Source organism: Bubalus kerabau, chromosome 22 (assembly GCF_029407905.1).
Source record: "Bubalus kerabau isolate K-KA32 ecotype Philippines breed swamp buffalo chromosome 22, PCC_UOA_SB_1v2, whole genome shotgun sequence".
NCBI lineage: Eukaryota > Metazoa > Chordata > Mammalia > Artiodactyla > Bovidae > Bubalus > Bubalus kerabau.
In genome coordinates, this window is record NC_073645.1 from 11,253,388 (window position 1) to 11,830,103 (window position 576,716).

General features: G+C 41.3%; 4 protein-coding genes, 1 long non-coding RNA gene, 1 other non-coding gene and 1 pseudogene across 36 annotated transcripts in view; 2 read left to right on the top strand and 5 right to left on the bottom strand.

Annotated features, from left to right (window-relative positions):
* The window catches only part of PRKG1 (protein kinase cGMP-dependent 1), a 1,681,227-nt gene extending 1,662,931 nt beyond the window's left edge, over positions 1–18,296 (bottom strand). For 10 of the 18 annotated variants that reach the window (XM_055561125.1, XM_055561105.1, XM_055561116.1 and 7 more), the window contains exon 1: positions 18,039–18,296. The gene's annotated coding sequence lies outside the window, so the exon portion shown is untranslated. Of the gene's footprint in view, positions 1–16,283; positions 16,304–18,038 lie in introns of those variants that run through there. The other 8 variants (XM_055561124.1, XM_055561106.1, XM_055561119.1 and 5 more) reach the window with 2 other exon arrangements.
* A 22,506-nt stretch (positions 18,297–40,802) lies between these two features.
* ASAH2 (N-acylsphingosine amidohydrolase 2) lies at positions 40,803–130,956 on the bottom strand. 2 transcript variants are annotated; one of them, XM_055560269.1, is made up of 22 exons: positions 130,766–130,956; positions 105,081–105,189; positions 101,916–102,072; positions 97,976–98,175; positions 96,149–96,298; positions 90,678–90,854; positions 90,283–90,410; positions 89,086–89,163; positions 78,001–78,121; positions 76,115–76,240; positions 74,256–74,342; positions 71,648–71,752; positions 71,451–71,532; positions 68,713–68,828; positions 67,615–67,709; positions 64,640–64,679; positions 63,746–63,841; positions 59,092–59,187; positions 56,548–56,694; positions 49,979–50,038; positions 46,513–46,601; positions 40,803–44,285 (listed from the first exon to the last, which is right to left on the bottom strand). In XM_055560269.1, exons 3-22 carry the CDS (start codon positions 102,040–102,042, stop codon positions 44,093–44,095), a joined length of 2,313 nt encoding a protein of 770 aa, XP_055416244.1. In that variant the 5' UTR covers positions 102,043–102,072; positions 105,081–105,189; positions 130,766–130,956; the 3' UTR covers positions 40,803–44,092. The 2 variants fall into 2 exon arrangements, with proteins under 2 accessions (XP_055416244.1, XP_055416245.1); XM_055560270.1 differs by lacking the exon at positions 105,081–105,189.
* Positions 128,040–128,143, bottom strand: LOC129637149 (U6 spliceosomal RNA). Its single transcript, XR_008707359.1, has one exon. It is a non-coding gene; the product is annotated as a U6 spliceosomal RNA (small nuclear RNA).
* Positions 130,957–150,002: 19,046 nt separating the features above from the next.
* On the bottom strand, positions 150,003–477,601 carry SGMS1 (sphingomyelin synthase 1). 13 transcript variants are annotated; one of them, XM_055559867.1, is made up of 12 exons: positions 477,383–477,519; positions 447,726–448,003; positions 442,398–442,489; positions 378,286–378,374; positions 318,907–318,942; positions 312,767–312,910; positions 274,618–274,698; positions 190,771–191,621; positions 174,327–174,444; positions 156,236–156,389; positions 152,302–152,468; positions 150,003–151,628 (listed from the first exon to the last, which is right to left on the bottom strand). In XM_055559867.1, exons 8-12 carry the CDS (start codon positions 191,391–191,393, stop codon positions 151,449–151,451), a joined length of 1,242 nt encoding a protein of 413 aa, XP_055415842.1. In that variant the 5' UTR covers positions 191,394–191,621; positions 274,618–274,698; positions 312,767–312,910; positions 318,907–318,942; positions 378,286–378,374; positions 442,398–442,489; positions 447,726–448,003; positions 477,383–477,519; the 3' UTR covers positions 150,003–151,448. The 13 variants fall into 13 exon arrangements, with proteins under 13 accessions (XP_055415842.1, XP_055415844.1, XP_055415841.1 ...); XM_055559869.1 differs by lacking the exon at positions 318,907–318,942 and having other exon boundaries at positions 477,466–477,599; XM_055559866.1 differs by lacking the exon at positions 318,907–318,942.
* On the top strand, positions 259,225–268,109 carry LOC129636468 (uncharacterized). Its single transcript, XR_008706942.1, has 4 exons — positions 259,225–259,304; positions 260,918–261,066; positions 266,356–266,449; positions 267,822–268,109. It is a non-coding gene; the product is annotated as an uncharacterized LOC129636468 (long non-coding RNA).
* Positions 477,602–549,616: 72,015 nt separating the features above from the next.
* Positions 549,617–550,576, bottom strand: LOC129636568 (intraflagellar transport-associated protein-like). Its single transcript, XM_055560045.1, has one exon. The coding sequence runs from the start codon at positions 550,448–550,450 to the stop codon at positions 549,722–549,724; it is 729 nt and encodes a 242-aa protein (XP_055416020.1). The 5' UTR covers positions 550,451–550,576; the 3' UTR covers positions 549,617–549,721.
* Positions 550,577–573,027: 22,451 nt separating this feature from the next.
* Positions 573,028–573,799, top strand: LOC129636872 (rab GTPase-activating protein 1-like; annotated as a pseudogene).
* The last annotated feature ends 2,917 nt before the right edge of the window (positions 573,800–576,716 follow it).

The window sequence follows — 576,716 nt, forward strand, 5'->3', positions numbered from 1 at the left end:
TGGTTATTCATCAACTATTCTTCACCCCTAATCCTCATATAATCCCATATAAAGATTTTATTATTTGTAATGGAAAATAATATTAATAGATAGAAATTCCTGTTAAAAAGGAAAGTCTTTCACTCTTCCTTTATTCTCTTTACTAATATTGAGTGTTATTAGTCTCTATTGCTATTAGCCCATAAAAATATTTATAGAATGTATGATGAGTCTGTTTTTACTATGCACTTACTCTTATGCCAGAAACTGTGAATACAAATTTTTTAAAAAGTTTTTTCCCTCAGTGGGGTACACAGCCTAATGATCCATTATGCAGTTTTAAAAAATGAATATAATTGCACATATTTAAGTGCATCAGCTGGTAGGTTTTGTCATTTAGTCGGAATCCCCAAAATAAATCAACTCTGCTCTAAACTTTGTTTCCGGCCAAACACTAGGTTGGTACAGTAGGCCTTTTTAAAGACAAATTTAACTCAATCTGTTGTTATTTCTACTTAAGTAAAAATGAGTTTTCAAATATTTTCCCCAGGAGAAACATAATAGACTATCCAAAAATTTTCAAAGAAGAAAAAAATATAGTTAGAGTTCCAGAGGAGCTTTAAAACATAGAGTTGACAAATTCACATATTGACTTATGATCTTAATGAGCAGGGATCCATGCTTTTTATTTACTTGAGAACATTTTGGTTATTAACTATTTCTATTTTCTAAATATACCTGTGTTTATAAAATTTAACAATGTTTAACAAGCCTTGTCTATACCTTTATTTCTTTCCAGTAGATGATTTACAATGAAGTATACATACTTTTTCCAAATGTAAATTTTGAAACTTTGCATTTTCTGTAATAATTCATAAGCGATATTTGAGCTCCTAGGCTGAAGATCAGTCTGTTTAAATCAATTTGTTATTATCAGTGGTTTAAATATGTGATGTAATTATTGGCATTTTATCCCTATTTCTTCATGAGTTCTTTTTTTTTTCTACTTTTCTGACTACAATATAGCCAGATATTATCTCTTCTCTTGATAAAAAGCATGCTGTCTGCAAAATGCATCTCTAGTTTCTAGATGTTAAGCAATTTCTTGCTTCTTTTCCTTCTTGTTATTATTGACATTATTTATGTGAAGTTAGTTAGCTGAGGTACCAAAGAAACGAAAACAGTATTAAAGAGTGTGCATAAGGCACTTATTTTTGTACTTTGTGTACAATATTTTATAAAACTCTGTGATCTATCTAAACATACTGAGTAAAATTACAACATTCATTCATTGGGAAAGTAATCATTGGTTTGGAAGATATAATGTGCACTATAGAAGCATGAATCTCATAAGATAATCAATAATGTGATATTGTAATGATTATGTAATTCCAGGATGGTAAAATGATTTTAATTAAATTTTCAAGTACCATTATAAAGTTTTTAAAAGTATCAACATGTGTTGCTGATTCATTTTCCTTTCCTGAAAATTAAAAATTTCCCCCTTTGAGTAAATACCTAAATATTAATGATCCATAGCTGCACTGTCTCTTTGGTGACTTCTTTGCATTCACATCTTTTATAAAAGTTTCTTCTGGTGCAACTTCCGAGAGTAAATGTAACTTTAATGATTGAATGCATTATTTCCCAATCAATAAAGAAAACAAGAATACTCAGAAACAAAAAATAATGAGAAAACATGGCTCCAGGAAGGTAAGTGGACCCTAAAGTCAACATTTACCCTGGGGTTCCTACTGTTCCCTTAAAAGACAAGAGCAGAGAGGTCAGCACACCATCCCTGATGACCAAATCCATCTGCCTGTGTTTTGTTGGACCTTGAGCTATGGATGGTTGCTGTTGTTTAAAGGACTGAACTATTTTTACATTTTAAAAAGTTGTTTTGAAAAAAGAAAGGAAGAATTTGTGACAAGGACCATAGATGGGCCACACAGACTAAAGACTTTACTATCTGGCCCTTTACAAAAAATTTGCCAACCCTGCGCTAAACCAAAACCAGATATTTTGACAGTACCCAAAATAGCAGTTTAAATAAGATAGCAATTTAGTGTCCCTCCCCTAAAGTCCCAAAAGGCAATACAATGCTGATATTGTGTTTCCCAATGTCATAAACCAGAGAAGGCAGTGGCACCCCACTCCAGTACTCTTGCCTGGAAAATCCCATGGATGGAGGAGCCTTGTTGGCTGCAGTCCATGGGGTCGCAAAGAGTCGGACACGACTGAGCAACTTCACTTTCACTTTTCACTTTCGTGCATTGGAGAAGGAAATGGCAACCCACTCCAGTGTTCTTGCCTGGAGAATCCCAGGGACGGGGCAGCCTGGTGGGCTGCTGTCTATGAGGTCGCACAGAGTCAGACACGACTGAAGTGACTTAGCAGCAGCAATGTCATAAACAGAAGGTCTCTCTTCTAGTTGTTTTACTTGCATGGTGTCAATCTCATGACCTAAAATTATGGCATTTGCTGCTGCTAAGTCGCTTCAGTCGTGTCCAACTCTGTGCGACCCCATGGACAGCAGCCCACCAGGCTCCCCCGTCCCTGGGATTCTCCAGGCAAGAACACTGGAGTGGGTTGCCATTTCCTTCTCCAATGCACGAAAGTGAAAAGTGAAAGTGAAGTCGCTCAGTCGTGTCTGACTCTTAGCGACCCCATGGACTGCAGCCCACCAGGCTCCTCCGTCCATGGGATTTTCTAGGCAAGAGTACTTTATGCATTCCAAATAGGAGGGTAGAGGAAGGACAAAGAAGAGGAAAGGATACCTACTAGCTGTCCCAAAAGGGGGTTTATTGGAAGCTGCCACACAACACTACAGCTTCCAACCCATCAACTGGAACTTAGGCCCATGGCCATCCCTAGCTGCAGAAAATGAGTGGAAAATGTAGTCTTCACCTGGGCAACCATCAGAAATTTTGCAGTCCATGGGGTTGCAAAGAGTTGGACATGATTTAGCGAGGGAACAACAACAGGAAAGAATGGAAGAATGAATATTGAGGGAAAGCCTCAATACATCTGCCACAAATATATCACAGGAAAGATGTGGGAGTGAAATAAGTAAGGCACATAAGATCATTCAACACTGGGCTTGACACAAGGTAGATGCATATAAATCTTGGCTCCTTCCCCTTCACCAAACAAAAAAGAACTGCCAATTGACCTCAATTTCTTGAGATACTGGCACCCATTCAAAGTATAGTTATGGTAGGGATGGTTCCACTGGTCTCACCTCCTGGTATTTACAACCATTAAATAATCTCTTCTCCTTGAGTGCAAGGTGGACCAAGTGGCTCACTTCTAATGAAGAGAATATAGAGTATCACTTTTGAGACAAGGTTATAAAAGATTACAATTTCCATTCACTGGCATCTTGCTAGTTCATCTCGTTTGCTCATTCTGGTGAAGCCAAGTGCCATGTTGTGAGCTGTGCTATGGAAAGGGCCATATGGCAAGGAACAGCCTGTGAGGAACTGAATCAGGCAAAGAACCCATGAATGGACTCAGAAGCAGATTCTTCCCCAGCAGAGCCTTGACAGAACCGTAGCCCAGGCTAACAAGGTTAATGGCAGATCATGAGAGATTCTGAAGCAGAGGACCCAGCTAAACTGCAACTGGATCCCTGGATCCTTATAGGAGATAATAAGTCTTTTCTGAGTTGCTAAGCTCCAGGATAATTCATTGGGAAGAAATAGATAATAATAAAACAGTGAAAAGTTATCAAGTTAGAATGAATGTAAATTGTGCTTATTATCTGAGAGTCACTGAAGCTGTTAGAAAAATCAGAGAACCCAACTCCGTTTTTGGATTTGTGAATCACTCTGCTGTTGTCCATATGCAGGAGCACTTGCCCACTACTGCAGAGGATTAAAGCTAAGGAGGTTGGCTGTACCTGACAGGAGGTGCTCAGAATTGCTGGTTGAATAGAAAGAAGAAAGGAAGGGAGGGATGGAGGGAGGGAGAGCGTGAAAGATGGAGGAAAGCAGAAAGGGAGAAAGGGAAAGAGAAAAAAAAAGGGAAAGAAGGGATGGCATTAACTCACTTCTGCTCTCACTGTATTGTCCGCCTTTCTCAGCAGGTCCATTTGTCTACATTGCTTCAGTAAAGGTATCTGGCCACACATTGGAGATTCCATGCAAGGATATTTGACTGTGTTTTTCCAAAAGCTTTATCAATTCAAAGAATTTACAGAAGTGAAAGAGTAGGAGACAGTGATTCATAGTATAGACAGACTATCATAGAGAAGAGAGAGGATGGGGATGGGGAGAGAGAGAACAGTGAGATCTGAAAAGCCAAGAATATAGGGAATTTGGCTTCTGCATCCAAGCAGCACCCACCAGATGGTAATAAGATCATAGAGAAGAATGGCTGCAGAGCAAGGTCAGGCAGGCTTGAATAGACACCCATGCCCCCAACCTCAGCAGGGACTTCTCAAAGGAAAAAGGCTGTAACAGCAGAAACATTGATGGCCAATTCTACCACTTGTCTTCAGCAGTGTGGTGGAGGTTCTTGCCAGTGCAATAAGAAAAGGAAATTTTAAAAATCTAGATCGAAAAGGAAGAAGTAACACTGTCTTTATTCAGAGACAACATGATAGTCTATACCAAAAACCTGAAGGACTCTGAAAAAAACTACTAGAACTAATAATTTAGTTGGCAAGGTTGCAGGATATAAGATCAATACAAAAATCAATTATATTTCTATGTACTAGCAACAAAGAATCCAAAGTTGAAATTTAAAAAGAAATACAATTTGCAACATCATCAAAAAATGTGAAATACAAAGACTTAAATTTGACAAAAGATGTGAGGCCTATACAGTGAAACCTACAGAACACTTCCGAGATTAAACAAAGTAAAAAAAGTTAAAGAAAGTCTAAATGAGTAGATAGATACACCATGTTCATGAGTCAGAAGACTCAATGTTGCTAAAAATGTCAGTTCTCCCCAAACTGATCTATAGTTTCAATACAATCCCAATCAAAATCTCAATCCCAGAAGATATTTTAGATATTGACAAGATGATTCCAAAGAATATGCTAGCACATCTTTGAAAACAATGAAGCTTGAGGTCTTACACTACCTGACTTCTAGACTTATTATAAAGTTAAAGTAACCCAGATCTTGTGGTACTGGCATCAGAATAGTGAAATAGATCAATGGAGTGAAACAGTTTAAATATATACACACGCACAACTGATTTTTGACAGAAATTCAAAGTCAAGTCAGTGAAAAAAGTCTACCCTTTTCAACAACCTGTGATGGAACAATTGGATGTTTATATGTAAAACAGCAAATTTTGATCCCTACCTCACACTGTACATAACTACTAACTCAAATTGAATGATAGAATAAAATTTAAAACCTAAAATAAAACTTATAGAATAAAAAAACAAAAGAAAAATTTGTGACCCTTAGACAAAGATTATTTAGATATATCAAAAGCATTGTCCATACAAAGACAAACTGATAAATCGAGCTTCATCAAAATTTAGAACTTCTGGCATTCAATAGAGACTGAAATAAGACACAGATAATGAGAAAATCTTTGCAAAGCATGTATCTTCTAAAGGACATGTATCCAGGCTGTAAGTTCAGTTGCTCAGTCGTGTCTGACTCTTTGTGAACCCATGGACTGCAGCACACCTGGCCTCCCTGTCCACCACCAACTCCTGGAATTTACTCAAACTCATGTCCATTGAATCAGTGATGCCATCCAACCATCTCATCCTCTGTCATCCCCTTCTCCTCCTGCCTTCAGTCTTTCCCAGCATCAGGGACTTTTCAAATGAGTTAGTTCTTCGCATCAGGTGGCCAAAGTATTAGCGTTTCAGCTTCAGCATCAGTCCTTCCAATGAATATTCAGGACTGATTTCCTTTAGGATGGACTGGTTGGATCTTCTTGCAGTCCAAGGACTCTCAAGAGTCTTCTTCAACACCACAGTCTATGTAAAGAACTCTCAAAACTTAACACTAAGAAAACAAACAGCCTAATAAAAAAATGGGCAAAGGATGTGGCTGGACACTTTAGTGAAGTGGCAAATAAATACATAAAAAGATGTTCAACATTATTAGTCCTAAGGGAAATGCAAATTAACACCATAGGAAATGTCCCTATACATTTATTAGAGTAACCAAAACTTAAAGAGATAGACCTACCAAACATTGGCAAGAATGTTGAAGAACCAGAATTCTTACACACTACATTTGGAAGGTAAAATGATTCAATCAGTCTGGAAAACTCCACCTTAGAAAGTTAAATGTACATGCACTATATGATCCAGCCCAAGAAAAATCTAAGAATTTTGTTGTTCAGTCACTAAGTCATGTCTGACTCTTTGTGACCCCATGGACTGCAGTACACCAGGCTCCTCTGTCTTCCACAGTCTGTCAAGAGGTTGCTCAAATTCATGTCAAATGAGTCAGTGATGCTCTGTAATTATCTCATCCTCTGTGGCCCCCTTCTCCCTTTGATTTCAATCTTTCCCAGCATCAGGGTCTTTTCCAATGAGTTGTGGCCAAAGTATTAGCTTATACATGACTGTTCCTACCAGCTTTATCTGTAATAAACAAAAATACATCCATATAATATAATACTACTCTTTAAGAAAAGGAAATGAAGTATTGATATTCTGCAGCATGGATGACTTCTAAAATAACTATGCTGGGTGAAAGAAAATAAACATCATATAACTCATACTGTATGCCTACATTTTCTAAAATTCTAGAAAACACAAGCTAATCTATACTGAGAAAAAACAGTGGTTGCCTGAGCTTGAGGCTGAGAAGGGCAGAGTGACAGTTAAGGATCCTGAGGAAACATTTCTGATGAATATGTTTACTAGTATGAATATGGTAATGTTTTCACAGGTGTATAAATGTGTCAAAACATCAAATTGTGTAATTTAAATATGTACTGTGTGTTATAGATCAAATGTAACTCAGTTAAGCTTCATCTAAAAAAGTTAAATACGTACCTATTCTATTATCTAGCCATTCTTTTACTGAGTCTTGATCCAATCAAAAGTATCAGTTCAGTTCAGTCACTCAGTCAAAAGTATAGATGCATGCAAAGACCAGGGCTTCCCAGGTGGGGCTAGTGGCAAAGAACCTGCCTGCCAATGCAGGAGACTTAAGAGATGTGGGTTCAATCCCTGGATCGGGAAGATTCCCTGGAGTAGGGCCTGGTAACCCATTCCAGTATTCTTGCCTGGACAGAGGATCCTGGCAGGCTACAGTCAATAGAGTTTCACAGAGTGGGACATGACTGAAGCAACTGAGCACACACGCAGGCGTGCACATACAAAGACCTGAACGTGAACATTCATAGAAGCTTTATTTGCAACAACAATTGGAAAAAGTCTAGAGGTCCATCAACAGATGAATGTTCAGTTCAGTCGCTCAGTCATGTCCAACTCTTTGCGACTCCATGAACCACAGCACTCCAGGCCTCCCTGTCCATCACCAACTCCCGGAGTCTATCCAAACCCATGTCCATCGAGTCAGTGATGCCATCCAACCATCTCATCCTCTGTCATCCCCTTCTCCTCCTGCCTTCAATCTTTCCCAGCATCAGGGTCTTTTCAAATGAGTCAGCTCTTCACATTAGGTGGCCAAAATGTTGGAGTTTCAGCTTCAAAATCAGTCCTTCCAATGAACACCCAGGACTGATCTCCTTTAGGATGGACTGGTTGGATCTCCTTACAGCCCAAGGGACTCTTATGATCCAGCAATCCCACTGCTGGGCATACACACTGAGGAAACCAGAAGGGAAAGAGACACATGTACCCCAATGTTCATCGCAGCACTGTTTATAATAGCCAGAACATGGAAGCAACCTAGATGTCCATCAACAGATGAATGGATAAGAAAGCTGTGGTACATACACACAATGGAGTACTACTCAGCCATTAAAAAGAACACATTTGAATCAGTTCTAATGAGGTGGATGAAACTGGAGCCTATTATACAGAGTGAAGTAAGCCAGAAAGAAAAACACCAATACAGTATACTAATGTATATATATGGAATTTAGAAAGATGGTAACAATAACCCTGTGTACGAGACAGCAAAAGAGACACTGATGTATAGAACAGTCTTATGGACTCTGTTGGAGAGGGAGAGGGTGGGAAGATTTGGGAGAATGGCATTGAAACGTGTAATATCATGTATGAAAAAAAAATAAATAAAATTATTGAAGAAAAAAAAAAAAGAGTCTTCTCCAACACCACAGTTCAAAAGCATCAGTTCTTTAGTGCTCAGCTTTCTTTATAGTCCAACTCTCACATCCATACATGACCACAGGAAAAACCATAGCCTTGACTAGACGAACCTTTGTTGACAAAGTAATGTCTGTTGCTCAGCAATAAACAGAATGAACAACTGATACACCCTACAACATGACTGAAGCTCAAAGTAAGTATGCTAAGTGAAAGAACTCAGACAAAAGAAATTCATTTATATAAAATTCTAGAATATGCACACTCTTCTATAGTGAGAGAAAACATGTCAGGGTTTGCCTGGGGTCGGGGCTAGGGAGAGAAGGAAGGATGGATTACCAGGCAGCAGTCAGAAACTTTTGGAGTGTGATGAATATGTTCATCATCCAGACAGCAAGGACAACTTAGTGAGTATATATATGTCATGCATGCATGCTCAGTCAGTCATGCCTGACTCTGTGATCCTATGAACTGTAGCCCACCACTCTTCTCTGTCCATGGGATTCTCCAGGCAAGAAGACTGGAGTAAGTTGCCAAATTGTATAGTTTTATTTTGTATAGTTTATTATGTATATTTGTATAGGTCTATGTCAATAAGACCTCAATATTTAAAAATGAGTATGGAATAGTAAAAGCATCAGGGTAATTCAAGAAATCAAGAGATGAGATTCTGATGATATGGGTACAAGAAAGTATTGACAAAAAGAAAAAGAAAGGAAAAAAGTATTGGCTCGGCTAAATCGCTGTGGAACCCAGGGCCTCTGTCTCCTCTGGACCTGTTTTTGGTTGTACAATGTGAAAATGGTTAGACTTCATGCTCTTTAACATTTGTTCCCCTTTTAACAGACTGCGCTACAATTTCTGATCACTGACATGAGTTCTTCAAATTAGACTTTAAAGAGACTGCCAGCAAGCTCCCTTTTAGAACCTTCAAAATCCTTATCAACTAAAGAGACAGGTTTGCGTCACCCTCCACACTCCTGGCTGCCAGGGAAGGGATCACAGCCTTCCCAAATTGTGCAGAATATCCCAACAAGTGTTCTAAGCCAGTGGTTCTCAACCTTTTTGGCACTGGGGACTGGTTTCATGGAAGACCATTTTTCCATGGGCCAGGGGATGGCAGGAGGATGGTGTCAGGATGATTCAAGTACATCACACTTGTTGTGCACTTTATTTCTGTTATTATTACATCAGTTCCACCTCAGACCGTCAGGCACTAGATCCCAGAGGCTGGGGACCCCTGACCTAGGCAGTAAAATGTTCTCAATGGAAGCCTGATTTACTCTTGTTAATTCCTATAGGCCTACGATTCGGCTGACCCTGTCCCAGAAAGAACCTTCTTCTATTCTAAAGAGAACACAACCAGGGAAATCTAAATTTGCAAGATAATTACTCTCTCTGATCTGGTTTTTCCAAACGTGGTGGGTAGAGCGTGAGCAATGTTAGTGTTTATCCTCTGTCTGGTAGTTATGAAAATTTAAACTCCTGTGTAGTTGTGTACGGTTACATTATAACTTATTAATCCTCAGAGTGAGCTCTGTTGGCATGTTTTTTCTGATAAGAGTCAGTATAAATCATGACCCTTGGCTTGTCTTACTGATTTCCTGTTAGAGGTTGTGGACTTTATTGTTAGCCTAATGTCTCTCTGCTAAGTGCTTTGGGAAACATGTTCGAATGTCCAACCACCATCCCAACCCCCCAGCCAAGTTCATGAGATAAAACATTCATGAGATAAAACTGCCCATCTAGTGCTGTGGTGAAAGTCAAAATATTCTGAGGCTTGTGGATGAACAGAGCTTAGGAGGGAGCGTCAGATAATGAGCCCTCTCAGCTGCTTTTGTGCAGTAGAAAGTTTCTAAAGGTGCATAATCTTGATGGAATCAAGGATACCTGGCTAAACATCAGGGACCAATCAGGAAGGCAAGTGGCCTGATTTACCACCAATTCAACCCATGTCCTCGGTCAAACCATGTAAAGTGTCTGGGTGGTCAGTCTCCTCCTCTGTAAAATGAGATCAGGCGCTCTACACCCCATTGCCTTGAGGAACCAGGTGGGTAACCCAGATGAATCAAAGGCCCAAATAGGGCTCTACAGATTAGAATAGGGTACCCTCTGCCTGAGTGCATTTATGTTCTATTAAAACTTCACAAAATGAAACACATGCAAAACAAATTTCAGTTTTCAAACTCTGATTCTAAGATCACTAAGGTCCACTTTTTCCTGGCTGTCAGACAAACTCCACTTGAGCTTTAAAAGCCCAAGACTGTCCAGAGCCAGAGTGCACTGGACAAGGTAGGTACAGTAGCTTAGATCAAGTGTGACATCCAGTGGCCTATTTGGCTAATGACACTTAGAGACTTTCAATAGCTTGGGGAATTCTGATCTTTCAGGCACTCAATTTTGCTGAAAAGATTCCAGTGGAAGAAGGGGAACTGGAACTAACAAGTATTCTCCCCTGGGTTGTAGGCACTGTGAGAACTTTCCCCATTTAGCCTACCCACACTTCACAGTGAAAACAGTGTTATCATCCACCAAAATGGAAAAGGGAACAGAAGGAAGCATAGAGATGAGCTAACTTATCCAAGTAACTTGTCAAGCTTGCATGGAAGAAATTGTAAATACAGGGCTGGGATGTGGTGGGGGCTGGGAGGGAAGCTCAAGAGGGAGGAGACACGTGTATACTTATGGCTGATTCACATTGTTGATGGCAGAAACCAACATGACATTGTAAGCAATTACCCACCAATTTAAAAAAAAAAATGCAGGGGGAAAAAGGAAAAAAGAAATTGCAAATACTGTCTGACTCCTGAATCCATGCTGCATCCATCATTATGGGACTATAGAGTACATGTCTTCAAATTTCTATTTTTAATGTAGAAATTAGTCTGAGGAAGGTTAAGTGATGCCAAACAGTTAATAGCAACTAGGGAAAAGGCTGAGGCTAAAACTCAAGTCTTACAGAAGACCCACCAATTAATATTTCCATTATAAACTGCACTAAACAGAACATCTTTTATCTCCACCAGGGCCCCTGAAATACAAAGACCCTTTGCTTTATATCAGAGAAAAGCTCCCACTCTGACCACTGGAAGGTTAGAAATGAACTTCTGCTTCATACCAAGCATTGGCAGCAGAAAGGAGAGAAAGGAACGAGCAATAATTTTAAAAAAAAAACAACTTTAATGTGATGGTAATATCATGAATACAGAGGCAAGAAGTCTGACACACTCTAAGTTCCAAAGGTCTCACTCTGTACAACCTGGCATAATAATTAATGTCCATAATGATGACCCCTGAGTCATTAAAGCAATTAAATTATTCTTAGAGTTCTATGTTTAATCAAGTAAGGAAATATGTAATCTAATTGAGAAAGATTTAACAGCCAAAGTAATGAGTGAACATTTTCTCTGCAGTTAAATAGCTTATCTCAAAGACTGGCTTTAGTTTGCCACATTCTAAACCCTTGAGAGCAGTCTGCAGGCATAGTCAGATGACATCCATCGTCTGGCCAGAAATTCTTCTGCCATTAGTCTTTGGTTTAGGCTACAAATATGGGGGCACCATTCCCATTTAAGGAACTATTTTTTAATACCCTTTGCCTATTTTTCCCAGATAAAATCTAGTCTCTTTCAATTCAGTCTCAGACTCACATTCAAGAAACAATTTATAAGGAATTTTACTCTTTATATTTCCCAAGTGACTCTGAAGGGCATTCAAGTACAAAATCTGCAGTGAACTTGGTAAAACTTATCACCTGTCCTCTCTACTTTTCTAACATATTGTGTCTTCTCTGGGACCTATCCATTCAAAATCCCCTGGACAAGCTTTCTCTGCTTTTTTACCGGCCATGTCTTGTCTTATGCCTAGAATTTCTCCCCTCATAACCATCCCCCTTCTAGTCTTCTCTATCAGTTTAGTCATTCCCACTTGTAATGAGTTAACTCCCACTTTAGGGTTTGACTCAAATACAGTAAAATTTCCCCTTCACAGAACTCCCTGTGCCTCTCCCTAAGAGGGAATTCCTTATTCTACTGTATCACAGCTTCAATTTTAGTTCATGCTTGTTCATTCTTTCAATGAGGCCTGATGTTCTCTATCTTCCTGTTAGAATCTGAGTTCCTTGAGAAAAGTGACTCTATATCTTGCTGTTTTGCATATAGTAACCAAAAAATAAATACTAATGAATTTTTGAATACTTATAAGTTGCTGATTAAACAGAACATTTCAGAGAAACTCAGAGAAATCTCCAGTTAAGTATTTTACTTGCAACATCTTTCACTGAAAACCTTGGTAAAATAAGTTTGTCTCCTTTTCTGACGTACAGCATCACTGAACTCCTAATAAAGAATGGTCTTTCTTAGGAAACAAACTTATGATTGCTGGGGGGAAGGGATAGTTAGGGAGTTTGGGATGGTCATGCACATACTGATGTATTTAAAATGGATAACCAACAAGGACCTATTGTATAACATATGGAACTCTGCTCAACTTGATATGGCAGCCTGGATTGGAGAGGGGTTTGGGGAGATTGGATACATATATATGTATGGCTGAGTCTCTTCACATTCACCCAAAACTATCACAACATTATTAATCAGCCATACAACAATACAAAGTAGAAAGTTCAAAAAAGAAAGAAGCTCCTTAAGGATTTCTGGGTCCTTATTCATTCAACTGGAGAAGGCAATGGCACCCCACTCCAGCACTCTTGCCTGGAAAATCCCATGGATGGAGGAGCCTGGTGGGCTGCAGTCCATGGGGTCGCTAAGAGTCGGACACAACTGAGCGACTTCACTTTCACTTTTTCACTTTCATGCACTGGAGAAGGAAATGCCTGGAGAATCCCAGGGGCAGGAGAGCCTGGTGGGCTGACGTCTATGGGGTCACACAGAGTCGGACACGACTGAAGTGACTTAGAAGCAGCAGCATTCATTCAACAGATATTTACTGAGTGCCTACAATGTGCCAAGTAATTCTAAGTGCTAAAGATTCCATGGTAAACAAAAATTCTCTTTCTTTTACTCTCTCCCTTTCTTTCTCTTTCTCCCTCTCTCCCTTTCTCTTTCTCTTGGTAATTATACAAGTTTAGAATGTATGAAGTTGGGTTTGAAGTTTATAAACTTAATATTTATACCATATACCAGCTTTTCTTCTGTGAGATGCAGATGAAAGGATGTGTTTAATGGCGTTTTCTGGAAAGCTAGTTCCCAGTTGGCTAAGCTTTTGCCATGTGTGTTATCAAACAGAACAGAGCTAGCACTTCTGGAGCATCTTTTTACTTGGATTATTTACTAAATGAGTTTACTTAAACTATTTCATTTACACATTACAATGCTCTGTGCTGTTGAGTAGCTAAATCATGTCCTACTCTCTATGACCCCATGGACTGCAGCACACCAGGCTTCCCTGTCCTTCACCATGCTCCAGAGTTTGCACAAACTCACACCCATTGAGTTGGGGAGGTAATCCAACCATCTCATCCTCTGTTGTCCCCTTCTCCTCCTGCCTTCAATTTTTCCCAGCATCAGGGTCTTTTCCAGTGGGTTGGTTCTTCAGGTTCCACAGGCAATCCAGACCATAATCAGTATAAAACTGTTTCTTTCCTGAAAACTGCTGCCTCTCAAATTCAAAATCTCCAATAGAAAAATCTTTGGAAGTAAAATTTATTTCTGTTAAACAAGGAGGCCATTGGACTGAGGTGTCTCTAATGCTATGAGGGCCTATATAAGGAAACCTAACTCTAACCCTGTAAATGTCTAGATATGAAATAGAAATCTATAGATAACTGATCATAGCCAAGTGGTAGTTGATCAAATAATTTGCTTTGGCACTTTCTATATATGTCTTTCTCTTGGTTCCTGTGGACCCAGAGTGCACTTCCAATCTGGTGCTGCCCAATTCCAATTGATTTTTGCTCAAAAAAAATCTGAAAAGTTTTAATATGCTTCAATCTATCTTTTAACACCTCTAATTTAAGTCAAGAAAAATCTGGGCATCTAGGAGAATGAAAATAATCCCACATGAATTCAGTAATTTTGCTCAGAGTCCTGTCCTCACGTGTTCCTTTCTCCAAAGAAATGTATATCTAGGGACTCCCTAGTGGACCAGTGGTTAGGACTTGGTGTTACCACTGCCAAGGATGTGGATTCAACCCCTGGTTTCCTGCAAGCCCTACTGTGTGGCCAAAAAGGAAAAAATTATGTCCACCTAAAATTTCCTCTGATGGGAAGAAATGCCCCACCCAGGCCACTTTATAGTTTAATTGAAGGATTGCACTGTGTTGGGCCAGTTGTGAAAAGAGTATTTCTAGCACAAAACTCAGTTCTTTCCAGGGATTTTATTATTCATCTATTGGAGTAACAATATCAAACATGCTGCTCCATGTCGGCTTTGGATGTAAGACTGCTCTTATTCATTTCCTGTTAACTTTAACTAGGGATTCTTGCTCCACCTCTGCAAAAGTGATAGCAGGTTGCTATTGTAGTTAGTCACTAAGTCGTATCTGACTCTTTTGCAATCCCATGGACTATAGCCCTCCAAGCTCCTCTGCCCATGGGAGTTCCCAGCAAGAATACTGGAATGGGTTGCCATTTCCTTCTCCAGGGGATCTTCCTGACCCAGGGATTGGAACCCAAGTCTCCTGCATTAGCAGGCACATTCTTTACTGCTGAGCCACCTAGGAAGCCCAATAGCAGGTTGACTAGCTAATGCTTTAGAGCTAAAATGGTGCTCAAGGAACCACTGTAGGTTATCACCAACATGGAAAGCATGTATTACTTGTATTGCTAAATCACATTACATACATATATACACAGGGCCCTAAACTCTTATCAGAGTCACTTTGCATACTCATAAGCCACAGTATCCCCAGCACTATTCCTAAGATACTATCTGCTAAAGGGCTTTGGAAGAAATATATGAAGAAGAATGTGATATTGCTATAAAGTCTTCTGAGATGCTTGAACTGCAGTCAGGCAAAATCTCCTGACATTCTTTACATATGATTCTGGATTTGTCCCTGCTGCCGTGTTTTCCTTGAAGTCTCCTGGGAATCATTTCACTATATCTTTTTGTCTTTTTCATGGCTTTTCTTCTAATTGGGCTTTTCACATTAAATTCAGAGTAGTGTCCTTATCTATCTTTGCCTGGAGACTAGAGTTTCTGAGTATTTCAATCCTCTTACTAATATTTCATCTTCATGCCTGACCACTGACTATACTCAATAAACATTTGAGGAATGGGATTTCCCTGATGGCCCACTGGCTAAGACTCTGAACTTCCAATGCATGGGGCCTGGGTTCAATCCCTGGTCATGGAAATAGATCTTGCATGCTGCAACGAAGAGGTCACACGCTGCAACTAAAGACTGAAGACCTGGCACAGCCAAAGAAAGAAAGAATGAAATAAAATATATGTGAACTAATTTGGTGTTGCACAGTATGAGGAGATAGGAACAGCTTTAAACCTCAAATTCCTAGGTAAAACTACCTGAGATACTGATGTGCACAAATGAGATTTTTCTCTACCATATAAACACCACAGGAGGAAAGAATCTAGGTAAGAACGAGAAAGGGACCCTGTGTGGTAGCCCCACAGTTCAAGTTTATGAGGATTTCCAAGAATTCACTCCTGAGCCTCAAAAATCCTAAAATAGTACTGCAAGAGTCAGCAACATTCTATACTGTGCCTAGGATACTTCTAGTATTTGTAAAATAACTAAAGAAGAATAGAGTGGACACCCTACAATATTCACAAGAGCAATAAGTAGACTCAAAGAAGAGAATAGGTTCCAGAGTCACCAATTCTATTTTGTCTACTATCATTGATTATTCTGTGTGAAAATCTGTCTTCTATGCATTTCATATGCATTTCATATGTGAGGTTTACTATAAACCTCACAACTTTAGATGTGATAACTAGGGCTTAGAGAAATGAATAACCAAACAGCAAATAAGTGGCACAAATTTCAAACCCTGAGCACTGTCATGGCCATGGAAGGCCACCACTCAGACCTTCTTTAAGAGAACAGGAAGCATGGTTGGATCTACCATGTCATTCATGACAAGGCTACACTTACCCCAGGATGCTCCCAGACAATGAGCACAGCAGAGATATTAGAACTGGGCCATCATTGCCCAGCACAGGATTCCTCTATCAATCAGACTTTGCTCAGAGATTCCCTATCAGCCTAACCAAGCCTTTCCCAGGACGGCATCGTGGTCTGGGGAGTTTCCTATGCAATCATTCCTTCCCTTCTTCTCTCCTTTTACAAATGCCAGGTCTGCACCATAGCCTATAGGTTTTCTAACCTGCTTCTGGTCCCTTCCCTAAATGCGCATTTTCCCCAATAAATCTCTTGGATGTTTCATTTCATCTTGGTATCTGCTTCCTGGATGACACGGGCGATACCAGAAATGGTCCAAGAAAACAGGCAGTATTACAAAGTGTCGGGACTGGCTCACTCACTAACTGAATGTCAGGGATGACTCCATTCTGAAGAGACTGCAGGGCACAGATAGTCCCTGGCACAGAGGCCAGTCCAGCTGCTGAAGATTTCACCGGTGCTGATCTGGAAAATGCTCTGTGGGAAGGAAATGCTCTTGGCCACACAATGACTCAGGTATTTGAAAGATATTGGGGAACAATTCCTACAAAGACAAGAGAATTAGTCTCTTGAGTTAGTTACCAAGTTGTTTTAGTGCTCCACAGAGGGGTAATGTGAAACAGGTGTGGTGGTTGCTAGCTGGCTGAGAGCAGCAGAGGGCCTCTTTGGTAGCTTATTTCTTGCAGGGGAAAAGCAGACACAGCTGAAGAGCATGTTTAGAAGTCAACAGTGTTGCAAAACTCCAAAGATATTCCAGTAAGAAACATCATTGGTGGCTCTGGCACCTGTTCTCATCTTTTTCTCGAGTCCACATATTCCTCTCGGAAGTATCGGAGGGTGTCCACTCTATTCCTCTTTATTTCATTAATACTGATTGTCTACTGTGCACAGTATATAACTTGCCTGACTCTTGCAGTGCCGCCCTTGGATTTATACAGTTACTCACATTTCACGACTCAGCCAAAATATGTCAGTTAAGCTAAAGCCAGGGCTCTGGTTGGGAAAACACGGGACTCTAGAAATGTGGGATGGAGACATCTGAGTGGATTCCCTCAAGGATTTCACTCCATAGACCTTCCCCCAAAAGTTTCCAGAGGTCCCATCCACAGTAAGAACTACTACTTCTCCTGTGTGAGAAGATACTACCAAAGCTTCTCCTTCCTACTCCAACAGGTAACTCCCAAAGTGATGCTCCCACCTCCTCTCCTAACTGCCAGGATGACAGATAGGGTTAAATCCAGCATAATTCAGCTTGGACCATGCTGGGCTCAATAAGAGAGAAAAGAAATTATATCCCCAGAAGGGATAGCAAGAATCACCTTGTAGGTATGAGCAGGTCCTTCAGAGACCCTGGGGTTAGATTGTGAGTGTGCTTGACCCAGGGGCAAAAGTGTGAGGCTGGATAAGAAAGAATTAACTGAGGACTCCCTGATGGTCCAATGGCTAACACTCCATGTCCCCAAGGCAGGGGCCCCAGGTTTCATCCCTGGTCAGGGAACTAGATCCTACATGCTACAACCAAGCATTTGCAAGCCACAACTAAGACCCAGCACAGCCAAATACATATTTTTTAAAAAAGAAAGAGCTGATTCAAAAGCATTTTTGAAACATAAAATGTAACATTTTGGGAAAAATCCCTAGAGAAGGGCCAAACTCAGGATATCAGTTTGGTTTCCTAGTGCTTCTATAATTTAATAGCTTAAAACAAACTCAAATTTAGTATTTTACCAGTATAATCAGATGTTCAAGATGGATCTCACCAGCTAAAATCAAGGTGTTGGCAAGACTGTATTTCTTCCGGAAACCAAAGGGAAATGTGTTTGCTTATCTTCTCCAGCTTCTAGAAGCTGCCAGCATTCTTTGGCTCAAGGCCTTTCCTCCATCTTAAAAATCAGTGGTAAAGCATCTTCAAATCTCTCTGACCATCCTGCCTCCATCTTTCACTAATAAGAACTAATAAGAATCAGCTCTGGGCTTATTACTGGGCTCTTGTAAAGGCGAAATACCCAGCAGCTGCTGCTCATCTACTCCAAACTACCACAAACACTCTGTTAGATTAAATCTTTTGTTACAGCTCCCCTCCTCCAAGGACAAAGAGCTGTTCTGCAGGAAGCTAGGCCAGAAGCCAAGCTGAGGACCCCCACACCCTGAGACATTCCTTAACCCCTCCCTTGCAGCTGGTCTCATCTCTCCAGGAAGAAGATGCACAGCATCCCCCTAACAGACTGAACTCCTTGCCCATCAAGTGCAGGCTGTGATGTTTAAATGATTTCCCCAGAACCAAGAGTAGTTTTGCAGATGAGCTGAGCCGCAAGGGTCAATTTTCTCTCACCACAGGCACCTGGATTTCTTAGGCAACTAGACCTGTGTCAGGTTTGACCTTGAATCTCTGGAGTTTTAAACACATTGCCATTTTGTTGCTTGTTTTCTGGTTGTTTTTATAGTTCTTGGTTGTTCTTCTTCTCTTACTCCTTTCCCTTAGGATTTGATGACTATCTTTAGTGTTGTGTTTGGATTCCTTTCTCTGTTTCATTTGTGCATCTATTATGGGTTTTTGGTTTGTGGTTACCATGAGGTCCATATGTAACAACCTACATATAACTATTTTAAACTGGTCTAATTCATATGCACTCTAGCTACCCTGCATTTTAACTCCTCCCTCCACCACATTTTCGATTACATATTTTGCATACTTTTGTTTTGTATATCCATTAACTACTTATTATAGAGACAGATGATTTTGCTACTTGTGTCTTTTTAACCCCCTCCTATCTTCATAAGTGGTTGATACACTATCTTCAATGTATGTTTGCTTTACCAGTGAGATTTTTCCTTTCATAATTTTCATATTTCTAGCTGTGGCCTTTTCTTTTCCACTTAGAGAAGTCATGTTAGCATTTCTTGTAAAGCTTGTTTAGTGGTTCTGAACTCTTTTAGCTTTTGCTTGTCTGCACTCTTGTCTCTGAATGATAGTCTTGCTAAATATTCTTGATTATAGGTTTTTCTCATTTCATCACTTTGAATATAGCATGCCACTCCCTTTGGCCTGCAGTGTTTCTGCTGAAAAGTCAGCAAGAGTCTGGCAGGCTTAAAGTCACACATGACTTATGGGACTTCCCTTGTGTGTAACTAGTTGCTTTCCTTTTTCTGCTTTTAAGATTCTCTGTTTATCTCTAACTTTGCCGTTTTATACAGAGTGAAGTAAGTCAGAAAGAGAAAGACAAATACTGTATATTATTGCATATATATGGAATTTTAATAGACGAACCAGAGGGATGGTATGGGGAGGGAGGAGGGAGGAGGGTTCAGGATAGGGAACACATGTATACCTGTGGTGGATTCATTTTGATATTTGGCAAAACTAATACAATTATGTAAAATTTAAAAATAAAATAAAATTTAAAAAAATAAAATAAAAAAATAAAAGCAAAAAAATAAAAACAAAACAGAAATCAGCAATTAGAACCTTGTTTCCACAAGAAAAACCTTCGAGGGCCAGAGGGAAAGGGGCTGGGCTTGAGGTCTGCTCTGGGTGGGGAGGGTGACAAAAAAAAAAAAAGACGATACTGACAATTTTACATGTAAGGCAGCAAAGGAGACACAGATGTAAAGAACAGACTTTTGGACTCAGTGGGAGAAGCTGAGGGTGGGATGATTTGAGAGAATAACATTGAAATATGTACATTACCATATATAAAATAGATGACCAGTGCAAATTCAATGCATGAAGCAGGGCACCCAAAGCTGGTGCTCTGGGACAACCTAGAGAGATAGGGCGGGGAGGGAGGTTGGAGGTTTCAGGATTGGGGGACACATGTATACCATGGCCGATTTATGTTGATGTATGGACTGCAAAGAGATCCAACCAGTCCATCCTAAGGGAGATCAGTCCTGGGTGTTCATTTGTAGGACTGATGTTGAAGCTGAAACTCCAATACTTTGGCCACCTGATGCAAAGAGCTGACTCATTTGAAAAGACCCTGATGCTGGGAAAGATTGAGGGCAGGAGGAGAAGGGGACAACAGAGGATGAGATGGTTGGATGGCATCACTGACTCAATGGACATGGGTTTGGGTGGACTCCGGGAGTTAGTGATGGACAGGGAGGCCTGGTGTGCTGCAGTTCATGGGGTCACAAAGAGTCGGACACGACTGAGAGACTGAACTGAACTGAACTGATGGCAAAAACCATCACAATATTATAAAGTAATTATACTCCAATTAAAATAAATTACTTAATTTTTAAAATTATAATGTGTCTTGATGTGGACTTCTTTGGCTTCATCTTGTTTGGGACTGTCTGTATTTCCTGGACCTGGATGTCTATTTCTTTTCCCAGATTAGGGAAATTTTCTGCTATTATTTCTTCAAATAAGAAGAAATACCACTTACTCTCTTCTCTTTCTGGGATTTCTAAAATGCCAATGTTAGTACACTTGATGTTGTCCAAGAGGTCACAGACTATACTAATTTTTTAAAATTCTTTTTTTCTTTTCAGCTTGGATGATTTCCCCAACTCTGTCTTCCAGTTCACCGATTCATACCTCTTTATCATCTAATCTATTGTTGATTCCTTATACTGTAATTTTTATTTCAGTCATTATATTCTTCTGCTCTGTTGAGTGTTAGTCACTCAGTCATGTGTGACTCTTTGCGACTCCATGGACTTAAGCCCGCCAGACTCTTCTGTGCTTGGAATTCTCCAGGCAAAAATACTGGAGTGGGTACCCATTCCCTTCTCCACGGGATCTTCCCAACTCAGAGACTGAACCTGGGTCTCCCACATTGCAGGTAGATTCTTTACCATCTGAGGCACCAGGGAACCCCCTACTTGGTTTGGTTCTTTATAACATCTCCTTGTTGACATTTTCAATGTTCATCCATTTTTCTGCTACATCAGTTAGCATCTTTATGATCATAACCTTTAATCTTTATTGGATGGAATACCTCTACTTTTTAGTTCTTTGTCTGAGATTAAGTCTTATTCCTTTATCAGGAATATATTTCTCTGTGTCCTCATTTTGCCCAATTCTGTGTCTCTGTGTTAGGTAGTTGCTGCTGCTGCTAAGTCACTTCAGTCGTGTCCGACTCTGCGCGACCCCATAGACGGCAGCCCACCAGGCTCCCTCGTCCCTGGGAGTCTCCAGGCAAGAACACTGGAGTGGGTTGCCATTTCCTTCTCCAATGCATGAAAGTGAAAAGTGAAAGTGAAGTCACTCAGTCATGTCTGACTCTTAGCGACCCCATGGACTGCAGCCTACCAGGCTCCTCTGTCCATGGGATTTTCCAGGCACGAGTACTGGAGTGGGCTGCCATTGCTAGTAGGTTGGTTATATTTCCCAATTTTGGACAAGTGGCCTCATATAGATGTCCTCTGTGGCTCAACAGCTTTGTCCGCTATGGTCACCAGAGCTGCGTGCTCTAGGTGTGCCCTCTATGTGGGCTGCACGTGCCTTTCTGTTGTAGTGGGCTGACTCCTCTGGGTGGCTAGGCAAGGATGGCCTCCAGTCTGGCTGGTTGTAAGGCTGAGCCTTGAGCAGTGGCTGCAGGACTGCTGGAGATAAAGGTAGGTTTCCTGCATGGTTGGCTGTATGACCCTGGCATGGGGGGACATGGAGCTGACGTCAGTCTTCTGGAAGGTGGGACTGGACTTCTAAGGTTAATAGTCTAAAGAGAGAATTCTAAAATACTGCTTGCCAGAATCAATGTTATTATGGTAGAATGAGCTCTCAAATAGGCCTGCCACTAGCATCTCCATCCCCAGAGGCAGTCCCTGTTGCCTCCTGGATCAGCAAGTGGGTCTGACCCAGGTTTCTTTCAATCTACTACCTCTCTACCTGGACTTCAAGAGTGTGAGATTTTGCTTGTACCCTCTAAGAGCAGAGTCTATTTCCTATAACTCTCTGGCTCTCCCAAACATAAGCCCTGATGTTTGTTTCAAATCTAGACATTCTGGGAACTTGTCTTCCCAGTGCAGGACTCCCAGGGTGCGGAGTCTGATGGGGGACTTGGACCCCTCATTCCTTGAGCAGGAGGACTTCTACAATGGTCATACTCCTCCTGTTTGTGGGGCAGCAACCCCAGGGAGGGTGTCCTGACTATACCGTGTCTCCATCCCTCCTACCTGTCTCATTGTGATTCCATTCTGTGTGTCTAGTTATGGAAAAATCTTTTCTGCTAGTCTTCAGGTCATTCTCATAGATGGTTGCTCGGTGAGTAGTTGTAATTTTGGTGTACCCATGGGAGGAGACGAGTTCAGGGTCTCCCTATTTCACCATCTTAGCTGCCTCTCTCCAAATCAAACTGTTAAAATTCACTTTCCTTTTAATCTACCATTTGAAGAGGTGAGGGAATCCAAAATAGTTTCTACATCATGGGTCAGACATGCAAGTTTCCTTCGCCATATTAATCAGTTCAGTTCAGTCACTCAGTCATATCCAACTCTTTTCGATGCCATGAATCGCAGCACGCCAGGCCTCCCTGTCCATCACCAACTCCCGGAGTTCACTCAGACTCACGTCCATCAAGTCGGTGATGCCATCCAGCCATCTCATCCTCTGTTGTCCCCTTCTCCTCCTGCCCCCAATCCCTCCCAGCATCAGAGTCTTCTCCAATGAGTCAACTCTTCGCATGAGGTGGCCAAAGTACTGGAGTTTCAGCTTTAGCATCATTCCTTCCAAAGAAATCCCAGGGCTGATCTCCTTCAGAATGGACTGGTTGGATCTCCTCAACCCTGTCAATTGTTTGTCCACATTGTCTTTGCTGGATTTTATAGACTTATAGCAACTTGGAGTGGGAGAATGTAGATCTTCAGGATCTCATTTGGTACTGAATTCAGCCTCAAGTACTAGGTACATTCACTTCCTTTCAATACCTGAGGAAACCGAGACTCTGAGAATTACACAGAAAGCAAGAGTTTCAGCAGGGTTTTAAAGAGCCCATCTTTTCCTGTCCTCTGTCCCAAAGGCCCTCTCTCATCCAACTTTCCTACAGAAAGTACCCAAAATAGTATCCCTAAAAATAGCTTCTTGAAAAGTGACCTTCTGAAGTTATCTGTTCTTTAATAGCTGTTCTTCACTAGTAAGGTACAAAAGCTATGATCTCTTCAGGGAAGTGACTTTGAAAACTGAATCTCAGAGAATTAGACTATAAACTCTGCTTTCATGGCTAACAAAACCAATGCCTAGTTCAGACCTGGAAAGAGACTGGAGGCAAAACATCTCATGCAAATTAAGAGTGCCCTAGGGACACTGTTTCTCGCCAGGTATTCTCCAAAACAAGGGCCGCTGTGGAAGTAGGTAGTCAAGGTTCTGAGGAGTAACACACAAAGACCAGCTGGCTCAGCAGGCCAGGATTTCTTACCTCCTGGGGAAGAGAATCAGCTGCTTCTACAATAGCAGGCTTTGCAAGTGTCTCTACCCCAGGGAAAAGCCAACTAAAAGCAGGGCTCTTGTGACTCGCACCCCCTTGTCAAGCAGAAGATTCTGTCCTCAGCTATTTGGTACCTGAAAGGCCTTGTTGAGAGATCCTGTGATACAGTTAGAAACAGCAGCTTCTGAGGAAGCAGGCAGGCCTGGGTTTTAGGTCTAACACTGCCACATTCTAATCATACGCTCCACAAATGTTTCAACCATTTCAACAATTTAGAATCAAATGGCTGTAAGGAAGCATAAATCAGTTAACATATGTGAAGCACCCAACACCGTGTCTGGCATACGAAAGACCAATATTTGAAATCGTTGCCATCTAGTTACTAAGTCATGTCCGACTCTTGTGACCCCGTGGACTGTAGCCTCCCAAGCTCCTCTGTCGATGAGATTTCCCAGGCAAGAATACTGGAGTGGGTTGCCGTTTTCCTTCTCCAGGGGATCTTCCCAACCTGGGATTGAACCCAAGTCTCCTGCATTGGCAGGAGGATTCTTTACCACTGAGCCCCTAGTGAAGCCTAATATTTGAAATGCTTCAACTAATTTTAGGAAGCACTGAATTAGACAGGTTAAATAAATTTTTGGCCTTCAGAGTGTCTGAAAGCCTCTGTGATTATAATGTACATTGTGAATCTGTGAGATTGGGGTTGAGCATACAGTAGTTCCCAAATTTACTGGATCGTGAAACAGTTTTCATGACACTGGTATAAACAGTTCTGCCAATACTAATTTGGAGCAAAACCTAATAGACTCAAACCTTACTGTGGCTACAAGGACATTAGAAATATACTTTGGGGTTTTGAGTTTTTAATCTTCGACTCTATGATTTTAAAAACTAATTTAAAAAAAGGAAACAGGTGATTCAACATGTATCGACAACATACTAATGATTGTTTACATGGATTTAAAAATGCTGTGAGTTTTTCAAAAGTGTTCTCATATCAAAATATGATAATGAAATTGCAGCTAAATTATGAGATTAAAATATATGGTCTTAAATGAAAAGCAGATTTCCTTTCATTGTCATCTGCAATGCTTTTTTGTTGCTCAGTTGCCCAGGCATGTCTGACTCTTTGCAGCCCCATGGACTGCAGCACGCCAGGTCTCCCTGTCCCTCACCATCTCCCTAAGTTTGCCCAATTTCACGTCAATTGCATCGGTGATGCCATCCAGCCATCCTATCCTTTGACTCTAAAATGCTTTTACAGTCTTTGTATTATTTCCTACCTGATTCAGTAGATGGCACTGTAGATTTAACACAGAAAAAAATCCCACAGAGTAAATATAGATTCACCCTTCCTCTCTCTAGGAGAAGCTATTATCTATCAGTGGTGTATTTTGCTGGAGGGGAAGAAGGTTGAAGTTGGATAAGAAACGTTTTTGTTCCCCTTCTGGAAAGTATATATATGTATATGTATATATGTATACATACATATACACACACACACATATATATATACACACACACACATATGTTCTCCCTGAAAAGGTTCATTTATAGAATTCTGTAGATCAGGAAGGGCAAAGACCATTATTTGATCACTAATCTAGACCCCGGGGCTTCCTAGGTGCCACTAGAAGTACTCTTGCCTGGAGAATCCTAAGGACAGAGGAGCCTGGCAGGCGACAGTCCAAGGTGTCGCAGAGGGTCAAACATGACTGAACACAAGCACACACAATCTAGTCCCCACACGTTAGACAGTGCAAATCAATGAGATCACAATTTCCCACTGGACCCAGACACCACCTCTCAGTTCTCTTCTGTACAGGTCTCCAAGTAGCTACTATCAGTCTACAAGAGCACTAAAGATGAAATCTACTTATAATACCAGCCACAGAGTTCAGACACTTCGCCAAATGCTTGGTGAGACACAAACTTATCCGAAACTTACCAGCTGGTTTATCACAGGACCAGGACAGGAATCCAGGCCTTTTGACTCTCACTGAAGAGTTTTCATTCCACCCAGTCTTCATCTCCTCCTGCTAAGAGCCAGGCTATTTAAGTATAAGTCCTAAGAACCAAGTCCAGATAATTTAAGTACTAGGGGTCTTTCTGTTTTCACACAAGCCAATTACCCACTTGGAGAGAATGAGGTAGGCAAAAATAGGGAGAAGTTAAACCCAAAAGCTGCCTGTGGGGCCTAGTATTATTTGTTCAACCAGCCTGGCAGGCCAATTTTATCTTGACCCAACAAAATCCTGTTCTGTTTCCCTCTAGTCACTCCATCCCCAGAGTTCACCACCTCCACATGCCAAGGCTTTTAATCTCTTGGCGCTTAAGGTGATCAGGTATTAATTTTGAGCCAAATGGCAGGTCCCTTGATCAATACTGCTTTTCAGGAACTTTCCACAGTTTTAAACTTCTAATTGTGTTGCTCTGAAAGTACATCAGGAAAAGCTGAGTGTGAAGCCCTTAAATGACATCCTGATACTTTTCTTCTCAAAACTGCTGGTATCAGAATGAACCATTTCCAGGAGGTCTGGGGGCATTTCTAGATGAAATGCAGCCTGAATGTTAAGCATTATACATCCCAAAGTGCTGCCGTCATCCTGTTTCCTTCCTGATTTCCATTTAGCGATGGCAACTTAGTCGTGTCCGACTGTGTGCAACCCCATAGACGGCAGCCCACCAGGCTCCCCCATCCCTGGGATTCTCCAGGCAAGAACACTGGAGTGGGCTGCCATTTCCTTCTCCAGTGCATGAAAGTGAAAAGTGAAAGTGAAGCCGCTGAGTCGTATCCAACTCTTAGCGACTCCATGGACTTCAGCCTACCAGGCTCCTCCATTCATGGGATTTTCCAGGCAAGAGTACTGGAGTAGGGTGGCAACTTAGAGGCATTGCTATTCTTCAGTTCCCCAGATTTGAAATCTCAATCATTTTCAACTCCCACTTTTTTTCACCCCATTCTTTTTTTTTTTTTTTTTTTTAGATTTATCTATTTATTTATGTTTGGCTGTGCTGGCTTTTGGTTGCTGCCACACGAGCTTTCTCTAGTTACAGAGAGCAGGGGCTATTCTCTAGTTGCGGTGCGCAGGCTTCTCGTTGCGGCGGCTTCTCTTGTTCCTGAGCACAGACAGGCTCCAGGCATGCGCACTTCAGTAGTTGAGGCTTGAGGGCTCTAGAGCGCTGGCTCAGGTGCCGTGGCACATGAGCTTAGTTCATCCGTGGCATGTGGTATCTTCCTGGAGCAGGGACTGAACCTGTGTCCTCTGTCTAGGCAGGCGAATTTTTAGCCACTGGACCACCAGGGAAGCCCCCTCACCCCATTCTCATCAATTATATTCATTCCTGTCTGTCCTGCATCTGTGGTGTTTCCAAAATTATCAATGCAGTATTTTAAGCGTATAGAAAAAATAAAAAGAATAACATAATGGACACCCATGTATCCACCTTAAGCTCTATCAAATATTTGTGTTTTGCTATTATTCCTTAATTTTTTTTAAGAAACAAAAGTACCATTTATAGTTGAAGACCTTGTAAATTCATTCCTGACTTCATTTCCCTCCCCTTTACCCACTGCTCTAGTCAACAAAAATTTTTCAAGCACTACTAAATGCCAGGCACTGGTCTAGGAATGAAAGTACATCAGTAAATGAAACAAAACCCTCTGCTTCCATGGAGCTTACACACAGAAGTACCATTCCAATTTTTTTCTCATATCTTTTCTCATTTATCACATTGTATATATTCAAAATAGTATACACTGTTCTTTTGCACATTTTAGAACTATTTAAATGGTATTCTACTAACATGTACTACATATGATCTGCAACTTACCATATTTTTCCTCATATTTTGATAAATTATCTTGAGACAGGCCACCCTAGTTCACATACGTTAACTTTTTTATAGCATCTCCTTGTATGGAATACCATAGTTTAGTAATCCATTTATTCTGTTGAAAGACTGGTTACTTTGCAATTTTCCAAAATTACAAACTATACTGTAATCAATAGCCTTTCTCCCCAGTATCATATTCACGTGGCTTTTTTCCTAATGTCCACACTTCGTACAATGCCTTGTTCCTAGGAGCTCAGCCAATATGTGCTCTCTTGAATTCTCCAGAGTTTTCTAAGTTCTACCAGAAATTCATTAGTGGACTCCTCTAGCTTCTAGGGGGAGTTCCAGATCCCCTAGATAGCTTCAGAAAAGAACTGACACACTCCAAGGATAAAATTAAAATTGTGCCCCATTACTAAAAGATGGGGTTGTATTGGAAGAAGTGTAAATAAGGTGAATTGCAAGATATCACTTGTTACTGTTGACACAAACTCCCTTGAGTCCATCACGCCTTTATTCTTCTTACAATGTAGTAATAATATCTTTAACAGTGCATCTCAATTCTGGCTACCCATTCAAAGTACCTGGGAGATTTTACGATTTATTTAATTTATTTGGTGGCACTGGGTCTTCATACAGGATCTTTAGCTGTGGCATGTCGGATCTAGTTTCCTGACCAGAGATGAAACCCAGGCCCCCTCCATTGGGAGCACAGAGTCTTAGCCAATAGACCACCAGGAAAGTCCCCTATTTGGGATATTTAAAAGCCCACTGACTCTGGGACTCTTATCCCAGCAATAAAAGGAAAATGTCAACAGTAGGTTCAAGGCATCAGTATATTTTGAAAGTATTCCTTGGGTATTTCTGATGTACGGAAAAGGTTGAGAACCTCAAAGCAATGGTGAGAACCACAGGACTAAGAACCACTGAGGGCAGCGGTGAGCCTCGGTGTGGGCCGTGGTGCACTGCTGAACTCTGCCAATGTGCTCAATGTGCACAGTGGTTTGGGCTCCAGCTAAAGATACATATTGTTTTTATACTCTAACTGATCACCCTGAGCAGTCTGTTGTTATCTGTGTAGAAACATTTACTGCCCTGATTGTGTGCTTCAGTTCAGTTCAGTTTAGTCCCTCAGTCGTGTCTGACTCTACAATACCATGGACTGCAGCACACCAGGCTTCCCTGTCCGTCACCAACTCCCAGAGCTTGCTCAAACTCATGTCCATCGACTCAGTGATGCCATCCAACCATCTCATCCTCTGTAGTCCCCTTCTCCTCCTGCCTTCAATCTTTCCCAGCATCAGGGTCTTTTCCAAGAACTCAGTTCTTTGCATCACGTGGCCAAAGTATTGAAGCTTCAGCATCAGTCCTTCCAATGAATATTCAGGACTGATTTGCTTTAGGATTGACTGGTTTGATCTCCTTGCAGTCCAAGGGACTCTCAAGAGTCTTTTCCAACACCACAGTTCAAAAACATCAATTCTTTGGCGCTCAGCTTTCTTTATGATCCAACTCTCACATCCATACATGACTACTGGAAAAACCATAGCTTTGACTAGACGGACCCTTGTCGGCAAAGTAATATTTCTGCTTTTTAATATGCTGTCTAGGTTGGTCATACCTTTTCTTCCAAGGAGCAAGCGTCTTTTAATTTCATGGCTGCAGTCACCATCTGCAGTGATTTTGGAGCCCGAGAAAATGACTGTGTGCTTATACAACCCCAAAGCTAAGTCCTTCCAGATTCTACTGATGATGTATTTCTTTCACATTAGCTGAGTGTTTTGAATACCTCTTACCTGCAGAAAGTTAAATGCCCTTTACTGCTCTACAACGTGTCACACAAATCCTCACTCAACTCAGTGTTCTACCTAACAAGTGTTATTATTATGGCTTATATTCTCGTCAGTAGTAAAAAATAAATTGCACCCATTTATCAAAGTATGAAGTATTGTCTAATCTCAGGTTCTGGAATAAATACAAGAACCTGTATTTTTTTTTCACCCTGAAATTTGCTCTTTATCTATACCAGTGATTACTTTTTAATCACTTCAAATGTATCACTTTTAGTACTCTAAAAATACTGTGAACCTTGAAAGATTACAAGCCGCAATCCAAAAAGCTCATATTAGGCTGTGGGAAGAAAAATGAGTCAAATGGCTATTTTGTCTGCTTTTACTATAGGTCAGTATTTTTCAAACTGAGGTCTTTCCAGGAGTTCAATAATTACCTTTAAGAATTCTATATTTTACATTTTGATGCCAAGCAAAGTCTTACAAAATTTACACAAGCCTCAAAGGACTATATTGAGTGCTTGCTATATGGGAGGCACTCTGGTAAGTGTTTAACATACATACCTCATTCATCCTTACAACAGCCATGGGATAGAGTATTCAATCTTATTAGAGATGAAGAAAAAGCATAAAACACTTACTAACTTGCTCCCAAATGCACAGCTGATACCTAATGACACTGAGATTAAAACCCAAACCACGTAGCTCCCAGGTTCACCTTATAATCAATAGTTTATGCTACTCCTTGGAATGTTACTACAATGGCATTACTTTGTCACCAAATAACATCATGAAGTCACTCAGTCGTGTCCAACTCTTTGTGACCCCATGGACTGTAGCCCACCAGGCTCCTCCATCCATGGAATTTTCTAGGCAAGAGTACTGGAGTGGGTTGCCATTTCCTTCTCCAACTAAGAGAAGATGATGAGCTTAAATGTGATCGGTGCTTTGTGCCACGTGAAGACCAACCAATGCCATAGCATTTACTCAGATACGAACTCTGCAACAGAACAAACAGAGAAGAGTGATGATTAGAAGCGAGGCATCATTGTTCAGGAGACGGCGATGGCGCCCCACTCCAGTACTCTTGCTTGGAAAATCCCATGGACGGAGGAGCCTGGTGGGCTGCAGTCCACGGGGTCGCTGAGAGTCGGATACGACTGAAGTGACTTAGCAGCAGCAGAAGCACCATTGTTCACTATAGTAGAGACAGAAAGGCTCAAAAGAGTCCATACAAACCAGCCAGAACCATAATCACATTACAAGTGGCATTCAATTTCAGCAAAACAGTATAGGCAATAACATTTAATAGCTGTTGTTATTTGATTTTTACTAGTTTGTGGTTTTTCAGTACATTTAAAATTTTTTGATGTATTTAGCTTTTAGATTGGTGAATAAAACGAGAGAGAAAATAGAGGGAAACTCAGTCACTCAGTCATGTCTGACTCTTCATGACCCCATGAAATGTAACCCAAAAGGCTCCCCTGTCCATGGAATTTTCCAGGCAAGAACACTGGAGTGAGTTGCCATTTCCTACTCCAGGTGATCTTCCAGACCCAGGGATTGAACTCATGTCTCTGGCATCACCTGCATTGGTTGGTGGGTTCTTTATCACTAAGGCCTCCTCGGAAGTCCCATAAATAAAACAAATGTATGCCTAATTTTGTTTCAGCATATTTAAACAATATTTTATTAACAGGTTTTAAGTAAAATTATAGTATCCATAATAAATTTGTTTTTCCTTTTAACTGCAGTTAATTTATGACTCAAGTTTGATAAACACTGATGTAGACTTATCAGGAAATATGTATTAGAGTTCCTACACTTCACATCTGGTCCTGTCTTAGTCTCTAGGGTTTAGGACCCAAAGCCCCAATGTTACCTTGACCAACCTTGTTCTCTCTGCCTAGATGAACATAAACAAATTATCTGGGGCAGCTAAGTGAGCATCCAGGTTTGCCAGGATCTTGACTGCTTTCTTCCATTTTCTCTCCTACCTAGCTTGTCCACAGAGTTATCCACAGTCCCAGGTGACTACACTTTGAAATGAATACCCTTGTATTTGGAAAGAACTTTAATTTCAAAGATACACCAGTTCAGTTCAGTCGCTCAGTCGTGTCTGACTCTTTGTGACCTCCTGGACTGCAGCACACCAGGTCTCCGTGTCCATCACCAACTCCCGGAGTTTATTTAAACTCATGTCCATTGAGTCGGTGATGCCATCCAACCATCTCATCCTCTGTCATCCCCTTCTCCTCCTGACTTCAATCTTTCCCAGCATCAGGGTCTTTTCAAATGAGTCAGCTCTTCACATCAAGTGGCCAAAGTTTTGGAGTTTCAGCTTCAACATCAGTCCCTCCAATGAACATTCAGGACTGATTTCCTTTAGGATGAACTGGTTGGATCTCCTTGCAGTCCAAGGGACTCTCAAGAGTCTTTTCCAACACCACAGTTCAAAAGCATCAATTCTTCGGTGCTCAGCTTTCTTTATAGTCCAACTCTCACATCCATATATGACTACTGGAGAAACCAGAGCCTTGACTAGATGGACCTTTTTTGGCAAAGTAATGTCTCTGCTTTTTAATATGCTGTCTAGATTGGTCATAAGTTTTCTTCCAAGGAGTAAGAGTCTTTTTATTTCATGGCTGTAGTCACCATCTGCAGTGAGTACCCTTGTATTTGGAAAGAACTTTAATTTCAAAGATACATCAAGCCCTAATCAAAAGACTGACCTTCCCCTTCTAGAGCAGATTAAGGAGCTATATAATTTCTTCCTGGGGAGAAAGGCACCAAAAATAGGACAGAAATTGTAGTATTCTTCTCTTCTAAAACTTGTGTCTATCTCTGGGCACATAAAAGATGCGTTCACTCTTTCATTTACTCATTCATTTCAGAAAAGTTATTAACCAGGCCATCTTCTAGGTACTGAGACCACAACAGTAAACAAGACAAACAGTTCCATATGTCAATTTCATAAGGTGACAATTGCTGGGAAGGAAATAATACAGACAAGAGAAAAAGGGGGAGGGAGCTATGTTAGATAGGGTGATCAAGGAGGGTGCCTCTGATAAGGGGAAATTCAATTACATGATAAGAGTGGAAGAAAGTGAAAGTCACTCAGTTGTGTCCAACTCTTTGTGACCCCATGCACTATACAGTCCCTGGAATTCTCTAGGCCAGAATACTGGAGTGGGTAACTGTTCCCTTCTCCAGGGGATCTCCCCAACCCAAGGAATGGACCCAGGTCTCCCGCATTGCAGGTGGATTCTTTACCAGCTGAGCTACCAGGGAAGCCAAGATAAGAGAGAAGTACAAATATGAGAAAGAGCACGTGCAAAACACATTGGAAAACCAAAGGGAAATTTTGAAATATCATGAGAGACTGTTTTGTACTATGCTATCAAATAAATATAACAGAAAAAATTGATAACTCCCTAGGAAATTAGTTGAAAGTTTAAATAGACCTATCTCCACAGAAGTAATAATGTCAAAGAGCTTCCCATAAATTTTAAAAAATAAAATAAAAATAAAGCCATCAGGCCTAGATGTTTCCACAAAAGCATTATATAAAACATTAAATAATTATGTAATCCTTGAAACATTTTAAATGGTCTAAAGTACAAAATGGGAAAAATAGCTTCAAATTTTCAAAATCTTTATATAAATTCAGTATAACATTGTTACTAAAAACCAGGAAAATACTGAAAACATACACACAAAACAAATCAATTTCATTTATCAATATTGTTGCAGAAATCTTAAATATTTTGAGGACATAATGCTACAATGTATTAAAAAGTACATCATTACAAAATTATTTTTATTTCAAGAATTTTTATTAGAAGCTGTATGAATATGGAATATCGTATTAATAGAGTTAAACAGAAAAATCGTACAATCACTCCATAGATGTCAGAAAGATACTTGACCAAAAAAATTAAAAAAGAATGCCAAGGCTAAGGCCAGATTGGTTAATTAAAACCCAAAAAGACCAGGGTTTCAGTGAGCTCTACAAGGTCTTATCTAAGGGGCACAAATTGTGAGTGCCCTGGAAGATGAGGGGCATTGTTCTATCGTAAGGACTACTGAGAAGGTCATATCTGGAATTTACATCTACTTATGACTCTGTGGGTAATTATCTAGAGCAGGTGCAGCATGGGCCAGTGTCAGCTGATGGCCCCTGCAAGACACGTGACCACACAGGATGGATGCCAAGGAAGCAATATACTGGAATTTAAACTCTTGACAAATATCTAGAAGTCCAAGTCTTTATATCCAAGTGCATTAAAGACTTAGTAGTTAATAAAAACAGAATCTCAAATCAGTGAAGAAAAGACAGACTTGAGTTAGTATTAGGACAGTGGACAGTCATTTGAAAAGACAGAATGGTGTATGATCCATGTGCCAAGGTAAATTCAAATGGATTACACTTCTAAATGTAAATAATGAAGCCAGGTAAGCACGAGAAGATCATATGGGTAAATTCCTTTAAGGCTTAGAAGCAGAGAAAATTTTCTTTACTCAAAATCCAGGTACCAAAAAATAATAAGTAATATACAGCTAATAAAACTTTAAGTTAATGTGGAAAACAACTACTATAAGCAAAGTCAAAAGACAAGGAACAAACTGGGAAAAAATTAACTAATTAAATTGCTGAATAAGGACCAATATACCAAATATGTAAAGAGTGTCTAAAACTTGAGAAAAATATTCCTGATTGCAAACTATACAAAGTTACAGTAATCAAACAGTATAGTATTGGCATAAAAACAGACGCACAGATCAATGGAATAGAGCACAGAGCCTAAAAATAAACCAGTGCATACATTTACAACAAAGGAGCCAAAAATATATAAGTAGGAAAGGACAGTCTCTTCAATAAATGGCATTGGGAAGACAGGACATGCAAAAGAGTGAAACTGGCCCACTATGGAACAAAACTAGATTTAAAATGGATTAAATACGTGAACACAAGACCTGAAACTTTAAAAGCCTAGAAGAAAACATATGCAGTAAAGTCCACAAGTGTGGTAAGGATGTAAAGGGAGCCCATGTGTACTATTGGTGGGAATGTTAACAGATGGGGCCACTATGGAAAACAGTACAGAGTATATTTGAAAATTAAAAATAAAACTACCCTACGATCCAGCAAAATCCACTTCTGTGTATTTATCCAAAGAAAATGAAAACTTTAACTTGGAAATACATCTGTACCCCCATGTTTATTGCAGCATTATTTACAACAGCCAAGATATAGAAGCAACCTAAGTGTCCATCAGTGGATAAATAAAATGTGATATACATATACATGGGAATTCCCAGATGGCTGAGCAGTAAAGAATCCACTTGCCAATGCAGGAGATGTGGGTTCGTTCCCTGGTTCAAGCAGATTCCCTAGAGGAGGAAATGGCAACCCACTCTAGTATTCTTGCCTGGACAATTCATGGAGGAGCCCTGCAGACTCCATGGGGTCACAAATAGCTAGAATTGACTGAGCATGCATGCACGCATGCAAACATATGTATATACATGTGCTAATACATTTTATTAATAATATTGTATTGGATATTCAAGACTTGCTAGGAGAACAGGTCTTAAAAGTTTTAATTATAAGAAAAAAGTTGTATAACTATGTATGATAACAGATGTTAACTAGACTTACTGTGGTGATCATTTTATAATATTTCATAATACGTACAAGTATCAAATCAACACATTGCACACCTGAAATTAATACAACATATATATAATATTTATGTCAATAAAATAATTTAAATTTTAATTAATAAAACAAAACCTAAGAAAAATTGACATACAACTAACTAAAATGGAAAAAATATATGAATAATAAATGGGAAAATGTAAAGAAATCTCAGTCTTAATAAGAGAAATCCAAAATAATAACATTGAAATACCACCATTTACAATTGGTTAGCAAGAATTAGAAAACATGACAGTATATACCATTAGCATGGCTCTAGGAAGACAGACATTCTCACTCAAATTGAAGAAAATATCATGTGGTACATATACACAATGGAGTATTACTCAGCCATTAACAAGAATACATTTGAATCAGTTCTAATGAGGTGGATGAAACTGGAGCCTATTATACAGAGTAAAGTAAGCCAGAAAGAAAAACACCAATGCAGTATACTAACGCATATATATGGAATTTAGAAAGATGGTAATGATAACCCTGTATGCAAGACAGCAAAAGAGACACAGATGTATAGAACAGTCTTTTGGACTCAGTGGGAGAGGGAGAGGGTGGGATGATTTGGGAGAATGGCATTGAAACATGTATAATATCATATAAGAAACGAATCTCCAGTCCAGGTTTGATGCAGGATACAGGCTGCTTGGGGCTGGTGCACTGGGACCACCCAGAGGGATGGGATGGGGAAGGAGGTGGGAGGGGGGGTTCAGGATTGGGAACATGTGTACACCCGTGGTGGATTCATGTTGATGTATGGCACAACCAATACAATATTGTAAAGTAATTAGCCTCCAATTAAAATAAATAAATTTAAAATTAAAAAAATATATATCAAATGATACAAACCCTGTGAAGAAAAGTTTAGCAACTAATAATTGCATATACATTCACCTTTTATCTAGCAATCTCATATCAAGGAATCTATCTCAAAGATATACTGGCAAAAATGTACTTGATTTGTAATAACATAAGACTGGAAACAATCCAAATGTTTAAAACAGAGGACTGATTAATACATCACAACATATGCACAAACTATGGTATCAGAAAGCTATAAAAATAATAATATTGATATAGTGAAGTGGAATGATCTCTTGGTATATTTTAAGTGAAATAAGGAAGATGCAAAGGAGAATGTATAACATGCTGCCTTACGAATAGGAAAGGAACACTCTCAAACTCATATTATAAGGCCAGTGTTACTTTGATCCCAAAGCAAAAAGGATACTACAAGAAAATTATAGGCCAATAACTCTGAAGAATATAGATGCAAATATTCTCAATAAAATATTAGCAAACTGAGTTCAAAAGCACATTAAAAGGATCATACCACATGATCAATTGGGATTAACCCCAGGGGTACAAATATGCTTTGCTGCTGCTGCTAAGTTGCTTCAGTCGTGTCCGACTCTGTGCGACCCCATAGACAGCAGCCTACCAGGCTCCCCCGTCCCTGGGATTCTCCAGGCAAGAACACTGGAGTGGGTTGCCATGTCCTTCTCCAGTGCATGAAAGTGAAAAGAGAAAGGGAAGTCGCTCAGTCGTGTCCCACTCTTCATGAGCCCATGGACTATAGCCTACCAGGCTCCTCCATCCATGGGATTTGCCAGGCAAGAGTACTGGAGTGGGGTGCCATTGCCTTCTCCATAAATATGCTTTAACGTCTGCAAATAACGGGATAAACTTGGGGGTGATGCATTTTTCTAAGTGAAATAAGCCAGACTGAGAAAAAATACTGAACAGTCTCACTTATATCCCCTTCCTGGGTATTGTCATGTATGGATGTGAGAGTTAGACCATAGAGAAGGATGAGGGCCAAAGAATTGATGATTTTGAACTGTGGTGCTGGAGAAGATTCTTGAGAGTCCCTCGGACTGCAAGGAGATCAAACCAGTCAATCCTAAAGGAAATCAACCCTGAATATTCAGTGGAAAGACTGATGCTGAAGCTCAAATACTCTGGCTACCTGATGCAAAGAGTTGACTCACTGGAAAAGACCCTGATGCTGGTAAAGATTGAGGACAGGAGAAGTGAGTGACAGAGGATGAGATGGCTGGATGCCATCACTGACTCAATGGACATGAGTTTGGGCAAACTCTGGGAGACAGTGAAGGACAGAGAAGCCTGACATGCTTTAGTCCATAGGGTTGCAAAGAGTTAGATACGACTTAGCAACTGAACGACAACAAATCACTTATATGTGGAATCTGAAAAAAAAAAATTTGAACACATAGAGAGAGTAGAATGGTGAATTCTGGTAAGATGAATAAAGTCTGAGGATCTAATATTTAACATGGTAACTGTCAATAGCATTGTATTGCATAGGTGAAATTTGCTAAGAGCATGGAGGGCTTCCCAGGTGCCACAGTGGTAAAGAATCTGCCTGCCAATGCAGGACATGCAAGTTCGATCCCTAGCTTGGGAAGATCCCCTGGAGAAGGAAATGGCAACCCACTCCAGGATTCTTGCCTGGTAAATCCCGTGAATGGAGGAGCCTAGTGGGCTACAGTCCATGGGGTCTCCAAGAGTCAGACACGACTTAGCAACTAAACAACAACAAAGAGAGCAAAAGTTACGTGTTCTCAGCAAAAAAGAAAAAGACAAATAAAAGGTAAGTATTTGAGGTGATGGGTGTGTTAATTAACTCAGTGGTGAGAATTCTTTCACAATACATGCATACATAAAAGTACCTTATACACTTTTAATACATTAAATTTTGTTGGTTATACCTCAGTAAAGGTTAAAAAAAATACTACTTTGTAATTCCTAAAGAAATAATGGATCTAATTAACACATCTATGACTGTGAAAATCAAAGACCAAAGGTTGACAGGGACCTTTATGATGGATGGATCAGGCTGACAACTGAATGTCAAGTCAATCCTAAGATGAGTGGGACAACAAGATATTATGTGTATCCTATTTTATGAAATAAAAAATAACCAGTCCTAACAACAAAGCATTCTTGCCCAAAGAAAACAAAAATATTAACTTAAATCTAACCAACATTTTAGATTTATTTATAAGAAACAGCAAGGATAGATAAAATTTTTAAAAAGTTAAAACACACCATGAGAAAGCAAAAGGTCAGAATATGGGAAAATATATTAGATACACTCTGTGGTTTCTTTATTAAGCAAATAGCATGCAGAGGGGGTACCATGAGGAGAAATATTACAAATTAAGAGCAACGTAAGAGATAAGTAAACCAAATGCTATATACTGAACTTATTTGGACCTTTTAATAAAGAAACTTCTGTAAAAGGGCATTTTTTTTTTTAACAATTAGGGAAATTTGACCATGGACTAAATAGTTCGTGAAATTAAGGGATTATTTTGTTAGATATAAGAGTGACCTTACAGTTAAAAAAACTTTTATCTGTTAAAAATATATATAATAAAGTATTTAAAAGGGAAACACTGCAGCTTCCCCCCATTCCCACCTCACAAAATATGAAGGGAGAGATGAAATGAGATAGGCCAAATGTTTATAATTTCTGAAGCTGGATGATGGAACGTAGGAGGTCTTATTATACTATTCTCTCTACATGTTTACATGTTTCAAATTTTCCATAAGAAATTTTTTTTAAGATCAAGAAGTTCAATGACCATCCAACCTTGGAATCATGGTGGAGGCATAGGAAAGATGATCTCTCTGGAAAGAGATTTTTGGACTTCCCTGTGTGGCTTCATGCCCCAACCAGAAGCAAACATTACATTTCTCACAGGACCCCAATAAATTTATTCTAAAAACGGGCACTGAGATGCTATTTGGTTAACCCAGAGAAAATAAAAGGCCCTCCAAAAATAGAAAGATTTCTCTTCAATAGTCTTGAAAGCATTCTTATTCATAAAAACATTTCTTGAAATAGAAACTATTAATTTATTTAAACATGCAATGAATCACCCATTGAGAGGGAAAAAAAAACTCACTACTTTTTGCAATCACTTTATACAACATGAATACAAACATATTCTGCCTTAATTTAAAATTGGCACAAATTCTTGAGGTATATCATGACTCTTAGCTTTGCCTCCATGTAAACACAAGTATGGACCCCACAGCGACCTGTCTCCTATTTGCTATATAATAAATTGGGGAGGAAAAACCCCAACTCAGTTCAATAAGTACCGAGAATAAACATGCATTATTGTGTGTGTCCTCATTCTGTCATCTCTTAAATAAATATAGTAGATATTCATAGTCTTATTCACAACCCATAAAAGATCGATTTCCAAATTACAGAATGTTTATTCTTCATAAAATTTTAGTTAGAGCTGCATCATAGCTGACTCACTTGGCTTTTTATTATATGTAAATTAGTTTCAGAAAACTAATAGTCTGTGGTAGTGATGGATAATGCTCACTGGCAGTCAGCGATATAACAGATGAGACCTGTTGCCAAAAAGTGACCATATTATCCGGGAGAGTAAACGACACATTTCCTAGGTCCTCCAAACTGGGAGCCTCACAAAAGTTTCTTTTGGCACAGTGCCTTAGTGGGGGGAATGAATCCACTGGCCAGTGAATTTGTTTCCTAGACTTGCTGTAACTAAATGCCACACACTGGTAGGTTTGAACAACAGATATTTCTTGCCTCGTGGTTCTGGGGGCTGCAAGCCACCAGGGTTGGTTTGTTCCAAGACTGTGAGAGAAGATGTGTTCTGTGCTTATTTCCTTGATTCTGATGGTTTACTGACAATCTTTGTTGGCATTCCTTGGCTTGCAGACCCAGCACTGTGGTCTCCACCTTCTGGTTCACACGGTAGTCTCCTGTGTACACCTCTTTACATGGCATTCTTTGTGTAAAGGTACCAGTCATTTTGGATTAGGGACCTACTCTACTCCAGTATCGGAGAAGGCAATGGCACCCCACTCCAGTACTCTTGCCTGGAGAATCCCATGGATGGAGGAACCTGGTGGGCTGCAGTCCATGGGGTCGCAAAGAGTCGGACACGACTGAGCAGCTTCACTTTCACTTTTCACTTTCATGCATTGGAGAAGGAAATGGCAACCCACTCCAGTGTTCTTGCCTGGAGAATCCCAGGGACGGGGGAGCCTGGTGGGCTGCCATCTATGGGGTCGCACAGAGTCGGACACGACTGAAGCGACTTAGCAGCAGCTACTCCAGTATGACCTTGCTTTAACTAATTACCATCTGCAATGATCCTTTTTCCAAATTCTGAGGTACTGGGGTTGAGGACTCAGCATACCTTTTCGGGGAACACAATTCAATCCATAACAGGCAGAGAGTCAAAAAATAAAAGAGGTCACCATACTGTTTTCTTTAGGTCAGCTAGTAAAGATCTGCTTTCTGATTTTATACAAATATATTGATATTTGTTCTAGCTACAGCAGAAGAAAGGGTCAAAATTACAGTCCTCATGGGGGTTATAATCAGTATAGCAGTTAGAATACTGCTTTCAACTGTTCTAACAACAAAATGTAACAGTGGAAAATGAGGGGGAAATTTATTTTCTCTTCACTTAACCATCTGAGAATAAGCAGTCAAGGAATGATTTGATTATCAGGTACTATCATGGACTCAGGCAAATAGTGGGGTGGTAGGTTGCCTGTTCTTCTCTGACTAGTGTTAAGCCAATACCCCAAGCTTCTAGTTTGCTTATTATCTTAAAATACAGCCAGAAATTTAAAAAAAGAAAAACAGAGACTGGGAATTATGCATGCCAATGTACTGTGAAATTCATGTGGGTGGATCAGTTTTTTCAGTGCTTATAAGTACTTATAAGATACAGGATACGGCTCTGGAACTCCATCCAAAGAGAGAGAGTGGTCTTTATTGGCTACACTTGACAACTCAGCAGGTATGAAAAAGCAAAAGGAACTCAAGATTTGAAAACATGAGATGTACAGAAGCAAAGGAGTCTCTTAAATTCAATTCCAGGAACAATCCATGAAGACAGATGGGTGGTATCCAGTATCACTGCAGACTGAGAACCAAAATCAGTTTCCTTGGGTATAAAATATGTCTTTTACCAGCACAGCAAAGGGGAAATACATTCCGGCATCTTAATGTTATAAGTGACAAGTCTTAAGGAGAAAAAATGCTAATACAAATCTAAAACCAAATTGCTTTTATGAAGGCAAAGTTCAATGCTGCATTTCTGACCACTCCTCCCTTGGAATCTAATTACAGCCTTGAGAAACTACTTGGTATTCCCTCTACCTGGAATAGTTACTTCTCTTGCACACGTGCAAGTACGCACATCACACATGCACACACCCCGTTACCTTCCTCCTAGCTAATACTCTTTAGGTCTTAGCTTAGATGTCACTTCTTCCACAAAACCTACTGCAATATCACCTTCCAACCTGATTTATATATAATCTACCACCATTTGTTCCATCTCTTAAAATGAAAAAATGGCTCAAGTGTCTACACCTCTCATTAGAAAATAACGTCCCAGGTGCAATTATTAATTTATTAAACATTCTATTGAATACTGACAATTTACATAATACTGATTGAAAATATAGATGGATCATTCAGTACTTTTAAAGAAGTCATAGCATCCTTAACACCAGAGTAGACAGAGCACAACAAATGGAAAACAGACACTTTGACATGAGAAACAAAATCTTCAAAAGAATTCTCCCACACACGCAATCGTCCTTTATACATTCTCCACCAATTTTCATTTTCTCCATGTGCTTTGGCTCCAATGAGCCACTCCCAGCAACACCCCCAGACACTGACTGGATCTGTTTTTATGTGGACAGATCAGATCAGCATCTATGTGTTGTTTTTCACGTTCAAATGAATAACTATAATATCTATGATGTAGGGATCTGGCTCTGTTTTTACTTACAAACTGCAGAAATGGAACTTTAGTTGGAAGAGATGGCAGTTAGTGAGAAAACAGGTGTCTGGGGTTACATGTGGCCAAGAGCACTGGTGGCAGAGGGTGGGGTGTAGAAGGATCAGTGGGCAATAGAACGGCTGCTTTGGCACAGCTTCAAGTAAACAGCAGGGAACCACAGGCCGGCTGAGAAAAGTTTCAATGGGAGGCACGGAGGTGGTGGAAAATAATTCAAAAGCTCTTCTGAGTCATAAGAAATACTTTTAAAAACATTATCGTCAGCTGTAAGATAATTTGTCTTTCTGAGATCAACTACTTTCAGAAGCATCTACTCTTTCAGGTCTCTGAATTTTTATCCTAAATAGTGTGATGTCATTAGGAGAAAATGACCACTACCCATTGAAACCATAACTAGTTAATCCTCCACAATTAACTTGCACAGAAACGGCCTCTAGAACAGCAGTCCCCAACCTTTTTGGAGCCAGGGACTGGTTTTGTGGAAGATAATTTTTCCATTGATTAGGAAGAGGGGATGCTTTCAGGATGACTCCAGTGCACTGCATCTCTTGTGCTCTTTATTTCTATTATTATATCAGCTCTACCTCAGATCATCAGGCATTAGATTCTGGAGGTTGCGGACCCCTGCTCTAGAGCACTGATTCATCAAAAAATGTTCCAGGTACAATACAGCATGTTAAGTCTTATGTAAATAGATGTAAATATTATTGTTGATATCATTATTATTTTCAAGCTTGAAAGCTATTTTTTAAAGAAAAGTTGATTTTTCAAAAAAATGCTAAAGCATTTATACCCATGCAAAAGCATGACTCAGCTTTGAGAAATTTATTTTGCAACCTGGGAGCTCCTAGCTAACTTGGATAATTTTAAATGCAATCACTACTTTCAGGCAATCAACGTCAGATCATCATAGCTTATTCTCTGGGACATTAGACTGGATATTTCACAATACCCAAAAATAGCTTTCAAAACAGGTTTTTCCAAATTGCCTGGAGCCTCAATTTACCCCCTAAATAGAATACTCAGCAAAGGTGATATACAAGATGTGACTTGAAGATTATTGATTTTTCAATGCCTCCCCAGAATTTACGCATTGAATTGAATATTTTCTCCTTTGAAATAGTGACCTTTTGACACATACATTCATCCTAAATATGATCTAACTGCCAGAGCCACACTAGTACAGTGCTGGGAATGAGAATATGCCTTCTTAAATATTCTATGATTGAACAGGTCCATGAGTGAGTGAGTGAGCGAATAAGTAATGACAGATAAATGAATTCAGAGCCTCTTCTTTGAGGACTCCTTTTCAAGTCCATATGACTTTCATTTTAGTATCTACACTAATAACAAAACTTTGTGGGTTTTCAGTGAATTTGATTAGGGAAAACAATCCAAAATCACTGAGAACAAGTCATGGGAATATGAGACTCAATTCAGTGGGATAAGGGCACTTAGAGAAACATAGGCAAGATCAAAATATTACAAGTCTGACTTTCCCACATTTGGGCTCTAAAGGCAATTCCAGAAATGATTTGAACATCCAAAACAACTCTGGATCAGCCATCTCAATGCCAGGGTGACTGTTTGGAAAGGCTACTCCTCAATATAGGAAAAACTGGCATGCTAACTTTCTCTAACTGGGCTTATACATTTATGGTCAATGTTTATATAAATACTTTTTAAATGTGACTGAAGGGAAAGGCCCTAGCCTTATGCTCATCTTAAATCCATAAAACTTCATTTTCCCATCTATAAAATGAAGGATCCAAGTAGATAACCTCTTTCAGCTTTTTAAGTGCTAGCATTCCATAATTTCTAAAAATAAATAGTTTAAATATTGTTCACACATCTTCAACCACTCTCACTAACATCTCAGAGGTTCCATATTGAGGGGAACTATCTCTTAAAATAGCCACAGGGCCCCAAGGGAAATTATGCTGTAGGCAGTAACCATAAGGTAAAAGTAAGCTACAATAGCAAGGTAAACGGGATACACCTCTCTTTCTCTCTCTCACTCTCTCTCTCTCTCTCTCTCACACACACACACACACCGCACCACACCACACCACACACACACACACACACACACACCTGTCCCATTAGCTGTAAACTATCTGTCCCCAAAGGACAATTATTGAAGTCATCGTAATAGATTACATTCACATGAAATCAGTCATATAAATCATACAGAGTACAGCTGCTCTTTAAATGTTTTATCAACGTTTCACCAAGTAGTTGTGACTTCAAAAGCAGCGGGAGTGCTTTCAAATGAAAGTAGAACAGCGGGCTTGAGTAAGTCCTGCTTCCGACTGTGTCCAAAGTATTTTATTCTGTAGGTTCCAGGCTGGGCAGTATCTGGAATGTGCCACTGTATCGTCGCATTGCTAAGACCCAGTGAGCCTTTGTGCCAATAGAAACTGTTGGTAGGAAACAAACAAACCCAATTTTACTCTTAAAAATGTGTGATTAAAAAGTGTTCGAGTAGTCAATAAATGAATATTAAAAGAGTACTGACAATAAGCAAGGCACTCTACTAGATATTGAGAATATAGCAATGAACAAAACAGAGATAAATACTTCCTAGAAGCAGATCTTCAAGAAACAGTCATTTGTAGAAATATCTTGATTTGTTCTACCTAACCTCCTAAATTCTATCCATCCTAGGATAGCCTTACCCGATATTCAGAACAAAGGATGTCCCCTGCTTTAGAACTGCTATAGCATCCCTTCAGCCCTTGCCATCCTCTACTTCAACTTGACACTTTTTGCATCTAGATTCATTTGTTCAAAATACGCATTTCATGAGCTCATGTGCCAGACTCTATGCTAGAGGTACTGAGAATACCGTAGTGAACGAGACAGACATGGTCCAAAGTTTCACAGAGCTTATGGTCAAACCAGGACGAGCATAGTAAAAAAGCAATAAAAAAGCAAACCAACAAGTAATTTTAAAAGGGAAATGTGAGGGGCTTCCCTCATGGTCAAGTGGTTAAGAATCCGCCTGCCAAGGCAAGAGATATAATTTCCATCCCTGGTCTGGGAAGATCCCACATGCAGCAGAGCAACGAAGCCCGAGCACCACAACTTCCGAGCCCATGTGCCCTAGAGCCTGTGCTGTCCACAACAAGAGGGCCCACTGCAAGGAGAGGCCCGTGCACCGCAATGAAGTGCAGTTCTCGCTTGCTGCAACTGGAGAAAGCCTGAGCGCGGCAATTGAAGACCCAACGTAGCCAAAAAGAATAAATAATTTAAAAGTAAAGCTAAAAAGATAAGTGAAATGAAGAAAGTAAGAGAGGTATCACTAAGGAGATGTCCTTTATACTGAACGCACACCTGTCTAGTGGAAGAACATTCTAGAAAGAAGGAACAGAGAATGCAAAGTGTCTGAAGCAGAAGCAAACTTGGTGCAGCCAAGAGACAGAATGCATGTGAGCAGGGCAGAATGGTTAAGATGACAAAATCAGATGGAATCAGATCACGTTGCTCCTTGTAGATCATGGCAGGGAGGTCAGCTACTAAATACAGAGAGGCACAATGGGCAGGCTGACGATGCCCTTGGTTATGTAGAGGATAAACCCCCTGGGCAGAAAGGATGTGCTCAGCATCCTCTGTTTCCTCAGTGACAGGTCCAGAGTTCCCTAAAAGAGCTGGTAACACTGCTGCTTGCGAACAAGGCTGAATACTACATTTCCTTGGTGTTAACTACCATTCTGACTTCAGGCTTTTGAAACTAAATTATCCTTTTTTGTTACCTGTATAACCATATTTTAACAATAAATATACATGTATTACTTGTTGAAATATTACATAGAGTCTTAAAGATCAGAGTAAACATTATGCCCATAATTTTGGGAGGCTATCAAATAGGCCACAATAAGATCAAATCTCTATTTTCCATTAACCATGGAAACCAAACTAACATACAAATAATCACTTAGTTTGAGGTCATGTGAATTAGACCAAATGACCAAAAATTTTGCTCATGTCCATACTACTGTTCCGTGGTGTAAAATTTATATACATAAGAATGGAAACATTTCCAAATATATTTTCAAATCTTCATATTATCTATTCAGCTCAGGTATTAGAAAACAAAAAGTACATAGAAAAGTTTCTCTGAAGAAACTCTATAAGCATATTCCTTTCCTACTTGGTCAGCAAGAATTAAACACTCAAGCTTATTGTATTTTAGTAATTCAAATGAAGAACCATTGACCACATACAAGCATGCGACACATGGTAAGTATAGACTCATTATTATCTCAGGAGAAATATCAAGCTCCACAGAACTATCTCATACACCTTCACCCAGCAGGCCTTGCAACCACTTTGCAGGAAGACTAATTAGTTTTTAGGGGTTGTGTCTGTGACCATGGGAAAAAACAAAACTAACAGATATTTGTAAGCATGGAGGTCATAACCTCATTAGCACCTAATCTTACAGACACACACAGCACATTGTTTTGTAGAAAAATAGGATCAAGATGAAATCTAATAAATCAACTAAATAAAGCCAGAAGGCTTTTTGGGAATTTGATATCATTAATATCATGCAGTGAGCCAGTCTTCCCATTTGTCTTCTCTGCATTACTAACCAACTCTTTTCAGGGCTTGAAAGACAAAATATTCAACAGACATGCTCACCGAGTCTCCCAGGAGGCATCATTATGCACTATCTGCCATGTTGCTGATGTGGCCTCATATTTCTCCACAGTGAGGAAGGTCTGATGGGTCTGAAATGCAATTAATATAACTGATCAGACACTGCAGAGTCACAGAAGAAATCTAAGTGTAGAAACCCCATAATCCCCTGTTGACCATTGCTAACCTCCCAAGACCTGATGAGTATACGTATTAGAATTTCATACAAATCCTCAAGTGTTCCTCTTAACAATCTATGCAATGTCTTCAGAATGTTAACTCATCCAGTCTATTAAAAACCATGACTTCTCTTTAGAAAATTGAATTAAGAACAATTTTAGAGCTGACAGCAAATTTTGGAAATTAGAGCAAAGAAGAGAGTAAATAAAACAAGATTTAGAAAAGGCAGCCAACCATTTCTGACACGTTCATTGATCTGTATTCCAAGACTTTCTCTAAGTCACCTCCAGATTTAGAGGGGGGGAAATGGGAAAATTTCCTCACTTTTACATCTCCAGGTAAATGAGTTATTAGTATATACTGTCTGAGTAAAAGAACTGAAAAGCATATGTAAATCTTCTTACTCCTGGGGAGCTAAAAGCAATCCTTATATTTTGTCATAATGGATGCCTAGAAACCACATCATAAGCAGATTTGATTTTCCCAGTGGAAAATAAAATTTTCCACATTGGTCATAGTAATTTGTTTTAGACCAAGAATTCAGCTTCAAATAAACCACATATTTAAATAATATAATAATAAAACATACAAAGGCCATGAATCTCCAATTTTCCTTAAAAATCTTTACATTGTGGCCCTTAAGGTCAGGTTGTAGTTGTTGTTTAGTTGATAAGTCATAGCCGACTCTTTGGTGACCCCATGTAGCCCGTCAGGCTCCTCTGTCCATGGGATTTCCCAGGCAAGACCCCTGGAGTGAGTTGCCATTTCCTTCTCCAGGGGATCTTCCCAATCCAGGGATCAAAGTTGTATCTCCTGCTTGACAGATGGATTGTTTACCACTGAGCCACCTGGGAAGCCAGGACTTGTGTCTGATTCACCTTTATCCATTACAAGCTTGTCATTTACAGGTGTTCAAATAAACCTTTGCTGAATGAATCACTTATTTATAGCTGGACCATAGGGTTCTTTAAAATTCTTCTTTAATTACTCAACTTTAATTACTCACTCAGTCATGTCTAACTCTTTGTGACCCCAATGACTGACCCCTGCCAGGTTCTTCTATCTATGGGATTCTCTAGGCAAGAACTCTGGAATGGGTTGCTGTTTTATTCTCCAGGAATTCAACCTGGGTTTTTGTATTGAAGGCAGATTCTTTACATCTGAGCTACCAGGGAAGCCCCAATTACTCATCTAATGGATAATATTCAACAACAAAAAAAAGTTTCCGTAACCACAGTGACTTGAAAAGAGAATTGTTCATGGCCATTTAGGGCAGAGTGACACTGGGAAGGCCTTCAATGGAAAAGGAAACAGAAGGGCCCCAGTGTATAGGTCTAGAGTGCAGATCAGAGAACAAGGCTAGGATGCCAAATGTGCAAACTCTGTGACCATCCTCTCCTCGCCTCCCAGACTTAAGCTCTTCTAGATACACAATTGCAATGGCACCCTACTCCAGTCTCTTGCCTGGAAAATCGCATGGACGGAGGAGCCTGGTGGGCTGCAGTCCATGGGGCCGCTAAGAGTTGGACACAACTGAGCAACTTCACTTTCACTTTTCACTTTTATGCACTGGAGAAGGAAATGGCAACCCACTCCAGTGTTCTTGCCTGGGGAATCCCAGGGATGGGGCAGCCTGGTGGGCTGCCGTCTATGGGGTCACACAGAGTCGGACACAACTGAGGTGACTTAGCAGCAGCAGCAGATACACAATTAGTTCATGCAAGTTACTTAATTTCTCTCAGTCTCACTTTATTCATCTGTAAAACAAAGATAATAAAATGTATCTCGCTGAGTAGTAGGGAGGATTAAATAGATTCACGTGATGATGTATGTAAATAAAGCCTTTAGCCTAGTACCTGCACATGGTAAGCATTCAGCCCAGTGGTAAGGATGTGATGATCACTAACAGTAAAGGGTACCAGAAATAGTTTTATGCCAAGTCCCAAAACAGCCTCAGGAATTAATTCTGTTCTCATAGTTCTTTAAGTAATTTGATCTCCTGCTTCTCCAGGCAATAATGATGATAGTCTTTCTGCACCCTAAGGATGGCAGGTGACAGCTAATCCTGCATTCTTGCTACAACACTTTAACATCTTTAGAAAATAATGCTGTAAACATGTAAATATTCTGGCATGACTGGACTGCCTAGAGAAATTATTTCAAACAGGTGCATGTTGACTCTCCATGCAGTAGAAAAATCTTTCCCAATATAATATCTGACAATGTCACATTGTCACAACTTTTATCAAAGGAATCCTATTTTAATAAACAGAATTGGGAAGGCTCACTTGAAAGAAAGGCATTTTGGATTATAGGCAACAATGGGCTCTGGGAGGAAATTCCATAGAGTTAATGCATTCTCTGCCACAGAAAAAAATCTCACCTTGAAATCACTTTCATGGACCCATTTTCTTTTTCCTCTATATATTTCTTTATTGTTTGAAATCTTACAGATAGAACATATCTAATTATTGCTTGTATAGTTATAAGAACATTCCAAGGGAGTTCCAGAGGAATAAAACTACTTCATTTTATTCATAGATATTATATACTTTATCATATACATAAATACAGATATATGACAAAAAAGTATGAAATGATATGTAAGAAATTGGTAACAGCATTGCCTCTAAAAATGTTCATGAAAAGAGAGGTGTTTCCACAGTCTATTTTAAGAACTTCTGTACTGTCTGTTTTTACATGGAATCTGTATTTCTTGTGTCATTTTTCAAGATTAATAAATAAACACTCTATTAGTGCCTGTAGCAAAGAGTAGGGAAAAGGCCGGTGCAAGAAAAAGGAAAGCATGTGGGCCAGGGCTCCAGTCATTACAGTGTCCACTCAGGGATCCATGGTCATCCCACAACAATGGAAGCAGGACCAGAGTCAGGAGTGCAGAAGAGGAGAGGAGCCAAAGAGGGGTGAAAAGGAACCAAAGATACACTTCACACTGGCCCTTGGATTATTTAACCAAATTCAGTAGAGTTTTAAAATTGGGATTCATAAATGGGAATTGTATTCAAATCTACATCATCTCAAGAGACCACGCAGTTTTCTATGCATTGTGCTCTATGTGGTCCTAAGTAGAGTCAATTAAATATTTCCTGGCGTCTATCTTTTTAGACCCAACTCTACATTAACTGTTCCCCCTGAAAATTTTCACACCTATAAAATACAATGAAAAGCAAGTTGAAACATTTTATCTTTATTTTTTAATCTTCAGAGGGATCTGCAAGTGAAAGGCTAAAGAAGTGGACTTAAATTCGTAAAAAGAATCATTAATGCTTACCCGGTTTTCTGCTGAATTCTTTGGGTTAGCACCTACAAAGGTAACTTCAACAACTTCTCCCTGAAAATAAAAACTGATTTCATGAGTTCTAATAATAGTACTTTTCCATGCTCATATTTGGGCCATTATTTATGAAACATTCCTAGGAGTCTGGGTACCTGTAGAGATTATATTGTATTTAATTGAATCTTCTGAGAATATGAGAGAACATACCCTTGTAACAATGGGAACAGGAATTTGGACCCAGTAAATTACTTCAGAATTTTGGACCAATAATTTGCTTTTCGTAGATTCAGATATAGATGAAGATATAGAGCTATATATCTACAAATTCAAATAACTTAGATGAAATGAAATGGAAAAATTCCTCAAGATATAGAAATTAGTAAAGATTACTCAAGAAGTAGATGCCCTTAATAGTAAAAACTTACCAAACTGTACTCTTTAAAGATGTATTACTGTATGTCATTTATACATCAAAAAATATTTTTAAATAACAAACTACCAAGTCTTCACATGACTTACCATGGTATACAAGACCTTTTACAGGTAAGTTCCCACCTGCTGCTCCACCTTAAGCCCTCTATAGTCCATATACCTACAGGTGGTATGTCTTGGGGCTTCCCTGGTGGCTCAGCCAATAAAGAACCTGTCTGCAATGCAGGAGACCCAGGTCTCTTGATGGGCACTATAAACTCCTACCTATTCTCCAAGACCTAGCCCATATTAAAAACATTTTTTAATAAAAATATTCCATGGGTTCATAATCAATGATGACCATCTAAATAGAGATGTGCAGCTCAATTATTTACTGTTAACTCCCCTGAATAACTACCATCAATTTATTTTTTCTAATTTTCTTCATTTTCACCAGTGAGATTATCAAATTAGCCAGCCTCACCAATGGCTAGAAAAATGTTTCAACAGCAGTTAGAATTTTCTGCAAAAATCACTCTATTCTTTATATAGAGCAATCATCCCTGCAAACCATACCACGGTTCACTTAAAAAATAAAATTTTCATGATTAGCCAAATTTTCCTAATCCTTACATGTTCTTGTCCTTGATTTTTTTCCTACCATCACAATTCCTGTTCACTCACACTCATCTTAACAACAAGAGACAACCCCACTACAGATATAATGTGCCAATTCAAATGGTGAGAAATGTCCATTCAGCATGACAGCATGAGGTCAGTATGTCCTTTCCCTGAAAAGCAACTATGAATATTGACAAAACTATCAAAAATAACCACTTTTAAATTTTATTTTTTAAAATATAGTCAGTTTACAATTTTATATTCATTTCTGGTGTACAGTGATCAATTATATATTTTTTCATATTCACTTTCATTTTAGGTTATTATAGGTTATTAAAGGAGAAGGCAATGGCCCCCCACTCCAGTACTCTTGCCTGGAAAATCCCATGGACGGAGGAGCCTGGTGGGCTGCTGTCTATGGGGTCGCACAGAGTTGGACACGACTGAGTGACTTCACTTTCACTTTTCACTTTCATGCATTGGAGAAGGAAACGGCAACCTACTCCAGTGTTCTTGCCTGGAGAATCCCAGGGACGGGGGAGCCTGGTGGGCTGCTGTCCATGGGGTCGCACAGAGTCGGACACGACTGAAGCGACTTAGCAGCAGCAGGTTATTAAAAGATATTGAATATAGTTCCCTGTGCTATACAGTGGAACTTTGTTGTTTATTTTCTACATAGTAGTTTGTATCTGCTAATCACAAATTCCTAATTTATTCCCCCCATCCCTTTTCCCTAATGCTCAAAATTCTCCAAGCCAGGCTTCAGCAATATGTGAACCGTGAACTTCCAGATGTTCAAGCTGGTTTTAGAAAAAGCAGTGGAACCAGAGACCAAATTGCCAACATCAGCTGGATCGTGGAAAAAGCAAGAGAGCTCCAGAAAAACATTTATTTCTGCTTTATTGACTATGCCAAAGCCTTGGACTGTGTGGATCACAATAAACTGTGGAAAACCCTCAAAGAGATGGGAATACCAGAGCACCTGACCTGCCTCTTGAGAAATTTGTTTGCAGGTCAGGAAGCAACAGTTAGAACTGGACATGGTACAACAGACTGGTCCAAATAGGAAAAGGAGTATGTCAAGGCTGTATATTGTCACCCTGTTTATTTAAATTATATGCAGAGTACATCATGACAAACGCTGGGCTGGAAGAAGCACAAGCTGGAATCAAGATTGCTGGGAGAAATATCAATAACCTCAGATATGCAGATGACACCACCCTTATGGCAGAAAGTGAGAAGGAACTCAAAAGCCTCTTGATGAAAGTGAAAGTGGAGAGTGAAAAAGTTGGCTTATAACTCAACATTCAGAAAACGAAGATCATGGCATCTGGTCCCATCACTCATGGGAAATAGATGGGGAAACAGTGGAAACAGTGGCTGACTTGATTTTTTTGGGCTCCAAGATCACTGCAGATGGTGATTACAGCCATGAAATTAAAAGAGGCTTATTCCTTGGAAGGAAAGTTATGACCAACCTAGATAGCATATTCAAAAGCAGAGACATTACTTTGCCAACAAAGGTCCGTCTAGTCAAGGCTATGGTTTTTCCAGTGGTCATGTATGGATGTGAGAGTTGGACTGTGAAGAAGGCTGAGCGCCGAAGAATTGATGCTTTTGAACTGTGGTGTTGGAGAAGACTCTTGAGAGTCCCTTGGACTGCAAGGAGATCCAACTGGTCCATTCTGAAGGAGATCAGCCCTGGGATTTCTTTGGAAGAAAAGCTGAAACTCCAGTACTTTGGCCACCTCATGCGAAGAGTTGACTCATTGGAAAAGACTCTGATGCTGGGAGGGATTGGGGGCAGGAGGAGAAGGGGACGACAGAGGATGAGATGGCTGGATGGCATCACTGACTCAATGGACTTGAGTCTGAGTGAACTCCGGGAGTTGGTGATGGACAGGGAGGCCTGGCGTGCTGCGATTCATGGGGTCGCAGACTGAACGACTGAGCTGAACTGAAATTTAGGGTAAGCACAGTACAAGTTTTTGGTTTTCTTACCAGGGTTGTGCTCACCCTCTGTGTTACTACAGTTCAACCAGGGTGGGGAAGGCTATCAAATCTGTACTAAAGTGTCTTTCTGGATGAAAATAAGATGGCTAGTGGCTGGGGGCTTCTGCATAACCTCAGAATGGGAGCTAGTTGTCAGGGGAACAAACCAGGTGATTAGAGAGTTGGAACTTTCAACTCGAACTCCCTGATCTCCAGGGAGGGGAAAGAGCTAGAGAGTGAGTTAACCACCCATGGCCAGTGATTTAATCAATCATGGCCAGGTAAGGGAGCCTCCACAGAAGTCCCTGAAGCATGGGATTCAGAGAGCTTCCAGGCTGGTGAACGTGCAGAGATTCTGGAAAGTGGAATGACTGGAGAAGCTCTGCATTCCTTCCCCTATATCTTGCTCTACGCATCTCTTCCATGGGTTGTTCCTGAGTTGTATCCTTTTATAATCAGCTGGTGATCTAGTCAGTAGACTATTTTCCAAAGTTCTGTGAGCTGTTCTAGCAAGTTATTAAACCTGAGGAGGAGAATCTCCAATTTATAGTCAGAGCATCTTCAATTTATAACCAGGCTGGTAGATGCACAGGTGACAACTTGGATTTACCACTGGCGTCTGAAATACGTGTGTATGGGGAGAAGGAGGTGGGAAGAGAGGGTGTTGTCTTGTGGAGCTGAGCCTTTGTGAAAAAAAAAAACAAACAAACAAACAGTGGAAGTGTTAGTAGCTCAGACGGGTCCAACTCTTTGCAACCCCATGGACTGTAGCTCCTCTGTCCATGGGATTCTCCAGGCAAGAATACTGGAGTGGGGTAGCCATTCCCTTCTCCAGGGGCTCTTCCCAACCCAGGGATCCAACCTGGGTCTCCTGCAGTGCAGGCAGATTCTTTACTATCTGAGCCACCAGGGAAGCCCACTGAGCCCTTAACTCCAAGTAAATAACATCAGAATTGAATTGTAGGACATCAAATTGGTGTCCATAGGGAATATGAGAATCTCCACACAATTACTGTGGGGGGAACCTCCACACAATTGCTGTCAAAAGTATGGAGAGTGGAAGGTTAAGAGCAGAAAGAGAGTTCTTTTCCAGGTCCCTAATATCAGGAAAATAGCTAAAAATATACATAGTAAAAAGCCAACAGAGGAATTTATAAAAGGACACTACACATAAAAATAACCTAAGCATCCACCTTAAGAGATGAGAAGAAGTGCAAAATAAAATCAAAGCAGGCAGAAGGAAGGAAATTAAACACTAGAGCAAAAATCAATGAAATAGAAAAACAACAGATAAAATCAATGAAGCTAAAAGATGGCTCTTTGAAGACACTGATGTATAGAACAGTCTTATGAACTCTGTGAGAGAGGGAGAGGATGGGAAGATTTGGGAGACTGGCATTGAAACTTGTAAAATATCATGTATGAAACGAGTTGCCAGTTCAGGTTCGATGCACGATACTGGATGCTTGGGGCTGGTGCACTGGGACGACCCAGAGGGATGGAATGGGGAGGGAGGAGGGAGGAGGGTTCAGGATGGGGAACACATGTATACCTGTGGCGGATTCATTTTGATATTTGGCAAAACTAATACAATTATGTAAAGTTTAAAAAAAAAAAAAAAGATGGCTCTTTGAAAACACAAGTCAGCAAAACCAGGAAGAAAGAGGGGACATCATTATTGACCTTACAGGAATTAAACGAATTATAAGGGAATGCTATGAACAAGTTTATCCCAACACATTAGACAATTAAATGAAATGGGAAAATTCCTAAAGACAAATTAAACTGCTAGAAAGACATACAACTGACACAAGAAAAAATAGAACATCTAAATATGCCTAAATCGAGTAAAGAAATTGAATTAGTGATTTAAAATTTTGCCATAAAGAGAAACCCAAATTTAAATGACTTTGCTGGTAAATCTGATCCAATATTTAAAGAAGAAATAATATTAATCTTTTGCATACATTTTCAAAATATGAGAGGAAACACTTCCTACTCCTTCTCTGATACCAGTATTACCCTGATAGCAAGAGCAAAGACAACACATGAAAAGACTAGAAATGCCCCTCATAGACATGAGTACAAAACTGTTTAGAAAGATATTAGCAAACCAAATTTGTGAAGTGAAGTGTTAGTCGTGAAGCGTTAGTTGCTCAGTTGTGCCCAACTCTTTGTGACCCCGTGGATCGCAGCCCACCAAGCCCCTCTGTCCATGGGATTTTCCATGCAAAGATAACTGGAGTGGGTTGCCATTTCCTTCTCCAGGGGATCTTCCCCACCCAGGGATGGAACCCGGGTCTCCTGCATTACAGGCAGATTCTTTACCGACTGAGCTACAAGGGAAGCCCACATGTTGTTAAACCAAATTTAACAACATGTAAAAAGTATTGTATACCATTACTGCTGCTGCTGCTGCTGCTAAGTTGCTTCAGTCGTGTCCGACTCTGTGCGGCCCCATAGATGGCAGCCCACCAGGCTCTCTCATCCCTCGGATTCTCCAGGCAAGAACATTGGAGTGGGTTGCCATTTCCTTCTCCAATGCATGAAAGTGAAAAGTGAAAGTGAAGTCGCTCAGTCGTGTCTGATTCTTTGCGACCCCATGGACTGCAGCCCACCAGGCTCCTCCGTTCATGGGATTTTCCAGGCAAGAGTACTGGAGTGGGGTGCCATTGCCTTCTCTGGTATACCATGACTAAAGGGTATTTATTTAATATGTGAAAATCAACTAATAAAATACACCCTATTAATAGATAAAAAACAAAAGCCACATGATCATCTCAGTAGACACAGAAAAGCGTTTGGAAAAAAGTCAACACCATTTCCTCATAAGAACTCTCAACAAACTAGACATAGAAGGGAATTTTTTAACCTAATAAAGGGCATCTACAGAAATTCTGATGAAAACATTATACTTAATAACTGAATACTTTTCCTCCTAAGATTAGAAACAAGATAAGGATGTTCATTCTTACAACTTCTTTTCAACATTGCATTGGAGACTCTAGCCAATGCAATAAGGAAAGAAAGAAAAGGTATCCAGAAAAGAAACTCAAAAAGAAGTAAACCTGCTTTTATTCACAGATGACATACTATACATAGACATTTCTAAGGAATTCACACCAAAGAAAATCGATTGAAACTAATAAATGATTTAGCAAAGTTACAAGAAACAAGATCTATATAAAGCACTAGGGGTAGAAAACCTGCTTCATTTCTGTGTTTTCCCACCCTTGATTTAAGAAACCACTTTTCTATGCTGCAATGAATGGTTCCATGTCTATCTCTTAAAAAAAAAAAAGGAATAATTTGAATTTTAGAAATTCAATTTTTCCAAAATTGCCATCTGAAAAAAAAAAAATACTCCCCCATTCTCATGTTTGCAGAGCCTCTGCAGAGATAAGGACAATTTTCAAAATCATTGCTAACAACTGGTCCGTGGCATGATTCAAGGCAGGTGGTGACTTTTAAACAACATCTTTCCCCCATCTTCAAGTATAGGCTTCATAAGGATCCCAACATCCCTTTCCAAGTCTTACCACTCTGTATGTAGGGTTCGCTGGCAGCAGGATATCCCCAAAAGTTGTGCCTTCAGGTGCTCTATCCACAATATTTGGAATTAATGGAGACATCAGTTCTTCAAAAAATGGAGGCTCTGGACCACTGCTCAGATTGGCTATAGTATCCTAGAACAGAGAGCATTTGCTTAAGAGGCATACAATATAGAATGGAGACCTTTTCCCCTGACCACACCCACCCCAAAATGTTTTCATTGGAACACACACACACACACACATTCACTTTCACTTTTTCTCTCTTTTCCAAAGAGCTAACAAATGTAACAAAATATGAGGGGAACTTTGCTGAAATTGGAGCCTAGATGTCCATAATTTTAACTTTTGTGACAGAAGAACATTTTGGTCACAGGAAACACTTTCACTCCCCTCGTCAGTATAATCTGAGTGTAAGCTAGGAATCATGCTACGTGAGTTTAGATTCTGGGACAACCATTCTCTTTGTGTATGACTCTCAATAGAAACACATGGTCAGCCTCTGTAACATGACATTGTAATTATTCTTTTAAATCTTTAAAAAGTGTTAAGGCTCTCTTATCCAAAGTCACTACCAAGTATTTTCCTAAATCCTTCTCTGTGCTAATTAATGAATATAATAAATATAGTTTTAATTTAAAAGTTAAGATCAGCCTATAACATGCCCAGTTTAATCTACGTTTTCCATAAAATGTGTCATCTTTAATAGTGCCATCAAAATTCTAATCTCTAATCTTAAATAGCCCTTCATATGTATTTAATATACTTTAATCCTTGCTCTATATACTTAATCTTTACACCAGCCATATAATCTACTCATTATCATTCCCATTTTGCAAATGGGAAAATAGGTTTGCAGACACTCAGTGGTATTTTTGCCCAAGATCACATAGATATTCTTAGACACATAACCATAAAATTCTGAAACAAATTTCTGCAAAGTGAATCACACTTCCTAAATATCACTATAAAATTTGATGCCTCTATTTCTATGGGAAAAGCTATAAACCTGTAATTGCATGAAAGTTAAACAGTGGTTATCTCTGCTGCTGCTGCTGCTAAGTCGCTTCAGTCGTGTCCGACTCTGTGCGACCCCATAGACGTCTGGCAGCCCACCAGGCTCCTCTGTCCCTGGGATTCTCCAGGCAAGAACACTGGATTGGGTTGCCATTTCCTTCTCCAGTGCATGAAAGTGAAAAGTGAAAGTGAAGTTGCTCAGTCGTGTCCGACTCTCAGCGACCCCGTGGACTGCAGCCTACCAGGCTCCTCCATCCATAGGATTTTCCAGGCAAGAGTACTGAAGTGGGGTGCCATTGCCTTCTCTGGTGGTTATCTCTAGATATAGCTTATAGGTTTATACATATCTTTATAATCTGAATATTCTACAAATAGGTACAGGTTTTATGATAAAAACTAAAAATAATTGAAAAGAAAGTATCAGATCTAAAATTGAAAGGCATATTATGATAAAACAATAATCAGGTAATTAAGATACTGGGTTGGCTAATAAGTTTATTCAGGTTTTTCCATAAGATGTTACAAAAAACCTGAATAAACTTTTTGGCCAGCCCCATATACCTTAAAGTAGATTCCTTCTATTGAGATTTCAAATACACAGTCAATAGCTAATTAGGTGGAGGCATATGAAATTTCCAAGATTTCACTGTTTTGACCTACAGAAATAGCGGTTTTGTTTCAGTTTGATATATCCAAGCTTTTTCTTTGAAAGGGCTTTATTGTCTTGGCTATGCCATCCCTGCCTCACAGCCTTTTGGTGCTTATGTGGTACTATAAAAGGATCATTTATTATCTTAAAGTCGTTATCCTGCATATTGACTAATCTTCTGCCACCAGAATGCACCTTTGTATATAAACTATATACCAGAGGTAAGATTTACATGAGTGTTGTTTCTTTAAATAAACTCATTTAGGTGTACATATTTTAGGTAGATACAATGTATATGTACATTTGAAGACAACTCTTATACTTTATCAAATCTAAGGCTCTATTGATTATAATAACTATTATTATTTTTGAACCACCACAAAGTAAAAACATGCTAATATATAATTGTAAGATTCCTTTGACTGGAAGATACATCCCAATTTCAGAGATATTCTAATAAAGAAAATGGACATGTCAGAATTGATAAACCACTCAATTCATGAAGCAAATGGAGAGAAACTGACCAGGACTAGGAAGCACTGGTTCAACCCTCAGTTATAGTAAGCTTGATCACTTCTCATCTCTGAACCTATTTGCTCATGTGAAAAATGGGGAAAAATGATAACTCTATACTTCACACGATGATTGCGAGACTAATATGAGATAATATATACGAAAAAAGTGGTCACCACCAAAAGATGATTAACTGACTCTGAATTCATTTTATCAGTTTCAATTTTTAGAGATACCTCACAGCTATAATATTTTTAAATATAAAGGAACCAAACACTCAAAGCGAAGGTCTTTTTGACTTCCCTCTTCATCTCCCCACTCCTGAGACATACAAACATACAATGTTTGATTACCGTAGCAATGGCCTTGGCAAGGACTCTGAAAAGCTGGATGTAGGCAGACAGAGTATGCGGTCCATAAATTGTGGATGCGGCCTCGTACCGCTGCGCCTGCAGGAGGGGCAGAGAAGAGTTGGACACCATCCTGCATAGTTCGATCCGTCCATTTGCAGGTGTTGATTTTAGTGACAGGTGATGACTGTACATCTTGCATATCCAAACTGACGTCATTCAAAGCTAATTATGACAAAGGAGGGTGAGCATTTCCATTTACCAGCTGAAGTGAATGGTTCCCACCAACTATTTGTTAAAGGCAATGAATTCTCTTGGTGCGTGCCATTTGGAGAGTCAATCCATTTTATTTGAAAGAGGGGTTTATTTGAAAGAAACCATTCTGAATAAATTGGATGGTTATAGAACCATCTGGAAAAGGACATTTAACCCATCCGCTTCTTGTTGTTTAGTTGCTAAGTCATGTCTGACTCTTTTGCGACCCCATGGATTGTAGCCTGCCAGGCTCCTCTGTCCCTGGGATTTTCCAGGCAAGAATACAGGAGTAGGTTTCCATTTTCTTCTCCAGGGGATCTTCCTGACCCAGGGATTGAACCCACATCTCCTGCATTAGCAGAAAGATTGTTTACCACTGAGCCACCTGGGGAGCCCATTTAACCATCACAGAACTATAAAATAAAACCAAATACATCTCCTTTCACCTGCGGTCCAAAGATTTGGTTATTCACAGAAACCTTCAATTCATCAAATCTAACATGGAACTTATCCCTCCAAATATATCCGCTTTCCCTGTAACATTCTTCATCTCAGTGAAGCCTATGCCAGGATCATCTGGCAGTCATCCTGTAAGTCTCCAAGTCATCATTCCTTAAAAACCTCTTGAATTCTTTCATTTTCCTCTTTCTTTACTGCTTTAACCTTGGTCAAACCCTTACCTCTCACCCAGATCATAACTACAGCTTCTTCACCAGTTAGTTCTCTGCCTCCACACTTGCCCTTCCAATTCATTTTCTACACTGCCATCCTAGTGAGCTTTCTTTTTTTTTTTATTTTATTTTATTTTTAAACTTTACATAATTGTATTAGTTTTGCCAAATATCAAAATGAATCCGCCACAGGTATACATGTGTTCCCCATCCTGAACCCTCCTCCCTCCTCGCTCCCCATACCATCCCTCTGGGTCATCCCAGTGCACCAGCCCCAAGCATCCAGTATCGTGCATCGAACCTGGACTGCACGTGTACCTCTAGTGAGCTTTCTAAATCACAGCATTCCTTCCTTTGAATTGGACTACAGTGCCCTAAAATCCTCCTTATTGAGTCAGAGCTCTGTGGCATAGCACAGAAGATTCTCCATTGACTAACCCCTGCCTCCCGCTTTAGCCCATCTCACTACCCTCCTCATGTTTATCCCAGGGTATTCAGCTAAGTACAGCCCCTTAAATATACTAAGCCTGCCCCTCTGGACCTTTGCATATGTAACTCCCTCAATATGGAACACCTTCCATTAACTTTCATTATATTTGCTTAATCAGTCCTTACTTATTCTCAAGAACTTGGACAAACACTGTATCTTCATGAAAATTTGCCAATTCCCAGTGTCAAACACCCAGTCTAAACCGATGCTCTTTCTCTTTGCTTTCATAACACCTTGTGCATCTCTTTCACAGAAATGGAATCATCTGCTTTCTTCTATGTCTTTTATGTCTTCTACTGACCCATAAATTCTAGTGGGCTTGAGGGCAGCAGCAGATTCATAACCATTGTCATGCCCAGATCGTGGCTAATACAATATCTGTCACAAAACACATCTGTTGAATGAATGAGTTAATAAATCAATTAATTAATACTAATTTTTGCATGTCCCTAATCAGGAGACAAGCTAGTAGGAGTTTCTAACTATTTGTACCATGGTCTCCTTTGGCAGACTGTTGAGGCGATGGACCCTGCTAATAGTAATGTTTCTAAACACATAAAATAAAATAAAATACATGGGTAGACAAAGGAAACCCATTAAATGTAATCGAATAATAAACTAGCTTTGTGACAGAGCAATGTTTGCGTTTCTGTGTGATGCCCTTGAATAACAAGATCTTGTAGGAGATCTAATAACTACTGTGATTTTAAAATAGCAACAAGAATAAAAGACTTCCCTGGTGGCTCAGCTGGTAATGAATCTACCTGCAATGTGGGAGACTAGGTTTGATCCCTGGGTTGGGAAGATCCCCTGGAGAAGGGAACGGCTACCCACTCCAGTATTCTGGCCAGGAGAATTCCATGGACTGTATAGTCCATGGTGTTGCAAAAGTCAGACACAACTGAGTGACTTTCACTTTCAATGAGAATAAAAGATATTTCCATATATGCAGTAACTAGGTGGGATATAAAAATATTCATGGTTCCTATTGATGACAAAAGTCATAGTTCTGATCATGTTACTGTCATTTGTTGGCTACATTCATAGTTGAAAGAAGTGCTAAATAACATGCGAGCCTGCTCAGTCACGTCTCACTCTTTGCAACACCATGGACTATAGCCCATCAGGCTCCTCAGTCCATGGAATTTTCCAGGCAAGAATACTGCAGCGTGTTGCCATTTCCTCAGTTCAGTTCAGTCGCTCAGTCATATCTGACTCTTTGCAACCCGCCAGGCTTCCCTATCCATCACCAACTGCCAGAGTCTACCCAAATCCATGTCCACTGAATTGGTGATGACATCCAACCATCTTATCCTCTATTGTCCCCTGCTCCTCCTGCCCTCAATCTTTCCCAGCATCAGGGTCTTTTCATATGAGTTAGCTCTTTGCATCAGGTGGCCAAAGTACTGGAGTTTCAGCTTCAACATCAGTCCTTCCAATGAACACCCAGGACTGATCTCCTTTAGGATGGGCTGGTTGGATAGCTTTGCAGTCCAAGGGACTCTCAAGAGTCTTCTCCAATACCACAGTTCAAAAGCGTCAATTCTTCAGTGCTCAGCTTTCTTTATAGTCCAACTCTCACATCCATACATGACCACAGGAAAAACCATAGCCTTGACTAGACGGACCTTTGTTGGCAAAGTAATGTCTCTGCTTTTGAATATGCTATCTAGGTTGGTCATAACTTTCCTTCCAAGGAATAAGCCTCTTTTAATTTCATGGCTGCAATCACCATCTGCAGTGATCTTGGAGCCCAAAAAAATCAAGTCAGCCACTGTTTCCACTGTTTCTCCATCTATTTCCCATGGAGTGATGGGACTGGATGCCATGATCTTTGTTTTCTGAATGTTGAGCTTTAAGCCAACTTTTTCACTCTCTTCTTTCACTTTCATCAAGAGGCTCTTTAGTTCTTCACTTTCTGCCATATGTCATGTGCATATCTGAGGTTATTGATATTTCTCCCGGCAATCTTGTTTCCAGCTTGTGCTTCTTCCAGCCCAGCGTTTGTCATGATGTACTCTGCATATAAGTTAAATAAGCAGGGTGACAATATACAACCTTGATACACTCCTTTTCCTATTTGGAACCAGTCTGTTGTTCCATGTCTACTTCTAACTATTGCTTCCTGGCCTATCTATAGGTTTCTCAAGAGGCAGGTCTGGTATTCCCATCTCCTTCAGAATTTTCCACAGTTTATTGTGATCCACACAGTCAAAGGCTTTGGCATAGTCAATAAAGCAGAAATAGATGTTTTTCTGAAACTCTCTTGCTTTTTTGATGATCAGCAGATGTTGGCAATTTGATCTCTGGTTCCTATGCCTTTTCTAAAACCAGCCTGAACATCTGGAAGTTCACGGTTCACATATTGCTGAAGCCTGGCTTGGAGAATTTTGAGCATTACTTTACTATAATGCTATACTGAGTTATTCTCATCAAACTTATTATTCTCATCTAAGTTTATTCCAGTTAAGAATCTTTATTCAACAGGAATTACTCAAAGGCAGGGACCTTCAGCAAAGTCAACAGAGGGCAACAGGGCAGACTCCACTGCTGGAATTACTGAGCATTTGTCAAGAGGCAGCCTGTGTGCCACACTATGAATTGCCAAGTCACACTTCAGATGTATCAGAAACTAGTAAGTATGGACTTCTACCCTGTTTTCATATTTTTAGCTACTGGTGTTTAAAAGTACTTAGGGTACTTTTTGTACTATTTGTAACAAACAAAATAAAAACATCACCAGTCAGCAGCCTCCCTAATTTTTTGAGGCTCTGTTTCTTAACCTGTATCATGCTATAGTAATACCCTACTTCAGTCAGGGCTAATTGAGAGGATTATATAAAATCACATTTGCAAAGTGCCTAGCCAGTGCTTTCTCTAGATAGTAGCTGCCAATGGCCATTTTCTCAGGTTCTACAGAAGCTTAAGGCACCAAAAGCAGTATGGATCGAGTTAGAAATGTTGTATGCCATATCCCAAGCTTATTACCAGTGCCCTTGACCAAGTAATTTATTTCGGGGAAAGTGGAAGTTAATGAGACTAGAATTCTCTACTGAACTTGGAAATGGTCAACCTAGAACTCCCAAATATGACCTCTGGCTTATCCTTTTCTTACCTGCTCTAAAACAAAACCATATCTCAAAAAACATGATTAAGGAAGTCCAGAAAGAAAATCTGCATTTGCTACAATAGTCTTGACCAGGATATAATTCATTTAAATGATGAGAACTTTCTACTTTACCTGGTATTCTTCATATGTGGTAATGTAGTGTGTATATACATTACATAGACCTGAAATAACAACAGTCATATTCAGCATCCCATAAGCTTCAAATTCCTAGGGCAAAGGGGAGAGTGTACTAAAATTACTCTTCATCTTAAAGTGTATTATCATTTTTGTTATATTTAACATACAATTATCAATATGAATTTTTATTGTAATATATCTATCTTAATATTTTTCCAATGATCAAAATTGCCCAGGAATACAGGAGTATCAGAGAGCCCTTGGTGAAAAGTTAAAAGCCTTAACTCTGCACTCCAGTTGGGCAAGTCAATGGATCTATGAACACCCTAATGACTCTATTTGCTGATGCAGAAATTTATCACTAAAAATATAGATGTTTTATCAATTTCCTAAAAAGTCTAAAGGGAGCATTATTAGCTAACCACAGTAGCTATTTCCAGCTCCAAATAATAAGACTTTTGCTGGTTATGTCATTTTAGAAACATTGACAATACTGAAATACTGACAATACTGAAATAAAGAAAATCACAAATATAGATAAAATACATAATTTTCAACGTCTTGGATTTTTTTTATATAGGACTTTAAGATATTAATGTACTTGGGGTCATTTACTACTGAATCCATAAAACTCATAAATTTTAAATTATTAGTACATAAATACAAATAAAATATTTTAATCCTACTATATTTCCTTTATATTTTTAAATTTTATTCTTATGCCATCAATATTTCATATTCACCTCCAGGTTTTACTTTCAAGAAGTGTAAAACTCTTATCATCTTAGCAAAGATTAATTTAAAAGGTATCAGATCATAAGGACAGGGAATTCTTCTCCTCTTTTCCAAATAAAAATGCATAGGTATATTATTTCATTTGTAACTTACTTCTCGAACTGCCTGCCGAAGTCTTCGTCCAGACATGGTCCTGAGTCAAGAAAACAGAATTATCTAAGTGGTTTCCTATTCAGAATGTATGCAAGGTACACAGAAAGGTACACAAAAGGTGTGAGGTACACAAAAACTTGTAAGGAAAGCCAAAAAGTTAGCCTGGCTACACAACAGTAAAGTGTATAGAAACAACGCAAGTTCTAGTTGAGCTTTTTTCCACACTGCCCTATCTTCAAAATAAATCCTAAACCAAAACCAGATAAGCTGAGGGAGGAAAACAGAATCAGTGAATATCACTGGCAGAAGATCACAACTGTCTTTCATTCACTGAGTCAACAACTGGTTACATTCTACATTAATAAGAGCTGAGGCAAGTAGAGTGTACACTATTCCTGCCTACAGAGAACTTATGCTTCATTCATTTATTTAGCTCAGATGGTAAAGAAACCACTTGCAATGCAGGAGACCTGGGTTCGATCCCTGTATCAGGAAAATCCCCTGGAGATGGGAATGGATATCCACTCCATTATTCTGACCTAGATAATTCCATGGACAGAGGAGCCTGGGGGATTACATGGGGACACAACTGAGCTACTAACTTTATACCAGACCCACTTGAAAAGGCTGAGGACTCAACAGTATGGAGCTTACATTCTTGGAAGAGAAGATGGTCAATAGAAAATAAAACAGTGAGATGACAATAAGTGCAATGCAGAATATGAGGCAGGATAAGGATGAAAGAGGGTGGTGGTGGCCACTGTGGTGATGCTCGTAGCCATGCAATGGTGCCGGTAGCAGTGCTGGGTGAAAACAGCGTCATGTGCTGTAAGCAGGGCCGGCGTCTCTGTCAGAGTTTTCAGCAGAGAAATGAAGGAATGAAAGAGTTGGCCATGGAGATATATGGAGGGTAAGTGTTGCAGGTAGAAGGAGCTGTTTAAGTTCAAAAGCCCTAAAACAGGAGCATGCTTGGTAGTCTGAGAATTACAGTGGAGCCAAGGCCTCTGCCGCAGGTGTGATGAGTGGTACAAAATCAGATGAGACAGTTTGCTGAAGAGAGGATCGCAGAGGGCCTTGCCGGATATTATAAGGGTGTGAGGGTTTCTCTGGAGAGTTGGGAAGCTATTGAGAGGTTATGATAAGTGACATGATTTCACTTATGCTTTATAGGGATATCTCTGGCTATAATGTTGAGAAAAGACTATAGAGGAGTCAGGGAAAGGCAAGAAAGTGAGATGGTTATTGCAGTAATCCAGGGAGAGGCAATGGTGACTTAGACCCAAGTAGGGAGGAGGTGGGTGGGGGCAGAATGATGGAAAGTGTTGAATAGAACATGCAGAATTTGCTGAGGGATTTAAAGCAGGGAAAATTGAAAAAGAACTCAAGGATGACTGAGATTTAGGCCCTGAACAACGGAAAGATACAAAATTGCTACTTATTAAGACAGGAAATATGGCATAAAGAGCAAATTTAAAACATGTTTCCATGCTTCTAATACCTAAACTGATTGTTTCATGTTCCTGTATTTTAATATTATTTAAAGTCTTTCTGCTGACATGTCACTGCATAATTTTAATCTAGAATGATAACTTCTCAAATTTTTACATTTACTTCAAGATACCCAGTTAGTTCAGTTCAGTTCAGTCGCTCAGTCGTGTCCAATTCTTTGAGACCCCATGAATCGCAGCACGCCAGGCCTCCCTGTCCATCACCAACTCCCGGAGTTCACTCAGACTCACATTCATTGAGTCAGTGATGCCATCCAGCCATCTCATCCTCTGTCGTCCCCTTCTCCTCCTGCCCCCAATCCCTCCCAGCATCAGAGTCTTTTCCAATGAGTCAACTCTTCACATGAGGTGGCCAAAGTACTGGAGTTTCAGCCTCAGCATCATTCCTTCCAAAGAAATCCCAGGGCTGATCTCCTTCAGAATGCACTGGTTGGATCTCCTTGCAGTCCAAGGGACTCTCAAGAGTCTTCTCCAACACCACAGTTCAAAAGCATCAATTCTTCGGCACTCAGCCTTCTTCACAGTCCAACTCTCACATCCATACATGACCACTGGAAAAACCATAGCCTTGACTAGACGGACCTTTGTTGGCAAAGTAATGTCTCTGCTTTTGAATATGCTATCTAGGTTGGTCATAACTTTTCTTCCAAGGAGTAGGTGTTTTTTAATTTCATGGCTGCAGTCACCATCTGCAATGATTTTGGAGCCCCCCCAGAAAATAAAGTCTGACACTGTTTCCACTGTTTCCCCATCAATTTCCCATGAAGTGATAAGACCAGATGCCATGATCTTCGTTTTCTGAATGTGGAGCTTTAACATTCTAATATTTCTGCTTTATTGACTATGTCAAAGCCTTTGACTGTGTGGATCACAATAAACTGTGGGAAAAAAACCCTCAAAGAGATGGGAATACCAGAGCACCTGACCTGCCTCTTGAGAAACTTGTATGCAGGTCAGGAAGCAACAGTTAGAATTGGACATGGAACAACAGACTGGTTCCAAATAGGAAAAGGAGTATGTCAAGGCTGTATATTGTCACCCTGCTTATTTAACTTATATGCAGAGTACATCATGAGAAACGCTGGGCTGGAAGAAGCACAAGCTGGAATCAAGATTGCTGGGAGAAATACCAATAACCTCAGATATGCAGATGACACCACCCTTATGGCAGAGAGTGAAGAGGAACTGAAAAGCCTCTTGATGAAAGTGAAAGTAGAGAGTGAAAAAGTTGACTTGAAGCTCAACATTCAGAAAAAAAGATACACACTAGTGAGAGGCATAAAGAGGTTTATTCTTCAGAGGGTGCACGAAAAGAGGGTTGAAAATATTTGTCACTATTGCCATACATAGCACAGTAGGATACAGAAGAGTCAGTACAGGGTCATCTGCCCATGATAAGAAGTGATTTCAACAGAAACACATCTACAACTATCACAAAATCTCACAAAATCAAAAAGAGGAACTTACGTGAACTCCCCAGGGATGGCAGTGATAGCCAAGAACCCGAGAGTAACAATCTGAACATCAACAACATCTGGGTGCCAGGGATGAGGTTTTAACAGCTAAGAACCAAAAGCATGAAAACTGTGTTAAGAATATTACTCTCTTTGCTCAAGAGACCAATGCTGCTCACAGAATTTCCTTGTTAATGGATATTAAATGTTTCCAGTTGTTTGAGTGTCTTATCCTACAGTCACAGGTGTTTTTCTAAGTCATGTAGTATTAAATATTCTATCCAGAATTAATATGTGAATTTCAAATACCAGTGTCCCATTAACCTGGAATTATTTTCTCATCAATGAATTTTTTGATGGCTTTATCTTTCTGGAATCACAGTGTGTAACAGATAACCAAGGTTCTCCTATATTACCATGGTGACTCTCCTTATACAAGACAAAGAAGGAATTACCATCCTTTGAAATAACTTAATTATTTCTCTTTTTACTCTAAATAACACTTTAAATCTTCAGTTACTAAGTCTTGCCTTATTTTTCTTCTCCAAGAGAGTATATCCTTTACCATGTTCAGATTAGCACAGAATCTTTCCCTCTATTCCTTCTATTCCTTCATTGCCTCTCCTTCTTGAAGAACTTCTAAGTAAATGTTAGGGAAAAAACTATATTTAAAAATTGTTTCTACATCAAAAATTCATGGTATTATGAACACTGGCATGAATATGAAAATCCATGTTCCAAAGGGTATTTAAAAAATATTGCTTTAGTTAATAATGTTGCCTGAGGTGTGGAAAATAACCTGAGATGTCTTTCTCTGTGAGGAATTCTGTGCTCATAAATTTTAATCTTATTCTTCCTTTTCTTCTGTTCTAATTGTTTCAGTTATTTATTATGGATGTAAAAGTCTAAGTCAGTATATTTAGTAATCATATCCCTTATTTCCTTAGAGTTAAACTTATGGCATCCATATTTTTAATATTAAAAATTTAATTTGGGAACATTTGTATAATACACAGATCTACTATTCAACACAGACCTATTCATATCTGATAATTCATAGATTTAAAAATAACAATATACTAATTTCACCATGATAATCCAAATACATTACCTCTCCAGTCTGAAGAAGGACTGGCTTTGGTTTATGGCATTCTTTGATTTCTTCAGATGGCTTGCCCAGAACCTGATCCCGAAGAGTTTCCCAAAATGCATCCCCTTCTGTCATCCCTATTAGGAATGTTACAATTAATATGATTGCAACCCTCTGAAAAATACCATCATTTTGACAAATGTTGTACAACAATGCTTTCAGAACTTTGAGAGATTTTATTAAGTTTGCTGTTCAATGATTTCAAACAGTTTGCAAAATAGAAGAGGTAAAATTTCCTGTTCATATTAAAGTAGGAGCCATTATTTAATTAGATCCTCAATGTGGTTGATAGAGTAAAAGAGTATATATGTTCTACATCTTTCAGGTTTTGTTTTTATTGCTCTTCCTCAACCATGTTGCCAATGTTTAAAATATGATATAATTAAATGCAGGTCAATGAGCTGAATTATCCTTTTCCTATTTTGAAAGCTATAAAAGATATCTCCAGTTTGAAGTACCAGTTGTTTAACTTGTGGTCTCTAAAGACCCTCTCTTGATCTCCACTTAATTATGTGTATACACACATATGAGCAATTAAAAACCACCAAGCCTAACACCCATAATCTAGAAAAAAGCTATGTTAACTACAAAACCTAAGAACATAGAATACATAATCAGAAAAATATAATTACTATGAACTTATTTGGACCTACTTATAGAGCACACATGGGACTTTCAAAGAACTCTTCCAGCTCAATAATAAAAAGACAAATAGACCAATTTAAAAATAAGAAAAATATATGAACAGATATTTCTCCAAGTAAGACACAATAATGGCCAACAAACATAAGAAAAGATGCTCAATATCCCAGGAAAATGCCAGTCAAAACCATAATGAGATACTACTCCACACCCCAGGGGTAGCTACAATCAAAAAAAAGGAAGATAAAAACAAGTATTGGTGCGGATGTGAAAAAATTAGAATCTTCAGAGAGAAACTGATAAGAAGATAAAATTGTGCAATGATTTGAAAATACTCTGGTAGTTCCTCAAATAATTAAACATAGAATTTTACCATAGTGATCCAGAAATTCCACTTCCAGGCATGTACCAAAGAAATGAACTCATATGCTCACACAAAAGCCTGGACATGAATATTTATAACAGCATTATTCCTAACAGCCCAAAACAGAACAACCCAAATGTCCATCAGCTGAGGAATGCATAAATAAAATCCGACAAAACCATACAGTGAAATATTATTCAGCCACAATATGACATAAATGAACTTATCTACAAAATAGACTCACAGACATAGAGAACAGACATGAATGCCAAGGGGGAGGGCTGGATTGGGAGCTTGGGATTAGCAGATGCAACTATTATATAGAGAATGGATAAAAAAACAAGATTCTACTGTATAACATAGGAAACTATATTGAATATCCTGTGATAAATCACAAGGGAAAAGAAAATGAAAAAGAATGTGTGTGTATATATATATATATATACATTATATATATACACATTTGTGTATAACTGAGTCACTTTGCTGTATAGCAGAAATTAACACTACACTGAAATCAACTCTACCTCAATAAAACAATTTTTAAAAAGAAAAAAGGCAATGAAATTATTTTAGAATCCATGGTACAACATGGATGAACCTTGAAAACATGATGCTAAGTGAAAGAAGCCAACACAAAAAGCCACATATTTTTATGATTTCATTTATATGAAATGTCCAGAAGAGGTAAATATAGAGATAGAGATTCGTGGCTTCCTAGGCCTGGAAGAGATGGGGACTGGGCTGTGATGGCTAACATGTGCAGGGTTTCTCTTTGAGGTGATGCCAATGATCTACAATTGATGGCGGTGACGGCTGCATGTATCTGTGAACACATTAAAAACCACGGAATTTTATGTTTTGTGAATTACATCTCAATCAAGCTATCAAAAATTATTTATTTTAGAACACTAGACCAAGCTAGATGAAATATTCCCAGGCAAGATGATGCCAACTGTATCATGTTACAACTGTATTTATTTTTCAACTAATGGTTCCAAAATATACATGTATATAGAAGACCAGAATGAAATAAGCCAAAATATTGCCCGATGGTGCTACTGTTCAATTTTTTGAACTTTGTGTACTTTCCAATGCATGTTATCACAGTGATAATCAGGATAAAGTATAATCAGTTATAATCAGGATAACCTATAATAATCAGTTATAAATTCATGGAAATAAACACAGGAAGAAGACCCAGGATCACATGCTTTATGCTCCTCAAGTCTTCTGTTCTGAGGAATTTGGGCTCCAATAAAGAATTCCAGGAAAGAGACACTAATAACCAGATGGAAGGGCCAATTCATATTGTGGGTGTTAAAATGATACTCCTACTCTACACCATTCCAGCTCCATTCCTGCCCAATTTAAAACTATTCCTCCACAGGTTGAAATGCAGAGAAAATCTCTGATTCTTATCTGAATCAGTGGAAAGCTAAATTATGAAAGATACTGACCCTTGAGAAATCATGTACAAACCTGGAAAGCCTACCTACCCTTCAATTTTAAAAATTAAAACAGTAAATGTATTGGCTACGTGAAACCCTGTTAAGAAACAGAATCCTCTAATACAGTTATGTAAAGTTTAAAAATAAAATAAAATTAAAAAAAAAAAAAAAAAAAAAAAAAAAGAAACAGAATCCTGAAGTTCAGAGTCCAGAACCATAAACCTGATCAGACTGCACCTCACCCTGAGTAAAACTGAGGGTTCCAAATCCATCGATTGTGCCAGCTGCAAAACTGTAGCCCAAGGCTGGTTTACACGTTTTTACCTAAAGGAAAAAAAATTAAAACAAACAAAAGAAACAGAAGTTGAACTTCAACCATAAGATCAGCCCAGAGCTTTTCCCTTGTGGCACATAATCAGCATGACTCACTGACACTTACTGTGTGTGTTGAATTGAGCCACACGGTGACATCCGTCATATTCACCCACTGATGAGCTGAAGCCACTGGCCCAGTTACCTCCCGGGAGGCGGACTCATACAGTTCCTAGAAAACCCACACAGCCTTACCATGAAAAGCAAACCAGCTAAAATGAATACTATACACTTTTACCCAACAAGTGCCAATTTGGAAAAGCATCCTTCAGTCAAGTAGTGTGGTGCTGGCTGATTAGCCAGAGCATTTTCAACTCTCCACCAAACCCACAGTGACTTCCCAGAAACCTGAAGGCCCTGAGACTGTTGACCTGGGTTTATTGCCCACAAATACGAAATTGCAGCAATGCAGGCTATGGCACAAGATGCTCCAACCTCACTGGAAAGACAGTCAAGAAATTTGAAGGTTAGGAGTGAAAGCCTTAGTTGCTCAGTCATGTCCAACTCTGCAACCCCATGGACTGTAATTTAGCCTGCCAGGCTCCTCTGTCCGTGGGATTCTCCAGGCAAGAATACTGGAGTGGGTAGCCATTCCCTTCTCTAGGTGATCTTCCCCATCCAGGGATCAAATCCCAGTCACCTGCATCACAGGCAGATTCTTTACCATCTGAGCCACCAAGGCAGGTTAGGAGTAGATGGACCAAATTATCTTCTTTGCAGAGAACAAGAGTTTTTCCTCAGGGACTCCCATGGAGTTTTCCCTCTCATAGTCCTTGAGTTCTCTGGCAGGGCTAATACCAAAGAGGGACTTGAGAGAACTCAGGAGCCAGTTCATCTGCATCAGTTCTCCCACCCACTGTTCATCTTTTGATGGTCTTTTTTCCCAATAGGATCAATTGATGCTTTTTTAATCTTATGAGAAATATATGAATTCCTTTTTTAATCTTATGGGAAATGTGAATAAAAATATATTTAGACATGCTTGTGTTCTTTCAAGTCTTTATTGTATCTGTTACAATATTGCTTCTGTTCTGTGTTTTGGTTTTTTGGCCTGAGGCATGTGGGATCTTAGCTCATCTACCAGGGATCAATCGGCTCTAGAAAGTGAAGTCTTAAGCATTGAAACACCAAGGAGGCCCCTGGCAATGTTTGTTTGTATTCATCTCTATCCTACAGTAGCGGAGGCAAACCCTGCTTCAGCACCAGCGCCCATGCCTGACATCTAACTCGTTTTCATTCTATTGCCATCCCAGTTTCCGCTGCCGTGTGGGAACTCGAGAGATAAGTCAGAAACACCAGCTGCAGCCCACCTCCCCTGATTTTGTTGTTGTTGCTGTTGTTGAGTCTCTTACGTCCTGTAGGACGGCCTCCCTCATGAAGAGGAAAGTTGCGCCTTGCTGAGAATGTGGGACCCATCTCTATGTCTCCAGGCTGAGAATGGTGTTAAAACTTCTGATGCCAAATTGTGTCACAGGTGTACACCCTAAATAGAATCTGTTAATTTAGAACAATCCGCTGATGAGACCACAGTAATTAAAAAGAAACTGCAGCAATTAGGCTGGCTGGTGTCTTCTGTTTTTAAAGGTGCTTTTGTTCTTCCTTAATTGCTCCTGAAACAGTTTAGAACCCTCGAGACACAATATTTACATAAACACACACACACACACACACACACACACACACACACACACACACACACACACACACACACACACACACTAATGGGCATGCTCATTAAAGCCAGAGGTTAAAGTGTCTGCCTGCAGTGCGGGAGACCTGGGTTCGATCCCTGGGTTGGAAAGATTCCCCTGGAAAAGGAAATGGCAACCCACTCCAGTATTCTTGCCTGGAGAAACCCATGGATGGAGGAGCCTGGAGGGCTACAGTCCATGGGGTCGCAAAGAGTCGGACACGACTGAACAACTGAACTGAACTGAACTGAAGCTATAAAAAAGCAGAGATTTAACTATCTCTATTAGTGATGGTTGAGCTCAAAGCTATCCTTTGTCTTTTCCACTGAAAACATCTTCATCAGAGCTGATACAAAATATGTGAGCATACTAGAAGGTAAAATTTAGGAGAGGAAGGAGGGTAGAGTAACTGGTAGTAAGCTCTCTGGAAACCAGATTCTTCATCAAAAGATCTTTTAAAAAAGAAAATAAAACATAAGATGGATGATCTTTGCCATATCAAAAAAGACCAGGGACTAATTTTAATGCAAACTGCAAGAACTGGGAATTGTGCTACTCAGCTTTACCTTGTCCCCAAAGAAAAAATAGGAAATGGTCAGGGGACTTGGCAGGCAAAGGCCCCAGAGACTTCTGAGAATTTGGGTCAGTCTGGTCATATTTGATACTGCATTAATTGAAAACTACAATCTATCATCTAACTGCCTGAAGCAAGCACTCGGGCTGAAAGAATGTTTTCCTGATTACTCGCTTTTAAATGTACTTCCTGTAGGAAGTCAGTCACAAGCAGTCAGAGAGAGCTTCCTATGCAGTATGTGAAACAACCTTCCTGATTGACAATAAACAGCATTCATACCTTCAGACTCCTTGGTGCAGCTTGAGCTCTTGCTGTCTTCCTTACAAAGACCAACTTCCCAATGAAAAATGTCAGTGGATTTTAAAGTATAGTTTTGAATGAAGATAAAAGCAGCAGGGCCCACAGCTTACCTTTGCTTTGTCATATATTATCCGTCCTATGATTTGTGTACTTTCAAACATATCCTGCCCAGGTCCCATAGCAACACACATGCTAGGCTGGAACAAAATGACACGAGATACGTTCTTAGTGAAATAAGTGATTCTTTCAAGGGATGGAAAATGAAAAGCAAATCTGTGCAAACAGACTTTCTTTTTGGCTGTGTGGCCTGTCAGACATTTGTTCCCCAACCAGCCAGGGACTGAATCCAAGTTCCCGGCACAGGAAGCAGAGTCTTAACCACTGGACCACTAGGGAAGTCCCAGCAAAGAGATTTTTTTTAAAGCCACATTCCAGCATCTCTTTCCAGATGTTCTCCCAATTTACAGATTATGAAAAACAAAATTATTCTGGAATTAGAGCAATGAACATTGCTAGAATTCATCTATTTCAACATAAGACATAAAATTGATGCATAATATTCTATTGCAAATAAGTATCATAATTTATTTAACCATTTCATGTATGAATTTTGGAATTTAACAAATAATCATCCACTCTAATGTGAATTAATAATGTGTAAAAATTTTGCAAATGAAGGGTAACAAAGACTTTTTTTTCATTGAATTATAATTGATTAAAAATGTACTCATTTCTGGTGTAGGAAGACTTTTTTCTTACTTTTTTAAAAATTGGGGTATCATTGCTTTACAATAGGAAGACTTTCTATATAAAAATAGTAAAGTATAAGAGAAAAGTATAATTGTTAAAAATATATTTCTCATTGGGTGGATGAACTTGACTGGGATAAAATAAATAACCCAAACATAGTGTTTGATAAAAGAAATATCACAGGTGAAATATTCTGTAAACACAAAGAATAAGAACCAGAAACTAGCACCTGCTTCTCATGTCAAAGGTGGAAAATCTAAATGCAGATGAGGGGAAGCAGTTAAATAAACAGTGGTACAGCCTCACTTGTTGAGTGTAAAGCTTACTACATAGAACTATCTCGAGTGATAAAGAGACTTTTTAAAGGCAAATTAGGTAGAAAACCCAAATTCTGGATAAAAACAAAAAAAATCTCAATAAATAAGTTATAAAATGTTGTTCATGGATGAACGCATGTAGGAAGAGGTGTGATAGTGGTAATTTTGGGGAAAAGGAGCAGGTGGAGGGGAGGAAGGTAAGCAGGGACTTTCACTTTTTACTGCTCTTTAAGATTTCTATGTGGTTTGAGTTTTTGTGGTGGTGGTGGTGTAGTTGCTAAGTCATGTCCGACTCTTGCAACCTCGTGGACTATAGCCTGCCAGGCTCCTCTGTTCATGGGATTCTCTAGGCAAGAATACTGGAGTGGGTTGCCATTTCCTTCTCCAGGAGATGTTCCTGATCCAGGAATTGAAATCCAGTCTCCTGTATTGCAGGCAGATTCTTTACCAACTGAGCTACAAGTGAAGCCTCAAGTTTTCACAGCAACACTTTTTTTTTGTTTTGTAATTTATAAGAAAAAGAATTTTGATGTTACATTTTTAGAAAAACCCTAAAGATGTGATAAGTGGAGAGAAATGTCTCAGGCAGGCAGTTTTCGTACTAAATTGTGACTTCAGAAATGCCAAGGCAAAATGTATCAAGCTGTCCAAGTTTAGGAAAGGATATTTAATCTGTGACATTTACTAAATTGTCTTACCATTCAAAAAAATATAAGCATCAAATGGAAAACTATAATTTTATCCAATCAAAATTTAGTGGGTGCTTTTGAGAAGAGCAAATGCTAGCAGTAAGTAGGCCAGAGTATACTTGAGGAGAACATAATTGTAAATAAACAGTGATTAGTTAAACATAAAATGTCTGTGAGATGCAAAAACAAAGATTTAATGTCATTATTACCTACCCCACCAATGGGACAAGAGCTATTGGCGTTATCACAAGACTCTCCCGTGTTGGTGCATTGCGGGCCAAGAACATTGGGGGAAACATCTCCCAGATTTGATGAAGCAAAAGCTGCTACATACGGTCCCTGCCAAAAGAAACATCCAATTGCCTTGTATACTTTCTTATTTACTGCAATGAGTTCCATTAAAAAGGCAGACATTCAACCCACTCTGGTGAACTATTCAAAATCATTTGCACAGGATAAAAGGAGGATATTTCTCAGGTACAATATTCTGAGAAAGATTTTTGTTTCTGTCAAGACTCACATTGCAGTCAACATATATATTATTACTCATAATATTCCAATTATCAGTGAAACTATTTTAAGAGAGTTTCAAATTTGTGTCTCAAACAGCAACATTTTGACAAGAAATACAATGTGCAACAAGTTATAAAATGCCGACCCATAATCTCATGTTTGCTGTTGTACCTGGAACTCAGAGACCCATTTTTCCTTTAAAAGTAAATAGCCTATTGGCTTAAAAAGTAGAGTCAATCTGGATATTTCTGCTGTACAACTGAACCTAAATATTAGCATCCACCATCCAGACTTGCCCTCCACATATCTTTTCTCTATCTCTTCAACCAGAAAAAACTACATATCTTTTTTCAGTAGGGCAAGACCTTAATCTCAACCTAACTGGTCTACCATTTCACCTTAAGTGTCTTAAATTTACTTAAGGAAAGAGATAATCAAGCATAGGAGACTATGTGTCATTTCTTATACTAAAAAAAAATGGGAAATTACTTCCTTTTTCCTAAAAAACAGGCTAAAATGAAAAAACAAATAGAAGATTGTCAATAAAGGAGCTAAAAAGTCAAGCCAAACATTCACGGGGCTAATATTGTTATAACAGAACACTTAGTCTAGTCTAGGGCCTGGGGTTCTCATCTCGTCATATATCCTCCTGCATTTTGGGTTTGGATGCTGTGGTCAAGCAGAGCAGGGTCCTTCCTCACCACTTACCTATCAGCAGTCCACAATCTACACAGAGCCGACAAGCTTCCTGAAGTACACAGACTAGATTCTGGGACCCCCCAGCTCTGATCCCATCACTCACTGCATTTCATATACCAGTCTAATGGATTAGGATTGTCTCTGACTTAGGCCATATTGCAGGAAAGTACGGAGAAGGCAATGGCAACCCACTCCAGTACTGTTGACCGGAAAATCCCATGGATGGAGGAGCCTGGTAGGCTGCAGTCCATGGGGTCGCTAAGAGTCACACAGGACTGAGCGACTTCACTTTCACTTTCATGCATTGGAGAAGGAAATGGCAACCCACTCCAGTGTTCTTGCCTGGAGAATCCCAGGGACGGAGAAGCCTGGTGGGCTGCCATCTAGGGGTCGCACAGAGTCAGACACGACTGAAGCGACTTAGCAGCAGCAGCAGCAGGAAAGTAGAACAAAGTCTTTCAAAGGAAATTAAGAGCGAAGGCTGGACCAGAGAAGAGAACTCATTCCCTACCCTCATTTGGATTCCTACAACATTAAGAAGGTGCTTAATAATTTTATATTTTTGAAAACAAAAGTAAACATCAACAGTTTCTCATATCTCATATCCAAGTTGATCAAAAACTATTATATGTTGCAAAAATCTTTAATTTGTTCTTCGTAATCCAACTAACTGAAACTTTATGAAGTCATCAATATAAGTAGTATTTGACGCAAAGTCAACAATCATTTAAATTTTTTCTTTCCTGATAAGAGAGGATGGAGAATTCTCAGTATGTGATATCCATGATGACACTTTCCTCTGAAGATCTGAATCAGCTATTCTGAACACTGCATGAGTGATGATACTCAGTGATTGAGATGAAGCTTTCAGGGACATAAATTCTCACCTCTCCAGGTAGATAACCTTTGTTCTTCTCTTGTTCAAAAAGGTAAGATGCATAGCCTACGTTGTCACTATTTACAAGATGATTGGTGTTTTTCATGCTGACTGGGTGGATGGCAAACCAGCTGTAAAAGAACAAGAAGACCCAAGTTAATGGTGAGAACCAAATAAATGGAGTCACAAATGATATCTGGGAGCTTAAGTTTCCACCAGCAGGGGAAAAAAAAGTGCTTTTGACAATAGGTATTCTTTCATTGTTAACGAACTTAAATTGTAAATAATATACTCAAGAAGTCTGATCACTTAAATTAATAATACAAAATTATTATTACAAATATTCCATTATTGTCATCTTCATAGTAAGCTTTTAACAAGAGCCAATACTGGTTAGTTACCAGACAATATACCTACAGAATTGTATCAACATAGACTTTGTCCTTCAAGAAGGAACATACATAATAATTACTTGAATCAATCCTATCCAATTCAATAGACAGTCACCAAGAGTCTGCAGTGTACCAAGCACTGAATCAATCAGTTTACTCCAGAATCTTGCAGAGGACAAAGATGTAAACAAATGGCCTTGATACAGTGTGACAAATGCTATAAATAAGGAGTCATCAAGTGTTTGGGGACCACAGATGACTAGCAATTAATTCTTAAAGGCATTCCAGGGAGCAAGAACAGCAGAATAAATGCACAGGGGTATGAAAGAGGATGCTATGCCTAATTCAATATACCCTTATGCATGGCAATACCTTGTTTAATTGTAAAGCTATGGAGTTTACAAGTTAATTTCACATCTGTTACCTAATTTTAACTTCACAGTAACCCTGAGAGGTAAGCTCTTATTACCTGCACGGTACAAGTTTATCTCAAAGAAGCAATATGGTGGCCCACTTGTCATAGAGGACCAAGGCTAAAGTTTGGGCCTTGTGACACCTTGTCCAGTGGCTTTCATAGGATCAAACCTCCACCCAGGTGAAAAAGGTGTTTACAGGATAGAAGGCTGTAAAGCACACTATCAGGAATACTCAAGAAAAGAGAGATTCCAATTCATAACTTTTCAAGCTAATTTAGGATTTTTAAAAAATCTTTTGATTTTTCTTCACAAAAAGCTTTTAAAATATTTTTACCCAAGTCATATGGTGCACAAAACTGAACATCCAATAGCTCGTTCAATATACATGTAGTTAACTCTGGCTCTGTGCCAGACACCAGGGACATAGAGATGAATGAAGCGTCACCTCACCCTTGAAAAATGCTTCACCCTTGAAAAATGTGACATCTGAGCTGGCACTTAAAAGATGAGCAGGAACTAGGCAGGGGAATGACTAGAGAAAAGTCATCTGCAGCAAAGGTATGGAGATAGGAAGGAAAGGGTGCAGTGTGTTCAGAGACTGGATGATCAGGGGGACCAGGGTAGAAAGGATGAGGGGAAGGAGAGAGGGCAGTTGCTTTTTTCATTCAATCAAAAGGAATGCATAATGTGGTTGGCATTATGGTAAACCTCAACACTAGAGTCAGGTATGTTCTCTGCCATCAAGGAACCATAATATAATATCTGCCACCAAAGAACCATAATATCTGGGGAGAAAGCAAAAGCAAAAAATTTTGCTCTACTAATTAGACTATAAACTTGAATTATTAATTTTCATTTACTTTAGGCCTTAGAAAATTGAACTTTTCTCTACCAAACTGAAAAAAATAGTAATCAGAAAAGTTATTTGCATTTCAGAATAGGAAGATGCTGTATCTTTCCTCCTCTGCCCTTTAAAATATATGCTATAAAAATATCAGGCTTGTTAAAGCAAACAAAGTACTTTGGTAAGAGATGAATATTTATAAAGATATGCAGAAAACTGGTCATTTTAATTTTAAAAACACTTACCATTTATTTTATCTGGTCAAAAAATATTCATCTAAGTAAAGTTCAAGAGAGAGGAAGAAACGTTTAGGTAGTTTCAGAAAAAGTGAGAATACAGCCATAAAAGATGTCGATGTCCCTGATAATAAGCATTTCGAAACAATGACTTTAAAATACTGTCACAGCTAGAGCGAGACTCGACTTGATTCACCGTGATGCAATCCCAGTACTGAGAAAAGTCAAGAGATTTGAGACCTAATCATCGTAAGTGGCAAAGTTAGTTCAAATTTCTAAAAAACTTCTGAAAAATCAATTTCAATCATGCTCAATGGTAAAGAATCTGCCTGCCATTGCAGGAGACTCAGGAGACAGGGGTTTGATCCTTGTGTTAGGAAGATACCCTGGAGAAGGAACTGGCAACCCCCTCCAGTATTCTTGCCTGGAAAATCCCATGAACTGAAAAGCCTGGCAGGCTACAGTCCATAGTGTCCCAAAGAATCAGACACAACTGAACACACACACATATACACAGTGAATCGATAAACTGCAGATTAATACAGAATAATTATTCTCTCCTCCTGTGTAACTGAGGTATTTCTAGTGTCTCTTTCAATTCAGACATTGCGTATTTCCTGTTGTGAAAAGCCAAATGCAGAAATGAGCTATTTAAACATTCTGAAACAGTAATAACCCATCACAGGTTCTGTTCTCTCAGATCTGAGCTGCCCTCTTCACATGGAAGCCAAGGTCTGAACAAAGGTGACTGGCAAAGGGGTAAGTGAAGGCTGAAATCTGGCTCCCACTCAGCTCCCCCACTGAAGCACACCTCCATCAGCCCAGAGAAGGAGCATCTTTATTGCTACGCAGCAAGTCCTACGTGCCAGGTATGGCCATCTCCAACCTAAGTGTCCACCAAAGGGGAGAACAAGAATATTGTACCTCCATTCAAAGGCAGTGGTCATGAAAATGTGTAACAACATGGGAGATCTTTGGACAAATACAATATAGTACACTGTTAAGTTCAGTCACTCAGTCATGTCCGGCTCTTTGAGAACCCATGAACCACAGCATGCCAGGCCTCCCTGTCCATCACCAACTCCCGGAGTCCACCCAAACCCATGTCCATTGAGTCGGTGATGCCATCCAACCATCTCATCCTCTGTCATCCCCTTCACCTCCTGCCCTCAATCTTTCCCAGCATCAGGGTCTTTTCAAATGAGTCAGCTCTTCGCATCAGGTGGCCAAAGTATTGGAGTTTCAGCTTTAGCATCATTCCTTCCAAAGAAATCCCAGGGCTGATCTCCTTCAGAATGCACTGGTTGGATCTCCTTGCAGTCCAAGGGACTCTCAAGAGTTTTCTCCAACACCACAGTTCAAAAGTGTCAATTCTTCGGTGCTCAGCTTTCTTTATAGTCCAACTCTCACATCCATACATGACTACTGGAAAAACCATAGCCTTGACTAGATGGACCTTTGTTGACAAAGTAATATCTCTGCTTTTTAATATGCTGTCTAGGTTGGTCATAATTTTCCTTCCAAGGAGAAAGCGTCTTTTAATTTCATGGCTGCAGTCACCATCTGCAGTGATCTCGGAGCCCAAAAAAATAGTCAGCCACTGTTGCCACTGTTTTCCCATCTATTTGCCATGAAGTGATGGGACCAGATGCCATGATCTTCGTTTTCTGAATGTTGAGCTTTAAGCCAAGTTTTTCACTCTCCTCTTTCATCAAGAGGCTCTTTAGTTCTTCACTTTCTGCCATAAGGGTGGTGTCATCTGGACTCAAAAGTGTCACCCCAAAATTCATGCCTAGCAGAACCTCAGAATGGGATCTTATTTGGAAACAGAAATTTTACAGATGTAAACAAGGTAAAATCGTACTATCTTTGGTTGGGTCTTAAGTCCAGTGACTGGCGCCCTCATAACAAGAGGAAAGTGACAGAGGGACACCCACATATGAGGATGTGGGAAATGTGAAGATGGAGGCACAAACTGGAGTGATGTATCTATAAACCAAGGATGGGATTGCTGGCAGTCACCAGAAACTAAGAGGAAGGCATGGAAGTGATTCTCCCTCAGAGCCTCCAGAAATAACCAACCTTACCATTAGGTAGGAAGTTAGGCATGAGTAGCCAGGAGTGTCCTAGACAAAAAGGATGCAGGTTGATCTCTAAACCCCATCCCAGACACATCCAGAAGGGCTCACAGATATACTACAAAAATAACCACAGAGACTTTTCCAACTCCTGCGCAGGTGCTCTCTGCACACAGTGGATACAAACTAACCTTGGGGGCTTCCTCAAGTAACCTTAGACATCTAGGAGCCCATTAAGGATTCATAAAAATTCTACATATGTATATGTCTGATTATAACAGACTGAATTATGGGAAGACATGTGCAACAAAGCCTGGTGTTATATAAGTTGCAACTGTCAGTCAGCCTTGAGTATATGTCCATTTGCATTTCCTTTCCTTATTGGTGGTGGATACAAGCCCTATTTTGCACAGTTCAGTTCAGTTCAGTTCAGTCGCTCAGTCATGTCCGACTCTTTGCGACCCCACCCCATGAATTGCAGCACGCCAGGCCTCCCTGTCCATCACCAACTCCCGGAGTTCACTCAGACTCACATCCATCGAGTTGGTGATGTCATCCAGCCATCTCATCCTCTTTCGTCCCCTTCTCCTCCTAGTCCCAATCCCTCCCAAAATCAGAGTCTTTTCCAATGAGTCAACTCTTCGCATGAGGTGGCCAAAGTACTGGAGTTTCAGCCTCAGCATCATTCCTTCCAAAGAAATCCCAGGGCTGATCTCCTTCAGAATGGACTGGTTGGATCTCCTTGCAGTCCAACGGACTCTCAAGAGTCTTCTCCAACACCACAGTTCAAAAGCATCAATTCTTTGGCACTCAGCCTTCTTCACAGTCCAACTCTCACATCCATACATGACCACTGGAAAAACCATAGCCTTGACTAGACGGACCTTTGTTGGCCAAGTAATGTCTCTGCTTTTGAATATGTTATCTAGGTTGGTCATAACTTTCCTGCCAAGGAGTAAGCATCTTTTAATTTCATGGCTGCAGTCCACAGGGCACCACCAAAAGGAGGAAGAGATGGGAAGTATAAAAAGGGGAAGTCAAGAGGGATTGTTACAATTCCTATGTCTGTTTAATAAAAGATCTGTCTGCCTGCGCTGTAATTCGTCTGTTGTTTTAAACTCTTTAGTCCATCGTTCCAAATCTTTGTAGGAATGAGACAAGAACTGAGGGAGAGAAATAAACTAACCTGACACTTCCAAGACCCTGACTTCAGACTTCTGGCACTTCTTGATCTGCGACAGAAAAAATTTCTGCTGTTTTAAACCAGCAGGTCTCTAGTGATTTGTTATGGAAACCCTAAGAAACTAATACAGAGACCATACATTTTAGTGGCTTAGAGCTCTGGCATTGGACATAAGTTATTATACCTAACCTATTTGAAACTCAATGTTCACATCTGTAACATGATAGGTAGTATTCACCTCATGGCATTTGACAATTAAGAGAACAAATATATCTGAAGTGTTTAGCACACAGACTGGTCTATGCTAAGAATGGAATAAATCTTCACTGTGATGATGCTGTGTTGATTTTGACACTGCTGCTGCTACAGTAATGATGATGATTGAAAGGAAAAAAACGATACAAAGCTATGTGTACATATATGTATAGTTAATAAGATAAATACAATATTAAAATATATGATGCACGTGCCTGTGTGTATTCAACACATGTATATCACCCCATATAATATAAGCTTTAAATAATTAAATGAAGAAACCCTTTCCTCTTATGCCAGGGACTTGAGAGCTTACAAAATACCAGTGTGCCCTCTAGTTCCCAACTCCACTGGTAGGGTGGAGCATGTGAATCTGGCTAGTAACTAGCCAGAAGGTAACTAGCAACTAGTAACTAGCAGAAGGACCACCCAAATTTTATGACATTTTGCATGAATGGCAAATGTGTACATTAAAATCTGTCATGTGTTAAGCCACTGTAATTTCAAGGTCTATGGCATCACCTGGCATTAGTTAATTCGTCTCTTAACACACACCTAATCAACACATCTCTTTTTCACCTGTCTTATGTTCCTCCTTGCCCCACCCCATTACAGATAGTTGGGAAAAGGAAAGCAAAGAATGTTTCATTGTGCTATATTGGAAGGGCTATTAGGCCCAGAATTTTATGCAAAAAACAGCTTGAATCTGAAACAAGCAGATGCCATGACTACAGACCAGATTGCTCAAATTAAAGAAGGACAATGAGCCATAGCCAGAGAACAGCTTCTGAAGTCATAGGTAAACTCGGTGGCCAGTATCCCGGAGAACTGACCATCTCTACTCCAAAGAAGAGATGTCCATTCTCACCTACTCATTTTGTTTTCTTTAAAAGTCCTGGATGAAAAAAAAAAAAAAAAAAAAAAACTCCCAATAACATTAATGGAGAGATATTTGGTTTGGGTGGATTTCATTAAGTTCATTAAGTTACTGCAATCAAAATTCTTGCAACCTAAATAGTATGATTAAACAAGCAACAGTAGTAAAGCAAGAAGTGGCCAATAAGAGTATTTATTTTAATTCAGCCTAACCACCCATGGGCAGAGGAGCCTGGTAGGCTGCAGTCCATGGGGTCGCGAAGAGTCGGACAGGACTGAGCGACTTCCCTTTCACTTTTCACTTTCATGCATTGGAGAAGGAAATGGCAACCCACTCCAGTGTTCTTGCCTGAATCCCAGGGACGGCGGAGCCTGGTGGGCTGCTGTCCATGGGGTCCGCGCAGAGTCGGACACAACTGAAGCGACTTAGCAGCAGCAGCAACTTCTACCTCTAACTTTTATTTTTATTTTTTTTTTTTTTTTTAATTTTTAATTTTATTTTATTTTTAAACTTTACATAACTGTATTAGATTTGCCAAATATCAAAATGAATCCGCCACAGGTATACATGTGTTCCCCATCCTGAACCCTCCTCCCTCCTCCCTCCCCATTCCATCCCTCTGGGTCGTCCCAGTGCACCAGCCCCACTTTTAATTCGCAACACACTACCTCACTGTCCTCTGTACTTCAGCCACACAGACCTTCTATCAACTCCTCGAACAGGCTACATGACTTTTGCACATATTTTTCTGTGTTAAATGCTCTTTTCCACCCCCACATTTTGCCGGTTAATTCTCAACCTGCCTTGGTTTTCAGTTCCACTGTCTTATCCTTGGGGACAACTGACATCTGCGTGTGTACTCAGTCATGTCTGACTCTTTGCAACCCTTTGGACTATAACCTGCCAGGCTCCTCTGTCCATTGGGATTTTTCAGGTAAGAACACTGGAGTGGGTTGCCATTTCCTCTTCCAGGGGGTCTCCTGATCCAGGGATAGAACCCGTGTCTCCTGTATCTCCTGCATTGCAGCTGGATTCTTCACCCACTGAGCCATCAGGGATGCCTTTCCCAACTTCCCTGATCAAGTCAAGTCCCTTTACAGCTCTGCATACCTTCCTTTTTTAGCACTTAATGCAGTTATAATTATACATCGGTTTGTATGACTATTTGATCACCTTTGTCTCCACCAATAGACTATAAGTTCTATAAGGAGCAATACTTAGGACATCGATTTTTTTCTCATTAGTGTATTCTATAGTATTAGTTCAGTTCATAACACATGTATTCTACAATATTTAATAAATAAATGAATGCATAACAATCTGTATGTGGAGGGATGTTATCATATTTTACATATACATTTGAGAAATGTACAAGTGGAGTCTCAGATTTTAAAGAATTTGCTCAAGAAGCGCAGACAAATGTATTTGACTTCTGACTTTAGGACCTTTTACTAGAAATGAATCATTTCAAGGACTGGAAAGCACTGCCTGGCATATAGTAGGTGACTGGTGCAGACTTTTAAGTGAAGAAGTGAAAATAAAAATGAAAGTAGCAAAGAATAAATGATGAACTTCAACATGGTTTTCATAGTGAATAGTCTTGGCCATGACACTGGGCAGGTTGCATCACTTCTGTAGGCCTCAGCTGAAAGTTAAACTTGGTGACTTTATACTCTGTAAATCTGAGATGCTGTGCTTCCAAACTCCTCATACCTTGGGATTCTATCTCACAGCAGGTACCTACATATGGTGGCTGAGTTACTTAGCAGCCCAGATTTGACTTTATGTTTTGGATCATTTTTAATGTATTCAGAGAGCAATTATCCCTATGCAACAAGAGGCAATTGCCAGGGCAATTACATCAAAGATAACATATGGGAGCTATAGAAACAATAGAAAGTTATTGCAGGCTGTTAAGCACAGCAGATGGAGAAGCATCATTATAACCTTGACAGTTGACCCTGGGACTTCCAGATATATTATATAGTTACATGCAAGGAAGCAAAGAACACCTGGCCCCCAAAATATCACTGAGTGTTCTCTTGGCATTGTTCAATGACTTAGAAACTAATAAAAGGGAATCGTGAATGGTCTCAGTGATTCAGCCAAGAATTAGGTAGAAACTATAAGGGAAAAGACATCTTTTTCTAACAAATTTGGGGATTTTCCATCTAACTAGTCATACATACCGGAGAAGGTGATGACACCCCACTCCAGTACTCTTGCCTGGCAAATCCCATGGATGGAGGAGCCTGGTAGGCTGCACAGTCCATGGGGTCGCTAGAGTCAGACACGACTGAGCGACTTCACTTTCACTTTTCACTTTTATGCACTGGAGAAGGAAATGGCAACCCACTCCAGTGTTCTTGCCTGGAGAATCCCAGGGACGGCAGAGCCTGGTGGGCTGCCATCTATGGGGTCACACAGAGTCGGACACGACTGAAGTGACTTAGCAGCACCAGTCATACATACATGTTCTTATCCTGACTGTCTCCTAACCAAATTCCCCACGAAGGTGCTCAAAAATCAAGAGGTAGCTTACCTTTCCAGACTCATCTCTCACCTACTCCCTACCCTAAGCCCATACTCTGGCCTCATAATGTAGTTTTCTCATGGCCCCCTGAGAAATCCCATGGCTCCTTCAAGTCCAGTTCAAATGTCATTTCCTCTTTGAAGCCTTCCACTATGCTCCCAGGCAGAGCCTAGTGCCTCTAAATTCCCAGGTAATAGCATTGACAACCATCTGATTCACATTATGAATTCTTGTGTGTCTGTCTCTGTCTCTTTCTCCAGCCCTAACCATCCCACTAGCCTGTAAGACTCTTGAAGATAGGGTCTATGTTTGATTCATAACAATATATCTCAAGAACATAATTGCATGTCTGATATTTACAAAGACTACTGCGTTAAAAGCTAGGTGGCAACTAATCAATAGATGAATTAACTGTACTCAAAGAATGAATTGTATTACATCAACCCACATAATAATGTTTATTTTATCAGGGAATTTTTAATGACCTCACTTTAACCCCAAAGAACTAACTCCAATGCTAAGAAGTTCAAGCACACCAATATGTCAATAATGGAATTTTCAGAAGAGGTACTGTGTTATTTACTTCTTACCTTTCAGTTAAAATTATTAAATTCTTTCTATGTCAGGCACAGAACTAGAGTTTTACATGCATTATCTCATTTAATCTTCAAATTATCCTAAGAGGTATTATTACTAGTCTCATTTTCATACAGGATAGTTTGATGTATAAGTAGATAAATTACTTTCCTCAAGACACAGGGTTAGTAAGTGACAGGGCTGGGGCCTGAATTCAAATCTGAAAACCTGTACCTAAGACGGAAACATGAACTCCTTGCCACTGTGTGTTCTCCATGCAGTTAGGGCCACCCCTAGTATCTGAACTCATTAATCATCATCTTTAATGTTTCTCTTCACCTCTTATTTCTTTCAAGTTACTTAATTTTACTCAAATACCAACTTTCACCTAGATATTTTATAATCCTCCCTGATAAATCCCTAGTTCCTTTACAAAGTTATTATCAGTATTTAAGGACTCATTTTATCCCTCGATTTTAGAGTAAGTAAACAGACACAGAGAAGTTAAGAAACTTGACCAAAGTCACACAGCTACTAGGAATAAGAATCCAGAGTGAACCCAAGCCATTTGACTCTGGCACCCATGTGCTATCATCCACCTCCTTAGGGCATTCGTGCATCAGTCTGGAAGTCCACTGGACAAAGTGTCTGGGACTGTTACCTACCGAGGCAATTCCTTAGCCAGTTCAATCACAGCAACCAAAATCACATAGGAATACAAATGACTTATTGTCAAAGAAAACAAAATCCATGTGTTTTCTTACATATAAAATGGAGCCTAAAATCTCTGCCAAGCTGTAATTTTACCTCATCTGCTTCCATCAGGTGGTCTCGGTTCTGCTTTCATCACTAATTGGCATTGTACCGCATTAGATGGAGAAGGAAATGGCAACCCACCACAGTACTCTTGCCTGAAAAATTCCATGGATGGAGGAGCCTGGTGGGCTGCAGTCCATGGGGTCGCAAAGAGTCAGACACAACTGAGCGACTTCACTTTCTTTCTTTCTATAGTTCCTTTTGGAGAAGGAAATGTGAACCCTCTCCAGTGTTCTTGCCTGGAGAATCCCATGGACAGAGAGGCCTGGTGGGCTGCCATCTATGGGGTTGCAAAGAGTCGGACACGACTAAGCAACACACACACACACACACATTCCTTTTAGAAAAACAAAGGTCAATAACCTCAAACTCATAGTCACTTGCCTGGCTGGTCAGATTGTTTTCTCATTTCCAAGAGGTCACTGTCCTCTATGATTATCTTGATAAAGCAATAATAACCTCCACATGAGATCTGGATACAGTAATAACCCCTAGCATTTAGATTTATGAGTTTACCATATGTCAGACACTGTGCTTAACTCCTTCACTCAGATCCTTCATTCATATAATCCTTTTATTAGACTTAGGATGCTGAGAATTGGAGAAGGAAATGGCAACCCACTCCAGTGTTCCTGCCTGGAGAATCCCAGGGACGGGGGAGCCTGGTGGGCTGCCGTCTATGGGGTCACACAGAGTCGGACACAACTGAAGCGACTTAGCAGCAGGATGCTGAGAACCATACCTGAGGGCCCATGGCTGGATCCCAGCTCCAACTCAACCACTCAGCCTATTCTTAGCCTCTGCTGCCAATATTCTGGTCTCCTTTTTCCCTCTCTGTAATACAAAGAAATTTATCCAAACAGAATTTTTTTTAAAAAGTAAACAGTACCTGATAAGACCCAGCTCTTCTCCATTCAGATCTACCATTTTCAGGAGCACCATTTCCTTGTCTGTATTTGAAGAATACCTAGTCAGCAAAATAAACAAACTTAGTGAGTTCTAGGCTAGAGCCTGGCCCTTGTGTATGACAAAGCAGAAGCTGACACAAAAAACAAAATGACTCTCAGTAAGCAAGGTTCCCTGACACCTGTAATCCTATGAACTGTATCCAGGGTCTTATTTCTTAGCTAAAGAAATGTTTGCAAATGTGACCAAAGTTAGGGGCATAGGTCAGGTAACTGGAGATGAAATATACATTTTTGAAATATTATAGGACATATATTATTTCTCATGGAAAAGATTAGTTTTTGAAATTTCCATTCATGTAAAAGTTTAGTGAAATCTCTTAAAAATAGCAGGGAATGTGCAAAATCAAAAGCATGCCTGACCTACAACTTAGAGTGTTCTTTTATGTCTTTTGAAGGGAAATCAGAGTATATTTTCTAAAAATCAACTTTTAAATCTATCAAAAAATATGTAGACAAATGTAAAATATCAGGTTGGACTGAGATATTATTTTATTCTGCCATAGTAACCACGTACTTCTCTTCTGTCAAAAACCCAGTTTATCACATTAAAAAATTTTTAAATAATGGCCTTTCTTAAGTTGTCCCATTCAATTATGCCAGTTTTATGGCTTGCTCTTCATGCCAACTTCTTTATTCTTTTACCTTATCTATCTTGCTACATTCCCCTGGACTAAAATGATTTCTTGTGAATAATGTAATAAAAAGAGCTATTCATTAATTGAATAAATATGTTATGCATATTATTATATTTTACAGATGAGAAGCTGAGAGCCAATAAATTAAGGTTTAAGTAAATCAATAAAGGTCACACAACTACAAAGTGATAAGGTTACGACAAGACCACAGGTGCACCTGATTTGAAAGCCTAGAGTCCTTCAAACATTCACATCCAATTCCCACAGCCAGCAAAGTGGGAAGATGAGTACACAGGTTTTTCTGTACTTGTACAGTCTCGCTTCTGGTTGTCTTAGATTATAGACATGCTTTTAAATTATTTCAGCTTTAATAATCTTTCAGGCTCTCACCATATCCATCAACTAACAACCCTGTTCTTAGATTTTGTTGATAGTTCCTAAAGGAAAGCATATGCATTTCATTCCGATAAGTGGACCGCTCACCTTGCTCTCTCTGACTGTGGATTCCAAAGGTAAGAAGTAGGACTTCGGTTGATCTGTGCACCATCCACAGTCCCTTTATTGATAAAGATTTTGCCTGGTTTCATATTTTTGTGTGCTATCTCAATACTCTATGGGTTAAAAAAGAAAAAAGTTATAAAGTTAGAAATCCTAGTGGGCATAAGAACTTAGTTGATATAAATAGAAGAGCCCTGTGAACAATTTCTTTCATCTCCAACTTATCCCTGCTATGGGATGAAAGCTGGAGAGCCACAGGACTGGTGTCATTCTGGGCTGGTATCCAAGAGCCTATAGGAACTCTCTGTATCATAAGAGACCTCTCCTAAGGTGCTGTAAGCAATGCTAAACAACAGTTGCCTCTAAGTCCCCTTGCCTACCTCCACAATGCCAGTGACCATGTACTCAAAAGTTCGATTGCTAAATCCTTCACTGGCAATTACATATGTTGTGTACTGGAAATATCCTGCTGGACCCGAGTGTGTATGAGTGCCACTCAGAATAACGTTGTCTCTTCTGTACAGGGAGCCGTATTTATTCTTCAGCCTGCTCAGGACCTTGAAGAAAAAAAAAGAACAATCAGAACTAAGAAGAGGAATAACGCAGGTGCTTAGCCTGAGAAAAAGCTCTGACGAGGCTAATCACTGCGCTGGACATCCCCGTCAAGTGACCTTTCACTCTGTACTTGAGTTCATCTCAGTAACAATGACATCAACAACAATTGCAATTGCTAACATTTTATAGATTCTTGCCGTGTGCAAGCACAATGCTAGGTATTACATCATGCCATTTAAAAATCTTTATAACACCACCAAAAGGTAGGTGTTTTTAATCTTATCTTTTAGCTAAGAACATTGATGTGTCCAGAAGTAAAATAAGTTGCCCAGTGATATAATAAACAGCAGAGTCAGAGTCTAGATCCAAGTCTCCCTATTGACTTAGGACTCTCACCAGTTCATTGTCCAGACACTGTTTTAAGTACTAGGGACCTATGAGGTCCCTACCCTGAAAAAGTTTTTATTCTAGTGAGGGAAAGATAAATATGTAATATTATATTACAGAGTGATAAATGATAAGAAAAAATATCGCTAGGTAAGGAAAAAGAACGTGATAGGCATTAATGAGGAAAGATCTTTCCAGAGATGTTATCATTCATCAGAGGCTTAACCAAAGAGAGCAAGATGGTCATGCAATACCGGAGTTGGGTGGGGCAAGCACCCTGGGAGCAGTGAACAAACAGGGAAAAAGCCCCTTTACTGTCTCATTTCCCAAAATGAAGAACTCGGTATTCCCAGGCACAAACACTTACACTTTGGTCTAGGGAAGACCACCTGCTATGACCTGAGAACACCCCAGCAGCCCTGAGGGTAGGTCCACGGGGAAAGGAATCACCATGCCATCATTAACTTGCTGGCCACTCGGTGAGCAACCATAGAAGGTGATCCTGCAGCTCAGTCAAGCTTCAAACACCTGCAGTCGCAGCCAATATCTCGAGTCAAACCTCATGATAACAAAAGTAACGATATGTGAATGTGGCTCTAACACAAGTCAGACTCACCCCACACAGCCACTCACCAAAATCCTGAGCAGTAACACATAATTATTGGCACTTTAAGCCACTGAGTTTTCTGATGACTTGCTGCACAGCAGTAGATGCCTAATTCAAAGAGTCAGTAAGTGTTTGTTGAATTAGTCAATGAACATCCAAAGAAACAATAAATAATTAATGTCTTTGGAGGATATACACACATCAAGAAAACAACAGAAAATTAGTGATGTCGCCGAGTACCTATTTCTCTCTCTCTCTCTCTCTCTTTTTTTTTTTTTTTTTTTGGCTAAAATGTCTCTTTTTATTGAAATATAATTGACTTCAAAATACTGCATTAGTGCTGAATACCTATTTCTAATTTTGCTTTAATCATCTGAAATATAAAGCTTGGTATCAATGTGGTTTGTGAAAGATGTTTTGACTTTTTTGGGTCAAAAATTATTAAAATGTTCCAGCAAAAGTGTCAATCCCAAAGCAACCTTCCTCGATGTAAGATACTATAACCTAATAACAGGGACAAAAGTGAAAATTCATTTATTTCAGAGCTGGCAAATACTGCTTATCTCATGCGTTTAGTCCTGTTTGTGGGTGGCTACTATCAGAAGTAGTATGCTGAGAAGGATTCTGAATCCAAATCTGGGCTTAGCAAAAAACAGTACTTTTGGGGGGTGGGGGTGGCATGTCATGGGGCATGTAACAGGATTTTTAGAATTAAGTACATTAAGTACATTCTATGCAAGAATCAAGCTCTTAAAAACATAGAAATTATGAATCTTGAATTGTAAAATGAAAAGACTACAGCTCACAGAAATCTTATCCTAAACTATAGTCTCTGAGATGAAGTCAGACATGTGAGACTTCTGGAAAAAAGAAAAAAATTAAAGACTCCATCATCTAATAACAATGCCTGCCAATAACCATTATAAGTAGCATGTTTCCTACTTCATGAAAGGAGGGGTTTTTTATCATAGACCTATAAAGTTATATTAATGTCTATAGCTCAATTGACTTCAGTTTCCATTCCATTTCCTATTCCTGACACTCTTGGAAACGTGACATAGAAAGAGCTAGAAAAGCCATTCTGTTTTCCTGTCCAGCATCACTGCTTGGAGATCTTTTCTTCAATCTTTTCTCCATGCTGAAAATGTTATCACTCTTAAAGGTGAGACTGAGAACCTGACTAAAACCGGGTGTTATAATAAACTTAATGGCACTAGTCTAGTTAGATTTATTTTTCACACTTTCCCCTTGGATTAACTTGGGATAAGTAAGTGGGTTCCTTTCAAAGTCTTTCCTCTGGGTCTCAGATTGCACGGGGAAGTAAACATTGGAAGAAATGGTTAAAAGCTGCCAACTATTGACTGGATGGTGGTCTCTAACCCAACACATTAAATCCCCATCCCCTCCATACTCTACCCCAAAGGTAGAGTGTGGAGAGGACAGAAGTTTGAAGTCTTATTTCTACTTAATGACCCCACCATTTCCCAATCAGAACCATTTTTGATTCCTCAGAAAAAACAGTATAGTGCAGTGGTAATGATCATACTCTCGAGCAGGAAGACGTCAATGTTTGAATCCCGGTTCTGATGGTTCCTAGCTGTGTAGCCTTGGACAAGTTACTTGGTCCCCTGACACTCAGTTTCCCAATCTGTCAAATGACATAATAATAGTATGTCCCTCATACAGTCTTTTTGAGGATTAAATGAATTAATATATATGGTGCACTTAGAACAATACCCGATTTATCACAGAAACTATGTTAAGTGTTAGTTCTTATGCCAACTCATCCCCAAATCACATTAACATTTGACTTTCTAGCACCATATAGTCTCACTGCTGTCCCACTGGCTTAAGACTTTTCTGCCAGCGTTACACAATACAGGCGGGAATTGCCAGGAAAAGTGGGAATCCTTCCTGCAGTGCTCGTTTCCCTTTCCAGTCCTTTTAGCCTTCTAACCCCTTGTGAAATCTCCCCATTCCTCATCCCCTGTATGAAATGCCTGGTGTGATTACTGTTTTCCCAACTGAACTCTCATCAGTAGAGCCTTGATGTTAATTTAAGGACTCTCCCGATGCGTGTCTTCACTTCTAGCTCGGGTCTATTTCAACCCACCTCAAACATCACTGTCTGATTAATCATCTTAAAGCAGAATTGTGTTTGCATCACTTCCTTGCAAAAGTTTCCTAAGAATCTCCATCACCTAGAATCATTAACAACCAAGCATTCCAGAGACCTACAAATTATGACCAACATATCTTCCAGGCATATCTCCATTTGCATTTCTCCCTGTGTTTCTGTGTATATGATTTGTATATGTACAAATCAAGCTGTTCCCTTGAGTTGATAGCTCTCTCCCCCAAATCAACCAATTCTACTCTTTCAGGGGCTTCCCAGGTGGTCCAGGGCCTAAGACTCCATGCTCCCAATGCAGGGGGCCGGGGTTCAATTCCTGATCAGGAAACTAGGTCTCACATGCTGCAAGTAAGACCCGGTGCAGCCAAATAAATAAATAACAACAAATATTAAATAAATAAAACTCTACCCATTCAAGTGTCATTTCCACTGCTCTTTTGAGTTACTCACTATAAGGGAGGCCAGTTGCTCTGTTATGAGGATATGGACAATGAGGAAACAGTCAGTAGCCACAAGAGTGGATCATCCTGAAAGTGGACCTTTTAGACTGCTTGAACCTTCAGATGACTGCAGCCTTTGCCAACACCCTGACTGCCAACTACTCTAATTCAGAACCACCTAGCTAGGCCAGCTCTGAATTCCTCATCAACAGAATGATGAGATAAAACAACAGATGTTCATTAAGTCCCTATTTGGGAGGAGCTATTTATTATTCATGAATAGATAACTATAATATACCATTGTCCTTTATTTCAATAAATTAAGTTATTTGTGTATTTCTGGTACAGTCCTTCCTCTAATCCCCCCGACTAGGTAGTGAGTCCATCAACATGGCTTATGATTCATTTAGCTGTGTGCCCCCTGAAGTGACCAACAAAGTGCCTTGCAAAAAGTCAATGCTCTCCAAGATAGTAGAATGACCTCCTTTTAAGAATGTAGGCTCTGGTACCAGGCATATATATGTGTTCAGAATTCAGCTCTACCACTTGCTAACTGCATGAACTTTGGAAAGTTATTCAACCTTCTCTAAGACTTAGTCTCTTTATCTATAAATTGGGGATAACAACAGATCCACCTCATAGTTGTGGTAAGTGCAGGGCTTGGAAAATGACTGCATTCTCTGCTCAGCATGTTTCCACAGATGTGAGAGGCTCCCATCCTCCTCCCCATAAGCGGGTGACAATGGAGACAGGTTTTTAAGCTCTCTCGTCATCCCTCTTCCTGGCTCCTTCACACAGCCCTTTCACACAAGAGGAGCAAGTGTTTATTTGGTGAGCTTGATAGAACATGACACTGAATAGTGGATATTTGATGGCCATCATTCTGGATGTTCTAGACTCTCCTCTTTCTCACATTTGTGAGTATGTGAGAAGACACTGAGAGTATACTTTCTTTCTGTGTCCTGATCCGTGGAGAAAATACAGTTGGATCAGGGTCTAGAAATTGGCTGAGAGACAGACTTGGAAGTCCATCTGTCTATCACCATTTCTCTCTCCCTCCTTTGCTCCTTGCATCTTACGAGCTGCCTGCCCAGGAATCCCAGGTACCTTGCTGCTGAGCTCATCTTTCCCACAGTGGGGTAACATGATCTAAATTGGGGGAAAATCACAGGCCCTGCAATATTCTACAATACAGTTTAGAGATTAAGAGAGCTAATGTTGTATTCTTCTAAATTTTATTATGGACATTTTCAAACATGGACACATCAGAATAGTACAATGTGCCTTTCACCCAGCTTCAGCAATTTATGGCCAATTTCATCTCAGAGTTGCATTTGAATTCTCTTTCATTCCTTGCAACTATTTTCAATTGTCTAAAACCTTGAGGGAAGGGTTAATAATTAATTGGCACTCTCAGACTTCCAACAAGGAAGAATAAATGACAGTGTGCAGGAAAGTAACCTGGGACATAATAAGCTTGTGAAATATATTGGCATTAATGATGATGACAAGCCATCAGCAGTATGGAAAGCAAGTTCTGACCAAGCTGACTTACAATGGAATTATGAGGCTCATCCTCCTCACTTGATTATCAGCTGGATTGTCAAGTGCTTATAACCCTGAGGGTAGTGGAAAGTCACTGGGTGAGAAACCCAGGAGAGCTTAGTTACTTAGTTAAACTCACCTGCAGGCTTTACCTTTAAACCACGGCAACTCTTTCTCACTCACCTCCAGCCTGAGTCGCTGGGATACCATGCCTATGTCGATGCTGACAAACACTATGCGATTGGACCCATCCGGCTCCGCCATGATGAACGCACGACTGTACAACCTCGTAAGGATGCCCCGTGCATACTGGCCAGTCTTGGCGTAGCCCATCTAAAGAGGAAGAGAGCATCAGACCACCCCTCACTTCTTCTCATTCCCCTGCTACCAGAAGCCAGGCACAAACACACAAGAGACTATGTAGGCAACGAAAAGCAATCCACGTGACACTGTGGCTCTGAGTGAGACAGGATATGTGTTTTCAAGAGTAAAGCCAACATCACACTCACAAAAAAAGTCTTTACTGTTCTGTGTAGATAGAGGCAAAGTAATGGCCGGGTTGGAAGAAATTATTCGCTGGCCTGTGGGCAAGGCAGGAGCTGGTGTGACTTGGGAATTGTGTTATAATGCTGGAGACCTTTCAGGGTTTTTCTGTTCTCTGAAACAGGATCTTTTCTCCAGCCTACGTAAGGACTACAGAAGGAAATACTTCCTCAACTATCGTCCTACATTTCCAGGAATACCCTGAAAACCGAAGGCCTCTTCACTTTGGTTGTCTGGTGTGTGGCTTTTTTTTTTTTTTCCCTAAAGAAAATGGTTTCTTTAGGACACAGTTATCTTTACTGAGGTTGCCTCACCCTGGCTTTTACAATGTTGTCCCTCCCAATGTTGTAGCCCACCAAATACATCAATCTTAAACCCTTCTCTCACCATGTCACAAAGCGTACCCATAAAAGCTGCACCCAGGTCTTCAGCATGGTCACTCTACTGCTTGCCTTATCCCTCATGCAAGTGCTCATTTAAAGTTTACATTCCAGTCACTTTTCAGAACAGACAACAAGGAATTCTTTCTAGAATCTAAAGATTATTTGGTTGGAGGGGGGGAAAAACCCTATCAGGAAATCTCATGCTCTGATTCCCTAGGAAAGGGTAGCTAGAAGTGTGTGTCTAACGTCACCACCAGGAAGTTGCATGCCAGCAGCCCACAGGCCACCCCTGGCCCCGAAAAGGGTTTTACTTGCCTAACACAGTGTTGGCCCACACCAGATTTCCGGTTTTAACTAGAGTTGCTTACATTCTCCAACAGAGAGATTTAAAACCTCAGATTTTCAATCCAGAAACGTTTTCACTCTCTCTCTCTCTCTGTGTCTCTCAGTCATGTCTGACTCTTTGTGACCTCATGGACTGTAGCCTGCCAGGCTCCTCTGTCCATGGAATTCTCTTGGCAAGAATACTAGAGTGGGTAGCCATTTCCTTCTCCAGGGTTTCTTCCGAATCCAGGGATCGAACCCCAGTCTCCCACATTGCAGGCAGATTCTTAATCTGTCTGAGCCTCTAGGGAAGCCCTGGCTTCTCTTTAAAAAACTGTAAGGTGAGGCAGCCCTAGTTTCGCACTCTTACATGGCAATGATCGCTAAAACCACTCAAACTTTCTAGTTGTACCACAGTCCCCACCACTTTCTGTTGCCCCCCACACTTAGGATTTACTAGACATTTATCTTATATTGGCCTGCTTCAGTCATTTAGGGTACCTGCCCATCCCCTGTAGTATCAGAGTTTGCCCACTCTGCCACTTTCATTCATTAAAAAAGGGCCAGTTGAATTTACAAGGGAGTTGTGGTTAAGTAAAAGGTCCCTCTTCCTTATAGTACAATATTCAAAATGTTAGATAGCAGTGAAGGCAATACAAATGGAGAAGATTAAGACATAACAACTAGGAATAAACACAGAGTATTAAATAATAAAATCATTTGTTTCACAGTCTCTTCAAGGATCCCATGATTTACCTACCAAATTAATATCTGATACTTGTCCTGTGCAGTCAGCTCGCCCAACACCAATATGGTAGCCACTGAAGTTCTGAAACAGGGTAGGCTCTGGGGTGCTGGGTGTTGGAGATGCCTGGGTAGTTGTGGGGCCCCGAGGGGGTGTTGAGTTTTGAGGGGCTGCAGAGCCCTGGGTAGCTGGAGGGCCCTGGGTGGATGGAAAACCTGAATCAAAAACCAAAATAAGATATTTAAGAAACAACATTTTAACCCACACACTTGGCCTCAGTTAGGACACACAGATTCAGCTTCCTAAGGAAGAATCTCTGTATATTCTCTTACATTCAAGATACACGGTGAGAAACATCTCAGGAACGTGGTTTATATCATAATCCCAAGGAGGATCTTTTTCATGGCTCAGAAATGTTTCAGCCTAACAATAAAGGTCCCTGACAAATGTCCTTCAACTTCTCCCTCAGGCTGTTCCTGTTAAACCTGTAGCCCTTCATTCACCCACCTGGCACTTCTACTCCAGCCAAACAAATCAGGCACCAGGCTCCTGGCACACAGTCTGCTAAACCCGGCCTCTGGGTTCTAATGTTCTCTCCATCCAGAGACCTTACTCCTCTCCTTTTTACCAGTCAATCTCCACTACATTTTACAGGGGTTCATTTCCACCCTACCCAAATCCAGCTCAACTCCTTACCTCTAGAATGTAACCCCAACTGTCTCTACCCTGCTCTAGATGTTTATTCTTAATGCAACCTAGATCTTTTATTCTTAATGCAACTTAGATTATTGTATACTTGCTAACACAGTCCCACCTTATGTCAACTGTTCTCATATCACCACATAGGTATGCACATTAATATATATACCCTATATTAACATCACACACACCCCCCAATATAAGGGAGGCAAAATGGGATAGAGACTAAAACGGCAGATGTCAGAAACAACTGGGGTTTGAAAATTAACTACCTTTACAAGCTGAATAAATGACTTAATCTATTTTACCCCAACTTTTTTCAATCTATGAAGAAAAGTAACATAACTTTCTCATAACATGAATCATCTCCTACTTACTAGGGTTTATTGACAATTAATATCTTAATACATAGTTAAAATTTAGAACAATGGCTGACATATAGCCTCAATTTTATTTACACATTTAGACATCTTATATATTTCATTTTGTCTGTTTCTACTCCAGACAACAGCCAGGGTTGGCCAAAGCAACACATGTCAGTGTTACGTGCATCAGTGGTCAGAAAGTACTTAGGCAAGAGATTAACAGCAGACTTCTTCTGGGTTCCAGAATTCTGGAACTCAAGAAAGTTTAGAGATCACATCATCCAATCACCTGCATTTTACTTATAAATAAACTGAAACCTGGAAAAATGATTTAACCAAGTTTTCATAGAAAGCACATGATGAATCAGGTGCCCAATCACACCCTCCAACTCAGAATCAGCTGCTCTTTCATCCACATTTTAAGCGCAGTTAGAATCCATGCCTTCCCACCCCTAAGCCCAAGTATTCTACAAAACATCAAGTATTGCAAGGAAGGAAATAGACACCTTGGCTACTGCCTCACTGATACCAACATAGAAATGTGGTGCAGGCCAGCGCCAAATCTAGCCACATAGCCAAGCGGATTATTTTCCATCTCGGAGTTTCAGATGTCTAAAATGGCACTAAGGCTAGTACCTACCTTTATGGGAGTTTTGTAGAAATGAAATGAGAAATTTACATAGAATGCTTACTATTTTCATCGTAGAAGTTATTGTTTTTTGAAGGATTGCTTCGCATCAACCACTATGGTAAGCATTCTATGTAAATTTCTCATTTTATCTGCCTGCGGTGCAGGAGATTTGGGTTTGATCCCTGGATTGGGAGATCCCTTGGAGAAGGAAATGACAACTCACTCCAGTGTTCTTGCTTAGAGAATCCCATGGACACGGGAGCCTGGCAGGCTAAAGTCCACGGGGTCGCGAAGAGTCGGACACGACTGAGCAACTAAACACACCTGTGCACTAAATGAAAACAGTGGCTAGTATTTTCACTATTACCTCTCTGAGCCTCAGACTCTAGATTCTCCAATTTAAAACAGAAAACTAGGTTAAGTCCCATGGATTCTTTCATTTCTAGCAATAAAACTCATTCTGTCCACTGCCAGAAAAGAGGATCTCTGTTTCTCTGAGTTTTCAGGGAATCTGAAATATGAAGACAGGTAGAGAACACACTGGGAAAGAGAAGAGGCCGCAGAGGAGAAAACTGAGCTGAACAACACTGCCTCTTTCTCCAGTAGGCCTGAGGACAGCCCTCTCTCGCCCTCCCCGCCTTTTGTTGGAACGCATTTGCTTCATAACGTAGTGTTAGTTCCTACTATACAGCAAAGTGAATCAGCTGTATGTATACATATATCCCCTCTTTTTTGGATTTCCTGCCTATTTAGGTCACCACAGAGCACTGAGTAGCGTTTCCTGTGCTATACAGTAGGTTCTCATTAGTTTTCTATTTTATACACAGCAGTGTTTATATGTCAATTCCAATCTCTGGAATCTAGCAAAATGATAGAGGCAAACCTGTTTGTAAAGCCCACCCTTTACGTTGGTCAAAGCATTCAATCCCCACCTGTCTTTTGTATTGTTTATTAGTTGTTGTTGTTGTTCAGCCACCAAGTCATGTCTGACTCTTTGCAAGCCCATGGACTGCAGCATACGAGGCCTCCCTGTCCCTCACCATCTCCCAAAGTTTGCCCAAGTTCATGTCCATTGCATCAGTGATGCCATCCAGCCATCTCATCCTATGATGCCCTCTTCTCCTCTGCCCTCAATCTTTCCCAGCATCAGGAACTTTTCCAACAAGTTGTCTGTGCGCATCAAATGATCAAAATACTGGCACTTCAGCATCAGTTCTTCCAATGAGTATTTAGGGTTGATTTCCCTTAAGACTGACTGGTTTGATCTCCTTGTTGCCCAAGGAACCCTCAGGAGTCTTCTCCAGCACCACCATTCAAAGTCATCAGTTTTTTGGTGCTCTGCCTTCTTTACAGTCCAGCTTTCACAACCACATGTGACCATTGGTAAGACCAGAGCCTTGACTACACGGACCTTTGTTGGCAAAGCAATGTCTCTGGTTTTCAACACACTGTCTGTCTGTCATAGCTTTCCTGCTGAGAAGCAATTGTCTCAGCAGGAAAATCTCGGCAGGTTTATTAGGTATATAACCTATCAAAGAAGAGGCACCATCAAAGGCCTACAGACCTGATTGCCTGTAAATGTAACCTAGATAGTTTCTAAAATCTAAATTAGTTTCCAAGGTTAAAAAAAATTGGAAGGTATCTGAACTGCCTCCCCCAATTTCTAGCTTTCATTGAAAACTCAGTAGAGTTGAGTCCATGTGACACCATGACAACAAACAGCTGGCACTCAGGAGGGCCTGTGGACCCTCTTCACCAGAAATACACCTGCCCCCACCGTGGGCCACCTCCCCTCCTTTATGGAACTTGAATGACCTTCACAACATTTGAGTTCAAGATCCCTTCTCTAAAGTTTCACAGACTAATTGACGTTCAGCAGGTCTTTCCTTCTCCTTTTGCCCCCCAGGAGAAGATGATGCCAGAAAGAAGGCAAAGAGAAAAAGAAGAGGCTCAGGAGTCACTGGGCCTTGAAGACTCCTAAGCTGTACTTAGATCAATGGAAAAGCGAAACAAATAAGTGCATGTCAGAACACCACACTGGCTATTTGGGAGCAAAGGTAAACATGATAAAAATTGCTATCATTGCATAAACAGCAACTAATGGAAAGGTTGGATGACCATCCCTTGGTGCTTAAGTACACCGTGAACTGCCCTATTATCAGCAGCATCAGCAGACACTGTTTCTTGCCTTGGTGTTCCCCTCAATGAAGACATTTCCCACCGGCTAGGAATAGCATCTAAGAGTACTCACGATACTTGCCTGTGTGATTTTCAATGGTCCCACTGGTGATAAACAACAGGCTGAGAAGAGCCACCGTGATCCCTGTTGTCATCACAAGGAGGAAAATCAGGAATATTTCGAAGCTGGAAAAGGTGCGTTTGGCCATTTTTTCCGAGGAAAAGTGTCAGAAGGAGAACTGTGAAGGAGACAGGTAAAAGAAAAACAAAATACACAGGTTTCAAGCTGCAAAGGCAAAGATATCTTAGCTCTTTCATAGAACAGATTGTACCAGGAATGCCGCTAGGTCCACGTCCCATATCTTCCATGTCTTCGTGGAAGACATGACCAATCAATTACAGCACTGCATGATGAATTCACACGGGGTTTCCAAATGCTTTTCAGCACAGTGCTCATCTTGGAAGCCACCACCCATCATCTGGTATTGACACCAAAGCTAAAACCTATTTGTACTCCTAGAATACATCATACTGCTTTCATTCACGGCAGTGGTGCTCTCTGTATATTGGTCTAGGCTGAAGCATTTCTGCCAACAAGGAAAACTGATGTACTCACATGGCTTGTACTCGTGAGAAAGCTGGCTGAGGTTAGGGCCGTGCTTTGTGGCCATGGTTAAATAACTTGTCAACAAGGAGGGGAAACACATAACTCTGGCCTTTAAACCTCCTGTCTTAACTTTTGATTTCTACCCGAATAGAAAACAACATGGAAAAGGAGATTGGCATCTCTGATCTAAAGCCAGGCATTTATAAAATTTCTCTCTCCAGTGATTGGAAGGATCCCACACATTTTGCAAACCCCAAGTCAAAGGATGAGGATAAAGAGAATGCTATTGTGTGCTACAAAAGCAGAAAATGTCCTTACTGATTCATGAAGACATTTTAGGCCTGGAATTCATCACAACTCAGAGGGACTAGAGAAGCTTCATAAATATGTGAATTATGTAGATTCACATAATGCAGCAGGAGAAAGTATAATATGGTTACAAATTGGGTTGTGAGATCTGGTGTCAGAGTTCAAATCTCACATCTGCCACTTACTAGATGACCCTGGGAAATTATGCCTGACCCTGAGCCTCAGTTTCCCCATCTGGAAATAGGGATGTGATGATACTTTTGGTACCTATTGTATAGTTTTTATAAAAATGAGATGACACAGTAATACTTTGTTACAAGGAATGTAGTAAATGTTCAGAGTGTTAGCATTTATCAATTAGGTTCTAAAATAGCAAAGGGTCTGTGCTCCTCACTGGCCTAAGAGAGTTTGTATGAGACTAGTATTCAAGAATCACAAAACCAAGGTGGGAACTTCAGAATCTATTTTCTTAACCTTAAGGAAGCTTGCGTAGTAAGGTGGGACTGGAGTCCCAAGCCTTGGGTAAGATGGTGCTACCCCCAAGAGCTGTAAATTGGCAACAATCAGCTGTGTTTATTATGGCCCAATTTTTCATTTCAATTTGACTTAGTCAACAAGAGGAAAGATAGAGGTGACAATTTATTCTGTAAAAATAGAATCTATATTTACAAATATGAAATTTCAGGCTTCATTTCAAAATATTCCATAATGTATGGTGACACTGAGCCAGCATTCCTGTGTGCCAAGAGTTTTGTAAAGCTTTTTAGCTGCTGTTCCCTTTCAATAGGGCAGCCCTTCTGCAACCTGCCACTGTCTGTACCAGTGAGCCTTATCTATATGGCCTTTGTCATCATTTTATTTGGCAACCCTTGGACTAAAGGTTAATAATCAGTGCAACCCTTGGACTAAAGGTTAATAATCAGTCTGACAGCAAACACTTCAGAGTAGTGCTGAACTGGGAGTGGACGAAGAGCTTGAAACATCTTCTTGGACTTCCTGGTTGTTAGTAGGCCTTCCTCAACCATGTATCACCACGGCAATCAGTCTCACCACCACCGGTAGGGACATCTTCAAATTCAGGGCAAAACAACTTTCACTCTCAGCCCTAGGTCAGAAGGTACATCTAAGATGAGCACCTAAAATTCTGATAACTCAAAGAAGTTTGCTAGTCCATTGCTGTTGTTTTCAGTAGCAGACTTCAGACCTTGTAAACCTAGTTCTTGCTTAGAGCTTTGGTTCCTATGAGCCTTCCTGCTAGCTGAGATAGGACAAAGAAGGCCATTAAAAATGGTCCAGACAGGCAGCTAGACCCCTCAACCCTAAAGCATGTATATGCAGATCACATGTGGAAATGTGGCTACATGGTAAGAGCCTATGTAATAGACATGATATGAAATATGTACATGCCTGTGTGTATACAGATTTTTTTCTACTTTTGCTCTGCTGAACTAATTGTCACCACTGACCTTTTACACAAGTCAACAATGGCACTTGATTTAACATTACAGTTTACTTCTTACGTGGATTACAGTGATATATCTTGTGTATTTCACCACTCTATTTAGTTGACAAAATTACCACCAACATATTGGGTTGGCCAAAAAGTTCATATAGAAAAACCTGAATGAACTTTTTGGCCAACCCAATATTACCATTTTTTTTTTTTTTCAATGCACTATCCTTCAAAAATGATTAAAATCTGAATTTAAATATGAAAGCAAGTGCCTATATCTCTCTTTAAAAGGTAAATGTGCCTTGGAGAGTTGAACCAGTGATTATATTTTAAAGGACTGTTATACTTCCATGGTGGTCTTGTGGTAAAAAATCTGCCTGCCAATGCCAGGGGACATGAGTTTGATCCCTGGTCCAGGAAGATCATACATACTGTGGAGCAATTAAGAGCATGCGTCACACGCGCTCTAGAGTCCATGAGCCGCCAACTGCTGAGCCCAAATGCCGCTAGAGCCCATGCTCTGCAAGGAGAAGCCGCGCACTGCAACTAGAGAGTATCCCCCGCTCACTGCAACTTGAGAAAGCCCACTCGCCACAAAAAGTAAAAAAATAAGTAAATTTTTAAAAATAAAGAACTGTACATTTTCAAATACTTCCCACTTACTCTAGCATAATCCTGCAAGGTCAATGGTAAGGCACTAATGATACACTAGCATGTCACTTGCCATATCACCCTGAGGTCCCCTACTTTCCAGGACTGCAATGGTAAAAAGTAGTGTTTTGGCAAAAAGGGTTTCCAAAGCTAAGAAAACCGGTGTAATTAAGATCCCTGAGACAAAATGATTCAAAATCCCTCCCTCCAAAAAAATGCATTCTTACCGACTCAACCACTCAGGTGAACTTGTGTGTCCTGGTAAAGCAAATGGTGGCCCAGAATCTTGTCCCCCGTCCCCTGGAACGCTGCTCAGTTGAGACTGCTCAGCACTTTCTGAAACGTACCGAGGAAAGATCTTCACAGTCACGTCCAAGCAAGTTAAGAGTTCTCATTAGCACAGTTTTGTGGGTTTGGTATTTGGAAGAGATTAGTGTATTGATAACAAATGGCTTATTAGCCAATTCTCCCCTGGCACAGCCTGATACTGAGGAACTGAGCTGCAGAAGGCCTGCCAGGCTGAAGGTCATTTCAGATTTCAACACAACTCTTCCAGCCCATCAAGGTCTGTGCAATAGCTCTAACCTGGATCACACACACACACACACACACACACACACACACACACAGTACCCACTTTATTTATTTACCCCTGGTCACTCAACCAGTTTATCAAGAGGGAATGAAAATGTATGCCGGACCTTAGTGTGGGCTATGGGCTCCACTAGGCAACATTTACAACAATTTCAAGACATTTAATTTTTTTCACATCATTAAATTTTCAAAACATTACTTTGCCAACAAAGGTTCGTCTAGTCAAGGCTATGGTTTTTCCAGTGGTCATGTATGGATGTGAGAGTTGGACTGTGAAGAAGGCTGAGCACCGAAGAATTGATGCTTTTGAACTGTGGTGTTGGAGAAGACTCTTGAGAGTCCCTTGGACTGCAAGGAGATCCAACCAGTCCATTCTGAAGGAGATCAGCCCTGGGATTTCTTTGGAAGGAATGATGCTAAAGCTGAAACTCCAGTACTTTGGCCACCTCATGCAAAGAGTTGACTCATTGGAAAAGACTCTGCTGCTGGGAGGGATTGGGGGCAAGAGGAGAAGGGGACGACAGAGGATGAGATGGCTGGATGGCATCACTGACTCGATGGACGTGAGTCTGAGTGAACTCCAAGAGTTGGTGATGGACAGGGAGGCCTGGCATGCTGCAATTCATGGGGTCGCAAAGAGTCGGACACGACTGAGTGACTGATCTGATCTGATCTGATGACCTCATTTTTGTAAAATATACAATATTTTGCAAAATATACAATATATATAAAATGTATAATACTCATGTGTGATCATAAAGACTATAAAAAAGTATAGCAAAAAAATATCTGGTGAGAAGATCATGGGTGAGTTTTGTTTTCAACTTTTTGGTTCTTGGCATTTTCTGTAATAAGCCATGTAGCTTTTTTTGTAAATATCTATCTTACCTCATCTCAGAGAATGTATCCTATATAACAGCATGAAGTTAATCAATGGCCCACAAAAGACAGAGACAAGAAATAGACCAAAGTTCTCCTTCTTTCCTGGTAAATCCATGTTGTTCAGGAAGCAATTTGAAGACCACATAGGCTGCTAAGTTTTACATAGAGTTTTAAGAGAGACCAACTCCAAAGTTCTATGGAAACATTCGATTTAAGTGCTCTCAGATGGGGCATTTAGTAATGTGTATTAGCTACCTCTTTGGTACAACAGAGGGGAAAAGGCTAAACTATAGTATTAGATAAGATTTTGTTTCACCCTTTCATGCTTATTTTGTTTGTTGCTTGACACCAAGAATTCTGAGACCAAATCTAGCTAACTTAAAGATAGCTGGGGAAAGAGAAAGAAAAAAATTTACCAGAAAGCATCAAAAGAAGTTCAAAATGAAGGCTCAGGAAGGCCAGAGGGAAGCTCGAAGGATCTATGTGGCAGGAGCTATTGAATTATCTCTTCAGGGCATCACCATCAAGATGGATCCATGCCCGTTATGTTAGGTCTTTCGATTGCTCCACTCTGGATTCAGTACCTAAGAGACAGCATCTGCCTGACTTAGCTCAGATCATATACCTGTCCATATACATACCTCCCCATCCCCATATTCCATTGGGGGGATATTTAACAAGACCACACCCGAAGAGGGAAGGTTAATTCTCCAAAATACAATCAAGATACAACAGAAACAACATATCCACTAGTGACTTGGCATTAGACTTCCTTCCCCCATCCTTCTCTCTTATGGGGGAGGCCCTGTACACTGGCCCTTTGATCTAAAATGTGGTCTCTTCGGGACCTCTCCAACCATCTTTCTCTCTATAATGTGGAGCCATGCCATGATCGTTCCCACTGAGTCTAGCAAGATGATCCACCATGGAGTCAGATAAGATCACTTTAACCAGGGTGTTAGAAGACAATCATGGCATAATATATCATTTCTCCCTTGCAACAGTTGAACGCCCATACCAGAACACTAAGGACGTGAGAATCAAGGAGATTCCAAGCACTGTGACACAGTCAGTGAAGGAAAAATGTTGGGCCAAGGGGATTTGTGGTTCCAGCAAGACACTGGGCTCCAGTAGTCAGCAATAAGACTATCTCCGGGTGAGGGGAAAATGTAATCATTGTGAATATTTTGTACATGTATTTTATTTCTGTCTGAATGGCCACACAGCCATGACCATATAGTAGTTAGTACTCTGCCTTGTGAATGGCCAGACAAATCCTGTTTGGATAAGGATGGCTATCCTTTTCAATTTATCACCCCAAGACACTCACTTATGTTCTACTCATTTTACAGATGAGGAAACACACAAAGTTTAAAGGGCTTCCAGAACAAGAAAGGATGGTTAAAAGTGAGCATAATTAAATAATAATTATTCTAGGATGTGAATCCAGGTCTCCAGATTCTCAGACAAGACCTCTTGCCTTTCATCAAGTGTCTACTGCACTCCCACCCTGGTCCTGGCATTGCAGCCTCTGGGGATAGATAAAGTCATGTGTTCACTCTGCATCAGCAGATGACAAAGCTGACCATGCCCTCTGTCTCTTAACATCCTGACACTGAGGGAGACTTTCCCAAGTACCCAACTCCTAAACCATTAACCAATAGTTATTAACACTATGAATTCTCTTAATATTCTACTTAAGCCTGAGGGGTAGGGGCCTTGAAAGGTTTCATGCTAATTTCATATGCTCCATGCTAATGGTCACATCCTTTTTCATTCTTTAATTCTTGGAATACTTGAAGAATAACTTACTTTTAAAAAGGAAAGTTATGACCAACCTAGACAGCATATTAAAAAGTAGAGACATTACTTTGCCAACAAAGGTCCGTCTAGTCAAGGCTATGGTTTTTCCAGTGTTCATGTATGGATGTGACAGTTGGACTGTGAAGAAGGCTGAGTGCCGAAGAATTGATGCTTTTGAACTGTGGTGTTGGAGAAGACTCTTGAGAGTCCCTTGGACTGCAAGGAGATCCAACCAGTCCATCCTAAAGGAGGTTAGTCCTGGGTGTTCCTTGGAAGGACTGATGTTGAAGCTGAAACTCCAATACTTTGGCCACCTGATGTGAAGAGCTGACTCATTTGAAAAGACCCTGATGCTGGGAAAGATTGAGGGCAGAAGGAGAAGGGGATGACAGAAGATGAGATGGTTGGATGGCATCACCGACTCAATAGACATGGGTTTGGGTGGACTCCAGGAGTTGGTGATGGACAGGGAGGCCTGGTGTGCTGCGGTTCATGGGGTTGCAAAGAGTTGGACATGACTGAGCGACTGAACTGAACTGAAGTATTTCATATAACACCCAGATTGTGGTCTCCATGGAACCTGATTCAAACTGTTTTTCAAAATTATGAGACTATTGGGAAAATGTGAACCCTAACTAGCTATTTGGTGATATTAAGGGATTATTATTTAGAATGTTAGTGAGATAATGCTGCTGTGATTATATATTCTTTGAAATCTTTATCTTTCAAATACATTTAGTATCAGGTTTTGTTTTTGTTTTTTTGCAAAAGGAAACAATACCAAAAGTGCAAAACTCAGATCAATGGATGGGTGATAGACAGAGAGGACAGATGGGAAGACCAGTGGAAGGGAAGTCAGCTGTGCTCTTTAATATGCCGGTGGACAGCAGAGAGGCAGTTAAAAGCCCTGCAGCAGATACTGTGGCAAACTTCACTCCACACCCTTTCTAGGCCCACCTGTGTGCAGAGGCTGGATCCTCATTTGCCTTGAATGCCAGATGTAGTTTAGGTTTTGCCTTTCAGAGGCACTCGTGTGAGACCTTGATTCAGAACTGAGCTACTTGGGGAGAGAGGGCATGGGACATCCATCTTACTAGTTTATGGCATGGCAGCATGACTCTGAGCTGCTTCCTTATTCCATGACTATGACCAAGACAGCCCATCCCTAACCAGATCAGTTCTGCAGTTTAAGTTGTTGGTGGCGGGGGCGGGGAGATGTTCCTAGAAGCTCAGTCTCAATTCTCTGTCTTCAACCTTCACAAAGATTCTGCAAGTGACCCCTCTCCCTTCATAAAGTCCTTTCTTCTTTAGCTAATAGGAGGGGACTGTTATTGCCAGTAAAGAACTCATCCAAGCTAAATCTCACAAGAATGAGTATTGGACCTCTTTGGAGAATATGTGCACTGGACACTGTGTACGCCAAACCACCTCTGGGAACACTTTTAAAGTCAAAATTGATGAGCAGTTTGGCACAATGAACTTTTCATTATGCTAGCAAAGAAATTAATTTTAAGTACACAGGGCTGACATAGTGATACCTTACCACCTTATGGGTTTTACAAAGGGCTGAAAAATCCCTTTGAACCCAAAAGCAGTCCCATCATCAGCTGACTGATGTTTTCACTTGTTGCAGCTGAATCTCGACCTCAAACCACAAGGAATAGAAGAGAGAAGAGAGTTGTTTCTGTTCCAAACCGGAGAGAATGTTTATTGATTTCCTTATGTACCTGTCATATGTTAAACCTGAAAATACAACTAAGGAATGTTATTCCCTTCATTTGGGAGCCCAAGTTCTATAAAGGAGGTCCCAGCTCTGACCATAGTGGAACGAAGACTGCGTGTGATAGAGGAGCTCACCATGGCTCTCCTTCCCCTAGGAATTTCCAAACCCATATTCCCAGGCACATTCCCTGACTTCTCAGGTGGCACCAGTGGTAAAGAGCCTGGCTGCCAGTGCAGGAGACATAAGAGATGTGGGTTCGATCCCTGGGTTGGGAAGATTCCCTAGAGGAGGAAATGGCAACCCACTTATGTATTCTTGCCTGGAAAACCCCATGCACAGAGGAGCCTGGCAGGCTACAGTCCATGGGGTCATAAAAGAGTCAGACATGACTTAGCTTAGTCAGAAGCAACTTAACATTCACACACATTCCCAGCAATACTGACAGTCCTGCTTTTCTCAGACAGAAGGGTAGACACACTATTCCCAGTCTACAGAGCTCCTCTTCACAAATTCACCCCAATCCTACTTTCAACACCAAGGGCAAAAGGTAAACAGAAACACTGGGGGTATGGAAAAGATTGTGATTCGGAATCTGAAGATTGAGGTTTTTTTCTCAGTGATATTTATCCCTCTAAGTTTCATTTTCCTTGTGTGAAAAATAAAGACTAACACAAAAATCACCTGATTAATATAGGTGTTTTCTTTTAAGTTCTTTGCTAACTCTACAGCATGATGCAAATGAGTTATTAAATTGAATGTGGATGCCTAAGTGTGGCAGGTTCCGTACTTAATAGAAAATGAAGCAGCTGACAAACAACTAATCTCAAAAATATACAAGCAACTCCTACAGCTCAACTCCAGAAAAATAAATGACCCAATCAAAAAATGGGCCAAAGAACTAAATAGACATTGCTCCAAAGAAGAGATACAGATGGCTAACAAACACATGAAAAGATGCTCAACATCACTCATTATCAGAGAAATGCAAATCAAAACCACTATGAGGTACCATTTCACACCAGTCAGAATGGCTGCGATCCAAAAGTCTACAAGTAATAAATGCTGGAGAGGGTGTGGGGAAAAGGGAACCCTCTTACACTGTTGGTGGGAATGCAAACTAGTACAGCCACTATGGAGAACAGTGTGGAGATTCCTTAAAAAACTGGAAATAGAACTGCCTTATGATCCAGCAATCCCACTGCTGGGCATACACTCTGAGGAAACCAGAAGGGAAAGAGACATGTGTACCCCAATGTTCATCGCAGCACTGTTTATAATAGCCAGGACATGGAAGCAACCTAGATGTCCATCAGCAGATGAATGGATAAGAAAGCAGTGGTACATATACACAATGGAGTATTACTCAGCCATTAAAAAGAATACATTTGAATCAGTTCTAATGAGGTGGATGAAACTGGAGCCTATTATACAGAGTGAAGTAAGCCAGAAAGAAAAACACCAATACAGTATACTAACGCATATATATGGAATTTAGAAAGATGGTAACAATAACCCTGTGTACGAGACAGCAAAAGAGACACTGATGTATAGAACAGTCTTATGGACTCTGTGGGAGAGGGAGAGGGTGGGAAGATTTGGGAGAATGGCATTGAAACATGTAAAATATCATGTATGAAATGAGTTGCCAGTCCAGGTTCGATGCATGATACTGGATGCTTGGGGCTAGTGCACTGGGACGACCCAGAGGGATGGTATGGGGAGGGAGGAGGGAGGAGGGTTCAGGATGGGGAACACATGTATACCTGTGGCGGATTCATTTCGATATTTGGCAAAACTAATACAATTATGTAAAGTTTAAAAATAAAATAAAATTAAAAAAACAAAACAAAACACCTTATAGCACAGTCATTTTCTTGGTGTATTCCTCAAGCTTGGTTCTATAGATCTCCCTATTAGAGTCTGACATACTCAACCTTGGGGAGAAGGAGGTTTTTGCTATTTTCAAAACTTCCAGAGGATTTTAAAATTTAGATAAAATTGGAATTGCCATATTTCCCTATTTCTCTACCATTAGATAAACACTGTGGAGCTATATACCTTGGCAGAGCATTTGGAAATTTTTCTGATGATTTGTCTCTTTCCAAAACCACACATAAGAATCTACTGCCTTTGGCAGTGACACATTTGACCTGTTTGCCATCCAAGATTATGAAGGCCGATTGGAGGAAAGCGGGCTACCGCTGCATTTATCATGATGATTTCAGGATCAAAGGACAATATCTTTGATGTAATTTTTCCTTTCACATAAATCTCAGATGCATAGCATCTCCCACCTGTACTGTGTGTGCACTTGTGGGGAAAAGTACCTCACTGTCCTTTTCGTTGCTGTTGAGCTTTTGGCTGCACCTCACCACATCTGGGATCTTAGTTCCCCAATTAGGGATCAAACTTGTGCCCCCTGCATTGGGATTGCAGAGTCTTAATCACTGGACCACCAGAAAAATCCCAACACAATCCTTTGATAGAACTTGGAAAAAAAAAAAAGGACCAAGAGAAACAGAAAGCAACTTGCTTATCAAAACCCAATGAGACTCAACGTTCTCTAGGGCCAATGGAAGCTTGATGCTAAAGCACATTGTCAGAACCTCCCTGGTGTCCCAGTGGCTAAGAATCCCCTGCCAGTGCAGAGAACATAGGTTCGAACCCTGGTTGAACTAAAAGTGCCACAAATACTGAGCCTGTGCACTCTAGAGCCCGTGCTCTACAACTAGAGAGCAGCCCTCCACTGCTTTAGAGAAAACCTGCCACCTGAGAAAACCTAAAGAGCAACAAAGAGCCCATGAGCCAAAATGAAGACCCAGCATAACTAAAACTAAAAAGTAAAATTTTTAAAAAAGAGAGATAGTAAAAAAAAAAAATTTTTTTTTTTTTTTTTAATTACACTGTCTTTCTTGTATTGAGCAGAACCAGCCTGAGGAGGAAGCTTGCCTGGTGAGAACTACTGTCTCCCCTGCCTGGAGCAAACGTACTCGAACCATTCACAGAGGATTCTATCCTCCCTCTCACCCACCACCCACCCCCACCTTGGATCAGCCAAAATGCAAAAGAGAAGGAAAGCAAGCCATCCCCATGCTATGGAGCAAATGCATACCAATCTCATGCTCTTTCTTGTTGCAATTTGTCTGACTTTTTCCCAAGGATAACCCACTTAAGATCTAGGGGAAAGAAGAAAAAGTTCTTACTCATGTGTTCTACCTGGAGTGATAAAATGTCTGCAGGAGAACTTAACATTGTGGGTTTGTCATTGATTTGGGATGGTTATCACTACAGATGGTGACTGCAGCCATGAAATTAAAAGACACTTACTCCTTGTAAGGATGCTTGGGGCTGGTGCACTGGGACGACCCAGAGGGATGGAATGGGGAGGGAGGAGGGAGGAGGGTTCAGGATGGGGAACACATGTATACCTGTGGCGGATTCATTTTTTGATATTTGGCAAAACTAATACAGTTATGTAAAGTTTAAAAATAAAATAAAATTTAAAAAAAATAAAAAAAAAATAAAAGACACTTACTCCTTGGAAGGAAAGTTATGACCAGCCTAGACAGCATATTCAAAAGCAGAGACATTACTTTGCCAACAAAGGTCCGTCTAGTCAAGGCTATGGTTTTTCCAGTGGTCATGTATGGATGTGAGAGTTGGACTGTGAAGAAGGCTGAGCGCCGAAGAATTGATGCTTTTGAACTGTGGTGTTGGAGAAGACTCTTGAGAGTCCCTTGGACTGCAAGGAGATCCAACTGGTCCATTCTGAAGGAGATCAGCCCTGGGATTTCTTTGGAAGGAATGATGCTCAAGCTGAAACTCCAGTACTTTGGCCACCTCATGTGAAGAGTTGACTCATTGGAAAAGACTCTGATGCTGGGAGGGATTGGGGGCAGGAGGAGAAGGGGACGACAGAGGATGAGATGGCTGGATGGCATCACTGACTCGATGGACTTGAGTCTGAGTGAACTCCGGGAGTTGGTGATGGACAGGGAGGCCTGGCATGCTGCGATTCATGGAGTCGCAAAGAGTCGGACATGACTGAGCGACTGATCTGATCTGATAAGCTTACGTGGCCTCTGAGACAGCCAGACTCAAATGGTATGGCCAATGAATTGAGAGGGGTACCTGTCTGATACTCCCTCCATTGTGTGAGGCCAGAACCAAGCCTCACTGTGAACCAGAAGCTGAGGAAGGGTTTTGATCCTGAGAGGCTGAGATTAGGGTAGGGAGGTCCCATGGAGGTAAGTGGATTCCCCAAGAATCAAGGAGGTCGGCCTGTGAAGTCAGAACCACGCAGGAATCTCAAGCTTGCAGGAGTCAAAGGCAGGATCCATCAGATATGGAGTCAAGACAGGGCCAGGCAGGGATGAAGTCTAAGCTAAAGCAGATGAGACACAAATCCCAAAGGGTTAGCAGTCTTGTGTAAAGACCCAGATCACCTATAGGTAGTGTTGGTGACTCCATTTTGCACATCAGTAGATTAAGGAGATTTGCATGGGTTGGGCTGGCTAATCACACCAAGACAAAGGGTGACAACTTACTGAGCTGCTGCCACGTAGAAATTTGTTAAAACAGGACAAGGAGGACTTTTTATCTTTTTAAAATAATAATAAAAAATAAAATGAAACTAAATTATGGAACTCTTTGTATGTTCCTGACCTCTTCTAAAAACATGGCACAACCTGCCTCATTTAATACTCATACTTTGAGGATGGTATTATTCCTATCCCTAGTTTCCATTTGGGTGAAAAGAAAAACAATCATAGAGAAGTTAAATAGCCAAGACTCCTACTGCCAGTAGGAGATGAAGCTGGATTCAAAACCAGATCATCCGTCTTCAGAGCCTTCCAGCTTGACCATCAGCTACACCATGCAATGAAAGTCTTTTACGATTAATAGTATTAACATACCCGACCTCCTTAGTGAAAGTAAAAGTGTTAGCCACTCAGTCGTGCCTGACTCTTTGCAACCCCATGGACTGCAGCCCACCAGGCTCCTCTGTCCATGGGATTTTCTAGGCAAGGATACTGGCATAGTTTGCCATTTCCTTCTCCAGAGGATCTTCCCAACCCAGGGATCAAACTGAGTTCTCCTGCACTGCAGGAAGATTCTTTACCGATTGAATGAACAGGGAAGACTGACCTCCTTAGGGTAACGATCAAATAATTCCTACAAAGTAGCCAAAAGCACAGATCCAGGTCTTCCCTGGTGGTCCAGTGGTTGAGAATCTGCTTTGCAATTCAGGGGACATGGGTTTGATCCCTGGTTGGGGAGCTAAGATCCCACATGCCACAGAGCAACTAAGCCCATGCACCACAGCTAGAGAGTCCATGGGCCAAACAAAAGGTCCCAAGTGCCACAAGTAACACCTGACACAGTCAAATAAACATATAAATAAATATTTTTTTATAAAACCAAGGCTAATAGGAGGTCAAATATTTAGACTCAGGAATTGTGAGAAGAGGTAAGGATTCTAAAATCACCTAGTCCAACCCCCATGTCATATAGATAAGTTACTTGCCCAAAGTCACTGTCATTGAGACTTTATACTCATCCATATCTGATTCTCCATTCCTCTGCAGACACACAGGAAGTTCACACTTTCCAGCCCTCTCCCAGTCATTTCATTGGTCAATGGACTGGAGATGACATTGACGGGTGTCATCTCTGGATTGAAGTATTAATGTGGAGGCATTTGAGACCAAGTGTGAGTTCTCCATGATCTCTCTGCTGTGGTGACCCTGGTAACTGCATATCCTCCAGATTACAAGATCTCCGAGGCACCATTTGGAAGAAATCTACCTCAGAGTCCTCAGACAGGAGTGTGCTTTGCATAAAGAAGTAAATGCCTATGTGTTAAGCAAATAAAGATTTTACCACGGCAAAGACCCCCATCCATCTTGATTAACACAGCCACCTGATTAAATCAGCTAATGACACTGACTCCTTATCCAAATTATAAATCTTTTAGAATTTCCTTCAGTCCAATAAATGCCATGAATCAAATGGTTTTACATCCACATATAGAAAATTGAAATCAAAATCCTATCTCACAATACTCACACAAATTTACTCAAAATAGATGAAAGGTTTACACATAACACCTGAATCTATAAAACTCCTCGAAGAAATATAGGGAAGATCATTGATCTTGGCAATAATTTTTTTGAATATGCCCCCCCCCAAAAAAGCACAAGCAACAAAAACAAAAATCAATACTACAGCAAATGGAAAGCTTCCAAGCAGCAGATGAGACAATCAACAAAATGAGAAGACAGCCTACAGGAGAAAATATTTGCAAACCATATGTTAGATAAGAAGTTAATATCCAATATATAAAGAACTCATACAACTCAACAACCGAAAAACAAACAATTCCATTGAAAAATAAGCAGAGGAAATACATAGATTTTTTTTTTCCCAAAGACATCCAAATGATGAAAGGGTATATCAAAGGATGCTCCACATTACATTTTGAAATATATTAAAATTTCTCTAATTTAGAGATCACATTTCATGTACTCTCAACTCTAAGACATGGCTAAAATGGGGAGGAAATATAAAAGGCTCCCAGGTCATAAAAACTTATGAAAGGAAATCCATGCATTTTATACCATAGGAGAGTCTCTTCGGCTCATGCAGGGCTTGGTGATTTTTAATTTACATAAAGTTCTAACCAACCATTCTTTGTTTTCCAATCACAGATTGTTTCTAGAAGCAGGCACACAGGTAGCAAAAGTGATAGCTAAAAGAGGGCTCAAATGAAAAATGACTCCATCTATGACAATAGTCAGTGATCAGAGAAACAGCTTGAGTCATTTTTGTTTGATAGTCTGTAAATCAGCAGAAGAATGTGTACCATATTTGAAAACATTTTCCTCCAAGATTTTTTTTTTTAAGTTTGGGGTTTAAAAGAAAGAACTTCATGTTTTAAAGCTATTTAGAAAGTAAAAATGAAGATGGAGACAAAAACAAACAAATCTGTCTCCAAATGCTACAAGGTTTTATTAAGTTGGGATTTGGAGAATTTTTATTTTCTGCATTTTACTTAAACATTTAATTTTTGTGCTATGATCATGTATTATTTTTGTGATACAAAGATAATTTTTTTAAAGGATGAATGCAGGATATGAAAAAGTCACACTGAGTAACTAATTCAACTAGGTTAAAAAAATGGTGTCAACCCTGCTAATCTACTCTTGGACAAGGACATGCTTGCATGCTCAGTTGTGTCCAACTCTTTGCAGCCCCATGGACTGTAGCCTGTCAGCCTTCTCTGTCCATAGGATTCTCCAGGCAAGAATACTGGTGTAGGTTGCATTTCTTCCTCCAAGGGATCTTCCTGAGCCAGGGATCAAACCAGCATCTCCTGTGTCTCCTGTATTGCAGGCGGATTCATTATCCACTGAGCCAATCTTCAGTTCAGTCACTCAGTCGTGTCCAACTCTTTGCGACCCCATGAATCAAAGCATGCCAGGCTTCCCTGTCCATCACCAACTCCCGGAGTTTACCCAAACTCGTGTCCATCGAGTTGGTGATGTCATCCAGCTATCTCATCTTCTGTTGTCCCCTTCTCCTCCTGCCCCCAATCCCTCCCAGCATCAGGGTCTTTTCAAACGAGTCAACTCTTCACATCAGGTGGCCAAAGTATTGGAGTTTCAGCTTCAAAATCAGTCCTTCCAATGAAAACCCAGGACTGATCTCCTTTAGGATGGACTGGTTGGATTGTCTTGCAGTCCAAGGGACTCTCAAGAGTCTTCTCCAACACCACAATTCAAAAGCATCAATTCTTTGGTGCTCAACTTTCTTCACAGTCCAACTCTCACCTCCATACATGACCACTGGAAAAAGCATAGCCTTGACTAGACGGACCTTTGTTGGCAAAATAATGTCTCTGCTTTTTAATATGCTATCTAGGTTGGTCATAACTTTCCTTCCAAGGAGTAAGTGTCTTTTAATTTCATGGCTGCAATCAGCCAATCTTAGGTATCATCAAATGAAAAACACCACTGAAAATAGTTTTTTGGTTTTTTTTTTCTTGGAAACGAGGCAGACAGTGCTCACCTGACTCCATCTTGGTTGAGCTCCTAACCAACCAATCCATCAATGATCAGATCATGTGGTACTTTTAGAAAAACTAAGGCATCAACTAGTGTAGTCAGGTCTAATGGAACAGAGCAGGTTCTACCTGCTTATTAATTTCTCTAATCAGTAAACAGGCTGAGCTGCCTCTTCATGCCCAGGTGAGCTAAACCTTGGATGCATCATAAGAGAGCAAGGTTATCCTGAATTTGATAAGGATATTGGTGTTTTTCCTAAAAGAACAGGTACCACAATGTGACATAGGGCTGTGATCACTGCATAACAAATGAGTCCACAGATAAAGACAGGATGGAAGATTCATATTGTTTCCATTCCAGTGTGTCAATTCCCACGTGGGTATACTCAGAAGATTTAATTACTGAGGTTCAGCCTGATCACTGACAAATTTAAAGAGATGCCAGGGTAAACAACTGGTCTGTTTATATCAATGCATTCTTGCTGAACATCAATCAGCCTTCGTGAGTTTCTTTTTAAAAGCTGGAATTGTGAATTGGCTGAGGAACTATTTCTTTCAAAAACCAAACCATTGAGCTATAAGCCTTTTAAATAGAATGAGCAGTCAACCAAAAAAAAAAGAAAAAGGGCTTCCAATCTCACCTCACACTGCTGAAAAACTACCTCAAAATATCTTGAAAGAGACAGGCCACCAATAGCAGGTTTTATGTAGGCCCTTAACAGCACCATTAAAGGGAGAAAAAACCATGAGAAAATTGGCATGATGTCCCTCACAGGCCTGCCAGCACTGCTGGGAGAGGGCATCTCTAGCCAAACCACAATTCTTGCCATAATCAAACTGAATTATGAAACAAAAGAAAACATCTTGCTCTAGTTTAAGTAGGTCATAAGCCAAATTACCCTTGAAAAGTCTTTGCAGGGAGAAAAAACAAACCCCATTTGTAGAGGAGAAAATGAGATGCTAAGCAATGCTTAAAATCTTGCCCGGGAAGGAGGCTGCCTACATCATACACACATTGAAGGTGGAAGTAAATGAGTGGACATGTGTATCAGCAACGCTCCCAGGGACTGAGGTGTGCTTTAGCTGACTGAAACTCAAAGACATCTGCAAGATAGGTGTATCATAGCAACACTGGGTGCTGAGGAGAACATGGGGTCAGTGAGGACTGCCACAGTCAGAACGTGCGTGCCCATCTGAAGGGGACGAAAGCGCGGTGTTGACGGATTTTCTCAGTTTGTAATGAAAAGTCAGTAGGTAAAGTATAACTGATCTATAACGTGGTGTTACTTTCAGATGTACAGCAAAGTGATTCCATTATACATATACACATGCAAATGCATACATATACATATTTCTCAGATTCTTTTAAATCATAGCTTATTACAAGATATTGTATATGGCACCCTGTGCTCCAACAGGTCCTTCTTGTTTATCTATCTTATATGTAGTAGTGAATTTGCTAATCCCAAACTCCTAATTTCTCTCTCCCCTCCCTTCCCCTTAGGTAATCATAAATTTGTCTTCTATGTCTGTGAGTTTGTTTCTGTTTTGTTAATATGTTCATTTGTATCATTTTTTTTAGATTCCACATATGAGGTATCATGGGATATTTGTCTTTCTCTGACTTCACTTAGTATGATAACCGTTATGTCCAAAAAGCCAGTGATATCAGTGTTTATCTTAATTTCTTGATTTCACATGCAGGCAAACAATTCTGATTAAATATTTTATCATTATTTAGGTCAACGGTATGTGTGACAAACTTATCACATGTCAACCACAAGTTGCAACTGCCAATTTAATCCATTGCTTCCTTTATTCAAAATTATTTTCTGAAATAAACTCACAGACATAGAAAACAATAAAAATTAAAATGAAAAAACTGGTGAAAAATAAAAAAAAATAATGAAAAATTAAAAAAAAACTAGTCAGATAAGGAAGGGATGTAGAGAGAGGTTGGGGTTACGAGATGTAAGCTTTTATGTATAGAATGGATGAACAACATCCTACTATATAGCACAGAGAACTATATTCAATATTCTATGATAAACTATAATGGAAAAAATATTTTAAAAAAGAATGTATATATATCTAAATCACTTTGCTGTATAGTAGAAATTAATACAAAATTGTAAATGAATTATACTTCAATTTTTAAAAATTGATAATAAGAAAAAAAAAAGGATGCTGAAAAATATTTTGGAAGCTAAAAAAACATTTTGGAACCTGGGGTTAGAGATGGACAACCGTTTATAAAGAAAGGTGGAATCCCATTTGGGAGGGAAGCAGAACCAAGGCGGTGCATGGAGGTGGCAGTGGGAATGGGAAGAGGGCATACATTTGAGAAGTACTGGTGAAGCTTGTCACCAGGATTTGACAACTGCTCAATGTGGGAGGTGAAGGACAGGGGGAAACCAGACGTCACTTTAATTTTTTTAAGATTGAGAGAATTGGATGCCACTAACCAAAGGAGATGTGGGAAAACAAATTGTCAAAACAGATTCAATTTGAGTACCGGCTATTCAGGCAGGTCTAAAGCATTAGAGTGAAACCTGAGGCTAATGTTTGTGAGTACAACACAGAACACAAATCTCATGAATATGGCAGTTCTTCCAAGATTCTAGCAAATTGGAATTAAGAAAATGCATATGGGAGAGAAATAGACTTAATTTCCCCTAAAAGTATTACAACCTTGTTCAAGATTTCTGGCAGAATCCAGAAAAGGGAAAAAGGTGAAAAAACATGGTTGCCCAAGAGTGTTGTTTTACTTTTGCATAAGAAACACTGGGAGGAATGACTCCTGTTTTGCCTAATGGACCACAGTTGAGCAAGCTGAAACCTGATGTTTCACGTTCCATCTTCCAACCTCTGCTCTGTGTCTGAAGTTTGCACTTAATGAGATACATGAGAGACTCCAGTAAATTATGAAATCTGCTACTGGCTGAGATAGGTTTTCACACTACAAAAGTGGGGTCTCATGTTCAGAGGAAAGTGGCTGGAGTTTTAGCCCTTTCCTTGGGGTCACAAAGAGTTGGACATGACTGAACATGCACGCACATCAAATTTGCATGGAGAGAATAAATAACTGTGGTTTAGAATACAGGTTTGGTAAGTTCAAATCCCACTACTGCCCTAATGAGAGGAAGTCACTTAACTTCTCTATGCTTCTAGTCTCTCATCTGTAAAATGATGAGAGACCAGACAACAACAACCTTTAAAGGTTGTTGTGAGGATTAATTGAGAAACAAATGGTAAGTGTACTTAAAAGTTATTAAATAGGATTGCTTCACAATTACTCTTTTTGGTATAGATACTTTTACCAAGCATTAATGAATAATTCCTCTCATACTTTAGTCTAACCCATGAGATCTCCTATTTTCTACAACAAAAATTTCCCTTGACTTGGCATGAGTAGAGGAGGATCTTTAAGACCTGTGAATGAATTAATGCCTTCTGTAAAGGGAATTCTCAGAGGCCTCCCCACTCTGAGAAGACATAAGGAAATACTAGTCAGAGAGTTAACCTCCTGTGAGGTGTCTTTCCTGTATAGGAAGTTAGGCAGACAATTACTCATCCATAAAACAGAATGAAATAATGCCATTTGTAGCAACATGGATGGACCTAAATATTATTATGCTAAGTGAAGTAAGCCAAACAAGAGAAAGATAAATATCACATGATGTTGCTTATATGTGAAATCTAAAAAACAAATAAACTTATTTTTAAAACAGACAGAGACTCAGACAAAGAAAACAAATTTATGGTTACCAAAGCAGAAAGGGCAGGGGATAAATTAGGAGTTTGGGATTAACATACACACTCTACTATGGTTTTTCCAGTGGTCATGTATGGATGTGAGAGTTGGACTGTGAAGAAGGCTGAGCACCGAAGAATTGATGCTTTTGAACTGTGGTGTTGGAGAAGACTCTTGAGAGTCCCTTGGACTGCAAGGAGATCCAACCAGTCCATTCTGAAGGAGATCAGCCCTGGGATTTCTTTGGAAGGAATGATGCTAAAGCTGAAACTCCAGTACTTTGGCCACTTCATGAGAAGAGTTGACTCATTGGAAAAGACTCTGATGCTGGGAGGGATTGGGGGCAGGAGGAGAAGGGGACGACAGAGGATGAGATGGCTGGATGGCATCACTGACTCGATGGACGTGAGTCTGAGTAAACTCCGGGAGTTGGTGATGCACAGGAAGGCCTGGCGTGCTGCGATTCATGGGGTCACAAAGAGTCAGACATGACTGAGTGACTGAACTGAACTGAACTGATATAATATATGTAACCAATAAGGACTTACTGCATAAAACACAGGATACCAATAACCTATGAGGAAAAAGAGTCTGAAGAATATGTGTGTGTGTGTAACTGAATCACTGTGCTGTATACCCAAAACTAACACATTGTAAATCAACTATACTTCAATTTTTTTAAAAAGCACACAACACAAAAACTACTCCTACCATGGCTGATTTCAAGCAACCAAAGGAATGTTAAGTTGGAAGATCTATGCACAATTTGCTCCAGTGAGCCAAAAAAAACCTTTTTCCTCAATAAATCATTGTCACTACCCAAACCACCTCTTAAGCCACCAAGGATGCATTTCTCATGTATAGTCTCAGATGACACTGCTGTCCTGGGGGACACCTTTTGGAAAAGTTTGGGGAAAATTTCCTCATCTGAAGGGGAAATTAGCTGAGAGGCACAGCCAGAAGAATCCTGCACAACAGGAAGCCTGGGTGTCACAGATCCATCTCTTTAGGGTGACCTCACACATTCATGTCCAGTGACATGGGGTAGTTGTCCTCCTGATTTGGAGTTTTGATCTTGGGAATGGAAAACTGACCATATCAAAATTCCTATTACAATTTTTTCAGGGACACCCATTCTGCCCTGATGCCTGCCCTGAGAGATGGTCCATGTAAGCTTAGTTCCACCCATTCCTCTCAATAAGGTATTTGCACTCGATATTTGACATGTTCTCCATTTTTCTCACCCAGTGTTGACTTGTCCTTGGCTCTTAGCAGAGAACCAGGCACCTCCTTCTCTGATGGGGAAATGGTGAGACTAGCAAACAACTCACTGCAGAAGGGCTTTGTAGTGGTGCCTATTTGGAAGGAGCGGCGGCTGCCACAGTGCAGGAGTGGCAGAAAGGAGCTACCCCACAGCCAAGGTCAGGGGCGGCGGCCGAGAGGAGCTACCCCACAGCCAAGGTCAGGGGCGGCGGCCGAGAGGAGCTACCCCACAGCCAAGGTCAGGGGCGGCGGCCGAGAGGAGCTACCCCACAGCCAAGGTCAGGGGCGGCGGCCGAGAGGAGCTACCCCACAGCCAAGGTCAGGGGTGGCGGCCGAGAGGAGCTACCCCACAGCCAAGGTCAGGGGTGGCGGCCGAGAGGAGCTACCCCACAGCCAAGGTCAGGGGCGGCGGCTGAGAGGAGCTACCCCACATCCAAGGTAAGGAGCAGCGACTGTGCTTTGCTGGAGCAGCTGTGAAGAGATACCCCACATCCAAAGTAAGAAACCCAAGTAAGATGGTAGGCACTGAGAGACGGCATCAGAGGGCAGACAGACTGAAACCACAATCACAGACAACTAGCCAATCTGATCACATGGACCACAGCCTTGTCTAACTCAGTGAAACAAAGCCATGCCATGTGGGGCCACCCAAGATGGACGGATCATGGTGGAGAGGTCTGACAGAATGTGGTCCACTGGAGAAGGGAATGGCAAACCACTTCAGCATTCTTGCCTTGAGAACCCCATGAACAGTATGAAAAGGCAAAATGATAGGATACTGAAAGAGGAACTCCCCAGGTCAGGACATGCCCAATATGTTACTAGAGATCAGTGGAGAAATAACTCCAGAAAGAATGAAGGGATGGAGCCAAAGCAAAAACAATACCCAGTTGTGGATGGGACTGGTGATAGAAGCAAGGTTCAATGCTATAAAAAGCAATATTGCATAGGAACCTGGAATGTTGTTAGGTTCATGAATCAAGGCAAATTGGAAGTGGTCAAACAGAAGATGGCAAGAGTGAACATCAACATTCTAGGAATCAGCAAACTAAGATGGACTGGAATGGGTGAATTTAACTCAGATGACCATTATATCTACTACTGTGGGCAGGAATCCCTTAGAAGAAATGGAGTAGTCATCATAGTCAACAATAGAGTCCAAAATGCAGTACTTTGATGCAATCTCAAAAACGACAGAATGATCTCTGTTAGTTTCTAAGGCAAACCATTCAATATCACAGTAAACCAAGTCTATGCCCCAACCATTAATGCTGAAGAAGCTGAAGTTGAAGGGTTCTATGAAGACCTACAAGACTTTCTGGAACTAACACCCAAAAAAGATGTCCTTTTAATTATAGGGGACTGGAATGCAAAATTGAAAGTCAAAAAACACCTGGGGTAACAGGCAAATTTGGCCTTGGAATATGGAATGAAGCAGGGCAAAGGCGAATAGAGTTCTGTCAAGAGAACGCACTGCTCATAGCAAACATCCTCTTCCAACAACACAAGAGAAGACTCTATACCTGGACATCACCAGATGGTCAACACCGAAATCAGACTGATTATATTGTTTGCAGCCAAATATGGAGAAGCTCTACACAGTCAGCAAAAACAAGACCAGGAGCTGACTGTGGCTCAGATCAAAACTCCTTATTGCCAAATTCAGACTTAAATTGAAGAAAGTGGGGGAAACCACTAGACCATTCAGGTATGACCTAAATCAAATACCTTATGACTATACAGTGGAAGTGAGAAGTAGATTTAAGGGACTAGATCTGATAGACAGAATGCCTGATGAACTATGGGTGGAGGTTCATGACATTGTACAGGAGACAGGGATCAAGACCATCCCCATGGAAAAGAAATGCAAAAAAGCAAAATGGCTGTCTGAGGAGCCCTTACAAATAGCTGTGAAAAGAAGAGAAGCAAAAAGCAAAGGAGAAAAGGAAAGATAGACCCATTTGAATGCAGAGTTCCAAAGAATAGCAAGGAGAGATAACAAAGCCTTTCTCAATGATCAATGCAAAGAAATAGGGGAAAACAACAGAATGGGGAAGACTAGAGATCTCTTCAAGAAAATTAGAGATACCAAGGGACATTTATGCAAAGATGGGCTCAATATAGGACAGAAATGGTTTGGATCTAACAGAAGCAGAAGATATTAAGAAGAGGTGGCAAGAATACACAGAACTGTACAAAAAGATCTTAATGACCCAGATAATCATGATGGTGTGATCACTCACACTCACCTAGAGCCAGACATCCTGGAATGTGAAGTCAGGTGGGCCTTAGGTAGCGTCACTGAGAACAAAGCTAGTGGAGGTGATGGAATTCCAGTGGAGCTATTTCAAATCCTGAAAGATGATGCTGTGAAAGTGCTGCACTCAATATGTCAGCAAATTTGGAAAACTCAGCAGTGCCCACAGGACTGGAAAAGGTGTTTTCATTCCAATCCCAAAGAAAGGTAATGCCAAAGAATGCTCAAACTACTGCACAACTGCACTCATCTCACATACTAGTAAAGTAATGCTCAATATTCTCCAAGCCAGGCTTCAGCAATATGTGAACCATGAACTTCCACATGTTCAAAGTGGTTCTAGAAAAGGCAGAGGAACCAGAGACCAAATTGCCAACATCAGCTGGATCATAGAAAAAGCAAGAGAGTTCCAGGAAAACATCTTTATTGACTATGCCAAAGCCTTTGACTGTGTGAATCACAATAAACTGTGGAAAATTCTTAAAGAGATGGGAATACCAGACCACCTGACCTGCCTCTTGAGAAACCTGTATGCAGGTCAGGAAGCAACAGTTAGAACTAGACATGGAACAACAGACTGGTTCCAAATAGGAAAAGGAGTATGTCAAGGCTGTATATTGTCACCCTGCTTATTTAACTTATACACAGAGTACACCATGAGAAACACTGGGCTGGGTGAAGCACAATCTGGAATCAAGATTGCCAGGAGAAATATCAATAAAGTCAGATATGCAGATGACACCACCCTTATGGCAGAAAGTGAAGAAGAACTAAAGAGCCTCTTGATGAAAGTGAAAGAGGAGAGTGGAAAAGTTGGCTTAAAGCTCAACATTCAGAAAACTAAGATCATGGCATCCAGTCCCATCACTTCATGGCAAATATATGTAAAAACAGTGGCTGACTTTATTTTTCTGGGCTCCAAAATCACTGCAGATGGTGATTGCAACCATGAAATTAAAAGACGCTTACTCCTTAGAAGGGAAGCTATGACCAATCTAGACAGCATATTAAAAGCAGAGCCATTACTTTGCCAACAAAGGTCCATCTAGTCAAGGCTATGGTTTTTCCAGTGGTCATGTATGGAGGTGAGAGTTGGACTGTGAAGAAAGTTGAGCACCAAAGAATTGATGCTTTTGAATTGTGGTGTTGGAGAAGACTCTTGAGAGTCCCTTGGACTACAAGGCGATCCAACCAGTCCATCCTAAAGGAGATCGGTCTGGGTGTTCATTGGAAGGACTGATGTTGAAGCTGAAACTCCAATACTTTGGCAACCTGATGTGAAGACCTGACTCATTTGAAAAGACCCTGATGATGGGAAAGAATGACGGCAGGAGAAGAAGGGGACAACGGAGGATGAGATGGTTGGATGGCATCACCGACTCAATGGACATGGGTTTGGGTAGATTCTGGCAGTTGGTGATGGACAGGGAGGCCTGGTGTGCTGCAATTCATGGGGTCACAAAGAGTTGGACACGACTGAGTGACTGAACTGAACTTGGAGCTGGCTCTTGACATCTCTGCTTTAACCAATGGGGCTCAGTCTCCTGGTATGCCTTCACAGCACAACTGTTTCCTTTTGGCAAAGATGACTGGGTGGGGGGCATGCCTTTCCTTATCTTCCTGCCGAGAACCTACTTCACAGCATGTGGGAGCTGTACACGGAGGAAATGTTGATATTACTGTGAAAGCCGCAGAGTGCTGAAAAGGCATTAATTATCCTAACAGTGATCCCCCAGATGGAGTCAAGGGCTTATTTCTTCCTCCTAAACTTTATACACTCTTCTATTCTGGAACTTACTATTTAATGAGCATATGTCAATTTGGTGTTCGAGTCCCATTCTGTTCCTTCCTCTATCACTTGTACCATCCTAGAGTTTCACACACAGAACTCTAAGTTTACCAATGATGCAACTGAGGCTCAAGGAAGTTCAAAGAGCTAGTAAGTTGCAGATACAGGATGTGAATTCACGTCTCTGGATTCCAGTTGCAGCCATCACATCACCCTGACACAGGGGAAAGGGAAAGGGAAGTTGCTCAGTCGTGTCTGACTCTTCACGACCCCGTGGGCTGCAGCCCACCAGGCTCCTCCGTCCATGGGATTTTCCAGGCAAGAGTGCTGGAGTGGGGTGCCATTGCCTTCTCCGAGAGGTGACCAGTAACATGCCCAATAAACCCTCCTCTTCTTCAGCCTTTGCCTGATGAAAATTTTGCTCTACCACTCACACTCTATTTTCAAATACCAGGGAACTACTAAATATAGAAATCAATCAATCAGCTGGTTCATAGAGGAAGTGATATGGGGACTGAGTGATGGAAATGGCAGGATCCTGAAGCTGGGGTCGGGGGTGGAAGTAAAGATGCAGGAGGCACAAAACAAGGAGACTCTGGGGCTCTCTGAGGGCAGAGGCACTTGCTGTCAGACAGGCATATCACACCTCAAGGATAATACAGACAAGTGGTCTTCAAAAGCTTTGGCTCCTGAAACCCCTAAAAGAAATTTCTACTTCCTTGTGTATTTTTTTTATTAATTTATATTTTAATTGAAGGATAATTGCTTTACAGAATTTTGTTGTTTTCTGTCAAACCTCAACATGAATCAGCTATAGGTATACACCTGTCCCCACCCTCTTTCACCTCCCTCCCCATCCCACCCCTCTAGGTTGATACAGAGTCCCTGCTGAGTTCCCTGAAACATACAGCAATTCCCATTGGCTATCTATTTTACATATGGCAATGTAAGCGTCCATGTTACTCTCTCCATACATCTCACCCTCTCCTCCCCTCTCCCCATGACCATAAGTCTGTTCTTTATGTCTGTTTCTCCATTGCTTCCCTGAAAATAAATAAAAATATGGAATGCTTCACAAATTTGAGTATCATCCTTGTGTAGGGGCCATGTTAATCTCTGTATTATTCCAATTTTAGTATATGTGCTGCCAAAGCGAGCACTCTCATGTGTTTCAAAAGAGGACATCTAAAGCTCTTACATGCTGAAATACTTAGAAAAATTGTATTTTCTAAATTTCTGTATACCGTACACATATTTCAAATTTATTTTGGCCAAACTTAAGCAGAAGAATCTGTATGTTAGATTTACAAAAAAATATCAACAGACCTTAGTCAAACCCATTTTTATCAAATTGGGCTGCCAAATAGTAACCAGAATTACTATTAGAAACTATCAGACTTCAGTTTCAATTTCAATAGACATATTCATATATACACTTCAACTATGTGATAACCTTCTCACTCCTTCACTGAAACTCTGAGACAAGACACAGTACTTGGCACGAGTTTGAAACCTAGAGAAACAAGATGCGGTCTGTTTCTGCTTGCTTTGGGTTTACCAGTCTCCCTCTCTGGAACAATCTGCTCTGAAATCATCTCTGGGGTGATGCCCAGGAGATTTCTCTATGTCTTGAAACCAGAGTGAGACTATATGCCCAGAGTGAGGCTCCAGATGAGTAGAAGTTTGCCTTTACTTTCTGAAGCAGAACTCATATGGCTCCTCCAGCAAAAAAAAGTTCTTGGAAAACAGTTCAAATGCAAGTTGAGAATCTGGAAGTTGATGCCCTTCAATGCTAACTATGCCCAGCAGCCCCTGAAATCTTTAGGAACCTTCAGCTGCACCGCTGCCAGTGATGCCTTCTCGAGTCTGCTCTCACATCCCAAATTTCCCTCTCATGACTCAGGATTCTCAAACAGGCCCCCTGGCCACTACTGCTGTGCCCATCTAGATTTCTCTCTCTAACCCTCTGCCTTCAGAACCTAGGCTTCAAATTCCTGATTCTCACCACCTTTCCTTCATTCTGGAAAAACGCCTTTACTTCAGGAAGAGCGATTTTAAGAGGCATTAAACTGATTTGTATGAAGGTATTAAGGACTGAGACACCTTACCTAAATCTTAAAGTATTGTTTGCATTTTTCAAAGAAAAACTTGTTTACCAGAAGGAGTCTCCCATGGGCTGGAAATTCAGGTGAATATATAAGAAGCTGTGGGCACTGGGGGCTTCCCTCATAGCTCAGTTGGTAAAAAATCCACCTGCAATGCAGGAGGCCTGGGATTGATCCCTGGGTTGGGAAGATCCCCTGGAGAAGGGAAAGGCTACCCACTCCAGTGGGCACTGGGGAGGAAATATTCTAGGTTAATTCCAGGATGATTAACGACGAGTTTTGATCACTGTGCTGAGAAGCAGTAACTTGTTAAGTAGGGTCTGAGCCTGACAAGGGCTTCCCTGGTGGCTCAGTGGTAAAGAATCCTCCTGACAGTGCAGGAGACACAGGTTCAATCTCTGGGTCGGAACGATCCCCTGGAGAAGGAAATAGCAACCCACTCCAGTATTCTTGCCTGGGAAATCCCATGGACAGAGGAGCCTGGTGGGATACAGTCCATGGCTTTCAAAAGAGTCAGGTATGACTTAGTGACTAAACAATAAACTCGACAAGTAGCAACCCCCCTGGAGAAGGCAATGGCACCCCACTCCAGTACTCTTGCCTGGAAAATCCCATGGACGAAGGAGCCTGGTGGGCTGCAGTCCATGGGGTCGCGAAGAGTCGGACACAACTGAGCGACTTCACTTTCATGCATTGGAGAAGGAAATGGCAACCCACTCCAGTGTTCTTGCCTGGAGAATCCCAGGGACGGCAGAGCCTGGTGGGCTGCCGTCTATGGGGTCGCACAGAGTCGGACACGACTGAAGCGACTTAGCAGCAGCAACCCCTCCCCCCAGCCCTGCCACCATTTCAAGTCTTGCAGGTGCTAACTGCTGAAAAGGTCCTCAGTGTCAGCTGATCGATGCTGCAGAGTCAGAATGGAGATGCAATGAGATGCAGACAAACTTAAGTCCCTGTATCCTTGGAAATTCCATCCAATCCAAGTTTTTGGAGTAGTTCTAGTCCACTCTAAATCTGAGTTGTTCTAAAATCAACAGAATAGAGAAAGTCACTAAAAGTGTTGGGAAAGCCCAGGAGATTCAGATGAGGGGATTCATTTAAAAAAAGAACTGAGATTCTAAAGGTTATTTCAGGTCATGCTGCACACACCTGAGATGAAAGTCAAGCTGTAAGAAAGATAAATACCACATTCAAATGCCGCTGCTCTCACTCAGGCATTTGGTAAATTTGGAGAAGTTTGTTCTTTAAGCTTAAGAATATGAACCTCGCTTTCCAAAATGAGGTAGGAAAGTGGATTTCTGCCACTTGGCTTCATCCATTCAGCAAATAATTCTGCAAACTCGATCCATATCTCCGAATGTAGATATGATCATTCACAGAAAGAACTGCCAAAATGATACCTTTTGAATCCTACTATAACCATGACATTCAAATGACCTGACCACACAGCACCAGAATTCATATAAAAATTAAAGAAACTCGGCCACTGCAATCAGAAACATGAGTATTAAGAGTCTATTTCCCTGCCCCTCTATTACTTCATTATAAATAGCAGCTAATAAACAGCTGTTCCTTTTCAGTGTGCAAGGGCTCTTGTTTGCAAACATGAACAACCACTGCTTTGTTCTCACGGGAGAAAACAAAACACTATCAATCAAAGCAAAGCTACGTACGTACCTAGACCCACTGCGGCAGCTGCTTGTTCAGAACCGCATGTCACTGCTCCCTCATGCCCGAGTGCCAGGACGCTTCTGAATCCTCGGCCCCTGCTCTTCTGAGTCAGGCTGCAGGCTAATGCTCGGAGGCTGAATGCTCTACCCCAGCAAGCCAAGGCTCGCCAACCAACTTAACTACTTACGTGCTGACTCACGCACGGGGCAGGGAGCACCCCAGCGGAGCCTGCTTACGGACTGAAGTCTTGCACCATCCTTGAAAGGTCACACCTGGGGCTCATCTCATCTTTTTGCATCCTGCATAGTTGGGGAAGGATCATTCATTGTCTCACACTGAACTGCTCCTTCCATTTGATTTGGAAAATACTAAATTTTCCCCCCACCACACCCACCACACAACACTAAGAGAAGACTTTGCAGGACAAATCAGCACAGAGATGTAAGTTAAGACCTTGTTAGATGAATGATTTCAGCTTGGCTTCCCTGGTGGCTCAGATGGTAAAGCATCCACCTGCAATGCTGGAGACCTAGGGTTTGATCCCTGGGTCGGGAAGATCCCCTGGAGAAGGGAATGGCAACCCACTCCACTATTCTTGCCTGGAAAATCCTATGAACAGAAAAGCCTGGTGGGCTAGAGTCCATGCGGTTGCAAAGAGTTGGACATGACTGGGCAACCAACACTTTGGGCAAGGAGATGCCCCCTCTTTTCTAGAAAGCTTGTGACCAGAGAAACTTGATTATACATAGTCACCTTGGTAATTTGGAGAAGCATCTACTGGGACAGTGTTTACATTTTCCCTGATGTCTTTCCCAGGCTAAACCAAACATCAGTTTCCCACAAGTGTCTTTGTTTTCATCACATGGTTACTAGGATCCCTAGTGAAAATGTTGTTCATTCTTCTAACCCCTTGGGGCCCAGATCAGCAGGTATCGAAGGCAGGGAAAAGAGAGCAAAGCAAAGATTTCTAAGGCTTGATTGTCTTTGAAGTCCATTTCATTCCACCCAGGTCACACACAGAAGGCACAGAAGGTTAGAATTCCTAAAGAAAACCTGTACTGCTTTTCCAGTTATTGGTGGGCCCCTTGAATTAGCAGCTTCTGGGGCAAAAACTTGCTCCCAACCTAGGTCAAGTCCTTGTTTTTCTTCAGGCTCTAGCTGAGTCTAGCCTAGGATTCACATGGAGAGGAAGTTGAGGAGAGAGGAGTGTACAGGAATGGGCATTTGTTTGGAAATGATTATTGCAGGCAGGCAGGAAATAGACATCCAATTGTGTGGGGACTTAGTGCAAGAGTTCCCTCTTCTTCCCCCTTTGACTGTAGCTGCAGAGTTGCCAGCTCAGGTTTATCAGCTACTAATTGGGCTCCAAAGCTCTAGGGCCTCCTTTGCATAAAGTTGCATCTACCTGGGGGCCTGTAAGCTCCAGCAAAGGTAGTACAAATCCATCTGTGCACAGAACACAGCCTGTAAACTGAATGTGTAATAATGGTGATATTGTAGCAATAGGAACAGCTACTATGTTAAATGCTTACTGTCTGCCAGCCAATGAACTAAATGCTTCACCTATGTTCTGTAGCAAGAACTCAGTAGTTCTTGTTACAGAGTCTGTGTTCCTCTCTTCTTCGCCTCCCCTGCCATCAGGAATAACCATGCAATTCAAAGTCTGACCAATGGAAAGGGAGCAGAAGTGGTATGTACCAATTTCATTTTTAACCTATAAAATCTTCCTGTGTGTGACCTTCTGGGCTCCAGGCAAAGATTTGGAGGGAGATACTGCTAGTGACTTGGAGGTTATGGAAAGAAGAAAGTAAAAGCCTCCATCAGCCTGAATGACCACATAGAGTTGCTAAGCTTCGTAATGACAGGCATACTTCATTTTATTGCTTCACTATACTGTGCTCTGCAGCTGTTGCAGTTTCCGTAAATGGAAGATTTGTGACGGCCGTGAAAGGAGCCAGTCATAAGGAGCCATTTTTTCCAACAGCATTTGCTCACTTACCGTCTCAGTGCCACACTCTGGTCATTCTCACGATATTTCAAACTTTTTCGTTATGATCAGTTGTCATGGTGATTTGTGATCAGGGAGTTATCTTTGAAGTTACTATTACGAAAAAAACCACAACTTTCTATAGGTTCAGATGATGGTTAGCAATTTTTAGCAATCAATTAATTTTAATCAAGGTATATATATTGTTATTTTAGACATGTTGCACAGTTAATAGACTACAGTATTATATAAACATAAATTTTATGTGCACTAGGAAACCAAAGATTTCATGTGGCTCTGCATGTTATTGTAGTATTTGCTTTGTTGAAGAGGTCTAAAACTGAACCCACAATGTCTCTGAGGTATGCCTCTGTTTTTAAGTATGAGGGAAAAAATTGGATGCCAACCTAAAAATGCATGTTTCTGAATTCTTTTAGAGATATGTAAGCAAAACACTTTAAAGACCACTTGTCTATAGAACAAAGACTAGACCCATGAACCAGGTATTCAAACTCACCCAGTCCAAGCCCTTTCCTTTATTTTTGATATTTCTCCTGGTCAGTCTCCCACTCTGGGCCCATGGATTCTCTTTACGGTTCCTAAATGCATCTGTCGTATCCTACCCCTGCTCAAGTTCTTGTTACAGAATCTGTGTTCCTCTCTTCTTCGCCTCCCCTGCCATCAGGAATAACCATGCAATTCAAAGTCTGACCAATGGAAAGTGAGCAGAAGTGGTATGTACCAATTTCATTTTTAACCTATAAAATCTTCCTGTGTGTGACCTTCTGGGCTTTCACCCTCACCCAGAACACTTTCCCAACTACTCCCCACTTAACTGAATCATACCTTGCTGAAGCAGTTTGAAAACGTGGTTGCAAAAAAAAAAAAGAAAACGTGGTTGCAAATCCTCTGACATGCCATCCATAGAAAAGTGGGGATCTATGTCATTTTCCCTTGAGTCTGGAGGGCCAGTGACTGCTTATGTCTGACAATAGAGACTGCAGAAGTGAAGCCCCGTGACTTCTGAGGCCAGGTTGTAAAAAGGCGTGCAGCATCCACGTTTCCTAGAACACTAGCTCTTGGAAATATTAACAAAATTCAACTGCGTACAGTGTAAAGATCTTACTGGGTTTCATTCAGTCATTCATGAATCAGGGAGCATGGAGATTTTGCTCCAGATCAGAAAGTCATCACCGACTTTGGAGCAGTGTAGTTGCATGATCTGGCTTTTAGAAAGCTTACTCTAGTATCCATCACCTGGATTCTATGTGAAACCACACACAACACACAGGTTTTAATGTGGAGCCTTTTGCAATACCCAAGCAAGAGCCTTAGACTAGAATGCTAGAAGAGGAGATAATGTTAAGTGGTTATCACATGGATGTGTTTTGAAGGCAGTCAGCAGGGTCTCCTGTTGGGATTCATAAACGAGAGAGAAAATAAGAGTCAAGAATGATTCCAAAGATTTCTAGAACTGGTAGAATGGAGTTGACCTCTGCTGAGATGGGGAAGAATATGAGAGAAATAGGTTTGGTTGAACAGAATCAAGCACTGGGTATCTGTAAAAATAATTCTAGAGGGATTCTTTAGCTCAAGACCTTATGAAAATGACCAGCAGAAGTTGGTAAGAAGTGATCTAATATCTGCAAAGATAATGAGGGCAAAACTCTGTCCCAGAAGGTAATAGGATTCTATGTGGTACAAGGTGGACATTTTTGATAGCTATGAATTGGTTTTGATGTGAATTAGAAATATGAATTAGAGAGTCAGGCTAAAGCAATTTTTAAAGGAATTTATTGCAAGAAAGGTATTAATTAATAGTACAAGTGATAAACAGTTATGAGGAAAAATCATATCAACTATTCACTAATGGATGAGCTTTGAGACAAACTGGTATATAATTTAATATCCAATTAATTTAAGTATCTTTAAAGGTCAGTCTCTGAGAAGCCTTGACCATTGAATCTGTTCTGTTCCATCCAAATTCTTACTCATTTACTGTTGACTTATTGTCTTCAGTAAATTCCCCCAAACATAATTTTTTTTCACATGAGATTAGTGCTGGAGGGGTGTGTTCTATATCGAAGGCCAAATATAGCATTTGTAGGTAATTCTCATTCAGAAGTGAAGTGAAGTCGCTCAGTCGTGTCCAGCTCTTTGCGACCCCATAGACTGTAGCCTACCAGGCTCCTCCGTCCATGGGATTTTCCAGGCAAGAATACTGGAGTGGGTTGCGATTTCCTTCTCCATCTCATTCAGAGATTATATGTAATTATTCAAAGTACACTGTAATTGCTGTTCTTGTAGTTCATTTCTGGAAAAGAAAATGCTTTGCTTCATAAGTCCTGCCTTAACCCCCATCCCCAAATCCCAGCAAATGTCCTCACCTGAGTCCGTAGGCAGCTCCTGTGACACCATGATCTTCAGTGCTTTCAGTTCAGTTCAGTTGCTCAGTTGTGTCTGACTCTTTGCAACCCCATAGACTGCAGCACGCAAGGCCTCCCTGTCCATCACCAACTCCCAGAGTTTACCCAAACTCATGTCCATCAAGTCAGTGATGCCATCCAACCATCTCATCCTCTGTCGTCCCCTTCTCCTCCCACCTTCAATCTTCCCCAGCATCAGGGTCTTTTCAAATGAGTCAGCTCTTCACATCAAGTGGCCAAAGTATTGGAGTTTCAGCTTCAACATCAGTCCTGCCAATGAACACTCAGGACTGATCTCCTTTAGGATGGACTGGTTGGATCTCCCTGCAGTCCAAGGGACTTTCAAAAGTGCTTTAGCCAACAGCATTTCCTGGGAAGAATCCCTTCGTGCTTAGGGTAGGAACTGGAAAGAAGTTATCCCACGAATCCCAGAATATGACCCTACTACTGCACCCCCTGAATACATGTAAGTTCTTCACCCTCAATCCTCAAAGCAGCCCCTGTGAAGTAGCTACTATTAATCTACCCAACTCACAACTAACACCCAAGGCTCAAGTCCTGGCACAACCAAAGTCACATGGCTGGTGAGTGACACAACTCGTTTTCTGCCCCCTACGTTTTCGCTGTTCAGTGGAGACAGCAAGCACTTTGCTGGGTCCCTTTCTCATAGTTTTGCCTCCTCCCCAACTCCCCTCACCCAGCACCCAGGACATCTTGGGGAATATTTTCAGGGATTACTATTTTAGCTAACGATAAGGCTTTTGCCTTGCTGAATGAAGCATACAAACGGAGAGGAATATGGAGAAAGAATACAGAAGAGAAACCTGTGCCAGTAGGGGGGCTGCAAGAGGAGGTTTGGGGGAGACAGAAGCCGGGAGAGAGCTGGAGGAGGAGTGAGGGGTTTCTAATGCGACTGTCAGTTTCATCTTTGTGGAGCACTGGTATAATTTCTTCTTCCTGAAATGTTTGGTAGAATTCACCAGCAAACTCCATGGGGCTTCCAATTTAAATTTTTCAGATCTAATTCTGATGGTGTGCGATACAGCCCCATTTCCTCAAGGCCCGTGATACGGGTAATGCTGCTGTTCCATCTGGTGACCAGCTACGTAGGTATGCTCAGTTTGTCAAAATTAATCTGTGTATACTTTTCTGTGTGTCTGGAATACTTTGGTAGATTTTCTAAAAATAGTTGCACTCTGTTCAATTTTTTTAAGTATCTCTGGTTCAAACTGACTTAATAAGGAACATTGTTAACCCACATAACAAGTCCAAGGAATGCAGCCCCAGAGTTGATTACCTCAGCATCTAATAAAATCATTAAGGACCCAGTTCCTCAATGATACTAAGTCATTATGCCCTCTGAACTTCTAGGCATTATATCTCGACTCAACCTTGCCAACGTGAAGGGAGTATTTTCAATGTTGGGTCCCTTTTTAAGAGCAAGAAAAATTTCCTGAAAGTATAATAGGTCTGGTAATTTTTTACAGAATCAAACACACCCTGAGCCAACAATCCCAAATCTGGCTATTTACCTATGAGAAAAGAAAACATATATACACATGGGCATACCTCAGAGATCTTCCAGTTTAATTCCAAACCACTGCAATAACGCAAGTCACATGAATTTCCCAATGCTTATAAAAGTGATGCTCACACTATCCTATATTAAGGGTACAATAATAGTATTATGTCTAAAAAATGCATATGCCATGATTTAAAAATACTTTCTTCATAAAAAATACCAATCGTCATCTGAGCCTTTCTGGTGGAGGGTTTGAAATATTGCAAAAATTACCAAAATGTGAGACAAATGCATGAAGTAAGCAAAAGCTGTTGGAAAAATGGTGCTAATACTTGATCAATGCAGGGTTGCCACAAACCTTCAATTTGTAAAAATGAACTATCTCTGAAGCACAATAAAGCAAAGTGCAACAAAATGAGGTATGTCTATATGTACAGGCACATATGTACAGACATGCACACACAGAAAACGTATACAAGACTGTTCTGACCTGCCTGATTTATAACATCCAAAATTTGCAAACAGTCTAGATATCAATCTATAGAAGAGTGGATAAACCAACTGTGCTATATTTATTCAATGAAATACTAATAAAAAATAAATTATCAGTACACATGACATGAATAAATCTAAAAATAGTATGCAGAGTGAAATAAGCGAGACACAGAGCACTTACACAGTACATGGTAAGGGAAAAAAAATCAATGGCGGAAAAAAAGGATACATGCCTCTGGAGTGAGAGGGAGAAAGACTGGCCAGGGTTGACTGGGAAGGCAAAGAGCTCTCCGGGGAGATAGTAATGTTCAAGGTCGCGACAGGTGTTTGAGTTGCATTTGTCAACTTGGTAAACATGCACTTAAGATTGTGTATTTCTTCAGTTGTAAATTTTACCTTGAAAAAAACTGAACAAATTTTGAATTTTGATTAATGAATGCCAAAGTATTTAGGCAGCCGTAAACTGACGTCGGCAACTGACTTTGAAATGAATTTGTAAAGATAAGAGTAACTGACAGATAAAAAGATAGACAAATGGATCGGTATGTGTTACAGCAAGTTAAAAAAAATTAAGGTAGAACCAGGGTGGTGCCTCCAGGGGTTCTCAAGGTGAAATTCTTCTCAATTTAGTGCACACTTACATTTTCTCATAATAAAACATTGGCAAGGAATGAGTTTATAACAAAAAGGATTTCAACGCCAGATAAATTTGGAAAATATTAGTTAATCAAATTTAAGTAGATTTCTTTAAAGGGAAGATTTATTAGTCTTAAATACACTGATATGAATGCTGAATTTATATACATGTGTGTGTGTGCCCGTGTGTATTTTCTAACTTAGATTTTCTCCAACATTGAAACCAAACTGCAAGGGAAGGGAGAACTGGGAAGAAGAGAATGCTGTGATCTCTGGTCCCCAATGGCCCCTTGCCCTCCAGGGACCACCATCCAATGCCTCTCGTCCCCAAGGCCTCAGCCCCAATTCCACCAGCTCATTTGCCTTCAGTCCTGGGCATATGATACAAGCTGCTTTAAATCAGAACAGAAACCAGCAGGTCTCTCTAGTGAGCTTGGCTGCCTTTCCTGCTCTGACCTCCTTTCAGCAATAGGAAGACTGCCATCCATTCCTCATCATTTTTGTCAAATGAAAAAGACCTGGATTCAGACTCCTTTTATTCTCAAGAAGGAAATGGATTTCCTAGGGTCCAATCAAATTCATTGTCATTACTGATTTTAATTGGTGCTTAAGCTCTGAACATCTTGAGAAATTAAGCCAGTTTTGATAGCCCAGATCTACGGGAAGCCAAATTGTCACAGTTCTCCATACTCGCCATGTGTTAAAGTGACATTTCTGCTACCTTCCCATCTAATTTTGGTGACTTTGTTTGAATTCAGACTTGTATGAATGTTAATAGCATGTGGAGGTTATATGTGCTGAATGCACTGACATTTTCTCTCCCGAAGAACCATATCACCACCCCACACCCCCAACAACAACTTCTGCTGTGTGTTGGGTGCAACTGGTGCAGAGAATTGTACACGAACAAGACCTTCTGGCCCTATTCCTGGCTTCAGTTCCTCTGCCTCCTGCAGCGGCTTCCCTCAGGGCTCAGGAAACAGGAGCCCCAGGGGAAATCTCATTAGGCAGCCCCTTGGCCCCAAGGCTCTGAGTGTCCACTGCAAGCTGAGTGAACAGGAACATGAGCTCTGTGGAATCATCCAGTGTCAGCTCACGTCCTCAGGAATGCGCTCAAGAATCCAGGACCAGCAATGCTTCCAAAGCACACATGTACCGGGGCACTACCTGGACACAATTCCTTTCAAGCCATTTGCTTTTACATGTTTATCCCTGCAGCCCGTGGAGAAACAGAGCTAGCAACTGCCTGCAGATTCATCTGCCCGCCTCTGGTAGGGAGCCTGCAAGGGCCATTGAAACAGTTTGTAATGTTGCCTGCTGTAAAAAGGAAGTTTATGCTGCAAACACTCTTGTCTTCTCACTTCTTACCCCTGTCAGGGGCCTCAGTTGCAGCCAAACACCAGCCAGAGGTCAAAAGTCTCTCGGCCAATAAGGTGTATAATGAATACATTATCAAGTGTGGCAGGGATTTGACTGTGGCCTCTTAAAGCTATGGACTCTGTGAGGGAGAGGGTGGGAAGATTTGGGAGAATGGCATTGAAACATGTAAAATATCGTGTATGAAACAAGTTGCCAGTCCAGGTTCAATGCACGATACTGGATGCTTGGGGCTGGTGCACTGGGATGACCCAGAGGGATGGAATGAGGAGGGAGGAGGGTTCAGGATGGGGAACACATGTATACCTGTGGCGGATTCATTTTGATATTTGGCAAAACTAATACAGTTATGTAAAGTTTAAAAATAAAATAAAATTAAAAAAAAAAAAAAAAGCTAAAAAGGAAAAAAAAAAAAAAGAAAAGAAACAGACAAAACCCCTAAAGGCCAATGATTTCAGAGACAACTTCAAAACAAACATTTTAAGTCAGATCATGCATTTTCCAAAATGACTTTTTCCCTACTTGAACCACCATCCTAAAGTATCAGGAAGTTTTTGCTACATATCCCAGTGGGAAACCCAATACTTGCCTTTCCACGGTCACAGGCTCTTCATTACATAACAGAGAATGTATAAAAGACAGACTGCTTTGGCTGAAACCATCTTTTCCTCTCCTCTCTCAGGCTGATAAATAGTATTAGCAGAAAACAATTCAGACAAATACCAGTTCTTCCATGTGACAGCACAGAGCTGACCTAGTGAGCAGACTCTTAAGTGCCAACAAATCCAGGTAGCCATCCATGTTTTTCTTCATTGCTGCCCTGGCTCATCCCCAAAGTGTTGTTGCCACGTGTTCCCGGAAATAAACTCACTCAGAAGGACAATGCAGATAGTGGAGGGCAGTTTATTACACCGGCGGGCCCAAGGCAGAGTCTTCTCTTAGCCAAGGACCCCAACCAGTTTTTGTGAAAACATTATATAACCTAAGTGTGCACAACCCCACCTCCCCAAATTTCCTGACAATCAATGTTAACCCGTGATTCATATGTTTTAAGCCTAGGTAGTTCAGTTCAGTTCAGTTCAGTCTCTCAGTCGTGTCCAACTCTGCAACCCCATGAATCGCAGCACGCCAGGCCTCCCTGTCCATCACCAACTCCCGGAGTTCACTCAAACTTACATCCACTGAGTCGGTGATGCCATCCAGCCATCTCATCCTCTGTCGTCCCCTTCTCCTCCTGCCCCCAATCCCTCCCAGCAGCAGAGTCTTTTCCAATGAGTCAACTCTTCGCATGAGGTGGCCAAAGTACTGGAGTTTCCGCTTTACCATCATTCCTTCCAAAGAACATCCAGGGCTGATCTCCTTCAGAATGGACTGGTTGGATCTCCTTGCAGTCCAAGGGACTGGCAAGAGTCTTCGCCAACACCACAGTTCAAAAGCATCAATTCTTCAGCGTTCAGCTTTCTTCACAGTCCAACTCTCATATCCATATATGACCACTGGAAAAACCACAGCCTTGACTAGATGGACCTTTGTTGGCAAAGTAATCTCTGTTTTTGAATATGCTATCTAGGTTGGTCATAACTTTCCTTCCAAGGAGTAAGCGTCTTTTAATTTCATGGTTGCAATCACCATCTGCAGTGATTTTGGAGCCCAAAAAAATAAAGTCTGACACTGTTTCCACTGTTTCCCCATCTATTTCCCATGAAGTGATGGGACCAGATGCCATGATCTTCGTTTTCTGAATGTTGAGCTTTAAGCCAACTTTTTCACTCTCCTCTTTCACTTTCATCAAGTGAGTTTTCAGTTTCTCTTCACTTTCTGCCATAAGGGTGGTGTCAACTGCATATCTGAGGTTATTGATATTTCTCCAGGCAATCTTGATTCCAGCTTGTGCTTCTTCCAGCCCAGCGTTTCTCATGATGTACCCTGCACAGAAGTTAAATAAACAGGGTGAGAGTATACAGCCTTGACGTACTCCTTTTCCTATTTGGAACCAGTCTGTTGTTCCACGTCCAGTTCTAACTGTTGCTTCCTGACCTGCATATAGGTTTCTCAAGAGGCAGGTCAGGTGGTCTGGTATTCCCATCTCTTTCATAATTTTCCACAGTTTATTGTGATCCACACAGTCAAAGGCTTTGGCATAGTCAATAAAGCAGAAACAGATGTTTTTCTGGAACTCTCTTGATTTTCCCATGATCCAGCGGATGTTGGCAATTTGATCTGTGGTTCCTCTGCCTTTTCTAAAACCAGCTTGAACATCTGGAAGTTCACGGTTCATGTATTGCTGAAGCCTGGCTTGGAGAATTTTGAGCATTACTTTACAGCGTGTGAGATGAGTGCAATTGTGCGGTAGTTTGAGCATTCTTTGGCATTGCCTTTCTTTGGGATTGGAGTGAAAACTGACCTTTTCCAGTCCTGTGGCCACTGCTGAGTTTTCCAAATTTGCTGGCATGTTGAGTGTAGCACTTTCACAGCATTATCTTCCAGGATCTGGAATAGCTCAACTGGAATTCCATCACCTCCACTAGCTTTGTTCGTAGTGATGCTTTCTAAGGTCCACTTGACTTCACATTCCAGGATGTCTGGCTCTAGGTGAGTGATCATACCATCATGATTATCTGGGTCATGAAGATCTTTTTTGTACAGTTCTTCTGTGTTCTTGCCACCTCTTCTTAATATCTTCTGCTTTCTCCCATCAATTCCATTTCTGTCCTTTATCATAATGTCCATACCATTTCTGTCCTTTATCGAGCCCATCTTTGCACGAAACGTTCCCTTGGTATCTCTAATTTTCTTGAAGAGATTTCTGGTCTTTCCCATTCTGTTGTTTTCCTTATTTCTTTGCATTGATCGCTGAGGAAGGCTTTTTTATCTCTCCTTGCTATTCTTTGGAACTCTGCATTCAGATGCTTGTATCTTTCCTTTTCTCCTTTGCTTTTCGCTTCTCTTCTTTTCACAGCTATTTGTAAGGCCTCCTCAGACAGCCATTTTGCTTTTTTGCAATTCTTTTCCATGGGGATGGTCTTGATCCCTGTCTCCTGTACAACGTCACAAACCTCAGTCCAAAGCCTAGGTAGTTAACAGTGGACAATTATCAATAGGCCTGTGGTCATACCGCAATAAGCATAACAGCATGTATGATTCTATTCGGTTACACAGATAATTAGGGTATTCTTTTAGCAAAGGAAGAGCCCTGGGGCTCTTCCTTCTGGGGGTCTGGTTTTCCAGTTGGTATGTCGTTTCCATAGATACTGGGCATATAGCTCAAAGTCCACAGTCCAGCTCAAGATGGAGTCCTGCTTTCAAGATAGAGCCTGTTCTGTTTCCTCCTTCAAAAGAAGACTAGGTCACACTGTTTCAGAGTCAACCAATTCTTCTAACAACAATTGTGCATGCACATCAGACATTCAAAATTCTGGGGCAAGTATTTTACCAGAAACACTAAGATATATGAGCTTCTTTGGTGGCTCAGCAGTAAAGAATCTGACTGCCAGTACAGGAGATCCAGGTTTGATCCCTGGGTTGGGAAGATTCCCTAGAGAAGAGAATGGCAACCCACTCTAGTATTCTTGCCTGGAGAGTCCCCATGGACAGAAGAGCCTGGCAGGCTACAGTCCATGGGGGTCTCAGAGTCAGACACGACTGAGTGGCTAAGCAGGTAGGTTCAGATTGCTGATAACGTATACTCACTCGGAAGTTCAAATAAAGGCTGAGTGTGGACTTGGTTTTTCTCGGTGTTTCAATCTCTCTCTGGCTGGAGCCGGTCTTTTCCTTGACTGGGACTTCTTTCTTGGCTCCACACGGCCTTCACTCTCTCATTTTCCTCTCTAGAATGACAGTGGTTATCAATGAGCACTTAACTTGAATGCATGCCGCATCACTGCCCCACATTATACCACAACATAAGTAAAATCATCTCTATTTTATAAGGGAGGAAACAGGCTCAGAAAAAATTGGACAAGGCATACAGTGCCTATAAGCTTTCAGAGATGGGATTTGAACACATCTGAGTCCTCAGTTCATGCCCCTAAGGATACACTCTATTTTCTCTGAGTTTTTCTCCTGCCCTAGAAAATTACTCCCATTCTTCATAAAACAATGGAGCCATTCATTTATTGACCCTTTCAACTACCATGTCTTTATCAAGTACCTAATACAAATTTAAACAGAAAGAAGTGCCTAGTTTACTTCCCAAAGAGAAGGCATTTCCTTTGAACCTGTTATTTTCCTCTACTTCTGCCGCACAGGGTTTTTTCAGTTTCCACAAACAAGCAGGTACCTCACAATCCACGATGGTCTTCAGAGTCCATGGTTGCATGGTTTTGATTCCAGAATGCCACAAAAGTAGATGGTCACACTTAAGGGTTTCTAGAGAAAGTGCGACTACGGCAGACTGTTAACATCAGGATGTCTCTAGATTAGATTACTCTAACAATGACCTAAATGATTTGTGTCCTTTTAGGAAGCACCTTGGGTTTATATCTGAATGTGCCTTCCTGCGTCTAAGAACCAACGCATCTAAAATTCAAGAGAGAGGAATTGGACACAGCTCTAGTTGGGAAATAAAGGCACGTGTGATATCATGGTTGAAGTTTTTGCTGGAAATAATATGGATTGGGATATCTAAAGAGATAAAAAAAACAACCACCCTTGCTATTTCCTACTCACAAAAGAAAAATGTGTTGGGTTACCAGATTAAAAATATTTAGAACTTGTATTCAGATCAGATCAGATCAGTCGCTCAGTCGTGTCCGACTCTTTGCGACCCCATGAATCGCAGCACGCCAGGCCTCCCTGTCTATCACCAACTCCTGGAGTTCACTGAGACTCACATCCATCGAGTCAGTGATGTCATCCAGCCATCTCATCCTCTGTCGTCCCCTTCTCCTCCTGCCCCCAATCCCTCCCAGCATCAGAGTCTTTTCCAATGAGTCAACTCTTTGCATGAGGTGGCCAAAGTACTGGAGTTTCAGCTTTAGCATCATTCCTTCCAAAGAAATCCCAGGGCTGATCTCCTTCAGAATGGACTGGTTGGATCTCCTTGCAGTCCAAGGGACTCTCAACAGTCTTCTCCAACATCACAGTTCAAAACCATCAATTCTTCGGCACTCAGCCTTCTTCACAGTCCAACTCTCACATTCATACATGACCACAGGAAAAACCATAGCCTTGACTAGATGAACCTTTGTTGGCAAAGTAATGTCTCTGCTTTTGAATATGCTATCTAGGTTGGTCATAACTTTTCTTCCAAGGAGTAAGCGTCTTTTAATTTCATGGCTGCAGTCACCATCTGTAGTGATTTTGGAGCCCAGGAAAATAAAGTCTGACACTGTTTCCACTGTTTCCCCATCTATTTCCCATGAAGTGGTGGGACCGGATGCCATGATCTTTGTTTTCTGAATGTTGAGCTTTAAGCCAACTTTTCACTCTCCACTTTCACTTTCATCAAGAGGCTTGAACTTGTATTAGTTCAAACTAAAAAAGGGTACTCATCAAAAGAAATGAGAAGCTACTGACTAAACAAATAGAAGATACTGTACAAATGTAAAAAGTAGAACTTGGTAGATATCAATTCAAATATATATATATATATATATATATATATATATAATAGCTTAAATGTGAAAGATCTAAATACACTAATTAAAAAGCAGAGATTCAAAATACATTTAAAACAATCATATTTAAAACAACAATTTAAAACAATCATTACAACTAAAACAACAATTTAAAAAAACAATTTAAAACAATCATTACTATCTATAAGAAATCCACTTTAAATATAGACTCAAAGAGTCTAAAGATAAAGGGATAGAGAAAGATCTACCATGCAAACACTAGTCAAAAGAAAGCTCAGTTATCTTAAATTATCTTAATTTCAGACAAAACAGACTTCACAACAACAAAAATGATCAGGAATAAAGAGAGAGACAGCTTGTGGATGGCATCACCGATGCAATGGACAAGAATTGGGCAAACTCCGGGATATGGTGAGGCATGAGGAGGCCTGGTGTGCTGCAGTCCATGGGGTGACAAAGACTCGGACACGACTGGGTGACTGAACAAATAAACAGAGATGACAGATGATATAATAAAGGGGTCACCAATATTCATTGCAGCACTGTTTACAAAAGCCAAGACATGGAAGCAACCTTAATGTCCATTGATAGAGGAATGGATAAAGATGTGGTACATACATACAATGGAATATTACTCAGCCATTAAAAAGAATGAAATAATGCCATTTGCAGCAACATGGATGAACCAAGTGTCATACTGAGTCAGAGAAAGAGAAATACTGTATGACATCCCTTATAAGTGGAATCTAAAAAAGAAATGACACAAATGAATTTACAAAACAGAAAGAGACTCACAGACTTAGAAAACAAACTTACAGTTGCGAGGGGGAAGGGATAGTTAGGCAGTTTGGGATGGACATGTACGCACTGCTATATTTACAATGGATAACCAACAAGGACCTACTTTACAGAATATGGAACTCTGCTCAATGTTATGTGGCAGCCTGGATGGGAAGGGACTTTGGGGGAGAATGGATACATGTATATGTATGGCTGAGTCCCTTTGCTGTTCACCTGAAATTAAAACAACATTGTCCATCAGCCGCATCCCAATACAAAATAAAAAGCTCAAAAAAAAATAATAAGGGGTAAGTTCTCTAAGAAAATGAGAACAGCCCTAGTATGTGCACACCTAAGAACAAAACATCAAAATACGTGTGGTTCTGGGCCACCATGGGGTTACGAGGGGACTCTGGGTTGGCTCCTCTGGGGTGCTGGAACCTTTCCTTACCCTCACCTGAAATGCCATTCCTGCTCCCTGTGGCCACACACCTTTGACACAGAAACCATGACACTGGAGGTTACACAGGCCTCTGGATCTGCACTTTTTTTTGGTTGTTGTTAAACTTAAGGGGAAAAAAAAAAAGGGACCCTGCCTATTTCACGGAACTCTGCCTTATAATCTCCGGTAAGCTTTCCCCAAGAAGTCTCAAGAGATCCTCAAATCTTTACACACAAAAACCTTGATGTGTTAATGGAATAATGGCTCTTATAAATAAGTACTGTTCCCAGTGACCAAACAGTCCATATATGCTATTGTGATTAATAAACCACAAATTCTCTTGAGGACGTTTCTAATTCATAAGCGTGAATTTTCTCAATCATTTGATGCTAAACCATACCACTGTGCCACATCAGGGCTCAAGAATTAACAGGATTTCTGAAACACATGATAAGTAGGAACTCTTACAATAAATCCGCACTACATTCTTCTCACCAAGAGCAAACCAGAGCCATTTGCAACGTCCTTCTGTGCCTTCCTGGAACGCTGCTGCCTCAGCCACTCTCTGAACCCTCTACGTTCTCTGGGGCCCAACTCCAGCCTTCTTCTTGTCACTTCCCCTCACTCTTAGTCCACCTCTCACTCTTTACAGCCATCTCTGCCCTCCTGTGGGAGCTGGAGTCTGGGCCCTGTGAAGGCAGGCATTGTTTAAGTTTCTGCTTATTTGTTCTCGCAGACAGACAAGAATGTTAAGGGGCTGATAAACAGAATTTCAGCTTTGATTTGTTCAAAACGAGTTTCCCCACCAAAAAGAGAAAAAGTGTGTCAATGTGAAGGGCTCCAAGGAGCATATCCCATTTCCCAGTTAATTGAAAACCTGACTTTTTGTATAGTGGTGGTCAAATTAGTGTTAGCAGGCTGACAAAGGAGGCAAGAATATACAATGGAGAGAAGACAGTCTTTTCAGTAAGTGGTCCTGGGAAAACTGGACAGTTACATGTAAAAGGATGAAATTAAAATATTCTCTAACACCATGCATAAAAACCACCTCAAAATGGATTAAAGACCTAAATGTAAGGCCAGACACTATAAAACTCTTAGAGGGAAATAAAAGCAGAAGATTCTTTGACATAAATCACAGCACATCTTTTTGGATTCACATCCTAATATAATAAAAATAAAAGCAAACAAATGAGACCTAATTCAACTTAAAAGCTTTTGCACAGCAAAGGAAACCATAAACAAAATGAAAAGACAACTCACAGAATGGGAGAAAATATTTACAAACAAAGCAACCAACAAGAGATTAATCTCAAAGAGCTCATGCAGCTCAAAAAAAAAAAAAAAAAAGAAAAAGAAAAGAAACTTCATTCAAAAAATGGGCAGAAGATCTAAATAGACATTTCTCCAAAGAAGACATATGGATGGCCAAAAAGCACATGAAAAGTGCTCAACATCATTAATTATTCAGTTCAGTCGCTCAGTCGTGTCTGACTCTTTGCGACCCCATGAATCACAGCACGCCAGGCCTCCCTGTCCACCAACTCCCGGAGTTCACTCAGACTCATGTCCATTGAGTCGGTGATGCCATCCAGCCATCTCATCCTCTGTTGTCCCCTTCTCCTCCTGCCCCCAATCCCTCCCAGCATCAGGGTCTTTTCCAGTGAGTCAACTCTTCGCATTAATTATTAGAGAAATGCAAATCAAAACTACAATGAGGTATCACTTCAAGTAGGTCAGAAAGGCTATCATCAAAAAAATCTACAAACAATAAAAGAGAGGGTGTGAAGAAAAGGGAACCCTCCTACACAGTTGGTGGGATGTAAACTGGTACAACCACTAAGCAGAACAGTATGGGGGTTCCTTAAAAACCTAAATACAGAACTACCGTATGACCCAACAATCCCAGTCCTGGGCATATATCTAGAGAAAACCATAATTCAAAAAGATACACACACCCCAACATTCACAGTAGCACTGTTTACAATGCCAAGACACAGAAGCAACCTAAATTATCATCAATAGAGGAATGGATAAAGAATATGGTACATATATACAATGGAATATTACTCACCCATAAAAAAGAATGAAGTAATGCCATTTGTAGCAACATGGATGGGCCTAGAGATTGTCATATGGAGTGCAGGAAGTCAGAGGAAGACAGATAGATGATACTGCTTATACATGGAATCTAAACAAATGGTACAAATGAACTTACAAAACAAGAAACAGTCACAGATGTCGAAAACAAACTCATGGTTACTAGAGGAGAGATAAGAGAGATAAACTGGGAGCCTGGGATTGACATATACAGATATAAAATAGGTAACTAATAAGGACTTACTGTATTCCACAGGGAACTCTACTCCATATGCTCTATATAATGATCTATATGGGAAAAGAATGTAAAAAAGAGTGGATACATATATAACTGATTCACTTTATGGTACAGCTGAAACAACATTGTAAATCAACTTAAAAAAAAGCAGGCATTCTTGTTTTACGTAATATTTATAATTTTGAGATACTTTATCAATTTTGGTTTTTGCTTGGGATACAAATAAAACAAATACAATGATCAGAAACTGGCAAAATGAGTCTCTCTACCTCATGGTGTGAATTTCCTGCTACTTGGTTCACAGTAAGTCACTCTACTTAGCTTGACTACCACAGTCAGATTTCTCTCACTGTGGACTCTTTTTTTTTTTTTTTTAATTTTATTTTTAAACTTTACAATATTGTATTGGTTTTGCCAAATATCGAAATGAATCCGCCACAGGTATACATGTGGACTCTTGCTGAAGAATTCATGAAAGCTCACAGTAAGCGGGTGGAGACGGTGTCGAGGAGGGGGTGAAAACTTGAACTTCAATCACATTTTTATCAGCTGCACGCCCTTGGGAACATTATTAAACATACTTAAATCAACCTCCATAAAATGGGTTAATAAGGAACCTTGTGGTGATGTAAGGGTTAACAAGATAATGCTTGAGAATTGCCTAACTCTGAAAGAGGGTTAGATAAAGAAGCTATGGTCTAGGGCTCTGGCTTACTAAACTGAAGCACAGAAAAGCACGTGTCCTCATTCAGTCAGTCATGATCAAGTTACTGCAATTCTCCAGAACGTAAGATTTCTCTTTTCCTACCTGGAAGCTGCGGACTTGAGAGCCACAAGATATGTCAATTCTTCTTGGTACAAATGTAGTAGGTGAACTTAAAATAATGATCTTTTAAATATAACTTTTGATTTAGGGGAAAAAAATGTTGTTTTTAGCATATGTCAAGAATTCATTTCCATTATTCAAGTTACTTACCTTTTTAATATACAGCACCTGGTCCCATGCAGGAACTCTTTCTAGTTTTACAGCTGTAGCCGCCCAGGTTAAGACAACAGCTTCCCTTCATAAGAACAGGTTTCCACTGTTAACATCATCATTTTTTCCCCACATCAAGAATAACATATTTTTTTCCTTTTTAAAAAGTTTTTCTTACCATTGATTCTCAAAGTACTATGACCATATTCTCATTTCGGAATTTACTTTCCCTTTCCATCTAAACTGAAAAACTTATATTACTTTCAGTTATAGGGGGAAAAGTAAGTGACTTGATTGAGAATTGGAGAATTGAAAATTATTGGTAAACAGTGGTCTGCAGCTTGAACTTACCTGTGAGTCTTTTCTTATGTTTTTTAAAATAGATGCTATCTGTAGAGGTTATACTGAAGTTCAGAGTACATTTCAAGGAATCTCAAGGGAAAAGAAAGATGATTATAAAGGCCCTCTCTCAAACAAACTCAGCAAGGAAATGCCAAAACTTGTTTTTACATTTTGCTTCAAGGACTTTGTTTATGACTCTTGTGAAGAATGTGAACAACATTAGAAAGAATAGACATTTTTTAAAGTATCAGTTTTTATTAAAAAGTGCATCTTGATTAATTTATGATCTAGGTAAGCTGTTAAGATAATCAGTATACTCTCTGGAATAATAACTTTACAAAGATTTAAAACAAACAAAATTTTAAAAGCCTTTTTATTTCCTTCACCATTATTGTTTTACAATACAAATATCACCTTGTGAATACACAAAAAACCCTACGGAAGATAATTCTGCTGCACGTAAAATACAGAATGGATATATATACTTCTTCATCCTTAAAAAACTATTTTGTTCTCCACATTGGCAAGTATAGAATAGAATACTTCCCCAAACATACTTTTGTTAGGAGTAAAACTTAGAACTACATGCAGTTCCTGCACAAATATATTTTAAAGAAATATATCTCTTTTTTGTTGTTCACCAACAAAATTGTCATGAGAGTATGGATAACTAATTTATAGCTTTCAAGTTTTAGTTAAGTGATCATTTTCAAAACTCTCTTTTTAAAAACAAAGTATTCATGGCTGTTTTCATTGTATAGTTAAAATCAAACTACCAAATAGATGGTAAAATAATTGAAGTGGTACATGTCATCGCCGCCTGCTCACAATATGGGAACAGGCTCTGACTTTCCAATTAATTCCCCCATTCTTTAATTCATAGCAGTTTGAGAACCATAAACAGTCTTCTGATTGAATTTAGCTATAAATGCAAAATTTAGTAGTGTATACATACATTTATATTTTCATGGAATATTTATTTTAAATAAAAACATTGAAGATTGCCTACTGACCATACAATCAAGACAAGAAAGGCACTAGAAACATAGACAAATTTCTCTCCCAAGAAGCATTTTTAAATTTTAACTCTCTGTTCTCTGACATGTAAAAATCTTTAAATTTGGTTTTCATAACATCATTTTGAAAAATAAAGTTAGGAAATACTTAGAAAATCACTTTATAACAGAATCTTTTTTTTTTTTTTTTTTTTTGCACTTTTTGACACTGTCTCTGCTGATTTTTACAAAACCCGAAGTTACCAAACCTTCCTGTGTCTGTCATTTTTTTTGAATATCGGTGCAACAGGTAGAAAGATTTCAGAATCGAACCCCATTCAGGTACTTAAGAAACCTTCATAGAGACATTTGCTAGAAAATGGCTTACAGCCCAATCTTTGGGGCAAGAGATATGAAAAGTATGTTTTCCCAAGAAAATAATACGCTTTATTTCCAGATGTAACTGGAAAGACCAGAACTGATGATATAAAAGCTTACATTTATGCTGTTGCATCATATACAAAGGAACATGGTGGTCGCAGATTATGTAAATCCCAAACTTATGGACAGGAAATGTGTACAGTGTATGATAGGTTGAGTTTTCTTTATTGTTGTCCAACGCAGGTCCTTTGGAGAGAAAAAAAGATCACAGTGCTGACCAGGTAACTCAATAGGTTAAGTCAAGGTAATTGTTGAAAGATAATAGGATTAGGGAGTTGTTTATTTTATGGCATCTTCTCTCATGGAGTTCTTAGCACTTCGGACAGTTCCTCTTTCTCCACCATGTAGAACTGTTATGTGTCATTCACCAGTCGGCTGTATTTAACTTGCCTACTGAGGTGGATTACCGGCCAGGGGAAGGGCCAATGGTAAGATCGAGGTACAATTCCTTGGACATTCTTTTCAAAGTACTGAAATGGCCTGTACCACCACACTCTGGCCAGGAGGTTCATCTGGGAAGCTTCTTTTAGCACCTAAGAGAACACAGAAAGAGAAAACCGAGTCAGGAAGAACAACTGATTGTTTCAGCCCCGATAGGAACATACACATGACTCTCATGATTTTTCACTTTAGGTTCAAATATTTTCCATATGACAATTCACAAAGGCCCCCAGATCCAGCCCCTGATCACCTTTATGTCCCCAGGTTCACACTCACACCACCATTCTACACTCTGTACCCAACTGCAAACCAGACCACACCTGTTTCTCTAGCAGAGAAACAAGTAACTCCAATGCCAGGAGTACATGGAGAACGTGTGGCTTACTTAAGTCTCTTGTCTATAAATAAATACTTCAATTAGTGCTTTAGTTACTCTCTTATGATGAAAATGGAGAGACTTAATTAAATGTTAAGTATTAAGCTGGTGAGGGGCCCAAGATGGAAAAGAAGGTAGGAATGCAAGATCAAGCAAGAGGTGGGCACAGCTTTAAAAAGTATTTTCCAGGGACGATGAGAATGTGATACTTGTTCTAGAAGGATGCCATCTCCTATGTCATTATAGAAACACTTCTGGTTCAGCTTTGATTCGGAAGTGGATCAGCACCACAGGAGACAATCTAGTCTCAGGTGACTCCCCCTGTTGCCACACCAGCAACAGCTAGTCAAGAGCATCAGGAGCTAACACCACAGGAGGAGACAACTCACTTGCTGATTGGCCATAGTGTGGTACCACCAGAAGAGTCTTGTGGTGATGTAGTACGCCACCACCACGTCCACAGTGTAGTGGTCATGCGCTAAGAGAATACAGAAGATTCCCACCACGCTGAGAAGCCAGCAGACCCAGTGGTACCACCACAGTCGTCGAGGGGAATCTGAAAAGGAGAAATTTGCAAGAAGAGTCCTATTATTCAAGTATGACGAAGGGCACCCAACCACGCCTCAACTGAAAAAAGATCGCTTAGGGTGGCAAATCCAAGGGCTTTGGCTTCTATGTAACCAAGGTTAGAAGGGAAGCAGCTTATTTCATCAAATGATTTTATTAGCCACAGTAATTTATATGTGGTTATTACTTGACCCATATAATCACAAATACAGTTTCAAAGGACAAACAAGGACAGGTTAATGCATCGCACTCCATTAAAACCAAAACTGTCTATTGATAATTAAATTTACCTGGAAATAATATGGGGTTAATGCTCTGTACAAAAATCAATGGCTTTTGGTCTATGGATCCTTATACACAGACTAGGCAATTATAATGGATACAACCACCCTATTTGCTTTCCAAGCTCTGCAACCATATTCTACTTTTTAAGTCTTTGAGGTGTCCATTTGTCAAATACAAATAAGAGAATCCAAGGGACCAGGAATTCTAGCCCATGTCCACTCCCAAGGGCAGGACAGTGTCTGGGAAGTCATTTGATGGGAGATTCAAAACCTCTACTGATTGTAAGCCCTCCTACCTTGTATTCTCCATGAATGGGCTTCAGAGGATCTGATACATTAGACAAAAATGTTGTCTGAATGTGATTTACCCTCCTCACCCTGGGGAAGATAGTTGAGCCTTTTATAGGATTCTCAGGGGGTCCAAGTATCAGTCATTCATTTACCCACTATTTATTAAGCATCTACAATGTAGCCAGGACAAGATCTAGTCACTAGACCTTGGTATCAACTAACGTCACAGGCAAACAGTCTGCCTTTGCGGGGAGATCCCTTCCCAGTTAATGAAAAGAGACAATTAATAATAATTATCATCAAGTAACTTATACTCTATGTTAGAAGGTGTTAAACGCTCTGGATTTAAGATAAGTGGGATTATCAGCAGAGAGGGTGAAGGGAAGGAGGTTTGCAGTTTTAAATGGCATGGTCAGGGGTTGGGGCAGAAGTCTGAGTATAAGTACAGGGCTCCATGTTCCCTTTCCAGGAAGAGTTGTATTTGATAACATAACAATACAGCAACAAACAGCAGCTACTGTTCATTCTCCCAGCTCCTCTATTAGTGTCCCCATATGACATCTGTTTTTATTTTCACAACCTCTCCCTCATTGATGAAGTTGTGTGAGTATACTTGGCTGCTCAGTTGTGTCTGACTCTTTGCAACCCCATGGATGTAGCCCGCCAGGCTCCTCTGTCCATGGGATTTCTCAGGCAAGAATACTGGAGTGGGTTGCCATTTCCTCCTCCAAGGGATCTTCTGGACCCAGGGACTGAACCTGTGTCTCCTGAACTGGCAGATGGATTTTTTTATCTGCTGAGCCAGTGGGAAATCCATGAAGGAGCTATCAGTATCTGATTCTAAGGATGAGGAAACTAAGAGATCAGAGGTTTTTCCCAAGGTCAGAGGTTTTATCTGCTGAGCCACTGGCAAAGCCATGAAGGAGCTATCAACATCTGATTTTAAGGATAAGGAAACTAAGAGATCAGAGGTTTTTCCCAAGGTCACAGAGTGAATGATACCACCAGGATTCAGAATCAGTTTGTGGCCCACGTCATCCAACTTGGTTTCCAGTCTCATCTTCAAGAATAAAGCTTAACCCCATTAAAGTATTTCAGGGACCAACCAGCAGCAGGTAGGAATCTGGCTCCAGGGCTGCTGACATTAGGCCTGTTCTGTGCCCATTTTTCCATGCCCAGTTATACTCCAGTGCCAGGGCCAGATCATGCCCTGACAGTTCTGAACAGACACTGCTCGAATGCACTCTATCTGGTCACTTACTAAGAACAAGCAGAGCACCCACTGTCTCTCCTCTCACTTAGTGCCCCAAAGTATGTCTTCTCTTCTCTTCCTGTGTTCCCCATCTCAGTTTTTAAGACCAAAATTGGGCTTTCACCCTTCAGTCCATCACCTGTCCCCTGTACCCCCATAATCAATCCTGTTACCTGTAGACGCCTTTTTGTGGATTTCTCCCAGTTTTCCCCACTTCTCTACACACCAATGTCATCCTGATAGTTTGGGCCACTCCCCTCTCTTTCCTGGACTATAGCGGCAGCCAGTCTTCGAACTCTACTCCTGCTCTGCCCTCTCCAATCCATCCTGTGAGTCATTACAGGAGTGGTTTCTCCCTCTCTAAAGGGTAAGTCAGAGGACACTGCCCCAGTGGTTACAGCCTCTCAATGGGCACCTCGTGTCTGTCAGAATGCAAATTCTTCTTGTGACCCCTTCTTGTGACTCAAGGCATGTTCCACAGTCTGGTTCCTACTCACCAGTTCACTTTTCAATTCTCACTATTACCACTGCTCTGAATTCCAACCACACTGACGTTCCAACAGGTGCCACAGGCTCTCAAATACCTCCAGAATGCATGTGTGCCCCTCCTCTGTGACACCCACAGCCTGGCTTCTCTTGTTGCTCTTCATGGGAACTGCCTAGATAAAGCTCTCTGAGACTGTTTCCAACAGTAGAATACTAAGGACAATGGAATTTTCTACAAGTAGAGAAAGGACTAAAACATACTTGAGAAATAACAGAGGAAAATGGGAGGGGAAAGGAATGAAAACTTTAGATATATATTAATATTTTATTATTATTATATTAATGCTGTTGCTAAGTCGCTTCAGTCGTGTCCGACCCTGTGCGACCCCATAGACGGCAGCCCACCAGGCTCCCCCGTCCCTGGGATTCTCCAGGCAAGAACACTGGAGTGGGTTGCCATTTCCTTCTCCAATGCGTGAAAGTGAAAAGTGAAAGTGAAGTCGCTAGTCGTGTCCAACCATCAGCGACCCCATGGACTTCAGCCTTCCAGGCTCCTCCATCCATGGGATTTTCCAGGCAAGAGTACTGGAGTGGGGTGCCATTGTCTTCTCCATTATATTAATAATACATATTATAATTATTGCATTAATATATATTGATAATAAGGAAATATATATATATAATTTATATATATAATTTATTTATATATTATAAATATATTAAAATATAAGTATATTTATAAAATATAAATATATTTTAAAATATAAATATATTATATATTTATATTATAAATATATATTATATAAATATATATAATATAATTATATATATTTATAAAATATAAATACATTTATAAAATATAAATATATTAAATATATAATTTATATATAATAAATGTGGACCGTTGCTTTGACAAGGGTCATCTGAAACAGATCTGACAAATACTTATATCTGAGCAGCATACAGGGATACCTGTAATATTATTTTTTTATGTTTCATAATAAAATATTTTAAGTACATTTTTCTATAGTAATTTCCCATTTAATGTCTGCATCATTTAGTTTCCCTGAGACCACAGCTTGTCTGAGGGAAGAGACACCACCAGCCCCCATGCACTTCTTTGGAGCAGATGGTACAGTGCCCATGCCTGAAAAACGGCTGCCAAGTGAACACAACATCCACCATCATCCAGCCAGGCCTGGAATTTTGTCTCCTCCCTTCTGGCTCCTTCCAGCAGTCATAAAACACCCTGATACCACAGCTGACAGCTAAGGAAACGAGACTTCCCCCAAGAAGTGCAGGCACTTGTGACATATACTTCCCTGGGTGCCTGCTGGGTGTGAGCACGCTAGCGAGATGAGGGGCTGCCTCCCCAGATCCCATCTTGCTCCCGTGGGGAACGGCAGGTGAGGAAATTCTCACGCAAGGCCGCTCTAGACTTACACTCTTTTATAAATAGGTAGGTGAGTGTGAGCATGACCGTGTGGCCGCTGTACAGGTAGTCCCCACACATGTTGTGGGAGCCTGTGATGGACAGGCCGCCGCCAGCGATGAGTTTCATTATCCTCCGCAGTTGGGCTTCCCAGTCTCCAAAAAGCTGGGGGGAGAAGAGGAAATCAGACTCATTACTAACCCACATACAAGTATGCCATGATTACAATTTGTGTTCAGAATTAAGTTTTATCATATTGTGATTTATAGTAAGAAATATATATTTGGTCTTCATTCCTGTTCCTGGCATAGAGCTCCTACAACCATTGCAGCTTCCTAAGAAGGACAAGATAAAGGTGTCTGCATGTGTGCTCAGTCATCTTAGTCATGTCCAACTCTTTGTAACCCTGTGAACTATGGCTCGCCAGGCTTCTCTGTCCATGGAACTCTCCAGGCAAGAATACTGGAGCAGATTGCCACGCCCTTCTCCATAGGCTCTTCCTGACCCAGGGATCAAACCTGTACCTCTTATGTCTCCTGCACTGGCAGGTGGGTTCTTTACCACTAGAGCCACCTGGGAAGCCAAAGGAGTCTTCTGTTCTTCATAAAAGCCCCTTTCAACCACACCTGAGTGCTTCTGAGTTTAAAGTGACTTTTGGAAAGTCCCGAAAGATAGGGGGTGATTGCCAGGAGAACCAACCAGGTGCCTAGAGGGTTAGAGTCTCATTCCCACTTCCTCCCATCTCCAAAGAGGGGAAAGATGCTGGGGGCTGAGTGAATCACCAATGGCCTATGATTTAATCAACCATGGCTATATAATGAAGCCTCCACAGACATCTAAAAGGATGGGGGTTTGGAGAGTTTCTAGGCTGGTGCACATGTGAAGATGTGGGGAGTGCAGTAGACACTCCTCCCCAGATACCTTACCCTACATGTCTCTTCCATGTGACTGGTCCTAAGTTATACTCTTTTATAACAAAACTGCTCAACTAATAAATAAAATGTTTTCCTGAGTTCTGTGAGCAGCCCTAGCAAATTAACTGACTCCAAGGAGGGGGGCATAGGAACCTCCAATTTACAACTAGCTGATAAGCAGTACAGGCAACAATCTGAACCAGCAATTAGCATTCTGAAGTGGGGTGGGGAGGCATTTGGTGTGAGACTGAGCCTTTAACCTGTGGGATCTATTTCCAGGTAGAGAGTGCCAAAATGGACTTACATAGAGACACTTGCTTGTTAGGAGGTAAAAACCCATACATCTAGTTACAGAAGTGTTCAGCAGGGGATTTGAGACTACAGGAGACACACTGGAGTGTTTTTCCTTTATAAATTTACATTAGGACGAGTAAAATCCACCCACCCCCACCCCCCAATGAAGTGTGCCTGCTCAACAGTCACTGCTGTTCTGATGGCCCCCAGAAGAGTGTGGTCCTAGAGATGAAGCATGCAGCTTCAGAGCTTTCCTTAGATGTCAGCTCTTTTTACAGCAAGTGTTAGCAGATGGTTCAGTTCAGTTGTTTAGTCATGTCCAACTTCGTGACCGCATGGACTGTAGCACGGCAGGCTTCCCTGTCCATCACCAACTCCTGAAGCCTGCTCAAACTCATGTACATCGAGTTGGTGATGCCATCGAACCATGTCATGGTTAGTTACTAAATATTTTTCTTTATACTGTAAACATTGACTAACTTACTACCTTAACTGACATTTGGGGGGAAAACTCTGAGAAAAATTTAAAGATCTATTTCACACACTTGGCCTAGGGCAGAAGTCCCCAACCTTTTTGGCACCAGGGACCAATTTCATGGAAGACAGTTTTTCCTTGGACTGGGGATGGGGGACGGTACCAGGATAATTCACACACATTACATTTATTGTGCATTTTATTTCTATTATATTACATCAGCTCCACCTAAGACCATCAGGCACTAGATCGCGGAGGCTGGGGACCCTTGGCCTAGAGGACAAATGTTCTGCTGACTTTATAGCTAAAGAGGTGGAGACTGGAAAATCAAATAAATGAATTTTTGGGGGTATGTGATTTTAGGGGACTAAACTAAAGCTAGGGACTGAGTAGAATATACTTTCAACCTTCTGAAATTATGTGGGTAGTGCAGTTCAGTCGCTCAGACGTGTCTGACTCTTTGCAACCCCATGAACCGTAGCACGCCAGGCCTCCCTGTCCATCACCAACTCCTGGAGTTCACTCAGACTCACATCCATCGAGTCAGTGATGCCATCCAGCCATCTCATCCTCTGCCGTCCCCTTCTCCTCCTGCCCCCAATCCCTCCCAGCATCAGAGTCTTTTCCAATGAGTCAACTCTTTTCACAAGGTGGGCAAAGTACTGAAGCTTCATGACTACTGGAAAAACCATAGCCTTGACTAGACGGACCTTTGTTGGCAATGTAATGTCTCAGTTTTTGAATATGCTATCTAGGTTGGTCATAACTTTCCTTCCAAGGAGTAAGCGTCTTTTAATTTCATGGCTGCGGTCACCACCTGCAGTGATTTTGGAGCACAGAAAAATAGAAGTGCATGTTTTTCCTTTTAATAAAAGTTTATAAATAAATCTATCTTTCTCTGAAAGACTGGATACTAGAGCAATCAATGGCAAGAACAACTTATTCACTGAAGCTTTTATTTGCTCTGGCAAATGAAATGCGTGACTATCTGTATTCTATGTTTGTCAGCACTCTCTTAAATTCTGGTTAGCCAATTTAATGACCATAATCCCCTTCTGACATTTAAATGATAATATTTCAGGCTCTGGGAAGCATGTTTTATTATAATTTCCCTTCTAAAAACAGATCAAGATTTCTAGTTAAGGATGTCATATTGAACATATCACACAGAGGAAATGGATTTCTAAACTGCAAGGGATCAGTGAAAGCCCAGCTCAATAGAAGCAAACAGATTACACAGCTAAACTCAGCTGTGTTAGGAACTTCAGAAACTTGGGGTTAACAAGAGACCATAAAGCAGCCAGAGATAAAAAAACAAGCTTCACATGAAAGATCAAGAATCAGGCTTTTTCAAAAGCAGTAAAGGGAAAGAAAAGGCTTCAGAAAAATGCCTCCAAATTCTGAGGGAAAATGATTTTCAACTTAGAATTCTATACCCAGCCATATTATTAACTGGGGTGATGGTGATGCAGTTGCTAAGTCACGTCCGACTCTTTTGCCACCCCATATACTGTAGCCTGCAGCCTGCCAGCCTGCCAGGAATCCATTGGCTTCCCCAGGCAAGAATACTGGAGTGGGTTGCCATTTCCTTTCTCCTTGGGGTCTTTCTGACCCAGGGATCAAATCTCATCTCCTGCACTGTAGGCTGATTCTTTAGCGACTGAGTCACCAGGGAAGCCCCATTATTAACTGAGCATAAACTTAAAGAACAGATCAAGGATAGATAAACTAAAGCCATTTCACATATATAAGATTTCAAAACATTTACCACCTATGACTCTTCTTGCAGGAAATTACAGAATATACATTCTACAAAGCAAAGGAGTAAACAGAAAAAAAGAAGAAATGGGATTTGCTAGGATGCTAAGAAAGGGAGGACTGAGAGCTCTGGCCTAGAGAGGGAGCCCTCCCTAACAGGACACCCAATCCTGTGGCTGGACTGAGTCATAACGTGGGTTGGGGGTGGGAGGAATAAGTACACAGAAAACTAACGGAACAAAAAGCAAGGCAATTACCTACTCTGTAGGAAACAAAATATTGTGATGAAAAGGAAAAGTAATTATAGGAAAGTATATGACTAGGCTATGAATAGCATTTAGAAAACTATAATAATGTAAGTACTGAATATTCAGTTAAATCAAAGACAGAAAACTACACTGGGGAGATAAGGTAAGAAGCATTAACTATGGTAGTGGGCTGGTTGGGGAGGGAAAGAAGGCAAGGAAAAGGCACTAAATGCATGCAAGCTGGTGGATGTGAGGGTGTAGAGTGACAGGGCTCTAAATCCTGACCTTCACCAGTAGGAAGTGGGTAACTGCTTGTATTAGAAATGATACAGAAACAGCATTGCCATGTCACTTAGACACCTGAGGATAAGCACATACACAAAAAATCCTGTAAAAAGGGAAATGAAGGTAAATATTAATACCATGAGATTCAGTTAAAAAGAGTTGCAAGAAAGTAGGAAAGTGGGTTGGAATAGAGGAATAGGGTGAGGGTAAGGGCTGGGGACTACTGTTTTCCATAATAAGTAGTGTAACACAATTTTGTTTCTTAGATTACGTGCATGTATAAACATGATAAAAACTTTCTGAAAGTTTTATGTTGAAAGCTTAACATAAAGCTTATGATTCCTATGATAAAGCTTATCACAGGAATGGATAATATACAGTAGAAAATTATGGTAAAAAATGCTTAGGCAATTCTTCATTTTACATTATTTCAAATTGTCCTTCCCAAACTCCCTCTGTGTTCTGAAAACTATAAATCACATCCTTGAGCACCATCCCTCCCAAAATCTGCCCTCTCATTTTCGCAGGAAAATGTCTGTGGGAAACTGTATGAGAAGGAAACGAGGGAGAGATTATGAGGTAAACAAGGCCTTGAGGAAAAACAGCCCGAAACTGCTGCATTTCTTACAAGTACCCTTAATACCTCTATGTATGCTTTCTTTTGAAAAAATATCTATCTGTGATTGTCAAGCCTCTGCAAGGGGGAAATCTCTTAAGCTCAGAGGGCAACAGGAAAAGAAAATGGATAGTTATAGCTACATTAAAATGTTTAATTATGCTTTAGAAAAGCAAATAAACTGTAAGACAAATTACAAAACAACTGGAACAGAAACAAGTTAACATCTTTATCATGTACACAGCACATATCAATCAAGTAAATAAGACCATCTAGGAACCAACATTTATCAAAGGACAGAGGATGTGACCAGCTGAAGGCCCAGGCTCTGTCAAACAAATAGAAATAAAAATTAACATTAAGAGGAGCTTATTCTTTTCTATATCGAATTAGGAAGGCTAAGGAAAGAGCCAATGGTGCGGCACAGGCGATGTCACTGATCTTCTCAAAAAGCCTCCTTTAAGAGGAGGGAACGAATGTGGAAGCTGCAGCAGCCAGCCAGCCAGTATGCAGAGACGAACAGGCAGGGTGGCTTCTGAAGCAGACAGGTTGGGCTAAAATCATGGCTCTTCTACCCATCAGGTGTTTGATCCTGGGCAGCCGAACCATTCTCAGCCTCAATTTGCTCATCATCAACCTGGGGAGTAATATATTTATTACAACTGGCAAAAATCCTCTGCAAAAATAATCATCAATGTTGACCAGCAATCCAAACAGCCAAGACTTGTGTGTGAGTCAGTGCTTAACTGCTTCTAGGAATCTACCTCCAAGAAATGATCCGGAATAGGAAGAAAACCTTTATGAAAAACAGCATTTATAAAAGCAACAAACTGGAAACAACCTAAATGGGAATTATTAAATAAGTGTTCCCTTGCTATTCAGAATCTGGGCCAAGGGAGTACTGGCAACTCCAGGAGTTGGCTGTGATTACAGACAGACCTTGGGGATATTTCGGCTTCAGACCCCGCAATAAAGTGAATATTCCAGTTCAGTCAATTTCACTAATTTTTATGTTTTCAGTGCATAAAAAGTTACACTACACTATATTGTAGTCTATTAAGTGTGCAATAGCATTATATCTAAAAAACAGGCCTTAATTATAAAATACTTTATTGCTAAAAATGCCAACTATCATCTGAGCCTTCAGCAAGTGGTAACATCAAAGATCACTGGCCACAAAGCACGTAACAAACACAGGAAGTTTAAAAAATCGTGCGAGCTACCAAAACATGACAGACATGAAGTGAGCAGGTGATGTTGGAAAATGACGCTGACAGACTTCTTCAACCCAGAATCGCCACAAACTTTCAGCTTCTAAGGGCTGCAGCATCTGTAAAGTCTAGTAAAGCGAAGTTCAACAAAATGAGGTGTGTCTGTACCCGCTCAGGACCTAATGCACCAGAAGCTGAAGTACTTCAGAAGTATACTATAGCAATTCAAACGCATTGAACTAGGCCATAATTATAACTTAAATAAATTATTCAAAAGTAAGTATACAGTGACTATGTAGTAAGTAAAATATCATAAATACTTTCTTCTGCCAAGAGGAAAAAAACAAACCAAAATGTTTGGTATAAGTATCACTGTTCAAAAACAACATGCACAGAAAAAGTCTAGGATGTACACACTCCATGTTAGCCTGGTTTGCATGGGAATTGGTAGAAATTCTCCTAGTCTCTGCCCCAAGGTTAACTTCCATTCAATTCCCCTGGAGTTGTGCAGTTCTGAGATGTAGGCTGCTTCTGAGTATAGGCAGGAGATATGGGATGAAAACAGAAGAGGAGGAGGAGGGGAGGAGGATGACAGAAGAGGAGGGGGAAAGGGAAGGCGGAAGAGAGAGGAGGGGGAAAGAGAAGGGGGAAGAGAAAGGAGGGAAAAGGAGGAAGAGGTAGGAGGGGAGAAAGGGGAAGGGGAAGAGGAAGAAGCAGAGCAACAAAAACAGGAGACTCCCAGCTGGATTCTCCTTACTTCTCACTTCTCATTTCAGTTCCCTTCTCCCCTCTGCCCCTACCATTTTCCAGAGTCATCAAAGAGCTGCTCCAGACATCACGGCCTGTGTTGGGTTGTGTTCAGTGGGAAAGAGGGTGGAGTGTCCCTGGAGCTGTAACCTCCCCACCAGGAGGCTTTCAAGTGTTCATTTCTGAAAGCACAGATATTTGGGGGACGTTCACACAAGCACTTTCTCAGTGGGCACTTCAAAGCTGTGACAAGGTCTTGTATCTACATGGTTATGTCTCCCGGGGTCAGAGGAAAAGCACTTTTCAGTAAAAACAAAGCAGTTTTCTTTGACTTCTAATAAATGGTCAATAAATTAAGTAAACTGGCCAAATCACTTAAGCAATACAGGACACGGAAACTGAGAGCAGAAGGCAGAGGGAGAGGCCTCTGAATGAGAAAGACCACTCCAGAGGGGTTCAAACCAGGGAGCCTTTGGTTACTAAACACAGGTCTCCCCCAAGTATGTTTTCAATGCTGAGTACACAGCTCTCTAGTAATGGGCTGTTAACACCATTCATTGTGCGGATGGCCTTGTGGACTTGCCTATCTCTTACCCACATCTGAAAAGCCAGGACTTACACTTATGCTTCAGCCCCTCCTGGCAGGAGAGGGAGAACCTGGAACCCAAACTCATCAAACAACAATGCACGATTCCAGGGCTTTGGTGTAACTTGAAGGGCTGAAAGTGAGTGCTCGAGAGGGGAAATGCTTTTTAATATAATCGTTGCCTCTTACCAATGCCTCATCTTACAGCAGCCCTGAAAAATCAGCTAGGCAGGCTTTATTTTACACATGCCATTAAACATAGCTGAATAGTTTAAAAACTTTGTTCCTTATTCACTAAAGATTTCTCATTGCTTTTCCACTTAAATCAGACTTCTCATTTCTAAAAGTTATTTTCATAGGAATCTTTCACAAACAAATTGCATATCTTCTGCCTTCTTAAACAAGGTGTTTTCAGTTTGATTTTAACTTTCCTAGCTTTATATTGTGCTGTACTGGAGGAAGGCTCCAAAGATCTTGAAGTTTACTTTCCTATTTGCGTGTGATGCAGGGAGCTCAGCCCGGTGCTCTGTGACAACCTATAGGGGTGGGATCGGGGTTGGGGGGCATGGGAGGGAGGCTGAGGACAGAGGGGACACGTGGCTGTTGATGCACGGCAGAAACCTGCACAATACTGTAAAGCAAGAATCCTCCAATTAAAACAAAACAAACCAAAGAATGACAAGGAGCATAGTCCAGTTTGGGGCTAGCTATCCAGGTGGCTCTGGACAAACCATTTTATCCACTCTAGCTCCAGCTCTCTCATCTGTTAAATGGTGCCAACACTGCCTCCTCACCCTCAACCCTCACCATCAAACGGAGATAACGCTTGTAAAAGTGATGCCAACATTATAAAGAGCTATACAGATATCAGACAGCATTACAATGACCGTGTTAGGTCCATCTTTTGGGCGAGGGGTTCCTTAAGTGAGAACTCAATGCCTAGAAGCCAAGAAGTGAAATTTGGATTGTTCTCTTTTTAAATACAGAGCCCTCATGCATGTTCATCTGTGATCACTTTTATGAATTCTTCTTCAGATGGTAATCTGAAAGATTTAGTTTCACCCCTGGAAAGTTTTAGTTTCATCTGCAAATATTATATCACCTCAAATGATCTGAAGTAGGGAGAGTCCCCTATGCCTGTCCTCTTAGAACCCAGACATATAACTCTGAAAAAACACTTTCCCTCCACTAAGTTCTGAGGGGTTTGTTTCTGCTCCATTATCCAATGTAACCATCAGTTCCTATGCCGGCTAGGCCAGGTGGGGAGGGGGTCTTTAAATAATTTATGTGTTGTTTAGTCACTAAGTTGTGACTGATTCTTTAGTGACCCCCATGGACTGTAGCCTGCCAGGCTCCTCTGTCGATGGGATCCTCCAGGAAAGAATACTGGAATGGTTTGCCATGCCCCTCTCCAGGGGATCTTCCTGATCCAGGGATCAAGCCTGTGTCTCCTGCACTGCAGGCAGATTCTTTACCACTGAGCCGCCAGGGAAGCCCATTTGAAATAATTGCAAGCAGTGAAACACTAATCCTCAATCAGCCTCCTTTTTTCCCCAGGAAAAAAACGTAAAGAATTTTGTCATGGCCGTCAGTAATGAGACTTATCAAAAGCTTCAAAAATCTTAAATAAACGTCAGCTATGGACTTGCATTTATCCAGATACTTATTTGCCACATTAAATAAATTCCATTATGTCAGTCAGGTAATATTTCCCTTCAACAAAAATTATCACTTAGGTCCTTTAGCCTACTTGGTCATGAAGTGAAAAAATATTCCCTCAGATGTTTGCTTTGAAAATGTGTAAATGTAAAGAACAGAACGAACATCCTTAGACTCTTCACTCAGACTCATCAATTATTAGTGGTTTGCCACGTTTGCTTCTCCTCTTTCTCCTAGTTTTTTCCCCTGGGCCACATGAGAATTAAGTTGAATAAGTATGACACTTCACCTTTAAAGGTGCCAACAAGGACATTTTCTTCTATAATCACACTCATGAAACTTAACAATGATACAATACCACTGGGGTTCACACACATCCTTATTCAGACTCCCCCACAGTTTCAACAGTGTCCTGTATAGCTTCCCCCCAAATCTAGGATCCAATCAGAGGAGATGAATAGAGGGTACCTGTCGCCCTCTTGAATTTTCTTGTTCTACTACAGTTTCTAAGTCACTTTTTAATGACAATTTTTAAAGAGTACAGTCTAGTTTTGTCGTTTTTCTTTTTTAATAGAATGCCCTTCCACTTAGTTTTATCGGATTGTTTCTTTATGTTTTAATTCAGGTTAAATGCTATTGGCAGGAATACACAGAATGATGTGCCCTACCCAATGTGTCAAATCAGAGAACGTCTGGTATCGTTTGTCCTGCAGCTGGTTTATCAGGTGGCTGCCTGAATGTCTGACCGACTTCTCAACCAAATACACACCTTTGCCCCTTTACTATTAACAAGCTGTATGTGACTTTTTGAAATGATCTAAATATTGTGGTGCCCCATCTTTCACCCAATGGTTTTAGCATCTATAGATGATTTTTGTTTAAAATATTACTACAGCGCTTGAAAAATGGAGACTTTCTATTTCCAGTATTTCTTTAATATCTAGTAGTTAATTTCTTCTTCCTTATCACTAATTTTTTAAATGTTCCTTATTAATGTATAATTACTGTCATGATTTCATTGTGATGCTCAAACTGTCTCACACGTGGCCTGTGGGAGTCTCTCGAGCAGGACAGTATGGCTTCTGAGTCGAATCCACTGGCCTGCAGTATCTGGAAAGATCTGGAAACTTCCTTGGGATGAAACCCCTGCCATCCATCCACCTGTACTGTGGATCGTGCTTCATGCAGTCATACAGCGTCACCTCTGCAGCTCGTTTGGATGTCCTTGGTGAAAGCTCTCTCTCTCCACACCAGATGGCCGCTGCCATGCAGGAAACCTCTGTCACCTCCCCCATGTCTGCCCGGGTCTAGATCTTCCTCTTCTCTAAATTCAGAAAACAACTGCACAAAAGCAGCCTCGTCTGTCTCCCTCACGTCAAGTGCCAGGAACAGAGACAAGGCCGAACTTCTTGCCTCGGCCACTTAGTACCTGCAGAACAACAGGCAAGTCCAGCATCTCTGGACCAACTGCAACTTCCTCTCATTCACGACTGTGAGAATGCAATGAAGAAACATCTAGAATCATACCTGGCATGAAAACAGGTACACATAAACTGGCACTACTCGAAGTCTACCTCCTTCCCCACCTCCCAAATAGCTTACTTTCCATATTACAGGAGAGATGGCTTTCTAAGAGACAGATGTCAGCACATCAGATTCCCTGCTTCAACCTTTCTTGGCTTCCTGTGGCCAGACTCCTTGGAAGAAGTGACCAGACCTCTGAAAATCTGCCCACAACTTTCCTCTCTGGCTTAATCTCTGGCCACGCAGCCCACAGGATCACATGCCAGGTGTGTCTAACTTTACTGCGTTCTTGGACTCCCTTTCACACCCTCTGTTTTCTCCACCTAGCAATCAACTCCACTTGGCCAACTGCCTCTCATCCGTTTCAGACTTGGCTTGGACAGCACCCCCTCAGTGCAGCCAACACTCCCAAGAGAGTTTGCCACCTTCTTCCCTGTTTCCATGGCAACTGAGCTCCAAACGTCTGTTAGAGTGAGGACTGTAGTCAGTAATCTTACATGTTACATGTCTTTCACGGTTTCTAGATGCCCATTTGTCTGATACATTTGTTATTGTTCACTCACTCAGTTCTGTCCAACTCTTTGTGACCCCATGGACTGCAGCACACCAGGCTTTCCTGTCCTTCACTATCTCCCAGAGTTTGCTCCAATTCATGTCCATTAAGTCAGTGATGTCATCCAACCATCTCATGCTCTGTCGCCCCCTTCTCCTCTTGTCCCCAATCATTCCCAGCATCAGGGTCATTTCCAATGAGTCAGCTCTTCACATCAGGTGGCCAAAGTATTGGAGCTTCAGCTTTAGCATCAGTCCTTCCAATGAATATTCAGGGTTGATTTCCTTTAGGATGGACTGGTTTGATATGGGCTTCCATGGTAGCTCAGCTGGTAAAGAATCTGCCTGCAGTTCAGGAGACCCTGGTTCGATTCCTGTGTTGGGAAGATCCACTGGAGAAGGGATAGGCTACCCATTCCAGTATTCTTGGGCTTTCCTGGTGGCTCAGCTGGCGAAGAATCTACCCACAATGCGGGAGACCTGGGTTCAATCCCTGGGTTGGGAAGATCCCTTGCAGAAGGGAATGGCTACCCACTCCAGTATTCTGGCCTGGAGAATTCCATGGACTGCATAGTCCATGGGGTTGCAAAGAGTCAGACATAACTGAGCAACTTTCACTTCATATTTTGTGACTGACTGATACATCTGTGTACCCTCAAAATTTACCCCACACAGGACAAGTCTTCTAGAAATCTTTTTTTCAGAAATAAGCAATCTGGGCTTCGCTGGTGGTTCAATGCTTAAGAATCTGCCTTGCAATGCAAGGGACATCGGTTCCATCCTTGGTCCAGGAAGATCCCACATGCCACGGAGCAACTAAGCCCGTGTGCCACAACTACGGAGCCCATGTTCTAGAGCCCTGGAGCTGCAACTACTGACCCACATGCCTCGAGCCTGCGCTTCAGAAGAGAGGCCACTGCAATGAGAAGCCTGTGCACCACAACTAGAGAGCTGCCCACCTGCTCGCAGCAACTAGAGAAAGCCTGCATGCAGCCATGAAGACCCAGCACAGCCAAAAAAACAGATAAATAAATGAATGAATCTTAAAAAAAATGGAAGTCAGCAATCTGCTTGTTTATGAAAAGAAGTCACCTATACTCTCCCTGCCTCACAATCCCTAGTGACTTCTCATAAACTAAAACCATTTAGAAGGTTTATAAGATCATGTAAAAATGCATATAACAAACGTTAAATATAATGACACAGGAATAACTGCAAAGAAAGCATGATTAGAACTATGCAAGAAAAATATGCATAAAGAACTAAGAAATATATTGAAACATAAGGCGGAAAGTGTATAATTTTTTTTTTTTTTTTTACAATGTCTCTGCAACAGCTGAAGAGTTTCTTTAAAATGGAGGAAAAAACATCTTTTTTTTTTTTTAAAGAAAAAATATGTGACTTAGTACATTTCTTTATTTTTTGTTTCATTCCTGAAAAAGGAACAGAACAGTGGAGAGAGAAAAAGGAAAGTGAAGAGGAGACTTGGAATGGGGAAGGATATTGGAAATCATAAGCAAGAATTTTTTTTAAAAAAATGAGAATGAACAAAATGAAAACTACACTGACGAAAAGAAATTGGGAGGCAAGCAGAACATCAGGTAAAATCAAGCAGTGACCATTCCAATTCCACACAATTCAATGGGATGACATAAAGTTATTTTGGTAACAGAACAGCAGCCATATTCTCAAATGCAGATAAGGTTAGCAGAAGCTAATCAGAAATATCAAAATTTGTCAGCTAGGAGGGCAGCCTTCAAACATTTAAGCTGTTACCTAAGAAAGCAGGAAAGAACTTAAAAAGATATAAAATCCTGAAAAGCAATGAATCCTGTGTCTTATAAGACTGAACACATGCCAGTAAAGAGACCCGGGAGGGGGAGAATTACTACACCGTGGCTTAGCAGCAAACTGAAGGAGTGCTTTGATCGTTCTAATTTGTGCAACACACACATCCAAAAAAAGCTGACAGTGGCAGTAAAGAATACGAAGAGCTCTCTGTTATTACATGTGTATTTTATTGTTCCGCTGAGCAATTAATCTCAGATGACACCCAAACATAACCCTTGTCCAACAGTGGGCTATGTTCAAGTATGTTGAAAGGAAAAATAAAAAGACATATCTTTGAAGTTCAAGAGAATTATTTCACTGAAAACACCATGTCAGATTAAGGCATTAGCCAGCTAAGTACCCAGGCGGGAACATAACTCTCTCATTTTGAAGGTTTTCAAATCTAAGGTCACCGTGGAGACCAAATAACAGAACCAACGTGAATCTCACTTTAAAGCGCAGCCACTCGATTAACACACGTGATTAACAGCATAAGTTATACCCTCTCTTTCAATAACATCAGTGTATCTGTATATCCGGGGCCTGGGGTAGATTTGGATTTTTTTTTCCTTTTCTTGTAGAGTCTGCTAAAACAGCAACATTTTTTCTTACAGAAGTCTTAGGACACAGAAGAATGCTTCTGCTTTTTTGTTTGTTTGTTTTTAAAGATGGAATCCTAGAAACTTGGAAAAGAGGACAAGAGGGTGTTTTCTGGTTTGGATACATGCTCCTTGGAGAAAAGCTGTGTTGAGATAATTAACAAGGGGTAATCAAGGGGTCACAAACTTGGCCACCTCCTAAGCCCAGCACGCCACGTACTGGGACACTAGTCGAATGCCTCCCAGAAGCTCCTGACCCAGGAAGGGACTGCCTCCTTCCCTCCCAGGTCCCAGCGGCTCATCTCTGCTACCCAGGAAGGGACTGCCTCCTTCCCTCCCAGGCCCCAGCGGCTCATCTCTGCTACAGGAGTGTTTGATGACACGCCTCCTTCTCTTCCTCACCTCATCATTTCACACGACAATTAACTTCCCTGAGCTGTAACATTTTATGAAGTAGAGAGAACACTGCCATCACATGAATGAGCACCAGGGATGATATTCATAATTAATACTGTATACCTGTTGGAACATTTTTCTTAGAAGCCATGGGTTTTGAGAATGGGCGTTAAGAGAAGAATTATACTAATTTTGAAGCTTTGTATGATGCCAGAATCAAGTTTAAGTTCACATGCTTATGTTAAATGAAATCATATTCTAAAGATCAACTCTCTACCCTTGGAATTTAATGATAATTGATAATCATTAAGAGTATCCACCAACCAACAGGCCTTGGATGGTGTCTCAAGTCTGGGGATACCCAGTTCTGGAAGCCTCGTACTTTTATGTCCTGTCTCTGGCCTTTTCATCCATATCCATCCCATCCAGGATACGATGAATCACAAATATTTAATTTCTAGCACTGAGTCCCCTCTCAACTTCAGACGCACACTATTCATTGGTCTGGATACCGCCAGGGAGATGTCTCACAAGTACCTCAATCTCTATTTGTTTAATCTAAAGGCACCTTTGAAATCCTTCCTTTCTCTCCTCATTCCCTGTATCAAATGTATTGCTAAGCTGCACTGATTCAGCTGCTTAGATTGGTCTCCTCCTCTCTATCCCTAGTGCCAGTGGCTGTTATATGAGGGTCTTTCCCACATTATATAAGATGCAAGTTTGGCTGAGGTGGTCTTCAGGCATTTTCCGCAAAGGCAGGGACTTCCGTCGACTTTGCTCGCCCTTGCTCTCCAGCACCTCAGTCACAGCAGGTGCTCAGTGCATGTTAAGTACGTTTTCTGGGGATGAACCACACTCTGGGGGCGAAAGCATGGCAGTGACACCAAAAGCTTGCTTCCTTCCGTACAGCGTTTTACAGCGGCAGACCCCGCGTATTCACTTCCTTCTTTCACTCTCACAATTCCTTATGACAATACAAAAAGCGTCATAAGCCCTGTCTTGCCAACAAAGGGACCGAAGCTCTGAGATGTCAGACGCAACCGCCACACAACTAGCATGCGCCGGCTGACATCACCCTCGCTCTGACCCCAGCACTCTTTCTACTGCTGGGCAGGTTTGCATTGTTACAGGTAATAACTCCCTCTCTGTGCAAAGGTTCAGAGAGAATTTGATTAAGATGGTGGTGGTGAGGATATCAAGACACTGGATTGGATGACCTTCAGTAAGCTTCATTTCTGTTCTAACCCAGCCCCAGCTATGGCTCCAAGGCAGGCAAAGCTGGTCTCTGGGATCTGTCTAGCAACCCCCTCTGCTCCCTTTGGACACTGTTCCCCACTGCGATATTCTGGCCCTTGTCTGACCTCCAATTTCTTAGGCTTGACCTGACTCCAAGAGGTACCACCAAGCCTTCAAGACCTTTTCCAATTCTTCCGTCTAGCTTCAGAAATCACTCTCGTTTACCCATGAAGTGTTCTTGCCAAAAAATTAAAATGACTGAATCAAGTCTCCACAACTTTCTGTTTAGAGGAAATATGGAAGAGAGAGGAAGAAGTTTATTAAACTACAAAGAAACAAACAGACAAATCCAGAATGTGGTGTCTTCTACAGGACAACTGCTAGATCTCTACCAGTTACTGATGGATTTAAAAAAGGGTAGGGTGGGGAAGCGGAGAAGGCAATGGCACCCAACTCCAGTACTCTTGCCTGGAAAATCCCATGGATGGAGGAGCCTGGTAGGCTGCAGTCCATGGGGTCACGAAGAGTCAGACACGACTGAGCGACTTCACTTTCACGTTTCACTTTCATGCACTGGAGAAGGAAATGGCAACCCACTCCAGTGTTCTTGCCTGGAGAATCCCAGAGACAGAGGAGCCTGGTAGGAGGCCATCTATGGGGTCGCACAGAGTCGGACACAACTGAAGCGACTTAGCAGCAGGGTGGGGAAGAAAGAACTGCTCTAGAATGTAAAGACTTAACAGAACAACTAAATGTTATATATACAGTCTTTGGATCCTAATTTACACTAATTTACACAAACTGTTTTTTAAAAAGGGCATTTTTAAAGACAATCAAGATATTCCATGAACTAGTAATTGCCAGTACCAAAAAATTATGGTTAATTGTGCTGAAGGTATCAACAGAATTAAAATGTCCAAAAATTTAGATGCATAATAAATATGAATGAAGCAATGAAGTAACACTGTCTGGGATTTGTTTTAAAATACTTCAAAAGAAAAAAAGAAAGTAAGATGAACCAAATGTAAGCAAATCTTGATAAGAACTGAATCTGGGTGTTAGTATATGAAGGTTCCTTATACTGGTTTCTCTTCCTTGGGACACAGTTGGAAAATTTCAGAATAAAAAACTGTCATTTGAACCCATTCTTCCATGAGCTCTGTTCTACACAAGAATTAGATTTAATGAGTTTTTACTCATAATTGTTGCTAACATTTCACTCCCGCCTGTATACTTCATTTTAAAGACTCCAATTTCCAGAAGACTGTCACAGAAAGATGGCCCTAGTTGGGGTCTCTGGCAGCATGATAAACAAGGACATGTTTGGGTTTGGTTGGGCACACAGTTCCTGTTAGCCTCTATCTTTACCAAGAAAACCCACAAGCTATTTTTAACTGCAGGATCTTGGTTTAGACTTGCTGATGACTCAAGATGTAAGTGCCAGTGCTAACCAACAGTGGGTTTGCTGGTGACTAGCGGAGCCGCAGGGGTCCTAAGAAGAAATAGGCTGCAACCAGATCTGGGAGAAAGGCTACACAGCACGACTCCTTGCTGCTGGGTCTATCTTCAACATGGGCTTGACCAGACTCCACTTCTACCTAAACTGGTATGACATGCTCCTTGGTGGAAAAACTTCCCATGCACAGATATATATATATATATATATATATATATATATATATTTTTTTTTTTTTTTTTTTTTTTAAAGGATTGAACTAAACCATCAATCAGCTGACTACTGAAAACACACTGCTTATCAAGCCAGCCTCACAGCGGGAGTCTACTTCACTGGATCCTCAGTGACAACAAGAAACTTCCTATGAGTCAGGAGCTTCGGGCAAGTGCCGAAGAGTTTTCACTGAGGATAAAGAAGATATGAGCCTGGCTTTCTCTAGAAGGGCTGAAGAGCGAGAAGGAGGTGCAGGGAGGCAGTACTGCTGAGGGAGACAATGGACCCTTGGGACCATTCCTTCTCTAGGGTGGCTTCTCTAGTTACAGACACAGATTGCAGCAAGAATGCAAGAGTGGAGTAAGAAACAAGATACCTCTGAGCACATGTGTTAAGTCTAGGAAGGAAGGGGACCCACAATAAGCAAGCGACCTGAACAAATCCAAAATTTCAAATGATAAAGTTACCACTTTAAAAATCCTTCTTTCAAGGGACTGATTTTTTCCAGCCCTCTTCCAAGATTCTATCAAAAAGAATGTCTCTTATGGAAGGAACACAAGGGCAAATGAATGAAACTGAAAGGGTGTTTCACTAGCACAAGTGTGATACAAAGAAATGCTTCCAAACATTTCAAACATACAATCACAGCATTCCACACTTTCTCCCACCCAGATTGAGGAAATGAGCTGCTTCTACTTCTTTTTGCATTGAAGAGCTTTCATGAAGTTAAACATTTTAAAAACTAAATCTCCTGCTAATTCTTTCATAAAGTTAGGATGATCTTCCCAGTTGAAATTATGCCAAGGCAGAGGCTGGGGTAAGGAGTGTTAGGTGAATCTGATGGGAAGGTAGAGACAGTGAGAGAGGAATAGTTTATTTTAAAGAAAAGCTTATTTGCTACTAGAGAAGATCAGGACAGTGAAGTGCCCCCCACCAGGGAGGAGAGATCTTATTTGGTGGGTGGAGGACATGAGTTTGAGCAAACTTTGGGACATGGTGAAGGACAAGGAAGCCTGGCGTGCTGCAGTCCATGGAGTCGCAAAGAGCAACAACAAAAGGTGCAAGGAAACAAGAATGGTGTCTCTAGTTCCGCTCTTCTGGATTCCCACCATAGGGCTTAATAGAAAGAAGGAAAAAATATTATTTGAAATTGAACTTTCTATCTAAGGGGAAAAGCATATAAAAGCTTGTGGAGCTGTTAACAAGGGAGCGAATGATATTTTAAAAGTTTGGCAGGAAACCAAAGAGCTACACCCACACACAAAGCTGAACTGCTTCCATCAAACTAAGTAGACCACATATTCCCCCAGCTGGGAAGTGCTGGCAGGGTCTGGGAATTTTGAGAAGGAGTGAGGTCACCGAACTATATTGCTCAGTAATGTTCCCAGACGAAGGCGAGGGGGGTTGTGTCTAAAGAAATTTTCACCTCTGGCCTAAATCAAAGGACCCCCTGAAAAGGATGAGAAAAAACAAAAAGGGAAATTACAGTGAGGAAAGCTTTACCTTCGGAGAGCAGTTGAAATGCATACCGGGCACTGGGAGTGTGGTTACATACATTGTAATACACCGATACAGGTACAGCGTGCCAACTATGCAGAAAAATCTTCTGCTAATAATAGACCTAGAAAAAGGGAAAAACAGGGCAGACACTCAGTCATGAAATTCTGCAGGTTCATTGAAGTTTTCAGTGCTCCAACAATACAACACACCCCCAAACAACCTGAGAGATTGCTATCAGAACGCTGAAACTATAGCTAAGAGCAGATTAAGGTGAAGCTTTTGAGAATGATACTGTGTTTTTTTGTTTGTTTGTTTTACATTAACTTTAAGGTCAAGGGAGTTTAAAACACTCCCCACTGCTATTAATGGGGCTTCCTGAGGCCTGAAACACCAGTTGACATTCAACTGATGGACAAGGAGGGTTTAAACTGATGGGCCAGAGCTGAGTCAGGGTCTGTGGTTAAACATTTAGGGAGTGTCTTTTCTGTCATAAAAAAGAAGATGTTCAGAAAATTACAATGATATTAGATTGTAATGAATTTATGCCAAGAGAATTTAAAACTTTTCTGACATTTAGTAAGTCAAAGGCATTAAACCATTGGACTTGTATATCCCAGAAACTGTTTATCTTAGCTGATCTCCAAAGAAGCATGATGCCAAGAAAAGAGCCTGTCTGAATGACAGCATCCAACCCACACCTCTCTCTCCTAACAGTGTGGCCTTGGGATAGGCTATTGACACTCTCTATCAGTTTCCTAGTCTGTAAACCAGGGATAAGAACATGAGAAATAAGGAATGGACAATCTTTGCCATTTATGCACAATGGTAGTCAACAAGTGTATGAATTATGTGGGTGAATAACCAAATAAGCAAGAATTAGGCATCTTTTCCATTTCAAATTTATTGGTGGTTCTGGTGAAATTATTTCATATGTACACATGAGCATGTATATTGAGTCTGATAGCTTCTCCTAACAGTAAGTCTCACGTAGGTTTGGCTTTAACTAGATTAAGTTGTACAAACTTCAGTGTCTCCTTGGACAAGAATGTTCCTTCCCTCTCTACTTCAACCTGTTCTAGCCTGTTCTGTTGCTGCTGCTGCAGAGTCGCTTCAGTCATGTCCGACTCCGTGCGAGGCTCCCCCGTCCCTGGGATTCTCCAGGCAAGTACACTGGAGTGGGTTGCCATTTCCTTCTCCAATGCATGAAAGTGAAAAGTGAAAGTGAAGTCACTGAGTCGTGTCCGACCCTCAGCGACCCCATGGACTGCAACCCACCGGGCTCCTCCGTCCATGGGATTTGCCACAGGCCAAAATCTCAGTCCTGTGGGTCTCCTCCTCCTCAACTTTGAGAAGTTCAAGTTTTTCCTCGGCCCAGGGCATTCTGACTTAAACACAAATATTTCTAGAAACAATGAACAGGCTTTCCTCTGAGGATACTGAACACTTAATCGCTCCATAATTGTACAATGTAGCTCTATTTTTACACAGGATGGACATTCCTACTGGAGTCTGGTTGTTGGAGGAGTATCTGTGTTATCTGTACTTTTTAACAAGAGGGATGAAGTGGTATGTCACTTGGTTGACTGAAAATTAATTTAAAAATAATCCATGTGACCGTACAAGTGTTCCATTCATAACTACACAGTCCATGTAAGGTCCTCAGGTTGTGAAGGTAGGGTTCGGGTCTTGTGACTCTTAACTCCAATTTTAGACACCAGGTCAAAACACTGCTTACCACAGAGAAATGTCTTATTTTCTCTTATTAAAGGTGTGCTTGTCACCCCCAAGGACAAGAATTTATTCAGTACAAAGCTGTCTTTTATAAAGGTATGTGCCTCTAAGTCCAGGAATTATGAAAAGCATGGTATAATTCAGCCATATACAGAGGGACAATACTAGATCACATTACTAGATTACAAATGTCTGATCAAAATACCTGAAATAACCAACTGAATTTAACACTGTAAGATACAATGATCATTTTTCTCAAAAAGAAAATGCCCTCTCATGCCATCCTGTTCAAAGAAACAGAAATTACTTTCAATTTTACGTGAATGATACAAGAAACATCTACAACTGAAAACTGTTCAGTCTATTTAGATATGCCAGTCTCTCTCTTCAGAGGAAGAGAAACAAGATGACGGCTATCGCTCCATTTTGATGAATATTACTGCCTTAAAATCACTTTGCCTGATGGTTTCACGGTGCACACGAGACATATACATGCACAAACAACCTATTTCCATAGCTCAAACCTGAGTCACATCTGAACAGCAGTGTAAAGACTCAGGATTACCTGAGAATGAGGGATACAAAAAAAGGGTACAGGATGAGAAAAGGTTTTGTTCACAAAAAACAAAACAAAACATTTTAAAGGTAACAAACATTAAAGGTTCAGTCACATTTACTCTTTGAAGTGAAAAAATCAAATGACTTACACCCATGTGACATCATCAACATTAACACGGTGACGAGATGGAAGTGGCTGTTACTAAGAATCTTCTCATCTTTGGCATTTACTTATCTTTTTTGAAATTATGCTTAGAGTATCTTCAGTGCATAATTTTAAACAAGAATTTCCTACTGTACACTTTAGAAAGCAGGATATATATATATAAAAAAGCGTTTCAAAATCTTGTATCCTGTTAAGGTATTATTTACTTAATCAAAGAATTTCACACAGTAGAATTCTTTCTTAAGTTTAAAAGTTCAAGATGTGTTTGTTTTTTTAAAAGAGATCTAAAATAGTTAAAAATGTAACTAAGGCAACAAAAAAGCCACAGAAGAAACATTAATGAGGTATTTCTAGAGATTAAGCAAATGCCAAGGACAAGATGCACATTACAATTCTCAAAACCACAGTTATGTTCTTCTCACATGGGAAATGTCTCTTTCGTGTTGGAAAGAAGTCTATTTCCTATCTGCTCACACTCTGCAATGACTGTCACATCATAGACACTTGTGTATGATCGTGGTTATCTATTCTTCTCCCAAGTAGTTGAGTAATAGGGTCATTACTACTTTCTCCAACATAAAGAAAAACATACGTGTTAAATCGGATATATATATATAAAGAAATATGAATAAAAGTTAATATTTTTTAAGATCTGCAAGAAGAGTATGCTATGTTCAGAATAACTTTATTAGACTTTTTATTCTCCCAACTCAAAAGAGAAAAGAGTATTCAGAACCTGATCACTTACTACACCAAATATAGGCTTAAAAGAGCAGTACTACATTGTTTTCGGCATTTGAAATGATAGTCTAAAGTTCTAAAGGAAAAACGAAGAAAGAAATGAATACACTGGAGAGTAAAGAAAAATACTGGAAAGTTCCATTGTTTCCCACAAGTTTTCTCAACTAAGCCACAACCAGAATACACAGTTCTTTCAGCACTCAGACCTGCTCTGCCAGCTCTTGAGAGAAGTTACTGACTTTTAGAAACAAACAGGTCCTGAGACATGGCAGTGGATCCAAGTGACAATTCCAAAGCAGGCGGCGATCAACAAGGGGCAGGGCACACGAATCTGTGGGCAAGGATCAGGGAGCCCCGCACCTCCGGAGAAACCATGGAAGCCAGTGCACACGGTTCAGATCCTCCCAGTACTGCCGAGGGGAAAGGCAGGTCTTCAGCTCAGCTACACACAGATGCTGGCTCTGCCTTTAACAAAGGCCGGCTTGATGAACTGAATCATCTCAATTAACCTCCTCGGAAACTGGCTTCCTAACCAGCGAAAGGATATTTTCCTTATGATTCAGAGAAATGCTCCTGAAGAATTTCCCCAGACTGTTATTAACAGTAACTAGGGTTTTGCCAAATTTCTCCTCTATGCCAAACTCTGAGCCATTTAGTTCTTAGAACAACCTGCATTGCGATGCTATGACCCTTATTTTACAGATGGGAAAATTGCAGTTCAGATTTTAAGCTGAAATATAAATATATTACCCAAGACAATAAGGTTCAGGAAATGGCTCCAAATTGTGTAAGAAATCCCAATTTTATTTTGAGACTACACTGCTGTGAACCAATAGATGAGCCAACATTCGATCTCATTTAAGTTACAAAATCTACTTAACTCACATTTTTCACTTAGGGTTTTAAGTCATATTTCATATTGACCCAGACCTCTGCCAAGTAAGCATTTTTGACAGTTATTTTAATGATAAGTGTGTTAGTTATTAAAGTACTAAGAAAGATTCTTCTGGGTATCAAACAGGACACTGTTCATTTTCCATTGTTGTTCACACAGTCTGTGCCCAGTAAGGTTTGCTTACATCCCTCCAATGACTGATCAGTCTGGTCGCTCAGACATCAAGACTCTGCCTGAAATGTGACAGCCGGGGTTCAATCCCTAGGTCGGGAAGATCCCCTGGAGGAGGGAATGGCTCCCCACGCCAGGATTCTTGCCTGGAGAATTCCACAGACAGAGGAGCCTGAAGGGCCGTAGTCTATACGATCACAAAGAGTCAGACACAACTGAGCAACTAACACACTTTGCTGAGATGTTATCTACTTCTCAACATTCTATCTCACCTGAACTGCTACTATGACCTTTGACCTACTGTCCCTAATTCCATTTGTACCTCCATAAAAGCCTTTCTACACAGAGAAGCCAGAAGCATCTTTTTATAAAGTTAAATACAGCATATCCTTTAAAACCCCCGAATAGTTGCCAAATATATTTTGAATAAAATCCAAATCCTTTACCAAGCCCACGAGGCCCCAGATGATCTGGGCCAAGCTCCCCTCCCTCTGCTCTCCCCATCATTCCTAAACTTCAGTCTGATGCCCTTGGTGCGACTGAACACATCGCACCAAGTCCCTCCACCTTAGGCAGACCTCTGTGCCAGCCATCCCCTCTGCCGGACCCTGGAAACACTGCCTGTCGTCATGTCTCTGACAGACCTACTCTAAAAAAGGCACCTGGGGCCACCTTCACCTATTTCCCTTTCTTCATAGCCTCCCACTCCCATGCCCACACTCTGCTGAAGCTAACGCCAATGAGTTTCTTAAATCTGTTTTCCTCCCTTTAACTCCTTGCTACTAGCCCTGGGATTCCCTGGATTATGATAACCACTTGTCATCATCTGATGATCCAATTCCCGTCACGGGCTCTTCTCAACATGAGCCCAAGCTACTTCCCATTTTATCTTGCAGATATGAATTCTACCACCCTGGGCCAAAGGGGCTCCACTCACCAAATGTCTTGTTTTTGCCAGCAAATCTCTTTGCCTGGCCTTTCCTGTTACCCAAACCACCTAGCTCATATACCAGCTCTGCATGCAGCTTCCCACCAGTTCCCAACTGGAGAGAGCCACTTCATTCTCCACATCACTTCATAACTTGGTTTCTAGTTTATGGTATTTTTTAATAGTGAGATTGGGATTACCATTATCAACAGAGGCCCTCATTCCTTCTATCAGAGAAAGCTCTTAAAGAAAGCTCCTCCTTACTTATGTTTTAGTACTAGTGAGACTTCCCACGGTGCCTGTAACACGGGCAATATCCTGCAGTTCTGTGCTTTAGAGCTTCACTTCTTACTACTTCTGATAGTGCTTTCCTGCTTCTTTCCACAAATGTTTGTCCTTTAAACTCCTTCATCTGCTGGAAATAACCTCTGCTGATGCTCACCAGTCTTCACTCTGCATCGTTCCTACACTTTAACTGACAGCAGTTGTCGAGATGGCTGCATTCATCCAAGCAGGGCTGTGGGTCCTGCCATCTTTCTCCCTGGCCTCCCTTGTCTCCTCACTGCCCCTTCTGGCCTTTCTACCCATCACAGGAGTCACAACTCTCCAGACGATGGATCACAAAAACCCAGGGCTTCATTTCATACTTTAAGAAGGAAAGTCCCAAGGAAGGGGTTAAAACAAAAAGGAAAGAATAAATGCCATAGAATGAAAGCAGAATAAATAGAAAAGTAAAAATAGATGCTTTCCGGGGAAATACAGAACTCATTTACTATTTCCTAGTGTGCACACAGGAGGATGGCAGTTTACGAATCAGGAGAATGAGATGGAACCATGCACCTGGCCCAGAAATGAGTCTGTACAACACAGTCCTTCTCCGCCTTACAGAAGTTCAACTCAAAGAGACCTTTGCATTTTTGATTAATTATTTTAACCACATTACTGTTCAGCATATACTATCATCCCATTTTACAGAAGGAAGAATCAAGATGTAAAGACTCTCTAGCCTGGGGCCAGAGAGTCAGTCAAGAAAGAACCACAACAAAAACCAAGTCTTTATCCTTTCAATTGGGCTTCCTTATTGACTCCTGGCAAAGACTCTGCCTACCAATGCAGGAGATGTGGGTTAGATCCCTGGGTCAGGAAGATCCCCTGGAGATGGAAATGGCAGCCTACTCCAGCATTCTTGCCTGGAAAAACCCAAGAACAGAGGAGCCGGTGGAGGGGGGGGTGGGATGGGGGAGAGGGGGTGAGGTGACAGTCTGTGGGGCCCCGAAGAGTCAGGCACGACTAAACAACAATAATAATACTTTTGATTAGCTGCTGTTTTCACTAACAAAGCTGTCAAGTTAAAAAAAAAAAAAAAAGGTACCAACTTATATTTTTTTCTAAGCCTCATGTAAAAGATCTGCAAAATAATGCAACAGTTGATTAAATTTAGAAAATGATCTGTACTGGTTTAGGGAATCTGTAAAGAACAGATCAGATGATAAAACTGTCTGAACTAAAGCCACCTTAAAAAATTTATTTCCTGAGTTAAATATAGATTGTAACATGAGATAAAGAAAAAAATATTACCCTCTAAGATTATATGGTCTATGTGAGAGAGTTAAAAAGAATCACAATCAAGCATCCTCCAGAAACCGCAGCACAGTATCAAACAGAAGAAGTTACCTTTCTTGTTAGTATTTTAGGCTATTAGCAAAAATAGTATGTGTGCATACATACATACCTGTGTATAATACAAATATATGTGTTTGTGTGTGCGTGCGTGCTCAGTTGTGTTCGACTCTCTGTGACCCCATGGACTGAAGCCCACCAGGCTCCTCTGTCCATGGGATTTCCCAGGCAAGATACTGGAGTGGGTTGCCGTTTCCTCCTCCAGGGGATCTTCCTGACCCAGGGATTGAACCCAAGTCTCTTGCATCTCCTGCACTGGCAGGTGAATTCTTTACCACCGTACCACCTAGGAGGCCCATGAGTGTGTACACATAATGCAAATATATATATCTTTCCTCATTCCCTTCCTTCATGAAAACTTACCCACCCTGAATCACATTCTTAATGTCTGTTCAGTTACAGCTGGCTGAACTCAACAATTCATGTTTGCCCTTAAGCTCATGGATCACCCTTAAAAGTAACACTTTTGCTTTAACGGGGTTGGTTTCTAGAAACATCATAAGCACATACATCACCACCAATAGCTAACATTTATTAAATTCTAGGCACAGTACTCCTGCCTGGAAAATCCCATGGATGGAGGAGCCTGGTAGGCTGCAGTCCATGGGGTCGCGAAGAGTCAGACACGACTGCGTGACTTCACTTTCACTTTTCACTTTCATGCATTGGAGAAGGAAATGGCAACCCACTCCAGTGTTCTTGCCTGGAGAATCACAGGGACGGGTGGGCTGCCGTCTCTGGGGTCGCACAGAGTCGGACACGACTGAAGCGACTTAGCAGCAGCAGCAGCAGGCATAGTAATCAGCACAGTGCAATCCTCAATAAATGTTAGCTGCTGTTATTATTTATTTACTCTCCTAATGAACATGTGTATGTGCCAGGCCTTATTCTGGGAACACAGCAGTGAACCGAATGGACAAAAAGCTGGCCTTGCGGCACCTATATTCTAGGAAAGGAAGCAGACAATAAACATATAAGTAAAATATAGAGCATGCTGGGAAAATTCTAAAGGGTAAAATTAAGCGAGAGTGTCACTGGGGGATAGGACGTTACAGATTGGGGGTAAGGTGATCAGAGAATGTCCCTACATGTGAGGAGGGTTAACCATGAGGATATCTGTGGGAGAAGCTTCTCTTTTTCTTTTTTTAAAAATTAACTGATTCATTTTCACTGGAGGATAGTTGCTTTACAATGTGGTATTGGTTTCTGCCACACATCAACATGAATCGGCCACAGGTATACATTTGTCCAGCCCCCCATCCGGAGGCCCCACCCCCGCAGCGCCTTCTGCGGAAGGAGATTCTAAACAGAGGTCAGTACGTGAGGGCACTGGAGACTGGCAGGAGGGTCAGGGGGAAGGAGGACATGACGACCTACAGTCTGGGAGGACCTCCTTGGTCACCATAAGCACCTCCAACCTAAACGCTGTAATGAGGTGAGGAAGGGTGACACACACCCACTCACTCGTGAAGTTACACGTTCTGTCTGCGGAGCTGACACGTGACGTAAGGGGAGCAAGAATGGAAGCAGACTGGGAGGAAGCTCCTGTAACCACCCAGGCAAGAGACGGCACCGGTGACACGCAGGGCAGAGGCTGGGTGAGAAGTGGTGGGACGAAGACCACACGTGGTGACCGAGACATCTGGCCTGAGAGTCGGGGGGGAAGAGACACACTGTTCCCAAGTGGTGCTAGGGGTGAAGAAGAAGCCTGCAGATACAGGAGATGCGAGAGATGTGGGTTCAGTCCCTGAGTCGGGAAGATTCCCTGGGGGAGGAAATGGTTATCCACTCCAGTATTCTTGCCAGGAAATCCAGTGAACAGAGGAGGCCGGTGGGCTACAGTCCGTGGGGCTGCAGAGTCGGACAGCACTGACCCACTGAGCCTAAGATGGGAACGGGGGCGGGGCAGGCACAGGAACCAGGAGGGCACCAAGGACTCGGTTGAGTGCTCCATACATACATCTCACTCCATCGGCACAACAACGCTGAGACAGACACTATTTTTATTGTTCCCATTCTGTAGATGAGGAAACAATGCTACTACAAGTAGTGAAGTAACCTGACCAAACTCACCTCAAGTCAATAGGTCCCTGTAGATGATCTTAAACTAAGATTTGCAGTATAACTGATGCTTAACTGCCATTGCCCTGAAACAAACAGGCTGGGAGGGACAGATGCAATGACTTCTAAATAAGATCATGAATACTTAGACAGACATCCATGATGATTTTTTAAGAGAAAGGGACAGAGATGATCCTGAGGCACACTGTAAAATACAAGGCAAATATGGTACTAAAAATACACACATATACAGATTACACCTATATGAGCATACAGGAAAATACTAAGCCAAATATGAAACCAGATATTAGCATTATTTATCTTAAGCGCCATCAGTAAATTTTTCCTTTTTATTTTTACCTTCTAATCTGCCTATAAGCAAGGTACATTAGTTTCTTTAGTGTCATAAATAAAATCTAACTTATGAAAACTGTAATTTATTGCACCTCTGTATTTTTTTTTTCTTTCTCTCCCTTTTATCCTCTCAGTTTAAAAAGCCACTTAGAATATTTATGCTCACTTAAAACCTAAATTGCTGGGATTACTGCATTTATTTTCCTGACAATTCCTAGAGTTCAGGCTAATATTTAGGTCTTGAGACTGAAACTGATAAAGAAAAGGTGAAAGCAGGTAAGACCATCTGTTCACTAATGTGAGGATGAGAAGTGAGACAGAGCTTGGCAGCGAATCCATCACTGAGGGCTTCGAGTGGCTGTTCTTCCCCATCCCCAGGGAGGTGGAGCAGAAGTGGGCAAACACCTAGGAGGTCCAGATTACACGGGAAGGTAACGGGACAGGAAAGGTCCCCAGAATGAAAGCAGGATCTCAGCCCAGGCTCTGCAGCCCAGATGGACAATGGGGTCAGACTCAAGGGGAGAAAACAAGCTAGAAACAGCAAGGAGAAGAAGAACCTATTTGCAAGGCAGCAACGGCGATGCAGACAGACAGGACAGACTTATGGACGCAGCAGGGGAAGCAGAGGGTGGGACAAACTGAGAGAGCAGCAGGGAAACATACACATTACCAAGGGTAAAACAGACAGCCAGTGGGAATTTGCTGTGTGATGCAGGGAGCTCAACTTGGGGCTCTGTGACAACCTAGAGGGCTCGTGTGGGGTGGGAGGTGGCAGGGAGCTTCAAGGGGGACGGGACATATGTATACCTACGGCTGATTCGCGTTGATGTATGGGAGAAACCAACACAATATTGTAAAGCAAATTATCCTCCAATTAAAACTGAATAAAATAAAAGAACAAGGTTTGGCACTCCTGACTGGTGGTCTGCAGTGGAAAAGCGTTACTGCACTTGGTGGCACCGGGGGTTTCCGAGACCCGTGGTGAACAGGGACCACACCATACCTGGCAGGTCAGAGGACAGCAGTCAGCTGGGACAGAGCTCAGTACACTTCCAAGAATGACGGTGGAACAGCAAGACAGGCTGGCCTGCAGGTTTGGCAGATCCAATCCTGGGGCAAGTAGGAATGTCTCCTGGTTTGTATGCATTGTATAAACCTTATTATTCAACGCAGGACTTACCTGTTTTCATTCTTCTATTGGTCCTCTACTTGTCTAATCAATGGTACTATATCTGCTAAGAAAATACACTTCCCCAGGACATTTCCATGGACTTACACTGAAAAACTTTCAATTTTCTAAATAGTCAGTGTGGGATTTTGGGGAAGTCAACATATTTTCTGTGTCTCAGTTATCTTCACAGAGACAAGAGTATAGTACTGCTCATCTTAAGAGCTGACTGGATCAAATAACTCAACGCATGTAAGAAAAAAAAAAAAATTCCTGTTACTCAAATGTCTGGAATGTGCTACGTGAACAGGGTGATAATGATTTTCGACAACATGGATGAAACGGAACAGAAGAATATAGACTCCGAGTTAAGTATATAATAGATACAGGTACATGTATAGAGAGAGAAGCAAGGGAGGGAAATGATGACTTCTGAGTTCTTATCTTGCTTTATGGCTGGAGAGGAATATGATGGTTTATCAGTTGATTAAATAAGGCACTAGGTGACCCTAGAGCTGCAACAGCAGAAGGGAATTTTTGTCCTCATGGCTTTTGTACTTTAGGATAGTCTGGGACAACCCACACTTCAAAAACCTGAGATGTTACCGTGAGAACACACAGAAACTCCCAGAAGATAACTAGGTAGCTTTGTTTCTATGAGGCTTTGTTTTGCTCAGTGCTACATCTCTAGCACTAGTCTTCAATAATTCTTGGTAAACTACTAAATGTAAAGATGCCCTGAAGTTCCATTTAGAGACCAGCCTAGTGGCCCACAGGGCACCCTTGATTTCTAATAAAGTGAAATGGCCTTTTTTTTAAAAAAGGCCCTTCTGGAACTTGAAAAATAAACATTATTGGAGGGAACTCCTTCACATTAAATGCTCTACATCAACAGCTTTTAAGGACTTTACTTAATCACAATCATCAAAGACTTGAAAACAAAATTTTAAAAATGTTGACAATAACTGTGGTCATAAACTACTTTGAGGATTAGAAGATGAAAGAGATAAGTACTTTAAACCAATCAACAGTGTGAAAAGAGACACTGATGGAATTAAACGGGTGAAATGAAAGATACATGCTGATGGAGGATCTTCTCTACTGAATAAAACACAAAACAAACAAAAACATTAAATTAGCATCTGAGAGCAGCAGCTGCCAATCAGCACAAGGATTATGTCCTTGGAAATTAGATTCCATCCACAGGAGAGAGGCAAACGCTGCAGACACCCTCCTAACAAATAAGGCCTCCAAACCCAGGGCATGTTATCAAAGGATAAAATACAAAGTCTTTTCCAAAGTGGTCTCTGAACATAAAAAACACACTGCTGCCAAACACCTAAAAACTCTCAGAATGTAATCCTGGGAAGCCACGCTGGAAACCTGTACTTGCTCCTTCCTGCGGGATCAATGAAGCCCCGAGAAACAGTTCTGAATAGAGACATCACGTCTTAATGCAGGATCGGCCAACACCATTCTCTTCTCCAGTTCCTTCCCTTCTGGCCTGAGATCAATTTTCAAAGAACCTACGTGGTGACCACTCTCTCCACAGTGTTACACAACGGTTTATGCCAGATTATTCTACCCCATGCCCCAAATGCTCAACCACAAAGTTCTCCCAACTCCACCTCATGTCCCAAGTATCCTGTGGCTTCTTTTCTTTTTTCTTTCTTCAAATCTTTTCACCACCAGTGGACCAATACATCCTGTAATATTTAATTCATCTTTATACTATCCACTCTCACCCCCCAAATGACTACTATTCATTGTAGGCAAATGTGTGTGCTCAGTTGCTCAGTCATGTCTGACCGACCCTTTGACAGCCCGTGGACTGTAGCCCACCAGGCTCCTCTGTCCATGGGATTCTCCAGGCAAGAATACTGGAGTGGGTTGCCATTTCCTCCTCCAGGGGATCGTCCCGACCCAGGATTGAACCGCCGTCTTTGTCTCTTTGTCTCCTGTGTTAGCAGGTGGATTCTTTACAGCTGCACAACCTGGGAAGCCCTGCAGGCAAATATCTGATCCAAAAGCAGTTGTGACAGAAAACAAATATCAGAATATACACATAACCCGACTTTGCTCTGAAATAAAATATATTTCAGCAAAGCTGTGAGAGCTCCCAAATAAGTGAATTCAATCTCAATCTTTGATTCATTCCTCATTAAATTTCATATAAAATTCAGAGATTCAGAGACAGACCCAAAAACCTTATGTGAGTCTCTGTAATGCAAGCCAGTCCTGTGGCTATAAATGATAAGGCGCTCTAAATGTAACAGAAGCCATGGCTTCTAGAAAGAGTTCGTCCCTTCCCACCATCCCAGCACCAAATGTATTCATTGGCGCAACATGAGTCTATCTCATGGTCATCTCCCAAATGGACCATTTGTAATAGCATCCTAACCCATCCCCTGCTTCCAGTCTCGTTGACCTGTTCTCTTCACTACAGCCAGAGTGCTCCTTTTAAAATACACATCTGTCCACATCATTCTTCCCTAATGACTTATCACCACACCTGGAACAAAAATCCTGCCTCTTTTTTCCATGACCCATATGCCGTCCACACCTCCCTGACTCTGTATGGCCATTTTCTCCCAGTTTGCTTGGCCTGTGGCTTTTCCCCAGGTAAACCTCAGAGACTCTGCCCTTGCTGTGTCTCCTACTGGGACTGCTCCTGCCCCAAACACCAACTGGTATCCCCCTCATTGATTCAGGTGTCTATTCAATGGTCACCTCGTTAGAAGCCTTTTCTAAACACTTGATCTAAAATACCACCCCCTCCCTACTGTCTCCAAAACTCTCTAACATTTTAGACTCCTTTATTTTTCTCCACTTCTCTTACCCACCTGGTAGTATATATTCATTTGTTCACAAACTGTTTCACCCTGGTGAGAATACAAGCTCCGTGTGAGCATCAAGGGGCCTCTGAGCACTGCAGCAGCCCCGCATACAGGAGGGTCTCAGTGAATGAACTTTAAACAAGCACTGTGTGCCAGACTCTATATGAGGCAGTGGGATACCAAGATGAGTGACAAATAGGATCTGGTCTTTTCCCTTGGGGAACTTAAAGTCTAGCAGTAAAGGAGACACACACACACACACACACACACACAAAGAACAGAACGGAATGTGACATGAGCTTGGAGGGTTCAAGGAAAACCACTGAGCAGAGCAGCTACAGATGAGGTCGAACAGCCTGGGGCCAGATATGAGGACCCTGAGCTTCAGGCTAGGGAACTGGGCCTCTGTCTGAGTACTCACTATGCATCACCAGGTAGGAATGAAAAGAGGTAATGAATCTGCGATTAGAATCGACAGAACTTAGTGACTATTTATACGAAAGGAACTGAGAAGTTCTAGGTTTCTAGGAAATGCCACTGCCTACAAAGAAGGAAGAACTTGAAAGAAAAAGATGATAAATCTGGTTTTAGAAAAGCTGAGTTTGAGTGGAGGCTAGGGAGAGGGGTCAAGTGTCAGAAGAGTTGAGCACAGAAAAAATGAGAGGGTTACTGCTTTTAAACAGAATATTCCATAACCAGAAGGATCCATTTCCCCAACATGCTGAGTAAGACTGCTGCACTGTCAGAGCCAAATAACTGGAATAAGGGTGTCTCTCTGCACCAGGAAACAGTTCAACCCTCATGAGGGCCAGGGAAAGGGGGCTCATTAACAGCCACTGCTTGGTGTGTCCACCTCCATCCTTCTTCCTGCCCTTCCCAGGTCTGGTGTGCCACACACACTCCAGAGAGGTCTCAAGGAGGCAGATGGGAAGCTAGGGATGTGCCCCAGTAGTAGGACAGGGGTGGGGATGCTGAAGACTCTCATGAAAATGACTGGGTTATCCTGCCAACGCGGAAACGAGAGAGAGGACTTTAAAGAATCTTTAAAGTTGGACATGTTCTGAACTACAAATGCTCTGCAGCTAATAACACTCAAATGTAACTGGCTCATTCAGTGATTTTGTAATCAAATAAAACACAGTGGTATAGAGCAATAGAAATCATCTAGACTGAGAGGTCTTTATTGAATCTGTGAGAAAAACAAGGCTCCTGAGATTTGGAGATTCATCCACTCTATCAGCATGCCAGCACACAGCTGGGGCTGGGGCCAGGGCTGCCTGTGTCCCAGCCTTGGGTTAATTTTGCCCCAGGCATGAATTAAGTGATTTATGGCTGTAGAACAATTTAAATGTGCAAATGACTACAGTATTAGCAACAAATACCAGTAAAAGACAAAATTAGAAAGCCTCAAGAGAAACAGATTAGAGGAAAAGTCCCTGCTGAGAGAAATACCAATAGTAATATACTTTAAAGAAATTATCCCTGTGGTTGGGACATTTCTTAGAACAAGAATAAAATTATTCAAAACTCACACTTCTATGAAAGGTTTTGATGTGTACATACTAGTACATAAATGTTCTTTTCTGGGCAGTAAATTATTAGCTGGCATGTAAGAATTTTGATAAAAATCAGAAAACAAACTCATATAAACAGAACAACAAAAATCAGGAAAACCCCAGGAAGCCTAATTTAGAGTTGACCTTGCCTTTGTTAAGAGAAAATATACAGACATTATTTTTTTTTCCTCTAATGAGCTTCTAGGGAAAAAATTTTGAAAGTCAAAAGCAGAACTGAAGTCTGACAGTCAGAAGAACATAATTAGTAAATTTTTAGCATCTCATACTTCTATGGCCTATTCTTATCTATTCAGCCTCTTAAAACTAAAGCGAACAAGAAACAGTCTTTCTTCCACAAACTCAAATGCATCCCATACTGTTGCTCCTGTAACAAATTTGCCTTAAACTCTTGTTTTTCAGTCGTTCCGTCATGTCCAACTCTGTGTGACCCCATGGACTGTGGCACACCAGGCTTCCCTGCTTCAACTCTGGGATAGCCAAACCAGCCCCCAAATAAAAACTGGCTACTTATATAGCTTCCTATATACAACATAAAGATAGTCCTTTACTGGCAAAGACTCGGGAGTTGCTTTTATTTCCACTTGTAGATATCTAATGTATAAGGGAAGAAAACACAGACTTTATAAAACATACAAGAAAAAACTCATCATTTCCATTAAAGTTCAACATAAATTCTCAGTCTGCATTTTGTTTTCTTTACTTAAGATGATTTCCTTAATATTCAACCACACTGTGGGTCATGCAACAGAGTCTACCAGAGAGAAACTCATTCCTTAGCAAACCAATTTCCAACTTCCATGTGTGGAAGCCATAAAGATGTTCTGCTAATGGAAAAATCAGACACCCGGTGATGAGGGCAAAGCATGTGTTCAGTTTGCTATACGCAACTCAGGCAAATAACTTTGCTGCATTGAGTTTAGAGCCTGGGACATGAAAACCACTTTGGATTTACCTGAAACTAAAAGGAGATGCCTACTGAAAATCCTGAGAAACTTGAATGAAATACTGCTCTAAATGCCACACGTTCTAAAGAAAGGTGGAAGCCATGCAGGTTCCTTCACATCCCACCTAAACTGGGTATCACTCTCCACTAGCTCAAGTCACTCTGGACCAGCTGTTCTGAATTCTATGCGTGAAGCATCTTCAGATACATATCACAATGGTTCAGATATCTGATTCTGTGTGGAAAAAGCTATAGCGTCATTCATAGCCCACAGGCCAACTGTCAACCGCTGATTTGACGGGTTAAACACACCAAGACTGGATAGTTTTCTGTGGTTTAATAGCCTGTACTCTCTGAAAATGTCTGAGGGTTTTCCCTCCTGTGATGTGAAAACAGAAAAAACCTCATCTCTAACAATCCTGTTCATCACTCTGTATCAATCTGGTACAAAACACAGCACTTCCTTAAAGCTGCCAGAGCTTTGGTTGGTTCAACAGACTACGTGGTTAAAAAACAAAAAAGAAAGACTGTGCTTTGATTCCTACTGCTTGATCAATTTCATTTCCCAATAATGAATATTAAACATCGGTCGTGCCACCTCCCAATCCCTGAAACTGCAGACTTGTGCTTTACTTACTTGTACTTTAAGAGCAGCCACTGAATTAACCAGAGTCCCACAAGGATCATGCCGTTAATTTCACAAATAGAAAAGGCCCACTGCACCCGGTTAAAATGGTCAAAAAACGTGTCCGGTAGTGGAGGCTGCACCTCCTTGGGAGGTACTCGTTCATGGACGACCGAGATCATCACTGTGGTGAGAACAAAGCAGGAAAGTGCATAAAGAAAGGCCAGAAAAGTCTTGCCCCACTCCATGGGGTACTGGGAGCGCTCCGGTTCTGGCATGGGGATCTTGATCATTTCCTTCCTATACCCATTGGGCATCCCGTTGGGTTTGACCTTGATGCTGAAGCTGCCGTTAGGGGAGGGGCTGCCGGTGCCAATGCTGAGGTGCCCGTTGGCATGGCCGTTCTTGTGTGCTTCCAAGTGGTGCTCCATCTTCAGGGTCTCTATCATGTGCAAGAGCCGCTGCCCATTGTCAGAGGTGACCAGGCACAGCGGGGGTTTTGTGAAATCCTCCTGGGTGAGGTTGATCAAGTCCCGGCCTGTGAAATGTTCCAGAGGCTCACAGTATTCTGGCATAGCATTCTCCTGCAGCCAGTCTGCCACCTTCTCGGGTGACCAGTAGACCACTTCCTTCATTGTGCTGGCAGACAATGTGAGGCCCCCTGCTTGCTCCTGGCAGGTCAGCAGTCACCGTTCCAACAGGGCAGGACACTGTCCCTCCTCGCTGCATTCATCCTGTCAGGCCTCATAACAGAGCTGTGTGGTGAGATGGTCAAGGCAGGTTTTAAACACCTCATGTAGCTGTCCAGGGTTATTGAGTGCCCGAGCATTAATTCACCTCATTTCTGAAGAACATTCTTCCTTCTGTGGAGGCAAGAGAAACAAGTCAAGCTACTGGGACTTTCAAATTAATCCCTCAAGATTCATAACCTTCACATGAATAAGGAAAATGGAAAACCAGTTATTGGTGGAGTCCATAGTTTTCAAACATATATTAGTTTTAAGGAACCAATGACTCCCTGGTTAGTATTCCCCAAAAGAGGCATTAAATTGGACCTGAGATGGATCAAGTCCAAGACAGTGGTAAATTTGCTGAGAAACAATTCAACAGTGCTTTGAACATTGCTCAGCACTGATCAGGGATTATTTTTGTGCTTATTACGTGGTTCCTGAGATCAGCTGAAAGACTGCAGCAAATCTGCTTATTCTATCTACCACTTAATCTACCACTCTAGATTAGTGTAGATTGGTGAAGAAATGTTCTATATGCACAGAGCACACAGAACTTAACAGACATCATAAAAGAGAATCATAGAAGTGGCGAGTTTCAGGATCATCAGGTCCAACGATTTTATACTCTTCCACAAAAAATCAGTGAGTTCCTCTTTGCAAATGTGCTTGGACCCCAAATCTATAAAAGAGTTATAAGAGTGGAAGCTTGAGTGAAAACAGATGGGAGTAAAGGGCCAGGGTTCCTCTCTGCTCTGATGACATCTCTACCCCTAGCCCACAGGAGATTGTGTAGAAAACCATAGCTTCCAAACCAGTGATCTGATCCTCACTTATCCACAAGGAAACTGAGTTCCAGGAAGGTCAATGAACCTGCCTATAGTCAAGCAGCAGCTTGTATAAAAGAGCTACAAGTTTCCAAGTCCTGGTTCAGTGCGTTTATTAAAATACTTCATCAGTGATGTGGCAATAACCAAGAAGAGAGAAGTAGAAAATGCCCCCCCAAGCTCATCATCAAGTAGAACTTCAGGCAGTATGTGATTTCTTTCCCATTGTTTTATGCAATGTTATGTTCATTAACCATACTTGTGGCTAAATATATGTATGTACAACATATATACATTTTTATACTCTATATATATAATTTTTAATCTCCCTACAGACGTGCATTTGTAGGGAGATTAAAAATTATATATATAGAGTATAAAAATGTATATATGTTGTACATACATATATTTAGCCACAAGTATGGTTAATGAACATAACATTGCATAAAACAATGGGAAAGAAATCACATACTGCCTGAAGTTCTACTTGATGATGAGCTTGGGGGGGCATTTTCTACTTCTCTCTCACCTACTTCTCTTTAGTAAATATATATTAATTTTGTAATAATCATTTAAAATTTTAAAAAAACTAGAGAAGTTAAAAATAAAAGACTGAGCTCTATAACAAAGCATTGCAGTTAATGAAATGTGGCCTTTGGCGAAAAGCAGACCATAGTTTGACTTTCGGCATCTCCATGCATAAATTTGAAATTCAGCTTACTAATCTGCAAAATGGCCATGATCAAATGTCTCCTTTCACAGGGCTGTTATCAGTACTTTAAAATCCGTATGAGAAAGCTGAGGATATACAATCCAGCACTGTTTCTGTTTTCTACAACTGAGTAGTACTCCACTGTGTGTGTACACACGCACACACATCTTCTTTATCCATGGATCCATGGACAGACGCTTAGATTATTTCCATATCTTGGGTATTATACATAATGCAGCAATGAACAAAAGGAATACAAATATGTTTTTGTGAATTAGTGTTTTTGTTTTCTCCAGATAAATATCAGAATGAAACAGCTGGATCACATGGTCGTTCTCTTTTCAATTTTTTTGGGGCCCTCCATACTGTTTTCCACAGTGACTGTGCCGATTTACATTCCCACCAACAGCGTACACTGCCATCTGTGACAAGTCTGCCACAATATGTATGAACCCAGAGGTTGTTATGTTAAGTGAAGTGAGTCAGGCAGAGAAAGACAAATACTGTATGATGTAACTTATCTGTGAAATCTAAAAAACAAATTAATAAACACAACAAATCTTACAGAGAAGAGACTGGTGGCTAGCAGAGGGGAGAGGGTTGGAGGTAAGTGAAATAGACGAAGGAGAAGTCGATTATGCAGTGACAGATGATAACCAGACTTACTGTGGGGATCAATTTGTAGTATATACAAGTAGCAAATTATGCTGCAAATATAGAACTAAAATGTTATATGCCAATATGCCTAAAAATAAAATGGTATTTTCTTACTTTCTCAAATGTTCTATCATAACCAATAGCCACTGCTTAGTACAGCTCATGATGAAACGCACTGCCCAGTTGTGGACTAACTTCTTTTCTCAAAAGAACGTTGTGTTAACTGAAAACAACTTGCACAGATTTGTAGGTTTAAGAGCTAGAAATTAGGAATGACAGTGTTCCCTAAGTATGCTTTGTGGAATAATAATCTGAGAAAATGCTCCATGTTTTAAAAATCCAAATGAGACTAGGAACTGCAGAGTAATCCTTCCAAGGGTTAGCAGTACACATTAGTATGTCAGAAGCGCTTGGAAATCGTCCAGTAAAGAAACTCTACCGGGATTTCTTAAACTGACCTCATCCGGGCTGTCCTGCTCTAAATCCTGTTTCCTCCCTAGTAACTGTGAGCTCCCAATGGACCCACTGGGAGGTCCAGGCACAAAGACCTGAACTCAGGCCTTCCGATTTCAAAGACCAAACTGTCTCTACCGAAGCCCTCAAACCCAGCTTTGGTATGAAAATGAACAGTATGTCTAACTCCCAACTTTCCAGACTAAATAACAACCAACCAAATGGTGGTAGAGCTTGACAGCTAGTCCAGGCTTTGCGAAAGAGTTCTCTTCTGAGAGCCCATAGAGCTTTGCACCTTCCTGACATATCACCTCATGCTTAAGGGTCTGTCTAGACTGCCCCAGGGGACTCTGAGGGACCATGCAAGGGCTACAACCTTAAGCATCCACGTCTCAACTTTAAAGGGGCCAAAAGGTGCTCAGTCAATACTGTCTCAGTATCCAAGGAAATGTCCCTTACAACTAGCAACATGTAGATGGTTTAATGGAAAGTAAACCTACTGAAAATGCCACTGATACTCAAAACTACTTCCAAAAAATTTGAATGGTCAAGGAGAATAAGATGGGTATCCTCCAGAGAGAAATGAAAGTGAAATGAAACCAAAGTGAATCTCTGGCCACTTAAAAACCACTACAGAGGGGCTTCAATCACCACTAACCTACCTAGGGTGACAAGAAGACATCTGCCAAACGGGAGTCCTAGCAGAAGGTCCTGTAGGAAAGGAAATCTCTTGGCATCAGACCCCGGGCCTCTCCCCAGATATCCCTCAGCAATCAGGATAGAGCCAAGGGAATGCTCAACACCTCGAAGTGGCTATGAGAACTCTAAAGAAAAATTATTGATTGAATGTTCAGGCTCAAATAAATGAACATGGGTTTTTCATATATACAAGGTCTTCATTTCTCCCCTTGCCCAGTACAGGAAGTCTACCAGGAGGGGAAAACCCCTCAGAACCACAAAGACCAGACCAAGGACAAGGTATTATTTCACTTCTCTTTGATGGGGAAACACAGTCAGATAATATCCTCCTCAGACACAATCTTCTTCAAAGCAGAAAAATATCAAATGGTAGGCGATAATACAGGGCCATGAGACACACATACACACACACACACACACACACACATTCTGGCACTGTAAGCTTCTATCCAAATGAAAGAACACTAATCTTGCAAATAACAAGTCCATCAGGCAGTCTGAAATAACCAGTGGAATTCTTAAAGAGGCAGCAAAATAAACCAATAGCTTCCATTAATTAACTGGAACAAAAAAAAACCCTCTTCACTCCTTAAGACAGTCCCTGTGATCTGCCACCCCCAACCTGGGAGTGCTCCATCTACTCCTCTTCAACAAGTCCAGATTCTTCCCTTAGTCTGTAAGGTCCTTCTCTGCAAAGCCTTTCCTGGTCACTCCTTCACAATCTTTCCCCACTCTCTGAATTTGTACACCTCTAATATCATTGCCACAAAATACAATTTAACTGTCTTGTGTGCAAGATGTGGTCAGAAGAGCTCCAGCTACCTCCTTTCTTGACAAAATCCTTTAACCTCTTCAAGCTCAGCTTCTGATGGGAAATGGCATTAACAACTACCTACCTTACCTGTCCTCACATGGGTTGCTACTGCTGTGACGATCACGTAGAAGGAATGAAAGCTGTTAAATACTCCAAGAAGTATGTCTTGTTCTTTTTGTAACATCCTGCTTCCTTTCTAATGCCCACCAGGGCCCATAGTGACATCTCATTACTATTAAATGAAGCAGCCACTCCCAAATGGCATTTTTAAAAGCCCAAATCATTCGGACACAGGAGTAAGCACATCTTTCCAAATTTCAAGAGAAAACAAAGTTTCTTTTTCAAGCAAGATTTGAAGCTTGACAATAAAGGCATACATGTAGCTTTCCTGAAGCTAATACTGAAATCACACAATAAGGAAAAAACTCATTTCTATGGAAGTAACCATTAGGCAGCTACTCAGTACTTTCCTAGAGAAGGCAATGGGGGCTAGGGTCACACAGAGTTGGACACAACTGAAGCGACTTAGCAGCAGCAGCAGCAGCAGCAGTACTTTCCAGCCTTTTGGCTAAAGCTAAGATTAAGTGTAATATGGGTGCTTCCCAAGAGGTACAGTGGTAAAGAATCCACCTGCCAATGCAGGAAACACAAGAGATGCAGGTTTGATCCCTGGGTCAAGAAGATCCTCTGGAGTAGGAACTGGCAACCCGCTCCAGTATTCTTGCCTGAAAAATTCCATGGACATGGGAGCCTGGTGGGCTACAGTCCATAGCGTCAGACATGACTCAGCATGCATACAATGAGTACTTCAAAGGCCACAGCAAAAAGATGAGGACTTACTCAGAGACCCCAGAGCCTGGCTGTAGGAGGAGAAGTGAGACAGTGACTGTCCCTCGGGCCTACACAGTCAATTTATAGCATACTGTTGTGTCTGAGATGGGAAAGGCAAAGTGCTTTCCTATCTAGACCCAGAAGACTGTACGTAAGGCTGGACTCAGAAAACTACTGTTACCACCATCATCCCGAGATGCTACGCTGAATCCATTACTGGGAGAAAGCTGAGAAATAATGCAGAGCTCAAATCTTTAAATTTAGTTCTCAGAACTAGGGAGATGTAAAAGAAGAATAAAAGCTGCACATAAACTCTTTATTCCATAACACTACAGAATTTGAGTGTTACAGTTGATCAGTCGTGTCCAACTCTTTGTGACCGTGTGGACTGCAGCCCATCAGGCTCCTCTGTCCATGGAGTCCCCCATGTGTCCCCCATCCCAAACACGTCTCTCCCCATCCCATCCCTCTGGGTTATCCCAGTGCCCCAGCCTTGAGTGCCCTGCATCGACAACTTGGACTGGTCATCTATTTCACATATGGTAATAGTCTATTTCACATATGGTAATAGTCTATTTCACATATGGTAATATACATGTTTCAATGTCATTCTCTCAAATCATCCCACCCTCGCCTTCTCCTACAGAGTCCAAAAGTCTGTTCTTTCTATCCGTGTCTCTTTTTCTGTCCTGCATATAGGGTCATCATTACCATCTTTCTAAATTCCATATATATGTGTTAATATACTGTATTGGTGTTTTCCTTTCTGACTCACTTCACTCTGCATAATAGGCTCCAGTTTCATCCACCTCATTAGAACTGATTCAAATGTATTCTTTTTAATGGCTGAGTAATATTCCATTGTGTATATGTACCACAGCTTGCTTATCCATTCGTCTGCCAATGGACATCTAGGTTGCTTCTATGTCCTAGCTATTGTAAACAGTGCTGCGATGAATATTGGGACACATGTGTGTCTTTCAATTCTGGTTTTCTGAGTGTGTATGCTCAGCAGTGGGCTTGCTGGATCATATGGCAGTTCTATTTCCAGTTTTTCAAGGAATCTCCACACTGTTCTCCATAGTGGCTGTACTAGTTTGCATTCCCACCAACAGTGTAAGAAGATTCCCTTTTCTCCACAGTCCCTCTCCAGCATTTATTGTTTGTAGACTTTTTGATAGCAGCCATTCTGACTAGAGTGAGATGGTACCTCACTGTGGTTTTGATTTGCATTTCTCTGATAATGAGTGATGTTGAGCATCTTTTCATGTGTTTGTTACCCATTTGTATGTCTTCTTTAGGAGACATGTCTGTTTAGTTCTTTGGCCCATTTTTTGATTGAGTCATTTATTTTTCTGGTATTGAGCTGCATGAGCTGCTTGTATATTTTTGAGATTAATTCTTTTGTCAGTTACTTCATTTGCTATTATTGTCTCCCATTATGAAGGCTGTCTTTTCACCCTGTTTATAGTTTCCTTCATTGTGCAAAAGCTTTTAAGTTTAATTAGGTCCCATTTGTTTATTTTTGCTTTTATTTCCATTACTCTGGGAGGTGGGTCATAGAGGATCTTGCTGTGATTTATGTCAGAGAGGGTTTTGCCTGTTTTCCTCTAGGAGTTTTATAGTTTCTTGTCTTACATTTAGATCTTTAATCCATTTTGAGTTTATTTTTGTGTATGATTTCGAAAGTGTTCTAGTTTCATTCTTTTACAGGTGGTTGACCAGTCTTCCCAGCACCACTTGTTAAGGAGATTGTCTTTTCTCCATTGTCTATTTTTGCCTCCTTTGTCAAAGATAAGGTGTCCACAGGTGTGTGGATTTATCTCTGGGCTTTCTATTTTGTTATGTTGATCTATATTTCTGTCTTTGTGCCAGTACCATACTGTCATGATGACTGTAGCTTTGTTGTATAGTCTGAAGTCAGGCAGGTTGATTCCTCCAGTTCCATTCTTCTTTTTCAAAATTGCATTGGCTATTCAAGGTTTTTGTGTATTTCCATAAAAATTGTGAAATTATTTGTTCTAGTTCTGTGAAAAATACCATTGATAGCTTGATAGGGACTGCACTGAATCTATAGATTGCTTTGGGTAGTATACTCATTTTCACTATATTGATTCTTCCAATCCATGAACATGGTATACTTCTCCATCTATTTGTGTCATTTTTTATTTCTTTTATCAGTGTTTTATAGTTTTCTATATATAGGTCTTCTGTTTCTTTAGGTAGATTTATTCCTAAGTATTTTATTCTTTTCATAGAAATGGTGAATGGGATTATTTCCTTAATTTCTCTTTCTGTTTTCTCATTGTTAGTGTATAGGAATTCAAGGGATGTGAGAAAATAAATAAAATAGACAAACAATTAGCCAGACTCATCAAGAAAAAAAGGAGATGAATCGAATCAACAAAATTAGAAATGAAAATGGAGAAATCACAACAGACAACACAGAAATACAAATGATCATAAGAGACTACTATTAGCAACGATATGCCAATAAACTGGACAACTTGGAAGAAATGGACAAATTCTTAGAAAAGTATAACCTTCAAAAACTGAACCAGGAAGAAACAGAAAACAGACCCATCACAAGCACAGAAATTGAAACCGTAATCAAAAATCTTCCAACAAACAAAAGCCCAAGACCAGATGGCTTCACAGGTGAATTTACCAAAAATTTAGAGAAGAGCTAACACCTATCCTACTCAAACTCTTCCAGAAAATTGCAGAGGAAGGTAAACTCCCAAACTCATTCTATGAAGCCACCATCACCCTAATACCAAAACCAGACAAAGATGCCACAAAAAAAAGAGAAAACTACAGGCCAATATCACTGATGAACATAGATGCAAAAATCCTTAACAAAATTCTAGCAAACAGAATCCAATAACATATTAAAAAGATCATACATCATCACCAAGCGGGGTTTATCCCAGGGATGCAAGGATTCTTCAATATTCGGAAATCAATCAATGTGATACATCACATTAACAAATTGAAAGATAAAAAACGTATGTTTATCTCAATAGATGCAGAGAAAGCCTTTGACAAAATTCAACACCCATTTATGATAAAAACCCTCCAGAAAGCAGGCATAGAAGTAACATACCTCAACATAATAAAAGCCATATATGATAAACCCACAGCAAACATTATCTTCAATGGCAAAAAATTGAAAGCATTTCCCCTAAAGTCAGGAATAAGACAAGGGTGCCCACTCTTACCACTACTATTCAACATAGTTTTAGAAGATTCAGCTACAGCAAACAGAGATGAAGAAGAAGTAAAAGGAATCCAGATTTGAAAAGAAGAAGTAAAACTCTCACCGTTTGCAGATGACATGATCCTCTACATAGAAAACCCTAAAGACAGCCAGAAAATTACTAGAGCTAATCAACAAATATAGTAAAGTTGCAGTATATAAAATTAATACAAAGAACTGAATTTTTATGAGTTGTTAAAGGCACGATGGACCCAAGATTGAACAAACATAGCTGGCATGTCAGGGAAGAAACTACAGGGAAGTTTCAGAAGTTTCTAAATGCTGATAACGGCAAAAGAAAGTAGGAAACAAGGCATGCATAACTGCAAAGTAAACTTTTGGCTCCATGTATCAAATCTCTAAAAGCAAAAGCAACCTGGGGTATACATGTGGTTCTACTCCACTGGCTTACATAATCAACTTAATACAAGATCAAAATTTGGTGAGCATGTAATATTTAGCTCAGATTTTATAACATGAAACTACCTGTGGAAATCTGCTAAAGAGAAACACAAAGTATTGATGTCATTTTATTAAGAAATAGATGAACTGCCTTTTTGTAAACACTTCTAGTCCAGATAAAAGTCTTTACATCTACTAGAACTTTCCATAAAAGTCAATAGTAACCTAATGGAGCGCCGAAGAATTGATGCTTTTGAACTGTGGTGTTGGAGAAGACTCTTGAGAGTCCCTTGGACTGCAAGGAGATCCAACCAGTCCATTCTGAAGGAGATCAGCCCTGGGATTTCTTTGGAAGGAATGATGCTAAAGCTGAAACTCCAGTACTTTGGCCACCTCATGCAAAGAATTGACTCATTGGAAAAGACTCTGATGCTGGGAGGGATTGGGGGCAGGAGGAGAAGGGGACGACAGAGGATGAGATGGCTGGATGGCATCACCGACTTGATGGATGTGAGTCTGGGTGAACTCCAGGAGTTGGTGATGGACAGGGAGGCCTGGCGTGCTGCGATTCATGGGGTTCATGGGGTCGCAGAGTCGAACACGACTGAGCGACTGAACTGAACTGAACTGAACCTAATGGACGTTTGTTTTAGGGCAATGCAGCCCAATGAAAGACTCATGAGGTAGGTGTTTACATCATCTCTCCAAACCAATCTAAGTAGCTATAAATTTTTTTTTTTGTTACTTAACAAGTAAAGAATTCACTTAAATAGGGAGAAGTTGTAAAACTGTATTTATCAGAAGAAGAAAAAAAATGGCTAGAATAACAATCCCATAGCTTCAATCTACTGTTGAGGAAATTTCAAATTACTTCTGATGCCTTAACCTTTAAACTATAATTTATTTTAAATTGCTATTATGTACAGTGTTCACAATTCCATAGCCAGACTCTGGTTAGTAAATAAAATCATTCCTTTTGAAATGGATCCTTGAAATTGAGAACTAAATACATCATGATATAACAGAATACGAAGCCTCCATTGAAGACTAGGCTGTACTTGTATATTTATTGTGATACGTATTTATATGTATGTATGTATGTGTAGTTTTGTCACACAGGTTACAAAGAAAATGATACCATTTTTGGAAACATGAATCACAAATATCCATAGCAGAAAAGTCTACAAGGTGTATATCACCTTTAAACTACCTTTGGATGACAAAACTATGAAATAATTTTCGACTTTATTTTTTCCAGTGTTTTCTAATTTCCTTGATAAAGACACATTACTTGTGTTTAGAAAAGAAAAAGCTTGTTTTTCCTTCAAGTATGTTTTATGTTTTTAAACGCACAGGCAGCATTGCAAAATTGAAAATAGATGCTTCCCACATTTGCTTTCTTTAAAAATATGAAATGGGCTTGCAGATTTCTCTAAATAATTGGAACTTCTGCCCTCTGTGTATAATTAGGTTCCAAAGCCATCAAATTCCCCAAACATAATAGTCTCAGGATATGAGCCAAACCACTGACAAGGATAAAGCTGAAATCTGAACCTAAGCGCATAGAAAAATTCCGGTCTCAGATACTGTCTATCAATCCAGAGAGAAAATAACAACAAACCATCAGAATGATAACGCTTCTATCATCTAGATTTTCTTCAATATCCACCTCTCCAGCCTACTGCCAAAATGTAAAACCCATGTGAAAATTCTGCCTTACTGTCATTACAGTAAGGAAAACTTGGCATAACGCTAATGACAACTAATCACGATAGTTTTCCCCTGGGTTTTCATTCTTAGAACACAATTACCAAATCTCTGAAGAGTCTATTCCCTCTCAACTGATGAACTGCCTTTCTAGGTCTGAAACAGCAGGGCTATTTTATAACATTCATCAAGTTACTCTGTACTTCTGGGACATGGACACAATCGGGCAGCACTCAAGATTGTTAGGACATAACTGATGTTGCCAAATTCCACTGGCTCTCATGTCCAGCTGATGTGCACAGTGGTGATCTATCTGCCTCAAGGAGCCTGGGAACAGCTAACCCAGGCTCTTATTTCCACCACACCTCACTCCATTTCTCTTCTTTTTTTCCCATTCTGCTTTTTCAAAATAGAGCTAAAACCCTTCCTTGTTTAGCTAGAATTAAAAAGATTGCACATCCCTCTGAATCTATCATAAATGAGGGCTGTGAAAAAAGTCACTGGCTTAGGAAAAAAGATGAGGCCATGTTTTACTATCTTCTGTTTTAAAGAAACTTCAAGAAATTAATGTAAATTACAAAAGAGAAGTAAATGCATAACAGCCCCTTAGAGACTCTTCAATGAGCAAGAGTTCACAGATTTCCCATGGAAAAACTGATCTCAGTTAGGGATAAACAAGTTACTGAAAAGTATAAATCATAGAAGGACATAATCCACCATGAGGTAAACCTAGCAGGTGTGACAAACAGCACGAGCTTGAGAAAATAAGTTTAAAGACATGGTTAAGTGAGTACACTAATGATATAAAAGAGAATTCAAACATTAATAAAAGAATAAGACATGGTAGAGAAAAGAGAAAAGACAAGACAGGTCTGTTGAAAGAAAATACAGGAAAATCCCAGCTTCTCTCCTTGGCTTGTGGTGGGCTGATACCTCAGGATGAAAAGGAGAAAGCAAAAGGTCACAGGGAGGTCACAAGAGAAGGGGAAATGAGCAAAAAAATATACAGTATATGTTTAAATGCAATTGACAGGTTTTTTCCAATCCCCAAACTCAAGCAATCCAGCACCCATACACTCTTTGTAGGCAGAAAAGGAGTGGAAAGCGGAATCCAGTCCATCAAAAGATAGAACTTATTTTTTAAAAATATATTAATATCTAACTAAACATGGGCATTGGGGGCTTCCCAGGTGGTACAGTGGTAAAGAATCCACCTGCAATGCAGGAGACGTGGGGACAACTCCGGGGTCAGGAAGATCCCCTGGAGAAGGAACTGACAACCAACTCCAGTATTCTTGCCTGGGAAATCCCATGGACAGAGGAGCCTTGTGGGCTGCAGCCCATGGGATAGCGAAGAGTTGGACACGACTGAGCACACACACACACAGATAAACACACACACGCATTAATCTCCACTGCCTCTTAAAACTCTCCTGAAATGATAATACAGGGATGAAAAAGGAGTGGGGAAAGGGAAAAGAGAACAAGAGACAACTAATTTAGGAGGTTGGGAAGCTGATGGACTGAGGAGTAGCTGAGAGAAAACCCCAAAAAACATAACCCTAAGCCAGTAAGGAGGAGAAATGAAAAGCAGTCTGTGTAAAAAGAGGCCTTAGAAGCATGAGGAATTGGAGGAATACATCGGAAAATGGGGGTGAGGTGGAGCTAAAAATAGGACTGGTTGAAAGACCATCAAAAAAGTGACCTTCAGATTCTCACTTCCCACAGTTGAACAACTACCTCTGCCCAACACCAAAGAAGATGGGAAGTTTATTGTCTCGAAAAGGGAAATGTCCACAGGGTCACAAAGAGTCAGACATGACTGAAGTGACTTAGTATGCACGTACCTCGAACCTCAACTGCCAATCTCCATCCTTGACATTCCTTACTGGTATTTCTGTCCCAGGACTACTGCAGGCTTAAAGCACAAAGACCGTGTTCTGGCCTTGAAGGGGAGCACAATATACTACTCTGGCAAACGATTATTTTGAGCTGAAGGCAACTGAGAAGTGAAACCAAGTGGGATGCTATGGGGCCCTCCAGGCACAGGAACCTTTCAGTGTCAACTTCCTGTTTGTAGGAAAAAGGCTTTCAGGTTCCTAGACCTACTCTGAGCTCCAAAGGGCAAGTTTAAACAGTAAATCTGGATCATCAAAAAAGCAAGAGAGTTCCAGAAAAACATCTATTCCTGCTTTATTGACTATGCCAAAGCCTTTGACTGTGTGGATCACAATAAACTGTGGAAAATCCTGAAAGAGATGGGAATACCAGACCACCTGACCTGCCTCTTGAGAAACCTATATGCAGGTCAGGACGCAACAGTTAGAACTGGACATGGAACCACAGACTGGTTCCAAATAGGAAAAGGAGTATGTCAAGGCTGTGTATTGTTAACCTGCTTATTTAACTTATATGCAGAGTTTGTTATTTTTTTATTATTACATCATGAGAAACGCTGGGCTGGAAGAAGCACAAGCTGGAATCCAGATTGCCAGGAGAAATATCAATAACCTCAGATATGCAGATGACACCACCCTTATGGCAGAAAGTGAAGAGGAACTAAAAAGCCTCTTGATGAAAGTGAAAGAGAAGAGTGGAAAAGTTGGCTTAAAGCTCAACATTCAGAAAACGAAGATCATGGCATCTGGTCCCATCACTTCATGGGAAATAGATGGAGAAACAGTGTCAGACTTTATTTTTTGGGGTTCCAAAATCACTGCAGATGGTGATTGCAGCCATGAAATTAGAAGATGCTTACTGCTTTGAAGGAAAGTTATGACCAACCTAGACAGCATATTAAAAAGCAGAGACATTACTTTGCCAACAAAGGTCCATCTAGTAAAGGCTACGGTTTTTCCAGTGGTCATGTATGGATGTTAGAGTTGGACGGTGAGGAAAGCTGAGCGCCGAAGAATTGATGCTTTTGAACTGTGGTGTTGGAGAAGACTCTTGAGAGTCCCTTGGACTGCAAGGAGATCCAACCAGTCCATCCTAAAGGAAATCAATCCTGGATGTTCATTGGAAGGACTGACGTTGAAGCTGAAACTCCAGTACTTTGGCCACCTCATGCGAAGAGTTGACTCATTGGAAAAGACCCTGATGCTGGGAGGGATTGGGGCCAGGAGGAGAAGGAGATGATGGAGGATGAGATGGCTGGATGGCATCACCGACTTGATGGATGTGAGTCTGAGTGAACTCCAGGAGTTGGTGATGGACAGGGAGGCCTGGCGTGCTGTGATTCATGGGGTGGCAAAGAGTCGGACACAGGTGAGCGACTGAACTGAACTGATTCGGGGGAATTAGGGAATCCAGAAAGAAGCAGCAGTGCGGGACAGGGCAGGGTCCCGGCTCCTCCTCAGGGGAGGTGCATAATACTCTGAGATATATCTCTGAGTTCTTCTGCAGGAAGTAGGGCCTCCACCCCAGGCTGACGATGGGAACTTCAGGCTGGGCTCAAACAGTGGACCCCAGACTGGCTGGAACCAGAAGACTGATGACTGAGATTCCCAGAACACCAGCCTGTTAGCTTACACCAACCAACCAGAGGAGGGTTAAACCAGAGGACAGGCAGTTCCCCTGTCCCCCAAATCAATTTTTCCTATAAAAACTCTTCTCTGAGAAAAGAAAAAGAGCCAGACACGACTGAGCAACTGAACTAACTGAACTGAACTGAGGAGTTCAGGCTTTTTGAGCATGAGCTACCTGTTATCCTTGCTTTGCCCTGCAATAAACCTTTCTGAGCTCCAAACTTCAATTATCTGGTGTGGCCTCACAGTGCATTGGGCACCCAAACATGGGCTTAAGAACAGAAGCAGATTCAGAAAAAGCTCTCTGCTATCCCCCTATTTGCCCAAAAGTAGGACTGCAAGGAGATCAAACCAGTCAATCCTAAAGGAAATCAGTCCTGAATATTCATTGTAAGGACTGATGTTGAAGATGAAACTCCAATACTTTGGCCACCTGATGCAAAGAACTGACTCACTGGAAAAGACCTGACGCTGGAAAAGACGGAAGGCAGGAGGAGAAGGGGACGACAGAGGATGAGATGGTTGGATGGCATCACAGACTCAATAGACATGAGTTTGAGCAAGCTCTGGGAGTTGGTGATGGACAGGAAAGCCTGGCATGCTGCAGTCCATGGGGCTGCAGAGTTGGACACGACTCAGCGACTAAACTGAATTAAGGGCATAAATTTGCAGACACATTCCCTCCTCCTCTACAAGGACAGAAGTTAGTCATTGGAAACAACTTTAAGAGTCTAAAAATGCATCAGCCCAGAGACGGTGCTGGTGAACTCTATATAACAAACCCTGCTAACACTACCCCTTCTCCACCGTTAGATTTCCCATGTATTTGCCTTCTCACCTCTGCCTCCCCGAGAAGCTCAAAGTCTTTTCCTTTGTCCTGTCGTTACTCTAAAAATTTGCTGGAGAGTAACAGTACCATAACTTTTAGATATATTTTCTAAACAATAACCATTTCCCCATATTTTTTAAAGCAGTTCAGTTTTCAAATGTATTTTTCTCATCTCATACATCATCAAAATGTACAAGAAGGTTTACTATTTCAGTTTCTAAATTAATTCTCTCCCAGAATGCTTCCACTACATAGAAATTGTTTAAAAAAAAGTTTTAGTTAGATGTGTGCTAATAATTTGAAACAGAAGCATCACATTTTTTTTTAAAGTCTCCATCGAATTTGTTAAAATATTGCTTTTGTTTTATGCTTTTTTTTTGGCCATGAGGCATATAAGATCTTAAGTTTCCTGGCCAAGAATCAAACACACCCCTGCTGCATTGGAAGGTAGATTCTTAACCACTGGACCACTAGGGAAGTCCCCAAAGACTACATTTTTAAAAAATGATTTTATTTTGGTTGTGCTGGGTCTTCACTGCTGTGTGAGCTTTCTCTAATTGAAATGAGCAGGGGCTGTTCTTTGATGCAGTGGTTTCTCTCGTTGCGGAGCACAGGCTCTAGGGCCCGTGGGCTTCAGCAGTGTGGCTCCCAGACTCTAGAACACAGGCTCAGTAGTTTGGCTTAAGTGGCTCTGTGGCATGTAGGAGCTTCCCAGATCAGGGATCGAATCTGCATCTCCTTCACTGGCACGCGGATTCTTTATCACAGAGCCACCAGAGAATTCTCGCCCAGCATCACCACTTTTAATAATCGACAGACTCTGGAAGCCTGATGTGTAATAACAAAACACAACTAATTTAAAGTACACCTTTGGTGTTTACACTGGGACTGCCTAGTGTTGGTAACAGATTAATAGTGGGTCAAGAGAAGACACAATTTCTTGATTAATGCAAAATTAAAAAACCTGATCTAAAGTGTAACAACTTTTTATAGTCTACTGAGGATCAGAAATCCCCACTGGCTGGGAAATGAAAGCTTTCCCTTTCAGTGAGAAAAATAGCTATCAAATCTCTTCTAAATCTACACCAATAAAAAAAATATGTGACTCACAGAGTAAAAAAAAAAGCTAATAAAAGGAACATGACTCTGGTGACCAACACCACACTGTTAAATTATCAACAAGGCACAGGCCCAGAGAGGAGAAATCAAGTTCAAGTGTATGTCCCCAAATAAATTCCTAATACTAACTTTGAGAGCTAGGTGAGTTGTAACTATTTTCAGCCTAGAGGTGATCTAAAGGGATAACTTCTAAATTGACGGCGCCTAAATGTACATCCTCTGGTCGGCCCTAGCCAGAAAGGTGATGTCCATGTTCCCATCATGTTTTATTCTTCTCCAACAAATGGCTCCCTGTGCCAGTCTCCTTCCCCGGTCTCCTGGATTTCAGGAAAAGCAAGTGTAGGTCTTCTTTACCTTTATCTCCACACTCAAAAAAAAAAAAAAAAAATACTAACCATTTTTTTCTGACAGCAATTATACTAACTCTTAAAAATGAATACCCATCATCTGGTCAACTCTTGTCTAGTGATCACTGGCTGTCTTCTTGGCTCCAACGATCTGGTAATTTCCCAAATTTCCAGGGTTCACCTTCACTGAGCTTCTTTATCAATTGGCCAATGGTTAGCAGAACCAAAGCTCAGCTGCACAAAAGGGATGCTCCTCATTCATCAAGCCAGTCAGCACTGGAACACAGATTCAGGTTGTAAAGGGATATGTAAAAGTTCCAGCTGTGGACTAAGGTAGAATACCACCAGGGGGCAGCAGAAAGCCTATGAAATTACAGACTCATCTTAGCACCCTTCCCAAACAGAAGGCAACGGCATCCCACTCCAGTCTCTTGCCTGGAAAATACCATGGATGGAGGAGCCTGGTAGGCTGCAGTCCATGGGGTCGCCAAGAGTCAGACACGACTGAGCGACTTCATTTTCACTTTTCACTTTGATGCATTGGAGAAGGAAATGGCAACCCACTCCAGTATTCTTGCCTGGAGAATCCCAGGGACGAAGGAGCCTGGTAGGCTGCCATCTGTGGGGTTACACAGAGTTGGACACGACCGAAGCGACTTAGCAGCAGCAAACTATGAAGGGTTTGACAGACATCTTCCAACAGAGACCCTACACCTAAGCAATACATCTAGGGGTGAAACTGCAAGAACTAGAACCCCTCTTTGCTAAATCATCAGTTGAGGCTCCTTTCACTATATTCACGTGATTCTACCGTGGCTCTAGTGACTCTACAATTAGTCACGTGGCCATTTCCACAGTCTCTCAAACATACTGCATATCTGGGCTATTCTGCAATCTCAGCCAAATGAGACTATGCCTAGGGTGCAGGACCTCAAAGAAGTGCAAAGGCCTACAGTTAAAGAACACAGTTTATGAGAAGCACTAACTAACCTAAGACAATCACTTAAATATTTATTGTTGGTTTATATAGAAATGTAATAGGCTTTGTTTTCTGGCTTCCTTTACTATAACTTAACGCAACAAAATTAGAACCCTGCAACTAAATCAGTGATGTAAAAATATGTAAGTTTACAGAAGTTATTAAATTAGTTCACTTTTTTTAAGGCATGATAAAATTGAAAGATCTGAACAAGCATAGCTAAAGCTATTGTGCATCAGGTGAAATAAATTCTTAGTTCTTAAAAAGCCTTGAACATATATTACTATGTTATAGTGAACTAATTTTAAAATAAGTCATATATAAAGTATTATCTCAACTGAATGCACGTTCACATGCGTTTTTGAAATCTCTTAACATTAACACATGTGACACCAAATGTGTAAAACGCAGCTTTAAACAACCATAAAAATATCAGTCAAAATATTCCACAGATAAAAAAAAAAACACAAGACAAAATATTTTATAAATTTGTCATAGATCACAGATATCAAGAGCTCTTTAAAAATCAGTTAAGGAAATTATTTTAAACAAAGATTTCAAATAGGCCACACAACATACAGACACACAAATTTTTTTTTTAATCTCACAAGTTAACAAATAAATAAATATATAATAGCAAGGTACCATTCTTCAGTGATTGAGTTGGGAAAGATGAAAAAGAACTATAACTTAAAACAGCAAAAATGTCACCAAGGATTCAAGTTCTGCCAACTGTACCACAAATTCATTTATTTCTCTTTACTTCATACAACCACCATAGTTCAGCCAAGACTACATTTCAATTAAATTACTGCCATGGCCTCCTCAATGACGTTCTTGTGCCCAAATCAACTGTATTTGCCATGGGGCAGCAAAGAGAACTTCTTCAACTGTGTGATTCCCATATTTGAAATCCTGCAGTGTTTGCCAATGCTCTTGGAATAAAATCCATGCTTGACTGTTACACAACTTGCAAGACTGGTCCTGCCTTCGTATGGCCAAGTACCTCCCCTGTGCACTACACAGCAACTGTGCTAGTCTATTTTCAGTTCCCAACCACCCCAGGGCCTCGAAACACGCGGTTAACACTACCTCAACACTCTCACCCTACTCCTTCTTCACTCCAGACTTCCACTCAACTTTCAGGCCTCCACTCTTATATGTCATCTCTTCACCAAGCCTTTCATGACCATCCTTTTACTGACATCATCTTCCTTGCTGAGCGTCTTTCTGCCCGGCCAAAATGGAAGCTCCAAGATACAGGGCCTCTTGTGTTTTTTTCATTACTGTATCCTTGGGAGCTAGCACACAGTGCGCATTCAATGTTAGCATCTGTTTCATGAGTGAAAAAATAAATACTAGAGAAGGGAGGCAGTTGACTTATTTGATTCTAAGAACACAGGTGTTAAACACGGATTCTTCATCATCTAAGGCTGACCACATTATTCTCAATAATTCTTTACAACTCCCACCTAACTAAAAAAAAAAAAAGGAATAAATTTATAAAACCATTTCATCAAAACGTTACTTTAAAATATAACCTCCTGAAAAGAAATACAGCTAGGATTTTTTCAGATGGGAAAACATACTTCCTTTAATCATACCATTTTTTCCTTTTAGACTTTCTTTAATACGAGAAGAAAATAACATTGGTCCCTGTTGGTAGGAACTTAATTCCTTAAACATAGAAAAGGAATCACTATCCAGTTGTTATGCCTAAACAGAAGGCTCAGAAAGGTTCCTTAATTTTTATTCTTTTATGAGCAAATTAAAAGACAATGCAGAGTCAATGCCATAACACAAAAACCCAAAGTATTCAAACATTTATAATTTCATATTTATATGACAATGAATTAAGTAAAAATACTTGTTTTTTTTTCCCCAAATTATATACACAGCTATTTTCTACCTAAAACTAAGCCCTCACACTTTTCAAAGTTACCAAAACCCTCCTCGGTAGTATGTTTAATCAGATTTTTAAGTGTCACAGTGGGAAACAGCCTAAATATAAGACCTTACAGATGTTTCCCAACTGTTTCTGAAGGTGAGACTCCCAGATTCTTTTTGGATGCGCTGTTCCCATTAATTTGCATTAGCTGTTGAGACACTGGCTGGAATAGTAACGCAGGCACATCTGAGCAAATGCATGGAGATGGCAAGTCCCTAATTACTCACTCCTCATTAGGCCCTGGCCACTAAAATAGAACTCCAAGGATCACTGTTCTGAGTTGCGTTTCTTAATGTTCAGATCATGTAGTCTCATCTTGCTTTCCAAATTCTGTAGGCATTAATACCTAAACCATTTGACAAAATGTCAGTTTTACATACAATGAGAACACTGTGTTATCATAACCTGAAAAGGCGACATAGCTCATTAAAAGCATTTCAAAATCCTGTCAAATGATCTAAAGATGTAAAATGTGAGATCAAAGAATTTAACTTTCAAATGTCACAAGTTATTTCAGTATAAAAGAGAAAGAGGAGCAAGGGGAAAATATGGATTTAATTTGCAAAGACATAAAGCACCAGTCACAAGGATGGAAACTGGAAAAATGACTAAGAGCAATGGTAGACTACATCTAGGACAAAAGAATCTCTCAATGTCTCAATCAGCGGGAGGGCAGATAAAATTTTCCCCTAAAATGCCCCAAACGGCACTTCAAAGTATTTCTGAAAACTACATTCTTACCATAAAATAACAATGGCAATCCTCTGGGTTTCTAATCCACATCTGATTATGTTCCACACCTGTGCTACAAGAAGCAACTCACACGCATAATAAAAGATCTGCACACCTAAATTAAGTTCTTTCTGTAAAGAGCTAAGTCTGTATTATAGAGATCCAGTTCATTAAAGAAACTTGATGATCAGCATTCAGAGCCTATTAACAAAGCACTCTGGCAAGGTACGAGGCACGTCAACTTCACTGAAAACACAGCTCAGGTTTATTTTCTGTTTATATTCATAATGAGCTTTTCCTTTTGGCATAAACAAAGCCAGCACTAAAGAGCCAAGGGCTGAAAAGTATACATATTAATAAAAGCCAAATCACTGAATCCAAATAAAATCAAACATTAATTACCTGTGTACTGTGCATAAAGCACTGTCATGGGCATCCTGGGAGACCGGGATGCATACAGCATGGTTCCTGTCTAACTAGGCTAAAAAGTCCAAAAACCAAATTTCAACTCTTCTCCAAACCTACTCCTTGTGCATGCCCTCTTAAGCTTAGTAAATTTCAATTCCATCGTACTATATGCAACGAGAGATTAAATAGCCAACATCTGTTGGATCAGCGAAAAAGCAAGAGAATTCCAGAAAAATATCTACTTCTGCTTCATTGACTATGCTAAAGCCTTTGACTGCGTGGATCACGACAAACGGTGAAAAATTCTTCAAGAGATGGGAATACCAGACCACCTTATCTGCCTCCTGTGAAACCTGTAAGCAGGTCAAGAAGCAACACTTAGAATTGGACATGGAACAACGGGCTGGTTCCAAATTGGGAAAGGAGTACGGCAAGGCTGTATATCGTCACTCTGCTTATTTAACTTACGTGCAGAGTACATTATGCAAAATGCCAAGCTGGATGAATTACAAGCTGGAAGCAAGATTGCCAGGAGAATCATTAACAACCTCAGATATATAGATGACACCACCCTAATGGAAAGGGTGTCTCTGGTGGCTCAGATGGTAAAGTTTTTGCCTGCAATGCTTGAGACCTGGGTTCGATCCCTGGGTTGGGAAGATCCCCTGGAGGAGGGCATGGCAACCCACTCCAGTATGCTTGCCTGGAAAATTCCCATGGACAGTGCAGCCTGGTGGGCTACAGTGCATGGGGTCTCAGAGTCGGACATGACTGAGCAACTAAGCACAGCACAACGGCAGAAAGCGAAGAGGAACCAAAAGACCTCTTGATAAAGGTGAAAGAGGAGAGTGAAAAAGCTGGCTTAAAATTCAACATTCAAAAAATGAAGATCACGACATCTGGTCCCATCACATCATGGAAAATAGATGGGGAAAAAATAGATGAGGAAATAGTGACAGACTTTATTATCTTTGGATCCGAAATCACTGCAGACAGCAACTGCATCCATGAAATTAAAAGACACTTGCTCCCTGGAAGGAAAGCTATGATGAACCTAGACAGCATATTAAAAAGCAGAGACATGACTTTGCTGACAGAGGTGCATATAGTCAAAGCTATGGTTTTTCCAGTAGTCATGTACAGATGTGAGAGTTGGACCATAAAGAAGAATAAAGAGTGTCAAAGAATTGATGCTTTCAAACTGTGGTATTGGAGAAGACTCTTTAGAGTCCCCTGGACTACAAGCAAGTCAAACCAGTCAATCCTGAAGGAAATCAATCCTGAATATTCACTGGAAGGACTGATGCTGAAGCTATAATACTTTGGCCACCTGATACAAAGAGCTGACTCATTGGAAAGGGCCCTGGTGCTGGGAAAGATTGAGGGCAGAAGCGGGCGACAGAGGATGAGATGGTTGGATGGAATCATTGACTCAATGGACATGAGTTTGAGCGAATTCTAGGAGATACTGAAGGACAGGGAAGTCTGGAGTGCTGCAGTCCATGAGGTCTCAAAGAGCTGGACATGACTGAGTGACTTAACAACATATATTCTAGCAAAGACATCACTGGCAAGCTTTATCTGCCCCTATTCAATCCATTAGCGCATACGACCCATAATACTGAAAGAAGTGAAAAGTGAAAGTGAAGTCGCTCAGTTGTGTCCGACTGTTTGCCACCCCGTGGACTATACCTAACAGGATCCTCCGTCCATGGGATTTTCCAGGCAAGAGTACTGGAGTGGGGTGCCATTTCCTTCTCCAGGGGATCTTCCCAACCCAGGGATCGAACCCGGGTCTCCCACATTGTAGGCAGATGCTTTACCATCTGAGCCATCAGGGAAGTCCCAAGAAGCATCTGTGAACTAATGGAAAATTTTTATTCCGAAATACTCCAAACTTGAGTAGAAATAAGTAGTGGTACCTAAAACCTTCAATGGACTAGTATAACATCTAGCACAGCATAGGCATTCAATAAATATTTGTTGAATGAATTAATGAATGGAGTGGAATTAATCATTAATAGTGTCTAGTATAACTAAGCACTTAATTGATAACTAAGCACTTAATTGATAACTAAGCACTTTAACTGATCAATTCAAGTATTTTGTTAGCTTCTGGTGGACAACAAAGTGATTCAGGCATATATCTTATCAATAAAAGGCTATAATAAATAAATAGAAATAAATCGCTATTTTAAAAGTGGATGCCCTCCCCCAATACACACACTTTCCTTCTCCTCACTAAAAACCCTCAGACACACCCCCATGTCCTCTATTATCAACAGAAACTGAGAGGAGAAACTGTCAAGCTGACAGACTAAATTTAGCAGACAGATCCAAGTTAAGAGTTCCTCTCAAAGCACCCCCAGAAATAGCTCTGGTTTTACCAAACTAAATTTCCTCGGTCTGTCACTCTGGGCTTCATTTTATGAGCTTCTGGTTTTATCAAATGGCCACAAGGAATTATATACTATTAAAAAATAGTACCAAAACATGCTGGTTGGTGTAACGTCTTGGCAAAGAGAAACTTGTTTTCTGACTTTCCTTGAAACACCTAACACATGTAAATCAAAATAACAAAGGTCAAAGTCTTTAGAAGCAAGCTAACTTCAGGACTTACAATCAGCAGTACAATAGATTCTTAATAAGAAAAAAAAAAAAACGAATGTTTAAATCTCTTATGTGAAGGTATATAAACTATAGAATTATCCAATTCTTTAAGCAAAATTTTTGAGTAAGTTTATTGTACCCATTTTGCAGCTGAGGACATGGAGGCTCAGAAACTAAGCAACTTCAAGTTAGATCTTTAGCACTAGAATACTGCCACAGTTCTATACATCAAAGAATTATCCAGAATTGATCACTAAATTATTTAGACTTGAACAAAGCCAACTGATCCACTTCTTTTTTTCTTTTAGTTTAAAAAGACTTCCACTGTAATTATATTTTATCAAGATTTTTAAAACTTACAAAGGATTTTTTTTTTTTTGCCCTCTCCTATTTGGCTTGAAGTTTGAAAACAATTTATCCATTTTTTTCCCCAAAATATCAATCTTTTAATAAGACAAAAATATGGCTTTCTTCTTGGCTCTTTTGCGTTAAACAGTATTAGCTTCACTGTGCCAATGACATTATAGAAAAAAGCCTGAGAGAGCTGGGTAGCAAGAAGGGACAGAAACATGATATTTTTTAATTTGGAGATGTAGGATGTAGAAATTCTTTGAAAAAAATAAGAACAGCTTTATAATGAATAGTTTTCATTTTTGTTGGTAAAAATTTATATAACTTTGATTTAAAATTCCCTTAAGTATAAAATTCCCTATTAATATTCCTCCATATACACACACAAAATTTATCATGTAATTTTATAATAGTAATGAAATACATGCATAGCTTTTTTTCAACAGGCACAAAGTTGCTGGGTTTTTTTTTTCCTCCTAGTATAAGGTCTGTCTAATGGGGATGGAGCTTAGCTAATGTTTTGAACACACATATTTAAACATGCTGCTGCTGCTAAGTCGCTTCAGTCGTGTCCGACTCTGTGCGACCCCAGAGACGGCAGCCCACCATGCTCCCCCGTCCCTGGGATTCTCCAGGCAAGAACACTGGAGTGGGTTGCCATTTTCTTCTCCAATGCATGAAAGTGAAAAGTGAAAGTGAAGTCGCTTAGTCGTGTCCAACTCTAGCGACCCCATGGACTGCAGCCTACTAGGCTCCTCCGTCCATGGGATTTTCCAGGCAAGAGTACTGGAGTGGGGTGCCACTGCCTTCTCGATTTAAACATGAGGCAGCCATAAAGCATGTGATTAAAATGAGCTTTGAAAATCTCCAAGACTGAGTTAGAATTCTTCCTCATTCCTTCACTAACAATAACAACCATTTGTATGATCTTAGGTGAGTTACCTAACAGTTGAAATTTGTGTTATCTCATCTCTAAACCGAGAATATATAATATTGATCTCAGATGGCTTAAAATATTTTTTATTTTGATATAATTGTAGATTTATATAAAAGTTAAAATAATAGAACAGAAAACATTTCTCCTGTATTAACAACTTAACTACAGTAGCTATCAAAATCAAGAAATTAACATTGCTATATTATTAACTTAAAAACAGATTATACTTGAATTTCACCAATTTTCCCCCAACCCCCTCTTTCTATTCCTACAATCTCCTTAATCTCCTCCAATATGTGGTAATTCCCCAATCTTTCCTTGCCATTATGACCTTGATACTATTGAAAAAAAAAAAAAACCAGTTATTCTGTAGAATGTCTCTCAGTTTGGGTTTCTCAGATGTTTTCATGATTAAAGTTATGCATTTTTGGCAAGAATACCTAGAAGTGATGTTGTGTCCTATTTAGTAATCATATCAAGAGTTAATTACGTGAACTTTACATATCATATCGGGGCAATGCAAACCATGATTCTTTAAGAAAGTTGTTTTTCCTATAAAACACTGGTGAAAGAAATCAAAGAGGACACTAACAGATGGAGAAATATACCATGTTCATGGATTGGAAGAATCAATATAGTGAAAATGAGTATACTACCCAAAGCAATCTATAGATTCAATGCAATCCCTATCAAGCTACCAACAGTATTCTTCACAGAGCTAGAACAAATAATTTCACAATTTGTATGGAAATACAAAAAACCTCGAATAGCCAAAGCACTCTTGAGAAAGAAGAATGGAACTGGAGGAATCAACCTACCTGACTTCAGGCTCTACTACAAAGCCACAGTTATCAAGACAGTATGGTACTGGCACAAAGACAGAAATATAGATCAATGGAACAAAATAGAAAGCCCAGAGATTAATCCACGCACATATGGACAACTTATCTTTGACAAAGGAGGCAAGAATATACAATGGATTAAAGACAATCTCTTTAACAAGTGGTGCTGGGAAAACTGGTCAACCACTTGTAAAAGAATGAAACTAGAACACTTTCTAACACCATACACAAAAATAAACTCAAAATGGATTAAAGATCTCAACATAAGACCAGAAACTATAAAACTCCTAGAGGAGAACATAGGCAAAACACTCTCTGACATACATCACAGCAGGATCCTCTATGACCCACCTCCCAGAATATTGGAAATAAAAGCAAAAATAAACAAATGGGACCTAATTAACCTTAAAAGCTTCTGCACATCAAAGGAAACTATCAGCAAGGTGAAAAGACAGCCTTCAGAATGGGAGAAGATAATAGCAAATGAAGCAACTGACAAACAACTAATCGCGAGAATATATAAGCAACTCCTACAGCTCAATTCCAGAAAAATAAACGACCCAATCAAAAAATGGGCCAAAGAACTAAATAGACATTTCTCCAAAGAAGACATACAGATGGCTAACAAACACATGAAAAGATGCTCAACATCACTCATCATCAGAGAAATGCAAATCAAAACCACTATGAGGTACCATTTCACACCAGTCAGAATGGCTGCAATCCAAAAGTCTACAAGTAATAAATGCTGGAGAGGGTGTGGGGAAAAGGGAACCCTCTTACACTGTTGGTGGGAATGCAAACTAGTACAGCCACTATGGAGAACAGTGTGGAGATTCCTTAAAAAACTGGAAATAGAACTGCCTTATGATCCAGCAATCCCACTGCTGGGCATACACACTGAGGAAACCAGAAGGGAAAGAGACACATGTACCCCAATGTTCATCGCAGCACTGTTTATAATAGCCAGGACATGGAAGCAACCTAGATGTCCATCAGCAGAGGAATGGATAAGAAAGCTATGGTACATATACACAATGGAGTATTACTCAGCCATTAAAAAGAATACATTTGAATCAGTTCTAATGAGGTGGATGAAACTGGAGCCTATTATACAGAGTGAAGTAAGCCAGAAAGAAAAACACCAATACATTATACTAACGCATATATATGGAATTTAGAAAGATGGTAACAATAACCCTGTGTACGACACAGCAAAAGAGACACTGATGTATAGAACAGTCTTATGGACTCTGGGAGAGGGAGGGGGTGGGAAGATTTGGGAGAATGGCATTGAAACATGTAAAATATCATGTATGATACGAGTTGCCAGTCCAGGTTCGATGCACGATACTGGATGCTTGGGGCTGGTGCACTGGGACGACCCAGAGGGATGGAATGGGGAGGGAGGAGGGAGGAGGGTTCAGGATGGGGAACACATGTATACCTGTGGCGGATTCATTTTGATATTTGGCAAAACTAATACAATTATGTAAAGTTTAAAAAATAAAATAAAATTAAAAAAAAAAAAAAAGAAAGTTGTTTTTCTATGTGGTGGTTCTGGGAACATATCTTTAACCAATGGCAGCTATTGTTATGGTAAAATCAAAATTAAGAACAAAAGTTTTGGAAGTATGTACACTCGGGTTCCAATGTTCATTTTATGAGTTCCTGCCATGTGACTGTGGACAAGATTTTTTAACTTCCCCAGTTTCCACAGTGTCCAGTAAAGACAAAACTACCTGTGAAGCTGTTACGAAGCTGTTATAAAGAAGAGGAAATGAAATAATGTAAGTAAAGTACTTAGTGCCTGGAATTTCTGAATGTTCCATGGAATCAATCACTACTATTATTTTTTAAGTAAGTTACTATTTTTCTGCAAAACAAGCGCTATGGCTTAAGACAAAGAAATCTGAGATCTGAGGGGGCAGAAAAGTGAGTTAGAGCATTGTGGGAGTAGGAGTAGGCTGGAACGATGTCAGATTGAGGGAAAGGCATGGAAGAACAAAAAGCACATCCCTTTTATTTCATCTCATCTTTCCCTGCAGAAACCAGCATTACAAGTGGGGCCTGAGAACCCAAAGGCATTCGTGCTTGATTTCTGGCAGAGAACCCCATGATGCAAGAGCCAATCATCTGCTCCGTGCCACGGAAGCTCCTCCCTTATTTAATCTGCTCTTGTAAAATCACTACCTTCTGCTTGCCAGGATCTCTTGCAGGGATTTTTAGGCTGTGGACACATGACATCAAACTAGTTTCAGCTGCCTCTGCTGTTACACTCGGGTGTAGACAGTAGAGGAATTCTAACACACGTAACACACGGTAGTTAAAATACATTCTTCCTTTAAAAAAATAAGCCTAACCCTAAAGAAATCAGAAAATAAATGTAAAACTAATCCTGGGGGCATCTGGACTTTAAACACTTCTCAGACGATATGAAGGATCATAGAAGTAATTACTGTGCCACAGCCTTTATGGATTTAACCTCAGCTTTTGAAAGCCACATCATTATTCATAGACATGAGAGAGTAACAATAAGAACTGTGTTACTTCATAGAGCATAAATACTGATTACAAAAGTATCAGAGCATCATTAAGTGTTAAAGTACTGATAACTAGAAAATCAGCCTTCCATAAGATACTGCTATTACTAGCCGAGCTCTACAGTATCCATACCTTAGACACTAGGATGTTAACAGCCATCTAACTTCTCGCTATGCCAAAGTGGGAACCTGTATGTCCACAGAGCTGAAATAAAATGCACACGTGGCTCTCTGAAAAAACCAATCTGCCAGATGGAGCCTGATGCTATGGCTCCCAGGCCAGGACGAGGACCATGTGACCTATGAATGACAGCAAAGAGCACTGAATTTTCAGAGGACGGTTTAAGCAGAGAATTAAGCGGGATCAAGAATCCAGGGTCCCTTCTCAGCACATTTCTGCCCCACGTGTGAGATGGAAGGTCCATTACTTACTTGCTCTCTCACCTTCCTGCTCTATCTTCTAGCTAACAGTAATGAGAGTTTACTAGGACCTAGTAAACATCACTTCATGGCAAATAGATGGGGAAACAGTGGAAACAGTGACAGACTTTATTTTTCTGGGCTCCAAAATCACTGTGGATGGTGATTGCAGTCATGAAATTAAAAGACACTTGCTCCTTGGAAGGAAAGTTATGACCAACCTAGACAGCATATTAAAAAGCAGAGACATTACTTTGCCAACAAAGGTCCGTCTAGTCAAGGCTGTTTTTCCAGTAGTCATGTATGGATGTGAGAGTTGGACTGTGAAGAAAGCTGAGCACAGAAGAATTGATGCTTTTGAACTGTGGTGTTGGAGAAGACTCTTGAGAGTCCCTTGGACTGCAAGGAGATCCAACCAGTCCATCCTAAAGGAAATCAGTCCTGAATATTCATTGGAAGGACTGATGCTAAAGCTGAAACTCCAATACTTTGGCCACCTGATGTGAAGAGCTGACTTATTTGAAAAGACCCTGATGCTGGGAAAGATTGAGGGCAGGAGGAGAAGGGGACGACAGAGGATGAGATGGTTGGATGGCATCACCATTTCAATGGACATGGGTTTGGGTGGACTCTGGGAGTTGGTGATGGATAGGGAGGCCTGGTGTGCTACGGTTCATGGGGTCGCAAAGAGTCAGACACGACTGAGCGACTGAACTGAAATGAACTAGGACCTAAGCTTTTTAGACTATACACTCATTGAAATCCAAGCAATCCTATCAAAAGGGTTAAGAATGCCTGTTGACAGGTGAGGACTGAGGGCCCGGAAGTAAGGCCCAGTGCTCAAGGTCACAGGCCAGAGCAGGGCTCCAACACTGGGCTCCTTCACCTGTGTGCTCCACACTGAGCAGCACACCGCTAGTATGATGCTGCCCCTTCCCTTCAAACCACAGGGCAAAGCTGACAAAAGACTCTGGAACGTGTTTTCAGTTCCTTAAAATGAGGTGCGCTGTTGCCACAAGCCCTGTAACTGACAAATTCTTCTCTCTTCTTTCCCTGTGGTCTCAGTCACATTGCTTCTGGGTCAAACACCCCATCCACTGGAGAGACCTAAAATGAACACAGGCCTCTCCCATGTCCTCCACGCTCTGCCACAGCCTGGCTCCATCTGCTGGGAGGCAACTGCAGGCTTCCTATGGAGCCTGAGGTGAGGACACCGCCTTCCTCCCAGGCTCTGAGCGCCCCTCCTGCTCCAGGGTGCCACCTGCACACACCACACAGGCACGTCCTGAACACAAGTCACATCTGCAAAGGTGTGGGTCACATGGGGGACGAACTTCCTAGAGAAGGAAGTTCCACACAGGCTCACCTTCCTCAACCCCTTGAGCAAAAGTATGAGAACGCTACTGGGGGATTCTTTCAGAGTGCTCCCGTGCCCAGGTCAGAAAGCTCTCCCCACCCATATTACTACTCCCTCAGGTCCCAAGCCTTAAGGAGCTATTCAGTTCAGTTCAGTGCAGTCACTCAGTCGTGTCCGACTCTTTGCGACCCCATGAATCACAGCACGCCAGGCCTCCCTGTCCATCACCACCTCCCGGAGTTCACTCAGACTCACGTCCAGCGAGTCAGTGATGCCATCCAGCCATCTCATCCTCTGTCGTCCCTTTCTCCTCCTGCCCCCAGTCCCTCCCAGCATCAGAGTCTTTTCCAATGAGTCAACTCTTCGCATGAGGTGGCCAATGGAGTTTGGCTGGAGTTTCAGCTTTAGCATCATTCCTTCCAAAGAACACCCAGGGCTGATCTCCTTTAGAATGGACTGGTTGGATCTCCTTGCGGTCCAAGGGACTCTCAAGAGTCTTCTCCAACACCACAGTTCAAAAGCATCAATTCTTCGGTGCTCAGCTTTCTTCACAGTCCAACTATTAAAAGGACCAAATGACTGATTTACACCTGTTTGCATGAACTTATTTACCTTATGCTATTTCTTTCTTCAAAAGAGACTTTCCCTCTTATAAAACCAATATATTCCCTTAAAAGAGATTTGAATGATATAGCAGTACATTCAAGTTAGATAGGAAGGAAGAGGCGGAGGGAGGGAGCGAGGAAGTGCAAGCAAGCTTCCTCGACCACGTCCTTCAGAGATAACTAGTTCTAACAGTTTGATGTTCAGCCTTCAGGACTTAAAAAAAAAAAAAAAAGCAAATCTAATTGTTAAAAGAAAAAAGAAAGGGATCGGACTTATCTATATCGTATAATATCATCTGTCTAAAGGAGAGGGAAGGAAGGAGATAGATACCTATTTGTTAACATATCAAATATATACATAAAATATCACTTGAAGGCTTCAAAATAAGTAGTCATAGCAACTGACTCTAGGAGCAGGACCTGGGTGGCAAGGATGGGAAGTACACTTGTCACCGTACATCCCTTCTTACCATGTGAACTTGAAACCATATGAATGCATTGTCTACTCAAAACACTAACAAGAGTTAAACATACAATGGAGAAAATGGACTTATTAAGAGTCCAAACAGTGCCTAGCATAGAGCCATCACTCCACGGATATTGCAGAATGAAAGAAGCAAATGAGTCTATGTCTTTCAATATAGTAGGAATTATTCTGCCTACTGTAAGTCACAAACAGCAGCAGCAGAACAAAAACACTTGGCAACTGACAAGGAAAGGTGACCATGATCGGTTCTTATAAGAGAAATGGTATGCACTAAGAGTGAGAGAAGATTTTACATTTCATCTAGCAACTGGCAAAGATATCAATTACCATTCTAACATCGCCTCCCAAGATTCCTATTGGCAAACAGAATAAAATACAGCCATCCAAAACTCTGGGTGCATAGACTCTGCAAGAGGGACAATTTTTATGTTTAGTTGACCTTAAAGTTACACGCAAATTTTGTATTTTGCTCTATAATAAGGGTTGCTGCTGCTGCTAAGTCGCTTCAGTCGTGTCCAACTCTGTGTGACCCCATAGACGGCACCCTACAGGCTCCCCCGTCCCTGGGATTCTCCAGGCAAGAACACTGGAGTGGGTTGCCATTTCCTTCTCCAGTACATGAAAGTGAAAAGTGAAAGTGAAGTCGCTCAGTCGTATCCGACTCTTAGCAACCCCATGGACTGCAGCCTACCAGGCTCCTCCGTCCATGGGTTATGTTCATACAAAACTCACTGTCTTTGCCCAAATCTTTAAGAAATATGTTTATCATGTTACTTCACACTTCTTGACCCACCACCTCACATATGGGGGAATTCTAGCACTCTAATGTAAAAGTCAGAAACTAGCTGAATCTTCAAATCTTAAATAAACTGGGGTCATCAAAACCAGTGCTTTGCCCAAGATCACATAACAAAGACTGGCAAAGCTAAGACCAGTCTGTGAGAGCAGTTTCTCATGAGAGCCTAAGTCTTTCTGGGTGACTTTCTCCCCACCTCCACCCATCCTACACACACCTACCACTGACTCCCCCAAACAAAAACCCTCTCATATTCACCTGAGTCTGGGGGCCCACATCCACTTTGCAGAATCAGTCCAGCTGTGCCATGTTTTATGTTTATAAAACCTCCCACAAGCTCTGTATCTCATTAGACTTTGTATGAAGACATTTTTTGTTTTTTATAAACAAAACTGTTCCTATAAACAAAAAAGTTCCTAAGTACTTTAGTAATTATCCTGGCTGTTCCATTTGCATATTGGTTAATGCACTAATTGCAGATCTACATGTTTTATTTATTTGATAAGACCAGAACCTTGGTATGAAAACATTTGGTTAACCAACCATTTTGATTAACTTAATGTTTGAAAACAGTACAGTCCACGACCCCGTGGACTGTAACCTACCAGGCTCCTCCATCCATGGGATTCTCCAGGCAAGAATACTGGAGTGGATTGCCATTTCCTTCTCCAGAGGATCTTCCCGACCCAGGGATTGAACTCGGGTCTCCCGCCTTGCAGGCAGACGCTTTAACCTCTGAGCCACCAGGGTTCTTGTCTATTGCTTAACATCCTCCATAATACACAGCCCCCTGATTTTAGTTGGGTTTCCCTTGACTGTTTCAAAGCAATTTCATTAAAATTAGGTTAACCGCCCTTCCCTGGTGGCTCAGTGGTAAATAATCTGCCTGCCAATGCAGAAGACATAGGTTTGACCCCTGATCCGGGAGGATCCCACATGCCAAGGGGCAACTAGCCCAGGCGCCACAACTACTGAGCCTGTGCGCTACAGCCGGGGAGTCGCAACTACTGAAGCCCGCACGCCCTACAGCCCACGCTCCGCAACGAGAGAAGCCACGGCAGTGAGAAGCCAGCGCGCCACAACCAGAGAACAGCACCCCCTCCCTGCAACTAGCGGAAAAAGTCCACGCAGCAATGAAGACCCAGCACCGCCCAAACTAACAAAATAAATAAAACTATATTTGAAAATTGGATTATGTTATACAAAGAATTTCTTGAATAATAAACATGGGTTAAAATATCTGCACTGAAATTATGTTCCATTCTTCCTCAAAATATTTGGTACTTTATATGTGTGTAATGTCCATACATCAAATGCATAAATCCTGTTTCACAAAAGACACCTGCAGCAGGCAAAACACTTTAGCAGGAAACCAATTTTAACTGGTGAAAGAAAAAAAAGTTATCTCTGGGAGAAATAAGTATATACATTTTAAGATAGCTACTATAAAAATGTCCTGAACAAAGCGTCAACTCTGAAGAATCACTGTATTCCCTCAGGGAATTTAAGCTAATAGAACATTCACATCTAGATTTTGGGTTTTTTTTTTTTTTTGGAGGGACTGAGATATTTGGAGCGTGCACAAATTCCAATGGGAGTGAAGGAATGTCTGAATAATTTCTCTACTGGATCAAATATCTGTAGTCCCCAGGAAAAATTTCAGAGATCTTAGGCTCAAATGAATTCTACTCTGTCACAAAAGTAACCAGTGCATGAAGGTAGAGATGGCAATGGGAGTCTGGGTCTGGGATAACAGCGGCGAGAGGCGGAAACCAGTGTCATGGGGAGGGACGCTGATGATGGCAATCACAGCTCCGCAAGGGTTCTGCCTGCTGCCCCGGCCCTGCCTGGGAATAAGACCCAGTAAGAGTGTGGCCTTCCCCAAGTGTCTCCAAGACCTCATCCGAGGTGGTGCAAATTTCCCAGCCATTTAAAACAACAATGTTTAAGTATAAAGGAAAATGCAAGTTCCAATTTCACAACACAGTCTAAAGCAACTCAAAAACCATCCAAAGCATAAAGACTTCTAGGCAAGGAGACATAAGACCTCAAGTCACGTCAATGACTACCTCTCTCATCTTCCAATGTCTCTGTTAGTTCATTGAGCAGAAATTTCATATCTTTCCTCGCTCACAATGCTATTGTAAGACTTGAATATGACAAACCTTCCAAAACCGTGAGATGTTACACGTATCACTACAGTACTCAGAGGATGGCAAATTTATAAATGATTCAATTGTAATATCAACAATCTAGTTTCCTGTCTCGGTAACTAAAGAAACAAAACAGGATCCACACACAATCCTTTAGACAGTTTTATTCAAAGCTATGCTTTCTGTATGAGCTTAATGAAGAATACAAATCATTATGACTTAGATTTGGGTCTACTTCTTCTAAGCGTAGCATCACACAATAAAGGCCTAGCCGCACACCTGACCCCACAGGCCAAGGAGGCAACAGGCATACCTATGGGTTCTACCAGTAACTGGACCATGAACTTCACACCAACAGTGCCATCCTCCCCGGGATCCCTGAAGACCAGCCCATCAAGCACCATGCAGAGGACAATGCCTCCAGAAGAGCACACCTTCATCACGCCACCAGGGCACAGCCCAAGAGTTATTTCAATAACAAGAGCAAGAAAGGTCAACAGACAAAAAGTAAATAACTGAACAACAAACATGAGAACAAAGGACCGGGAAGGAAATGGCGATGATGTCTGAAGTTTGCTTTGGCTCCCTCTTCTGCCTGCCCTGACCCTTAACAAAGTAGGGCAGAGGCAAAGATGGAGCAAGAATCACGGAAAGCCGATGGCTGTCAATGCTGGGTGATAAGCATACAGACTGAGCTACCAGTCACTGCACATTTTCAAAAACCGTCACTGCAAAATGTTTAAGCCATAATACAGTATGGATTCAATTTTTGTTTTGAAAATTACACACAAACACACACAAAAACATAAGGCACCTGGGAAAAAACAAGTAAGAATGGTGACGATAATTAAGAAAGGAGATCTTATGAAAATCATAAATGGGGACAAAGTTTTACATCTTGTGTTGAATACTCAAGGGAAACAACTCTTTGCCTCAGGAGAAATAAAGTTTTAGCAAGTTGGAATTTAAAAAAAATTAAAAAAAACATGCAGCTATATTGTTCTAACTAAAGTGAAATTCTCACCAAAAAAAAGGCTTTTTAAAGAGTCTATTCTGAAGCCCTTAACCACTGGGCCATCCATCACTATCCGTTCATTAAGTGAAAATTCCTATCATTAGCATTTAGACACAGGCCATGTGAAAGAGAATCTACTGAAAAGAGTAGTATTGAATATACCAGTAGCAGTCAACCAATACCAAGTATCTAAGTCATGACTTGAATGAGCAGTATATTATTATTCTTACTTTTCCTCATAGCACAGTTATTTTTCAGAAACTACCTTTGATAAGAGTTTTCCATATTAAAAAAAAAATCAGTATGCCCGTTCTATAAAATTTGAGAGAGAAAAGAATAAAGAAAAAAAATATAATTATGTCATCAAAGGCAACCTATGCCAACATGTTACGTACTTCCTTCTGGCACTGTTCCACGCCGTGACTGCACAGCCTGTTACTACTCTCCTGCTACCCCGACTGCAGTTACTTCCGCCACCTTTTCTCCCATCATTTACTCAAAGTAACACTGTATTTTTACCACTCTTCACGTATTTTTTCCAGTCGTATCAAGAAATAATTGACATATATCACCTTATGTATTTAAACTGTACAAAAAAGCATGATGGTTTGATTTACATATTGGGAAATGATCATCACAATAACTTTAGTTAACATCCATCATCTCATGTAGGCAAAATAAATAGAAAAAAATAGTTAAATTACCCTTGTGGTGAGAACTCTTAGGATCTACTCTCAACTTTCTTATGTATTATATGGTAATTAACTATAGTAATTATTTTATACATTGTCACTGCTGCTGCTAAGTCGCTTCAGTCGTGTCCAACTCTGTGCGACCCCATAGACAGCAGCCCACCAGGCTCCCCCGTCCCTGGGATTCTCTAGGCAAGAACACTGGAGTGGGTTGCCATGTCCTTCTCCAATGCAAGACAGTGAAAAGTGAAAGCGAAGTCGCTCGGTCGTGCCCGACTCTTCGTGACCCCATGGACTGCAGCCCACCAGGCTCCTCCGTCCATGCGAGTTTCCAGGCAAGAGTACTTATTTATCTTATAACTGGAGGTTTGTACCTTTTGACCATCTTTTCTCAAATTCTTCCTCCCCCCACATACCACCTCTCATAACTATAAATTTGACTTCTATGAGTTTTTAAATTAGGCTCCACATAAAATGAGATCATAGAGTATTTGTCATTCTGTTTGATGTATTTCACCTAGCATAATGCCTTCAAGATTCATCTATGTTGTTACAAATGGTGATTTTCTCATTGTTTAGAGCTAAATTATATTCCATTGCATATCTATATCTATACACACCACAACTTCTTTATCCATTCATTCATCAGGCATGCTTAGGTTGTTTTCAGGTCTTGGCGACTGCGAACAATTCTGCTATGAGCATGGTAATGCACATATTGTTTCCAGTTATTGTTTTCACTTCCTTGGGATATAATCACAGAAGTGAATGGCTGGACCATACAGTAGTTCTGATTTTAATTTTTTGAGGAATCACCGTTCTGTTTTTCACAGTAATGGTACCAATTTACATTCCCACCAACAGTGCACAGGAGTTCCCTTTTCTCTGCATTCAAACCAGCATTTGTTATCTCCTGTCTTTTTGGTGACGGACATTCTGATAGCCATGGGGGTGATATCTATCATGGATTTAATTTGCATTTCCCCGGGAGTTGGTGATGGACAGGGAGGCCTGGCGTGCTGCAATTCATGGGGTCGCAAAAAGTTGGTCGCGACTGAACTGAACTGAACTGAATGACTAGAGATGCTGAGCATCTTTTCATGTCCCTGTTGGTGGCTGGTAGTTTTAAATACCATTTTACAGATCATAAAATGAAAATTCAGAAAAGTAAAACAACCTGCTCAACGTTTAATATATGTCAGGCCTAGGATTGGGACTCAAAATGTGAAAGTCTATTTTCTTTACATTTCACACACACATACTTTCAAATTCTAAAAACAATTCTGTATCCTGCTTTTTCACTTAAAAATAGTATAAAAATTCATCCTATGTCATTAACACTCTTCATAAAGAATTTAATCGCCTCACAACAGTCCGTTTTAAGTATATTTTTCACGTTAATATATTTCACATTGTTTTCATTTTGATGTGCACCTTTTTATTAACTCAGAACCAAATCATTACAAACCATCATGTGTGAAGGCTGGAACAGCTCGACTGAGGTCGAGAGTGGAGGTCAGGCAAAACTGGGGGGTGCGGACGCCGTAGTCGGCGTTCACCACGGCAGGTCGCTTCCATGAAAGCCACTCATTGAGCAAATGAGGATGAAGACCGGCTTGTAGCCAGATGCTTTCCAAACTAAGATGTTTAATATAAGATTCCAGATGTGTTGCTTACCCTCCACCTGCGCTTACCCTGTGTTGCTAAGGTCTTGCTGTTCGTCCCATCCAGTTCTCTGACAATACTCTGTGTAGCTCCTGACACAGTATTTCTCCTTTTCCCTCTACTTTGATTTTTATATCCCAGGAAGTCATCTGGCAGTTCTTATCACAAAGAATTAAATGATCACCCTCTTTCAAGTTCTGAAAAACTGTCCTGTGAACCATGGATTCTCAGAGAATCTGTAAACATGTTCCCCACTGGCTATCTCTTTAATCCCATGTCCAGGCCATGTTGTGTAAAACAACTTGCTCAACAGAGTTTTATCTGCCTGTTGGCCTGGTTACCTCAATTTAAGCTGCTTGAAGAAATAAATATTCAACTATCACATTTATACCATTTATTCCTAACAGCTAATTAAGTATCAATTCCATACCATTTTTTTTTTATCCAACATACTTCTTGAACACCTGTACTTTAACTGACATACTAGACACTGGGCATATACTAGAGAAAAAAAATAAAGATGATCCCTGTCTTCATGGAATATAACATCTAGTGGAAGAGGCACCCAAAAGAGAAACAAATTGTGTTTTACTGTAACTGTGTGTAACACATCGTGATATTCTTTATAGTATATAAACATGGAAATAATACTGTGTGTTCTGTAAAGGTTTGTTGTATTTTGTTCCTATTCATTCTTTAAGTTGCAAGCTTCAGTTTAAAATGTTTGTCCACTGGCTTGCCCATGATCTTTGGGTTTAAAAAGGTCCTAAAACAAAATGGAATTGTGTAATTTTGCTTACTTGTTGGTCCCATATTCATTAAGTGATAGTTAAAGGTAAATTTCTCAAGGTCTTTCCTGCTTCCATGGAATTACTCTGTTCTCAGGCTGGTCAGGAAATTATTGGATTACTATGGATGTGAGAGTTGGACTGTGAAGAAAGCTGAGCACCGAAGAATTGATGCTTTTGAACTGTGGTGTTGGAGAAGACTCTTGAGAATCCCTTGGACTGCAAGGAGAGCCAACCAGTCCATTCTAAAGGAGATCAGTCCTGGGTGTTCTCTGGAAGGAATGATGCTAAAGCTGAAACTCCAGTACTTTGGCTACCTCGTGTGAAGAGTTGACTCATTGGAAAAGACTCTGATGCTGGGAGGGATTGGGGGCAGGAGGAGAAGGGGACGACAGAAGATGAGATGGCTGGATGGCATCACCAACTTGATGGACGTGAGTTTGAGTGAACTCCAGGAGATGGTGATGGACAGGGAGGCCTGGCATGCTGCAATTCATGGGGTCGCAAAGAGTCGGACACGACTGAGCAACTGAACTGAACTGAACAAGAAAATGCCTTTGCACTATGCCTGACACTCTCTGGCTCTGCTCTACGTCAAGAACTGAAAACACTTGTCAGTTGCACCAGTAAATCTTCTCTCTCTTACCACAGGTCCAAGAATCTCATAAAGGAGATCCAATGACAATGACTTTATGAAGAACTTGGAGCTGTCGCATATCCAAGAGATTGTGGATTGTATGTACCCAGTGGAGTACGGCAAAGACAGCTGCATCATCAAAGAAGGGTCACTGGTGTATGTCATGGAAGGTATGCTTTGTAACCATGTTCCCCTGACTTTCAAATATTCTCTTTTCATCTTATCAGTTTGTATACGGATGGCAATGTATTACATGAAACAATTCCATTTTTCTTTTTTTTGTTGTTGTTGCTGAGAAGCAGTTTGAAAAGAGGAAGAACACTGCTTAGACACAGTTGTTGATCAATTGTTTGAAGTGTCTGTGTTTAGAATTATTAACGTGAGAATCTAGTATTTTTTCAGACATGGGGAAAGGACGATAATATGAAAGAAAGAATTGCTATTTATTGCACTGAATAAGACCACACACTGTCAGATCATTAAGGAAACTCACAAAGCTTCAACAGAAGTTCAAGTCTATTTGGAAGTATTTTTGGTCATATAATCAAAGTGTCTTCAACTTTGCTTTTACCTCCCAGTATATGACTACCTTTCCTAGTCATAGAGAATATTCTATTCTATAGAGAATAGTCATAGGAAAATTCTCTTTCCTAGAAAGAGAATACTTTAAGTGTTTCCTATGTGTCTGACAGAGGTGGATCATAAAGGCTGGATGGTATATTAGCTGAGAGAGTAATACTTTTTTCCTAAATCCTGTACAAATTAAGATAGAATCAATCTGCCTTGGGGGGAAAAAAAAGTGAGGCATGTGCTGTAAATTTTTCTCAACGTGTATTTCTAACTTGAAACTTGTAACGGCATGTTTTTCTTTTGGGGGAAGAAAAAAGCCTGAAATCATGACTGAACCAACTGAGAAAAAAGTGAGTTCAGAGGTGTCTGTAATAGAAGACAGACAATCCATTTGAAGGCAGTTAGTGTTTCACCCAAAGCACTCATGGCAGTGTCTTGTAACCGTCAGGCTTATAGGTCACTTAGGGGAGGGGTGTATTTGGGCAAAACAATTGACTTTTAGAGTTTCACCCAGCTTATGAAAAAGGAGATACTATTTCTTTCTGGCAATGGTTCTCCACTGGTGATGATTCTGTCCTCCAGGGACATCTGGTGATGTCTGGAGACATTTGGTTGTCAAAATATGGGCGAGGGTGGGGGTCGGGAGACTCCTGGCATCCAGTAGGTAAAGACCAGGGGGTGCTACTCAGCAGGGCAACGGCCCACAGCCGAGAATGACCTGTCCTTAGTGCCTGTGCTCAGAAACCTTGCTTTCTACCTTCTTTGCAGGACTGTTATGAAGTCTTTGTGGAATAAACTGTGTGGATGTGTAACGTAAAGTATAAATCAATCAGTATTATTATTTCTATTATATACTTGACTGTAAGAAATGTTCTTTCTACATGTCATTCATCTTTTAATTTTTCTTCGAGTCTTTTTTGACATATATCAGGCATTTGATAGTCAAGTACTAATTTCTATCATTTTTTATTTCTTTGTAGTTTTCAGTTACCATTTTGTGTCAATGGTATCAAGTTTTTTTCCAGGGCAAAACTACATAAATGTTCAGCTAGGTTTTCTTCTGACAGAAACAAAATACAATAAATAAAAACACAAACAATATACACTTGGCAGAGAACTGGAGGAGAAGGAAGTGAAATCACAGGGCGAGTGTGTACTTGGGTAGTGAGCAGGAAGGATGAGATAAATGAAAGAAATATACAGACGCCAAGTGGAGACTGTTAAGTATAGAGACAAAATGTTAAGGGCTATTTAAAACAAATACAGCAAAAAAATTATGTTGCATAAGAAACTACTAACCAGAGCGCCAGTCAGAAGCTCTTTCCACCAAGCCTCATGCATTCACCAACATTTACTGGAGCGCCTACCACTTTTTTTCTAAGTTGCATGATACAGGGAGTTGATACACAGTATACCGTGTGAAACCACTGTCTATTTAAGAACCTACCCACTCACACAACATTTTCTGAGCAAGGTGAGACCTGAAACTAAAAGTGTACCCAAATATTACCCACCCTGAAGTCCCCACAGGCAATGGGGCTTTTACAAACTGTTCCTCAAAGAATGAAAATATTTCCAGATTTCCTAAAGAAACCTCAATGTCCACTGACAGATGAATGTACAAAGAAACTGTGGTACATATTTACAATGGAATACTACTCCGTCATAAAAAGGAATGCATTTGACTCAGTTCTGATGAAGCAGATGAACCTGGAGCTTATTATACAGAGTGAAATAAGTCAAAGAGAAAAACAAATATCATGTATTAATGCATATGTATGGATTCTAGAAAGATGGTAATGATGAACCTATTTGCAGGACAGCAATGACATAGAGAAGAGATTTGTGGTCAAGGGCGGGAAAGAGGAAGGAGAGGGTGAGATGAATGGAGAGAGTAGCATGGAAGCATATACACTAACATATGTAAAACAGATAGCCAGAGGAAACTGGCTGTATGACTCAAGGAACTCAAACTGGGGTTCTGTAATAACCAAGAGGTGTGGGAAAGGGTGGGAAGTGGGAGGGAGGTTTAAGAGGGAGGGGACATGTGTAAACCTATGATTAATTCATGGTGATGTATGATAGAAATCAAGCCAATATTATAAAACACTTATCAATCAATTAAAAATAAACAAACATGATTATATATATTAAAAAAACAAAAAAACAAAAATCAGGTCAAGTCAACGAGAGAAAAAAAAGGCAAAAAGGTCAAACTGACAAGCAAGAACACCTCACATCAGATGGATGATAAAAATCTAAAGATGCCAAAATCACCATCTGCCATTTACCAGGAAGATACACACTAAAGCTTTATTCTGTGTGTATGTGGCAGGGGTGGGGTGGGGAGGTGTTATCATTCTTACTATTTCCTCACTCACTCCACATTTCCTTTTCAGGTCCAGAGGCTGATAAGGAAATCAGGAAATATCTGAGAAACTCTAGTCCTGGAAGATAAGGAGGCACTGTTAAGCAATGATACACCAGAAATTCCACCTGATAAAGTTCTGAGAAGAATTACTGGGGATAATTACACAGACTGTGGATCTGATATCTGTCTCTCAACAAGAAAAAAAGATTCTCTGGGCAAAATGTTTTCTATTAGGATGGACATCCAGGATACAGGTAACCAAAGCAATGGCTGAACGGGCAGCTGAAAAAGATGTTGCAGATAAGCTGACAAAAGTCCCCAAAAAAGGAGAACCTTATTGCTCATATGTATCCTCGGGAGACTGTGCTCAATCTTCCCTGAGCAAGGTACTGCCTACCCAAATGTCCAGATTCCTCACCTTTGCCCCCTGAGTCATACATCCCCTTTATATACAGACACATAAAAACTGGAGGAAAAATGTCACGTAAGGACATTCTCTGGGTTAAAGGGCAAAAATATTTACATTCCATTTTCACATCCTTCCTTTCTGAACTTTTTCTGGGGGGCCATGCCTTGTGGCATGTGGGACCCTAGGTTGCAAACCAGGGTTCAAGCTCAAACTTACCTTGTGCCCCCTGGAGTGGAAGCATGGAGGCTCAACCACTGGACCTCCAGGGAAGTCCCTCTCAGAACTTTTAGAAAAAACTTGTTTTTATTAAAAAAAAAACTGATCAGTTCCCATCTTATGGATAATATGAATCTTACAATGTTTCTCATTTTGCTGTGCCCACCAGGAATCCCTGAGCCAAATCTAACAACTGGACTAGACGTAAAGATTCAGCGCTGATACTTAACAAGTCTGAGTGTGTGTTATGTGGATCCCAAAACAAAGTGTCACCAGCCACGTGAACTTCTTCAAGAGAAATGAGAGTCAGGGTTGGTGGCATGGGTGATGGCATAATGCTGGTTTCCCCCTGGTATGTTAGATGCCTTCTGGACAGTATTTTATGACACATGACAGGGAAGAATTTTTCCAGACTTGATCAAGAACCACATCTACTAAGAAACTTCTCTTGTCATGCAATTATTGGTAACTTTCCAAGTGTGAATTTTCTCAGAGGGTGTGGTCTTTCAAGAGGTCTATACAAATTCTGGTGCCAGGCACTATGAGATGCAAATAAAAATAAATCTGAGATTATGTGAAATAAACATGCAACAGCAAAAAAAAAAACTAGAGTTTGGTTTTTTTTTTTAATAGCTGTCTATACATTCTGCTTTAAGTCATAGCTAATTTAATTTGAGAGGCAGGAAAGGAAGACAAGTTTGACCCCAGCGTTCAGGCTGTTAAGAGTCAAAGTTGCTCTTTTTCTAGGTTTTTGCTTCTCATTCAACACCAAATGGTTCACCAAGTTATGAGTGGTTTGAACTTTTGTCTAGTGTTAGTCGCTTAGCCGTGTCCAACTCTTTGCGACCTCGTGGACTGCAGCCCACCAAGCTCCTCTGTCCATGGGATTTTCAAGGCAAGGATACTGGAGTGGGTTGCCATTTCCTTCTCCAGGGAATCTTTCCAACCCAGGGATCGAACCCAGGTCTCCTGCACTGTAGGCAGATTCTTTAATGACTGAGCTACAAAGGAAACTGCTGCCTAACTAAAAAGCAAAAACAATGAAGGTAATGACTGCTTCTTAAAAGTAAATCAAGTAATGTACCAAATTAACAAATCACTACATGAACTGATTATACTCTGTGAACTAATTATTATAAATAGAATAACACTGTAATCTGCATGGATTCCTTTTAGTTTTTACGTAACAGGAAGAGCTTGGCAGAAGCACTTGAGTTAGCTGGGAGTTTTGGCTCGTGTCTAACTCATGAGCTTATCCCTCGACTCCAGGGATATCATGAGATAGCAAGCCATGTGCTCAGCTGTTCAGTTGTGTCCGACTCCTTGCGACCCCATGGGCTATAGCCCACCAGGCTCCTCTGTCCAGGGAATTTTTCAGGCAGGTATGATGGAGCAGGTTGCCATTTCCTTCTCCAGGGGATTTTCCCAACCCGGGGATCGAATCTGTGTCTCCTGTTCTCCTGCATTGGCAGGCGGGTTCTTCATCACTGCACCACCTGGGAAGCCAGCAAACCTTGAAGCAATGGTAAAATCCATGCCCTGCTCACTCTAGCCTCATGGTTACTTGTTTTTGTTGATTAGATACCAAAAAACACTTTTATGGGTTACTGTGATGATTAGTGTCTTGAACGTCTACAACTCACCATGCAATTCATAATAAAAAGCATAGTAACGAGTTGGTAGGGTCCCCTGGAAACCTTAAGCAATCTTAGACTAGATTAACCCCTCCCTCACAACATACTAAAGCACGTGGATGGCTAAGTAACCACGCACTGTCACTGACTGGAATTAACTAAGACAAGCCTGACAGCTCTGTTCCTGCTGGCAGGTGTGCAATGCTTAACCAAGACTCGAGTTACATCCACTTCTAAACCTGTTTGTGCAGGTGTACCTGTTTCTGTTATTACACAATTTAACAAAATATGAAGTAATAAATGAAATCTGAGTTTGAAAAAATGAGCTGTGGTTTTTATAAAACTAAACTGAATGCTTTAGAAACACCTGAAATATGAAAATAGCTAAAAATGACTGCTGAAAAATCAAGTGCCTTGGAGGTAAGACTCTAATGGGAAAATGTAACTTAAAATCTAGACGGATTCAGTACTGAGCTGCTTGGAAAGTCTTCATGTTCTGGCTTTAGACTGGACATCATCGATGGCGCATCAGATTATGGTTTGTGAAAGAAGACAATATGGAACACAAAACAGAGGGCTGACAGCCAAAGAAAACACTCTCAACACTAAATGAAAGACTAACTGATCCCTCTAGCATTGATATTTCTAAGTTTAATAAAATGTTGATGGTAGGCATGTGTCATTTTTTCATTATCTCTACTCTCATATAATTAATCGTCCAACTATGGGTCTTAACTGTATTTGAAAAAACCTTCCCTAAGGAACTAAACCAAGATCTGGACTCTCCCACTCTATTTTCTTCTTTCTTTGATAAAGAACTTGATTTTTATCTTTTCTTGATAAAGAACTTGAGCAAAAATGAAAGGGAGACAGCTGGCCTTGATGAAATCTCACTCCCTTTTCAGCAGTCATGTCCTCTGGAGGTTGCACGTTCCTAGGCTCTGAAGGACCCCCACTCTAGTACTCTTGCTTGGAAAATCCATGGACGGAGGAGCCTGGTAGGCTGCAGTCCACGGGGTCGCAAAGAGTCGGACACAACTGAGCGACTTCACTTTCACTTTTTACTTTCATGCATTGGAGAAGGAAATGGCGACCCATTCCAGTGTTCTTGCCTGGAGAATCCCAGGGACAGGGGAGCCTGATGGGCTGCCGTCTATGGGGTTGCACAGAGTCAGACACGACTGAAGCGACTTAGCAGCAGCAGGCTCTGTAGAGGGGGCTCTAAGGGCAGTCTGTCTGGAGGCCAGGGTTAAACACTGCCTCTTCTCTCTCCTTTGCATTTACAACCCTCTGTATCTCAAGTCCAAGTCTGCTCAGCTAGGAGCTGGGCAAAGTAAAGCCAAGTCAACTCACATTACAAAGGTGTTTCTTTTCCCCAGGACGTGGGCATTTCAGAAGATCTATCTATAAGTGGTATAAGCACTATCTATCAGCAGATTAAGAGTACACAAAAAGGAAGTTAAAACACAGGACTGTAGAGGGGGAGATATTTTGGAACCAGGGATAGGAAGGAACAGGTTAGTTTGAAAGTAAATGAGTTATGAAGTAGAAAGAACTAGATTTAAACACCATCTGTGACTTTGGGAAAATTAACGTTTCTAGGTCAGTTTCCCTGTATGTAAAGATACGGACACCACCACCTACTTCATAAAATTAATTGAAATAAATAATTACAAAGTACCTATTACAGTCCAGGCATACAGTAGGTGCTCAATCAATCATAGCTGCTTTTAGTAGTATACTTCCTCACATCAAACCCTTCTAACAACCACATCCCCCAAATGGCATTATTTTTCACATCTTGCCTCCTTAAAGAACTCAAAAGATTCTCTTATAATTAGCTGGCTTCCCACACCTCAATGATTCCCTAAGCAAGAACTCAGGGGCTCTGTTAATGAAGAAAGCTGTATATGGCAAGTTAACATTATTAACAAGATATACACTTGGAAATAATGCACAGTCTTGTGAAAATATGGGGCGCTCAAAATGTGAACATCAGTTGATTTATTAAATTTACTCACAATTAATGTACTATAAGATCAAAAACAAACAAAACTCCCCAGAAAACAGTTCATCCTCTTTACATCAATACTCCCACAACCTGTTCTCTTGCAGTGAATCTGATTATCTAAGATATCTGATGCAGTTGCTCGATTTAGAGATTCAAATTGTACACTCTTTGCAAACGGCAGATTATCATCCTTGAGGTGTTGGTTCACTGCACACCTGGATAAGAGCTCACTCAGGATGGGGTGCTCTGTGGGTACCAGGCAGGATACACGGTCACAGGCAGTGTCTGTTTATACTGTCCCTGCCCAGTTCAAGAGAAGGATCTTGCAGCTTGAAATAGTACACATGCACAATAAAGCAAGATGAAAGCACTGAACGGTACAGGAAAGAATAAGTATGGGAGGGACCGCGTCCAATCCTTACATGAAGGGCGTCGGCCATGACACAAAATCGAGAGAGGAAGGGGAAAAGAAGGGGGCACAGCCAGCTTTAACAACATTCCGATGACGCTCAAGGACACACACAGGTGATCACAGCTCATTCCCCTTCCATGAAAGAGAAAATCAATTTCTAAAAGTTCTGAAGGACAAAGTGCCTGGGTGTACCTAGATGTCTACAACTCTCTGCCGCTATACACATGAGTTACCTTTCCTGGGTAAGCATCGACAACTCTACATTGCTTTGGTTTTCTCTGTGTAGGACAAACACAAGTTGAGAACGCTGCCTTTCCCATTTGCCAAAGATCAGAAGATGCAACAGCTGTTATCTAAGCAATCATTCAGGTTTCAAAGGTATTCAAGATAAATCTGTTACTGCTTTTAAAGAAAGAGCTTTTCCCTTCCACAGAAGTTAATCACTGACTCATAAAGGAGCCACTAAAGGCAAATGAGTTTGGGGACCTATGCAGGGATGATGGTGATGAAATTTACCTCAACAAGTGATGTGGCATCTGAGAATGCTTGTGATGCTGAATCATTTCACATCTCTTCAGTGTATGACTTGGGACTATCTTTTCCATGTACCAGATACTTTCAAAAGACTACACACAGAAATAATCTCACACCTGGACCTCACGTTCTGGTGTGCTAACAAATATTTTAGCATATAGTTAATAGCATACTGCATTTTTTCTCATTAACAAAAGAGGCAGGCTTGTTGCTTATTTCTCTACTCTCTCTGAGCTTCTTAAAAATGAAAAGCTCTTTGGGCAATAGTAATTACTCACTTGAAATAACAAAAATAAATATGTGTGCACTTCAAATGGAAATCCCAAAACAGACGATATAAACATAATCAGATTATTCACACCTCTACAAATGCAGGGAGCAGGCATCTAAAGTATTTGCAGGGATAATCAGATGTTGAAATAATAAATATTGAAATGAAATTATCCTTTTAAAATTATCAGCTTTTCATTCAAAACAGTTTATAAAAGCATTGAATGGCAACTGTAACTTTTACAATTTTTAAATTGTTTTAACACTACAGAGTTGTTCAGTCCAAATGGGTTGCCCAACTTTTCTAAGCAATATGAAGGTAACACTTAGTACCCCAAACTGGTTTGGGATATCACAGCTGAGAACTTTTTGGCATCCCTTCTCAAAGGTGAGGTTCTGGTAAGTTCTTGACATGTCTTAGTAGCATGTCTTCTGTGAAATCAGCACATATTCTCAAAGTCAAGAATCTCCATTACTATCAAGCCACCACATGAAGAAATTAACTAAACAAGTTGAAAACCACCAACAGTTCTCTTTTGATATGGCAAGGGTTATTGAGGATGCCTCGCAATCACAGCTTGAGGAACATAAGATAAAAATGTATAATAATAATAATATTCAAGAAAGACAGTACTAAGCCCTAATATAATGAATTAATTCTAGCCAGGAGTTTATGTGAGCCAAATTATTCAAGAATAAGAAAAGAAATACTACTCATGGACAGTAAACTCTTAAAAGTGACAGGGTATGTGAAATGTCCAGAAAAGGCTTGTAGAGACAGAAAGTAGGTTAGTGGTCATCTGGGGCTGGGGATGAGAATGGGGAGTAAGCGTAAAAGGGCAAAAGGGATCTCACTGGGCCAATGAAAATGTTCCATTAATATAACTGGTTTATGGTGGTTTCTTAACTCAGTACATTAAAATTCTTTGAACTATACACTTAAAAGAGGTGAATTTTACATTATGTATAGTGTATAAAATATACCTCAATATTAAGTTTGGTTAGGGACTGGGAAGTAACTAAGTAAGGATGTACCCACATCCTCAGTTGTGAGAATGTTCATCCTAGTACTTTCTAACAACCTGAATCTCATAAGAGGAAAGTTAGTTATAGTAATTTCACATAGTAAAATACATGCAGTTACTGTAAATGGTGTACGGAAAAGTGGGCAACGATCTAAATGTCCATTAATGAAAGCAGTACACTGGAAGAAACTATGGTACAGTCATCCTCTGAAGTAGTACAAGTCATACTAAATTATCAGTCAAAATACACGTGTTAGATTATATACAATACATAGAGAAATACATCCAGCACATACTAAGTGAAAACGTGCCTTGCAGAACAATACATACGGCAGGACATTAAGAAATGGATGTGAATTATCTATGCCTGTGCATGTGTTTGCATGTATATCTGGGAAGATAAATAACAAACTGTTCACAATGCTTCATTAGCCCTTGGAAGTAGAAGTGGGGAGAGAGGATTTTCCATCAAAGTTCAAGGAAGAAATTTAGAAGTGCACCAAAGTGCTGAAAATGGATGTCACCGGATACATAGGATTTATATGTTTTGTTTTGTTTTGTTTTTTTTAATTTTATTTTTAAACTTTACATAACTGTATTAGTTTTGCCAAATATCAAAATGAATCCGCCACAGGTATACATGTGTTCCCCATCCTGAACCCTCCTCCCTCCTCCCTCCCCATACCATCCCTCTGGGTCGTCCCAGTGCACCAGCCCCAAGCATCCAGTATCGTGCATCGAACCTGGACTGGCAACTCGTTTCATACATGATATTTTACATGTTTCAATGCCATTCTCCCAAATCTTCCCACCCTCTCCCTCTCTCACAGAGTCCATAAGACTGTTCTATACATCAGTGTCTCTTTTGCTGTCTCGTACACAGGGTTATTGTTACCATCTTTCTAAATTCCATATATATGCGTTAGTATACTGTATTGGTGTTTTTCTTTCTGGCTTACTTCACTCTGTATAATAGGCTCCAGTTTCATCCACCTCATTAGAACTGATTCAAATGTATTCTTTTTAATGGCTGAATAATACTCCATTGTGTATATGTACCACAGCTTTCTTATCCATTCATCTGCTGATGGACATCTAGGTTGCTTCCATGTCCTGGCTATTATAAACAGTGCTGCGATGAACATTTTTCTTTTTTAATGTTCATTTTAACTATCTTAATTTTCTTATTGAAGAGGAAGGCTGATATAGTAGTAGTCAAGAGATGCTGCTTCTGCTGCTAAGTCGCTTTAGTCGTGTCCGACTCTAGTGACCCCATGGACTGCAGTCCACCAGGCTCCTCCGTCCATGAGATTTTCTAGGCAAAAGTACTGGAATGGGGTGCCACTGCCTTCTCCGAGTCAAGAGATGACCCAGATTTAAATCCTGGCTCCTCTGTTTATTGCTGTGAGATCTTGAGCAAATTACTCAACCACTCTGTGCCACAGCTTTTTGTCTCCGTAATCCAAGGATAATAATAGCACCTACACTATAGTTTATGAGGATTAACTAAGTATATGATATACACAAGGCACTCAGAGTACAGTACGTAATAAGTATTACCTGTTAGCACTGAGCATATATATAAATACATTATTAGTTAGAAAAAAAAACATGAAAAGAAAGTTTACTTTTGTGGGGGAAAAGAAAGAAGTATAAAATCACATGCACTTGTGTGTGTGTGCATGCGTGCATGCATGCTCTCTTCAGCTGTGTCCAACTCTTTGCAATATGGACTACAGCCCGCCAGGCTCCTGTATACACCGCTATATTTAAAATGGATAACCAACAAAGACCTACTGTGTAGTTCATGGAACTCTGCTCAATGTTATGTGCCAACCAGGCATGAATGGATGTGAGAGTTGGACTGTGAAGAAGGCTGAGTGCCGAAGAATTGATGCTTTTGAACTGTGGTGTTGGAGAAGACTCTTGAGAGTCCCTTGGACTGCAAGGAGATCCAACCAGTCCATCCTAAAGGAGATCAGTCCTGGGTGTTCTTTGGAAGGAATGATGCTAAAGCTGAAACTCCAATACTTTGGCCACCTGATGCGAAGAGTTGACTCATTGGAAAAGACCCTGATGCTGGGAGGGATTGGGGGCAGGAGGAGAAGGGGACGACAGAGGATGAGATGGATGGATGGCATCACTGACTCGATGGACTGAGTCTGAGTGAACTCCGAGAGTTGGTGACCGACAGGGAGGCCTGGCGTGCTGCGATTCATGGGGTAACAAAGAGTCGGACACGACTGAGCGACTGAACTGAACTGAACTGGTTGAGAATGGATACATGTATTATGTATGGTGAGTTCCTTCACTGTTCACTGAAACTACCACAACATTGCTAATCAGCTATCTGCCAGTACCAAATGTTTTGGGGGTTAAAAAAAAAAAATCACACGCACTGACTTTTGTTCCACTGCCGCAAGTATGTTCAATATGAGTATGTGATCAGGATGTATCAGGCACTGATTGAAGTCGGGACTGTCATCAGAGCCTGCTGATGACCAACAATGATGTAATCAACCTCCCTGTGAGCCACATGGAGGCCAGAGGCTACCTGGGCGGGAAGCTCCCAAACGCCCTGGCTCAGTGTTGTGACCAGTTTTTACTGCGGCTGCCGCCAAGGCAACTTTGCTGTCTCACAGTGGCGATAATTAGCCTGTGTGACCAGACCCAGTGGCAGAGGACTCCAGAAACACAAACGCCCCAATATAAATACTTTTGCCTATAATTGACCTCAGTGGGACTCGTAGCTTCATCTCGAGACGTACAACATAAACCAGGGTCAATTATCTGACACTTGAGGCAGCAATGGGAAAAATCATTAACTATCACATTCTAATAGCAGAGCACATCTCTGCCTTCCTGAAAAACAGCAAGTTCTCAACTAGCCCCATTTCCCAAACCCGATGTTGTAAGAGGTCCATTCAACGTCAGCAGACCCAGATCGTCACTGGCAGCTGCCCTCTCCATCAGCACAATACCAGAAGCTTCCTTAGAGGACGGACACGTATTTGTCCAGTGATGACTATCTACCGAATTCATCTACTTCTCTCAAAATTCTTTGACGTAGGTCTTTTAACCTCCGCTTTTACAAATTAAAAAAACAGGGGTTTGGAGAGAGTGTATTCCCTATTTGGGAACAGCCCTGAGGGGCAACACAGAATCAAATGCAGAAATTTCCATTTTCAAAGCCTCTGCTTTCCCACTCACTGCACATCTCACTAGCTTCATTCTCAAGTGGGTCATATTTTTTATTTCAACTGCAAAGCATTCCTCCAAAAGGTGTATAACCACCAAAACTTTACACCAGTTAATCAAAAATATCCCACAAAAGTTCTGCATTTTCTCAAAGCATCTTTTTTTTTACAGTGGTAACTGTTGATATTAATATTTTATTTTTCATTTGTTTAATTTATCTAAGGCCCACTTGATGCCTTTTGACAAGGCACCAAGTTCTCACCTGCCAACCCACCCTCACTGAGTGGAACAAAACCACAGACATCCCTGATTTTACAAACTCATTTTTCAAAGTAGAGTCCATTCGCCTTATTCATTTATCCTCCTGTATAAAATGTCAAAGACAAATTTACAAAAGAATTTCTGTCAGCCTTATTTAGTCAACTTGATTAATAAGCTAAAGCTGGAGATACAAGGTGGATTACAATGGTACAAAACTACTGTGCCCAAGAAATCATTTGTGAGCTTCCCTTTGTCACTACCAGGAATTTTTAAACATCTCCATTTATCTTTCATTTTGATATCCTGTTTAGAAAAGAAAAGTGCCATTATCAAACTACAAAAAAATTTATCTGGTTAAGACCAGTTAATGACATCATCACTTATTTCAGCAGTCTGCACTGAAAGGAGGGCTTAATGAGCACCATGATCATCCAAAACAACAATGGCTAGTTCTCTAAATGTCCTGATGTCCAATTATTTTTGCACTGAATATCACTGAACAGTTGCAGAAGTCAAAGCTTAGCATTAGCTTTCTCAAAAATAAATCCGTCTTCTATTGTAAGGCTCTTATTTCAGTAAATTCTGCTTAACAGAATCAACTGCCTTCATGGAACTATGAAGAGTAAACAAAGCCATTAGACATCTCATCTTAGGTCAAATGGCTTGAAGAAGAGGCCAGGATCCTACTGGAAATTAAGATTTATTGATACTTTTCAAGGAGTAGCATTGTAGGTCAAACCAAGAAAATACTGTACCATAATACTGCCCCTTACAGGATACCGTTAAAAGGTTTTCTGTATGTGTGAAAGTGTGAAGTGTATATTATATATATATATATATATATATATATCAACTTTTAAAAAATCCTTAAAATCTTCTCTGGAGATATTTAATTAAATAAAGAACTAGTGAAATAAATATTTTCCTTGGATACAGGCTGAGTCATAATTTATATTATATATATAAAACAAGCCTTTATACACTCAATTCTTGTTAACCAGAATCTTAAATGTTCAAATGAGAAGTCTGCTCTTTGAAGAAATCTGGAGAGATATCCATTCTTGATCTCTTCATGATTTTAAAAGTAGATTAAAAAATATTGTTTTGGTAACACTCTCCTCACAAGAGAATAGATATGATTCTGACTGGCCAATGGACAGGGAACCATGTGAACACAAAGAAAGAAGAGGTTGGTTCCAGTGAACCTGGAGCCAGTTCACTATTTCCACATTCAATATTCTATAAAATTTATCATGAGATAAATAATATATCATTATCTTAGAACCACCCCTGCTGTCTAGAAGCTAAATGAAGAGGGGTCACGATGGTAGGAAATGAAGTGCTTTGGCCACTAGGGATATACGTAGGTCAGGCATGCACACATCAAGCTGACTAGAGCATTCTAAAGTCAACCCTTCACTCAAGCTCATTATTCCTGCTCACCTCTTACTAGAATTTCTTGCTACTCCTGGTCTCCATCCATAAATTCAACACACAGTGTTTCATTTCAGAAACTGTGCTGGGTGCTGAGATACAGAAGTGAGAATTACCCACGGTGTCTGGCCACCAGGAATGATCTCATCAAGTGGCCAAATTTGGCATTTATAGTTATGGCTGTTCATTAGCTCACCTGCTCTTAAGAAACCCAATAAATTAGTGAGGACCTAGGCAAATTTGGAGGTTGGAAGGACACCAGTACCCATTACTCCTTCTGAGCGGTCTCGGTGTGTCAGATGGCATGGGGTTTCCAGGGCTAAGAAGACACACTCTCCCAAACCACAACTACTAGGACTTACACACAGCACAAAGTATGGCCAACTTTTCTAAATTTCCACCCTTCTTTCATTTCTTAAAAAAAAAAAAAGTTTGATATTCCTTACAGCAACAATGTTTTTAACGAACACTGAAAGACAGGATATAACAGGAGAAAAAATATTTGCAATACATATATAAAAGGACTAATTTCCCTAATTTAAAATGAGCTCATATAAATCAATTTGACAAAGATAAAGAACCCTACAGGGAAGAAGAGGAAAAAGAGGAGGGGGAAGAGGAAGAAGATAGTACAACATAAAGCACAAGAACGGACAATTTACAGAAAGAAATTCAAATGCTCAACAAACCTATGGGAAGATATTAAACCTGTAATTAAAGATAAGTAAGTGAATACACAGATAACATTTTTAACTTATCAGATTGGCAAAACTGTTAAAAGTCTGGTGATTTACAGGGGCTGGGAGCGGAAGACTGAGAAGGATACAACCTTGGTAAAAGATAACAAATCTCTGTAGCCTTTCTGGAGTACAATTTGGTAATGCTTATCAAAGTTAAATACCAGGCCACTTCACTTGTCTTCTGAGAAACCTGCATGCAGGTCAAGAACCAACAATCAGAACTGAACATGGAACAAGGGACTTGTTCAAAATTGGGAAAGGAGAACATCAAGGCTGTATGTTGTCACCCTGCTTATTTAACTTATATTCAGAGTACATCAAGCAAAATGCTAGGCTGTATGGATTACAAGCTGGAATCAAGACTGCCAGAAGAAATATCAACCTCAGATACATAGATGATACCACTCTAATGGCAGAAAGAGAAGAGGAACTAAAAAGCCTGTTGATGAAGGTGAAAGAAAAGCTTAAAACTCAACATTCAAAAAACTAAGATCATGGCATCTTGTCCCATCACTTCATGGCAAATAAAAGGGGAATAAATGGAAACCATGACAGATTTTACTTTCTTGGGCTCCAAAATCACTGTGGACAGTGACTGCTGCTGCTGCTAAGTCACATCAGTCGTGTCTGACTCTGTGTGACCCCATAGATGGCAGCCCACCAGAATCCCCCATCCCTGGGATTCTCCAGGCAAGAACACTGGAGTGGGTTGCCATTTCCTTCTCCAATGCATGAAGGTGAAAAGTGAAAGTGAAGTCGCTCAGTCGTGTCCGACTCTTAGCGACCCCGTGGACTGCAGCCCGCCAGGCTCCTCCGTCCATGGGATTTTCCAGGCAACAGTACTGGAGTGGGTGCCATTGCGACTGCACCCATGAAATTAAAAGGCAATTGCTCCTTGGAAGGAAAGCTATGACAAACCTAGACAGTGTATTAAAAAGCACAGACATCACTGCCAACAAAAGTCCATGTAGTCAAAGCTATGATTTTTCCCATAGTTATGTAGGGATGTGAGAGTTAAACTATAAAGGCTGAGTGCTAAAGAACTGATCCTTTTGAACTCTGGTGCTGGAGAAGACTCTTCAGAGTACCTTGGATAGTGAAAGTGAAAGTCACTCAGTTGTGTCTGACTCTTTGCGACCCCATGGACTATACAGTCCATGGAATTCTCCAGGCCAGAATACTGGAGAGGGTAGCTGTTCCCTTCTCCAGGGGATCTTCCCAGCCCAGGACTCGAACCAAGGTCTTCCACAATGCAGGCAGATTCTTTACCAGCTGAGCCACCAGGAAAGTCCAAGAATACTGGAGTGGGTAACCTATCGCTTCTCCAGCAGATCTCCCCAACCCAGGAATCAAACTGGGGTCTCCTGCACTGCAGGCAGATTCTTTACCAGCTGAGCCACCAGGAAAGCCCTTACAGCAAGGAGATCAAACCAGTCAATCCTAAAGGAAATCAACCCTGAATATTCATTGGAAAGATGATGCTGAAGCTGAAGATTCAATACTCAGGCCACCTGATATGAAGAGCTAACTCACTGGAAAAGACCCTGATTCTGGGAAAGACTGAGGGCAGGAGGAGACAGGGGATGAGATGGGTAGACAGCATCACCAACTCAATGGACATGAATCTGAGCAAACTCTAGGAAATAGTGAAGGATAGGGAAGCCTGGCGTGCTGCAGTCCATGGGATCCCAAAGAGTTGCACACAACTAAATGACTGAATAATAACAAAGTTAAAAATGCACTTATTCTCTGACTTAGCAATCTCACTATTAGGAATGTAACCTACTGATATATCAGCAGGATGTTTATTTACAAAAAGGCAAACTACAGTAACTCTACTAGGTAACCACAATTCCTCCCCACAAATACCTGGCAGTTACTAAACTAGCTAGAAGTAAGACATAGGTAAAATCAATTACTACACACCCATAATGTGGAGAAATAATGAAATCTTAACCATATCATATTAAAGTGAATAAGGAGGATATCTGTATGTTGATGGGAAAGAGCTCTAAAAAAAAATAAAAAACAACACACACACACACACACAGGAAAAATACCAAAAATAGTACAGAAAATGTGTAATTGAATCCTTTTATGAAAAAAATGTGAAAAGCAGAGACAGATACAGATATATGCCAAGAACATTTTTCCCCTGGAAGAAATCACAAGAAACTAACAGCTACATTTGAGGAGAGGCTTTTCCTTCTCTTTTTGTACTTCTGGTACCATTTGTATGCTAGCCACATACATGCACTGTTTTTTATTTATCTTCAACATCAACATGGGTTACTTAAATGTAAGATTATGGGCAGTTATCTCTCTATACACTGTTTTTCAAAAAAATCTAATTTTTAAAAAATTTAAAGTCTGAACCTCTGAAAATATATCTAAGGAGCTAAACATTTCTTTAGGAGAATTCTGAGGGAGAAAAACACACCAAAATAAAAAGTTACGTAGAGAAAATGAAAGCAGCAAAGAGAGATCAAGTATCAACTTGCGTTCAAGGTAAAGGCTGAGTATTTGTCCCTTTCAAATGTTTTAAACAAAATGATAAATTATGCATTGCATGGGGTTAGGGAGCAAGAGACTGCCATGAAATGTAGTAGTTCAAAAGCATGGAACGCAGAAAGCAACCTGGAGGGAAAATCTTTAAAAAGCTTTTCTGGAAGGTCTATTCTTCCAAATTCACCAGAAAGCAGTAAAAAAAATGCACCGCTGCTGCTGCTGCTGCTAAGTCGCTTCAGTCGGGTCCGACTCTGTGCAACCCCAGAGACAGCAGCCCACCAGGCTCCCCCGTCCCTGGGATTCTCCAGGCAAGAACACTGGAGTGGGTTGCCATTTCCTTCTCCAAAAAAAAAAAAATGCACTGGCAAACCAAATAAAACACCCAGTACAGACAAAAACATAACCCTATATTATACTGTGACATCCTTTGGCAAATATTTATAAAGCCTCAGAGATAAATCTCAAATTGAATTATTTCACATGTTATTATAATTCAGAGGATGAGATGGTTAGATAGCATCACTGACTCAGTGGACATGAAACTAAGCAAACTCTGGGAGACAGTAGAGGACAGAGGAGCCTGGCATGCTGCAGTCCATGGGGCTGCAAACGTGGTTTAGCGACTGAACAACAATTATAATTCTAGTTAGAACAAACATCTTCACATGCATTAAACAAAAAGCATGGGACGTCATCTGGTTGGATAACATTTCGTAAATGGCACCAACTCTTGATTATCCATGTATTTATCCAAGGTTTAAGAGGCAAACAATAAAAAAGAAAAGGAAAGAAACAATCTTCAGCACCCTTAGTGATAAGTCTCTATATGGATAACATAGGTAATCAAACTATATAGTGTTCAAAGCCTGAGGATGTTAATTACTGCCCATGCAGCATGCGGCTGCCAAGGAGCACAATGGACCCAGGAGGCACAGGGCCTTCCTCCCAGCAGTGTCCTTCTGGAGTCTTCTACCAACAGCGGTTAACAACATCATGCAAGTGAGCTAGTGAAAAAATGTGTCGGGGTCCAGACCCATTTTTGCAGATCAGGCAGTGTGAGCTTGTGACTGGCAAGCTGTAAACTGATAACTGGCATAAGGAGGGGGAAAGCCCACCCTTTTCTCAGAACTTTCTTCTTTCATTCAATCAGGCCTTAACATTCTGCAATTCTGTCCCTGTTTGCATGGCCTTAAACTTACCAATATTCTCTCATCCTCAGTTGCTCACTTCTAATATATATATATACACACACATATATATATGTTAAGCTAGTAAGTTAAGCTAGCATAGGCAAAACACAAATCCAGCACCCAGCCCACAGTACCTGACATGCCTTTAGTTATCCACACCTGGCACTCTGACACATGGAGAACCTGAGCCCTAATCTGCTGAGTACTCCAGGCTCCAAAGATCAGAAGATCTGTTCAGAAAACAAATATAGCTAAAAAGGGAGACAAGAAAAATCCAACATTTCTATTCCTCACTTTTCAAGTTATTCTCCCAACAAAACTGTAAGTAACAGTCATAGAAGGGCAGAAGGTAAGAAGTTCTATAATTTGTTGATTGTATTAAAACTGTTTCCCCACTTAGATGAAAAGTACTTTGGGGGAAAAAGTGTGGTTCTCCCTAGAGGATCTCCTGGTTAGATTAGACCCGTGTAATTAATTGTAAGCTTAAATTCCATGTCGTGAAAAAAAGGATTTTTTTTTGGAGTATGAGGGAAGGAAGAAAAACAACAGTAGGGAAAGGCACTCTCTCGTAGGTCAAGAACTGCCATCTCCCTGCCCCACTCCGTCCCTTCCTCACATAAACGTGGTCACCAAATCCCACCGATCCTACTCCACAGATTTCTCCTAAATGGAATATGTCCCCTCCTGCTTGGAACCATGTCGCTGCCTACACCCTGGCCTTCAGAGGGGGTCACGTGGGTGATTACAATCCAGGGAGACGTAAGATCCTCCCTGCCATCAGAGCTTCTCGGCTTAAAAACAAAATTGTATAATGTTATTTAATCACCCCCGTGACACCACCATCATCCTATAGGAGACCACTCTACCTGCCTCTGAATTTTGGTCTGCCTCAGTGGCTCAAGGAACCCCAAAGTGCCAGGCTTACACAGCAGCTGTGAAGGAAAGATAAGGCCCAACCATGGTGAATATGGCTACACAACACAGTGTAGATAATGAATCACACAGGTTTAGATCAGCACTCTCCACAATGATTTCGTGTCATGAAAAACAGCCAAATGCTTTAAATTATGATTCCTAACCATACGCCCATTCACTTGGTGAACATATATTTATCGAATACTTTCTTTACGCTAGGTGCAAATTTACTATTATCATAAATCATCACATGAGTCAGGACAGTAGTGGGCTCAGTGTAGAAAATCTGAGATTAGAATAAATTTTAAAATATTGGGAGAAAAAGTCAAAGCTGACAGCATACCAAGAACTGATTCTCTTCTATAATACCAGGAATTACGTTTCTGTATAATCAGTGTCTAGTATTTTTAGTTGCCAGGGGATGTTCTTTTCAGAGGCCTCTGCTTTTCCCTAGTTGGGGCCAAAATGACAAACTGCAGGGATTCTGAGAAGCTAGCCCTTGTGATAAGTAGGCTCATCCAGACATTTATTTATGAGACCCTAATGAACTACCCAGAATGTTCCTACCCTGGTTCCCTATCTCCGGGCCCTCCCCTCTCCTGCTCTTCTTCTTACTGGTGTTAAGATAGTCTTAGGTTCCTCATCCTTCCTACCCTCTAGGAGAAAGTGAAAAGTGAAAGTGAAGTCACTCAGTCGTATCCGACTCTTTGTGATCCCGGCAAATGCAAACATATTCTTTAAAAAAAAAAAAAGGAAAGAAAGAAAAGTTTTCTGAGAAACACATCTTCCAGAGGATGTACTTTAGTAAGTTGCAAACCAATCTGTTAAAAACCTAAACATGTACCCACTATGTGCCAGGGACCCGAAATACCTAGATGCTTGTAACACAGTCCCTGCTGCCAAGGACTTCCGGTTCCTCTCAAGACAGAAACACAGAAAGCAATCTGGTAAGTGCAGTACACAAAACCGCACGATTGTGCATGCCTGCCGGGGGCCACCTTAGAGGCCACCTTATATATAACAGCTGTCTCTATCAACAGATACCAGTTGTGTTGCTCCTGGGCTAACAGATCAATCCCTCTGGTCCCCAACTCTGCTCTGCAGAGTCACAGGGAATCAGCCTGCTGGATTCAACCAACAGGAGGCAGTGGCAGAAGACGGGAGAGCGGGGCGGACAGCAAAGTGGAAAACTTCTCACCTTTCTACCTGCTAATATCTGCTGATATCTTTGGTTCTCCTCTGGGCCTTTGGCTCTTATCTGCCCCTGAGCTTCAGTAACAGCCTCCACCACTAGTCCCTCCAGCCTGAGGACAGTAGTGACTTCTGGCTGGGGCTAATCTCTAGGTTTCTTCCTTGGGCTTCTGCTGTACCATTACCTACGGAGGAACTTCACTAAATACCCTCAACTGTAAACAAAATGGCTTCTGTTTTCCTACTTAGTCCCCAGTGAACCAGTTACATTATAATGTGCTGATAATTCACCTTGACTCTCTGCTGGAATTCAAAATTGAAACTGGAGGAAAACTATGATTTTTGATAATATATCTTCATTTGGTCTAAAAGACTCAACTGCTAGATCCTAGAAATGTTTTGGTTTATATAGGAATTCCCTGGAGATGGAGCCAGTACGTAAGAAAATGGACCCAATCCTTTCTTATGGCTGAATCATCTTCCTGGGGCGAACTGATGAAAACGCTCTGTACCTGCCCCGCCCCGCCAGACTTGAGGTCCTGAGCGCCTGGATGTGGTTAGCGTGACGAAGAACACAATGCTTCATTTAATTGTATGTAAATATCCACAAGTGGCCAGGGGCTACAGTGTTGGCCAGCAGAGGTCTAGCATAGGGTCATCTCTATGGTGGGGAAGGACTCCTGCTGTGGGTGCTTTTGTGGACTTTGGTGGGGAACAAGTGGCACAGAGAGAAGCACTGTAACTGTAGAACTATCAGCCCTTCTGTTCATTCTATTCACAGTGTAAAAATCTAACCACCTCTGGCCTACCTTATCCCCAACCACAGGAGCACACAATTTACTCTGAGACCTTGGTGAACAAATTTTTTAGAGAATAAACCTCCTTTAAACACAATGACAGCTTGAGAATGAAGGTCTGGAGGAAATGTGGGTTGTTGAGAAGTATAGGCTTCACTCCAGTAAGAGAAGGAGCTCTGGAATTGTCACAGAATTCTTGCTCTTTTCCTATCTTCTTGTTCTCTATTTCTCAACCCAATGGGAACTACCCCATGCTTATTCCACCCCATGCTAATTTCCTACTGTTCCAGCCTGATCCCTACTCTCTTTCCAAGAGGATTCCTCTAGAGTCTTCCTGGGACTGTGTGGTTTCCACATGACATACCTTCATCTATTCCTGCGCTGCTGCAATTGTGAAGGACATTCCCTTTGATACAGACCAGCCATGACTGACTTCTGGGTTAGAAACATTCCCTTTCACATCTCTGACCTCTACATGGACATCATCAGCACAAATGACATCAGGCTCCTGCTTCTCCTGAGAATTCTGCTCCTGGAAGTAAATGCTGAAGATTTAAGAAGGTGACTCCCAGGCTGGTAGACTGGTATTATCCAACCATGCCTCAACAGCACACAATCACTTCCTATCAACAGTACTTAACTTCAGGGAATTGCTTCAGTATATCTGTGGGAATATAATAATATTAAAAGGATAGTTTTATGTGAATAGACTTTACAAGCACCACAGCTTTTGGAACCCAAATGCCCCCAAAGAACTGGCCATGTTATCCTGAGAACCAAATAGAAGTATGCTTTATAAATCTACAAGAATCTTAGCCATACTAAATCACACTGCAAAATGCTACTGTGAAATGCTGGCTATGAACTTCTTTGGGGACTTTTGTAACTGTTTAGTAATCTGTGCCATCTAAATGAGAATTATAGGATAAGCTAACTGGCAAAGCAGGAATTAGTTCACACTGTAGTTGTAACGATAACAATGTACTCTAGTTAGCTTTACTCATGTTTATGTGACTTACTAACAAGAGACCACCGCATTTCCAGCATGATAAAGCACTGTTACACTCATATTTCTTCTCACCATTTTCAAAAAAGCAAAAAAGATACTACCACTAGGATGGGCATCACCTTCTTACGTTGCTGGTCATACAGAAAAGGGTACTCAGGGCAAAGACAAACACTGGAGAAGCCAGCTAGTCTCCACAGAGTACCATCATCTTGGTGTGGACTTGCCACAGTTCAAGGCTGACCCCTGAACATTGCAATTCATAAATGTGGTGATCAGGAGATGGCTCAGCCTAACCACACTCAGGGTGACATTCAAATTGACAAAAAACGTCAATTTAATACCATCATGTAGACTAGATGTTGGATGCTGATACGTGCTGATCCTATGTCTCCCGAAAAGCATAATTCACAAGGAACCGAAAGTATAATCACAAGAATGCACCGTGGGCACAGAAGGGCTTCTGTGGCTTTCTGTGTGGCCTGACACTGCACATGTTCAGGCAGGCTCGGGGATGCTCAGTGATGACAGCAAGATTACAGTCTAGGTCAGGTTTGGAACCTAACCAATTGATGTCAACCCACAGGTGGCCCCACCATTGGGGTAAGACCCATAGGCAGATCCAGTGATGCTATATGAGGGGCAGGGGACCTTCTATGATAGAAAGGCCAACATGACCTCTCCAAGTTTCACTCCACTGAACTCCCCTTCAAAGGGATCCTTTTTCAGACTAAGATGTCAGTCCCTTTGACTAAGTTATAATTTTCCCCTAGAAGCCATTTAATCTCTTTACTTACTTCACCTATCTTTTCTGTGATCCATTCATTATAGATGTATTTTACAGTTTCTTTTGGGGTCTCATCTTTTAATTCAGGTCAGAAAGCAGAAGCGATCTCCTTGCTGGCCCTCATGTATGGTATGCACACCACACTTAGGGTAGAAGCCAATGATTCAACAGGGAGATGAAGGTTTTAGGAAGTTCAGGGAAGGGCGATGGACTGCTTTAAAAAAAAAAAAAAAAAACTCCACTCACAACTTATATTGTATGACGTACACTTTTTAAAAATCATTAAATGACAAAAATACAAACTAACAGGCCCTAGATGTGGAGGGTGAGCTATGTTGTTGCACTCTACTTTGACATTTTAAATCTCTTTGTTCCTTTTATGTCTAAGATTTGTTGGGGTCTTTTGGTGAGATTCTAGTTTCAAGACTCAAAGAAATCTATCTTTAGATCTGTTGACTCAGCACAAGGTTCAAAGTTGGATTTTGGTACCCACTACTGCACAGTTTCACTAAGCTGATGCCCAGGGGCCTTTGCAAACCCATAATCAGCCTTCCAACACTTTCAACAACACTTTCAGCAGCTTATGGAATTTTCTGGTCCCACCCACATAGGAGAAATCAAAATGATATATATAAAGACGTACCTACAAAGTGGAGCAATCATCTAAGCTGTCTCAAGAATTGTGGTCACTGGTACTATCTAAAATTGTGATGCCTCAGTTAACCTCATTTAGTTTATTATTAACCTGACTTTCCATTTGGCTTGAATATCAAACTCTTGCCTTCTGACCCCACAGAGGTATGCAATTTTGTGTAACCAGTTAAAGATTCTCCATTAGAATCACTGAGCTTTCACCAAGACTGCTTACCAAGCAACTCAAGGGCAGCTGGAGACCACGAGGGTCTGGAACACCACCTTCTATTTCTGTGCCATCAGCAGAGTTAAGCAAGCTTGAAGGTTAGCTTAATGAAAGCCTCCGAGCACTAACAGGGCTTAGTCTGTGTTATAAATTTCTCCTAAGTGTAAGCTGGTCCTCAAGTCATTCCCTTCCACATGCCACTGAGGCTGTGGCTGCTCACTTCACCTCGGGGCTGCCATCGCTCTCGTGGTGTAAGCCAGCCATGAGTTCTCCTCACCGCTCCAGGAGGAACGTTTCCTGATGCCCACAGAGAGGCCAGCTGTTGGGGGACTAACACCTCCTCCATCTAAGGGCTCAGCTCATGTGTTTATGTGAGTTTTAAACAATTCAGTTCCAATGCAGTGAGGACTGTGAGAAAAAAGTTAGGAAGCACCCTCTCTTTAAAAAAAAAAAATCACTAACTTCCACTCTCCAACCTGAGTAAGAGCCCCTTTCTAACTCAGGGAACCTTTCTTTGCTACCTCCTTGGAAGATGAACATTGCTACAAAGCATCCTGCTTTTACAAGGTAGACAGCAGGTGGGTTCCATACACTTGGGGATCTTTCCATCCAAACCTTCTCTCTCTCTCTCTCTCTCTTTCTCTCTCTCTCTCTCTCACACACACACACACACACACAGTGGAACTCCTAAGTCAAAGACATTAACTTTCAACTGATTTTAGGGATATGCTAAAGAAACCTGCCCTAAATCACACAGCTACTTAAACTGGAAGGGCTGAGACTCAAGCACAGACTTATCAGATTCTCAAACCACCATAATCTCTCTCTCCCTGGAATGGAGCAAGTGATACTTTACTGTGTCACTGCTGATAAAACGTATACGCTGTACACATCTGCAGGTTTCAGAATACGTTAACTCTCAAAGGCCCTTTCATAAATATACTCTTCAAGCTACTTTGTGATGTTGCTAAAGCCAAGATCAGTATTCAGATTTCACAAAGAAAAACATATATATTGAAGAAGTAAGCCAGGGTCTCTCAAATGTTGGCACTTTCGACATTTGAAAAAGATAACTGTCAGTTTGGGACCATCCTGTGCGTTGCAGGATGTCAGCAGCATCCCTGGTCTCTACCTGCTAAATACCAGCAGCACTCTTCCCACCCTAGCTGTGTCCATCAAAACTACGACCAAATGTCTCCTGAGGGGTAACTCACACACCATGGAAAGCCACTGTGTTAAGTTAATGGCCTGGTTAAAGATTGCACTGATAACCAGAAAAGAATCCTACTAAATCCTAGTTTAATGGAGACCTCTTTTATACCAAGCTACAACTCCTTAAGAGAAAACACTTAGACTGGATGAAGTATCTCAGAATTCAGAAGTGATCACCTCTCAGTATATGATTACTGTCTCTAAGCTGTTACACTATGGTACACATCCTTAGCATCTTTAACCACTCTTCATAGAGTTTCTAGACCCTCTCCAAAAACCTGATTACTCCATTCTGGACACGTACTTAAACATAAACCCAGAAATCGGCACAACATTGCCATAGGAGAAAAAGCAGTAGCAACAAAGAAGACTAAAACACAGCACACACAATTTCTGGTCAGGCTCTGTTTTTAAGCAGTTGGGTTGAATAATCTGATTTGATCCTTACCCTCTTCAACAGCTGTGTAAAGGAAGAAGTATCACCTGCATTTTATGAATGAAGAGACTGAGGCAAAGAGCACTCAAATAACTTGCCCAAGATCAGGCTCCAAAATCCCTGTTCTGAACCAGCATCTACAGGACTTCAAAGAACTGTGGGTTATCACCTCCTAGGTTCTAAATTCTCTGTCTCTACTAGTGAGTTTTGTTGTCCAGTTGTAGCAAATGCCCTCAGCAAGGCATACTGTGGGCACCTTATTCAAGTCTGAGGTGACTCTACTGAGAATCCCTCCTTGGGTATGACAAGACACAAGCCCACTTACTGACACTGCTGTCCACCCCGTATTTGTCCATCTTGAATAAAGAATACACAGCACATTGTTAAATGTTTTGCCAGAGCAGACATGTTGCATCCATAGCGTGGCATGTCCACGTCCTTGTGTACTTTTTAAGTAACAGGTGGCACAGGTGCTGAAGAATCTGCCTGCCAATGAAGGAGCACAAGAGATACAGATTCCATCCCGAGGTCAGAAGATCCCCTGGAGAAGGAAATGGCAACCCACTCCAGTATTCTTGCCTGGAGAATCCATCGACAGAGAAGCCTTGTGGGCTACAGTCCATGGGGTCACAAAAAGCTGGATGCGACTGAATGCAGGGCACGCACAAGATCCAAGAAATTGAAAAGGAAATGAGGTCTGCTGGAGATGAGTGATGCTACATACTGATCACCACTTTTTAAAAAAGTGATCTCAATTCATCTTTTCAAAAATGTGATTTACTCTTCTGCTAAACAGCAACATACACTCTGCAGCTGAAGTTTCCATAATTTACCATCTCCCCAGTGGTGAAAATCAAAGTGGACTGGCATACTGCCTCCTCTCCACAATTTTCTCAAGATCACCCCCAAACGGTTTTATCAGCACATGGGCATGTCCTTTCAACACCCTCAAGAATTCCATTCACTTAGACCAGCTGGGGGTTCAGAGAGGTTTAAGGAGGAAGCCAAGGCATCCTTGTTTTGCCTGGGAAGGTGGGTGGGTATTCAGTGTCAAATAGATGCCAAGAACAATGAGGTGGCATGTGAGCCATATTCCATCCTGGAACAGACAATGTAGTTCTTTGTCTTCTAAGAAAGTGGCATTGTTCTGTATCATGTGGCATCCCAAGAGATGATCCCCTGGTGGCTCAATCAGTAAAGAATCTGTCTTAAATGCAGGAGACATGGGTTCAATCTCTGGGCTGGGAATATCACTTGAAGAAGGAAATGGCAACCCACTCCAGGATGCTTGCCTGGGGAATCCTATAGACAGAGGAGCCTGGCAGAGAGGCTCTATGAGGTTGAAAGTCAGACACGACTTAGCGACTGAACCACCACCAACAGATGATCCAGCAGATGGACTCTCAGAACTGGCCAGCCCTGGTGAGACGAGCTGGCCTACCCCACCTTCAACAACAACAACAACAACAACAACAATCTTTAGCATTCACAGAGCATGCTTTCCACAACCCTATCATTCCTCACAAATAGGTTCAGCACTAACCTAAATGCTAGTAGAAATTTTAAAACATTTCACATAGCATATAAAATACTGCAGGAGTGCTCTTAGACATTCACCCACTGGATGACCATACACTCAGTTGCTTGGTATTAAAATCAGAGAACGGCCGAGCCATACTTGGTGAGAAACAGAAGAATCTAGACACATTCACCTAGCAGGGCTTCAAGAAAAAAGGTAGGAGAAAGTTCCCCTGAACCAGCAACCAGAGGCTGCCACAGGTATCAGCAGGGCTTGTGAAGAAGAGGGCTTGCTTAGTAAATACTTGTAAACGGCAAGCTTCCAAAGTAAATGCATTATTCCCTGAACCTTGATATTCTAGCACTGGGGCAATGAGGAGTTTAAAACCCCTTCGAAAATCTGCTTTGAACCCAGAACCTCCTCTGGATTACTTCACACAGAAAAATCAACACTATATTAGGAGCAATTGGGGCCACACAGGGAAAAATGACAAACTCTAAATGTTACTTTGTGAACTAAATTAGCCAGCTGCAAAATTTGGAGATGAGGTAACCTTCTTCATCTAGAAAGCAGAGCTGATAATACCTCTACCTCTCAGCATTACTGGGAAAAATGAAAATGAGGCCGCAGGTGTGAAGCATCTCACTTAAATGTTCCGGTCTGTTATAGCTACCAGGTGAAACTCGAAGCAAAATTTAGATTTAATCATCCCTTTAGATTTTAGACATCTTAGAGTTAATTAAATATTTTCCCATTCTCACCACCTGGGGGGAGGGGCGCTTTTCCAACTACCCCCGTGGACTTAAGGTCATTCGTGTCAACATCACGGTCTGTTTTCCAAAAGAAATGGGATCCCAAGATGTCACCTTTCACTCAGAAGCCTTTGATTAGTTTTTTCACTCAGAAGCCTTTGATTAGTTAAAACTCGAAGCAACTGAATTTAACCATGAGCGTACAAGCACAAAAGAAGTGGAACTTGGAATTCAAGGTGCAACTGATTAAAAATTCCAGCAAACTACTTTATTCCACTTGGAAGTGATTTCTTTCCAGAAGCATTTCCTTTATAGAGTTTTAAAAAGTCAGCTGCTTAAGCACTTAACTCATTCTCTCTGTTGCGTTAGTTTGTATCTTCAAACATGAAGAGTAAAGGTACTATTCATACCTTTATAATTCGCAGGTGCAATTTCATATTCACTTACATTTTCCTGTCATCCTTTATGCTCTTGTGGTATCTTCAGCCTGACTTTTCAGTAGTTTCTGGTAGTGACAACTGGCACACTGTGTCCTCAATAAAACAGCACTAATCACAGAAGTGCTCTGCCCCTCCTCTACCGCCTCACCCCTCTTAGAAGAAAATATTTGCCTGCACCATACAAATCGCTATGCACGTGCTGATAACTTCTTACATAAAAAGCAGTTTTAAATAAAAGCAGACTTTTCAAAGAGGCTCACTCTCTACATAAATTGAAAAGTGATCAATTCAACAGAGTCAACAGACCTTAGCTCTTCTGGCTCCCGTTATAACTTAAGTAACATCTACACACAGCATACACACAAGCAGGTGGGGCAGTGGGGGGAAGCAGGCACCATGCCTTCTTCTCAGTGTTTTTATTTCCCCAAATGGCACAGGAGTAGTTACCACAATAAACAGAAAGCACGGCTGTGGAGTAAACACGCTCATTCCAAAATACCCGGAGCACGTGCTTTCTTCTGGCACTGCGCGCGGAGCTCACTCACCAGCTGCTCCCAATCAGGCAAAGGAGTTGGCTGAAGGACCTTTCTGTACCAGGACTGGAGTTTGAGAGAGTGAGTACCTCCCCCAAACGGAGCAACCAAGCTGTTAATACAACCCCACTCCCTCAAAACCCTCCATTAGGAAAGCCTGATAACCCCAAACTGAAACCACCCCCTGGCCCCTTGACTCTCAAACGTACCCCAACACTTAGAGCATCTGTTGAGGCAGCCTACCTACCTCTACTGGGACCCCGCTTTCTAAAATCAACTACCACGTTAGAGTTCTCAGTTATCAATAGCAATTGCCTGTTTGATCATCAAAGCGCATCCAGTAAAAACTAAGAGTCCCTTAGGAGAGGGAATAGCAAAGCCTGCGATACCAAGTATTTTCTGCAAGGCAGGGAAGGCTGTTTCTCCCAGCTTTTAACCAGGTCTCACTGTCTGAGAGTGTTACCACGCAACCCCCAGAGAGCCTATTAATGAAGCCAAGCATCCCAGAATGAGCAGTACTTACGGTCTCCCTCCCTGGAGGCCAAGTCTCCAGAAACTTCCTGGGGCGCCAAGTCTGCGCGCGGGTACGGCGCGCTCAGGGTGCGCGCTGCCCGCCCGGACTCCGGTGGAGAGGCGAAGGCGGCCGGCGGCGCGCCGACCCCCGACCCCGGCTCCCGGGCGCCCCCGCGCCTCCGCCGGCCCGGGCCGCCTTCTCCCGCGGCCTGCGGGGCAGGCGTGCGAGGACCGCGGCGCTTCGCAGCCGGCGCCCTGGCGGGCGGGCGGACAGACGTGCGGCGGGAGGATCCTCTCTGGGGGGCAGCTGTGAGCAGACACGCCGGGTCTAACCCCAGAGGCTCCGGCAGGGAACCCGCGGGTGTGGCCAGGCGGCAGAGGTTTTTTTTTTTTTTTGGAATTCAGGGTGTGGCCCTCTAACACAGCAAAAAAGAAATGAGTCAGCCTGTGCGATCCTAACCAATAAGCGTGTTCACAGTCCGTTAAGGCGGAACTTGCCTTTCTTGATTTATGTCAGGTTTAGGAGCCTTTTACAGACCTTTTTTTTTTTTTTTTTGGAAAACTTAAGCCTTTCACAACGTCACGAAAAACAAGGATAAATTCTGTTATGATAACTAACTTGATCAGTGGACATATGTTAATTTCTGTTACTTAGTAAAAGTTAATTGAGTTAGGCAGCGATCCTGGATGTAATGATCTTGGAATCTGGCGTCAGAGCAGATTGGGATCTAACCTCCAAGATCGAGATCTAACCTCCAAGATCGAGATCTAACCTCTGACACGGTTTGGTCTTGTGGGGTTAATTATCTGCAATGAGGGAGATAAAATCCAGCACTTTGCTGGACAGATTATATATAATAATACAGGCAGAGTATTTGACACAATGGCATGTAGACTAGGCAGTCAGACAATGTTGTCTGTCCCTCTGAGTTGGGACTCAAAATCTCCAAACTTGTGGACAAACTGGCCCGTAATTTTTCTGTTTAAATTCTGGTTAAGTTAAAATATCCAAAAAATTTTCTAACTCAAATAGTTCTTTGGTATTTGCATGGTGTGAGTGTTCCTTATTTAAGCAGTTAAAAAAAACTCAAGGAGCTTTTGGTTTAGAATTCTTGAATTTGGTGTTCTTGTTTTACCAGAGAAATTTAATTAGTAGCAAGAAAGGAAAAAAAAAAAGCTTAGAATTGGAATGATTCCACTTATGCCACAGTTAAACCAATTTTTAAAAAGTAAGCGTGATTTTAGAAATATTCATTCTATCTGGGTCACTGTACCCTAAACACCACTTTGGAATAGAAAGATTGAAAAGAGAAACTTTAAGTAGTTTGGAATTGGCAAATCAGGAGCCCACAGAACTGCTAGGTCCTGAGCACCAGTTGATTACTAGTGGGGACAGAGTTTTTCAGAGGAATAATTTTTTTTATTTTTTAAGTTACCAATTAAACCACCTTGGCTTTGGAGAAGATCTCCTAAATTTAACTTCCTTGTATTTGTTTAAAACCGATCGATCATTCCATAGGCCAGAATTTCTTTAAAACAGGCAAAGATAAAATCTCAAGGGAGATCCAGGGCTTTTTATAAAATGCTACTCTTTTCTGTGAACCATCATGGAAGAATAGAAAGAACGCTTCACCAGGATTGTCCAAAGGTCCTGTCCTCCTCATCCCAGCTCTGCCAGTAAGTGATCAGGTACGTGGCCCTGCGTAAACTGCTTCATCTCTCTCTGCAGATTCCTAAGCATTCTTTCATTTTTAAGAGTAAGTTACGACCCCAAACAAGGCAGGCACAAGATAAGCCTATGACCTAAAATTTAACCCTGGCAACAGGCATAGTCAGTCAGTCAGTTCAGTTCAGTTCAGTTGCTCGGTCATGTCCGACTCTTTGCGAGCCATGTGCAGTCAGGCTTCCCTGTCCATCACCAACTCCTGGAGCTTACTCAAAATCATGTCCATCCAGTCAGTGATGCCATCCAACCATCTCATCCTCTGTCGTCCCACTCTCCTGCCTTGAATCTTCCCCAACATCAGGGTCTTTTCTAAGGAGTCAGTTCTTCACATCAGGAGGCCAAAGTATTGGAGCTTCAGCTTCAGCATCAGTCCTTCCAGTGAATATTCAGGACTGATTTCCTTTAGGATTGCCTAGTTTGATCTCCTTGCAGTCCAAGGGATTCACATAAACTGGGCCTGTATCCTAGATGATGAAACTGATAAATCTCTCTTGACTCTCATATTCCTTATAATGCTAATTTTATGGTCTTAGACATTGTAAATTAAATTCTAGAATCATCTGTGCTCCCTCCCTATTGACAATTCACTATCACCCGGCATGATGACAGCTTCTTAATGTCTTTCATATTTGTACTGGTTTTTCCATTCTGGTTCACGCGACCCTCATGCCAGGGTCACTAAAGTTCAGTCTCCTAACTGCTGCTCCTGCTGCCATGTCCAATCCTATCTGCTTCCAGGACATCACTGTCACGTGATAACTGTCAGAGTCCAGCATGCCATCATATCATAAACACTTCCTCTCTCTTATCAGTTAAACAAGTAGAGTTTTGTCGTAGAAATCAGAAGGAAAACATGTGCATTGCAGGCAACTTTCTTCAAACAGTCATTGAAATTAATACTGATTTTTAGGCACATTGATTTTCTGCTTATGAAACCATTATTGTCAATTATACTGGCCAAGCTGATAATATGTTGGCTGTTACATCAAGAACTATAACTCTTTTATATTATATGAAAAGACTATATATATGTGTGTGTATATACATATATATAAAACCTATGTGAATATGAGCAACTCAATAAGCTTCATGACCTTGCAGTTTAAAATGTGCAGTTGGGGACTTGCTTGGTGGCCCAGTGGTTAAGACTTCATACTTCCAGTGCACAGCGTGGGTTCAGTCCCTTTTGGGGGAATTAAGATCCCAAATGCCGTGAAGCATGGCCAAAAAATAAAATAAAAAATAGAATAAAATATGCGACTGTATGCATGCGTGCAGCCATACATAGATGAAAGAGGACGGGAAAGGTAACCCACACAGGAAAAGAGAGAGATACTCTAGGTTGTTTCTATTATCTGGGATCCAGTCAAGCTGAAAATGTATAGAGTGGGTGCTCCATTCAAGAAGAAGGAAGGTTCATAAATAAGTGCACCTGTGATCATAGTTCAAAGCACCTGAAAGATGTTTACAATGATCCTTATGCTTTGGAAATAAGGACACAATTACCAACGTTATCAGAATGTTCTCACAATAGAAAAAGGGTCACTATTTCTAGGATATCTTTGTTGTCCAAAGTTAAAATGACAATCTTTGTACTTTGCAATCTATGGTTTAAAAAAAGAAATAATTAGCTCCAATCCCAACACCATGCTGCTGCTGCTGTTTAGTTGCTAAGTTGTGTCCGACTCTGCGACCCCATGGACTGCAGCACACCAGGCTTCCCTGTCCTTCACTATCTCCCAGAGTTTGCTCAAACTCATGTCCATTGAGTCGGTGATGCCATCTAACCATCTCATCCTCTGCCTCCCTCTTCTCCTCCTACCCTCAATCCTTCCCAGCATTGGGGGCCATGATGTTCAGTCATTCAAAAGCTGGCTTTCACCTCTTCAGCCCCCATCTTCCACTTAAAAAACCTTTGGCCAAATAATCCCACCAGCCTACTTCTTGTTCCCCTAAAGCAACGGGCGCATTACCACTTCCACACCTGGGCCCACGCCATGGCCTCTGTCTCTCCCACTCTCCTTACAAGTTACCACCTTTCAGAACCTCTCAAACCCCTTCCTCTTCTAGAACCCTATTGACTAGTTCAAATCCCAGGGAACTCTCCTCTCTTCCAAATGCCTACAGATTTATTCTTTAATACCTCCATCTCAAAACTAACAGAGAGCCTAAGTGTCTTCCTTCTGTTTGAAATCTCTGGCTTTTCTCTCTCAGATGACAAAAGTTCATTGGAGACAGAGACAGTGTTTCAGAGGCCTTGTCTCCCCAGGACCCAGCAGATTCTGAATAAATAGCCATTGTTGATATAATGGTGTTTAAGTTATATAACAGCCACAAAGGAGAAAGGAAAACTTTCCTTTTAACTGCTGATACATCAAGAATACACAAATATTATAGCTGTTCAACCCAGTTGGCAATCAGAACCCAAGCGACAGATGTGAGTCTTTGCTCTTTACGACATGTTCCAACAATAAAGAATGCCACTACTGAGAAAGCAAATCTGATACTTCCTAAAAGGAAGTACAGTTTACAAAAGAGTGTCAGCACATACCATCTCAGTTCCCCAAATACTAACCCACTCACAAGAACAGAGGGACTAAGTCATTCTATCTTCCCTTTCAAATAAGGAACACATACATACATATTTGACAATCTTATCAAAGACCAATTCCTCCTTAAATAGAAATATCTTACCTGTTTACCTTAAAGTGCTCCTAAGCATAAAAGTTAGCACATGGCAGTTGTCCGAGGCAACATATAACTGTTAGAACCATCATAAGTTTCCATTTGCTTATATGGTTTAAAATAAAAAATTATATGATATTTGCATTAGAGCAAGCCTCTATTCAAGAGTCATTCTCATCCATACAGAGTCACTCATATCTTTTGATTAGTGCTAATACAGTTCTACTTTTATAAATGGGAATAAACACTACCGTTGTTTTAAAACAGCTGTGATAAATCAGCTGCCCTACTATGCAATTACATTTATTATAAGTGCTCATGACAAAGACACACTTCTTAAATATTCCAAATATAAACAACCAAATTAATTAGTATTCTTTAACTTGCAGGTAACATGGCACTTGAAGCAGCAGAGGCAAAAGTAAGATAGATCGACTGACTGTTCTTAGTCGCTCAGTCATGTCCAACTCTTTGCAACCCCATGGACTGTAGCCCACCAGGCTCCTCTGTCCATGGAATTTTTCAGGCAAGAATACTGGAGCAGGTTGCCCATTTCCTCCTCCAGTGGATCTCCCCAATACAGGGATCGAACCCGCATCTCCTGTGTCTCCTGCATTGCAGGTAGATTCTTTACCTGCTGAGCCATCAGGGCTAGCAACATGAAAGCCACAGTGGTGGCTGGGCTTTAGGGCCATTTCACTGTGGGCTCCACCAGGACAAGAGGACATCTTTGCTTCTACATGTTGGCTTTGTTCTCCCTTCCTAAAATCTGCCTTCTTCCACTTAACTCCCAGCTCTGGCACTAAGTGGGACTATTCCATAGTTATAATCTTAAAATTTCTGAAGAAAAACTCACGCTGGTCAGCGTGGGCCATGTAGCCACCCCACGGGCCAAGGTCCCATGACTGACTAGTTTATACTAGAACTACCTAGAGCAACTAAGTTCTCCAGAAGGTGTTTACTTCCCAGAAGTAGAAAGCAGGGCTCCTTTGTCTGTCCCCCAAACATCAGCACCTATCAAGAAATTCCATTTCAAGTCTAACACAAAAGCTTATCTAAACAGTCTTCAATCTGGCAATAAATTACATTCTGAAAGTTGTTTAATGAACTCTAAAGTTAATGAACTCTTCTGTGGCACTTGAAATGCATTTCACTAGAGACCAGATGTAGAGAAGACTAGATTCTCTGGCCAGTCTTTAAAGGCCTATTTAACTCATGATTTATCTGAGGTATAATGTTAATAGTTCTAATACAATACTCAAACCCCATTCATAACATTGTTCCTGTAGGAAAATGTACTTGAAATTCCACCTACAGCAAGGAAAACATGCGCAATTGAATTCATTTACTGAGGATCTAGAGATGATGGTGGCTTCCATCGTGCGCGTATCACTTGACATTTAATCTGTACACAGTACAGCAAGGCAGGTATTAACAACTGTACTGAACACATGAGGAAACTGAGCGTTCGAGAAGGTTTTGAAGCCTAAGGTCAATCACGAAGACGTGTCACAGCTTGCTTCAAAGCTATGAATGTCTGACCCCAGAGCTGGCAGTATTCTGTCCGATATCCATAGCAGCCAGACAAGAGTGGGCTTTTAGTTCAGGTGACTGAGAGCTGAGCTAACATTGCCAACTCTGTAAATATCTAAATTTCCCTGCAGAGAAGAAGGAACTGGTGGGCAGTCATAGTCAATAGCCAGACATCAACTTTCTATATCTTCCCAAGAAAAGGTATTTCTCTGTGGCAAAACAAAAGAAAATATTTCTCTGAGGAAACCTTAAGTTATACAAATGCTGGTATTGACATGAAGATCGTCTGAAAATTAAGTGTCTATAGATAGTATCTTCATAGAAAATTCGTTTTGCCCTGTTGAAAAAAGATGGTACTATAAGAGGGCACTTAGACAGGTGTTATAAAAAAGATTAAGATTGCAAAAATAACTGAGGTGACTCAGTTCTGCCAAAATAAATGTGATGGATGCACTTTACAACTTTAGCTGTATATCACATTTTTAAAAATGTGTTTGGTTAAGGAGTATTTATTACATATAAGAGAATATATTTAACATATTGGTCAGGAAAAATAATAATAAAATCGACAATCATAAATCCATCACCCAACCTAAAAGCAGACCATTAGTGATAAATTATGGCAGGTCCCTGAGTCTTCCTTCCCATCTAATGGAGGTGGACAATCCCTTCCTTATGTGCATCTTGGACAAAAAGTTTAAAAGCCCTTGATCTAAGAGGGGACTTTAATAATAAATTAACCTTGTTATGCCTTTTGAAATCAAACTTGAGAGATGGCCAGAAGTAATATGATAGAAAACAGTTGAATTCAGTCATAAAGCAAAAGGATGGCTAGATTGTACACTATCTAACCTAGGAACCGCTGGCCAGACAGACTTGTGAAAGCTTCTGGATTTACTCCATCATCCAAACCCAGGACTAGTCATTAGTCACACTATTAGGCATGTGATCTGAAATATGACAAGTCATCTGGAAATTATTCCAAATTGAGGTAAGGTGTTACTAAGCCAAGACAAACTGGTTCTCCCATGCAGAGCCTTAAGCACATCAGATACCATAAGAAGAAGAAGAAGGAAAAAAAAAGGAGCACATGGATTAACAACCATGAACTTCACTTCATATATCATGGTAAGAAGAACTAAAAACTTGAGAGTGGGAAAAACCAAAGAAAAGAGTCAATCATTTATTAAGAATATAATTTTGTTTTAATAGTGTGTTAAGCAACCCACTCCAGTGTTCTTGCCTGGAGAATCCCAGGGATGGGGGAGCCTGGTGGCCTGCCATCTGTGGGGTTGCACAGAGTCAGACACGACTGAAGCGACTTAGCAGCAGCAAGCAACTTAAGTTATGGGGAAAAATTGAGGTGAAGAAGTTAAAGAGTTTGCAATCCCATGGACTGGGGCCTGTCAGGCTCCTCTGTCCGTGGAATTCTCCAGGCAAGAATAATTGAGTGGGTGGCCATTTCTTCCTCCAGGGGATCTTCCCAACCCAGGGATGGAACCCAGGTCTCCCGCATTGCAGGCGGATTCTTTACCAGCTGAGCCACCAGGGAAGCCCAAAGAGTTTACACCATATGTCAGAAAGAAAGGGCATACACTCAGTGCGTGAGTCAGTATACACTGTTTGACTAAAAACTACATACTGAGAATAAGGAAGCCTAGCACATAGTACAATTAAGTGGCACAATAAATGCACACTAAGAGATGGAGAAAGGAATATAAGCTTAACTAAGAAAGCAACAATACTTAAAGAACATCTTAAGGATGGTATACAACAAAACAGCGACACCCATTTGAACACCTACAGACACCTTCATCAAAGGGGCACTCTCCTTCACCACCCAACACTGCCTTCTTTTATAGCTGTTAGGATTTGCTGTTGTTCAGTTGCTCAGTCGTGTCCGACTCTTTGCATGGACTATAGCTTGCCAGGCTCTTCTGTCCATGGCGGTTTCCAGCCAAGAATACTTGAGTGGGTTGCCATTTCCTTCCCCAGAGGATCTTCCTGACCCAGGGATCAAACTTGTGTCTCCTGCATTAGATACACAGCATCCGATTGCATCAGACTCTTTAAGATTTCTAAAGACCAGGACCAAGGCTTGGATTTTTTAAACCTCTAGATGTCCAGACTTTGACATGGGACACGTTCTACAAATGTTTGAAGGAAAAAAAAATAAGGGTCAAGTTGGTCAACCCTAAGTACCTTATTTAAATACCTTATTTAAAGTACTAACCTCTGATGAAGGTTGGCCTCTTCAATGCAGGAGAGGGAGTATAATATAACTGATGATGGGGAGCACTGTTTGTCAACTTTACAAAGGTGCTCTCTGTACAAAGTATCTGTGTGTGTCCTAAAAGGGTGAGAGAGGCTGGTACTTAAGGGGTGAAAAGGGGGTGTATCAGTTCAGGCTAAATTATGCTGCAGTAACAAGTAAAACCAACATTTTAGAAGCCAACAACAGAGGAAGGTTTATTTCTGACTCCTGTTTGGTTCTCTGCAGGTGAGCTGAGATTGGCTCCATGTCCTTTTCCCTCTGGGACCAAGGCAGAAGTGGCAGCCCTAACTGGGACAGGTTGATCTCATGCAAAAAGAAAAGAGAGATGGTAGAAGCAGGCAATTTGGATTCCATTTCTGCCTGGAAATGGCACATGTCATTGTTATTTACAAGTCCAAGGGCCAAGACAGCCATGGGGCTCAACCCTCAGTGGGTGTGACAGCATAATTCTCACTCAGGATGGAGCATGGGTAGGAAGGAATAGCAAATGTTTTGATGGTAATCGGAAAAGGCGATGGCACCCCACTCCAGTACTCTTGCCTGGAAAATCCCATGGACAGAGGAGCCCGGTAGGCTGCAGTCCATGGGGTCACTCAGAGTTGGACAGGACTGAGCTACTTCACTTTCACTTTTCACCTTCATGCTTTGGAGAAGGAAATGGCAACCCACTCCAGTATTCTTGCCTGGAGAATCCCAGGGACAGGGGAGCCTGGTGGGCTGCCGTCTATGGGGTCGCACAGAGTCGGACACGACTGAAGCAACTTAGCAGCAGAAGCAGCAGTTGATGGTAATGTTCAGTTCAGTTCAATTCAGTTCAGTCGCTCAGTCGTGTCCGACTCTTTGTGACCCCATGAATCGCAGTACACCAGGCCTCACTGTCCACCAACTCCCGAGTTCACTCAAACTCACATCCATCAAGTTGGTGATGCCATCCAGCCATCTCATCCTCTGTTGTCCCCTTTTCCTCCTGCCCCCAATCCCTCCCAGCATCAGGGTCTTTTCCAATGAGTCAACTCTTCGCATCAGGTGGCCAAAGTACTGGAGTTTCAGCTTTAGCATCATTCCTTCCAAAGAACACCCAGGACTGATCTCCTTTAGAATGGACTGGTTGGATCTCCTTGCAGTCCAAGGGACTCTCAAGAGTCTTCTCCAACACCACAGTTCACAAGTGTCAATTCTTCGGCGCTCGGCTTTCTTCACAGTTCAACTTTCACATCCATACATGACTACTGGAAAAACCATAGCCTTGACTAGACGAACCTTTGTTGGCAAAGTAATGTCTCTGCTTTTCAATATGCTATCTAGGTTGGTCATAATTTTCCTTCCAAGGAGTAAGCGTCTTTTAATTTCATGGCTGCAATCACCATCTGTAGTGATTTTGGAGCCCCCAAAAATAAAGTCTGACACTGTTTCCCCATCTATCTGCCATGAAGTGATGGGACCAGATGCCATGATCTTCGTTTTCTGAATTTTGAGCTTTAAGTCAACTCTCCTCTTTCACTTTCATCAAGAGGCTTTTGAGTTCCTCTTCACTTTCTGCCATAAGGGTGGTGTCATCTGCATATCTAAGGTTATTGATATTTCTCCCAGCGATCTTGATTCCAGCTTGTGCTTCTTCCAGCCCAGCGTTTCTCTTAATGTACTCTGCGTATAAGTTAAATAAGCAGGGTGACAGTATACAGCCTTGATGTACTCCTTTTCCTATTTGGAACCAGTCTGTTGTTCCATGTCCAGTTCTAACTGTTGCTTCCTGACCTGCATATAGGTTTCTCAAGAGGCAGGTCAGGTGGTCTGGTATTCCCATCTCTTTCAGAATTTTCCACAGTCAGCAAAAACAAGACTGGGAGCTGACTGTGGCTCAGATCATGAGTTCCTTATTGCCAAATTCAGACTTAAATTGAAGAAAGTAGGGAAAACCACTAGACCATTCAGGTATGACCTAAATCAAATCCCTTATGATTGTACAGTGGAAGTGAGAAATAGATTTAAGGGCCTAGATCTGATAGATAGAGTGCCTGATGAACTATGGACGGAGGTTCATGACATTGTACAGGAGACAGGGATCAAGACCATCCCCATGGGAAAGAAATGCAAAAAAGCAAAATGGCTGTCTGAGGAGGCCTTACAAATAGCTGTGAAAAGAAGCGAAGCAAAAAGCAAAGGAGAAAAGGAAAGATATAAGCATCTGAATGCAGAGTTCCAAAGAATAGCAAGAAGAGATAAGAAAGCCTTCCTCAGTGATCAATGCAAAGAAATAGAGGAAAACAACAGAATGGGAAAGACTAGAGATCTCTTCAAGAAAACGAGAGATACCAAGGGAACATTTCATGCAAAGATGGGCTCGATAAAGGACAGAAATGGTATGGACCTAACAGAAGCAGAAGATGGTAATGTAACCTATGGTAAAGGGAATGGAAAATGGCTAGAGAAGTGCTTTCTTCCCTTCAGTAATGAGAGAAGAAGGCGTCCTATTATAAGAAGCAGTCTTCATTTCCATGGTGCTTTATGCTGTTCTCATAGGCTTGCAGGTATTGTCTCACTGTATTCTGACAGCCATCCTAGAGCAATGCCAGGACCTGCCCCAGGCCCCAGTGGCACCTGCACTGGGACCCAGCTCTGGTGGTCGCTCACCAAAGCAGCCTTGGAGACGTGGTTTCACCCACAAACTGGAGACAATCGTAGACACTTTCTAAGACAGTTGTTGAGAGATTAAGTAAAACAATGTATTTAAAACACATAAGCACATAAAAGTACTCGCTAAATATAAAGTGGTATTACTATTAAATTATGATATTTATCCCTTATCCCATATCTTTCCCAAATTATCTTTAAATTTAATAATAAATAGTTTGTTTAAATTTCTTAAGTGGAAAATACATTTATTAATGATATTTTCTTCCCCTGTCAAAACCATAAGCTCCCCTAGGTGAGTTTTTTCTATGCACACACACGTACTTTCCCCATGACTTCTCTTACTTGTTTACTTCCTGACTAGTCAGTTTCTTAAGACTCTCAAGAAGTTTCAGAAGGCAGCACTATTAATTTTTTATTTTTTCCCAAACAAGAGAAATGGAGGGCAATTAAAGACAGTCTTCATTTCAAGTATGATAGAGATTCCATACGTGGCTCCCAACTGATAGTGAATACAGGACTTAACATCAAAGATGCTCCTACCTCTGTCTTCTACCTCTAGTCCTAATTAGCAGGACCTGCCTTCTCTCTTTGCATTCAACCAAACTACAATTCTGGCCTTTCCTGAGAATGGAATATTCCTTTCCCACCTCTCCCTCTTGGCTCAAAAACTGTTCTACCTACACACTCTGTTCAAAGATCCTGTCCAAATAATTGGCTAAGTGTACCACAGTGCATACCCAAAGATGTTCATCACAGTGGGCTTTAAAAGAATGAAAAGTTGAAAACAAACTAAATGCTCACTAGTAAGGAAATGGCTAAATACATTACAGATCACATATACATGGGATGCTATAGAACAGTAACAAAAATGATGTAGATTATATCTATTGATTTGGCATGGTCTCAGTTTATTATTAGTCTAATCAAGTTTCAAAGTAATATTGATAATGATCCATTTTAGGGAGAAAAAATATCTAATTTGGGCACAGGAACAGTATGCAAAATACAAAAAAAAAAAAACCTAATAATCGTATCTCTGGGTAGTGATAATGAGTTTTCTAATCTTAATAATTTTCACATTTTAATATTCTTTCCAATTAGCATTGTTAATTTTATAACCTAAAAAAAAGGCATTTTAATTAAAAGACATTAATCATTAAATACCCAATTCAAATGTCATCTGCTCCTGAACACCCCACCCCAGCCCACTCTTATCACACAGGTAATTCCTCTCTCTTGTCTGTTTCCTGAGTATTTAATATATCATAATATTTACCACACTTGTTTTGAAATGACAATTTTCTCGGTTCAGACTTGATTATCAACTCTTGAATAAGTGGAATAAGCCTGTTTTATTTTTACTGCTGCTTAGTCATTCAGTCCTGTCCGACTGTTTGTGACCCCATGGACTGTAGCCCTCCAGGCTCCTCTGTCCCTGGGATTTTCCAGGTAAGAAAACTGGAGTAGGTAGCCATTCCCTTCTCTAGGGTGTCTTCCCAATTCAGGGATGGAACCCAAGTCACCTGCGTTGAAAGCAGATTCTTAACCATCTGTGTCACCAGGGAATCTACCCTAATGACCCAAGACTCTCAAGTCTCCAGACACCACTGAGTATGTTGATTTGAGCATAAAGCAAGGCTCTAAAATCCGCACATTTGACATTTGTACACCTAGTGCTCTAATCAAAAATTAATCTACTGTGGGGATGTTTGGAAGATGCATAGGGTCCATTTTGGAGAGAGAAATTATCAGTCAGGATATTTTATCTGTGGGAACACTTCTCTATTAATGATTACTCCCATGTTTGCTTTCAGAGTTACCAAAGACACCCTGATTCAACTTGACTAAGATATTTCTTAGTCCAGAAATTAGCCTCTCAGATGTTTACCCATGAGCTTCCTCTTCAAAAGGACAAGAATTACTTTTATAATAATCCAAGTCCAATCCTGACTCGGTAGGAAATATAAATACCTATTGTTTTAGGAAGAAATAAGGGAAATAAATGTTTTAAGATTATGTAAGTCTGATTCAGGGAATTGATATAAATGAAGGTTTTGAAATAGCCAAGGCATTTTTTTTTTTTGAAGGTTCAATAAAAAATGTGTTTTGAGAACTAGGTGGGTGAGATTTAAAATAAATACAAGCACCACGATCTTAGCTGTTACTTAGCAATTTCAGGCTTCAATTGTTCCCTTCTAAAGGGCAAGTGACAAGACTAAATAAATAGCTTCCAGAAGAAACACTGAGATATCTGATCCAGTTTCCTTTCTTCTTTCCATTTTACTCCCTAAGATCTTAATCCAGCCGGTATGAACTTTAAACTGCTCAGGTTTTTGGTTTTGGTTTGTTCTCTCTGGAGACAATTCCTTTTTCTTAATTTCTGAATCAAAAGCAAAGCTACGTGCCATCATTAGTCAAGAGACACCTTGGCTGCTTGTCCCCAAAGTGTCACTACCTGAGGAAATCAGACTCGCCGGAGTACAGAGAAGGAAAAGAAAAACGTTCAAAAGAGAGTACACAGTCTGACTCATCTCCACACACTATCACTCAAAAGCCAGAAGAAGTTAGGGGTGCCAAGGGCCGGTTACAAAGCTGAGTTAATACATGAGCATTCTAGTCACACACTTAAGAAAATAGATCTAAATTCTGGATTGATCTTGGCACCTATCTTCATGCCAGAAGCTGTGGGGGGCATGACAACTTGGGTTACCTAGCATGGATTCAAAAGCAGATCTTGCTTTTATCAACCAAACCAAACTCTTACCACCAGGGCTGAGAAAGATAATTGAAGATTTCTGGCTTGGAAATGTCTTCACAATAGGAAACTTACCACCATTGGTGTGCTGAGGCCAGCTCATGTATCAGTCCCTTAAAACCTTGCATATTCTCAGGACTTGGGGCAAGGTGATTGTTAAACACACCATCAATAAATGCTAAATTATATAAACATACAATTAAAATGCTGCTGCTAAGTCGCTTCAGTCGTGTCCGACTCTGTGCGACCCCATAGACGGCAGCCCACCAGGCTCTCCCGTCCCTGGGATTCTCCAGGCAAGAACACTGGAGTGGGTTGCCATTTCCTTCTCCAATGCATGCAAGTGAAAAGTGAAAGTGAAGTCACTCAGTCGTGTCCAACTCTTAGCGACCCCATGGACTGCAGCCTACCAGGCTCCTCTGTGCATGGGATTTTCCAGGCAAGAGTACTGGAGTGGGTTGCCATTGCCTTCTCCAAAACAATTAAACTATACTAGAAACAAAAACACATCATTTCCTGTTTTACTATGATCAATGATCTTTGATGTTCTTTGCAACTATTGTACCTGGTTGGTAGGAAGTCATATAACGGTGTGCTCTGCAATCACCTCTCAACTCTGCTGGCAGTAATGCTTGCTGGTAGCATGGAATCAGCGATGGTGCAAGTGTTCACACTACAGAAATCTGCAAATGCTACAAACCACCGCCCGCCCCCAATCAGGACTGACTCTGAACATTTACTTGCATATCAGTATCTGCAATGTTTACCCACCACTGCCTGGCAGTAGCTCAGGAAGTTGAGCTGGTCAGTCTCCTAAATCAAAATAAAGGTTTGTCAACTATAAATCATGATGCAAATATAAGGATGGAAAGGAACTACTTTTACTGTGGCCCTGTAATGTAACAGGCACAGCACAAAGTACTATCCTAATAGTCTTTCATTTCATGAGGAACATTATCAAATTCAGGATACTGAGGAGTCAACTGAGGTGGAGAGGCTGAGTAACGACTAAAACCACAATAGCCAGAATCAGGTGTGTGAATGTCTGACTCAAAAATGTATGATCTTTCTACTAACCATTATGACTACCATAATGAAACCAAAACCAATCATGTATAACTGTCACATAATTTGCAAATACTAATGGCCTCTTATGTGTCAAAAGAAAAAAAAAAAAGGTACATTGAAGAGGAATAGACAAAGAGCTCAATTTTTTCATATTCACCAAGTTTATTCATATTTACCTCCAAAATGTACCCACAAAAAGTGAGTAAGAAATAAGGCCCATGGAACCAGTGGAAGAAAGAATGATCTGCATTTGAGACAGGCTAAGTCCAAGGTTAATGTAAGAGGGATCCCCTTTCAATTTTTTATATATTTATACTCTATCCACCAAACTGACACACTCAACTTAAAATGAGACACTCTGCCAAGAAAGAACAATGCAAAAGAATCTCTGAAATGTTGGCACCAAGTTTCTGAAGTATTTACATACTCAGATACTTACTTTTCAAAATTTTCTTTTTTAAACTTTTAAGGTATTTAATTGGGCTATTATTTTAACTTTGTTTCTTACAGAAAATTCACCCTGTAGTCAAAAGAATGCCAAAGAGCTAAAAACATTTTACTCACTGATTATTTTTTAAAATTCTTGTCATCTTGGCTTCCTATAAGTTACCGGCTTCTCCCATTGTTCCTGTACATTTCCATCACCTGCCATGAGAAGAGAGAATCGGATTATATGTCTCATAAAGTCCATTTCTTGGTTTCTACTACATTAGTCTTCTCCTTTCTTTATAACTTACAGAGAAATACGGTCGTCTCTTCCTTTCTCTCGAAAATCAAAAAGGCAGGAGAGAACAACACAGAAGATCACCTCAAGAGAAAAGACTTTAAAGAGCACTGTTTCTACTGCTGGGGGGTTGGGGTGAAGACTTTTAAAATACCCTCCCTTATGTTTTCGGGAAGAAATTTTTAGTCTGTCTCTTGGAAGAAAGCAGTATTAGAGTAAGCCACTTTCTCTCCCCTTCCCCAAACCCCTTCTTCCTTCTCAAAAGTGAGTGACTAGCCACTTGGGCTTCCCTGGTGGCTCAGAGGGTAAAGCATCTGCCTACAATGAGGGAGACCTGGGTTCAATCCCTGGGTCAGGAAGATCCCCTGGAGAAGGAAATGGCAACCCACTCCAGTACTCTTGCCTGAAAAATCCCATGGACAGTGAAGCCTGGTAGGCTACAGTCCATGGGGTTGCAAAGAGCTGGACACGACTGAGCAACTTTCAACCACTTGGGAAGTCTAGAGGAACCACTGGTTTCGTGCTGAGGCCCCACTCTGAGCTAGGCAGCAAGGGTCTCCCCCCAGTTCTCTCCAACACCGGAAGTCAAGCTAATTTCCCCACAGTAAACAGGACAACAGCAGCCAGTTTCTGGGAGGACCAGCCAGCTCTCTCTGTTGGCTTCTCTCCAGCAGAGTTGCTGGACTAGGATGACTCCATTAGGGTTACTGGGGTCCAATGCATGTTCTAGAGACAGAGGGAACTGACACTTCTGAGTTTTCCAATCCTGCTTTTATCAATAATTAAGTTACTACCTATGTTGATTCCCATTTGAATTGTTGCTCTATTTCACAAACTGTTTAAAGATTACAAGATAGAAGAGATAAATGATTAGGCAACCCAAACCACCATCTGTCAAAGGACAATGCTTAGATAAAAGGTTTGCTCAAAGTCCTACCACTTTCTAGTCACATGACCTTGGGAAAATCCATTCACGTTACCCAGCCACAATTTCTTTATTTCTGAAAGAGGATCAAATGGCCCCTACCATACTGTGTGGTTGTTCGGATTAAATAAAATGAAAGACATGATATGCCAAAGTCAAGCATGCTTTAATCTAACAAGGGACACTCAGTGCTCAGACTTGCTAGTGTGTCCATACTTCCAGTTCAGATATTGGTGATCCATATAATTTGTGGACTAATGGATTACACTGGACGAGGCATAGACTTGGATTACTGTGATATTGAATGGTTTGCCTTGGAAACAAACAGAGATCATTCTGTCATTTTTGAGACTGCGTCCAAGTACTGCATTTCAGACTCTTCTGTTGACTTTGATGGCTACTCCATTTCTTCTAAGGGATTCTTGCCCACAGTAGTAGACATAATGGTCATCTGAGTTAAATTCACCCATTCCAGTCCACTTTCATTTGCTGATTCCTAAAATGTCGATGTTCACTCTTGCCATCTCCTGTTTGACCACTTCCAATTTGCCTTGATTCATGGACCTAGCATTCCAGGTTCCTATGCAATATTGCTCTTTATAACATCGGACTTTACTTCCATCGTGGCTCAGCTGGTAAAGAATCCACCTGCAATGTGGGAAACCTGGGTTCGATCCCCAGGCTCGGAAGATCCCCTGGAGAAGGGAAAGGCTACCCACTCCAGTATTCTGGCCTGGAGAATTCCATGGACTGTATTGTCCATGGGGTCGCAAAGAGTCGGACACAACTGAGCAACTTTCACTTTCACTTACTTCCATCACCAGTCACATGCACAACTGGGTGTTGTTGCTTTGGCTCCATCTCTTCATTTTTTTCTGGAGTTCTTTCTCCACTGATCTCCAGGAGCTTATTGGGCAACTACTGACCTGGGGAGTTCATCTTTCAGTGTCCTACCTTTTTGCCTTTTCATACTGTTCATGAGGTTCTCAAAGCAAGAATATTGAAGTGATTTGCCTTTCCCTTCTCCAGTGGACTACATTTTGTCAGAGCTGTCCACCATGACCCAACGGTCTTGGGTGGCCCTACACAGCAAGGCTCATAGTTTCATTGAGTTAGACCAGGTTGTGGGCCATGTGATCAGATTGGTTAGTTTTCTGTGATTGTGGTTTTCAGTCTGTCTCTCCTCAGATGGAGAAGGATAAGAGGCTTATGAAAGCTTCCTGATTTCATAACAGACTGACTAAGGGGGAAACTGGGTCTTGTTCTGATGGGTGGGGCCATGCTCAGTAAATCTTTAATCCAATTTTCTATTGATGGGTGGGGCTGTGTTCCCTTCCTGTTATTTGCCTGGGGCCAAACTATGGTGGAGGTAATGAAGATAATGGCGACCTCCTTGAACGGTTGAAGACCTACAGTTCAGTTCAGTTCAGTTCAGTTCAGTCGCTCAGTCATGTCCGACTCTGTGAACCCGTGAATCACAGCACGCCAGGCCTCCCTGTCCATCACCAACTCTCGGAGTTCACTCAAACTCACGTCCATCGAGTCGGTGATGCCATCCAGCCATCTCATCCTTTGTCGTCCCCTTCTCCTCCTGCCCCCAATCCCTCCCAGCATCAGCATCTTTTCCAATGAGTCAACTCTTCACATGAGGTGGCCAAAGTACTGGAGTTTCAGCTTTAGCATCATTCCTTCCAAAGAACACCCAGGGCTGATCTCCTTTAGAATGGACTGGTTGGATCTCCAGGCAGTCCAAGGGACTCTCAAGAGTCTTCTCCAACACCAAAGTTCAAAAGCATCAATTCTTCAGTGCTCAGCTTTCTTCACAGTCCACCTTTCACATCCATACATGATTACTGGAAAAACCATAGCCTTGACTAGATGGACCTTTGTTGGCAAAGTAATGTCTCTGCTTTTCAATATGCTATCTAGGTTGGTCATAACTTTCCTTCCAAGGAGTAAGCGTCTTTTAATTTCATGGCTGCAATCACCATCTGCAGTGATTTTGGAGCCCCCAAAAATAAAGTCTGACACTGTTTCCACTGTTTCCCCATATATTTGCCATGAAGTGATGGGACCAAATGCCATGATCTTAGTTTTCTGGATGTTAAGCTTTAAGCCAACTTTTTCACTCTCCTCTTTCACTTTCATCAAGAGGCTTTTTAGTTCGTCTTCACTTTCTGCCATAAGGGTGGTGTCATGTGCATATCTGAGAAGACCTACAACTAACACTCAAAACAGATGTCCTTTTCATTATAGGGGCTGCTGCTGCTAAGTCACTTTAGTCATGTCCGACTCTGTATGACCCCATAGACGGCAGCCCACCAGGCCCCCCCGTCCCTGGGATTCTCCAGGCAAGAAACCTGGAGTGGGTTGCCATTTCCTTCTCCAATGGATGAAAGTGAAAAGTGAAAGGTAAGTCGCTCAGTCATGTCCAACTCTCAGCGACCCCATAGACTGCAGCCTACCAGGCTCCTCAGTCCACGAGATTTTCCAGGCAAGAGTACTGGAGTGGGGTGCCATCGCCTTCTCTGCATTATAGGGGACTGGAATGCAAAAGAAGGAAGTCAAGAAATACCTGGAGTAACAGGCAAATTTGGCCTTGGAGTACAGAATGAAGCAGGGCAAAGGCTAATAGAGTTTTGCTAAGAGAACTCACTGGTCATAGCAAACACCCTCTTCCAACAACACAAGAGAAGACTCTACACATGGACATCACCAGATGGCCAACACCAAAATGAGATTGATTATATTCTTTGCAGCCAAAGATGGAGAAGCTCTATACAGTCAGCAAAAACAACAAAAAAGGCCAGGAGCTAACTGTGGCTGAGATCATGAAATCCTTATTGCCAAATTCAGACTTAAATTGAAGAAAGTAGGGAAAACCACTAGATGATTCAGGTATGACCTAAATCAAATCACTTATGATTATTCAGTGGAAGTGAGAAATGATTCAAGAGATTAGATCTGATAGACAGAGTGACTGAAGAACTATGGACAGAGGTTCATAACATTGTACAGGAGGCAGGGATCAAGATGATCCCCAAGAAAAAGAAATGCATAAAGGCAAAATGGTTGTCTCAGGAGGCCTTATAAATAGCTATGAAAAGAAGAGAAGTGAAAAGCAAAGGAGAAAAGGAAAGATATACCTATTTGAATGCAGAGTTCCAAAGAATAGCAAAGAGAGAGAAGAAAGCCTTCCTCAGTGATCAATGCAAAAAAATAGAGGAAAACAACAAAATGGGAAAGACTAGAGATCTCTTCAAAAAAAATGAGAGATACCAAGGGAATATTTCATGCAAAGATGGGCACAATAAAGGACAGAAATGGTATGGTCCTAACAGAGGCAGAAGAAATTGAGGTGGCAGGAATACACAGAAGAACTATACAAAAAAGATCTTAACAACCCAGATAATCACGATGGTGTGATCACTCACCTAGAGCCAAACATCCTGGAATGTGAAGTCAAGTGGGCCTTAGAAAGCATCACTACAAACAAAGCTAGTGGAGGTGATGGAATTCCAGTTGAGCTATTTCAGATCCTTAAAGATGATGCTGTGAAAGTGCTGCACTCAATATGCCAGCAAATTTGGAAAGCTCAGCAGTGGCCACAGGACTGGAAAAGGTCAGTTTTCATTCCAATCCCAAAGAAAGGCAATGCCAAAGAATGCTCAAACTACCACACAATTGCACTCATCTCACACGCTAGTAAAGTAAGGCTCAAAATTCTTCAAGCCAGGCTTCAACAGTATGTGAACCATGAACTTCCAGATGTTCAAGCTGGAATTAGAAAAGCAAGAGGAACCAGAGATTAAATTGCCAACATCATTTGGGTCATCGAAAAAGCAAGAGAGTTCCAGAAAAACATCTACTTCTGCTTTATTGACTATGCCAAAGCCTTTGACTGTGTGGATCACAATAAACTGTGGAAAATTCTGAAAGAGATGGGAATACCAGACCACCTGACCTCCTGAGAAATCAGTATGCAGGTCAGAAGCAACAGTTAGAACTGGACATGGAACAACAAACTGGTTCCAAATCAAGATAAGAGTACATCAAGGCTGTATATTGTCACCCTGCTTATTTAACTTATATGCAGAGTACATCATGAGAAACGCTGGGCTGGATGAAGCACAAGCTGGAATCAAGATTGCTGGGAGAAATATCAATAACCTCAGATATGCAGATGACACCACTGATGGCAGAATTTGAAGAAGAACTAAAGAGCCTCTTGATGAAAGTGAAAGAGAAAAGTGAAAAAGTTGGCTTAAAGCTCAACATTCAGAAAACAAAGATCATGGAATCCGGTCCCATCACTTCATGACAAATAGATGGAGAAACAGTGGCAGACTTTATTTGGGGGGGGCTCCAAAATCACTGCAGATGGTGACTGCAGCCATGAAATTAAAAGACGCTTACTTCTTGGAAGGAAAGTTATGACCAACCTAGACAGCACATTAAAAAGCAAAGACATTACTTTGCCAACAAAGCTCCATCTAGTCAAAGCTATGGTTTTTCCAATAGTCATGTATGGATGTGAGAGTTGGATTATAAAGAATGCTGAGCACCAAAGAATTGACACTTTTGAACTGTGGTGTTGGAGAAGACTCTTGAGAGTCCCTTGGACTGCAAGGAGATCCAACCAGTCCATCCTAAAGGAAGTCAATCCTGAACATTCATTGGAAGGACTGATGCTGAAGCTGAAGCTCCAATACTTTAGCCACCTGATGCAAAGAACTGACTCATTTGAAAAGACCCTGATGCTGGGAAAGATTGAAGGCAGGAGAGAAGGAGACGACAGAGGATAAGATGGTTGAATGGAATCACTGAGTCAATGGACATGAGTCTGAGTAAACTCCAGGAGTTGGTGACGGACAGGGAGGCCTGGTGTGCTACAGTCTGACTCAAAGAGTCAGACACGACTGAGCAACTGAGCTGAATGGATCACACTCAGCAAACTGTCCCCCTTTTACCTAAAGGAAGTGATCAGAATATGTTCTACTTCTGTTTTTCAATTTCATAACATTTTAGAGCCCACCAGCAAGGGATATGAAGTTCCAGTTTCCCTTTACAGTACAGCCCAAATGAAAACATCTCACTTCTACCAAGCAGAATGCAAGGACTGCTCATTTTATGTCAAGAACATACGGCTCCAAGTAGACAACACTTATAAAAGAAGAACCTGTTAACTTTCCTCACTTGAAGCGTCAGTGTTAAAGAAGTTCAGAGACAGGAGATAATATTAATTATAAAATGGCTCCACGCAGAGATACCATGAGACACAGTTAACCTCAGTTACAGAACAGGCAGAATCTCCACGTTATCCAGACCTTTAGGGTGTGTGTGTGTGTGTAAGAGGGGCATAAAGAAGGGAGAGAAATGAAAAACACCACACTAATACAGAAAGCTTCCTAGTTCTTGTCAACACCAACAAAAATAGCAGGGAAGGAATGAAGAGTCAAAGATTTGTAGATTATACCCAGCACAGAGGAACTTGCTCAAATGCAGAGGATTTGATGTAAGTTTAAAACACATAAGCGTGAATTCCACCTTTTGCTATTTAACGGCATTGGTCTTTGCCAAGTAATTTAAATATTAAGCCTCAGTTTCCAGGTCTGTAAAATGGGGACAATAATACATCCCCCTGGGGAGTAGTTGTGCAGATTAGAGATAATACATATACAGTGTCCACCACAGAATATGTCCCCCAAATATAATTATAATTATTGTGTTACTGTGCTAATGCAAGCATGATAGTCTATTAAATGATAGTCTATTAAATGATAGTCTATTAAATGCATAGCTACCAGCGCAGTTACGGTATTGAGTCCATTAAATGCAGGCTCTTTCTGTAGGTGAACAGTTTGGAAGGAGTTTCAAGTGATACTTTTGACAGCAACATGGAACATTTCTATTTTGATCCTAATGAAGTGTTAAATAAAAATCTCCATTTTCGTTGGCAGCAAACCAAAAGTTCTAGCTAACATGCAAACCACAAGTTCTGGCCATACATTTGTTGGCATTCTTTGTATCAGTACCAAGTTTCTTTTTTTGATGATAAATTCTTAAAAGAGGGAATGAATCATTTCCACTAGTGTTAATTCTTCTGGTTTGCATTATAATGTTTACCACTTGGCGGGCATTTGTGGGAAATAAAAGCCACACGGAGAGTGGCAGGCCACCTATTTATCTCCAAGGTAAGCTTTGCATTACAGCCTCATCAACAATAGTAAGAATTTATCAGCTACGTTTTCAAGGAAAACAAAGGCCAAGAGGTGAAGCAATACCCAGGTTTAAACAGAACTTTCTTTCTACAAAAAGTACTCCTTGATCCCCTTCATCTCTTTGGGACTCACTCCAGTGATGCTGACTGCTCAGAGTAAATTGTATACTCTTCTTGTACCTTCAAAACCCACCAGTAAATGTCTCATTACAGTTTAGTTGCTCCTGATTTTTTAACAAAAACATATTCTTTGCTATGATGGAAAGCAGTTTAATAGGTTCTAGGAATCAAATTCTTTCTCAAAGATGGTCATTTGCCACCTCCATGGTTATCTGAAAGAATTATACGTGACTTCAGCAATGGACTATGCAGCTGGCAGTAGACACTGTGCTCACCACTGGAGGTGGGGAAGGAGTGATAAGGTGGTCGAGGTGAAGTTCATTTAAGAGAATGCAGTGCAATGGCAGTTTCACCAGAATACAAGCAATTGACTTAGCTGAGGCACTTAAGGAGAACAATCTGGATGTATAAAATCTTGGGTGGGATAGTTAAAAACCCAGTATTTCTTAATCACACCTCATATACGATGTTAAGATTCTACAACAGTCATGAAGAAATCTAGCTAACAAGAACACAGACCTTTCAGAACACCTGCTTTATCTTCGAGGGTGAGGCCAAACTTCCCAAAGGTAGAAGGTGACTGGAGGGCATCAAAGTCAAGATCATTTGAGAGCCGAGATGCTAGAGGATGGCCTTTGCACTAAGACTGCAGAAGGAGATAGGAGCTCTTATATCATAAGACATGATTGCTTTGCATTTTTGGCCTCTTTTCTCCTAAAGAGTTCATGAAAAATGCTTAGATTTTTCTCTATGGCAGATGGTGTCCTTCCATCATTAAAAGCATGTGCTTTGCAGTCACACAGAACCGCACTCCCCAATCTATCTTGAAGACCTTGAGCGTGTCATTAAATTCCCCTGAGCCTCGGTATTCCTGCCTAGAGAATCCCATGGACAGAGGAGCCTGATGAGCTACAGACCGTGGTGTCTCAAAGAGTCAGACATGACTGAGTGACTTAAACTTTCACTTTTCTGTTTCATCAATAGAATGGGAGTAACAGTAGTACTACAACTTATTGTTGCTTTATGGGCTAAAGATATACTGCCTGCACACAGTTTTATAAAGCTCATGACAAACACTAAGTGCTCATTAAATGTTGTGCTATTGGAAGAAGTAAACTATCCTCATCTTTAGGAGGTCTGCAGGTTCCAAGGCAACACTAACCAAAAAAAGATGTTTCCTCATAAGCCCAGAAATGTTCTGGCCTACTTCACCAGAAAAAAAGGCTTCATCTGAAGTTTCAGTGAGTTGTAAAGCACACATCACTCTAATATCTGTGCACGTATCTTGGGAGCACAGTGAGAGCAGCAGCAGCGAGCAGAGGCTTGTTGGCCAGTGAGAAAATCAGAACAGTTCACAGCAGCCACCTGGAAACAAAACTGCATCACTTGCTCGAGATTCCTCAGCTAATAAATGGCAAAGCTGAGATTCAAAACCAGGGAGCCTGGCTTCAGTCCTTGCTCCTAACCCGATACTATGCTATCTCCTCAGCAATGAGGAAGAGTAGTAATTGGAGACTGACCAAGTCACAGGCCAGGAGCAGGCCAGAGAAAGGCAAGAAACCCTGTAAAGATGACTGAAGGGAAGAGGGTAATAAGGGAAATGACACAAATGGGCAGCTAATAGGGCCAATGATTCTAAATTAAAATCTAAAACATAGTCATAGCAAGAACTCTAGAAGGACAGCACTGGGAAAGTGAACTAGCTTCGGGCTTCAGCACTTGTTTAAAGACAACAGTGAACAGAAGACATAAAAGCTGAGAAGATGCCTCCTAAGTCATTATGTTTGCCGCATCATGACTTAGAAACACCTGCCAGGAATCACATCACACACACAAAACACGAGCTGTTACAGGAGAGCCCCCAAAGCATGAGAGTTTCTTACCAAGACTGAGCCTCCTGCTACCTCTTCCTGGTGTTTCTACAGAAGAAAAGAGTTGAAGAAAGGCCACCAGGGTGTTGACTTTCCCATGTTGGTCAGAAGGAAGGGATAAGAAAAAAGAACTGTGCCCCCAAGTTAAGTAGACAAATACCCAGAGAGGAAAAAAGTGATAAAAAGAAGTCATATTCCTGGCCAGACTCCAAAACAGTCCCCATAAGCACCATCTCTTATTATCCATGCTTGTGAAATCCTCTTCCCTTGACTGCAAGTGGGACTTGTGAATAAGACAAAAATGACAGGGCACGTAGTTATATCACATGAGACAGTAACATCCATTCTGCAGCAAGATTCTCTGGGGGAAAGCTGAAGCAAGCTGCCAAGCAGTGGACTGCCTATAGAGAGAGCCAGCGGAAGGCAGCCTCCAGCTGACAGTGAACAAGCAACTGGGAGCCCACCAGAAACTGAATTCTGCCATCAATTACGCGATCTCAGAAGAAAGCCCTTCCACATTCAAGCTTCAGATGAGACCGCAGCCCTGGCTGACACCCTGGCTGGAGCCTTAAAAAGTACCAAGACAAAGCACAGCCAGACTCCTGACACACAGAAGCTGTCTCAGAGAGTTATGCACTGATTCAGCACCTAAGTTGGTATGGTGCTGTCACGCAGCTATGCATAACCAATAGAGAAGGGGGTTCGCACAGGCTCCTGATGCAACCACTTGTCCTTTGGAGAGAGGAGGGGAAGGAAGGAGAAGGTCAGGGGCCAGGGCCTGGAGAGAGATCCTGCCGTCACACTGGAACGCATCCTCCCATTCAACTACCTCTGACTCAGACCCTCAGTTTCCTCTCTTACCACACACATCCTGTCATCCTTTTTTTTTTTAATCATTTGGAAGACAAAGTAGATTATAATTACCAAGGAAATAACAATTTTATAAATGGCAGTCAGGTTCCCTGCCTGGACTGCAAAGCCTATTTAACATGCCAAACATTGACACAATTAAATGTCATTGGTAGCAACATGGATGGACCTAGTGATTATCATACCAAGTCAAGTAAGTCAGACAAAAAAAGACATACCTGATATCACTCATATGTGGAATCTAAAAAATGATACAAATGAACTTATTTACAAAACAGAAACAGACATACAGACATAGAAAACAAACTTATGATTACCAAAGGGGAAAGGGGCGTGGGAAGGGGATAAATAAGACTTTGGGATTCACAGATGCACAGCACTATATAATAAAATAGATAAACAAGATCCTACTTGCTTATTCCCTATAGCACAGGGAATTATTGACTATAATTGACTATAATAAACTATAAGGGAAAAGAATCTGAGAAAATATGTATGTATGTGTATGTGTGTGTGTATATATATATATATATATATATATATATATATATATATAAAATGTTGCTGTTTAGTAACTAAGTCATGTCCAGATTCTTTGCAACCCCATGGACTGTAGCCCACCAGGCTCCTCTGTCCATGGGATTTCCCTGGCAAGAACACTGGAGTGGGTTGCCATTTCCTTCTCCACGGGATCTTCTTTACCCAGGGATCTAGCCTGCATCTCCTGCACTGGTAGGCAAATTCTTTACCTCTGAACCACAGGGAAGCCCATATATATATATATATATATATATATATATATATATATACATACATACACACACACACACACATATATACATATATACACACACACATATATACAAACTGAATCACTTTGATATACACCAGAGACTAACACATTATAAATCAACTATATTTCAATTTAATTAATTAAAAGAAAAGAAACAGCAAAAGGACTTTGACCATCTTATGAGCTATAGTATCACCCTACCTATAAATAATTTTAGTAAAGGTGTGTCTTAAATCTGATATAATGGACTAAACACTATAAAAAACATATTTAGAGAGACACATTAGAGACTTTCTACTTTCTGTAGCAGTGTTTTTGAAGACAGAATAAAAATTCAGCCATCTAAAGTTCTATCCAGTTGCTAATATGGGCTCTTGAAAAAATCAAACATGTAGTTTGAAATCTGCTGAGCAAATATCTAACAGCTTCTACAAATTAATTCCAGTAACAATTCTCGGGCAGAGCAAACAGCTACAACTCACTGAACCAGAGATCTCTTACCTAAATAGGCCATCTTGCTACACACAGAAACTGGTAGGGAAATCCTACAATCACATCATTTGAAAGCTGGAATATCCTCATTAGTTTTTTTTTGTCTTAGTCTCAGAGTTGACAGATAATGACACATAGACCCAAAGCCTTGAGGAAACCTGTTCAGGGTCACCCAGCAGCACAACCTGGACCTCCTGTCTCCCAGGCCTCTTTGTGCTCATGTCTACCAAACTCTGAGGCTTCCTTGGTGGCTCAGACAGTAAAGAACCTGCCTGCAATGCAAAAGACCCAGGTTCAATCCCAGGGTTGAGAAGATCCTCTGGAGAAGGAAATAGCTACCCACTCCAGTATCCTTGCTTGGAGAATTCCATGGACAGAGGATCCTAGTAGGCTACAGTCCATAGGGTTGCAAAGAGTCGAACACAAGTGAACAACCTAACGATACCAAACCTTATCTTCAACTCCAAACATAACAAAATCAGTGGTATCAAATATTCTGTGAGGAAGAAAATTGGGACTAACTTTCTCTGACTCTCCAAAGCCCAGACTTGTAAAAACTAAGATCTGTGAGGGAGTTTGGGATCGACATGTAGACACTGCTATATTTCAAATGGATAACCAATAAGGACCTTCTCTACTGCACATGGAACTCTACTCAATGTTATGTGGCAGCCTCGATGGGAGTGGAGTTTGGGGAGAATGGATACATGTGTATGTATGGCTCAGTCCCTTTGCTGTTCACCTGAAACTATGATAACATTGCTAATGGGCTCTCAGTTCAGTCACTCAGTCATGTCCGATTCTGTAAGCCCATGGACTGCAGTACACCAGGCTTCCCTGTCCATCACCAACTCCCGGTGTTCACCCAAACCTATGTCCATTGAGTTGGTGATGCCATCCAACCATCTCATCCTCTGTCGTCCCCTTCTCCTCCTGCCTTAAATCTTTTCCAGCATCAGGGTCTTTTCCAAGGAGTCAATTCTTTGCATCACATGGACAAAGTATTGGAGTTTCAGCTTCAGCATTAGTCCTTCCAATGAAAATTCAGGACTGATATCCTTTAGGATGGGCTATAACCCAATACAAAATAAAAACTTCAAAAAAAAAGAAACACCACTAAGATCTGTGGCAAGAGGAAAAAATAACATTGAATAGACATTCACATTAAATGTTCAATCCATTTTTGAAAGCAATGCATGGAATTTTTTAAGTAAACAGTTCAGTTCAGTCGCTCAGTCTTGTCCGACTCTTTGCGGCCACACCAGGCCTCCCTGTCCATCACCAACTCCCGGAGTTCACACAAACTCACATGCATCGAGTCGGTGATGCCATCCAGCCATTTCATCCTCTGTCCTCCCCTTCTCCTCCTGCCCCCAATCCCTCCCAGCATCAGTGTCTTTTCCAATCAGTCAACTCTTCGCATGAGGTGGCCAAAGTATTGGAGTTTCAGCCTCAGCATCAGTTCTTCCAATGAACACACAGGACTGGTCTCCTTTAGGATGGACTGGCCTCCTTTAGGATGGACTGGCTGGATTTCCTTGCAGTCCAAGGGACTGGCAAGAGTCTTGTCCAGCACCACAGTTCAAAAGCATCAATTCTTTGGCGCTCAGCTTTCTTCACAGTCCAACTCTCACATCCATACATGACCACAGGAAAAACCATAGCCTTGACTAGACAGACCTTTGTTGGCAAACTAATGTCTCTGCTTTTGAATATGCTATCTAGGTTGGTCATAACTTTCCTTCCAAGGAGTAAGCGTCTTTTAATTTCATGGCTGCAGTCACCATCTGCAGTGATTTTGGAGCCCCCAAAAATGAATTCTGACACTGTTTCCACTGTTTCTGCATCTATCTGCCATGAAGTGATGGGACCAGATGCCATGATCTTCATTTTCTGAATGTTGAGCTTAAGCCAACTTTTTTGCTCTCCTCTTTCACTTTCATCAAGAGGCTCTTTAGCTCTTCTTTGCTTTCTGTCATAAGGGTGGTGTCATCTGCATATCTGAGGTTATTATATTTCTCCCGGCAATCTGGATTCCAGCTTGTGCTTCTTCCAGCCCAGCGTTTCTCATGATGTACTCTGCATATAAGTTAAATAAGCAGGGTGACAATATACAGCCTTGATGTACTCCTTTTCCTATTTGGAACCAGTCTGTTGTTCCATGTCCAGTTCTAACTGTTGCTTCCTGACCTGCATACAGGTTTCTCAAGAGGCAGGTCACGTGCTCTGGTATTCCCATCTCTTTGAGAATTTTCCACAGTTTATTGTGGTCCACATAGTCAAAGGCTTTGGCATCATCAATAAAGAAGAAATGTTTTTCTGGAACTCTCTTGCTTTTCGATGATCCAGCAGATGTTGGCAATTTGATCTCTGGTTCCTCTGCCTTTTCTAAAACCAGCTTGACCATCTGGAGGTTCACAGTTCACATATTGCTGAAGCCTGGCTTGGAGAATTTTGAGCATGACTTTACTAGCATGTAAGATGAGTGCAATTGTGTGGTAGTTTGAGCATTCTTTGTCATTGCCCTTCTTTGGGATTGGAATGAAAACTGACCTTTTCCAGTCCTGTGACCACTGCTGAGTTTTCCAAATTTGCTGGCATATTGAGTGCAGCACTTTCACAGCATTATCTTCCAGGATTTGAAATAGCTTAACTGGAATTCCATCACCTCCACTAGCTTTGTTCGTAGTGATGCTTTCTAAGGCCCACTTGACTTCACATTCCAGGATGTCTGGCTCTAGGTGAGTGATCACACCATCGTGATTATCTTTTTTGTATAGTTCTTCTGTATATTCTTGCCACCTCTTCTTAATATCTTCTGCTTCTGTTAGGTCCCTACCATTTCTGTCATTTATTGAACCCATCTTTGCATGAAATGTTCCTTTTACAGGGGACTGGAATGCAAAAGTAGGAAGTCAAGAAACACCTGGAGCGACAGGCAAATTTGACCCTAGAGTACAGAATGAAGCAGGGCAAAGGCTAATAGAGTTCTGCCAAGAGAATGCACAGGTCATAGCAAACACCCTCTTCCAACAACACGAGAAAAGCCTCGACACATAGACATCACCAGATGGTTGACACCAAAATCAGATTGATTATATTCTTTGCAGCCAAAGATGGAGAAGCTCTATACAGTCAGCAAAAATAAGACCAGGAGCTGACTGTGGCTCAGATCATGAACTCCTTATCGCCAAATTCAGACTCAAATTGAAAAAAGTAGGGAAAACCACTAGACCATTCAGGTAAGTAAACTGAGATGCCCTAAAATAGATCGCCTTTTCTTATGAATGCTCTGCCTTTTTTTTTTTTCTTTGATGAATGCTAAGTACGAAAGAAAATCAAAGAAGGCATAGAAAAAACACTTATACAAGTGCATTTACTCTGCTGCTTCATAAATCCCCAGTCCTAAATTCATTGATTCACTGCACAGATATATGCATTACACACTTTGGCATAGGCATAGTAGGTGCTGTATAAAGGGAAACTATTTAGACCTAAATAATGTTTACTAATATTTTCAGCAGAAGTAGCCCCATGTAAACAAGGAACCACTGTAGAGACCAAGATTTCCGGCAGTCTTTTTTCTTTTGGTAGACTACTAAAAATGGAGACTTAATGGCCTGCTCCCTATTCCCCCAGAAACTTCCATATTTAAAATAAAAATCAACTTGTTTTTCTGTGTAATAATACTGCCTATAGGGCAACAGCAGGAGTTATCAAAATGAAGGGGTTAAACGTCCCCAGGTGGTATCCTTCTAGAACTCTCACTAGGGAACACTTTCCATGGCCTAAAAGAAAGTGGTCTTTCATCCCACATTCTCCTTCCTAATCTTTTCCTCTCAGCACCAAGAACAAACACATGTTTAAAACAAACAAAAAAGAAATAGGTCTCATTTTCTTCTAGGTAGCCAGCAGTTTTCCCTCCTCAATATGAACTTATACTCTATGGGTATTACCCTCGCAGGGACTGATTTAACCCTTGTTTTAACCCCATGTGAATGCTTTGACAGAGTATTACAAATACTGATACCACTCAAGGTAAAAACAAACTGTTTACCACATGCGGGACTTTTTCTAACTGTTTCACAGGTTCGTTTAATCTCGATGAGCACTATGAGGCATGTTACTATTGTTATCCTAGTTTTACCGAAGATAAAACTGAGATACAGTTACTGACAAGGCAGACACAATTACTCAAGAGGCACATTTAACTGAAGCCTTAGCAGAAACCTCCGCTCCCCCAGCATCAAGTTTCCATGTGGAGGACTTTCCATTAGCCCGGCAGTCCAGTCTCCTCCCAGCTTCCTCCCCAGGTGAGAAGTGAACTCTGTGAAAGGAGAGTCTGGCCCAGACCCTCCTGAGCTGTTTTCAGTGCTGGCCTGCCCACAGACGAGGCCAGGGGGCAGTCCAGGCTGCTCCCTCCAACACTGTGAGGGGAAATCGGTCTCACTGGAGCGTGAAATACCAGAAAACCCACTTAGCCACAGTCCTCTAATCAGCTTCAGTCCTAATAAACTTGTGCTTGTCTACCTCCCATTGGTCGGTCTAGCCATTGGTCTCAAAATTGGGTGAGAAACAAGGGTATTAGTCAACTGTCCATCCTCTCAAGCCCTGGCACCAATAAGTTTTAAAACAGAAATGGGTGACAAGATCTTTGTGAAAAAGGTAAATATTTCTTTCACAAAGTAAGTAAAACAAAACCCTCCTCAAAGAGATACAAGTACATAAATGACACAGTTCAACAAAGCATCTGCAGAGCAGGTCATTAGTGAACCCGCTCTTTGAACTCACCATCACGTGGTGTCTAAGACAAGGCTATTCCTCCACTTTCTTCTCTGTGCTGGACCTCAAACCACCATCTCCTTTCCAGACAAAACCACATGGGTAACCTTCTCTACTGTTGTACCCTAATCCAAGGTAATGGAAAATTCCTTAGCTTTGGTAGTCACATTATTTTCACAAAACAGGTTATACATTTCAATAATATATGTTATCTTCAGCCTGGCCAAGTCTGTATTTTTATCAATTGCATCAATTTCTACCATAGGAAGTACAGTGACAAAAATACTACCCACAATTCTGTCATCCAGGGATAAAAATGTCTCTAGTTCCTAGAGTTATCATCTGATCTTTCCTTTAATCTCCAAAAGCAATATGTCTGATTTTAAACATACATTTAAAAAGGCTTTCATTCAGTAATATTGATTAGGAGGGGGGTGTTATAGATTTTAATGCAGATAATTTGAGCATTTTCCATAAAGGACCAAATAGTCAATATTTTTGGCTTTTCATAGCATAGGGTATCTTTTGAAACTATTCAGCTCTGCCATTTCAGTCCAAAAGCAGCCATGGGTAACATGAAGATTAATGGACATGGCTGTATGCCAATAAAACTCTACTGACAAAAACTAGGCTCCGGCCAAATTTGGCTGTTCAGCTTTTGTTTGCTAACGCCTGGCCTGGACAGTCACTTGGCCTCAACAGGAAGCCTATGACATACTAAAGAAGCAAAAAGAAAGATGCTGTAGCCGACAGAAAAAAATCTAGGAACAACACAATCGTTCTGCTGGTAGCAGGTACCCTGAGTGCTTGCCATTCCCATAAGTACCGAGTCTGCTGGGGACTTAGCATGGCCTTTTGATTAGGTGACTGAGTGATGCCCTTGTTCAGTAATAGCTCATCCGAAGTTGTTCACATGCAAAAAGCCAATCTGTAAAATACTGTGTTGATTATGATTCACAGAACTGTTAAGTCCAGGCTTACCCTATATTTTACATGGATGATTATAGGAAAAATCATCCCAATGTTTCAAAAATAAATACAAAAGAAAACTGAGAGGCAACAGAAGCAACTGAATGAATCCTAGCTTATGTCTCTGACAGTTCCTTCAACTGGAAAACTCTCCCTGACTTTCCCTGTCCCATTTCCCTACCTACATCTTGTTCCTCATTTAGGTGTCTATTTAAACACCCTTTTCTCCAGAAAAACATGCCAGGGAGGTCAAGACACCTGCCATACACTTCAATGACACTGAACTTCATTACTCTTCTATAATTCCTTCCTAGCTTAATGTCTGCTTCCCTTCTAGACTACAAAGTCCAGAAACCTGCCTTGTTCAACACCTGGGTACAAAGCTGGAAATGAAACCTTGATTCAGTAGAAGACTTGAATGTTTCAACCTGACACCCTGCACTGAGTGACTAAGTATACAGCTGGTGATGATCAGCAATGCATGACTTCACTCTGGGTCTTTCCCAGCCTCAGCAATGTACGATATGATCAAGTGGAAGAGGGAAGGCTATGATAGGTGCCAGTAAGCAAACTGCCCCTACGTTTAAACAGAATCAGAGCAGGCTACCCATTCTTAGAAGTTTGAGGGGCTGGGGGGGGAAGCAAACGTGGTTTTAGTTAATGATAAAATTTTCATTAGCCTAGGCCCTAGCATACTCAAAGATATTTAGCAGGATAGATTTAAATGAAATATCTGCACAGTTTCTTTATGTTTAAATACATATACACAGCATACATACATAAAAACACAAACATTCACGTGCCTATGGAACTCCTTGAACTACTTGGGTATGAAAAATGGGTTATAAAATACATAAGGGTATAGTCCAAAGCAGGAAAATAACTAAATGTATGCCCTCCCCAAAGTAGTTGTACCTGGTAGAGGAATTTGGGTTAATTTAAATTTTTTCCCTTTTATTTATCAGTATTTTCTTCTTTCTATACAGTGATCACACAATTTAAAAAGAATTTTTTAAGTCATTTAAAATAAAAATCCTTGATGATTAGACAATACTTCAAAGTTGTTTGAAAGAAACAATATACATAACAAAAATGTGAAACAGGACAATGCTGTATTACTTAACACAGCTTTGCTGACAGAGTTTTAAAAAAAAAGTTTCTGACCTCCTTAAATGTTCACCCATTCCTACCAATACCATAATGATGATACATCTTACCATGGCGAGCATCAGCAGACAAAAGCGAAATAGTACCAATGCTGAGGGTGTTAATTTCAGCTTCTAACTACATCCTTACTTTTCCTGGAGCATGATATATTTTAAGTTGGCCTAATTTCTTTCTGGTCTTGGACTCTGAGAACTGCACTAACTTACCTAGCCAATTTTAGTGACCAAAATGCAATAGGAGCAGATAAAAAACTTTACAAGTGAGATCTTCTTTCTTAAAGGTTATTTATATAGGTCAGAAATTGGCAGCCAGACATTGGAAATGCTGAAGTACTTACTTGAAATTTACTTCCATTGCTTACACTGGAGTCTTTAAATATATATACTAAGTATCTTTCATTAGAATTCTTGTGGTTATCTAACACCAGCCTATGACTAAATCAGAGAGATTATCAAATTTCCCATCTTAGAGTATGCTTTAATAGGTTACATTTCTTTTCATAAACACTAATCATTTCATAAATATTGTCTTGTGTCTAAACAATGTTCTATTGGCCAATAACAAAAGTTTAATCCATTATGCATGACTTAAAGGTATTTTTAAACTCCAGATGAAAATGAGATTCAACACCTCTTTACAAATGACTGAAATAAACCACACAAAACAAATTATTTAGGAGACTAGCCTTATGGTAGCAGAACTGCCCTCCAACCAATAACAATTATAAACAAATATAAAAGGCAATTTTGAAGGCACTGAAAAATAACCAAAAGCAGACGAAAAGCGGATAATCTACAGTCCTTAAATAAGGGAGCCACACTGAGTAATAATTTACATTTATACCGCTTATTCTGTTGGGGCACAACCAAGAGGTTTATGTTGAAGCAGATGGAACTCAAGCAGCAAACCACAGCCCTATTGGTCAGAATATAGGTCAGCCAAGGTAGCTAAACAGTAAGAAAACTCCCACCAAATGAGGAAGTCACGGAGCCCCGAATTTGCAAATGAATTCTACACTTATTGGCTACACCCAGAACTATAAGACTTCCAGAATCCCAGAGAGGAAAAAACAACAGTTGAAAAGTTTTCAGAAAGCTGGCAAATTCTAACAGCTGCCCACCTCTGACTTTGAAGCTCAAGTTGTACCAGGTGTCAGGGGCCTGGTAAAGGCCTCAGACTTTTCTGTGATGCCGCAAAAGCATCATGGATTGAGAAAAAAGAACATCCTGACTACTGGATATTTTCTGGGAAATATAGGCAAAATGGAAATAGCATAAAAAAGAGCCTGTATAACATTCAAGATGATTCCCAACTTAACTACTTTTTGAACAAAACTCAACTCTTCTCTAGGGAACACAACAGAATCCCCAATCGTTATAATGTAGCATCTGCCATGTCTAGTATACAATGAAAAATAAATAGATATTTGAGGCAAATAGAAAATGCAACCCCATAATTAAAGATAAATCAGTGCACAGAAACAGACCTAAAAATAATCCAGAAAATGGAATCAGAAGACAAAGACTCTAACAATGCAAAACATATTAAAAGAATTTACAGAGAAAGATAGATTTACTGGGTAAAGAAATAGGAAATGTCAGGAGACATATAGAAACTGCAAAAAGTAAAAATAAAAAAAAGAAGTTCTAGAACTTAAAACTACAATATCTGAAATAAAAACATATGGAATTAGGTTAATAGCAAGTTGAACATAATAGAGAAAAAGGCCTGGTGAAATTTAGGTGTATCAGTATAAAGAATTAAGGCTGGGACTTCTGTGGTGGTCCAGTGGTTGAGACTCTGCCTTCCAATGCAGGGGGTGAGGGTTCAGTCAGGGAACTAAGATTCCACATGTCTTGTGGCCAAAAAACCAAAGCATAAAACAGAAGCAATATTGTAACAAACTCAATAAAGACTTTAAAAATGGTCCATATAAAAAAAATCTTTAAAGAAAGAATCTAGGCTGAGGTACAGAGGAAAAAACTATGCTTTTAAAAGAGCTTCAATGATCTGCAGGGCAGTATCAAGTGGTCTAAACATGTAGACAGTAAAGAAGAGGAGAGAGAAAGGGGCAGGAAGAAATGTGTAAAGAAACACAGGCCAGAAGTTTTCAAAATGGAGCAAAAACAGCACACTACAAAAGAGAAATCTTAGCCACAAGAAAACCTCATACAGTCATGAAAACCAAAGGTAACAACAACAAAATCTTAGAAGCAAAAACGGACATATTACACAGTGAGCACAATAATCAGAATGAAGGCAGATAGCACATCAGAAACAGGAGGACAAAACACAAAAAACAACATCTTCAAATCACTGAAAGAAAAGCAGAGGAAAAATGGTCAACCTAGAATTCTATTGACAACAAAATTATCTTTCAAAAATAAAGGAAAAATTTTAAATTTCCCCATGAATGAAAACTGAGAGAATCTGTCTGATTGCAAGAAATACTAAAGAAAGCTCTTCAAGCTAAAGAGAAGTGATACCAGATGTAAATTTTAAGTGACAGAAAGAAATGAAGAACCTTGGAAATAGTGAATTTATCAGATCAGATCAGATCAGATCAGTCACTCAGTCATGTCTGACTCTTTGTGACCCCATGAATTGCAGCACGCCAGGTCTCCCTGTCCATCACCAACTCCCGGAGTTCACTGAGACTCATGTCCATCGAGTCAGAGATGCCATCCAGCCATCTCATCCTCTGTCATCCCCTTCTCCTCCTGCCCCCAACCCCTCCCAGCATCAGAGTCTTTTCCAATGAGTCAACTCTTCGCATGAGGTGGCCAAAATACTGGAGTTTCAGCTTTAGCATCATTCGTTCCAAAGAAATCCCAGGGCTGATCTCCTTCAGAATGGACTGGTTGGATCTCCTTACAGCCCAAGGGACTCTCAAGAGTCTTCAACATGAAAGACTACTTCTCATAATTTCCTTAAGATATACCAATTAGATATATTACATTAAATATAAATACAGTTTATGTATAGAAGTATTTTCAGGATTTGAAATAGCTCAACTGGAATTCCATCACCTCCACTAGCTTTGTTCATTGTGATGCTTTGTAAGGCCCACTTGACTTCACATTCCAGGATGTCTGGCTCTAGGTGACCCTGAAAGATGATGCTATGAAAGTGCTGCACTCAATATGCCAGCAAATTTGGTAAACTCAGCAGTGGCCACAGGACTAGAAAAGGTCAGTTTTCATTCCAATCCCAAAGAAAGGCAATGCCAAAGAATGCTCAAACTACCACACAATTGCACTCATCTCACACGCTAGTCAAGTAATGCTCAAAATTCTCCAAGCCAGGCCTCAGCAGTACATGAACCATGAACTTCCAGATGTTCAAGCTGGTTTTAGAAAAGACAGAGGAACCAGAGATCAAATTGGCAACATCCACTGGATCATGGAAAAAGCAATAGAGTTCCAGAAAAACATATCTTTCTGCTTTATTGACTATGCCAAAGCCTTTGACTGTGTGGATCACAATAAACTGTGGAAAATTCTGAAAGAGATGGGAATACCAGACCACCTGACCTGCCTCTTGAGAAACCTGTATGCAGGTCAGGAAGCAACAGTTAGAACTGGATATGGAACAACAGACTGGCTCCAAATAGGAAAAGGAGTACGTCAAAGCTGTATATTGTCACTGTGCTTTTTTAACTTATATGCAGAGTACATCATGAGAAACGCTGGGCTGCAAGAAGCACAAGCTGGAATCAAGATTGCCGGGGAGAAATATCAATAACCTCAGATATGCAGATGACACCACCCTTATGGCAGAAAGTGAAGAGGAACTAAAAAGCCTCTTGATGAAAGTGAAAGTGGAGAGTGAAAAAGTTGGCTTAAGCTCAACATTCAGAAAACAAAGATCATGGCAGCTGGTCCCATCACTTCATGGCAGATAGATGCAGAAACAGTGGAAACAGTGTCAGACTTTATTTTTGGGGGCTCCAAAATCACTGCAGATGGTGACTGCAGCCATGAAATTAAAAGACGCTTACTTCTTAGAAGGAAAGTTATGACCAACCTAGATAGCATATTGAAAAGCAGAGACATTACTTTGCCAACAAAGGTCCATCTAGTCAAGGCTAAGGTTTTTCCAGTAGTCATGTATGGATGTGAGAGTTGGACTGTGAAGAAAGCTGAGTGCCGAAGAATTGATGCTTTTGAACTGTGGTATTGGAGAAGACTCTTGAGAATCCCTTGGACTGCAAGGAGATCCAACCAGTCCATTCTAAAGGAGATCAGTCCTGGGTGTTCTTTGGAAGGAATGATGCTAAAGCTGAAACTCCAGTACTTTGGCCACCTCATGTGAAGAGTTGACTCATTGGAAAAGACTCTGCTGCTGGGAGGGATTGGGGGCAGGAGGAGAAGGGGGTGACAGAGGATGAGATGGCTGGATGACATCACCGACTCAATGGATGTGAGTTTGAGTGAACTCCGGGAGTGTGATGGACAGGGAGGCCTGGCGTGCTGTGATTCATGGGGTCACAAAGAGTCAGACATGACTGAGTGACTGAACTGAACTGATAGAAATATTTTATATATATTTAACATATTATATTAAAAGTAAAATACTGTATTATACAATTTGTAACAAATACAGATGTAAAATGTATGAAGACTATAGTGCAATGGATGGGGAGGGGCAAATGAAACCATATGTTGTAGGTTTCTTACATTTTTATACAAAGTAGTAAAATATTAATTCAACAAAGATTTTTTATTAAGGATAAATATCATAATCTTCAGAGAAACTACAAAAATAATGCATAATGGTGTACCTGAAAATCTGAGAAATTAAAATGTAAATTAAAATATATTCAACTAAATAACAAGAAGGCTGTGCTTTGCTTATTCACTCAGACTCTTTGCAACCCCATAGACTACAGCCCACCAAGCTCCTCTGTCCATGGGATTCTCCAGGCAAGAATACTGGAGTGGGTTGCCATTTCCTCCTCCAGGGGAATCTTCCCAACTCAGGGATCAAACCCAGGTCTCCTGCATTGCAGGCAGATTCTTTACCATCTGAGCCATCAGGAAAGCCTAAACAACAAGAAGGGAGAAAAGGAATTACAGGATTTAAGAAAAAGTTTAAAAGATGGGACAAATTGGAAGCACCAAAATGATATATATAAAACTAGCCATATTAATAATTACAGTAAATAGACTGAACATTTCAATTAAAAGGCAGATTGCCAGAATACATCAAAAATAATCCCCAACTATTAAAAACACTGGTTTTTAAATGCAAAGATAGATGTGTTTTAAATGTAAAGACACAGATAGATAAACCAGTGGATATACCAATACAACCTTAATACAAAAACCAGGCGAAGAGAGGAAAATAAAACTGTGGGCCTCTATCACCCAGAAAACATATATGCAAAAATCCTTAACAGAATACCATATGGTATAGGACAGATGAATATAACAATGCAGGAGAATAGAAGTCAGAATAGAGGAATGCATAGATGGTCAACTGTTTCTGGGTTTTTTTTTTACCAGGAGGCCAAAATAATTAGTTGGTTTAAGGATGGTCTTTTCAACAAATTAGACAGCAACAAATAGATATCCATATGGAAAGAATAATGAAACTTGACATCAACATCTCACATAGAACTGAAGTGAAGTGAAATAAAAGTAGCTCAGTCGTGTCTGACTCTTTGTGACCCCATGGAATTCTTGAGGCCAGAATACTGGAGTGGGTAGCCTTTTCCTTCTCCAGGGGATCTTCCCAACCCAGGGATTAAATCTAGGTCTCCTGCATTACAGGCAGATTCTTTACCAACTGAGCCACAACTAACCAAAGTTAAAACTATAAAGCAAGAAAACAGGAGAGTGTCTTTGTGACCATTAAGTAGGCAAAGCACTATCAGTTCAGTTCAGTTCAGTTGCTCAGTCGTGTCCGTCTCTTTGTGACCCCATGAACCACAGCACGCCAGGCTTCCCTGTCCATCACCAACTCCCGGTGTTCACCCAAACCTATGTCCATTGAGTTGGTGATGCCATCCAACCATCTCATCCTCTGTCGTCCCCTTCTCCTCCTGCCCTCAATCCTTCCCAGCATCAGAGTCTTTTCCAGACAGCTCTTTGCATCAAGTGGCCAAAGTATTGGAGTTTCAGCTTCAGCATCAGTCCTTCCAATGAATACCCAGGACTGATCTCTTTTAGGATGGACTGGTTGGATCTCCTTGCAGTCCAAGGGACTCTCAAGAGTCTTCTCCAACACCACAGTTCAAAACCATTAATTCTTCGGCGCTCAGCTTTCTTCACAGTCCAACTCTCACATCCATACATGACTACTGGAAAAACCATAGCCTTGACTATGTGGACCTGTGTTGACAAAGTAATGTCTCTGCTTTTTAATATGCTATCTAGGTTGGTCATAACTTTCCTTCCAAGAAGTAAGCGTCTTTTAATTTCATGGCTGCAATCACCATCTGCAGTAATTTTGGACCCCTCAAAATAGTCAGCCACTGTTTCCACTGTTTCCCCATCTATTTCCCATGAAGTGATGGGACCGGATGCCATGATCTTCGTTTTCTGAATGTTGGGCTTTAAGCCAACTTTTTCACTCTCCTCTTTTACTTTCATCAAGAAGCTTTTGAGTTCCCTTTCACTTTCTGCCATAAGGGTGGTGCCATCTGCATATCTGAGGTTATTGATATTTTTCCAGGCAATCTGGATACCAGCTTGTGCTTCTTCCAGCCCAGCGTTTCTCATGATGTACTCTGCATATAAGTTAAAAAAGCACAGTGACAATATACAGCCTTGACGGACTCCTTTTCCTATTTGGAACCACTCTGTTGTCCCATGTCCAGTTCTAACTGTTGCTTCCTGACTTGCATACAGGTTTCTCAAGAGGCAGGTCAGGTGGTCTGGTATTCCCATCTCTTTCAGAATTTTCTACAGTTTATTATGATCCACGCAGTCAAAGGCTTTGGCATAGTCAATAAAGCAGAAAGAGATGTTTTCCTGCCTTATTAGGCAAAGCACCATGGATAGGAGAAAACACTGATAAACTGGACTGCATCAAAATTAAAACTGCTCCTTTTTGAAGGAATCAAAAAACAATCAAGAAAATGAAGAAGCAACCACCATCTGAAAAATCTTTACAGTACATATATCTGACAAAAGACTTGTACCTAGAATACACTAATTATCAATACTAAAAGAATTGAAAAGCATAAAAAGTCAAGAATAAAAGTCACAAAACCCAGTTTTTGAAATAGAAAACAACTTTACTAGATACTTCATAAAAGAAGACACAGGAATAGCCAATAAGTACAAGCAAAGTTTTTCAACATCATTATCATAAAGGAAATCAAGAAACCACAAGATATCATCCACTAGAGTGTTAATATTGAAAAGACTGGCAATAATAGCAAGTGCTGGCAAAGGCTTGGATCATATTGGAGATTCTTATACATTGCTGATGGGCATGTTTAATTATATAACCCCTTTGGGAAAATATTTGACAATTTTTTATAAAATTAAACATACACTTATCCTGTGATGCATGTCTAAGTGTATATCCAAAAGCAATGAAAACATGTGTCCATAAAGAGACTTGTATAATTATGTTATATTCATAATAGCCAAAAATTGTAACCACCCAAATGTCCTTCAATAAACAGATAACTTCATATGATGGAATACTATTCAGCAACATAAAGAAACACCTATTAATACACAAAGCAAACAGAACTCTCAAAAACACCATTAAGTGAAGGAAACACAGCCAGACACACAAGAACACTCTGTATAACGCTACAAAGTTCTGGAATAGGCAAAACTAAGCTTTGTTGATAGAAATCACACTACTGTTTACTTCTGAGGTGGGATAGTGGACTCAAAATGGCAGAAGGGAATTTTCTGGGTGACGGAAATATTCTATACCTTGAGAGAGAAGACAAAATTTGTACATTGTATAGTATGCAAAATTATATCCAAATTTTTAAAAAGTTCACAAACAGCTTCCTTTGACTTAGTTCTGAAGGAGATATGGTCTCTCACAGGTCAAAGCTATCTCTCTTATTATCTTTGGGGAGAACTTCTAAAGCCTCAAAACCAGAAGGTGTATATTTAGTCACGCCTTTTTTTTTAATATACACCCAAACAAAGCAAAGGAAAAAGAACCATTATCTGATTCCTATCAAAATTCTCTTTTTGATATTTGCTCCAACTTAGTGGAATTAAAACAATCTTCCCTTTGAAAGTGAAAAGTGAAAGTAGAAGCTGCTCAGTTGTGTCCAGCTCTTTGCGACCCCATGGACTATACAGTCCATGGAATTCTCCAGGCCAGAATATTGGAGTGGGTAGCCTTTCCCTTCTCCAGGGGATCTTCCTAACTCAGGGATCAAACCCAGGTCTCCCACATTGCAGATGGATTCTTTATCAACTGAGCTATTTACCCACTAACAAATTAAAGTTTACTTTTAACAGCACAATGAAAAACAGAGGTCAAAAAGTAAATTATGAAACATAAATCCAAATGTTCTAATATCTTACTATTCTAAAATATTTATTAAATTCCTACTGTATTCCAGGCAAGATGATAGTTACTAGGGAAATGAAAATGAAAAACTTCCACCTTATTATTGAAGAGTTCTCAGTCAGGGGGAAGATAAATTACTGCAAAGTGTAAGTAAATAAATAGAATATAAGTTGGTAATTTACAATTACCAATTTAATTGGCAATTAAATTTAAATCGGTAATTTAAATTTCCCCACTGGGGGAAAATACATCACTTCTTTTCCCTCTAAAACCATAATATTTAATAATGATCAATAATATACAAGAAGTAAACATAGTAAATTCAGTTATTCTTTTTGAAGGACAAACCTTTTTGTAACCCAAGAAAAAAAGAACCCCAATACATTTTAAAGGAAATGATCTCCACAGCAAAGGGGATTAGATAATTTGTACCACTTGCCCACATCCTCCATTCCAACCTCACAGCTGGTTTGCCTTAGGTGGGTGCTGATAGGAGGTAAATCTGAAGGCTGGTCAGACTATGCCTCAAAATCAAGCAATGGGCTGAGTCAGTTCTCACCCTCAGGATACTAATTGTGATACAAATCCCTTCCCCTCTGTTCTCTCCTGAGCCAACTTTTATTCCCTCTATTGAAATTACCCATTTCAAAACCAGCGGTGACCTCCAACATTGCCAAAGCCAATGGTTGATTCTCAATTCTCATTTAGTATGACCTATTGGCAGCATGCTACATGGCTGTCCTCTTGCTTGCATTTGAAATGCTTTCTTTACTTTGTCCCCAGAACACCGTACACTCCACTGTCTGCCTTCCTTCCAGCAGTTTCTTCTCACTCTCCTTTGTGTGCTCTTTCTTATCTCTGTGAGTTCTGCCCAGAAGTTCCTTCAATTCTCAGATCTCTTTCTTATTATCATTTGCTCTCTAGGTCAGCAGTTCTCAAACATGTTGGTCTCAGGACTCCTTTACACTTTAAAAATTAATAAGAAACTCAAAAAGTTTTTTGTGTATGAGCATGATACCTATAGATAATTACTACATTAGAAAACAGAAAATTTTTAAATATTAATGCATCTAAAAGCAACTATCAGTTCAGTTCAGTCTCTCAGTTGTGTCCAACTCTTTGCGACACCATGAAGCACAGCACGCCAGGCCTCCCTGTCCATCACCAACTCCGGGAGTTCACCCAGACTCACGTCCATCGAGTCAGTGATGCCATCCAGCCATCTCATCCTCTGTCGTCCCCTTCTCCTCCTTCCCCCAATCCCTCCCAGCATCAGAGTCTTTTCCAATAAGTCAACTATCAATATAAAAAACATACTTCAATAGAAATACATTTTCCAAAATAAAAATATATACATTATTAAGAAGAATAGCATAATTTTACATTTTTAAAACATATTCCTCACACCTAGCTTAATATAAAAAAGCAGATTCCCACATCTGTGTCAGCATTCAGTCTGCGACAATGTCACACATGCTTCTGGAAAACAGTACTGAACGGCACATTCAGTATTATTTTCAGTATTATTATAAGTTTTAACTCTGCAGACCTCCTTATAGAGGTCCAGGGAGCCCACAGATCCCTATTATACTTTGAGAACTACTTTAGATGCTCTCATCCAAGCCCATGGTTTTTAAATACCATCTCTTCTAGGACAGCTCTCAATTAAAAAGATACCTCTGGGCTGGATTCTTTAAACTCCAGGTTCAAATAGCCAACTGCCTATGCAATATTCTCACTCAGATGTCTAACAGGTAATTATTTTAATTAACAAAGTCTTTACTCCCCACCTGCCCTACAACTCCAACATTTTCCTCCTGCACTTTTCTCCCACCTCAGTAAATAATAACTTTAACTTTCCAACAACTCAGGTCAAAATCTTGGGAGAAACCCAGGATGCCTCTGTTTGTTTCAAATCCACATCTAACCCTGTATACAAATTAGATGAGCTTCCTTCAGGAATATATCTGCAATCTTACCACTTCTTATCTCTGCACTATTCCTTCCACCCTGGTCCAAAATTACACATCTTGGCCTAGGCTTTGGCAACAGCCTCCTACCTGGTCTGCAAGCATCTTCTTGTGTCCCCTAGGCATAATCTTCACACAGCAACCAGAGGGACTTAATGTATAAGTCAGATCATAAGTCACTTCTCTGCTTAAGACTGCAGGTACCTTCTCACCTCACTCAGAGCAAAACTTAGACTGTTCATCAGAGCCTACAGAGGTGATAGCTGGGCCAGGACTACATCTCCAAACTAAAAGCTCTCCCCTTGCACACTGCACTATAGCCACCCCGGCCTCTTGGTCTACATGCTTACTCTCTCCCCACAAGGTCTTTGTGATTACAGTTTCTTCTGCCAGAAGCCCAATCCCCTCAGATCGCCTTGACTGAGGTTTGTTCCCTGGATCAGCACTCAAACACTTCACCTGGAAGATGCCATTCTCACCGCCACTTCATAACCTTTCCCTGTTTTATTATTCTTCCAAAAACTTGCCATTACCTGACACATCTGTCTGCTCTTTGTCTGTTCTCCCTGCCTTCATGCAATGAGAAGATGGCCTTTGTCTGCTTCAGTGCTGTATTCCAGTACCTAGAATACTGTCTACTGGGGAGCAGGTGCTCAGTGTGTATTGTTTGAGTGGATGGACAGAGATGTGAGTCCAAGTGGCTTTGGGAGTTGAAGGCAGATGTGATGAGGTGGAAAGGCCAGGAGAACCACATGCAAACCAGCACTGTGAAGAGGAAGAAACCATAAAAGTGGAAAAAGCAGCACTACCAAACAGAGGCTATAAATAAGAGGAGACAAGAACTATTGTAGGATAGCACTCCTACAGGTCAGAGAACTCAATAATTACCAAACATTTGTTCATCCCTAACAGTAGCTCTCAAAATTTATTCCAAATACACAAACATATTTGGAACATGAATGTTTCCTTTGACTGTCACCTGAATCAATTCAGTACAATCTTATACTCTTTATGGACATGATTCTTTTCTTATACAAAAAAGAAGGAAAGGCCCGTACAGAGGAAAATGATTAGCCTACTTAGCCTACTTGCCAAACTTTCAGGCTCTACCCTAACTTCTCAGTCATCTTCACAAAGTGGTTCCAAGAGAGAGACGACACTAGAATAGAAACTAGGTTCTTACTGCCGCAGAAATTCACTGAAACGGACCAGAAAACCCCACAGTAAATCACTCTGGTCACGACTCTAAGAATGGGTGTCAGGGTTACTTCATCATAATTAATATCAAATTCACAGTGCCATAAACAGCACCTACATTAACAAATGTTTTATCCAAAAAGAGTTTTTTAAAAATATTTTTCTTCATTCTGACCAAAAAAAAAAGAAAAGCAACACATACGGACTCAAATCACAGCCAGTACAGCACGTTCAGGGGACGCCAGCTGTGCCCGGCCATCAGCCCCTCCTGGAGGGACCCTGAGAACGTTACAACAGTAAGCACACCTTTACGTGTTTGCCTTAACAGTTGTTTTTCTGACTGTGTGCAAGTTTGAAAGTGACTGCATTAATAATTGACATTTTCCCATCAAATATTTAGGAAGAAAAAAAATTCTAGAAATGAGCTATTACTTATATAATCTTCATTTCATTTCTATTATGGTTTCTTTCCCAAATTAACACAGGCAGCAATAAATATATGCAGTCAAAAAATACTCACATATCTTCAAATGTGATATTAAAAAAGATATCAGAATAGTGCTTCAAGATTAAAAACCTCTGCATAACAAAGAGAAAAAGACCTATTCACATCAAGAAAGCTTTCTTCATTTTATTAAAAGATTTCTTAAGAATTCATCTAAAATTAGTGAACTTTCCTTGTCAATTTAAATGTATTCAATTTATTTAAAATATCAATGGTATAACTTTCAGAAATGTACTCTGCTGAAAAATATAACTGTGATGAGAAAAAGAAAACACTAGGAGAATTCTATGTTCTCAAAATCTGAGCAAAAATAATAAATAGTGATCCTTTGGGTTGAATAGTTTGAAAGTCTGAATGTATTTGCAACATGGGATGCAAACCAGTTTCCTCTTTAGAAACTATTTCCACCAATTCCAACTCAAAGTAAACACTACAATATTTTTAAAACAAACAAACAGCCATTTTTTCAAAACTAAATGTGAAGATCTGTTAAGCTAACACATTTTACAAAATTAAAACTTCCAAACACAACTACTCAAAAAAAATCATAATAAATAAACATTCCTAAGCTCCTGAAATATTAATCTTGAAATTTCTAATCATAATGTGGTCTTATGTAAATGTACAGCGGACAAATTATGCTATTAATCTAGCTGGCATGCTTACCAGGTTATTTTTCTGATTCCTTCCACAGCAAATATTTAAAACACAATACCAATTTTCATAACCTCAAAATACATGAATGTTTCAGGAAATCGATATCCCTACTGTAGTCATCATAACTTGAGCTTTCTTCCAATTTAAATCAACATTGATTCCATTTAACATTTGCTTAGCACCATACTACATACTGTGGAAAATCCTGAAGGAGATGGGAATACCCGACCACCAGACCTGCCTCTTGAGAAACCTATATGCAGGTCAGGAAGCAACAGTTAGAACTGGACATGGAACAACAGACTGGTTCCAAATAGGAAAAGGAGTACATCAAGGCTGCATATTATCACCCTGCTTATTTAACTTCTATGCAGAGTACATCATGAGAAACGCTGAGCTGGAGGAAGCACAAGCTGGAATCAAGATGGCTGGGAAAAATATCAATAACCTCAGATATGCAGATGATACCACCCTTATGGTAAAAAGTGAAGAGGAACTAAAAAGCCTCTTGATGAAAGTAAAAGAGGAGAGTGAAAAAGTTGGCTTAAAGCTCAACATTCAGAAAACGAAAATCATGGCATCTGGTCCCATCACTTCATGGGAAATAGATGGGGAAACAGTGGAAACAGTGACAGACTTTATTTTTGGGGGGCTCCAAAATCACTGCAGATGGTGATTGCAGCCATGAAATTAAAAGACACTTACTCCTTGGAAGGAAAGTTATGACCAACCTAGATAGCATATTAAAAAGCAGAGACATTACTTTGACAACAAAGGTCCATAAAGTCAAGGCTATGGTTTTTCCAGTAGTCATGTATGGATGTGAGAGTTGGACTATAAAGAATCCTGAGTGCCGAAGAACTGATGCTTTTGAACTATGGTGTTGGAGAAGACTCTTGAGAGTCCCTTGGACTGCAAGGAGATCCAACCAGTCCATCCTAAAAGAGATCAGTCCTGGGTGTTCATTGGAAGGACTGATGCTGAAGCTGAAATTCCAGTACTTTGGCCACCTGATGCAAAGAGCTGACTCATTTGAAAAGATCCTGATGCTGGTAAAGATTGAAGGCAGGAAGAGAAGGAGACGACAGAGGATGAGATGGCTGGATGGCATCATCGACTCAGTGGACATGAGTCTGAGTGAACTCCGGGAGTTGGTGATGGATAGGGAGGCCTGGCATGCTGCGATTCATGGGGTCTCAAAGAGTCAGACACGACTGAGCGACTGAACTGAACTGAACTGATGAAAGCATCAAAACCAGAACCCTGGTAACAATTACATGGGGCAAGAGAGGAGATAAAACCAGGACTGCTCAAGCTCATGAGTTTAAAGAGATCCCATCTTAAAACTGGAACTTCACAGAACTATGCCCTCAGGATATGGGCAATGAGAAATAAACTTGCTCCACCATAAGAGAAAAGAAACTGCTTTTTAACCCTAGCAGCATTTAGCGGGGTGGGATGAGGCACGGCAGTGGTCTGGGTGGAAAATCTCCCTTGAGAATTCACAGCCAACAACTACTACTCATGTGGTTTGTGGTCTAAGTTCATACTATGTGCTTTGAGAAATCCCAAGCAGAGAACTTAATTTAAAGACTATCCAGATTGATGGTACCTAGAGGTACCCGGCAGAAGCAAATATAAACAAACCCTGGAAAAACCTCTTGTTAATCGTGACCCCAAAGAACTCACACAGATAAAATTTTCAAGGAACATGAGCTCACAGTCAATAAATCATAAACACAAGGAAACAAGATACTATGAATGAGCACCAACATGAAATGGGCAAATGAAATCAGATCTGAAAAGACTTGGAATCCTAGAATTATCAGCATAAAATAAGTGTACTTAATATATCTCAATAAAGCAAAATTTGAAAAGAAGCTAAGTTTTATTTTAAAAAATATTACTAAGCTGTTCTTTAGGGAAACTCTTTACTTAATCCACTGAGTTGTGACACAAACATAGCTAAAGTGTCTGATTCATGAAGGCTCAGTCTGTGACTCACTACTATCCATCTTCAATTTAAGACAGCCCACCCACAAAGTTTTAAAAGAATCTAGAAACAGATAATGAAGATTTCACAGAATGTCAGGCTCAGTTTCACTACCACATCACCTGATGACAAGAAAACCTTGTACTACCCACATCAACCAGAACACAGAGGGCTAACCAGTCTCCTAGGGCTAAACTTTCAGGCATTGCACTTGGCACCATTCACTGACCCCATCACCAAAGATTACCTTCAACCACCAATGACTGTAAGGTTAACACTTCATCTCTCCTAACCTTAGAACTTCTAAGGCACCTCTAGGGAAACCATTGTCCTAAAGCAGGTCAGTCTATAGGAATTCCAACTGTTAGGCCTACGGTTAAGTACTAAATCCAAGACTGATTGTGTCCCTACAGGAGAATTATAGGCATGATGAAAACTGGAAATAATACTCTTGTGAACATGTTTTACTTCTTCTTAGGTTTTTTACTTCTGTAGGTTTACTTCTGCAGGTTTTACTTCTGTAGGTTCTTTATGCCACAGTGATTCTCAGTCTTTACTTCCTCAAGGAAGTAAACAAAGCTTTCTTTAAACATAATTTTGTGGAAGTTCACTACATAAAACACAAAAACAGAGCTGCTGGAGGTCAAAAGTCTTGCCTCGTCCCTGCAGGTATATTTGGAATCCCAAGGGCAGTAAGGAACCATGTCTGAAAAACACTGGCCTGGTGATGATGGTATAATGACAATGACGATAATTTAATTTAACAATGATATCTTCATAGAAGACTAATAAGCATAAATACAGTATAGTCCCACCTCCATGTCAGCCTGTTCTGAGTATTGTGTATGCTCAGATAAGTTGGACTCTTTGCAACCCCTTCAGGCTCCTCTATCCATGGAATTTTTCACACAAGAATACTGGAGTGGGTTGCCATGTCCTCTTCTGTGGGACCTTCCCCACCCGGGGATCGAATCTGCAACTCCTGCATTAGCAGCGGACTCTTTACCACCATGCCACATGGGAAGCCGTCCTGAATAGAAGGCACGTATTAAATGCTGACCTGTCTCAGTCATCATTACTTTCTCTCTTTCAGAACTCTGACTCCTAGAAGCACAGAACTCTTCAGTTCAAGAGAAGCCATATTTGTACTGTGAACGTCTATCTAAGAGATTGCAAAGCAGCATCACTCAGGTTTCCACAGGTCCCTACAGCTGCCTGACCTAGTGTTGAACACTTATAAAATATTTAGGCAAAAAAAAAAAAAAAGAGGGAAAAATGCTCAGCTAACCAGTATATGAAGCATCAAGTACCTTAAGAAGCTCATAGGACCAAACTATCTAAAATCAGGATATGAGAAGTTTCTTGTAACCACAGGAAAAACTGAAGTTACTTTCATAGATGGGTTACCTCAATGAAAGAAAAAAGAGGTTTCAAATTTTACAGGTCAATGGGGAATTTCCAGTACTTCCTTCATGCATTTGTAATGGGAAATTCACAAGTCAGGTTCTTTGTATAATGTGTCAGAAGAAGTGATGTGGGTTTTCTCATCATATTCTTAACTGGCATTCGTTATTTTACAAGATACCATGAAAACTAGTGGCATTTATGGAGTTCTTGTTTCTTTTAATATTTCTGTCCTACCACAGTGTCCTAATGTGGAGGGGCATTAACTGAACTGAATGAGAATCAGGTCTACCTAATAATGGGACGGAATAATTTATGTTATTATCCACATGGAATACTTTGTTGCCACTTTTTAGCATGATGTAAAAGAAAGCTTAAAAACGGGAAAAACACTTAAGTTATACTGAGCAAAAATGGATCTGCTGCTGCTGCTAAGTTGCTTCAGTCGTGTCTGACTCTGTGCAACCCCATAGACGGCAGCCCACCAGGCTCCCCCGTCCCTGGGATTCTCCAGGCAAGAACACTAGAAAACTTTAATTCTAATTTTGAACTTTTTACAAGGTATACACAGTCCTGAGAATAAAATCTTGAAGCAGCCACACCAAAATATTATCAGTGGCTACTTCTGAATGGTGGCTTTTTTTGTTGTTTGAACTTAATACTTACCAAACTTTCTACTTAGAATCAGGAAAACAGTACATTTAAAAATAAAAAGAAATTTCCCTTTTAGTAAAATTGATACAATATACCTGAAGTTCCAAGGTTTATATATTTTATAAATTTTAAGACTCATATCCAAAAAAAAAAAAAGACTCATATCCAAATGCCACACCTGTGTGCCTGTGTAGCCAAACTCCAGCCACACCTGCTTTGGAGGCAACAGCTGCTCACCAGGGCCCAGGTGAGCCAAGCCTAATTGTTCGTGGCAGCGTCCCTGGTGACTCAGTGCTAAAGAGTCCATCTGCCAAGCAGGAGATGTGGGTTTGATTCCTGGGTCGGGAAGATCTCCTAGAGATGGGAATGGCAACCCATTCCAGTAACGTTGCCTGGGAAATCCCATGGACAGAGGAGCCTGGCGGGCTGGAGTCCATGCATTCACAGGAGAGCCAGACATGACTTAGCAAGTGAGTACGCAACACGCAGTGTAATAGGCTCAGTGTGGGAAAGGACGCGCAGAAGCAGGGAGGCACACTTCCCAGTTCTCAGCCCATCACAACAGAACTGACACTGTTTGGCTGTAACCCCATCAGTGACTGCACCAGGCCTATCTAGAAGCCTTTGCTTCTGTGAGGATGAGGCCTATTTAACTGTTTAAGACTGCCTTTGTATTAACACAAAGCAGAAAAAAATCCTTGGACACATTTGCAATCTGAATGTCACCACGGTGTAATCAGTGGGGCAGAGTAATTGTTCAAAGCACAGTCCGTGAAATCAGACAAATCTAGGTTCGGGTTCTGGCTCCACCATTTTCCAGCTGCACAGGCTTGGGCAAGCTTTGTAATGTCACAAGCTTCTCAAAGAAGGTTGCCACACCAATCCGCCCAGGATTTTAGTGAAGATTCAAAATACTTGTCAGTATACAGAGCCTCTGCTAATTTAATAAAAATATTTTAGAAGTCTAAATATACAGATTTTCAACTCATGCAGCCCACTACTGGGGATCAAAAAAAAAAAAAAAAAATAGATACGATTTATTCTTAAACTTAAAACACATCTTTCAGGGCAATGTCCAAGCTATATACATACTTCAAAACAATCATCTGAGCCAAAACTAAGCACTTGAATAGATGGTTCTAAGGATTCAGGCTCTGAAACAAGTTTGTGAACCATGCAAGAAGATTTCTAGCAAAATCTCATCATTCCTTATCTATATCATCTTCAATAACTATATTGAAAGTATCTATCTGGGCATTGGTGCAAATGCTGGAGACACAACAGGATTATATCAGAAACATCAAGGTCCACTCTTACTCCCAATGAAAGTGAAAGTGTTAGTCACTGAGTTATGTCTGACTCTTTGTGACCCCATGGACTATAGCTCTCCCGGCTCCTCTGTCCATGGAATTCTCCAGACAAGAATACTGGAGTGGGTAGATATTTCCTTCTCCAGGGGAGCTTCCTGACCCAGAGATTGAACCTGGGTCTCCTGCATTGCAGGCAGATTCTTTACGGCCTGAGCCACTGGGGAAGCCCTGTACTTCCTATACTGGCCGCATAAGCAGTTCAGAATGCATCAACAAAGATAACAGAGCCTCTGTTAGAAAGAGGACCTATTTTAATGATGTCTTATACCAACAATATATTCTCAGTAAAATTATAAGTTAGAAAACACTTGATTTTAATTTTCTAATTAATGCTATAAATATAATTATAAACCAAATAAGAAACCATGAAATGGGAAAAAGTAACAAAAAATTGTGAAGAAGGTAGAGCAGAAGGTTACAATTCCATAAACATTTGGATCTTTTTCCAACCCTGCTTCAAAAAGGGGAAAGGGCATGGTATTCTTTATTGCGCACAATACGGGACAGACAGACCTAGTGCTGAATCCCATGTCTGCCTTTACTCTCTCACAAATAGTAGGCCGGTTATTTAACCACTTGGAACCTCAGCACCCTCATCTAGAAAAGCAGGACTTGTTTAATGTTCTCATGATGGTGTGATGACTGGCACAGGGTACATTTAAAGTATTCTACATTGATAGACGGAGAAAAAAACCCTAAAGTATCAACGTGACTTACAACATGACATGGGCTGTGCCGTAGAAAAAGAGCCAGTGAATCAAAAGATGGCCATCCACTGAAAGTCACAAAATACAAAATAATGAATGACACCGACCCTGATGATAAATTTAGTTGAGGAGATAAGAATTATTGCTATGAGCAGGAAAATGAAGTTTACCACTTAACATTGTAACTTGGTTGGGGAGGTCAAGGAGACTAGCAGGTCAAAGTCAGTGACTAATAAGGAACTAGCAAATCCAATGGAGAAGGAAATGGCAACCCACTCCAGTGTTCTTGCCTGGAGAATCCCAGGGACGGGGGAGCCTGGTGGGCTGCCGTCTATGAGGCCGCACAGAGTCGGACACGACTGAAGCGCCTTAGCAGTGAATCCAATGCAGCCACCACCCAATCAGACTCAGATATGGCCCTGATGTCACACAGGGTAGAGAAAAAGCCCATAAGTAACAGCTGATTCAAAGGACACATTCACTGAGCTTTGATTCTGACTGGCCCATTCTCAGAAGAGAAGACAGTGAGGTTTCTGGTTAGAAATTTACTATCGTTTTCAAATGTCCAGAGTCAAATATTGTCTCTTTTGTTTATCGTCTGCCAAGCAATAGGAAGGGCTCCAGAGGGGCTGAATCAGAGCTGCCTAAGAAAAAGTGAACACATCCCATTACACAGTCAAGTTTACAAGACAACAGCCACTAGCGTATGTGAGGCCAGAGACTGAGGTTCTGCTCTCTGAAGTTCCCAGAGAACGGCTCAGCTTGACTTCCTATAGCAGAGTGCGCCACACCAGGTTCAATGCAAGTTCTAAGTCAAGACATACCTCCAACAGCTACTGTTTTGCATTTATCGCTGGGTTCCTTTAAAATTATTCTCATGTACGCTTCCTGAGGCAGGATCTTGTCTTCTATTTCATAAGCTTTCTAGTCAGATACTTTTGTGTATTCCAAAGAACTTAATGGTGTACCTAGAATAGAAGAGCAATTTAAGCTTAATCACCTTGAAAATGGAATCATGAAATTCCTATGTGGAAAGAGATCTTACCAATCAATACACTTCACTGTAAACAGGAGCATCAATAAGGTTTAAAGTAACAGGCTGGAAACAAAAAATTCACAACTGACCTTCCCCACCCCCATATTTTCTCATTCCCAGCTTTTCATTTCTTTCCCTCTTTCTTTCAAGCTTTTTATAAAATTTGTCATAAAATATACATAAGGTAAAACCTATCCTATCTTTTTTTAACTGAAGACTGAAGTCTGTAATCCTCTATCTATGCCTCTATAATAGAGGCACCTCTCCCTCTATATATTATCTGTTATCTTCAATTGTCAACAAATAACTGATATTCACAAATTATAGCCGTTTCACTATGAAAACAAAGGGCAATTACTAAATTACCCACTTTACAAGTTGGTTGATAAAAAGGTGGTCATTCCTCCAGGCTAAAACATTACCCTCATAGATGATACTTTTTACAGTTACGTATGTATAAATGGGTGGGTGCATAATCAGGAAGCTGGAGATAATGTTTTGCATCCAACAAAGAACTAAGAAAGTTGTTCATTTAGTCCCTCACTGATGATCATTTGTACTTACATGTGAAAGAACGCGGAATCCAATGGCATCTATTTTGATCATGTTAGATCTAATCAGTGACATTCTATTTCTTTTCTTTATATTAATCTATTAGATGTGGGTTTTCAACTCTTTTCAGGATCACATAAGCCCTGCATCATGGGATAGCTGCTGATAACTAAGCCTGTTCTGAACTGAAAGTGTCAGTTGCTCAGTCAAGTACGGCGCTTTGTGACACGATGAATTGTAACCCACCAGGCTCCTCTGTCCATGGAATTCTCCAGGCAACAATACTGGAGTGGGTTGCCATTCCCTTTTCCAGGGCATACCACCACTCAAATTTCAGGAGGATCTTGAACTCTTTGAAGCCTATCCCTGGACCCTTGGGATAAAAACCCTAGGGATTTACACGGACCAAAGTGGGTTCCTATCTTAAGCCAACTAGCAGGCTTCATTCTGTGATAGTCCCTAAGGACCCAGTTACACTAAGTAATCTCTCCTTTTAACCAATCTTTATCCTATCTGTAAGAAATAGTGCCACCTTTGTAAATAATCAAATACAGTCAAAAGAAAGCTGTCACAAACTAAAAACAAACAAACAAGACTCTCTTGCCATTACCTTTAAAGTGTCCAATTAGAGAAAAATATATTTATACAAAAGAACATTATCATCTTCTACTTTCAAGGGGGAGGGAGGGGTATGCCAAATGGCTTGCAGGATCTTAGTTCTTCGACAGGGGATTGAACCCGCACCCTCGCCAGTGAAAGCATAGAGTCCTAACCATTAGACTGCCAGAGAATTCCCAAGAACATCATCTTTTGACCAAAATACAGTGTAAACACCTAAAGGTAAATCAAGGGCTCCCCCGCCCCTAAAAAAAGTAAACCCCAGGAAATAGGGTGTCACCTTGTATTCAAGACCTCACTAAGTCTCATGAACAAAAATCTGTTTACTTTGAATAGTGAAATAATGTTTGGGAAAATAACTTTAATTACTGCTATCCTTGGATGCTTATAGGTCACTTGACAGTGGTTAATAAAAAGAATCAAAAAATAGACTGAATAATTATTTTCAGAGGTAGGATCTAACAATAGCAAATGTGAATTATCATTTTTTTAAAGTATTTTAAATATCACTTTAAAAAGCAACATGGATTTGAGGATTATGGATGCCCAATGGAATATGTCTGTTTATCTCTACTTCCTTCTGAATCCCATTAAAATTATAGCAAAGAGGACAAAAGATATAAATCTGTAAGGACAAAGAGAACAGAAAATTAGTGAGGACAACAGACGTCTAAGCTGAAGGCAGAGATGACTGCTGAGCAGAGTAGAGCAGAGGAAAGCAGACTACAAGCTCACTGCCTTGGAAGCAAAAAAAAATCCCCGATTGCTCCAGAAAGGCTCAGGAAATGCAGCTTCCTGATTGCTCCAGAAAGGCTCAGGAAATGCAGCTTCTGGTTCCTGGGAGAAGAGAGTAAGGAGCTGAGAAGAGGGAGATGGACTGACAGATTGTATAAAAGGCAGCTGGATCCTTACTTTATACTTTAAATAAAAATGAACTCAAAATGGATTAAAACCCTAAATGTAAGACCTGAAACTATAAACCTCCTAGAAGAAAACATGGGGCAAAATCTTCATGACACTGGATTTGGCAATGGTTTCTTGACTATACACCAAAAGCATAGGCAACAAAAGCTTTCAAAAGAGACAAATGAGACTGTATCAAACATAAAGACTTCTGTGAAGCAAAGGAAACAGAGCGAAATGGCAACCAATGAAACAGAAGGAAATATCTGCAAATTATATTGGTGATAAGAAATTGATACCCATAATATATAAAGACTTTCTACAACTCAATACGAAAAGCCAAATAATCCAAATAAAAAATGGGTACAAAACCTGAAGAGACATTTCTCCAAAGAAGATGTACAGACAGTCAACAAGCATATGATAGTATCCTCAACATCACTAATCATGAGGGAAATGAAAATCAAAACCAGATAAGATACCATCTCACACCTGTGAGGATGACTATCATCAAGACCCAAATAACAAGTGTTGGCGTGGAGAAAAGGGAACCCTTTGCGCACTGTTGGTTGGAATGTAAAATAATGCAGCCGCTTTATTGGCAACAGTGGGAAGGTTCTACAAAGAATTAAGACTGAACTACCCCATGATCCAACAATCCCACTTCCAGGTCTATTACCCCAGGCCCAAAGCTGAAAGCAGGATTTCAAAGAGGTATTTCAACAAGCTTGTTTACTACAGCTTTATTTACAAAAACCAGGAGGCAACAGATGCATGGATAAAGAAGATGTGGTATGTAAATATAATAAAATAGTATTTACTTTTTTTTAAACATATGGAACTCTGCTAAATGTTATGTGGCAGCCTAGTTTGGAGCGGGGTCTGAGGGTGAAAGGATACATGTTCATGTATGGCTGAGTCCCTTCACTGTTCACCTGAAATTATCACAGCATTGTTAACCAGCTCTACTCAAATACAAAATAAAAAGTTCAGAAGGTAAAATGTTATTTACTCTTAAAAAAAAAAAAGGAAATCCTGTCATATGCTACAAGGATAAACCTTGATTGAGGATACTACACTAAATAAAATAAGCCAATCACAAAAGTAAATCCTGTAAGATTCCACTTATATCAGGCAACTGAAGTAGTCAAACTCTTTAAACTGAAAATAGAACAGTGGTTGCTAGAGGCTAGGGCAAGGAGAGTTCATTAATGGGTATAGAGTTTCAGTTTTCCAAGAAGAAAAAATTATAGAGACCTGTTGCATAACTATGTGAATACACTTAACACTACTATATTACACATTGAAAAGGTTAAGATAGCATATTTTAAATTGTGATTTTTACCCAATAAAAAAATTAAGGAGATTACCCTGATTTACTTAGATGGGTTCAGTGTAATCATGTGCTGTGTGCTTAGTCGCTCAGTCATGTCTGACTCTTTGCAACCCCATGGACTGTAGCCCACCAGGCCGCTCTGTCCATGGGGATTCTCCAGGCAAGAATACTGAGTGTGTTGCTATGCCCTCCTCCATGGCAACATAATCATAAGAGTCCTCAAAAGTGAAAGAGGGAAGCAGAAGAGGAGGTCAAAGATACGCAACATGAGATGTATTTGACCTGCATTGCTCCTTGAAAGGAGGGGGTAGGGGTGGGCCAAGAGCCAAGGAATGCAGCCAGCCTCTAGAAGCTGGGAAAGCAAGGGAATGGACTCTCCTCTAGAAAGGAATGTAACCTTGACTTTACTCCAGTAAGACCCATGTCAGATTTCTGACCTACAGAACTCCAAGGTAATAAACTTGTGTTATTTTAAACCACAACCAAAAACGTAATTAATACCCCAGGTCTTCTCCCCAACTGGTAGATCCAGACCAACCTTCCCTACTTCCATGATGGAAAGCAGTTTACTCTCTGGAGAAAATGATACAGCAAGATTTCAGACTTAGAGGGCCAGAATAGATGCATCAAGAGCTCACGTTTATAGGCTTGGGTGGTGGACCTCTTGCCCCCTCCCCCTATGTGGCTCACCCAAATCCTCACAGGCAGGCTTTTACCCCACAAAAATATAAACAAAAGAGGACCTTTTGGAGACATAGAGAGATCCAAGAAAAAAAGATTTGAGGATTCTGATATCTAGGAGTCAGCAGCTCAAACATCTGGGTTCCTACCCCAAAAACCTATAATGAAGCCCACTAGGTAAATAAGTTTCCAGTCCACTTTTTATAGTCTCACTCCCACATACGAACAGGCTATTAAAGTCTCACCATTAGAGAAAAGCCTCTGACGTTAAAATCAGGGGCCAAAACAAGCTGATAAAAAGGGGAAACACAAATCAAGCTGATTAAAAAAAGCAAAGTATGAAGAGCAGGCAAAAACTATTCAACAGCAAACTAATTCAATTCATATTCTCAAGTGAAAACAGAAAACATTATTTCCATGAAATAAGACCAGGATCCCATTTTTAAATGAAATATTCAGAGGCCAATGAAAAATTAAATTTGAAAAATATGCTGGCAGAAATTAAAGTTCAAAAAGTACTAAGAAAACCTCTTGGGGGGGGAGAAACACAAAGTTAGAAGATAGCTAAGAAATACACATAAGAAAATTAGAAAATTAAGCCAGTAAGTCCAAATATCCAACTAACAAACACAGAAAATATAGAAAAGGGTGTAGGAAAGGAAATTATCAAAGAAACAGTAAAAGAAAAATTTCTAAATTAAGAGGACATGAGTTTCTGAATTGAAAGGATCATGTACATTGATAAACTGTAAGACATATGTTCCAATATGGATTTCAGAATTCTGGGGATAAAGAAGAGTCAAACATTTTCCAGAGAAATCAAACAGTTCACACACAACCAACTAGAAAACAAAATGGCCTGAGAAACAGCTACATAAGTCTCAAAAAATTCAGTCATAAAAAAAAAAAATACTGTCACAATAAAGCAAACATTAAACATGTATTTAACCGCAGGCTGTGACATGACCGCATGAGACAGGAAGTGTAGGTGAGCACTGATGTAAAGGATTGTGTATGAGAGGTAAATCCTCAGAAGAACAAGCATATAAGGCTAAAATTTAAACAAATTCAGTGAATGCACTTAAAGCAGACATCATGCCATTTAGAAATTGGAAGGTGGGTATCAGAAAATATAACTAAAAGAGTTGAAAAATACTATCTTTGGATAAAGGAGCAATGGGGATATAAGAAGAATAGGAGCAGCTGCACTATTTTAATCTTCAACAATGTACATGCAGTTACTGCAAAATAAGTAAAATAAATGAATAAATGGATGGAAGGAAGAGGGGGAAGAAGGAAGGAAAGAATATTTAACAGAGCGAATCTACAAACCATTACACAGTGGAGATCTCCAATGTTCATCTATACAGAAAGAATGAAAATAGCAACTGTTCTAACATTATGCAAATAGATCCTTGTGACTTGGAACAAAATTTCCAATTACAGCACCATACATGAATTCCAAAAGTGCTATATCACCAACAAGTAAAATGATAACATACTTGGCAAATAGTACTGGATGCTTCAAAGATGACTCTAATAATAAAGACATTGACATCAAATACGGTATGTAAAGAATTGGAAGGAAATTATCCTGAAGTAGGAAAAAGTATTACTTGTAAAATTATGTTTCATATAAATATGTTCTTATTAAATACACATGGGTAAGTAAATTAATTAAATGGCATAAGTATGTACTTGACTAATACCTCTATATCCCTAAAACATCTCTCATACATTGAAGTTGACCACAAAAATTGTTTTGTTCTTCTCAGTGGAAAAACCTGAGAAATGTAAGCTAAACATAAAAGATACATAAAGAAATTAATTCCATTTACCTGAATCATCTTATTTCTCTTTATCATTCTTCCAATCTAGAAGAAAATAGGAAGTAAATTAAAGTGCATTCTTCTGGTAATGAGCTGCTTATAAGGGGGAAAAAAAAAACTAATAAAATCCAAGGTAACTATTTACTTCTTGTTCCCTCGCCCTAGCAAAAACTATTCTTTTGCACTTGCCAGCTAATTTCCAGCTGTAATGGTATTCAGAGGAAACTTTACAATACAAAGCCATGCAGAAGCAAGCACAGAAAGTCAATGCCAATAAAAATTGCATCCAAGTGCATCCAATGGTATCACATGAGTTTTCTTTTTATTTTTTAAACTTACATATTTATTTGTTTTACTTTTGGCTGCACTGAGTCTTTGCTGCTGCACACAGGCTTTCTCCAGTTGCTGTGCATGGCAGCGGGGAGGGGTGCGCGGGGAGGGCGGGGGTTACTCCCTAGTTGCAAGGCACAGCCTTCTCATTGTGGTGGCTTCTCTTGCAGAGCGTGGGCTCTAGAGTGTGTGGGCTTCCGTAGTTCTGGTGCGTGAGCTCAGTAGTTGGGAAACACAGGTTTAGTTGCCCTGTGGCATGTGGAATCTTTCTGGGCCAGGGAGGAATCCCGTGTCCTCTGCATTTGCAGGTGGATTCTTAACCGCTGGACCACCATGGAAGTTCTCAAGAGTTTTAGAATCATGTATTAATATTTTATCTATTATCTTATCACCATTCAGCTAAGTAACAGCTAACTGACAACAGTGAGAAAGATAAAGAAGCAATAAAGTATAGTTTCAAAACATAAGCATTGTAACTCTAGAGTGAAAAAGGTAGCAACATGTTTATATTCAGTATCCCATGATAAACCATAATGGAAAAGAAGATGAAAATGAATATATGTATGTATAACTGAATCACTTTGCTGGACAGCAGAAATTAATACAACACTGTAAATCAGCTATATTTATATAAAATAAATTTTAAAAAATAGCATATCAAGTAAAACTATAGACCATGTAAATATGTTTATGGGTGGCTCAGTGGTAAAAAATCCACCTGCAACGCAGGAGAAGATGAAGGAGACACAGGTTTGATCACTGGGTCAGGAAGATCCCCTGGAGTAGGAAATGGCAAGCCACTCCAGGATTCTTGCCTGGAAAATCCCATGGGCAGAGGAGCCTGGCAGGCTACAGTCACAGGCTCGAAGAGTCGGACACGACTGAGCCACTAAGCATGCACACGTGGTCAAAGAGTTTATAAACAGACTTAAACCCACATCATCTTAAAGGTTTAGAAATGCTTCCTCACTGACATTCATGAAAGACTTTCTCAACTAAAAATGAAATATAACCCTTCGAAAATATACATGTGAATTACAGCATCTGCAAAAACAGGGGGGAAATTACCGTTTAAAAAATAAACATTTGCATTAATGTACACACAAAAAAAAGCACAGAAATCTTGTGTGTGTGTGTGTGCTCAGTCATGTCCGACTCTTTGCGAGCCCATGCACTATAGCCCACCAGGTTCCTCTGTCCATGGAATTTTCCAGGCAAGAATACTGGAGTGGCTTGCCATTTCCTACTCCAAGAAAAGCAGAGAAGTCTTGAGTGGATTAATTTTACTAAAGTGAACACATACATGTAACCACCACTCTCCCCCAAAGGTCACCTGTTCACTGCGACAACTTCAAATACCACATATTAGTTTTGCCTATTGGATCAAGGGTTTTTCTGAGAGTCTAAGAATCTCTGGGTCTGAACCAAAATAAAATGCTTTAGGAAGAGAGAAGCAAGTAGTCAGAGACAGCAAGAAGATATTATTTCAGAAAGATGTTCATGTGTCTAAGATTGTACGGCTGTTTGGCTGCGTGCTTGTGTAGAATCAACCTGCAAGGTCTCCACAGACTGGAGGAAACGGAAGCTGTTTTGTGATATAAATAGCAGGAAAGGGCTTCCTTCCTGTTGTCCAGGATGAGTGTACTGCTAGGAGTGAGATACAGGAAGTGGGAGCAGAGCAAAGAGGGGAGAGAGCAAGGCAGTTTGAATTTCCTTTCTATAGATACAAAAACACCTATAAAATAAAGATAATTACCAAACTAGTAGGTTTAATCTGTTGTTGTTCAGTTGCTAAGTCATGTCTGACTCTTTTGACCTCATGGACTGTAGCCCACCAGGCTCCTCTGTCCATTGGATTTCTCATGCATGAATATGGGAGTAGGTTGCCATTTCCTTCTCTAGGGGATCTTCTCGACCCAGGGATTGAACCCATGTCTCCTGCATTGACAGGTGGGTTCTTTACCACCTTCTAACAAGCTCCACTAAGTTACTGAAGTGTCATCTCATTTGATCTTCAGATTGCTCTGAAGATAGCCTATCTTATCTGCCTGTAAGACAGGGAAGGATATTGAGTCTCAAAGCAGAGTACCTAAAGTTAAACAGTTAGTAGGTGATGCAAAGCTGTTCTTCTTTACAGCTTGTATGCAGGGCTAGAGATACCAAAAACAAAAAGGAAAATGTTCACAGAAAAGAAGCCATTGTCATGAGATACTGAATATACTGTGCTATCCCTGTCCATGAATCATCAAAGGAAAAAGAACCAAGTAATTCAAATTCCCTAAAGTCTTTCTTCTGAATTACTAAAAAGTTAAATGATTCTTTTGCTTGTAAAGTAGGTCCACTCATCCTTCTGTGCCTCAAAGGAGAAGTTTCAAACTGCTGCTGCTGCTAAGTCACTTCAGTCATATCCGACCCTGTGCGACCCCAAGACGGTAGCCCACCAGGCTCCCCCGTCCCTGGGATTCTCCAGGCAAGAACACTGGAGTGGGTTGCCATTTCCTTCTCCAATGATTCAGTCGTGTCCAACTCAGCGACCCCGTGGACTGCAGCCTGCCAGGCTCCTCCGCCCATGGGATTTTTCAGGGAACAGTACTGGAGTGGGGTGCCATTGCCTTCTCCAGAAGTTTCAAAAGTAATGCTTAAATTTCACAAAGTATACATTTCTGACATGCTAATTTGTTTTAGCCACTCTGTATGGGGAACTTGAAAAGAACAAGGTATCCCTCAGAGAAAGCCACAAAGGCAGAAGGCAAGTGACTACCAGAACCTATGAGAATGTCACCTTCAAATGACATGCCAGACCTGCATGAATATCTAATGCTGTAATAAGTACTTTCAAATAGCTGAGGCCAAAAAGGGAACACTCTTCAAAACGGGAACTTTGTATTCCGCTCCTTGAGAGGGAGAGGAAATAAAATATCTAGAAAAGCTGTTATCAGACCGTGTGACAAGGCCTTCTTGCATCCTCACTGATAAATACAAAATAATGTGCCAATGACGATAACTATGATTGCCACACATCATGAAATGCCTTCACATTTAATCCCATAAGAACCCTGCAAGTGGGGAGGGGTGAGCATCACCAACTAATCAAATGCAGACACTGGGCCCAAACAGGTTATATATTTAACTTGTCCAAGGTCAGAAAACTGTCTTGTGGCGAAAGTCACAAGTTTGTCCAAGATCACAATGCAAGGAAGTAGGAAAGGGTCCCAAATCGAGTGTGTCGAATGCCCAGGACACATGACAGTTTGGGCTTAATGATGAAAGCAACCAAATTTGGCTTTTCAATCCCAAATCATTTAATGATTATTTCACCATTTTCCGGTTTCAAGTTGTTTTTGATATGTCCTAAGCAAAGGTTCAGAGAGGCAATGGCACCCCACTCCAGTACTCTTGTCAGGAAAATCCCATGGGTGGCACAGCCTGGTAGGCTGCAGTCCATGGGGTCGCACAGACATGGCTGAGGGACTTCACTTTCACACACTGGAGAAGGAAATGGCAACCCACTCCAGTGTTCTTGTCTGGAGAATCCCAGGGACGGGGGAGCCTGGTGGGCTGCCGTCTCTGGGGTCGCACAGAGTTGGACACGACTGAAGCGACTTAGCAGCAGCAGCAGCAGCAAGCAAAGGTTATTAACATGTCTTCCTTCTGTGAGATGGGGGGAAGTGTTTTGTTTGTCACTGGCTTGTGGACAGGAAACAAAAATAGGTCTGGATGGAGTCTTTTTATAGATTAGATAACTGCTTAAGCAGCTGAGAGCTCTCCAGCGATTGTCTTTATACGGGATCCAGTACAGGGAAAGCATAGTAAAGGCAGCAGGCTTGATTAAGCGGACACATGCTGAGAAGATACAACGTGAGTTCTTCCTGAGACTAGAGAGTGAGAGAGTTAACTATGTTCACCTTGTACACTAAAGCAGAAAAAAAAATTTACCCAAATTACACTTGGATGGCCGTGGCTCTAAACGTCCAATTATAACGAGTATAGTAGGGCAAGGGTCTCTGTAGACATTAACTCAGTGACACTCAGAATAATATTGGGGGGAGGCGGGACAGAGGAAGGTACCCTTTGCTTATTCACAATAATTCTGGGAGAGAAATACTCAAACTCTTGTGTTTTTACCACTGGTGACCTCGTCCCAGGAAAAAACCACACTGAAGTAAAAGATTCCAAGTAAAAAGGAATGATCCTGAGGAGCAAGTTTGAGGAAGGAAAAGACTTGAGTTCACAGCATTCTCTAAGGCCTGGCACACTCCCACTTTATAAGCTTGTATTTGTAGGAGGGCCAGTCCTTCCAAGGCTTATGACCTCCTCTGAGATCAGAGAGGGCAATGGTTCACCCTGGGGCTGCTTGCTAGAGGGACAGGAAGTGGTTGCCCAGGAAACAGCAGGGAGACAATGCTGGAACCAGCTGCCACTGTCCACATGGACACAAGACACAGAAATCACAGCAGGCATGCTTCGTTTTGTGGCAGCTGTGTCCCAAACACTACTATTATAACTCAGTTGCTTCTTCTCGGGGAAAGATGGTGTAATTAGACTTGAATAATATAGAGAGACCAATAACAGCACAAGATTGATTTAATTATATTTTTTCTATTTTTATGAAAATTTCTGTTAGAATTACACTTTATTAGAATACTAAAAACCACTGAAAGTTTCCTCATTGTCACTCATAAACAGCATGCTATGCCAATTAAATCTTAATTTTAAGAGAATTCAAAATCCAAAGTACAGAGTTCGTGCTTTCTTCCTCTAATATCTAACTCTCAGTAAACACAGTTTAACTGAAACTTTCCTTTCTTTCTTGGCTTGGAGAGGAAACTTTACAGTCTTAAGACTACAGTTTCGAAGCCCCAGGCATCCTGTCTAGTTCATGGTGACTGAAAGTTGTAGTCTCCTGCTGGAGACATCGCAAGGCTTCCTCCTGCTAGCAGCTGGAACCAGCACTCTTCACCAGGGAGAACATGGTTCAACTACACTCAGTGAAAAAAAAAAAATTTAGTTGCTCAGTCGTGTCCAACTCTTTACGACCTCATGGATTGTGGCCTGCCAGGCTCCTGTCTATGGAATTCTCCAGGAAAGAATACCGGAGTAGCCATTCCCTCCTTCAGGGGATCTTCCCAACCCAGGGATCAAACCTGGGTCTACCTGCATTGCAGGCAGATTCTTTATCATCTTAGCCACTAAGGAGGCCAGCCTTATTCTCTCCTTCACTGCAGCACATCCTTACTTTTTCCAGATTAAAATAATATCACAAAGAAATAAACTGAATGTCTCCTCTCAGCCCTTCCCCAAAGCCTGCCTCAATTTGCAACCCGTCTCGATTCTCTTGGGTAAACCACAAGAGTTCTTTCTTTGAGTTGCTTGGCTGAGGTGTAAGAGAAAATACAAAATATAAAAGACCATCCATTAACTAACTTCCCTGGGAGTTTAGCAACTGACCAATTTGCCTCTCAAATGGCCTTTCCTTTTCCCTTTCCCTCTCTAAAATGCATTCGAATAGAGAACAACTTCTTTGCAAAGAAAAGGACAGGCAAACAAATAGCAGTCTATTAAAATGTGGAAACTGAAGGAGAGGATTTAATGGGGCATATCCACTCAGCATCTAGACACTAAGTGGGGCTCCACTGAAAGATACCACGGGAATATCCACCCAGTGGAAAGGTACTGGCAGGGTGGGACGGGGGGTGCAGGTGGAGCTGGATTCAAAGATATTGAGGAATACCTGGGGCTCGGCTGAAAGATACCAAGGTTGCTCAGTTGTAGGAGACTGGTCTGTGTTGAGTATAAGGTAAGAGGTTGATCTGATGCTTTTCCTCAATTCAGCTGCCATAATAGAATTTGTCGGGAAAAAAGTGAACATATCGCATGAGAGGTTAGCTCCAAAGAAAAGGGACAAGACTTCTGCCGGCCAGTCATGGTTTTCTCAGGTGACTGAGAAATTTGCAGGAGTGGTGGAGACCAAGTCTTCATACCATGCAGTGGTCCCATAAGGAAACCCACTTATTAATTAAAACACTTGTTTACCCATTCAGCGATCCAAGCACCCACTGGTAGTCTTAGACTGCCGGAGGGAGAAACCATGACATGTAAAACCAAGTGAATTGACTCTGGGGTGATTCCCAGAGAAGTCAAGCTCGCAAAAATCACACTGGCCCACCATATAATTTCACTAGTAAATTTTATCTAGTGCTAAAATTCAACTTAAAATGGGGAAAAGAGCCTCTCAAACAGAGAAACAAGGGGCATCAGAAACCAGCCTCTAACTAACACCCCAGCCAGGGTTATGTACATACAAAACTTATGCTTCCAAGTACCTACTTAGTTGCGGAAATTATACAAAAGGAGATCTCAACCTAAAATGGCTAAATCAGGTTTTTGTTGATATTTTAAAATGGATATTTTTGTGCACACAGTTAGAAAACCTGGCTGTACGATCAAACATATTGAACAGAATGCTTACTTTGGTATCTAGAAGCTTCTAAAAGAGGAAATGACAAAGTAACTTCTTTGCAGGAAACCAACTACTTATTTAACTTATATGCAGAGTACATCATGAGAAATGCTGGGCTGGAAGAAGCACAAGCTGGAATCAAGATTGCTGGGAGAAATATCAATAACCTCAGATATGCAGATGACACCACCCTTATGGCAGAAAGTGAAGAGGAACTCAAAAGCCTCTTGATGAAAGTAAAAGAGGAGAGTGAAAAAGTTGGCTTCAAGCTCAACATTCAGAAAACTAAGATCATGGCATCTGGTCCCATCACTTCATGGCAAATAGATGGGGAAACAGTGGAAACAGTGTCAGACTTTATTTTGGGGGGCTCCAAAATCAGTGCAGATGGTGACTGCAGCCATGAAATTAAAAGACGCTTACTCCTTGGAAGGAAAGTTATGACCAACCTAGATAGCATATTAAAAAGCAAAGACATTACTTTGCCAACAAAGGTCCGTCTAGTCAAGGCTATGGTTTTTCCAGCGGTCATGTATGAATTTGAGAGTTGGACTGTGAAGAAAGCTAAGCGCTGAAGAATTGATGCTTTTGAACTGTGGTGTTGGAGAAGACTCTTGAGAGTCCCTTGGACTGCAAGGAGATCCAAACAGTCCATCCTAAAGGAGATCAGTCCTGGGTGTTCATTGGAAGGACTGATGCTGAAGCTGAAACTCCAGTATTTTGGCCACCTCATGCGAAGAGTTGACGCATTGGAAAAGACCCTGATGCTGGGAGGGATCGGGGGCAGGAGGAGAAGGGGACGACAGAGGATGAGATGGCTGGATGGCATCACCGACTCAATGCACATGAGTTTGGGTAAACTCCGGGAGTTGGTGATGGACAGGGAGGCCTGGCGTGCTGTGATTCATGGGGTCACAAAGAGTCGGACACGACTGAGCAACTGAACTGAACTGAGACCATCTCCAGTTTCTGAAACTGGAGGTGGGTGGGCGGCGGGCAGGGGAGGAAGAGGGGAACAAAGCCTTTTAAAATTTTCTTATTCCAACTGTTATTTACAATAAGTGAGTTTTATATTGTGATATCTGATTCATGACTAAGTTTAGAAAATAAAGAAAGATCTTTGTTGTGTCTGTCTGGATATATGTATGTCTCAGTATATATCTTTGTCTTTGGATAATATTGCTGAGGTTAATTTGTAAATGAGCTCTAATCTAACTGGCCTAAAGAAAAGTAAGTGCTAACAAATCAAACAATTCGAAATACAAGAGAAATTAAGCTAAGTGAATTTCAGGTTCATGTGAACTGGGAAATATTAAATATGAAATTAATACCTGGTATTAATGTTTGTTGATCTAATTAATATAGACATGTCTAAGAGTCATTACAATTAAGTATAATATTTCATTGTACCTAGGTTTAATATGTCTTGTTATATCTGTTCTAAATTTGTCAGCAAGGAAAGTAACTCGAGCAATGAAACTTCTAAGAAAAGAAAATGTAAATGACATATGAGCATTTAGATAAACTCTATTAAAAATAATTAGGCTTTAGGAATGTCTGTCTAAAATAGTCTCTCCAGATTTGGGTAACTTAATTTCTAGGGTTGGGCTAAACTAAATGATGAAAGTTTATGGAATAGCCAGGTCATTTCCAAATAAAATAAGATTCTGAAACATTAATTACTGAACACTAACTTCCTCTCACAGAGAAACAAAAGAGATTTTGAACTATTAATGAATATTTTTGGTGCCAGTCTGAGATGTTCTCTATAAGAAAGCAAATGTTTTTATAAATTATCACTGGTATTTATGTTCACCAATCTACAGAATATTAATATAAAGGACAGTTCATGATTGCTTAAGAAAAATGGGATGTGTGTTTTTAGTTAAGAAGGTATGAAGAATGACATTGCATTTTGTGAACAGAAAGGGAAGTAGGTCTGACTTACAGGTGTCTGCCTCTGAATAGGAAAATAAAATTATGAATACAGAAAGTGATAAAAAGGTTTGTGGAAAGTGAATCCTGAGAAAAGAGTTTCGTGCGTGGTCTGGATTGACTAAGTTTAAAATAAATTTAATTGAATAAATGAATTTAAAAGTAAGCCAATACAAAACTTGAATTTGGCTTTCTGTTAAGAAGACAAGCTTTCTTCAGATGTTGAATTACCCTTGATAATAGATTTTCAGCTTCTTTACTTAAGTGATCTGTTTTGTATTTGCCTTTGAAATCTTTTATTGTTACTTTGGCTAAGTGAATAACTATTGTTTCACAGTGACCTATGATCTTACCTGACTGAGTGTTTTTAACCCTTTTGATATTTATTGACAAAACTTCCTAAATCAAATTCTAATGAAGCCCTTTTGACCTCTAGCTAACTTTGGGAGGCTTCAGTGGGCCCCTAAAACATCTCCAAGAGAGATATTCAACAGTTAGGTTCATTTGATATGTTGAACTACAAGGAAAGTATTGTCAAATGAGTAATAAATCTCCTCAGGTTATAGTGTAAGGTAAATTTTAGTAATATATATATTCTAGGAATTATATGGAGTTCCTAAAATTCTGATATGTCCCAGTAAAATGTTATCAGTCATACATCTCATTACTATCTTAAAGTGTTGTCAAGCAGTAATTGTCTCTTTGTCAATGGCATTGTATTCAGATTTTAAACATGACTTCTTAAGTTTTTTGTCATTATAGACAGTTATGGTTTATTCTGATGCTTTTGTAAAAATTCTTCCTCTTCAAGAAGATTTATAGAAAAGACTTTTGGATAAATGCAACTTTTCAACTTTCAGACCAAAATGCTGGATTGGGTAAGAAATTAAAGGATTCTAATGGGAAACCTGATGGCTTCATAAAAGATTAACAAATGGACTGAATGAACTGGTGAATATGCTTATAATTTTTATAGTTTCTATCTGAAAAATTACTGGTTTTAATCTGTGTTTTCCAGGTATATGGAAAACCCTTCCCCTCAAATTAACTATGATTTACAGTAATTTGGTAAAATTATACCTTTGTAAGCAGAATTGAAACATTTCCCTTTTCTCTCTATCTGATCCCTCCAGAGACAGGAAACTGTAATGTTTCCAGTAGCTTTATCAGAGAAATTAGGAAGGCTATCTCAATAACAGGTACAAAAATCTCAAGGAATTTTGGAGATCTTGAGAAGGGAGGAATTCACCTAGATCTGTTAGATATGACTTTCCTAGCCTGAGAGGTTTTTTTAAAAAGTTCAGTCTGAAACTTTTATAAAGTTTCAGCAAAGCAAAATAATAAAAAGCTCTATGATCAATTACAGTTACATAAATGATTGGGCCAAGTTTATTGAAATCAGACTTATTTTGCAAACAAACTAGTCTTAATTTGGTTACATTTGGTAAAAACAAGGGTAATTTTAGGGGGAAAATAAAGATGTTTCAATGAATGTTAAATCCCAGTTTTGTAAATGGAGGTCTGGATCTATTAAGACTCATTTCCTGGATAGTTCTTTGCTGTTATATTAATGTAAAATTTAAATGAATAACTAAAGAACATTCTAAGCTTGTTTCTGAAGCTTCTTTCAGTAATCTTTGGATGAAGATTGGATGCCCCATGACCTGCAACAGGAAAATTATGTGTACTGGAAAAGACATAATTTAAAGGACTGTCTTCATTCTGATGGAAGGACTTTTTATCAAGTACTCTTAAGTAGTTCATGCACAGTGAAACTGAAAGAAAACTGACTCTTCAATTAGTGCCCAGTTCTAAAGACCCCTACACAGACTGGCCTATAGAGAGGGCTGCTGACCTCAAACTCATCTTAAAATGGCACTCAAACAGAGGAAACTAGAATACACCAGGATGCAAAGAAGACATCAGAAGTAGGCTGCTTACCCAGGATGCTGGACCTGATCTGTATGATCATTTATGTTTTCTTGACGTCTTGGACCTTTGCGTATAAAGCAAATGTTTTCTATCATGCACAGAATCCTATGCTAGTTTTCAATCCAACTGTAATACCATTATTGGGTTTGTGGCAAATTACCTGTGTCTAGTGCTTCTAAACTACCTAGGTGGATTTCTCCACTCCACAGCTGTAGTTGGATAGCCTTTAGGAAATTCATCTAGAAGAAAGAAAGTTCAGTTCTGTTTACTTCAGTTCTGTTCAGTTCTGTTTAGATCTCTTGGTGGGATCCCATTCCTAGGTGTGATCCTCTTACCTGGCCAATTAATAATAGCTGCCATGACCCTGGCCATAATATGAACTTTCCTCTAAAGTTATACAAGCTCAATCAGAGCAATAAGCAAAAATTTAACCAAGGAATAAAGTGAAAGAAAGTGAAGTCGCTCAGTCGTGTCCGACTCTTTGTTACCCCGTGGACTGTAGCCTATCAGGCTCCTCTGTCCATGGGATTTTCCAGGCAAGAGTACTGGAGCAGGTTGCCATTTCCTTCTCCAGGGGATCTTCCCAACCAAGGGATCAAACCCGGGTCTCCCACATTGCAGGCAGACGCTTTACTGTCTGAGCCACCAGGGAAGCCAACCAAGGAATAAAACCCCCCACAATTCTGGGATGGATTTATGTGGCTGACACCAAGCTGTGGTCATTTAAGTTTTAAGCCCCCTCCTTTTATCTTGGGAACAATCAAATTATACTAAGGATAAATCAGCCTAGTAACACTAGGAAATTGGGCTGGGAGCCTTATGAACAATGCCAATGCATAACTTCCCAAAAAGAAAGATTGGTAGAGAATAGATTAAGTCAACCTAAGGATATACTGGACTGCACCCAATGGAAGTTTCTGGCTTAATTCTCACTTATGACTTTAATAATACTGCCAGCTGTGTTACTAGTACTTTTGACGTATTAAGACCTAGTCCGGTAATAGCACACTGAGAGGTCTATCAGCAAAATCTTTACCAGATCTAGGAATGAGATTTCCTAGCCCTGTGGGAGAAAATAGTCATGAAATCCCTCCCAAAGCAGGGTCGAACTTACAACCATGAGGGAGTCCTCTCAATGAAAAAAGAATCACAAGAAGAGATAAGAAAGCCTTCCTCAATGATCAATGCAAAGAAATAGAGGAAAACAACAGAATGGGAAAGACTAGAGATCTCTTCAAGAAAATTAGAGATACCAAGGGAACATTTCATGCAAAGATGGGCTCAATAAAGGACAGAAATGGTATGGACCTAACAGAAGCAGAAGATATCAAGAAGAGGTGGCAAGAATACACAGAAGAACTGTACAAAAAAGATCTTCATGACCCAGATAATAACGATAGTGTGATCACTGACCTAGAGCCAGACATCCTGGAATGGGAAGTCAAGTGGGCCTTAGAAAGCATCACTACGAACAAGGCTAGTGGAGGTGATGGAATTCCAGTTGAGCTATTTCAAATCCTCAAAGATGATGTTGTAAAAGTGCTGCACTCAATATGCCAGCAAATTTGGAAAACACAGCAGTGGCCACAGGACTGGAAAAGGTCAGTTTTCATTCCAATCCCAAAGGAAGGCAGTGCCAGAGAATGCTCAAACTACTGCACAATTGCACTCATCTCACATGCTAGTAAAGAAATGCTCAAAATTCTCCAAGCCAGGCTTCAGCAATATGTGAACCGTGAACTTCCAGATATTCAAGCTGGTTTTAGAAAAGGCAGAGGAACCAGAGGTCAAATTGCCAACATCCACTGGATCATGGAAAAAGCAAGAGAGTTCCAGAAAAACCTCTATTTCTGCTTTATTGACTATGCCAAAGCATTTGACTGTGTGGATCACAATAAACTGTGGAAAATTCTGAAAGAGATGGGAATACCAGACCACCTGACCTGCCTGTTGAGAAACCTATATGCAGGTCAGGAAGCAACAGTTAGAACTGGACATGGAACAACAGACTGGTTCCAAATAGGAAAAGGAGTACATCAAGGCTGTATATTGTCACCCTGCTTATTTAACTTACATGCAGAGTACATCATGAGAAACGCTGGGCTGGATGAAGCACAAGCTGGAATCAAGATTGCCGGGAGAAATATCAATAACCTTAGATATGCAGATAACACCACCCTTATGGCAGAAAGTGAAGAGGAACTAAAAAGCCTCTTGATGAAAGTGAAAGAGGAGAGCAAAAAAGTTGGCTTAAAGCTCAACATTCAGAAAATGAAGATCATGGCATCTGGTCCCATCATTTCATGGGATATAGATGGAGAAACAGTGGAAACAGTGTCAGATTTTATTTTTTTAGGCTCCAAAATCACTGCAGATGGTGACTGCAGCCATGAAATTAAAAGATGCTTACTCCTTGGAAGGATAGTTATGACCAACCTAGATAGCATATTGAAAAGCAGAGACATTACTTTGCCAACAAAGGTCTGTCTAGTCAGGGCTATGGTTTTTCCTGTGGTCATGTATGGATGTGAGAGTTGGACTGTGAAGAAGGCTGAGCGCCGAAGAATGATGGTTTTGAACTGTGGTGTTGGAGAAGACTCTTGAGAGTCCCTTGGACTTCAAGGAGATCCAACCAGTCCATTCTGAAGGAGATCAGCCCTGGGATTTCTTTGGAAGGAATGATGCTAAAGCTGAAACTCCAGTAGTTTGGCCACCTCATTCGAAGAGTTGACTCATTGGCAAAGACTCTGATGCTGGGAGGGATTGGGAGCAGGAGGAGAAGGGGACGACAGAGGATGAGATGGCTGGATGGCATCATTGACTCGATGCACGTGAGTCTGAGTGAACTCCGGGAGTTGATGATGGACAGGGAGGCCTGGCGTGCTGCAATTCATGGGGTCGCAAAGAGTCGGACACAACTGAGTGACTAAACTGAACTGAACTGAAGGGCACTTGCCATCTGCCTCTGCAGGGATTTAATCCCGTGCTGCTTCAGCTGTTGACCTCTGACATGTCCTCAAGGGAGTTCAGAGTAGATAACAGGAATGAGGCATTTTGTGCTCCAGGAAATCTGGTGGAACAGGTCTTTAGATAGTTAAGTAGTTTCAGGAACTGAATTTATAAGCCCAATCCTTGCATCTTCTCATATCTAGAAAAAGCATTAAATCCTTTCGTGGTGACATCAGCAGAAAACCTTTTTGTAAGATAAGTGCTTGACTGCATGAACTCCATCCTTCACCAAAATCACATACATTGACCTCACCCGCCTCACAGCCCACCTCTTGGGAGCAGTGTCTCAGAGCTTTCTGAGGTGCAGTTTCTTAAGCTGCAGTCCTCATTTTTCCCCAAATAAAATTTAACTCCCAACTCTCATGTAGTGATCTTTTTATAAGTCAACATAATGAAATCTTCAGATGCTCCCCACTCGTACCTCCAAATACAGTTTTAAATCCCTATTTTACCTTTTGCAGGCTCCTCAGAAGAGTCTCAAGATCCCAGAACTTTTACTGAGCAACCTACAAATTGAAGAAAGGGCTTTCTAAAATCACAGGTCTTATTATCAAGGGCTCCATCTAAAATCACAGGTCTTATTATCAAGGGCTCCATCAACAGTGCCCTGTCTCTACTTTACTGGGGCAGGTTTGAGTTGTTATTAAATCCCTACCCACAGATGTGCCAACATAACCTTCCTCATGTGTATTTAATCATGGCTCCTTGGAGGTAAGTGCCATACTTGACCAGTGTTCATATAATGCTCTCAGTATGCAGGACAAACACTGGAAAGCACCAGCCAAACCTGTCATGCTTCTCTGTTACCAATTTTAGCAAATTAAGCTTTTCAGTTCTAAGACCTCAGTTCACCTACATTTACTTTTCACATTTAGTCATTTTAATCAAAACGGGATTGCTACCCACCCTCAAAAGATTTATTCATTGCTAAATGCTTGCCTCTGCAATTCCCTATAATGTCCTTCACCACCCTGCTCCTCACACTGTTCGTCCATGTCGGTCCTTGGGCTCAGTGAAAACAATAGAAATAAACATATTTGTAATAATGAAGGAATAGTCCACATGCTCTTTTTTGACTTAAGAACTTTTTGCTGAAAATATTATATGTACACCAATAAATTCTGGATTGATAATTACGTCCACGTAGTATTTTGTTATAGTTTATCTTTCAGTAAAACCAACTTTACAGTCTTGCATCACTATCAAAAAAGTTTCAAATAAAGTAGGATCAGAAACTACAAATGTCTTTTAAAAACTTATCTGAACCATGTCTAATCTACTACTGTACAAGCAGCCTCCCTCTGAAACAGTCTCATATCTATCTCCCTAACTAGTCAGAAAGTCTTACAGAGGTTATGCCATATCCCAAACATACAGAAAATACAGGTCAGCAATGTAAGAGATATTTTTAAAATGAAATATTTTAAAAATGCTTTGCCTTTTGGTTCTGGATTCTTTTCAGATACTGAGAATAAATATTTAATGGAAATTAAAGGAACTCAAAACTGTGAGAATTCTCTATTAACAACTTCCTTTTTAAATACTTTGAAGTAACATTAGAGCTTCAAAAGAAAATGCAGCATGAATTGTCAAACCAAGCTGCCATAACAAACTTTGCAAGTCACAAAAGCTATCTTCTATGTTCCTAAAAAAGACAAAATTTAGCTGCCTAAAAGAATATATGATGAACTAAAAACAAATCCCAAATGAACGTCAATGTTGAAACAGATTAAAACATTAAATTCCAAAGGAGATTATGAGAAATGTTTCTTTAACTGAGGATCAACTAATCTACTGAAATTAAATTTGCAGTAGACACATCAACATGTTAGTTTACCAACTCCTATAAATATTTCTGGGGGATTCTAACACACCCTCAGGCTCAGTTGCTCTTCACCTGCCATCTTCTATATCATATGCTACAAGTCCCGAAACACAGCCCTAGCTAATTGGACCTGGAGAAACACACAGCCACATGCATCAGTTCATTTCAGTTCAGTTGCTCAGTCATGTCCGACTCTTTGTGACCCCATGGACTGCAGCACACCAGGCTTCCCTGTCCATCACCAACTCCCAGAGTTTACCCAAACTCATGTCCATTGACTCGGTGATGCCTTCCAACCATCTCATCCTCTGTTGTCCCCTTCTCCTCCCACCTTCAATCTTTCCCAGCATCAGGGTCTTTTCCAGTGAGTCAGTCCTTCTCATTAGATAGGCAAAGTATTTGAGTTTCAGCTTCAGCATCAGTCCTTCCAATGAATATTCAGGATTGATCTCCTTTAGGATGGACTGCTTGGATATCTTTGCAGTCCAACGGACTCTCAAGAGTTCCTCCAACACCACAGTTCAAAAGTATCACTTCTTTGGCGCTCAGCTTAGTTTACAGTCTAACTCTCACATCCAAACACGACTACTGGGAAAACAATAGCTTTGACTAGACAGAACACTGTAGGCAAAGTAATGTCTCTGCTGCCTAGGTTGGTCATAACTTTTCTTCCAAGGAGCAAGCGTCTTTTAATTTCATGGCTGCAGTCACCACCTGCAGTGATTTTGGAGCCCAAAAAAATAAAGTCTGACACTGTTTCCACTGTCTCCCCATCTATTTGCCATGAAGTGATGGGACCAGAGGCCATGATCTTAGTTTTCTGAATGTTGAGTTTTAAGCCAACTTTTTCACTCTCCTCTTTCACTTTCATCAAGAGGCTTTTTAGTTCCTCTTCACTTTCTGCCATAAGGGTGGTGTCATCTGCATATGTGAGGTTATTAATACTTCTCCCAGCCATCTTGATTCCAGCTTGTGCTTCATCCAGCCCACCATTTCTCATGATGTACTGTGCATATAAGTTAACTAAGCAGGGTGACAATATTCAGCATTGAAGTACTCCTTTTCCTATTTGGAACCAGTCTGTTGTTCCATGTCCAGTTCTAACTGTTGCTTCTTGACCTGCATACAGATTTCTCAGGAGGCAGGTCAGGTGGTCTGGTATTCCAATCTCTTGAAGAATTTTCCACAGTTTGTTGTGGTCCACACAGTCAAAGGCTTTGGCATAGTCAATAAAGCAGAAATAGATGTTTTTCTGGAACTCTCTTACTTTTTCAATGATCCAGCAGATGTTGGCAATTTGACCTCTGGTTCCTCTGCCTTTTCTAAAACCAGCTTGAACATCAGGAAGTTCACGGTTCACGTATTGCTGAAGCCTGGCTTAGAGAATTTTGAGCATTACTTTACTAGCATGTGAGATGAGTGCAATTGTGTGGCAGTTTGAGCATTCTTTGCATTGCCTTTCTTTGGGATTGGAATGAAAACTGACCTTTTCCAGTCCTGTGGCCACTGCTGTGTTTTCCAAATTTGCTGGCATATTGAGTGCAGCACTTTCACAGCATCATCTTTGAGGATTTGAAATAGCTCTACTGGAATTCCATCACCTCCACTAGCTTTGTTCTTAGTTATGCTTCCTAAGACCCACTTGACTTCGCATTCTAGGATGTCTGGCTCTAGGTGATTAATCAAACCATCGTGGTTATCTTTGTCATGAAGATGTTTTTTGTATAGTTCTTCTGTGTATTCTTGCCACCTCTTCTTAATATCTTCTGCTTCCATTAGATCATTCATAGGCTTCTGTTAGGCATTCATAGGCTGGCCAAGAGCTTTCAACTTCTGTTTACTGGCTAGAAAGATAGGGCTAGCCAATCAAGATGCTCTGCCTCAAAAACTGGAATTAAGAAACTCCAAAGGAAATTGCCAGTTAGAAGCTGGAGTAAAAGGTCAAGAGAGACACTCACAGCCAATGAGAGCTGAACCTGACCCAATTCCTGGGATTAGACTTACATCCTGATCTCCATCTTCACCCTCTACCTTTTCTTGAGTGAAACTCACCTGGTGTTTGCAACCCCAAAATTACCAAAATACAGAGCTTATGATAAAAACCCAAATTAAATGTGTCTGTAAGACCTACTACTGATGTGTTTAGTTAGAATAAAAACACCCAGTTTTAGACTAATTGGGGGAAACAAACAGCTCATAGCACTTAGTGAGGAATCTGAGGTCAAATTTTTGGATAAATACAGGTTTACTATTTTCAACTTTACCTTTCTTCTAGACTTCAAGTCTCACACCTATGAAATAAGGTCAATTCATCAGAAAGTCTATAAATCCTCTTGCATTGTTTACAGTCTCAATATAAGCAGCCTCTGTTGTATCAACATGCTCTTTTCAGACCAAGGAGAATTGTACTTTGAGATAAAAAGTTTTCATCCAGTGATGGAAAACATTCTCTCCTACCTGGGCTGTCACGTGATGAATTTTCATTCCATTAAATTCATAATTAGAACTAACAAATTTTTCTGTAAAAACTTAAAATCCATCACTTCCAGCAAGGAATACTCAGCACAGTCGAAAGAAAGAAAATTACACATATATAAAGGGCTCCCCTGGTGGCTCAGTGATAAACAATCCGCCTGCCAATGCAGGAGGTGCTGGTTCAGTCCTTGATCTGGGAAGATCCACAAGCCACGGAGCAACTAAGTCCGCGCACCACAACCATTGAGCCTGTGCTTGAGAGCCTGCTGGTCCCGTCTACTGAAGCCCATGTGCCTAGGCCCGTGCTCTGCAACAGGGGAAGCCATCGCAATGAGAAGCCCGTGTACCGCAACTAGACGGCCGCTCCTGCTCACCACAACTAGGGAAAAGCCAGAGCAGCAGCAAAGACTCAACCCGGCCAAAAATAAACAAAATGATTAAAAACATGTATCACTTCCCAGGCTATCCCATTTTAGTCAAATGTATATAGAACACCAGAACTGTATATACTGTTTTTAATTGCTCTATTTTTTCATTTAACATATAAATGATACCACAATGCCCTACCTCTCCCTTAAAGAAACTAAGAAGCAGAGAGTGTATTATTCACTTGGTACATTAGAGGAAATATTTAGAAAGATGGTGCCACCACCTTCACTGTAATATTTTCAACACTCCCCTTGAGTGAAGTGGGGCTTGGAGGAAAAACAGTAACAAAACAAGACACTGGAAATCCAAATACCTACCTTAAATATTCTTGTCATTCATGCAATTTTTAACACATTATTAACAAAAGAGCATTAATCTCATCATAAGCATTCAACAAATGAAATTCCTGGAAAAGTATTTTTATAAATGTCCAAGACTTTCAATAATATCAATAACCTGAGGTATGGAGATGACACCACCCTTATGGCAGAAAGTGAAGAAGAACTAAAGAGCCTTTTGATGAAAGTGAAAGAGGAGAGTAAAAAAGTTGGCTTAAAGCTCAACATTCAGAAAATGAAGATCACGGCATCTGGTCCCATCATTTCATGACGAATAGATGGGGAAACAGTGGAAACAGTGACAGACTTTATTTTGGGGGGGCTCCAAAATCACTGCAGATGGTGACTGCAGCCATGAAATTAAAAGACGCTTACTCCTTGGAAGGAAAGTTATGACCAACCTAGATAGCATATTAAAAAGCAGAGACATTATTTTGCCAACAAAGATCCGTCTAGGCAAAGCTATGGTTTTTCCAGTAGTCATGTATGGATGTGAGAGTTGGACTATAAAGAAAGCTGAGTTCCGAAGAATTGATGCTTTTGAACTGTGGTGTTGGAGAAGACTCTTGAGAGTCCCTTGGACTGCAAGGAGACCCAACCAGTCCATCCTAAAGGAAATCAGTCCTGAATGTTCATTGGAAGGACTGATGGTGAAGCTGAAACTCCAGTACTTTGGCCACCTGATGCGAAGAACTGAACTCATTTGAAAACACCCTGATGCTGGGAAAGATTGAAGGTGGGAGGAGAAGGGGACAACAGAGGATGAGATGGCTGGACTGTATCACCGACTCAATGGACATGAGTTTGAATAAACTCCGGGAGTTGGTGATTGACAGGGCAGCCTCGTGTGCTGCAGTCCATGGGGTTGCAAAGAGTCGGACTTCACTGAGCAACTGAACTGAAGACTTTGAAACAAGCAAAAGACATTTCTAGGTGCCTATCCCTTCAGTGAGTGTTAGATATCACCCAGAGGGCCTTCTGGGGATTTTCTGAGTCAACAGGGCAATCCATCTCTAACCCACTGTTAATTTACAACTCTGTAAAACTGACAGTACTTCCAAATAATTCTTATCCATACCCATGCAAATAAAATTTGACCTGCCTGAAATGAAAGATGACCCAAATGTTACATCTTATTGTTCTGTTAAAATTTGTTTACCTATTAATAAATTTATTATAGCATTTCTGCTTTTTTATTCAGTTTTTCAAATACTTCTTTAATTCTATAAATTGAACAAAAACTATGATATATGGTCATTTTATACCTACATTCAATACTTTTTAAACTTCAGCAATGATGATTTTAAAAATCACTCTGTTATAAACACCTAAAAGAGAGTTTGCAGTCACTCACAGCAACTGGCCATGGTATAACCTCCCAGCCTATGAGTAACTGGTCTGTGCTCTTTGGGAGCCAGATTCTTGCAATACAGTGACAAACGGAAATGACATCACAGCAACCTCATCAGTAAAGCAAGTTATGTTCTTGGTCTTTTATGTACCTCAGTGGGTATCAAGCCTTGAATCCCAATTGCATAGATACATATCATGCATTTACTTCTTAATGAACACAATGTAAATAAAATCCAAATAAATTCATATAGAAAACCATATGAATAGGTGTGTGTGTGACAAAGAAAAATACAAATAAAGATACAGTCAGATCCAGGCAACAAAGACCAGTGGACACATAACCTACAGCGTGAAGCAGCCCTATTTGTTCAGGAAAAAAATAAATAATTTTGGTTGTAATCTGTTGCTCTTATCCTATTGGGCTTGTCCTTTCATTTTCTGAGCTAAATAAGTACACATCTAAATTAGCAAAGCAAGGCACATATATGTAGGCAATTAAAAAAATAATTCTTGGCAACCTTTAAACTCCTCAAAATTGGGGGCTTAAGGTTCTCTACTCATCACTCAATAGTCTGTCTTAAAAGAAAAACATTAGCAGAAAACAGGGCTGAATGATTCCACTTTACAGAAACAGTGAGTGGGAGTAATTGAATCATTCATTTTTCTAAATGTTATAAAAAAGAAAACATCCATCAACTGAGAGTCAATAGGAGTTTCTTGATATAATATGATGCATGAAAATGTATTTCCACTAGCCATTTATGCAGCCAAAATCACAACAATTTGTAAGTCACAAGTGTCCTACTAAGACTTAAAATAAGTTTATGTAATTTATAAAATGTGATTGAAACATACTTCTGAAGGCCTTGACAACTCTTCAGGAAACCACTTAAAACTTCATGCACATGTAAAACTGCTGCTGTTGAAACCACATCCATGAAACCCCGAGTTTCACGTCACTCCCAGATCTGTGCAGGGACCACCTTAATGCATAAGGTCTTTTCCTCCTCCTTTTTAAGGACTACTCTTTCCTTTCAGCTCCACCCAGCTCCCCACTGCTTAGAAGTCAGTCAAATTCTGCTTTTTAAAAACCCTTCTTTGGGGACTTCTCCAGCAGTACAGTGATCCCTGGTTGGGAAACTAAGATCCCACATGAAGTACAATGTGGTCAAAAAAATAAAAATAAATTAAAACTTTCCTTTGGCAGTAATCACCTTTGCTCTGGAATTTCTCAGAAGCTCGAACAGACTAGTGAGCACGAGAGTCTCCAAGAAAGGACTGCAGTAACGTACCGCCTCTCACTTCTCAGAACTCCAAAGACTAGATTTTGGAAATTAAATTCCTAGGGAAAATGATGCTCTTGGCTTGGCTCCTGAGCTTCCTCCATCGGGTTTATTTCTCAGCCAAGAGTTAAGTATCCATCCAGGCCAGCCACAAGCAGGGACAAGGGGGCCTCACCTCCCAAGTGTCACCTGAGGACGTGAAGAACTGCCCAAGAATTATGCATCCATTCACTCACGGTCCTGATGTTCTAAGTTTGCAGCATTGAAGTAGTAACAACCATGGGCTACGACACATGGCCTCCCTTAGGAGACCTGGTTAAAACAAAAATCCTCAAATGGCTCAGTTATCAAACAGTAAAGTGGAGGCTTAACTGCCCAGATGAAAGAAAAGTGACTTTCTGGGACAATTTTTTTGTTTTCTCTTTTAGTAAGTGAAGATCTTTCCAAAATGAATTACATTTTTTTTCCTTCCTTTCCCCCATTAGTAAAAGTAACAGATACTCTCTGAATGATATTAGAAAATACACATACAGACTAGAAAATATACACATAGACAAGAAAAATTACCAATAACCTCAGCCCTCAGTCAGAATCACTTACTATTTGGAAATTTTTCTTTCTAGCCTTTCAAACAAAAATCCTTGTCCTTCTGGTGTCCCAAAGATATATATGGACTTCCCTGATAGCTCAGTTGGTAAAGAATCTGCCTGCAATGCAGGAGACCCCGGTTCAATTCCTGAGTCGGGAAATCTACTGGCGAAGGGATAGGCTACACACACTCCAATATTCTTGGGCTTCTTTTGTGGCCCAGGTGGTAAAGAATCTGCCTGCAATGGGGGAGACCTGGATTCAACCCCTGGGTTGGGAAGATCCCCTGGAGAAGGGAAAGGTTATCCATTCCAGTATGCTGGCCTAGAGAATTCCACTATATACATATATATATATATATATATACATAGTGGTTGTTTAGTCCCTCAGTTGTGTCCGATTCTTTGTGACCCCGTGGACTGTAGCCTGCCAGGCACCTCTATCCAAGGGATTCTCCAGGCAAGAATACTGGAGTGGGTTGCCATTTCCTTCTCCAGGGCATCTTTCCAACCCAGGAATCGAAGCCAGGTCTCCTGCGTTGCAGGCATGTTCTTTACCAACCAAGCTACGAGGAAAGCCCATAAATAACTACTTTTTATTTCCTGTATAAATTTTGTGTATTTTTTGAATGACTTTATATATTTTGTGTAATCTTTATACACACTTTTGTTTACTTCTCACCTTATAAATTCATTCATTTTACAAATGTAGGACTATGTATACTGTTTTGTAATAATTTTTCAGGTCACAACATGTGGATATGTTTCCAGACTATTAAACTATTAAATATTCCTCTACATCTTAGCCCTCTGCCCCTCCTCTATTTTGAGATGGTTGCCTGACTATTTGGTGGAGAATCAGGATTTCCTCCCAACTTCTAGTAATTATAAGAGTTACCCAGGTTCACTGTACAATTTTGGAAAATGCCTTTGGGCTTTTTCATATTGAGGATATAGATACATACTACTTCGTAATTTGTTTTTACTCACATTATATCCTAAGTATTTTGTTACCTCCTTAAACACTTCTGGGGTTATTTCCTGATTTTTCTACAAAACAAGAAGAATACTCAGAACCATTATTGTAATACATTGTAGCTCTGGATGCAAATCATATGTTATGCAAATCAGAGTAATGATGCCAGGAGAAACCAGTAAGTTTGGGCTGATTTATCAGTTTGTTTATGTTGTTTTTTAAAAGAGTTCTCCAATATCAAGCTCTCTAATCAGTGATCTCTTCCTCATGAAAGTAAAAGAGACATAAAACTTCAATCAGTTGACGTGTCTGACAAGTAAGTTATTAATTCAAACAGACTTTTCCCAAGTCATGTTCCTGTTCTCTTAATAATCATAATAATGAGGAAGGGGAAACAGATGAGAATGAGAAAAATTATGTTCCTGTTACTATGACTTGGGTGATTTCAAAACAACTTCTACTATTTCTGAATCACTAATGAAAAGTCAATGTCAACAGTTTGAATGAACTTTTTCTTTTCCACAGTCAGTAAGAAACGCATATCCCTCATCGCCTTCAAATTTGTATATGAGTATTTGGAGCAAGTTTATTTCAACATCTGCAAATTCTCTCTCATCATTCATCAGAAGACAATTCGGCACTGGTCATGGTTTCTTCAAGCGCTGTGACTTAACTGATTAACCAAGATCCATATTTGAGGCCCAAGAACTCTGTGAGATTAGAAATGCTTTTTAAAAAGATAGGATCATCTGACGACCCTCCCACATAATGAATCAGCTTTCTCATTAAATCTGTTCCCAAAAACACATTTGATATTCTAGAGGCATACACTTAAATCAGTGAGACTGGTACTATCAGGCGAAGACGGTTACCAGAACGAACCTGTAACCCTGGTCCTATACAATAGACAATACAGTTGTATAGTGGCCTCAGTGGATGTAGGCAAGTCATCTTTTTTTTTTTTAAGGTGTCTTTTATTGAAGATACAGAAAGGGTTTGGAAACAATCAGCACCACAAACAACAGGCAAAATCTATGCCCACCTCATCCATGAAAATTAAAACCTGTATCTGCCACACAATAGGCATTGAACAAATTTTCTGAACAACTAAAGGTTCTCAAACAATAACATCTTTCTTTCACCAAAATTCTTTGCTCCATGAGAACCATCAGGATTAATATATATGAGATTATTCAACCTACCGGTTATTCCACTTAAATTTGACGAGAGCTTGCACAAACATTTGCCAAGGGAACAGTGACAGGCCTCATCAGATGTGTCCAGTTTTGTCAACACTATCAAGCTGTAAAAAGCCATGTGCAAAATAACTTTTCCAAAATAGCCACAATCTTGTATTGCAGTCTCTTGGCTTGCCTTTTCAACTCAACTACATCAACCCTCCAAATATCGCCCTTTAAAAGGTCAAAAACACTCATCAGAAAATAAACACAGCTCAGTCAAATACATTTGCCTAAAATAAACTGGTAATACAAAGAAATGCCAATCAGCCCCCCACAAATAGGGGTCAAGTCTAGTAAGCTGCCAGTGTATCTTTTAACTTTGAGAAAGTCTTTCCTGCCACCTCTGTGCTTCATGCAAAGATGAGCACAATAAAGGACAGAAAGGGATGGGCCAGAATACACAGAAGAACTATACAAAAAAGATCTTCATGACAGAGATAATCACCATGGTGTGATCACTCACCTAGAACCAGACATCCTGGAATGCGAAGTCAAGTGGGTCTTAGGAAGCATCATTTAGAACAAAGCTAGTGGAGGTGATGAAATTCCAGTTGAGTATTTCAAATCCTCAAAGATGATGCTGTGAAAGTGCTACACTCAATATGCCAGCAAATATGGAAAACTCAGCAAAAGCCACAGGACTGGAAAAAGTCACTTTTTATTCCAATCCCAAAGAAAGGCAATGCCAAAGAATGCTAAAATTACTGCACAATTGCATTCATCTCACATGCTAGCAAAGTAATGCACAAAATTCTCCAAGCCAGGCTTCAACAGTATGGGAACCATGAACTTCCAGATGTTCAAGCTGGATTTAGAAAAGGCAGAGGAACCAGAGATCAAATTACCAACATCCGCTGGATCATCAAAAAAGCAAAAGAGTTGCAGAAAAACCTCTACTTTTGCTTTATTGACTACACCAAAGCCTTTGACTATGTGGATCACAACAAACTGTGGAAAATTCTTCAAGAGATGAGAATACCATGCCACCTGACCTGCCTCCTGAGAAATCTATATGCAGGTCAAGAAAGAACAGTGGAACTGGACGTGGAACAACAGACTGGTTCCAAATCGGGAAAGGAGTAGATCAAGGCTGTATATTGTCCCCCTGCTTATTTAACTTCCATGCAGAGTACATCATGTGAAATGCCGGGCTGGATGAAGCACAAGCTCAAATCAAGATTGCTGGGAGAAATATCAATAACTTCAGATATGCAGATGACACCACCCTTATGGCAGAAAGTAAAGCAGAACTAAAGAGCCCCTTGATGAAAGTGAAAGACAAGAGTGAAAAAGTTGGCTTAAAACTCAACATTCAGAAAATTAAGATCATGGCATCTGGTCCCATCACTTCATAGCAAATAGATGGGCAAACAATGGAAACAGTGAGACCTTTATTTTTGGAGGGCTGCAAAATCACTGCAGGTGGTGACTGCAGCCATGAAATTAAAAGACGCTTGCTCCTTGGAAGAAAAGTTATGACCAACCTAGATAGCATATTAAAAAGCAGACACATTATTTTGCCAACGAAGGTCCATCTAGGCAAAGCTATGGTTTTTCCAGTGGTCATGTTGGATGTGAGAGTTGGACCATAAAGAAAGCTGAGCACCAAAGAATCGATGCTTTTGAACTGTGGTGTTGGAGAAGACTCTTGAGAGTCCCTTGGACTGTAAGGAGATCCAACCAACACATCCTAAGGAAATCAGTCCTGAATATTCATTGGAAGGACTGATGCTGAAGCTGAAACTCCAATAGTTTGGCCACCTGATGCGAAGAACCGACTCTTTGGAAAAGACCCTGATGCTGGCAAGGATTGAAGACAGGAGGAGAAGGGGATGAAGAGGGTGAGATGGTTGGATGGCATCACCAATGCGATGGCCATGAATCTGAGTAGGCTCCGGGAGTTGGTGATGGACAGGGAAGCCTGGCGTGCTGAAGTCCATGGGGTCGCAAACCATCGGACACGACTGAGCGACTGAACTGACTGACTGTGCTTCAGGATGGGTAGAGGGTGTGTGTGTGTGTGTGTGTGTGTGTGTGTGTGTCTGTGGGCATGTCTGTGTGTGTATTTAACCTATAAAATAAGGATCTGAATCTGGAGGAGATGCTTTCTCTCATCTGTGATTTTGTACTGAAGTGAGTTGCATTAAAATTATTCCAATTATTCTAACTATTCCAAATTATGAGCAAGAGTTGAGTTTGATTACTGTTGATTAAAAAATTGCTGTGGGAGGCAATGTAGTATAATGACAAGAGAGAAGTTTGAAATTAAGAAATGTAAATATGACACCTAGTATAAGAAGAGTAGACACACGTGGGGACGTGTTTGGATGGCACAGTGATAGAGGTCCCTAGTGGAATTTAGTGAGTGGGCTCAAGGGATGCTAAACATCCTGAAAATGTGGGACAGACCCACACATGAGGTCCTCCCTTAAATCAAAGCTGTGAGCAACAGGGAAGAATCTGGATTTCAGATCACATGGTCTCTCAGGAGTTGTGACCTTGAATGACCAGTGGTTAAAGTCATTTAATTTTGAGCCTCAAGCTCCCTGAAGGTAAAATAGGTATATAATTATCAACCTCAAAGGTTTCTTTTGTAGACTAACGTATAAAACAGCATGAGCAAATTGCCCACGTTCTAATCCTGGCTCTATAAACGGTAGGCCCTTGTATGTTTCAGTTTAACCTCCTCACTGTCCTTACCCATTAAACTTAGTCAAAAAAAAGTGCAGGGTTTTGATGAGCTGTGGCTCAAGGTACATTAGCTATTATTATTAGTGCAGGGCTGATTATTAACAGGTGTTCAGTGGGAACTCCGGCTCCATGGCCGCTGAAGGCCATGTTACAGAACCTATATACACAATTTTAAAAGCTTAGTAACCATACCCATCTCAGATCACCACTAACAGGAACAATCAGTAAAAAGCAGCAGAACTTGTTCTTCAATGATATTAAACTGACATTTCAGCAAATTGTCTTTCAAAACAAATCTGTATGCTAATATTTTTTTTAAAGACATACGAATGGCATCGACTAATGAGGCCTCGCTTACACAAGGTTTCCAGGTGTGTCCCAAAACATAATTAATAGTTGAGAGGATTAAATGGCAAAGTGCAGGTTCCACACCCACGGTTAAATACGGAAAAATCTAAACATAAACAAAAACAAAAACCCATTATTAGCTTCTTAAAACCCCTCACACCCTGTGAATAACATTTAATTTTGGAAGGATGGTGAAAAATCACAAACACCATTTGCAGAAATGCTTTAACATTGATCAGGAGTTTAAGACCCCAGCCCACTCGGCAGGTTGACAAGCATGAAGCTGGCAGAAAAATGTCCCATGAACTGGTGACGCACAAGCACAGCAACACAGTCCTTTGGCTCCAATCAACTGCAGGCTCCTCGGCAGCTGAAGGCTGTCCTTTCCAGCCGTACTCCAGGACCACGAGGCTTCTCATCAGGAACGTGAACGGCCCCTGTGCTCGCTAGCTTGAAGCTCTTCGATGTTAATGGGGAAGGAGGCTGGGGGAGGCTGGGGGCTCAGAATCAAGATTGTATTCTGTCAAGGGCAGGGCTTAATTAATGATTAAATTGTATCTTCCTGAAATAACATTTGATTGAAATACTTTTAGGAGTAAATGTTTAAATAAATGTGATATATTTAATCAGCATCTTTTCACAACTGCTGCCCTGGCATGATTAAAACCCATGTTAATCAAGCAAAATTCTCCAAAATAACTGATCTTTCACGCAATAGGTGTTCAAATTCTACTTTCACTAAGCCCAAGAGTAAGTCTTCTAAGATTTCAAATTTAACTATACTTTGACAGAGAAGTTTACTCTATACATATACTCACACAGTGAGAAATAATGGGGACACAGAAGGGTATACCTCTCAATATTAGTTCTAAAGGCATTAAGGTCTCAAAGCATGTTAGTCGCTTAGTCATGTCCGACTGTTTGCGACCCCATGAACTGTAGCCTGCCAGGCTCCTCTGTCCATGGAATTCTCCAGGCAAGAATACTGGAGTGGGTTGCCATTCCCTTCTCCAGGGGATCTTCCCAACCCAGAGATCGAACCTGGACCTCCTGCATCATAAGCAGACTCTTCACCGACCAAGTCATCAAGGAAGACCAAGGTCTTCAATGGGGCCTGGTAAATAAATTCTGGTTCTTCCATTCATTGGAACTATATAGCTGTTAAAACAAACGGGGTAGATTTATATGTGCTGACACAAAATCATCTTGAAAAAGTATAATATTACACAAAGAAAACAGCAAAGCACTGAATAGTGTGTATATTTATGCAGGATACAGTTACAGTAATACAGTTCAGTCGCTCAGTCATGTCCAACTCTTTGCAACCCCATGGACTTCACCACACCAGGCTTCCCTGTCCATCACCAACTCCTGGACCCTGCTCAAACTCACATCCATCAAGTCGGTGATGCCATTGAACCATCTCATTCTCTGATGTCCCCTTCTCCTTCTGCCTTCAATTCTTCCCAGCATCAGGGTCTTTTCCAGTGAGTCGGTTCTTAGCATCAGGTGGCTAAAGTATTGAAGTTTTAGCTTCAGCACCAATCCTTCCAATGAATATTCAGGACTGACTTCCTTTAGGATGGACTAGTTGGATCTCCTTGCAGTCCAAGGGACTCTCAAGAGTCTTCTCCAACACCACAGTTCAAGAGCATCGATTCTTCAACACTCAGCTTTCTTTATAGTTCAACTCTCACATCCACACATGACTACTGGAAAAACCATAGCTTTGCCTAGACAAACCTTTGTTGGCAAAGTAATGTCTCTGCTTTTGAAAATGCTGTCTAGGTTGGTCGTAGTTTTTCTTCCAAGGGGCAAGTGTCTTTTAATTTCTTGGCCATGGTCACCACTTGCAGTGACTTTGGAGTCCAAAAAAATAAAGTCTCTGTTTCCATTGTTTCCCATCTATTTGCCATGAAGTGATGGGACCAGATGCCATGATCTTAGTTTTCTGAATGTTAAGTTTTAAGCCAACTTTTTCACTCTCCTCTTTCACTTTCATCAAGAGGCTCTTTAGTTCTTCTTCACTTTTTCCGTAAGGGTGGTGTCATCTGCATATCTGAGGTTATTGACTTTTCTCCCGGCAATCTTGATTCCAGCTTGTGCTTCATACAGGCAGGCATTTTGCATGATGTACTCTGCATGTAAGTTAAATAAGCAGGGTGACAATATACAGTCTTGACATACTCCTTTCCCGATTTGGAACCAGTCAGTTGTTCCATGTCCAGTTCCAACTGTTGCTTCTTGACCTGCATACAGATTTCTTAGGAGGTAGGTCAGGTAGTCTGGTATTCCTATCTCTTTAAAAATTTTCCAGTTTGTTGTGATCCACACAGTCAAAGGCTTTGGTGTAGTCAATAAAGCAGAAGTAGATATTTTTCTGGAACTCTCTTGCTTTTTCGATGATCCAGCAGATGTTGGTAATTTGATCTCTGGTTCCTCTGCCTTTTCTAAATCCAGCTTGAACATCTGGAAGTTCATGGTTCACGTACTGTTGAAGACTGGCTTGGAGAATTTGACCATTACTTTGCTAGCGTGTGAGATGAATGCAATTGTGCAGTAGTTTGAACATTCTTTGGCATTGCCTTTCTTTGGGATTGGAATGAAAAGTGACCTTTTCCAGTCCTGTGGCCATTGCTAAGTGCTCCAAATTTGCTGGCATATTGAGTGTAGCACTTTCACTCCATCATCTTTGAGGATTTGAAATAGCTCAACAACTGGAACTTCATCACCTCCACTAGTTATGTTTGTAGTGATGTTTCCTAAGGCCCACTTGACTTCACACTCCCGGATGTCTGCCTCTAGGTGAGTGATCACATCATCGTGGTTATCTGGGTCATGAAGATCTTTTTTGTATAGTTCTTCTGTGTATTCTTGCCACCTCTTAATATGTTCTGTTTCTGTTAGGTTCATACCGTTTCTGTCCTTTATTGTGCCCATCTTTACATGAAATGCTCCCTTGGTATGTCTAATTTTCCTGAAGAGATCTCTAGTCTTTCCCATTCTATTGTTTTTTATTATGCAGGATATGTTTGTATTTGCATAGCCCATACATGAAAAATATACCCCAAAAAACTGAAACTATCTCTGTAAAAAGGCATGGGAGGACTAGCATGAAAGGAGAATTTCTTTTATCCTTTTATGTTGCTTTGGAAATTTTTTAAAACCATGTGCCTACTTTTAATTTTTTTGTTTTATTTTGGGGGTGGTGGGTGCTTAGCCACAACATGTAGCTTTAAGGATTTTAGTTTCCAGACCAGGGACTGAACCCAGGCCCTGTGAGTGAAAGCACCAGGTCCTAACCACAGGACTATCAGGAGAAGGTTTTGCATTTCATTTTTCAATTAAAAAAAGAAACAATATATTTAACTTTTTTAAAGCAAAAGAGCAGATGCTCCCCACCTGTCAGTTTTCCTTTAATACTAAAGCCAACACATTAAACAATAAGCATGACCAAGGCAGGTAGATTTTTAAAAACAAAGTGGAAAATTACAGTTCGCTGCTTCTCTATAAAACTGCTAACCGCCTTTCCTAAATTTTAAGGGACGAAATAAACAGTTTCCACAGACCCTTACAAGAAACAGGCCTATAAAACACTTGAAAAGACTGTGTTTGTTTTCTGGTATAAATAACTCAAATGCCTCTGAATTTCTTGCTGCCTCTCTTGTGGAACAGGTTGCAGTGCCAAACACAGCCTTCCATAAGCAAGCATTACAAAAAGCACTCCACGGCTTGTTGACTGTTCCTTATCTCGCAACCAAATGCCTAGGGGACTGACAACAGAACCTGCTCCCATCAATAAACACCCACAAAGAGCTCACTCATCAATCAGAAGTACACTGTGTGCTCTGCCAGCACCCCCACACTTCGCCCATCACCCCACCACTGCCACACCCAGAAAAGCAGCCAGGTACCTGGGAGCACACAGCTCCAGTCGACACCCCCACCTGGCCCATTCCTCCCCAAAACTCAGGCCAACCTGGTCGATCCTGGGCAACAGCTGTCATCTATCCCAAGGAGGAGGAGATGTGGTCAGGAATCCACCATGGCTTCCAAACCCCAGTTTAAACACAATCAACTGTCTCTGCTCCTTCCTACACTACGTTTCTGGTGATATATGGCTTTGGAAGAATGAAAAATAGCTCCTCTCTACCAGCTCCTAGTTCCCACCATCCTGGATCCATTCAACACAAGCTGTGTGATCTTAAAGAAAAAAAAAAAGAAGATTGGTCTCTTTGTTCCTGAATTTTGTCATCTGTGAAATGGTACCAGTAATGCCATAGACCTACATATAGCTCACAGAGTGAGGACAAGACAAGTAGGGCTTTTGGCACGAGGTAGCCCTCCATGTCGGAAAAGGCAACGGCACCCCACTCCAGTACTCTTGCCTGGAAAATCCCATGGGCGGAGGAGCCTGGTGGGCTGCCGTCCATGGGGTCGCGAAGAGTCGGACACGACTGAGCGACTTCACTTTCACTTTTCACTTTCATGCATTGGGGAAGGAAATGGCAACCCACTCCAGTGTTCTTGCCTGGAGAATCCCAGGGACGGGGGAGCCTGGTGGGCTGCCGTCTATGGGGTCGCACAGAGTCAGACACGACTGAAGCGACTTAGCAGCAGCAGCTGTGTGTCAGCTACTATCATCACCATCATCTTTGTCTACAATCCTGCAGAAGCCTCCTGTTTGGTCTCCCTAATTCCCTATTCCTAATTCTAGTTTCTATCCAGCAGTATAAGTAGCCTTCAAAGTGGAGAGTTTGAGGAAGAATGCATACATGGATACGTATGGCAGGGTCCCTTTGCTCTCCACCTGAAACTATCATGACATTGTTAACTGGCTATACTCCAATATAAAATAGAAAGTTTAAAAAATAAAAATAAAAAATAAATACAGGGAAAGAAGCATGGAGGGATTCAATCATCCTGGCTACATCTACCCTCCTCTCCCCACTGAAAAGTGGTAACAGCCCCTACTTGCTAAAAGCCCAGAAGCCTTGGGGCAAACCTCTCCAGGGAGCCCTTTAACTCGGGGCACTCTGGCTCCACCCATACTCCTCTCCTTCCAGAGAGGGTAAAGGCCTGTGCCAGATGCTCCCAATACTTCATTACACTTTTCCCACCTATGAATAAGAAGATGCCAAATAAGGACCATTCTGTGCTAGACTGTGAGCTCCATTCACCACGAGACACCTGCACTCATAGCTGTCAACCAACAAGAAATGTCACAGGCCCCTCTTGTCAAGTATTACAGTTCTTACAACCATAAAAAGCTGGAAGACAGGAAAACCAGCTTCACTGCTGCATCATGCTAAACTTTTGGAATTGAATAGAACCAGTGAGACTCTGAACAATAAACCTAAAGGTAACCAGATATTAGTCAAATTCCACATCGTTCAGTTGACCTGCTCAGACTAGATGATTCATCCATCTACCATCTAAAACTAGGCCTAACTCAAGAGTATGTAACTCTTGGTTACAAGTTTCACTTCTGGAAGCATCTCATTTATCTATTTGAATGGGAGCCCCTGGCTCTTCCTCTCAGGCTGAGAAAGCTACTGGTAAAGTACTCAGAGTGAAAGTCTCCTGATACCACCCTCCAAAGAATTCAATTTCTAAGCAAAGTCTAACTCATTTTGCATTGGATAAGATGAAGAGAATGAAGGCTTCAAGCAAGCTGGGGGTTAGGGAAATAAAACTCAACATCTCCATGATTTTCCACCACCCTTGCTTTTCCAGTGAATGCTGTTACGGTGGGCTGGGATAACTTAACCTGCGATATATGTGACTAAGATAAAAATCCCTTTTATCCTTCACAAGGAAGAGTTCCTGGCAGTCACTTCACTCTTTCCCCCAACCTTTTTCCAAACTATTATTTTCAATTGTGATATAATACACATAACATAAAATGTTACGTTAAAATAAAATTCCATCTTAACCACGTCTAAGTCAAGTTCAGTGGCATCAAGAACATTCACATTGTTGTGCAACCATTACCACCATCCACCTCCAGCACTGTTTCATCATCCCAGACTGAAACTCTGTTCTCACTACACAATAACTCCATTCTTTCCTCCCTCCAGATCCCAGAAACCACCTTTCTACCTTGTCTCTGCAATTCTGACCACTCTAGGTACCTCATGTAAGTGAAATCATATGATGTCTATCCTCTTTCAACTAGCTTATCTCACTTAGCATAATGTCTTTAAGTTCATCCATGTTGTTGCATGTGTCAGAAGCGCATTCCTTTTTAAGGATGAGTAATATTCCATTGTGAGTCTCTATCACATTTTGTCTTCCATGCACCCATCGATAGACATCTGGGTTGCTTCTACCTGTCAGCTATTGTGAATAGTGTTACTATGAACATGGGTGTGAAATATCTTTTCAAGACCTTGCTTTCGATTCTTTGGGGGGTATATGTCCAGGGCTGAGATTTCTAGATTATATGTTAGGTCTATTTTTAATTTTTTAAAGGAACTACCAAATGGTTTTCCAAAGCGGATGCACCACTTTACATTCCTAGCAATCACAAAGGATCCAATTTCTCCACATACTTGTCAACACTTGTTAATTTCTGGGTGGATTTTTTTTTTTTTTTCTTTCTTCTTTCTTGATAGTAGCATCCTAATGGCAATCCTTTACTTTTTTAACTCTAAAATGGTTGACTGAATTAACTTTTTTTCCACCTATAGAGTTCGCTAAGAATGTTAGCAAATCTGATTCTCGTGAGCGTGTTAAATATTCATCTTCTGAGAGGTAACTGTAATAAAGCATCTAAGATTTAGAAAGTTTTGGACACAAAAACCACCTTGTATTAAAATCTGAAACTGCCCCTTCTGAGGTACGGAAAGTACCACCTCTGAATCTTAGTTTTCTCATCTGTGAAATGAAGCTATATTCATTTCTTACAGTTGTGGGAGAACTGACTCACAAAATTATATAAAGTACACATTAGCATGTGCCTAGCACCTAATAAACACTAAATGAACGACATATCATGATAAGGAGTAGGAAGGTTTTGTTATTACTAGAATACTATTAATACTAGTAGTAATACTAATACTGAGAATACTTACTAAAAGGTAAGTCACAAAAAGATCTTTTATTTTGCCTTTTATATATGCCTAGCCTCTCCCGTTTATTCAGGTATTGTTCTACACAATTTATACATCTACTCCTCAAATCTCAAAGGTGTTACTGTGGCCAAGAAAGCAGTTGTCTTATATATAAATATATAAACATAAATATTCTTCTCCAGTGCAGGCAGGATATCAGAAACTAAGCAATAGTAGCATAGCCCCAAAATGCACTTTCCAAAACTTGAGAAAGCAGTACCAATAACTTGTCACATAGTTCAAAGTATACTTCATCCAGTTAGAGAAAAAAGGTGGAAGTACAGTGTGAGATAAGGTTTTTTTCTCTGTTCTTTTAATTAAAGAGTCAATGCCAAATGGTTATCTTCTGAAGTATGGCTTAGGCTAAATTTGCACACTATATTTTAAAAAAACAAACTTTACTTGTTGAAGCCTCTCCAGGTATTTTTTAAAATTTATTTTATCTGACTGTGCTAGGTCTTAGTTGTGGCATGCAGGATCTTCACTTGCAGCATGTGGGATCTAGTTCCTGATCAGAGATCGAACTAGATCAGAGATCCAGGCTCCTTGCATTATGTGGGATCCTTGCAGTATGTGGGATCTAGTTCCTGATCAGAGATCGAACCCAGGCCCCTTGCATTCGGAATATGGAGTCTTTGCCCCCAGACCACCAGGGAAGTCCCATCTCTAAGTATTTTTTACTTTACATCTTTATCTGGATTCTTGTTTAAATTCACAGGACCTGAGAGAAAGACTTAGAAATCATATAACCACTTATAGTTAGATATGTTTCCACTGACTTATTGATAAATTACAGTAACATACAATATACTTGGGAACCTAAAGCAGGTGGAAATGATGTATGCATATCTCAAATTTAAGCAAGTCAAATAGATATAAATGAATTTTTTTAAAAAAGTCAAATCAAAAGGGTACAGATTCATCATCAAAACACTTCAAGACTGCTCAGGGCGTGTGCACATGTACATGAGGCATTCTAAGGACTTTACATTTATTAACACCTTTGATATCTATAAAGGGTTCTGATTTGGGTTCCATCAATATTATAAATGTATTTTAAATTATTCCTTAAAATTTGGACAGTTTACTTTCTTTATATACTCCACTGAGAAATATTCAGGTAAAACAATACTCCAAAACCTTAATTATGTTACTGGCTTCAGATTTCTAGATGGTCTTCATCCCTGCATCTTGGCTAATACAAACTCATACTAGACTCTTTCTCCCACCCACCCAAACAAGTGGTTCAAAACACTGGGATGCCCTGATAATGGCATTTATTTCAGTTTATTAGTTCAGATTTAAACCAGCAAATTCTGTTTCAAACCACTGTTACCTTATTTCAATTTTTTAAAACATTTTTTGATGTGGACAATTTTTAAAGTCTTGACTGAATCTGTTACAATGTTTCTTTTGATTTTTATAATTTGGTATTTTGGCCTAGAGGCATATGGGGTCTCAGCTCCCCAGCCAGGGACTGAATCCACACACCCTGCGCTGGAAGGTAACCTTAACCACCGGACCACCGGGGTCCCCAGCCGTTATTACTTTAACCTGTTTTAACATTATTTTCTAACTTCAAAAATTAATGCATATGGGCATATAATTTTTAACTCTTTCTTCGGTGTTTTAAGATTTAACGAGTGATCTCAGCTGAGTTTTCAACAAACTCTTTAATCCTAGAAAGGCTCATGGTCAATGACTACTGTCACTGGCTCTCAGTGATCACTAGAGTCAGGCAGAAGGAATTGGGCTGAAGTTATTGCCCTATAAAATAAATCCCTGCAATCAGCTTCACTACTTTAAATGACAAAAAGACCATACATTCTCCCCAAAGCTGTATGTTTTGAATCCTAAGCTTTTCTCTGTGTCTCCACCTCCCTCTGAGTTTTCACTATGATCTGACCACCAAGAAGACACTGACAAGGAAGAATAAGAACGTCAGTGCTAACAAACAAGATACCCTGTTAAGTCACTGTGTTTATTTTTCTTTCTTTATTGGTTTTTGCACTGTGAATCCCACCCGCAGAGGCGGCCACAGTTGACCTGTAGGTGTTCCTATCACCTCTGCCTGCCTGGAGTTCACAGCATTAGGACTAAGTCTGCTGCTCAGATTCAAAGTTATGTAACGGCCAGAGTCTCTGAGCCTCAGAACCCCAATCTCTGAGAAGAAACCATGGGCCAGCAGCTCAGTAGCAGGGCCAGGTCTCCAGAATCGCACACCAGGGCTCCTTCTCTTAGATCTTTCCTCTGCTGCCCTGGGTCCTGAGGCACGGCTCAGGCCACCCAGAGACGTAGCTTCTGAATCCTGACAACTTATCCAGAGTTCGGCTGCACAGAAGCACTCTAGCTTACAGTTAGTCCCCTCTCCCCTTGCATATTTTGCTTTCATCAAATATCCTAATGTCCTTCACAGAAGTTTTCTTTTTCCCAGGACCCAGCATAGGATCACAAATGCATTTAACTCTTAGGTCTCTTTAGTCTCCTTTAAACAGAAACAGTTCTTCAGCTTTTGTCTTTCAGGACATTGATATCTTTGAGAAACATATGCCAATAATTTTTAGAGAATATCCTTCAATTTAGGTTTCTCTGGTGTTTATTCATGATTGGATCTGGACTCCTGACTGGGGTGTGACACCCAGAGACATGTGACACTCGCTATTTCTTACGTGCGCGTTCCCGCGTGCTCAGTCGCTTCAGTCACGTCTGACTCTTTGCGACTCCATGGACTATAGCCCACCAGGTGCCTCTGTCCGTGGGACCTCCAGGCAGGAATACTGGAGTGGGTTGCCATGCCCTCCTCCAGGGGACCTTCCTGACCCAGGGATCAGTCCTGTGCCTCTTACATCTCCTGCATCGGCAGGTAGGTTCTTTACCATTAGACCCACATGGGAAGCCATAACTGGTGGATTGTGACTCCTTGTCTACAGCATTGTCCAGTTTCCCCACTGAACTACTTTTTTTTCCTTTTGTAGTCAATTATTAAATCTGTGAGGGGAACAATGACACTGATTTCAGAAACCAACCCTTGCATTTGATTGGTTAATAGTTACTTGCTGAGCACCTGCCAGCTGCTGGGCATGGTGGTGGTACTGGAGATGCTGCACTGGGAAAACAGTTATATCCCTGCCCTCAGGAGGCTTACATTCTAGTTAGAAAGGCAGATACTGGGCAAATAAATAAAGCATACACTGTGCACCCTGGTCACAAGTGCTTCTAAGGATATAAAGCCGAGACAGGCAGGCAGGACTGGAGAAAGAGGAAGTTGAGCTGGTGTTGCTGTTGTGGCTTTGAGCCCAGGATCCAAAAAGGTGGAGAACCGTCTAAAGCAGAAATTGCATCTTGCTCCTTCCTGCTTAAAATCCAAAGAGCACCATGCTCTCCAGACATCCAGGAACCTGGAGGAGTGCCCCAGCCTTGCCACATTCGTCTCTTGTCATCTTCTCACCATGTTATGTGCTGGCAGTAACATCTCTGCTTCCCTCAATGTGCCCCTCATTCCTGCACCCCTCACTCACATGGAGGAACCCCTCTTCTTGTCCATTTCTAGCATGTCTCCGGGACCCATGCTTCAATACTGAGGACTAGAGAGAAGGAAGGGAACCTGTCCACAGACTACCATTCTTACTTATAGCTTTTCGTTATAGACATTTTATACAAAATGTTGTATTATATCCAAGAGTACTTCGTTACATTTTTAAATTACCCTGCTGCTGCTGCTAAGTCGCTTCAGTCATGTCCAACTCTGTGCGACCCATAGACGGCAGCCCACTAGGCTTCCGGTCCCTGGGATTCTCCAGGCAAGAACACTGGAGTGGGTTGCCATTTCCTTCTCCAATGCGTGAAAGTGAAAAGTGAAAGTGAAGTCGCTCAGTCGTGTCCGACTCTTAGCGACCCCATGGATTGCAGCCCACCAGGCTCCTCTGTCCATGGGATTTTCTAGGCAAAAGTACTGGAGTGGGCTGCCATTGTCTTCTCCATAAAGGAGAAGGCAATGGCAGCCCACTCCAGTATTGTTGCCTGGAGAATCCCAGGGACCGGAGCCTGGTGGGCCGCCGTCTATGGGGTCGCAAAGAGTCGGACACGACTGATGTGACTTAGCAGCAGCAGCAGGCAGAGCACTTAATGAAACTTAATGTTTGATTTTTTCCCTCTTCTCTGGGTTAATTAAAGGAATTAATTTGCAGAGATATTCCATATGATTCACACACAAACTAAGAAAATTAGCAGGCATTTCTTTAGCTTAGACAGCTTGTAAATAAACATCATGAATATGTGAACACCCACAAGCAAGTAATGCAGAATTCCACCTACATAAATGGACTGAGTCATGCTTCAATCCAATTCAACAAGTCGCCTCTAAGTCCTTTTAAGGTGCTCTGTTCTCTATTCGGTACCACAGGAGTTTTCAAAAAAAGGGTAGGATAGGAACCTCAGGTTCCTATGTTACAAGGTGAGACAATGTGGTAAGATGTTAAAATATATGGTATCATTAAAACTCTAGCCAAAAAAAAAAAAAAAAAAAACCCTTAGGACTATTTCTTAAATTATTACACAGAGTTATATAAATAATTGCAATTTTAAGTAGGGTTATTTAACAAAATTAAAATTGCACATCTTGCATCGCTGTCCATTTTTGTTGTTTATATGTATATTCGCTGGAGGAAAGGCAGAGTTGGTTGGTTTTTAATTTGCTTAAACAGAGGTCTGGCTTTGTAGACAGTGTCTTTATTACATGCTGCATTTGCACTTTAGAAATGCCTGGCTTAGGCCTTGGGCCTTGCCTCCTCCCTGTCAACAGGACCGGAGGGCCTTCCACAGACTCCCTCCTCCCTGAGACGCCTCTTACCTGACAAGATAGGAATCTGTGACTATGGCTGATTAGAATACCACTTACCTGGGTAATCATCTCTACTTCTTGTGAAAAAGAAGACTCTTAATTTCCACCTCCAGCCTCTCCCCACACAAAGATGATTTCAGATGAGGAAAGAAAAAAAAAGCTGAAACAGCAAGAGAAGTCGGGAAAGAAAGCTGCAGGCCCAGACTCATCCCATAACCGAGCTCCTGAGGGAGTTGAGGGGAATCCCCACTTCAGCTCTGCTTCCTCTTATCAGCCCACAGGACAGATGAAGGAAAACTCACCTGCACATGGACCCGCCTCCTGCCTGTCCTACTGGGAAGGTTCAGTCCTTTAGATTTGCCCACAGGATGACAAAGATCTGCCCACATTTCACAACATTTCCCGAATGAGCTCTTCTTAAATTCACTAAAATTTCAGGATTCTGTTACTTAATACTGTGCAGATAGAAAGTTTTGTCCGGCGAGACTACTAGGATGGAAAAGAAAAGAACAAACGCCTTTCCTATTCCTACCAACCTCCAGATCCTCAACTTTCACTTCATCCAGGTAGGTGTCCTTAAGACCTCACAGGCTTTTTCTAAGGAAGTAGCAATGTGCAAATTGATAAATGTATGTCAACTTTTCCATTTTAACAAGATCTACAAACAGTGGATTGATTTGTTACAGGTCAGAAAATGAACTTATCATCCAAATAAGATTCTCAGCATAAATCAATTTCTCCCACAATAATGTAAATAGAAAGATACAGTTAAGCCCAACCTGAAATTAAACTATCAATATGAAACCATGACCATTATGAATAATGGCTGTTGAAGAAAATTCTTTACTAATTTTTCTTTTTTTGTCCATGCTGTGCGGCACGTGGGGTGAAAACCTTAGTTTCCCATCAGGGATGGAGCCCACGCCCCCTGTATTGGAAGCATGGAATCCTAACCACTGGACTGCCAGGGAAGTCCCAGAAGAAATTTCTTTTACACTTCATAGACTCCTGTGAGAAAACAGCTACCCCGAGCTCCACCCGGCTTGGGGAGTTACCACCTTCGAGACAATGAGAATCCTGTATTCCTTAGGGAGGTGTCAACTCCACTTGTGATGCCTGCAGAAAGCTCAGCCTTCAGAATAAAAAGTTGCAGATGTTCATCTTCCTTTGTCACTGATTCATTAATGCCTGGGCCAAAGAAGGGAAATGAACTTGCAGGCTTGTGTGAAAACAACAAAATGCTGTTTTTCCAGAACAGTTGATTAAGAACACACTGTCCTGAGTGCAGTGGAGTGCAACGTTCCTTCCTGTTCCCAGCTCTCAGGGGAGCAAAGAACAGCTCCTCGGGCTTGGCTCCACTGAACAAAGCTCAGGGGTCGCCTCCAAGCACAGACACTGCATCCATGGTCACTGCCACTTTGACAGCCTGGAATAACTGAGACCTTAGAGACTCTGGAGGACAGAAGGCTGCCAAGATACTTAAACATGTCCGTGCGTATATTTCACAGAGCAGATTAATAAGATCAGGTAGGTTTTGTAATGAGAAAGAAAGGTAGCCAAGAAAGCTGAGTAACTTATACCAACATGGCTAATTTGTAGCTATACAGCCTCTCGTGTTCCTTGGAACCCAGAAGCATGTTATGTCTTCTTTGATTAGAAAGAAGATTCTGAATAAGATGGTGTATACAAATGGTGACGTTTCCTGTCTCAAAATTGGGACAGATTCTTACAAGTATAAACACACATCTAGAATCTAAACAGAATATCAGAAAGAAAAGACAGTCTCCACCTGCATTGCAGGAGACGTGGGTTCAATCCCTGGGTCAGGAAGATCCCCTGGAGGAGGACATGGCAACCCATTCCAGTATTCTTGCCTAGAGAACCCCCGTAGAGAGACGAGCCTGGTGGGCTACAGTCCATGGAGTCACAGAGTCAGACATGACCGAAGTGACTGAGCACAGCACACAGCATGGCAGTCTCACAAAATCCAGGCCGTGTCACTGCCCTGCCTACCTAGCAAAATTCCCAGGCTTCCTCCTCCGGAGATTGAGTCAGTAAAACTGGGAGGTGCCTGAGAATCTATATTTTTCACAAGCACCTCAAAGAGAGTCTTACATTCTGGCAAGTCTGGGGAACACTGAATTGAGTCAATTATACTCTATAAAACTTAGTTCTCTTTAAGATACTTCTACATTTAAATCCCATTTAGTAACACCATCAATCATGTTAAGCTTATAAAGGGTAACAATAATGAGTATCTGTCTTCTCCTAACTCCTCAAATAATAATACAATTTTGGTAATATACATTTTAAAGAAAGAGGTTAAGTAACTTGTGCAAAGTTACAAGCTAGCAAATGATGGTGGGAGGGAGGGTGGGGAGGGATTCAAATAGAGGTGTGACTCCCACAGCTGCACCCCTAACCATTATATATACAACCTCTTCTTTCACAAGCAGACGATTGTTTACAAGTGGTAGCAACTGATTTAGAACCCAAAGTAAAAAAGATTTAGGAAACTATTTATGAATTGCTAGTACTTTCAAATTACCAGCCATGTAGAGATCCAGGGATCCAGCAATATCTCTAACAAAAGGTATTTTATTCTGTTTCGCCCTCAGATTTCGCCTTTAAGCAAGTTTGGATCCTGGTCTCCATACCTTTCCCCAGCAAGTCGAAAAGATGTAATCAAAAAGTCAATGACCACCCCCCCACGCCAAACATAATAAACTCAGAGGAATTACAAAATGCTATAATTTAGCCCCCAAATCTGAGCAATAAATATATCAGCTGGAGGGCTAGATGTTTATACTGTTTTGTAAAGAACAAAAAAAGGTGTGATGTTCAAATATTTTCATAACTGCCCTCTTCTATCACTTGTAACACTAAAAACCAAAAAAAAAGAAGAAAATCAAAATTTTCTACTCATCCTGCCTAGATTAAAAAAAAAAAAGACTTGATATGTCAAATGAACAGTGTCCCTATACCTCTTCCTGGGCTTGGGTTAATTAGAAGTCACTCAACTTTGAACAGGATACAAAAAATCAGAATGGAAATAATACTCCTGATTCATTCAGTGAGTATTTATTGAGGGCCTTCTATATGCCAGGCACTGTTCTGGGTGCTATGGATACACAACAGAGAATAAAACAGACAAAAAACTGCCTTTAAGGAGCTCACATCCTGTTAAGAGGATATATACTCTAAAGAAATAAGAAAAGAAGCAGTTTGCCAGATGGTGACAGGTGCTACGAGGAGGACTGCTGCAGGTCTCCGACGGTCTCCCTAACAAGGGGCTGTCTGAGCAGAGGCCTCAGGGAAATGGAGGGGGAGTGTATCCCCAAAGAAGGAGAACTGTGTCCAGCAGACACTCCTCCATCCCCGCCTAAACCACAATCCCCCCAAATTTTCTATCTGCCCAGATAGGACCACCCTTCTCCCAGATGCTCAGGACAGGAACTGCACTGGGCTCCTTCCCTTCCCTCGCATCTCCCCATCCTGTCAATCAAGGTGGTCCTGTGGGCTGCGCCTCCTAAATACTCATCTCCATTCCCCACTTGAGAACAGGACATCGTAATAAACCTGGATGGCTGCAGCAGCTTCCAAACTGGTATCCCCATATTTTCTGTGTTCCTATCCCCAAAAATCTAAGCTCCAGTAAGAAACCAGAGTGACCGCTTGGAAACACATATGCAGTTACATCAAGGCCCTTTTCTAGTTCAATGCTTCCCACTGCTCTTTGGAATAAAATCTGGATCCTGTTAACATATACACACTGCTATACATAAAACAGATAATCAATAGGGACTACCCTAGAGCACAGGAAACTCCACTCAGTATTCTGTAATGACCTACATGGGAAGGGAATCAGGGAGAATGTTTATGTATACATAGTATGACTGAATAACTTTCCTATATATCTGAAACTCACACACACTGTAAATCAACTATACTCCAATATAAAATAAATATTAGAATTAAAAAAAATCTGGATCCTGGATGCCCAGGCCTGATGGCACAGTCCAGCCCTTGCCTACCTCTCCAAATCATTCACATCCTTGTCCCCAAAGCGCACCAGCCTCTGAGCCCCCCTTGGCCTTCCTCCAGTCTCTCTAACAAGCCTTGCTTCTTTCTGCCTTTGCCGCTGTGCTCCTTCTGTCTAGGGAGACGCATTCCTCATTTCCCTGGCACACTTTCCTCTCATCCTTCGGACCTTAAACTGGAAGCCATTGCCGCAGGGTGACTTTCTGATCCTCCCATCACATGCAGTCCTACACTGCCCACTTATTACACCCTGCATCCCCCAGCACCGTCACAACTACCATTAAATCATTATTTCTATAATTTAATGGCTGCCCTGTTCCAATAAACTAATCTCTATGGCGACAAGGACCACATCAGTTGAATTCACTTTTGCATCTCCAAATGCCTTAAAAATAGCGGAGTTCAATACATATTTGGGAAGTTAAGCCTTCTTCCTCACACGTCTCTGTATTCTCTCTCAAGAAAAATACAGGGTTGCATTTTTCCACCCCATCATCTACGCCTCACAAACCTGTCTTCTCATGACTAAAGCTAGGAACTATGAAAAGGCCATGCTGAAATAATGAAGTTGCAAACTGAGAAGTCCCAAGTGGAGCCATTTGGGTCATGTTTGTTTTTTTAGTTTTGTTTCATGTTACAAAATTGTCTTCCTAAAGGGAAGCCCAGTTAAGCAGAGCCCACTCCTCAGACCACACAGGACTCCTCAAACAGCAAATTAAAGTAACAGCAAAGAACAGAGAACCCTGGGAAAAAGGACTTCCCGCTGGTTCACAGTTATCAGAATTTTTTCATTTTAATTAAAGCTAATGGGAACCACTCGCTCTGTGACAAGAAGTAAAGGACAGTGTCACAAGCCCCTCATATACCAGACAGTTCACAGCTAACGGTGGGCAGCTACCCTGAGCTGCACCCTAACCAGGAACTAGACCCTTGGCAGAGTGCCTTCCCCACACACCACCTCACTTAACTGAACTGAATCTTGGCAGCCACCCCATGATCGAAGTGACTTATCCTCAATCTGATCAAGGAGACCAAAGAAATAACGTCACTTGTTCAGGCTCATGGAGGTCTAAGTGGCACAACCCGGGCATCAGAAGCAGCTCTTTCAAGCTCCAAATCCTCAGCTAAGCATGTCAATGGGGACACAGTGTTCTAGCACCAAGCGTGTCCAGAGTGCTGGTTCTGAGTGTGAATGACTTGGCTGCTCTCGTCCCAGTTCCCCAGCTTACAGGACCGGAGAAGGGGAGTGACTGGCACAAGATCACACAGCTTGATGGTAGCTAGGGGCAGCCAAGAGTTCCATCCCTGTGGCGCTGTCCTTCTGACAGATAGTACCTCTCCTCACAAAAGATCCCTAAAACCCTCAGAATAAATGTCCCAAGTCAAGCTTTCCTAAGGAATGCTGTAATGTTAAAAAAATCCTAAAGTAGCCTTTAGAGTTGAGCAAAAGCAAAACAGAAGGACTTTATCACTCTCCTCTCTTGCAGCTGCCACTGGTCAGAATGCACACAAGCAGCCCCTTGTCTCCTGCCACCATGCAGCTCTTCTAAGTGACAGAAGCCCAGGAACACAGAGGGCCTGGGCCCAGGCCAGCTGGAGCCATGCTAAACAGGCTGAAAAGCAAGCGGTTCTGACATCCCTTCATCAAACGCTGTTCACTCTGGAGAAGCGATAAACAATTTTGCACGCACTGATCACGCTTCTTTCTGTATAAGAGCAAGTTCAGGAATAAGACCTGAACCAGGGAACCCGAACCTGCACCCTGAAACAGCCTCCTGATTTTTATGACCCCAGAAACAAAACCATCACCGCATCCAGGTCAACGTACCATGGAAGCCAAGCCCTTGTCCTCTTCCCGAGTGAGCCGGCGAACAGCCAACAGCCTGGTATCACACTGGTCACCAGCAGCGTGGGCCCTGCCAGGCTGGACTGAGGCAGAAGTTACACGTGCTTGGTGTTTGGAAGCTCTTCTGGAAAAGCAGCCCTACCAGGCCTCATGCCATCTTCAGGAGGGTCAAACCCCAACTTGTGAACACCCCGCAGTGGGAGTCCCAGGAGAACTTCTGTTCCAACCAGGCCTCCAGACCAGTGGTCCCTGGCAACAGGGACCCCCAGCTCAGCCCAGAATAGGGTGCAGCCCACGTCAGCCCCCACAGCAGAACCCATCAGGGCGACTCTCTGAGTGTCCTGAAGGTCGCCCACTGTCAGGAGCCCCCACTGCCCAGCCAGAGCCACTGATCACAACACACGAGTCCCTGGAGGGTGCTGTGTGGCAGCAATGGCAGATTTAAAACTGCGGTCACTCATTCCCTGACACCTTTTTTTAAGTGCAAGTGAGAATGCACGTGAGGGCACCTCAAATATTCAAAGAGTTAAACAATCTAAGGGTGTCGGAAGAGTCACCACTTGGTATGCTGCCCACATCTGAGGACTGAGCTGTAGGGGGTATAACTTGAAGGGGTCCCCATTGTCTTTGGGGAGGCAGGGTGATGTGGACCCCGGAGCTGCAACCTGGACCAAGTTACACGAGCTTCTACTGCTCATTTCCCTCATCAGTAGCCTGGGGCTAACAACAGATCTCTTGGTATCACCATGGAACATGATGTGAGAATAAGGAAGTCATCTGCTGGCATGGTGATGGGCACATAATAAACCACAAATTAATGCTCGTTTCCTTCTTCAATGCTTTTAGAGAACTTCTGTTTGTATCACGTATTCCTTTTCTTTTCCCATTTTGTTAATCGCTTACAATCTTCTTTCAAAATTAACAACCCATATATATTCATATTTTCCTTACGAATGTGTGTGGAAAAGAATATCAAGATATATGTCCACAGATGCTCACTCCAGCATTAATTGTGATCTTCAAAAAAAAGTAATACCTGCTCACTAGAATGGAGAATCCCAGGGACGGGGGAGCCTGGTGGGCTGCTGTCTATGGGGTCGCACAGAGTTGGACACAATTGAAGCGACTTAGCAGCAGCAGCAGCAGCAGCAGCAGAATTCAATTACAGCACTTGGAATAAACGAGACAGTTCAGTGAGTGCTAGTAAAAGGAAAGTACTTTAAGGTATGGGCTTTCGTGGTGGCTCAGAAGGTAAAGAATCTGCCTGCAACACAAGAGACTGGGATATGATCCCTGGGTTGGGAAGATCCCCTGGAGGAAAGCATGGCTACTGACTCTTGTATTCTTGCCTGGAGAACCCCTGTGGACAGAGGAGCCTGGCAGGCTACAGTCCGTGGGGTTGCAAAGAGTCAGACACGACTGAGTGACTAACACTTTCACTTTCATAAATAAATACATTATGTATATGCTAGCTTTGGTATCCAAATAATTTACCAGTGGGGAGAATAAAAGGAATAAGGGTAGGCAGATATGGTGCACAAAATAATGGCCCCATGTCCACATCCTGTGGACAGAACCTGTGACTATGTTACCTAACTCTGCAGATGTGATAAATTAAGGATTTTGACATGGGAAGAGTATCCTGGATTATCCAGGCTGCCCCAATCTAATCACATGGGTCCTTAAAATCAGAAACCCTTTCCTGGATTTGACTACAAATAAATGTCAGAGAGAAGATGGAGGAAGAGGCTACAGGCCAAAGAATAGTGGCAGCCTCTCGAAAGTCTCAGACACGCAGATTTTAACCCGGAAAAGGCCAAAAGTCTCAAGACATGCTGATTTTAACCCAGTGAGACCCATGTTGGGCTTCTGGCTTAAAGAAGCATTAAGATAATAAATCTGTGTTGTTTCAAAACAGTAACATTGTGGTAAAAATTAATTATACCCGAAATAGAAACTAATAGAGGAGTAAAAGGGGTAATTTACTTATAATTTTATATCCTTCTAGTATTCCAGTATTTCTAGTATAATTTTATATATTTTTTTCTGGTATTTATATCTATCTATATTCTAGTCTGAATAATTGGGAAGGAAGAGAAGAAATTCTTTACCCTGCTTCAATATTATGATTCCCTGATCACAAAAGCTTTCATATGGCACTTGGCTCATTCTGCCTGAAAAACCGAGTGCTCTCCTTCAGGACCAAACAAAAGTCTACTTACAAGGCCCAACTGAAGCGACGCATCCCAGGTCAGGGCTTCCTCTGGGGGGTCTCTCCTGCAGCTGGACTTAAGGGGGCTGCACACAGCTTAGGTGACCACGCTGGATGGTGAACTCCTTGAAAACGGGGCTTGCGGCTTATTTGGCTGCGCAAACCCAACCCTCATAATAGGCATCACAAGTGGTTAATGATTAAGTGTTTGCTCCGCTGACATACTGGATTGCATTAAATCTAAACCAACCTAGTAAGTCCTGGTTTTAAATTAACAATGAGTCTTCTACTGGGAAAAGACTGCTGCAATCTCACATGCATTATCCAGCTATCTGTTCCATAAAGGGAGAAGTTATATCCTTCAACCCCATAAATCAAGCAAAGAGTTCAGAGTTAAATCTTCCTTCAAAATCAAATTTTGACTTTGATTTACAGAAGATGGTGATTATTAAGAGATACTGCTTCAGAGCGCCACTGAATTTTCAGTCTGAATCTTCTAATTCCTGCTATCAACACTTGCGAGTTATATTTAAATTATACTGGCTATAGTGATGAAATAAGCCTTCCTTCTTCCCATCCAAATCAAAACTTGGGTTTTTCCCAATACAATACTGTATCATTCATTCTAGGAGGAAAAAAAAAATCACAGCCCAGTTGTTATAGCTTAGATTTAAAACAATCTAAAAATGCATGTAAGTCTACTCCATTAATGACTATTCTAACAGCAAAGAAGCCAGGAAAGGAGACAGAGCAACAACCGATTACATGTCCACACACTGAAGACTGGATCTGCTAAAGCAAGAGTCAGAAGCTTTTGTTTTAATCTCCCCGAAGCATTCTGTTTAAAAATATTAGAACACCCATCTCTATAGTCATAGCTATTTCCATTGCTCAATTAGAGGCCAAAGTACTAAAGAGGCTACACTTTGGAGTCTGAACAAGACATCACTGTAATCGATGACTTCACAAATCTTTATCCAATCATGGGCAAGTGACAGCCACTGAACCCTTCATGAGAATTTAAGCTAAAGAACATCATTCATTATTCACTTTTGCTGTTGGTGGTGTTTTCATCTTAAAGTCAGATTTGGGGATATAATTTACATGCAGTTATCCATCCTTTTTAGGTAACAATTCCATAAGTTTCAACCAAAACATATAGTCTTGTCATCACCACCACAGTTAAGATACAGGTAAAAGTTCCCTATAACCTATGTAAGTCAAGCTTCTCCCCAATTCCCAGCCCCAGGAAACCATTGGTCTTTTTTCTAACCCTATACGTTTGCCTTTTCCAGAATGTCATATAAATGGAATCATGCACAGAATGTATCTTTTTGAGTGTGGCTTCTTTCACATAACATAATGCATTTCAGATTCATCCAGTTAGTTGTGTTTGTTCTTTGTTAGTACTGAGTAATATTCCGTCAGTGCCCAGTTTGCTTATCCACTCTCTTGCTGAAGGACATGTGAGTCTTTTCAAGTCATGGGCAATTAGAAATAAAGCTGTTGGGAGCTCCCTGGTGGTCCAGTGGTTATAACTCTGATCTTTCACTGCTGAGGGCCTGGGTTCAATCCCTGGTCAGGGAATTAAGTTCCTGCAAGCCTCCAAACTAAATAAATAAAATAAATAACACTGTTGCAAATATTAGCCTACAGGTTTTTGTGTGAACAGAGGTTATTTCTCTGCGGTAAGAATCTAGGCGTGAATTGCTCTCTTGCATGCTAAGTATATATTTCAGTTCCGTTCAGTTCAGTCGCTCAGTCGTGTCCGACTCTTTGCGACCCAATGAATCAAAGCATGCCAGGCCTCCCTGTCCATCACCAACTCCCAGAGTTCACTCAGACTCACACATCCATCGAGTCAGTGATGCCATCCAGCCATCTCATCCTCTGTTGTCCCCTTTTCCTCCTGCCCCCAATCCCTCCCAGCATCAGAGTCTTTTCCAATGAGTCAACTCTTCGCATGAGGTGGCCAAAGTACTGGAGTTTCAGCTTTAGCATCATTCCTTCCAAAGAACACCCAGGGCTGATCTCCTCTAGTACATATTTAACTTTGTAAAAAAATAAATAAATAAAACAAAAACCCAGGTTTTCCAAAGTGGCTGTACCATTTTACATTCCCACTAGAAGGCAATGGCACCCCACTCCAGTACTCTTGCCTGGAAAATCCCATGGACGGAGAAGCCTGGTGAGCTGCAGTCTATGGGGTTGCTAAGAGTGGGACACGACTGAGCGACTTCACTTTCACTTTTCACTTTCATGCATTGGAGAAGGAAATGGCAACCCACTCCAGTGTTCTTGCCTGGAGAATCCCAGGGACGGGGGAGCCTGGTGGGCTGCCATCTATGGGGCCGCACAGAGTCGGACACGACTAAAGCGACTTAGCAGCAGCAGCAGCAGCAGCAGCAGCTCAAGAGAGTTCAAGTTGTTCAGCATCTTTTCCAGGACTTGGTAATATCTATTTTTATTTGCCTTTAAATAATGTTTTTTTGGCCGTGATACACAGCTTGTGGTTAGTTCCCCAACCAGGGATTGAACCCTCGCCTTCAGCAGTGAAAACACAGAGTCTTAACCACTGGACCACCAGGGAATTCCCAAAATACTTTGAGACTCATACAGAAGTTACAAAAATAGTGGAGAGCTCCCATGTATGCACCTCTTATCTTACATGACCATAATAAAAGTATTAAAAGCAAGAACTTGACATTGGTACAATACTGTTAACCAAAATACAGATCCTGTTAAGATTTCATTCATTTCGACATGTTCAATTCCTGCCCCTTCCTTTTGTGTGCAGTTCTATAGTATTTTATCACATGTATAGATTCATATAAGCACTACTATAATCAGAATATATATCTGTTCCATTAAGCACATTCTATTTTGAAAAGACATTTTTGGTTCTGTAAACATCATCTGCTGGAAGGGACTTCAGTAAATGATGACTTTCTTCTGCCCTTTTTCCTTGACCAAATTAGAACTCTGTTATCCAAAATTTAAAAGGAAAAAGAAACAGACTCACAGATATAGAGAACAAACTAGTGGTCACCAGTGGGAAGAGCAAAGAGGGGGAGGGCACAAGGTATGTAGGGGATTAAGAGGTATAAAGTCTAAGGTATAAAATAAGCTACAAGGATATACCGCACAACAAAGGGAATATAGCCACTGGTTTTATAATAACTATAAATGGAGTATAACCTTTACAAATTGTGAATCACTATGTTGTACACCTGTGTACATCAACCACACTTCAATTTGAAAAAATTAAAAAAAAAAAAGTCAATTATCTATTCTCAGGCTTCACTGTGCAAACCCCACCATTGACTTTTCTGTTCACTTTTCAGGCTGGGTGTCTGCCCTGTTCATTCTTTCCTTATTATATGCCAAGCCCAGTGGAGGCAATATGGACATCAGGTTGAAAAGGAAACCAACAGTTCTCATCCCTAAAAGAACTTAAGAGTGGAGAGATACATACACACACAGTTACAAACTGGGGCAAGTACTATCCATGAATGAGAAGTAAAACATGATCTGGTTTGGACGGGGAGGTCTTTGTATTCTACACTCATCCTGAAACTCAGTATTTATGAGGCCTTCCCACAAAAACACAGCATCTAAATATCAGGGCCATTAAACAGTGAGTACATAACCAACAAATTCTTAAAGAGGAAGAATATAAGGAAGTCCTCCAGCTCTGAGAAACTGTACCAAGGACCATTCACCTTCTTAGGTCAAAGCCTACCCATGTTGTTACTTTAGGGATAGCTGCAGCCTCCCAAATTCCTTTCCAACCCTCTGCCGCAGTGAGCCAAATCCACCATTAGAGATCCTTTCGTTATAGAGGTGTCCCCCTGCTCTAGGCTAGTCACGGTGGAATCCCATTGGGAAGGGGCTGAGTCACAGGAACGCCCCATCCGCTTCCGGCTGATGGCTGCTATGACCCTCTTCTCCTGTCTCGGGGGCCATACTTACACACCTTCTGGGGCCAAGCTGCTCCCTTTCCCCCTGGTCCTCACTATAACTAGTCCATGTTTTACTGGAAGTCGTCTCTCACTATTTGCTCCCACATTTCTCTCCCCTTCTCCACCAACAGCACAAAGGGTCTGATTCGTCTCTGTATCTCCTGGCATCTGCACACAGCTGCTGTGTACACAGGAGGTGGTCAATAAATGTTTTCTGAATATTCAAGGCACGTCTATCAGATTATAATGTGTGAAGTGTGGCTTTGAGGGAATGAATGAGTCTGAATGTGAAAGATACCTCTGGAGGCATCGGACAGTTGACCCATTTCAAGAATCGTACAACAGGGTAGCGAAATGTAAAAGTAGCATGCTTGGACGCCTGACAAAGGGGAGGGCAGGACAAGGGAGATGTGTGGAGGAGGAAGACATAAGACACACCTGTACCCGATGAAGCTCAGGGCCAGCCCAGCTGTGGCACCTGCCAGGAGAATGGCAGCTAGACTGTGGCGGAGAGGAGGAAGACAGAGGGCAGGCTCTGTCCCCATGGCTTCATTTCTTTCTTTTTTAAAAAGCATTTGATTTGTTTGGCTGCATCGGGTCTTAACTACGGCACAGGGGACCTTTACTGCAGCACATGGGCTCTCTAGTTGTGGTGTGGGGGCCTAAGTGTCCCACGGCACATGGGATCTTAGCTCCCCGACAAGGAATCGAACCCGTGTCCCCTGCATCAGAAGGCAGATTCTTAACCACTGGACCACCAGAGAAGTCCCTGCAGGACTTCGTTTCTGAGGGCATTTGCCATGGGCTGGGCTAGGGGAGGCCAGGAGTTCAAAAGGGAGCAAGTGCGTGCAACAGCTGCTATGGGAGTCAGCCCGGAAATCAGTCAGAAATGAGAGTGAAAGCAAAAAAGTCCCCAAAGCAGCTAGTTTGTAGTACGTGCTTCTGCCTCTTTCTAATCTTTTCCTTAAAGTCACACATGGCTTTCAAAACAAAACACCCTGGGGCCCTCCGTGCAAGAGGCAACGAAGTGTGTTTGAAGACCTGGGAAGGGCTGGCTACAAGCCTGAAATGCCTCCTGGGCCCAGGCTCGCTAAAGAGCTGATGAAAAAATACAATAAGGCACAGCTCTTGGCTAGTGGAGCCTCTTGATCAGAGAAATTGTTTACATTTAGTGGTTAGTAAATGCAGGAAATGCCAAATCAAAACACTCATTGTTTTGCCATCTTATAACAACTGTTTTGTTCTTATTTTAAAGCATCAGAAAACTATTCCAGCCCATGTTTTCAAAACTGCTAGCTGCTGCAATGAATGACCCCATGGCTTTTAACTAAGACTTTTGCTGTATCAGCACCCTAACCTCTGCCACCATATGGATGTGATTGTAAACCCCCTAAAGAGGGGAGTGCGCTACAGGCAAGCTCACTTTTGCCTCCTGAAACACCCAGCAAGTCTCAGGGATGACCTGCTTGGAGAACCACCGGTGATGATCTGAAATGTATTCAGAAACTAATATAGGGACAAACCTTCCTAACAGTTTCACTTACAGTTTTTCTGTTATGCTCATATATGTGTAACAAGTGCTACCATTATGATGCTAGTTGCTAAAAACTTTTGAGTACCCCAGATCCAGGGTGCTTAGTACCGGGAGGTTTGTGGTACCTCAAGTTGGAGTCACAAAAAAAATTGCTTCCACTCTATTTTAACTAAGGTTTCAATCCAATTCCTGCTAACACAGTACACCATGGGGTAGAGCAGAAACTGACAATCACTAGGTAGTTTTCAGGGGCTACTGGGGAAAAGAGCAAAGCGAGTAACGCTGCCCTGGCCACCTCCAGTTCACAACTGTCACCAGACACTGCAGTGACCCTCTGGCCCCAGAGTGCTGTCAGCTGAAAAAACGCACAACCTAAAAAGTGGACAGTTGTGTTTGTCCGCAGTCCTTACTAAGGACTATAGCCAGGGACTGCTGTCTGCCAGAAAGCTTTGAAAAACTTTCCAAGAGATAAGGGAGGACCCAGGAGATACAGGAATTTTTCCTACAGGGGAAAAAAAATCTAGTTAAACATCAAAAGATTGCTGTTAATAAAAAAAATCCAGCCATCTCAGCTAATTTATGTATACGGAAGATGCAAGAGTCTGGGTTTCTTGAAGCTGTTCCTTTGATAAGCATCTTAGCTATCCAGGGCCAGTTTTGGGTTTTTCTCCATCCTGAATTCCCCTCACTGTGCACCATCCAGGCGGCTGAAGTGGCTGATGGCTTGATGGTGCGCAGCCTGTTTTTCTGCATCCTGAGTTCCCCTCAGGCTACAAGCTCTGGGTGGCTGCTGCAGTGGTGGATGACTTTATGGCCACCACAGTCCCTACTAAATCCTTTACTAAAACAACAGGCAGCATTTTTTGGTTTGTTTTTGGTCCACAGTACCCACCAGTCAGTACACATTTTCCCCAAGGAAACATCAGGTGTGCATTTTCCCCAAGTGCTTGAGCCTCTAAATTCTGCTTCTTCTCCTCCCCCACCCCCATCCCAAATCAAAACTTGTTTCCAATCAGTTCAGTCAGGAAATAGACAGTCAACTCTGTGAAACATACAAAGGCTTCTCCCACTCCAGAGGTTGAACTAACCATATTTGGGATGTTAAAATATCTTCCAAGTCCTTATTCACCCAAAAACTATTACAATAATCAATTTAAAGATGAGGATAGCACTAAAAATGCATTAAACACATATCATCAATTAATGAGATCAGTATGAAGCTTTATATTAAGCTCAAAATCATGCCACTTAACGCCAAACTGTTTTTACTGTATTTACATGCATTTTTTTTGAAACTACAGGCTATTTTGCACAAATATTCCTAACTACTCTTTCACATCAGAAACTGGACCTGGGTTATTCTTCAGCAAAAGAATACTGAGAGGGAGAAGCAGGAACCATCTACAAAATGACCAAGAGGTAATGTTACTCCCCGTGTAGTTTCAAACCCATAAAGGACAACTATGAATCAAAGCTAGGCTGAAGTTCAATTTCAACTATAATCCTACCCAAGGAAAGGAAGTGCATTGTTAAATTCAAAAGACCCAAACAAGGCATCAAAAGCTGTCTGTGAGCACCAAACAAAAGATATTTCATATAATCAATCTACAAATGCTAAAAATGCAATTCTCTGCAGTTATGACTCCACCTACATGCCATTGTGTTCCACTGTAGGTATTTCTAAAGGATGTAGTCTAAGTAGAATGCCCATTTTCCTAGCTAATATGAGGACAAGGAGAAGGGAAACCAACATTTTGGCAATTGTCTACCTACCATGGGTATCAAACTTTGATATATAACAATCAATGTCCTTTAATGTCCCTTTCTAAACCCTCACTTTTAAAAGCTGGCACCTAGAATAAGAACTGCAATTCTCAGACTCTTGGCAGCTAGATATAGCTATGTGGCTATGTTCTAGCCCAGATGTTCTCAAAGTAGGGTACTTCCTGAGAGGCCTATGTTATAGGTAATCCATGAGGCCAAAATTATTTTTATAATAATGTTAAGACAGACAGTATTTGCCTTTTCAATGCTCTTTCTCTGTGAGTATATTCAGGGGAGTTTTTCAGAGGCTACATGACATGTGATACCACAACAAATTGAATCCAGAAGCTGATTAGAGAATCCAGGTACTTTCTATTAAGCCAGACATTAAAAGAGATTTATAAAAATGTATAGCAGTGGTAGTTGTCTCACTAACAGTTGAAAAATAACTATTGCGCCCCAAAAAAGTAATTGATGCTAACCTATAAGAGTTTATTATTTCTAAATAAATTAATTTTTTAAATTTGTCACTTTTAATTTTTAACAGAAAATATTTGCATTAGATTCCTATTGCTGCTATAACAAATGACTATAAATAGGTAGCTTAAAATGACATAAATTATAGTTCTGGACGTCATAAGTCTACAAACAGGCCTTCCAGGGCTAAAATGGAGGTGTTGACAGGCCTGAGCTCCTCCTGAACCCAGAGGAGAATGTGCCCCTTGCCTCTTCCAGTTTCTGGAGGCCACCTGCACACTGTCTTCCTCTTATAAGGACCCTTGACTACACTGAGCTCTCCTGATTAATCCAGGATAATCTCTGCATCGTGAGATCCTTAATGTAACCACACTGGCAGTCTCTTTTGCCAGGTAAAGTAACATATGCATCAGTTCTGGGGATTAGGAAGTAGACATCTTTGGGGGGCTATTTTTCTGCCTGCCGCAAATGCTAGCTATAACTCATATAAGCAAAGCCTTTTGGGGCCCTCAATCATTTTTAAAGAGTATAAAGGGGCCTTAAATATCAATAACCTCAGATATGCAGATGACACCACCCTTATGGCAGAAAGTGAAGAAGAACTAAAGAGCCTTTTAATGAAAGTGAAAGAGGAGAGTGAAAAAGTTGGCTTAAAACTCAACATTCAGAAAACTAATATCATGGCATCTAGTCCCATCACTTCATGGCAGATAGATGGGGAAACAGTGGAAACAGTGGCTGACTTTATTTTTCTGGGCTCCAAAATCACTGCAAATGATGATTGTAGCAATGAAATTAAGAGACACTTAACTCCAACCAGTCCATTCTGAAGGAGATCAGCCCTGGGATTGCTTTGGAAGGAATGATGCTAAAGCTGAAACTCCAGTACTTTGGCCACCTCATGCGAAGAGTTAACTCATTGGAAAAGACTCTGATGCTGGGAGGGATTGGTGGCAGGAGGAGAAGGGGACGACAGAGGATGAGATGGCTGGATGGCATCACCAACTCGATGAATGTGAGTCTGAGTGAACTCTGGGAGTTGGTGATGGACAGGGAGGCCTGGAGTGCTGCGATTCATGGGGTCACAAAGAGTCGGACACGACTGAGCAACTGAACTGAACTGAACTCCTTGGAAGGAAAGTTATGACCAACCTAGAAAGCATATTAAAAAGCAGAGACTTTACTTTGCCAACCAAGGTCCATCTAGTCAAGGCTATAGTTTTTCCAGTAGTCATGTATGGATATGAGATTTGGACATATAGAAAGTTTTGGGTTTGGGTAGACTCCAGGAGTTGGTGACAGACAGGGAGGCCTGGCGTGCTGCGGTTCATGGGGTCATAAAGAGTTGGACACGACTGAGCGACTGAACTGTACTGAACTGTAAACCAAAACATTTGAGAACCATTGCTCCAGCATATGAATAGATGAGGTGGGAAAATGAAAACACAGAAAAGCTAAGTGATTAACCAAAGTCATACAGACTTCAAGTAGACATTCAACTTGAAGCCAGGTCATCTGGCTACTGAGGAACCTAACGTGGCTCCCTCTAAACCATGCTTCCCACCCTGAACACCTGGCCTGAGACAAAGGCAAACAGAAATTATTTTGTGGGCATGTTTGAAGGCATCAGATAAAGGGCACAATAACAAGAATTCAGATGCGAATTTGGTGAGGAGCAAGGAGGGCAGGTTGGAGAAGAAAGAGCTTAAAACAATTCTACTTTTCAGAACCTTCTTTAGAAATATACAAATTTATGATGTCACGTGAGAAAGGAGGAAAATGTTACAAATGGCTAAGTATTCCAGGGTTGAGTCAGAGAGCAGTGAGGAACAGTTCTTGGTCTAGAGAGCAAGATCAGGACCAAAGTCTGGGAGATGTACAGTGAGTGTGAAGCAAAGCACAGCTCTGATTCATACGATGGGGCCTGGTGGGCAAACTCAGGTTTATGGTCACTCATCCCGACAATGCCTGTCAAGCCCTAGTTTTGATGCCCTCACTAAAAATGACACCGGAAAGGCAGCATTCTGGAGATCTCTCCCTGCACCATTTTGATACGACTGGAGTCACAATTTTGCAGAAGGAAAGAAACTGCATTCAGGTGAACTGTATTAAAATCATGCTAATGGCTCAAATCACAGTCTTCCAGGGGATACATTTATAGTTAAAAGAGGAGAACTGGGTGGCTCAAAGGGCCAGTTGCTGATCTATCAAATGAACTGGCTACTCCAGGCCAAGAGAACTGGGAGAAGTGGTAATCAGACCCTTTTCAGACCCAAGCAGTTTGTGCTTGTGAATGATGGTTCCCCGGCCCAAAGCCTGGGCAGGACCTCCTCAGGGACCCACTGGCCATTCCTGGTAAACGTCTCCACTTCTTCATCTCTTTCCTAGCTCTCCAGGCAAAGTTCCTGGAGTGTTCAGCCAACTAGACCAAAATGGCAGTAGTACGTGAACTGACAGCCTACAATAACCAAGCAAATAAGAACACAAAGTAACCACTCACTAGAATTTGCTATCCAAGGGAGGAAAAGACGCAGAATTATCGGATATTTATATTTTCCAGGTGAAGGTGTGGGTCCAATAAGAGGTAGCCCCTCGGAGAATCTCTCATCACAGAGCTCAGCATTCCCTGGGGATGTTTTCTGTGCCTACCTTCTCTATGGTAACACTAGCATTAAAACCCAATCTATAACCTGCAGAGCACAAAGATTCTGCAGAGCAGAAACCCGCCTAACATGTCACTGTCCACACAAAATCCTAATCCACACACTCCCATCAAATCTGTGTGGTCTCTGAAAAGGTATGATGGCCTACAGATGGTGTTTCTGTTGCAGAATGAATTAAAACTATTAAATCAACACTCTCAGCTGACATCTATTTTGAAATAATATTTTTTTTTTCCCATGTGCTGAAGCACAAGGCAACTTAACATTTTAGAGACCAAAATCTTCAAGCTACTTTCTATGTCCATTAAAAGGGTGCAGAATATAAGTCTGCAGAAGTCTACAGAGATGATGCCTCTAATTCACAGCAGTAAATACCTATTTTCTGTACTCCACATGTGGAAGAAGGGCATCTTCAGTCAGAGATCCACATATCTAGGATTCTGGTAAAAAGAAAAGTGATACTTTAGCAGAAAATAGACTCTGTTCTTGGGAGTTATTCTAAAAGTAGCGATTCCACCTTCCAAGGAAGTAAATATTCAATAGAAGAACTAGAAAAAGAACCCAAGTAAACGTGTAAGGATATAATATGTGAGAACACAAATCAACAAAAACTTCAATCAAAAAGAATGAAGATGAGCAATGAAACCATAACATAATTGAAAGAGAGACTGCTAGACTATTTTCAAAAAACAAAACCAAAAAATAAAAAAAGAAACACAACTTCAAGACTGAAAAATTTCTCTAAAGTCATAACCTCTCCTCTCCAAAGGACACACACACACACAAACTGCTCAATCTCACCATTCATTAGAAAGTGTAAATTGAGACCACATTGATATACTATTTTATACTCATTAGAATGGCAACAAAATACCAATTGTTAGAAGGAAATGGAGCAACAGATAAACTATGATAGATTTTTGGATTAGAATTTTATTTAACAATAAAAATTCATTTACTACTATTACATGCAACAAGTGAATCTTAAAAGTACAACTGAGTGAAAAAAATGAAAGCTGCAGAATATCACACACAATATACTATTCTTATCAGGATTAAAAACAAATAAAACTAGGCAATTTTTTTTGGATATATATATGGACACAGTAACATTATGCGCCAGAATGGAAGTCAACTACCACTACAAAGAACACTGTTTAGTTCAACTGACTTTTACTTTTGGTAGACAGACTTTCTCTGAAAAGAACTGAAGAAGTTTCCACATTTAGTTCTAGGGCAAATTCTTAATCTCATGTCTGGGAAGCACTGGCCTAGACTCTTCAACTCCAGAGAAGTAGCAGACCTGGTAAATATAATCTTCCTGGATAAGGAGTTGCAACCCAAGGCAATTCTGACTAGAGGAAATGACTCCCCCAGGCCTCCCTGAAGCTTTCTGATCTGGCAAGGAAGGCCCTTTTCTGTCACTTCCAACGACTCAGAGAGTGTTTCTGGTGCCCTTTGTTTTCTGTTTCTCCCACCCTGGCCCATGTTGCCTTCCACCTCCAATGAGTAAAGTGGCCTCTTCAAACCTTTCTCCTTCCTCCCGCAAACCACTCTGGCCTTTCCTTGGCTGATTTTGACCTGGGGCTGAAGACTGGAAAGATCCCTCCATCCATCAGAGCCTCACAGACCATTGCAGAACTATGCAGGAGAGATTCTGAGGAACTTCAGATCCATGAGATGTTTGAGAACGGATGTTGGAAAACACTCAGTTTGACTTACGTGTCCTTTTATACGCTCTCTGCCATCGCCTACTTCACTGTTCTTGAAATTCAGAAATTACACCACTCCTTTCGTCACTGCAGCTTTGCCTAGAATAATAAAGCCCGGGAATTAGAAACGAGGCAACCAGAAAGAACAAAAAGGTCCAAGGGAAAAAAAAACCACTCTTGTATAATCATTCTTGACATTTAAAAGGAAGAAAGGCCACCTGAATTAAGGAAAGTCTTTACCTTGGTCCAAGGCAATTTTCATATTTAACTAAACTATTAACAGTAAGTTTATGTTTGTAGAAGAGACCATTATTATTTACAAAAAGTTTTCACATGTGTTTTCTCATTGAAGTTGTAAGATATTGAGGCTAAGCAAATATTATTGTAAAATGCAGTGGCCGAATATCCCAAGGTTAAGGAACTTTCCAGTGACCCTTCAGCTGGCAAGCATCAGAGTAGGAATTGGAATACTCTATGACTCCTTAAAGACGGGCACAATAAAGGACAGAAATGGTATGGACCTAACAGAAGCAGAAGATATTAAGAAGAGGTGGCAAGAATACACAGAAGAACAGTACAAAAAAGATCTTCACGACCCAGATAATCACAATGGTGTGATCACTCACCTAGAGCCAGACATCCTGGAATGCGAAGTCAAGTGGACCTTAGAAAGCATCACTACGAACAAAGCTACTGGAGGTGATGGAATTCCAGTAGAGCTATTTCAAATCCTCAAAGATGATGCTGTGAAAGTACTGTACTCAATATGCCAGCAAATTTGGAAAGCGCAGCAGTGGCCACAGGACTGGATAAGGTCACTTTTCATTCCAATCCCAAAGAAAGACAATGCCAAAGAATGGTCACACTACTGCACAGTTGGACTCATTTCACACGCTAGTAAAGTAATGCTTAAAATTCTCCAAGCCAGGCTTCAGCAATACGTGAACTGTGAACCTCCAGATGTTCAAGCTGGTTTTAGAAAAGGCAGAGGAACCAGAGATCAAATTGCCAACATCCGCTGGATCACCAAAAAATCAAGAGAGTTCCAGAAAAATATCTACTTCTGTGTTATTGTCTATACCAAAGCCTTTGACTGTGTGGATCACAAGAAACTGTGGAAAATTCTGGGAATACCAGTCCACTTGACCTGCCTCCTGAGAAATCTATATGCAGGTCAGGAAGCAACAGTTAGAACTGGACATGGAACAACAGACTGGTTCCAAATCAGGAAAGGAGTACATCAAGGCTGTATATTGTCACCCTGCTTATTTAACTTATATGCAGAGTACATCATGAGAAACGCTGGGATGGATGAAACACAAGCTGGAATAAAAATTGCCAGGAGAAATATCAATAACCTCAGATATGCAGATGACACCTCCCTTATGTCAGGAAGCAAAGAAGAACTAAAGAGCCTCTTGATGAAAGTGAAAAAGGAGAGTGAAAAAGTTGACTTAAAGCTCAACATTCAGAAAACTAAGATCATGGCAGCTGGTCCTATCACTTCATGGCAAATAGATGGGGAAACAGTGGAAACAGTGACAGACTTTATTTTGCAGGGCTCAAAAATCACTGCAGATGGTGACTGTAGACAGGAAATTAAAGGACGTTTGCTCCTTGCCAGGGACAGGAGCCTGGTAGGCTGCCGTCTATGGGGTGGCACAGAGTCGGACACGACCGACATGACTTAGCAGTAGCAGCAGCAGCTCCTTCGAAGAAAAGTTATGACTAACCTAGACAGCATATTAAAAAGCAGAGACATTACTTTGCCAACAAAGGTCCGTCTAGGCAAAGCTATGGTTTATCCAGTAGTCATGTATGGATGTGAGAGTTGGACTATAAAGAAAGCTGAGCACCGAAAAATTGATACTTTTGAATTGTGGTGTTGGAGAAGACTTCTGAGAGTCCATTGGACTGCAAGGAGATCCAACCAGTGCATGCTAAAGGAAATCAGTCCTGAATATTCATTGAAAGGACTGATGCTGAAGCTGAAACTCCAATAGTTTGGCCACCTGGTGCCAATAACTGACTCATTGGAAGAGATCCTAATGCTGGGAAAGATTGAAGGCAGGAGAAGGGGACGACAAAGGATGAGATGTTTGGATAGCATCACCGACTCAATGGACATGAGTTTGAGTAAACTCCGGGAGTTGGTGATGGACAGGCAGGCCTGACATGCTGCAGTCCATGAGGTGGCAGAGTCGGACACGACTGAGCGAGTGAACTGAACTGAATGACTCATTCCAATCTCTTCCACAGCAACAAATGATACAATGGCTTCAATTTGAAAAGCAGCACTATTATTTCTTCTTGTACTACATATACCTTCTTAGGCAATAGATATAGAAATGCCTTTGCCTGCTGAGTGACACTCTGGAGAAGGAAATGGCAAACCACTCCAGTGTTCTTGTCTGGAGAATCCCAGGGACAGAGGAGCCTGCTGGGCTGCCGTCTGTGGGGTCGCACAGAGTGAGACACGACTGAAGCGACTCAGCAGCAGCAGCAGCAGCAGCAGCAGCTGAGTGACACAGACTCTGCCACAGAATTAAATGTTTATTTACCAGAGACAACCCAAAGAGTAGAAAATTCACAACAAGATAGTTAAGAAACACATGTATCTTTTCCACATACCTTCTTTTTCTCTTTAAGTCATAGAATTGCTAGGCTTTGTTTCTCTTTCTCTCTCTCTTTTCGGAAATAATTTCATGTGTAGAGAAAAGTTGTAGAATAATAATAATATCAAGAATGCCACGTACTCTTTACCCAAATATTCAGCTACTATTAACATTTAACACGTAGAATCATTCACTCTCTGTCTCTCTACAGATACCTACATTCACTCAACATTTTTTTTGTTTCTGTACCACATGGAAAAAAGTTCCATACATCACGGCACCAAATACTTCAGAATTTATTTCTTTAGAATAGACATATTCTTATATAACCATAATGTTAGTATTCAATCTTAGTAAATTTAATATTGATACAATACTTTAATTGACAACCATCTTGTTAACCCAATAATGTGCTATACAGCATTTCTTTTTCCTCCAATTCAGGATCCAGTCCAGGGTAAGATGTTGCATCTAGCTGCCATTAATCTGAGACATATAGCTCTTTTTTATCTTTTATGATACTGACACTTCAGAAGAATATTTGTTGTTGTTGTTCAGTCACTCAGTTGCGTCTGACTCTTTTGTGACCCCATGGACTGCAGCATGCCATGCTTCCCTGTCCTTCACAATCTCCCAGACTTTGCTCAAACTCATGTCCGCTGAATCAGTGATGCCATCCAACCATCTCATCTCTGTCACCGCTTTCTCCTTCTGCCTTTAATCTTTCCCAGCATCAGGGTCTTTTGCAATGAGTTGGCTCTTCTCACATCAGGTAGCCAATATTGGAACTTCAGCTTCAGCCTCAATCCTTCCAACGAATATTCAGGGTTGATTTCCTTTAGGATTGACTGGTTTTATCTCCTTGCTATCCAAGGGACTATATAGTCCTACCCTTCCCTGATAGCTCAGTTGGTAAAGAATCCACCTGCAGTGCAGGAGACCCCGGTTTGATTCCTGGGTTGGGAAAATCCCTTGGAGAAGGGATACGCTACCCATTCCAGTATTCTTGGGCTTCCCTGGTGGCTCAGCTGGTAAAGAATCTGTCTGCAATGCGGGAGACCTGGGTTTGATCCCTGTGTTGGGAAGATCCCCTGGAGAAGGGAAAGGCTACCCACTCTAGTATTCTCGCCCGAAGAATTTCAGGGACTGTATAGTCCATAGGGTCGCAAAGAGTTGGACACGACTGAGCAACTTTCACTTTCCTTTTCTTATATTAACAAAACACTTCCATTTTGACTTGTCTGACATTTCCTCATGAATCAATTCACCTTATGCATTATCAGCCAGAAAACTACAGAGGTGATGTTTTCTGGTGTCATAGCTAAAAGTATGTGAAGTTTATGTACCCCTCCCTGGCAATATAAATTTCAATCACCAAGCCAAAGTGCTGTCCAATTTCTCCCCAGAAAAATTATTTTTTCCCCTTATAATAAGTAATCTGTGGGGAGATGCTTTCAGACCATGCAAACATCTTGTCTTTCGTCAAATTTCCCCTTAGATTTAGCATTCATTGGTGATCCTTGCCTGGCCTGAACTTCACTACCATGGCTACAACATGCTGACGCAGCTGACAGCAGCGAAGTCACTGGCAGATCCTCTCAGTTCTGCAAGGTTTGGCTTTATAATTGGTTAAAATGGGTCTATGAGTTATGTTCTTAGTCCTAATGCATAATCCTTAACCCCTAGACGTGGTCTTTCTGGTGTCCCAAGGGAACGGTCAAGGTGCTCAATGAGGTCTCTCCACCCTGGCTAACCCAGAACTCTACATTTCTCTCCACACTGCATGACCCCTGCCAGGGCCATTCTCTTTCCCACCCGGGAGAAGCTGCTCTCTACTAGGTCTCAACCTGTATGGATACACATCTCAGCTTCTGAGTTCCCCTCTCATAGCTCCCTCCTCCCCAGTCACCTGCCATACAAACTTCAGCCTCTTCAACAGCCCTGAATTCTGCCGACCACCAGGCTGTAATAGGCTTCCCCTCCTGGTAGCCAGACCAGGGAATGTGCTCCAGCAGAAAACTAGGGCAAATGTGGGTCTCACTTCACGTGACTCTTCTCTCAAGGATCAAAGTCCTGGCTGGCTGTGTTCCTGGGACTGACAGTAACTGCCTCGCGTGTCATCCAGGTCTCCAGTTTACCAGAGAAGGGCAGGTCCAGCACCGGTCGCCTCTCAGTTTCTCTAGATTCCTTCAATGCTAAGTGATGTTTGAGAGGCACAAGGCTGCTCCATGGGGAAGAGTTAAGAATCAAACGCTTGGAGCATATAACAAATGCTCTTTATTTAAACACTTCAAAGAAACTCTCTAATAATCTGTTTCTTAGAAATGTATGTGTTTACTTTTATTGCAGCACTGTGGCAAGAGAAACACTCTCTAGCAGTCAGGCAATTCTAAAAAATATGCAATAAAATGACAGGAAAATGTCTCTACTGCTTCCAGAAAGCTGATACTCACTTCAGATAGCCAGCTGGCTATCACTCTGACATATATTTCCATAACTCTTCTTCTAAGTGGCACAATAAAACACTATAATCTAGCCAAGGAATCAAAAGTTAGTTGCTATTTGTTTTTCTTCCTGTTTACGTGCATGTACTTAGGGGTGGGGAGAAGACTCCTTTTCAGATAAGTCATTTCCTGGCCTCCTTCCATTTCTATTCCTAACCACTGGTGAGAAAATAATCAGAAAAAAATAGTCCAAAGGAAAACTTGCAGCCCTAGAAACAAAGCTAATCAAAAGGAAATTGGCAACAAGAATAATATTTTCATCTCACATACTGTGAGCAAAGAGGAGTTTGCCATTGAGGAAAATGGAGAATAGGTCTTTCCCGGTACAAGCCAGCAGATCTGTGCCGACAGCATGCGTGCACACACACATGCGCACACACACACACACATTTGCACACATGTATACACACACACGGCTTTCCATACAGTGCGCCAGGCAGAATGGAATGACCTCTTTCTACTTCTCGAGCGTATGTTCTCCATACTGGATAGGCACATTGTGTGTGTGTGTGAGCTCAGTCGTGTCCGACTCTTTATGACCCCATGGACTGTAGCCCACCAGGCTCCTCTGACCATGGGATTTTCCAGGCAAGAATACTGGAATGGGTTGCCGTTTCCTTCTCCAGTGGACCTTTCCAACCAGTGTTTCTGTGCTGTGTATCGCCTCACACAGGGGAGGCATCTTCTCCTCACACAGGGGAGGCGTCTTCTCCTCACACAGGGGAGGCATCGTCACCTCGCAGACTTTGACTGTGAAGGAGAATATACTACCTTAGGTCATAATAAATATCAGCCAGGCTCAGAGTGACTAATGCTGGGCTCTTAATACTTCTGGGGAAAACTGAAAACAAAACCAGAAAAGAACCAAAGATAAATGAAATCCATAGGGATGAAAAGTATGAAACCCAAAGACAGAGTTTAACCTAGGAAAGAGAAAATGAAGACAACTCCACATTTAACTCATTTTAAGCAGTACTGAGAGCCGTGGACAGCATTTTTCCATTTCCACCAAAGACACCATATAGAAAATAATTTTAAATTTAAGTACTAAAATTTTAGCTTCAATATGAAGACTTTCCCCAAAGCCAGAATTTTCAACAAAGGAATATGTAGTTTATACACCCATGACATGCTATGATATGATAAACATCAAATATTCAGGGCTCTCACACTTGTACTCAAGTAGTACTGGTGTTCATGATTCCGCCTCAGAGAAGCTGTAATAGTAACAGATAATACAACCGTCTATGAGTGCTTTACTCTAGGCTGAAGGTCACACATCTCACAGCTGACATGACAGCTCTGTTGGCGATGTGGGCGTCACAGTTTCCCCTGATTCAAAGTCCCACCTCTTAACTACAGGGGTAAAAATGAATGCTCCCCAAGTGGCTCAGTGGTAAAGGAGCCAGCTGCCAGTGCAAGAGACAGAGGTTCGATCCCTGGGTCAGGAAGGTCCCCTGGAGGAAGAAATGGCAACCCACTCCAGTATTCTTGCCTGATAAATGCCATGGACAGAGGAGCCTGGCGGGCTACAGCCCATAAGGCCTCAAAGAGTCAGGCACAACTAAGCATGCTCAACTCAATGCAACATGAAACTTACTATCTGTAAACTGGGATGGTACCTGCTTCACAAGGCTCTTGAAAGGCTCTGTAAGTTACTCATAAAATATTTAGCCTGTGCCCACCCCACAGTAAGCACTTAATAACTATTTATGATCGACAAATAATTTTAACTTTTCTGGGTCAACTTCTAATTATTCAATCTTGAATCAGAAACTAAACAGAGACCTTATTTCAATGAGGCAAATACCACTTCAGGGTAAAAAAGAACTGGTCATGCATTCAACCATTCCACCCAGCCACATCCATCCATTTCGTCAATAGACCTTTACGGGATGCCCACCACTGGGGCAGACCTTGTGCAGAATATGAAGACAAAAATGACATGGCCCATAGATATGCTCAAAGAACACCATCATCTTATTATCAACTGCAAACACTGCAGAATACTATGTGCCAGGAACTGCTCTAAGCACCTCAAGTGTGTGTGTGTGTGTGTGTGGTGGTGGTGTTATCATTTAGTGGCTACATCGTGTCTCTTTTGCAACCCCATGGACTATAGCCCACCAGGCTCCTCTGTCCATGGGATTTCCCAGGGCAGAATACGGGAGTGGGTTGCCAGTTCCTTCTCCAGGGGATCTTCCCAACCCAGAGGCTGAACCTGCATCTCCTGCTTGCCAGGTGGATTCTTTATCACTGAGCCGGCCACCTGGGAAGCCCCTGTGTGTATGTATACTCTATTAATCCTCACAACAACTCTTTAAAGTAAATACTATTTATTATCTTCAACTTACGGATGAGAATCTGAGACACAGCAATAAGTGACTTGCTCTAGCTGACATGCCTTGTAACTGACAGAGCTCGGATTTAATTCCAAGCTGTCCAATTTCAGAGCCTTGGGCTCTTAATCACTAGCTATACTGCTTCCTCCAAGGCCACTAAGAACTAGAGAGAGGACAGACTACAGGAAGGGCCCAGCAGGAACATGAATAAAGTACAGTGCTCACGAGTGAGCTGTGCTAGCTCTACACCTAACACCGAGCATGAGTCCTTTTAACTAAGGAATGACATGGTCAGCCACATGATACCAACCCAGACTGAAAGCCATCCACAAAGCACTGACGTCTGCCACTCCGAGGGACCCGCTTCTCAGTGATTTAACACATACTAAAGGGAAAGAGCGGAGAAGGCAATGGCACCCCACTCTAGTACTCTTGCCTGGAAAATCCCATGGATGGAGGAGCCTGGTGGGCTGCAGTCCATGGGGTCGCTAAGAGTCGGACATGACTGAGCAACTTCCCTTTCACTTTTCACTTTCATGCATTGGAGAAGGAAATGGCAACCCACTCCAGTGTTCTTGCCTGGAGAGTCCCAGAGACAGGGGAGCCTGGTGGGCTGTCGTCTATGGGGTCGCACAGAGTCGGACACGACTAAAGCGACTTAGCAAAGGGAAAGAGAAGCACTCAGAACCCTCCAATTTGGCCTTGAACAAATTACTTGACCGTTCTGTGTGCTTCAGCATCTTCAGTGTAAGGAGTAAATGATATAATTTATATAGAGAACTTCATTCTAGTACTCAGTACTGAGGACTGTACAAGTAAAATAATAATATTCATTAATTAAATAATTGCATATTTGCTTCAACACTGTCCTAAGCCATATGGGAAAATCCCAACAACTAGATAATACCAGTTTATAAATCAAAAAGAATTCAATCTATGGTACCTGAAATACACTGTGGATTCATTATTAATAAATATGAACTACTGTAACTTAAAAATACTATAAACCTGTGTTTCTAAATGCTAGGGAATAAGAAAAGTCTTCCATGTTAAGAGATAAGAGAGGCTAGTGTGTACTAAGGTCAGACTCTGGTCTTAGTCACTTCACAGATGTTACTCAGTCTTCAAAACCACTCAGAGGTTCATCAAACGATCCCAACTTTTTATTTATTCATTTATTTTTTATTGAAGGATAACTGCTTTACAGAATTTTGTTGTTTTCTGTCAAACCTCAACATGGATCAGCCGTAGGTGTACATACATCCTCCCCACTTTGAACCTTCCTCCCATCGCCCTCCCCATCCCACCCCTCTAGGTTGATACAGAGCCCCTGTTTGAGTTTCCTGAGCCATACAGCGAATTCCCGTTAGCTATCTATTTTACATATGATAATGTAAGTTTCCATGTTACTCTTTCCATACATCTCACCCTCTCCTCCCCTCTCCCCGTGTCCATAAGTCTATTCTCTATGTCTGTTTCTCCACTGTTTCCCTGTAAATTAATTCTTCAGTACAAATGATCCCAATTTTACAGGTGAGGATTCTGAGCCTCTCACTGGTTAATGATGGGCTCCACAATAAGCAGTGGAGACTGCTGCCAAAAATTAGAAGAGTTACTAGAGAGGCAAGCAGGTTGGCAATTTCGAAATCAGGCAGTCCCTCCACTGAGCATTTCTTTGGCACCCACCGGAATTTTAAATATTGCACGCAATCCAGCTCCCATCCCCAAGATGTGTTCTGTGCTTTAAGGAAGACTTCCAAGTCACTGCAAAGTCAGGATATGTCTCCCATTAAAGTGACAAACTACCACAGATCTCATTCTATCACCCAATTTAGTCATTATGGCCCTTGGGAACAAGATCAGTGAGGGGATTTACAAATTGCTAGGGCTTCCCTGGTAGCTTAGCTGGTAAAGAATCCCCCTGCAATGCAGGAGACCCCAGTTCAATTCCTGGGTTGGGAAGATTCCCTGGAGAAGGGATAGACTACCCACTCCAGTACTCTTGGACTTCCCTGGTGACTCAGTGGGTAAAGAATCCACCTGTGATGTGGGAGATCTTCCCTGGGTTGGGAAGATGGAGAAGGGAAAGGCTACCCACTTCAGTATTCTGGCCTGGAGAATTCCATGGACTGTATAGTCCATGGGGTCACAGAGAGCCAGATAAGACTGAGCGGTTTTCACTTACACTTATGGCTGTACAAAAGCGACTAATTCCCACACAAGAGCAAACTGTTCCAGAGCAGGGATGCTGTGAAAATGAACATTGACAGCAGCTCACCGAGTATGCGTTTGGGGTGAGGATATAGAAGGAAAAGGTGAGTTGAAATACCCTTTTCTCATTTTGTCTATAGCAGAGGATCCTTATCACAAATAGTCAAATCAGTGACTCGCAAACTTATTTGTGGTTCTCCAAGTCTCAACTCGTCCACAGCAACAACACAAAATGAAGGCAGCAGGGAAGTTCACTGTATGTAGTCTAAGACTTGAGTCTGCTTCTAAAACTTCCAGTATATGAACTCCATCTTTGACCACAGGGTTCACACTTTGGTCACAACTGCATCCTCAGCGCAATACATGGACGGGTAGACCACAGGCCTCCAATAAATATGGGTGATGTGCATACCCAGAAAAATATAAAAGTGTAGGGGAGGGAATTCCCTGGCGGTCCAGTGGTTAGGACTCCATACTTCCACTGCTGAGGGACCAGATTCAATTCAGAGTTGGGGAACAAAGAACCCACAAACCACTCCAAGGCCACAAAAAAAAAAAAAAAAATGTAGGGGAGAATGGGTGAAAAGGGCTGCCCAGGAAGGATCACTTAGCCCATTCAAGCACGCCTCAGTGCCAAAACACTGCTTGCAACTGAATACTTCTAAGAAATGTGACATTGGGACTTGCCTGGTGATCCAGTAGTTAAGACTTAACCTTCCAATACGGGGTGAGGGTTCAATTCCTGATTCGGGAGCAAAGATCCCACATACCTCATGGCCAAAAAGCCAAAACATAAATAACACTGTAACAGTTTAATAAAGACTTTAAAAATGGTTCACATCAAAAACAATTTTTTTTATTAAAAAAAATAAAGAAATAGGGGATTTCAGGAAAGTAGATTTTATGATTTTTTTTTTTTTTTTGGAAGGAACACACTGGGAGCAAAAAAAACGCCTCCCAACTCCTCTTGACTGTTCAAAATATTTACCAATATTTTGAGATACTTACTGACCTAAAATGTGCCTTCTAACCTGCTATTTCAGAAACATGAATCATATACGTTAAAAATTTACAGCTAGAACTGTGCTTGGTCACAGCCAACACAATGAAGAACAAGGCTGGGCCAACTAGATTTTAACAGAGACAGAGACTGTAAACAAATAATTACAATACCATCTAATTAGAGCTTTTGGCAAAGGGAGCTGAGTGCGGAAGGGTGCAGAGGAAGGCATGACTAAGCCTGCTGTGCGTTTCAGTCCCACATATGAGGAAGGATCTTTCTTTTCCCAAAGTCCTTTGCAATTTCCTTGTCCAACTCTCATTTTCTCCTTTAAAGCAAAAAAGCAGCACAGTTTGTTTATATACTAAGTCCTTTAAACAGTCACCATGCTCCTCAAACATCATCACATCCCCAGGAAAGACCGCACATTAATATACACTAGTTAAATAAGAAGTTTCTCAATTAATGATCAGCCGTACCATAATACTGGTTGCAAATATAATACAGGTTGCTAAAATACATACACAATTTGAGTGTTTATAAAAGCTGTATCAGAATTTTCTGGCCCCAATGTTTCCTCCCAAATTACTAGGTTTCTTATAGTCAATTAAAACTGTATGTAATTTTCTGTCCAAAAAATCTTAAAGATACAAGCCAAATGAATTCTTTATCTAAAATCATCACCTCATCATTAGCAGTTCATTATATTGAATTATTGACATGCTACCCATCTGTAAGAAAGATTTGGGACAACATTCAATAAAAGATACATATGTACTTGGAAGTCACAAATATAAAGTCATGAAGTGAAAAAAGAAGTTGGTTTTCCAACTACAAGATAATGTTGCTGGTATACTTGAACAGCAATATTTCTACAGTCCTAATAGCCAGAGCAAAAGGGGAAATGAGGCAGGCCACAAAATTCTGATCAAAGAAAGAATAGAAAAGGGCCTTTCCCCCTAGGAACTGAGAAACAGAATCTTTTTTTTAAACAATGGCTTATCCAATACATGAAGAAGCAGTGTTACATGGTTCCTTATATTTTTACTCTGAGTCTAATATTAAAGTGTACTTCAAAGAAGGTGCTCAAGGAGGCACTGATAATATCAAAATAAATACCTTTTCTTTCTATCAAGTTTAAAAGTACTAAATGTGGGTGTTCATGATAAGGCACTTCAGTTACGTCTGACTCTTTGCAACCCCGTGGACTATAGCCTGCCAGGCTCCTCTGTCCATGGAATTCTCCAGACATGAATACTGGAGTGGGTTGCCATGCCCTCTTCCAGGGGATCTTCCCTACTCAGGGATCAAACCCAGGTCTCTTACGTCCCCTGCACTGGAAGGCAGGTTCTTTACCACTAGCGCCACCAAAGTACTAAATAAGATGACTGAAACACCTTGTGCGGGAAGGTGTCGCAGAGAAGCTGGTCCCCGAAACAAGGCCTTCTAGGAAAGACCAATATCCAAAATGCTTTCTAATGCAGCAGCACTAAAAAAAAGAAACATGAGGATAAAGTGAAATGAATACTTTCTCCCATACAAGAAAGCATTTGGCGTCATGTACCAAGGGCCTTAAAAAAGCTCATATCATTTGATGCAGTTCCAGTTTGAACCTATCTTAAGAAAATCATTAGAATTGAGTATAAACTTATATACATCAATGTTTATCCCTGTTTTCACTACTAAAATTCAAACATTTCTAATTGATCAACAGGAAAATGGCTTAAGAAATTGTGAAATAGCCACAAAACAGAATACTATGCCGACATTAAAAATTGCAATCATGCAGAAATGCTTAAGATATAATATTAAATGAGGAAAACAGGATACAAACATATCCTTATAAGTATAAGATAACATACAAATATGTATACACAGAAAAGGAATAGGCAAAATATACCATGTAAGTTGACAAAATAATGTTTCTGTGCCTTTCTTCTTTGCTTATCATAGCAATTAGAACAGCTTCCAGCTCACGGTAGGCATGCAGACATAGCTGAATGAACCATCTTCATGATTAAAAACAACAAATACCATTTTTTAAGTGTCCACTTTTTTATTTGTGCCCTGGCTATTCATAAGAAATATGTCAAACATTTGTTAGGAAGAGGTGCCTGGGGACTTCCCTGGTGGTCCAGTGGTTAAGATTCCACGTTTCCACTGAAGAGGGCACGAGTTCTAGTCCTCATTAGGGAACTAAGATCCCACATGCAGACACTGTGGCTAAAAAAAAAAAAGGAGGTTCCGGTTTGGAACACCGCAGTGAAAACATCACTTATGGGGAGAGGGAGGTTTTGTCCCATCTGTCAGTAAAAAGCTCAGTTGACAGGAATGATATTCACACTCCTTTCTATCCCTTTATCAACATGAGTATGACTCAACAGTTAGGTTCCTGGGAATTTAGTGTCCTTGTTATCTTTAATCTGTACCCTGATGTTCAGCAAAAACCGACTTTCTAAGGTTCATTCCAGCTACAGAATTAAATGACTCTACTACGCTTTAAGTATTCTCAGGAGCCAGAAAATAGAATCATACGAGTATCATTTATCTTGTTTTTCCACATTTGTGACAGGAACCAAATCAATGTAGAATTATTAAAGAAAGGAAGAGGCATTTAGATGTTTATTTTCTTATCTAAAATTGCCTTGTGGGTAATGTGTTCCACTTGGTTTTACTAGAGGTGCCAGTAACAAAGTTTTAATTAAAGGTTTATTTTTCAGGAATACTTTTCTTTTAATTCATTTCCCAGAGGGGTCTCATTTGATGAAAACAGGACAAACTGTTTGCTCTTGCTGAACTCAGAAGAGTTGACCATTTTAATCCCCTGGGTCAAAACCCATTGTTGGCCCACTTCCTGTCACCAGAACCACAGGAGGACTTGAGTGAGCTTTGAACCGTGAAGGTGCAGGCTGCAGGGCAGGAGGAAGGGAGCCTGCAGTTCTGCGATGAGCCTCAGAGGGGCCTGAGCCCAGTGAGCCTCCCAGAGGTCTGCTTTGGCTTGAGCTCATGTCAAAGGCAATGGCACCCCACTCCAGTACTCCTGCCTGGAAAATCCCATGGATGGAGGAGCCTGGTGGGCTTCAGTCCATGGGGTCGCTGAGGGTCGGACACGACTGAGCGACTTCACTTTCACTTTTCACTTTCATGCATTGGAGAAGGAAATGGCAACCCACTCCAGTGTTCTTGCCTGGAGAATCCCAGGGACGGGCGAGTCTGGTGGGCTGCTGTCTGTGGGGTCACACAGAGTCGGACACGGCTGAAGTGACTTAGCAGCAGCAGCAGCAGCATGTCAAAAAAGAAAAAGAAAAGATGCACTGCCCAGAGTTATCACTACTTGCACTTCTGCAGATTTTCCACATGTATTACTGGCCACATTGTCACAAGATGAGCACTCTCCTAAAGGGTCTAAAGAGTTTTTTTTAATCAGAGCCAATTCCCAAGTGGCACAGCAGTAAAAAATCCGCCTGCCAATGCAGGAGACTCTTACAAGAGATGTGGGTTTGATCCCAGGATGGGAAAGATGCCCTGGAGAAGGAAATGGCACTCCACTCCAGGATTCTTGCCTGGAAAATTCCATGGACAGCCCATAGGTCACAAAGAGTTGGACATGACTGAGTGAGCTGAGTACACAAGAACAATTTTTACTGAAAATACCTCTTTTCTACACTATCTTTCTATGTTCCTGGTCTTCCGTGTGGGGCCTTATAATGGAGTTTAAGAAATCAAACTCTTATCTCAGGGTGACCCCCGCTGACCCCCCCAGACTTAAAAAGTTGCTCCCGTGTTCCAGCCCCAACAGAACCGCAGCAGCCAGAGCAGGTGGCAGCGGCCCTGCAAGCATCAGCTCCCAGTCCCACTCTCCCTCTCAGACTTCCCAGCAGGCCCAGTCCCACTGATATCTCAGTATCTCAAGGTCAAGGGGGTCAGCAGGAATCACCCCTGGCTCACAAGCCCCTCTGCTCTCCAGAACTCCTCCCTCCAGCAAGGGAGAGCAGAGAGTTGTCAGGTGTGACAACCAGGGACCCTTCCTCTACAGAATGTGTTAGCAGCCTGTCTACACTGTTCTTTTCAAGAGGAAATGGCTTGGAAGTACTGTATGCCCATTGTCTTATTAATAAAACTTTGAGGGAAGGGGAGCTTCACATAGTAACATATACTCCTGTGTGTGGCTAAGTCGTTCACTTGTGTCAGATTCTTTGTGACCCCATGGATTGTAGCCCACCAGGCTCCTCTGTCCATGAGAATTCTCCAGGCAAGAATACTGGAGTGGGTAGCCATTCTCTTCTCCAGGGGATCTTCCCGACTCAGGGATTGAACTCATGTCTCCTGCACTGGCAGGGGGATTCTTTACAACTGAGCCACCTGGGAAGCCCAGTATAGACTCACTGAAAGGAAATCAGAAGAGAGGGACAAGGCACTAACATTATTAAGTATTTCTTGCCAACCTCTGTCATTCGAGATTTCAACAAAAACAGAATCCTAGACTATGAAGATCACTAAGCTAAGACAGACACTTCTTATTATCAAGTGAACTTGGACCTCACTTTACAGTGTTGTTCCCAGAAGAGCAAGGACACACCATGGGTGGAGAAGATTCTTTATTGCCCTGAGTGCCTCATCCACTCAAAGCTCTCAGCTCTAAACTCTAGAATGAGGATCCTCCCGACAAAAGGCTACCCTAGATTCACATACAAGAGTATCCATCTTCACCTAAATAGTTGTAAAAATCTTTATGCGGAAAAAAAAAAAAAATCTATAGCTAACTAAACTGAGTAAACCCAGGGTTAACCCAAACCCAAAGGATGTCTTTAAGGTAAGACCTCTGGAGCCTCAACACACTAACTGCGGGATGTGAGTCACGGCCTGGGGCTGGTGGACATGCTGACCTGTCTCCTTCCACAAACAGGTTTCTCCCACCTCCTTTTCTATTTTTCCCCATGGGGCCTTTTCATAGGAATAGTGTCCCACTGAGTATATTCTAAAAATGCTGCTGCAAAGTATTTCCTTCAAGTAAGACCTAAATTCTTAATGGACTGGTTCACTCACACAGCTCGGTGGCCTCCCTTTTGGGACTGGAAGCCTACCATGGGCTAGGCCTTGGGCTGGAAACCTCATAACGGGAGACGCTCTCACATCGGAACAAGGGAGTCAAGCCTAGATTTAGTGGGTGTTTCCCAGCCACTCTAAGATACATGAGTGTGATGGATCAGGAGGGAATTTCCTAAGCAGAGTCTCAAACCGGGCAAATACAGTCATTATTAATGTATTTGACTTAATTTATCTATATTCCTCTCAACAACATTCATATCCCTTCTTTCTTTCCAGTGTTTAATTGACCTTCACTCACATTTATTCCTTGTGATCAGAACCCTCATCTCATTTCCTCTGTGCTAACTAACCCAGAATAAGACAGGAGAGGCTAATAGTGCCTCAGAACCACCAGGAATGTTTGGACTTAAAAATGATTAAATATTGAAATATTTTTACTTCCTGCATTAAGCTATTTAACCACAAAAATAATTACACATGTTCAAATTAAACCTTTTAAGAACTTAAGCCCCAAGAAAGAATCCAGGTACTTGGAATTCAACCACTTAAAGATACTCCAAGCGAACATTTTGATTAATGCCTTTCCAGGTTTTTTCCCTTTATATTTACTTATTTCTTTATTGAAAATGTTAATGTTATATATTCTATGACAGCCTATTTTTTATACATTTTGTCCCATGTCAGTATTTTTCTTCAATATTATTGTCATGGTTACAGAATATTCCATTACACAGATGAATCATAACATACTCACCCAAGCCACCTATCTGGGTGGCTTCCAGTGTTCAGTTTCAAACAACGCTCACTAAGCGTACTCTGAACTAAGTCTCTGAACAAAGCTCTACTCATTTCCTTAGAAATTACTCCTAGAAGTAGGCTCACGGAGTCCAAGAAAGAACACTCTGTTTCTCACTGGGTCACAGGGACCTTGGAAGGAAAACCTGGCCCTCTGAGTCATCTCAGTCTGCGTGTCTCTCATCGTCACATGGCTGCCTTTCCCCCGTCTGTTCCTGTCGCCTTTACTGTTAGTCTAATTATTATCCAGTTTTCAAGGTATTCAAATCCCAGGGTCTAGGGGATATCCTTAGGTCAACAAGCTTTCTGGTATAACTCTTAGTCTTTTAAAATAAGAGCTGATATCACCCTCTCTTTTGTGTTCCGAAATTTTTATCCATCTGTCATTTCTTTGATAGCTTTAGCTGAATCACTGACATGAGCACTCACCTAGGATGGCGTCCATGATAAAATACTGAACTTCCTGTCCCCACCCCCGTCTCCTGGTGTAATATTCAATTTGCTTAGCATCACCCTGTTTATTTTTGTGAGACCAAGGTGTCAGTGGGACAATAGACAGTGGTACTTTTTTTTTGCATCAGAGTGTTTCCTGAGTGGAACAGTGGCAGCAGCTCAGGCTTATGGTCTGGGTCATAACTCTAGTCTGCAATGTACCATCAGGAAGGGCCATGCTGCAAAGCAGAATCCAAGAATTCCAGGTACTTGGAATTCTTGTACTTGGACGGCTCCACTGGACGGGCACAACCGCCACTCACAAAAATGGCTTCGAGCATTTGTTTATTTTCCTGGCATGCAATTTAGCCCAGACTGCATCTATTATGTAGCGCAGATTCATCGCATGATAAACGCTAGGTCTGTTCTCAAGGAACCACTGGACAAGATGGGGGCAAACCCAAAGAGCTCCAGTGTTTCTCTTGCGGGTGCGTTAGCATTCCAGACAGGACAATCCTTCATTGTGTGTGACCGTCCGAGGTCTGGGGGACACTTAGTACCCACACCCTGGGGACGTTCAGTGCTAAGATACACACCCCTCATCACCACGACAACCATAAATGTCCTTACAGGCTTCTAAACACTAGGGTGGAGAGGGTGGGGTGGGGCGAGGGTGCAGAGGACACCATCACCCATTGAGAATCTGTTTCTTTCTCCTGAGATGGAATGAACACTTAGGAAATGACAGAAAACAATTATCAATCTGATACGGAATTATGCAAATTCTAAGCACCATAAAGGGTCACAGGATCAAAGAAGGTGAAAGGTGCAAAGCAGGCTGTAGGCATGGGAGAGAGAGAGCTGTAACCTCTCTAAGGAGTCCAGTCCAGGGGGAAAGTTTGATGTGACATGCTTTCTCACCAGCACCGAGGACTGCCCCCCTCCGGTAAGCTGATTACACCAGTTACTACAAGTAAACCACATCATATGCGCTTGGCAATGCCACCTTTAAAATGCTGTTATTGTTTCTGCCTACTGATTCGGGGCAAGTTTTCTCCTTGCGTTCTGGGCTCTCAGGGAAGGCAGGAAATCAGGGAGCCCCGCTGAAGGTGAAGACCCCTGCCAGCCTAACCCTGCTGGGCTGTTCCAGAGACCTAGACAAGAAGCACAGACCCTTCCCCGCAGGACTGGCCCGAATTTGCCTTGCCTGGTTCCTTTCTGCCCACATCGGCTGTGATCAAAGGACAAGTTCGTACCCAGAGGACGAGTGTGTCTAAGCCTCTGGGAACAATGCCCTTGTTGATCTTCTGTGCTCTGGTTGCATAAGGTCATTGACTGATTTCAACCTTGGCCACCATCAATATCTTCACCTTTTACCCGACAGGGTTGGCAGGGATATGTTGTCTGATGTCACCGTTACACTCAGGTGAGACTGAAAAGGTCAGTGAATCAGGCCTCTTATAGATCCCGTTCAATGCTTACTGATGATGCACTGCATGCTAGCTATTCTATGGCTGTGGTGCTCAGGCTTATTTAAAATGCAGGTTTCCAGGCTGGCCTCAGTTGAAGGGTGCAGGAATCTGTAATTTAACCTATCCCTGGTGTTCCTGATCTAGATGATCCATGAGGACACTTGATGAAACATGGCCAGGGAATGACAGTAAACTGAGGAAAAACTAGCCTTTTCTTGATACTTTGTGTTCTAGCACCTTGAAATGTACTCGTTACTAGCAAAAAAAACTAAATGATACTGGTTTCTCTCTTGAGAGTCCCATGCAAACATATATACTACCATACATAAAATTTAGTGGGAATTTGCTATATGATTCAGGGAACTCAAACCAGGGCTCTGCAACAACCTAGAGGGGTGGGATGGGGTGGCAGGTGGAAGAAGGGTTCAAGAGGGAGGGGACACATGTATCCCGATGGCTGATTCATGTTGATGTATGGCACAAACTAACACAACATTGTAAAGCAATAATCTATTAAAAAGAAATAATTTTTTTTAAAAACTGAGAGATCAACTTCATTCTGAGGAAATTAGAGTCCCTGTTGTAAAGTACTTATATACAGATATGGCAATCTTGCAATTAAAACTTGTATTTATGTGTATTAAAATTTTTACATTTTATTTTCCACTTAAGTGCTTGATCACAAGGTGAGTATTTGTTATACAAAGCACACTGATTGTAACTTTATTACCTTATAATTGGACAGTTTTACTAATTTTTCAGTAATTCTTACTCTATCTTCATGAACGATTATCTTAGGTAACTGTCAGATTACCTGCATCACACTACGTGCAAACTAAGGCATAAAGAGTTCATGCCAATGTCTAAAGATCAAAACAAGAACCTACACTTCTGGAATGCTGTGTCTTTTCCTGCTACACTGGAAATGGCAAAGAGGGTTTGTGCCACAGGCTAATTCAGATGGGCCAGCAGACCAGAAACAGCTGCCTACACAGTAACTAAGAGAGCCAGCCTGAGAGAAGGGAGTCATAGCAGATGAGCAACGTCTGCCTCGAGCACAGGAGAGAAAAGGGGAGACCTCTGTGTACACCTCTTCATTGGCAAAGACCCTGATGCTGGAGAAGATTGAAGGCAGGGGGAAAAGGGGATGACAGAGGATGAGATGGTGGGATGGCATCACCGACTCAATGGACGTGAGTGTGAGCAAACTCCAGAAGATGGTGAAAGACAGGGAAGCCTGGCGTGCAGTGGTCCATGGGGTCGCAAAGAGTCACACATGACTGAGTGACCGAACAACAACAAATGTGCACACAGACCAGACAGGCCACCCCTCGGAAGGTGGAGAAGCAGTTAAACTGTTTGTAAATATCACTACTTTCCTTCACTGAACAAAGATCACTAAGTGCATGCCAAACTCTACGCTGGTACCAGGAATATACCAAGAGTGCTGAGTCTACCAATGGGATGGACTTAGTCTACCAATGTGATGCAGGATGATAGTACCTAACCTAGGGCTTTACCTGACAAGATGGTAGGTTAAGGGCTTCCCAGGTGGCTCAGTGGTAAAGAATCCACCTGCCAATGCAGGAGATGCAGGAGACACAGGGTCAGTCCCTGGGTTGGGAAGATCCCCTAGAGGAGGAAATGACAACCTATGCCTGGAAAATCCAATGGACAGAGGAGCCTGGTGGGCTACAGTCCATGGCATCGCAAAAGAGTCGGATGTGATTTAACAACTAAACAACGACAATGGCATTTTAAGGGGAGAGGTGAAGAAAAATAGAAGTCAACCAAATCTTAAAAGGTCGGGAGGAGAGTGGAAGTGAATGCTATTTCTGAGCAACTGAAACCAAGCCAATCATGGCTGGATTACTGACAGTGGGGCAGGGGGTGGTGTATAGGCTGGGGTGGACTGGCAATAGCCAGGTCACACAGGACTCTAAGATCATAATTTCAACTGAAGATTATGGGACATTACGGAAAAGCTGAGTAATGCCTGTTTGTTCCCCAGTTTTGTTTTGGGTTGGGTTTTTTGGGGGGAGTGGGAATAGCAAATTTGCATTTCAAGAAGATGGGAAAGAGTCCCAGTAAACACAGAGAGGTGTGTTGACTGAGGTGACCCAAGTGACCAGAACAGGTGGGTGGTAAACAGCTGGAGAGAAGTAGGTGGATTTCAGATACTTTTTGAAGATGGAATCAATAGTGACTTGGTTTGGGAAAGAATACAGAGCAGTGGTCCCCAACCTTTTTGGCACCAGGGACCAGTTTTGTGGAAGACAATTTTCCCACAGACTGGGGGCTGGTTTCGGACGATTCAAGCACATTCCAGTTATGGTGTGCTTTATTCCTATTACTGTTACGTCAGCTCCACCTCAGATCGTCAGACATTAGACCCTGAGGGCTAAGGACCCCCGATACAAAGGATGGGAGGAAAGGAGAAGATCAAGATGCAGCTGGGATTAAAGTGCTTTGAACACATTCAGCTGGAAACTCCACAAGGCAGCTGGACCAACCATGGCTGGAGATCTTAAAAGAGATTTAAGATTTGAAAATCTGGGGGTTTGTAGGCACAGAAGAAGAAAAGACCAAAAATATCAATCGTGTATCTTCTGCTTTCCAATCTAGTTAAATTTTATAAGAGTTATGCTACTCCACCTGTAAAGACTTAATGCAGCAGAAATGTTATCACATAAGTGTCTGATTTTCTAAATTACAGCACTTAACTGCAATTTTTCACATCTCATAACAACTTAATTCAAACAAGAAAACTCCTGTTGTTGAAAATACTTCCTAAAAATGTTGTACTTTTCTGGCTTCTTACGTATGGCACACCAACATAATTTTGCCTTTTTCTGGAGATTAAATACCTTATATACCCTAACAACATCCTCATAAAGGGCATTAACTGACATTTCAGAGCTCGGCCTATATGATGATCTCGAGCCCCTCCCAGAACATCCCCCCATTCGGTGAATGGGGACCACCTAGCTCTACTTGCTGTCTGTCATCTGTCATACTCCAAGTGCATAGAGCTGCTGTTAAGTTGCTAGACTCGGATTCAAGGGTAGGAGATGGGGCCAAGATCCTTGAAGCTGTAATACAGCCATCCACTCTCAGGACATTTTGGGGGATAAAAAGGCTCGTTGCAAATTCAATCAAGAGAACTAGAGTAGCATCTCCAAAAGTCATGACTAGAACCAACTGTAGGACTCATCCACCTTAAAAAAAAGAAGACTGACATTTTCTTTTCTGATAAAATACAAATCTCCTAGGAAGAAGGCACTAAAACTGACAGTTATTTCACTTCAGAGAATTTCTGATTTTTTTCCCTGCAAACAGGTTTTACTGGGAAAAGCTCAAGATGCTGGTGCATAGACATGGAAAAGGCTGCATGTCTCACACCTTTGCCTAAAATCACTCTGGTGGAAACTGTTACTTTTTCTTAAAATCCTCCCACAGCCACCACCACTAACATCGGATTCTCAAGGCACTGCTTTGAAGTTCCAGCAACCAAATTAGACCTTGTGGGAAAGAAAGTTGAAGACAACCACACCCTATAACTTCTGCTTTTCATTCTTCAAAGACTTGCACTTCATCCAAAAGAGGTGTGTAAACAAAATTTTCCAGGTTCTGTGTGTCTAAAATGACCAGACGTGCATTTCATCTTCCCCTCCAAATTATTTTTAGAAATTCAAAAAGATCTGGCACACATATTTACAAACCACTGTTTTGAAGTGCTGCCAGTCATTGAATTCTTAGACATCTGTTTAAGAATAGCTTGTGAGACACCTGAAAACTGAGAGAGCAGAGAAACCAGAATTTCTATGCCTTCATCCATCTAGGCAAAGCAGAAAATATGCATAAAAATATTTTTTGTCTGTAAATACTAAAGGTCAGAAGAGGGAGAATTTATGAATAGCATGAGTCAAAGTAAAGTGGTTAAAAAAAATTGTTTTAAGGACCATAAAGAAAAGTTTGTGAGAAAACAGAAAAGCTAAATGTATTTAATACATAAAATGTATAAAACCATACATATGCATATTATATATAATGTATATTATATACTACATATAAAAATATAAAAAGCTGTCTATAAATTACATACATATATATCACAATGATATATATTGTTCAGAAAGTCCCAATTTTGTTCATTTGTTTTTATTTTTCAGCAAATATTCATGCATATTTTTGGAAGAGGGGTTAGTTATTGCAATGTAATGCCAACTGTGAAAGAGAATAAAGTTTTTTCTAATCTCCTAGTTTTTACTGTTTTTAACATGATCTGCCACCATCCAGACAGCACAGAGGGAGTTATGTTAGTACCGAAACCTTCCTGGAGACCAAGTGTTGACTTTCTGCAAAGCACTGAATGTTTCAAGGTAAATAGATATTTTCCATTACAACATGCTGCTGGAAAAACTGACTCTTAGCAGGGCTGGCAACCTGACTTAGGAGTGACTCTAAAGTTGAGGCTGATTTTCGTATCACCTGGAATCTCGGTGAAGAGAGGGAGGGTGCAGAGAGGAGGAGACTGAGGACCTGAGACAGTATGCGCCAGCACATCCACGCAGCAGGCCTGACAATCAAGTTATTTTAAAAAGCCAAGGCAAGTGGATATACATGTTACATATCTAGTCATAAAAAAGTATTAACCATTAGAACAAAAGGGTTTGGGGTAAAAATTCAAGTAAAAAAGAGTTTTCGTAGGGATATAACCTGCAGGCGAGTAAACCCCTGAAACAAAGTTGAAACAGGGATGTAATGTTCTACTTTCGGAGGAGAAAGGGAGGGCAAAATATCCAGGCATGAAGTAGTTGCTTCAGCAAGAAGTAGATATAAACTATCAGCTCCCAAAGTGAAAAAGTGAAAAGTGAAAGTAAAAGTCACTCAGTTGTGTCTGACTCTTTGCAATCCTATGGATTGTAGCTCCCCAGGCTCTTCTGCCCATGGAATTCTCCAGGCAAGAATACTGGAGTGGGTTGCCATGCCCTCCTCCAGGGGATCTTCCCAACCCAGAGATCAAACCTGGGTCTCCTGCACTGCAGGCAGATTCTTTACCCTCTGAGCTACCAGGGAAGCCCTTGGCTCCCAAAAGCCAAAGCGAAATAATCTGCATGTTGCCAGCAAAAACTTAGTGTGGTCCAATGACCATGCTTGTGAGTACACTTTACAGATAAGTTTTTAAAGCAAATCATTGTTTCACTTGACTTGATTCCAAATATCTTTTAACTTAAAAAAGATAAATAAATTCAAACCTACATTCACTCAAGTGACAGGAAACTAGCCAGTAAAGGAGCCATCACAGGCAATCCCAGGGCATGCATCCCCAAAATGTCCCGCACAGGCAGAACTACGACAATCAGGACTCACTTTCTACCAGAGACCATTGTGAGGAAGAAAATGACCCATCTGGATGTACAAGTGCCGATGCGTCTATCTCTTAAACGTCTGCTGTACTTACCTGCTATACTCACATGTGCTGACACAACTTGTAGGAACGTGATCATAAAACAACAATGTCATGTAACGGTTACTGGATGCTGGGCCTGTCTGAAGTGTTACGAATTAACCCATTAATCCTCGCAGGAACTCCGAGAGGGTTACTTTTATTGTCCCATTTCACGGGTCAGGAAACGGAAGCACAGAAAGGAGAGGTGAGGTGTGCAGGTCACACAGGGAGGGGATGGACCACAGCGTCTACTCTTGCAAACACTGTCTCCGACACTGGAACCCGGAGTTCTATACCCCATACTTCTACCCCTAAACCTAAACACTCTATGAACCATGTCACAAGCCCGCTGCAGCAAAGGCAAGTTGGCTGAAGAGTCTTCTTCACTTCGTTTGTGTTCCCATCTCTAAGCTAGATTCTCAGTTGCAACTAAGAGTTTACTTATCCTCATTTCAGTTCTTTCCTTAACAGAAAATTAAATCAAAAGCTTTTACTGAAAAGCTAAGACAGACCCAATGTATCAGGTCCAGCTAACTTCAAATCCACGAAGTAAACCTGAGATAGACCCTTTGTTCAACAATACACTAAAATGCAACCCTGCAGTTACAGAGGGTGAAGGGTTTTGACGATGTAAAGGAGAGGGAAAATGAGAAAGTGTAAGCAGGGGCTAGCATGACGCCCAGGGCGCCTGCAGCACGCAACCCGTGTTCTGTAAGCTCCGTGCAAACATGCCGTAAACCCTGAGGATGCGAACCTGAGGAACCACCCCTCTTCATGTGCCCAAAAGGAATTGAGAAGTGTGTGCCATTTATTTCCATTTATGTGTTCGATCTATTGAAATCACCTTCATCTTCAATTTGCAGCTGGTAAATAATTTGGTTAAATTTTCATACGTTTGGTCTGAAAGGAGGAAAAGGAGATGAAAGGAAAGCAGCTGAGGCATGGGTGGTCACTCTACGAAGATGCGTACAATATTACCAAAGTCAAGCAAAGGGGAAGTGATGAGCTTTGAGGATGCCAAGGCAGCTGTTTCTCTGAAACATGTGTGGAAAGAACATTGGGAACCTGTCTCAACAGGGCAAGTTTTGTAATGTTACAGGCAATCACAGGGCCCCTCTGTGCCTGGCGTATTTGAGATTCCTGCCCTTAGCGGAGCACAGAGGAAGTGGCCATCCTCAACAGTGCTTTTAAAAAATCTCCTTCCCGTTCCTATAAGCAGTGAATTTGGAAAGAAGTGCTGGTATGTCCCTCATTGGTGATTTTGTTGTTTGGATGATATGAGAGGAGACCAAACGATTTCCTTTCTCGAGGATCTGTGTCATATGATTTTTCTGCTAAATAAACAGCACTCTGTAGCAACAATGGCACCCCACTCCAGTACTCTTGCCTGGCAAATCCCATGGATGGAGGAGCCTGGTGGGCTGCAGTCCATGGGGTTGCTAGGAGTCGGACACGACTGAAGCGACTTAGCAGCAGCAGCAGCAGCTGTAGCAACAAACACAAGGCAGAGCCATTGCAGCAAAATCCTGAGACAGATTTTAAAAAAACAAGACTGCGTAGAACACGAGGCACTTGAATTTCATCCCTTAGACCTACTAGGAATTTTTATCCTCATTAAAAAAAAAATCTTGGAAGTTCTCTTTAACAAAATGTAGTTTCCACCCCATAGAGGTGTCACTGCTCAGAAAAGAGCCTAACAGAGGCTCCTGGTTGATAGATATGGGCAGGTGGTCACATGAATGAGGATGACCTGGTTTATTAAATTCATTCATCCCCACCTAAAGAGGACTGATGTGGAAACAAGGCAAAGAAGAGCTACTCACTGCTTCTATTGAACCAAATGCACAAATCACAGCATTTGAGGCTGGCTGAATTAAATAATAAAATAGGACTCTATTTCAGAATCAGGAGTAATAGGGCGATTTTTAAAAGTTTAGATCGTATCACTAATTTAGTGAATATGCTTCCCTTTAATAAAACACGTAGATTCAAGTGTAGGAGCACTTATCCTCCTGCTGCTGCTGCTAAGTCGCTTCAGTCGTGTCCGACTCTGTGCGACCCCATAGACGGCAGCCCACCAGGCTCCCCCGCCCCTGGGATTCTCCAGGCAAGAATACTGGAGTGGGTTGCCATTTCCTTCTCCAATGCATGAAAGTGAAAAGTGAAAGGGAAGTCGCTCGTCGTGTCCAACTCTTAGTGACCCCATGGACTGCAGCCCACCAGGCTCCTCCATCCATGGGATTTTCCAGGCAAGAGTACTGGAGTGGGGTGCCATTGCCTTCTCCAATTTATCCTCCTAGTTCTATGCAAAAGAAATGATAAGTTCAAAATGCCAGCAACCAGTGAACAGTAAGTATTCCCAGGCTTATTCTCTCCGCAAGACTGTGGCTCAGTAAGTCTCTCTCCACCATCAGTTATCTCAGAAAGCATCACAACTTTTAAAACAAAACCACCACCAAAAGAGGATGAAGCAGGAAGTTCCACGGGAAATCATTCTGAAACTGACTGGAGTCAGCCTATGAAAACCAAATCTAAACTTCATATCCCATTAACTTGGATTGTGTGAGCTCCAACCTGGGCAGAGCTCAAGTTCATCTTTAACTCTTCTCCAAGAAAAGGAGAGACACACACATAACTACAACAAGGCAGATAGGCATTTTAGGACAATCTGGCTTTTGTTTGTTTTTCAGTTAAGCACGTCCAGTGACTAGAAGAACCAGGAACCAACAAACCCAATGCAAATAACAAATCACAGGCTGATCTAGCTAGCTGATGCTAAGTCGCTTCAGTCATGTCCGATGCTGTACAATCCCATAGAGGGCAGCACACCAGGCTCCGCCGTCCCTGGGATTCTCCAGGCAAGAACACTGGAGTGGGTTGCCAATGCCTTCTCCAATGTATGAAGTGAAAGTGAAAGTGAAGTCACTCAGTCGTGTCTGACTCTTAGAGACCCCATGGACTGCAGCCCACCAGACCCCTCCGTCCACAGGATTTTCCAGGCAAGAATACTGGAGTGGCTTGCCATAGCCTTCTGAGGTACCTTCCTAATCACATCCATCTTCATCAGCTCCAACCTCTCTCCTGTCTGAACAAAGAAACCTGCCCACCAGTTTCTTTCTTTCTTTCTTTCTTTTTTTTTGGCCATGCCACATGACATGCAGGATCTTAGTTCCCGGACCAGGGACTGAACCGGCACCCCTGCAATGTAAGCATAGTCTTAACCACTAAACCACCAGGGAAGTCCTAAGACAGCCTGATTTTTTAGTTGTTTAAGCTTATTGTTTGTAAGCACAATGCTTAATCACTAATTCCACTTTTTTTTTCTTCATATTATGGAAAAAAAACCTAGTATATGCAAAAATCTGTGATGGGCTAATGGTCCCTTAAGGGTCCCACATTTCTGCACTATTTCTCCACACAACTGTTTCTAACACAAGTTCTGAGCCCTCTATCTAATCTGCGTAGGGCTGTCAAACTAATTATCCTAACGCACCACTCTGCTCAGCCCTCCTCCTGAACACAGAAGCAAATTCTATTTGCTATTTGTTTGAAAGGCCAGACATCTAGCCCCCAGCTTATTTCCTACTGCTCTTCCTTCCCAACCCTCCAGTCCAGCCAGATTCCTATACTATCAACCCCTAAACAATGCTCTCCTTGACTTACAAGCATGCTGACCACTCTCCCACTCTGAAACACTTCTCGACCTGGGAGGCTGTATTATTTACCACTCCTGTTAGCCACCTGCTTCTCTTACCTCTTCTCCTCAGCATCCTTTGACAACTTCTATTTCTGCTCAATCCCTAAATGGACAGCCACCTCCCAGGATCCTACCCCTTTCCCTTCTTCATTTAAGTAGTAGAAGTTTGTGAGTCAGAAATGGAGGCAGTGCTGTCTTACCCAGAAATTTCAAAATTACCTTTGGCCATGGCTCCTTGGAGAACTCGCTGATTCTAGGCTAGAGCAGGAAATACACAAGATGAGCCTAAAAGGTGCTATAGGGCCAGAAACATTGCTAAAATGCACACTTGTGCATTGTATACACATACATACACTGCTGCTGCTGCTGCTAAGTCACTGCAGTCGTGTCCGACTCTGTGCGACCCCATAGACGGCAGCCCACCAGGCTCCCCTGTCCCTGGGATCCTTCAGGCAAGAACACTGGAGTGGGTTGCCATTTCCTTCTCCAGTGCATGAAAGTGAAAAGTGAAAGTGAAGTTGCTCTTTCGTGTCCAACTCTTGGCGACCTCTTGGACTGCAGCCCACCAGGCTCCTCCGTCCATGGGATTTTCCAGGCAAGAGTACTGGAGTGGGGTGCCATTGCCTTCTCTGCCTCCTTATGTGTAGGCGGTACAAATTGATTTCTGTCCAAAGAACAGAGGATGGAAAGGTGGGCGAAAAGTAACTTTACAGTGGGGAAACTTGACAAGCATTATCTCAGTTAAGGGATCAACGTCAGTATCAACAGTGGTAAGACGTGTTGACAGTATGTACTATAGACACAATGAAAATGGATAACCCAGTCAAATCATGACAAAGCATCAGACAAATCCCAAAGTAGGGACGTTCTATAAAATACCTGGAAAAAAAAATAGTACTCCTCGAAACTATCAAGGTCATCAAAAATGAGTAATATCTGAAAACAGCCATAATCTAACACTCTAGGAATTTAAGGAGATATGACAACTAGATGTAACATGACACCCTGAATGAGATATTGAGACAGAACAGGGATATCATGTAAAAAAATTAAAGAAATCTGAATAGAAAGTGACTTTAGTCGCTCAAGTCATGTCTGACTCTTTGCGACCCCATGAACTGTAGCCTGCCAGGCTCCTCCATCCATGGGATTTTCCAGGCAAGAATACTGGAGTGGGTTGCCATTTCGTTCTTCAGGAGATCTTCCCGACCCAGGGATTGAACCCAGGTCTCCCACATTATAGGCAGACGCTTTACCGTCTGAGCTACCAGGGAAGTCCATTAACATTGAATTATTAGTTAATGACAGATGTACCATACTAATATAAGATGCTAACAGCAGGGAAAACTGAGCAGTTGGAACATACAGGAACTCTCTGTATTGTCTTTGCAACTTTTCTCTAAATCTGAAACTAATCTAAAATTAAAAGTCTGCTTTGAAAGATTATCTTTGGCTCCTCCATCTTCCCTGCTGTCGTCCAAAATGTCTCTTTCTGTTCTCTCCTCTCCCATTCCCTTGGTTGTCACCGTCTCTAGTCTTTATTCCCCAATCCATCCCCCACACTGTTGTCAGGATAAGATTTCAAACACACAAATCTGAGGATAACGCCTTCCTTATCAAAGCCCTTCAATAGCCAACCCCTTACCTCTATCAGGAGCAGCATACCTTTTCCGTATAGGCCCAGAGTAAGAATTTTAAGGTGGGCAAGCCTACCCTGCTCTGCAGCACTAAAGCAGCCATGGAAGACAGGTAAACAAACGGTTGTGGCTGTGTTCCAACAAAGACAGGCATAGGACTGGATTTGGCCCACAGGGCATACATACATCTAGTGTGTCAAACCCTGGCCTAGTGAATCAAGTCTAAACCCTTAAACTGACATTCAAGGCATAATCCACAGAACCCCTGACCCTTCTCTCCAGATGAGCCCTCCTTCCTTTGGCTAAGCTCTTTGCTCCTACATGGATGCACCCCTGCTTCTCCTCTGGCTAGATGAATTAGGGTCCCTTTTCTGGGAAGGATCTTCAGATCATTCCATACGAGAAAAATTTCTCCCTTATCATAACTCGTAGCACATCCGGACCCTTGTAACTCATCTGGCACAATATCAGTGAAAATATTAAAAATCATCACGGTATCATTCAGTGTTGTGTATTTGTTCAGAGTAGTTCTTTCAAATCAATCCCAAGTACGTTTAAGATATTAAGTAACACAAAGTCAGTAAAGACATTCCCCCATGCCGTCCAAAGACTAGCAGGTAATAAATACTAGTACCTGCTTATTAGTACTATACTTCCTAAAGTGTGTTACAAGTACATCATGGCATGTTAATAGGTGTACCCTTAAAAGGAAGTGCTTTTTAATCAATTATGTCTAAGGAATTCTGGGTTCAACTAAGTTAAGCAACTTTCTCTGTCCTAGGAATTTTCAAAGCCTTCATTGTACATTGTGAATCTCCTTAAAGAGGGATATATTACACAATAACTCTCATATCTGTTAGACCATGAAATTTTTTTCACATTTTTAGCATCTGTGTCCTGGAGAACAGTTAGGGAATTGGTGAAATTAAGCGTACTCCTACAAGGTGGACTGAAAGTTCTAATTCTTTCTATTTGTTACCATGGTAGGCTGAATAATGCAGGCCCCCCACCCAAAGACATCTATGTTTCAATCCCAAGAGTCTTTCGATGTTATCTTACATGGGAAAAAAAAAAGACTTTGCATGTGTGATTAAGGTTCTTGAGATGGGAAAATTATTTGGATGGGCCCTAAATGCAAACAAAGGTATCCTTATAAAAAAGAGGCAGAGGCTGATCGGACAGTGGACAGAAGGAAAGGCAACGTGACCAGGAGGCAGAGACCAGAGGACAGAGGCCACAAGCCAGGGAGTGTCAGCAGCCGCCAGCAGCTGGAAGAGCCAAGGGACTGCCTCTCTCCTGGGGCCTCCAGGGGGAACACAGCCCTGCCAACACCTTGAGGTCAGCCCAGTGAAATGAATTTTGGATTTTTAGCCTCCAGAACTGAGAGAAAATAAATGTGTGTTGTTTAAGTCGCCAAGTTTGTGGTAATTCATTACAGCAGCCATAGAAATGTAATACAGCCACAGCACCTATCACGATGCTGTGCTCTTTGCTGAGGTTAAACATTCCTAAGTGAAGTCAAATTAGCCCTGTCCACAATAGGTCACAGTTAGCCTTAGCTAGTGAGGTTTCCAGGCTTTCCTGGTGGCTCAGTGGTAAGGAATCCACCTGTCAATGCAGGAGAAATGGGTTCGATCTCCGGTTCTGGAAGATCACCTGGAGAAAGAAATGACAACCCACTGCAGTATTCTTGCCTGGAGAGTTCCATGGACAGAGGAACCTGGCAGGCTACAGTCCATGGGGTTGCAAAAGAGTCAGACATGACTTAGCAACTAAACATGACAAAGTGAGGTTTCATCATCCATTTAAGGGAAACAGGTCGAGCCAGTGGTCAGGAATCTGGACCTGGGTTAAACCGCCTCAGTTCAAATGCCAGCTCTAACATTTACCAGTTAATTATATGACCCCAGTCAAGGCATTTATCCTCTTTGTAACTCAGCTGTCTCATCTGTAAAATGGGACTATCTTCATAGAGTTGCTCTGTGGATTAGATAAGATTATGTATAAAAAGCACTTCGTTTCCTGGCATACAATACTCACTCAATAAATGAAAATCACTATTATTACATTACAGTAGTATTGTGACTTAGAGGCAAAAAAAAATCTACTTTCAACTCCAAGCTAAATGTCAAATTCTTTTATTTTCAGTTTGGCAAACTAAATATCTTTACCAAATTTCTAACTTAGGACATTTAAAATGACCTCAGCAGGGTAAGGCAAGTGGAAAAGTTCATGCTTGCCTCTCTGAATCATGGCTATTAATATGAGACTTGATAAATTTTGACAGCTAATAGCTCTAAGACAGGCGTTTAGTGTCATGCATTAAAATAATGTCGTTCATTAAAAAGCTTACAGCTATTTCTCTTGTAGGGGCTATCTATATTAGTTAGTTCAAAGAGCCAGCAAAGATGTATTTTCTTAATTATTAAGCTGCTGATGCTCCATTTGCTAGTCTTTATCTTAATGCGTGGTTATGCTTACATTAAGAGCAACAGATGGAACGATTCTGATAGGCCCCAATACAGGGCTGTCACAAGGCCCTTGAAAACAGCAAAGAGACAAGGGTCGTGGCGTAATGTAGAAAAGCCCTCCCAGCATGTCTTCCACCTCTTGGTCTCGCCCCATCTACCCCTATTCTCTGCAGACCACCTAGGCACCACTTGCTGTCACATTCTACAGTAAGACCAGCCTACGTGAGTGAATTAGAAGTTTCCATACAACGTACCTGATCATAAATATTGGCTCACCATTGATCACAGGTGCTTGAGACACAGAACTTCAGCTCCTAAAGCCTTTAAGAGACTTCTATGAAAATGCAGGAATCCTTAGCAAAATTAGTATTTTAAAACTAGTTCCGTACTTTAGTATTCATTAGAGTAAAAGAGTCAAAGTAGGGCTGTGGAAAGAAACTAGGAATTTTCTGAAAAAAGATATAGAAAAAAAAAAATCATACCACCTTCACTCTCCTTTTGGGTGTCACAATCAAGAATTCTTAAAAAAATTATAGTTCAAGCAACTTAATCTATAAATTTCCTAGAATTCTGGTGAAGCAGGATGGGCCATGATGACTTGAATTTGCATGAGAAACCAACAGATATCATAAGAAAAATGATCAAGATCTCCTTAAGACACAGGAACTAAGAACATTCAACAAAGGTGGAAAAGGGCCTCCTCAACTTCTGGGGGTGTCGCAGGTAGACAGGGCACCCACTGATAGAGCACAAGAAATGGACCACAGATGTACAGAGAACTGCCTGGTCACATGGGACAAGGACGCAAAAAAAGTGTCATCAACGCAGCCAACAGATTTCACACGCCACCACACCCCTAAATGCCAGTCCACAATGGTCTGCCCCGTGAGTGATAAAGGAGACAGCCGAGCGGGGGTCAGCTCTAGGGACGAGGCTTGGAAGAACTTACAGGATCTTGAGTCAGTCCTGGGATCTGCAGGGAGAAACAGAGCCTTAGCGAGAAGCACAGAGAGGAGGAGTCTCAGAGCACAGTCGGTGGGACTTCAGAATATCTGCATTGATTTCTACACCCTCACAGTCCATCCCCTCACAACAGAGGAGCTACAGAGGCACCAACCACACTAACAAGTTATGGCAGAGGTGGGGCTGTGGGAAAAAAAATGAAAATAAGTCACCTCTCTGACCACATTCAAGACAGAGAGATAGCATCACCCTCTTGGCAGTGACAAACAGATGCGCAGCATGCAGCATGCACGTCAGTCAACACACGGCCAAGCTGTCCTGCTCTGTTGATCGGGGACCACCAAAACCTCAGTGAGGTCTGCTAGTTCAAAACAGTTAGCTTCAACTACTGAAAAGGTTAAAAGTTAGGGATTTTTAAGAAGCACTTCCTTTATTTTGATCTCTCCCTGGTAGCTCAGCGGTTAAAGCGTCTGCCTGCAATGAGGGGGACCCGGGTTCAATCCCTGGGTTGGGAAGATCCCCTGGAGAAGGAAACGGCACCCCACTCCAGTATTCTTGCCTGGAGAATCCCACGGACGGAGGAGCCTGGTGGGCTACAGTCCCCAGGGTCACAAAGAGTCGGACACAACTGAGCGACTTCACTTCACTTCCTTTATTTTAAAATTTTAAAACAGAGGTTGCAAACCCAAACGCCACTGGAGTCAGGCATGGAGAGCAAACGGCTGCAGCTGGCAGGTATGAGGAACCAGAAGGAACCTCCAAGCAGGCAACCACTGCTCAGCCCAAGGCCACTGTGGCCATGGGAGTAGGGGTGCAGGGGTCCCCAGAGGTGGCTCCAGGCTGTTGCCAGCACCGGCCATTGAGACAGTCACAGAATCACTGACAATCTGCGTGCTTTCCTTTTAAGACTATAAAAGTCATATGAGTGAATAAAACGTAGTTCCAAGGAATATAAATGAAGTGAAAATCCTTGCCCTTGACTCCCCCAGTGGCTAATAGATTAGATTACTATGTATGCTTCTTATTCTAGACGCACAAAACGTTCTACAAGTTGTTTCACTTAACAATATGTCATGGACAGTCTTCCACATCAGTACATGCCGGTCTACTGCATTCTTCTTCCCATAACTATCGTTAGAATACAGAATTTCCATGCTAGAAGATGACTGCCGAGTCTCCAGGCTGACCCCTTCCCTTCGGTGGCGTGGTCTGCAGGGGCCCCCGGGCCCTTCAACCACACAGGAAAGCAGCAGAGCCCCCAACACGGGGGCTCCGGCAGTGCCGCCAGGATCGCGTCATCGCCTCAGCTTTTCAGAAGAGCAGAGCCTCCAATATGCGACATGAAGAGCGAAAGCAGACCTGAAGTATCTAAGGACAGGGTACCGAACTGTAACCAGCGAAGAGCCTCACAGCCATCAGCTTTGCTTTTTTTTTTTTTTTTAATTATTAATAGCAAATATCTGGAATCACTCTAAATTCACCCAAGTCACTTAGATTCCCTTAGCAGTCATGTTCTATCTATTTCCAAAACACACATGAAGTGGAATCAACTGACAATTTCATGAAATTCACCATCCTCCTGATCCAGGGCTTAAAGAAAGAGGGCAAGGCCTGGCCTCCAAGTAAGCTGTTTACTCCAGCCAGCCATAAGATGCCAATTCCTGGACCTCAGGGGTAAATCCAGAGGGGAACTAGTGGAATAAAGGATGTGGTTGAGGCCTTTGCCTCAGAGGCCATTCTTATAGAAGGAAATAGTTCTTGAAAGAACTCTAAACTTTGTATTTGAAACATTAATTCTGTTACAAACTCAAGATACCAAAAAGCTAATTAAGTATTCAGACCTTCAGAAAATCCAGTTTAACTCCCAGATATAGAAAAACCTCTCTGTCTAAAGTTATAAATTCCCTGGAGACCCAAACCTCCTGGCATGGCTAGCTTTCAAAACATTTTAGGAAACTTGACCTCAAATTAAAATCAGCATTTCAGCAAGGGTTACTTACAGTCTTTGAGAAACTGTATTTCAGATAAACACAAATTGCAGAAATAATTTATTTCTTATCCTATTAATACAATTTGCTTTATAAAAGAAATGCTTAGGGTTTTTTTCTGGTATACTTTATTGCCAAGCTAGCAACAGGGAATATTCCACATGGCTCCCTTTTCCCTCTTTTTTATTGTCAAGTAGAATCCACCACCCTAGCCACCCTGTCTCCTGACTCTCTTCTCCACTCCAGCCCCTTGGTTTAGGCTATCACCAAATTTCAGGGTGACCACAATAAGAGCCTCCTCACTCGTCTCTGTCGCCAATCCCACTTGTTCCCTACAAGACTGCCAATAATCCCTTTCTCTCACTCAACAGATATTTACAGAGCCCCTCGTATCTGACAGACACAAGGATGGAGCAGGCACACCAGCAATCTTTGCCCCTCAGGACCATCCCAGAGTGGTATCAGACAAGTGATCAAAAGTGGAGAAAGTGGAGAAAAAGAAGGCGGGAGGTGACAGGAAGAGGTGGGGCTGGGTTACTTTATTTACATGGTCAGCAAATGTGAGCCTGTCCCGATGGAAGGGGAGAGGACCAACGGGTCAGGGAAAGAGTATTCCAGATGGACAGGAGCACGAGCCTGTGCACCTGAGGCCAGCAGAGGCCAGGGTGACTGGACCACAGCGAGCAGGGTGAGACTCGTAAGAGGTGTGATCGGAGAGGGCTGACACACAGGGTGTGTGGGCTCACGGTGACCACCAGGAGTGCCTTTGGAGTGAAATGGGAGCCATGCTTTCTTGCAGCAATTCCTATCTGGGATTTCTTGGAAAATGTACAGTTCTTCCAAATCTTGAGAAAAATAAGTTGAGAAATAGGAGGAAGGCATCATAAATCTCCCGCTTGTTCAGCCATCAACCTAGAATCCAAGGACATCAAATCCAAAGGAGGAGCAGAAATGCTGACATGCAGAGGTGAAGGTTAAGGCCAACATTTTCCAGAACTGGGCCAGGAGCACGTAGAAGTGAAGCTGCCTCGATCCGATCACCCGGTCTTGCTTACAGCTGTTAACCCTGTTCTTAGCGTGTGTTCTCAGTCCCGTCCGCTGCCAGTCGGTCTCACAGAGTCAATGTTAATAAGCTACACAGAGTATGCCATCTACAAATCCTGGTTCTACATTATGCTGTTAATCTTGCTAGAAGACCCAAATGTTAACGTAATTTAGACATTATCGGATCATGTTCAGAAACATGTTTTGGCATCAGAATATTAAAAATAGGGTACTTTTTTGGTAAATGTACTAAACAATATTTCTTATCCAATATTTTTTAGATATCCATAATAATGAGTAAAGAGCAATAAGAACACACTGGAAGTACTTTAAGAGAGGTTAAGCAAATTAACTAGCTTTTTGCTAGATATGCTTTAAACATTGTAAAATTTTTAATATAAATGAGGAAATGTTTAAGAGGAAAACGTGCTTACCAGAAGAAATGCAAAGAAAAGATGCAACTGTTGTAGAAATCAGACTCTAATTTAAAAATCTAAACTAGCAAAAATAATAATAACAATATTTCAACAGCAAAAGTAAACCAAGGCAACCAGGAAAATGATTTTATTGCTTGAGAAGGAAATCACTTTATATGAACTTAGGGAACCCAAATCTTTTATAAAAAGCAATGGGTACGCCTGTCCATTGCTCCAGAGACACTGTACATTTCAAGGCTATTCTCTGTACAAACATGGGAAATCATTGCCTCCATAGACAAGAGAAAGCCATGGCAACATGCTTCCCAACTGTAGGCAGGTGGACAACAGGAAAAGACAGAGGGAGGCTATGGGAGTTTGTAAGATTAAAGGTTACAGAGGGAACTAACATAGACATACTCAATGACAGAAACTATTCCTGCCACTTAACATATATTTATTTATATAATCCTCACAGTCACTCAAAGAGATAAGTGCTATTATTAAACCTACCCCCATCTTATAAGAAGAAACTGAGGCACAGAGAAACAAAGCTAGTTTTCACACAGCTACTAAGCAGTAATGTGTGTGTGAAAGTCACTCAGTCATGTCCAACTCTTTGCAACCCCATGGACTATAGCCTGCCAGGCTCCTCTGTCCATAGGATTCTCCAGGAAAGAATACTGGAGTGGGTTGCCATTCCCTTCTCCAGGGGATCTTCCCGACCCAGGGATTGAACCCACATCTCCTGTGTCTCTGCATTGCAGACAGGTTCTTTACCATCTGAACTACCAGGGAAAAGCCAGACACAAACATGGATTCTGGTTCCAAGTCCATTCTACTAACCACTATACTTTCCTGCCTCCATGCTACTTCAACTGGACCCTATGACTTCAGAGTACGATTGGCAAGTTTTACATGCTAATGGTTCAATGAACTCTCATTAACACCATCATCATCACCATCATTATCACTGCTTACCTGTCTATTTTTTTAATTATAAGAACATTTTACTTAAAGGTACCACACAAGCTTTTATCCCCATGTGCTGAATCTAATTCCCCAGACTGGAAGCTTCCCCATTCTTGCCATAAAAAATAAACAAGTCACTCTGGGCTGCTTAAATTTCATGCCTGAAATATCCCAGATAAGCAACCTGGACTGAGCCAAAACACCAGGATGAAAAATGGCAGCTGGCAACCTTTTGATTCATTGGAGAACTGGATGCTGTCAGTGTTCCAGGATATGGCATCGCAAGGCCTTGGACCTAATAGTCACTGCTTTAGCGTAAGTATGCATTGGTCTGGAAGCTAACGAGGGCAGCCCCACAATGATCCATCGAGACAACACCTGGAAAAGAGAAATCTGCCCTGAAGCAGACCACAAAAGCTAAGGGAAACTGGCAAACATGCCACAGAGTACACGCCACAGATCAAAGACCTGTTACTAAAACTACAAGGCTTGGACAAAGAAGACTCCTAACTGTTGCTTTGTTTACCACAGTCTTTTACCTCTACTTGCTGTTGCTTCTTTAAGTAACAACAGTGTCCCGTCCACTGACTGTATACCCACGAAGCCCACTCCCATCCAGCTGCCAGAGGTGTGCCCATATCTCTCCTTCCAGGTCATCTGCAATCACTCATATTCTGTGTCTGCTGCCACATCTGTTCTGCTGTCCACAAAGGCAGTCACACACGATAAATACACAGACTGCTTTGGGAGTGAAAGTGGAAAAGAGAAAGGATTAAATATAGTTATCTTGGCCTAATGTCTGAATATGGGAGATCTGTCTATCAGATATATTCTAGATTTAAACCCATTTAACTGCTAAGGAAACCGAGTCCCAGAGAAGTTAAGTAACTTGCTCATGGTTGTAAAGGTCTATCTGTCTATTATCAGCAGTTTCAGCAGGCTGATCCTGCCCGAAGCACACAGGAAACACTTTCACCAGCGGAACAGAATGAAGCTTCTCGTACAGTGAGCTCTGGGGAGACACCCACAGCATGGAAGGGGCACTTAGGAGTCACACAAGGGATAAGATTATATTCAATGTATGTCCCATCACTTAGAAACTCCTAAAAACAAAACCTGTTCTCTCCAATCTAAAACTATAAGGAACTTCAAGTCGGGTATGTAAGCTGGAGGAAGCATCTGACATCTCTTGCTTAAACACAGGAAAGTTTGTTAAGACGGAAGAAAGGAAATAGGCAGCTATAAATAGCTCAGCAAGACAGTGATTCTTAGTGGGAGCTTTCACAATTTTTCCTTCAATTTACTGTAGACACATACATTCATACATATACATTTGTACGGAAGTGTGTGTGCACTGTTTTATATTTTTCCTTGTTGATTCTAGCAATACAACAACCAAGTCTTAATGCCAGGCACTGAGAAAACAAGGAAAGAATATTAACAACGACAAGTATAAGTCAAATCAATGGAGCGCGAGAGGCCCTCACCACAAATTTCTGGTGGCCCAGTCCTTTCAGCAAAAGATCTGGCAAGAACCATAAAAGGCTCATACTCCAGATGACCAAAAAGCACATGAAAAGATGCTCAAGGTCGTTAATTATTACAGAAAGGCAACTCAAAACTACAATGAAGTAACACTGCACACCAATCAGAACAGCCATCATTTAAAAATCTATAAACAATAAATGCTGGAGAGTATGTGGGGAAAAGGGAACCTTCCTACACTGTTGGTAGGAATGTAAACCGGTGCAGCCATCATGGAGAACAGTATAGATGTTCCTTAAGAAACTAAAAACAAAGCTACCTCATGATCCTGCAATCCCAATCCTGTGCATATATCTGGAAAAAAAACTCTAATTTGAAAAGACACGTGCACCCCAATATTCATGTAGTACTATTTCAATAGCCAAGACATTCACTGAAAGATAAATGGGTAAAGAAGATATGGTATATATGTATACAATGGAATACTATTCAGTCTTAAAAAAGAATGAAACAATGCCATTTGCAGCAACATGGATAGACCTAGAGATTATTAATCTAACTGAAGTAAGTCAGACAGAGGACAAATATCATATGATCTCTACACTTTTATGTCGAGTCTAAAAAAATGATATAAATGAACTTATTTACAAAACAGAAAGAGACTCACAGACTTGGGACAGCAAGCTTGCGTTGACCAAAGGGGATAACAGTGGCGGGCTGGGGCGGGGGGTGGTGCCGAGGGGCAGAGGAGGAAGATTAAGTTTGGGATTGATATGTGCACACTGCTGTATATAAAATAGATAAGCAGCAAGAATTTGCTGTGTAGCACAGAGAACTGTGTTTGATATCTAGTAACTGTATGGATGTGAGAGTTGGACTGTGAAGAAAGCTGAGCGCCGAAGAATTGATGCTTTTGAACTGTGGTGTTGGAGAAGACTCTTGAGAGTCCCTTGGACTGCAAGGAGATCCAACCAGTCCATCCTAAAGGAGATCAGTCCTGGGTGTTCATTGGAAGGACTGATGCTGAAGCTGAAACTCCAATAGTTTGGCCACCTGATGCGAAGAGTTGACTCACTGGAAAAGACCCTAATGCTGGGAGGGATTGGGGGCAGGAGGAGAAGGGGACAGCAGAGGATGAGATGGCTGGATGGCATCACTGACTCGATGGACATGAGTTTGGGTAAACTCCGGGAGTTGGTGATGGCATGCTGAGATTCATGGGGTCACAAAAAGTTGGACACAACTGAGTGACTGAACTGAATAACCTATAGAGGAAAAGAATCTGAAAAAGAATATATTTATAGCTGAATCGTTTTTGCAGTACACCTAAAACTAGCACAGTGCTGTACATTAGCTACATGTCAAATTTTTTAACGCTAAAAAAATAAAAGTACTTAAAAAGGCATCGTACTCTTTGACCCAGTATTCCTATTCCCTTTGCATGTCATAGTCATGAATTTCCTCCCCATTCTTCATATCATGTTTCTACCCAGTTATGATCAAAATCCACATATAGCTTCTGTATCCAGCTACACAGTTTTCCTAACAGCAGTTTTCAAAGACTGCATTACTTAGTAAGGGGCCACAATCATTGGGATGGAAGAGACCTGCTGTGTCTTTTTGTGTTGTAATCATGCCTTGTTATTCAAGAACAGTCTCTGAGCTAAGCAGCGTGTCACTCAATTTAGTGCTTACATTGGGCAGATAAAAACTTTTAAATCATAGTTTAAGAACCAGTAAACTAGAACAGTCAATAGGAACAAAAGAAGACTCGGAGCGAAAAAGGCCTAGTTTCTGAAATATGAAGTAAGGATTTGACCTCAGGCAAATCAAAATTTCTCTGGGTCTGTTTTTCCATCTGCGATACAGTCTGTGAGTGTTTACCGTGTACTGGACACTGGCCGAGCACTCCGCATACCTCGGCTCCCCGGAAGCCCAGCACAGCAACACGAAGAGCGGGTGTCAGCACCCCCATCTGACAGCTGAGGAATCAGAAGCATGAACTTACAAAGTCTGTTTCTTTCTTTTTTTTTTTTTTTAATTTTATTTTATTTTTAAACTTTACATAATTGTATTAGTTTTGCCAAATATCAAAATGAATCCGCCACAGGTATACACGTGTTCCCCATCCTGAACCCTCCTCCCTCCTCCCTCCCCATTCCATCCCTCTGGGTCGTCCCAGTGCACCAGCCCCAAGCATCCAGTATCGTGCATCGAACCTGGACTGGCAACTCGTTTCATACATGATATTTTACACGTTTCAATGCCATTCTCCCAAATCTTCCCACCCTCTCCCTCTGCAACAGAGTCCATAAGACTGTTCTATACATCAGTGTCTCTTTTGCTGTCTCGTACACAGGGTTATTGTTACCATCTTTCTAAATTCCATATATATGCGTTAGTATACTGTATTGGTGTTTTTCTTTCTGGCTTACTTCACTCTGTATAATAGGCTCCAGTTTCAAAAGTCTGTTTCAACTGGCAGAGCCAGGACAGAGCCCAAGCCATCTGGAGCCAGATCTTGCTGCTAGATTAGGGGATTTCTGGGGTTCCTTAAAGCTCAGACGCTCAATGATTCTGACAGTCGAGTGCTTAGTTGGTCACATTCATGCCAGTTTTTTGTAGTTGGTCAATGCTGGTCACAAGTAACTAATCTTTTATCTTCAAACACTGTGAGATTTAAAGCAGCTACGAAGACACTGACTTCAAACCCTGACTTTAATTAAAGGGCAACCTAAAACAAACTAGAAATCCATATGGTGCGTCAAATGCTTCTTGAAGATTCAATTCTCCATTGATGTCAGAACAACTGAGTTATCAACTAACTTGAAAAGCAGAAGGATGCAAGATAGAGAAACATTTGCTTCTGAAATAAGTGAAACTGGAAATATAACCACAGACAGTTTCCAGGCTCACAAGGTGGTCTCCGCTCAACAGTATTTCAGATGGGCCTCCCCCACCCCGCTACTGAGGACTCCAGAAGTCTGCCCATCCTCCACGACCAGGCAAAACAAGAAAGGAGAGACTGAAGCAACATTTCCAAGCCATCAGAGACCATATCCTCGTCTGGGATCAGAAAAGCCCACCCGAGTTCACATGCATTTCTTCTTTTCAGATCAACAGTCTGAGGCCCACCCTTTCTTTTCTTTCTTTTCTCAAGTTCCAGTCTCTCCTCAGTCCAACTCACCTCACCCAAATAAATGAATGAAATGACCACTTTCTAGATCAGAGATTCTAGGAACTCAGCTGTGCACAAAGTCCAGGTGTCTGATTAAAATGCAGACTCCCAGCCTCTATACCAGTAGACTATGGTTTGCTGGGCCTGCTTTGGGGCTCAAGAATTCACACTTCCCCAACACTCCCTGCATGCATGCCTCTCACACACAAACACGCCCCTGCCCTCCTCTGCCATGTACACAGGTAGAAAACCACACTTTGATAAACAATGCTATAGAGAATGCAAGAACAAAGTTACATCTCTTTAATTTTTTTTAATTGAGGTGACATTGGTTTATTACATTATGTAAGTTTCATGTATATATTATATTTCAACTTCTGTACAAACTACAGGGTGCTCACCACCAGAAGTTTAGTTTCCATCCGTCACCTTACAGTTGACCCCCTTTATCCATTTGACCCACCTACCCCACCCCCGCCAAACCCCTTCCCCTCTGGTAACTACTGCTCAAAGTCACATCTCTTTTAAATCATAGCCTAAATTTCGTGTCCAAACTGTTGATGAACAGAAGGGTTTTCTCTGGTTTCCCCTTTCCCTGTGCATCTGCCCGTGATTCCCAAATCCACCTTCAAAACACACTTCCCTCCCCTGATCTGAGCACTGATCTGTGGCCCTCGCTGAGTGAGCTCTAGCCATTGCTGTCAAAAAAAAAAAAAAAAAAAAAAAAAAACACAGCAACAGAGTTCCTGGCAGCCTCAGCAAATCATTCCTAGCACTGAACAATTGCCTGGAAAACGTCAGAGCAGTAGCTTCACTCGGGAACTATATAAGTGGATGCCAACTTCCTATCGAGCACTCTAGGGCACTTACAAATGTGTGGAGGGATTCAGTGGACCACCTGGGCCTGATGACTAGCTCCTGATGATCACTGCTTCTGAACCCAACATTCTCTGGCCTGATGGGAGCCTCAAGTTTCCACACACACAGACCATGCCCATAGGAAGGGCGTCCTGTATACATGGGCCAAGCAGTCCTGTGACTACTGGAAAAAAAATAATGCCAAGAGGCTGGTAATTCAACTAAAGGAATGTATTACACCACAGTTAAAATGAACCTTGCTAAAATACCACGATACCGAAAACCATGTTAAATCCTCTTATATAAGAAACTCTTTTTATGGAACTCATCTCCTATGCAATGAGTCCCTTAGTGACTGGGGTTTAAGTTACAGGAATCCACAGGTGCAGGCCTTCTGCTTACACTTGTGCATCCCTTGGGACAAAGGTACTGACAATCTACCTCCCCACGCCAGAAGCGCATGGATGACGGCTCCCAGACCCGGCACCTCACCAGGGGAAGTGCTACAGGGGCTGGAGAGGCTCAGACTGAAAAAAAGCAAGCATCACTCAGGGCCTCGGGCCACATCAGGCCTCCAGCCAAGCACAATAACCTGTGACCTATGTGACATTAAAGCACAACAGGAACGCAACACTCTGGCACCCAAGACCACTTACAGCCACCTGGAGTCCGCACATCAGAGCCCTGGCTTTCCTGAGTCCCCCAACGAGGCTCAGTTAGAGACGTGAAGTGGGAGAGAGGATCTGGTGCAGCGTGCAATAGCAAACCCAGGCCGCAGGGAAGTGACTAGGACAAGGAGGCCACCCTGTGGGAAGGGAAAGGGTCGTGACTGGGAAGAGCACAGGAGAGTTTCTAAAATGTGGCTTTCTTGGTCTGCGTGATGATAATGTGTTCACATTGTGAACATCTTTTTTCTATGTACTTTGATGAAAGTGTCCAGCTTTTTTAAAAGGCACCAGAGATATAAAACTATACAAGAAGACCAGGCTCCAGCTCTTGGGATCACACATCCCTGACGGACACCTGGCTGGTCAGACTAAGCACATGTGACACCCAGAACTATTAGCGATGTTCCCACTGGTGGCCACACACCCGGGAGCAGCGTCCATTGTCTACAAGGTTCTCCAAACTCCACAGCTCAAGTGTAGGGCTGGCCAGTGTGGCACTTTATGAGCAGAAGAGAACATACGAAGGTGGGAATTACCAAATTACCCACAGTTAATGGATTACAATAAACCAGTGTTTTATCCACTGGGGGAAAAAAAAACGTCATAGAGAAAAGAATGAGACAAGGGCAGATAAGCAGATTTGAAAAGGCTAGTTCAGGGAGGACATACCCTGAGTGCTCTCTCTGGTCTTGTGTCCCGGCTTGTCTGTGGCTGGCTGGCCTATTTCCTGGCACCCACTCTCTTCATCCCCGTGTCATGAGTCATGGGAGCACTAGGGGAAGGGTGAGCATAAATGATTTTCTTCTTTTATGAGATGGACTTCCAAAATCTTTTTACCCTCCAAAGTTTTTCCTTTGTCATATTTTTATGAACTAAGCAAGGTGTTTATATATTGTTCCATACCCTTTTCTTCCCCCTAAAGTATGTTCTGAAGGGCAGAAATGGTCCTTCTCAATTCGGTAGGATATCTTTGGACGTTGCACAGTGTCTGGGATTCCTTCCACACAGGCGTTTTTATATACAACCATGTGTCCAAAAGCATCTATACCAACACTGGGGAACCTCCTACCGCTGCAAAGCAGATTACACTGTAATCTATGTCAGGGCAGAAGCACTGACTTCCACCACGCCGTCTAGAACAGCAAGTACCAGCGCCTTTCAGCCTGGAGACTGAGGGAGGGTTCTTAAATGCTGCCATTGGTGTTACAGGAAGATACATCTGCATAAGAAGTGAATTAGTAAGTAGTTAAAGGCCTGGGTTTGGGAGTCCAGTACAAATGGGTTAAAATCTAACCCAACTCTAGCATAAAAATCTTGGGCAAGTCACTTGACCTCTCTGAACCCTCCATTTGGTCACAACGTCCCAGGTCCTAGAAAGGACAGGACATCTGACTCATTTATCTCTAGGAACATTCCACATCTCCAGCCTCTCCCTCTGGGGATGATTTTTAAATTAACACATGCTGGCATCCAGCATCTGCATCTACTCTGTTGGGGTGCCCTCTTCGATTAGTGAGCACTGGTGGGAGGGGACCCCACCCCATTAGAGACACTGAGAAGAAGAGCCATTGTCCCCTCCATCCCTGGCACCTAGTATGTACATGTGTCACCAAGGCCTAGACAATCAGATGCTTCCAGCCAGGACCCTGAATCTGGAGTGAGTAACCCCGGGAGACAGGGACAGAGGAGAATGTAGCAGAGTGGCACCACGGTGACTGTGCATCCAGGGCCTGGCTGGACCAGCAAGCATGTCCTCACTGGGGTGTTCATAACACATGGTGTCACTGTTCCCGGTTATGGGGTTTGCTGTGCTTCTGGTAACCCAGCCTCCTTTGGCAACTGCGGGATATCCTTTCAGTGTATCCTTCTTCTGCTTAAGTTCTTATTTGCTACCAAGAACACACGGACAGAAGTGGGAAAATTCTGATGACCTTTGGCATTGAGAAGTGCAAGAGGATGACAAAAATAAAACATCAAAAGGAGCCAAACCAGAGAAGTGATGGCTCAGAAAATAAGACCAAGCAAAAGATTCATGCTGCTAAAGTGGTATTCAATGACTCTGCCTCCTCTTTTTCACAGTGTAACCTTTACAACAGCACCCTCATTTTTGAAAACTGATGCTCTCTCTATTTGCTTGACACAGTGGAGGATGCTACAAGCGAAAACACATTGATTTTCTTTGTTTTATTCTGTTGACAGCTTCTTCCGTTCTCAAATTTCTTGCCAATTCTTAGAAACTGGAAAGTGATAGCTTTATAAACTCCTTAGCATTCAGTTCAGTTTGTTGTTGCTGTTCCGTAGCTAAGTCATGTCTGACTCTTTGTGACCCCATGAACTGCAGTATGCCAGGATTCCCTGTCCTTCACTATCTACCAGAGTTTGCTCAATGCTCAAACTCATGTCCATTGAGTCGGTGATGCCATCCAACCATCTCATCCTCTGCCACTCCCTTCTCCTTTTGCTTTCAATCTTTCTCAGTATCAGGGCCTTTTCCAATGAGTTGACTCTTCACATCAGGTGGCTAAAGTATTGGAGCTTCAGCTTCAGTATCAGTCCTTCCAGTGAATATTTAGGGTTGATTTCCTTTAGGAGTGACTGGCTTGATTTCCTTGCAGTCCAAGGGACTCTCAAGAATCTTCTCCAGCACCACAATTCAAAAGCACCAGTGCTTTAGCACTCAGCCTTCTTTATGGACCAACTCTCACATTGTACATCATTTAACAAATCTTTATCCAAGGCCTACTGTGTGCAAAGCGTCATGCTATGCATTAAAGCTAAACTCATAACAAAGGGAGATATTTCAAGTCAAATTCAACTGGAAATTTTGTAATTAATGTTTGAAATTTTTATTTTAAATGTAAAACACCAAAGTAATTACTGTGTGAGCACTTAGGGTTACATACAATACATTCCAGTGCTATAAAACTAAAAGGGTTCACAGCGGTGACCTAGGAGTCAAATGCAAACCACAGGCTGGTTCTGTTTAAGCCACATGGAGTTGGTGTTTTTTCAGGTTTTCTATCAGTTACTTAAAAGTCTGTATATCTATGAAAATTGGAAGATCCAGTTCCCTATTCCTGACCTGGGCTGCCACCTGACAACATGGAGAGCGTTCTATCCACCTCTGCTCCAGTTATAAGGGGCAGACAGCTCTCCCATGAGTCTCAGGGCCCAGGCTCTGATATTTTATTTAATATCAAATCCACTTTGCAAATTTATTTTACCTGCTTGGTCCCAAGAGGCACTGTGGATTCTTATTTTAGATACATCATAAAGTGAACTTTTAAAAAAGAGACACACATGTAATTCAGATGCTTCAAAACTTCCATTTTCCACAAGGGGGAAAAAAAGGAAGAACAAAATTTTTCCCACTTGAAACATTTCCTGGATTTTAGACTTTCTGGAAATATTAATTTATAAAGTACTGCATCTCTTATTGCATCACATTTTGTACTTAAATACTTGTTTTCAGGAAATGACAAAACCTTCTGCCTCCCTGGTTTATACACATCCCACCCTTTAGGTGCAGGGAAGGGCCTGGGAACATCTGTCAAGTTTAGAAGGAAAAAAAAGCAGGTGGGGTAAGAACCTCATGACTTTTTAAACACTCTTGCCTTGATCATCATATTTCTCTAATATATCAAACATCCTTTTTTTAAGAGCAAAAAGCATCTGATGCTATCAAGGCAATATTTTCAAACTGTTGCATGTACATATTTCTATTTCTTCCAAATTTCCTTTTTCTCTCATTAAGAGGAGGCAGGCAAAAATTGCTCATACCTTTAATTCACACATAGCACTGCAAAGAGCTTGAATGGTCATTCAGTAACACTTGGCGAGTGCCTGAAAGCTTGAATGAAAAAGGGAATGAAGGAATGAACAAAGGAACAGAAACGGAAGAGAACAGAATAACATTATTTTTGAGGCTGAGGGAACCACAAGGAGCCCTCACTGCCTGCTCTCCAGGGCTGGCAGCTGCCTAAATGCCCTTCCTTTATCTATCCAAACCCAGCCCATCAGCTCTCCCACCACTGCCGTCCACATGCTAGGATTCATACTCTATAGGCTCATTTTCCTAAAAACCTTTACTAAAAGTAAAGGCTGGTTTATAAAAATCAACATGCAAACTCACATTTATGCTCCTGTGATTACTTTTTCCCTGCATAAATAATGAAAAATAATCTACAATACACTGAGGTGGTATTTTCTTGTCCCAAAGAAGTGAGGGCTATAAGCACTGCCTGGGATGCCTATAGATGTAGTAAATGGTGTGGATTGGAAGCTTTTTATTTTTTTGGAAGGGATGCACAGTAAGGTTGCCAGGGCATGGGGCCAACATGGTACAGTGGAAAGAACCCAGGTTTTGGAGACAGTACATCTTTTTCCTAGCTAGGAGGGAACAAAGCATGGTAGTTAAAAGTATGCACTCTGGAGTCGGATGGCCCTGGAGCCAGTGCTGACTCAGCCACCAAAACACAACCTGGGCTGAACCTCCTGAGATTTTCTGTCCCCTGTGAAGAAACTGGGGGGATCCCCACCTTGGGAGGCTGGTGTGACAAGGCCACAGGATGGCACCACCCGGCACCCAGTCTGCCACAGTGGCGGAAACTGTGGCTAATCTTCTCCACAGCCTTTTTTCAAGGTCTTCTGCTGACCTTCTAGGAATGTCTGGTTACATTTTCCAAAACAGCTGTGTGTGTGCTGGCAAAGCACTGCACACTGTGGACCTTCCAAGGGAAAGATGCCATAAAGACTCATGGAAATTTTGTCAAGGCTTCTGGCTTCTCATCTCCTAAAGGAAGTCCAGGGAACACGGAAGGTAGTGTCTGCATAATCTTTACTATTTGAAACAGCCTTCCTCGCCTGCTGAAAAAGTCACACAAGAAACATCTTCGATTCTGGGTCCCTCGGTAGCAGAGGTAATAAAGGACTGGAGCTCAATTACACAAAATCACCGAATACAACAGAAAACTTCTTCTGGTAAATCTGCGGCTAAGCCTCAGGTTAATTCTGCCAATGTTATTCCTTGTGGACCTTCAATTTTCTGAACATATTTTTTTTTAATAATCCTAAAAAACATCAGCATAACCCGGACCCTTAAAAGTATAGCTAGTAGACTACATCACACATGAAATTTTCTTCCAAAGTGAGAATAAAGACCCAGTGAACAAAATGAGAGATAACGTTCAAGGTATATGTGCTACTGTAGAGTAACTACAGTTCCTTATTAGGTTACTAATCACATCATATAGTGGGCCCTTCAATTTTTTATTTCAAAAAAGGGTAAAAGAAACCACTTCTGTCTACTATCCTGCAGTGATAGAATGGTCTGCCTCCAGCAAGAATTTTCTCGAGTCCAACTGCAAACACCAGTTTTCTCTTGCTACCCAAGGATCAAATTACTGACAAAAAGTAGAAAAACAAACAGCGGCCTAATAAATTGCTTGTTTTGCAAACAAACTGCCTTCACGGATGGAAACATAAACCTTAAAAAGTCAATGAAGAAACACGTCTTTATAAGGCCACTTTGCCAGTGCCCGGGCAGCCTATGTTCCCCACCCAGAGAATTGTCATGTCCATTTTAATAGTTAAGATTTTAAGAGACCATGGGGAACATTAAGAAAGGCAAGAGCTGAAGAGTCAGAAGAATAAGAGCTGAGAAAAGCAAACTCAAATCTGGATGCAATTAAAACAAAACCAGACATCCTTTCCCCTTCCCCACGGTGAGCACTGCTGCATCCAGAAGGGAGGCACCCGGGAGGGCCACTGTACAGTACCCAGCACGTCACAATAGTTGAGCGTAACTACAGCATAGGAAGGGCTGCCCTGGGGGCTCAGATGGTAAAGAATCTGCCTGCAATGCAGGAGACCTGGGTTCGATCCCTGGGTTGGGAAGATCCCCTGGAGAAGGGAATGGCTACCTACTCCAGTATTCTTGCCTGGAGAATTCCACGGACAGAGGAACCTGGTGAGCTAGAGTCCATGGGGTTGCAAAGAGTCGGAAATAACTGAGCAACTAAAACTTCACTTTTCACAGCATATAATATATTATACTATGATAATGAGTTTGAGCAAACTCCAGGAGACGGTGAAGGACAGGGACACCTGGTGTGCTATGGTCCATGGGGTCGCAAAGACGCAGACACGACTTAGTGACTGAACGACAACAATGATAACAGCATCCTCTGTTTATTTAGCACATATGTGCCAGGTACTGCTATATGTGAATACAGTACACATGACTATGTGCACATATATTACATAGATAGAAAAATCTATATATTAACACAGAAAACATATTTTACGTATTTAACATTAAATATATTAATATATTTACAACTAATATTAAACATGTATGTAAAATCTCATTGAATCCTTAAAATAACCTTGAAGCAAACAACATCCCCATCTTAAAAGATGAGAAAACCGGGATTAGGAAGGTTAGGTAACGTTCCCAGGGGCACAGGCAAGACATTAGGATACACACGCAGATAAGTTTTATCTAATTCAAAACCTGGGCTCTTATACACCATATCATCAAAGAAGGTTCCAACAGTAACCCCACCAACACAACCACCTAACCTGGATCAGCCCCAGTTTCTGATCGGAGATACCCCACAGAAAGGTGGGTGATAGACGAGCTGAAGCAGCTCACCCTGCAGATGAGACCCAGTTTCTTTCAACAGAAGCACAGCCAGTTCATCCTCGTCATAGACCCAACAGTAAATCTCTCAAACAAGTTTATAACCATGGCCTCCACAAAAGGCATCAAATCTGGGTCTCGCATGAAAAGCCAGCAACCTCGGAAACCCCTCACCAAGTTCCTGATCTTAGAGCCTCTTTAGACACCCTTGACTCCTCAGTCCTCCCAGCGGCCTCTACGCTGTAGCTGGAGGAACACACTCCCTTCAGCAAAACAGCCATAAATGCCACTCTTTCATCTCATCCTCCTGCAGGAGCTGGGGGAGTCCCACAATGGATAGAATATTTCATTCACACTCTGTCTGAAGAACAATTTTTCCCATAGAGAAACTGGGTAGTTAAAATTCTCAACCAGATGAGGTTGAGAATAGGCCCCAGATGAGGGCCTATTCATGCAATCTCAAGTCACAAATAACAAAACTATAGTCCATCTCATAATTTTTTTCAATCACAAAATTATTTCTCTCATAAATTTAACCCTTCATTTCTTTTTTCCACTTTATTTTTTTAACTGAAGTATGTTTGCTTTATAGAATTTTGTGAATTTCTGTCATACATCAACAAGAATCAGCCATAGGTACACTCATGTCCCCTCCCTCCCAAGCCTCCCTTTTTGATATTATACATCACACTATAATGTATGTATGTGATCAACCTCTGCCAACAGAAGTTTGTTGAAGAATGCAAACCATAACTATCACATACTAAGTGCCAACATCATGTTGGCGACAGAACGGAATTTTAATAATAAAATGCCACAGGGGATATAACAGAAATCACTTGGAAGCTACACATATTTGGTTCTTCCTTGATTCTTTATTCAGGAATCTATAAATACTGCACAGAGCTGGGATTTTAAGCCCTGGGAGTGGAATGGTTCTAGCAAGATCAGAAACTGGCAGTTTCTGCAAAGAACATAGTTCTCCTTTTAATTAAAAAAAAAAAAAAAAAAGGTTTGTTTTCCATTGCTGACCCTCAGAATGTAGAAAATAGAAAACCCAGGCTGCCTCAATTAAGCTGAGAGGAACCAAGGAAATATTCTGCTCGTGCCTAGGGTAGAGCTTAAAAGTGGAAATGTGACAGAGGCAGCAAGGCTGATAATCAACAAGGATGACAACACTCATAAAGCTCAGGCTGGACACCGATCGGCTAACCCGCCGTCATTTGCAAGTCTCCCTCCTGCGCTAAGAGCTCTAGCCTCTGCCTGTGAAGTAAAAGATACAGGGCCAGGAGGTCACGTTGCTCCAGTATGTATTAAGGGGCAAGGAGACGGACGTATATATATAGAGAGAGAAGTAGCTAGTTTAACAAAACGGGTCCCTTCCTAACTGACAAGAATTCATAATTTATTTCTATTTGCTTGTTTAAAAAAACACAGCAACCAACCAGGCATCTCTACCATACTGTGCTCCTTTTAATTTTAATTCAGCCTCAAGACAATAACTAAAATTACCCCTAGATTGTCAGTAGCTTTAATAATAAGAGTAACGGACTGCCTAAACTTAGGAAACATATGAATCTGATTTCCCCAAAGGTTTGTAGAGTAATAAAAGGCCAATGCTTTTAAGTAGAAAGCAATTTCTCGGTTTTGCACACAGCCCAGCACGAAAAGAAGGCTCTTGGGCAAGCTTCCACAGCAATCAGCATGGAAGCAGAGATGTTTTCTTTTCCTTTCCCAGTGGTGAAGTTAGAGCTATTGAAGAGCTGCTGTGTGCCGAGCTGCAAGTCTTCTGAAAGGAACTGTTATCTAATCACCACCAGGCCAGGCACTACCATCTCAGTTATCACCGGGCGACCAAGCCATTCCTCTGAGGGGCTGTGTTCCAATGAGCAGGAAGCAAGCATGGGTATTTGACACAGGACACACCCAACACTCAGGGAGGAGAGAAAGCCACTGAACCTATCACCACAAGGGGCACAACAGGAAATAACCCAGGAACCCAGGGTCAGTTAGTTGGCTTATATTAAAAGAACCACACCACACTCCCCAAAACCACTTAATTTTAGCAGAGACCTGCTATCAGAAAAAAGGTTAGTTTTTTACCTACTCTCTGATGATCTGAGTTTGAATGCTCTGTTGAAGCATCAAACACAAACACTGCCTCACTCTCCATGCTGTATTTATGTCCCATCTCTCTGGCCTGCGGCAGTGCCCTTTGTGGGTGGTCAAGGACAAATGGCATTAAAGCCTATTATTGGGCTTTTCATGTAAGAAGGCTTAATGTGTCAGCTGCATTTTAATCTAAGGATTAGACGCTTACCCTCGGAAAATTCCTTTTAGAAACATCAATAAGGATTTTTTTTTTTAAGGATTGTTTTTTTATCTTAAAGCCCAATTATGTATAAATTTATTGGTATTTTACATCTGAAATAAAAACCTTTAACCAAGAAAATGAGGCAGCTGCTGCAATGTTAACAAGAAAGCCAAGATCTCTACTGAGGCAATCTAAATATATATCATGCCTTAAAAATAAAAGAACACCAGCTAAGACTCACCGCTGCAGGTATGTGTCTGGCCAAATAACCAATGCTACAAATCCTGCCCTGTATTTTCCTTAAGACTTTCCATACTGACTTCTGGTTAAAGACAGTGGACAGACACACATATTTAGTTCCTCTCTCTCCTAAACCCCCAGGACAAACATTCATTGCTTTTTAAAGGTATAAATCCACAAGGACAGAGATAACAAGAGAGATTTAAATTTTAAACTTTTTAAAGCTGGGAATCAATTGGATAATGGCAACTGATTTTGCAGACCCAAAGAAGCCATATCTTCCAATGTGTGAAACTCCATTCTTACACATGGGTTTCTCCAATGGCTCAGCCAGTAAAGAATCCACTGGCAATGCACGAGACACAGGAGACATGGGTTCAATACTCCAGAGAAGGAAATGGCTACCCACTCTAGTATTTTTGCCCAGGAAATCCCATGAACAGGGGAGCCTAGAGAGCTACAGTCCATTGGGTTGCAAAGAGTCAGACACGACTGAGTGACTGAGCATGAATGAAAGAATTCTTAACCGTGAACTTACACTCAAGAGTCACCAGGAACTGAGAGAAAGTATCTAACATGAAAGACAGAAACAAACAGGGGGAAAAAAGTAATTTGACACAAATGAGGCGCGCACACACACACACAAAAAAAAACCTTAAAAAAGAAAAAAACAAAGTATAATTAATCTCCTAAGAGAACTAAGAGAATAGCTAAGAGAAGAATGAGTAACAGTCACTCAGTCATGTCCGACTCTTTATGACCCCATGGACTATAGCCTGCCAGGCTCTTCTGTCTATGGAATTCTCCAGGCAAGAATACTGGATGGTGTTGCCATTAAGACTCTATAAAATAGAAGCATCAGAGAACAACAAACCAAAAAAAAAAAAAAAAGAGCTGTCAGAAAACAAAAACAAAAAACATAACAAACAGAAAAAATTTAATAGGCTAGAAAGTAAAGTTAAGGAAATATTTTAAGACAACATCTTAAAAACAGAGGTGGGAAAGAGAAAAGATCACAGCACAGGACAAGTCAACATCTAACAGGAATTCTAGAAGGGAAGAATGGAGAAAATAGAGGGGGAAGTCAATAATGACAGACTTCAAGAAAATTCCTCAAGTGAAAGAGGTGAGTTTCCAGCCTGAAAATGCCTATTGGGATCTCAGCACAATAAACAAAAACAGACCCTCCCCACCGAGGAATATTATATGACATTTCAGAACACTGACGATAAAGAGGAGAACTAGAAGTCCAAGAGAAAAAGTCAGAAAGGCTGGTCACCTGCCCAGGACTGGGACTTAGACTGTCTTAGACCTGTCACCACTAACACTGGAAGTCAGAAGGTAATGAGAAATCCCTCACGATTCTGAGGTTCACAGACTTCCAGTCTGGACATCTACGCCAGCCAGGGCGTGTGCATGCATGCTAAGTCACTTCAGTCCTGTCCAACTCTGCAACTCTGTGGACCGTAGTCCACCAGGCTCCTGGGTCCATGGATTCTCCATGCGAGAATACTGGAGTGGGTTGCCATGTCCTCCTCCAGGGGATCTTCTTAACCCAGGAATCGAACCCGCATCTCTTATGTCTCCTGCATTGGCAGGTGGACAGCAGCCAGTCTGTATATTAAATATAAATGTGATGTTCTCAGACCTAAAACAACTCACAGACTTACCTCCTGTGTAACCTGTTTGGAAGATTTTAGAGCATGTGGTTTGCAAAAATAAGGGAATAAACCAAGAAAGAAGAGAATATGGAGTGAGAAAATCAGGGAGGCCCAAACAGAAGTAAGATAAGAGAAATCCCCAGAATGCTGTTGAAGGAAAAGTCCATCTCAAGGCATGGTGCACAACAGGCCTGGAGAGGAGGCAGTCTAGATGGGGGCAGGGCCTAAGACTTCAGGTGAGAAAGTGTCAATAAGATAAAGTTGATAAAATACCTAAGATATTGGCAAGAGGTTCACATGGAAGGCTCTTTGAGGCCAACTTAGTGAGAAGTGCACACAAATTCTAAAAACAAGACAATTATTAAATCCAAGAAAAAAAGCGTGTGCAGGAAAGCGAAGGTAATTGGCATATCTGTGAATGCTGTTTACACAGTAGAAGATAACACCAAATAAACTGGGGGTGAGGGGAGAGCAAGAACACAAAGGGGTAAGAGGTCTTGCACAGATCCTTTAAAAATCAAGCTTGTGTAACTTTAATAAAACAAAAGCTAAACTGTAAAAATCTGGAGAAGGAAATAGCAACCCACTCCAGCAGCAGCAGCAGCAGCAGCAGCCAGTTTCTTGTGTGGGAAGTCCCAGGGACAGAGGAGCCTGGTGAGCTACAGTCCACTGGGTTGCAAAGGAGTTGGACATGACAGAGCAACTAAAAAACAATAAAACGTTTCAAAGAGACATCTACTATTTCATTAGTAACCACCTGACAGCTTATAAAGTACTTTCACAGACGTCCAATCATTTGACTTTTACCAAACTCTGCAAGCTAGGCTACCTCCCTTATAGAGAGGACAGAACCAGCACAAGGAAGCTAAGCAACGCGACGACAGCGACACAGAGTAACAGGGCAGAGGCAGGCGGGCCGAGCGCGGCACGCGGAGGCTGCGTGTGACGAGCGCGGCACGCGGAGGCTGCGTGTGACAGCCACAGCAGGAGCCACTGAACAACAAACGAACTGTACATTCAACAAAGATTACGCTGGTGAAGTTTATGCTTTTTATAACTTAAGGAAAAGAACTATACAGACGGCTCGTCAAAACATTGATGGCTAGACGTCACCCCTGGAATTTCAACTCAGTAAGTGTGGGTGGGACCTAAGAAGTTCTACTAAGAAGTGACCAGATGATGCTGTTGTTACTGTTCTGGGGACAAAATTTTAAGAACCACTTCTCAGGTTCAAAGGTTCTCAGTCCTGAGTGCACAGCACTTTCACCCAAGACCCCAGACCAAGTAAATAAAAACATGAGGGCAGGAAGTGGGAGAATACCTGGACACGGAGGGTTTTGACAGCCTTAAGGGCGATTCCAATATGCAGGCATTTTGAGAGCCCCTGCCTGGATGCCAATACGCGGTGTAGCATATGTGAGCCCTGCAAGGAGGCCTGGGCTACTCAGCCACATCCTGGCTGTGCCTCCATTTCATCATCTATAAAATAATAGTTATGGAGTTGTTGAGACTGTTAAACAGAATAATCAGCAAAAGAACTCAGGGCAGTACCCATCACACAGTGAACAATAACGGTATTACTTTTGTTGTTGACTTACAGGAAACAAGGTTGCCCCTGATTTTTCAGCTATGAAATGGGTCAGGTTAAAGACAATGAACAATCTATTAGTATTTAATCCCAGGCTACTAAGCAAGACAAAAAGCTCCCAAGGACCTAAGAACAAAGTAAGGGGGATTAAATCTAAGAACTTTGTATGATTCCCACAAGCATTTGGCAAACCAAGGGTCATTTCTATAGAATTACTAGTTAATCCCTTTACTCTCTGAATAGGTGGTGTTATCTGGAGTATAATGGTAAAAAGCAGGTGTTAGAATCAATACTCAAACACCACCCCTTATTAAAGAAACAACATAATGCAGTGAGTTCACACAGAAGGTGATGCAGGACTCAGAAGAAACTCCTGGAGACATCTACATGGTAAACGCGTTCTTGTCAAAAGAAACTGAAAATGAAGACAAGGGCACAGTTCAAAGAGGTTTGTTCATTCAAGAAATATCTGAGTGCCTCCCACACACCAGGCACAACAATGGCGGGGGAGGACATGTCACTCACTGCAGGGCAGAGTCTGTCTTGCAGGGAGGTCTGCCCATGTGGATCTGCCCATAAAGCAAGCTTTGGGAATGCTGAATCGCACCCTTTTTCCTCAAAAGCACTGTAGGGAGAGGAAAACTTATGGTTTCTGCTCATTTCTTTCTTGCATGTGTAGCTGCATATTGGGGGTAGGGTGGGTCGGTTATAGGTCATCCACAGTGACGCAGTGTCTTGAGTCCACAGTCAGTACAAAGAAATCACTGTCTATATCCTCAGAAAGCAACATGACCCTCCAATGTCTGGGTCATGCCAAAGCTGAGTCCCCAGGCAAGCCTCCTGCATTAAGTCATTTGAGTCATTTCCCCACAAAACCTCACTGTTAAGGGAATGCATTCTTAATGAAGAAAATGGTTTCTTTCTCTAGACAGAAATGGTTAAAAGCCTTGGAAGTATTCTAGGGGTGGTTGGAGCCTCTCTGTCAGAAGTTACATCCTCACACCATACTGATGGGTTCAAATCACCTCCCAACCACCCAAGTCTTGGTTTTCTCTAAAGCTCAGAATTATATGCTCTCGTGTGCTCAGTCATGTCTGACTCCTTTGTGACTCCACGGACTGTAGCCCGCCAGGCTCCTCTGTCCACGGGATTTCCCAGGCAAGAATACTGGAGTGGGTTGCCATTTCCTGCTCCAGGGAATTTTCCTGACCCAGAGACTGAACCTGGGTCCTCTGCGTCTCCTGCATTTGCAGGAGGATTCATTACCACTGAGCCACCTGGGAAGCCCAAAAGCTTAGAATTACTGGATCTGATTAAGCAATCAGCAAACATCTCCCAAATGAGTGCCAACTCTGGATACCGCTAATTGTGCCAAGCTTGTGCCCACCAGAAAGAAACAATGCCAGTACGAATGTTCCCCCCAGCAATGTCCCCTAAATATCCCTGGGGACACTCTATACCTGAGAAGCTAAAGATCGGCTTGCAAATCGAATATGTAACACCGCCCTGCTTGTACATGTAGATACTTCCAAACAGCAGGCTGACTTTGCAGACGTTCTTGCCTCACTGCCTCTTTGATGTATTATTAATCCAAGCGTGCCACAATCATTACACAAAGGTGACGGTGCAGATCAGGAAGCAGCCAGGATATCTGGCTGCTGTAGGTGCTTCCCTCACAGGCCACGTGACTCTGGACTTCTGCAAGCACACCCGTCAGTCTGCTGGCACGTTTGTCTCAAAGATCAACAACAAAAACAAGAGACAGAGGGGCCAGCCTGCGTCGGGGAATATTCTAAATGCCCCACAAATACCCCTTAATTTAATCCTTCCCAGAACCCTATAAGGTGGATACGTTTACTCCACACTGCACAGTTGAAAAGACTAGGGCAAAGAGAGGTTAAGTATTTGTCAAAATCTTATGTGGCTAATAATTGACCCCATGCAGTCTGGCCCCAGGATCCATGTTCTTAATCATTTCTTTATCCTGCTTCCCTTACACTTCTTTCAGGTCAAACAAGAGAATACACCCATATATTTATGGCTGATTCACGCTGTTGTATATGTGGCAGAAGCCAACACAGCACTGTAAAGCAAGTATACTCCAATTAAAAAAAATTTTTAAACAGAATATACCTGAATGGTTTGCTTTGCAAACCATAAAAAGATACAATTATTATTATTATTACTATTATTATTTTGCCTCCCAGCACCCACTGACCCTCCCTGATTTCTGTAGTTCTGGTAATGACATTCTCCACTGTCATTAATGCTTCATCTTCAGCTGAAGAGGTGCTGATCTCAGACTCTAGGTGTGAAGCACATGACCTGGGCGATCCAATCAGGAGAGGCCAGTGTCCCTATCCGCAGGGACCAGTCTAGTGCTAAGCAACCAGGCCAAGAGTATTGTCTCTGCAGTGTCTTATTGTCTCTGCCATGATGGCAATCTGTCATGTCAAAAAGATGCTGGAGGTCTCACCTGTAGCCCAAGAACATTCAGCCAAGAATGAGCCTCCCTCCTGACATTGTCTGGATCCCCAGTCTAGTGCTTCCTGAAGCCAGATTTATCTCAAGGCTTTCAACTGCCTGAACCAATTTTTTTTACTTAAGATAGTTTGAACTGGGTTTTCTGTTACTTGTAAAGAGAATCATCCTGATCTCTTTCTAAAACATGTTTCGTTCTATCAAGCTATATTCAGCACCACTTCAGTCCTTTCCTGCTCTGAAAATAAAACTTGAGAGAGACTGAGAAAGTAAATTTTAATTAGCTAGCCTTGACAAATTAAACACTCCTGAAGCTGGAGTTCCTGACAAAATAACTCCATATTATGTAGAAAAGAAGATCCAGGGTTTTTTTGTTTTTGTTTTTTTTTAATGCCATATTTCAAGTGACTTGGCTTATCATCAAATTTGTTTCATAAAAATTTATTTTTAACCAAAACAGTTAACCCTGGAGTTTTCAGCTCTGTAAGGAGAATAACTGTGATATTTCTTTCTTCTTGGTCTTCTGATTTTTCAGTTACCCCTAAATCCAAACCATTACAAAAAACTACTAAAATGAAGAACAGGGTTGATTTTTTAAAAACATTTTAAACACAACAGAAAGTTATGTATGGATATACATCATTTCTTCCTTGTAAAAAAGAGAAATGAAACCTTAGCCTTATTTATTGATTTTGGTAACAGAAGAAACCAGTATGGAGTTTTAATCACATTCATGAAATTATTCATTGCACCAGCTAACATTCCTTCCCTATAGTTCCTCAGACAAATTCTTATAATTAGATTTCAGAGGAAAGCACCATTGGGCACCCAAATCACATGTGCTACCCGACATCAGATGGCTCCTAAGACAACGAGTAAACACTGTCAGGACATTGTGCATTTTCTTTTGATCAGTTCAGTTCAGTCGCTCAGTCGTGTCCGACTCTTTGTGACCCCATGAATTGCAGCACGCCAGGCCTCCCTGTCCATCACCAACTCCTGGAGTTCACTCAGAGTTAGTACACATAGCTAAATAACCATGTGTGACAGCTGGGTAACAGGTCAGTCACCTGTGCAAGTATCTGCCCATAAAACATATATGAGCACATATGAAAATGCTAATTCAGTGAAAATGATGTGAAAACCAGATTCACATTCCTCGGGCTTCCTTGACAGTTCAGTTGGTAAAGAATCTGCCTGAGATGCAGGAGACCCTGGTCCGATTCCTGGGTCAGGAAGATCCCCTGGAGAAGGAACAGGCTACCCACTGCAGTATCCTTGGGCTTCCCTTGTGATTTAGCTGGTAAAGAATCCACCCACAATGCAGGAGACCTGGGTTCGATCCCTGGATTGGGAAGATGCCCTGGAGAAGGGAGTGGCTACCCACTCCAGTATTCTGGCCTGGAAAATTCCATGGACTATATAGTCCATGGGGTCTCAGAGTCGGACACGACTGAGTGACTTTCACTTTTCACATTTTTTGGAGAAAATTTTTAAGTATTTCTCTCTTTTCTATGTTCACTGCATCACCCTCTATGTGTGTTAAGTCGCTTTAGTCATGTCCAACTCTTTGTGACCCCATGGACCATAGACCACCAGGCTCCTCTGTCCATGGAATTCTCCAGGCAAGAATACTGGAATATGTTGCCATGACCTCCTCCAGGGGATCTTCCCGACCCAGAAATCGAACCCAGGTCTCTTAAGTCTCCATGTTGGCAGGCATATTCTTTACCACTAGCACCTCCTGCTCCTATTAAGAAGAGACAAATTTAACAGCCTCGAATAAACAAATAGATAAGCATACCAACAAAGATAGATTAATCTGTTTAACTACATTCCAAACTTTATTACCCTGTATGTGGTTCTTTCCTTTGAGGCTTATTTTTTGTTATTATCATAACCTAAGATTGAAGGTTGGCTTGGCTTGCTTTGGAGAGCTCTTCAAAGCACACAGCCCTATCCAGACAGTCTGTTTTCAAACCATCTTTGTTACCACGTGTAAACAAGTAGGATCTTTAAACACACAATTGCTTATATGATGTCATACTACATACTTTTTTTTAAATGGAGTTAACCATTAGTTTGGAAAAGGAAATGGCAACCCACTCCAGTGTTCTTGCCTGGAGAATCCCAGGGACGGGGGAGCCTAGTGGGTTGCCGTCTATGGAGTCGCACAGAGTCGGACACGACTGAAGCGACTTAGCAGTAGCAACCATTAGTTTACATAGAATGGTTCATCAAATGTATAAAATTAGCAAAAATAGCCAACATATTAATTTAAAATTGAGGATTTAGTAAAGTGAAAAGTGAAAGTGAAGTCGCTCAGTCGTGTCCAACTCTTTGCGACCCCATGGGCTGTAGGCTACCAGGCTTCTCCATCCATGGGATTTTATTTCCATAATACACTTTTTTTTTCCCCACAAAAAGCACAATCCTACAATGAAATTTTAAATTCACAGGGGTTTCTGTAAAGTCCACAGGGGCCAGAATCATATCTATCACCATTTTACACCTGACATACAATAGGCACTCTGCAAATATATTGTATGTTGGATAAATAAATGAATCCATAAAGGCATTAAAGGACTTCCCTGGTGGTCCAATGGTTAAGAATCCATCTTCCAATGCAAGGGATATGGGTTTGATCCCTGGTGGGGGAATTAAGATTCCCACGTGCCACGGGGCAACTAGGCCCTCGAGCCACAAATAGAGAAGCCCCTGTGCAACTAGAGAAAGTCCACTCACGAGCCTGCGTGCCACAGTGAAGACCAGTGCAGCCAACATAAAAAATAAATAAATGAATAAAGACTACTTCACACCTCTGCACGCATGCCAAGTCACTTCAGTCATGTCTGACTCTTTGCAGCTCTATGGACTGTAGCCCACCAGGCTCCTCTTGTCCACAGGATTCTTTAGGCAAGCATACTGAAATGGGTTGCCATTTCCTTCTCCAGGGCATCCTCCTGATCTAGGGCTCGAACCTATGTATGTCTCTTCTATCTCTCGCATTGGCAGGCGGGTTTTTTACGACTAGTGCCATCTGGGAAGCCTAGAGAGGTTATTATTACTATGTCCTTGCTTTGATAAAGTAAAGCAGAAAGTGGCAAACTTTTATGCAAAGGGCCAGATGGTAAACATTCTAGCCATTGTGGGCCATATGGTCACTGTTGCAGATATTCCAATCTCTTTCACAACTATTCAATTCTGCTGTTGTAACACAAAAACAGTCATAGAGAATATATTCACAAAGGAGCCTGACTGCTGTGTTCAAATAAAACTTTATCTATAAAAACAGAATTTGGCTAGAAAATCATTCAAATCGCATGAGAACCACTTTCTTATAGTAAACACTCTATTCCTAAAGGCTGGACATTGGTGGACTTGCTAAATTCAGCCAGATATGTTTTGTTGGGTCAAAAATTGGGCAGGACATATATAATCATTCCTCACAGCTCCATCACTCCTTACTGAGCAACCCTGCTCCCTACTAATTTCCATCATGTTACAAGCCAGTCCCATGCAAGCCTCTGAGTTTACATCCTCAACTTTATAGCACAACTGGTTTCCAGGAATGTGGCCCATATCCATAACTGTGAATCCGTAACCACAAGATAGGCTCCTCAAGAGCAAGCCCATGACTTTCATCTCTTCGCGCTTCATCTAATACCTAATATCAGCACCCAATGAACTTTAAATATTTACTGATTGCCTAGTGTTTGATATAGTCATGGTCTCCTAGGAGGGGCTGCAGAAAAAGTTCTAATCACTGACAAAAGAATGCACAAAACACATGCCAATGGAGACCAAAGAGAAAAGGGACGTGGTGAGTCACAGGAAAAACAACAGGACTCATCACAGGACTGAAACATCAACCCTTTCCAACTTGTATCCAGCAGACACAAGGCTCGACCTTGTATCTGCTCCCAGGATTTCTCCTTCACATCACAGCAAAGCTGGGCAGAGGTTGGACAACTCAGGACATCTCAACCATGACCACAGTGAGGATAAAACCTTGGTTAAAGCTTCAGAGTGCCTTCCCCCAATCACCAGCAACTAACTGAAGGAATAAACCGCTGAATTCACAAATGGAACGCTCTCCAGCAATGAAAATGATCCATCTACAACTAAATGCAACAATACGCAGGCATCTCTGTAATGCATTGTTGACTGAAGAAGGTTGGACACTGAAGAATATAATCTGCATTATATAATCATGTTATCTCTCTCTCGCATGTGTGTGTGCACACACACACACACACAGAAACACACAAAGAAAAACAAGCAAAACTAATTTATGCTCTTAGAAGTCAAGAGACTAGTTCCCCACCGAGTAGGTCGTGTCCAGTATCGAGCGTCGAGAGGAGGCGTGAGGCTGTGGTAAAAATGCTGTTTCTTGGTCTGCCTTCTGGTGACATAAGTGAGCTTAGTTTGGAAGCTGCATTGAACTATACACTTACATTATACATATTTTCTTGCATATATGGTCTATTTCAATAAAAAGTTTAAAAAATAAAATAAAAACATTCCACCACTGGGAAGTGGTCCAGAGAGCCATATGAAGGCCCCACACAGAGCCCCATAAGGCTTCCCCTTCCACCATCCTTCAGAGCCTCTTGCCTCATATGGAGCCCCAACCATCCTTCTCATCATCTCAAAGCATAACCAGACAGTGAGAAAGCCAACTAGATCATTCCGAGATATCTGTAATTCCAGTCTAAGCTCCTTCAAAATGTTAGTGCCCTTCAGAAACTTCACTGCTATCACTAACTTTCTGTTCTAAATGAGAAGTGAGAATATTAAAAAGGGCTCCACCACTCTAAGTGGCTCACTTACATATACTTCTTTTAAAATAATCCTCTGAATAGTTAACTCTAGTTCATAAACTTCTATGAAGAAATGCTTCAATACTCAGGGACTACTTGAAGAAGATACCATAAATGAAACGTAACTGAGATTAGAATGTAGAATAGCCAACAGCCACCTTGCAAGAATTACACAGAATTGTAATGAACAGGCCTCGATATAACTGCAATCAGAACAGAACACACATCTCTAAGAATGCATGTAAAGTTTCAATGCAGGTAGTCAAATTACAGGGCTGGGAATCATTCTGACTCTTTCTAATGTTGATTTTACTATACTAACCTCAACTAGTACCTCAATGGCATTACAGACTCGATGGGCATGAGTTTGAGCAGGCTCTGGGAGTTGGTGATGGACAGGGAAGTCTGGCGTGCTGCAGTCCATGAGGTTGCAAAGAGTCGGAGACAACTGAGCGACTGAACTGAAACTCAACTAGACATTACTACTCATGTTCTTTTCATATTCTCCTGTAAGTTTCGGTTTAGAAAAATCAGTTAAGACCTTTGATCACATTAGATCACAGAGACTGGTCTACGTGTGAAGGCTGATTAGGAAGGAGGAAGAGCAGTAATCCGATCACCTGACCTAAGAACAAACATCAGCCACAGTGGGGCAGACGGGCACATTACCAGGAACAGAGAAAGCACAGGAATCCTCTGCTACACAGGGCACATGCAGAGTACAAATTCCAATTCTTTATATTCAGATGTTTTTCATACCAAACAAATTCATATTACAGGTCTGTCTATTTAACAAATCACTGCCTAAATGTAATTGCACTTAACTAAATGATTCTGCCATAGAGTTTATGCATGTTCTAAAATGCCTCTCAGGAGAGAATATCCTTATTTTTAGGAACTGCATCCCCAAGAATCGAGGATAAAAACATCATGATCTCTTAAACTTACTTTCACATGTTTCAGCAGGAAAATGTGGAAACCTGAACACACACACAATATGGCAAAATGCTAACAAATGTTAAATGTAGGTAGTGGACACACAAAAACTTGCTGCTCATCCTTTAACTCTTCAGTAAGTTTGAAAATTTTTGTAATAAAAAGACACATGGAAATCCTTACTCACCTTTCAAGTGGATGGCCTTCTTTCTTCTAATCAAAAGCGAATGGCTGAATATGCCCAGAGGCACACTTAGGGATGTTCATGCTGTCCTCACCCTGCAAGAAGAAGCAAAACAGCATGTTACCATCAGTGATCTTTATTAAGTTAATGCTATTTCGGTTGACACAATGTTCTTAATCTGTGTCCAGCCTGTAGATTAAAATACTGTTGTAATTATGTTTTAGGCAAGGAGAAAAGTGAAAGCAGAAAAAATCGATCCCATCGCATACTGAATGCCGGGAACCACCACTGGCCTCATTCACTCAAGGAACTTCTGGAACAAAGGAATTCCTCAGTAAATTTCTTTTAATTCACATAAATTTCAGGGCAGTGATGTAGCCCAAACTCCACTGGAACAAAAACTGAGGCTTTATTAAGGACCTGAACTTGACTCTGACTTGGTATTCTGAGGCTACACTTGGAAGGCACTTCCTTACCTTGCAGAACCACACCAGACCTGCTGCACCTCCAGGCAACGCCCCCCCCAGCAAAGACATGCAGGGCCGGTCTATCACTACTCGCCGCAACACACGCTCCCTCGGCCACTGTGCTCGCTGGGCACAGTGACCCAGGGGCCTGCCGGTCACAGACCCGATGCCTCCACCACGCCTCACATTATCTATTACATTTGATCTTGCCACAGCCATGTGAGGCCAGGGGTGTTTATTGAATGCATTTTCCAGAGAAGGCACATAAGTGTCGGAGATGGTACAGGGCATTCAACTAGAAAACACCAGACATGAAACTGCTACTTGGATCTTCTGACCCCAAGCTCAGGGCTTATCTCACTATACAGGCTGTCCCCACCCTTCCCCACTCTACCCCCCAACACAGAAGCATCCTGAAAACCAACCTCAATGCCAAATGACCAAACAACACAGCCACATGTCATTGTGGGGGGTGGGGGGTGGGGAAGAGGGACTGGGGTGGATGGAGGACACACACACCCTAAGAGTATCTACTAATAATCATTCTTAATAGTACCATGAATATTGTACTCATGATTACCAATTACTATAATTACTATCAGTAATTATACTTCCCTTTGAAACACAATAACCTTTCATGTATTTTTGACATTTATATATATATATATATATATATATATATTTCATTTTTCTCCCTTCTTTTTCAAGAGGGTACACTATTGGCCAAAGGAAGTAAAACAAGCCTCACATGGCACCCCAGGTAATTTTCACCTCTGCCACAACAATAGACAATTACCACTTGCTGTTGAGGATTTTTCCATTCATTTTTTATAAAAGGCAAAATATAGTAAAATATAACAGCACAGACACCGACTGTTCTGCCAATAAAGATGGAAACAGTATCAAAACTACTGCTGGGGAGAAGGTAGTAGCCCTCCCTGACAGCCTCAAGTGGCCCTTCATCTGCTGGTCACCAAAATACTGCAGGCAATACACAAAGGTTGAGAGGTCACGAGGTCTGCCACGTGACGGTGCTGGTGTACAAAAGTCAAGGACCCCCTCCCCTGGATTTCAGTCCTGCCTCCTCCACTCACTAGCCTGATTAAAAACTGAGAGAACCTCCCCAAGCAGTCACCTCTCCTGTGGGTTGGAATACCTGTTCACAGGGATGTTGAGGCCCACAAAAAAGATAGGATGTGACTTAACGCCCCACAGACAAGAGCACTTGGAGCCCAGGAATACTGACCAAGAAGAGCAACACTAAACCAAGGGAAAAAACATGATGTACCTTTGGAAGCAACAACTTTACTCACAGATTTGGGGGAAGGAAGGATAAGCACATGAATCTGTGATACTAACACTATTATGAAACACATACGCATCATGAAGTTGAATGCAATCGCTGCATAAACTTTTAAGCTAAAACACCTACCCTTACTTGCCTAGTTCATTTCTAGTTACACCCTGACACGTGGAGGAAGGGAGCGAGGGCTGCAATCTCTCTCTTTCCTTAAAGATGGCCTTGGGAGAAAGTGTCAAGCTGGCGGGCATTTTAATATCACAGTACACCCAGAAAACTCCTAATGGTCCCTGTTTCAGAGTATTCTCTTCAAACTCCTCTGCCAGATCTAGGTACATGTGGGATGAAGTCTGCTGCTGCTGCTAAGTCGCTTCAGTCGTGTCCGACTCTGTGCAACCTCAGAAATGGCAGCCCACCAGGCTCCCCCGTCCCTGGGATTCTCCAGGCAAGAACACTGGAGTGGGTTGCCATTTCCTTCTCCAATGGGATGAAGTCTAGATACATACAATCCCATCCATACCACACATCCTGGTGTGTTACGAAAGATCCTCTTTGCTCTGCTCTGCACCCTCCATTCTCCCCACCAGAGATAACCCACTAGCCTGAATTCTGACTTACTCCTTTGCTCCTCTTATTGTTTTATCACATCTGTATCTTCAATATATTGTTGTGTTCTGTCTGGTTTTAATTAAGTGTTTATACAAAGGAAACCAGGACTGTATTCAGACTCGTCTCTTGAGATTTTGATTTTGAGATTCATCCCTCCTGACTCATGTGACTGTAGCTGATTTTTCACCACCATATTGTTCTCACTGTGTGACTTTACCCACAATTTACCGCTCTGTTCTACTGCTGAGGATCATCTGGGGATTGTTCGGTTTTCGCTATTAAGAATAATGCTGCCGTTTAGATTCTAGTGCTCGTCCCCTGGTGCACACAGCAAGAGTTTCTCCAGGGCGTATCCCTAGAAGAAGAGAGCAGGGCTTGGGATCACATACGTTCAGCTTCTCAGAAATGCCAGATCGTTTTCCAAAGTAGCTGCCACAATTGACTATTTAGCCACCCTTCCCGTCTCTCTCCAAATAAGAGGCTGGCTTGTTTTGCTAATCACCAGCAAAGCTTTCAACCAACAAAAGGGAAAGCTTTTCCTATTTGCAGCATCACCGCTACAAATAAACAGTACTCCAAAGTAGTGACCCAGACAGCTGGAACATATTAGTCACAGGACAGACTTCAGAATAATGATGCAGACCCAGCCAGCACCACACACTGCCCACGGGTATCAGTCAAACTGGATTTCTAGAACTATGTTAAATTCAGAGGTTGTCTTCTTCCTGATGGCCTCACAGCTATGGTCCCCGCCAACTACTGTCAACTTGAAGGGGAAAAAATTAACTTGCATGCAATCCAGCCAAATTCAAGTTTGGATCTGGGGAGTCAAATCATTTCAAAGAAACAGTGTGTTGCTGTTGTTTTTTAATACAGAGTTGCCTGTGTTTTTATATAGTCACCTAAAAACTCTTAGGTATTCTCTAGACAAAAAGACATCCTATTTAGGTTTAGTTATTTCAATGTCTTAGGTGGAGATAGTAATTTTGTGACAATTTAATCTGTATTTCCAGTAAAATCATAGTATCAAACATTTCTGTTGCCATTTAATAGAAAAAATGAGAAATTCTTTCAATCTGGGCAGGAAGGAGAGAAAAAAGTGAAGTTAGTCATGTCCGACTCTGCGACCCCATGGACTGTAGCCCACAGGCTCCTCGGTCCATGGGATTTTCCAGACATGAATACTGGAGTGGGTTGCCAGGAGAGAAGAAAGGTCACTATAAATTTCAAGGAGGCTCTTATCATGTCATTGAAACAAACAATGGTGTTAGTGACCAAAAGGGGGTTGTTTCAACTCAACCTCTTTCCAGTTCTTGTCTCTTTACAATCATTTCTCCCTGTGAGGTAGCAACTATCGCTACACCCATTTCACAGATGGCAGAAACCGAAGCATAGACAGCAATTAGGTTATGCACAGCACACAGCTGATAAGTGGTAGAACAAGGATTTGAACCTGGTTTACCACAGAATCCACATTCTAACCACTACTCTCAGCAGCTTTTTCAGCCTCCTAAGACTAGCTAGAAGGCCCTGCCTGCCATGGTGACAATAGCTACCAGTTACAAAGCATCAACAACGTGCCAAGCACTTGCTAAGTGCGCTATTGTGTTATTTCTATCCCCACATCTCCACCGGCCTGTATTATTCCTATTTTACAGCTGAAGAAATCGATGCTCTAGGGGTTTACATAACTTGGCCAAAGACACATAGGCAACAAAGACAATGGTTGAGACACCACTTGATCCTTGTCTCTGACTTAAAGTTCATATTCTTTCTACTGTGGACTTTCTGGACAAAATAAAAGCACCTGACCCCAGGGCTAGGGGGAGACAATTGTTGACCATGGGTCTTGGGAGCAGCTCCCATGAAGGAAACAGAAGCCACAGAGGGAGAAGATGTGCCAGCGTTCTTGGCACTTGGCAGGCAGCAGCTGCCGTGGCTCCACGACAGGCAGTGAGGCAGAGTGGTCTCCAACAAGAGCAGTGAGCACGGTCAAAGATCCAGCGGTCACAGGGTGCAAGTCAAATGGCCACTGCACACAACGTTTCCATCTGTAAAATGGGGCCAACTCTTATTTCAAAGGGTTACTGTGAAGATCTGGGGGCTCCGAAAATCACTGCAGATGGTGACTGCAGCCAGGAAATTAAAAGACGCTTGCTCCTTGGAAGAAAGGTTATGACCAACGTAGACAGCATATTAAAAAGCAGAGACATTACTTTGCCAACAAAGGTCTGTCTAGTCAAGGCCAGTCAAGGAAATCCGTCCTGAATGTTCACTGGAAGGACCGATGTTGAAGCTGAAGCTGCAGTACTTTGGCCTCTTTGTAGTGAGTCGCTACACAGAGCAGCCAGGGCAACACATTTCTTAAAATCAAAAGGCTCAGTCTCGTGTTGGTTCTTTTTTTTTTTTTTTTTCTTTTTTTAAAATTTTATTTTATTTTTAAACTTTACATAACTGTATTAGTTTTGCCAAATATCAAAATGAATCTGCCACAGGTATACGTGTTGGTTCTAATATCTGATCCAGAGTGGAGGAGGAGACCTGCTAAGGGGCAATTTTCCAAAGGAAGGTAGCCAGCAAAGGGCAGAAACAGCCTCGGTACAGTATGAAGTGTTTGAAGAGAGTAATAGAAGCAGCCACTGCCAATGTTTTCTCAATATATACCACGGACGACCTTCTACATTCTTCTTTAAAACCTTTGCTCATGGGGACTTCCCTGGTGGTCTGAGGCTAAAACTCCCAATGCAGGGGGGCCCGCATTCAATCCCCGGTCAGGAAACTATAACAGATCTGCCATACCACAGCTACAGATCCCACCCGCCACAGTGAAGATCGAGGATCCCACACGCTGCAGCTAAGACCCGGAGCAGCCAAAGAAAGAAAGAAAGAAAGAAAATTTTTTGACATAATTTTTTTTTATAAAGTGGTTTTTCTTTTTTCTTTTTAAATTTTTACCTATTTCTTTAGGCTGCCCTGGGTCTTCACTGTGCAGGCTTTCTCTAGTTGTGCCGGGCAGGGGGCTGCTCTCTGGTTGCAGCGCAGAGGCTTCTCGTTGCAGCAGCTTCTCTTGTGAAGCAGGGGCTCTAGAGCGCCAGCTCAGTAGCTGTGGCGCGAGGGCTTAGCTGCCCCATGGCATGTGGGATCTTCCCAGACCAGGGATCAAACCAGTGTCTCCTTCATTGCAAGGCAGATTCTTGACCACTTGACCTCCAGGGCAACCCTAAAAAACTAATCTAAAAAAAAAAAAAAGAAAGAAAGAAAACCTTTGCTCAATATCCCTGAGAGAAAATACTGTGATATAGATCCCTATTAAACAGATAAGAAAAGTGACTCAGAGGTGAAATGACTTGCCCAAAGCCACTGAACTTGTCAGTGAGCATAATAATGGCTCATAGCATACATACAGTAGGCATTCAATAAATATCTGTTGAACACGGGCTCTTCACCATAAAAACAGAAGACAACCACTTACCTCACAAGGGTTTTACAAGCGTAAAATGAGATCATGTATACAAAGTCCCCAGCTCAGGCCTTGACCTTGGAGTGTGCTGTGCACCTGGGGAACAATGCTGACACAGAAAGTCAGGCACGACAGCCGATGGGATAGGGATGGGGTACCGGTGTGGGTCACACAGACATCATAAAGGACGAAAGACGCACAGATATACCTAACAGGCAAATCCGCACAGCAAATGCACGCATGAAAAGATGCTCAACATAATTAATTACGAAAGAAATGCAAATTAAAATCACAATATCAATATCAAAATAGCTAAATTTTAAAATCTGGCAATATAAAATGCTGACAAAAACTCAGAGCAACTAGGATTCTCACACATTGCTGGTATGATGAGTAAACACGAACAGTGGTATATCCATATTGTGGAATTCCACTTAATAATAAAAAGGAGCAAATTATTGATACACACAGCAACATGCATAAATCCCAAAGGCATTATGCTAAGTGAAAGGAGCGAGTCTCAAAGGGATAGACTCTACACAGTCCCACTTACATGACTTTCTGGAAAAGGCCAAACTACGGTGACAGAGAACAGATCAGTGTTGCCAGGGGGAGGAGGAAGGTCTAACTACAAAGAGGTGAGCAGCACCAGGGAGTTTGAGAGGTGTTGGGTTATTCCCTACTCCGTTTATATGCATGTGTTAAAACTCATAGAACTACATGCTCCAAAAAAGAGAATTTCACTATTGGTAAATTTTTTTTCATTATTAAAGAATGAAATTGTTACAACAGAAATTCTTACCAATAAGAAAGAATTGGTAAGTCCTGGTGAATGGATACTTGACATTTGGTTTGTGGTGATGGAGGGGACACATGAAAGCCAAGTAGCTCTGAAGTTCCTTGCAGAGGGAACAGTGATGGTTCAGGAGACCATGAAGAGTCAACGTGTGAGGAGGGATCGACACAGAAGCTCTGAGGGGTTCTAGCCTTGCTCTAACCTTGGTTCTGGCCTGATTTCACTAACGGATGACTGTGAAATTACACAAGCCACATCTCCTCCCTGAGCCTTTTAGTTCTAGCATGAGACAACAAGGCAAATGATCTTAAAGGTTCATTCCACCACAAACACTGCAAAGTCAGTTTGTTTTTAAGCTACCGAGTCTGGGAAGACAGCAGGAAAAATAAGTAAAAATACCCAGATACAGAAAAATGGCTATGCACCCACACAGACACCATCAGGGACCAAAACAATGAGAAAATCACAGATGAGTGTGGACAGTGGAGTGATGGTGGTAGAAGCAACCAATAGCAGGCAAGAGACCGGAGAAGACCGAGAATACCATTTTTTGCATAGTAGAAGAAGGAGAAGAGAGGTTGCATGGGGGTGGAATGTAGGGGGAGCTGGAACAACTCAGTGACCAAATGCTGAAAGAGTTGAGAAGAATGAGGACTGACAAGACAACCAAACTAGACAGACTTGTCAGAGATCAACAGAGTGAGTGTTCAATCCCCTGTCCCCCAACAAAGTAAAAGACTACCACACAAGACTTGCTCCTTGTCTGAACTTATCTTGTGTCCTAATTGTTTTACCCTTGCATTTTCAATCTCATTCTACCTTCATCTTTGCTGTCAGAAGCCCAAAGTTTAATTTAAACATGTAGGTGTGGTTCCCTTGCAATAGCCCACTTCAGAGGCTGCAATTTTCAAAATTTAGATATTCCTGTAAATCGACAATGTGACTGTTGAATGCTAGCAAGCCATTTCTTGTGCTGCATAAGTTCATGCAACGACTTCAGAATTTCAAAACAGGAAAATAAAAAAAATCATTTTTAAAGGATTTAGTAGAATGTCGAGAGTACACCTTAAAAAGGACTAAGCTTTTATTGTTGTCACTTTATTGGCTTGTGAAGCAGGAAAATTGTTTGAATTTAATCATATTCCCAAACTGACCAACTGAAACAAGGCAACGTCTTCATTTCTGCCCAGAACAGGCCTCAGAACCCCACCTCTTCAGCCAATCTTCCTTTTTAATGATTGTAGGTGAAAAGAGAAGGCGATGGTACCCCACTCCAGTACTCTTGCCTGGAAAATCCCATGGCCAGAGGAGCCTGGTGGGCTGCCGTCCATGGGGTCACAAAGAGTTGGACACGACTGAGTAACTTCACTTTCACTTTTCACTTTCATGCATTGGAGAAGGAAATGGCAACCCACTCCAGTGTTCTTGCCTGGAGAATCCCAGGGATGGCGGAGCCTGGTAGGCTGCTGTCTCTGGGGTCGCACAGAGTCGGACATGACTGAAGCGACTCAGCAGCAGCAGCAGCAGGTGAAAACATCAATCTGGTACAACCCAGTTCTACCAGTTATAAAAGAGGAGAAAGAGCAAATGACTTCAGCTCAAAATCTGGTCTCTTCCACCACTAGACTGAAGTGAAAGTCGCCCAATCGTGTCCGACTCTGAGATCTCATGAAGCCCACCAGGCTTCTCTGCCCGTGGAATGCTCCAGGCAAGAATAGTGGAATGGGTAGCCGTTCCCTTCTCCAGGGCACCTTCCTGACCCAGCGATCAAACCTGGGTCTCCCACACTGCAGGCGGATTCTTTACCATTTGACCACTGGGGAAGCCCTTCCAGCACTAATGACTCACTAACTCTGGGCACATTTCTTCACTCCTTATCTCCCTCTCTGCATCTACAAAGAAGGGGTCGTCATCATTGCGTGCTCCCATCCAGTAATCAGGCTACAGCCCCTCGCACCGGATGAGATCATGTCTGCAGAGGCACTTAAGGAGAACACAAATAAAAAGACAAGCATGAGGTGTCATTACTGCCATCCTGTACGGGGTGGGGTGGGAGGGCAGGTGAGTATATTTCACACACAGTCACATCCCAACTGCCTCTTTCACGTCAACCATATGCTTCTCCCCCGTCACAGCTGGCTGTTGAGCAGATGCTGGAATGGATACAGGCAGAAAGGTGGGGAGGAAGAACGTTTCGGTTACCCAGCTTCAGTTCTCCTTGTTTGAGGAAGATAAAAAAGTAATTTCTTATCCGTGTATATTTCACTAATCTTTTTTGAGAACCGTCAATGTGTCTGTCAGACACCAGGCTAGGTACAAAGAAGCATGAGTTTTTTTTGTTTTTTAACAAAACAGGCTGTGCTCTCAAGCGTGTTCACTCTGGAAACAGCTAAGTAGCCCATCACAACCCAGTGCGCTTGGTGGCATAATGGAGGCAGGCGTAGGGGAAACCCCAGCCCAGACCACAGAGTGGGGTAGGAGGGCGGGGCTCCTCACTTGACTCAGGCGCCCGAGTCAAGTCTTGAAACATGAGAATAAATGAGATGAGTCAAGCAGGGGAAAGGCATTCTAAGTGGGCAGAAGGTGTGGAAGCAGGACCCACGCAGGAAGGGAAAGAGTACCTGAGAGGATGACAAGGGACCATCAGTGGAAACCCACGCTCAGGCTTTCTCCTGAGGGCAATGGGAACCATGGACATATTTAAGCAGGACTCACATGGTGACCCTTGCAGCTGAGGAAAAGGACTGTGACAACATTTGGGAGAATGGAATGAAGGCAGGGCAGGAGGTGGAGGGCTGTACGTATAGAAATCCAGGCAAGCAGCAATGAGGCCTTGGGAATACAGATGAACACAAGAGATGGTAAGGAGGTAGAGGGACCTGGCTTTGGGGCTGGAGGGACACAGGGGTAACAGGGCAGGAATTCTTGATGCCTCCCTGGTTCTGTCTGAATGACTTGGAAGAGGATGGTCTTTTCAAAAGATACTAGTGAAGTACAGCCATGGCGGGCAAGGCAAGTTCACTTTGCACTGTGTCATTATACATGCCTTCACGTGTCTGAGGTCACTCTGTACATTTGTGACCAACCAAAAAGTCACACTCTTCAACATTTACCTGCCTATTGCGAATTCCCACAGGTAAGATGGAGTGTCTAGGCAAGATGGAATGTCTGGGCAAGAACTCAATTCAGTGCTCTTACCTTCACTAGCCAAAATGGGAACGGCCCTCACATCGGACTTGATGCTCAGAGAGGTTACGTGGCTTACCTCAGGCTACACAGTTAGCAAAAGAGGGAACTTCACTTTAATCCTGGATCGTATGCTTCCAGAAAGTCAGTTTTTCACCTAGAATACTACACTGCCTCATTAAGGGCCTAGTCATCCGACTTACACGTAGTAAGAGCTCAGTAGTCTTGTTCCGTGGCCGCTTTACTCTTCTTTTGCCACTGCCTTCCGATAACAGAGTCCAGGCCTGAACTACTTCCTTCCAGTCCCTGGAAACACTGCTCCCACTGCTGAGCTCAGGCTCAACTGTCCTGTCAGCCTACAGAGTCCAGGCCCATCCATGCTCATTAAAGCTCATTCCAACAGTGACTTCTGATAACCAGCTACTCTGTGGCTCTGCAAACACAGGGACAATGTTCTGATTTCTATAGGAGCTATTTCTGAATTCATCTGTCCTATCTTACATCATGGCACTGAAATCCTCGAGGGTGGTCCTGATTTTACACATATTTGTATCACTGGCTAAACCCAGCATGATATTCCTCCTCCTCCTTGCTCTCCTACCAGTGTTACCTCTGGGAAGAAGAGAGGGCCAGGCCTTGGAGAAGGATGCACAGAGCTTATCTGGAGCCTGTCACTCACCTAGCACTGTCTTAGGCACCAGACAGCAAGGTCTCTGAACTTATAGTCCAGTGGAGATAGGATATTTAAACTAATAATAATAATAACATATGTACACCAAAGCACATCAAACAAACATCCAACAAAATTGAGGGCTGGGTTCATTATATTATTCTGTTTTCTAGTTGTTCAAAATATTTTCATAATAAAAATATTTAAAATGAGGAAAAAATAAGTGAAAAGCCTCTACTCCCTAGGGAAGGAACTAGTCAGACTGATTCATTTACAAAGGTTCTACACAGAGAAAATCTTACTGTAACTTGTTTTGTTTTTAACATCATATTTCACGGGGCGGGGGAGAGGGGAAGAAGCAATCAGGGGAAAGACAAAAATGCACACATGTAGATGATATGAATTTAATCCAACAATAAAATGAGGTTCTCAAGTCACTCTAGACTTTCCTCATTTCTACCTCCATACCCTCTAAAATGGTAAATGATAAAAGAAAATAACAGAAAACTATAATCACTTTCTAGTACATTTTGGCCTCAGGAGAGGCCAATCACTACCATTGACTCTACATCCGCGATGTGCTGGGCGTTTACAGACACAACCCCATCGTGACTCTGTGAGATGAGCCTTACTGTCCCCATTTTACAGATGTGACAATTAAGATTCAAATAATTCAAGCCATTAGATCAACATCCTGCTGTCAGGGATGGCAGAGCAGGCGCCCAAACCCATCTCTGCCAAGACTCAAAAGCCCTGATTTTACTTTCATTACACCGTGCTGTGTGCCTTCCAATAGTCGATATTCCCTTTCATTTTTCATAAACATCTGGGCTCCACAAATGAGTGAATCTGATAAAGAAAATCTCCACCAGGCAGTTTAGTAAATTAAAAAAAAAAAAAAATCCAAGAAACTATAGTCTTGAAGTATACAGTGTCAAAAATAGTACCTCCAAATGTTAACTCAAAGTAATAAACAAAATTGAGTGGTAAAGAACTCAACTGTACAATCCTCTACAGTCATAAAAGAAATACCGTGTAACTATTTTAAACAGCCATAACATCTGAAGGGATCTTAAAGATGCAACTGGCAACAAATCAATGAGAGGAAAAAAATGAATTCTTAAAGTCACTTTCTAATACTATCTATCTTTAAACATTTCTTACTGTGGACAGTGTACAAAACTCACCCTCTACATGTCAACAGAGGAATAAGACAAACCAGAGCCTTTGTGAGCAGGCTGAGATTTTATTATTTACTGAATTCTCAAAAATTAGGAAGAGCATTAAATTTGAAATACAGGCCGCTGCTTATTCCAGTAGTAGTAGCACTAACAAGTCTGGAAATGAAATACAAATTAGAAAATGGAACGATCAAATCTAATCTATATACCAATAAATTTACTCCTAAAAGAGAGACCTAGGTACAAACAGGTCTGCACTTTCTCCGCCACTTCTTCCCACACAGTCTGGGTATCAAGACCTAAACTACTCTGACCACACGTCCCAAACAATAAGGAACGAGAGCTCCTTCTACCAGGTGGACACAACCTCCTCCATCCCACCTCTGAGAAAGGGAAGTGGTCCCTTGCAGGAATCTGCATAAGCCAAGCTGCTGAGCAAGGAGACTTGAGGGCCGTACCTCAGGAAACATGCACACGTACATACAGATCAGGTAGAGGAAACAGGGAAGGAGTCAGAGAAGGAACAATTGGGAAGATCAGAGAACAGGAGTACACGGAGTCCCCAAGAACCAAAGAAGGAAAAGGTAATGAAAGAAAGGAGCTCCCTGACAGTCAGGAAGGAAGATAAAGAAGCTTTTGCCTAGATACCGGACACACTGCCAGGTAAGTGAGCCACTCTCAAAATTTTAACGATACAAAAAGACCCCAATTATCTTTTTTTCCTAAAGACACATCCCTAATAATATCTTGTATTTTGAATCAAAAAATTGATTCAGACAGTATTACAACTATTCTTTGAAGTAGAATATTTGACTGATGGTCAAAAGAGACCATCAGTCTCTTTTGCATATAAAAATTATATGACTGAGGATTAAACATGTATGTTATTTTGTTCCAGAGATCACCTATTAAAATTGAGGACCTTTTAAAATCTATTCCACAACTCTACAAATCTATACACATACGTATCACTAAAAAGACCAGGAGAAATGACAAAAATCAATTGAACAAAAAGAAAGAGCATGCAGCAAGGAAACAGACCTTTAGTATAAAACTATAATTCACAATGCTAGGATTTCCCCGGTGGCCCAGAGGCTAAGACTCTATACTCCCAATGCCCGCGACCTGGGTTTGATGGCTGGTCAGGGAACTAGATCCCACAAAGCACAGGTAAGAGTTCCCATGTCACGACTAAAAAAAAAAAAAAAAATCTTGAGTGCCACAACTAAGGCCCAGTACAGCCAAATAAATAAAACAAAATAAATATATATTCTTTAAATCCACAATGCTACCAGTAAACTCGTGGACAGGGTTCAGATATATCCTTTGTCTTGAGAAAACATGAGCAGCATAAGCAAACAGACTTGACTGGCCTCATTTAAACCACGGTTAATTACAGTTAACCGTTATCTAGCCTGCAAAGTACAAAACATTTCACTTCTTTTTCCACAAAAGAGGAAACTAACCTCAATTTCCCACTTCTCCAGAAATTATCGCAGATGTCATTGAAGGATGACCAGACACCACTAAGCCAGGGGCCCACTGAATGGAGTTTCTCCAGCAGACCTCCCCTACCACACTGATTTGAAAAATATGTAAGTTTAAATTTAGAGGGCTTGTGGGATACACAGAGCCTGCAGCCCAGACCCTGAGCTCCCCTCCAGACAGAGAGACAGGCTCACTGAAGAGCAAACCCCTTACATAGACCCTATCTATATATCCAGAAAGGGTTCAAATGAGACTTTCAGCAGCTAAGACTGAGCTGAGGAAGCAGGGCTACTGCCAGATTTTTCCTTCTTGAGGTACTGACAGGCAAAGCTAGCAAGGCAAAAGGTATGAAAACATCAGGCTGTTTTCCAAGAACCCTGACAGGCCTCACTCAAGGTTGCTGCCAAGTCCGCTGACGAGACCGCTCACAAGTACTATGAAACTGCTCTCCTTGACCTCAGGCAAATACTAAAGCTTTCAGCTGAACACTGCTGAAAGTACTTGGGTGTTTTTCATGTCTGTGAGGTAGGCATTTCCTGGACCAAACTTGGACGTGGTAGCCCTCTAATAAAACTGATCACAAAATGGCACAGATTTTTCTTTTTTTAAAGTCTATTTAAAGATGATTCACTCCAAGAAATTCACAGCAGCAGCATTATTCACACTAAAAGGCAGAAGCAACGTCCCAGAAGCAATCCCAGCGTCCACCAACAGACAAACAGAAAAGTACGGTGTCTACATACAATAGAATATTATTAAGCCTTAAAAAGAAAGTAAATTCTCATATATGCTATAATATGGGTGAATACTGAAAACATGAAATAAGCCATATATAATGACAAATACTGTATTATTTCACTTATATGAGGTACCTAGAATAGTCGAATTCATACAGCAAGTAGAATAGCCAGAGGATAGAGGGGGGAGGGAATGGAACGTTATTATTTAATGGGCACAAAGTTTCAGCTTGGGATGATGAAAACATTCTGAAGACAGATGGTAGTATTGGTTGTATGTAAGTGTGAATGTCCTTAATGCCACTGAATTGTACACTCAAAAATGGTTAAAATGGTAAATTTTAAGTTATGTATATTTTACCATAATTAGAATAATAAATAAAAGATGTTTGTACTTTCTAAAAGCAAACTATAGATTTGCTTAGTCACATCTTAGAAATATATTTTAGACCTATACAAATACAATATATGTACATATATTTCTGAGGATCCAATGCAATTGTCTCCAGTTACCATTCTTGGCTGAAGTCCCATCTTTGATTTTAACATAGAAGGCCAAAGAGCAGAAGGCTTTCTTCAAACGTCATTCCTGGCATTCGTGAACAAGCATGTGATCAGTGACTGCATCACCACTCAGGTTACACATCAGCATGGCAGCATCAGCAATATGAACAAGGCACATCCTTCAGACAGTTTCTGTTAACATCCAAAGACTCATTTCCAAATGCTGGTGAGCATTCCAGAAGCATACCTCAGAAGAAAACACTCCTCCACCCAAAGGCAAACCATGTGACGCCCAAGGGATTCTGTCATGTACTTACACAAGATGTTCAAAGACAGGATGGGAAGGCTGGTTATTACATATTTGAGAACGCTGTTTGCATAAAAGGAAATTCTGACACTGCACTTTGCAGATAACAGCATTGACACAGGACTGACTAACAATATCAAACACCCTGCTTGCTGACAACCCAGGGCTGCTTGTAGGCAAGGTAGTCCATTGTTGGGAACTGAGCTGCCTTGAAGGAGCAAACATTTCTCACATATTACCTCCGTAAAGATTCTTTTGTCATTCTTCCCCAGGGGAGATGCTGAAATTGGTGTGCAGGTAGTGAAAGCTGAGCTGCAGATGGAGATTTGGAAAACAGCTTTGTTATCTTAAAAGCCAGTTACCCTGCTCCACTGCCACACTTCCGGAGCCCAGGCTTAGGGACGCGCGATTCTCTCAGTTGGCTGTGGGAAGCGGCAATCGCAGGCCAAAATATCAAAGCAAAATGTGTATAAGGTTTTATTCCTGCTTCTGAGATCATCTAGACATATTCTCCTCTGCATACCACACTAAGCCAGGGTGAGGGATAACGTCAAAGGAAACTGTAATATCACCAAGGAAATCTTTATGTCCAGGAGTTAAAGAGGAAATGCCAGTCATTGCTCAAAAGTTCACGAAGTTGGATACAAACTACCCCTTACAGGATCTTAGATGGACAGCTAGCCAAAATAATAAAAAACAATTCAAAAACCAAACCAAATAAATAACAAAATAAATGAATAAAAGCCTTGCTCCTACCTCCTCCACCTCAGCTGAAAGTCAACATCTACCCAGGTTCAAAAATGTTCACAACACTGATCATACATGCTGAAAAATGAAGTTCTTGTGGCATAATGTCAAACTCTGTTATAATTTTTCATATTAGCATTGTTAATAACATTTATAAAATTTCAGATTTATATTCCATATCTCAGAAGTCAATTTTAGAAACAGTGATATTTAGATTTTAACATTTCCATCCTTGGGCATTTGGTCAAAATGTTTATTCAATGTGCACATCTAGTATTTACAGAAAAAATGGGAGGGAAACACATCCAAACAACAGTATTAATAGTTATCTCTGTGTGGTGGGATTATGAAGGATATTCTTTCTGCTTATATATTTTCTAAATGAAAGAGGAGCAAAAGGAGTCAGAGAGAAAGGGAAGGAACAGGCTAAGATGGGGAGAGGAGGAGGAGAAGGTGAAAAAGTTTTTCTAAAAAGAGAAGCCAAACTTAGGTTAAAAGGCAAGTAAGTGCTAAGCAGCCTTGAACAGCCAGCACAGGCTGCCCCCTGCCTCCAGCAGTTACCTTCACATGGACTCTGATAGTAGCTGTGCCCCTAGTACTCTTGCCTGGAAAATCCCATGGACGGAGGAGCCTGGTAGGCTGCAGTCCACGGGGTCACTAAGAGTCGGACACGACTGAGGGACTTCACTTTCGCTTTTCACTTCCATGCATTGGAGAAGGAAATGGCAACCCACTCCAGTGTTCTTGCCTGGAGAATCCCAGGGACGGGAAGCCTGAAGGGCTGCCGTCTATGGGGTCGCACAGAGTCGGACACGAGTGAAGCGACTTAGCAGCAGCAGCAGCAGCAGCAGCAGCAGGGATCCTGCCCTCAAAGCCACCCTTCCCAGGGATTGCCTTCTTGAACATTTTAGCCCAAACTGTTAAGAGTCCATGTGACCGAATTTTCGTCACATGGGCCCTACCTCACTCTGACTTGGGCCCCTGACTTGCTGTCGTCTATGGTGTTTGCCACCATGTGGAGGAGTGCTTCATTCTTAGAAATCATCTAGTTTCAATCCCTTCCTGGAGCCTGGCGAAGCCTGGACTGGAACCTATGCGTCCTGACTCCCTGATGGGCATCTTATCCACTCAAGTGCGTGGTCGTCAGGCCCATCTCAACTGCTCTGTCTGGAGAGGGAGCCCTGACAGCAGAGACCCACATGCCTTCCTGTGTGGATCCCAGGAGCTGGCCTGCTCGCACACGGTAGAAGCTCCCAGGGTTTGGCCAAGAATGCAGCCCTTTCACATGCTCACCAAATGACAGTCTGACTGAGCGGGACAGGCAGCCACACTACCAGATTCAGTGATTCAATTCCTCTTCCTCAAGAAATCTGCTGCCTGTTTGTCTTTGAAGGAATCAAGCTTTCTTGAAGCTTTGTGGGGCCATCAATTTGAAATGCAGGCTGGTGTTGGGCGCAGACCTGCTTGGAAGAGCTGTCCCTGGGTGACCGGGAGCAGCCACAATACTGCCTCGTCGAAAAGATGCCCAGTTGGGCGTCAGGACGCACAGATTCCAGTCCAGGCTTCGCCAGGCTCCAAGAAGGGACTGAAACTAGATGATTTCTAAGAATGAAGCACTCCTGCACGTAGTGGCAAAAACACCACAGACGACAGCAAGTCAGGGGCCCGAGTCAGAGTGAGGCGGGGCCCACGAGGGGCGACAGTGAACAAGAGGCAATTCCAGGTGACTGCTGACTGGGCTTGTGACAACTCGAGCCAGAAGGGAGAGCAGGAATGTGCCCCGCTCCCCGTATGACGGCGGCTTCACCACCCTCTCACCCGCAGAGCCCCACACTGCAGTGGCGAAGGGAAGATGGTTTAACACGAAGGCATTATCAGTAAAATATCTCAGTGACTGACCTCAAGCTCGCCAGAAAATCAGTGATCTCAGGTCAAGGATGTAGCCAGTAACGGGTATAAGACAAAACCTGACTTCACAGGGGGTTGATCGTGCCTGTTAAGGAGTCACTGTTTTTATAGTCCTCTTATGAGCATTTACAAAACTTAATGAGAGAGTCGATGTGGCTTGACTATTTTGCTAGGATACCGTAGGCTAGTCAAAGAGCAGGAACCGTATCTGCCTAGTTTATCCCTGGGTCACCAGCACCCGGCAGGGCTCCTGGCACATAGTAGGCACCCAACCAGTGTTTTCTGAAGAGTGTATTTCTCACGAATGCTGTATAGAACTCTTTATACATAACAATCTATTTTGGAAAACTTTCTACAAATATTCCTCTGGTAATCTTCTTTTTAAGGGTTGCCCAGTATTCCATTATTTGGATATATGTCATTTGCTTAACCAACCCCAAACTGTTGTATACTAGCTTTTCAACTTTTCACTATGACAAACATCTCTGTGATAAATAATGGTCTTAATTATGTCTTAGAATAACCCCTAGAGTAGAATTGCTGAATCAAATAACTCAGTATTAATGCCTTTCCTCTTAGAAGTTACCCTCATCTTGAGCACCAACTGTCATGAACTCTATTATTTGGGTAAACTACTGTGGAAGTCTCAAGCAGAGGAGTCTCCTAAGACAGGAGACTTTGACATCAACAGCCTAAGTCCTACAGTGTCCTCTCTAGACCTGTGTACCTGTCAGACCCAGAAATCTGAGAAGCAGCATCTGCTCCAGTGGTCTGCTCTCCTCCCGAGGCTCAGCCTTCTCCTGCTCGGTGGAGGACAAAACCACACTGCAGCATCACACATGCCTCCCCTACTCCTCTCCCAATGAGTTGGCTGGTCTTCCACCATGCTAGCTTCATCTTTTGCTTCTTTTTTCCCAGAGGAATAACTGAATGTGTTCCCACCATAAGACATAGCAATGTCAAGTCCCAGATAACTGTACTGAGGCTCTCAGCCTGTGTCTGCCTCCCCGCTTTAGGCAAATCACATCTCATTAGTTCCTCTAAAAGGGGGACAGACGGCAATAAGGAGAAGCCCTCAACGGCCCAATTCTATCTTTTCATCCACTTTCATAAAAATAAACCTTTCAGAGCTCTTCCCGGTGGATTTAATGAAAGCTTTAGACACTCTCGCCAGAAAAATGCACACCCAGAATGACAAACCGGATTTAAGTGGCTTCCTGAAATTCATCTATGGACCCCGATAAGAACCCCTGAACCACTGATTGGGTCTTCAAACCAATGGCCAAAAGGAGGCCTGAGATATTCCTGGGGTGTTCATGCGACCCCATCTCTGTCTCTAAAATCAGAGGGAGGGGAAAGTCCACCATGTCCAGGGTCCCTTGGAAACCTGGAAGTCAGCTCAGCACAACTGCTGCTAACTCTCCAGGGCCTTTCAGAGGAACTCAGGTGTCACTGCACAAAGAGTGGCAGAGCAGCAGATGCCAACGACCCACCCTCTGAGGGGCACAGAGCCCTTCCCGGCACAGGAAGGCTTTGACTCCCGATCCGCTGCCAGGCCTCACACTTGCTGCCTTGACCGTGGTGTTCGCCCCGTCACCAAGAACACTCACGCACACGGAGACTTCGTTCACACCTGTATCCTCAGCCTCGTCCAAGCCAGAGATGCTGGTATAGTCTGAAGGCCTATACCAGAGACTGAAGCTGCCACGAAGGCTCCCACAGAGGGCAGTGACATACGTGGGCCATTCTGTGCACCTGGGACCTTAGGGTGAGGAGACTGAAGTCAAACATGGGGAACACGGACAGGCTCTGGGATAAGATGAGGAAGAAAAACAAGGGATCAGATGACAGACCACAAGGTAAAAAAAATCCCAGCAGCTCATGGCCACTGAGTTGGGGACAGATGGACAGTCCCAGGGCACCAGCCCTGTCTCCCTCATGGACCCCCAGTCAAGCGAATGGTCAGCGCGCCAGCAGGGCACCACCCCCCCCAGACCGTAACCCTCTGCCAGCACCCCCGTCACCTCACAACAGGAAGCAGCCCCCACAGCCTCCTGCAGGCACCAAGGGCCTCAGGCAACGGCACCGGGACACAGTGCTTATTACTGCCACTTCCCACAGGAGAAGGTCCACGCCTCAAAAGCACCGCACCTGTCCCCTCTTGCCCTCTCTTGGTCTCAGGTGACAGCAGCAGCCTGTCTCAGGCTAAAGGCCACGGATTTTCTCTCAGGACAAAATGTTTCTCTCAGGATACCGAGCAGGCCGGCCGGAGGCTCTCCTCTCCTCTTCCACTCACCCAGCCTGCCCATCCCTCCTGGTTTCCCTCAGAGCAATAGACTCTGCCCTTCTGGCCTCAAGCCCCCTCTTCAGACTGCTAAGTCGCTTCAGTCGTGTCCGACTCTGTGCGACCCCATAGACGGCTTTTCAGACTGGCCTCAGGCAAACCCTCAGCCTATGTTTGCCGGGAGGGTAAAAGCACCTCTCCCCTCCAGCTGCTTTTTCTCTCCCCTTTTTGATACCTCTGGCCTCTGCTACTGTCCCCCGCAGCTGGAAGGGGGAGCCCTTCGGCCAACCCTCCCCTCCTCCTCAGGGGAGAGTCTTCGTGACTCTCTCTCCACCTCTCAGCTCCTGGGACTTTTTCCTTCCACCCCCAAACGTCACTTGACCTGTGACCCTTGGAAGTTCCATTCCTAACCTGAGTATCATCCAACCAGCCCCGCCCGCCCCACCCCCACCAGCTTAGCTGAAGAGCACCCCCCACCCTCACCCCATAACCTGAGATTAACGGTATCATCCCATAGGGTTTGTCCTCAGGCAACATTTGTTATAACATCCTTCTTGGATTCACACAGCGGGCCCGTGAATCAAGCACTGAACGCTGCACATTTTGCACCTTTAGCTCAGACAGCCTGCCAGAAGGGACATGGATCACAAGTTGTAAAACACGATGGTGGAGAATCAACCGCTTACTGCTGTTTCTATAAAGTGGTTTGGATACACAACTAACAGGATCCGGGAAGGCCGTTCTGAAATAACTTTTTTTATTAAAAGAATAATAAACGGCTGATGAAAGGGACTTCCCCAGTCACTCTTTCAGGTGTCCCCCAGTGACAGGATGTGGGGACCAGGCGACTAGGAGTCAGCTAAGACAAGCTCTCCACTTACAGATAAGGAAGCTGAGGCCCAAGTTCACCAAGGTCATACCCCGGCTGGCAGCGTATTTGTAAAGGCATTAAGGAGAGGAGGAGGAGGGAGAAGGGAGGGCAAGGAAAGTGAGAAGTGCAAACCACCGAAAACAGAACTGAAACTGGAATTTAGCACTTTGCTAGAAATTCAGGGCAAACAGAAACTTGCTTTTAATAAAGAACCTTCCTTTTAAAAGCTGATATACCTTAAAGATAGAAAGCCACTCGTCTTCTGCAGGTTTTATGCTCCTAGGAAATACTAAAAATTAGCCACAGTTGTCAGCCAACTGGCACGCGCCCCCTGACCTCCTGAGTGCTTCAGAAGGGCACTCCCAGCTCCGGATTCTTACAGCGTCTGTGGGCCCTCTGCAGTCAAAATCCCCTCGCTTAAAATGGAAACCACAAAAACAAAAGGAAACAAAACCAAAATATGCCAGATCTAGTTCCATCTGTGCTACCCTACGGTATCCGCGTCTCACGAGCTCTGGCACGTGGGGAACCAGGAGTGGGCCACCTCCCTGTCCAGCTCCCCTGCCCCACCCCAGGGGCCGGTGTGCAGCTGCGTGGGGAACCAGAAGTGGGCCACCTCCCTGTCCAGCTCCCCGGCCCTGCCCCAGGGGCTGGTGTGCAGCTGCGTGGGGAACCAGCAGTGGGCCACCTCCCTGTCCAGCTCCCCTGCCCCGCCCCAGGGGCTGGTGTGCAGCTGCGTGGGGAGCCAGCAGTGGGCCACCTCCCTGTCCAGCTCCCCTGCCCCACCCCAGGGGCTGGTGTGCAGCTGCCACGCTGTGCCCACCACTTGGTGGCGGCTTTACCTGCAGATGTGCCTGTCTCCCCCACGAGCCCCTTGGGAACCCAGACCCCGTCTCACGCATTTCTGCATCTCAAGGCCCCACAGGGGTCTGGCCCATAGCTGACCCCCTCCACTGCTGTAAAGTCCAGGTTGAGAACACCTGGCCTGTCTGGCCACCCCAGTCTCCCTTGGCCCTCTCCCATCCTCTCTGCCCTGCCACATCACCTCACCAAGCAAACCAGCTAATCTCAGCTGCTGGGGCCACAGGAGAGCCCCGACAACGAGCACAGGGAAAACTCTGGAACGTTTCCTCCCAGTTTACCTGCATGATCTTCTCTGAGGTGATCCTAAGTCACCATCTCCTAAAAAACCTTTCAATCTGAAAATGTTCTGATTCCTCAGTTTCCTGTGTAACATTGCTGAGATGAGGGAAATGGCGTCTTTTTTAATCGCAAAACAGAAAACTTTGCCTGGAGTAACAGTGGATCATGCATTTGGTGAGGGCTTTCCACGTTCGAGCTAAATTTGGACACACTGTGGCTATTTCACCTCACAACTGGAGACAGGCACAGCCCTTCTCTTTAAGTGCTTTCCTACAAACAGGTAATTTTCTACTACAATTAGTCCCGTCAAATAAGACAATCTTCTGTCTTTCTACTCTCAGGCTATGCATTGTCATACATTTTTAATTTCTCCATGTGTAAAGTTTCCCAAACGGGTAAAACGATGGACACCAAGCCTTTTTGTGCCTATGGCAGGGAGTAGGGAGGGTGGAAAATGACAAAATAAAAACAAATCAGGCATCTTCCTAGGATGGAATGCACTAGATGGCACTTCATGCTTCTAATATTAAGACTTAACTTGCATTTCCAAATTTTCTCTCCACCCTGGGTCCTCATCCATCTAACCCATATCAGAAAACACTGGCAAGGACAGAAAGCATTTTCTCCACTGCCCTGGCCTGGCTCAGACATCCCTCTGCTGGCCTAGATAAAGTGGACCACGTGACTTCAGTTTTTATTTCATGAGGTGGACAGTATTTAAAATTTCTGAATCTGCAATCGTCTCACCTGACTGTAAGTAGAAGTAAGAGCAGCTGACTCTTCACTTACGTGAGTATTGATTATGGAAGTGGTTCTCAGAGTGGTCCCAGGCCAGTAGCATCAGCATGATCTGGGAACATGTTAGACATGTAAACCATCAGGTCCCAGCCCAACCTATCGATACTTGCCTCCAAAACTCCGGTGGAAGTGGACCCAGCACAAGTGCTTTAACAAGCCTCCAGGTGATTCTAATATGTGCTGAAATCTGAGAACCATCCATGTAGGCTGATAAACCTCCAAGGTCACAGGATTGCCCTGCTAGACTAACGTGTGTTTCCCGATTCTATGTAATTATAATGGCGCCATACCAACAGCACTCACCCTGGTAATTGCTGCCAACTGGCAAAGGCCTCAAACACTAAATTTCTTCAGGGCCCTCCTACTTAGTTGGGCAAATTACTTGTACTCCACACTCATCTCTAAAAGGGGATAATAATAACAGCCATCTTATAGGATGGTCTCAAGAGTCCAGGGCTTACACAGGGTCTGGCACACAGTTTATCTTCAACAAGTATGAATCCCTATAATTACTACACCTGTGCTAAAAGGTCTAATCAAAATAGGAATACAGCAAAATAAAACCTGCTTCTAGCATGCTGATGTGAAACAGGAAAAGATGAACATCGCATCTCCTTACAGGACATCAACTACACCCCAGCGACTCAGTGAGTGAGAGACTAACATCACCCTGAACTCTCACCTTTTTCCAATGGACTTTCCTTCAAAACTACCCTTCTAACTTTCTCCTTTTTCCTCTATAAAATAGCATTCCTCTCCTTTACCTGTTGGACTTGCCTATGATTTTTGCCATGGCTTGCTTGTCCTGAACTGCAAGTCTCTGCTATTCCCAAGGGACTTCCCTGGTGGCTCAGACGGTAAAGAATCTGCCTGCAATGCAGGAGACCCAGGTTCAATCACCTGCCTGAGGACATTCAGGACCAAGAGACAGTGCCTGAGAGACAGTGCCTGGCTTCACAGTCTATCATGCATTTACTTGCTCAGCCTACACCCTAAGTTCCCACTATATGCCCGGCAATCTGCAGGGGGAAAAAAAATTCTCTCTATAGGACTGTGCCTCCAGCAGTCTTTCTGGACATCCAACATCTCTGGAGCATAAGGCCTCACACACCTCAAGGGAGATACGAGAGGAAGGCAATGAATATTAGCAACAGTAGTCATAAGAACAGCATTTATACTGTGATGACCTTCTGCCAGGAACTAAGCACCTGACAAAGGTTTACTTACGGTCCTCAGCCTCTGAGGTACCTGCTGTTATGAGACCCACCAGTGAGGGTTAGGGAAACTGAGGCATGGAAGGCCTGCATAGCTTGCCTAAGGTTCCACAGCTCCTAGATAGTAAGGCCAAGACCTAAGCCCAGGAACAGTGCTCTTAACCTCTCTATTAAATGACAGAGAGCTGTTAGTTACCTAGGCAATACTAGTCACTTATCACTGATTCCAAAGCAATGACTTTTAAGACAAATTCAGGCACAAAATCTACCATCATGATGTTCAACACCAGGCTCCCAAAATCTTGGACAGAAATGCTAATTACACTTTGTTTCTAAATCTAATTCTACTCAAATCAAGTCAAAACTCTTCCAGACTGGACAGCTACATGCAAGAGAATGAAATTAGAACATACACAAACATTATATACAAAAATAACCTCAAAATGAACTTAAGACCTAAATGTAAATAAAACTCCTAGAGGGGAACATAGACAGAACACTCTTTCACATAAATCACAGCAATCCATTTTTGGATCTGTCTCCTAGAATAATAGAAATAAAAACAAAAATAAACAACTGGAATTTAATTAAACTTATAAGCTTTTGCACAGCAAAGAAAACCATAAACAAAATGAAGACAACCTACAAGCTAGGAGAAAAATATTTGCAAACAATGTTACTGACAAGGGCTTAATTTCCAAAATATACAAACAGCTCATACAGCTTAATAGCAAAAAAAAAAAAGTCCCTATCAAAAAACAGGCAGAAGACCTAAATAGATATTTCTCCAAAGAAGATATATAGATGGCCAAAAGGCATGTGAAAAGATGCTCAACATTGCTAACTATTAAAGCAATGAAAATCAAAACTACAATAAGGTATCACCTCACACCAGTCAGAATGGTCATCATTAAAAAGTCTACAGGTAACAGATGCTGGAGAGGGTGCACAAAAAAGGAATCCTCCTACACTGCTGGTGGGAATGTAGATTGATACAGCGACTATGGACAACAGTATGGAGATTTTTTAAGAAAGTAAAAACAGAGTTATTATATGATCCTGCGATCCTAATCCTGAGCAAATATCTGGCATATCCTGGACATACATATATATCATATATATCTAATTTGAAAAGATATATGCACTCCAATGTTCATCATAGCACTATTTACAACAGCCAAGATGTGGAAGCAAACTAAATGTTCACTGAAAGGTAAATGGATAAAGAAGATGTGGTGTATACATATATACACCATATATATATATATATATATATATATATAATCAGCCATAAAAAAGAATGAAATAATGCCATTTGCAGCAACATGGATGGACATAGGGACTTCCCCAGTGGCTCAGCAGTAAAGAATCCACCTGCAATGCAGGACACCCGGGTTTGATCCCTGGGTCAGGAAGATCCCCTGAAGGAGGGCATGGCAACCCATTCCGGTATTCTTGCCTGGAGAATCCCATGGACAGAGGAGCCTGCCAGGCTATAGTCCATGGGGTCGCAAAGAGTCGTGCATGATGAAGCAACTGAGCCCACACACATACACAGATGGACCTAGACATGCTGTGAGCTAAGTCAGATATTTGTCTTACGTGAGGTAAGACAAATATCATGTAACATCAATTATATGTGGAATCTGAAAAAATGACACAAAAGAACTTACTTACAAAACAGAAATAGACTCACAGATATAGATACAAACGCATGGTTACCAGAGCGGGTAGCAGGAGGGGGACGGGAGGAGAGATGGGTGACAAATTAGGAGTTTAGGATTAACATACACACATTACTATATATAAAGTAGGTAAACAAAGATGTTCTGTTTAGCACAGAGAGCTTTATATAGTATAACAACATATAATGGAAAAGAATCTGAAAAAGAATACATGCATGTATATGTATAAAATTTAATCTCTTTGCTATATACTTGAAACTAACACAACATTGTAAATAACTATACTTAAATTTAAAAGACTCTTGCTCTTTGGAAGAAAAGTTATGACCAACCTGCTGCTGCTGCTAAGTCGCTTCAGTCGTGTCCGACTCTGTGCGACCCCATAGACGGCAGCTCACGAGGCTCCCCCGTCCCTGGGATTCTCCAGGCAAGAACACTGGAGTGGGTTGCCATTTCCTTCTCCAATGCATGAAAGTGAAAAGTGAAAGTGAATTTGCTCAGTTGTGCCCAACTCTTAGCGACCCCATGGACTGCAGCCTACTAGGCTGCTCCATCCATGGGATTTTCCAGGCCAACCTAGACAGCATATTAAAAAACGGAGACATTACTTTGCCAACAAAGGTCCATCTAGTCAAGGCTATGGTTTTTCCAGTAGTCATGTATGGATGTGAGAGTTGGACTATAAAGAAAGCTGAGCACAAAACAATTGATGCTTTTGAACTGTGGTGTTGGATAAGACTCTTGAGAGTCCCTTGGACTGCAAGGAGATCCAACCAGTCCAACCTAAAGGAGATCAGTCCTGCGTGTTCATTGGAGGGACTGACGTTGAAGCTGAAACTCCAATACTTTGGCCACCTGATGCGAAGAGCTGACTCATTTGAAAAGACCCTGATGCTGGGAAAGATTCAGGGCAGGAGGAGAAGGGGACAACAGAGGATGAGATGGTTGGATGGCATCACCAACTCAATGGACATGGGTTTGGGTGGACTCTGGCAGTTGGTGATGGACAGGGAGGCCTGGCGTTCTGCGGTTCATGGGGTTGCAAAGAGTCGGACATGACTGAGCAACTGAACTGAAGTGAAATTTTAAAAATTAATAAAAAACCACTCCTCACCGAGCAGCATTTCTCCCTACTCCTTACTCCCCTGGCACCATACCACTTAACCTTGATTATAAGCCATCTGCCACAAAGAGTTCCTTAATTGTTTCTTTTTTTTTTTTTTTTTAAGATTTTTGATATGGACCTTTTGTAAAGTCTTTATTGAATTTTTTACAACATTGTTTCTGTTTTATGTTTTGGTTTTTTAGCCACAAGGCATGTAAGATCTTACCTCCCAGACCACGGATCAAATCCCCATCTCTGCATAGGAAGGCAAAGCCCCAAGCACTGGACCAACAGGGAAGTCCCTTACTGTGTCTTATATATTGGTCTTTTCTTCCCTAGTCACAACGAGGTAGAAGCATGGACTTACATGAGTAGACTTGGGGAGCGCTACACAGTTAATCAGTAGGCTTGTTCACTTTGCTTTTCTGACACTTCTTTATTATCAGTCCCTAAGAAGTAGAAGTATGAAGTCTGTGCTATTTAAAGTCAGCACTAGGGGAGGTACTGGGCTTCCCTGGTGGCTCAGCTGGTAAAGAATCCGCCTGCAATGCGGGAGACCTGGGTTCAGTCCCTGGGTTGGGAAGATCCCCTGGAGAAGGAAAAGGCTACCCACTCTAGTATTCTGGCCTGGAGAATTCCATGGGCTGTAAGTATAGCCTATGGGGTCACAAAGAGTCAGACACGACTGAGCGACTTTCACTCACAGGAGATATATGCCACCTACATTCACTAACCAGCAAATGTTTCAAAGTTGTACTCCCTGCCTCTCCTACATGATCTCATTTAAAGCCCTCAGCAGCTCAGCAGCCTTGGGGAGGAGGCTGCAGGCATCCAGCCTGAGGAAGGAGAAACCTGGGGCCACCAAAGGAGAGAACCTGCCCAGTGTCACTTAAGGCAAGTGAATGGAGAATGGAGATTGAAACAAGATCTGTCTCCCAAGCCCATACACTCTGCCTTCCTCTAAAGTTCAGACTAAGTCCAGGTTCAAATTCTCATCAAAACAATACATTACTTTTGTTTTAAAACAAAATCTTATGATAGAGAAAATTTAAGCTCAATTGAATGTCATTAGAAAAAGATGGGACCACTATGTTTATGGACAGCATTACAACTAGGGAGGAAGAGGTGTCAATTCTCCCCCATGTTAGACTATACATTCAATGCGATGCCACTGCATTTCTAAGACGTTGTTAAGAATTTGATAAGCATTCCAAAATGTGTATGAAAGAGGAAAGGTCCACAAATAAACAAGCTCTGAAATACAAGACACTGCCGAGCTATAATAATAAAAATAATCTGGCACAGAAATAGACAGATGACTGGGACAGAATAGAGAACTTAAACCCTGTGAAGAATCTCAAAATCTGAAAATGCAAACGCACCTGTTTGTGGCAGAAAGCAAACCAGTGGTGGCCTCCTGAGTCTGGAGACAAAAGTGAGATGAAAGGCAAATGAGAAGTTTTAGTGTGAGGGAAATGGTCTGGATCTTGATTGTGGTGGTTTCAGAGGTACACATCCTGTCAAAATTCATCAAACTGGGGGCTTCCCTAGAGCCTCAGATGGTAAAGAATCTGCCTGCAGTGTAGGAGACCCGGGTTCGATCCCTGGGTCAGGAAGATCCCCTAGAGAAGGGAATGGCTACCCTCTCCAGTAGTCTTGCCTGGAGAATTCCATGGACAGAGTAGCGTGGTGGATTACAGTCCACCAGGTCACAAAGAGTTGGACACCTCTGAGCAACTAACACTTTCACTTTCTGGTGGTCCAGTGGTTAAGACTCCACGCTCCCACTGCAGAGGGTGCAGGTTCAACCCCTTGTTGAGGAAGTTCCACGTAGCATGAGATGTGGCCAAGGCAAAAAAAAAAACAAAAAAAAAACCATTAGATTGTACACTTTAAATGTACAAGTGAAGTTTACCATACAAAGATTATAAATCAATAAAGTAGAAAAAAATAAACATAAGGGAATCTGATGAATGACAGAGGGAGTTCCACATTTATCCCTAAAATACTAGGGATATAGTTTAATGATTTGGGGGAAACTGGCTCACAAAATGGAGAAGGCAATGGCACCCCACTCCAGTACTCTTGCCTGGAAAATCCCATGGACGGAGCAGCCTGTGGGCTGCAGTCCGTGGGGTCGCGAAGAGTCGGACACGACTGAGCGACTTCACTTTCACTTTTCACTTTCATGCATTGGAGAAGGAAATGGCAGCCCACTCCGGTTTTTCTTGCCTGGAGAATCCCGCGGACGGGGGAGCCTGGTGGGCTGCCGTCTATGGGGTCACACAGAGTCAGACACGACTGAAGTGACTTAGCAGCAGCAGGCTCACAAAATGGAAAGGAAAAAAATAACCCGGATCCCTTCCTTATACCATGTATTAAGACAAACCTCAAACAGATCACAGCCGTCATCGTGAAGGTAAAAGTAGGCAGTTGATAAAAGAAACTATAGAATATATTTGTAACTTGGAGTAAGGAAGAACATCTTAAGATTCTTACTGTGAAAAAGGCAAAAAGTAATGGCATTGGGCTGTATCAAAATTTTAAATTTCTGAAATTACCACTGAAATTGTCAAGAAGCAACAGCTAGACCTAGACATGGAACAACAGACTGGTTCCAAATCGGGAAAGGAGTACGTCAAGGCTGTATGTTGTCACCCTCCTTATTTAACTTCTATGCGGAGTGCATCATGCAAAATGCCGACTGGATGAAGCACAAGCTGGGATCAAGATTGCAGGGAGAAATATCAATAACACCAGATATGCAGATGACACAACCCTTATAGCAGAAAGCAAAGTGGAACTAAAGAGCCTCTTGATGAAAGTGAAAAAGGAGAGTGAAAAAGCTGGCTTAAAACTCAACATTCAAAAAACTAATATCATGGCATCCAGTCCCATCACTTCATGGCAAATGGATGGGGAAACAATGGAAACAGTGACAGATTTTATTTTCTTGGGCTCCAAATCACTGCAAATGGTGACTGCAGCCATGAGATTAAAAGATGCTTGTGCCATGGAAGAAAAGCTATGACAAACCTAGACAGTGTATTAAAAAGCAGAGACATTTCTGAAAAATTCTGTCTAGTCAAAGCTATGGTTTTTCCAGTAGTCATGTATGGATGTGAGAGCTGGACTATAAAGAAAGCTGAGTGCTGAATAATTGATGCTTTTGAACTGTGGTATTGGAGAAGACTCTCAAGAATCCCTTGGACTACAAGGAGATCAAACCAGTCAATCCTAAAGGAAATCAGTCCTAAATATTCATTGGAAGAACTGATGCCAAAGCTGAAACGCCAATACTTTGACCACCTGATGTGAAGAACTGACTCATTGGAAAAGACCCTGATGTTGGGAAAGATTGAAGGCAAGAGGAGAAGGGGACAACAGAGGATGAGATGGTTGGACGGTATCACCAACTCGATAGACATGAGTTTGAGCAAGCTCTGAGAGTTGCTGATAGACAGGAAAGCCTGGTGTGCTGCAGTTCATGGGGTGGCAAAGAGTCGGACACAACTGAGTGAGTGAACTGAACAGAACCATTGATAATCTCATTCTGCCATTAGATGACAGAATGAAATTAATATCCAAAATATGTAAGACATCTGCAAATCAACACATTAGAAAAACAGACTACAGTCAAAGAAATTGTAATAACTAACAAATACATTAAAAGGTGCTTAAATTCATTAAGAAATTACCTAAATTCACATTACAACAATAAGGAGCCACTTTATAGCCATCAAGTACTGAAAAAATTAGAAAGATGGTTAATATCAACCACTAGAGAGGATGTGGTGAGTCAGGAATCCGTCATGCACTGCGGTGAGAGTGTCAGCCAATCCAGCCACACTGGAGACTAACTTGGCAGTATTTAGTAAAAATGGGGGTTTGTTCTCTTTAACCCAGCCTTCCCACTCCTGGGTACATACACTTAGAGCAGTGGTCTTCAAACTTTCCTAGGCACCAGTCTCCAAGCTTGTTCGTTGTTCAGTCAGTAAGTCGAGCCTGACTCTCTGAGATCCCATGGACTGCAGCACACCCAAGACTTGCCCTAAAACACAAACTGATGGTCTCTGTCCCCAGGGTTTCTGATTCAAGAGGTCTAGGTTCGATCCTGATTGTATCTTCCCAGGTGAGGTTGATGCTGCTGGGTGTGGACCACTGTAAGAACCACTACCCTAGAGAGAGTCTCGCAGGTATCATTAAGAGATGCTCCAGGATAGTCCTTCATCACAGCTTTGCTCATGGTAGCAGGAATGGAGGTGAGCTAAGTGTGCATAATTAGAAAAATGCAGCAGGCCAGCCATACCAAGTAGCAATGATAGCAAGGCACTGGATAAACCTATGCCAACCACAGGTAGCAAATACATTGCTGAATGAAATTCTTTCAACTTTTATGAATGTCTGAAAATTTCCATAATAAAAGTTTTAATATTGAATGGAAAAGCAACTGAATCAAACTATAGCAGCACAGCACTATTTACCTAAACTAAAAACATGCACACAACACCTTTAACAAGAATACAGACATACCCAAGAACACCCAACTCGAGAGAGGAAGTTCCTCTGACAAAGAGGGAATGAGACTGGGAAAGAAGGAAAAATACAAAACAAGAAAGGGGCTTTGTACAGGGAGATCTGGTGCCCCAAATTGAGGAATGTTAACTCAACCCCAGCACCAGAAAGTCTAAAAGGTGAAAACCACCTCAGTTACATTTACACTTAACGTTTGCTTCAGTGAAAGCCCCCAGCAGCTTTGCGGGTTAAGCGGGACAGATCAGCTTGCTGTGGAAAGAGAGAAGGGGAATCTTTCTGAAATACAAGATTAGGGTGATTTCAGATCCCCCAAATTCAACCTGCTACTGAGCCCTGTGTGACATATTGGTTTTAAAAAGAAGTTGGAATGGGGAGGGAGGAGGGCTCAGGATGGGGAACACATGTATACCTGTGGCGGATTCATTTTGATATTTGGCAAAACTAATACAATTATGTAAAGTTTAAAAATAAAATAAAATTAAAAAAAAAAAAAAGAAGTTGGGATGCTTAGCTTTTGGCAAAAGATACATGTGTCTACATCTGTATCTATGTCTCTTGTCACTATGTGTGTGCATGTGTGGGTCTGTGAATTTGTCTGAGGCCATGTGAGTGTGGTGTGTTTACTGGCGGAGGGAAGAATACTAGAGAGGGCAGCAGAGCACTCCAGCACAGACTGAGCCACACACACTGATAAGACACTTGATTCTGCTTTACTGAAACCAGAAGTCATAGTTACAAAACCAAGCTATCTCCCTGACCCCACTCACCGTTCTCTTCCCCTTTCTTCACCCGCACCTCCCCCACGTCCAGTGCTGCTTCCCAACTCCCCTGTCTAAATGGGCTGATACGAAATATGGTCCTCTGGCAATTGGGTAGCTTATTAAAGTGACATATTTTACAGTCAAAATTCGTGGGATGTGGTTCAGTTCAGCTGCTCAGTCGTGTCCGACTCTTTGCAACCCCATGGACCGCAGCCAGACTTCCCTGTCCATCACCAACTCCTGGGATGGGATGTGGTAGGAGAGGATAAGTGACCATTGATATTCCCTACCAAGAGCCTTAACAGAAAGTCCAAAATCTTTAAGACTGGGCATATTTTAACAGTCCTTCCAGAAGAGATTGCTGTGGCTACAGAGACCATCCAAAAAAGGCAAAGAAAGAGCCAACTATAATCTGTCACGTCCCCTTCCCCAGCATTCCCCACCAATTCCACCATTCCCCATTTTTCCAAGGACCATCGAACAATTTATCATATGAAGTGGTGGGAAAGTGTATGGGACAATTAAAAAATAAAGGCCATTGTTAATAGAATTTATGTGAGAAAATGCAGCAGCTTTAGGTCAGAAAATGCAGCAGCTTTAAGTCAGCAAGTCCATGCCAGAAAAGTATGTCTTTAGAGGAAGAAGAAACAGCTCAATAACTGGAGGAAGGAACAGAATAGCAAAGGTAAAACACAGAAAGAACTGGACGAACACTCCAGCCGCCCTCAAAGACAGGGCCAACTATCCCCCGTGCAAATAAGCGAGAATTTTTATTTTCCAAACACTGTTTTGTCTTTTCTATGGCAGCACTTTTCATTGATAATGTGATAATAAATGCTTAGGAACTCTACGGTTGTCCTGAAACGTTTTGTACAAAATGAAGTTTTGTAAATAAAGCGTTTTGATATGCAATTAGACCATTTTCTAGGTTTAAAAATATATATATATATAACAGTTATATGTAGGAGTCTTCAAGATTTTCATGAGATAAGTTAGCAAAACACGCCTGCCTGGTTTTTCAGCTGACCTGAAGGATGTGTCACAATTTGAAAATTAAGGGGCCTCACCTGGAAAAAGTAAAAGGGTTGAGGCTTCAAGCTAAAATTGAATGTCTAAGGTCAACATAAGCAATTCTGACATTTGAAAGCATACAAAGTTCTTTAAGTGTCAAAACTTACCAACAAGCTTTTATTATGAAAAATTCTTTAAATTTCAGTCGAATAAACATTTATTGAGTTGGGCACTGTGCAAAATGCTCGAGATCCTCCAATGATTAAGACACTTTTAATAATTGTGTCCTTTTAATGTCAATTTATCTATTCCTTTAATTTTTTTCATGCTTTCTGCTATTTGAAATAGCTCACTACCAGCAATGAAGAGTTGCAGGAATAGACCCTACTATTTAACTAAAAATGTAAATTTCTAATCTCTGAAGCAGAAACAGAAGGAACAGACTATTTCTCTGCTTTACATATTGCTTTTTCTGCACATTAATAAGCTGTGCGTGGTGGCAGCTGCCACTTCCTGCTATTCAGAGGGTAACAGAACTGGAGAGGTTCAAAAACATGCTACACACTTTAAGAGAGGCGGGGAAGGAACCCAAAAGACCAGGGCCTCCTGTCATACGCAAAAAGCAAGATAAGGAAAGTCAGTTGCTACAGGCAGAAGTCTCCTGGAGATTCCCCAGAAGCTGGCGCTTCTGACAGCAGGCACAAGCAGCTGCCGCTGGCTTGCTTGGCCAAGGTATGGCTTCAGGGCTGGAAAGTTGCCACCTGCTGAATCACTAAACATCCCTGGGCTTCCCTTGGAGCACTGACCAGACGGGGACCCATCCCCCGCCCGGCTTCTCCCGTCAACACCTTACTCCCCGAACCAATGAAACGCCCAGCCCTCTCCCCTTCCGCACCAGCCAAAACAGCCAACCAACCTCGCTCTGTCTGGGCAGCCCCAGGCAACTCCCACCGCTGCTACGTCACTAGTCCCACTCCTCTCTTTCTGCCCGCTCGGTCCCCAGCTCCCTGAATGTTCAACCCCCGGTGCCAGGAAGCGTGGGGAGTTCACAGCACACCATGATAGGCACCTGCCACTTCCACACCCAGGGAGCCAACCCCAAAACACCCCCAAGTCTGCACGGAAAATAACCTGCAAGCAAAATAACCTGTCCAAACAGCTCTGAAGGCCCGGAAAGGTAAATGTTAACGGAGCTAGAATAGTAAGCAGGCCCCATAACACGGAAAATAAACTTCCTTTTCAGAAAAGCAGCCTTCACTCTTCGTGTCGTAAGAGTGTACCGCTGAAGTCGCTACTGTCTGAAGGTGAAATGAAACATCTGAGAAGCTCCTGCAAGGATTCTCCACTCCCTCCGGCCCTGGCAAGACTCATCCCGAATTTTACTCGAAGCTCCGGAGACGGAAACAAGCTTTAACAAGAAGCCTCCAGTGTGTATCCGTTAGCGGACCAGGACACAGTATCAGACCCACCAGAGGAAGCAGAAAACCCGAGCCTGGGCTAAGAAGGTGGGAGAAACAGCCCTGCTGTCGCTGCTCTGCCCTTGACAAGTCGCCTCGGAATCGCGGAGACCCCTCATTCACGGGAAAAGCCGCGTCCTGGAAAGAATGTCCAGCTCCAGGCTGGCTGACGGCTCCTCCAAGGCCTTACCCCGAAGCACCCTCAAGCGTGGGGGCAGCCCAGCCGGGTGTCAGAGCCGCCCCCAAACCTGGAGGCTGGCTCAGAGAAAGGGGTCCCACCTGTTATGTTGTCCACGGACATCGAGCGGGGGAGGGGGGGCGGGGAGGTACCCCGAAACTCAGAATGCCTGGCCAGCTGCGACTGGACCCAGAGGTACCAACCGTCACGCCGCCACCAGGTGGGGGTAGGGCCGTGATTTGGGGTCGGATCTGCGGGTCTCCCGACACCCGCCCGCCACTGTCCGAAGGTTCTTCGGCCCCGCTACAGTCCGCTCGCCCAAAACCGACACTAGGCAGCCTTCCAGTCCGCACGCAGGACCTCTGAAAAGGTGCCCGCTGACGCCCCCGCCTTTCTCCCCGCCCCAACTAGGTCCAGGAGCCCCGCAGGCGGCCCGCCCCCTCGTGGCCCCGAGAACAGCTGCGGGACCGGCCCCCCCACCCCCCGGCCCCCAGAGCGGCGGCGCGGGGGGAGTGCCAGCCAGGTACGCGCCAGGCACTGAGCGGACTGCGCTCACGCCCCCTCGCCCCGGGGTTGCCGGCACACCTTTTCTGGCGTCAGGCCAGGCCCCGGAGGTGGGTGTCCGATCTGCTCCCCAGCGATCGGCTCTCTCCCGCCGCCCGACTCACTTGCACCGGAGTCGCGGCAGCCGCCGGAATTCCGCTCGCCGAGCCCCCAGCCGCGGAATGAAATCCGGGGCAGGGCAGCGTTGGGGCTCTGTACCCGGATTGCGCTCTCTGTCCGGCTCGCCGGGCACTAGGAGAGAGCAGCCTTCCCTGGCCGGCCCTTCCCGCTCCCGTGCTGCCCCTCGCTGCCGCCGTCGCCGCTGCCCCGGCCGCTGCCTAGCTGGTGCGAACGCTTCCGACTAGCCACCGCGAGCCTCCCGGGCTGCCGAGCATGCCCAGTCCGCTGCCCGAGCCGGCCCAGCTGCCCGCGCTACGCAAATCCGCTCCTCCGGGTGTTCGCGGCAGCTGGGAGGGCGGGGCGGACGGGCGGGGTGTGCAGGGAGCTCGTCCCCGGACCCAGAGGGACCCCGGCCAGACCGCGCACCTAGGGGCATGCGAGGCTTGGCACCCTGTTATTTCATTTTCGTAGCTGAAAGCTCGGGAGGCGGCTGTTTCCTCCACCGAGAAGAGAGGCCCTGCTTGCACATTTTTCGGGGGCCGTTTAGTGAGGCCGGACTGAAGCCAGGTTTTACGGTTGCGGACAGTATTCCACTTGGGGCAAAACCAGAGTGTTGAAGAGCTGGAGCTGGTCAGAACAGAGAACGCAAACTCGGCCTTCTGGAGACCCTGTTCGCAGGCACGAGTTTGCCGGTTGACCGAGGATTCTCTTTCCCACCGAGCCTAGGAGTACAGCACTTGGAATTAACTCGTGATTGATCATAAACAAACAAAATTTAAATGGCGGACCTCAGACTCTACGGTTCATTTTCAAACCTCTATTCACAGACTCCCACCCCAAAAACAGGGAGCGAAGGCGAGCAAGGCCTGGAGTACCTTCAGTTGGAGGGGGGAGACTCGGGCCCGCCCCCCGCCCCTCGCCCCTTCCCGGCCCCACCTCCTGCCGACCCGACGGAGCTGCGGGAAAAAGCTGGAGAGCCGGCGCACTTGGGCCGGAGCATTGCGCATGCCCAGTGGCCGGATCTGGTGCAGGTCGCTCGAAGGAAGGTTTTTTTCGGCTGCCAGAGCCGGACCCCTGCGCCCGGGAAGCGGACGCCCGGGCGAGCTCTCGGCTTTCTGCAGTGAGATCCTCCCTTCCGGTCTGTACCGCTCGGTACCCGGGTGGCGGAGAGGCAGCCTAGGGCTGCGCGTCCCGCGGGGTCCGGGACTCGGCGAGCGGGGGAGGGGGCGTGCGGCGGTATCGCCGTGACACGTGACTGTCCGCGGCGCTCCGGGCAGCCATCTTCCGCTGGGCCCTTGGTTGGTGGGCAATCGGGACGGACCGGAGAGTTGGCAGAATGGGAGCAGAGAGCTCGGCTCCCCGCCACGCCCTCATGCCGGGCTCCAGCTTCTGATCCGCACCTGCCTCCGCCCCGGCCGAGGGCGCTGGAATCCGGGCTCTGGTCCTAGGTTTCTGAGGGGACAGGCTCCCGCGAGGGCTAAAAACAAACGGCTGCGAAATCGAGAGGGCAGGACTCCGGGGGTGCATGGCCTGTGCTTTTTCCCAGAGGCGCAAGTTGGAGAAAGGGGCCCCCTTCTGTAAGGCAGTGACGCCGTTGCTCCAGCTGCTTCCCTGTTCTGATCTGTTCCTGCGGAGATATGGTCGGTCGGCAGGAACATCTGGACAGAGGCCATCGCTATCCCTGAGATGTAATATCCCCGGGCCCCGGCCAGTGCACAGTTGGAATAGTGATGCTAATAGTGAACCTTTATTGATGTCCTGCCACGAACCACTTGGGGGTCCCTGTGGCCTTAGGACCAGATGAGTCGCCATCACCCGAGAATTTTTTAGAAATGCGAAATGCTAGACCTCCAGCATTTTGAATCAGAAACACTACTGGGGGAGAGGGGGTATCCTGCCACCTCAGTAAGCCCTCCAGCTGGTTCTAGTGAACATTATACTTCTTTATTTCAACTAAATTTTAGGGCTCCTCACTTTATAAACGAGGAATTGAAATTTTGCCCCAGAAGAGGGTGAACTGGTCGGACAGTGTGACCCAGTGCCGGCGTTTAGTCGCACCCTTCACTCTGGCTGCTTCACTGTTATGTCACTACACCGCTCTTTCAGGGAGATTTTTAAAAGTACATTTGTCACGTAGGGGTTTAAAATTAAAACTGCAATTCAGTTCAGCAACATATTTTGAGTGTACAGAGGGCAAAGCTCTTTGAGTCATAGTAGCCCTACTGAATATTTTCATCAGTTTGCACCAAAGAAGTGCAAGAAAGGCTTGCTTTCTTGTGATGTAAATTTTTTCAAACTGAGGAAGTGCCAGAAAACTGCTGGCTGATTTCTCTGAAGTGCTGTTTATGCAGAATGGCCAGACTTTGGACTTCTAGAAAATGCCATTCAAGGAAGCAGATGGTATTGACATGTGTCAAGGAGTCTTTCAGTTCAGTTCAGTTCAGTCGCTCAGTTGTGTCCGACTCTTTGCTACCCCATGGACGGCAGCTCGCCAGGCTTCCCTGTCCATCACCAACTCTGGGAGCTTACGCAAACTCAGGTCCATTAAGCTGATGATGCCATCCAACCATCTCATCATCTGTTGTCCCCTTCTCCTCCCACCTTCAATCTTTCCCAGCATCAGGGTCTTTTCCAGTGAGTCAGTTCTTCCCATCAGGTGGCCAAAGTATTGGAGTTTCAGCTTCAACATCAGTCTTTCCAATGAATATTCAGGACTAATTTCCTTTAGGATGGACTAGTAGGATCTCCTTGCTGTCCAAGGGACTCTCAAAAGTCTTATCCAACACCACAGTTCAAACGCATCAATTCTTTGGCGCTCAGCTTTCTTTATAGTCAAACTCTCACATCCATACATGACTACTGGTAAAACCATAGCTTTGATTAGACGGACCTTTGTTGACAAAGTAATGTCTCTCCTTTTTAATATACTGTCTAGGTTGGTCATAACTTTTCTTCCAAGGAGCAAGCGTCTTTTAATTTCCTGGCTGCAGTCACCATCTGCAGTGATTTTAGAGCCCAAAAAACTCTGTCACTGTTTCCACTGTTTCCCCATCTATTGCCCAGAAGTAATGGGACCGGATGCCGTGATCTTAGTTTTCTGTATGTTGCGTTTTAAGTAAACTTTTTCACTTTCCTCTTTCACTTTCAACAAGAGCCTCCTTAGTTCTTCTTCATTTTCTGCCATAAGGGTACTGTCATCTGCATATCTGAGGTTATTGATATTTCTCCCGGCAATCTTGATTCCAGCTTGTGCTTCTTCCAGCCCAGCATTTCTCATGATGTACTCTGCATATAAGTTAAATAAGCAGGGTGACAATATACAGCCTAGACATACTCCTTTCCTGATTTGGAACCAGTCAAAAGTGCCCCAACCCTCCACCCCCAATGTAAAGCTGAACTAAGTTTTGTAAAATAGTAGTGGGTTTTGTTTGTAAGTGCTTTTACTAGGGTGATACTTGTAATTTTTTCCCTTAATTCCTGATTTTACTATGTTTGCAATGTTTCACAATAAAAAGCATAAAAGCATTCTAAATTCCTAAGCAAAGTATAAAACTATTTCCAATTTGTTCCAATTTCATAAGATAATTCAAAGAGAGCTATAATAAACTAGGGAAAATAAGAAATTGAAAAGCAGTGAAAATAAATTCTAGATGAGATGATTTTAAGAAATACTTGAGATGACCCTCCTTGATATTCAATGTAAATTCAATGTAGTCATTGTCGTTAAGTCACTACTATTAAATAATTGCCCTTCTCCAGTCCTCCCAACACTAATGAGTTTTACTAGTATTTTTCTGTTCAAAATAAAAGTAAACAGCATACTGCTTGGTTGTAAAATTTGGGATTCTCAAGTACATAGAATATCATAAATTACATTGTTGTCAAGACAACTATGAAATAAAAATAAATCATCTCCAAATCACAATCTGTCATTAAAATATATTTTAAATTAGTATTAAGAGCAAATACTTCAGTTGAGTTCAGTCGCTCAGTCGTGTCCGACTCTTTGTGACCCCATGAATCGCAGCACGCCAGGCCTCGCTGTCCATCTCCAACTCTCGGAGTTCACTCAGACTCACGTCCATCGAGTCAGGGATGCCATCCAGCCATCTTATCCTCTGTTGTCCCCTTCTCCTCCTGCCCCCAATCCCTCCCAGCATCAGAGTCTCTTCCAATGAGTCAACTCTTCGCATGAGGTGATCAAAGTATTGGAGTTTGAGCTTTAGCATCAGTCCTTCCAATGAACACCCAGGACTGATCTCCTTTAGAATGGACTGGTTGGATCTCCTTGCAGTCCAAGGACTCTCAAGAGTCTTCTCCAACACCACAGTTCAAAAGCATCAATTCTTCTGGCCTCAGCTTTTTTCATAGTCCAACTCTCACATCCATATATGACCACGGGAAAAACCATAGCCTTGACTAGACGGACCTTTGTTGGCAAAGTAATGTCTCTGCTTTTTAATATGCTATCTAGGCTGGTCATAACTTTCCATCCAAGGAGTTCAGTTCAGTCGCTCAGCTGTGTCCGACTCTTTGCGACGCCATGAATCAAAGCACACCAGGCCTCCCTGTCCATCACCAACTCTTGGAGTTCACTCAGACTCACATCCATCAAGTCAGTGATGCCATCCAACCATCTCATTCTCTGTCATCCCCCTCTCCTCCTACCCCCAATCCCTCCCAGCATCAGAGTCTTTTCCAATGAGTCAACTCTTCGCATGAGGTGACCAAAGTACTGGAGTTTCAGCTTTAGCATCATTCCTTCCAAAGAAATCCCAGGGCTGATCTCCTTCAGAATGGACTGGTTGGATCTCCTTGCAGTCCAAGGGACTCTCAAGAGTCTTCTCCAACACCACAGTTCAAAAGCATCAATTCTTCAGCGCTCAGCTTTCTTCACAGTCCAACTCTCACATCCATACATGACCACAGGAAAAACCATAGCCTTGACTAGACGGACCTTCATTGGCAAAGTAATGTCTCTGCTTTTGAATATGCTATCTAGGTTGGTCATAACTTTCCTTCCAAGGAGTAAGCGTCTTTTAATTTCATGGCTGCAGTCACCATCTGCAGTGATTTTTGGAGCCCCAAAAATAAAGTCTGACACTGTTTCCACTGTTTCCCCATCTATTTCCCATGAAGTGATGGGACCAGATGCCGTGATCTTCATTTTCTGAATGTTGAGCTTTAACCAATTTTTTCACTCTCCTCTTTCACTTTCATCAAGAGGCTATTTAGTTCCTCTTCACTTTCTGCCATAAGGGTGGTGTCATCTGCATATCTGAGGCTATTGATATTTTTCCCGGCAATCTTGATTCCAGCTTGTGCTTCTTCCAGTCCAGCGTTTCTCATGATGTACTCTGCATAGAAGTTAAATAAGCAGGGTGACAGTATACAGCCTTGACCTACTCCTTTTCCTATTTGGAACCAGTCTGTTGTTCCATGTCCAGTTCTAACTGTTGCTTCCTGACCTGCATATAGGTTTCTCAAGAGGCAGGTCACGTGGTCTGGTATTCCCATCTCTTTCAGAATTTTCCACAGTTTATTGTGATCCACACAGTCAAAGGCTTTGGCATAGTCAATAATGCAGAAAGAGATGTTTTTCTGGAAATCTCTTGCTTTTTTGATGATCCAGTGGATGTTGGAAATTTGACCTCTGATTCCTCTGCCTTTTCTAAAACCAGCTTCAACATCTGGAAGTTCACAGTTCACGTATTGCTGAAGCCTGGCTTGGAGAATTTTGAGCATTACTTTACTAGCGTGTGAGATGAGTGCAATTGTGCGGTGGTTTGAGCGTTCTTTGGCATTGTCTTTCTTTGGGATTGGAATGAAAACTGACCTTTTCCAGTCCTATGGCCACTGCTGAGTTTTCCAGATTTGCTAGCATATTGAGTGCAGCACTTTCACAGCATCATCTTTCAGGATTTGAAATAGCTCAACAGGAATTCCATCACCTCCACTAGCTTTGTTCGTAGTGATGCTTTCTAAGACCTGCTTGACTTCACATTCCAGCATGTCTGGCTCTAGGTGAGTGATCACACCATCGTGATTATCTGGATCATGAAGCCTTTTTGTACAGTTCTTCTGTGTATTCTTGCCACCTCTTCTTAATCTTCTGCTTCTGTTAGGTCCATACCATTTCTGTCCTTTATTGAGCTCATCTTTTCATGAAATATTGCCTTGGTATGTCTAATTTTCTTGAAGAAATCTCTCGTTTTTCCCATTCTGTTGTTTTCCTCTATTTCTTTGCATTGATCGCTGAGGAAGCCTTTCTTATCTCTCCTTGCTATTCTTTGGAACTCTGCATTCAGATGCTTATATCTTTCTTTTTCTCCTTTGCTTTTCACTTCTCTTCTTTTCACAGCTATTTGTAAGGCCTCCCCAGACAGCCTTTTGCTTTTTTGCATTTCTTTTCTATGGGGATGGTCTTGATCCCTGTCTCCTGTACAATGTCACGAACCTCATTCCATAGTTCATCAGGCACTCTATCTATCAGATCTAGGCCCTTAAATCTATTTCTCACTTTCACTGTATAATCATAAGGGATTTGATTTAGGTCATACCTGAATGGTCTAGTGGTTTTCCCTACTTTTTTCAATTTCAGTCTGAATTTGGCAATAAGGAGTTCATGATCTGAGCCACAGTAAGCTCCCCATCTTGTTTTTGCTGACTGTATAGAGGTTCTCCATCTTTGGCTGCAAAGAATATAATCACTCTGATTTCAGTGTTGACCATCTGGTGATGTCCATGTGTAGAGTCTTCTCTTGTGTTGTTGGAGGAGGGTATTTGCTATGACCAGTGCATTCTCTTGGCAAAACTGTATTAGCCTTTGCCCTACTTCATTCCGTATTCCAAGGCCAAATTTGCCTGTTACTCCAGGTGTTTCTTGACTTCCTACTTTTGCATTCCAGTCCCCTATAATGAAAAGGACATCTTTTTTGGGTGTTAGTTCTAAAAGGTCTTGTAGGTCTTCATTGGATCGTTCAGCTTCTTCAGCGTTAGTGGTTGGGGCATAGGCTTGGATTACTGTGATATTGAATGGTTTGCCATGGAAATGAACAGAGATCATTCTGTCGTTTTTGAGATTGCATCTAAGTACTGCATTTCGGACTCTTTTGTTGACCATGATGGCTACTCCATTTCTTCTAAGGGATTCCTGCCCACAGTAGTAGACACAATGGTCATCTGAGTTAAATTCACCCATTCCAGTCCATTTTAGTTCGCTAATTCCTAAAATGTTGACTTTCACTCTTGCCATCTCCTGTTTGACCACTTCTAATTTGCCTTGATTCATGGACCTGACATTCCAGGTTCCTATGCAATATTGCTCTTTACAGCATCGGACCTTGCTTCTATCACCAGTCACATCTAGAGCAAGCAGTTCACTGGCCAGAACAGCTCTTCTGAAGTAGGTGGTTTAGTTCCTGATGAATGACTCCCTCTAGCTTTAGAAGGTAATGTGGTGGTAGTGGTGGTGGTTTTGTTGCTCAGTCGTGTCCTACCCTTGCGACCCCATGGACTGTAGCCTGCCAGGCTCCTCTTTCCATGGGATTCTCCTGGCCAGAATACTGGAGTCGGTTACCATTTCCTTCTACAGGGGGTCTTCCTGACCCAGGAATCAAACCTGGGTCTCCTGCATTGCAGGCAAATGATTTACCAACTGAGCTATGAGGGAAGCCCAGAAGGTAATGTATCTGATCAAAAATGCAGTGGTTTTATCCAGTTGACTGTTGACCTATAAGCAGAAGCTGTCACTCGCCAAACCATAGTCAAAGTCAAATAGTATTAAAGAAGCAAGGAAGCTTCTGTGTGCCCATGGCAATTTGTCTCAGTTGGAGAATCTAGAACCACAAAGTCTGAGGAGCAGAAACAAGACCTTGTAAGCTCTCTTAGGCCTTTAGAGGCCTTTTTCAAGGTCATCATCTGGCCAACCCACAGCCCAGTTTCCAAAACAAGTCTGATCAGATCAGAAGAACCAGATGCAGACAACAGGGCTGATTCCAAGTGTTTACCCCGAGGCTTGGATCTGGTAACCTCTGTCTGGGCCTTTTCCTATGCCTGTGGCTAGGATTCCTGGCTTCTATGACTGCTTGGGTTCTCTCCCTGGTCGGGCCTTCCCAGGTGGCTCAGAGGTTAAAGCATCTGCCTACAATGCAGGAGACCTGGGTTCCATCCCTGGGTCAGGAAGATCCCCTGGAGAAGGAAATGGCAACCCACTCCAGTATTCTTGCCTGGAGAATCCCATGGACGGAGGAGCATGGTGGGCTACGGTCCACAGTGTCGCAAAGAGTCGGGCACGACTGAGCAACTTCACTTTCACTTTCACTTTCTCTCCCTGGTCAACAAAAAGCTGGAATTTATTTGAAGACAGGTGAATCAGGGATGCAGCTGAGGCTCACAGATCAGAACCAGGAACTGGACTATTGCCAGGAACCCAGGAAGTCTCCCTCTGTTTCCTTTTCTGTTTCCCTCTGTTTACTCTCTCCCCTCACACTATGGGTTTTTCCATCTTTCTAAGTAGATAAGGTAGGAGAAGGCAATGGCACCCCACTCCAGTACTCTTGCCTGGAAAATCCCATGGACGGAGGAACCTGGTAGGCTGCAGTCTATGGGGTCGCGAAGAGTCGGACACAATTGAGCAACTTCACTTTCACTTTTTTCTTTCATGCACTGGAGAAGGAAATGGCAACCCACTCCAGTGTTCTTACCTAGAGAATCCCAGGGACAGGGGAGCCTGGTGGGCTTCCGTCTATGGGGTCGCACAGAGTCGGACACGACTGATGCAACTTAGCTGCAGCAGCAGCAGGTAGATAAGGTAGGAAGTCCTGGGAGAAGGAAAACCAGGCGTGGCTTGCTTGACATGCTGTGTGCTGTGTGCTTAGCCACTCAGTCATGTCTGGCTTTTGTGACCCCATAGACTGCAGCCCGCCAAGCTCCTCTGTCCATGGGATTTCCCAGACAAGAATGCTGGAGTGGGTTGCCCTTTCCTCAGGGGCTCTTCCTGAGATTGAACCCTGAGTCTCCTGCCTCTCCTGCATTGGCAGGCAGATTCTTTATCATTCTGTCACCTGGGAAGATACCTGGAATATGCAGGTATCCTTAACTTAAAACTTCCCCAATTCACTGTTAGAGAGACATTGCTTTGGGAAAGATCCTTGGTGTTCTCCTTACTTGCTGCAAGTAGTAAGTTGTTCTTTCTCCCTATCTTTGTCTTGTGTCTTTTGGTTCAACACCCACCAAGAAGCAAACCCAGTTTTAGGGTAACACCTTCAGTTTACAAAGAAGGAAATGACCACTTGAGAGCTCCCAAATTTTTCTCTTCCAAAGAGTAGCAAGATTCATTCTACCCATATTCATTAGAATTGATGCTTTTGGTGCTGGAGAAGACTCGTGAGAGTCCCTTGGAGCACAAAATCAAACCAGTCATTCCTAAAGGAAATCAACCCTGAATATTCATTAGAAGGACTGATGTTGAAGTTGAAGCTCCAGCAATTTGGCCACCTGATGTGAGGAGCAGACTCATTGGAAAAGACCCTGATGCTGGGAAGGATTGAAGGCAGGAGGAGAAGGGGGCAACAGAGGGTGAGATGGCTGGATGGCATCATCAGCTCAATGGACGTGAGTTTGAGCAAACTCCGGGAGATAGTGAAGGACGGAAGGATGATGTGGTGCAGTCCACGGGGTCACAGAGAGTTGGACACAACTGAGCAACTGAACAACAACAACCCATATTCATTATCCCGTTTGTCTAGTTGAATCTTATTTCCCTTCCCCAGATTCCTACTGTCCGCTAGAACCAGTCATACTAATATTTCAAAACCCATCTCCAAGTCTACCTTTTTCATAAAAGCTTCTCTCCCTTCCAGGACATAGAAATCGCCTATTTACACATTTTGGCATTTACTTAAGTTACATTGTGTCTTTAACAATTCTCTGTATGTTTCCTGCAGATAAGTCTTGAGTTACAGCTTACCTATTAAATAGCATATTGATGATATATATTTATTTTTAATCTTCCATAGTACCTACAACAGGAGTTAGCATCAGGTAGGTAGCCCATAGTATTTCTTGAACTTTTACACTTTTCTGCTTTTTACTTTTCTGTTACTGTGTTTTTGTTTAAAAAGGGTAAACCACTAGGCATGGCAATGTCCTTGCGGTATTGTTCTCTAATTAGCAATCACTCTTCACAATCTGCTGTGTGCCTGTAAAAAGGATTTTGAAATTAGACATTTATGACTGGGCACTAACCAGGGTGTGATGAATCAATGCGACCAGCAGAATGCTGCACTGACGGACGCGTCACAATTGTCAAGAGTTGTAATTTGCTCCCAATTTTTAAATAGTGTGTAACTCCAGGCAAGGCTTGATTATCGCCTCTTAAAATGGGGATAATATAAACCACCTCCTCTTTGCTCCCCATGGGTTTCACAGAAGTTAATTAGGTCTTTAATAAGACTACATTAACTGTCTTATAACTAATTAGCAGTAAACAATGAAAATATCAGATACTGTCAAGGTATGAAGAATGTTTATTGTTGTATTTAGCAATCATCCGCCTTCTAAAGATAATGATTACGGCAACAGCTGTAGCCCAGAAAATAATGACTGCGTACTGGGCCAGTGTCTCCTCCAACTATCATTTGTAAACAAGTCCTGAATGGCCAGAACTAATTGGAGGGTTGAGAATAAAATTCTCTCTCTCACACTAAGGGAGAGATTTACACAGTGCAATCACTTGGATTTCGTAGATTCTACCCAAACTCTTCAAAGGCTTCAAATCTAGGACATGCTAGAGAGAACAGCAGCAATTGAGGACTGGCACTTTTTCTGGAACCTCCACAGCACCTCCTTTGTTCTGTAAAATGTTAAAGGAGCATATAAAAATTCTTCCATGATTACCTTTATAGTACAGCAAATTGAGGACATTCCCTCTGCCAGATTGACACCTGAAAGACGTATCTGGAGTAACTTAACAAAAGATTTGTTAAACACTGTGCACTGTGATCTAGACTAGGTTTTCTCAACCTTGGCTCTGTGGACATTTTGGACAAGAAAATACGTTACTGTGGAAGGCTGTCCAGTATATCTTAGAATATTTAGCAGTATCCCGGGCCTCAACCAACTAGAAGCCAGAAATGTCTCCAGACATTGCCAAATGTCCCCTGGGTAGGGGTGGAGGTCAGAATCATCCTCAGTTGGGAATCACTGATTTAGATGGTAACAAAAATGAAGTAACAGAAAAGAAAAATCTTGGGCTCTCAAGTTATCAAGCATCCTTCTTTGGTGTCACTCAGTAATTTTATATACTGTGTTTATACCTTAAGTATCCATATTGAATTAAATCAGCCAATGATTGTTCAGCTCTTGATGGACAAGTCTGAGGGTCGTTTCTGTGTATCCATAAATGGAAACAGATGGAATATGTTCTATTTCTCCAAAGCAGGCACATATGTCATTCTCATCCTAATATCTGCCCCATGATCAAGATTCTCAAACAATAAATGAAACATACCTATATCTTAAAATTATTCATCATTTATCTGAAATTCAAATTTAACTGAATGTCCTGGGGTATATATATTTTTAATGGCTAAATCTGGCAACCTTATAGACTGAAAATTTATGCTTCTCCCTTGAGTTCTGGCTCCAGAAACTTTAGAACTTGACTTCGTGAAGAGTAATAAAGACCAGTTATTGGAAGGAATTTTTAAAAAGAAGAAGAAGAAATGCTGGTAGAAGGAGGGACATAACTAAATTTAACTATGGTAAATTTCCTTTGAAAAATATTTGTTCTCTTACTGAAAATCATGGCAACTTCTTAGAACCCACTCAAAGCCTAATGGGATTCATTGTGTAATTTATTTCAAAATGCTTCTGATGCTCATAGGGCACTTAGCGTTTACCTGGCAAATGATGATGTTCTAGTGTTCCTGTCCAGTGAGTCATCGTGTGAGAAGCCATGGAGTAGACTGAGACATTAGCCCCTCGTAATCTCCTAGGCAGGAAGAAGAGGAGAAGCTCAGAGCAGTTTTACTTTTCCTTCAGCTCACCTTCCTAGTCACCTGGGAACCGATTAGAAATGCATAACCTTGGACCCTACCCCCAAACTACTGATGGAAATCCTAGGGACGAGTCCCAGCAATCAGGTGTTTAACAAGCCTTGCAGGTGATTCTGGAGCACTTGCAGGTAGAACCCTGGTTCTCCACTGTGAATGCAGAAGAGAAGCACCTGCTACCTGGAATCCACGCCCAACAGATTCTGATTTAAGTGGTCTGATGTGCAATTCAGGCATCACGATTTTTTAAAGCTCTCAGTGTGCACCACTGCTTTCCAGTATTTATTTTCAAATGCCAAAGGGAAGAGAAGCTCCTGACATTGCAAATATAATGCTTTCTACTTCTGGGCCCAGGTCAACTTTACATAAAGGCAAAATGGACAGGCGTTACATGTTTAATATGTGGTCTCTTCCTCAAAGCTCTAAATCCACTCTTTAAGGACCTCCTAGAGTCAATTTGATATAACAGAAAGAGAGAAAAATAATTTCCTGATCCCCAAGTCCTGCCTAAATATTCATTAACCTCTTGGAGCCACATTCTCTTGTGTCTACACGAAGGATGATATTAACTCTCCACAGGGCTTTGAGTGTGATTGAAAGAGACCATGTAGATAAAAAAGGCAGAGGATCAATAATCACATCTGAACCAAAGGAGGCTTCATGGAAGGGGGAAATTTAAAAGGACAAAACTCAGTAAATTCACAAATTTCAATGTGTTTTTCTATAATAATTATTTACATTATTTTCTCATTTTATATTCCCTCACTTTTTTGTGTGTCTCCCCTACCCCCCCCCCCAACCTAATCATTTTTCCTGTTTTCAGTGCAGATACTTTGGTGACCCATCTGTATTTTTGGTTGAGCTACTAAGAATGGTAGTTCTAAAGACTGAAAACAGTAGCTACACATCACTATTCCGAGAAGGCAGTGGCCCCCCACTCCAGTCCTCTTGCCTGGAAAATCCCATAGATGGAGAAGCCTGGTGGGCTGCAGTCCATGGGGTCGCTAAGAGTCGGGCACAACTGAGCGGCTCCACTTTCACTTTTCACTTTCATGCATTGGAGAAGGAAATGGCAACCCACTCCAGTATTCTTGCCTGGAGAATCCCAGGGACAGAGGAGCCCGGTGGGCTGCCGTCTATGGGGTCGCACAGAGTCGGACACGACTGAAGCGACTTAGCAGCACACACCACTATTATGCTCTATTATTCTTTGGGGCCAAAACAAAGTTAACATGACAATTGTGTGTGTGTGTGTGTGTGTGTGTGTGTGTGTGTGTGTGTATGTGTTTAACACGATTGCCTGTTGGGCAAGCTAATCATTTTAAGCCCCTTATTCGTCTCAAGATGGATATAACAGGCTTCCCTATGAGCTAAAAACCCTCAGTGCGTTGGAGCTGCCTTGCCTGATTCAGTGCATGGTGCGTATTCTACCATTAAATGGAATAGTTCTTTACAAGACTTCCTTTTAAATTATGTATTTATTTTTCATTGTGCTGGGCCTTTGTCGCTGCGCATGAACTTTCTCTAATTGCGGTGAGCGGGGGCTACTTCCTAGTTGCGGTGCGCAGGCTTCTCTTCGTGGTGGCTTCTCTTGTTGCAGAGGACGGGCTCTAGGAGCGAGAGCCTCAGCTGTTGCAGCACATGGGCTCAGTAGTTGTAGCTTGCGGGCCCTAGGGCGAGTGGGCTTCAGTAGGTGTGGCACGCAGGCTTCGTTGCTCTGTGGCATGTGGAATCTTCCCGGACCAGGGATCGAACCCCTATGCCCTGCACTGGCAGTCAGATTCCTATCCACTGTACCACCAGGGAAGTCCTTTACAAGGCTTCTTAATATAGAAGCTTGAGATGTATGGACATACTTCTGTTACCTGTTGCAACATGGGATGGTGGCCCCCTCCCACGGTACTGCTGAGGCTAACCATTCAAACACTCACCAAGTAGCCTTGGAAAGCTGGGCATGGTGTGCACCTAGAAAATGAACAAAGGGGAAGTTTCCAAGAAAGCCTGATTGGCAAAAATGAAGTAACTCAGATGAGCCCTTGGCATGTACTCTAGCTAGCGTCTGCTGGGTCAGCCCTTAGGGGCCACTGCAAATCCAAAGCAGAAATTCCTTCTGGGACATGTGTCATGAACCAGAAACCAGACACCGGAGCAGGGCCAGAGGCAATGGGTTTTGGAATCAGAAGCTGAGTTTGTGCTCTAGCCCTGCCACTTACTAGCTGTGTGACCCTGTGAGACTAAACTTCCTGGAGACACCTTTTCCTTGGCTGTACAATGTGGGTTCTTGTGCTTGTGCTTAGCTGCTCAGTTGTGTACAACTCTTTGTGACCCCATGGACGGTAGTCTGCCAGGCTCCTGTGTCCATGGGATTCTCCAAGCCAGAATACTGGAGTGGGTTGCCATGCCCTCCTCCAGGGAATCTTCCCAACCCAGGGATCGAACCCTGGTCTCCCACATTGCAGGTGGATTCTTTATCGTCTGAGCCACCAGGGAATAATAACTTATTTCTGGGTTATGAGGATTACTTGATAAGCCACACAAAGCAACATCTAGAACACTGTGTAAGCGTGTAATAAATGTTATTGTTTTAAGATAATATTTTGAGATAATTATGTTCTTTAACTGTAGGTCCCCTTTTCCTTCTTTTCCGTCCCCTTCCACCCAAACCCTACTTGAGCAGATTTACCTTCACAGCCTTTGTTGAGAAAAGAAAGAGATTATGAAACTTCCTCAATTTTGTTTACAGAAGTTTGAGTCCCGGTAGACTGAGACAAGGCATCTTAGCCAGAAACAGAGAAGGAAATTGATGGGGTTTCTTTTCACCCCAAACTAGAAAGAGATTTTGTTTGGATGGAAGGAGAGAAAAGAGAGAGAAGGGTGCTACATCAGCTTTCCAGCACAGCTGTCAGGAAGAAAGTTAGACCAGAGAGGGAAGGGCCACTGAGATACCTGGACAGCTGGGAATGTAAGCAACCCAATAAAGATTCCAAAATCTAAACCATGGGTCCAAAGAGTGGAGCTGCCAGACACCCAGGACCTTGCCCCCTTCCACCAGCATGGGAAGGGAACTCAAGAGCCTGTCCACCCACAACCCCCACGACGCTCTCCCACCCTGTTGTTGTTGTCTAGTCGCTAAGTCGTGTCCAAGTCTTGCAAACCCATGGACTATCGCCTGCCAGGCTCCTCTGCGCATGGGATTTCTCAGGCAAGAATACTGGAGTGGGTTTCCATTCCCTTCTCCAGGGGATCTTCCTGACCCAGGGGTCAAATGCACATCTCTTGCATTGTCCAGTGCATTCTTTACCTCTGAGCCACGGGGGAAGTCCCTCTACCACTCTGAACCTTGATAATTCCAGGGAGCATTTGAAAAACATTGACCCTTCAAAAAATAAAAAGGGAGGTTTTCCATCAACTAGGGAGAAGGGGCAGTGGTGGTGGTGGTGGTGATGGTGGTATAGAAATGGAGATTAAATGGAGTTACCAAAAATAAAGTTATATTTCCCACACAATAGTGTTTGCAGATTTGTGCACCAAGATTTGTATAAAATTCCAGGATTTGCGATGTCTCAAGGCAATAGTTTAAAACATTAATTATTGTAGTCTCACTAGAAAAGTTGACATAGATGCTGGGGAGGGGGGGGTGCCATAGGAGAAAATCAGCATAAACCTCAAGAATATCTTGGGATTTGCTACCTTTGGTGTCTATTGGCATCCTTTCACTTGCTCATGAAAATTAAGTGAAGCAGCCTGGCTTGATGAGCAGCACACAAGAAAGACGTTCTGTAAATGTGCTTGCTAGGTTGTGAGGCTGGAAGCCTCCTTTCCCCCAGCTTTTCTCCTTCCCTAAAATTCTTTGTCAGTGCCTTTATTTTTTTTAGCTGCACTTAAAACGTTTTTTATTATTTCTGCATGAGTAAGACTATGTGTCATTTCAGCCTCCTTGTCAGCTTCTGTTTCACTTTCATTAAATTTGTTGATTGAGTGTGAAGGAGGAGGCACCGTCATCGCTTTCGGATTTTGTTCTCCTGGGCTAGATCTCTCTAGGAGCAACGCTGTGATCTCTACTGCAGTTTTGTAATGATGCTCTGGAAAGAGGGTGAGACGAGGGAAGGCACTTTATCCCTTCCTTCTCTCTTTCTGTGGCTTCAGAGAGGCAGTAAAGGAGGGGAGGAGGATACTTATGCTTCCCCTGCCTCCATTCGTTCTTCCATTTCTCATCACATATGTTTACCAGCACTTTCTAGCTGGCAGACACTGCTTTGGGAGCCAGAGGTACAATGGACAACAAAAACAGGGCTGGTTCCTGCCCTCATGGAGCCTATGGTCTGGTGGTAAGATAGACCTTTTTTTTTTTTTTTAATTTTTTAAAATTATTTATTTGGCTGTGCTGGGTCTTTGTTGCAGCATGCCGGATCTTTTATTTGTGGCATGGGAACAGCTGAGGCGTGTGCAATCTGGCTCCCTGACCTGGGCCCCCTGCACTGGAGGTGAAGAGTCTTAGACACTGGACTGCCAAGAAAGTCCCAAGTTTATCCTCTTCATAATTTTTTAATTTTTTAAAATACTTATTTGTTTTGGCTGTGCTGGGTCTTAGTTTGCAGCATGTGGGATCTAGTTCCCTGACCAGGGATCAAACCTGAGCCCCCTGCATTGGGAGCTCAGAGTCTTAGCCACTAGACCACCAGGGAAGTCCCGAGACAGACTTCAATCAAACAAAACATGAATTAGTGTCTAGTTACCCCTAAAGATCCAAATCTAATTGAGCTGGAGGAGGGTCCAGGCATCAGTATTTTTTATAAGCTCCGTAGGTAATTCTAACAGGCTTCCAGGGCTGGGAATCACTGGGCTAGACCACACAGTTCTAATCAAGCACCATGATGCATTTTTATTTACCTTACAACAATGGTTAAGTTACTGAAAAGAGGTTATATAGTAATATTGGGGTATTATTATTTTTAATAAGCTTTATTTTGAAATAATTATAGATATGCATAAAGTTTTAAGAAATAATACAGACAGATCCTATTTCCCCTTTACCCAGTTTTCCCCAATGGTCACATGTTGCAAAACTATTGATATAATACAATATCACAGCCAAGATACTATCGCTGATACAGTCAAGTACAGAATATTTTTAACACCATTAGGATCCTTCCTGTTGCCCTTTGATAGCCATGCAAATTCCCTCATATCCTCCCAACTCCTGGTGATGATTAATGTAATCTCTATACTTTTGTCATGTCTATAATCTTGTCATTTTCAACAATGTCATAGAATGGAATCACACAGTATTTAGCATTTTGGGATTGCCCTTTTCCTCACAGCATAATTACCTGGAGATTCATAAAGGTTGCTGCACATATCGATGGTCTGTTCCCTTTTCCACTGAGTAGCAGTAGGCCATGGTGCGAATGTACCACAGCTAACCCATTCATACACTAGAGGACATGTAGGTTGTTTCCAGTGTTTGAAGATGATAAATGGAGCTGAGAAACATTCATCTGAATGGAAGTCTTTATTTCTCTGGGACGAAACCTCAACATTGTAATTGCTGTGTTCTATGATATTAGCGTGTAGAATCTGTCATGCATAAACAAACCATCAAGTTGTTCCAGAGTGGCTGCACCATTTTACATTCCCAACAGTAAAGAATGAATGATCCAGTTTTTCCTCATTCTCATCAGCAAGTAATGTCACTATTTTTTTAAAATTTAAACTATTCTGATAGGTATGGACTTCCCAGATGGCACTAGTGATAAAGAACCTGCCTGTCAATACAGGAGACATAAGAGACACAGGTTTTATCCCTGGGTCAGGAAGATCCCCTGGAGGAAGGCATGGCAACCCACTCCACTCTTCTTGCCAGGAGAATCCCACGGACAGAGGAGCCGGGTGGGCTACAGTCCTTGGGGTCAAAAAGAGTCGGACACGACTGAAGTGACTTAGCAGCAGCAGCATTCTGATAGGTATGTAGTAATATCTTGCTGTGGTTTTAATTTGCATTTTCCTAATGACTAATGCAGAGAAGGCAATGGCACCCCACTCCAGTACTCTTGCTTGGAAAATCCCATGGGCTGAGGAGCCTGGTAGGCTGCAGTCCATGGGGTCGCTAAGAGTCGGACACGACTGAGCAACTTCGCTTTCACTTTTCACTTTCATGCATTGGAGAAGGAAATGGCAACCCACTCCAGTGTTCTTGCCTGGAGAATCCCAGGGACGGCGGAGCCTCGTAGGCTGCCGTCTATGGGGTCGCACAGAGTCGGACACGACTGAAGTGACTTAGCAGCAGCAATGACTAATGAGCCAAGCATCCTTTTGTGTGCTTACTTGCCTTTCGAATATGCTCTTTGGTGCAGAGTTTCTTCATGTCTTTTCTAATTAGATTGTTAGATTTTAATGTTAGGTTTGAGAGTTCCCTTTTATATTCCAGATACTAGTCCTTTTTGTTGAATATGTGGTTTGGAAATACCTTTTGCCATTCTGCAACTTGTCTTTCATCCTCTTAACAGAGTCTTGCAGAGAAAAAGTTTCTAACTGTGATGAAGTCTAATTTTTTTCCTTTTATGAATCATGCTTTTGGTATCAAGTATAACTTAATTCTGTCTAGTCCAAGATCACGAAGAATTTCTCCTATGTGTTTTACTAAAAGTTTTATAGTTTTCTTTTTTACATTTAACTATTGTAAACCATTTTGAGTTAATTTTTCTGTAAAGTGTGAATTTGGAGTCAAGGTTCATTTTTTTCCCCCTATGAATTGCTCAACACCATTTGTTAAAAATGCTGTTGTTACTCCATTGAATTTCTTTACATCAGTGTCAAAACATCATTTGTGCACATTTGTGTGAGCCAAACTCTGGGTCTTCCTGTTCTGTCCCATCATCTACAAGTCTATTCCTCTGCCTATTCTTGACTATAGTGGCTGTGTAATAAGTACTGAGCCTAGGTGAAAGTGAAGTCTCTCAGTCGTGTCCGACTCTTTGCGACCCCATGGACTGTAGCCTACCAGGCTCCTCCCTCCATGGGATTCTCCTGGCAACAGTACTGGAGTGGGTTGCCATTTCCTTCTCCAGGGGATCTTCCCGACCCAGGGATCAAACCCGGGTCTCCCGCATTCCAGGCAGACGCTTTAACTGCTGAGCCACGAGGGAAGCCCTAGGTAGAAGGATATATTTCCTTTTGGTTAATAATACAAGTCAAGAGAAAATATGGATAGACTGTACAATGGCAACAGTTATTCTAGACAGAAGTTTTGTTATTTACAGATAGCTCTATGTCCCTAATACATTATTTCTGATAAAGTAAAATGTGATAGGCAAAATTTCTCCACACCAATGATTTTATTTTATGAGAGGCCTGTGCCTGTGTGACTGTTCAGTTGCTTCAGTTGTGTCTTTGCGACCCTATAGATGGACCTAGATATTATCATACTAAGTGAAGTCAGATAGATAAATACCGTATGCTATCACTTATGTGTGGAATCTAAAATATGACACAAATGAACATATATATATGAGACAGAAACAGAGAGCAGATTGGTGGTCGCAAAGGGGGAGGGAGTAGCGGGGGAAGGACTGGGAGTTTTGGGTTAGCAGATGCAAACTAGTATATAAAGGATGGATAAACAGCAAGATTCTACTGTATAACACAGGGAACTATATTCAATATTCATAATGGAGAAGAATATTTTACAAAAATGTACATATATATATATCTAGGTATAACTGAATCACTTTGCTGTATAGCAGAAATGAACACAACATTGTAAATCAACTATACGTCAATAAATATTCTTTAAAAAGGAATTTACACTTGATCTTAGCCAAAAGGCCGTACTACAAAGCCACAGTTATCAAGACAGTATGGTACTGGCACAAAGACAGAAATATAGATCAATGGAACAAAATAGAAAGCCCAGAGATAAATCCACGCACATATGGACACCTAATCTTTGACAAAGGAGGCAAGAATATACAATGGATTAAAGACAATCTCTTTAACAAGTGGTGCTGGGAACTCTGGTCAACCACTTGTAAAAGAATGAAACTAGAACACTTTCTAACACCATACACAAAAATAAACTCAAAATGGATTAAAGATCTAAACGTAAGACCAGAAACTATAAAACTCCTAGAGGAGAACATAGGCAAAACACTCTCTGACATACATCACAGCAGGATCCTCTATGACCCACCTCCCAGAATATTGGAAATAAAAGCAAAAATAAACAAATGGGACCTAATTAACCTTAAAAGCTTCTGCACATCAAAGGAAACTATTAGCAAGGTGAAAAGACAGCCTTCAGAATGGGAGAAGATAATAGCAAATGAAGCAACTGACAAACAACTAATCTCGAGAATATACAAGCAACTCCTACAGCTCAACTCCAGAAAAATCAATGACCCAATCAAAAAATGGGCCAAAGAACTAAATAGACATTGCTCCAAAGAAGACATACAGATGGCTAACAAACACATGAAAAGATGCTCAACATCACTCATTATCAGAGAAATGCAAATCAAAACCACTATGAGGTACCATTTCACACCAGTCAGAATGGCTGCGATCCAAAAGTCTACAAGTAATAAATGCTGGAGAGGGTGTGGAGAAAAGGGAACCCTCTTGCACTGTTGGTGGGAATGCAAACTTGTACAGCCACTATGGAGAACAGTGTGGAGATTCCTTAAAAAACTGGAAATAGACATGCCTTATGATCCAGCAATCCCACTGCTGGGCATACACACTGAGAAAACCAGAAGGGAAAGAGACACGAGTACCCCAATGTTCATCGCAGCACTGTTTATAATAGCCAGGACATGGAAGCAACCTAGATGTCCATCAGCAGATGAATGGATAAGAAAGCTGTGGTACATATACACAATGGAGTATTATTCAGCCATTAAAAAGAATACATTTGAATCAGTTCTAATGAGATGGATGAAACTGGAGCCTATTATACAGAGTGAAGTAAGCCAGAAAGAAAAACACCAATACAGTATACTAACGCATATATATGGAATTTAGAAAGATGGTAACAATAACCCTGTGTACGAGACAGCAAAAGAGACACTGATGTATAGAACAGTCTTATGGACTCTGTGGGAGAGGGAGAGGGTGGGAAGATTTGGGAGAATGGCATTGAAACATGTAAAATATCATGTATGAAATGAGTTGCCAGTCCAGGTTCGATGCACGATACTGGATGCTTGGGGCTGGTGCACTGGGACGACCCAGAGGGATGGAATGGGGAGGGAGGAGGGAGGAGGGTTCAGGATGGGGAACACATGTATACCTGTGGCGGATTCATTTTGATATTTGGCAAAACTAATACAGTTATGTAAAGTTTAAAAATAAAATTAAAAAAAAAAAATAAAAAATAAAGATAGATCAGATCAAAAAAAAAAAAAAAAAAAAGGAATTTAAACCTTTAGTTAACCAAAGGAAGCCTATGAATGAAATTGTGCCACAAATCAAAAGGGTATTAACTGAAAGAGAAGTCCTGATGCCAATGGGGGGACAGTGAAGATATTTGGGACCCTTGCCGCAAGGCAGAAAGAATATTCAAGAGCAGAGGCACAGAAGAGCAGACACGGTGTGGCTCACTTGAGAGATAATAAAACCTTTTCCAGCAGGGGAGCCACCAAACAAGAACTTCATAGTGTTAACAAGGGGTAGATTTTAACAGAGAAATAGCACTTTCCCTCAAGTAAGCAGCCTGAAGTAACCCACAATAAGCAGTAGACACCCTACAGCTATTAAAAAAATTCTGATATTGGCAACTGGGTGACAGACATTCATGTTTAGGTAAGAAAACTGTTAAAATGTATTCACGATGCCACTTTCCTTTACTTGGTGCAGTTTGCCCAGGTACTAGGATTTACCTCTCAGATGCTATGGTTAGATCAAGAAGCCTATTCTATATGTAATATAATGTCTATATGTATAATAAGTCTATTATACATGTAATATAAATAATAAGTTGTTATTCAACAAAAGTGTTTGTCACTCAGTCCTGTCCGACTCTTTGTGACCCCATGGACTGTAGCCTTCCAGGCTCCTCTGTCCATGGAATTCTCCAGGCAAGAATATTGGAGTGGGTTGCCATTTCCTTCTCCAGGGGATCTTCCCAAGCCAGAGATCAAACACAGTTCTCCTGCACTGCAGGCAGACTCTTTACCCACTGAACCACCAGGGAAGCTCTACTTCTCACATCTCCCCAGGTGGTTCTAATGTACAGTCAACAATGCACGTGTCTGTTTGTAGTTTTCATGTGCATTGTTGACTGTACGTTAGAACCACTTGGGGAGATGTGAGAAGTATTCATGCCAGGGGGCCCACTTTCAAAAATTCTCATTCAGTAAGTCCAAGAAAGGTCCAAATTTGAATATTTATTTTCTAGAGAGACATCTAAAATCCCATGGACGGAGGAGCCTGGTAGGCTGCAGTCCATAGGGTTGCTAGAGTCGGACACTTACTGAACGACTTCACTTTCACGCATTGGAGAAGGAAATGGCAACCCACTCCAGTGTTTTTGCCTGGAGAATCCCAGGGACGGGAAGCCTGGTGTGCTGCCGTCTATGGGGTCTCACTGAGTTGGACACGACTGAAGCAACTTAGCAGCAGCAGCAGCAGCAGAGAGACATCACCATACACTAGCTTCCCGAAACAGAATTAATGATCAGCTATTGTTGGGTTGCCGTCAAACCTGTGGAGCTGTAAACCTTTAAAGTTCCCAACCTTGCTACTTTTCCCCATCATTTGGAAACATAAAAATCTTGAGGTCTAGCTGCACCCACACCAATAAAATCAAAACTCTGGAAAAGGAATTTAGGTATCAGCTTTAAAATATTTATAGACAAGGTCCAGAGTCAGGATTTAAATGAGTGGCTTTATTATTAGAGACGCTCCACAAGCATTAGAACAGGCGGCCCTTAAGTGTTGGGTCCTTATGGAAACTGATTGATCAAAACATTTCTTTAAACTTCTGATCCTCATTGCTTCAGTTCTATTAGCTATCACTCTTCACCTAGGGTTTTTAAAAGGCACTGGTTGCCTAAATGCACTGGTCATTTTAATACCTATCATCTGAGACAGTATTCTCAATGTATGGAGGCTCTTTTACAAATTCATCAGGATTCTGTTGTGGCTAAGTTGTGAAGCACAATTATCTCAGCATTGACCTAAATTAGATCTCTAGCAGGGAATTTCACGTCTATAATTTTCTGCATGCTTGTGCAGTTAAAGGACAGAACTGTTTTATGAAATAGGCAGTAATGAATACAAGAAGTCTCATTTTAAACAAACAGATATTGCTAAGCACATGACCGTAACTAATGAATTTGCTAACAGTTCACTATTTTTAGGAGCAATAAGCTGAGAATAGCACTATATCTGTGACATAGTTTCCAAATTTAAAAAGAAATATTTCTTTGTAAGCAAATGATTTTTTTTTAATAGTAGAAAGCCGTTTTCCATGGGCATTGTTCAGAATTGCTTTGTTTTTTTATTCAGAGCAGTCAATACATTTTATAATATCCCTGAAAATCATTTTAAACTCAATTTATTCCAATGCATGGACAGACCATAAATATAGCTTTGTCTGAGTACAGCAGTGAAAGAGAAACAGTGTCACATTTATGAGGATACCTGATAACTTGAATTTCAAATTTAAAGAAAGAAAAACAGACAGAAATGCACTCAGTTTTAATGTTTACCTTTAACATGGATGGCCTTAAGCAAAACTTGGAAGTAGATCTAGATTGGTTTGTAGTTCCCTACGCTTCTGGGAGCCTAATCAGTTGCTTTGAGCCTTTTTTTTTTTTTTTCCTGCTTCTCCTCTCCTTATCAGAGCTGATAGCCTCCCCTCTCAAATCTTACCTCTAAAAAGAAATCAAATCTATATTGTTTATTTGTTCCCTAATAGAAATGTTCTTTTTCTAATAAAAGCCCTCCCAAGGATATTAGCATTTTAAGATTCATTATTAGCATTTTAAGATTTCATTATTCTTATAACAATAATAATGGTAGTGGTTGTTGTTAAAAAGGAACAGTCATACCCTGAAGGAAATGAGTTAGAATAATATTGAATCAGGAAATTTTTTTGTGCTCCCAGCCAGAGTTGCTTGGAAAAAGAAAAAAAAAAAAAACAAACCCATTACATATACTTACATCTTAAGGAGAAAAAAGAATTACTATACAAATGCCTTGTTGTGCCAAAAGGAGGAAAAACGAATTTAGAATGTGCCTGTGTGTGTGTATATGTATACACACACACACACACATATATATATATGGATTTAAAGATGCTTCTCAGACTACCATCTAGAATGCATGACTCAAAGAAAAGAGATCTGGGAGCTCAAAGAAGCAGCAATTATTATGAATTCATAGAGGCGGTGATGATTCCATGGAGATGGTAGGAGACAAATTAGACATTTATGGGATGGAAAATTTCATTTAACAATTCAGTCCATCTGTACATTTGATTTCATGCAGACTGAACATCTAGATGATTGATTTATTAAACCTATGACAAAATGAATTTTAGGTTTTTGTTGTTTTTGCTTTAAAAGATGACATGTTGGAAAAAATTGAGGAACTATTTCCTCAGAGGCAGAGATCTTTTGACATGAGGAGATATTAAAGAAGTGAATTTTAAGATGCTTCAAAGAAAGAAAAACAGAGATAGAAATGAACTTGATTTTAATTTTTTACCTTTAACATGGATGGCCCTAAGCAAACTGGGAAGTATATCTAGATTGGTTTGTAGCTTCCCTACCCTCTGGGAGCCTTATCAGTTGCTTAGATAAGACTATGCTTTAAGCTTAGTAGTTTAATAAATTTCAATTCTTGCTGCCTTCTCCTTTAGTTTGCACATAAATTACCTCCTTGTATAACTTCACGCCCTTCTCCAGACTTCTCCAAGATTATTTAATGACCTACCTTTTTCTCTTCTACCTTCATTGACAATATCACCTCTACTTCTGAGTCACTCTCGTGACTCTGCAGTCTGACCACTGCTACCAACATCGTGACATTACTCTTTATAAAAGGATGTTCAGGGTTATCTCTCTCTAGAAATGTTAATTTAAACCAAGGCTCATTTCTATCTCCCCATTTCAGTCCACCCCCTGAGGAGACGTCTCAGCTTCACTGTCTAATTTTAGCTGAGGAAGGACTGTAGATTAAAATGAATTAGTAAGAATGAAGATACTTTTAGCAAAATTTTAAAATATTATTCCTCTACATGTTGTATCTAGGAATAATCAAATTATTAATTGCATTTGTGATAAGCAGATGAATTGCTAAATAAAACATCATTAATATGTTAACTGTTCAAAAAAAAAAAAGACATCTTGACATGTCAAGATACATGATGAAAGGGGAGGCAGAAATTTAGAATCAGAGGCAGAAAAAAAAGAGAGAAAGACAACAGACACAACTCTGGTGGATGGGGCAGGCTCACCAAGAGGAGGCACCTGCACAGCACACGTAGTGGGACAATCATGAGGCAAGGCTTGACTGAAGGACTGTCCTGTGATGAATAGCCAGTGAAGGAGCAAATATAAAGTTCTCCTTCTGTCCCGCCCAGGCTCAGAACATCACTGCTGTTTCTCCTCCCAGACATTCCCCGTGTTACTGCAGTGTTACTGCATATAGCTTAGTCTGAGTACGGCAGTGAAAGTTCACACCGAGAATTATTCCTGGGACCCTCGCTGTCATCGTCACACAATTTGATCCCACTCCACTGTTGGGAGTTTGTCTCTCTCTTTCTCTTTTGCATCTGAAACTCTGGCTAAAGAAAACACTCATGGCCCAGATATGCACCATATTTTCCCATCTTTAGGTCTCTGCTTAGCATTCACTCCACCTATAATGTCTAGCCCCATCATTTCTACCCATCCTTCAAGCCCAGCTCAACTCTTTAATGGGTAAGTGAATAAGAGAACAGAGGCTTAAGGACAATCGTGATCACAGTCACGTAGCCTAGACTTTCTGAATGGCCTGAAGTCCACCAACAGTGCTGTCCTTTGACTATATCACCACGACACATTTTTAATCAGCACTCATGGCGATTCCCATAGCTTCATTTACCAAATGTCAAAGGGAAAATATGTACCCACAGTTCCCATACCCAAACCATAAATTGCTTTTGCAAATATAGCAGTAATCACAAAGTGCTCAAGTTTCCCTTCTGAGCTACAAAGGCAATGTCCTGCCTGCCCTCCTCCCCTTAGCTCTATGTTTTCAACTTTCTCCTCTCTCTCTTGCTCATTTGCTGATTTTAGTACCTTTCCTGCTACTAGTTTGTGTGACATAATCCTGTAGGGAATCAAGTTGATGCTTCCAATTAGATTCATTACAAGTTCCCTTAAGAAGCGATTAGAAAGACAGAATCCCAAGTGGCAGATTCCCTCAGTAATCCCAGCATCATTTTCGGGGTGCTTGCCAACACAAGACCAGGTTTTAAATACCACACTTACCACTCTATCACCAAGGGATCCTGGGAAGCTTTTAAAATTGGGAGTGCAATTGCGCTTTACTGGAAGCCCTCATGTGGTGATAACAAAGAAAGGAGAAATGTGAAAGCCTCATGGATAGGTAGTTTGGAGTGGTGGTTAATCAGTGCATGTCCCTGCAGTCAGTGATGCTGGGCTTAAACTTCAGTGACACGACTCACTAGCTATAAGATTTGGGATTATTTAATTTCTCTGAGACTCAATTTTCTTATCTGTAAAATGGGTATAATGATAGCACTTTGGGAAATTAAATGAAGTCTGCACAATAGTTTGTATATAGTATTCAAATAAATAAAAGCTACTCATCACCATGAAAAGTGATAATCTAGGGAATCATGAATTGCCTCCAATTCCAAAACCATGACCTTGCAGTTGCAAAGCTATTTGTAATCACTTCAGACAATAAGGAAGATGGAAAAAAGGGAAGGAAATGGGAAAGAGGTTTGCCTATTCTCATGACTCCAGGCTCTCACTGTTGCCCAACTCTTTATACAAGTATAACTGAGATAATATTGCAAAAATACTTTTCTTTGCTTTCCTTTATAAATCTGGTTCCCTGCAGCCATTCCACTAGTAGAGCCTGAGGAAATCCTTAATCGGAATAGAGGGAAATATGATGTGAGTGAATTCCTCCTTTTAGCCTGATGGGTTGTGGGGAAAAACAAAAATAAAGAAAAAAACATAACAGGAAAAAGGACAAGCATTATGCTTCCTGTATATTGTCACCCTGCTTATTTAACTTATATGCAGAGTACATCATGTGAAACGCTGGGCTGGATGAATCTCAAGCTGGAATCAAGATGGCTGGGATAACAAGAACCTCAGATATGCAGACTGATTTCATTCTAATGGCAGAAAATGAAGAGGAACTAAAAAGCTTCCTGATGAGGGTGAAAGAGGAGAGTAAAAAAGCTGACTCAAAACTTAACATTCAAAAACTAAGGCGGGAGGGAGGTGGGAAAAAAAAAAAACTAAGATCATGGCATCCAGTCCCATCACTTCATGAGGAAAAAGTGGAAGCAGTAACAGATTTTACTTTCTTGGGCTCCAAAATCACTGCAGATGGTGAATGCAGCCATGAAATTAAAAGACACTTTCTCCTTGGAAGGAAAGCTATGACAAACCTAGACAGCATATTGAAAACCAGAGACATCACTTTGCCAACAAAGGTCCATATAGTCAAAGATATGGTTTTTCCAGTAGTCATGTATGGATGTGAGAGTTGGACCATAAAGAAGGCTGCTGCTGCTGCTGCTAAGTCACTTCAGTCATGTCCAACTCTGTGTGACCCCATAAATGGCAGCCCACCAGGTTCCCCCATCCCTGGGATTCTCCCAGCAAGAACACTGGAGTGGGTTGCCATTTCCTTCTCCAATGCATGAAAGTGAAAATTGAAAGTGAAGTCACTCAGTTGTGCCCAACTCTTAGCAACCCCATGGACTGCAGCCTACCAGGCTCCTCCATCCATGGGATTTTCTAGGCAAGAGTGCTGGAGTGGGTTGCCATTGCCTTCTCCTTAAAGAAGGCTGAGCACTGAAGAATTGGTACTTTCAAATTGTGGTGTTGGAGAAGATTCCTGAGAGTCCCTTGGACAGCAAAGAGATCAAACCAGTCAATCCTAAAGGAAATCAACCCTGAATATTCATTGGAAGGACTGATGCTGAAGCTGAAGCTCCAATACTTTGGCTACTTGATGTGAAAAGCAAAATCACTGCAAAAGACCCCAAAGCTGGGAAAGACTGAGGGCAAGAGGAGAAGGGGGCAACAGAGGATGAGACGGTTGGATGGCATCACTGATTTGATAGACATGAGTTTGAACAAAGTCTGGGAGATAGTGAAGGACAGGGAAGCCTGGCATGCTACATACAGCCCATGGGGTCGCAAAGAGTCAGACACAACTTAGCAACTAAATGACAATATTATGCTCCCTCAAGGTCACAATCTGGAATAGGATGGAAGGAGAGATGAAACATAAACTGGTAGAGAGCCAGACTCAGAAGCAGAGGGAGTTGTACCACAATTTGTTTAGAACTCTGAGAGGAGATGCCATATAGAATGTCCTCACCATACAGAACGACCACAGTGCAATGAAGATGGCAAGGTGTTACAGTTCAGCAGAGAGAGGACTCCTGTGCCCCTTTCCACACCTGCTTTGGCTCTTAAGTGTCAGAGTTCCAGGAATTCCCACAGTCCCCTGTGGGAGACCTGGTAAGTAACAGAATTGGCAGCCTTCAGAACAACTATGGTAGGGCCTCAGGGCTAGGTGTGACATAACCCTAAAACTGGGGCTAGAGGGGAGATGCTTCTCAGTCACGGGTCAGAGAGAAGTCCTGACTGATACTTGATGAAACTGTTCACCTTAGACTGGGACTTGAACTCATGTGCCAGGACTCAAACCTGGTTAAAACCCAGCTTGGGACTCTAACCCACATGGCCAGGACTTGAACTCGGCCAAACCCCACAGTCTTCCAACTCAGATCACATGCCTGGTTTCAGGACCTATTGAAGCTCAGGCTCTTGATGTCTCATTGCAGAAAGAATTCAGTGACAGACAAACTGATAGGTAAGAAGTGGATTTATTTAGAGAGAAACACACACCACAGACAAGAGTGTAGACTGTCACAAAGGATGAGTATGGCTATAAAATGTGGTGTGGTTAGTTTTTGCTGCTGCTGCTAAGTCGCTTCAGTCGTGTCCGACTCTGTGTGACCCCATAGACGGCAGCCCATCAGGCTCCCCGATCCCTGGGATTCTCCAGGCAAGAACACTGGAGTGGGTTGCCATTTCCTTCTCCAGTGCATGAAAGTGAAGAGTTAAAGTGAAGTTGCTCAGTTGTGTCCGACTCTTAGCGACCCCATGGACTGCAGCCTACCAGGCTCCTCCGTCCATGGGATTTTCCACGCACGAGTACTGGAGTGGGGTGCCATTGCCTTCTCCACAATGAGGGTATACTGAGGATCAAAGTCTAGTCAAAGTTGACTTGTCTACCATCTTGGACCCATTTGGTTCTAATCAGTATATGTTGTGTTCTCAGGCTATCCTATTCTTTTAAATGTGCCCTGCCGCTTCCCTCCTGTTTCCTTAGGGTCTGTGCTCCTGACAGATATAGGGTGGAGTGGGTCTTACTGAACCAAAGAACAACATTGAACTTAGGGAAGCATCATTCTAAGACTCCGGAAACCTAACTAGATCAGCTACCCTGCAGCAGAGGCACAGGTCAGAAAAGGGCCTGTACTTAGATGAAAGCCCATCTCTCTTGTCATAATGGGCTGCGGATGTCCAGATACCATGCTGACAGAGAAGTGGGAAATGAATAGGGAGGAAACTGAAAAAATGGCTCATCTCCCCTCTTTGGAAAATAATTTTGCCCAAAGAAAAATCTGGCCTTAGCTCTGGGAGGTAATACCTAAGTCACTGGAATGTCCTGCCTGATAAGACTGTCTGTTTACCCTGGGAGCCTTAGGGGCACACAAGATAATCTATGTTAACAATGTGATTTATGGGTGGGGCTTTGGGCCACTCCATCAGCACAACCTCTGGAGAAGCGGGAAACTAAGATGCAGGTGGTCAATCATATCTATGTGACTGAGCCCCAGTAGAAACAGGGGTTGCTGTGGCTCAAGTGCGCTTCCCTGGCTGACAACACTCTGCGGACTGTTACCTGGCATTGCTGGCGGAAGTTACCCTGTCCGAGACTCCTCTGGGAGACGGCAATTGGAAGGTTTGTGTTTGGAACTCTCCTGGACTCAGACCCAAGGCATTGCTTTCCTTGGTCAATTTCAATCTGTAAACTTTTGCTGTAATAAACCATCATCATGAGTATAACAATGTTAAGTGAGTTCTACAAGTATTCTAATGAATTATTGAAATTGAAGATGGTCTTGAGGACTCTTGATGTCCACACACTTCAAGGAAACTGAGTCACCTGGCACCATCCGTGAGGAAAATCACATCCATTAGAGAAATAAAGAAGTCTTATTGGTCTTGTCAACTTTGAGTGACACTTTGTAAAATACATGAGCCTACTAGCAAAGCAAGTAAGGTCTCTTTACCACTCCAAATGAAACATGGATGAAGAAATCAGGACTGGTAAGTCCTTCTTCCCTCAGAGTAAGGAAGACGACATGAGGAGCGCCTTCAAATGTTTAAAGCTAGAGAAAAGAACTAGAATTAGTTTGTCTGGCGAAAGGCGTTATATAAAGCCCAGCAGAGGGAAGTTACGGACGGCCAGGTTTCAGTTTATTCTAAGACAAACTTAGTGACAAAAGGCCTCCAAAAACAGATGGAGCTGGCTCAAAGACAGGTGAGGGCCCCGCCATCAGAGACCTAGAAGTGGAGGCTGGATGGCCCCTTGAACTCATTTTGTGTAAGAGGCGAGACTTGACTCAAATGTTCTTTAAGATGCAGTCCAAGTTAAGAGGCTATGATTGGGATGTAAGAGAATGTGGCAGAAAGGTGAGTCTATATATGGGTATGATATTCTTTCAACTTTTCTGTAGGTTTGAAATTTTTTTAAGTTGGAAAACAAACAAAGAAGGACACTACTTGGTGGCTAAAAATCTTCCATCATTCTAGAAAGAAACAGAAAATTTTGTTTGTTTGTTTCAACACGTTAAGTTTAGACTCAAGGATAATGGGTATTCCATCTGACAAAAAATATATGATATTACCTGCATTTTGCCATTACTGACACATCTTGATATTAAGTCCATTTGTAGTTAGTGATTGCTATGGACTGAATTACATGTCCCCCACATTTATGTGTTGAAACTTTAATCCCCAAGGTGAATTTATATGAAGTTATAAATATCTAACTTCAAATATCTATCTATATCTATCTATGTCTATTATTATCTATCTAATAATATCTATCTCCTCATTATCTGGAGATAATAAAGGTTAAGTGAGATCATAAGGGTGGTGCCCTAATCCGATAGGATAGGTGCCTTATAAGAAGAGGAAGAGAAAAAAGCTTTCTTCTTCTCTCCTCCATGTGAAGACACAGTGGGAAGGCAGCTATCTACATCAGGAATAAAGCTCTCATCACAAACCTGTTGGACCTTGATCTGGAACTATCCAGCATACAGAACTGTAAGAGAATAAACATCTATTGTTAAAGCCACCTAGTCTATGGCATTTCATTATGGCAGCCCTGGTAGACTAAGGCAGTGCCCCTTTACTGATTTACTAACTTATTTCCTCCCTATATACCATTATTCATATTACTGCAGCTTCTATATATAATAAGGTATATTAACATACCTTAGTATATTTTCAGAGGCAGAGAAAGCATTAACGGTGGCATTTTTGCAGATAGACGCTGGTGTGCTCCCTTGCAAGCGCGCAGTGCAGAGCAGGTGATAGTGACAGAAGTTACTGCAGGACTGCCTGAAGAACCTCTTGTCATAGGAGGAAACAGCAAGGGAAAATCAGGGGCCTTGCAGATAAAAACCCACCATATGAAGTAAGAACGACCCAGGTAGGCAACTGTTGTTGAACACAAGCTTTTGTATATATATTAACAGCTGAAGACACAAGATTGAAATTTTACTATGGCAAAAATCTTATCAATTCAGAACTGTAAACAGGATAAATTGCATCTTAGGAAACGAAATGATTTTTCTGCTCTTTGCTGGAGCAGCACCATCTGCCGGACTTGCTCAAAATGCAAATTCTCCTGAAGAAACTAAGCAAAGTCACCAGACTTGTCTAGCTGCTCTTTTCTAGACCCTAACATCCCTTTTCTGTTTCCTGTCATTGGCTGACACTTCCTTCCTGTGCTCATAAATCTAGATGTCCTATTTATATTTCACATTTTCACTGGGTTTCCTAGAGATTTGTTACCCATATGTAAGGTATGCTCTGGAGAATGAACGCAGGGAATCTATTAGAGAATTTTAAATAAGAAAATTAGTCTTTGGGGGAGTTCCCTGGCGCTCCAGTGATTAGGACTCAGTACTTGCACTGCTGTGGCCTGGGTTCAATCCCCGGTCAGGGAACTAAGACCCTGAAAGCTGAACGGTGTGGCCAAAAAAAAATTACTCTTTAATTTTGCTGGGCAATCCTTGGAAAGTGGAGCTAATTAAAATATATACTGCTCCTTAACCTCGATTCTTTTCCCAAAAGCAGCAGTGTGAGTATGTAAATGCTGACTAACTTGCCTAATTTCCTGTCTCTACATTTAACACACTGACCAGATTCTAGGCTCCAAATATCCTTTCTTCTCTTACTGCACCTTTATACCCTTCCAGCTCCCCAGACTCTGAGATGAATCCTGATCCCAGCCACAGGATGTTAACAAGCTTACTCAATACTAAAGCTATTGCTATTTCAACCTTCATCTTTACCCTGGTTCTAGTAGACAGACCTCTGCCTTGTGGGTAAGATTGCTTCCCATAGCTCAGTCTTCAGTCCCCGTACTGAGCTCTGCCTATTTTCCCTTATGCTTGTGTCACTTTCTGGATTATTTGCTCAGATCTCCCATTTCCAGGGCTGTCAGGGTGGAAATCATTGGGAAAAGAAATCAGGAAGGATATAGAGCAGTACATTGCAGAGCTGAGCTCTCTGAGGAGCCCACTCTGAGATGGAGATTAGCATGTGGCAAGGGAAGAGAGGGGAGCCAGTGGGACAGAGACAGAAGTCCAGTTATTAATTCAGTCTCAAATAAAGCCTGAACTGATCCTGTGGGGAGTTCTGAAAATGGGATTATGCTTCAGAGGTCACTTGGCAGGGCAAGAGGGCCAAATCTTCATACCTCTAGTCCATTAGCCACTGGATGTGGGCCGCTGGCAGGAAGCATGACCTCAGGCAAGGGGCGTGTTTCAGCTGAGACCCAAGGGGGTTAATCCAGAGGGCATTCTTCCAGCAGCACTCCTAGCAGCTAGGAGAATAAGTCCTAAAGAGATTTCAGTCAGTCAGTCACTCAGCTCAGTCACGTCCAACTCTTTGCAACCCCATGGACTGCAGCACACCAGGCTTCCCTGTCCATCACCAACTCCTGGAGCTTACTCAAACTGATGTCCATCGAGTCGGTGATGCCATCCACCCATCGCATCCTCTGTGGTCCCCTTCTTCCGCCTTCAATCTTTCCCAGCATCAGGGTCTTTTCCAATGAGTCATTTCACCATCAGTCCTTCCAGTGAACACTCAGGATTGATCTCCTTTAGGATGGACTTGGAGAAGGCGATGGCACCCCACTCCAGTACTCCTGCCTGGAAAATCCCATGGACAGAGGAGCCTGGTGGGCTGCAGTCCATGGGGGTCGCTAGGAGTCAGACACGACTGAGGACTTCACTTTCACTTTTCACTTTCATGCATTGGAGAAGGAAATGGCAACCCACTCCAGTGTTTTTGCCTGGAGAATCCCAGGGACGGGGGAGCCTGGTGGGCTGCCGTCTATGGGTCACACAGAGTCAGACACGACTGAAATGACTTAGCAGCAGTAGCAGGATGGACTAGTTGGATCTCCTTGCAGTCCAAGGGACTCTCAAGAGTCTTCTTCCACACCACAGTTCAAAAGCATCAATTCTTCAGCACTCAGCTTTCTTAATAATCCAACTCTCACATCCATACATGACTACTGGAAAAACCATAGCTTTGACTAGCCCGACCTTTGTTGGCAAAGTAAGGAAAGAGACTTAGTCTTCCCTAAAGCAGAATGTCTTTCCTGAAGACAGATCTCGACCAGTATCCCAGTGCCCTCCAACCCTACACCCCCAGGAAGTGCCATGCAGAGAACTTTTTTTTCTAAATCCCACTTCCAGTTTGGAAACCACTCTGAATCCTGATCCCAAACACAAGAAGGATTAATCCCTTCATGACAAGCAACCAAGGAAGAAGGTAGATAGATAGCACTTAACAGCAGAGAGAGTATTGAAGAGAATAAAGTGAAAAGAAAGTAAAGCCTACTCTCAGGTAATGAGAAATCCGTAGCAGTCATTTCACAGAGCATGCATCATGAAAGAGAAAACACCATGAGGAGAATGAGCTTTGAATGGGTAGTGATGGAGAACTTCCTGCAATTGGGAAATTATTGCCTCAACCTAGAACATGGGCATAGTCAAAAAACAAGAAGAGGACTTCCCTGGAGGTACAGTGGATGGGAACCTGCCTGACAATGCAGGGGACACAGGTTCAGTCCCTGGTCCAGGAAGATTCTACACTCAGAGAAACTAAGTCTGATCACCACCACTACTAAGAGCCAGAGAGCCGCCACTACTGAGCCCACGTGCGGCAACTACCGAAGCCTGTACACCTAGAGCCTGTGCTCCTCAACAAGAGAAGCCACTGCAGTGAGAAGCCTGCGAAACACAACCAAGAGTAGCCCTGCTTGCTGCAACCAGAGAAAGCTTGCGCACAGCAACGAAGACCCAAAACATCCAAAAAAAAAAAAAAAAAAAATCCATCCTTCTAGCTTCACCAGGCTAAGGGTTTTCCTGTTTCCTTAAAAATGAGAGAGAGAAAGATAATTTTATAACTTTCCTTCTTCCACAAATAATTTGCTACGGCAGATCCACAGTGAGCAGGAGAGAAAACTTGTATCAGAATCTCCTACTTGTTTTGTATAATTCCTGGTAAATTGAGTATAATTCTCTCACTACATCATAGCCAAAGATAAAGTAATTATTGATACATCCTTTAGTCATTGTTATAGACTGGATGCTTGTGTCCTCCCAAAACTCATATGTTGAAGTTCTAATCCTCAATGTGATGATATTAGGAGGAGGGGTTTTTGGAGGTGATTAGGTCATGAGGGTGCGGCTCTCAAAAATGGGATTAATGCCCTCAAAAGAGACTGTACAGAGCTCTCTTATCAGTTTCTTCCATGGAGAACACAGAGAAAAGACAGCTGTCTATGAATTAGGAAGCTTGTCCCTACCAGACATTGAATCTGCTGGTGCCTTGATCTTGGACTTCTCAGGTTCCAGAACTACGAGAAATAAATGTTTATTGTTTAAGCCACTCAGCTTATGGTATTTTTGTTACAGCAGCCTAAAGAGACTAAAGCTGCCATCTTGTAAAGTCCTGAGTTAAAGTTTCTTTCCAGGATTATATTTAGTTCTGCTCTGGATCACTCATTAACTTGATAATTATCTCCAATGTCTAGAGAAGGTCTCTAGTAAGCTGCGTTGTTACACACAGCATCTTAAAGGGACTCATTCCTCCTTGTGTAGGCTAAATACTACACAAGCAAAAGAGGATGGGCCGAGAAATAAGGTTACAGGAAAGAATCAACAAAAAAATAATAAAGAAATTAATTTAAAACTTAATAAAAATTAATACAGATATCAGAAAGCCCAACATTAGCCATCACACATGACTACAAGTAAGTGCACATTACATATAAGGGTGAGAAAACAATCCAGATGCCTGCCATTTGGGGGCTTAGCCAACAAAAAAGGAAAAGTTAAAAACTAATAAATACTTTAATCCTTAAAAAAATATGTGCCAGGTACTCTGTGCTAGATTCTGGAGAGAGATCAGAGGATAGAAACAGACCAAAATCTCTATTCTCATGGAGCTTTCAGTCTAATGAAGGGGAAAAAAAGCAATAAATAATTTTTTTAAAAGAATACAAAGTATGCTGATGGAGATGAGACTAACAGAAAAGTCAAGCAGGAAAGAGGGAATGCTGGGGTAGAAGCAGAGTCAGTGTCAAACAGGGAAGACCACACTGAGAAGATGACACTGAAGCAAAGACCCACGGGAAGTAGAGTAGTGAGCCATTCAAAGGAGGAGTGTTCAGGCAGAGAGAACAACAGGGCGAAGCCAGGGAGGAGGACCATACCTGTGTGCTGAGCAAAGCAAGAGGACCGGAGCAGCTCAAGTAGGACATTGTATGAAAAGCAAGTGTAGATGAGGTCCAGGAGGCTACTGGGTGGGGAATATAGACCAGGAATCACAAAGGTGATTCTAATGTGCAGCTGGCCTTGGAAGTGTAGTCCATGGACAAGAAGCATGGGTATCACCTATGATCTTGTTGGGCTTCCCTAGTGGCTCAGATGGTAAAGAATCTGCCTGCAATGTGGGAGACTGGGGTTCAATCCCCGGGTCAGGAAGATCCCCTGGAGAAGGGAATGGCAACCCACTCCAATATTCTTGCTGGAGAATTCCATGGACAGAGGAGCTTGACAGGCTACAGTCCATAGGGTCACAAGAGTTGGACATGGCTTAGTGACTAAATCACCATCATGAGCTTGTTAGAAATGCAGACTCTTGAGCCCTGCCCATGAATCAGAACACAAATTTTTATAGATGATTTTTGTAGAAAATGTTTGAAAGGCACTGGTATAGCAACTTGTAGAAAAAGCAGGACTTTGGCTACCTTTGAGAGAAAAGAGAGAAAAAACACTGCAGGGTTTGTGATCTTGGATATACTGACACACACAAAACAACTTAGATTACCATGTGTGATGCAATCTGACTTTTTTTTTCCTATTTCTTTTTTTTTTCCCCCCAGTGGTGATTTAGATCTCATAAACAATCAGTTTGAAAAAAAAACTATGGTAGAAGATGCTTCAGGAAATGACACCTTCGACTGAGCGAAGTATAAAGAATTTTGACATAATGCCTGGGTAAAATGATGAATCCCACTCTGTGGACTGAAAAGTATGTGGTCCAGAAACGCAGTTTCCCATATTCTTGGTTAATGCAAATATTTACATGAAGCTCACTTTGGACATAGACTAATTCAATATCCTAAGACACAATAATTTAGGTTGCTAAAAATTAAGTATATTTCAAATATAGCAAAACAATGGTTAACACATGATAGTCTTTACTATGTGCAGACATTGTTGTAAGAACATATATAATATATATATAAAGAGTATATGTATGTGTACCCATAAATATACGTATACAAAATCTTTAACCTTAAAACAACTCTGAAGCAGATACTGTAGCTATCCCCATTTCACAGATGAATAAATCAATAAACAATAAATGTAGTATCTAGTCAATGTGAATTTTCAAAAATGTTATGATCAATTTGTTTTTAGCAGTACAAAGGAAAAAAGCTTGGTGCAATTCCAGATCTCTGACTAAAGCTCTGGCAGAGGCAAGAATTAAAGGGCTGCAGTGTGTCTGGTCTCCCGGTTCCCCTGAGAGTCCCGAGGAAAGTTACCTCAAGAGTAAACACATTTTGACTGGCCCCAAGGACTGAATGGTTGTTCTCTTCACAGGGGCAAGTGGAATCAAGGGAAGTTAGACAATCCATCTTTGCTCTACTTTTAGCTTCTTTTTTAACCCATTACACGCCTTTTGGGTTCTGCACAATAGCTTTCTTATACCTCTGACCAAATCTGGTTCCCTGTTCACTTTGGCCAGAGGTTGGTTACACAACTCCTTTCTGCTTTCACATCAATTAGAAGATTCAATCTTTTGTTTTCCTAATAATCTTTTTTTTTCTATAGTTGATTGTGAGTTCTTTAAGAAGCATAACATATTACTTACTGGGTCTTGTGTGCCTAGGACAGAGGCTAGATTGAAATGTTTGAAAGGAGTTGGATATTCATCTGCTGGGGCAGGCTAAAACTAGCCCATGAAAGACACTCCCTTTGGATCTAGCAGACAACTCAATGGTTTAAAACTGGTAGGGGAGACCTGGGCTGAACTGGGCTGGCAGAGTAATTTTTTTAGGAATTTGCTCCCATTTATAAAATGCTGCATCATCAAATCAAATAATCAAATCAAATCCAAGTACAGTTGGTCCTCCATACCCATAGGTTCCAAAATAGTGGATTCAACCCACTGTAGAAGGAAAATATTTGAAAAAAAATTCCAGAAACTTCCCAAAGCAAAACTTGAATTTGCCACATGCTGGCAACTATTTACATAATATTTACATTGTGTTTATAACTATTTATACAGTTATTACATTGTATTCAGTATTACAAGTAATCCAGAGATGATTTAAAGTATACAGGTGGATATGCTAGGTTACATATACCATTTTATTTTATTTAAAAAAATTTTTTTAATTTTTTTTAATTTAAATTTATATAATTGGAGGCTGATTACTTTACAATATTGTATTGGTTTTGCCATACATCAACATGAATCTGCCACGGGTGTACACATGTTCCCCATCCTGAACCCCCACCTCCCTCCCCGTACCATCCCTCTGGGTCATCCCAGTGCACCAGCCCCAAGCATCCCATATCCTGCATCGAACCTGGACTGGCGATTCGTTTCTTATATGATATTATACATGTTTCAATGCCATTCTCCCAAATCATCCCACCCTCTCCCTCTCCCTCTCCCAGAGTCCAAAAGACTGTTCTATACATCTGTGTCTCTTTTGCTGTCTCACATACAGGGTTATCGTTACCATCTTTCTAAATTCCATATATATGAGCATCCGTGGACTTTAGTATCTTCGGGGGTCCTAGAACTAATCCCCATGGATATCAATGGACAACTCTATGTCCATTTGGTATATTTATTCTTCACTTCCTTCTGGCATAGGGGGTGGGATATAATGGAAATAGCTTTTATTTCCCCTCTATAATGGTGGTATGATTCTGAACCTAATAGACCATCACACAGCTCTGTTGGTTGATTAGTTTATATCTATTCTACCCTGCAAGGAGACAAAATAAATAACTTTTGAAACTTCATTTTTTAGTCCTCGGAGTTTTTACAAATAAAATGACACATGTGCTGAGACAAATTACATGCTTAAAAATCTGTCACTAACATCAGTTTTGCATAAAAAAGCTATTCAGCAACTGTTACAGTGGCATTTCTCTGTCGGTGGTGGAAATAATGTGTGAATAGCTATGCTAATTTAGAGGCAATTTTCATGTTTTGAGGCTACATAAAAAGAGCTAAGAGTAGTTCAATAGGAAATGCTTGTGGGGCTGTTGTTGGTAGACTTTCTTTTTGATTTATTATGTAATGACAGACTGATGTGATTGAAATGAAATAAATATTAGACCTACTTAACATTTTATATGCTATATGTCATCATAATGGCAAAGTACATAGATCACATTATTGACTGCCTTTGGATTTTAAAAATAAAGATTGCTGTTCTTATGAATACTATTTCATTATTGTCTGCCTTGCTCTGTCAAATTAAAAAATATAATAGCTATCTTTATTCCCAGTTTAAAGGGTGGCAATCAAGAAAATGTTGAAGTCTATCACAGTATATTAAAATAGAAGTCATTTTTTTTTTCCAGAAGTCATTTTTATAGGTGGGTTATAGAACACAGCAAGGCCCTCCAATGAGAAAGTCAATGTTTTCATGGAGATTTCAGAGCCTTACTTGACACACCTTAGCACCAATTCTGTAACAGTTCCCAATGCCATATTTGTTGCCAAATGCTCCTCATCCTAAACTCCTGCGGATTACAAGAATTTGGGGAAAGGGATGTTAAAAGTATCTCTTTGTGGAGAATTCCCTGATAGTCCAGCAGTTAGGACTTCTTTCACTGACAGGGCCCAGGTACGATCCCTGGTCGGGGAACTAAGATCCTGCAAGCCCCTCAGTGCAGCCAGGAAAAAAAAAAAAAAAAAAAAGGGATCTCTTGTTTTCCAACAGGGTACTTTAGCTTGGAAGTGGTAGATACCTACTTAAATTATCTTATGTGGCCAAAAAACTTCATTATAAATAAACAGGGATAATAAAAAGAAATGAAAAAGATATGGAGGAAGTTTAAATGCATACTACTAAGTAAAAGCAGGCAATCTGAAAAGGCTACATACTGCATGATTCCAACTGTACGACATTGCGGAAAAGTGTGCAGATGGTAAAACTATGCAGACAGTAAAAAGATCAGTGGTTGCTGGGGAAGGATGAATAAGTGGAAAACAAGGGCTTTTAGGGCAGTGAAAATATTTTGTATGATACATGTCGTCATACTTACATCCAAATCCATAGAATGTGCAACACAAAGAGTGGACCATAACGTAAACTATGGATGATAATATGGTAAACTACTAGGTGATTATGACTTGCCAGTATAGATTCATCAGTTGTAACAAAACGGACCACTCTGGTAAGTGATACTGAAAATGGAGGAGGCTGTGCACGTGTCGGGACAGGGGGTATATGGAAAATCTCTGTACTTTGCTTTCAATTTTTCTGTGAACCTAAAACTAATCTAAAAAAATTTAAACCCTTAAAAAATGCAGGGGTGTTTCTTGGACATCAAGAATGGAGGTATATTTCCATCTCACGGGGGATTAAAATCTGGAACTCTAAAGCAAATTCAAATAACTGCATCTGTTTCTACATCTCTCCTTCAAAGACTTCAATCTCGTGTGTCTGACATTCTTTGTGAATGGGCATCATTCTAGCTCCGGAAAGCAGGCTCATTTTTTTCCTACAGTACAAGATAGCCTTGCTTTGGTGCAGCAAGCCACAGAGCCTGAACAGCACCTCTGAATATGGAGCCCCTTTCTCACTCAAAATTTTTCTTAACCTGGGTCCATGTAGAGGGTCCATGAATTTGATGTTATTAAGAAATTACATATTTATTTTTACCAACCTGTAAGTCAAATTCATTTTCTTCAAATATGACTGTAAACCACAAAGCACAGTAGGAATCGCAGCGGCTGTAGCTTTGTCACTGTGATGGATGTTAGGAGGAATGAGGACTTATCCCCCAGCTGCTGGGAAAGCTTTCGGCAAGAGCGTCCTCAGCTGCCAGACCCTTCATGGATGGCTTCAGCTGCAGAGTCACCTCAGCCTGGGTCATCACCTCGCTGGGCTTGTTTACAGCCAGCAACTGACCAGTGCTGGGAAGGGGGACTGTGGTTGAGAGGAATCTCTACAAACCTTATAAACTAACTCTCATCTTCCCAGTCACTTCTCTACCATTAACAACCCTAGCTCAAGCCCCCTCAGCATTATCACATTTTCACAATTCACTACTCAATCCAGCTCAGTATACAAGTGTTCAACTCTAACTGCTTCTTTGGATCTTAATTTCCTTATGAGGGCTTCAGTGACACATAAAAATTATATATATATATATATATATAATTTTGCATTTATTTGCATGTTTGTCTGTCTCTGCCACTAAGCTGTTAAGAGACTTGTCAGTCTTGTTCAATAATCTATACCTTGTCTCAACAGAGTGCCTGGTACATAGTAAGCACTCACTAAAATGTACATATAATATATATTTTTCAGAGGTAAAAGTTTAAATGTAGAAAGAGCTGTTACTGCTGCTGCTAAGTTGCTTCAGTTGTGTCCAACTCTGTGCAACCCCATAGACAGCAGCCCACCAGGCTCCTCTGTCCCTGGGATTCTCCAGGCAAGAATACTGGAGTGGGTTGCCATTTTCTTCTCCAATGCATGTATGCATGCTAAGTCGCTTCAGTCGTGTCCGACTCTGTGTGACCCCATGGACAGCACCCCACTAGGCTCCTCTGTCCACGAGATTCTCCAGGCAAGAATACTGGAGTGGGTTTCCATTTCCCTCTCCAGTACAAAGAGCAGTTATATTAAATTTTGAAAAGGATGACCTGTCTTATTTAAACATTTAATATTCCTGACTATAATAACAGATGTGACTGTTCATCAGCACTAACTGATGAAAAGCTGATAAGTTATTTCAGATCATCCATTGAAAAAAAAGACATCTTCTTTCCAGCATATAAATTTTCTGCCCAATATCCACAAGAGCTAGAACTTTATAACATACTTTTCTTTGGTTATACATGTTTGTTTTTTTTTTTCAAAAATTCTCTGGAAGTAATTGAAATCATCAATAAGAATTCAGAAAAATAGATAGGCAGCAAGCAACAAAGCTTTACTCTATAGCCCAGGGAACTATAGACAATATCTTGTAATAACCTATAGTGGAAAGTAATCTGAAAAATAATACATGTGTATACGTATAACTGAATGACCTTGCTGTGCACCTGAAACATTGTAAGTCAACTATACTTCAACAATATATATATATATATATATATTTTTTTTTTTTTAATAAGAAACTCAGTTGGTTTTTTTGGAAATGTTATGAGTGGGGTCCTAGAAACCTATCTCTAAGACAGTCAGTATAAAACAGTTGTTTCCCATTACCATGAAGTGTGGACAGTCTAGCATTTATTTTATCTGAACCAGTTCCCTGCCTCAGACTGCTATCCTGAAATATCACTCTAGACTGAATCTCTACTGCAATGTGTATAAAATGGAATTACAGTTGCTACAGTTACTGACATGATGGATTATAGGTACTCAACCAGAGTGCATTTAGCATTATGATTTAGTAAAGTGGCCAAAAGAGGAACATTTGTTCTCTTTTTGTTATATAATACTTTTTTTTATTAGAAACGGAATATATGTATAATGGTGAAAATAGGAAAATAGTGAAAAGTATAAGGAAGAGAATGAAAATTGCTGATCATCTTACCACCAAAGAATAACAACCATTAATATTTTAGATTATTTGATTTCAGATATTTTTTCCATCAAGAAATTACTGCTGCATGATCCTTTGACCTACAGAAATGCTAATTTCATGTAGTTTGCTCTAAATGATATCATATACATATTATTTTACATAAAAGCATACTAAAAAGATTATTTTGTAGTTTGCTTTTTTCACTTACATGATAATTTAAGTGTTTGTTCATAATACCAAAACTTTCTGAAAACTTATTCTGAGTGACTATTATATTCTAATGTATGAAAGTGCCATAACTTTGCCTAATGGTTTCCCCTCCATTGGACATATCCGTTATTTCCACTTGTAACTATTACAAACAGTGTTCTGATAAACATCTCTATGTATAATTATTTGTATCTATTTGGGATTATTTTCATTTTTGGAAATGGAATTCTTGGTTACAGGTTATATACATACATCTTTTAAAGTCTATTGATCCTGATTGCAGGAATTTGATTTTAAGATGAAACATGTTCTTATGAGTGCAAGGGCCATTTCTGTTTGCTCACTATTTTTTCAGTGGTTAGAGTATTACCTGTTATGTTGATGATATACAATAAAACATTTGTTCAATGGATTAACATATGGCAGCAACTATTGGAAATTTCAGAAGATAGCACCTATAAGCCTTCTGCATGTATTAGAGATATTTTACAGTGGTTGAAAATCTGAATTCTCAAAGTAGATAAATTGTAGTTTAAATTTAGAACCCTCATCCTACTGGCTGTGTAAGTAAGTATATTGCGGAGTATATTTAAAGTTTCTGGGCCCCTGTTTTCTCCTCTGTAAAACAGGAAAATTGATAGCATCAAACTCACCAAGATGTTGTGAGGGTTAAATGAGATAATGTTGTACCGAGATGTATTATGGTGCCAAGCACAGAGTAACTGCTCAATAATTTTTTTCTATTACTATTTTACATAACTGAAAGATTCTGACAGTATTTTTTACCCAACAGTAGGTACATAAGAAAAAGAGATGATTCTATGCAAACATCTCAAAAAGGTCAAGAAATATAGATGAGAAACACAGCTTTGAAAATTTTATCTTTCAAAACCTTTTAAAGTACTTGTTGGCTTTTTATTACCCCAGGTCTGTTTCCCTCTAATGCCTGGCAGAAAAATCTTCACAGGATAAAGAGCTCCTCTTGCAGAGGAGCATAGAAGGGGCAGCAGGGGAGGCTGCATCCTGTCCTGTAGCCAGTCTCCCCTGGGGAGAGTTGCCGACTGAAAGACAGGAGGACATCTGCAGTGATGTGGACAGGAGCAAGGGCAGGGAGCAGACATAGACTGTGAAAGGGCTTTGAGACTTGAAGAGTTTCAGATCCAGACAAGCTGCTGACGTTGGATGTCTGGGTTAGGTCATGGGCAGCATGGTGGCATTGAAACTGAGCAATCCCCAGACAGGTTTTCTTCGTAACAGACCCCTAATAAATCAATTAATCCTAGCAGCTCCATCTCAGAAAGATTTAGTGGCTCTTTACTCTTCCTTTACTGATACACTCTTGCTCTAAATCTTAATCACCTCTAGCCTTAGTTATGTGAGAGCTGCTTAAATAATCCCCATGCTCCTTTTCTCAACATAATAAAAGCTATCTATGACAAACCCACAGCCGACATAATACTCAACGGTGAAAAGCTGAAAGCCTTCTCACTAAAATCCGGAACAAGACAAGGAGGGCCACTCTCACCACTTCTATTAAACATAATATTAGAAGTCCTGGTTACAGCAAGAAAAAGAAATAAAAGGGATCCAAATTGAAAGGCAAGAGATTAAACTGTCATTACATGCAGATGGCATGATACTGTATATAGAAAACCCTAAAGACTCCACACAAAAACTACTAGAACTAGTCAACAACCTCAGCAAGGTGGCAGAATACAAGATGAACATACAGAAATCTGTTGCATTTCTTCACACTAATAATGAAATATCAAAAAGGGAAAGTTAAAAAAAAAAATCCCTTTTAAAATTGCATCCAAAAAAATTAAGTACTTAGGAATCAACCTGACCAGGAAGGTGAAAACATGCTGAGAACTAGAAAACATCGATAAAGGAAATTGAAGATGATTCAAAAAAATTGAAAGATATCTCATGCTCGTGGGTTGGACGAATTAATATTGAATTAATATTGTTAAAATAGTTACACTACCCAAAGCAACCTACAGATTTAATGCAATCCTTATGAAATTACTCATGACACTTTTTACAGAACTAGAACAAACAATCCTAAAATTTATATAGAAACATAGAAGACCCAGAATTGCCAAAGCAACCCTGAGGAAAAAGAACAAAGCTGGAGGTATCACCATCCCAAACTTCAGAGACTACCACAAAGTTATGGTAATCAAAACACCATGGTATTGGCACAAAAAAATAGACATATGGATCAAGGGAACAGAATACAGAGTCCAGAAATAAACCTACATACTTAAGGTCAATTAATTTTTGACAAAGGAGGCAAGAATATACAATGGAGAAAAGATAATCTCTTCAGCAAGTTGTGCTGGGAAAGCTGGACAGCCACATGTAAATCAATGAAGTTGGAACACTCCCTTACGCCAAACACAAAAATAAACTCAAAATGACTTAAAGACTTAATTATAAGACATGATACCATAAAACTTCTAGAAGAAAACACAAGCAAAACAGTCTCTGACATAAATCATAGCAGTGTTTTCTTAGGTCAGTCTCCCAAAGAAATAGATATAAAAGCACAAACAAATAGGACCTAATCTGACTTATAAGCTTTTTCACAGCAAAGGAAACTATAAACAGAATGAAAAGAAAACCGATGGACTAGGAGATCATGGATCACTGCCTTGTCATGGTGAAGGGGCTTGCATCACTCAATGAAGCTATGAGCCATGCTATGCAGGGCCACCCAAGATGGACAGGTCATAGTGGAGAGTTCTGACAAAACGTAGTCCACTGGAGGAGGGAGTGACAAACCACTCCAGTATACTTGCCTTGAGAACCCCATGAACAGTATGAAAAGGCAAAAAGATAGGACACCAGAAGATAAGCCTCCTAGGTCAGAAGGTGTCCAATACACTACTGGGGAAGAGCAGAGAAATCACTCCAGAAAGAATGAAGAGGCTGTATATTGTCACCTGCTTATTTAACACATGCAAAGTACATCATGTGAAATGTTGGGCTGGATGAATCTCAAGCTGGAAACAAGATTGCTAGGTAAAACATCAACAACCTCAGATATGCAGATGATACCACCATAATGGCAGAAAGCAAAGAGGAACTAAAAGAGCCTCTTGATGAAGGTAACAGAGGGGAATGAAAAAGCTGGCTTAAAATCAACATTCAAGAAACTAAGATCATGACACCTGTCTCATCACTTTATGGCAAATAGATGAAGAAACAATGGAAACAGTGACAGACTTTATTTTCCTGGGCTCCAAAATCACTGTGGATGGTGACTGCAGCCATGAAATTAAAAAACATTTGCTCCTTGGAACCAAGAAAGCTATGACAAATCTAAACAGTGTATTAAAAGGCAAAGACATCACTTTGCCACCAAAGGGTCATATAGTCAAAGCTACAGTTTTTCTAGCAGTTACATACGGATGTGAGAGTTGGACCATAAAGAAGGTTGAGCACTGAAGAATTGATGCTTTTGAACTGTGGTGCTGGAGAAGGCTCTTCAGTCCCTTGAACAGCAAGGAGATCAAACCAGTCAATCCTAAAGGAAATCAGTCCTGAATATTCTTTGGAAGGACTGATGTTGAAGCTGAAGCTCCAATACTTTGGCCACCTGATGTGAAGAGTCAACTCACTGGAAAAGACCCTGATGGTGGGAAAGACTGAGGGCAGGAGGAGACAGGGGCAACAGAGGATAAGATGGTTAGATAGCATCATCAACTTGATGGACATGAGTTTGAACAAACTCCAGGATATAGTGAAGGACAGGGAAGCCTGGCATCTACAGTCAATGGCGAAGCAAAGAGTCAGACACTCCTTGGCGACTGAACAGCAACAGCAAAATGAACCAGGAGAAAATATATGCAAATAATGCAACCGACAAGGGCTTAAAATATACAAACAGTTCATACAACTCAGTAACAAAGAATCCCAAATAACCCAATCAAAAATGGGTGCATGTTGATGTTTGACAGAAAACAACAGAATTCTGTAAAGCAATTATCCTTCAATTAAAAAATAAATAAATTTTTAAAAAATGGGTGGAGGACCTAAATAGACATTTCTCCAAAGATGACATAAAGATGACCAACAGAGCCATTAAAAGATGCTCAACACTGCTAATTATTAGAGAATGCAAATCAAAATTACAATGAGGTACCTACTCATACTGGTCAGGATGGCCATCATTAAAGAGTCTACAGATAACAAAGGCTAGAGAGGATATAGAGAAAAGTGAATCTTCCTACACTATTGGTGGAAATGAAAATTTGTATAGTCACTATGGCAAACAGTAGGAAGGTTCCTTAAAAAACTAAAAATAGACTTACCATATGATCTAACAATCCTAGCCCTGGGCATATACCTGGAGGAAACTCTAACTTAAAAACTACATGCACCCCAATGTTCATTGCAGCACTGTTTACAATAGCCAAGACATGGAAGCAACTACAATGTCCATCAAGATGAATGCATAAAGAAGGGGTGAGAGATATATATATAATGGACTACTACTCAGCCATAAAAAAGAATGAAATAATGTCACTTTCAGCAACATGGATAAACCTAGAGACTAACATTCTAAGTGAAGTAAGCCAGACAAAGAAAGAAAAATAGCACATATTGCTTATATGTGGAATATAAAAAAAATGATACAAATGAACTTACATACAAAATGGAAATAGACTTGAAGACATAGAAAACTTATGGTTACCAAAGGTAAAAGAGGAGGAGGGAAAAATTAGGAGTTTGGATTAACATGCATATACTATCATATATGAAATAGATAACCAACAAGGATTGATTACAAAGCACAGGGAGCTATGCTCAATATTTTGTAATAACCTACAAAGGAAAATAATCTGAAAAAGAATATATATATATATATAACACAAAATCACTTTGCTTTACACCTGAAACTAACACAACATTGTAAATCAACTATACTTCAATAAAAAAATAAAGTTTAAAAAAAGAGAAAGAGAAATACCATATGATATCACTTTTATGTGGTACCTAAAATAAGATACAAATGAACATATATACTGGAAGTTCATGGTTCACGTATTGTTGAAGCCTGGCTTTGGAGAATCCAAAATCACTGCAGATGGTGACTGCAGCCATGAAGCCATGAAATTAAAAGACGCTTACTCCTTGGCAGGAAAGTTATGACCAACCTAGATAGCATATTGAAAAGCAGAGACATTACTTTGCCAACAAAGGTCTGTCTAGTCAAGGCTATGGCTTTTCCAGTGGTCACGTATGGATGTGAGAGTTGGACTATAAAGAAAGCTGAGCACCGAAGAACTGATGCCTTTGAACTGTGGTGTTGGAGAAGACTCTTGAGAGTCCCTTGGACTGCAAGGAGATCCAAACAGTCCATCCTAAAGGAGAGCAGTCCTGGGTGTTCATTGGAAGGACTGATGTTGAAACTGAAATTCCAGTACCTTGGCCACCTGATGTGAAGAACTGACTCATTTGAAAAGACCCTGATGCTGGGAAAGATTGAAGGCAGGAGGAGAAGGGGATGACAGAGAATGAGATGGTTGGATGGCATCACCGACTCAATGGACATAAGTTTGGGTAAACTCCAGGAGGTGGTAATGGACAGGGAGGCCTGCGTGCTGCAGTCCATGGGGTCGCTAAGAGTTGGACATGACTGAGCAACTGAATTGAACTGAACTGAACATATATACAAAACAGAAACATACTCACAAACACAGAGAACAGACTCATGATTGCCAAAGTGGAGAGGGTGGAGGAGAGAAGGATTGGGAGTCTGGTGTTAGTAGATGCAAACTGTTATATATAGAATGGATAAACAATAAGGTCCTACTATGTAGCACAGAGAATTATGTTCAATATGCTGTAATAAACCACAACAGGAAAAAATATGAAAAAAGAATATATATATATATCTGAATCACTTTTCTGAAAACCAGAAAGTAACACAACATTGTAAATCAACTATATTTTAATTAAAATGATAATAATAATCTCCATGTTCCCCAGCTTGCCCTCCTAATGGTAGTAAGAGTGAATTTTAAAAAACTACATGAGACCATTTCATTCCTCTGTGTGAAATTCCCCACATCTCTCAATGGAGTAAAATAAAATTCAAATTCCTTTCCTTGGCCCACAAGATTAGTTGAGTAGACTCTCGCCTACCTTTCTGATTTCATCTTCTTACCTGGGTGCTCTACTCTAGCCACTCTTGCGTACTTCTGTTTCTTAAATCCATTCAATGTGTTCCAGCCTTTGTATCAGGTGTTTCCTTTCCCTGGAACACTCCCTCAAACCTGTTATGTGCAACACTAGATCCTTATCACTCAGGTTTCAACTAAAATACTGCTCCTCAAAGAGGCCTTCCCTGACCCCCCAGTACAAAGTAGTCCCCACAAGTCAGTGTCTTTCCTATTTTAATCCTCAAAGAAATACTCTTATTTATTTTTCTTTTGTTGCTATCTCCTACCCATGCCCAGAGTGTGAACTATGTGAGAGCAGGAATCTTGTCTACGTAATTTTCCACTATATCCTAGCACCCGGAACAGTACTTGGCAAGTAGAGGGCTTTCTGTAAATATCTGGTGAATGAATAAAGTGTTATTCTGATGGCTTGGTTTCTGAATCTGACTTTATGTCAGATCTACATATTTTTATGTATTTATATCATGTTATTTTTATAGTCAACCCATAACTCTGCACAGCCTATTTCTCCGGGTCCATACAACTGATAAATCGGCATGTTCCCTTCAATACTAGCAACAGGGAAAGAAGGAGTGGTCACAGGAAGGAGGTGGGTGAACTCACTTAAGCTGAACAGCTCAATGCAAAAGACTCAAAACTCATGCTCTTACATTGACAAACTGGTAGCATTATCTTTTCGCTTATTAGAATATTTTACATTTCATTTAGATGAAAGAGAAAGACAAATACTGTATGATGTCACTTCTATGTGAAATCTAAAAAGTAAAACAAACTAGTGAATATAAGAAAAAATAAGCAGACTCACAGATACAGAGAACAAATTAGTGATTGCCAGTGAGGAGAAGGATGAGGGGAGGGACAATATCAGGGTAGGGGATTGAAAGGCACAAACTATTAGTTACAAAATAAGTTACAAGGGTATATTGTACAACACAATATTTTATAATTTTACAATAACTATAAATGGGACATAACCATTAAAAATTGCAAATCACTATATTGTACACCTGTAACTTATTATACCAATATAAAAACTATACTTCAATAATATTTTTTAAAAGTTTATTTTGCATTTTTACATAGATGTTCTTGTAAGAACTAATATCTATCTCTGTAGTTCTCTGTTATCTCTGTACAACAGAAAGGGGGAAAGCATTACTCTCCATTTCCCCAAAAAGCTTAGAGGATACTATTGAAAGTATTTTAGAAGCTTTAAAAATAGGTGGCCAGGAACTTCCCCAGTGGTCCAGTGGTTAAGAATCTGCCTTGTAACGCAAAAGACACAGTTTCAATCCCTGCCCCAGGAACTTAAGATCCTACGTGCTGCAGGGCAAGTAAACTCGCACACCACAACTATAGAGCCCACAAGTGGCAATGAAAGAGCCCGCATGATGCAACGAAGACCCAACACGTATAAGTTGTGCATGCCACAACTAAGACCAACAGGCAAATAAATAAGTAAACATTTTAAAAACTAGGTGGTCAATGCTATTTTAATATAGAAAATTTAAAACAAGAGTCACATAATCTAGCAACTTAACTTTGGGCTTTGAATCATGAGAAAAGTTAAAGTGATGGTGTAGACAGTAGGCTAAAAATGGAAGTTAATTTTACACTTCAGGTAATGCCTTCTGTGAGTATTTTGCTTTCATGTTTTAATAACTCTGTGATTTATTCAGATTATTATTAATTTATTATTTTTTCCTGATTTATAGAAGTAGTGCATCCTCATTAAATCATTTGGAAAATTCTGGTGCAGTGATAATTTGGCCGGGTGAGAGGTGAGAGCCAGTTGCACTGCAGAGATAAATATGCGGTGTGAGACAACAGTGCCCCCTAGAGGTCTGTGGTGTGCTGCCAGAGACTGCCCAGCAGCTTCTTTCTGGTCTTGGAGGCTTACGGATGCTGAAGCACGCCTACTGAGTTCAACTACGGGAGGGAGTCCCGTTCGAGGGAACTCCATCGGTGATCCACTGCGGACTTCACTCATGCACAAACCTACCTGATAGTCTTATGTTCCTCCCTGAGCCTGGACTGGAGGGAGAGTCATTAGCCCCCGAGAGAAAACACTGTGAGTGAGGCTCAAGGCTAGTGTCAGCAAGATAGTGGTAGAGGGAGCAGTGTTAGGTTGTTCCCCGGCTGCCTCTGCCTCACTTCACCGCGCCTGCGAATGACAGAAGGAAAGGTGTTACCAGGAGCCACCTGAGGAGCAGCAGGAGCTCTCCTGGTGAATAAGGTGAAAGAACAACTAAAGTCAGTGGTTCTGAGGAAGCTTTCAGAAGCGCAGCCTTCAAGTTGGGGGTAGCACAGCACAGTGGACAACACAGAGGCAGGAAGCAGAACCCTCAGACGTCACAGAGACAAGCTTCAGAGATCCAGGAAGCTGTTCTGACTTTACCGCTCTGCATCTATTAATATAAGAAATAACTAGGGAGGAAGGTCTCTGGACAAGACTAGATCTTTATAGTTAATAGAGGAACTGGGACCTCTGAGCACTATTTTATAATGTATATACAATTTCATTTTCTACTTTCTCATTTACAATATCAGCACTTCTCCTTATGATTAAAAATGCCTTTAACTCTAGCAAACAGACTGACAACTTCTCATGAAGTTAGTCCTTAACACATGACCCAGTAATACCACTCCTAAGTATTTACCCTAGAGAAATAATAACTTATATTCACACAAAATCTTGTACATGAATGTGTATAGTTGCTCTATCCACTACTGAACACAAAATGACCCAAATGTCCTTCAATGGCTAAATAAATAAACTATGCTACATTGCATTTGAATACTGCTCACCAGTAAAAAGGGAAAAGAACATGTGCAGCAACACCGATGAACCTCAAAGTCATACTGAGTGAAAGAAGCCAGTCCCAGAGGACTGAAGTGCATACCAGTGAATCCATTTATATGACTTTTCTGAAAAGACAAAACTATAAATACAGAAACAGTAATGGTTGTCAGGAACCAGGGTGGGGAGGCAAACGTAGGGTGTGATAACAAAGGAATAGCACAAGGAGTTTTTTGGGGTGATCAAACTGTTTCTTATCTTGATTTTGGTGGTAGTTATATAAATCTATATAGATGCTAATATTCATAGAACTGGTCACACCAAAAAATCAACTTCATTGTATCTTAATTTTAAAAATAGAATAGGTTGAAATGCTTTTAAGATATAATTTAAAATAACTTGTTAATAGTCATTCCAGCAAGAGGTGTGTATCATAATTTCTTCACCTTCTCCGCTGGTGCAAAACTGTTGGACTGTTCTCATCTCTGCATAAATAAAGCTGTACTGGAAACTTTAAGGTGCACATCTTTGTTCACAGCTAGGATACAGTCACAGAAGTGGAATTACAGAGACAACAGGTATGAACATTTTTAGAACTCTTAGTGTATACTCCCCAGTTGCTTTCCATTCAGGGTTATATCAATTTGCCCACCTACCGGCAGTGTCTGAGAATAAGTGGTTTGGATATCCTAAGAATGTGAAATTAGAAGACTAATTCATGGTTGTCTGGAAAACCATTGAAGGGAAGAAAGAGAATGAAGAGAAGCAGAGGTGGGTGAGGGGTCTAGACCAGGAGAGGAACTAGACCTTCAGACCTGAAGGCTATCTGATTCATATTTTTGTGTTTTTCTTATAATATTCCTTACCCTTCTTTGTCCTACTAGCTTTCAGGATGGGTTTTTGTTTCTTATTTATTCTTCCTCCTCTCTTCCAACTTTAATGCAAGAGCAAAGTTAGCAAGGCCATTTTACATAGTTAACTAAACAATCTCTTTTAAATACTAACCATGTAAAAGCACTGTGCTAACCCTTGTGAGGGGTGGCAAAGAGGGATAAGAATGGTCTCTGTAAACACAGAGCTAACAATGCAACAGGAAGAGGTGAAGATAATATTTTTCTAGCCAATATCACCCTTTTCCCTTTAACACTGATAATGATGATGATGAAAACAGTAACACCAACAGATACGGGTTAGTTGTTTGAAGAAAGAGCTATCACTCCAAGTCAGGTTCATCAATTTCACAAAAGATGTGAAATTAAGCCATGCCTTGCAAGATAGGTACATCCAACTAAATGCATTCTGGGTAGGGAAATGACATGTGCAGAGGTAAGAGCGTGGAACTGTGCTTGTTTCCTCCTGATGTCCTTGTAAGAAAATAATCAGCACTAGAAAAATCTCCTCTCCTGAGGAGAGTAGAAGCTGACTCAACAGCCCATTTCCATGCACCAGCTTGCTGGGGAGAAAAATGGAAAGGACTATTCCCCAAAGCTGTGTTCCTCTCACACAGATAGAGATATCATGTATAATAGATTGGGAAAACTTGCGAAATGAAACATCTGTTCTGCATGCTTAAGCACCGAGGCACTCTCAAGATACAAATTTCTATTCAATATTCTAGGTGCTGTGGTGATGAGCTGAGAATGAGTTTGGAAGGTTTGCCTCTTTCCAATAAAAAAAGCTTCATCATCTCTCTAAAATTTTTATAATAATTATTTTGGAACATTATAGATAGGAAATTGAAAGAGACAAGAGGAAAAGAATGAGGACAGAACTGAGGAAGAATTGATGGAAGAGTCAATAAAGCTAAGAAACATTGAGAAATGAATTTTAATGATGAAGTCAACGATGCCTTCAGCTAATTTAGCCAAATCAACAAAGTCATTATACTCTATGTATATGGTGTTTATTTTGCTTCAGATCTATGTAGACAGAAAGGTACATTGTGAAATATAAAAACCTCCTATATTTAGGATCTGAATAATTGCATAGATGTTTGGGAAAATAAGATGTGGATAATCTTTTATTGTATGCTTTTAGAGCAAAATGCCTTTTCCCCCCTGTAGTAAACATTTTATTATTTCTGCTGCTGCTGCTGAGTCACTTCAGTTGTGTCCGACTCTGTGCGACCCCATAGACAGCAGCCCACAAGGCTTCCCCGTCCCTGGGATTCTCCAGGCAAGAACACTGGAGGGGGTTGCCATTTCCTTCTCCAATGCATGAAAGTGAAAAGTGAAAGTGAAGACGCTCAGTTGTGTTTGACCCTTAGCGACCCCATGGACTGCAGCCCACCAGGCTCCTCCGTCCATGGGATTTTCCAGGCAAGAGTACTGGAGTGGGGTGCCATTGCCTTCTCCGTTATTCTTTCTGGATGGCCTCAATTTCCCCTACAAGGTAGAAGCTGTATATCACTTTCTAATAATGCATTGTTAATTTTTAATCTCGACCAGTCTTCAAGTTTACTCTTGATCTTATAATATGCAAAAGCAATTCATGGATAAGCAGGTATGATATTTTTTTTTTGAGGCCAGTTTTGGCATAGATTATCTTTTTTCTTACCATGATGCTAAATATTATTGGTATTAATACTACATTTTATAGATTTCAAAGCCTCTTTCCAAATATTATCTCATTGAACTTGACTAGAACTTGGAGACAGGTTGTGCAAATATTTTTATCCATCATTCTAAGAAGAGGGAAACTGAGGGTTCTGGTTGACTTTCCCAAGGTCACACAGGGAACTAGGACAAGACACTAGGTCTTCTAAATCCCCACCGTTCTGCTTTTCTGTTGTGCTTTATACTTCATGTTTGAATATAACCAAGATGAGTTTTCTCTTAGGAAACTCTCAGAAGAAGTGTTTCCTAGCCCCACACCCCTTTGCCCTTGTCTAATTTCTGCTTAAGCCCATATCCTCTCTCATTTCCCCTTCTTGGCAGACATGTGGTATCTGCAATGTGGAGAAAGCTAGTGATGCCAGTTCAAAGGACAAAAAGTTCATAGGCACTTTTAATGGTGGCCCAGAGCACTGCACTGAATTATTGGAGACACCAGTCACCAAGTGGGCAGAGGCACCTGGATAGGAATCATGATATATGGGTACAGAGCCCCACATGGTGAACTAAACCAGTGAGTATCATGGCCTAGCCGCAGGGTGAACTGGTCTACCTCTGAGGGCAGTATTCAGAAGGGAGCTTTGAGCAGCAGTGGACTAGGGTGGGCCATATCATCATTAAGATTGGCACCATAACAAAGTGGCCATTGGGACAAGGGGCAAGAGGGACAGTGATACCTGCATTCCAGCATGAAGGGATGGGATAGCATGCATTCTGCTTTCTGCAGTGGTGGCCATCAGTGCACATGAGGGTACAATCATTTCTCCTAACTCTTGGATTCTGGTCTCCTCCCTGACCCTTCTTAGGAAGGAGAGGAGGCATGTGAAGGATAGGCAGGAACAGAAAGAAACACTTTAATATTAACAAATAGTGTTGGAAAAACTGGGCATCCACAAACAGAAGGATGAAATTGGATCCTTAGCTCACACTACATACAAAAGTCAACTCAAAATGGATTAAATACAATGTAAAACTTGAACCCACAAAATTCTGAGAAGAAAACACAGGGAAAACATATTGACATTGGTCTGGGCAGTAATTATTTTGGCTATGATACCAAAAGCAAAGGAAACAAAAGCAAAAATAGACAAGTGGGACTGCATAGCAAAGGAAACAATTAACTGAGTAAAAAGGCAACCTGTGGAATGGGAGATAATATTTATAAACCATTTGTCTGATAAAGAGTTAATATCTAAAACATTTAAGGAATTCATACAGATCAATAGCAAAAAGTCAAGCAACCCAGCTAAAAAGCAATCAGAGGACCTGAAAAGACATTGTTTTTAAAGGAAATATACAAATGGCCAACAGATATATGAAAAGGTGCTCAATATCACTAATTATCAGGGAAACATAAATCAAAACCACAATGAATTATCACCTCATGCCGGTTAGAATTTCTACTAGCAAAGAGACTGAAGATAAATGTTGGTTAAGATTTGCAGAAAAGGGAACCCTTGTACACTGTTGGTGGAAATGTTAATTGATATATCCATTATGGAAAACAGTAAGAAGGTTCTTCAAAAAATTAAAATGAGAACTACCATGCTGTCTAGGAATTCTACTTTGGGTTATATATCTAAAGGAAATGAGATTTTTATCTCAAAGAAATATTTACATCTCCATGTTCATTGCCACATTATTTACAAATAATTAAGAACTGAAAACAGCCCAAATGTTCATCAACAGATGAATGGATGAAGAAAATGTGGTTTGTATACTCATGGAATATCATTCAACCTTAAAAAAGAAGGAGATCTTGCCACTTGTGACAACATGGATGAAGGTCAAAGACATCATCCAAGGTAAATAAGCTAGACACAGAAAGACAGATATTTCATGATCTCACTTTTATCTGCAACCTAGAATTGTCAAACTCAGAGAAGCAGAGAGTAAAATAATGGTTGCCATTATTGGCATACTTGGTGGGAAGGGGGACGTGGGAAGATATTGGTCAAAGAGCACAGAATTTCAGTTATACAAGATAAGTAAGTTCTGGAGTTCTAATGTACAACAATGTGGCTATAGTTAACAATACTGTATTGTATACTTGCTGCTGCTGCTGCTAAGTCGCTTCAGTCGTGTCCTACTCTGTGCAACCCCATAGACGGCAGCCCACCAGGCTCCCCCGTCCCTGGCATTCTCCAGGCAAGAACACTGGAGTGGGTTGCCATTTCCTTCTCCAATACATGAAAGTGAAAAGTGAAAGTGAAGTCGCTCAGTCGTGTCTGACCCTCAGCAACCCCATGGACTCCAGCTTTCCCAGCTCCTCCATCCATGGGATTTTCCAGGCAAGAGTACTGGAGTGGGGTGCCATTGCCTTCTCCATTGTATACTTAAAATGTGCTAGGAGGGTCTTAAGTTTTCTCATCACACAAAAAAGAAAGAAATTGATAACTGTGATTCAGATATGCTTATTAGCTATATGGTGGTGATGATTTCACATTGAAGAACTTGCCTGCCAATGCAGGAGACATTCAGTTCAGTTCAATTCAGTTCAGTCGCTCAGTCGTGTCCGACTCTTTGCGACCCCATGAACCACAGCACGCCAGGCCTCCCTGTCCATTACCAACTCCCGGAGTCCACCCAAACCCATGTCCATCGAGTCGATGATGCCATCCGACCATCTCATCCTCTATCGTCCCCTTCTCCTCCTGCCCTCAATCTTTCCCAGCATCAGAGTCTCTTCCAATGAGTCAGCTCTTTGCATCAGGTGGCCAAAGTATTGGAGTTTCAGCCTCAACATCAGTCCTTCCAATGAACATCCAGGACTGATCTCCTTTAGGATGGGCTGGTTGGATTTCCTTGCAGTCCAAGGGACTCGCAAGAGTCTTCTCCAACACCACAGTTCAAAAGCATCAATTCTTTGGTGCTCAGCTTTCTTTATAGTCCAACTCTCACATCCATACATGACCACTGGAAAAACCTTGACTAGATGGACCTTTGTTGGCAAAGTAATGTCTCTGCTTTTGAATATGCTATCTAGGTTCGTCATAACTTTCCTTCCAAGGAGTAAGTGTCTTTTAATTTCATGGCTGCAGTCACCATCTGCAGTGATTTTGGAGCCCAGAAAAATAAAGTCTGACACTGTTTCCCCATCTATGTGCCATGAAGTATGGGACTGGATGCCATGATCTTCATTTTCTGAATGTTGAGCTTGAAGCCAACTTTTTCACTCTCCCCTTTCACTTTCATCAAGAGGCTCTTTAGTTCTTCACTTTCTGCCATAAGGGTGGTATCATCTGCATATCTGAGGTTATTGATATTTCTCCTGGCAATCTTGATTCCAGCTTGTGCTTCCTCCAGCCCAGTGTTTCTTATGATGTACTCTGCATATAAGTTAAGTAAGCAGGGTGACAATATACAGCCTTGATGTACTCCTTTTTCTATTTGGAACCAGTCTGTTGTTCCTTGTCCAGTTCTAACTGTTGCTTCCTGACCTGCATACAGGTTAGAGACTTGGGTTTGATCCCTGGGTCGGGAAGATGTCCTGGAGAATGAAGTGGCAGCCCACTCCAGTATTCTTGCCTGGAGAATCCCATGGACAGAGGGTCCTAGCAGGCTATAGTCCATAGGGTCTCAAAGAGTTGAACACAACTAAAGAGACTTAGCATGCACACACACATGTTTCAACATTCCACTGTACACCTTAAGAAAAAGAAGTCTTAAAATCTTAGAAATTATTTTTAACTGAATAAAAATGAAAACACAATATATCAGAATTTGTAGAATTAAGCAAATTGCTTTTTTAGTTATAAATACTTATATGTTAAAAATGGATTAAGAATTTGATTAATATTTGGCAGAAAAGCAAAACTAAAGAGTTACTAAACTAACAAATTTTTATCAATTATGCCTATAATCACAGAAATGCAAACCAATACATATGTTATATATCACTTATTCCACATGAGAAAAAAATGTAGACAATATTAAATGTTGGTCAGAATGTTGGGATTTGCTGGCTGTGTTATTTGCACAATGGGTTTGGAGTAGTTTCATAAAATTGCAAAAGTTGAAAATCTACTTGTAGATATATGACCTATTGAGGCACTTCCATAGGTAATAAAGAAAGCCAGAGTAAAATGTTTATTTAACACTGCAACTGTGAAAAATGAAAAACCTTTTGAATTTTTGGATTAATGATTAATTTAAAATACAGAATGAATTATATAATGCACAGTATGTTCACATGGTAGATTATGAGACTACAGTAGAATAATTGCATTGGTTTTATATCTATCAGCATGGGTATTCTCAATATAGAATGTTAAATGAACATACAAATTAGAAATTAAAGAGAAATAATGCAGATATAATGTTTGGAAGCACCAAGCAATAAGAAGAGATACAATGAAGATATAAAAACATAGAAAGGAGGTTTCAGAACAACCTCACCTCTGGGAAAGGAAGTATATGAATAAAGTCTAGAAAGACCACAAATTGGTATCACATCTATCTCTTATTTTCTTTTCATTGTAGTCTTCATCTTAAGGCATAGGACAAAATGTCAGCTATATGAGGGCTTGTTTATATGCTTACCTATTTGAATGAAATAGTTCATAATGAAATGAATGCATAAAAACTAAAACAAAAAATAGGACTTCCCTGGTGGCTCCGACGGTAAAGCATCTGCCTGCAATGCGGGAGACTGGGTTTGATCCTTGGGTTGGAAAGATTCCCTGAAGGAGGTAATGGCAACCCACTCCAGTATTCTCATCTGGAGAATCCCCATGGACAGAGGAGCCTGGTAGGCTACAGCCCATAGGGTAACAAAGAGTTGGACATGACTGAGCGATGAAGCACAGCACAGAACAAAATAAACAGAAACTTCAATGGGCTTATGAATCACCTGAGAATCTTGTTAAAATGCAGATCTAATTCACAGTTGGGGACTGGGGTTCTGCATTTCTAACAAGCTCCCGGGTAATAAATGCTGTTAGTACACAGGGCACTTTGAGTCTAAAGATTGTAAATTGTTTGTTTTCAAACTTGACTTCCCACTAGGGAAATCTTTTTTTTTTTTTTTTTTTTAGTAAAAACTGTTACTCTAACTTTGTTGAAACTGGTTCGCTTTCATTTCCTGTTTGAATCTTGGAATGGAAAGGAACTGCTAGGGGATTCTAAAGTGTAGACAAAGTTGAGAACCACTGCTCTAGTAAGACAAATGATGGAGTGAAAGCATCTAAAGATAGGACCTGGGCTTTCCTGGTGGTCCAGGGTTGAGAAATCACCTGCCAGTGTAAAGGACTTGGGTATGATCCCTGGTCCGGAAAGATCCCACAAGCAGCAGAGCAACTAAGACCATGTACTACAACTACAGAGCCTTCACATCCTAAAGCCCACCAGTTCAGTTCAGTTCAGTCACTCAGTCGTGTCCGACTCTTTGCGACCCCATGGACACCAGGCTTCCCTGTCCATCACCAACTCCTGGAGCTTACTCAAGCTCATGTCCATCGAGTTGGTGAGGCCATTCAATCATCTCATCCTCTGCCATCCCCTTCTCCTCCCACCTTTAATCTTTCCCAGCATCAGGGTCTTTTCCAATGAGTCAGCTGTTCACATAAGGTGGCCAAAGTATTGGAATTTCAGCTTCAGCATCGGTTCTTTCAATGAATACCCAGGACCGATTTCCTTAGGATTGACTGGTTGGATCTCTTTGCAGTCCAAGGGACTCTCAAGAGTCTACTCCAACACCACAGTTCAAAGGCATCAATTCTTCGATGCTCCGCTTTCTTCACAGTCCAACTCTCACATCCATATATAACCACTGGAAAAACCATAGCCTTGACTAGATGGACCTTTTTTGGCAAAGTAATGTCTCTGCTTTTGAATATGCTGTCTAGATTGGTCATAGCTTTTCTTCCAAGGAGCAAGTATCTTTTAATTTCCTAGCTGTGGTCACCATCTGCAGTGATTTTGGAGCCCAAAAAAATAAAGTCTGTCACCTTCATCAAGAGGCTCTTTAGTTCTTCTTCACTTTCTGTCATAAGGGTGGTGTCATCTGCATATCTGAGCTTATTGATATTTCTCCTGGCAATCTTAATTCCACCTTGTGCTTGTTCCAGTCCAGCATTTCTCATGATGTGCTCTGCATATAAGTTTAGCAGGGTGAAAATATACAGCCTTGATGTACTCCTTTCCCGATTTGGAACCAGTCTGTTGTTCCAAGTCCAGTTCTAACTGTTGTGTCTTGACCTGCATACAGATTTCTCAGGAGGCAGGTCAGGTGGTCTGATATTCCCATCTCTTTCAGAATTTTCCACAGTTTGTTGTGATCCACACAGTCAAAGGCTTTGGCATAGTCAATAAAGCAGAAATAGATGTTTTTCTGGAACTCTCTTGCTTTTTCGATGATCCAGCAGATGTTGGCAATTTGATCTCTGGTTCCTCAGCCTTTTCTAAAACCAGCTTGAACATCTGGAAGTTCACGGTTCACATACTGCTGAAGCCTGGCTTGGAGAATTTCGAGCACTACTTTGCTAGTGTGTCTAAGGAGCGGTGGCTGCGCTGGCACAGGAGGCCCGAAAGGAGCTGCTCCACGTTCAAGCCGAGGAGGGGCGGCAGTAAGGAGACACCCCTCGTCCAAGGTAAGAGAAACCCAAGTAAGATGGTAGGTGTTGCGAGAGGGCATCAGAGGGCAGACACACTGAAACCATAATCACAGAAAACTAGTCAATCTAATCACACGGACCACAGCCTTGTCTAATTCAATGAAACTAAGCCATGCCCTGTGCGGCCACCCAAGACAGGCGGGTCATGGTGGAGAGGTCTGACAGAATGTGGTCCACCGGAGAAGGGAATGGCAAACCACTTCAGTATTCTTGCCTTGAGAACCCAATGAACAGTATGAAAAGGCAAAATGATAGGATACTGAAAGAGGAACTCCCCAGGTTGGTAGGTGCCCAATATGCTACTGGAGAACAATGGAAAATAACTCCAGAAAGAATGAAGGGATAGAGCCAAAGCAAAAACAATACCCAGTTGTGGATATGTCTGGTGACAGAAGCAAGGTCTGATGCTGTAAAGAGCAATATTACATAGGCACCTGGAATGTCAGGTCCATGAATCAAGGCAAATTGGAAGTGGTCAAAGAGGAGATGGCAGAATGAACGTCCACATTCTAGGAATCAGTGAACTAAAATGGACTGGAATGGGTGAATTTAACTGAGATGACCATTATATCTACCACTGTGGGCAGGAATCCCTCAGAAGAAATGGAGTAGCCATCATGGTCAACAAAAGAGTCCGAAATGCAGTACTTAGATGCAATCTCAAAAACGACAGAATGATCTCTGTTCATTTCCATGGCAAACCATTCAATATCACAGTAATCCAAGTCTATGCCCCAACCACTAACGCTGAAGAAGCTGAAGTTGAACAGTTCTATGAAGACCTACAAGACCTTTTAGAACTAACACCCAAAAAAGATGTCCTTTTCATTATAGGGGACTGGAATGCAAAAGTAGGAAGTCAAGAAACACCTGGAGTAACAGGCAAATTTGGCCTTGGAATACGGAATGAAGTAGGGCAAAGGCTAATACAGTTTTGCCAAGAGAACGCACTGGTCATAGCAAACACCCTCTTCCAAAAACACAAGAGAAGACTCTACACATGGACATCACCAGATGGTCAACACCGAAATCAGATTGATTATATTCTTTGCAGCCAAAGATGGAGAACCTCTATACAGTCAGCAAAAACAAGACTGGGAGCTGACTGTGGCTCAGATCATGAACTCCTTATTGCCAAATTCAGACTGAAATTGAAGAAGGTACGGAAAACCACTAGACCATTCAGGTATGACCTAAATCAAATCCCTTATGATTATACAGTGAAAGTGAGAAAGAGATTTAAGGGACTAGATCTGATAGGTAGAGTGCCTGATGAACTATGGACAGAGGTTCATGACATTGTACAGGAGACAGGGATCAAGACCATCCCCATGGAAAAGAAATGCAAAAAAGCAAAATGGCTGTCTGCTGAGGCCTTACAAACAGCTCTGAAAAGAAGAGAAGCAAAAAGCAAAAGAAAAAAGGAAAGATATAAGCATGTGAATGCACACTTCCAAAGAATAGCAAGGAGAGATAAGAAAGTCTTCCTCAGCGATCAATGTAAAGAAATAGAGGAAAACAAGAGATTGGGAAAGACTAGAGACCTCTTCAAGAAAACTAGAGATACCAAGGGAACATTTCATGCAAAGATGGGCTCGATAAAGGACAGAAATGGTATGGACTTAACAGAAGCAGAAGATATTAAGAAGAAGTGGCAAGAATACACAGACGAAGTGTACAAAAAAGATCTTCATGACCAAGATAATCACAATGGTGTGATCATTGACCTAGAGCCAGACATCCTGGAATGTGAAGTCAAGTAGGCCTTAGAAAGCATAACTATGAACAGAACTAGTGGAGGTGATGGAATTCCAGTTGAGCTATTTCAAATCCTCAAAGATGATGCTGTGAAAGTGCTGCACTCAATATGCCAGCAAATTTGGAAAACCCAGCAGTGGCCACAGGACTGAAAAAGGTCAGTTTTCATTCCAACCCCAAAGAAAGGCAATGCCAAAGAATGCTCAAACTGCCATACAATTGCACTCGTCTCACACGCTAGTAAAGTAATGCTCAAAATTCTCCAAGCCAGGCTTAGCAATATGTGAACCGTGAACTTCCTGATGTTCAAGCTGGTTTTAGAAAAGGCAGAGGAACCAGAGATCAAATTGCTAACATCCACTGGATCATGGAAAAAGCAAGGGAGTTCCAGAAAAACATATCTTTCTGCTTTATTGACTATGCCAAAGCCTTTGACTGTGTGGATCACAACAAACTGTGGAAAATTCTGAAAGAGATGGGAATACCAGACCACCTGACCTGCCTCTTGAGAAACCTGTATGTAGCTCAGGAAGCAACAGTTAGAACTGGACATGGAACAACAGACTGGTTCCAAATAGGAAAAGAAGTATGTCAAGGCTGTATATTGTCACCCTGCTTATTTAACTTCTATGCAGAGTACATCATGAGAAACGCTGGGCTGGAAGAAGCACAAGCTGGAATCAAGATTGTCAGGAGAAATATCAATAACCTCAGATATGAAGATGACACCACCCTTATGGCAGAAAGTGAAGAGGAACTAAAAAGCCTCTTGATAAAAGCGAAAGAGGAGAGTAAAAAAGTTGGCTTCAAGCTCAACATTCAGAAAATGAAGATCATGGCATCTGGTCCCATCACTTCATGGGAAATAGATGGAGAAACAGTGGAAACAGTGTCAGACTTTATTTTGTGGGGCTCCAAAATCACTGCAGATGGTGACTGCAGTCATGAAATTAAAAGACACTTACTCCTTGGAAGGAAAGTTATGACCAACCTAGATAGCATATTCAAAAGCAGAGACATTACTTTGCCAGCAAAGGTGTGTCTAGTCAAGGCTATGGTTTTTCCTGTGGTCATGCATGGATGTGAGAGTTGGACTGTGAAGAAAGCTGAGCACCAAAGAGTTGGTGCTTTTAAAATAAGCAAATAGGACCCAATTAAACTTAAAGCCTTCTGCACAACAAAGGAAACTATCAGCAAGGTGAAAAGACAGCCTTCAGAATGGGAGAAAATAATAGCAAATTAAGCAACTGACAAACAACTAATCTCAAAAATATACAAGCAACTCCTACAGCTCAATTCCAGAAAAATAAATGACCCAATCAAAAAATGGGCCAAAGAACTAAATAGACATTGCTCCAAAGAAGACATACAGATGGCTAACAAACACATGAAAAGATGCTCAACATCACTCATTATCAGAGAAATGCAAATCAAAACCACTATGAGGTACCATTTCACACCAGTCAGAATGGCTGCGATCCAAAAGTCTACAAGCAATAAATGCTGGAGAGGGTGTTGAGAAAAGGGAACCCTCTTACACTGTTGGTGGGAATGCAAACTAGTACAGCCACTATGGAGAACAGTGTGGAGATTCCTTAAAAAACTGGAAATAGAACTGCCTTATGATCCAGCAATCCCACTGCTGGGCATACACACTGAGGAAACCAGAATGGAAAGAGACACGTGTACCCCAATGTTCATCGCAGCACTGTTTATAATAGCCAGGACATGGAAGCAACCTAGATGTCCATCAGCAGATGAATGGATAAGAAAGCTGTGGTACATATACACAATGGAGTATTACTCAGCCATTAAAAAGAATACATTTGAATCAGTTCTAATGAGGTGGATGAAACTGGAGCCTATTATACAGAGTGAAGTAAGCCAGAAAGAAAAACACAAATACAGTATACTAACACATATATATGGAATTTAGAAAGATGGTAACAATAACCCTGTATACGAGACAGCAAAAGAGACACTGATGTATAGAACAGTCTTTTGGACTCTGTGGGAGAGGGAGAGGGTGGGATGATTTGGGAGAATGGCATTGAAATATGTATAATATCATATATGAAATGAGTCTCCAGTCCAGATTCGATGCACGATACTGGATGCTTGGGGCTGGTGCACTGGGACGACCCAGAGGGATGGTATGGGGAGGGAGGAGGGAAGAGGGTTCAGGATGGGGAACACGTGTATGCCTGTGGCAGATTCATTTCTATATATGGCAGAACCAATCAATATTGTAAAGTTTAAAAATAAAATAAAAAAAAAAAGAATTGATGCTTTTGAAAAGTGTTGTTGGAGAAAACTCTTGAGAGTCCCTTGGACTGCAAGGAGATCCAACCAGTCCATTCTAAAGGAGATTCGTCCTGGGTGATCTTTGGAAGGAATGATGCTAAAGCTGAAACTCCAGTACTTTGGCCACCTCATGCAAAGTGTTGACTCATTGGAAAAGACTCTGATGCTGGGAGGGATTTGGGGCAGGAGGAGAAGGGGACGACAGAGGATGAGATGGCTGGATGGCATCACCAACTCGATGGACGTGAGTTTGAGTGCACTCTGGGAGTTGGTGATGGACAGGGAGGCCTGGTGTGCTTTGATTCATGGGGTCACAAAGAGTCAGACACGACTGAGCAACTGAACTGAACTGAACTGAGATGAGTGCTATTGTGTGGTACTTTGAGCATTCTTTGGCATTGCCTTTCTTTGGGATTGGAATGAAAACTGACCTTTTCCTCTCCTGTGGCCACTGCTGCATTTTCCAAATTTGCTGGCATATTGAGTGCAGCACTTTCACAGCATCATCTTTGAGGATTTGAAATAGCTCAACTGGAATTTCATCACCTCCACTAGCTTTGTTCATAGTGATGCTTGCTAAGGCCCACTTGACTCTACATTCCAGGATGTCTGGTTCTAGGTGAGTGATCACATCATCGTGGTTATCTGGGTCATGAAGATCTTTTTTTGTATAGTTCTTCTGTGTATTCTTGCCACCTCTTCTTAGGATCTTCTGCTTCTGTTAGGTCCACACCATTTCTGCCCTTTATTGTACCCATCTTTGCATGAAATGTTCCCTTGGTATCTCTAATTTTCTTGAGATCTCTAGTCTTTCCCATTCTATTGTTTTCCTCTATTTCTTTGCATTGATCCCTAAGTAAGGCTTTCTTATCTCTCCTTGTTATTCTTTGGAACTCTGCATTCAAATTGGTATATCTTTCCTTTTCTCCTTTGCTTTTCACTTCTCTTCTTTTCACAGCTATTTATAAGGCCTCCTCAGACAACCTTTTTGCATTTTGTTTTCTTGGGGATTGTTTGGATCACTGCCTCCTGTACATGAAGCTCCGTCCATAGTTTTCAGGTACTCTGTCTATCATATCTAATTCCTTCAATCTGTTTGTCACTTCCACTGTAAAGGATTTTATTTAGGTCATACCCGCGTGGTTTAGTGATTTTCCTACTTTCTTCAATTTAAGTCTGAATTTGGCAATAAGGCGTTCATGATCTGAGCCACAGTCAGCTTCCAGTCTTATTTTTGCTGATCGTATAGAGGTTCTTCATCTTTGGCTGCAAGAATATAATCAAGCTGATTTCAGTATTTACCATCTGATGATGACCATGTGTAAAGTCTTCTCCTGTGTTGTTGGAAGAGGGTGTTTGCTATGACCAGTGTGTTCTCTTGGCAAAACTCTATTAGCCTCTGTCCTGCTTCATTTTGTACTCCACAGCCAAACTTGCCTGTTACTCCAGGTATCCCTCGATTTCCTACTTTTGCATTCCAGTTCCCTATAATAAAAAGGACATCTTTTATTGGGTGCTATTTCTAGAATGTCTTGTAGGTCTTCATAGAACTGTTCAAATTCAACTTTTCAGTACTACTGGTTGAGGCATAGACTTGGATTACTGCAATATTGAATGGTTTGCCTTGGAAACAAACAGAGATCATTCTGTCATTTTTGAGATTGCATCCAAGTACTGCATTTTGGACTCTTCTATTGACTATGAGGGCTACTCCATTTCTTCTAAGGGATTCTTGCCCATAGTAGTAGATATATTTGTCATCTGAGTTAAATTCACCATTGCAGTCCATTTTAGCTCACTGATTCCTAAGATATCAATGTTCACTCTTGCCATCTCATCTTTGACCACTTCCAATTTACCTTGATTCATGGGCCTAAAAATATTCCAGGTTCCTATGCAATATTGCTCTTTACAGCATCGGACTTTACTTCCATCACCAGTCATATACACAACTGGGTGTTGTTTTTGCTTTGGCTCTGTCTCTTCATTTTTTCTGGAGTTATTTCTCCACTGATCTCCAGTAGCATATTGGGCATCTACCGACCTGGGGAGTTAATCATTCAGTTTCCTATGTTTTTTGCCTTTTCCTACTGTTCATGGGATTCTCAAAGCAAGAATACTGAAATGGCATGCCATTCCCTTCTCCAGTGGACCATGTTTTGTCAGAACTCTCTACCATGACCCGTCCGTCTTTGGTGGCCTTATATGGCATGGTAACTCAGCTAATAAAGAATCCTCTTGCAATGCGGGAGTTTAGTTCAGTTCAGTTCAGTGGCTCAGTCACGTCTGACTCTTTGTGATCCCATGGACTGCAGCACACCAGGCCTCCCTGCCCATCACCAACTCCTGGAGTTTACTCAAACTCATGTCCATCGAGTCAGTGATGCCATCCAACAATCTCCTCCTCTGTTGTCCCCTTCTCCTTCTGCCTTTGATCTTTCCCAGCATCAGGGTCTTTTCAAATGAGTTGGTTCTTGCCATCAGGTGGCCAAGGTATTGGAGTTTCAGCTTCAGCATCAGTCCTTCCAATGAATGTTCAGGATTGATTTCCTTTAGGATGGACTGGTTGGATCTCCTTGCAGTCCAAGGGACTCTCAAGAGTCTTCTCCAACACCACAGTTCAAAAGCATCAAGTCTTCGGCACTCAGCTTTCTTTATAGTCCGACTCTCACATCCATACATGACTACTGGTGAAACCATAGCTTTGACTAGATGGACCTTTGTTGGCAAAGTAATGTCTCTGCTTTTTAACATGCTTTATAGGTTGGTCATAACTTTTCTTCCAAGGAGCAAGTGTCTTTTAATTTCCTGGCTGCAGTCAGCATCTGCAGTGATTTTGGAGCCCCAAAAAATAAAGTCTGTCATTGTTTCCACTGTTTCCCCATCTATTTGCCATGAAGTGATGGGACCAGATGCCCACGATCTTAGTTTTCTGAATGTTGAGTTTTAAGCCAAAATTTTCATTCTCTTTTAGTGTAGATTTTGAAAAAGTCACAGACAAAAGATACATTCATTTCCTAATAGTTGATAATAACTAGTGGTTTTCCCAGGTGGTGCTAGTGGTAAAGAAACTGCTTGTCATGCAGGAGATGTAAGCAATGTGGGTTCAGTCCTTGGGTTGGGACGATCTCCTGGTGGAAGAAATGACAACTCACTCAAGTATTTCTTGCCTGGAGAAGCCCATGGACAGAAGAGCCTGGCTCACTACAGTCCATAGGTTGCAAAGGATTGGACACAACTGAAGTGACTTAGCATGCATACACACAACAATTACTAGTAAGAGAAACCTTGTATCTTCTAATACTTTTGTCTTATTCTGGTCTTATGATTTCTTAAAATAGATACATTACTAGAAGGAAAAGTTCATGGGCAAATGTCACATTTTTCTTTATTCACCTAATTATACTTTAGCTTGCTTAGGTTAAGATTAATTTTCCTATTGTGCTAATGTATAGCAAATGCCTTTAGTATTTTATGGTAAAAAAGATGCCTTTGAAATTTTTAAGAATTGGGAAACGATTTCAGATAAGCCATCATGTGCATAAAGATTAATTTATTCATGTGAAATGTTCAATAATCAGAAAAGACTGATCTAAATAAAACCATTTCACAATTAAGTAATTATTTTTGTTATGGACATTGATTTCTTCTAAGAAATAAAGTACCTGTCTACATGAAGAAAAACTAAAATAATGGTAAACAAATGTTGATTGGATCCAGCTAAGTAAGCAGCATCTTTGGTTTTACAGATATTGTTAACTGTCTTTAACTCTATTTAAGTGTTTGTAATGAAACCTTGCAATTGGAATAACGGCCTTATTCCTGAGACTAATAAGTATTTTTCAGCTCCTCTGTCCTAAATTCTCTACTTGATAATAATCCTTTTCAAGGGAAAAAAGAACATAATAAGTGATAAATCTATACCAAAACATTGCTTTTATCTGAAAAGTCCACACACCATCTACTTCTAGTAAACCTGGAAACTAGAAAAAATCAAAGACATTAAAACCTTTTAATACGATAATCAATGGCGGTGTATTTAGGATCTTGTTATATTTTATAAAGATTTTCTTTCATATCACAATGTCCAATTTTGTTTTCCTGATTTCTCACAACTGAGCTAAACACTTGTGGGATTTTTTTAACATCTATCTTCTCATTTAGACCATGAGCCTTTTGAGAGCAAGGACTGACTGTATTCCCAGTGCTTATCACATAATCTGCACTAAATAAATATACATTTCCGACCTGCACTACTACCTAAAGTAAGGAATTTTTTAATTTTACTGTCTTCATCTTAGTTACTCAAAAACGTTTTCAAACTTCTAGGGATGCCCCTTCAGCTTATCCTAGGATTTGGTGAGTAGAATATGTCTCTTTGTCTACACCTTTCATGGCTGTCTGGATTTCGATCACGCCCTCGGATCTCTACCTTTCACATCAGTGAGTCTCAATATGCAGACTGTCCCCCAAAGCAATTTCCTACTGCCCTCATCATTTTGCTTGGTTGAAGGATGGTGGCCACTATCATCCTTCTCAGAGCACTGAGAATGTAACAAAATAAAGATGGTAGGCTTCCCAGGTGGTATAGTGGTAAAGAATCTGCCTGCCAATGCAGATGTGAACTCAATGAGATGCAAGAGATGTGAACTCAATCCCTGAGTCAGGAAGATCCCTTGGAGTAGGAAATGGCAACTCACTCCAGTATTCTTGCCTGGAAAATTCCACGGACAGAGAAGTCTGGCCAACTACAGTCCCTGGGGTAGCAAAGAGTTGTACATAACTGAGTACCACCACCATGTACAATACCACAGATGGTGATAATAATCTCCTAATTGTATTTGCTCATGATGTTCCCACACTTTAAGTAATTTTCTACCCACTGGGATTTTAAAAAGTGGTGGTAATGAGATAGTACAGTTCAGTCCAGTTCAGTCACTCTGTCGTGTCTGACTCTTTGTGACCCCATGAATCAAAGCATGCCAGGCCTCCCTGTCCATCACCAACTCCTGGATTTCACCCAAACTCATGTGCATCGAGTTGGTGATGCCATCCAGCCATCTCATCCTCTGTCATTCCCTTCTCCTCCTGCCCTCAATCCCTCCCAGCATCAGGGTTTTTCCAAAGAGTCCAAAGACTCTTTTCCAAGAGTGTTTTCCAACTCTTCGCATGAGGTGGCCAAAGTTTTGGAGTTTCAGCCTGCAGGAGAGATAGGAAAGCCTTCCTCAGCGATCAATGCAAGGAAATAGAAGAAAACAACAGAATGGGGAAGACTAGAGACCGCTTCAAGAAAGTTAGAGATACCAAGGGAACATTTCATGCAAAGATGGGCTTGATAAAGGACAGAAATGGTATGGACCTAATAGAAGCAGAAGTTGTTAAGAAGAGGTGGCAAGAATACACAGAAGAACTGTACAAAAAAGAGCTTCATGACCCAGATAATCACGATGGTGTGATCACTCATCTAGAGCCAGACATCCTGTAATGTGAAGTTAAATGGGCCTTAGAAAGCATCACTACAAACAAAGCTAGTGGAGGTGATGGAATTCCAGTTGAGCTATTTCAAATCCTCAAAGATGATGCTGTGAAAGTGCTGCACTCAATATGCCAGCAAATTTGGAAAATGCAGCAGTGGCCACAGGAGAGGAAAAGGTCAGTTTTCATTCCAATCCCAAAGAAAGGCAATGCCAAAGAATGCTCAAACTACCACACAATTGCACTCATCTTGCACACTAGTAAAGTAATGCTCAAAATTCTCCAAGCCAGGCTTCTGCAATACTTGAACTGGGAGCTTCCTGATGTTCAAGCTGGTTTTAGAAAAGGTAGGGGAACCAGAGATCAAATTGCCAACATCTGCTAGATCATCGAAAAAGCAAGAGAGTTCCAGAAAAACATCTATTTCTGCTTTATTAACTATGCCAAAGCCTTTGACTGTGTGGATCACAATAAACTGTGGAAATTCTGAAAGAGATAGTACAGGACTTGGTGAAATGCTGGCTTGGAGTTCCTCCTCCAAACGTCTAGACTATAATCTTTTCTCTTTTACCTCTTCTTCAACTTCTTCTTCTATAATAGAGCCCCTAAAGTGCAGAAGGAAAGTTACTTTGAATATGATAATGATTATCCTGCAGTTTTCTTAGGGTGGACATTCTTAGTGAACTCTTATTGTGGGCATGTGTTTCGCTCTCAGTGTTAATAACTCCCTGAAGCTCTGTGCTCTTAATGCCAGTACCCACTGTTTAATGTATATCCCAGCAAGCAACAAAGACCTTAAGACTTTCCATATCCCTTCTTCTCCAGTATTCTCTTCCCAGTGTTGTAAGCCTCTTAGCCTTATGGGTCCAGTCCAGGACCAACAAACCACCGTATTCCATACATACAAATATAGCTCAGATAATCATAGACATTATCCCATTTTTCACATTAGCTTAGCAAATAATAACATGTATATAGGAATTCAATAGGTATGACTCTTAGTTTTAGATTGTATGTCTGATTCATCCTTTATTTATATATTTATTCTAACTCTAAAGCTATTCCTCCCAGGTACTTGGAGATAAAAAGCAGTAGATCCCAATTCTTCCCTTCTGTTCCATGATTAAAAAGATTCTCTTTAGACCTAGATTTCTTATTCCAGATTGAGTAGCTTCCTTGTCCTGGATGGAGATATTGTCTGTCTTGGACATTTGTCATCCTGAAAGCAAGGTCATTCATTCATGTCTGTCTTCAACTTCTTTTTTTTTTTTTTTAAAGGGGATTACAACAGGTTTTTCTTTTAATTTCATGTTGCTTGAATAAGAACAAAATAAAAATAAATGTAAAGAGGTCTGGGTGGATCAGTCATGGGGGTCCTCTAAGTCTGCGCTCTTTGTCTTCTGCTTGGATAGCTCTTTGATGGCATTCATCTCTGCAGGAGTGAACTTGGGGGTTAGCACCACCGCATCGTAATCGAATTCTTCATCAAGCGAGAAGGGCTGAACTTCCTCTCCAACGATCTCTTCACTTTTTTTATCTGCTGCTTTCACGGTGGGTCGGGGCTTCGTTCCAGGGGTGACAGGCTGGACGGCCACAGAAGGAATGTAAGAGGGAACACTCAAGCTCACTTCCTGCTCCACTTCTCCTGGAAGCAGCAGCACATCCTTGCTCAGTTGGTGATTAATCTCTTCATCCAGGTCTAAATCTTCTATATCAAGGAAATTGTCTACCTTCACCTCCCCTGCTCGATTCAGATCACCTTGAAAGGAACTGCCAGCTTTTTGGCCATCATCTATCGTTATCTGCTCCTCTTCTGAACACTGTGATGAAGTATGAAGAAAGATGGCTTTATTGCTAAGACGGCGATCATTTGGTTCATTTCTCTGAGTAAATTTTACTGAAGTAAAATTGTTTTCTGAAGAATTAGTTTCAAAGGCTTCTCTTTTGGTCACATTATCTTGTGAAAGATGAGTGAACATTCTCAGAAATTCTTCATACGTTTGCTCATGACAATTAACAAACTTATCCAAGACTTCTTCAATTAGCCGATCTTCATCCATCATCTCCAATTCTGGTGTCTGGGCAGGCATTCCTATTCATAAGGCCACTTTATCTCCCATTACCTAGTTTTCTGTCTTGGCTCCCAGCTAGTCACTTCGCATTTTTGGTGTCTTTACTCAACGAGACTTGTCTCCTGGAGAACCATTGGAGCCTCACGTCCCTGTCCTCAACTTCTGTCTGTCATTTTTCTCATGTTTTTAATCCCCACTGTATCTCTAAAATAATTCATATTTCTTTTCATTATTAAACTTCTTTGTCCAGAGTTATCCTCCATAGCCTATAATCTTTCTTAAATGCAAAATATAATCTCCCTTCATTGCATTTCATTACCAAATTTATAATGGCAAAATATTTGACTTTTCACGTTACAGTCCTTTTATTCTTTCATGAGGAGGCACTGTCAAGTGATCATCAGTTCAGTTCAGTTCAGTTCAGTCGCTCAGTCGTGTCCGACTCTTTGTGACCCCATGAATCGCAGCACACCAGGCCTCCCTGTCCATCACCAACTCTCGGAGTTCACTCAGACTCACGTCCATCAAGTCAGTGATGCCATCCAGCCATCTCATCCTGTGTCGTCCCCTTCTCCTCCTGCCCCCAATCCCTCCCAGCATCAGAGTCTTTTCCAATGAGTCAACTCTTCACATGAGGTGGCCAAAGTACTGGAGTTGCAGCTTTAGCATCATTCCTTCCAAAGAAATCCCAGGGCTGATCTCCTTCAGAATGGACTGGTTGCATCTCTTTGCAGTCCAAGAGACTCTCAAGGGTCTTCTCCAACACCACAGTTTAAAAGCATCAATTCTTCTGCACTCAGCTTTCTTCACAGTCCAACTCTCACATCCATACATGACTACTGGAAAAACCATAGCCTTGACTAGATGGACCTTTGTTGGCAAAGTAATGTCTCTGCTTTTGAATATGCTATCTAGGTTGGTCATAACTTTCCTTCCAAGGAGTAAGCGTCTTTTAATTTCATGGCTGCAATCACCATCTGCAGTGATTTTGGAGCCCCCAAAAATGAAGTCTGACACTGTTTCCACTGTTTCCCCATCTATTTCCCACGAAGTAATGGGACCAGATGCCATGATCTTCATTTTCTGAATGTTGAGCATTAAGCCAACTTTTTCACTCTCCCCTTTCACTTTCATCAAGAGGCCTTTTAGTTTGTCTTCATTTTCTGCCATAAGGGTGGTGTCATCTGCATATCTGAGGTTATTGATATTTCTCCCGGCAATCTTGATTCCAGCTTGTGCTTCTTCCAGCCCAGCGTTTCTCATGATGTACTCTGCATGTAAGTTAAATAAGCAGGTGACAGTATACAGCCTTGACGTACTCCTTTTCCTATTTGGAACCAGTCTGTTGTTCCATGTTCAGTTCTAACTGTTGCTTCCTGACCTGCATATAGGTTTCTCAAGAGGCCAGTCAGGTGGTCTGGTATTCCCATCTCTTTCAGAATTTTCCACAGTTTGTTGTGATCCACACAGTCATAGGTACCTAGAATTGCTCATAGAGTCCTTGTAAGGGCACATGATAAATAGGTTAAGATATTGCTTGGCCGTTGAATTTTACATGCTTCATGACACTGCTGGTCCGATCTTTTTTTTTTTTTTTTTTAATTTTATTTTATTTTTAAACTTTACATAACTGTATTAGATTTGCCAAATATCAAAATGAATCCGCCACAGGTATACATGTGTTCCCCATCCTGAACCCTCTTCCCTCCTCCCTCCCCATTCCATCCCTCTGGGTCGTCCCAGTGCACCAGCCCCAAGCATCCAGTATCGTGCATCGAACCTGGACTGGCAACTCATTTCATACATGATATTTTACATGTTTCAATGCCATTCTCCCAAATCTTCCCACCCTCTCCCTTTCCCACAGAGTCCATAAGACTGTTCTATACATCAGTGTCTCTTTTGCTGTCTCGTACACAGGGTTATTGTTACCATCTTTCTAAATTCCATATATATGCGTTAGTATACTGTATTGGTGTTTTTCTTTCTGGCTTACTTCACTCTGTATAATAGGCTCCAGTTTCATCCACCTCATTAGAACGGATTCAAATGTATTCTTTTTAATGGCTGAATAATACTCCATTGTGTATATGTACCACAGCTTTCTTATCCATTCATCTGCTGATGGACATCTAGGTTGCTTCCATGTCCTGGCTATTATAAACAGTGCTGCAATGAACATTGGGGTACTCGTGTCTCTTTCCCTTCTGGTTTTCTCAGTGTGTATGCCCAGCAGTGGGATTGCTGGATCATAAGGCATGTCTATTTCCAGTTTTTTAAGGAATCTCCACACTGTTCTCCATAGTGGCTGTACTTGCTGGTCCGATCTTAAACATATTGGCCTAATTTAAAAAATAAAACCCAAGCCAAATCTAATTAATAACACATTCTAGATTATTTGGAAAACATAGTTAATTTCACCAGCCAGAAAGAATTTACCTTTTTACTTTCAATTTTTATACACATAAATTTAAACCAATCTATCAAAATGTGATCTGTAATACACATAGCAAGCAAGTGAAGTCACTCAGTCGTGTCCGACTCTGTGACCCTGTGGACTGTAGCCTACCAGGCTTCTCCATCCATGGGATTCTCCAGGCAAGAATACTGGAGTGGGTTACCATTTCCTTCTCCAGGGGATCTTCCCAACCCTGCGATCGAACCCGGGTCTCCTGCATTGGAGGCAGACACTTTAACCTTTGAGCCACCAGGGAAGCCAATACACATAGAAAATTGAAATAATCAAGTATTTCTATAAAATGTATATATAAAAATAGTAATCAGGAATTATTTTTAATATTTGGTTTTTTATTCTGGTGTATGTTTTCCTCATCTTTAAATAGTTGTTTGGTTTTCTAGACTGACCAGCAAATATTTATTTAGTCTATAAAGTTACTGAAATGCTCTCTATCTTAAACAATGGTGAAATATTGTATCACAATTTTAGTGATTAAACAAAAGTAAAATGTAATAAAAACAAAATTAAAATATGTATCTTAAATATTGAGAACTGACGCAAAGTATATTTGATTTTAAGTTGAATGAATATGAAGAGATAGTTGAAAAATTTTATGGATACATGGTGCTTTTACAAAACTTTTTTTGAATGGTGGCACTAGGCATTAGGTTTATTTCATCCCAAAATTCTTTATGGTCAATGGAAGCATATTATTAACACTAGTTAACACTAGTTAAGTACCGGTTGATATACTGGATATGGAAATGTTAGGTGAGGTCTTAAATACTCAAATATATATAGTACTCAAGTTGTGAATACTCAGCTGGAAAAGTCCCATGCTGGTGAATGGCTCTTTTACATTTCAGCTTCCTTTTTCACTGAATTGCCGCTCTGGGGAGCAACCTCGCTATGCAAGCTGATAGCACCACCTGCTGTCTAGTACCCAGGCCCATGCAGAGGGATTTTCTTATCTTCTCTCAGGGTCATTACAGCCCTTTAGTGCTAGAGTCCTTCTTATCTTTCACTACTGAGAATTAGTTTATTTGACTGAAAACAATTATCCACACAGTCCTCTTAAACACTTTTTTTTTTTAAACCTCCCTATGGAGGGATTCCCTGGTGGCTCAGACGGTAAAGCGTCTGCCCACAATGCGGGAGACCCGGGTTTGATCTCCGGGTTGGGAAGATCCCCTGGAGAAGGAAATGGCAACCCACTCCAGTATTCTTGCCTAAAAAATCCCACGGATGGGGGAGCCTGGTGGGCTACAGTCCATGGGGTCACAAAGAGTCAGACACGACTGAGCAACTTCATGGAGGTTTCCCTAGTTAGTTACTTCAGTTAGATCTCATTCTTTCACTTTCTTTCTTTAATTACCATGTTTCTGCTTTGCTTATTCTATTCTCCTTTCCTGGAGATCTCCTTTCCTTTGATCATGAACTCCTTATTGCCAAATTCAGACTTAAATTGAAGAAAGTAGGAAAAACCACTAAACCATTTGGGTATGACCTAAATAAAATCGTTTACAATTATACAATGGAAGTAACAAACAGATTCAAGGGATTAGATACGATAGACAGAGTGCCTGAAAACTATGGACGGAGGTTTGTGACATCGTACAGGAGGCAGTGATCAAGACCATCCCCAAGAAAAAGAAATGCAAAAAGGCAAAATGGTTGTCTGAGGAGGCCTTATAAATAGCTGTGAAAAGAAGAGAAGTGAAAAGCAAAGGAGAAAAGGAAAGATATATCCATTTGAATGCAGAGTTCCAAAGAATAGCAAGGAGAGATAAGAAAGCCTTCCTCAGTGATCAATGCAAAGAAATAGAGGAAAACAATAGAATGGGAAAGACTAGAGATCTCTTCAAGAAAATTAGAGATACCAAGGGAACATTTCATGCAAAGATGGGTACAATAAAGGGCAGAAATGGTGTGGATCTAACAGAAGCAGAATACTAAGAAGAGGTGGCAAGAATACACAGAAGAACCATACAAAAACAGACCCAGATAACCACAATGGTGTGATCACTCACATAGAAGCAGACATCCTGGAATGTGGAGTCAAGTGGGCCTTAGCAAGCATCACTATGAACAAAGCTAGTGAAGTACACGTGTCTCTTTCAATTCTGGTTTCCTCAGTGTGTATGCCCAGCAGTGGGATTGCTGGATCATCAGGCAGTTCTATTTCCAGCAGATGAATGGATAAGAAAGCTGTGGTACATATACACAATGGAGTATTACTCAGCCATTAAAAAGAATACATTTGAACCAGTTCTAGTGAGGTGGATGAAACTGGAGCCTATTATACAGAGTAAAGTAAGCCAGAAAGAAAAACACCAATACAGTATACTAACACATATATATGGAATTTAGAAAGATGGTAACAATAACCCTGTATACGAGACAGCAAAAGAGACACTGATGTATAGAACAGTCTTATGGACTCTGTGGGAGAGGGAGAGGGTGGGATGATTTGGGAGAATGGCATTGAAATATGTATAATATCATATATGAAACGAGTCTTCAGTCCAGGTTTGATGCACGATACTGGATGCTTGGGGCTGGTGCACTGGGACAACCCAGAGGGTTGGTATGGGGAGGGAGGAGGGAGGAGGGTTCAGGATGGGGAACACGTGTATACCTGTGGCAGATTCATTTTGATATATGGCAAAACCAATACAATATTGTAAAGTTAAATAAAATAAAATTAAAAAAAAAAAGCTAGTGGAGGTGATGAAATTCCAGTTGAGCTATTTCAAATCCTCAAAGATGATGCTGTGAAAGTGCTGCACTCAGTATGCCAGCAAATTTGGAAAACCCAGCAGTGGCCACAGGACAGGAAAAGGTCAGTTTTCATTCCAATCTCAAAGAAAGGAAATGCCAAAGAATGCTCAAACTACCACACAATTGCACTCATCTCACATGCTAGTAAAGTAATGCTCAAAATTCTCCAAGCCAGGCTTCAACAGTATGTGAACCATGAACTTCCAGATGTTCAAGCTGGATTTAGAAATGGCAGAGGAACCAGAGATCAAATTGCCAACATCTGCTGGATCATCGAAAAAGCAAGATAGTTCCAGAAAAACATCTACTTCTGCTTTATTGACTATGCCAAAGCCTTTGATTGTGTGGATCACAATAAACTGTGGAAAATTCTGAAAGAGATGGGAATACCAGACCACCTGTCCTGCCTCCTGAGAAATCTGTATTCAGGTCAAGACACAACAGTTAGAACTGGACTTGGAAAAACAGACTGGTTCCAAATCGGGAAAGGACTACATCAAGGCTGTATATTTTCACCCTGCTTAACTTATATGCAGAGTACATCATGAGAAATGCTGGACTGGATGAGATACAAGCTGGAATCCAGATTGCCGGGAGATATAACAATAAGCTCAGATATGCAGATGACACCACTTTTATGGCAGAAAGCGAAGAAGAACTAAAGAGCCTCTTGATGAAGGTGAAAGAGGACAGTAAAAAAGTTGGCTTAAAACTCAACATTCAGAAAATCAAGATCATGGCCCCTGGTCCCATCACTTCATGGAAAATAAATGGGGAAACAATGGAAACAGTGACAGACTATTTTTGGGGTCTCCAAAATCACTGCAGATGGTGACTGCAGGCAGGAAATTAAAAGACACTTGTTCTTTGGAAGAAAAGTTATGACCAACCTAGAAAGAAAGAAAGAAAGTGAAGTTGCTCTGTCATGTCCAACTCTTTGCAACCCCATGGACTGTAGCCTACCATGCTCCTCCGTCCATGGGATTTTCCAGGCAAGAGTACAGGAGTGGGTTGCCATTTCCTTCTCCAATGACCAACTTAGATAGCATATTAAAAAGCAGAGACATTACTTTGCCAACAAAGTCCTAGTCAAGGCTATGGTTTTTCCAGTAGTCATGTATGGATGTGAGAGTTGGACTATAAAGAAAGCTGAGCATCAAAGAATTGATGCTTTTGAACTGTACTGTGAAGAAGACTCTTGAGAGTCCCTTGGACTGCAAGGAGATCCAACCAGTCAATCGTATGGAAATCAGTCCTGGGTGTTCATTGGAAGGACTGATGCTGAAGCTGAAACTCCAATACTTTGGCCATCTGATGCGAAGAACTGACTCATTTGAAATGACTCTGGTGCTGGGAAAGATTGAAGTCAGGAAGAGAAGAGGATGACAGAGGATGAGATGGTTAGATGGCAACACCAACTCAAGGACATGAGTTTGAGTATAAGCTCTGGGAGTTGTTGATGGACAGGAAGGCCTGGTGTGCTGCCGTCCATGGGGTCTCAAAGAGTCGGACACAACTGAGGGACTGAACTGAACTGAACTGAGTCTTCTTTCCTGTTTTCTAAGAGGTGGACATGTATCTAGTATTTGCATCTAGTGTTTGACAATACAGGAGAAAGGCTGACTTGAAAGACTGTGAAATTGGGGGGCTGTTGCTAAAGCACCACTGATATACTGAGCAGTGTAGATGACAGGAACAAAGCTATTAAGCACCAACTGAAATCCCAATGTGAGTCAAAGGGTCTTTTAAAGACCCTTTTAAAGAGGGTCTTTAAAAATCTCAACTTTTAAAGAAATCCTCAGCACTGGCAACCAGAGGGCAGATTAAGCTGAAAACCAGGCATATACCTTAATTCACAGTGGCAGAACTTCAGAGAAGGTGGATTCTCAGCCTGGGCAAGGGCCCACAGCCAGAGTCAAGGCCCTAATAAGAAAGGAGTGAGACTGTGAAACTTGGGATGCAGATACCTGTTTGTACGGTCAGTCCACTCAAGGTGGTTGTTTTGTTCTATGTACATCTGCTGCTTCACCTACACCCTACTCACATGACTGACCTTCCTATGTACTTGTCCCAGGTCCCAGCTAGTGAGTGTTCTTATCCAAGGCATGGTGAGGAGCATGCCCCTCTGCTAGGACCTTGATTACTCAGTTGCCCCTGAACACCCTCTGTCCCTACAGAGGTGGCCCTCTGTCTTGTTGGAAGACAGGAAAAATTTCTCTTTGCTTGAAAACCTAAATAGAAGCTACAAATTAGTCAAGTATCTTACAAAATAACACTGGCCCTGCTCAGAATTTGTCTTATTTCTCTCTTACCAGCTAATTCTAGACTCAAATTTTAGTATGACCCACCTGGGGAAGTGTAGGGTCTACTAAGGGAAGAGATAAATATATGGCAAAGGATCTGCTGGATCTGGTTGACATTTACCAGCAGGAATCCAGGGAATAAGCCTGGAAGTAGGTCACAAAAGGTGCTGGATCAAGAGGATGGAATATGAAGCTGGAAAAGGAGAGCTTACCAATATGGTGGTAGTATGGTCCACGGACACATTGGCAAGAGCCCTGGAATGACTCTCGGAAGCTTGGCTATCCTATTTATGTTACATTAGTCACATTTTAATCTCACCTGCCTCATCTATAAAGTAGATGACTTGACATTGTAATTCAACTGTATTTCAATAAAAAATAAATTTAAAAAAGGCAGAAACCTCCCACAACATTGAAATTCAACTATACTTCAACTAAAAAGAAAATTTCTTAAAAAAAAAAAAAAGGAAAATAGAGGACTTGAACAGGGCTTACTAATCAATTGTCTCAGCAAATATTTACTAGCTTTTCAACATACACTAAGTAGTGGGTCTTCAATGTTCCTCAAGATAGACATAGCCCTTCACCTCCTGGAGCTTAGTGGGAGAGGCAGCTAGTAATCAAGTAAACAAAACAATTAAGTAATTCAGATTACAACAACCTCTCTGAAGGAAATAAGATACTGTAATAGTGACTAGTGGAAGGGAGGGCCCAATTTAGCTAAGGTGATAAGGAAGGGCCTCTCTTAGGAGGTGTTATTAAGCTTAGAACTAAAAGATAAGAAATCAGCCATGTAAACAGTTTGAGTAAAAGGTTTCCAGGTCAAAAGGGAATGAAACATAAAGGCCTTAAGGTGAGACAGGGATTGGTACTGTGCTGAGCTCAGCTTTCACTTTCATGCATTGGGGAAGGAAATGGCAACCCACTCCAGTGTTCTTGCCTGGAGAATCCCAGGGAAGGGGGAGCCTGGTGGGCTGCCGTCTATGGGGTCGCACAGAGTCGGACACGACTGAAGCGACTTAGCAGCAGCAGCAGCAAAAGATAAGAAATCAGCCATGTAAACAGTTTGAGTAAAAGGTTTCCAGGTCAAAAGGGAATGCAACATAAAGGCCTTAAGGTGAGCCAGGGATTGGTACTGTGCTGTGCTCAGTGGCTTCAGTTGTGTTTGACTCTTTGCAACCCTATGGACTGTATGTAGCCCACCAGGCTCTTCTGTTCATGTTCTGGATTGTCCTCCAGAAACTGATAAAAGGTTAGAGATACACTATGTTCCCTTACTGTTGTTTTGCTGCTTAGGTTTTGGAACTCTACTTAACATCAGAAAAAAAAGTGAAAAAAAGTCTAGGCAAAACTACCTTTGATGTATAGTACAAATAAAATAGAGTTTCCCGGATGGTGCTAGTGGGAAAGAATCCACCTGCCAACGCAGGAGACATAAGAGACGTGGGTTTGATCCCCAGGTTAGGAAGTTCCCCTGGAGGAGGACATGGTAACCCACTCCAATATTCCTGCCTAGAGAATTCTGTGGACAGAGGATCCTAGAGGGCAACAGTCCATAGAGTCCCAAAGAGTTGGACACAACTGAACCAACTTAGCACGCAGGCATGCATAGACAAAATAATTTAAATAATTAAAAGTTACTAATATGAACTTACATTGTTATTTTTGGATATAAACAATAACATTAGATTTCATTTATTTATCCTGCTAAATACCACGTACTTTATAAATACTCCTTAACTTTAATTTTCCCAACTATCCTTCAAGATGGCTAATATTATCCCGTTTATAAATGAGGAAACCAAAGCCTAAAGAAGTTAAATAACTTGACTGAAGTCACTTAGTACCAGCAAGAGGATTTTTTCCTACTGTGCTGTGCTCAGTTGCTTCAGTTGTGTTCGACTCTTTGCAACCCTATGGACTGTAGCCCACCAGGCTCTTTTGTTCATGGAATTCTCCAGGTAAAAATACTGGAGTTGGTTGGCATGCCCTCCTCCAGGGGATCTTCCTGACCCAGGTATTGAACCCTGTCTCCTGTGTCTCCTGCATTGTACGCAAATTCTTTACCACTAAGCCACCAGGAAGCCCTTTTCTCTACTACTTGCACCAAAAGCCTACTCCAGCAGACCTGATTGTGTATTTCCAAATACAAAATCCAAAGATCTTTATTTTAATTTAAAGCTTTGGCCCTGAAATATAGCATATTACTTTATGACAGAGGGAAAAAAGAACTTTTCTTTGATGGATACAATGAACACCAAGTAAACTTTTCTAGTTTGCATCTAACAATTCTCTTCTTAAGATAACAGGATACTATTTCAACAAATTAGCCCAGGTTCAATATGGATGGCAGGGCTAAAATAATTCAACTAGGTTTAAAAGCTAAATTCAGTAAATAAAGGAGCAAGAACTACACAATAACAACAATAACAAAGATAAGTAACCAATAGCCTATTAAATATTTAAATTTTTAATGATTATGCTGAAGAAACTCCTCAGTGTTTTATAACCTGAAGGGCTGCTGCTAGCGACTGAGGGAGCTCTGGAGTGCACTAGAGAAGAATTTACAAATTAAACTTATATTTTAAGGGCCAATCCAAAGGCTATAAATCCAGTAGCTAAAATTCAGGATGTGTATAGACATATAAACAAGCAAACTTTGTACTGTTGCTGAGCTTCAGTTTCTTAATTATAGAACAAAAAGTCAATGTTATCTTTTCAAAATTCATAGGGAAATTACAAAGGACTAAATAAAGGAACATTTTCTTGGCCCAGAAATACACTTGTTGAGTTAGCACAGGATCAGAGTCAAAGGCTATGACCAGCATGTACTGAGGCAAGGATAATAAGCAGGTACATTTGGTCAAGTAATTCAAGGTGGTAAAAGAGATAGTGGCAGTTTCAGCTTAATAGGGCTTCCTTGGTGGCTCAGATGCTAAAGAATCTGCAGTGCAGGAGACCTGGGTTTGATCCCTGGGTTGGGAAGACCCCCTGGAGAAAGGGATGGCTACCCACTCCAGTATTCTTGCCTGGAGAACTCCATTCCAGGCTACAGTCCCTGGGGTCACAAAGAATCAGACACAACTGAGTGACTAACACTTTTCACTCAGCATAATGATGAAGAGAAGACATGCTGAGAGGAGATCCATCTAGTCTTTCTAGTCAAAATGAGAAATATAATGACATTGAAATGACTCCATTATAAATTTCCAGTGACTCTCATTCCATCTGTAATGGAACCTGATGGAACTGAGTGACTAGCAAGGTTAACGGGATAAAGAAGTGGGACCCAGGGTGAAAGGGGCAGAGGTGGGCAGTGGTCCTCAACCTACACTGTGCATTACCTTGGTGGAAGTTTAAGGGGGAAAAAAAGATGCCCATGACCTTACCCCAGAACAAAGGAATCAGACCCTCTAGGTGTGGGGCCTAGGTATTAATAAATTTGAAAAACACCTTAGGGGATTCTAATGTCTAGTATGGATTGAGAATCACTAGGTTAAAGAAACTCAGGAGCTGTAAAGCAGAGTGGAGGGAGAAGGGGAAGTGTACAAAGGGAATGGGTCTTGACAGACTGAAGGAATCATGCCCCTTAAAGTGCTGAGGGCAGGTTGAAGAGGATGAATGAGCCACACCCCAACCCCTTAATCTCCTCTGAACCTTGTATGGTTTGGAAGATACAATTCAAACATACATCAGTTAAAGGACCAAGGCTTCTTCCTGACTTCTCATGTACGTTACCGGCTGAAATAAAGACTGAACCGCTCTTCCTCTTCACTTTTAAGTGCTTAGTACTGAGGTTTCATTCTTTTCCAAGGTTGTTCTTAAAATGGAAATAGGAAAGTTTCAAATGGATTCACTTTCTCTACCATCCATCATGCATTGCTTGTCACCTGTAAATTATTTCAGTTTGAGCTGGTGCCTGAAGACTGACCAAATATCAGTTGCTAAGTGCCTGTGGTAACCAAGCCCTTCATAGGCTTACACTGGACTGTTTACACTGCAAAGTTTACGTATGAGCTACTTGACCTGTACATGGTCGGTAATAAAAAATTACAGAAGCTCTATCACTTCAAGTAATACCTACAAAAAGAAATTCTAAGGAAACAGAAAGGTTCCTCTTTAGACTTTGAGTTGATGCAAGTTCAGAATAAAGAGTAAGCTAGGAAGCCAAGATTTTAAGGATCCCAAGACAGCTTTTCCCCCCCAATATAAAATGTCTCTACTGGTCCTTATATTTCCCACATAAATCATGTATTGCACCTCAGTACAAGTGCAAGTATTACTTCAGATAAATAGAAGCATTAGTTCAATTTATCACATTAGCTAGTCAGCTGGCAGAATCCTGGGAGAGCAGGAAGAATCACCAAGGTCTAATAAATGAAGAGAAAGATGTTAGGTTTGGGACACTACCTTGGACTAGTAAGACTCTAAACTGGGAGACTCCAGACTTAAGCAATTTCTCTGAACTCAGTGGGTATATGTGGGTGCCAGACATATATTAGCTTCTTTAAGTCTGGGTTGTTGACATGGGGGCTTAGTATAAGCATCTCTATTTTGAGCCTGTAGTCTTGTCTTTAATATACTTCTTAATCTGAAGAGTGCTTAAACATAATGAAGCCTGCTCAACTAAGAAACACGGGGTTAGGATGAAGTCTCTTGAGTTCTGTTCCCTGAAGTTCATAGTAAATCTGAGCTTTTTCTAGGAAATATGCTAGATATTCACTGTGGATCAGTCCTGTGATTTTATATTACATTGGAGACTCTACTAATAGAAAGATGATTATACTTTCTTTCCTCTTTGACAGACAAGGGAATATATTGGTTACACCACTCAAAACATTCTAACACTAAAATAACCTCTTAATATTAGGGATGGAACGTATTAGTTTAAATAATATTAAGGACAAATTGTTGGGGTCCTTTAATGGACCGGAACCTGGTGGTCCAGAGTCGATGATAAGAAAGTGAAAGAGAGCGCCGAAGGGAGGGAGAGAGTGAGAGAAAGAAAGAAAAACACAGGGACCCAAGCTCTGATGGAGCAAAGGTGCTTTAATGATCTTTCTGTGAGTATATATAGGCTGTTATACAAGAAATTTCTTTTGACAATGATAAAGATCAGAAAACCAAATGTACAGCAACCGTTACCAAGGGAACAAGGGATTAATAATTGTCACAAGGTCAGGAGACAATCCATATCTCAAGAGAGGATCGAGACTAAGCAGTTTTATTGTAAGGAGAATGTTTACTAAAGGAGATTTCAAGCCTGTCTCATCCTATGACCTCAGTCCTGGGAGTGGCTTGCCATTCCACTGGTTTCTGGCAACAGAAACTGATAAGAACAGAGGATTTATGAGAAACAGCAAGTAGGAATCCTCCTGTTAAACATTCCCTGACAACCAATCTTTAAGATGTTCTAATGACATGCAGAATAAAATCTGATATGGAAGCAGAATATTATATGCCTAATATCCCATTTCTTCTTTTTTAAATTAAATTTGATTTTATTTAACTTCACAATATTGTATTGGTTTTGCTATATATCAAAATGAATCTACCACAGGTATACATGTGTTCCCCATCCTGAACCCTCCTCCCTCCTCCCTCCCCATATCATCCCTCTGGGTCATCCCAGTGCACCAGCCCCAAGCATCCAGTATTGTGCATCGAACCTGGACTGGAGACTCGTTTCATATATGATATTATACATATTTCAATGCCATTCTCCCAAATCATCCCACCCTCTCCCTCTCCCACAGAGTCCAAAAGACTGTTCTATACATCAGTGTCTCTTTTGCTGTCTCGTATACAGGGTTATTGTTGCCATCTTTCTAAATTCCATATATATGCATTAGTATACTGTATTGGTGTTTTTCTTTCTGGCTTACTTCACTCTGTATAATAGGCTCCAGTTTCATCCACCTCATTAGAACGGATTCAAATGTATTCTTTTTAATGGTTGAATAATACTCCATTGTGTATATGTACCACAGCTTTCTTATCCATTCATCTGCTGATGGACATCTAGGTTGCTTCCATGTCCTGGCTATTATAAACAGTGCTGCGATGAACATTGGGGTACACGTGTCTCTTTCCATTCTGGTTTCCTCAGTGTGTATGCCCAGCAGTGGGATTGCTGGATCATAAGGCAGTTCTATTTCCAGTTTTTTAAGGAATCTCCACACTGTTCTCCATAGTGGCTGTACTAGTTTGCATTCCCACCAACAGTGTAAGAGGGTTCCCTTTTCTCCACACCCTCTCCAGCATTTATTGCTTGTAGACTTTTGGATCGCAGCCATTCTGACTGGTGTGAAATGGTACCTCATAGTGGTTTTGATTTGCATTTCTCTGATAATGAGTGATGTTGAGCATCTTTTCATGTGTTTGTTAGCCATCTGTATGTCTTCTTTGGAGCAATGTCTATTTAGTTCTTTGGCCCATTTTTTGATTGGGTCATTTATTTTTCTGGAATTGAGCTGTAGGAGTTGCTTGTATATTTTTGAGATTAGTTGTTTGTCTGTTGCTTCATTTGCTATTATTTTCTCCCATTCTGAAGGCTGTCTTTTCTAACACTTTCTAATATCCCATTTATTAAACATCTATCCTGATCTCTTCTTTGCCATACTGTAAGTTTTAAGATTCTCAAGTCTCCTTTCAGTCTCTAACTAATCTAATGACTTTGAGAATGCTTCTCACAATAAGACTCTCAGGAAGAAAAGAAGAAAATATTCCCTTGAGCTGCAAAAGAGCACACATTAACCCATATTGTAAAGCCAGTTCTGATGAAGTAAAATATTTAGTTTAGTTCAGTTCAGTTCAGCCGCTCAGTCGTGTCTGACTCTTTGCAACCCCATGAATCAAAGCACGCCAGGCCTCCCTGTCCATCACCAACTCCCGGAGTTCACTCAAACTCATGTCCATCGAGTCGGTGATGCCATCCAGCCATCCCATCCTCTGTTGTCCCCTTTTCCTCCTGCCTCCAATCCCTCCCAGCATCAGAGTCTTTTCCAATGAGTCAACTCTTTGCATGAGATGGCCAAAGTACTCGAGTTTCAGCTTTAGCATTATTCCTTCCTAAGAACATCCAGGGCTGATCTCCTTTAGAATGGACTGGTTGGATCTCCTTGCAGTCCAAGGGACTCTCAAGAGTCTTCTCCAACACCACAGTTCAAATGCATCAATTCTTTGGCGCTCAGCTTTCTTCACAGTCCAACTCTCACATCCATACATGACTACTGGAAAAACCATAGCCTTGACTAGATGGACCTTTGTTGGCAAAGTAATGTCTCTGCTTTTGAATATGCTATCTAGGTTGGTCATAACTTTCCTTCCAAGGAGTAAGCATCTTTTAATTTCATGACTGCAGTCACTATCTGCAGTGATTTTGGAGCCCCCAAAAAATAAAGTCTGACACTGTTTCCCCATCTATTTCCCATGAAGTGATGGGACCAGATGCCATGATCTTAGTTTTCTGAATGTTGAGCTTGAAGCCAACTTTTTCACTCTCCTCTTTCACTTTCATCAAGAGGCTTTTAGTTTCTCTTCACTTTCTGCCATAAGGGTGGTGTCATCTGCATATCTGAGTTTATTGATATTTCTCCCAACAATCTTGATTCCAGCTTGTGCTTCTTCCAGCCCAGCGTTTCTCATGATGTACTCTGCATAGAAGTTAAATAAGCAGGGTGACAATATACAGCCTTGACGTACTCCTTTTCCTATTTGGAACCAGTCTGTTGTTCCATGTTCACTTCTAACTGTTGCTTCCTGACCTGCATACAGGTTTCTCAAGAGGCAGGTCAGGTGATCTGGTATTCCCATCTCTTGAAGAATTTTCCACAGTTTACTGTGATCCACACAGTCAATGGCTTTGGCATAGTCAGTAAAGCAGAAATAGATGTTTTTCTGGAACTCTCTTGCTTTTTCGATGATCTAGTGGATGTTGGCAATTTGATCTCTGGTTCCCCTGCCTTTTCTAAAACCAGCTTGAACATCAGGAAGTTCACGGTTCACGTATTGCTGAAGCCTGGCTTGGAGAATTTTGAGCATTACTTCACTAGCATGTGAGACGAGTGCAATTGTGTGGTAGTTTGAGCATTCTTTGGCGTTGCCTTTCTTTGGGATTGGAATGAAAACTGACCTTTTCCAGTCCTGTGGCCACTGCTGAGTTTTCCAAATTTGCTGGCATATTGAGTGCAGCACTTTCACAGCATCATCTTTCAGGACATTCACAAAATCATCACTCCTATCTCTTATCCAATGTGAAGACCTGTGAAATTGAAAGCGTTAGTTGCTCCGTCACGTTCAACTCTTTGCAACCCTGAAAAGCTTCTCTGTCCATGGAATTCTCTGGGCAAGAATACTACTGTGGGTAGCCATTCCCTTCTCCAGGGGATCTTCCCAACCCCATGATCGAACCTGGGTCTCCTACACTGCAGGCAGATTCTTTACCATCTGAGCCACCATGGAAGCCCCTGTAAAAACTACATAATCTACTTTAACCTTCCTCTGTTTAAAAGAAGAGTCTTTTAAGATACCTGAATTTCTCAGTATATTGCTATATCCTGTGAAAGGGACCTTATAGTTGTCATAAATCTGTAATTATGATTGGTAGACTTATGTAATAACTTCTTGCTCAAATAATAACATTTAAATTGGCTGCTTTTTTCTGAAAAGTATAAATGCTTGCAGGATTTCTTCACTAAGCATGAAGAGCTTCATAATGTCCTTCTTGTTCCTTTATATTTAAGATAGCAATAAACCTATGATTCTGCTCCATTCCTTATTTAAGAGTTTGAGAGACTTTGTCTCATTTAAATTCACACTGCTAAGTGCTATGATGGAGTTTAGACGAAGAATCATAGCTGTCAAGAGGAAGTAACAGCTCTGTCTGAGAATGAGGACCTGAGAAAGCTTTACATAGGAGATGACATTTAAGATGCTGTGATGAAACAGTAAAATCTCTGCAAGCAAAAAAGAGAAGAAAGGATTGGGGAGAGAGCAGTTCAGGCAGAAGAAGTTGAAATGCCTTAAAAACATCAAGTACCATAAGTTTAAACAATATTGCCCATTTCAATGTGGTAAGGGATGGGAACTGGTTACTAAATGAATCTGGAAGAATTGATTGAGTCAGATCAAATGTGATATTAAACATTTTGGAGCTTTTTAAAATTTAAGTTGTGATATGCCAACAGATGTGTGTGAATCGAGAAGTAATGTGATTATCCATTTACTTAGAAATGTAAATAGCAGAAGGATGGAAGATATACTGAAGAGGAGAAAACCTAGATACAGAGATACCATTTAGGAAGCTACCTGATTAGTCTCTGTGAAAGATGACAAGAACAGTAGTAATGAAAAGATAAAGAGACTGAGAATTCTAAAGACATTTCAGAAGTGTAATCCTCTAGAAATAGAAAATGAAGAAAAAGGTTGGATACCCCTAAGGTGTTGGTTACGGAAAGGGGTTACAGTATCTCTTTTTAATTTTACATTTGTAATATTTGCACTGTATACCGATGGACTGTTTCAGAGGTGAAAGAGGAGTAAATTAATTACTTGAAGTTTTCCCTAATTCTATTATTTGTGATTAAAAGTCTATAGCCATAAATGTAGCCTATCTTAGTGGAAATCATCAACAACAATTAAAATATCCTATACTCTCTTTCCAGAGAAGGCAATGGCACCCCACTCCAGTACTTTTGCCTAGAAAATCCCATGGATGGAGGAGCCTGGTAGGCTGCAGTCCACGGGGTCGTGAAGAGTCGGACGCAACTGAGCGACTTCACTTTCACTTTTCACTTTCATGCATTGGAGAAGGAAATGGCAACCCACTCCAGTGTTCTTGCCTGGAGAATCCCAGGGATGGGGAAGCCTGGCGGGCTGCTGTCTATGGGGTCGCACAGAGTCGGACACGACTGAAGCGACGCAGCAGCAGCAGCAGCAGCAGCAGCAGCATACTCTCTTTCTATAAGACCATCCCAACATTTCTACTCTAGAGAACTTTAATAATATTCTTGCCCCGCAATGCTCACCTTCCACCATAGTGACTTCCAACTTTACTCATATTCCAGAATGTAGTTATGTGAATAATATAACCACTTTTTTACATATGCAAAATGAGTCTTGGCTTTCAATTCAGTTCAGTCACTCAGTTGTGTCCGACTCTTTGTGACCTCATGAACCGCAGCACACTAGGCCTCCCTGTCCGTCACCAACTCCTAGAGTCTACCCAAACCCACGTCCATTGAGTCGGTGATGCCATCGAACCATCTCATCCTCTGACGTCCCCTTCTCCTTCTGCCCTCAATCTTTCCCAGAATCAAGGTCTTTTCAGATGAATCAGCTCTTCACATCAGGTGGCCAAAGTACTGGAGTTTCAGCTTCAACAGTCCGTCCAATGAACACCCAGGACTGATCTCCTTTAGGATGGACAGGTTGGATCTCCTTGCAGTCCAAGTGACTCTCAAGAGTTCTCCAACACCACAGTTCAAAAGCATCAATTCTTCAGCGCTGAGCTTTCTTTATAGTCCAACTCTTACATCCATACATAACCACTGGAAAATCCATAACCTTGACTAGACGGACCTTTGTTGACCTTTGTTTTGGCTTTGCAGAGGGTCAATAATTGAACATTATAAGATGTTTCTGTAATCCCCTCATTCACTCTTTATTTATCAATTGTTCCATCCTCTGAATCATTTCTCTTTAATTCAAATTTTATTATTTTTGTCTTTAAGTTTCACTCACTTTTATGGTAAACATTTTGGGTAATATTTTTCATGAAGGATAAATTATGAAAATAAATGATACAAAGTAAGCCATTGATGTGTTACATCATTGGGATAAATGATGCTAGGTAATTTTAGAGCTCTAGTTTGATAAAAGTCGCTAACTCAAGCAGCAAGGCTTAGCATTAAGGTGTTTTAAATTGTTATACATTCAGATTTAATTTTAGAAAAGTTTTGATCATGGAATATGCATCAACAAAATAAATTGATAAATTATCTTCATCTCCAGCCAACCACATTATATAATTTTCCAAGAGATGAATTTTAATGTAATGCAGGGAAGGTTTATTTTCTGAGCTATCTGTAATACTTGTTATCAGAGACAGACCTTGTCAGCATTTTGATTTTTATTATAAATTCCAAACTATTAATTAAAAAAAAGTCAACACCAATTTATAAAAGAAGTAGGAGAAAAGGAAAACATGTATATTTCTACATATTTTGGAGTCATTCAAAACAGAAAATAATTTTCTCTGCAAGGGCAAGACAGAAGTGGGTGTTTTGAATGCACTTTGTTGAGATATGCAAACCATTTGGTTCTGGAAGATGGGGGCTATATGGAATGATTGTGTGCATGTGTGTGTGCTCAGTCTCTCAATCATAGCTGACTCATTGTGGCCCCATGAACCCCCTGGCCCACCAGGCTGCTCTGTCCATGGAATTTTCCAGGCAAGAAGACTGGAGGGGGTTGCCATTTCCTACTCCAAGGGATCTTCCCAATCCAGGGATTTATTGGCAGGTATTTATTGAAGTTCTATCTCTGTGTCAGCCACTGGGATTACAGCAATGTACAAAACTGATAAAAATCCCTGCCCTCATAGAGCTTAAGTTCGAAGTGTGGTAAATGTTATAGAGGTAAATGCAGACTGTTACAAGAACCCATTCAACATAAACCCAATAGTTGTCTAACCATTTGTTCAGTTATCTCTAGGAAAGGGCTAGGAAACTGACTTCCGCTGTTTCCTCAGGAGTGAGTTCAGGCGGTAGTAGACTAGAGAGCCTGTGAATGATGGAGTAGGGTTTTGTTTATGCCTGAAGACCCTGTACCTGGCAATTATATTTTTTGCAATGTGTAACCACCACATTGATGAGGTGCGCTTAAGTTAGTTTAGGATGTCTCTTGCACAAACCTAGACTGGAATACATACAGGAATGTGCCGGCATTGCCTATATGGATGTATGTATGCTTCAAAATGGAAAAAAAGATAGAAACTTTTTTAGCATAATGATGTATAGAAAATATATACGACAACAAGGGAGTTGATCCTTGAGAAAACTGGCACAGTTTACTGATATGTTTTGTTGTAGTGAGGGATAATTATTAGGAAACATTTAATGAGCACTTATTCTATGTGGGCACTGTTTTAAGCCCTCTACATGTTCTAGTACAGGTGTGGGATATCTATGTGTGAATGTGAATACTAGGTGTAAATAATCTAACCTCATGTATTCTTTTAATTAATGTTTTAAAAACCATAGAGATACAGATATTGAATAACAAAATGGGAAAAGATGACTTCTAAACGAAAGAGATGAGATGAATCTTATAGAGGATATCATTGAAGCTGAAACAACTGAAAGCAACATAGCTTAAAAAAGCTAAGAACTGTTTTCATTAGAAAACATTAGAAAACATGACTGCATTCTAGGAAATTCTTGCCCCAGAAAATAAAGTTACAAATAATTTTTTTGTTTGCTTTAAGAATGTCCTGAAAATCTATAGATCTGAACAAAAGACTACTCATACAGCCTTCATCAGTGTAAATAGCTCCCTTTCCAAAACAAGGGATCACTCAAATGACTATTCAAATGGCTTTACCCTTCAAGTATGGCTTCAAAATCCTTGCCTCACATTATCAACAATCGTACCATTTGCCTATCCTGACGTTTGCCCTATCCAATCAGACCCACTACCTCACATTGAAAGACATACTCTAAAATTAGTCAAGAGGATCAAAAATATCCACTTTGGCAGCTACTTTGAACTGAAGTCACTTACATAGCAAAAGACACTTGCAGATGTAATTAAGGTTACAGACCTGGGGAAATTACCCTGGATTATCTTGGTGGGCCCAATCTAATCACAGGTGTCCTCTGTCTACGGTCAGAGGGAGATGTAAAAATTGAAGAAGGGTCAAGAGAAATGAAACTTTGCTGGCTTTAAAGACAGAGGAGGGACTTCCCTGGTGGTTCAGTGGTTAAGACTTCATCTTCCAATGCAAGGGGTGTGGGTTCGATCTCTGGTCAGGGAGCTAAGATTCCACATCCCTCGGGGCCAAAAAACCAAAACATAAAGCAGAAGCTATATTGCAACAAACTCAATAAAGACTTTAAAAATACTTCAAATTAAAAAAAAACTATTAAAAAAAGAGACAGAGGAAAGAGACCACGAGCCAAAGAAATGTGGGCAATATCTAGAAGCTAGAAACACTGGGGAAACAGATTCTTCCCTAAATCCCCCAGAAAGAAACACAACTCTTTCAATACCTTGCTTTTAGTTCAGTGACGACCATGTTTGACCTCTGACCTATAAAACTATAAAATAATAAACTTGTGGATTTTTTTAGCTATAAAATTTGTGGTGATTTGTTATGGAAGCATAGAAAACTAATACATGGTATGATGTAAAAGTTCATCATTTTTGTGTATGGATATCCAATAGAACCAGCAACACCATTCGTTAAGAAGACTATGCCTTCCCTATTGATTTACATATTTGTTGAAAATCAATTGATCTCATATATATGCCTATTTCTGGACTCTTCTTTACATTTCATTAATCTACATATGTATATATGCATAGTGTTATTATAATATTAGCATTGTAATATATAATAAGGATTTTCCTACTTATTAGAATTAACAGAAGCTAGGCATAATCTATTCTATTCATCTTTTTATATTACAACTATCATTTTTATACTTTGTATAAATTTTCCTTTGGGGTATCATTAGAAACTCATGGTCCTTTAAAAATTCAGTGAGTTCTAATTTAACATGATTATTATAATTTTTTATTATCAAATTGACTCAGCTTGGTTAAGGGAACATCCTTAAACTGGCCTGTTTTGCTTGTTTAGAGTTCCCTTTAATGATCCCAAGAACATCCTGACTTTCTTTAAAAAAAAAAAAAAAACTTTTCTGGATGCTTCTCATTTTTTTCCTGCTGCAGGACATGACATTAACTATCCTCAGAAACCTCAGTTTCCTCTAGAAGAGAATGACATTAGAGATCAAAGTACAGGCCCAGAGGTGGGTTTTATAAGCATGGTGGTAAGCAAAAGCGCTTCTTCTGTGGCTGTGCTGGACGACCACAGTAAAGATTGCTTTTTATGGCTCGCATTGGTAGTTTCAGTTTAACACATTCTGTCATTGTACTTTACTTATTGTTGTATGGTTCCATCAATCACTAGGACTTTCCTCACACTGGCACTTCTAACAAAACAAAACAAAATAAAAGCCAGAAGTAGGATATCATTTTTCATCTTATACACTGGAGATTAAGAAGACTGATGATGCTCAGTGTAGGCCAGAGGGAAGGGAAACAAGACATTCCCATCAACTGTTGGTGGTAGTATAAACCGGTATTACATTTTTAAAGAACAAGTTGGTAACATCTACTGATAGCGAAACACTTGTTGACTTAGAAATTCCATTTTTAGAAATTTTTCTTACATATAAACTCATATACAAGTATGTATGATTACTGCAACATTGCTTGACATAGTATATAACAGGAAACCATCTAATGTCATCATGAGAGGACTCATCAAATAAATTATGGTACAGCCATAAGATAAAATGCTATGGAACCACTAAAAAAAAATGCATTTGCAGGGAAAAATGCCTAAGATACATTTTTGGGTGAAAAAGTAAGCTAAAGAAAAGTTAGTTTAGTTTGATCCTCTGTGTGTGTATGTGTACATATACACATATATACACATACGGATCATATAGACATACGTGTTTGCATTCTAATAGCAAATGTCGGGATATATAAGAAACAATGGTTTTACCTTTGGAAATTTGAATAGGGAAGATCAGAGAGAGGAAGACTTTTACTCCCTTTTTTATAATCTTTTGTAACAGATTAAATATAACACTTTAAAAAATACTGTCAAATTAAAACAGGGAATAGAAAAGAAGGTTGTGATTACAGTGTAGCAACTTTCTAACAAAGAATTAGCTATTGAAAGATGCTTTGGAATCTTATTAAGCCTAGGTTGAAACATGAAGACCTATGACATTTATTTACTGGAGATGGAATCCATGGGAAAGAGCTATGATGGGAGAGCATATATTATCACTGGCATGTGGAATAGCAATGCACCAATATTTCGGCACTTACTGAAGAAACTCCAAAAGATAAATGAGTATATATGACTGTGGCAAAGGACATGGTAGTCATGGAGGCAGGGGAGGCTATCTATTTTCAGCTGGAGACAGCTGTACATGTGTACCCTGCAAAAGAGTGTTTGTGGCATTTTAGGAGAAACCCTTTTACTTCTTCACAAGGTTGAAACAACCTGAGGGAAAAAGCCGTACCAATGCAGGAAATACATGAGGTGGTAAGTTGACAGTGCAAGTCTGAGAAGGAGGAACCAATCACTCCTGCTGGTGGATGGGGTCCAGTGTCACCGTAGGAGGATGAAGCAGAAGAGGAGAGTGATAATGAACTCTCAAGTGTAACAGGTGGAGTGTCTAAGGGCGGTACTGAGACGATCCTATATTCTTGGGGAGAATTGTTAGAAAGATAGTACAGTAACCTTGGTGCATAACAGAAAGGGCTATCTGCCGTGGGAAAGAGTGGTGTTCCTGAAGCATTGAAGGAAGAGGTAATGATTAGCAGGCTGCCATGACAACCGGGCAATGCTGAATAGATATCAATTTCTTATCACAGTGAACTAAGCCCAGGAGAGTGATATTCATCATACATTTCTTGCATATAATTAAAGATACCAGAGGACATGGCCAGGAATTGCTCTACAAAATCTGCAAGACCTACTCTATGATGAAGACATTCATCAAGAACAGTCTTTTCTTGCTGCTGTATCACTGCTGCATATGCCAGAGGAACAGTATTCTGTGTTTTGGTGAAAATCAGGAACGACTATTTATGAGACTTCTACAAAAACAGCTTTGAAGACCATCACTGCAAATTCTATCAGAGAGACTGTCAAGGGCAGTCACTGGACCTGCACAATCACTTTTCTGATCTGAACCTGGAAGCTCATATGTATGAACTCCAGTGGTTTCTGCTCCTTTTACTGTCAAGTTCCCACTCTGCATGGTCTTCTCTATCATTGACTTACTACTTTGTGAAGGATTGAACATAATCTTTCATGTAGCCTTGGCTCTCCTAAAGACCTAAAAGAGAGATTTTCTGTAAGCTGAATTTGAAGGTACTTAGAAGGAAATGGCAACCCACTCCAGTATTCTTGCCTGGAGAATCCCAAGGACGGGGGAGCTTGGTGGGCTGCTGTCTATGGGACCACACAGAGTCGGACACGACTGAAGTGACTTAGCTTAGCTTAGCTTAGCTAAAAGTTCTTCAGAGCTCAGCTTTTTAGAGTTAACTAGAGATGGCAGAGTAGGAGGGAGTCACAAGAAGGAGGGAATATATGTACACATATAGCTGATTCACATTGTTGTACAGCAGAAACTAATACAACATTGTAAAGCAATAATTCTTCAACTATTAGAAAATTAAGTTATTCAGAGATACAAGGCAGAGGAAAATGTAAGAAGGTTAATGGACCAGGCTTGCAATATTAAGGTATCAACTAAGAAACTGAGGAAAAAAGAGAAAGAATATCAGACAATGTGAGAGTCATCTGCAACAGGAAGACCCAGTGGATCTATAGTTTGTATATTTGCAGGTAACTCTCCTCTTGGGTTTATACTAGGACTCTTCATAAGCTGAGAGAAAGAGAGGGAAAAGGAAAGAGAGAAAGTGGATATCAACCACCTTCAAAAATGAGAAAAAAGGAAAATGACAAAGTACTGTTTTAGCTGTGCATGGTCACATCCTAATCTACTTTAATCTTTTCCTCCATAGTATATTATATCCTTCAAGATCCCAAAGAAAAGCAATGATTTAGTCAAATATTTGGTTAAACATAGTAACTAGTTATATTTGTTCAACTCTATCACTAATAGTGTCAAGTTTCTGCTGCTGCTGCTGCTGCTAAGTCACTTCAGTCGTGTCTGACTCTGTGTGACCCCATAGGCGGCAGACACCAGGCTCCCCCATCCCTGGGTCAAGTGGAGAGCACTCTAAATGTCCAATACTTAAATTGTAAAACAACTTAAAATGTTCATTGCCTCATACCAAGCTTCACGTTTATATGATGCATAAAAGTTATAATGTCTGTAGTACTTCGAAACATTTAATGTTGATCAATTTGCAAAAGTTTTTAAACAATTTAAAGAACATTGCCAAACAAGCAAAGTGTGCCTGATGGACTAAAAATGTATTAGAAAGAAAAAAACTGAAATGGTAGAAAAAATTTTTAACACATTTTTTTGTTGTTACTTTTCTTATATGTACTTTCCCCCATATATTATGAAAGCAAGGCATAACATTACAATAGAAAGCAAAAAGAATACTATGTGCCCCCTAATTCTGTCTATCCACAGATATTAATAGTAGAATTTAACAATGTGGTAGAGCTTTGTTCCTAAACACACACTTCTCTTTCCTCTGAACACAATTATCTTTCATTCTAAGGAGCCCTGTCATTCCTGTCACCAGAGTCTTAACGTTATTAGTTTTTAAACCTGAAGGAGGAAAAGGAAGGCTGAAGGATCCAAAAGGAGCATAGTATAAAGAGGCAAAATGACTGAAATGAAACTTCATACTTCACAGTTTCGCTTTGGATTAATTCTGAGGCCTAAAAACTACCACATAGCTACTCAATAACTGTTTGTCAAACAAACAAATGTGTCAACAAGCAAAATCGATTTAATACGTATCTATTAATATTTAATGTTCAATTTCTCATAAGAATGTTATTTCTATCTTCAGGATAAAAATTCAAAACAGCTTTCAGCTCCTGACATATTTTTCTTGGGCCTGACACTGTCTCTTTCTGTTTCAGCTCTGTTGTATCACCATATCTGAACCAACCACTCTGAGGTAACTAGCACGTTATCACTTTACATTTTCCTCACTTCCTTAATCCTATAACAGACATGAATATTTTGTTTAATCCTATGTACTTCAGTTGTTGCTCATGTGAAGAATAGATATCTTATCATTGGGATTTGGTTTGAGGGCATTCAGCTCCTGACATATTTATCTTGGGCCTGACACTGGCCCTTTCTGTTTCAACTCTGTTGTATCACCATATCTGAACCAACCACTCTGAGTTAACTAGCACGTTATCTCTATCACAGTAATTGGCCCAAATATTAAGAATCTAGAAATGCCTTTAAAAAACAAAGCAGTCATTCCTTATCTATATCCCAAATCATCAAATGTTTTCATATATTCTTTTTAAAATTTTTAAACTTCTTTAAAAATGCTTTATTGTAGTCACATGTAAAAAAGAGGATAATAAGTAACCCAAAATTAAGCACCACTGCTTCTTTCTTCAAAGAATGTCCTCTAGATTTCCTATTGTTTGCAAACTGTATATATATAAAGTGAAAGTGAAGTTGCTCAGTCATGCCCAACTCTTTGTGACCCCGTGGGATTCTCCAGGCAAGAATACTGGAGTGGGTTGCCATTTCCTTCTCCAGGGGATCTTCCAGACCCAAGGATTGAACCCAGGTCTCCCACGTTGCAGGCAGACCCTTTAACCTCTGAGCCACCAGGGCAGACATATATATATAAAATACACATCAAATACTCCAGTAGGAACAATAACAATTATTTAAGAACTTCAATAAGTAATACTTTTGCCTAATGTACAATGTAACAATGTTCATTATAAAGAAGTTTCTCCCTTTTAAAA

Coding starts and splice junctions, on each gene's coding strand:
- ASAH2 (XM_055560270.1), bottom strand. CDS start 102,042: ATGGCCAAACGCACCTTTTCCAGCTTCGAAATATTCCTGATTTTCCTC. Junction 64,680..67,614: donor GCCATCCCTGGGGAGTTCAC/GTAAGTTCCTCT, acceptor TTCTTGACTCAG/GACCATGTCTGGACGAAGAC. Junction 56,695..59,091: donor TTGCCAAGGCCATTGCTACG/GTAATCAAACAT, acceptor TCTCTGTTCTAG/GATACTATAGCCAATCTGAG.
- SGMS1 (XM_055559870.1), bottom strand. CDS start 191,393: ATGAAGGAAGTGGTCTACTGGTCACCCGAGAAGGTGGCAGACTGGCTG. Junction 156,390..174,326: donor ATTTCAACTGCTCTCCGAAG/GTAAAGCTTTCC, acceptor TTCTCCCCCCAG/CTTTTTGGAGACTGGGAAGC. Junction 151,629..152,301: donor ACACTATGGCCAATCAGCAA/GTGAGTTGTCTC, acceptor GTGTTCTCTTAG/GTGCTAAAAGAAGCTTCCCA.
- LOC129636568 (XM_055560045.1), bottom strand. CDS start 550,450: ATGCCTGCCCAGACACCAGAATTGGAGATGATGGATGAAGATCGGCTA.